Source organism: Ascidia mentula, chromosome 9 (genome assembly GCF_947561715.1).
Source record: "Ascidia mentula chromosome 9, kaAscMent1.1, whole genome shotgun sequence".
In the NCBI taxonomy this organism is placed as follows: domain Eukaryota; kingdom Metazoa; phylum Chordata; class Ascidiacea; order Phlebobranchia; family Ascidiidae; genus Ascidia; species Ascidia mentula.
This window is the reverse complement of record NC_138574.1, coordinates 11,314,740-11,782,067: the sequence shown is the minus strand read 5'-3', so window position 1 is coordinate 11,782,067 and position 467,328 is coordinate 11,314,740. Positions and strand designations below refer to the sequence as shown.

Below are 467,328 nucleotides of genomic sequence, written 5' to 3'. Positions count from 1 at the left end.
CAGCAAAGTCGTCTTATAGTCACACCAGCTGCACTGGTGAGACCTTTTAGGTCGAAACAGTGGCCATCTGTCTGCAGTTTATACACAATTCATAATATTGGCTCCACATTGCTTATCATAAAAGTAAGTGTTTGTAAGCCGCGCATTCAGCATGAGCAGATTTAACATGACTGTGCGACTGCGAAGTGTGACAAATACTGGTTGATGATTCTTTTGCACACGACGTGATTGTTTGATTAGGCAACTTTTGCTGTGCCCCAACCAGCTGACAACCTCGCATTTTGTGGAAGGAAATGCACTCGAGCATAAACCCAAGCTTTTCACACGTGGTTTGTCCAAGTTTTGGCATTGAGATATCAAAACGTGGTCAAGATTTCAATCAATGACAGAGCTTGTGCCTTTTGTTTTGAAACAACCATGCCAACCTGTGGTGACTTAATCAGGAACAATCAAACATGATATCAAGTGCCAGTAATTATTAACCAATTCTGAAGACTTCGTCCCGCACAGCACTTCTGCTTATCAAAAGACCAAGCAATGAAAAGGAAGTCGCAGCAATTAATTGCAGCTTTGCACGATTTCAGCCAATCTGAGTACAATACAGCAACTTTTGCCTGATGGTTAGGAAATATAGAAAGTAGTCGCTTATAGTAATTGGAACAAAATTAGAACCATGATTGATTTTGACGTGATTTTATCCAAACTTGGTGGAATGGGAAGATACCAAATATTGTTAATATTGATGGTATCGTACAGCAGTCTTCTGGTTGGCTATAACACTATGTCGCCCATTTTCTTGAATTGCGTTCCAGATTACAGGTAATTACGTAACGTTTCTTTGTTTTGCGAAATATTTTCAGCTTTTTAGTAGAGATGTCTGTCTAAAGCCCTCTTGCAAGCACATTTTGTGATTCGTAACGTCAGTCATTTTTGACGTGACAAATTATCCAAGTTATGTACTACTTTATGAATGTGGTATATTTATCACCGAAGGCATTAAAGTGTTTTGAACATTGGCAAAAATCGTAGGGTAATGTAGTTACTTCTTCTGGAGTCTTCAGGTGCAAAGAAATTTAAACCTTTGGCAAAACGCGGGAAAATTTATCTCACGATGTATTTCAATCAATATACACATTTTGTACAAATTGTGTATATATGAGGCGGTGTCCTCCTGTTTAACGCTAGACAACTAGTACTCAACAACGTTAGGTTTGCAACACTGTTATATCCTTTTCTGTTGAAATTTCTTGTCGTGAAACCGATTTTGCGGAGCCGACTTTTGTCTAAATTTTAGCATATGTCTTTTGTCAGATGCAAAATAAGCAACACAAACTGCACCAGTGGATTAAGTGAAGAAGATATACTCAACATAACAACTCCACAAAATGAAGATGGTACTTATGACTATTGTTTCAGGTAGCCGCAGTAGGTTTTAATTGTTATGTCAAAGCCTCCAAAACAACGTGAATTGAGACTTGAACTATAAGCGCTATGACTGGACTAATATCTTTATTTCATTCCTCTAAAATATAGTTTTATAACATGGACATTACTACAACTTGTAATATTGTTTTCGCAGATATCAGTATCAAAATGCAAGCACCACTTTGAATGACTGCTTCAATTACTCTACACCTGTGATAAAATGTGACGAAGGATATGAATATGATCGAAGTACCTTTAGTCAGACTGTTATTACTGAGGTTGCCATGATTGTTTATATAAACATAATATTAAGCATATATAATCAAAGTGGTGCCAACAGTATTAATGGGGCATTATCAGAATGAGTGAAGCTGCTCTGATGAAACCTTATGGGTCGCAACTGTGGCCATCTGTCTGCACCTCACAAACTTCATAATATTACACAATTGGGTCAGAGAGCAATTTTAACAATTTGTGTTGACCATCTATCTATGATCTCAGCAAGTTCCTTCAATTTTATTTATTGAATTTATCATCATTTAGTTTAACCTTGTTTGTGATGATGCTTGGCTTGACTTCTTGGCAACATCCATCTATTTAAGTGGCGCTTTGATCGGAGTAAATGTGTTTGGATATATAACAGATAGGTTCGTATAATTTATTACTTTAACAATTTGTTAGGTGAATTTTTTTACACTGATATTTGCGTTAGTAATATAGCTATAAAATGTGTATTTTCTGTTATTGATCAGGGTACAAATATTTTGTTTAGATTTGGCCGAAAATTTATATTGATTATAACAGCTGCTATCTGGTTCGTGGCTTTGCTTGGGTGCAGTTTTGCTCATAACTATTGGCTCTTTGTAGTTTTCCGACTATTTACCTCTATCTGTGGATCCGGTGTCTACTTGTCCAGCTTTGTGTACTGTAAGTTTTATCAGAAGTTCTAGTAGCTCGCCACAATTTATGTATTTTTTTGAAAAACTTATATACAAAGTTTGTTTTCTGGTTATTTTTGTTTAGTATTAGAAATTACTTCCACTCGATGGAGAACACTAGTTGGAGTCAGTTTTCAGGTAGGCTATGCAATCGGATACATGATTTTGTCTGGGATTGCTTATTATTGGAACAACTGGCATGACATGCAGGTGGGGCATATATTTATTCGTCAACTTTGTTTTACTTCTTGTTGTTTCTGGCAGGGGAATTTAACGATTTTGTTTTCAGTTTGTGATGGCAATAATGACAATTCCGTTTGTACTTTTTCTATTTGTTATACCCGAATCACCACGATGGCTTTTCTCCAATGGAAAAAATGAACAAGCTAAAGAGGTTTCGCATTGTTTATTTTTTCTATGTTGGTTCTATTATTAAAGTCTAAACATAAATAAAAGTCGTAATAACATGCATTATATGTTTGTCTCAAAATTTTAAAGCCTTTTTTATGTTTTTTGTTCAACTAGATCACAAGAAAAATTGCAAAGTACAATAATGTAGAATTAGATGAAAGTACAGTATGGGCAGAGGCAGAACAATCTGTTGATGTGAGCGAGGTAAAATTTAATCAAAATTTGATCATGTGCAATTTTTTGGTGAAACTGTTGTTTGTTTCAGGAAAAGGAAGGAAATAAAACCTATTCCTTAATTGATTTGTTCCGTTCTCCTAAAATGAGAATAATTTCCATTTTAGTTGTACTTAACTGGTGGGTGAATTGACATGTGTAACTTACTTTTGCATCGTTGTAGGTCTTATTAGCGAATATAAATGTCAAATGTTGATACCTCATTTTCTTAAACACAGTCTAAAAATTCATGTTATATATTTTAACAAGTTCTCATGCAAGATATGTTTATTACATTCTTGTTTTAAACAGGTTTGTGAATGGATTCATATATTATGGAATTTCACTTAACGTTGGCTCTCTGAATGGAAACATATTTGTAAATAACGCTTTGAGTGAGTATTTTCTTTGTAGGTTATACATATACTGTAGTTAATTCCATTTTCAATGTTTTACATTATATAGGTAACCCCTATTACTGATTATGCAACGCATAACACAAAACGTTTTTTTGTCAAAAAGTTACATGTGCGGTTCAAATCATAATCCTTTTGTAGGATTCAAACTGGAGCCTCAGAAATAACGTGATAGTCAAAATTAGTTGGTTTGTGATACACATAGGCCTACGCTATCGGTCTGCCCACAACGGGACTTTGCAGCAACGTCAGGTACGATGAATCAGAAATTCACAGCCGCAGCCAAGTCTCTTACTTTCCTCTAAATAAACGACGAATCAGTACGACAAATCATTTACAGATTTGGGATGACAGCAGTGTAGAATTGGTGAAACACAGAATGACAATCACAAGTCAACATTGCGGTAGTCGAGTCAAACAGGGCCAAGTTAAGATAGAAATGTCAAATATTGTTAAACTGTCCGCAGAATTTAGGTTACCTACCTTCTATTGTTGATAAAATCAGAGTACTTTATTTTCAGATGGAGTTATGGAAATAGGTTCATACTTATTTGTGATTGCTTTCATGGACTGGACTGGTCGACGCATAATGCTTGCATTGATGCTTGTCCTTGGTGGAGTGACTGTTTTGTGTGCAACCATAGTTGATCAATATGCTGGAAACAACCAAGGTGACAGACTACTTATTTTAGGGTAGAGTTGGTCATACATATAGATGTGATCATATTTAATTACCATGTTGTTGACACTTTTTGGAGTTGGATGAGCATTTTGGTGAAATTAAATTTCGAAGCGTAAATGTCGCCAGTCGCAATTTACCTGATGTGTTTGTTTTACATTCCATATAGGCTACTACACACCCATATTCCCGTTATGGCACGAGAAAATAACAGTGTCTTTGTTCAGGCCTTCAGACCTTGAGTGTGGTATTTGCCATGGCGGCAAAGATAGGAATTTCTGGTTCGTTTGCCGTCATCTACAACTATACAACCGAACTCTTTCCCACTGTGATCAGGTACATTTTTCTGTAATTTAATATTTTATTTTTCTCGGCGCATTGAAAAGTAAACCCTGTAGTGTAATGCTTCACTGGCTGTAACGCCCCAGTAAATCATAACGTCACAAGCAATGCTAATGCGCGCTCTTGCCGCTTGTACCGATTACGACAATACACACACCCCACCAATCACTATGGTAATAGAATCTTTTCAATCGTGCAGATCAAACGCTGTTGCTGTGGCATCAACCGGTGCTTCCATTGGAGGCATTATTGCGCCCTTTACAATAGGCCTACAATCATGCATACCTTGGTTACCGAATGTGATATTCGGTGTGTTGGCGCTCCTCGTCGCCGCTACGGTGGCATTATTACCTGAAACCAAAAACATCGATATGCTTGACACCATTGAAGAGGCAGAGTTGTTTTATGAGTCTAGAAATGTTGGAAGTCGAAATACTCACCAAGCGATCATTTACCGATAGTTAGTACTTCCCAGCACGAAAGAAGTATCTGTCATGCATTTATGTCAATGGTTTCTTAAACATATCTTCAACACTTGCAAAAACTGCGTTTAAATAAACCTCTTGCGTCTTCCATGTCGTTCCTTGATTTTTTAAGGCTTTGCTTATCATTTCAATGCTAAACAACTGCGTTAAGTTCTACAAAGAATTGTTCCTTCAATAGGGACATGACTAAGCCAAAAGTGAATGAAAACACGAGGCATAATCTGAATATGTGGAACCGAACTTTGACAAAACGTCGACTGTTCGAGATTTATCTCCAAAAATAAACAAACTAACCCCGCAGATGACATTTAAAGTGTTACCAAACACGACGGTCTTCCCATGACAATTCTAATACAAACACAGACCGTCTAATTGCATGTAATTTACCTGATACTTTGATGTTGGACGATTGAAACAGCAAGTATAGCAAGCATATAATTCCTACATTCTTAAAGACATCAGATCAAACATTTTTGTAGCGTAAATAAACTGCAAACCAAGTGTGACTTCACAAACAACAATCTACTAGTAGGCTGCACCAAATGAAACCACATATTGTACAGTGCACGTGAGACAAGCAAGCAATCAAGACAGGCGCCGAACGAACTTTTTCTTGCTGAAGGCAAAGTGCTCACCGCGATTTACGTCAATAAAGCTTGTGGCTTTCTGCTCTCGACTGCGTATGTGAGGAATGTGTGAAACAAATGTAACTTCATAAATGTCTTTAAAGAGGTTAAAAATAACTCCTCATCAACCCCTTTAAGTTCTGGTTTAATCGATAGGATTATTTATACATACTACCCGACCAATAACAAATAATGGAATTAGTGCAATGTCGTTATTACTGCTTTATGGTTCCACATTCCCTAAATGTGGAAATCTTTTCAAAGCCAACAATGGTAATTAGTATTTATAAGTGTAATGCATTTAAATTAATCAAAGTTCAATCAACCTCGTTATATTTCTCAATCATCCTGCTTGACGAAAGAAACCTGTGCATGGTAAACCTTAAGGTTATTATCAAAATATTATTTCTCTTGATAACAGTTGGGATATTAATTGCCAAACAGAAATCCACCAAAGGAGGGTAAAGTTATTCTTCAAGGGTTGTCAGGGGTTGAATTGAAGAAAAAAGGTTGGGAATCTGTGAGTTAGATAAAGCCAATAAAAGCGATGAGTTGGAAGCGGGAAGAAAAGAAAAAGGGAACCGAAATGTACCTGCAACTTTAGCGTAGTATAGGTAGCGCTTTACTTTATTTAAGTAATAATTGTTATTTAGAGAGTTCGTCAGAGAAACTTTAGAGATTTTTGTCTGTTTCGGGCAAATAGTTAAGTCAAAAGACTCTGCTTCCTGTTACCGTTTTTAGTAATATAATATTCTCAGTCGTCCCTTATTTCACAGGAACAGGCACAGTGACAACCGATGGCAATCCTTTATAAGCTAGTGTGTATTAATTAATTGTTTATTCCTTTACGCACAAATCAGTGATGTCACATAGTAAAGACTTCATTTTACTTTTCAACAATCAAATTCACTGTTTGGTACCCAACATATCGACGATTGACCGAAAGATACCACAAAGTGGAAATCTGTGTGCCTGCTAGTCTACCAGGTAGCATAGTGCCACTTCAACAGCTGCACTGATGAGACCTTACAGGTCGAAACAGTGCGTGTATACACCCTGTCTGCAGCTCTCATTGATTATTATGGCTCTTTTGCGCAAACAAATTCACTCTATAATTGTTGGTGGTGGAACACGGGAGCTGCAGGCGTTAATAATTGTGGATCGTCATTCGTAAATTGCAGTAGCGCAACGTTTGTCATGGAAAAGGGGAAGTCATAAACATTTGTTTACTATCGCAGTTTTGTAACAACTTTATCGTTGAGGATAAATCCCTGTGGTACAAACAAAAATCACCATACAGCCCTAGGTCAGTCTGTTAGTCGACTAAAATCGTTGTGTGCTGACGTTTAGTTTGCAGCGGTCTGTGTTTGTCGATTTATGTTTGGTCAGTAATGTTAACAATTGTTTGTTGGATGTAACTGATTATAAATTACTGACTTACATTACACATCTGTTAACCATCATCAAACTAAGTGTATGTAAGTCGCGTGTTCACAAGGAGATTTAACATGATTGTGCGTCTGCGAAGTGCTACATGTGATTGCTTGATTAGACAACTTTTGCTGTGCCTCAACCACCGTGTGCAGACAAAACCAGGAACGATCAAACATGATATCAAGCTCTGGAAATTATTAACCAATTTTTGCAGCATTTGATCTGGTAACACGAATAGCGCTTCTGCCTTGCACAGTCGGCATTGTCTAGTTTTAATTTAACTTTCGCTATGAACAAAACGTGCGATTGGTTTTATTCGTTCTGCAGACTTTGATCCACATGGCACTTTTGCCTATCAATAGACCTAGCAATGAAAAGGAAGTCGCAGCAATTAATCGCAGCTTTGCACGATTTTAGCCAATCTGAGTATAATACAGCAACTTTTGCCTGATGGTTAGGAAATATAGAAAGTAGTCGCTTATAGTAATTGGAACAAATTTAGAATCATGATTGATTTTGACGTGGTTTTATCGAAACTTGGTGGAATGGGAAGATACCAAATATTGCTAATATTGATGGTGTCGTACTGCAGTCTTCCGTGCGGCTACAACACTATGTCGCCCGTTTTCTTGAATTACACTCCAGATTACAGGTAATTACGTAACGTTTCTTAGGTTTGCGAAATATTTCCTGGTTTTTAGTGGAGTTATCTGTCTAAAGCCCTCTTCCAAGCACATTTTGTGATTCGTGACGTCAGTCATTTTCAACGTGACAAATTACCAAAGTTATGTACTACTTTCGGAATGTGGTATATTTGTTAACGAAGCCATATAAGCGTATTGATTATGTGCACAAAAAATCGTAGGGTAATGTAGTTACTTCTTCTGGAGTCTTCAAAATTGTAAAGAAATTTAAACATTTGGCTCAACGCGGAAAAATTTTACACCAAAAGACTTTATCTCACGATGTATTTCAATCAATATCCACGTTTTGTACAAATTGTGTATACATATGAAGCGGTGTCCTCCTGTTAGCTTTGCAACACCGTTATCTCCTTTTTTAAAAATTTCTTGTCGTGAAACCGATTCTGCGGAGCCGACTTTTGTATGAATTTTATCATGAATGTCTTTTGTCAGATGCAAAATAAGCAACACAAACTGCACCAGTGGATTAAGTGAAGAAGATATTCTCAACATAACAACTCCACAAAATGAAGATGGTACTTGACTATTGCTCAAGGTATCCGCAGTAGGTATTAATTTTTATGTAAAAACCTCCAATACAACGTGAATTGAGACTTGAACTATAACCCCTATGAGTGGACTTATATCTTTATTTCATTCCTCCGATATATGGTTTTATAACATGGTCATTACTACAACTTGTAATATTATTTTTGTAGATATCAATATCAAAATGCAAGCACCACTTCAAATGACTGCTTCAATTACTCTACACCTGTGATAAAATGCGATGAAGAATATGAATATGATCGAAGTACCTTTAGTCAGACTGTTATTACTGAGGTAACCATGTTTGATTACGTAAACATAATACTAAACATATACAAGCAAAGTGGTGCCAACAGTATTATTGGGGCTTTATCAGAATGAGTCAAGCTGCTCTGATGAAACCTTTTTGGTCGAAATGATGACCATCTGTCTGCACCTCACAAAATTCATATTATTACACATTTGGTTCAGAGATGTTCTTTTTCATTTTAGGCAATTTAAACACTTTGTTTTGGCCATCTATGACAGTGATTTCCAACCTTTTTGTGGTTGCGTACCACTTGGAGGTAAAACAATTTCGACGCGTTCCCCCAATAGTTGAGTTTGAGTGTTACAACGTAACCTAGGGGATTAAGTAACAAACAATTTGAGTTCACTTACGATTTTAAATTCGAACTAGATCCGCAAATTACGGAAAGGTGCTCGCGTACCACCGGTTGGGAAACACTGATTTATGATTTCAGCAAGTACCTCTTCTACTTCAATTTTATTCTGCTGTATTTTAAATCATTTAGTTTGACCTTGTTTGTGATGATGCTTGGCTTGACTTCTTGGCAACATCAATCTATCTGTGTGGCGATTTGATCGGAGTAAATGTGTTTGGATATATAACAGATAGGTTCGTATAATTTATTACTTTAACAATTTGTTAGGTGTATTTTCCTAAACTGATATTTGCGTTAGTAATATAGCTATGAAAAGTGTATTTTCTGTTATCGATCAGGGTACAAATATTTTGTTTAGATTTGGCCGAAAATTTATAATGATTATAACAGCTGCTATCTGGTTCGTGGCTTTACTTGGGTGCAGTTTTGTTCATAACTATTGGCTCTTCGTAGTTTTCCGACTATTTTCTTCTTTCTGTGGATCCGGTATCTACTTGTCCAGCTTTGTGTACTGTAAGTTTTATCAGAAATTTCAGTACCTTGCTACAATTTCTGTATTTTTTGAAAAACATATGTATATAAACCTGCAAACAAAGTTTTGTTTTCTGGTTGTGTTTTAGTGTTAGAAATTACTTCCACTCGATGGAGAACACTAGTTGGAGTCAGTTTTCAGGTAGGCTATGCAATTGGATACATGATTTTGTCTGGGATTTCTTACTATTGGAACAACTGGCATGACATGCAGGTGGGGCATATATAAATTTGTCAATCAACTTTGTTTAAATTTTTGTTGTTTCTGGCAGGGAAATTTAACGATTTTGTTTTTAGTTTGTGATGGCAATGTTTACTCTACCGTTTTTCTTTTTTGTATTTGTTGTACCCGAATCACCACGATGGCTTTTCTCCAATGGAAAAAATGAACCAGCTAAAGAGGTTTTGCATTGTTTATTTTTTTTGTGTTGGTTCTATTATTAAAGTCTAAACATACATAAAAGTCGTAATAACATGCATTATATGTTTGTTTCCAAATTTTAAGGCATGTATTTTATGTTTTTCGTTCAACTAGATCACAAGAAAAATTGCCAAGTACAATAAGATAGAATTAGATGAAAGTACATTATGGGCAGAGGCGGAACAATCTGTTGATGTGAGCGAGGTAAAATTTAATTAAAATTTGATCATGTTCTATTTTTTGGTAAAACTGTTGTTTGTTTCAGGAAAAGGAAGGAAATAAAACCTATTCCTTAATTGATTTGTTCCGTACTCATAAAATGAGAATAATCACCATTTTAGTTGTATTTAACTGGTGGGTGAATTGAAATGTGTAACTTGCTTGCCTTTACATCGTTGTAGGTCTTATTAGCGACTATAAATGTCAGAGAAAATGCATAAACGCAAATTAAGTTCATTACTGTTTTCTACATTATGCTGCTTTCATTTTCCAGAAGCAAAGACCAAATGTAAAAAAAATCAATGGAAATATAAACTAAAATATAAAATGTTGATACCTCAGATTTTCTTAAACAACAGTCTAAAATATATTCTAACAAGATCTCATGCAAGATATGTACTTTACATTCTTGTTTTAAACAGGTTTGTGATTGGATTAATATATTATGGAATTTCACTCAACGTTGGCTCTCTGAATGGAAACATATTTGTAAATAACGCTTTAAGTGAGTATTTAGTTTTGTAGTTTATACGTATACTGTAGTTAATTCTACTTTCAATGTTTCACATTATATAGGTAGCAACTTTACTGATTATGCAACGCATTACACAAAACGTTTTTTTTTTGTCAAAAAGTTACATGTGCGGTTCAAATCATAATCCTTTTGTAGGATTCAAACTGGAGCCTCAGAAATAAAGTAATAGTCAAAATTAGTTGTTTTTGTGACACGCATAGGCCTACGTTATCGGTCTGTTTACAACGGGTCTTTGTAGCAACATCAGGTACGATGAGTCAGGAATTCACAGCCGCAGCCCAGTCTCTTACTTTTCAGCGAATGAAAGACGAATCAGTACGATAAGTCAATCACAGATTTGGGATGACAGCAGTGTAGAATTGGTGAAGCACAGCATGACAGTCACAAGTCAGTGTTATGGTAGTCGAGTCAAACAGGGCCAAGTTAAGATTTCTGAAGCTTACAGTACCAAGTTTAACGGCACAATAGTGTTCAATAAGCGTTATGTTCATTTTGACCCCTCTGGTGCAAATTAATACGTTGATAAGCAAATATAAGAAATAAGCAACACTGATCTATGATTTCAGCAAGTACGAGAAATGCAGTCAAGTCTACATAACAGTTGCAACAAAGCATTACTATAATCCACACTAAATCGATAACTTGAACACTTCCACACAAGTATGATAAAATATACACATTGGTTCACGTTGGTTCACGTTGACCATAGAAATGTCAAAATATTGTTAAACTGTCCGTAGAATTTAGGTTACCCACCTACTATTGTTGATAAAATCACAGTACTTTATTTTCAGATGGAGTTATGGAAATAGTTTCGTATTTTTTTGTGATTGCTTTTATGGACTGGGCTGGTCGGCGCATAACGCTTGCATTTATGCTTGTCCTTGGTGGAGTGACTGTTTTGTGTGCAACCATAGTTGATCAATATGCTGGAAACGACCAAGGTGCTATATTTTTGTGCAATAACAAGATTTTATGAAGATGAGTGTTAGACCAGAGGTCATATGTAGGGTGTTATCACAATTTGTTACAGTGTATTTTGGAAAATAAAATTTCTCAGCATAATTATCCTGCGTACCCAGACGCCAGGGTTTTGTAGCAACACGCATGTTTCCCTACTTAATTCTTTACACATTTGGAACACATACGGACCGAAGACTGCACTTAACTAAACCATGTTAACAAACCACCTGAGTAAAATGCTTTTGGCAACAACGAACAAACAATATAATTGAGCACATTTATATTTGCCTGATACATATGTTTTTAAATTTTATATACTACTATTCCATAGTATTTACAACACTGCCTTTGTTCAGGCCTTCAGACCTTGAGTGTGGTATTTGCCATGGCGGCAAAGGTAGGGGCTTCTGGTTCGTATGCCATCATCTACAACTATACAATCGAACTCTTCCCCACAGTGATCAGGTACACTTTTCTGTAATTTTTTTTTTTTTTCTCGACGCATTGAAAATTAAAATTTTGCGAAATTTATGCACAAAAGCAACGAGAACCGACCAGTTATGAAACGAAAGCGGTTATGAAAACGCTGATCGAAGAACGTGGGAAAAATCTTAACCTTTTCTTGTCGTCGCTGCTTTAAAAATACCAGCCAGTTCTTGCTCCCCATATTCGTAATTGAGTGCCAGTAAAAAATCACAATATAAAAGACCTATATTTGTATTAAATTGGAGAAATCCTGTTTTCAATGCCCTCTGCTGTAATGCATCTGGTGACTATTCCGCTTGTTTCCCAATGACCGTTGATGGGTCTTGTGACGTACATAGGGACCTAATATTCTTCAAAGTAAAAAAAAAATTTTGCTCATGGATGAGACTGTACAAAGCAAGGACTTGTTGATCCTCCTGGAAGATCTTATGACCAACAGAGGTCACCAGCAAGTACCTGATTGAAATAGCCCAAAACCCCAATAAAACTGCCCCAAACATACTAAAATTCGCCATGACAACAGCACACGCATGTGCGCTCATTTAACCAAAAAATTGAGCTCTATGCATCACTGGTTTGCTCTGTGACGTGCCCTTTTCGTTGTGACAGAGGTTTACATAGTGGGCATTTCCTACCACCGACATTTATTTTCATTGAAATACCAATATGCGTCCCAAAGGACTGGAGTACACATACAAACGTTTAAATACGTTCACCCTGTAGCGTAATGCTTCACTAATTTTAACGCCCCAGTCGTGACGTCATATGTAATCGTGACGACATATGTAGGCTACTATATAAGCGCAACCAATGCCAATGCGCGCTCTTGCCGCTTGTACCGATTACGACAATACACACACCCCACCAATCATACTATGGTAATAGAATCTTTTCAATTGTACAGATCAAACGCTGTTGCTGTGGGATCCACCGGTGCTGCCATTGGAGGCATTATTGCGCCCTTTATAATAGGCTTACAATCATACATACCTTGGTTACCGAATGTGATATTCGGTGTGTTGGCGCTGTTCGCCGCCGCTATGGTGGTATTATTACCTGAAACCAAAAACATGGATATGCTGGAGACTCTTGAAGACGCAGAATTATTTTACGCGTCTGGAAACGTGGGAAGTTTAAATGCGAACCAAGTGACCATTGACCGAAAGTAAGTATTCTGTCCTACCAGCAAACGCGGATGAGGCTTCTGTCATTGCATTTATGTCGATGTTTCCTTGAACATATTGCTTTCTTTTTTTGTAAAGCGTGGCCACTTGCATACATGACCCTCCTTCATTTGACTATGGTTTATTTAAAAATATAACAAGAATTGTGTAACCATTTGCTTATAAGATGAAAGCCAAAGCTAAAATGCTGTTATACATTAGAAATAGTAAACGTTTTAGCTTTGGCTTTCATCTTCAAAGTTATTAACTCCAAATATTTTGCACCCATTTGCTTATAGTTTTACTGTAAACTAAACCTCTGCCTTGTGATTCATCAATTTTCCTCCCTTATAGGGACATGACGAAGCCGCAAGGAAATGAAAACGCGGGGCATCACCAGAGCGGGGAATACGATAATTCGGCACTCGATGGAACCGAACTGTGAAAAACGTCTAATAGAGATTTTTAATTGAAGCTACAAAATAACTCCATATGATATTGAAAAATATTATCGCACCCAATGAACTTTTCACGACAATTTTATGACTGACTGTAGCGACAGATTATGATGAAATGCTACCATCGTGTTTAAATTCCTCCTTTCGACCCTAAAACCAAGGTTGTTCGAGTCACGTGACAAAGGTGACTACTTTCATATTGAAAAGAAGGCGCTAGAAATAAACAAAAATTAAAAATGCCAACCTTTTAAACTGTGCCAATCAAACAGCGTCCCATACTAGCACATACAACAAACTCAGCGCCATGCGACTGCGCTCCGTGTTATCAACGCAACAGAGAACTACCTGTTTTCCAACACAGATCGTTTTCGCAGCAAACGTACGCCAAGCATGCAACCCCATTGGGGCATGTAAAAGGAATAGTTACTAAGAGGGAAAGTGTGGAAAACCGAAGGTGAAACAAAAAAAAAGACGTAGAACAGTCGCCATCTGTGTGAAAAACACAAATTATGTTAAAACAATGTACCGTCGCGTGCTGCCTTTTTCTTGCGACACTCTCATCACAATTCATGCCACGTCATTCGATTCATCACGAATCAAGACACAGATTAAATTTTAAATGATGTTTTGTTACCGACTATAAAAATAACTTATCTGATATTGTGATGGTTAACGACTGAAACAAGTTTAGCAAACATACAATTCATGTAGTCTCCCCCAATGGCATGAAGTCTCTCCCAGTGGTACAACCAACTAAAACCGCTGCTACTGCACAGGGCACATGAGACAAGCGAGCAATCGAGGCAGGCGCCTAAGGCTGAAGACAAAACATTCATCACACGAAAATTGCCTGGCTTCCTGCTGTGGCAGTACTTCTGCAAAACTGCAATTAATTAGTTATGACATCGTCTTTTGTTACTGACATGCATTTCCCTTGCAAAAAAAATTGTTGTTTTATCCCCAAATAGGATAAATCCATGTGGTACAAACAAAAATCACCATATACCCCTACGTCAGTCTGTTGGTCGAGTGACTGAAATCATCGGCATTTAGTGGGCATAATATGGTGTAATCTCGTTGTGTGCTTACGTTTAATTTGGGGTGGTCTGTGTTTATCAATTTAAGTTTGGTCAATGGTGTTAACAGTTGTTTGTTGGATGTATCTAGCCATAAATTACGAAATTACGAGCATTCCACATATGCCAACAAACATAAAAGTAAGTTTGGTCAGCAAAGTCGTCTTATAGTCACACCAGCTGCACTGGAGAGACCTTTTAGGTCGAAACAGTGGCCATCTGTCTGCAGCTTATACACAATTCATATTATTGGCTCCACATTGCTTATCATAAAAGTAAGTGTTTGTAAGCCGCGCATTCAGCATGAGCAGATTTAACATGACTGTGCGACTGCGAAGTGTGACAAATACTGGTTGACGATTCTTTTGCACACGACGTGATTGTTTGATTAGGCAACATTTGCTGTGCCCCAACCAGCTGACAACCTCGCATTTTGTGGAAGGAAATGCACTCGAACATAAACCCAAGCTTTTCACACTTGGTTTGTCCAAGTTTTGGTATTGAGATATCAAATGGTCAAGATTTCGATCAATGACAGAGCTTGTGCCTTTTGTTTTGAAACAACCATGCCAACGTGTGCTGACTTAACCAGGAACAATCAAACATGATATCAAGTGCCAGTAATTATTAACCAATTCTGAAGACTTTGTCCCGCACAACACTTCTGCTTATCAAAAGACCAAGCAATGAAAAGGAAGTCGCAGCAATTAATCGCAGCTTTGTACAATTTCAGCCAATCTGAGTATAATACAGCAACGTTTGCCTGATGGTTAGGAGTTATAGAAAGTAGTCGCTTATAGTAATTGGAACAAAATTAGAACCATGATTGATTTTGACGTGGTTTTAACCAAACTTGGTGGAATGGGAAGATACCAAATATTGTTAATATTGATGGTATCGTACAGCAGTCTTCTGGTTGGCTATAACACTATGTCGCCCATTTTCTTGAATTACGTTCCAGATTACAGGTAATTACGTAACGTTTCTTAGGTTTGCGAAATATTTCCAGCTTTTTAGTAGAGATGTCTGTGTAAAGCCATCTTGCAAGCACATTTTGTGATTCGTAACGTCAGTCATTTTTGACGTGACAAATTATCCAAGTTATGTACTACTTTATGAATGTGGTATATTTATCACCGAAGGCATTAAAGTGTATTGATTATTTGCAAAAATCGTAGGGTAATGTGGTTACTTCTTTTGGTGTCTTCAAAATTGCAAAGAAATTTAAACCTTTGGCAAAACGCGGGAAAATTTTGCACCAAAAGACTTTATTTCACGATGTATTTCAATCAATATACACATTTTGTACAAATTGTGTATATATGAGGCGGTGTCCTCCTGTTTAAGGACCTATATGGGTATTAGATTGGAGAAATCCTGTTTTCAAGGCCCTCGGCTGCAATGCATCTAGCGACTGTTCCGCTTGTTTCCCAATGACCGTTGATGGGTCTTGTGACTTACGTAGGGACTTAAAATTCTACAAAGTTGAAAAAAAAAATTGCTCCTGGATGAGACTGTACAGAGCAAGGACTTTTTGGGCCTCCTGGAAGATCATATGACCAACAGGGGGGTATACCCAGCCCTTGGGGGAAGGCATTGACACTTTTACAGCAACTAAATTTGATGCCATCGCATAGAGAAGAGTTGGAACTTACAAAAAAATGCAAATGAGTGGGTAGTTGAACGATTCATTTTTCTGCAAAATCCAGTTCCATTTTTGGTTGCACTTTTAACCAAAATATTGAGTAACCAGGGTGGCAAATGGCCCTAGGGGGGTGGCTAAACCATTTTTTCGGAGACTAATTTTGATCAAAATTTGTAGATATGAAATGGATCTTTCATAAAATCACAAATGATTGGACACTTAAACGATTCATTTTGCCACAAACACAGCCTGATTTTTTTGCTCCATTTTCAACATAAATTTCAGCAGCACCCACCAGCAAGTTACTACCTAATTGGAATAGCTCAAAACCCCACTAAAACTGCCCCAAACACCCTAAAATTCGCCATGACAACAGCACGCACAAGTGCGCTCATTCAACCGTAAATTTAACTAAATTGCGTCACTGCTCTGCTTGGTGATGCATGACTTTGCATTGTGACACAGGTCTACACGGTGGGCATTTCCCAGCACCAAAACTAATTTTCATAGAAATACCAATATGCGTCCTTCACGCTAGACAACTAGTACTCAACAACGTTAGGTTTGCAACACTGTTATATCCTTTTCTGCTGAAATTTCTTGTCGTGAAACCGATTTTGCGGAGCCGACTTTTGTATGAATTATATCACATGTCTTTTGTCAGATGCAAACTAAGCAACACAAACTGCACCAGTGGATTGAGTGAAGAAGATATTTTCAACATAACAACTCCACAAAATGAAGATGGTACTTATGACTATTGCTTCAGGTAGCCGCAGTAGGTTTCAATTGTTATGTCAAAGCCTCCAAAACAACGTGAATTGAGACTTGAACTATAAGCGCTATGACTGGACTAATATCTTTATTTCATTCCTCTCAAATATAGTTTTATAACATTGACATTACTGCAACTTGTAATATTGTTTTCGCAGATATCAGTATCAAAATGCAAGCACCACTTCAAATGAATGCTTCAATTACTCTACACCTGTGATAAAATGTGACGAAGGATATGAATATGATCGAAGTACCTTCAGTCAGACTGTTATTACTGAGGTAACCATGTTTGGTTGTAAACATAATATTAAGCATATATTATCAAAGTGGTGCCAACAGTATTAATGGGGCATTATTAGAATGAGTCAAGCTGCTCTGATGAAACCTTATGGGTCGCAACTGTGGCCATCTGTCTGCACCTCACAAAATTCATAATATTACACAATTGGGTCAGAGATGTTCTTTTTCAATTAAAGCAATTTTAACAATTTGTGTTGACCATCTATCTATGATCTCAGCAAGTACCTCATCCACTGCAATTTTATTCTTTTGGGTTTATTATCATTTAGTTTAACCTTGTTTGTGATGATGCCTGGCTTGACTTCTTGGCAACATCCATCTATTTAAGTGGCGCTTTGATCGGAGTATTTGTGTTTGGATATATAACAGATAGGTTCGTATAATTTATTACTTCAACAATTTGTGAGGTTTATTTTCCTAAACTGATATTTACGTTAGTAATATAGCTATAAAAAGTGTATTTTCTGTTATTGATCATGGTACAAATATTCTGTTCAGATTTGGCCGAAAATTTATATTGATTATAACAGCTGCTATCTGGTTCGTGGCTTTGCTTGGGTGCAGTTTTGCTCATAACTATTGGGTCTTTGTAGTTTTCCGACTATTTACCTCCATCTGTGAATCTGGTGTCTACTTGTCCAGCTTTGTGTACTGTAAGTTTTATCAGAAGTTCTAGTAACTCGCTACAATTTATGTATTTTTTTGAAAAACTTATATACAAAGTTTGTTTTCCGGTTATTTTTGTTTAGTATTAGAAATTACTTCCACTCAATGGAGAACACTAGTTGGAGTCAGCTTTCAGATAGGCTATGCAATTGGATACATGATTTTGTCGGGGATTGCTTACTATTGGAACAACTGGCATGACATGCAGGTGGGGCTAAAATAAATTTCTCTAACAACTTTGTTTTAAATCTTGTTGTTTCTGGCAGGGGAATTTAACGATTTTGTTTTCAGTTTGTGATGGCAATAATGACACTTCCGTTTGTACTTTTTCTATTTGTTATACCCGAATCACCACGATGGCTTTTCTCCAATGGAAAAAATGAACAAGCTAAAGAGGTTTTGCATTGTTTATTTTTTCTATGTTGCTATTATTAAAGTCTAAACATAAATAAAAGTCGTAATAACATGCATTATATGTTTGTCTCAAAATTTTAAAGCCTTTTTTATGTTTTTTGTTCAACTAGATCACAAGAAAAATTGCAAAGTACAATAATGTAGAATTAGATGAAAGTACCTTATGGGCAGAGGCGGAACAATCTGTTGATGTGAGCGAGGTAAAATTTAATTAAAATTTGATCATGTGCAATTTTTTGGTGAAACTGTTGTTTGTTTCAGGAAAAGGAAGGAAATAAAACCTATTCCTTAATTGATTTGTTTCGTTCTCCTAAAATGAGAATAATCTCCATTATAGTTGTACTCAACTGGTGGGTGAATTGACATGTGTAACTTACTTTTGCATCGTTGTAGGTCTTATTAACGACTATAAATGTCAAATGTTGATACCTCAGATTTTCTTAAACACAGTCCAAAAATTCATGTTATATATTTTAACACGTTCTCATGCAAGATATGTTCATTACATTCTTCTTTTAAACAGGTTTGTGAATGGATTAATATATTATGGAATTTCACTTAACGTTGGCTCTCTGAATGGAAACATATTTGTAAATAACACTTTGAGTGAGTATTTAATTTGTAGGTTATACATATACTGTAGTTAATTCCATTTTTAATGTTTTATATTATATAGGCTATACACCTCTATTACTGATTATGCAACGCATAACACAAAACGTTTTTTTGCCAAAAAGTTACATTTGCGGTTCAAATCATAATCCTTTTGTAGGATTCAAACTGGAGCCTCAGAAATAACGTGATAGTCAAAATTAGTTGGTTTTGTGACACGCATAGGCCTACGCTATCGGTCTGTCCACAACGGGACTTTGCAGCAACGTCAGGTACGATGAATCAGAAATTCACAGCCGCAGCCAAGTCTCTTACTTTCCTGTAAATAAACGACGAATCAGTACGACAAACCATTTACAGATTTGGGATGACAGCAGGGTAGAATTGGTGAAACACAGAATGACAATCACAAGTCAACATTGCGGTAGTCGAGTCAAACATGGCCAAGTTAACATAGAAATGTCAAATATTGTTAAACTGTCCGTAGAATTTAGGTTACCTACCTTCTATTGTTGATAAAATCACAGTACTTTATTTTCAGATGGAGTTATGGAAATAGGTTCATTCATATTTGTGATTGCTTTCATGGACTGGACTGGTCGACGCATAATGCTTGCATTGATGCTTGTCCTTGGTGGAGTGACTGTTTTGTGTGCAACCATAGTTGATCAATATGCTGGAAACAACCAAGGTGACAGACTACTTATTTTAGGGTAGAGTTGGTCATATATATAGATGTGATCATATTTAATTACCATGTTGTTGACACTTTTTGGAGTTGGATGAGCATTTTGGTGAAATTAAATTTCGAAGCGTAAATGTCGCCAGTCGCAATTTACCTGATGTGTTTGTTTTACATTCCATATAGGCTACTACACACCCATATTCCCGTTATGGCACGAGAAAATAACAGTGTCTTTGTTCAGGCCTTCAGACCTTGAGTGTGGTATTTGCCATGGCGGCAAAGATAGGAATTTCTGGTTCGTTTGCCGTCATCTACAACTATACAACCGAACTCTTTCCCACTGTGATCAGGTACATTTTTCTGTAATTTAATATTTTATTTTTCTCGGCGCATTGAAAAGTAAACCCTGTAGTGTAATGCTTCACTGGCTGTAACGCCCCAGTAAATCATAACGTCACAAGCAATGCTAATGCGCGCTCTTGCCGCTTGTACCGATTACGACAATACACACACCCCACCAATCACTATGGTAATAGAATCTTTTCAATTGTGCAGATCAAACGCTGTTGCTGTGGCATCAACCGGTTCTTCCATTGGGGGCATTATTGCGCCCTTTATAATAGGCCTACAATCATACATACCTTGGTTACCGAATGTGATGTTCGGTGTGTTGGCGCTCCTCGCCGCAGCTATGGTGGCATTTTTACCTGAAACCAAAAACATCGATATGCTTGAGACTCTTGAAGACGCAGAGTTATTTTACGCGTCTGGAAACGTGGGAAGTTTAAATGCGAATCAAGCGATCATTGACCGAAAGTAAGTATTCTGTCTTACCAGCAAACGCGGATGAGGCTTCTGTCATTGCATTTGTGTCGATGTTTCCTTGAACATATTGCTTTCTTTTTTTGTAAAGCGTGGCCACTTGCATACACGACCCTCCTTCATTTGACTATGGTTTATTTAAAAATATAACAAGAATTGTGTAACCATTTGCTTATAGTTTTACTGTAAACTAAACCTCTGCCTTGTGATTCATCAATTTCCCCCCCTCATAGGGACACGACGAAGCCACAAGGAAATGAAAACGATCACCAGAGCGGGGAATACGACAATTCGGCGCTCGATGGAACCGAACTGTGAAAAACGTCTACTAGAGATTTTTAATTGAAGCTACAAACTAACCCCCAATTATATTGAAAAATATTATCACACCCAATGAACTTTTCACGACAAGTTTATGACAGACTGCGGTAGCGACAGATTGTACAGAAATGCTACCGTCGTGTTTAAATTCTTCTTTTAAATTCACCATATGATGGATTACGTTGTGTAACCGAAATTAAATGCCTATAGGTTGCCCTGCACTGACGGATCACCGCTAAAACCATGGTGGTTTGAGTCACGCGACAAAGGTGACTACCTTCATATTAAAAAGAAGGCGCTGGCAAGTACAAAAATTTAAAAATGTCTAATCCGATCTGATTATATACAATTAAAACAACGATCGTTTAATTCGAAGGGTGGTCAATCCTTTCAACTGTGCCAATCTTACAGCGCCCCATACTAACAGTTTGTACAACAAACTCGTCCCAGCGCCATGCGACTGCGCTGTTACCAACGCACCGATCTACTCCAACCGATAACTGCCTGTTTTTCAACACCGATCGTTTTCGCCTCCAACGCCCGCCCCGCGTGCAACCCCATTGCGGCATGTAAAAGAAATAATTACCAAGACAGAAAGTGACAAAATCGTTTACAGTTGTAACACGAAACGTGAAATTTTTTGTCTCAAATATTTCCAAATCTCGCCCAACAGTCAAATGATCGCCATAAGCCGGCTTTTATTGATACAACGTAAGTTCTTGCACCAAGAGCTAAAAAGTGAGGTCGATCTACAAAAAGTGAAATTCCGTTTGTGAGGGGGAGTATTGTAGCGACATTATGTTGAAACGATGTACCGTCGCGGGTTTGTTTAATTTATGCGCGTGCTGCTGTTTCCTTGCGACTGTCTCATCACAATTCATGCCATGTGTTCGTCATTCGATTCATCACGAGTCAAGAACGACGCCAAAAGACACAGATTAAAATTTTAAATTATGTTTTGGCACCGACTACTTATATTGAGAATAACTTATCTGATATTGTGATGGTTAACGACTAAAACAAGTTTAGAAAACATACAGCTCATGTAGTCTCCCCCGATGGCATGAAATCTCCCCCAGTGGTACAACCAACAACTAAAACCGCTGCTGCTGCACAGGGTACATGAGACAAGCGAGCAATCGAAGCAGGCGCCTAACGCTGAAGGCAAAGCACTCATCACACGAAAATGGCCTGGCCTTCTGCTTCGGTAGTACTTCTGCAAAACTGCAGTAAATTAATTTTGACATCGTTTTGTTACCTCCATGCATTTTTCTCGCAAAAAATCGACTATATGATTTCTATGTTTCCATACGATTAGCTGTTGTGGATCTACCGCATAGTTTTATTATCCCAATTCCCCAAAGTGTGCTACAACGTCTTTACTAAGTCTAACATTAGTATTTACAATTCACGCGAATCAAAAGAAAACTCCGCAAGTTTTTATGGATATCGTTATTATTTCTTTAACATTATTACTTATAGAGCAGGAAAGACCTCTTGGGTGATACTGCTGATTAAAAAGCGACCAACCTATTATCAATCAAATTGTGCAACAACTTTTGCTTAAAATCCCAATTCGTTTGTCTTACAGTGTTTTCCGCGTGAAAACAGAAGAGGGAGAAAATATAAACAACTAAATTGTTCTGCATGCTTTTATCCGGCGAAGATATGAATACTCAGTGAGACATTGCTACAAATCCGTTACATCGATTACAAGCTCACGTAAATTGAGACCCGATGCTCGCGCGTTATGGTCTGTCAGTTCTTCGCAGTTGAACGGCCGAAGCTCGCTCGCGAACTAATTCATTTGCACATGGCTGCTGTCATGGCATTGAAAAGGTGCAAGTCGTAGAAATGCAACTTTGCAAAATTCAGCTAAATTTAGTATTTTACAGCAACTTTTGCCTTGTGGTGAGAAACTATATTTAAATTAGTTGTGTGAAAGAGTGAGAACCATGATTGATTTTGACGTGGTTTTATCCAAACTTGGTGGAATCGGAAGATACCAAATATTCTTGATTATATTGGTGTCTTATAGCAGTCTTCCGGTTGGCTACAACATTACCGCTCCTGTGTTTATGAATTATACCCCGGATTACAGGTATTTACGTAAAGTTTCTTTTGAAAGTGGTTTCCAACCTATCGCAAAAAGAACTATGGCACGGAGTTATGAACTGCCAATCATGTTTTGGTTGCATTATTTAGGAACGGGCCGAATACACAGTGTATGATTTCTATTCATTTTCAACTCTCATATTCACAGGTAAAATTATCCGCCCGTTGAGGTTTACACAATGCTTTGTCTTGCGAAGCTTAACTCAGCCGTGTAAATCGCTCTGTTTACACTGCAATCACCGCGAGTTCTTTTGCCGAAACAATGTGATTTCTTCTGTGAAAGAGGATGTTTTAAGCCTTATGACTTCTGCTTTTTATAAATAAGGATGAATATTGATTATTTTTGTGCATTCTTTACATATTTACGTCTCATTAAACTACCAAAGTTATTTTTCCCAATAACAGTCCTACAAAGCTTGCCTAAAAACTGCGTTGTAAACCAGATAGCACTTTAACAACAGCGCATGTATGAGGCTTTTTGTAAATTTTCCCAACATTATTTTTGTGAGAGTTTTCTAACAACAACGCAACGGTTCTGTATACTCGAAATAAGGCGCTTCTCGCATGTAGGGGAGACCTGGGAATTAGGTATTTTTAAGACACTTTTACAAAAGCTTTGTCTCCATCAAACGTTAACAGGAACTTTGTAGTTAAATCATGTCCGCTTCAAAAATTATAATCGAAAAAGTCAATTTATCAGTGAAACCAAGTTGTTTAATTTGTATGTGTAAGGCTATATATCTGTTACAGTTATTCAAAATGCAGTAATTTTTGGTTGATTGCATATTCAAATATGTATTCTTGGATAGGCCAAAGATGATTTTGTGTAACCTTTAAAAGTACGGCCATATTTTAATAATTTCTATGCCGTCACGTGGTCGGGGATACTTCGGACATCATGGCAAGAAATCGCGAGAAGACAACTCTTTTTGAGTTTTATGAAAAATTATCAGGTCATAGAAGAGAATAAACAAAAGCTTGACGAAATGATCGAATTTTGGCAGGAAGAAAAAGCCCCAAACAAAAAAAAAACGTTTGTTCACCCGAAAATCTATGATATCCGTGCTGCCGTTAAAAGTACACGAGTTACCCAAAGCATGAACGTGTGGAAGGGTCGAAACGTTAAGTGGCCACGTCCCGATTCCTGAAAGCTTGAATGATATTTTATGCGCTAATGCCCCAATGCTGATATTGCGCCAAGTTTGATTTCAGCTATTTGTTAAATAAACAAAAAACGTCATAATTATTTGCAAAATAGTGTACACTTTTTAGTTACATTTTTGAATCTTCAAAGTACCAGCAAAACTTAAATTACAAAACGCGGGAAAAGTTTTGCGCCAAAAAATCTACGTCATCTTACCAATGTGTTTTTTACAATATCTACGTTTTGCTTAATTTTTGTGAACATTTAAGGTTTAATGTGCAACATTAGTCAACTCAAAAAGAATAACAATGTTGCGCTGCTATGTCGAGACAACTTTGTTTTATCTTAGAACCGATTTTGCGGAGCAAAATTTTGTGTCTGTTTTATCGTATTTGTCTTTGTGTCAGATGCAAAATAAGCAACACAAACTGCACCAGTCGATTAAGTGAAGACGATATACTCAACATAACAACCCAACGAAAGGAAGATGGTTCCTACGACTATTGCTCAAGGTAGAGTGCTGATAGGTTAGAAATGTTGGGAAAAACCTTCAAAAACTATGTTATGAGATCACCAAATTTTGAAATTTTATAATTATAAGTACCAACATCTGATGTTAATGGTTTGGCTTTTGCTACAACTTAAAATATTGTTTTTGCAGATATCAATACAAAAATGCAAGCACCACTTTAAATGACTGCTTCAATTACTCTTCACCTGTGATAAAATGTGACGAAGGATATGAATATGATCGAAGTACCTTCAGTGAGACTGTTATTACTGAGGTTGCCATGTTTAAATATATAAACAAAATACTACACATTCAATTTACACTGGTTTGATCTATGATTTTGGCTAGTTAATGATAAATCCATTGCAATCTCAACACGGACTAAATCTTCTTCAAATTGGATATGCAATTGACAAAAACTAACTCAGTATAAACATGTAGTGGTTTTTATTTGAATATTTGAATTGCTCCACTTGATATTATAGTGCATTTAGTTTTAAAAAAGTTCAATGTCTTTTAGTTTAACCTTGTATGTGAAGATGCTTGGCTTGACTTCTTGGCAACATCAATCTTTTTGTTTGGTGATTTAATTGGAGCAATTGTGCTTGGATATATTTCAGACAGGTTTGTACAATTGCTTTATCAATTTTTTCAGTGCATTAAAATCTACAATAAAATTCTTCATGTTAGTAGCAAAAAAACATGCCACTACTGTTAATGATCATAGTAAAAATATTTTGTTTAGATTTGGCCGAAAATTTGCCATGATTATAACAGCTGCTTTCTGGTTTGCGATTTTGCTTGGGTGCAGTTTTGTTCATAAATTTTGGCTCTTTGTCATTTTCCGACTATTTTCTGCTGTGTTTGGATATGGTATCTTCTTGTCCAGCTTTGTTTACTGTAAGTTTTCTCAGAAGTTTCTTTACATTATTTTTGGAAAAATGTACACATAAAAGCTGCAAACAAAGCTCTTAAAGTCATGTTTTAGTTTTACTTTGTAGCATTTTTTCTAGTATTAGAAATTGTTTCCACTCGATGGAGAACACTAGTTGGAGCCAGTTTTCAGGTAGGCTATGCAATAGGATACATGCTTTTGTCTGGTATTGCTTACTATTGGAACAACTGGCATGACATGCAGGTGGGGCATATATAATATTGTTATTGGTTCAAGTCACTTTCTGGCAGGAAGGTTAACAACTTTGTTTTTAGTTTGTGATGGCAGTGTTTACCCTTCCATTTGTATTTTTTCTATTTGTTGTACCCGAATCACCGCGATGGCTTTTCTCCAATGGAAGAAATGAACAAGCTAAAGAGGTTTGTTTTATTTGTTTTTGTCCTTGCTGGATCTTTTCATGGAACTTAATCATATAAAATGTAATTTAATACCATGCATTGTTTGTTTGTTTTATTATGAACATGTGTTTTGTGTTTTGATCATTTGAACCAGATTACAAGAAAAATTGCTAAGTACAACAAAGTAGAATTAGATGAAAGTACATTATGGGCAGAGGCAGAACAATCTGGTAATGTTAATGAGGTAAATTTTAGGTAACATTTAACCATGTACAGATTTTTGGTATAACAGTTGTTTGTGTCAGGAAATAGAAATCAACAAAACATATTCATCAATTGATTTGTTCCGTACTCCGAAAATGAGAATAATCTCCATAGTAGTTGCTCTTAACTGGTGCGTAAATTGACAAGTTTAACTTTCTTGCTCTTGTATGGCCCTAGGTTGAATTAGAAACTAAATGTTCAGAAAAATAAGCGTCAGAGCAAATGCTTAAATGCAAATCTTGTTAGTTATTATTCATTGCTTTTTAAATTATGCTGTTTTTAAACTAGAGTTTTCATGCAGAATATGTTACATTCTTATTTTGAACAGGTTTGTGAATGGATTAATATATTATGGAATTTCACTCAACGTTGGCTCTCTACATGGAAACATATTTGTAAATAACACTTTGAGTGAGTATATCTATTTGTAGTTTAAACTGTACTTCAAACCACATTTTCAATGTGACACATTATAGGTAACACGTTTACTGGTTACACAACACATAACACAAATGTTCTAATTATCCTCATACGCCTATTATAGTGGGAAAAATCACAACACTTTTTTTAGATGGAGTTATGGAAATAGGTTCATTCATATTTATAACTGCTTTCATGGACTGGACTGGTCGGCGCATAATGCTTGCATTTATGCTTGTCCTTGGTGGAGTGACTGTTTTGTGTGCAACCATAGTTGATCAATATGCTGACCAAGGTGTTCAGTTAAACTAATCTGTTTTATATGTAATAACAAGAATTTTTGAAGATGTGTGTTTGAGCAGTGGCTACACATAGGTGTGATATACGAGTCGCCAGTCGAAGCTAAGGGTTTTACTAAATCAAATAGCAAACCACCTGAATAAAATGGTTTATAACATCACAGTATCTTTTCTCAGGCCTTCAGACCTTGAGTGTTGTATTTGCCATGGCGGCAAAGATAGGGACTTCTGGTTCGCTTGGTGTCATGTTCATTTACGGCACTGAACTCTACCCCACAGTGGTCAGGTATTCTTTACTGCAAACTAGTGCAGTACACTCCCACGCGTTGATCCCTTTGTAAGTAATACAATCTTTTCGATTGTGTAGATCGAACGCTGTTGCTGTGGGGTCAACGTGTGCGGGAATCGGAAGCATTATTTCGCCCTTTGTGATAAGCCTACAATCATACATACCTTGGTTACCGAATGTGATATTCGGTGTGTTGGCGCTCCTCGCCGCCGCTATGGTGGTATTATTACCTGAAACCAAAAATATGGATATGCTTGAGACTCTTGAAGACGCAGAATTATTTTACGCGTCTGGAAACGTGGGAAGTTTAAATGCGAATCAAGTGACCATTAGTCGAAAGTAAGTATTCTGTCCCAGCAGCAAACGCGGTTGAGGCTTTGTATATAGGTCGATTGTTTCCTAAACATATGTTCAATACCCCAATACTTTAAACAAATCGCTTTTTTGTTTCAAGAAACAAAAACACGTACATACACGACCATCCTTACCATTACGTTGGTATTTCCTCATACAACTCAACAAGCCTTATTGTTTAACCATTTACTTATTATTTTACGTTAAATTAACACACATCTCTATGTTCCACGAAATGTTTCCTTCAATAGAAATTTGAGGAAGTCACAAGCAAATGAAAACACGAGGCATCACCAGAGAAAGGAATATGACAATTCGGCATTCGATGGAACAGAACTGTGACAAACTGACCATTGTTCGAGATATTCATAAAAACTACAAACTAACCCCGCATATGATATTAAAAAGTGTTGCCGAACACGATAGACTTTCCACGACAATTTTATAGTATACGCAGATTAATTTTGCAACGATGGTTTGTACCGTAGCGTTTCTGTTTCGAAGTACATATGTGACAAACGCAAACAAAAAGGGTCCAACAGTTAATCTAAGAGTTAGCAATGTGTTAAAAATGTAGCTAGTCAACCAATCTTTTATCATCCATAATTTTGCAACAATTTTTGTATAAAATCCTAATTCGTTTGTCGTATTCGCCAACTTTTCGGCATCATCGGAATCGCAAAAATACAGATCAACACAAAATTTGTATCCGCCCATCTAACTTAGGCCCTCAGTTACCTCGTTATGGTCTATCAGTTTTTCACAGTTAACATGTCAGTTATACACCATTCAACGTCGGAAGATCGCACGCCTACTAATTCATGGGAACATGGCTGTTGCGATTAGCATAGAAAACGTGCAAGACGCAGCAATGCAGCTTTGCAGCTTTGCAAAATTGCGGTCTGGGTTTCATACCGCAAATTTTACGTTACAGCTGGAATTTGTTGGTATTGGTCACGTAAAAAGAGCAAAAACAAAACCATGATTGATTTTGACGTGGTTTTATCCAAACTTGGTGGAATGGAAAGATATCAAATATTGTTAATATTGATGGTATCGTACAGCAGTCTTTCGGTTGGCTACAACGCTACTGCTCCTGTATTTATAAATTACACCCCGGATTATAGGTAATTATGTAACGTATATTAGGGATAATGTTTCCCTACCTCAAGGAAATGACGTATCACCACAAAGTCCTGCCAAAAAGACGCGAAATCAATAAATTATGGCACAAGGTTAAGAAATACCATCTTTGCGAACATTGCTGTGTCCATTATTAATGCTGTGAATTAACTGACCAAGATTCGACTTGGCGCCTACAAAAACCAAATGCAGGGACAAAGCAAAAATAGGACTATAACGCAATAGCAGCTATCCTAAAATGTCCACTGCAGTAACGTCATAATTTGAGATGTGTCTCTCTGTAGTGCGGACCTAGGTGTTAAACCTCAATTCACAATTATCTTATGTACTCTTCAGAAGTACATGAATACAGTGCACAAAGTTTAGCCCCAAAAAGTTTTTTAGTGTCGGTGGGTTAAGCATGCTGTGTAAAAACACCCACTCTCTAATTAACTTGACGTGCTATTTTGCATACATTCATCAGGTCTGTATATGCTATGCGACGCCCTCGACTTTCTCAACCAATTATTACACCAGATTGCAGCCAGCGACATGTGTTTTTGAATATTATGCTATTATTGTTTTTCCAACCATTGAATTTGCAACGCATAAAGGTCATATTGTTTGTCAATGACGCCAAATTGGTCGTTGGGTTGTGTGTAATTTCCAGTATATCGTCGCTGCTGGCGTTGGCCAAAGTCTGACCATGTCAACGCAACTTTGTTTTGCTTTCGATGTATGTTACACAACGTTGTTTCACACGCTTTACCGGCGCGGCCATTTCCTCTCTGACCATCGTTCGCTTTTGCAAGCGCAGTGCCTGGCATGCTATTTCTATTAGTTGCCACGTAAACTGCTTGTGTGAAAAAGGTTGAAGTTAACGTCGTCTGCCTTGTGTCTTTATATTGGCACTTGGTAAGAATAAAATTGTACTTATTAATTAGAAAATTGAATCATTCTCAAACCAGAAGGAAGGACAATGCCAAGTTTCCATAAACTTTATTATATTACGGCATAGGTTGCAGTTATACATCTACATTAGTGTTTTTTTATGTTTTTGTTGCCTTCCCGTACTGCAAATAGAACTTATTTTTTCTCAACGTGTGTCCCTTTATTATATAATTCCTAGTGAAGACCCGAAACAGCATTTTTTTAATTTGGCCGAAACCGAACATTCGGGAAAAGTTGCTTGGAGCCGATTTTGCGGACCCGACCCTTTTCCCGAATTTTAAATTATTTGCGTTTTGTATCAGATGCAAAATAAGCAGCACAAACTGCACCAATACATTAGGTAAACAGAATATACGCAACATATCAACTCCACAAAAGGATGACTATTGCTTCAGGTATGGTGCTAGCATGTCGGAAAGGTGATCAATAAAAGCCTCCCAAAAATGTTTAGAAACTAAACTGACAGATGGACTAAAACAATTATGATAAAATTGACATTTTTTGTGTTTTAAGTTTTGTGTTTAGGACCTATATAGGTAATAAGTTGAATAAATCCTGTTTTCAAGGCCCTGCTGTAAAGCATCTAGCCACTGTCCGCTTGTTTCCCAATGAACGTTGGTGGGTCTTGTGACTTACATATGGACCTAATATTCGTCAAACTTGAAAAAAAATTTGCACCTGGATGAGACTGTACAGGCCGTATCTCAGTATTTTTATGGAAAAGAGTTTCTCCTGCGTAACAGAGTTAATTGTGGGTAACAATGCAATGGGTCATGCATGGGTGCCAGTGTTTTGGTTGAATGAGCGCAGATGAACAGGCTGTTGCCAGGACGATTTTCAGTGAGTTTGGGGTAGTTTTTACTATGGTTTTCAGGGTTATTATCACGCAGTAAATTGGTAGAGGGTGCTGTTGAACATATAGCTGAAAAACTACCATCATATTAAGGTGGATTTTGTGGAAAAATGAATCACAGAAATTATGCTCAATTTGTGATTTTTCTGTTAGTCTCGACCCTTGTCTAGGAATTCTGGTCAAAATTATATTGGAGATAACAACTTTAACCGCTCCGCCAGAGGCATTTTGCCCCCTGTTGGACATTATTTTGGCTAAAAAAGCAAAAAAAAGGTGTAGGTTTGTTTTGTGAAAAAAGGAATCACAGAAAGTACCCCTCCATTTGAAACAAAGTAAGGTCACTAACCCTCCTTAACACAATGCATTCAGAATTAGATGTCTCAAAACTGTTTATGGGGGCCCCCTCAGAGCTGTTTGTGATAACACATTATGTTAAAACGATGTACTGTCGCGGGCTGTGTTACTTTATGCGCGTGCTGCCGTTTTCTTGCGACTCTCTCATCACAAATCATGCCACGTCACTCGATTCAACACGAGTCAAGAACGACGCCAAAAAAGACACAGATTAATTTTTAAATGATGTTTTGGCACCGACTACTTATATTGAGAATAACTTATCTGATATTGTGATGGTTAACGACTAAGACAAGTTTAGCAAACATACAATTCATGTAGTCTCCCCCGATGGTATGAAGTCTCCCTCAGTGATACAACCAACAACTAAAACCGCTGCTACTGCACAGGGCACATGAGACAAGCGAGCAATCGAGGCAGGCGCCAAAGGCTGAAGGCAAAACATTCATCACACGAAAATCCCAATTCGTTTGTCTTACAATGTTTTCCGCGTGTAAATGGAAGAGGAAAAAAATACAGACAACTAAATTGTTCTGCATGCTGTTATCCGGTGAGGATATGAATTCTCAGTTCCCACAAATCCGTCACATAGATTACAAAGCTCACTAAATTGAGGCCGGACGCTCGCGCGTTATGGTCTGTCAGTTCTTCGCAGTTAAACGGCCGAAGCTCGCACGCGAACTAATTCATTTGCACATGGCTGCTGTCATGGCATTGAAAAGGTGCAAGTCGTAGAAATGCAACTTTGCAAAATTCAGCTAAATTTAGTATTTTACAGCAACTTTTGCCTTGTGGTGAGAAACTATATTTAAATTAGTTGTGTGAAAGAGTGTGAACCATGATTGATTTTGACGTGGTTTTATCCAAACTTGGTGGAATGGGAAGATACCAAATATTCTTAATAATATTGGTGTCGTACAGCAGTCTTCCGGTTGGCTACAACATTACCGCTCCTGTGTTTATGAATTATACCCCGGATTACAGGTAATTATGTAAAGTTTTTTTTAAATAGTGGTTTCCAACCTAAATCGCAAAAAAACTATGGCACGGAGTTATGAACTGCCATCTTTAGATCATGTTTTGCTTGAATTATTTAGGAACGGAGCCGAATACACAGTGTATGATTTTTACCAAACATGTTGCATTGTTACGAAACAAGTTTTATTTTTCGTCAGTCTTAAGGCCGCATCTCTCAATTAAATCCCAAAAATTGAGTTTTAGAAGTCATTTGTTATTGTGCACCTGGTTACAGTTTCTCTTGTTTGCCAAAAACAATTGCCGGGTCTGATGACTCATGAAGGGGGACTTCTATTGCTGAACAGAAAAAAATTGATTGCAGCTGCATTAAGACAGCACATTGGGGGGTTTTGCAAAGGCTAACTGCTAAATTGTCAGTCCTAGGGGGTGTACAAACAGCCCCGGTGGGGCCCCAAGACAATTACAAGACATCTAATTCTTCATGAATTGTGTAGAGGAGGGTTGGTGGCTTCACTTAATCGCAAATGGAGGTAACTTTCTCTGATTCATTTTTTCACAAAACAAACCTACACTTTTTTCTGCTTTTTTGACCAAAATAATGGCCAACAGAGGGTCAAAATGCCCCCGGGGGAGCAGTTTAAGTAGTTATTTTGATTATAAATTTGGCCACAATTCCTTGCCAAGGGTCCGCACTAACAGAAAATCACAAATTGAACATACTTTCTGTGATTCATTTTTTCACAAAATCAACCTCAATATTTGGGTAGTTTTTCAGCTACATGTACAACAGCACCCTCTACCAATTTACTGCCTGACTAATAGCCCTGAAAAACAAACTAAAACTGCCCCAAACACGCTGAAAATCGCCCTGGCAACAGCCTGTTCATCTGCGCTCATTCAACCAAAACACTGGCGCCCATGCATGACCCATTGCATTGTTACACACAATTTTACTCTGTTACGCAGGACATAGTTCGAGAAGGGCAATTCCCAACCGGGAAAGTCTTTTCCATAGAAATACAGAGATGCGGCCTTCAGGACGAAACCTCGTTTTTAGTGGCCACGTTGTTGTAATGCCAAGCGGTTTACTTGTGTGTAAAGACAATTAGTTTAGTTGTCAAAAACGTTGCAAATATTACGCATGTTGATAAGCAACTGTTAGCGCTCGCATAGTAAGCCCACGTTTGATCTCTTTTGGAAACAAATATATACAAGCCTTTCTTCGAAAGTAATATTAATAAAACTATACGGCGCAAGCACCACCGCAAAAACTCGCCTCCATTGTACCATAACGTTACAAATTACGCAAGCCAGGAAGCTACCGTTTATGTAACGATTGGCGCCAACACTGGCGTGCGTATTTTGCAGTTCTCGACCACAATTAACCTTAGTTTTCCCCCAAAAAAAATTTTTGACCCCCCCCCCCTTAAAAAAATCTTGGATAACTTCTGCCTTTAATAAAAAAAAAAGGATTTTAATTATTGTTGTGCTTTCTTTACATATTTACGTCTTTTTCAACTATCAAAGTTATTTTTCCCAATACCAGTCCAACAAAGCTTGCCTAAAAACAGCGTTATACGCTCTTCGAACGATACCTTACTCCAACCCGACCGTCGCCCGCCGCTCTTTTTAGCTGTCAAGTCATGTACATAGGCACCACATACTTTCGTCGATAATTGTTCGTACAAACAGAGTCGCAAGTTTGATTTCACTCAATAGTAGAATGGTATAAGATTGTTTATGCAAAAGAAGAGGTTGCGACTCTGTTGTCGAACATTTATCGACGAAAGTATTTGGCGCGACCTTTGACAGAATTTTTAAATTATTTGCATTTTGTAACAGATGCAAGATCAGCAACACAAGTTGCATAAATGCATTAGGTGAAGAGGATATACTCAACATAACAACTCCACAAAAGGATGAAGATGGTACTTATGACTATTGCTTCAGGTATAGTGCTAGCATGTCGGAAAGGTAATCAATAAAAGCCTCCATAAACATTCAGAAACTAATATGTGACATATGGACTAAGACAATTATGACAAAATTAAATTTTTTTGTGTTTGAAGTTTTGTGTTTATAATTGCCAACATATGATTCTTTCTGTCATGCAATTGCATGAAACACCTCTACGTTGCCTGATTACTGTTAGAGATACCCTATGTATACATGTGAAGTTTGTTGCTAACGCTGCCAGGCATACTATTTAATTACTATATATACATGTGAAGGTTGTCTACTGTCCAGTAAGTTGTGTAAATGTACTGACCACAATATATCCTGTTCAACTTCTCAGCTCCTGTAGCTCTATTGGTAGAGTGGTAGTCCATGGTTATCCCAGGGTTGTGTGTTCAAAGCTCACCGGGAGCTTGATTTTTCTGATTTCGCTCTGACTCGTCAAGAAAAAGGGGCCAGTTCCGCTATGAAATTATATGGCATGGTCATTACTATACTATGTTATCTTGTTTTTGCAGATATCGATACAAAAATGCAAGCACCACTTTAAATGACTGCTTCAATTACTCGACACCTAAGATCAAATGCGACAAAGGATATGAATATGATCGAAGCACCTTCACTGAGACTGTTATTACTGAGGTTGCCATGTTTGATTGTGTACAAGTAATATTACACTTTGGCCTTTTACTATTCAGGCAATTTAAACACTTTGTATTGGCCATCTATGAGCCAATAACCACTCAAACTAGTCACTGTTCAAAACACTTCTATCTGCTCACCAATTTATTTATCTATAAAATTTCTACACATGTAATATGTAGTGATTTGTTTGTAAATAATTTTGTTGCTTTACATTGTAGCATATTATATTCAGTTTTTGTCGTTTAGTTTAACCTTGTTTGTGATGATGCTTGGCTTGACTACTTGGCAACATCAATCTATTTGATTGGAGATTTGTTTGGTGCAATTGTATTTGGATATATATCAGACAGGTATGTACAATTACTTTTTAATTATTCTTTGTGTTGGTAATATGCATAAAGTTCATTTTATGTTAAATGATCATTGTACAAAACATTTTAGATTTGGCAGAAAATTCACCATGATTGCAACAGCTGCTATCTGGTTTGTGGATTTGCTTGGGTGCACTTTTGTTCATAACTTTTGGCTCTTTGTCGTGTTTCGACTATTTGCCGCTGTGTGTGGATCTGGTATCTACATAACCAACTTTGTTTACTGTAAGTCTTCATGTCAATTTTGTTTTCTGTAACTTACAATCCATATACTTTTTTATAACATATACTATGAAAACAAACTAAATATATACATACTTCATAAAATTCATATTGTTTAGTTTTATTTTGTGGCTATTTTGTTTAGTATTAGAGATTACTTCCAGTCAATGGAGAACACTGGTTGGAGTCAGTTTTCAAGTTGGATTTGCAATTGGATATATGGGTTTGTCTGGGATTGCTTACTATTGGAACAACTGGCATGACATGCAGGTAAAACACACAAAAATCAGTCAACGTGGGTTAAGTCTCAATAATGTCTGGAAGGGAAATTGATAAATCTGTTTTTAGTTTGTGGTTGCAATGATGACACTTCCGTTTGCACTTTTTATATTTGTTATACCCGAATCACCACGGTGGCTTTTCTCCAGTGGAAGAAATGAACAAGCTAAAGAGGTCATGTATTGTACATTTTGTCTTTGCCAGTTGTATTGTTAGAGCCTAAACATATAATGAAATGTCATTATAACATGCATTATTTGTTTGCTTTAAATTTTAAAGCATGTATTTTATGTTTTTCGTTTGAACTAGATAACAAGAAAAATTGCCAAGTACAATAAGGTTGAATTAGATGAAAGTAGATTATGGGCAGAGGCGGAGCATTCTGGTAATGTTAGCGAGGTAAATTTCAACTAACATTTAATTGTGTACAGGCTTTTGGTAGCAAAAAATAGCAACTCGAATATTTTTATAGTTTTTATTAAATTTTTATTTATTTTTAGCTTTCGTAACCTTTTTGCGTTAGATTCTTGACTCTTTCCTTTCTGTTTTTCCTTTTTGGCAGTTTTGGTTAATGGAGAAACTGATGTTGCCGTTTTAGGCGAAATATATTTTTCTCTTAATAAATCCATCTGAGCTGTCTAAAGATCACTGTGTTGGGATTTTAATACATTATTATTGATACGGTGTGCGATCGACAGCCTGCCAGGGGCCTTTGGTTTTTTGATCCAGTTTTTATTTACTAATCACATTGGCTTTTGGTAGATGTGATTTTCGTTTTAGGAAAAGGAAGGAAATAAAAACTATTCGTCAATTGATTTGTTCCGTACTCCCACAATGAGAAAAATCACCATTTTAGTTGTACTTATCTGGTATGTAAATTGGCATGTGCAACTTACCTGCTATTATATAGTTCTAGATCATATATAAAAACTGTTTGGGATAGTGTTTAAGAAATATATGTTACCTACTTGTTTTAAACAGGTTTGTGAATGGATTAATATATTATGGACTTTCACTCAACGTTGGATCTCTGCATGGAAACATATTTATAAATAACACTTTAAGTGAGTATTTCATTCGGTAGTTTATACATATACTGTGTTTTATTATAACTTCAATGTGTCACATTATATGGATAGCATATTTACTAATTATGCAACATATACCACAAACGTTTACCAAAATCACACATTTAAAGCTTGATTAATGTGTTTCATATACTATTGTTGATCAAATCACAGTACTTTATTTTCAGATGGAGTTATGGAAATAGGTTCATACTTATTTGTGATTGCTTTCATGGACTGGACTGGTCGACGCATAATGCTTGCATTTATGCTTGTCCTTGGTGGAGTGACTGTTTTGTGTGCAACTATAGTTGATCAATATGCTGGAAACAACCAAGGTGACCGACTACTTTGTTTCATTTTGTGTGAAAATGTATATTAGGGTAGAGTTGGTCATACATATAGATGTGATCATATTTAATCACCATGATGTTAACACTTTTTGGAGTTGGAAGAGCATTTTGGTGAAATTAAATTTCTAAGCATAAATGTCGCCAGTCGCAATTTACCAGATGTGTTTGTTTTACATTCCATATACTACTACTACTAGCCCACATTCTTGTTTTGGCATGAGAACATAACAATGTCTTTGCTAAGGCCTTCAGAGCTTGAGTGTGGTATTTGCCATGGCGGCAAAGATAGGAACTTCTGGTTCATTTGCAGTCATCTACAATTTTGCCACTGAACTCTACCCCACAGTGGTCAGGTACTACTCAATATAATCTAATTCTGAACATTTTTCTTGCAAACATGCAGAATGTAAGCACACATACAAACATATAAATACCCCCTCCCGTCAATCATTATGGTATTAAATTCATCCCAATTGTGCAGATCAAACGCTGTTGCTATGGGATCAACCGGTGCTGGATTAGGAAGCATTATTTCGCCCTTTGTGATAAGCCTAAAATCATACATACCTTGGTTACCGAATGTGATATTCGGTGTGGTGGCGCTCCTTGCCGCCGGGACGGTGACATTATTACCTGAAACCAAAAATATGGATATGTTTGAAACTCTTGAAGACGCAGAGTTATTTTACGCATCTGGATATGTGGAAAATTCAAATGCCTACCGAACGACCATTGATCAGGTGTAAGTATTTTGTCCAACATGCTGGAGGCATAAAGGATTGTGACTTGTTTTTTGTCTTAAAGTAAACTAACTGCTTTATGCTTTTTTGAAATTCTTTTCTTAAATAGGGCCAGGGCGAGGCTGAGCCCACAAGCAAATGAAAACAGGAGGCATCACCAGAGCCGGAATATGACCTTTCCACACTCAATGGAACGGAAATGTGAAAAAAACGTCAATCGTGTTGGAAATATTATCATAAAACTACAAACTAACCCCAGTTGATATTAAAAAGTTGTCATATATACAGCCCAACTAATTGCAAGCAACATACCTGATATTTTGACGTTTGATGACTAAAATATGTTTATCATATATTTCGTACATCCTTGAGGTATCAGATCAAATGTTTTTGTAGCGTAAATAAACTGCAAGTGTAACTGCGTAAACTACAATCTACATGGAACCTCCAGTAGTAGGCTGAAACCACAGCAGTGCGCATGAAACAAACAAGCAATCAAGGCAGACAGGATACGAACATTTTGGCTGGAGGCAAAGCACTTACAACGACTGGTGTTGCCGCCGGTTTTCTGATTTTGAATGCAATGGTTGAATAATAATTTTTAATTTATGCGTTCTGGTTGTTTTTATCGGTTGTTATTTAAAACAGACCTCTAGCTCTACCATGCGGTTGTTATTCAAAATAGTCCTCTAGCTCTACCATGCGGTTGTAATTCAAAATAGTCCTCTAGCTCTACCATGCGGTTGTTATTCAAAATAGTCCTCTAGCTTTACCATGCGGTTTTTATTCAAAATAGTCCTCATGCTTTACCATGCGGTTGTTATTTAAAAAAGTCCTCTTGCTCTACCATGCGGTTGTTATTTAAAATAGTCCTCTAGCTCCATCATGTGGTTGTTATTTAAAGTAGACCTCTAGCTCTAACATGCGGTTGTTATTAAAAATAGTCCTGTTGCTCTATCATGCGGTTGTTATTTAAAATAGTCCTCTAGCTCCATCATGTGGTTGTTATTTAAAGTAGACCTCTAGCTCTAACATGCGGTTGTTATTAAAAATAGTCCTGTTGCTCTATCATACGGTAGTCATTTAAAATAGTCCTCTAGCTCTACCATGCGGTTGTCATTTAAAATGGTCCTCTAGCTCCAACACGCACATATTATTAAAAATAGTCTTAAAACGTGATTTGTTCCGTGTGGTGGAGATAGAGGACTATTTTAAATGACATCCGTATGGTGGCGATAGAGGACTATTTTAAATGACATCCGTGTGGTGGAGATAGAGGACTATTTTTAATCACATCCGTTTGGTGGAGATAAAGGACTATTTTAAATGACATCCGTGTGGTGGAGATAGAGGACTATTTTTAATCACATCCGTTTGGTGGAGATAAAGGACTATTTTAAATAACATCCGTGTGGTGGAGCTAAAGGACTACTTTAAATATCATCCGTGTGGTGGAGATAGAGGACTATTTTAAATGACATCTGTGTGGTGGAGATAGAGGACTATTTTAAATAACATCCGTGTGGTGGAGATAGAGGACTATTTTAAATGACATCCGTGTGGTGGAGATAGAGGACTATTTTAAATGACATCCGTTTGGTGGAGATAGAGGACTATTTTAAATGACATCCGTATGGTGGCGATAGAGGACTATTTTAAATAACATTCGTGTGATGGAGATAGAGGACTATTTTTAATCACATCCGTTTGGTGGAGATAAAGGACTATTTTAAATGACATCCGTGTGGTGGAGATAGAGGACTATTTTTAATCACATCCGTTTGGTGGAGATAAAGGACTATTTTAAATAACATCCGTGTGGTGGAGATAGAGGACTATTTTAAATGACATCCGTGTGGTGGAGATAGAGGACTATTTTAAATAACATCCGTGTGGTGGAGATAGAGGACTATTTTAAATGACATCCGTGTGGTGGAGATAGAGGACTATTTTAAATGACATCCGTGTGGTGGAGATACAGGACTATTTTAAATAACATCCGTGTGGTGGAGCTAAAGGACTACTTTAAATATCATCCGTGTGGTGGAGATAGAGGACTATTTTAAATAACATCCGTGTGGTGGAGATAGAGGACTATTTTAAATGACATCCGTGTGGGGAGATAGAGGACTATTTTAAATGACATTAGTGTGGTGGACCTAGAGGATTATTGTGCTTTTGACCCCAGCGCAAAAATCTCGTTCGGTCCCTCCCTTCATTGCTTGCTTGTCTCATGTGCACTGTACAATAGCTGTGCTATCAAACTTGATTGACGCAGTAAATGTGTGCTTGCTAAACAATTAATCGGTCGGCGTCTATGATCAAAATTGCCGTGTCGCGTTCAGAAACACTTTTTATTTTATGCGGGGTTGGTTTGTAGTTTCAAATAAATATCTCGAACAATGGACGTTTTTCATAGTTCGGTTCCATCGAGTGCCGGGTTGTCATATTCCCCGCTTTGGGGATGCCTCGTGCCTTCATTTTCCTGTGGAGTCGTTCTGTCCCTATTTAAGTGAAGATTTTGTACAACGTAAGGCGGTTAGTTAAACTGAAAACAAATCGTTAAACAATCCTTTTTTGGTAGAACGCAAGACTGTGGTTTAGTTTACTTTAAACTAGTTAAACAACCGTTACAACTTTCAAAAAAAAAATCGTGCAACGACATGGCAGAGATTTAATCAAACAAAACTTTTCAAGTGAAGATCTGTTTAGAAATCATTGACATCAATGCAATGACAGATGGCTCCTTCGTGTTGCACAGAATACTCGCCCTTTGTGATAAGCCTACAATCATACATACCTTGCATAGCTGCATACATACCTTGGTAATCGAATAAGATATTTGGTGTGTTGGCGCTCCTCGCCGCCGCTATGGTGGTATTATTACCTGAAACCAAAAACATGGATATGCTTGAGACTATTGAAGACGCAGAAATATTTCACGCGTCTGGAAACGTGGGAAGTTTAAATGCGAACCAAGCGATCATTGATCGAAAGTAAGTATTCTGTCCTACCAGCAAACGCGGATGGGGATTCTGTTACTGCATTTGCGTCGATGTTTTTTTTAAACAAATCTTCAATATACCCTAATAGTTGAAATAAATCGCCTTTATGTTTCACGAATAATGAACATGTACATAAACGAACATTCCTCTACATTACGGTGGTAATTCCCCATACAGCTCAAAGAGCCTGATTGTTTAACCATTTGCTTATTACAACTTAATAATCTGTTCTTCTGGCACATATAAAAAACGTAACTATATTCCGACGTTCCGCCTGTTATTCAACAAGGGTAATGAGACAGGTAGAGCACACAACTAACGCCAAAAAACGTGCCAACACGAAAAAGGGGATAACGCTAACACCGCTTGTGAAATCACGTGATGTATAAAAATGGGCGGGAAACTACCTCTTCCTAGAAGCGCTCCACACCCATAAGAACAATCGCTGTGTCAATCATAGGGAACAGTGCGTTTACTTTCCGGTACTTTATATTAACTTACTGTGGCTGTAGGCCAGCTGCCACTATTTCCTGACAAGTCGGAGCAAGATTTGAACTCACACTAACCAGACACAACGCTCTAACAACTGAGCTACAGGAGTTCAGCGGTTTCACGGAATATATTGTTGCCAAGGTTCACTGGTACCTAAGCGGTTTTGTTTTGAAATAAGGGGTCGAAGATGAGTCGATCTAGGATTTAGCAAGGTGTTAAAAATGAAGCTAGTCAACCAATCTTTTATCCATAATTTTGCAACAACTTTTGTATAAAATCCTAATTCGTTTGTTGTATTCTCCAACTTTTAGGCATCATCGGTAATGGTATCCGCTTATGTAACTTGAGGCCCTCAGTTACCTCGTTATGGTCTATCAGTTTTTCCCAGTTAACATGTCAGTTATACACCATTCAACGTCGGAAACTCGCACGCGAACTAATTCACGTGAACATGGCTGTTGCGATTAGCATAGAAAAAGTATCAGTCGTAGCTATGAAGCTTTGCAAAATTGCGGTCTGGTTAAGTTTCATACCGCAACTTTTGCGTCATAATTAGGATTTGTAGATATTAGTCACGTAGAAGAGTTTTTTGTCTCGAATAAAAGAGAAAAAACAAAACCATGATTGATTTTGACGTGGTTTTATCCAAACTTGGTGGAATGGGAAGATACCAAATATTGTTAATATTGATGGTGTCGTACAGCAGTCTTCCGGTTGGCTACAACAGTACTGCTGCTGTGTTTCTAAATTACACCCCAGATTACAGGTAATTACGTAACGTTTATTTAGGATAGTGGTTCCCAACCTAAAGGAAATGAAAAACAACAAGTCTTGCCCAAAAAGATGCGAAACCAAAAAAATTATAGCACGGAGTTAAGAAATACTATCTTTGCGAACATTTCCGTGCTCAAAATCAAGGCTGACCAAGATTCGACTTGGCGCCAACAAGAACCGGCAAGCGAATGCAGTGACAGAGCAAAAACAACTATAACGTAATAACAGCTATCCTAAAATGTCCACTGCAGTGACATCATAATGAGATGAGTCGATCTGCAGTGCGGACCTAGGTGTTCAACCTTACCTGCTACAATTCACAATTATTTTCTGTGCGCTTCAGAAGTACAATACCACAGTACAAAAAGTTTAACCTCATGCAGTTTTTTAGTGTCGGTGGGTTAAGCATGCTGTGTAAAAACACCCACTCTCTAATTAACTTGACGTTCTATTTTGCATACATTCATCAGGTCTGTATATGCTTTAGGAAACTCGACTTCCTTAACCAATTATTACACCAGACTGCAGCCAGCGACATGTGTTTTTGAATATTATGCTATTATTGTTTTTCCAACCATTGGATTTGCAACGCATAAAGGTCATATTGTTATGTCAATGACGCCAAATTGGTCGTTGGGTTGTGTGTAATTTCCAGTATATCGTCTCCGCTGGCGTTTGCCCAAGTCTGACTATGTCAACGCAAGTTTGTTTTGCTTTCGATGTATGTTGCACAACGTTGTTTTTCATAAGCCTGACTGGCGCGGCCATTTCCTCTCCGACCATCGTTCGCTTTTGCAAGTGATGTGCCTGGCATTCTATTTCTATTAGTTGCCACGTAAACTGCTTGTGTGAAAAGGGTTGAGGTTAACGTTGCCTGCCTTGCGTCAAATTGTACTTATTAATTAGAAGATTGAATCTATCCAAAACCAGAAGGAAGGATATTGCCAAGATTCCGCCCAAGGCTCAGGCCTGGGTCAAGGATCATAAACTCTAAAGTTTTCACTAAACTTTTTCACTATGGTTAACTAAGCAAATCTGCGCCTAACTTAAAGCGTTGCCTATTACGGCACACGTTGCAGGTCATATCTGCATTAGTGTTTTTAATATTTTTGTTGCCTTCCACTACTGCAAATAGAACTTATTTTTTCTCAACGTGTGTCCCTTTAAATTTAATTCCTCAAATATCTCCGATTAGCGTTTTCATAACTAATGATGCAAATTTGTACTTGTCAATATGATGAGGGGAAAAATGATGAATTATGAAGTCATATAAGCGTATTAGTTATTAGTAAAAATGCTAAACCCACTTATATTTTGGAGCTAACCCACTTATATTTTGGAGTTTTCAAAGTACCAACGAAATTTAAATAAAGTAACGCGGGAAAACTTTTGCGCCAAAATATCCGTTTATAGTGTGTTGGTTAAATATGTAACATTGGTAAATTTTGCGAGAATTTCGTGCTGTTCTGTGCCTTTAGCCTTCTAACCCAACTCTTGGAACCGATTTTGCGAACCCGACCTTTTACCGAATTTTTAATTATTTGCGTTTTTTATCAGATGCAAAATAAGCAACACAAACTGCACCAATGCATTAGGTGAAGAGGGTATACTCAACATAACAGTTCCACGAAAGGAAGATGGTACCTATGACTATTGCTTCAGGTATAGTGCTAGCGTGTCGGCATGGTAATGAAAAAAGTTTTATTTTCAGATCTCGCTCTGACTTGTCAGGAAAAAGGGGCCAGCTCAGCTATGAAATTATTTGGCATAGTCAATACTATACCTTGCAATCTTGTTTTTGCAGATATCAATACAAAAATGCAAGCACCACTTTAAACGACTGCTTCAATTACTCTAAGATAAAATGTGACCAAGGATATGAATATGATCGAAGTACCTTCAGTGAGACTGTTATTACTGAGGTTGCCATGTTTGATTATGTACAAATAATATTACACTTTGGCCTTTTTCTATTCAGGCAATTTAAACACTCTGTTTTGACCATCCATGATCTCTGCAAGTTTTACACAAACTAACTCCCTAGAAATGTGTAGCCAATAACCACTCAAATCAGTCACTGTTTAAAACACTTCCTTCTGCTCACCAATTTATTGACTGCCCACACATCATTCTCAATGGGCCAGTCAAACGCACAAAACATGCGTGAATACAAGAATGGCGTACAAAATTGCTACAGGCCGCATCTCTGTATTTCTATGGAAAAGACTTTCCCGGTTGGGAAATGCCCTTCTCGAACTATGTCCTGCGTAACAGAGGAGTAAAATTGTGTGTAACAATGCAATGGGTCATGCATGGGCGCCAGTGTTTTGGTTGAATGAGCGCAGATGAACAGGCTGTTGCCAGGGCGATTTTCAGCGTGTTTGGGGCAGTTTTACTATGGTTTTCAGGGTTATTAGTCAGGCAGTAAATTGGTAGAGGGTGCTGTTGTACATGTAGCTGAAAAACTACCCAAATATTGAGGTTGATTTTGTGAAAAAATGAATCACAGAAAGTATGTTCAATTTGTGATTTTCTGTTAGTGCCGACCCTTGGCAAGGAATTGTGGCCAAATTTATAATGGAAATAACTACTTAAACTGCTCCCCCGGGGGCATTTTGACCCTCTGTTGGCCATTATTTTGGCGAAAAAGCAGAAAAAAGTGTAGGTTTGTTTTGTGAAAAAATGAATCACAGAAAGTTACCTCCATTTGCGATTAAGTGAAGCCACCAACCCTCCTCTACACAATTCATGAAGAATTAGATGTCTTGGGGCCCCCCCCCTGTTTGTACACCCCCTAGGACTGACAATTTAGCAGTTAGCCTTTGCAAAATCCCCCAATGTGCTGTCTTAATGCAGCTGCAATCAATTTTTTTTCTGTTCAGCAATAGTAGTCCCCCTTCATGAGTCATCAGACCCGGCAATTGTTTTTGGCAAACAAGAGAAACTGTAACCAGGTGCACAATGACAAATGACTTCTAAAACTCAATTTTTAGGATTTAATTGTGAGATGCGGCCTTCAGCAATAGTAGTCCCCCTTCATGAGTCATCAGACCCGGCAATTGTTTTTGGCAAACAAGAGAAACTGTAACCAGGTGCAAAATGACAAATGACTTCTAAAACTCAATTTTTAGGATTTAATTGTGAGATGCGGCCTACACATGTAACATGTAGTGGTTTGTATCTAAAAATTTGTTGCTTTACATTGTAGCATATCATATTCAGATTTTGTCTTTTAGTTTAACCTTGTTTGTGATGATGCTTGGCTTGACTACTTGGCAACATCAATCTATTTGATTGGAGATTTGTTTGCTGCAATTATATTTGGATATATATCAGACAGGTACGTACAATTACTTTACAAATTATTCTTTGTGTTGGTAATATGTATAAAGTTATTTTCTGTGAAAGATCAACGTACAAATTTTTTTAGATTTGGCAGAAAATTTACCATGATTGTAACAGCTGCTATCTGGTTTGTGGATTTGCTTGGGTGCACTTTTGTTCATAACTATTGGCTCTTCGTTGTGTTTCGACTATTTGCCGCTATGTGTGGATCTGGCATCTACTTAACCAGCTTTGTTTACTGTAAATCTCTGAATCAATTTTGTTTTCTGTAACTTACTACAATACATATATATATTTTTAAACATATATATACTATGATAAAAAACTAAATATATACATACTCATCAAAGTCATATGTTTCAGTTTTATTTTGGGACTATTTTGTTTAGTATTAGAGATTACTTCCAGTCAATGGAGAACACTGGTTGGAGTCAGTTTTCAAGTTGGATTTGCAACTGGGTACATGATTTTGTCTGGGATTGCTTACTCTTGGAACAACTGGCACGGCATGCAGGTGGGACACACAAAAATCAGTCAACGTGGTTCAAGTCTTAATAATGTCTGGAAGGGAAATTGATAAGTTTGTTTTTAGTTTGTAATGGCAATGATGACACTTCTGTTTGCACTTTTTCTATTTGTTACACCCGAATCACCACGATGGCTTTTCTCCAGTGGAAGAAATGCACAAGCTAAAGAGGTCATGTATTGTACATTTTGTCTTTGCCAGTTGTATTGTTGGAGCCTAAACATATAATTAAATGTCTTGATAACATGCATTATTTGTTTGCTTTAAAATTTTAAAGCATGTATTTTATGTTTTTCGTTTGAACTAGATTACCAGAAAAATTGCAAAGTACAATAAGATGGAATTAGATGAAAGTACATTATGGACAGAGGCGGAGCAATCTGGTACTGTTAGCGAGGTAAATTTCAACTTACATTTAACTGTGTACAGGCTTTCGGTAGATGTATGTTCGTTTTAGGGGGAAGGAGATAAAACGTATTCGTCAATTGATTTGTTCCGTACTCCCACAATGAGAAAAATCACCATTTTAGTTGTACTTATCTGGTATGTGAATTGGCATGTGCAACTAACCTGCTACTATATAGTTCTGAGTCATATATAAAAACTGTTTGGGATAGTGTTCAAGAAAGATATGTTACCTACTTGTTTTAAACAGGTTTGTAAATGGATTAATATATTATGGACTTTCACTGAACGTTGGCTCTCTGCATGGAAACATATTTATAAATAACACTTTAAGTGAGTATAACAATTGGTAGTTTATACATATACTGTGTTTAATTATAATATCAATGTGTCACATTCTTTAGGTAGCACATTTACTGATTATGCAATGTATAACACAAACGTTTTTTCAACAAAAATTACTTATTTAAAGTTTGATTAATGTGTTTTACATACTATTGTTGATAAAATCACAGCTCTTTATTTTCAGATGGAGTTATGGAAATAGGTTCATACTTATTTGTGATTGCTTTCATGGACTGGACTGGTCGACGCATAATGCTTGCATTTATGCTTGTCCTTGGTGGAGTGACTGTTTTGTGTTCAACCATAGTTGATCAATATGCTGAAAACAATCAAGGTGACAGACTAGTTTGTTTTATTTCGTGAAAATGTGTTTTACGGCAGAGTTGGTCATACATATAGATGTGATCATATTTAATCACCATGCTGTTAACACTTTTTTAGTTGGTAGAGCATTTTGGTGAAATTAAATTTCTAAGCATAAATGTCCCCAGTTGCAATTTACCAGATGTGTTTTTTTACATTCCATATACTACTACTACTAGCCCACATTCTTGTTTTGGCATGAGAACATAACAATGTTTTTGTTTAGGCCTTCAGACCTTGAGTGTGGCATTTGCCATGGCGGCAAAGATAGGAACTTCTGGTTCGTTTGCAGTCAGCTACAATTTTGCCACTGAACTCTACCCCACAGTGGTCAGGTACTACTCAATATAATCTAATTCTGAACATTTTTCTTGCAAACATGCAGAATGTAAGCACACATACAAACATATAAATACCCCCTCCCATCAATCACTATCGTATTAAATTCATCCCAATTGTGCAGATCAAACGCTGTTGCTATGGGATCAACCGGTGCTGGATTAGGAAGCATTATTTCGCCCTTTGTGATAAGCCTAAAATCATACATACCTTGGTTACCGAATGCGATATTTGGTGTGTTGGCGCTGCTCGCTGCCGGTACGGTGACATTATTACCTGAAACCAAAAATATGGATATGCTTGAAACTCTTGAAGACGCAGAGTTATTTTACTCATCTGGATATGTGGAAAATCTAAATGCCTACCGAGCAACCATTGATCAGGTGTAAGTATTCTGGCCAACATGCAGGAGGCATGAAAGATTGTGACTTGTTTTTCGTCTTAAAGTAAACTAACTGCTTTGTGGTTTTTTGAAAATCTTTCCTTAAATAGGGCCAGGGCGAGGCCACAAGCAAATGAAAACATGAGGCATCACCAGAGCCTGGAATATGACGTTTCCGCACTCAATGGAACAGAAATGTGAAAAAACGTAAATCGTGTTGGAAATATTAACATAAAACTACAAACTAACCCCAGTTGATATTAAAAAGTTGTTATATATACAGCCCAACTAATTGCAAGCAACATACCTGATATTTTGACGTTTGACGACAAAAATATGTTTATCATACATCCTTAAAGACATAAAATGTTTTTGTAGCGGAAATAAACTGCAACCCTGGTGTAACTGCGTAAACAACAATCTACATTGAACCTCCAGTAGTAGGCTGAAACCACAGTAGTGCGCATGAAACAAACAATTTTTATTAGTTTTTAAATTATGCGTTCTGGTTGTTGTTATCCTTGCAATTCTTAAGTCAGGTAAAAATTCTTGTCGTAGCAATTAATTGCAGCTAAGCCTAAAATAATGCAGCAACTTTTTGCCTTAAAATTAAGAGCTGTGGAAATTGTCGCGAAAAATAGTTAAAACAAAACAAAGATTAAATTTGATATGGTTTCATGCAAACTTGGTGGAAAAAGATACCAAATATTCCTAATATTATTGGTGTAGAACAGTCTTGTCAGTTTTTTGTCACACAGAAAGAAAAACATACACTTTCCAAAACACGCTCTCTATACATAAATGTAGCCTATAGGCTAGATCAGCGGGATATTTCAGTGCAACACAGTATTTAATGTTGTTAATATTATGTAACATCATAGAATACTAAAACAAGAGTTTCCATTCCATGTTTTAATATTCTATGGTTCTATTGACCTGCATGGAACTTTTAAATTTGATGGAACCAGTGTGACAAAAATTGGTTTCACAGAACTACTGCAAGGGATCGAAAAAAACAAACGGAGAATAATAACAAATAGTCCCCTATCTCCACCACACGGTTGTTATTTAAAATAGTCCTCTATCTCCACCACACGGTTGTTATTTAAAATAGTCCTCTATCTCCACCACACGGTTGTTATTTAAAATATTCCTCTATCTCCACCACACGGTTGTTATTTAAAATAGTCCTCTATCTCCACCACACGGTTGTTATTTAAAATAGTCCTCTATCTCCACCACACGGTTGTTATTTAAAATAGTCCTCTATCTCCACCACACGGTTGTTATTTAAAATATTCCTCAAGCTCCACCACACGGTTGTTATTTAAATAGTCCTCTAGCTCCATTATGCGGTTGTTATTTAAAATATTCCTCAAGCTCCACCACACGGTTGTTATTTAAATAGTCCTCTAGCTCCATTATGCGGTAGTTATTTAAAATAGTCCTCTAGCCCTACCATGCGGTTGTTATTTAAAATAGTCCTTTAGCTCAATCATGCAGTTGTCATTAAAAACAGTCCTTTAGCTCCACCACGCGGTTGTTATTCAAAATAAAGGACTGTTTTAAATAACATCCGTGTGGTGGAGATAGAGGACTATTTTAAATAACATCCCTGTGGTGGAGATAGAGGACTATTTTTAATCACATCCGTTTGGTGGAGATAGAGGACTATTTTAAATAACATCCACATGATGGAGATAGAGGACTATTTTAAATAACATCCCTGTGGTGGAGATAGAGGACTATTTTAAATAACATCCGTGTGGTGGAGATAGAGGACTATTTTAAATAACATCCCTGTGGGGAGATAGAGGACTATTTTAAATAACATCCCTGTGGGGAGATGAAGGACTATTTTAAATAACATCCGTGTGGTGGAGATAGAGGACTATTTTAAATAACATCCCTGTGGGGAGATGGAGGACTATTTTAAATAACATCCCTGTGGGGAGATAGAGGACTATTTTAAATAACATCCCTGTGGGGAGATGGAGGACTATTTTAAATAACATCCCTGTGGGGAGATAGAGGACTATTTTAAATGACATCCGTGTGGTGGAGATAGAGGACTATTTTAAATAACATCCCTGTGGGGAGATGGAGGACTATTTTAAATAACATCCGTGTGGTGGAGATAGAGGACTATTTTTAATAACATCCGTTTGGTGGAGATAGAGGACTATTTTAAATAACATCCCTGTGGGGAGATGGAGGACTATTTTAAATAACATCCCTGTGGGGAGATGGAGGACTATTTTAAATAACATCCACATGATGGAGATAGAGGACTATTTTAAATAACATCCCTGTGGTGGAGATAGAGGACTATTTTAAATAACATCCGTGTGGGGAGATGGAGGACTATTTTAAATAACATCCCTGTGGGGAGATGGAGGACTATTTTAAATGACATCCGTGTGGTTGAGATAGAGGTTTATTTTAAATAACATCCGTGTGGTGGAGATAGAGGACTATTTTTAATCACATCCGTGTGGTTGAGATAGAGGACTATTTTAAATGACATCCCTGTGGGGAGATGGAGGACTATTTTAAATAACATCCCTGTGGGGAGATGGAGGACTATTTTAAATAACATCCCTGTGGTGGAGATAGAGGACTATATTAAATGACATCCGTGTGGTTGAGATAGAGGTTTATTTTAAATAACATCTGTGTGGTGGAGAAAGAGGAATATTTTAAATAACATCCGTGTGGTGGAGCTAGAGGACTATTTTAAATAACATCCACATGATGGAGATAGAGGACTATTTTAAATAACATCCACATGATGGAGATAGAGGACTATTTTAAATAACATCCGTGTGGTGGACCTAGAGGATGTGCACTAGCTGTGCTATCAAACTTGATTGACGCAGTAAATGTGTGCTTGCTAAACAATCAATCGGTCGGCGTCTATGATCAAACTTGCCGTGTCGCGTTCGGAAACACTTTTTATTTTATGCGGGGTTAGTTTGTAGTTTCAATTTAATATCTCGAACAATGGACGTTTTTCATAGTTCGGTTCCATCGAGTGCCGGGTTGTCATATTCCCCGCTCTGGGGATGCCTCGTCGTGCTTTCATTTTCTTGTGGCGTCGTTCTGTCCCTATTTAAGTGAAGATTTTGTACAACGTAAGACAGTTAGTTAAACTGAATACAAATCGTTAAACAATCCTTTTATTGGTAGAACGTAAGACTGTGGTTTAGTTTACCTTGAACTAGTTAGACAACCGTTACAACTTAAATAAAATCGTGCAATGACATGGCAGAGATTTAATCAAACAAAACTAAAGATATGTTTAGAAATACCATTGACATCAGTGCAATGACAGATGCCTCCTTCTTGTTGCACAGAATACTTACTTTCGGTTAATGGTCGCTCGGATGGCATCTAGGCTTCCCACATTTCTGGACGCGTAAAATAACTCCGCGTCTTCAAGAGTCTCAAACATATCGATGTTTTTGGTTTCAGGTAATAATGTCACCGTACCGGCGGCGAGGAGCGCCAATACACCGAATATCACATTCGGTAACCAAGGTAAGTGTGATTGTAGGCTTATCACAAAGGGCGAAATAATGCTTCCTAATCCAGCACCGACTGATCCCACAGCAACAGAGTTTGATCTGCAAAATCGGAAAGATTCTATTACTAACAAAGAGTGATCAGTGGGAAGAACGTATTTAAACTTCTGTGCTCATGTCCTGTATACTGAGATATCTCGTTGGCAGTCACAGCATACAAATACTTCGTTACATACAAGTATCAGAAAAATGTGCAATAACTGGTTGGTAATTTCAAAGGGGCAATGACAAGAACAAGGTTAAAAATCAGAAGTTAACAGTGAAGAGTACCTGACCACTGTCGGGTAGAGTTCAGTGGCAAAATTGTGGATAACTGCATATGAACCAGAAGTTCCTATCTTTGCCGCCATGGCAAATGCCACACTCAAGGTCTGAAGGCCTGAATGGAAGCACTGTTATTTTCTCGTGCCATAGAAAGTGCGGAAGAGCAGTATATAAAAAGGAAAAACATGTAAATCAGGCCATAGCAGTTTTCAAATGAACACCTTGGTTGTTTCCAGCATAATGATCAACTATGGTTGCACACAAAACAGTCACTCCACCAAACACAAGCATAAATGCAAGCATTATGCGACGACCAGTCCAGTCCATTAAGGCAATTATAAATATGTATGAACCAATTTCCATAACTCCATCTGAAAATAAAGTGCTATGAATTTATCAACAATAGTGTATAGATCAGGATGCAAAAACATCACAAAACGTCAAGTATGAAATTTCTTGAGTAGAAAATCGCTTTTATATTTTGTGTAATCAGTAAATGTGTTAAATGAAATGTGAAACAATAAATGTAGAATTAACTACAATGTTGTATAAACTACCAAATGATATACTCACTTAAAGTGTTGTTCATAAATATGTTTCCATGTAGAGAGCCAACGTTAAGTGAAATTCCATAATATATTAATCCATTCACAAACCTGTTTGAAACAAGAATGTAATGAATGCAATATACCTGGCATGAAACCTTGTTCACCTGGAACCAAGTACGACCTGGAATCAAGCAAGACCAAGTTACTCGTGTCAATTCACGTACCAGTTAAGTATAACCAAAATGGTGATTATTCTCATTTTCGGAGTACGGAACAAATCAATTGACGAATAGGTTTTGTTTTCTTCACTTTCCTGAAAATAACAACAGTTCTACCAAAATCTGTATATGCATGGTTGACTCAAAAATTTACCTCGTAAACATTACCAGATTGTTCCGCCTCTGCCCATAATGTACTTTCATCTAATTCTACTTTATTGTACTTTGCAATTTTTCTTGTTATCTAGTTTAAATGATAAACATAAAATACTTGCCTTATCATCTTAAAACAAACAAATAATACACATTATTAAGTCACTTTTTTACATATTTCATTGCAACAATAGAACAAAAAAACAATACACAACCTCTTTAGCTTGTTCATTTCTTCCAATAGAGAAAAGCCATCGTGGTGATTCGGGTATAACAAATAGAAAAAGTGCAAACGGAAGGGTAAACAATGTCATTACAAGCTAAAAACAAATTTGTTAACTTTCCTTCCAGACATTATTAAGACTTGAACCAAGTTGAATCATTTTCGTGTGTCCCACCTGCATGTCATGCCAGTTGCTCCAATGGTAAGCAATCCCAGACAAAATCATGTACCCAATTGCATAGCCAAGTTGAAAACTGATTCCAACCAGTGTTCTCCATTGAGTGGAAGTAATTTCTAATACTAAGCGAAAATAGCCAAAAAATAAACTAGAACTTTTAAAATATACATGCACTTTGTTTGCAGCTTTTGTGTTTACAATTTTTTAAAAATATATAATTTGTAATAAGTTACTGTAAACAAAATAAATTAATTAGGAAACATCCAAGAAAACTTACAGTACACAAAGCTGGACAAGAAGATACCAGATCCAAAGATAGCAGCAAATAATCGGCACAAGACAAAGAGCCAAAAGTTATGAACAAAATAGCACCCAAGCAAAGCCATAAACCAGAAAGCAGCTGTTATAATCATGGTAAATTTTCTGCCAAATCTAATCACAATATTAGTACAATAATCATTAAACAGAAAATGCACTTTTTACATATTACCAACACAAAGAATATTATTCTAGAAAATTTCATTTTGAAAAATAAATGTACATACCTGTCTGAAATATATCCAAATACAATTGCACCAAACAAATCTCCAATCAAAAAGATTGATGTTGCCAAAAAGTCGAGCCAAGCATCATCACAAACAAGGTCAAACTAAAGGAGAAAAACTAATATGATATGCCATAATGAAAGCAAAACAAATATTTAGATACAAACCACTATTTAGATACATGTTACATGTGTAGCAACTTTGCATATCGTTTTTGCATTTATTTATTCAGGCATGTTGTGTGCGAGTGTGTTTTGACTGGCCCATTGAGAATGATGTATGAGCAGTCCATAAATTAGTGAGCGGATGGACGTGTTTTGGTAAGTGACTGATTGGAGTGGTTATTGGCTACACATGTATATAGGCATTCGTTTAATGTAAAACTTGCTGAGATCAAAGATGGTCAGAACAAAGTGTTTAAATTACAAAAGCTCAAAGTGTAACGTTATTTGTATATAATCCGACATGACAACCTCAGTGATAACAGTCTCACTGAAGGTACTTCGATCATATTCATATCCTTCGTCGCATTTTATCACAGGTGTAGAGTAATTGAAGCATTCATTTAAAGTGGTGCTTGCATTTTTGTATTGATATCTGCAAAAACAATAATACAAATAAATGACCATGTCTCTGGCTCCTTTTTTTCTGAAAAATCAAGCACCAGGTAAGGTTAGAACACACAATCTGGAGATAACCAAGCCCAACATTCTACCAATTGAGCTACACAAGCTGAACAGATGAATGGGTTATATTGTGGTCAGAATACTGGTACACAACTTACTGGGCAACCTTTACATATATACATGGGGTATCTCTAACAGTAATCAGGCAGTGTAGAGGTGTTTCATGCAATTGCATGACAGACAGAATCATATGTTGGTAATTATAAACACAAAAAAAATTAATTTAGTCATATTTGTCTTATTCTAAATGTCACAATTTAGTTGTTTTTTGTAGGCTTTTATTGATCACCTTTCCGACATGCTACCACTATACCTGAAGCAATAGTTGTAGGTACCATCATCCTTTTGTGGAGTTGTTGTGTTGAGTATATCCTCTTCACCTAATGTATTGGTGCAATTTGTGTTGCCGATCTTGCATCTACCAAAAAACGCAAATATGATAAAATTCTGTCAGGGGTCCGCTTCGCAAAAATAGTTCCAAGAGTTGGGCTACAAGAAGAATCAAATCATATTTATTTTTGCGAAGAAAAGCAACTACGCGTAAGAACAATATGCAAAGAAATAAAATGGCATGGGCACCGATAAAACCAAGGTTTAGAAGGCTACGAGCACAGAATAAGACAAAAGACTCGGTAAGTTCACCAAAGTTGCACATACAGCTAACACACCGTGAACAGGTGTACGCAACCACTATTTAAATGTCTTAAAAAATTGTTCGAAACGTAAACATTAACAAAAATATACATTAGTGAAGAAACAGATTTTTTGGCGCAAACATTTGTCCGCGTTCTGTGAAGTACTTCATTTAAATTTCTTAGGTACTTTGAAGACTCCATATTTAGCCTACATTATTTTCAAAAAATCTGTACGGTAATATGCTTATGACAAAATAATTAATATTTGTTCTTTTCGTCTGGCATATCTGGCGTAATAATTGGTTGAGAAAGTGAGTGGGTGTTTTCAACAATATGCTTCAAATCCACTGACGCTAAAAAACTTTTGGGGCCAAACTTTTTGTACTGTAGTATTGTACTTCTGAAGAGCACAGAATATAAATGTAAATTGCAACAGACAAGGTTTAACACCTAGGCCCGCACTGCAGATCGACTCATCTAACATTATGACGTCTCTGCAGTGGACCTTTATAGATGGCTGTTATCACGTGACAGTTCAGTCCTTGTTTTTCGTGTGTCTGCATTTACTTGTCGGTTTTTCTAGGCGCTGAGTCGGAACTGTTATGTAGTTCACAGTATTGATTATGGGCACAGCATTGTTCGCAACGTTTGCTCGTAATAATTAGCATAATAACTTTCAGGTGGGTAAGTTTACCTAAAAATAACAAAGTCGAATATGATTTGAAATCATACCCTGTATATATGGCCTGGTACACAAAAATGCGACCAAAACAAACTTGATGGTATTTTATAACTCCGTGCCATAATTTTTCTGGTTCTTACCTATAATCTATAATAATTACCTATAATCTGGGGTGTAATTTAGAAACACAGGCGCAGTAGTGTTGTAGCCAACCGGAAGACTGCTATAAGACACCAATATTATTAATAATATTTGGTATCTTCCCATTCCACCAAGTTTGGATAAAATCACATCAAAATCAATCATGATTCTAAATTTGTTCCAACTTTGAACGGCAACTAATTTCTAAAGTTACTAAACATAAGGCAAAAGTTGATGTAATATACTGGGCTTTGCTGCAATTAATAACTACGACTGGCATTCATTGCTATTAACAGCAGCTATGTTCACATGAATAGGTTTGCGTGCTAGCTTCTACCGTTGAACTGTAATGAACTGACAGTACGTGCAAGCTTCAGTCGTTAAAACTGTAAAGAACTGACAGACCATAACGTGGTTGCATCGGGTCTCGATTTACATGGGCCTATACCATTCCTCGAACTTGTAATTCACGTGAGAACTTTGTTGAAATGTCTGACTGAGAATTTCTTGGTAACCGGATGACAACAGCCAAAACCCAATGTTTTTAATAGTCTGTATTTTCTACCCCTTTTCTGATTCTGGTGTCTTAGAAAAAGTTCACGCTGCTGTGTCAAGGCGATCAACATTTTGATACGTGTAACATGTACGAGTTTCGTTCGTCAAGAATAATGATGGAGAACCCTATGTAACGCGGTTGGCTGAATCTTAATTATTTTATAGGAGATACACCTAATATTGCAAAATTTTGCGTAAAAATTCTACTTGTTGTTTTGGCATTGCAACGTGTTTAAATCACACACTTGGTTTATAAGCACTGAGTGAAAACAATACGCTTGATTTCTATTTCTAACACGGCAGTGTGTGTTTTTGCGCGAAAATCTGCGCACAACACGTGTGTTCCTCGGAAACAACACGGCAGTTTTGGGAAAACGTGTTGCAAATTTTGATAACAACATATCAACGTGTTATGTGCACTACTGTTAGCTACGTGCTTTCCGTGTTGCTATATAAGGCATATATGTTTGCTTAGGATATTTACGGTAAAAATTCGAAGGCTGATGACAAGATAAATTACTAAATAAATGTTTAGTGCATATCAATGTTTCTAATGAAGTAAGTATTGACGATGGGAAATGCCCACCTTGTATTTCTCTGTCATAATGTATTTTAAGTTACGTCATAAGGCAAGCCATCAGTAATGCATCAACTTCGATTTTACTATTGAGCACAGATGCATTTGCAATTGTTAGTGCGTAATTAAGAGTGTTTTGAGCTAGATATTATATATTATAAAATTATACTCATATTTTGAATGACATCAGTGTGGAATAGCCAAAGGACTATTTTAAATGACATCAATGTGGAAGATCTAGAGGACTATTTTAAATAACATCCATGTGGTGGAGCCAGAGGAATCTTTTGAATAACAACCGCGAGATGGAACTAGAGGACTATTTTAAATAACAACCGCGTGGCATGGCTAGAGGACTGTATTACATCTATGCTGAAAGTGCATATGAGACAAGCAATCAATCAAAACATGCACCAAACAAACTTTACGGGCTGGGGACAAAGCTATCACCACGCTTACGTCAGTAATAACGCAGCATGACTTTCTCCTCTAAACTTTAAATGCAAGGGATATGCGTAATCACCAAGAGTCTTTGGTCAAAAAACGACGCAAATAAATCATTTCATAAAAGCGTGTTTAAACGATGAAATCCTTTTTTTTATCTTCATCTTAAAAAATCCCTGTTGGTTGTAGCAGCTCCCACTGGTGTAGCCACAGTACTGTTAAGTGCAATCGTATGAATGTTTACGTCACATTTCAGTTAGCACATTTACTGATACATTCTTGTTTCAAACAGCATCATCAAACCAGAACTCCATGTTCATTTGCATTTAATAGTTGATTACTCTCGATATTAACAATTGTATCTGAAGACAGTTTTAGAAGACACATAACCGCAACTAATCACAACACCAAAACATCTATTACATTATATATTATACCTTGCAGCTACACTGTAAGTTTTTATAGAAAGTATACAATTACAAACATGTTTAATTTTCTTAGGGAGAGCAGTTTTTACACATAAATGTTGTAGTTTTAGGTCGCACTTTTCTCACAGATAATCATCGTCCAATCCCCTCTCCCAGCAATGATTTCAAGCGCTTGATTGCCTGAAATAAACAACCACATTTAAACGGGAAAAAATACGCCACACAAATATAGGCTCTCTTATGTGAACCAATGATGGCTTTGCGCGACGTACGCTGAAATTTTAACCTTGCTTATCTACAACAAGGGCTGTAAAACAACCAATGTTAAAAAAATTGTTTTCTTTTACCTCTTCGTGTTTATCCGTTGCTGTGAAACAGATACGAAAATTTGAGTAGGTTTTTTTTCTGTCGCATGCGAAATCAATGCCAGGCACTGCGAAAATCCCGTGCTTCTCGCAAAACTCCATGTCGGATAAGAATATGGAGTTCTTGTCGCCTTTTAGCTTCAGCCAAATAAAAATTCCCCCCTTTGGCGAATTACACTCCACCAAGTCTGCAAACCAAACAAAAAATTCCATAGATTACGTATATTACAATGGCTAGGATGTTTTGTTACCGGATAGATATTTTTGTATTAGATCGATTGTCTTGTCTTTGCTGGCCTTGTAATGCTCTCGGAGATGAGTAATATGTTGGTGAAATCCTTCCATTCCCCAAAGGTTGAACAGCTTGATCATAAGCACCTAGAAAATTTATAAATATACGTACCATGATCACAGTCACTACGAGTTCATGTGAGTCAGAAACTCAAATGGGTTCTGCTCATTTAAAATATAGGTAATCATTATATGAATCCAAATTTTCGCAAACTTACTTCGGATAAGCTCGATATCGACATGCTGTTGGTTTGTTGAGCCTCCACTATTTCTCGTATGACAGCATCCGGTCCAGTCACCCACCCAAACCGATATCCGGGAGCAATAAGCTAAATTTATATACATGACCGTAACACCTAATTAAAGGCAGCGATCAGCGAAACTATTGCACCTAAATGAATTTTAAAACACTAACAACGGATTATTTTTGATTCTGAGGACCAAGATACTGGCCCATATTTTAGAAAACAGTAACACGTTTTATTTATTTCTGACGTGAATTTTGAGTAAATTATTTTTTTGTGTAAACGTAGCAAATCATAAATCTGGAAAGAGACACATTTTGAAAATGTTTTTGTATTCCCAGCTAGAGTATAGGCAAACTTTACCTTTGACGCGGAATCTAAACGGATCACTCTACCATCAGTATCAATGGACTGGTAGCTTCTCTCCAATTCCTAAAAAAAATGAATTTTTACAAAAAAATGGTTTCGGGGTCGTATTAAATGATTAACCGAAAACTCACGATATTTTGAGCAGGCAATTTATTTCAAATACTTTACAGCTTACATACACTTATACATGTAACTTATATGTGATAACGGAAATACCAACCTCGGTGTATTGCAGATAATAATATGGATCGTCTTCTATTATCAACAAATCGTGTTCTCGTGCGATCTAAACAAACTTTTTTTGAAACACATGACAATTGTATTCGAATCGTCTATGAAAGTGGTTCCCAGGTTCGTGAACCCCGAGGAATTTATGAAATATCCAGAACAGGTTTTGTTACAGGTAGTTTTAACATGGGGTCACACTGGATGATTTTAGAGTAAGGTTGGAAACCCCTGGTGAATGTCAAGAATGTACAATACATACAGTTTTGCCCCGACTTTATTTACAAAATATTAGTAAGCTACTTCAACAAAATGCAACCACTTGCACAACCGATGCAACACCGACCTTGTAAATCTCTCTTTTTCTTTCCAGTGTGCTTGTAACGCCAGTGGGGTTTTGACCTGTGGGAATTGTGCAAAGCAGGCGGGGTTTGCGGAGCATTCGAGTAACATTTGCTCTCTCCTGCCACCTAACGAGCGCATCTCTTAAGTCGTCAGGGATTATTCCATGCTCGTCCAACCGCACAGCGACGAGTGTTCCACCGCACGTCTTAATCTGATTATACACACATTGGCTAAAAAAATGTTGAATTTATTCAACTGCTGGAGAAATATCTGCTGCATAAACACGTCCAGCAAACTGATGTTTTGAATATTGTGTCAAGCAACACCCCAACTTCCAATAAAAGTGGCATTAATGTTGATTCAAAAGTTGATAATGTCCGTCGTACCTGCATTTCATCAATAACATAAAAAAAACAACGTGTTTATCTTTCACATTTTCACACGAACTTACATTTTTCTTGATTCCAGCAAAACTGAACTCCTCTATAAGAACCGCGTCCTCCTTTTCAACCATCATACGAAAGAGAATGTTCATTGCTCCCATGCATCCTGGAGTTAAGACGGCTGAGAAACGGACATCAGGGTTTGAGGCGTTCATCGTTGGTGGGTTGTGGTACTTGGCGTGAATTTTGTGAATCCAATCAAGCGTCACCTTGTTGCTTGCAAATCAATAAATAATAATTTAAGTTAAAGTCAAAAACTAATTGGTTTTGCATACACGCCACAAAAATAAACAGCAACGGTTAAACCGGTCCTCCTGCAAATTTTGCATCAGCTCTGTTTTCTTAAAGTACTATAATATCTAGTACACTTCTTATAACTGACTGATTTTTTGAAAACAATTTTGATATAACGAGCCATTTTGGCAGCTGAGTAAACGTATAGTCGAGAATGCTCGTGCTATTAAGTTGTGCTTGAAACTTATTCTAAAGAAGTGCACTAGAAACTATAGGTCTTACAAAGTTTAAACGAGCTAGGATTATTGCAAATAATGATTTTTGTTCCCCGCCCAGTTTAAATCCACAGTGGCTTCTAAGTTTCATCAAGCGGCGAGGCACACAAGCCTTAAACAACGCACACGGGGAATATTTACACTTTTAGGGAGAAAAACGACTTTGTGTGTTTCTCTCTGGCTCGGAATATGCTTAAAGACTACACAGGATACGCAAAGAAATTATTAAGCTTCTTTGGAGACAAAGGATTACTTTGGAATCTACAGATAACATTGTAAGTTCTATTTACCCCCTTGCGCTTTGATATCGCGCAAAGTCTCTCATCTCCTTTTCATCAACAGTGAGCGTTCCACCATCCCGACAAGTAAAAACAGTTTTAACAACTGGATTCTCTGATAAATCTGGTAAACCACCAGCAAGGCTGATTATCTCCGGATGATCAAGCGCTCGGATCGCAAGTTTTCTATAAAAGCAATATTACTTTCACATGACAATACGTTCCACAAAATCGACTGGGCTTTTTCCTAAATATTCTTAAATCGGTCAAACTTCCACGGTAAAACCTCAGATCGCTTCATTGCACACCGGTTTGACGACGAACAAATTTTGAAAAACCCTGAAATATGTCTTGTTTTTGGTCTAACATGATTACACGAACTAATTGTGGTCCAATGGCGGGGGCATATTGCACCAGGGGAACTTTAAAACCTTGTGTTTAAATGACTGGTTAAACGTTTTCACTTTGGCAAGAAGTATTACAAAACATCACACTTTAACCATGTTGGAAATGTTCTGTACAAGTAAACCGACTTTCTGCGCTATTACTTGTCAATTTCCCCGATTATTTTCAAGAAAATAGTTTGAATGTGTAATGGATATGAAAGCATCAAGGTTGAACCTACCTCGTTATGTAGGGTTCGTCGACCACTCTACTTGGCAAAAAAAACCTGTGCATAAGATAAGGTATATTTAAATTATTAAGTCTACAGCACATATGTACCAAAGGTATGTATTTTGTTTTGAAATCACGAAGTGTCAACATAAGTCGGTTAACCAACCTTTCATAATCCATGACTTTTGTTTACCAACTGCAACACAAAGCAAAATAACATACAAATCTTCAATTACGTGTGCTACAGTTTTGGTTCTTAGTAAACTCGATACACTCAAATGTGATAATATATGTCACTCTGAAACTGTACCTCTGACAGGCAAAAGGGTGTGTCCTGCTTTATGTTAAAGCTAAGATACAAAACGTAAGGTTGTGAAAAGTACAGCTTTGTTTCAATAGAAAACACATACGAAAAATAGATTAATCTCCGTACCAACTTCATTAACAGAGTTAGAGTAATCACAGCAAAACGACAAGCCTATTTTTCAAATGCCTTCAAGAAATCCTAGATTTTAACGACGCTTCGTTTGCTGTCTGTCGTGCACAAGCAAAACTTCGCAGAGCTACGCGTGATTGCATTCTGCATTGGTTCATTTCCTCTGCACCGATGAAATGCCGCAGAGAAAAAAACGCCCCAACAGCTTCTCAAGTACTTACGTAAAGGCTCAAAATATTAATCGTTTGTTGCAAGTAACAATCGTACACTTGGACTTCAGTGTGCAAATACCTAATTAGATGGAGTATTTTAATTCAAATATGGACAACAAGTTGTGTTGCGTTTTCGAGTGTATCTGGATACATCAACAACCACACTGACATCAGGCTGCCGTTGAGCTTTACCAACCCATGCAACTTGCCACCATACGCCGTTTGTTTCTTTACGTGCCACCTTCTTCATTTGTTTGAAAATCAATTCGGTATGTTTGGGCGAAGCATTTGGTATAGAATAGAAACGAAAAGAATGTGAGACACAACCTTCGAAGCGAACGATGGAAAGAAAGTCAACGGAGCGTGTGAACGGAACTTCTCAGAAGGAACAGAAAGAAAAAAAGAAAACAGTACACTGCGGAATCCTTGTAACACCATAAAATAAGACAACGGCATTAAACGTGAACGTTAAAATGAAGAAATATATTTGTACGTACATTTATTCATAGCGCTGTTTATCATTTGTGGCAGGCAACCTTCCGGTGGTGTTGGGATTTTGTCGCAATGCGTCGTGAGTCAAAACATTACCAGTGCAAATTATTCATTTTGATTAATGATTCATGCGGCTGTTGCGTGGTGGTAATTGCCACGTATACACGACCTATAACTTTGAGATGCATGGTTTATTTATCCTTTTTAGGCAAAAGAGTTTTACTGTCTGATCGAACTCAGACGTTGACATTTGTTTGGCAAAACAAGCAGATACGGTTGATTTACTCATAACAACGATTAACATAGAAAATCTTTAAACTTTAGACTACAGGCGGGCAGGGCGTGTTGGAAAGAATCGACAATCGGACGTTTAAAAAGCATTAGAAGTTACCATGTAGGCTGCGAACCATAACTAGAAGTATCAAATATAGTTGATTTTTTTTTGGATATAATTATTAAAAATTGCGAGAAAAGTTCCTAATCTCGTTTTCACTTTGTAAAAAGCTTGGGAAATAACCGAGTTTGGTTGCGATGCTACTGTAAATTATGATTGATGTTATAGCGAAGGTCGCCTGAAAAAGACCCCATTAGAGCGACCCACTCTTCGCCATTTTTCTTAGTTTCACAAAAAAATGAGCATATGCTTGTGCAGTGTTTTTCAATAAATTAAAGGTTCACACATTTAAAAAAAAAGAAATGGTTCAAAAATTAAATAGCCGCGGATACATTCCTGCACAAATAAAAGCGTAGTGTTACTATGTCAAATGATTTGCCTAATATACGTTTATATACTGTAAAGCGCAAATGCTGTGAGACATCACAGACAAAACGCAACTTTTTCGGCTTCAGGTAAAGCGTTTCTTTAACAATTTACCACAGCTTTTGTAGAAGTGTATTTTATATATTTGGAATATAATGGATACTTCAAATAAAACAGATTACGACCAAAATCTCCATATATTATTTCGTAGCTCTAGTGAGTGCCTTTCTTTAATCAATATATTGCAACATTTTGATTATGTGTTTAGAATGTAGAGCCAAATCAAACGAAGAGGCATATTAGACCATTAGCGTTCTTGATAATCAGTTAAATTGCGGGGATTGTTACTTTAATCAAAGAAATATTAGTTTCAATCAAAAATTTAACTGTAAATTTTCGTTTCTTCCTGGTCCTCATTTTCCCATTGCTTCTTCTAGCAATGACTTCAAACGCTTGATGGCCTGGGAAACAAACAATGTGACACAATTCGGTTACCTTGCCTTATTCATTTCGCGAAGTACGCTGGAAACTTTAACCTTACTTGTCAACAACATGAGCCGTGAAAACAACCATTGCAAAACAGTGGTCTTGGTTTTTATTTTACCTCTTCGTGATTTTCCGTTGCCGTGAAACAGATACGAAAATTTGAGTAGGTTTTTTTTCTGTCGCATGCGAAATCAATGCCAGGCACTGCGAAAATCCCGTGCTTCTCGCAAAACTCCATGTCGGCTAAGAATATGGAGTTCTTGTCGCCTTTTAGCTTCAGCCAAATGTACATTCCCGCATTTGGCGAATTCCATTCCACCAGGTCTGCAAACCAAGCAGAAAAATGCAAAGATCACCCATTTAAAAATATCTAAAAATGGCTAGGATGTTTTGCTACCGGCTAGATTTTTTTGGATAAGATCGACTGTCTTGTCTTTGCTGGCCTTGTAATGCTCTCGGAGATGAGTAATATGTTGGTGAAATCCTTCCATTCCCCAAAGGTTGAACAGCTTGATACAAAGCACCTAGAAAATTTCACATTGGGGTTATGTGCGGTTGCCACCATAGCACTGTGGTAACAGTCGCCACGAAAAGATAAGTCTCCAGATAACACTAAGTTTGTACAAGATAAGGGTTGCCATGCATGAGGATTTTTGCCTGTCCACTATTTTATTATTCTTATTGCGTTTGGGATGAAGGTTTAAAAATAGTTAAATACCAAGAAAGCATAATTTTTTACCATTGTTGCATCATTTGCACATTGTAACAATATTTTGATCACTATTTTATGTAATTAATTTATTGTCGTGGTTGTTAAATAGGGTTTCGCGAAGCACTGGTCATCAGAATTAGTCCATTTTTTTACGTGCGCAAATGCCTCATTTTGTATAAAGTATATGTGTATGAAATGTAAAGGTGTTTTGCGTCTCAAAAATTTATCGTGGCGACTGCCATCGTTCAAGGATTGTGGTCTATGGCATTTTGACTCACTTCGGACAAACTAGATATCGACATGCCATTGGTCTTTTGTGCCTCCACGATATCTCGTATGACAGCATCCGGTCCAGTCACCCACCCAACTCGATATCCGGGAGCAATAAGCTAAATATAAACACGTGTTGTTTCAAAAACATTCAAAAAAATAACGTCATCAGCAAGCTTTACATGTTTTTCGTGTATACATTCTTTAATTAAAATGTCAAGATTAACTTTACCTTTGATGCAGAATCTAAACGGATCACTCTACCATCAGTATCAATAGACTGATAGCTTCTCTCCAATTCCTTGAAAAAATTGAAAAGTAAAACACCTCCAACAATATTTTCAAGTCATCAAATCTGGTCCTGAAGTTTGTTTTTATTTTAGCTTTTCCAAAATTTATTTAAAAATATGTGAAAACCGTCACTTGCCATAATTAACTGCAAGTGCAGTGGTACACGTTGACTGTTACCTCAGTGTATTGTAGATAGTAGTACGGATCGTCTTCTATTATTAACAAGTCGTGTTCTCGCGCGATCTAAATAAATTGTCCGTCTAAAAAACGATGTCTGCATAATACAAAAAAAATTTATAGTGTTCACAATAGTTATGTCATGCTTCGTTAGTTCATCGGCCAATGACAAGCGTCGTTGTTACTGGTATGTTCGTGTCTTGTTTGAAAGTGTCAAGGGCGTGTAATTTTGCGCTGTTGAGTGCATTCACAAAATATTTCACTTGACACACCCGACCTCGTAAATCTCTCTTTTTCTTTGCAGTGTGCTTGTAACGCCAGTGGGGTTTTGACCTGTGGGAACCGTGCAAAGTAGGCGGGGTTTGCGGAGCTTTCGTCCAGGAGCAACATCAGTTCTCTTCTGCCACCTAACGAGCGCATCTCTTAAGTCGTCGGGGATTATTCCATGCTCGTCCAATCGCACAGCGACGAGTGTTCCACCGCATAACCGAATCTACATACAATTTTTTTTTAGAACGATTGATATGAAATATCTTCAATAGGTGGAAAAAAATATATATGTGTCTGACATGCTGTTTTAATTGTACCAAGCAACAGACCAACTTAATGTGAAAGAGGCATCGTTTTCGTAAAACTTTTTAGCCACATTCCCCTAAAGCAGTTGCCCCAGCATGGGTTCGAGGCCCTCAAGGGGTCAGTGGCAATATGTAGATTGGTAACCACTGATCGAATTACCCAATGTTTGCCTCACATTTTTCTTGGTTCCAGCAAAACTGAATTCCTCTATAAGAACCGCGTCGTCGTTTTCAACCATCATTCGGAATAGAATGTTCATTGCTCCCATGCATCCTGGAGTTAAAACGGCTGAGAAACGGACATCAGGGTTTGAGGCGTTCATCGTTGGTGGGTTGTGGTACTTGGCGTGAATTTTGTGAATCCAATCAAGCGTTACCTTGTTGCTTGCAAATAAATAAATAATATACTTTATGTTCAATTAAAATACTTGTGTGTGCATGCGTCTATTTACCCCCTGGGGTTTTGATATCCTGCAAAGTCTCTCATTTCCTTTTCATCAACAGTGAGCGTTGCACCATCCCGACAAGTGAAAACGGTTTCAGCAACTGGAATTTGTGATAAATCTGGAAAACCGCTAGCAACACTGATTAGCTCAGGAAGGTCTTTCGCTCGAGTCGTAAGACGTCTACAAAACAATACTCTTCGTGACTTGACAATATTTTGACAAAATCTAGGCCTCGTATGATTACAAAAGTGTTGACATTATTAATTCACATAGACCTACGATTCTAAAATTTCTCGCATTTAATACGATGTGGGTGGTTTGTAGGTGAACAAATTATTTTAATTGAAACTATCCAATAAACATCACATCCACAGCTTTCAGTTCTGAACGTTGTTTGTTCTTTAAAACTTGTCATGAAGCAAATGTCCATTACAGTGATTTCATTCAGGCACTTGTGAATTATGTTTTCATCACAACACAACACATGTCAAAACTTTTTTATAAATGCCCCCCAAGAGAACGCCCTGTGGCTCCCCAGGGTGCGCACTACCTTTAAGAAAAACTGGCCTAAATTATCATGTCAGGCTATCACACCAAAACGCCAGTAGTTTTACGAAAATACGTAGTTTGAATGTGTAATGGACATGAAAGCATCAAGGTTGAATCTACCTTGTTATGTAGGGTTCGTCGACCACTCTGCTTGGCAAAAGAAATCTGTGCATAACGTAAGGTATGATTAAATTATTGCGATTGCGTCAGCACGTATGTACTACTGTATATCCTGCAATTGCGAACGATCATAAATGTGTTTTAGTTTTGGAAACACAAGTGTTAACATAAGGCGTTAAACAAACCTTTCATAATCCATGATTTCAGAATTACTCAGCGAATTTCATACCAGCTGCAACAAAATCACAATATTATACCAACCTTACATTACAAGCGCCATATTCTTGTTTCTTAGTATAGGCTACTCGATGCATTCAAATTTAATACCATTTACATCTCTGCAATTGTCTTTCTGACAAGCAATAAGGCCTGTTCTGCTTTATGTTAAGCTAAGATAAAAAAACGTAAGCCTGTGGACAGTACAGCTCTCGTTTAATAGAGAACACATACAAATATACACAGAATTCAGACACCGACTTCCTAAACCAACCATATAGTTTTCATAGCAAAACGATAATCCTATTGTCCAACCGCATGATAGGTCTAAAAGCTCGCCCAAGCGATTTTAACGAAGTTATGTTTGCTGTCTGTGGTGCGTCAGCAAACTTCGAAAAGCAACGCATGACTGCATTCTGTGTTGATGTGTTGGCTCTGTGGCGCAGAAATGCCACATTGACGAAATTGATTAATATTGAATATTAAACGTAAGTTGCAAGTTACAAACGACAAAGCATTCTAGACCAAATGTGGACAAGGATGTTGCTTTTTAAGTGTATCTGGATAAATCAATAACCAAACTATGAACAGACAGAAGGCTGTTGGTTGGCGTAACCAGTCCATTCAACTTTCCACCAAACGCCCTTTTTTTCTTCGCGCGTCGCCTCATTTATTTGTTTCGGTTCATTGGACTCGATTATGGTGTGTATTGTTTCGTTGTAAGATACTTTGTGTGTATAGTTACGAGAAACTTAAATTTGATTAAGTTTTGTGTTGTTCACAATAGTTGTGTCATATTTAGTAGTATCGACCAATGCTCATCTTCTCTGCAGTCAAATTACAAGGCGTGTAGCTTCCCGCCGTAGAATATACATTGACAAAATATTTCACTTGACACAACCGACCTTGTAAATCTCTCTTTTTTTCTTTACAGTGTACTTGTTGCCAGTGAGATTATAACCTGTGAGAACCGTACGATTGACCGTTGCTGAGCTTTCGTTTGGTAGCAACATACGCTATCTCCTGCTACCTGACGAGTGTTACCAGGGATTGTTACATGCTCGTCCAATCGTGCAGGTAGCAAAGGTAAAATGTATTATCATGATGTTAATACATTTGTGTAAGGTTGCTGCAGGGATTTAGACCAATTACCACGAACTACAAACGGCCTAAGTAGTTTTCTTTACATAGAAATAAATATTTCACAAACGCAAGTCGATCTAAGTTTGGCAAAGTGTTATAAAAGCAGTCAACCAACCTTTCGTAATCAAATAAGTATGGGCTATGCTGCGGTTCTTGACTCTATCTGGACAAATTAAAAAGAAACTGTGAACTGGGCTCCTGTCCTTTTTCCGATAAGTGAACTGGCGCATTCACAGGGGGATGCAACTTACGAAAAAAAATTTCTGGTAGTACTTTTGAGAAAGCACATGTAGAATTAGGCAAGCACTTTATTTTATTGAAGCATTTAAATGCACAGCGATACAAAACATGACTTAGCACCTGTCACACAAGCGGCTATCTGTGACAGCTTTTACGAAGCTAAGGTTGAAACAATCGCAATGGCAGCAAATTTTACAACAAACGCTTGTGGCAGTTCATAATCCAAAGTCGTCATCTAATGCAAGCACCACAATCCAGCTCCTCAAAGGAAATCTCGCCCCGTGATATGGTGCAAAATATCCTTTAACAGCCACTCAGTGACGCAAGCAAAACTTCTTCTCAAAAAAATACAACAATGTGATGAAAATGCTCGACCAGCGGGATGTGTTCCATTTTAAACGATCTTTTGGACGTGATAAAATTTCTGCCAAACCCGATATAAAAGCTTTTTAAGCTTGATTATTTATATTACACTATTTGAATGCTTTTTGCTTTTGGATCCCCTGCTTTATTACAGTCGTGCCTTGGAGAGTTCCTAGGATTTCTGTGATGGAGCTGCGGCGTCGTGATCCTTTCCGGTGATGAGGAAACGTTGCTCCTTTGTCTCCCCGTTTCCACGGCAGCGCGTAGCTCCTCTTCAAGCTCCTCGGCTGATCTGTGTTCACTCAAAAGAAGTTGCTCCTCGTAATCTTGCGAAATTCCGTCGTCCCCAAACTCTTCATCCTCCTCCTCGTCCATGTTTCTTCTGAAACAGAGTCGCGAGTTTTTTGATGATAATCCTCTTTCCTCAACTCCGATATCACTTCTAGATTCAAAGTATCCCGACTTCTGTCTTGCGTCGGTGTAGGGCTCATCGTCATTCGACTCCTCATCAGTGAAGATAGTAGGCTCGTTAGTGTCCCTCCTCCATCCAAGTTCACAGGGAAGCTCAGATCGCTCGAAGTCCTCGCCTCCCTGGTGGGTGGAGTTGCTTCTTCCGCGGAGTGGATGCAATCGAGGAAGAGTTCTTCTTCCTGTGCGCGAAATTGGCGATGAGCATCTTCTAGTTGGGGGAGAAATTTTGGGAGAAAACTCTTGCCATTGGATTTGCTCAGACCTGGAACGTTGTCGCCGGACTGGATGGTTGCTGTGAGAAACAACCGGAAGTCTTCTTTGTCCTCCGTTGCTTACAATGACGTCATCTTGTCCTCTATAGTAGGGATCACACTCCTGGAGAATGGAACTGTCTGCAGGTAGAGTCTGATAGCGAGACTGAGGTCGCTGAACAGCGGCGTTCTGTAGATGGGAATAGGAGGAGTAGTGACGCTGATCCTGATTCCTAAAACTGGAGTATTCGGACGTGGAGGACGGCATCCCTCTTTCCGCATCACTGGTCATTCTTTGCATCACGTACGATGGGCGATTCGGGGTTTGCGGCAGAAAGCGACGCCTTGGCGGGAAGCGCATCGATGTTGAAGTCGGTGGGTAAATATGAGGCTGATCGTCACGGATCACTTCCTCCCGTCTTCGGTCACGTGCTACCAGCGCGCTCGTGGACGCCGAACGCGTAGCGTAATCCGCAAAGGCGTCTTGGCGTAACCGTGGGTCGTAGGCGCTGGTTTGTGCGGCACGTTCGCCATAGCGCCTTCCAGTGGTGGAGTGGTGGCGTGGCGGTTGGTGAGTGCCGTAATGGTACGGGGCTTCCCCTAACGATTCGGGATCGTAGAATCGGCAGCTCTGGGTGTGACGCAGGTCGTAGAAAGCGTCGTCGCAGCAAGATTCTGTGCATCAAATGTGATTTGGTGATATTGCTCGTACCATACAAACATATGACGTATTTTTTAATTTTACTAAATTTTTTCAGTTTTTATAAGATTTAGGAAATTTGTAAGATATAATCGGGAGACATGAATTTAACCAACTTGTAACGACACAAATTCCAGAATTATTGTTGCGGTTGTGTTTGCTAGTAACAAATAATTAATAAACGGCCTTGGCACATCCTAAATACTACTGTTCTGTACAGTAAATACAAGCAATGACAGTAAATAAAGTAATGACATTTAACAACACAAATCAAAACAGTCATGAAAAGTAGGAAGCATGCAGTGACTTACCATGGCAACCGACACGCACGAGTGACAACTAAACACTGGACCACATATCACATGCAACTGACGAAATTCAAAACCTCATCCGGGTTTATTGAGATAAGGAAACATACAGTAACCACACACATACAAGTTAAGGCACGTGGCAAGAATCAAGGGTTTGTTCCTTCAACTAAAATGTACTGAGCATTGTTCGTACAGCATGTTCTTTAATAAATGTGTTGCATGCAGACGTTTGGAATGTAAAGACTCTTAGTTGGCACAAATACCCGTTTTGATCGCCTTGTGGTCAGGACAAACAAAACAGAACATTTAAAAAAGCATGTCGAATAATCTATAGCTAACGACTGAAAGACAAGTGCGAAGCGAAGCATTCGGAAGACTTAGTGTTGCATATAATGTAGAATATTCGGATTTCTGCGTTCGTAAATAAGGAAAACTTGCGATTGCACCTTTGGGTGACATTATTATTCGGACGATTTTACGCACAATACACAGTGATACAATGATTTGTTTGGCAAAACGACGCCAATGATTTGGCAAAGCGTGAGGCACAAATGAAAAGGTAAAACCACGTACAAACGTTGCTAAGTGCACCAAGGGGGAAATCTTTCAGCAGAAAATTCGGCGCTGCTGCAAGGATATGGACACATTTCGGCGCTTTAAATGTGGAGAGCAACACTAACTATTGCATGATAACGTCAACCAGAAACTGCAACTGTATAAACGCATACGCGTGCTACATTGTCTTGCATCTATTTTTCGCTTCATTACCGTCATCGCTATTGATATCGGAGAGTTTGGCTTTATTAAAACTAGACATTTCCACACCATTCGATGTAAGCTCTTCACTTTCAGGCTCGTTGCGTTTAAATACAGTGGAAATGAACGTTTTTATCGACTCGGTTGCACTCTGCAGTCCTCCACTCTTATCCGAGTCATAAGTCAGTGTGACTTGCATCGGCGAGGGAGGCCTGAGGGGCAGCGGGCGCTTGTTGTGGTTGAACACATCAAGCCCTGTACCGACTTGTCTCGAATAACAGCGTTTCTCCGAGGTGGAAATGTTATTACCGCCTGGTGGCAGTGTTGAGTTGCCACTGTCTCGACAGTCGGGTGAAACGCTCGACAAGATCGAAGGGGAGAACCGCTCAGAGTGGCTTTTAGAAGAATACGGCTCAGAGTTGCTTAATTGTGACTCGTTTTCCTCCGTCACTGGAGGCAGCATATCGGTCCAACGGTTGTCCGACGGCTCGCTGACGTAACCAACGTTGTCGTTGTACAAACGTATGCCGTTAAGCTGTAACTGGGGTGCAGGATGCCTGCCTATATCGTGTATAAGGGCGCTTGTCTTGTATTGGTTGGTTGGGCGAACTACTACGTCCCATTCTTCCTCGCTGTCGTCGCTTATGTCACTGCTAAAGAGCGGTGAAGGGCCGTAAACGGTGATTGGTCGGCTGAAGGGGGGCGTGGCTAGAAAAGAAAGTCACGTGACAACATGCAGACGCAACAACATCCAATGTGGACGGAGGTTTGGTACATTAAGCATGCAAAATAACCAGAAAATACAAAGCTCTAACTTTGCTCTATCCAAATAAAACAAAAAAACATTTGAAGTAATAGTCTCCAAAACCTGCCGGGTATATTTTACAATGCCTTTAAGCAACAAAATGATCAAGGGAGTGAAAAGTCCGAAAGGCATTCTTGTAGTTTTTCAACAGAAGAAGTGCATTCTATTGTGTTTTAACTAAAAAAAAAAATCTGTCTACAAACTACTCCATATACACTTTATGCAGCTACCTTCACATTCGGGCCTATACGGGGAAATGTTGTGGACAACTTAAAAAGAAAAAAAATCCATTAAAGCACATAAAAAAACAGTTACTATAGCTGTTAAGGAGGAAAACTAAAGTACCGCTAGCTAACCCTATGTTTTCTACATGGGAAAATTTACCACGCGATCCTAACAAGTTATTTCTCTGTCTAAGTGGTTAACTGATAAGTGTTTCCAATTTTCACCATCTTCGTCATCACTGGTTGTCATGTCTGTGAATCAGTTTGTTGGGGAAAATCAATTGAGAGTTTACTAGTTTATGCTGCAAGGTATTATTGTTTTGCTCATATTGCATAGCACATTATTATTCAAATAGCTTCAATCATGTTAAAGCAGCACCAATGTGAGTAAAGTACGCTTTACTTTTAAAGCAATCCCAGGAAATTGTGGGTGAAATACGTAATGCAGTTAATAGCTTTTGCTAAAAACCTGTCAAATCTTCAAATTAGCAACGCAAACAGAAAATTCGTTTTCCAACCAGAAATATTAAAATTAACTGTCAAGGTATTAAATCATAAACACAGGAATTACAAAATACACGATTTACAACAAAAATTAAACAACAACATCCACACACACGTAAACGGGATCCCAAAAAGAATAAATCGAAGCAAAAACTTACCATCGTCTGACATTACGTCACGTCGTATTTCAGGGCTTCTTGGGCTGGTAGGGCGGGGACCCGGGTCCATTGGCAGGGTGGAAAAGGAGCGTTTTAATCCACTGTTTTCAAGTCGCTCCAGATCGTAGCTCTCCTGCGATTAACAAACAGCGTCTCTTAGTGGATAATGTTAGCCCAGGAGACGAGATTTTGTGCTTTTCATTTTCCAGCAAACACAAACAAACAAATGATTGGCTTTTGAAGTGCTTAAGTTTTAAGCAGACTGACAAAATGAAATTTATTTGAAAGTCTGCTTGGAACTTGTGCACAGGGTAACATACATCCCATACAAGCATGGTGTGGTAACAGAAAAAAATGTGGACGCAAATTAGTGACGTCTCCCCATACTGACGTCATCACAGTGACTTTACCTCTAGCGAAGAATCGTGCAAACGCGGCATAGATATGGCTCGCGCCCTCTGCTGGCAAACGGACAGGGAATCGTCACACGACAAATATCTTTCTTTATCTACGTCACAAGGGGCATCAGTGACGTCATAACCTTCGCCCCATTCGCCGCCGCATGGCGCGCAGGCCGCTACATCGATAAACGAAGTGCTCTCCATCGGTTCGCGACCAAAATCGATCAGAGTTGTAGTTTGATAAGAGTCGTTGTGATGGGTGACGTCATCGACTAGGGTGCAGGGGCCGTTTGTGTCGTCACTGTCAGAATTAAGGTCCGTTCGAGCCGTGTCCGACTGTCGGCTCGATTCGACCTCGCACTGCTGTAATATCGAAGAGTCCGCCTCCGTTTCTGAGGCATTTCGGCGCTTGGTCTGTGGGGTCTAGGAAATTATGATTCGAAGTGAATACAAGAGAGTGGAATTTTAATGCACAGACCATCTTAGCACAAGGACAAACACAGAGAACCACAACAAGACAACACTGAAGATTAGCAACCTGCCAATTGGTTGGGTAGTATTTACCATACCCCACTGTGGAGAAGAGTATACGGTAGCATGACTTTAACCAGATTCCAAGGGTTATTTGACTTCAGAAGAGACAACAACGTAATCAAACACAGACAACAAAGACAGCATCAACACCACAAAGCTGTGTTTGAGCAAAATTATCCAACAGATTCGACGCCACGACAGCTGCATAACGAAAAAAGCTGACAACAAGTGCAAAGAAACCTTATCAGTGGCGGTTGGAACTTGCAAGTGTGACTTTTTTTCTAGCACAGGACTTGAAAAAGGGGTGGTTTCCCTCGATCCATAAGGGGAAAGGTTACCGCAACCCCGGGGCAGATTCACTCCAGCCTGCTCGGGTGAAAGGGTTTGTACACAAGTATGTTAAGATTTCTACATACTTCTACGGGGTAACAACATCAAGAGGCATACGCCAAGCCAGTGAATATTAACCGCGGATCCCAAGTAAATTTCTTGCGATTCTCACCGGTCGCTACGCGCGGCCCAAATTTCCTTCAGTTTTTGTTGAGACAGAATTTTTATTGGTATACCGAGGCCCTTCCAAGCACGGGGCTAACTGCGCGTTTCGGTCAAATGTCCACTTAGCAAAAGGGTCTCACTTAAAACGTGATTTTAAATCGGGATCTAAATCCTGATTTCATGCAACTAATGCGAACTTAAGGTTTTCAAATTAGTTTGGAGGTCACTATACCAGACAAACTACGATTTGATGCGCTATTGGCCATAACTACCACCCAACATTAGGAATGTTTTGCCATTTACGGTAAGGACAACGGCAACTTTGTAATCTACTCACATTAGCAGAGATGGCCGATACCACTGACGCCAAACTGTTCCTTGATGCTCGTCGAGATCCCATGGGCGTCTGGTGGTCTAAATTATGAGTGCTTGCCCCTGGTACAGTCATGCGTTGAAAGAGAGTGGGTCGTGGGGCCAACGTAGATGCCTTGCCGTCCCTGCGACTCTTGTACGCCCTCCAGTGCTCGAACATGAGCATCGCGCCGTAAACTTTGCCCACAGTGATTTGCGATTCTGCGTAAGAAAAAATATGAGTGATGTGTTTATGTGAAAATATGAGTGTTGTCTGTAAAACGTCTGTTTATAACTGTCAAGCGCATTGTTTGGTGCACAAACGCAATACCTTACTACTATTAAATACTTCTTGCAATTTAATTAAGTAATACGTTAAAAAAACGGATGAGATGATAAATAATCGTATTTGGTGCAGGGGATTTTGTCAAAGTTTCGCTTGAAATTGCGGTTACATGCCATACAACACACTGCTGCGTACAGCCTCCCAAATAGTTATATTTTCTCCAAAGTAAAAGCACATAGTAATTATTCTTGGCATGTCTACCTTCCTCTGGAGGAAGAAGAAGGTTTAATTTCTTGGCTGCAAGGTTTGGCCAGGCGAGTAGAATTTCTTTGCGTAACTCTTGATCAAGTTGCCACTGGTCTCTGCATACAAAATTGCGACAAGTTTCATATAAAACATTGTCTGTAGTTATGTAGTGGGACTGCTTTTAACAAGACAACGTCACATATTCGACAGTTTGGCCCAAGACATTTTTCTTCAAAGATATATCTACACAATAATCCATGCACAATATGGAATTATGTCGACACATGCGTGTCTCTGAAAACACGATCTATCGACACATAAAGCACCATCGCACCTGTACGTTTTGTCCGCACCACCGCCATCTTGTGGCAATATCTTTATTTTCAGAGAAGTTCGGATGAGCGCTAGGAGTGTGGTTGTGAAATTAACTTGCTTGTTTTCGTTGATTGGCATGTTCATTTGAATCAACCTCTGCAGAAAAAGGGACAAAATTTTATCAGAAATCAGCTTTTTTCCCTGTCCAATAAATTCGCATATTAAAACTTACCCTGTACGCAACCCGGTACGGACAGTTCTTCCCAAAGCCGAGTGGTGGCTCCATGTGTCGTAACATTGTAAACATCTCCGTGTATTTGATGTACCCGGTTGCCTAAACGTTTACAACCGAGTTGAGAAACGAAAAATATTAATTCGTGTAAACGGCTCTCTCCTGGGAATATACCTGTTTATTTTTTTATTTTTGACTACACCGGGATTTAAACCCAGGTCATCCTGGACACGAATCCCGATCAGGTTTTCTTCTACGCATATAGGTATTTATTCAACTTTAACGATTCCAACGTCAATCATTGCGCCAATGAAGGCCACATGAACAGCTTTAAGCATTTAAGGTTACTATTAGGTCGTTTTGCCAGGAGATGCCTTTACATGAGTAACATGCCTGGATGCATCAGCAATATACTGAAAAACTAACAAGTTGCAGCATAAACCGTCCTTTACCGTTTTATTTGGCATTATTCCACTCCATATTACCCACTACATTAGAGAAATTTTTGCAGCACATCACGGCAACTAACCTGCGGGTCGTATTCGGCCCAGACTCGAATGTACTCGTCCAAATGGTGGGGGCCGAGAATCGACGAGTCTCGAGTCAAGTACTCAAAGTTGTCCATGATGACGGCAACGAACAGATTCAACATCTGGATATAAGTGAGGTAGCAGGTGTTTAACAATAAGAAAAAGTGCTTCTTATTGGTTAAGATAACGTTTTGGTGACTTTTTATGAATAGGCCGTATTTCTGTTGCTTCACTTTTGAACGCGATTTGTGGCTGTTGAAAAGCGCGTTTCTCTGCTAATCGATTGCACCAATGTTCTCGCTGTTCACGTGAAATTAGTGACATACTCTTTCAATCATCGAAAACAGAGATTTGAGGTTTTCATATTCTTAGGGTCTCAGTCACGCAGTTCCTTCCACAATTAAAAAGGTCTGTTTCATTTCAAACACGCACAACTCATTAAAAGTTAGTCGCAATTCCAACATAAAACACCCACAACATTGACCGTACCAGGAAGGAACAGAAGAAGATGAAGCTTGTGAAGTAGATGTATGCGATCACTGATCCGCATCCTTTCTCCTTAGTGATTCCAGATCTTGGATCGCAGTCCGCCGACACACAAGCCAACATCACACTCTGCCACGCTTCCCCAGTCGCTGACCTACAGCAAACAAGTGATTTTGAGATTAAAAATTACATTTGTTCGTAGTTGTACATGAGTTCCTGCTCCTGGATAAATTTAGCGCAGAGAAACAGTTACGAGAAGGTATAGTTGTTTTAGGTATCGGCTGTAAGAATAATGAGGGAATTGTTTAACATCTTTCCCTCTTTAAACACAATTTCCTAAAACCGTTTTATTATTTCGTTTTCTTATTACACGAAAATAAAAAAATATCAGATGAAAATTTTATGGATCAGAAATTTAGGTTGGTCTATTTCCTTCGTGTTTTGTCTAAATCATTCAATTCTGCGTTGGTTTGTTAAGAGGTCTTTTCTAGTTGTAACCATGTACCTGAATAGCAACATGAGAGCTTGTATGATGTGACTGAAATTATTGTGGTGGTTGATCGGGCTCTCAGCATCCTGCTTGATGTTTCCAAACAGTTGCATCCCGATGATGGCGTAAATGAAGAAGAGCATTACGATGAGAAGGCAAACATAGGGTAGAGCCTGAAGAAAAGCAATAGTTTAATTAATCTTGCCATACATCAATTTAGCACAAATGGTATACTGTTTAATTAACTGTATAGAGTATTGCCTGTAGCTTGGTGTTGTATCCATATAAATACAAAAGACTAACTATAATTTCTCCCAATTAAACTTATGAACGCTCATTACCAAGCAATTGGAATTTCCACTCAATTTGCATGGAGAAATTAATATTTCTATGCGCGTTATGTGAGGAACCCTGCCTTACCTTTATCGATTGCACGAAAGTCCACAGAAGGATTCGGATCGTCTCGCCTTGTCGGAGAAGTTTAATGAGTCGAGCCGCGCGAAAAAGACGCAGAAAACTGAGGTTGATGAATCCAGACTGGGAAGAAACAAATTATTGGTTGAAAAAAAAATAATGCATAAAAATACGCAAGTATACGAGCGTTGTGTTGATTTCAACATGTATAACAATTCGTAACAGAAAATTGCGAATTATTAAAAAAATTCAATATGACTGCAAAACAGATTGCTTTTGCTTTGAAAGTTGTTGATGTAACAACCCACAATATGTGTTTAAGATCATGTAGCACTACAAGGTAATAATTAATCCATACTCTACAATTTACTAAAGCACTAAACGCTATACGTAACTGAGAATCGGCTCTAATAAACCTATCATTATTATATTTAAACTTTAATGATACACCAGAAACGCAGATTATATATCATAATCCTCCATGTTAATTCCTACATCCAAGAATACTGAGGATTCCGCGTAGGCGTAATATATATATTCAATAAAAACATCTTGGTTGGATGATTAAGTAGCAATCTAGGCCAGTCCTAGGTATCACTTTTCCTACATCTAAGTACGGTCATTTTGTGAACGAGGATGGTTGCGCGATATACTAGACAAGCTACTTCTACATTACATTAACAGACAGCGAAGTAAAGTAACCATAGTGAAAAGAAAGAAACACCATTTGAGACCCCGTCGGATGAAACAATATTTGGTTATCACGGACACCTGTATAATGTATTATCATACAGTTGGTAGACGGCAGAAAAATGTTATGAGTATACTTACAACATCATGCTGTTGTGTAAGAGATGAATGACGTCATGGGAAGTTTCCAAACAGGGATTTCAAACGTTTGGAAAACATGTGAAAGCGATGGTCGGAAAAGCAGGGCATGAAATAAGGTTATAATGTGAAAACGTTGTTAGAACCCAAGTAATATCGGACCCGGACATTGCAACGTTAGCCACGAAAATTTCAACATATTTTACATACAAGCCAAAAGGTATTCGTTTACATGAATTTGGCTTACGACAAAGTCCGGGTGAAGTATAGGTTACTAAACTTTAATACTATCACATATAAGCTATTTATAGTGATAAAAGACAGCTCGAAAAACACATCGTCAGCTCGTAAGCTTTTAGTCCAGCTCCATGCATGCAAATCAGCATTCATTATCACATAGCTTGGTGCACAGCCTTTGTTTAATTATAGGTTCTCCATTAACCAATTTATTTCCACATCAATGCAGTAGACGTGTTATAGACTTGAGCTTTATGGATGCTTTAAAGCTTAAGAGCAGATGGTAAGTTATGTTGCATGCAAAAAGCAGAAGCAAAATCTCACAGTGAGCAAAAGCTCGTGTCACACACACAGTAAGTATGCTGTGTAACCGGTTACATGCATAAGCTTCGGTTTTTCACAGACCGTTGAGCAACCGATCTTTAGGGAACAGTACGCATCAGTGTTGGTTTTGACAAACAAACATGCTAATGGATCAAAAAATCTACATTCCATAGGCGTGCCATGCACGTGATACAAATACAAACACATATTTTAGCGTCTTGCAGAAAATATTCGAACTGCCAAATCTCGTAGCATTTCGCCGAAAGCGCGTTTACATTAAAACAAACACATTACGGTTTGAAAACTGTCACGGTCATTGCCAACTGTCGCGTGCCACTGCGTGCCGCAGCTGTGACACGTGGAAGTGGCGATAGTGTGTCATGTACGTGGCGCAACTGTCAAGCGTCCACCCGTACAGGATATTTGTGGATTTCAACCATTTGATTCACCCGACAAATCCGTTTACGACACCAAGATACACGGGAACGTGTGTGTGCTTGTACGGGCGTTTGTGCCGTAAGGTCGGGGGTGTTTAACTTTAAAATGGTTGCCACGGACAGGATGGAACAGCAGGCAAGGGCGAACGTGCTTTAAAATGATAAGTTACCTCCACCTGTGGACTGGCGTGCTGTGCAATCAACAGATCGTCAAAGAAATCAATAAAAAGCCGATAGCCCTATATTACCGTATTTGCGTCGCAAACAAAACATTTACAAGCTATGACGTAACAACAGTGACGTCACGCAAAGTTGAATTGCCCACGAAACGATTTAATATTCCCATATTCACTCGACGATAATATCGGAGCCGATATAATCGCACAGGCTATATCTTACAAGAATATAACCCATTTTGAAACAAGCGTATATGATGACGTATCATACAGCATTGCGTCATACGTGATTATACGTCACGACGTTAAAAAAATTAACCTCGTTCCCGGGCATGTAGTGCCTCAGAAAGATCTATCGCAATAAACAGTGGTCAATTTTAATACGTAAGGCATGACGTCAGAGTCTGTGAGGTCATGCTAATTCGTCACGTTCAAGTAGGTGTAAAAATAAAACGGAGTTTTATATTGCAAATGAAGTAAACTTGTCCTCTCCTTGAGTTGAGCTTCAATTAAGATTCTTCAAACCGCTTGTTATTAAACAGATTCATCAAGCGGTGAGCGATTTAATTTGTTATAATCATGCCAAGTTCCGAATTGTTAAATTCATAACAAAAACTTAGTGTTAAATTCATCGAAGGGTGCCATGTGCAGGGTTAAGCAAAATGCAAGCAACAAGCCAGTTTATTAGCGATTCTATTTCGATGTTAAATCAGGTTTTAATTCGTACACAAGCGAATAAGCCATTCCACACACAAACCGCCGCCGCGTAAAATCCCCATCCAACCTTATCATCTATATTTACTTACCGCGATGAGGGTGATCATGACGTCAGCGATGCTTCCCACGACCGTGATGAAGTCGAAAATGTTCCACGCGTCTCTGAAGTAATTCTGAAATGAGAACATTTGATTGTTTTGCGGCGAGTTGCTAGGCGACGTATCACGCAATAAAGCAACACAGCCAATACCCAACTGACAGACACAACAAACCACAAAAAAACATGCAGTTATACAATTGACGTGCACATCAGACTCATTTTGCTTGAAATGATATTGCAGGCGTCAGGATGCATTAATTTGAACCTGTGAACCATTGGCGGACACTATACTGTATTTTCATTGTTGGCAGGGTTTACTGTTAATATATATACGTACTTTACCATGTTGCAAGTCCACGCGGATTGGGACAACTCAAGGTCAATAAAAACACAACTAGTTTGGAGTAATTTGTCATTGAAGCTGATTACTTAGTAATAATGTTTATGTGGAACTTGATGGCATTTAGTTAAGTTACGTCCAGGCCAAAATGTGCACGGGGAGTTCCCGCGCAACGAGACCTACGCAAGGTGTGAGAGCGATCAATTTGAGGATGCATTCAAGCGTGAAGACACCGGTGAACACCATGTTTGTGTAGTCAAGCGCTTCGTCATATCCGGGTACAGTGGCGTTCCGCCATCGGTCCTGTCAAAAAAGCAAACAACAAACATGCAGGGCCACGTGACACAACAAGCAAAAATTTTCGAACAAATATTTGCTGATTTTGACAAAACCCGTGTTTTTTTCGTTAATTTGTAACACACTGGGATTCGAACCCAGGACATCCTGGCCAGGAATCCCGTCGTGGCACACAACGTGACATGCAACGACATCTAGCGGTTAAAAAAACGACGACGGCTTGCGTTTTACCAGTGGGCCATAAGCGAACATTTTTATGAAGCACTCTAAGCTGAAAAGAGCGGTGAACACGATGTTGAGGATGTGAAGGGCGTCCTCATACGAATCGCCCATGTTGTTGTACTGAGAGCGATAATGCGTTGGTTAAATAAACAAAGAAATATAATCGGTGATACGATGAGCTTTGGGGTGGATGCGCATGTGCAACGCAGAAAACCTGTTCTTAACCAATGAGGTCAATTCAATTGTTACTGAGAGTTTATTATTAAAATCCTTTGATAGATTTATGGCCAACATTGGCTTAGTAGCAAATATTTGAAACAATTTTTGTGATAAATCAAGTCTCGTTTGTCACTTCAGTGTAATTATAAAACACATAGCATAAAACAGAAGTTATCCGGTGGTGCCAAATGACCATAAAGTTGTTGAAAACAAAAGTTTTTGTAAGTTTGATATCACGACAATTTATAAACAGTGCGAAGTCGTGCCTTCGATCTTTCGTAGCCTTGTTTGGTCAAAAACAGCACTTACCTTGAGCATAAGAACAATTGTGTTGAGCACGATGAGAGACATAATGATCCATTCAAACACGGGCGAGACGACGATTTTCCACACGTGATACTGCAACGTGCGTTTATTGGCTGGCATGAAACGCGTGAGTGGTTTCGAAGATATTGCGAAATCAACGCACGCCCTCTGGGAATAGAAAATTTGACGATGGTTTAATGACACGGATGGATGGCAAAAACGAAGCAATACTCTTCAACAAAATTGCCCTACAGTCATTTTTTTTGAAGAAAAATAATTATTTATTACTCTACACGCAAATTTTTTTTAATAATGTTTCAAAGATTACGGTTATCGAATCGCAAAGTATAAGTAACGGGCAGAAGCCAGATAACAATCTAACAAAATTAAATAAATTAGAAAATCACCTCGTTTTTCTCGAGCGAACAATTGGACATCGCCCTGTCGCCCTCATCCTGGAAGGTGATGATGATGAAAGCCACGAAGATGTTGACGAAGAAAAAGGGAAAGACGACGAAGAAAACAATGTAGAAGATGCTGACTTCCATCCTATATCCGGTCTCCGGTCCCTGGTCTTCGTATGTAGATTCGATCGAGTGCCATAACACGCTGTTATGACGTCACAAAGTAGTGTTTGTTACGTGAAGGGATTTTTAATATAAAATTGTTTTTATCTCATAAAAATACTAGTCAAGCACAAATATAACAGACAGGATTTTTCTAATTTTTGCATAAACAACAAAGAACAACAACCCGTTATATTTAAGGTTATGTAAATGTATCCGAAATAATTATGCAATAGTAAGCAAATGCATTGTCCATTTAAAATATTCTGCCTAAACTTTTTAAAAAATCCAGAAAACACCAATTTGCAATCATAAACAACAGCTGAAATGAATTATTCGCTTACTCTGGCCATCCCTCCCCAGTTGAAATCACAAACAGGGTCAAAAATGAGAAGAGAACATTGTCAAAGTGAAAATCGCGTTGCAGCCATTCTCTTGGTACTCTGTGGAGAGTCCCATCCGCATGCTCCGATATAAATTCTCCTCTGAAACAAATATCTCCTGTTTTAGTGCAGATTATTAATAACTACACTGCTTTCTGGTCTGGATAGATATTATTTGTTGTAAGCTTATGAATATATCGGGATAGCTAACTTTCCATTACTCAGGAAGCTCTGGCAAAAGTTAAATCGCCTAATTTGACTTAAATTTGATTACCGCACCGGGATTCGAACCCAAGATATCCGGTTTCCTATCTGGTATGTATGGATCAATCCCACTTATAATCAAACGTTACCACCACGCCAAATATGGCACATTCAGAAAGAAGAAGTAACAACGCCTTGAACGCCCAATAAAAATGAATACAAGATGACCCATTTATTTACTAATAATGCACACTAAGTCACCTGCAGTCATCTTTAAAGTGCTTTGTCTCGTCGGTGCAGTAAAAAAATTTGCCCTTGAAGAGTTCCACGGCGATGACGGCGAAAATGAACATAAAGAGCATGTACACGATCAAGATGGTGGCAACGTTTCGGAATGCGTTCACCACACACAGGAACACCGCCTACGAAGGGAAATACACAAACGTATAAGCGTTAATCCTGTTTCAATTTTGAAATATATGCAGAAAAAGAGCAGCTGATGAAGCCAACACTATGTTCCAGGGTTATCAGTCACACCTTTAGTTTTGGAAGTCGTTTGATCGTCTTCAGTGGCCTTAAAACCCTCAACACACGAAAAGACTTAATGACACCAAGGTCAAGTTGTGGGTTGTCCGATGCTCTGCATACAAACGACGGTTGACTATTTGTAAGTTTTGTTTCTAATTTTCTACATTTTAAACAATTGATTTTAGCGTCTGCACTCACGTTAGCGCAAATCCGATGAGCGCGCTGCAAACCACGACAAAATCGAGAATGTTCCAGAAGCTGTGGAAGTAAGAGCCGGGATGGAGGATGAGACCGAGGTCGATCATCTTAAAACAAACACAAAACTTTGTTGAAGCTCTTTTGCCGAAAGATGGGATTTTGAACACAATAATTCCACAACATTGAAAAACCTCTCGTGTCAAAGCGCAGTTTATTTTATAAAAAAAAACATGTTTCGCTAAGAAACATCAAATTAATAAAAAAATGAAGATGCCTTTTTCGCGAAATCATGTTTTCATAAAAATACTGCTTTCTGAAGGGAGATTTTTTAATATTCTAAATTAATTGTACAGTACTCTATCTGTGTTGAGCACAAGAAGTAGCGAAAAAAGATTGATTTCATAAAAAAACTGATATTGTGGAACACAATCAACAGATCAGCGCGTTACCTTCATCACCATCTCGAACGTGAAGACGGCGGTGAAGATGTAGTCGAAATACTTGAGCACGTTGTTGAGTTGCGAATCTTTGCTAATTGGGTCTTCTGTGGCAAGCGTTAAACTACTCAACCCGATAATCACCAGGATGGTTGTTTCAAAGTACCGCAAGTTGACGATGTAATGACAGGCGAGACGGATACTGGACAAAAATTAGGCATGAAAATTAACGTTCCCCAGAAGCAGATTAATTCATTTAAAAACGCACATCATTTGTGTTGAATGGGCGAAAGGCGAACAAGCGAAAGTAACATACAGAGTACACGTATATTATCATTCCAAAGGTTTAAAATCGTATTTGGACGATAAACAAATTTAAATCATGATTTTTGCACACGTTATACAGCCCTTGTTTTCTTTTTAGGCTGCTAAAGCATGCGGGTGCTAAGTTGTTTCAAAAATCAAACTCACGGATTATCGGAACTAAAAATGAACATTGAACTATATGGAAGGATTGGCTTCGGTCCGTCGTCGTCTTCACTCTCGCTAGAGGTCGCTGTGTGACCTTCCTCTGCAATGGAAAATGTATGCAATCACGTACTGAAAAGCACAGGAGTGGGCAGTAGGGCGCCCACTGTCTGTATTTCATTGCATTTGTGCCTTTTTTAACACACAGTGTTAACCCCTCACAATTCCCGACATCGAACGATTTTGTGACAGAAACAGCAAGAATGAAATCCAACCCTCACCCATAGCTCCTGGGTTAGTGCGAGTCCCCAAACTCGGACGTAGACTGCCTGGTCTGGAGCTGATGTGGTCGAACTCGTTGTTGATTGCGTCAGCGGTAGGGTGGCTAGTTAGGGAGTTTCCCATGCGCAAACTTCCGTGTTGGACGTGATTTTCAGTTATAGGTCTGAATATGTACAAATGTATGTTGTATGCACATAAATCGTTATAAACTTGTAAATGCTGTTCATTTCAGGCCATGACTCCAACTAAGTCTGACGGCTTTGAATTTGCTTCATGCCTAAAACCACGAACGGGCTATTGAAATGTCAATTTTAAATTCACTCACAATGTTGCATTTTGATTGTTTGTTTCTTCTTCGGAAGCTTGTCGAGTTGGGCTGGAGTGTTCGCTGTTTTCAGCCTGGAAATAAGAAGTTCACTTTCAAATTTTTGCCGGTTTTGGACTTTATAATATAAATCACGACCGTCGTGGTTTACCACTAAAAAACTTAGCCACAGAGTCGACTTGCATGTCACGATTTTTTTAGCAAATACTTTTAACATAACAAATTTTAACAAGATTGCTAACAATATAGTCATTGCCACAGAAATGAGCAAATGACTATCCATTTTTAATGCAAAAACGCGTTTGACATGTTTATAAAGCCAGTGCACGCCAGTTTAACAGTAAAAGCAATAAAAAAAACAACGTATGTCGCGCCTTTAATAAGAAAATTATTATCAGCGCAACCCACGTTCTTGTTCAAGTTCGCTTCGCTCGAATCCTCTCTCGCGCTCCCGGAAATGTCGAAATATTTTCCGCTGCGTCTTTCGCCCGGAACATAGAGATCATCATCGCTGTCGTTGTCACTCCCTGACATTCCGTTGCCATTTCTCTTTATGGAATTTCTCTGCTTCCTAATTTCAGTCTGTCGTCTTTCCCACACTCCACGCGAACGTTGGCTGCCTTTGTTCATGTCACTGTGACGTAACAAGCGAGTTTGTGATAAGACAGGGAAATTAGATCCGTTTTTGTCAGCTTGTCTCGAATATTATCTGTTTTTTCAGCTGAAAATTTGTAAATTCACAGAAAAACAGAAAAGCTTGACTAAATTTTCCAACACGGGGACAAGTTGCAAAGCGCACAGATACAGTGTCGCCGCATTTAAAGGTAAACAAAATATTGACTTCCTGATGAAAGTATAATTTGGAACCACTCACAAATTACGCTGTTTAAATCCAGATACACAGATATCAGTCCATTACATTCACTCTCACAGAACTTTATGAGCAGTTACACTATTAAAGGTGTTTCGCTTACACTTGAAGGCGCAGGTTTTCCATCGAGCCTGGGCTCACTGGCTCCATCTCGCGAGCAACACGCAACGCCTTTTTCGCTTCCTTCGAGTCTTTCTCGTCCTCCTCATCTTTGGACAATTCCTGGGCATTTGCAAGGTTGTCCACCGCGATAGCCAAGAACACGTTTAAAAGCGTGTCTGTTTTGTTCACAGATAAGGAAGGTCATACTGTTGCGTTCTTGAAATTTAAAGTTTCTTAACCCCAGACTGTCGGAAGTGTTTTTACCCTCAGCCATACTGGGGTACAAAATCGCTTTACTCTTACAAGTGCTGGGCCTAAATCATTACTTCTTATACCCATTTTGCGATTACAATAAACAATCAATTTGGGTGAAACAATTCAAGCTAAAACTTTGAGGTTGAGTCTACAACAAAACAGGGTAATGAAAAGAGCACAAACGTGCAAAAATAAGGGTATATTACTTTTTGCAGGTACGTTTTTTATGTAATTTTATGTCTTTCGCCGAAAAAGCTATAACACGCCTGACAGCATTAGCAAACGTTATACACTACATATTAAATATTTCAAATAAAATTAAAGGATACAGTTTCCAAAAAGAACGAGAAAGACGAAATAGAGCGACCAGGGCAGACCTCCCCCGTTCACGCCTCCGGTTGCACGAACACCGTAATACATGACAACGTTCCAATCCTCGCCTGTCAAAATCTGTAGAAACGGGGAAAAATTATTGCGGACTCCCGAAGTCTAAATTTTGACGAGAAAGAAATTTACGTAGTGCGCAGTAATTGTAAAAATAATATTAATCCTAAACCCACAATCACATACGCCAGCATTTACCGCACCTGAAACACGGTGAGAATGGCACTGGGAAACGAGTCGAAATTTGAATTCGGTTTTCCTTCGGGGAAGCTGAACCTGAAGTGCAAAACATATGTGACGTCACAAAGCACCATTGTGACGAAGAACGAAGATATGTGAATTATTCAAAAGGTTCCAAGTGTCTCCTGTGCCCCTTTTATCAACCAATCGATCACTTGCCTCTACGACAGCCAAGCAATCAATTCTGACGTAAACCCATTGTATTCGTTGAGTGACAGGGATGGTGTCAATGCCAATGACGTGCGCATACACCTGGAGCAAGCTTATTACGTGCTTGCAAGTAACGAGCAGTAGGTTTATTGTTATATTATATTAATGATTTGGTCTGAATGTGAAAAGGATGTTTGTGATATTGCTTTCTGTAGAACGGTCGTTGTTTTAATTTCCATTACACATCTTTGTATGTTTGCCAATTGTAGTATTTTTGCATCAATCGATATCCTATATGGCATTTAATTTCTCATTTCACAGTTCTAATTTAACACTAACAGCAACAAGAAGAATAACTTACTGTCCGCCAAATATCTGCATCCCAAGCAGAGCGAAGACGACGAGAAAGAGGAAAAGAAGGAATATAAGGGAGACGATCGATCTGAGGGAGCTCATGAGCGACACCACGAGGTTGCGCAACCCCGACCAAGCACTAAAGACCAAGATTATTTAAACCAGACTTTTCGATAAATGCCAGCAATAAATGAAAAATCAGCAGTATTTATAATATATCTTCACACAAAACCCAGTAACGTCTTGGTCAAACATTAACAACTTGATGGCGTTTTAACAGAAAATGTTGCACCTTGTGAATTTGAAAATACGAAGAAGACGTAAGGCTCTGAGAACGCTGATGCCGAACGACGCTTTTGGTCTCAACACCGACCAGATGATCTCAAATATTGAAGCCATAATCACCTGTCACACAATACATGTCGTGAAACTTATACCTTACAGGTGTAAACATTAGTGCATGAATAGTAAATGCAATGGAATATGAAGAAGAAATTGAGACGCAACTGAAAGGTACAGTTCATGTACAACAATGGCTTGGAAGTGCCTTTTCAGGAATCAAATCCGAATTTAATTGTTTTCCAAATAATGACGCCCAGTCCGAGACAACGATTTTGTCTGGTGGCCAAAGCGAAAGAGGATTTTTAATGCTTATACAGCGTCGATCCTTGTGACAAGTTCCAAATCTAACAAGCCACTTCAACTCACGGTAGTCGACAAACTAATGTAATGAAATGTACACACAGCCAAACTACTCAAACCTACAGCAAAATCAAATATGTTGAAGGAAGAACGAAAGTAAGTTCTCGGTCCAAGACCGTAAATCTTGATCATGATCTCGGCCGAAAAAAGCCCAAGAAAAACGAATTCGGCGTAATCTGCAACAAGCAACAACATTTGTATGAGAAGCGGCTCCCAGGTTGTGTCACAAACTTTCGTCTTACAGAGAAAGTCTTCCCACCACTGTGGTTGTTGGTAGTGGACGCTCGATAGGAAAGCGGTGTTAAGCAAAACCAGACACAACACCACCCAGTAGAATATGGGAGACTTTACCAAATGTCGGCATTTGATCCTAAAACAACAACAACAATTCGTGTGTATAAAGTAATCTCAGCTTCACTTAAAACTGACAAAACTATGGTGACAAAGTATCGTGCGTAGATTTTGTTAGGAACTTGATATCGTAAATTTAAGATATGTCCTTTTTCAGAAGTCGTTACTTTTTTGTACTTTATGTTTTTATAGAGGTCGGATGCTGTAATCCCAATGTTCGGTAATACTTATTACACTTTTCAACCGTCCAACCGCAAGCATAAAAGTTGGGCTAATCAGTATTTTTTAAAACGCACGACGTTCGAAATGTATTCGTTTATGTCAAGTATTCTTTGGGTTCATTGGATGAAAAGTTGTGGGAAACACTGTTTACTTACCGAAATCTTTTTTCTTTTCTCGTGATCCAAACAATCCACGAGTTTTCGGGTTTGGTGTTTGGAATGGATCGAGTAAAACGATTACCCGTACCTGAAAACGAGTAAAACAATTCAACGCATAATACAAAGCAGAAAAACAAGGCAAGGAATAAAGGTAAAATAAAACAGATATAAGGCCTAAAAGCTTTTTTTTTCTAATATATGTTGTTTTTACAAAAACACATTACTTGATATATCTGAAAACGAACTACTGTCAGAATTCAGCAGATCAACACGGCTCCGGTGCGCCGCCTTGCGACGATAAGCTGCAATATAAAACCACGCATGATTTGGATGTCTTTCTGTTATTAATAATAGAGTTTACCCAAACCTTCTAACGCCGATTTTTCGAAAGTCCTGTCCTCTTCAGCAAGAATCACCTCCTCTGTTAGAAAAGACCAATATAATTTAATACCGCGTTTTTATTTAATTGAAGAAATGCCCAAAGGAGAAACGCTCGATCGGTTTTGTGACGTGCGTATTACTAAGGTCAATAAAAGATCAAACTAAACTTTATTTCTTTTCGACTATTTACAACATTAAACCTCAAACCTTGACAATACGAATAAAACGTATAGGGTCCCTAACCGTACGAATAAGCACAAAGTTTAAACCTAGTGAAAAGACTTACAAAGAAGAGAATATATCTGTAGTTGTTACTGTTTAGCGAGGACATTACCGGGAATACGAAAAAAGCAGCTGAAGGGTTGGCAATGCCGAACAGCTTACAGGATACAGTTTGTGACCATTTGGTGCCAGAAACATGAATATATATACCTGCTTTCTGCATCCACTCCAGGTAACCATCCAACTCCCGGTCAAGTTGTTGCTTCTTTCGAACTTTAAGAAAAGCGAGTCGATTTTCAACTCGTTCACGTTCCTTGGCGAACTCGCTACGTATCGTAATGACAGTTGAAATGAGATGCCCCATCGTTATATTAGGCGACATGGCTTTAAGGGTTTGTACTCTTTAATTTACGTTATAAGTTATACAAACGTAACAGCCTCCGGTTTAGTAAGCACCCAATCATGCCAAAAACATTGTCGAAACAGATTTAAGATATATGGTATTAGTAATTATGGCATGTATATTTTTCTTTCAAATTGCTAAGATAATTTTCGGTTGTATAAATCGTTTGCAATCATTCCAATACCCTTCATAGCCGATAAATCTCTTCAAACTTAACATTTACCTTACAAACAACAGCTAAGTTACTACAATGAAAGCAATTAGTTAGTTGTGAAACATGCAGAAGGAAGAAATTATAGGAGAAATGTCGGTACACGAACAAATATTACAAAACGGCACAAACAGCTAAAGTTTAAAAAGAATTAACATGCTGCTGCTGTAGGGGTATGATGGGTCAAGTTCACAAACACCAAAGTTTCTACAAATAGAAATGGGTACAAGACGTTTTTTTTATTTTTAGCAAACGTATCGCTGCGAATTTTCCGTGGCGACTTTACATTATTTATTATTCACTGTAGCGGTGCCAAGGAGCGTTAAAACCTGTGACCAATTGCGTGGGACAAACCACGGAAATCGATATATTGTGCTCGTCATTTTCCACATAACGAGATGCGACATTATTTGTACGGAATTGTACCGCAGACAAAATTCAACAAGCTTTGTATCACGTGACTATGAACTGGTTGCGCAATACACCACGTGATTGGCTCGGGCTTCTTGAGATTATCTTCGAGACCTCTGGAAATTTTTGCCGAAAGGATTGTTTTGCAAAATTTTTTGCGAAGTTTACGTGCGAAAGAAAAAGGGAAAAGCTTCTGCTCTAAGTCACAGCCAAGCGCTAAGTAAAAACTTACGTCGCCAAAATTCCGAACACGAGATTAAGCAACCCGAATGAACCGAGCAGGATTATTGACATAAAGTGTAGATATGTCAGAATAAGGTTGAACCACGTGCCATCTTCACCGTCCACACTCTAAAATCGCGCAACGGTAAGGAATGATGTTAAGACTTGTTTTTTTTGTTGCTTGTTGCTTCTATATAATTTGATATGTGTGAGACTGCGTCTTGGTTCGGTGGAATTATACGGGGTTAGTCTCTGCAAGCTTGAGTCGCGGTAAATTAGTTTAGTACTTGATTTCGAAAAATGCTGATACCAACAAATGATAAAAAAGCCATTGTCAATATGTTTTGAAACGAGTGATTTCTTAGGGCTGCGGCATTAAACCCAAATGACCGCGCCTTTTTTGGTGCAAAAATGGTTTCATTTCATTAGCCAAGCAATGTCTTTTCGCTTTCCATGCAAATTCGACGCAATTTGTGGACATCTCTGCTATGCTAACGTCGTGTTATGAAGTGGAGGAACTTACGTGTCCTAAAAAAATCTCGAAACCATCTGATACGAGTGAACAAAACTATGTATGTTATAGGTGCGGGAAACTCGACAACAACATACATATACACAGAGTGTTGTCACAAGAACAAAGTGTTATAGTACAACCCATGCTGTGCTGATTGATTCATTGAAGTTACGACCAACACCAAGACAACGATCAGCAAGGCCACACCGCGTCAACACACATGGTGACTTACCCGCTTAGCACGCCAAGCACGAGATTTAACATAAAGAAGGAGCCGACTATAATAAGCATCATGAAATAGGCCCAGTTGATTGAGTTTCCGATAGCGTCGTTTGCCTGTTTGGAATTGTCAGTTTCATTGTGAAAAAGGTTTACTTACACGCGTATAAGACATGAAATGTTGGACTTCAAACAAGGTATTGTCTAAATTTTTGTGTTGGATAACACACATGTTAAAAATGTATCACGTGAAAAAGGCCGGTTTGCAGATTTTTTTTCAACTAAACGCAGAGTTTGAATCGAAAAATCATTATATTATATGTCTCATTTTATTCCCAATCCGAGAAAATCAACAACAAAGCACGAAGTTTAAACCTGGTAAAAAGACTTACGAAGTAGAGAATATCTGTCCACCCTTCCATGGTGATGCACTGGAATACTGTGAGCATGGAATAGATGATGTTGTCGAATGTGGTGATCCCGTAATTGGGGCCGAGTTCCCAGTCACCACAGTAAGTATCGTTGGGGCATGCGTAACCCTGCGGTGCTTCACTCGTATCATTTTTAGCGCATATCTGATTTTCGCTGTGAATTTCGTCTGCAAACAATCACAGGTTTTGGATTCTGATAGCTTAGTCGTGTTTGCTTTGATTAGACAAACAATCCCTTTTGTATGGGGGTTTATATAGACAAGGTTAAAACGACATAGCCTTGTACGCTGAGGAGATCAAATGATATATGGTTTGCTGATGGATAATAGCCTTTGTACAATGAAACTTTTAGGCTGAAATATAACGTTCAAAAAGCAATGCAAAAAAGCAAATTTACAACATGCACCAAGGCTACTGTTTATATTTTTTTTCAAAAGATTTGTGCAAACAGGATATGTTGTAAGTCAAGCATAAATGAGTTCATAACAAAAATTTATAAATATCAAAAACATTTCAATCTTACTGTTTGAATAGTTGTAGCAAGTTTTGTGAAATTTTCCAATATATAATTCAAGGCCCACAATGGAACAGACGACGATGAAAAACAGAAGCAACACTGCTATCTGCAGTAGAGGAACCATAGCCTTCATAATAGACTTGAGAACGACTTGTAAACCTGTCCAAAGAGAATTTATTTTTCTGATGGTGTCATGATTGCTGAAAATTATTTATTTTGACCTAAAAAAAAGTTATTTTCCAGCAGTTTGAAGATAGCGTGTAAGGCAGCCGTCTTATTGTTCAATAAACTGCAAATCTCATTTGTTGATAAGAAAAAAGTAACAAGAATACCGCGGTTTTTCAGCTGCTCAACAGGTCAGGTATTTACAAAACTGGTCGAATTTAGACAGACCGTTGTACATTATGTAGATTAACAAACGCGGCTCAAACGTACTTGGAATACCGGACACCAACTTCAACGGTCTCAACACACGAACAGCTCGGAGAGTCTGAAATCCCGATCCCGTGGGGGACACGTTAAAGTACGTGACACACCTGCAATAATAAGACACAAAATAGCATGGGGTTCGAGTATATTGCAGTCCGAGTAGTGTAAGCTTATAACAAACAGGGCCAGAAGCCTCAAATTCATTTTCACAGCTGTAATATTGCTGTGGGGGCATAGCTTGGCGGGTGTATGCATTATTAATGGGAAATCGTGATGAAAAAGGTGGCTCGGCAAGAAGCTCGTCAATTAGTACCAGGCCCTCGGGTGTGCTTCGGTTTTGCAAGACTGGTTTGCAGCCAAACAATTTTGACCAGTTGCGCAAAGGTCACGCGGGCTTTGAATTAAAGTGTGTTCACATGACCTTGTAAGGTTTTAATTTATGCTGTGGTCAAGTTGTGTTTGTCGTTGGTTACACGCGTTGCGATATTGGATGGAAAAAAGCCTGACAAATCATTTACATTCGTCACAAGCATCACATTCTCGACTTGCACAAAAACCAATCAATTCATTTTAAATATGCTTTAGTGTTTGTTATATCTTCGAGTGCACCCCGTGTTCCAAAAATTAACAGTCAAAATCTGCTATATTAGGGATTTTTGGGAAGGCTGTAATAGTAACTACTGTCACCATAAAAACTTTTAAAAAACAGGGAAAGTTTTTATACTGTTTATGCAACACATTTATGACAGGTTAAATAAAGCAAGCAGGAAAAAAATAAACAACTCCTACAAGCACAAAATACCAACTCACTCGTCTCAATAATTTCGCTTGGAGTTAACAATTATAATTTAAAAATTACCGGTTGTAGGCTTTTCGCAGTTCGAGTGCCCACCAATTGTGAATAGCATTACGATGAGACCCAAAGGACAAATCATTGCCAAAGAACGGGACACACAAATAAAGAATGCATCGCCCAATAAAAGCCGACTGGAGCACGAAGGCTAATGCTTGTGTATTGCCTTCAATGGTGGAATACTATGGATTATTAAAAGCATAGGAACGTTACCAAAACGCAGTGCTGCGCTTTTGGGCGAAACGAATTACCGGCAGTGATTGAAGGTAGCGACCTTGCGGAAAATGGAACAGGGCATTAGAGTGGTTCCGGCACATTAGGCCTCGGCCGAACGAACGAAAAGGGCCATTGTCGGTTCCGTAATCAAATTTAAAATACAACCGCGCCGTCGCTCCCAAAGGACAAGTGAAAACAACCCCGAAAACAAATATGGTTTGCTGTAAGTTTCATGTTAGCGCGGCCCGCGGGTTAGTAATTGTTTATTTTGCAAACAACGTTAAAGGTTCGTTTTTAGCACGACTTCCAAGTCTAACTTTGACAAAAATTTTGAAAGTTGTTGAACACAAACGACACAAAAATAGGATTATCATTATAGCTTGTATAAACTTACCCGGTTACGACCACTATAAAGTCCATGATATTCCAGCCGTAACGAAGATAGGATTCCTTGTGAAGGAGGAAACCAAGGGCAACGATTTTAACAAAAGCTTCCACGACAAAAATGCACAAAAAATAAGGCTCAGTATGTTCCTGAAAAATAAAAACAGATTAGTTTTAAACAGAATTTTGCGAACCAAACAACATCTAAATTTTAGGTTAAGAAGTCTCGCCGCATGGCGGACGTAACGTTGGTTGAATGCAAACTACACTATTTCTTGTGCCTGAAGGTCAAATTTCCTTAAAAAATGTCTCACCAATTGCACGGTCCTTGGAGTTTTGTCACCTTTGGGAAGATGTTCTTCTAAAGCGAGCACGATGCAGTTGGCAACGATAGTGACCAGAATAAGATATTCGAAAGGAGTAAAACCAAATGTTAAGGAATATCGTTGTGCTTTGATATTTTTTGATAAAAGCGATATATTTTTGGTTTAATGTCTACGATTTTTGTTAATGGCGGTTATTTGTCAGTAATTACACTCGTGTTCTTAACCGTTCAGAAAACATAATAGTCCAAAACATAAAGGTACTTCTATTGGTGCAGCGCAGTTCTTGTCAACCCAGAATGTAAGTCATATTGTTGTTATATCACAACAAAGATGGCGGCACATTCCTATTGACGCCCTATAGCCTCATCATAATGTCAAATTCACATGCTTGCGTGGTGGGAACGCACAAACCAACGCGTTTAAACAACAAGACGTTGCAGGGCATCGATTGCGCAAATGTTGTGCCCGTCTCGCATTTCCTACGGTCCTGCATAATTCATGAACTTGGCCTCGAAGAGAGTTGCTCGGATCGAAGGAAGGATGACCAAGAGGTCGAGGTCGACCTGGTTTAACTTTCAAACGCATTTTAATTGCAAGTTACTGGGAGGTGTTGGGTTTCGAAGTTAAAGATAATCTTAATCCCAGGGCGCTATTCATAGAGAGCCGTACATGCCGAAGACAAAAAGACGCATAAACTAGAACTATGTTATGGGTCGTATTGCTTCCTATACACAGGACATTTTGAGAAACATGTAGTTTTTGATTATTGTCGTACTTATGTAGAAACACCCGCCAAGATTAATGGATTTGTTTTCATTCTAATCCCAAGCCTTATGTCGTCAATACTGTCCATGCACTCAATAATCATTCCATTTCTGTGAGCTCATATTTCCATCGACTCCACGACTGTCGTCCACTTGGTACGCATGCATTATAAATGAAACTATAACTTCGTAATGCATTTCAGCACAGGCATTTTATGCAAGTATACTGTCTTCACTATTTCTTCTTTCCTTCAGCTTTAAAACGAAGCAACATTAACGCCACCGTTTCTTTACAGTTACAGTTCACTTTTTTACTTTAAACTGACGTGTCAGTTTAACCATGAGGCAAAAACTATCCGTACTGTTCGGCTTTTCCAACCGCCAGTCAACATAAACTAAATATGTGATATTAAAAAAAATACAGCAGTCTAAAAAGCATTGAGAATTTAAAAGGATATGGCCACTCGATGATCCTTTTCGCCAACTTCCTCACAGAGTTATCCACACCAAGAATAAATAGGGAACGGTTGGCAGTGATGCAATTCTGTTGCTTCGGTATAGGATTGTAATAGGACATCGTGCGAGCTTGTTGGGCCAAAGTCATCTTGAACGGGCCCCCTCCTTGGCTACCCTTACCCCGGTGCTTTCCCCCGCCTCCAGGGTGATTGAAGTTGGGCCTTCCTCCGGCCCCCCTTCTCTTGGCGAAGTTCTCTTCGGCGAAACGCGCCATTCTGTGAATAAAAAGGTTTAGCTAATAGTTTTTATGGATATATTTTAAACGATATCTGCACATACACTGAGGAAGTTGGCAATATGATGTATATACGTAATACTGGCGTGCCTAAAATTTTAACCAATTTTAAGAACTAAGACATTAATTGCATTTGACTTGCAAACCCGTTTGGTGCCAGTTGGAAACATGTAAAAAGTTGACCTACATTTTTATACCGATACAAAGACGACCTTCGTAACGAGAAAAATACTAATGTCTTAAAAAGGTAATTGAGCAGTTCAAGGGTGAGAACAGTTGCTTGAGGCAACAAAAAATAAAACAAACAATCATTTTCACAAATGTTCATGACGAACTCTAGAAGTACAGATGAAAGCACTCAGATGTTGCAGCGCTTTCAAACATCAGGTAAAGGGTTTACGTAAATATTACACGATAAATACTTCTCCAAATGAGGAAACCTTTACTGACTGGGAAACTGGACAAAATAAATGAGCCGGTCTACGGGAGATGACAAACCGTGAAAGCAGCCGAGCCGTTAAGGGCAAACGGGGTTCTACCTGACAAGCGTTTAATTGTATGAAAGGCAGCCAATCGATTTTCCAAACGCAGGGGTCGTTAGCGTCGGTTAAGCTTTAATAAATCGTAATAACACCTCGGCTGGTCGCATGTTTAGGCATTTCGTGGCAAATACATCACTAAACGTTTGTACTGTGTTGAGGCAAAATGTGTGTTTACGAAATATATTTTTGGTCGCCAATGTCATATTGCTCGATAAACAAGTTAAAAACAAAACTGTACGTGATTAACGTCAAAACCTTGCTAATACTTGCCACTTCACCAAGTGGTCTGACCAATAAACGGACGAATAATCTGATACGTAACTTGATCACCGTTTCTTCCGATTTAAATCAACAATTTTTTTTTTTAATTTTTAGCCTATATACGAAAGTACCTTGGCTCCATCACAGAATAGAACATATAGCACAAACTAGAAAGTCAGACAAATGAGATAATGCCACAAATCACAAGGTACTTGGCCTGGGTTGCAACGAACATGTAGCCTTTCACTCACCCGAAAGCTTGTTGATAAACTTGTTAAGTCACCAGATTTTTCTTGTTGGATGTTGAAACCAGTAACATCAGGTACCAGTTATCGTGGTCGCTGTCCAGCCCCAATTAGTAAAGTTGCTATTCTAATATTTGAACCTTGACCATCACAATGTTTAAAATGTTTTAATTGTGCCAGACGAAATCCTGACACCTAACTACAACATGATCTTGTGACGTAGTTGCACAAAACTGAAGGTCGCCCTTACGAATCCGGGGCAGTATTACCCAAACCCAAATTTCAACCTTGACCTATATTTCTGTACTGAATAAACCGACAGAAGCCAGACGGCGCCATTTTAGTTCACAGAATATCTCCATATAATTCAGAACCTTCTAGCAAATAAGACTTGGCCAGACAGTCGCGATACTGAAAGGGGGCGCTTTTTCGCGGGTACCGCGTATTAATTATGCATGGGTATCTGGCGCAGAGGGCCATGGGAGAGACAGTTACCTCCTGTCACCAGTAATGAAACAAATCCTGTTCTCAACAGGAACAAATAGTATTTGTGAGGGATGGTTTGAATAGAGTTAGTAATTTGTGTTACTCCAACCCATATAACAGCTATGGCCTCTATATGCAATAAATCGCTAATACTGGAAATGAGTACATTTTAAGTGAAAATTGGTTCGTGCAATTTTAGGGTTTAGAGAATTTATGGATTTCTAAACTGATTGGATAACAATCCCAAGCACGAAAATTCGCAGACATTATTAGTGCGAACATTGTCACCTTCGTACAACACACCGACATGATCTGTGACCTTGGGGTAACACATTTGACTTTTGTAGAACTTTACAATCAGTCTGACCCTAAACATAACGACTCTGTTGCTAAATCAGGCCCGGCACAAGTTCACTGCAATTGTCACCATGGCGATCAAGTAATACTCTGTTAACTTTCTTTGTATACTACAGACACACAAAGTGTCATGGAATCGAAGGCAAACACTATCCTTGTTCCAAAAAAGTTGAAAAAAATCCTTGAAGATCATAAGCACATCGATCTGGCCTTTTCTCTGTATAAGGTTTCTGACCAAGTTCGATCTATGTGGTGATTTACAGCCACTGAAAACATGACAACAAACCTACAGCTTTCAATCATAACAACCCTGACAACCATTTCAAGCGATTTAGAAAATCTCCGTCATTTTCTAGACCCGCTCTCAATTTCGGCAAAGAAGAATAACACTTTATTCACCTCGGCGTAATGGAGAAGCACTACCCCAGTTCAAATCGTTAAGCGAGTAACCACGCAGAAAACTGAACCACCTGCTGTTTGATAGAACATACCCCTTGTGTCCAGGGACTTCGCTCGACCATGCCACATAACGGCCTTCTAGGCCAGTTCTGAATAATTGATGCGACTATCGACATGTTGACATGGAACATTTTCTCTCCAGAGGAAAGCTAGTAACCCTTCATTCTTCGCTTGAATTTGAACATATTCTTTTGTTTGCATGTCTGTAATTTCTTTCCATATCATATATCGGTTACACTGTTCACTGTGCTTCATATTATGGCGCAAATTTTGTAGATACGTGTGTGCAAATGTGGGTAAACAAATCAGTTACCGCCTCATAGAAATGTTACACTTGTCCACTCAGCAAGTTGTTTACATCAGTAAAATATGTGTTGCAGTTGTGGAAACGGCTCGCCTACTACGGTCTACAGCAACATAATTGCTTTGCCTTTCCTCTTCAAACATCAATACTCTCACAGGAATAAAAAAAATTACAACTTGATCTGTCTGTTGTCGTTTCCGAGGTTTTGTATACATGAATATAGGCATGCGATAAAAGTTGGGCAGTAACTGTAACAAGATAATTAAATATCAAGTTACGCAGTATAGGCCAATCTTCTTAGAGCTCAAGTAATCCAGGTTTTTCATGACTTTTAAAAGAATAATAGTTTGCAATGTTTAATGGACTGCAGATACTCTTATGCAAATTTTTTGTGCCTTTGAGGATATAACAAGCAAAACATACATATATTTCCAACATTTGAGATTCTCCTGCAGTGCAGTAATTGTAATCCGCGGTAAGAAACGGATTTGGCGCGGCAACAACGCAAGGAGTCGATCTACTATGTCAAATCAATAGCAGACAAATCTGCAGATTACGATGACAGCTATTGCAATATCATACTTCTATATTAATGGAACTTGAATATACACGTTGCACTGGTAAACTGTAAACTATCATTATTCGGTTGTGTTTGTAATCCGCTTTATTTATTTTTAGCAACAAATAATATTTGAAAACGACACGATAACCTACAAAAGACAAAGTTCTCATTCCTTCTCGTGTTTCATCGGGTACAAGTAACCACATAAACAGAAACAAATAACCACATAATTCAATAGAATGTACTCCATTGTTTCCACACAATTATACTTTTCAGCGACAAGACATTGAATTTCATGTTGTACAGGGTCACACACCCTTAAAAAAGTTCAAACATTTTAAATTTCTTCGGTAATAGGGGTCCACAAATGGGGGTGCAACGCTTATTCAAGTAAACTTGCATTATGCAACTTTTCTACGGTACAAAATATTAAGTGATTCGTTTAAGTGACACCATTTCCTGTAAACTTACACATAGTGAAATACAGCAACGGTTTCTGATAAAACACAATGTCGCGAACAAGTCGACAATACATAAAACACAAACGTCTCTTGGTAGTCCTGCCTCAATAACATGCCTACATTCCCAACTTTTCCAGTAACACCTGTGTAGTTTGTAACACTTCCGAGCCTAATCCTCTTAAGCTCTCTCAACTACAGTTTCAATACGTTGTGACGAGAAATGGCCTAAACGCGAACTTCTGGTTGTCAGCTAGAACAACAAACAGCACATTAAACTGCACTCCCATTTTCAGGGCTAACTGCGGTGCTAACAAAGATTCAAACTCGATCGAAACGAAGAATGTCGACAGGCGCCGTGTGCCGTGTAATTAAAAGTGTAAGCAATGGGGGGATCTTGCAAACCCGGCGTAATAAGACGGATCGATGTTTAAAGCGCACTCGGCCAACGTCTCGTGTCGGGGAACACGTCGAGGTATTGTTTCGCGCCGACAGCTGGTTGTATGGACAAATATACATCAGATAAGCAGGTAGGCAGTGGTTATTTGAATGCAGACAGGCTTAAAACCTGGGGAGTTGTGGCTGATTGGATGCTCGCTTGCATTCAGAATCTCGACCCCCACTGGTGAAGGTTTTAATAAACATTATTGTCAAATATAAAAGTTGCCAGAGAACGGCGTTTTATCACTTGTTGCTGACGCTGTCAGGTGCCATGTTCAGTTAATTTAAAGGCTCTTCTGACAAAAAACTATTAACTAGATCGAAGTTTCATTCGCACTCCCCTTCATCAGGCGTGTAAGTGCAAACGACCTTTTTAGCATGTTGTATATCTTCCTAACACAGCGACGCTTAACACAACAATCCGAGAAACAACATTTTCTGGTCTCTGAATGCCTATTTAAAATAATCTATGCTTGTAATAAACCTTGATACGTAAAACACACAGTCGCAACCCAAACACCAATCACAAATGGTTCCAACAGATAATGGCGCATTTGGTCAAGTTTAAGTTCAAGTACATGTGATTCAATCTACACATATTGTCAACAATCAAGAGAGCATGTTTGGTTTATTTACTATGACCACCTGCACTAGGTTGTGTTGCTGTTACACAATGTTTTGCTAATATATGTTTTTTAAATTACAATTGTTCCAAAAAACTGTGTAGTAAAGTAATGTTTTGAGTTTGCAGCAAGCAGAGTTGATTCGAAGAAAAAGTGCTCATCTTTAGGTAAGATTTTTGGAGGGTCAAAAGGTATTAGCGGACCCTAGTCCCATGCAAACAAAATTTCAAGCCCACAATTTAATGGAAACAAGACGGGACAAGTTGCGCACGACAAACATGCCATGCCGTTGTTCAATTGATTTTCTGCCAAAAGTAATCTCGTTAAATACTACGACATAGAGACCAGAAGAAGTAGAATCGGAAAGCTCGAAGGCGGTCACGACAATTTGGGTTTATGATGGCGAACGATTCGGACTGCATCTTAACAAATGTCAAGCAATAATTGATAAATTGAATTTTTCCATTAGTTCCTTGTATAGGTTCCGTTTAGTTTCAAAGTGGCAATATCGCTAAGTCTTAAAAACTCACATAACCGCCCACTTACCAGCACACAATCAATATGAACTGCGTGGAGCATATCATATTCACAACGTACTTCTTGCGATCCTAATTTAAATATCTTAGACAAAAGTGGCCACAACGGTTGGTGACTACATGGTAGTTGCATCAGCAGAAGCATGCAGTGCGCAGATTCACAACAATATGAAAAATAGCACATCCCGAATGAGAAATTCAATTTGTACTGTCAAGAAACAATGTCGATGCCTAATCGAGGGCCATATCTTTCCATATTTAGGGAGAAAAAATTAAGGGTTTCTTGAAAAGTTTGCCGGAATGGAACTAAAATTAAACCCAATCTTTATCAACGGAATAATTGCATTGATTCCGATCGGCTCAGAGGAGAAATGTAAATAACAAGGTTACGTAAGGAATCAATATCTCATTAACGTCACGCCACAGAACTACTCAAGTTAAAAATAAAGTCTTTTGTCTTAAAGATTAAAGTCTTCTGAATTGGTCAACGGTGGTGATGGTGTGGTTTCCTTTGGGAAAAGAACTTGTTTCAGCGCATTGTGGCGGTGAATGCTTATTAGAATTGTTTGAGAAAGCAAAGGTATCTGGGTTCCAAACATGGGTTCATGAAGTAAACAAATGTTTAAAAATTGTGCACATTATCTCAGAGGTTTTGCAACAGGTTTTTGCCAAACAAACTTCAATCCAGTTGGAAAAAAACGCGCTTAAAACTAAACATATAGTTCCAAAGCGAAGAAGTAGTAGTTAATTTGCAGAAGTAACATAACTGAACCACAAGTTTTCAATACAAGCAATTTATCAAGAAACTTACCTGTCGAAATGCATACGCCTACTTTGCCAACTGTGTATGTGTTGCAGCGTTTGCACTTCACGCAATATATATAGAGAGAGTTATGAGCATACATACGTTTATTGTTCGGTTTGGTTGGGGAAACTTTGTGTTTTTCATTAGTTTCAAGCTGACTAAATTACATGTTGTCAGTGTTTTCTGCTGTGTTAGCAGGAAACAACAAGCAAATTTAGCCCATTTGCTTGCAGCACCATCATGGCCATACTCTAGTTTTTGACTTTTTTAAACGTGGTACGAGAATCGTATTTGCGTGCGATCAATTATTGAAGTCTGTCGGGGAATCTGTACAAAGAAAAAGGGGCTGAGGGGGCGAAGGCAAAGTATTGCAACGTCGTGAATAATTTAGAGCCATCCACTTTGGCTCACTACCAGTGGGGACACGCATGTTAGCAAACCTCGTTTAAACGCTTGCCTCTTAGACGAAAGCTTTCAAATGCGTTGCGTTCGCTCAATACCAACTTTCCGTTTGTGTGCTCTCACACCATCACCAAAATCTTGTTGAACAGTCTTATTTAGAAATAATATCCTTGCCTACGGGTTAATCCACGGTCTTTAACTTAATATACGAGTAGGAGAATATAATGCATATACCCACAGTACAACCAATCACCGCAACATGTTATGACATTCCGTTATCTAGCGCCTCTAACGAGTACTTTCTTACTTCATTTTCTCATGCGCGGCCAACATATCTTTGTGTCCGTCGATCACTGCTCCCCGTCGCCCCCTAACGGTTGGAGTTGACATTCCCGAGCGGGCAAACACCGGTGATCTTCGGATGTATTCGGAATTCCACGACGAGGCGTCTGACACATCGTCGACAACCATATGACGTGGTTTAATTCCGAAGTGGTCGTAAATGGTGTCGGCTTGGTCTGTGTCGCTCTGCGGACGAGTGTTTGTTCTTATTAATGTGTGCATACTTTTCTTGGGAAATATGTTTTATACAGTGACAAAAATTGCCGTTTAAGTTGAAAGTACATAGCTCAAGATACTCGTTAAATTACTTCAGGGAAAAAAACGACAGAACACTTTTGTTCAATTCAGAAAACACAACAAATTGATGAAAAATATTTTCACGATTTCGCACACCAGTTCATGTACAACGCTGAAAACGTCACAGCTAACTGGAGCGCATCTTACTTCATTTCCGGTATCCCAGTACCGAGGTACGTCACATCCGGTAGGTAGATCATTGAAGCTCGTAGCCATGAAAACGTTGTCGCTGGTGCCACGCCCAAACCCAGGTCTCTCGGACTAAAATAACCATGTTACTGCGGTTGGTTGCGCAAGTTTGCGTTTGAAACAGCGATTGCCATGGCAACTAAAACGACATTCTAAGTTACCAAAATAACTTGGCCCTGGTAACGTACATCGGATGCTTAACCTTTCCCCTTTATTACAACGGTGGCCAAATACAATCTAACATTGACTGCATACTTACGACCACGACATGGGCGCCCGGGGGGTGGCAAATGCCCCCCTGAAAAACGAAAACTAACACATACTTATCAGGACGGAGAATTAGAAACAGAAAATCACACGGAAAAAAATTTTGCCCCCTGAATTTTTTCTACGGACCCCATGGATCACGACCAAATCATATGATGACAAAGAGGAGTCCATTTCGTGATCACTTTTCAGGATTTTTGCCTGATTTTACTAATTTTCTACTGGTTTATAGTAAATTAGTATAGGAAACGGTCGCTCACAAACACATCTAGGGTTTGTTCCGGGAAATTAAACTACGCAAGATAAATTCCGTCCAGAATGGTTCGTAATGCATGAACAATTAAGCTATCGCTCGAAACACTTACGTTTAAGTTATTTAGCGACACAGATTGATTCCCAAGGCCGGGGATGTCCCTCTCGACACCTTCAAAGGCGGAGTTGTAGTAATAATTCCAGTATTTTGAGCGTTCCGGGTTACCGGGGTCAGCAAGATTGGTGCTTGACGACGGAAGGGACGATTTGCGGTCAAATCCGGTGTTTTGTAATGACGCAACCGAACCAAGCGTTTCACGTCGCCATTTGGCGGCCGCTTTTCTTGCTTTTACTAGATCTTCGGCTTTGTTTATTTCCTCCTGCTTTTGCTGGTTAGTGCCGATAAGTGTGGATTTGGCGGTGTTGGCAGCTGTATTCGAAAATACGTTGAGGTTAGTTTGGTACCCGACATATGGCCTATTGTGGCAGCAAGACCACGTATTCACCATGCGGGTTTGAACGATTATTGGATCAAAGTTATACGGTTTAGCAATTTTTTGATTAAGTTACATGTGTAAATACACGGATAACTTTCACCCAGTCGTTGGAGGCGTTTAAGCACAACATATATGTAGCGTCATTTTACATGTGTTATTTTCATTAAGTATATGTAGCGTTTTTAAGTATTTGCTTTATTCCGTGGTGAACTGTCAGGTTTTACGAAAAGGAAACTTTTGTTCCTTAGCATCGAAATGATTTCAACCCGGCATCATCTCCACAAACTTTTGTGATGTATTATAGGTAATGGGGTTCATTTGCCACAACTTCACTTAACAGTAAGCAGGAGTAAAGATTCCCGTGTACCTACCTCTCACCACCCCATACCATCCATTGCGGGCATACGATTTCCGCATGGTCCGAAAAACACATGTATGTCGATAACTTGTAAATAGCAAGGTTCACAGTATAACGTCATGAACCTTCATCTTAAAATAAGTTTCACTGGAATATGCAACAAAACTTCATGACTCAACAGTAACCATCAGAATTGGCGTTACAATTGTATGGGAGGATTGATTTGCGTGAATGACTAATCAGCTTGTCAAAAATTTATAAGACGACAAGTTCAACGTATTTATAGAAAGTCGCTCGTTGTTTAGACAAATCCAGATTGCTGGACCAACGGGTCCAACAGTAACCTATACCGGGTGGTCTGGTCCTCGCTTTATGGATGTTGCAATTGCATAAAATTAACGACTGAGAACAGAATCATATCGTGAGTGGAGTGGAATATGACTTCAACATGTAAGTTTGCAAGACACAAAAACGTCATTATGAGGAAATTCCTCCCAGCAGCACGAAGCCACAAAGCGTGGAAACCCTATCCACCAAAACCCATCTGCATTCCGATCTACATGTTACGTAGATTAGGATGTAGGTTTGCAACATTTACAACGCAAGTATTACGGCTTCAAGACTTAACGGAAAGCGCTTTAGGTCTTACTTTATAGTGAAATCCATCGTTTGACCTTCTGGCCGAGCAAACGAACTGTGTACACCGCGCTTTCCTCAACAACCTAACTCAGGAAGCTCGTCCTATTCTTGCAGAATTCGACTCAGCCAACGCATATAGTATAACGAGATACGAACTGGGTCAACTGCAAAAACTAGACATACGTGTTATATGTGCGCAGACGAAATGTACACCTCGTTTTCCTCAACAACCTGATTCGGGAACTAAATCTCGTCCTATCCTTGCAGACTTCAACTCCGCCAACGCACGCGACTGAGACAATTCGTCAACACTTTGTTGAAGGTGTTGTCCACTGCTACCTCGGCACAAAGTTTGCTGGAGGCGAAACATGTCGCAATTAAAGCGGATTTACAAGACTCCCTCTGATCATTGCCTCGAGCCTAAAGGCGCCCTTGGTTTTAATTGATCGTCACACCGACCCTCTGCGGTTAAAGTGTCAACAATACCGTCGCCCAATTGATGACATCATAAAAACGATATTGACCTAATGGCGATCGGATATGTAAATATTTGCTTTCTGTATTAAATCATTTATATGTGAAGTGCGGTTAACAACCGAAATTGCGCCAACTGCATTAGTTTCAAAGTTACACATTTTAAACGTAAACCCCTATATGTGAAAATAAAATAACAAACTTTTCTTACAAATTCATGCGATGCGTATGTTGTAATGCAGGCACAATCTTCCCATGCAGTATTTGACTTTTCTTGAAAACTTTTCGACTTGGACGTCACTTTACAACAGAATTCGAAACTGGTCGGCAAACGTATACACCGTACAGCGACGCGGTAACAAACCAACAACAGAAGTCGTGGCAGATTTCGGAAATCACAAATCCACTGAACCTCGACATTTTTTGCCCTTTGCTGCATTTGTTGTCGTCATACTCAACTGGCGAGACCAACCTTTTAGTTTACGGTCATTGCAGCTTCACCCCGAATACGTGCGACGCGTCTCGCGTTTTATAAAGAATAACGAGATACAAACTGCGCCAACGGCAAAAACGTGAAATACGTGTTGTATGCGTGCAACCGACGAACTTTTTTAACGTTGCCTGTAGTGCTGACGTGTGGTACAATGCTGTTGTGCTGCTAAGGTATTACAATGCCACTAAACCATTCCTTTGACTCGAGCCTATCTCCTGCCACGTTGCAAACCACCAACACGACCAAGCCACTCTTGCGGAAAATGTTAAGGTAGTTTTACAAAACAAAATTATCAATACACGTATTTTGAATCATACGGTAAACAAATATTTAAGGTTCTAATTCGCACAATAGCATCAGAACAATACAAAATCGGGAAGGTAACTACAAATACGCATTGCCCCTATGCATTTGTTACCAACAAATTAATAAGTTTTATATGTATCACGGTAAACGATATGGATAAAGGTTAAAATCACTACAATTTATTCGCTCAAAAGCATCCTTAAGTCCTAAATAGAATCTACCATAAAAACACGTTTAGTTTGCCACACATCACAACGCAATATGGGTCGTTAACTTCTGTTTTACAGTTCAACAGGCAGCTTGCGAAATGTATAAATCGAATTATAACGCACGCACGGGTAACATTTTAAGATCGCCAGACCGAAACCATACGAAAGCCCAGACCGCAACGGCAACACGCGCAACCACGTCGCTTTGTCGCGATTTTAATTATTTAAGCTGAAAGGAAATTAACAAACCCGGGTTCGCTTTGTCAGTCAATGGTGCGCTTGCCGCAATGAGATTGCACTTTCAACTAGAGAAAAGCTTAAACGCACGTTATTGGAATAAATCAAAAGATCGAGCCTAAACGACAATGTAAACGGGCCTGTTTGTCATTCAAGGCCAATGCGTTACGAGAAACCTTACATCCGTTTCTATTTCGGTTCTCTTTACTACATACTCATAATTTCTTTCAAAAACATATATATAGCAAGAAGCACTTGTAACATGCATCGAACTTACAACATCTAAACGTAATTTTGTTATTCCACTAACTAATAGCATAGATAACTCTTTCTTTGTTTTCACTGAAGAATATTATTCAAGTAACTGAATCTGACAATATTGTCACCGAAATCTACTGTATGCATTGGCATATGAACTGGCGAACAGGACAGATGAAAAATATCAACCTTTAGTCTTCCTCTACCTATCTATCCCACGGGCTTTTGTGTTTATAAAACCGGTAACATAGTTACGCCGCAACAACTTATCTCAATAGTAAACATCCAAACACGAGACCAGATTTTTTGCCCTCGCGCTGGAGCAGGGTTTATTTTGCTTCGATCCTATCTCTCAACAGTCGCAAACCTTTACATACCCAAGCGCAACAACCTGTTTGTTTGTCATTTTTCGCGTGTTTTTCGTCGACAGAGCAGCTCATGTATCAGCGACCACGTAAAATTTTTAAGGGGTGGCGAAAAGTAAATCAACCAACCTTATAATAAACTAGATAAGGAAAAAAGGAAATGTTCAGAAATACGCACAAGCTTTTTAGCAGTGTAGTCAGTGCGATACGGTTCGCGACCTACAGTCTGCTAGTGTACTTTGGTTGATTATAGTCAGTGTTTTCTTTAAATTACGCTTACTTACAAAATTCGAGCTTAAATCTTCAGCGGTTTCGTAACCTATATGCATGTAGCACTTGTAGCACTTATTATTCAATATATATGATCCCGAGTGCTTTCCGTAAATTATACTAGACGAGGATTTTATAAAATCCTGTAAACAAAGGCAAACAACATAATTCAAGGTAAAACGAAGTTAAAACTTATTTGTAGCAGCATTTTCACCACTAAGTAAACAACATAAACGCTGTCTCCAAGACAAACCATAATGTTCCACATCGACCAAGTACGACTCAGAACATACGTATTTCCACAATACACAAAACCACGTCTCGACTTAAACCAACACAACTTCGCACAATGGAAAGAGGTCAAACAGAAACGGCCATGTTTTTGTAAGCACGACTGTAATTGAAAGCTTTTGATTACTTTCCGTTACTGTTTCGCATTACCGTGGATTTTAGTTTTCGCAAATCAAGTTGTTTGTTGTCATCCAGATACTGTAGCGCATACTTGTGGTAGGTAAAACGTACAAATTTGACTGGCTGGTAGCAGTAATGAACTAAAATATTATGGGCACCTTGATAAAATACCCGCTGGGCGTGATTGGCAACTTTGGTCAAGCCCGAGCTATATACCAAGATGAAAACCTGACCGGGATTCGTGGCCAGACTGGGTTTAAATAAAAAAAAAACATTGGGCAGGCAGTAGATGAATGAAATAGTCAAAAAACAACAATGGCAGCAGCTGCACGTTTTAATGATGAAGAAATGGAATACAATTGCACAGCACGAGAATGAAATGGTTAACCACTGGAACACATTCGCTTTAACTTATGGAGTGTAAGTTATACATGATTTTGGAACACTTGAGTGCGGGAAATACATTGACTTACCGAAGTAATACCTTGACTGCAGTCGGTGTATATTTCCAAATGTTGGTTCGCTTTGGTCGGTTCAGTACTTCCAACAAAATAGCTTCCTGTTGCGCTTGGCTTGGCAAATTAAATCAACCACTAAACAAAACTGCAAACCTATATGAAGGCAGATAACCTAACAAGAAGAAAATAATACCGTTATATGAAGTACGCCGCATATCATTCTAACGTTTACAGAAAGACGATAGTAATATGAAACTCCACAACTATACAAACACAATACAGAACTGCACACATAGCGTTTGACGTCAGAATCCTGTAATATTTAACAAAACAGAAAAAAAAACGAACAGGTGTCAAGTGTAATTACGTGATACCATGGTGAGCTGATCAGGTTAACCGCGTCAGATTATAGTATCATACAAAGTGCGTTCAATTATACATGCATTATTCAGTGCCGGAGTCATGTCTGCGCCAGCTGATAATTACTGTCCGCTCTTGTGTCGCAATGCAGCTGAACAAGACGTGCGGTTTGTCCAGGATAAACCCCAGTGAAGCGGGTCCATTACCTTTATAAATTTGTGCATCATTAACCTTTGTAAATTTTTGTTGCTACCAGGTGTATTGTAATGATTCGCCAGAAGGGCCGATTGTTTAAAAACTTGATAAATATACTAGATTTACAAACCAAATCTAAAGTGAAGTGACTTTATATCTAACAAAACGATCCCAATTATTTCAAGCAAAGTAAACTATATCCAGTAGTTACAAGAGCAATATTTACATCTTTGGTTTCGAAATCCACACCCCAAAGAAATGTGTCTGACAATCGCGGTTAAATACAAACACGCATTGACGTATGTTATATTTCCTTTGAAGCGCCATAAATTCGAGTTAATGCATGAAGCATCCGGGTGCCAGGTTAACACGAATTTAAGGGGGCTTGTAGCGCGACACAAAATAACGTAAACACACAAAAACAAAGAACATGTTATAGCTACTGGCATTAAGGGGAAAACAAATCTGTAATAAATCGCTCAAACGCATCACCAACATTGTTAGACACATTTTTCCCCAAAATCAAAACAATTCATAACCTCATAGTAAGAATACAAATCCTGCCTTGTCGCCGCTCACTGCGATGCAAAAACTGGTAAGACTATGTGACTACGACGGCAGAGATTAACAACGGAGATTAGACCAAGATCCATCCTTTAGGGAGAGTCAATCTTCATCAATCTGAGAGGTTCGTGAGAGGTTCAGCTCATTTCGTATTCATCCCATGGGCGTTAATTGGACGCCGATGCGTTTTGAGTGCAGCCTGATTTGGCAGTTGATACACCCCGGTGTGTAGCCTTTGTCATACAGAGTGGACCCACAATGGAAAGTCAATTTAATCCCATGCCTCACACTACAAAAGAAGAGAATTGTTGATGTGACGCAGTAGTTACGAGAGACGTGGTATTTTCAATGCGTCGTCCATTCCCAAAGCCACGACACAGAATAAACTTTTCCGGCATACGATACAACGATAAATGCACAATTGCCTTCACGTAGGCAAGGCAAGTGGCTAAAACACCACGTTTCTAGCGAAGCTACGGCTACGCTGGCTGTTTGTATGTGCTCTATGTACCTTCTGCTTCAGAGAGAGTGACGAATCGCGTGCGCCAAGGATCCGTGACGGAGTAGCATTTCTCTGGCATGTGCATGTGACAAAAATGACAGGAAAGTCGGGGTTTTCCGTCGAGCCAAAATCCATCGGGAAAACACATTAAGGAAAAATAGGGAAAAAGAGTAAATCCAAGTGGGCAAAGTGATATTTTGGCAATGCATTTAATGCTTTAAACACGCACTTTTTCAACATAAAAAAAGCCAGTGTGTTGTTTCTAATCTTTGCATCGCGACAAAACGCCACAGAATATAAAACATGCGGTGTTTTTTCTCGATTATTACACACAAATCAAGTAATTTTCGCAACCAAACGCCCTGGGCTAATACCGTGGTGCACTAAATATCCAGTGATCGCCATAAACCCATCGCTATGCAGATGTACTATGTTATTGGAATGTAAAGTATAATCCAACAACCAAACTACACAGTAAAACCTTGTTAATCCAGACTATACTTGGTTTTGTAATGTATCTAGAGAGGTATCCAGAATAACAAAAGCCAAATGTTCAATTCTGTAGCTAATGTTGCATTATCTGTGCGGGACCCTGCCAAGTTAATAGTTGTCTTGGCGTTTTGTTTCTAAATGATTTTGCACACTTGCTTTCAAACCCTTCTGTCGGAGTCAGACAACAAGGTTAAAGGGGTGAAACGAATGGGAAAAATTTCCAGAAGTTTGGGGCCGAATGGCGGGGTTGCTGGATAGTCGAGTTTGCAAGGTCTTAATGCATGATTGAAGAGCACAAAACAAATTTAAATACTCAGCACAAAACGTGAATGTGTATATTCCTGCAGTAACTCTTATTCTTGATTATCTAAAATGTGTTGCAATTTAAAAAGGAGGCTAAACAATACGCTACCAATTAACATATGTTGGACAGTACAATATATAGAAATAAGATGGTTGGAAAACATTAACGCACTGCAAAAAAAACTTCCAATCTTATCATGTAGCATGTTTTGTCACAAACATATATGACATTAGTCATAAAAAACGAGAAAAAGGTCCAAATATTTATGCTTTCGGCAAACAACGTCGGATTCGAATACAACAGCGCGTTTAGAGAACGTAAGTTCCAGCAACAATCGAGGATAAATTATTTACCACGGTGCGCCTGACGAACGCGATATCTTGCACAATGAGTGACATCTAAGACAACAGAACGAAGTATTTGCATCAAGGTTTCAAGCACGTGCCAATATTATCAAAACAATAGCCTCACAAGCTGTCATTTTTCTCATGTAAACTGTAAAATGAAACACGACGATAAAAGATAAGATTTAATATCTTTCCTAAACATGAAAATCAACTCAAATGACGAAAGGTGGAAACCTTATTACCACAAAATACTGTAGATCTACAATATACAGTTTTTGAACTTTCTGAACGTGCTGACTCGACTAGAGTGCGGTTTAATCGACTTCATCCGTTAATCAATAAGCAAGCGAAGGCTTTCATTCAAGCAATCTCGCCGTGTCTTCGTAACGGAGATCATGATGACAGGCGATGATATCTAAATTATTCGCGCAAGAAATATAAAAAAATCGGAATCTGTCTTCCAATAATAATTTATTAATCATTTACAATCGAACGTTTGTACGCAATTTCCAAAGGTCAAGATTACGAACGTTTGCGACGTGCGATCAAGTGTTTAATTTACGACATAAAATGTAACCTTTTAGACACTGGCAGCTGTCTCTAAAATGCTTTTATGCTGGTGCAGCGATTCGTACTGGTACTGTTGCAACGAAATATATTGGTACTGGTACAAGTACCCCTCAGGAACAAGTTTCTGAACTTTTGGATAGCTGAACATACCGTACAGTTGACTGATAGCGTTAACGAATAGTGCCTTCACCAAACGTCGAAGAAATCTTTTTTTGTCTTCGCGTGTCATCTTAAAACGACGCCGGTCAATATTAATTCGACTGCGCTGGAAAATTTAGAACCAGACTAGAAAGTCACATCGCATGGCTCAGGCACAAAAAATCCGGCATCGATCGAGAAGTGTCAACATTACCTGGGGGCGAAAAAAATTACGCGACGCAAAACGTCACAATGCGTTATACGATTTTACAGCTGGCGAGCGCAGTATAAGCCCATTTATATTGATTTTGTCATGTCATCTTGTCAGAACCATAGATCATCTTCAAGGTAAATCAAAATCGAATTAACAAGCAACTACCAAAAAACGATAAAAAAACGGAAAATGTGCTGAAAATGCACACAACTATAACCGTATAGTGTGACTCGAAGCCTGCACAAAACGATATAAACGGAGCAGCCTCACGTAACAGGATTTGTAACTGTCGAGCAGCGTTACGAGATTAGTGATAGATTTGGATTTTGCACCAATGCCTCAAGGTTCTACAAACCTGTTTCCTTTGAGACGCAAGCCCGCCATGCTGGCTCTAATCCAACTTATCGACGAAATGAAAAGTCAACCTATATAGGCGCGTCAAAAAAGGAAATTGTGCAATATGACGTTAGTTAAAACAACTGCTAACGATGTTTTAATGCAAACACTTTCTAAGAAGGAAGGAAAAAAGTAGAGATTAGGGCCATGGCATCCACAAGGAAGGCACGATGTATTTGCGGCCCAAATAAAATTGGCCCAAAAGAGACAAAGGCGGAACCCAACAACCTCCAATGTCAAGAACACGAAATTATCTGCTCCTACACGCCTGAAATACCATTCGTAATCAACTACGCGTTTGCGCCAGGTTGTAGCTCAGACACTTATATGGTCAGTCTGGGACAGCAAGACGTTAAGATTGTTTAATGAAACACACTGGATTATTTATTGTAAATGTAGCAAAAAGTAAATTGGTCGTCATGTTCATACCATAAGGAGTGCTAATTAGCGATGTCCATATTCTATTTTGACGTAAACAACATTGACAACTTACTTTTCAATGGAAAATCTTTCCACCAAACAACAAAATCATAATTTGGAAATACATATAGTTCCTTTTCATACGACGCGACGACACAGCTGCGCCTTACTCTTTCCATATCACTAGTGTAAAAAAATCGTTATTATCGTACACGTTGCTGACCTAACAGACTGACGCTGATCTACATATGGATAAAATGCACAAAAAAAGGATATGGCTGTCATCCACACCTAACTCTTGCAAAGCCGCAGTTGCACGTTCTAGTGACATCGGCACACGACGGGACAGAACGCGTACTTGCTCACAAAAGGTGGTCGCAAACTTCTTCGCATATATCGTTGCAACGGCGCTCATAACGTCGACGCTCTCTGTTGGCAGAAACCACAAATAGTATGCGTCATATGACCAGAGGCGCTAAAAATTACGATGGCCATTTGCTTGTACGAAATTGGTGGGTTCTCAAAACGTGATTCATTATTGGACAATCAACTTTATGCATTTACATCGTAGTGTACTGGATATTATTTTCTTTATTTTTTCTTTTTCGCACACTTTTGATCAACTTCTAAATTCTGGCGAAAAGGCCCAGACAACACAAAATGACTTAATACCTGGATGTTATATACCCAGTTATTTCTATGATCAAAAAGAACATGATTGTGTACGAGCAGACTCCTATCAACGAACCGAAGGTAATATACACATTTCTGTTAATTTGTTTAAAGGGCGTGGTTTAATGAAACTTCTTGAAGTGTCCAAAAAATTAACTGCGTCCCTGCCTGCACAAATATAGCCACCCAACCGATATTATTTAACCTGATACGCTGTGAGCCATCAAGACGGTTAGGTTGTGACGTGAAAAGCGACCCTGAACTTCCCCAAACACTTGCAGATCCATCGGACCGAAAAGCGGAGCGATGATCACCAAATGCCCGTTCCGGTTCACTGAAAACCAAGGATATAATTACCAATTTACCGAAGCTGGTTACAAATACATTGCAGAAAATAAAACAATACATATAAACAGTTTAAAGCAAAACTAATATAAAATATGGGCAGCACGTTGCGTAACAGCCTTGACTGGACCAGAATAAGGAAATTTTATGCATGGCAAGCTTATAATCAGTCACTGACAAGGTTGACATTAAAAAGCCCCGTTTCAAAAAGAGAAATTATTGAACGAGTGTTTTTTAGTGGTAAGAATAACACAGAAAATTCGCAAACTCTTTGAGAATAGCAATTGATAGTAATTATGGTTTAACCTGCAGAAAACCGTCCCACTGTTTTTAATACATCTGCGTCCAAATGCATTTCCTCTTTCCAGTTATTGGTAGTCGCGGTTTTAGCAACCACCAAGTCTTGTATTGGATACAACAAAAAAGCTACTGCTGATGTGGGAAAAATCACCGAGTTCTTTTCCGTGCTGTGAGCTATTTTTACCTACAATATGTACAATAAACCAGCTTTCAGAAAATAACAGACAGCCAGTGTTACAACAGCCAAAAGCAAAGAATCAGAAACACTACACATAAGACAAAATGTGGAACATACCTTGTATTTCAGCGTGGAGAGTATTTGGCTAATAGCAGTACTTTCCAAAGACGAATTGACCACAGCTGGACAATCCATAACCAACCCGAAACCGTCAATTTCAGAAGGGAATAACAGCTCTTTACATCGGAAGAACAATGGCGTAATGAATTGCTTTGTTACGTAACAAAGTGGAGTATGACGCAAATTAATTGAGCGTTTTTTAAATTTTAGCCCTTAATTCAGCAATGCCTTTCGTTATTGAGTACTGCTGCATTTTAACGATGTAGAAACCAGTTTGAATACACTACTTTGTGGTGCAGTTAATTTGGTGTATTCCAAACATACCACTGCATTTGGAAAATGGACCGATCGGTTCATAACGTTAAAAATTTCTGCTTTTAAATGAATCGGCAAGTTGTTTAGAAGTTATTTTGGCAAAATAGAAGGCAAAACGAGTGACTGGGCTGATGCTTCCCAGGGGTAATGGAGGGTAATTTAATCATCAAGTTAAAGGGCACACATCAGGTCGAAAGTCTCCAGCCAGCTTTAACTTTTGAAGGTTTAATCGATTATGTTTGCCACAAAGCACAAAATGTGAAATCAGTGGGTTTTGCACGCAGAATCGACTTAATTACTCGTGCATGGCATAGCACATTGACATTTGTGCCGAATGTGGAGTTACAATATCAGCAAAACATACCAAATATACCTTGGGCAAATTCTGTCACGTTGATGTAACGGCAAATTGCCAACCCACTTTAAACAAAGATCGGATCACCGTAAAATTATTGGCTATTTACTCAAAGAAACTTTATAATTACAGGTCAACAGTTTGTTGTTTTATTGTTTCCATGGGTACGTCCTACGTTCATTAGGTGATTTTTATGAATATATATAAAAGAACCAAAATGTTTAGGGCGTTTTCTTTTATTTCGAAGCTCGGCGTCAAACATAGAAATAAGTATGTTGTCGTTAACTTATGTGACAGTAATCTTTACTTCCATCTAGTGGCATTTTATCTTCTCCCAGCTCTTGATATCGGTGTAGGATTCTCGGCTCTTCGTTTTATGAATTCCCTGGACACGTACTGGTCATTCTTCAATCCCCCGTAACTATCAAACTCTGTGGAAAGATGTGTTCAGAAACAAACGTTATTGCAACAACTTGGGAGAAAAGATACATAGAATTTGTATAGACAAAATGTACAGTCACAGAAGTATTGTATTGTGTGCCTGCGATAGGAAACCAGAAACACAACAACGAATGTACCGATTGGAATATTTTTTAATGTTGTAATTTTTCTATGTTCTGTTGTATGTTGGTGGGATACGTTTCTTGCAATACAAACTCTTACCTTCGGAAATACGGCGTTCCAGTTGACCTGGAATCCTATTGTTATTGCAGTTTATCATCACGCTCTGTTCCTGTTTGACGGTCGATAAATAGGCAATCACGTCACAACTAAAATTGGATCAACCAACACGTTTGAATGTTTACTTACCGAGTCATCTGGAATCATCATAAACACGTCGTACTTTTGCCTTCCGCTCATTCTCTCCTCGGCAGAAGCGTACACGGTTTCTATGGCTGCAATGCAAGCTTTAAACCCGGATAAGATATCAGTCTTTTTTTCATCTGTAGAGGAAAACTTAAGGTTGATAATGCAATAATATTCTAATTTAAGTTGCAGAATTTAAGTTTAGAATGAAGAAAAAATAGACTTAGAAAATATATAAAAGGGTGACGAACGAAAAAGGTGTTGAAAATATACAATTTGAAGGAAATCTGGACAAAAAAATGAAAACGGAAATGTGAAAATTTTAACACAATCGTCCAGCTATACCTTCTCGTTTAAGTGGCGTCGCGACCCTCACGCTAAGGTTTGCGGTGGCTCTTATGATGTGCCCAAGTAAAGCGTCACAACACGTTATCATGTCTTCCATATGAATTCTTTTTTTGGAAGATTCTCGTTGTAAGACGACCACTTCATCTTTTTTCTGGGTTACCTCTGTTTCAAGTGCCTTGATTTGCTCCTCCAGCCTAAAGTTAGTTAGTATTTAACTGTAAAACCGCAGTTTGGTTACTATTGTAGCATATACGAAATGCAATGGCAACATAAAACGGGGAGAAAGCTCCATGTTATTTTCTTTACAAGTCTGCGGCAACTGTTTAAACGTCGCATGCGAGTTTAGATATTATGTCAAAGTGGTACAATGACTTCGCGTGCCACCCGCAAGACATAATATATTTACCTTTTTTAGTCACCACTGCGTCGTGACTGTCCGCAATAAATTTTAATAGGTAAATTAACACAATCCCCAGACATTTACACTCATTTAATTTTGCTTCCTGATGCATAACACAATCCAGGACATATGGCGATGTATTGCATTGCGAACTCATAAATTGGCGTGTCATGAATAATCGCCCCAGGGTCATCGACCTGATCTATACTTTGTGTGCTGACAAGTACGACCTCAAGGATTTCACACAAACACTTGTTACCGGTGATAGTAAAACGCCTACTTTTTTCCTGAGTTAAACATCATTTGATCAAGTTCATTCTGCAGATCGCCTTTTGTGAAGCGCATCTTGTTTAACTTCTTTACTTTTTGCGTCGTGAGATTCTTCAGTGAATTTGTCGAGTTGAGCTGGCTTGAAAGGCAATGTAGAATTTCCTGAAAGCAATGCGGTAGTTTATGCGCGACTATCTACTGCTACTATAGGACAGTGGCTCCTAACCAGGGTTCATCATACCCGCAAAGGGTGCCTACACTATTGGGATATGTGACATAATTGCTTCTCTGGGGGTACGAGAAATAGCTGTTGATTGAAAGGTCAAAGAATCACCATACTAAGTGAATATCTCTACACTAAGAGGAAAAACGAATGACGATCGTTTGCAGTATCACTGAAAACGCAGATGCAAATCACAGGCCGTTAAATCCTGGTGCAAAATCTAAAATATAGTTAAATTTGCAAAATTTCTAAATTACTTCAAAGCTGGTAAAAGGAATTCCGGTGACTTCTTCCAGCATCTCAGCTTGTTTCTTGTATTGAGCAATTTTGTCGAGTCTCTCCCCTGTGCGTCGAGCCTTTTGTGCCAAGCGTTCGTATTCCCCACTAGCGGTGCGGGACACTACAAATATAAATAAATAACTTAAAATAGGTCAAGGTTTATTATGCTTAGGAACAGACAATTGGGATTTATAAAATTTATAACCGTAAGCATTTCAAAAAAAAAAGTATCTATGTACAAATGCACAACAGAAAATGACTTATGTGTCATATACATGTAACAAACAGCCACTAAATCAAAGCCCCTATATTGCTCAACCTTCGTATTTACTTTTACCAATCTGCTAATTCGTAAGAAAACTCTCTGAGCCATTGTAATACCTCTTCTGTGCATGATGTGATGTGTTATGTGCTGTTGCTCATCGACGAAATGTTCGATGTCCTTTACACGTTTACGTAACTTACGTAAGGTGTTTTCCCTTTCACGTCGCTCTGATCGGACTTCATTTTCGCAAGATAGTTTTTCTTTCTGGGGTAATTCAAGTCGAGTGTATACAACTAAAGAATTTAATTTGACATCAACAACTGACCATTGCCTTGTCGGCTTCCATCAACGCGTTGGTATGGACAGTGTTCATGTTGCGGAACTCGTGAGCGATATCCAGTTTATCGCGTTCCAACTCATCCAGCTTGCGTGGAAGGAACCTCAGCTCATCCTTTTTAGATAAATATTGCAAATATTCGAAATACGTTGGCAGAGTAACGTTTAAGTTAAATTTTGAGAACATTTAAAATACACCTCCAAACTTTTCTTCACTTTCTGATACACGGTTTGGATGTTTTGTGCTGTTGTTGTTTTGAGTGCAACTTTATCCATGGAGTTTTCGACCTGGCGCGACCTCTAAAACGCCAAGCAAACAGCCATGTACTATATTTATCGAACATGTACTAAAAGTAAACAAGTCGTTCAGAATATTAGACATAGCCTATCTTTTTCGTCATCTATAATTTATTGGCAGCCAATGTTTTGTTATTTTATCACCCTTTGTAGTTTAAATAGTTTAAAAATTGTTAAAAAAAAATTTAAATTTGCTGCAATAGATTCTAAACACCTTTCTACTCACCGTTGCGTATTCAACTCCAAGAGCATTTTTGTTCACGAATTTAGGCATGTTCTGCATCTCACGAATTTTACATGCTTTCTGATTTTTGATGTGAATGAACTTGTTCAGGCTTCGTTCCAGGTTGCAAACTGTTTGATCTAATTCCGATTTAGCTTCCTATAATGAGGAAAATGTCATTCAGACAACAGGAATCAGTCTATTTGCTAGGTGGTACCGTCGGATCCACGGATCTACTTTGGATGGCTATATAATTTAGCCATTAGACCCGACTAAAATCGCTGGGTCTATAATTAAGTTAGTGCTTACTTACACTAGTGTATAGCATATAGATTTAAATATATATCACCTGTACGCTAAACCTCTTTAAAGCAAGGCATTCCCTTTTTGGTCGGTGGGTAAACAGCTTAGATATCGCCTCCTGTTCTTGGTTCAGTGATTTCTGCAGCTCCTCGCGAAGTAATTGGTTCTCGGCGCGTTTCGCTTGAATGATTTTCTCGTTTTCTTTGACAGTCGCTTGTTCTTCTTCGGCAAAAGCTTGCGAATATCTTTCTAATAAAAGAGGTTGATTTCGTTTTCGCGAAAAAAAAACAGTTGTTTCATTGGCGAAAGAATTTTTGCATTTGGTGTCACTGTTTTTTTTTTGAGTAAGGCAAGCTGTGGGTATAATGTAAAGGGAGTGCTTGTAGGTTTTGTCGTGACAGTCATAGTATGGGTGATGTTGTACCTCTCAAATGTATCTTTTCTTTTACTTTTTTGATCTTACTCAAAACCTCGTCGTAGTTGATCTTTTGGGCATCCTCTTTAATCGCAGCTTTTTTGGGCATTTCTGCGCACAAAAAATACAATCAATAAAGAACAAAAAACAGCTACAAACCGCTTGTCCTTACCTACACTGGACTACACCTTACCGGGGCTACAAAAAAATTAAGTAAACTTGGGGAGTAACGTTGCTAAAACCAAAGACAGATGAACCTGAGGTAATGTTACGCTGATTCTTACGTCACAATGCGCCTTTCTTGCGTCAGAATTAAGGTATCTCCAACAAGCGGCACCCACATAATTTGACCACAACATTACTAGTTACGTAAACAAGTGGTCCTAAAGCTTTTTTAACATGCGTTACTCTCATGGGTGAATCCAAAAGAAAGATCAGGGCCAACATTATCCACTTTTCCACATGTTTCAAGGTATTAAACGTAATTGGCCACTCACAATACTGCTGTAACGTAAGGGCTAAATGCCTCGGACTCAAACTTTGTCGGTATAAGCATGATTGCAAGCACGTTGTTTTGTTGTACACCAGTATGCAAAAAGTAACACGGGCGCGAATCCATAAAAGCAACTAGCTTTATACAAATTAAAGCAGATACGCTCGGAAACATAGAGCACGACACAAATACTTAGATAAAGACGAACATAATAAAATGTACAATGAAAAGGCATGGATTCAGTGTGGTCATTTTTTCACCGTAGCAATATTTTTCCATAGTTCGGTAAAAGATGCAACAAGTTTTGCGCGAACGACTTGCATAATAAACTGCTTGTAAGTATTATGCAAAGTAAACGCTTTTAAGCTGCTTTCGGAGAGTTACTTAGTTCACATTTTATGAAAAATAGTTGATATTATTGTTTGAATTGTTTCAATACAAGGATTGCTTTTCTGTATCAATGGCAAAACAACATATTTTTCCACGTAAAAAAATCACGGACAAAGTTCAAAATGGAGAAACGCACAACCGAAGATAAAATGTATAGCGGGAACTTGAATAAAAAGTTAAACAATTCAGAAACACGGTTTACGCGACTATGTGCATGTTTAGAAAAAAGAATTGTGAAAATATACAAAAACCACAAAACCACATAAAAATGTTTCGTAAAAACGTTCATTCTTGCGTCGGTTGATGGTGAGATAAACATTAGTGAAACACCTGTTTCGTCAAAAATTGTTGAGTATCAACAAGTTTTCAAGCGATGATTATGGTATGTAGGAAAAACAGTGCTTAAAACGTCATTTGTGTGTGTACTATGCCCTTCCACCACATCGTTAACAATAATTGATTTGCAAAAGAACACAATAGCTTTGCTGAAACAAACAAAAAAGCGTAAAACGTAAGAGGCCGCAGCCACACAAAAATGATGGCACTTCTGCAGAAGCGAATTTTCAAACAGTGGTGGAACGATTTATGATGTATGTCACTTGATAGCACCGTGTAAGCTTATAGCACCCAAGCTATGCTATACAGTGCCACGTTATATGAAATCTGAGTTGTAGAGCAGTCACAACGAAACTTTAGGCGCACCTTATCTTGTAGAAAAAGCTAAAAACCAGAATTAAGAATTTAAATATTTTGCTACCGCACGTTGGCGCTATACGCCGAGAAAATGCATTGCTTTTTTGCGCAAAATGACTTCATTTGCAATGACTGTCAACTTTGTCCCACCTTGACATTTTATACGAAGCATCACCTGTATGATCAACGGGACAGGAAAGTTAGTTGAAAGTGCGTTAGTTAATAAGATTGCAATAGGATCCGGTGCTTTGGCAAATATCACGAATTAACCGGTAGACACAAAAACGTCATGATTAGCAAAAAGCAAAATGACAAGTTGTGAAACGCAGTGGCACCTGATCGATAAAGCCGCGGTTGTATCAGTAACTGTAATACGTCCATAATTGTTTGTAACTTTACCGGCACCAATTAACAACTATATCAAACTGCCTGTAAAATGACGTGGTGGGCCTAGTTACGACGAAGCGCGGTTACTACAAAATGAATCAAAATCAAGGTATTCTTATATCATGTACAAACTTTAAACCGTTTGCTTGGATCGCTGGAATTTTGACACATAAGCAGCACCTAACACGTATGCCGCTATTTGAATGACTTCGATAGCTCCCCACATGTCATTCGAGTCCCAACAAACTTCCAATATTACAACCCCGTCATGGGTCCTTCTGCGCAGCCTCAGACAGGCACGGGTCATTCGCGCCGGATAATTTGTCCGCTAATTGGTTGCTAGATGAAGCTGGACGGCAAATAACCGATACGGGGGTGGAGGACTCAGTAACAGCGGGCGGTTCAGCGCTTGATCCGAAGCTCCCTGGCTCGCCGGACGACTCTGTCGCTTCGGACGACGCCGTTTCTCCGGAGGTTTTCTCAGGACTGGAAGCGGGCGGACTTGTTGGGTGGTTTGGAGTCGTCGGGGGAAATTGGAAAACGGGTAATTTTTTGATGAGAGCTGATTTTAACAATGAACCACTGTTGCCGCCGGTAGCCGACGTTCCGCGCTGGATGATCGAAAATGCTGGGCTGTGAAAAAATTAGGATACGGTATTGATAGCTTGACCAGCAAAGTGCATACGACATGGACAGTAAAATTGTGAAGTTGTTACATGTTTTGGTAACAAGTTGTTTAGTCAAAGCCTATAAGAGACCTACTGTATGATAGCGGGTTGAATTGAAATATTTTACGTTTGAGTGTGAATTAAGGTTTGAGAAACTGCAAAATACGTTTCCTGTAATATTTGCCCATTGAGGTGGCGTTTTTAGGTCACCAAGCTTATCAGGGGCCCAAACCAGTTTAAAAATGCCGGTTGATATGCAACCTTTCAGAAACTTGCTATCTCCATTAATTACACAACCTACTCACCTCCCACTTCCACTTGGACTTCCCATACGAGCCCCAGGGGCAGTCCCGAATCCTCTGTATGGGTACACCAACACCGACGGTGATGGGGGCGTTGGCTGGGAGGGGCTAATGATGTGAAAAAAGGTCGGGGTCTAAACAAACAAAGTTACTTTAATATAAAAATTCTGCTGTTGCTTTAGATACACTATAGCTTGCGCATTAGGCAATATTTAGAATAAAAAATTTTTGATGTTATTATGTACTTTGCCTATGTTGTACACTTCTTTTTGGCCGGACCCGGATTCGAACCATGGCATGTATAATAAAGGACATGTTATGTGGAAGGCTTAATTTTTATCGCTTGTACGGTTTTTAATAAAGGCATAATTACAAACACTATTGGTTTGAAGCAGGTCCTACGAGCCCCCAAGGAATATAACTGTTACACATTTTGCACGTTCTTACAGTGTCCGGATAAGGTTCAGCTGTATTGCAAGCGAAACGTCTTTGCCTTATTTCCAGTTAACAGTAGCGATACGAAGCCTAACTAACCGCAACAAAATGGTTGGCAAATTCAACAACGAACTGTTACCTAACGAAAACAGCAATTTGTGCTTACATAACTTACATAAGCCTACGAATAGCCTTCGTTGCATAAACGTAATGTTTTTTTTGGAAAGGGCAACTATCCAGTGTGCTTACACAACAATTTAATTAGAATACCTGCACGCCTATTGGTCCGGACTGTGAGGAAGTTGGCAGACAAATCGGCGCAACCACAATAGGTTGTGGGTGAACACGTAGGGCTTGCGGTAACCTTTTAACAGGAGAAGTGTTCTTTCCCGGGGTCTGCATGCCACTCACAGTAGGCGTAATCACCTGGTAAAGGTATTTAAACATAAAAGTCATGGTAGATTTTGCATCCGAAGAAACTATTTTTTACTTTGAGGTACAGTTTTTGCAGAATTAAATACAAAAAAGGCTACAACTTTACCTGAATGGCTGATGGTGTATTAAGAGGAGATTGGTTCGCGGGTTCTGTATCCATTGGCTGGGAAGACTTTAGCGAAATGACGAGGTCGCTTTTGCCTCCCGACCTCACTCTGTGTAAAGTCTGTTTGGGCTCTGGAGATTTCTGCGAAAAAACGAGAAATGTTTGACACCAAGCAATCTTGCGATATTGTTTTTATACAATTTAACTGTCACACAAATTGTTAAATGCAAGATATTGGTAAGCAAGATATTTGTAAACGTTTCATAACAACCCCACTTGGAACTCGCACAGGTGTGTCTTGGCAACTACCTGTAGCACAGTCGGTAGAGCACGAACTCGGAATGTCCAGGGTCGTGAGTCCAAACCACACCGGAAGCCCGATTTTTAATATTTAGCTCCGATTTTCAGGTATAATAGATTTATTTAAGATACTAATGTCGTCTAACCAATAGGAAACATCACATACCTTCTCATCACTGTCTCGTTTCCTGGCCTTCTTGTCTGAATCCGGTTCACTGCTTTCACCATCAGATGGGGGGTCAACCATGACAGTTGGGATACCAGAGGGGGGAGCCATTAAAGACGGACTTTTACCCTGCAGTTTGTCCTCCTTGGACGACTTTTCCGCATCTTTGGACGTTTTTTCGGGCTCGGGTATCTTCGCTTTTTCCGCGGTGCTTTGCATCTCAGCTAGCTTTTGTTGCATTGCAACGCTCTGCTCATGGAAGGTAAATACGTGGGCCATGTCGGAGGCGGAAATTATGCCTGCGCTGTTGAGTGCTGCACTAGGAGTAACCACAGCTATCTTCGATGGCGTTTGCAAGGCGTCGTCTTTCACTCCTTGGGACAAGGTAAGCGAACGTGGGATTCGTTTCTCCATTGTCCGTTTCTTCTCCGAGTCATCACCTTCCGTAATTTTCCCTTTTTTAGGATCCGTTGGGGCGAAGAAGACTGTGGGAGTCGAAAAACCGGGCATAAAAGTGAAAAATTGCGGCGTGGGAGTTTGTCCAGATGAGGGAACTTGGGCCGGCGAAGGTTTCCGAATCAATGAGGTACCTGACATAAGAGCGGAGTGCAAGAACACAGGAGTGTTGAGTTGAGTGCTGGGAGGCTGTCCATCTTCACTTGATGTTGGAGGCATCGAAAACACGGGTGTGATCCTTTGAAGAAGCGGCGTATGCATGCTGGAAAAGGGTATTGGCGGGAGGACGCCACACGAGGTGGAAGCTGTTTCCTTTTCAACATCAACTGCCTTGACAAGCTGGGTATTTTTCTCAGCAGATTGCTCAGATTCTGATTTTTCGCTGAATGTTTCGTCTTCGGAGCGGTCAGCATCACGTTGCTCTCCATCATCGTGAACTGGTTTAGGTTTGACCTGTTTCCTTGGGGTCCTGCGGCCTTTTGCAGAGTCGGTGATGGTTGCGCTACCAGGTGTCTCACTCTTGGTGTGATACGCTGTTGGGGTGAAGCCGTCTTTCTTGTAATCCTGAGGCGTGAAGTGATGAAAACGCAAGTTGGACTTCCCCAGACCTTGACCAGGTTGCTCCAACCTTCGCTTCTTGCAAGGCACGGGTAAGAGTTCTTTCATCGGCGAGCTCTCATCCGTGGAAGGGGCGTTGCCGGAGTGAGCGGGGGACGCAATGTCGTGCGTAGGTGTATTGAGAGGCTGCGTTGGGGTGTTCAACTGATTTGGAGTATTCAACGGTTGTGTTGGAGTATTCAATGGCTGCGTTGGCGTGTTGAGTTGTGTCAGCGGCGAAGGGCCTTGATTTGACGGTGCGCTGTTGTGCGTTGGAGTCGTCAACACCTGTGTGGGTGTTTTTAGCTGCTGGTTGTCCTGCTTGTCTGACTCCTTAACTGTGACGGCCATGTTGGTGTCGTCCGTCCAGCCAGCGGATGGCAAACTTAATTCTGGGAGGGATTTGACGTTGGTTAGATCCACTAGTTCGTTTTGTAATAAGGAGTCATTGATGTAGCTCAAAGAGGATGCACTCTCGAGAGGACCGGAGATGCTCTTCCCCGGCAACCGCTTTTTTTCTTCCTCATTTCCGATTTCCATTTGCTCGTCGCCTTTGCCTGGACTCTTTTGCGAATTAGCCTTGTCCACGTCCATTGTCTGCCCTTGCATTCGAATCGCCGCCATGCGACGGCTAACAGCCGCCGGGGGAAAACGGAACACTTGGCTGTCCAAAGGCTTGCCAGTGGGACTAGACGATCCGGAATCATTTTCCCCGTCTTTACCGTGACCACTGCTTCCCATAGCAGCCGCGTTGGGAGTTAATGCAGGAGTCAGTGGGGTCATGGGTGGCAGACACGGACTGTCAATGGTCGCACGCAAGCGGTCTCGACTGAATCGCTTGGAACGATCAGCTATGGCTGCAACCTTAGGCGACGATGGTCCCGCTTCGTCATCCTTGCTTTCCACATCTATTGCCGCTAATTCCGGCATTTCCTTCCCTGAAGGCTGCATTACTTTAGCCGGGGGACCCTGCAGCGGCGCGAGGGGTGGCATTTGCGGCCGCAGCTTTGATTGTACGTCGTTATTTAAAGTCGCAGCGCCCTGCGGTGCATCCTCGACAGCCTGAACCGCTTGTGCCATCGGTTTACCCTCAGGCGTTGGCATAGTCCACTGCTGCATGGCCTGCATGTGCGTCTGATCAGTTAAGAACATGGCTTGCGACGACGCAGGCCACTGCGGTATGACAGCAAGCTGTTGTGGCCTCGGTGGTTGCTCGAAATATCCTTCTCCTGGCTTTGCTGTGTAGTGAAGGGTCGACTCCTGGTAATACTTTTGCCTATTGTCCATGCCGCTTTCGTTGCTAGTCTCATGGGATTTCTCTACCTCGTTCGTGGCTTGCTCCTGCAGTGGCGCCGCGATCCAGCTCATGTTTTGGAAGATATGACCGCCAGGTTGTTGCATAACGGCCAGTGGTGTGAGTGCAGCAGGCGTAAAATACTGCTGCTGCACCTGGTTGCTTTGTACCACCCCCTGCTGCCTCTTGTGGTCGGCCTGCTGCTGTTGACTACTGTCCGCATAGCTTCCCGTGTTGCCATCCGCAGCTTGTCCGAATGCCATATTAGCATCAGTCATAGGAAACATGAAGTGTTGCGGGTCACCCCCCCATCCCTGCACATTCTTGCCGTCCGTCCCCTCGCCGTTCTGGGTGATATAGGGGTACATCTGTATGGGGGTCAGGGGCATTCCACGCTGTTTCCAGTTCTCAAAGTCGAAACCGCCTTTGTCCTGCCCGTTCGGTATCGCGGGGCTTAACAGGAAGAACGACTGGCCGGAAAACTGCGACTGGGGATTCCCCTCCTGTTCTCCCCCCTGGGCCACGTCGGGCTGTTGCGCTTGGGCAAGAAACAATGGCGTCATTCCGCTTTGGAAAATACCCTCCTGGGGCGGGTTGGCGGTACCAGGGGCGGCCAGGTAGTAAGAAGGCTGACCGTTTTCACCAAAGTTGTTGTCCTGGAGACTGGCAATGAACGGAGCGGGGTAGAATTTCGGCGGATCCTCACGGGGTCTGTAGCTCTGCCCGTAACTGCTCGGCTGTTGATGCTGCTGTTGTTGCCCATTGGCTTGCTCAGGGTGAAACTGGGTGCTTTCCCTCGTCTGCGACTGTCGCGCCTGTATTATCACGCTACTGCGTGGCTGTACTTGATTATTGACAGTCACGCTTTGTGCGCCGTAGCTTGCCGCTTCTTGCTGCACGTTAGGGTAAACCTCAGCATTTGGCGGAACCACTTGCCCTGTGTGACGGTACGCAGGCTGAATGCCACCTTGCTGCACGTTTCCAAGATTAGTCAGCATAGTGTTGTTGTTGGCGTCGGCAAGGGGATACATCTGCTGCACTCTGGCGCTCTCCTGCGCGCGCGTAAGGTTTTGGTAAGCGTTACCGTCGCTAAATGTACCCGACGCCGTTGTAAGTATTTGTGAGTAGAGGCCGTGACCTTGGTTCGGTGTTCCGGTTTGTCGGTAAGGTGAATCAAACCTAATAATTGGTGGTGTTGGTTAGAAATAACATACAGCTTCGGAATAAGTAGGGAATGAAGTAAACGTTTTGTCATACACTGTTTTTTTGTAACTAACTGGATAAATAGAATCAACACTGCACAGGTTACTTGTATTTAATTGTTTAAACAAAATGCTTGCATTTTTAATAAACTAGCTGGCACTAATTTGAAGTAATCAATAATACCACCAAACACTTTTCGGGAAAAAAAACTAAATTAGTCGAGGTAAGACTAATTCTCTTAATTCCACTTAATTAAAAGGGTAAATGTGTAAATGGTCGTAAGGATAAACAAACACCTGTTATTGTTGCTGTTAAGGTTGCTGAGCTGGCCATCATTGCTTCTCAAAGCTGTTCGGCCATCATATGCCGTTGGAAATTGAGTTCCAAAATATTCTGTGTCCTTTTCTAACTTTGTAACAATCTGGTTCGATGAAGATTGGGTTTTGTTCTTGGTTGTCCCCTTACTAGCCTTATCCTGTAAGCAATGCATTCATTTACAAAAAAAACATCCAAAAAATTTCTCTGGGGAAACACTGCTTGACAGTTAGACCAGAAGATAACTGTGTTTAAATTAAAACCATTAACCAGATGGTTTTTCTTAGCTTATTGCACACAGCAATGTTATTCTTACACACCAACCATTTAACATGTGTCATCAGTTTTTAAACGATATTTTTGTAAAAGTTTAATCCCAGTACTTTAGTAGGGATATGTCCTTTGACAAATGTAAGATGTAAATTTATAATAAGAAACCTTTCGATAGAAAGTCTCTGCTGGGTATTAATGTCCAAATGCTTTAAAGGTTTATGCTTCGCAACAGTTACAAAGTGCAAGGAAGTTATACAGGAACAAGGATGAACTAGATTGCTTCCGGGCTTATTTACATAAAACATATTCTGGTTTGAGTAACACATCGGCAATAAGTCATATAAATTATTTTAAATCTTTTAAATCAGTGTTTCTGTTTTGTACAATACTTCCATTGAATGATAAAATAAAAATGATTTAGTGGCTATAATTTCAAAATTTAAATGTTAATGAATAACATGCATGGATTCAAAACAAATTGCCTTCAATGTTTGCATAATTTGCAATGTTCTGATATAAATTACAATTATATTGGGTTATGGCAACAATTCTGTAATATGTGGTAACCTGTGAAAAATACAGTCATATTTCTTAAGTTGTTCACCAGCTAAGTACTTCGACAAACAAGTTTAAAACATAAAAAGTACCTTCCAGTATTTCTTAAGTCCGTGTTCAGGAAGACTTTTGGGATCTTTTTTGAGATGGTCACGAACGCGACGTATTTTCTTGAAACTGCAGCCCGTCACCCAATGCACCAAGTTCTGGCAAAAGCTATTCTGTCCATCCAGTGAGGCTATTAATTTAAAAAATAAGCACATTTCAACATTTAAGCACATTTTAATATTTTAATAAACATTGTCTTACCAGACGCCAGTAGTACTTCAGCCACAATCTCTTGTGCCACCCGCTGGCCACTACCTTCGAGTCGTTGTCTCCAGTTAACAATTTTATCGTAGTGTTGCTTGACGAGCCAACTTATACAGTTGCGACAACAGCACTGACTCTGTAAGGATTTACCAGTGTTTTAACTTCAGCAATTTGCAGATATTCATTAGTTGACAAAAGCCTTACTATACTGGCATATCAAATACATATATGCATCAATTCATGTGCATGCATACATGTCATTAACAGCTCTAGGATTGTTTTAAATCATCAATTTTACTGAGGTCTATATACAGGGCCAATGCTATGACCTTTGATGTTATTTACAACGATTTTGGCGAATAGTCAAGCATTAATTTTAGTGTTCAAAAGAACTTACACTTCCCTGAGGGTTAGTGGCCATCTCTCTCAATTGTTGCAGGGATATAAGATGACGAGGAACTTTCGAAGCTCTTTCAGCATTGTTGGTTGCCACAAGACGTGAGGTTTTCTAAGAGAAATAAAAGAAGCATCCTGTAAAAATTGACCTTTTTAGTGCTGGTAGACTTCACAGGCTGGTTTTAATTACATAATGATGGGTACAGATAAATCTGTTTTGTCTTTTTTTAGTTTTTCAAAAATAAAACAGAACATTTAACACATGTGCACTGAAATGGCCCTAGTCTCCTAATTTAGTTAATATTGATTTGCAACCAATTAAAAAAAAAATTTTTAAATCAAAAAATTGTTCCAGGTGCAAACATAATGCCATGTTTTAAAATAGTAATTGGCATTTAGTGGGAGAAAAAAACCATGCACCATTTCAGGCGACAGAAAATCAATAATATATGTGGCTTTATACAAAACTGTAGTGCAAAAATTAGAACAAAAATCTTATTTCCTCTGATAAGGTGCTGATGGGTGCTAATTTTGTTGTGCCATCTGCAAAAATCATTATTCGAAATTTTTTTGAAAGAACGTTATGGTATAGTTGGCAGTTTGCCAACAAGTTTTTTTTTGGAACCAGTAGAATGTGCATTATCCACAATACACCATTAAATTGAACCAATTGACCAACTACACACCAATAAACTATAAATGCAGCTTGATTTCGAAACACCTATGCTTAGTTCGACTGTTTAGTCAACTTGTAAAAACCTAAACAGTCACAAGAGGTGGTAAATATCAACAAAAGATTGGAGATAGGCAAATGCATCCTCAAGATTCTAACTCCATTAACACCCGAGTGCCATTTGCCTTTCTAACATCCGCTAACACCACTTTGCCTATAGGGGATACATAGCACTGATGAAAAGATTTCATTAAAAGTCCACCAGGGCACATAAACAAACATTCTCAAATGTACAGGAATCTTATTTCGCACAATTTATAGGAGGTTTTGAATAGCAATGCACACACATAGTTCTGTAAGAATGAATGGCAGAATAGGACATGACTATGACTGGTGGTGCATTAAATCTGGGTGGATTGCGAAAATAATTGATATAATAATGGTATTATACGCATGACTGCTGCAATACTCTTTATTGTGGAGTTATGCTTTTTAAGTTTTCGTTGCCTAGTGCAGTGTGGTCTGACTTCATTTACTTGCGGGCTACTACAATCTGTTTGCAAAAGTATTCTTTGGGCCACACAGGACCAATGTTTTGACAATAACAAAAAGCATCTCATCAAAATCTAACTTTCAAGAACACAGGCCAATAGCACTGAAACTCTTGTCAATATTACGCCTAACATAGTAACCGCTAAACACAAGTTTCGGCACTAAACTGTGGTCAAATACATTACCATGTGATATCCGAAACATACAGTGGGCAGAATAATCTACCTTAACAAGGATCAAACAACACAAAGGTATGTCTCCTCACCTGTGGGTTTGTTCTCAGTTTTTTGTACAAGAAGTTAATAGAATAACCGAGTAGCTTCTGAGCAGCTTTTTCACATAGGGAATAGGTGTTACGGAGCAAACTTCTCTTGTCAAGAACATAGTCCTCATACTTTTTTGATCGTTTTCGTCCGTTACCAAGCCCAATCATGCCTCTATGAATGTATGTATTGTTTACCATATAATATAATATATTAGATTGTGGACATATTTTTTTATATTTAATTGAAACACTGGCCGTGTCTGTAGAACAAAAAAATATATATAAATTTGTTTGTTTTTAATTTATGTTGATGGGCAACAGCTTTTGAAGAATGTTTGTGATACTACACATAATCAATGCTTCATAACCAGTGTCGTTACATAGTGCTTTTGGCAGTTATGGCACTGTAAACTTTTAGCACTTGACAAGCCCAGAGTATACATGAACTTGTCAATGCAACTGTCAACTTTATTGCAAGGTCTGAGCTGCACACAAAACTTTTTAGCAAAAACCTAGCACTGGCCATTGTAATAGCATTGCTATACTTCAAGCGACAGAACAAAATAGGCAAAAAAATGATCAACAAAATCACACCTGAGTTCTTTCAGTGGTTTTCCATCAGCACCTTCTGAAGCCACACTGTAACATTTTTCCTTTTTTAACTCTGCGGCCCGGTGAAGTATTTCCAGTAGCTCGCTCGCCCTTTTAATCTGATGTTCACCAATAGCCATTCGATCACTACTTGCAATGGTCTCTGCATCCCTGGAAATATTCATCACACATGAAGTATCATTTTATTAACATGCAAAATAACATAAAAAAAGACAAAGTGGTGCTACAATTTATTTTGGTTTTAGGGTCAGTGTAAGCTGAAATAATACCTACCAAAATGCATTTACAATCTAAATGAGTACAGAATGTTTATTTCATTTGCTTACACCCATTGGCTGCATTGCCTAGGTTTTAGTATGTTAGTTCTAAGTGGTAAAAGTAAGTGTATGATATTTTTTGCAAAACAAAAATCTACTTTATATGTTGGGAAAATATCTGCATATACATATTCTATGAAAGTGAATTTATTGATTTAAGCTACTTTGGAACACATCTAAAAAATAGATGAAGTGCGTAACAGTTAGGTAACATGATCCTATTTACAATCCAGTGGTAATACCAGGTCACCGGATTTGAAATGAGGGGAATTTTGTAGCAAAAATCAGAATTGTCTGCAGCCAATTATTTTTTCTGTAACTTTGTATTGTATGCATGATTATATCTCAATAAGTGATACTGACGATACCTAATTGTAGAAGAAATACATATATATATCCAAGAAAAATGCAAAATAAATTTGCTCACTTGTCTTTGCTTTGACCGATATGTAGGTTGGGCATTGCATTATCTTTCCATCCAATTCCAGCTATTATGAATTTACGAATACACCCACAAGGTTTGCCATAAGTTACGCAGCATTGGAGATCTTGACCTGAAATAGTTAAAAATTTATATTATTAGTAGGTCTTTATTTAAGGGTCAGAACCACATATGTCTGTGTTTTCAGCACTATAGGCCTGTCTGTATATTCTCAGAATTATGAGTAAATCTGCTATTAGTGTTCCTAAGAACCACATATGGTTTTTGCAAAAGTATGTGAATAGCAAAAGTGTGAGAACAATGTAAGCCAACTTATTTGCATTTGAGTTTGATAAATTTTTGAATTCTAAACAAGCATATGTACACCAGATACTATCTACGTTTCTCACCAAGATTGTCGCTAAGCAATTGGGAAAGGTGAGTGGCAAACATATCCTGAACTCTGGTGTGAATATTGAGGCCTATTATATCTCCTTTTCCTGCCTCCGCTTTGACAGAGCCACCAGGCGACCGCATTTTGTTACGTCGCCCAACACCTGCAATGAGATGCAGTAAAAATTGTGAGAAAGGCTTGTTGTCTGACACAACACAATTTTGCGCTATCTAAACAAGCTGGAAGCATAAACAATAACAAATAACAGCGGGGTGGCGCGGGACTTAAACATGCCAAGTAATGCTGTAGATGTAGATAACAGTTCCAAAAGGAGATGGATTTTATTCACTCTGTGAAAATTTGTTTTTTGACTCAGGCAATTTTTATACTTAATTATGCTATAAATACTACAAATGACATGCTTAAAATTATATTAATACCAAAAAAAAATACATTTCTTTATGAACAAAATATAAAACAAACACACATAAATTTTTTTTAAACTATTCATAAACGTACCTTTCACATTAGATGAGCTAGTCCCTTGAGCAGAAGCCATGTTCATTTCACTGCTTGTAGATCGTTTCTTGTTGTGCTTGCCTTGGTTGTCAGAGCAAGCTTGACACCCAAGTACTACATTAGATTGATGCTTGTTCACAGGTTAACTCATTGATACCTATTTTGTTTTTATTCATTTTTTTCAGTATTCAATGAAACAACCTACAAGGCACCATTTAATACAACAAAGCTATGATGCAAACTGTTATAACATCCACTTTTTTAAACCTAAGAAAGTTTTAAGCTGAAGCTACACCCATTACCTTTTATATACAGCACAGAGGATAAATAACAACTTTACAAGTGCCACATATTTTTGTCAGTTTCTGCAAAGCATTTTGCAAAAATCCTAACATTTTTCACTGTCAGGAAGTTGTAAGACTTAAAGGGATGGGTGAGTCATTCGGAAGTCTTGCCCAGAAAGCAAATTGATGCCACTCTGGTTTGCAATCGCTGACATTAACAGAATGCGTTTACTATTTACATACATATTATATAAGGCCTTTTACCAAATGTCTGTTGCATTACTTGTTTGTACAAACATAAAGGCTTTTAACCTACAATGTGGTAAACACTAAAAGTTTGCAATAAACTAGCAAAAGGTGTCAGGTAAAATGTTTCATACAAATATATTTGAACAACATTTCTTTTGGGTCAATAAATGTTAGGGAAGATTGAAGCACACAAATACTAATAGAAATTTCTTGACCAATGTAGAGGTTGATAAACTTTGTTCATGATTTATAATGACAAAGAATAAGGACACAGTTTACATAGCATTTTCACAACCTCGCCGAAAAATGCATAGAGAATCAAATATTGCCTTGAATACAATTCCCAACCAACCAGATACTTCATGGTCTTGAAACATACATTAGGTCAACATTTTATGCATAATAAAAAGAGTACGTGTGATTATTGTAACACATAAACTGAAAATCGGACTGAAAAAAATGTCGAAAATTTACCAATGATCTGTGCAAAAACAATTGGTAAATGCACTACAGATGAAAAATGCTCTGAAAATGTGCACAATTTACTTTAGCTAAAAAACAATCCTCTGCACAAATTACAAACTTTCAAATCTGGGCTGATAACAATGTAAAACATTTTTGGAAATATACTATTATATTTTGTCTAATGAAAGTCCACAAGTTCAACTAGCATAAAATTGTACTTAACATGTACAATATAATGATGCAAAATAGTGCAAAAATGAATAAATTGATTCTAACGTGGCATACCATATTTAGACACTTCATCTGCCAATATTATCTTTTTTATACTTGATATTTTTATATAAATTACATACCATCGATCCTGTATGGGGACAAAGGGATTACATAAAACAAAATAATATAGAAGTAGTAACGTTACTGCAAGGCAAATCGTTAAAAAAGTTTAAAATGTACAACGCCAGTGAACGCGCCGATGTGCTTCAATATATGCAGCCATTGAGCGATAATACACATTTTATGATAATCATACTACAAGCAACATTATTATAATACACCTTCGCTATCACTATCTGATTTTTAGTTCAAATGAACGTTTACGGAACAACTCCCTTACATAAGAAAAACGCTATGTCAAGTTACTAAAAACTACAATTTATGAATTGACGATTTTGTTTTTTTCCTGCGCCTAATCCCATGAGCTGTGGGCACAGGTATGTTGAATTTCTTTCATTTTACATCTTTTAAGACATACAATCAATTGATAATCTGTTCTTTTGCTTGTGTAAAAGAGACATATGTCTTGAAAATTGTTTGCAGGCTTTTTAATTATTATTTTTTTGTTAATTTGTGCAAAAGATGGTGGCGCGAATTGGTCATGACATCTAAAATTGAACAACCACTGACTTTAGTATGACGCAAATATTACCAAAGAAAGACAGAAAAAGCAAGCCCACGTTCGCCAAACTGTAACACATTCTTGCAAGGATTATTGGATTGCGACAAGGTTACGTCAGAGCCACATTTCATGTCGTGGCCGCAGGTGGTTTCCCAGCTCCTGGCCGCCAAATCTACGTCATAATTCGCTCGATAACGAGAAGATCCCGCAGTAATAAGAATTCGCACAGAGTCACGATTGAATTGTAACAAATATTTCTCTCCCAACAAGTTCGATGCAAATATTTAAACCGCACGCAGCAATTTCAGATGGACTGAAGGGATCTTGAAATCAGAAGTTCTAACCTTTTTGCACTACGGACCAGTTTATAGACGCTGCTTTTAGGGATCGGCCTCCAAGGTGTCTTGTTTAAATTACAGTAAGCATGGCATTGTTCTTAAGACAAAGTTTTTTCCGAATGCTGGATTAAGTGTGCAACCTGTTTTCGACACTGTATGCACTTTAATCCAGGTCAAGAGTTTCTTCTTTCTGTACGGACTGGTGGTAAATGTGAAGAATATAACCTTGACAAATTTACGTGCTTCACACACGTGACAAATTTGGACCATAAGCTGCTTTAAGCCGGGTATAAGGTGGTATTTCAAACGCTGGGATGTAAAAATGTACTCGTCGGGTTTCCTGTAGTCATGAGTGAATTATTTCGTAACAAAGGGAGACAATGGTTACCTGGGAATTTATGTTAGGCGTATCTCGCACGTTTAGTTCACGTTTACGGAATATGTAAATATGCATGACAAAGGGATAGGTTCGTGAAAAAACAGTCAAATACCACTTCCATTGTGTTCATCGCATGAGTATATGTAAAACTTTGCCGCAGGATATTAATGAAGCATCCTCGGTACAAAAATATTCGAGTCATTCCAGGAAAAATAAAATTATTATCTCTTGATGCTTTTGTATTATCTCTTGATGCTTTTGTAGATATTTATATGAAAATGTGCACGTTATTTAGCCTATTAGGGGCGTTTTATAGTTTTAAATGTCAGTCTTGTACACACACAAATACACCTACAGTGTAACAAAGGATGCTGTCATCGAACTCAAAATACGAAAGACCGGCAAAATAACGTTATTTTCCAACAACATTTCTCTTTACGCTGCTGCAGTTAAGCCATTATAATTTTATGGAAATTTGAACGCGAGAATATGTGTGACGTGTATTGGGGTGACGTCTTCTGACACAGATATACCACAAAGCAAGGGTTGAAACAACAGGGTATTCTTAGAAATCAAGAAAAAACATTTTCCAACAAAACAAACTTATATTTTTGAACGGTATTTGAACCTAGACCTATACCATAACGAAACAACTTCTTCATCACGATATAGTAAGTAGTTTTTATTATAAATGTGGGAGCAACACGATTTGAGTGACCTGCAGTCAAAACCGAGATCATGGCAGAGCAAAAAGTGCGAGCTTGAAAACAGTTTTTAACAAACACAAAATGCAACGTCATAATATTCTTGGGATTATAATCTGTAAAGTTTTTCATTTGTATTTTTTGGCTTTTAACCAATTGATTGGTTTGATGCACAATGATTGGGCAGGTCGTTTATTGCACAATGGTACATAACTGCATCGGAGTGAGTGAACATTTGAAGGCCTCTGCGTGGAAAACAAATTTGATTTTGCGACTCTCGAGGTTTCAGCTTATTATAAAGCAAGCCTAAGAAAACGCGCAACAAAAACAATTTAACGTTCAGTAACACTCGCAATTGAAACGCTTCCTTACACAATGATCACGAAACGTCACAATTTTATCACAATGCCGAGTTCTTGGCGAACACTTCAACAGTAGCGAGGCAAGGCAGTAAGCAGATCATTTGCGCCACCCAGTGGCTAAAGCACTGAACTACAAAACGCTTCGAATTCAATCGATACTTAGTCACACATTACTAGCACTGCAAAGATTTTTGGACATAAACACTACGTCCTAGTTATTTTCGGAAAAATAAATAGAAAAATAGGCGTACAGAACGTACAAAAATCAGTAACGGTAGTCTACATGAAATGTTGGTGGATACAAGAATCACAGACAGCAGAGTGTCGTCCAAGCCACCCGCAGAAACTTCAATTTCAAATTATTCTATGTATGGTACAAGATAACCGGGTAGCGAAAGCGCGACTTTGCTACAAAACGGTCTCTGTCGTACTTTACAACCTGTTTGAAAACCAACCTAATTTTTGAGCCACATTGAACTGTAGTTTGCAGTACAAGGAGTTGTGCATTACCCAATGTGTCCCAAAAATGGGCCACAAGGAGGTAAAGACTGATAGACATTTAGTTTATACATCTTACTAAAATATTGCGCAAACCAAGGCATTTGATTATGATAAAGAGTAGAAAAAGGCGAAGATAGGTATTTATCAACTACAAACAAATAAGCTCAAATACAGGAACATCTCATCCAAAGTGAAACTGCGTCCAAAATTCCACAACTGTCTCTAGAGTTTGTAAAAAAAAACAGTTTTTTAAGAAGCTTCGCATTCGTTTTGCTACAGCAAACTTCCGATATCACTGACAAGCTGCAAAGCAATGCCGGTCTGGAAAGGTCGATCTTTGGCGCTATGGTCGTGGGCTCGCTGCCAGGTTCCGGAAATTTCACGGTCGAGTGATTCGACCTTCTCACGGAACTGGAATCTGTTCCGAATTGGAACTTTGGTGACGTATGTGTTGGCGTACGCCACCAGCCGCAAGATGTCGCGCAGGGCCGGTTGCACTTGATTCTGAAAAAGAGAAATGTATGTAGGCTAGGGTTGTCAATTTAACCCTTCCCCCTAAAAAAAATGATGACATCACCAAAAGCTGTTGTTACATATTTCATAGATTGAACCAACAGCGTTTATTAAACTGATTCACGGATATACGCGGGTTTAGAGATCTCTCCCAACGCTATTACACCATATGGTATCTGAACCCGTATATTTCCAGGCTCAAATCTCGGTGCAGTCAGACAGCATATTAGATTGTATGCGTTTTTGCCGCAACCGAGCGTTTTTTGACGGAAAAGAAGAAAAAAGCATATAAGTTGTTTGTGTCATGCGTTTGTTAATCTATAGACATAATTCCTAAACAGCTGCTCAAAAAAAAGGTACTTAGAAACCTTAAGCCGGGTTAAACTTTTACCTCATCACTGACAGCCCGCTGCAGACCCGCCAGCGCCCTCTGGTGAGCAGCTACGAACTCTTCTTGAGTCACTTCTTCCTCGGAAACGGTCTTGGTCTCAGCTCGCTTCCGCAAAGACAGGCGTGCCGCCACTAAAGGTGCCATTGCGTTAATACCTGAGCCACCGATTTCCCGCTCGTCATCAGCGTCGCTTGCAGAAAGTGCACTGTCCACACGGTGGCGCTGATGCGTGGCAGGTCTATTACCGCCAGAATGTAACATAATAGGGGAATGCCCGGCTGATCTTATAGCCCCGGCTGGCTGTGATAAGGTGTTGGGGGTGCGAGGTGGCGTAGGGGGCTTGAAAGTGGGTGGGGGAGTGTCGGGAGTCTGGTCGTCAGAGCCAACCGACAGGTGCCGAAGCAGTTGGAAGTCACTTTTGTCGAGACTCCCTCTTCGAATCCCATTGTGATGAACTGCCGACTCCGAGAGTCTCGTTGGTCGACTCCTGCGATGTTGCTGACCGTTACCATGGAGATCATCTGTTGCTTTCGTATGTTCATTTTTCTTTCGGGGTGGTTTGTGCGGACGCCGAGACTCCTTTTCAACTGCGGGGGATGGAAAAGTGAAAGTCGAAGTCCCTCCACCACTTCTGGCATCTTCTGGGAAGACGCTGATTCCTCCTGGAGGAGCAGAATGAGAAGAGTCGTCAGAGTGAGGAGTTGCACAGCGGTCAGACTCAGAGTTTTTGCTTGTTCTCTTCGGTTGAATGTGGCTTGTCATCTTCCTCCAGGAACGTCGAACACCGCTTCGTGTAAAGAAGCTGTTTTCCTGAACCTTGCTGGTGGCCGGCACAGAAGACACAGAAGACACTGATTCAGCATCTGGAAAATGGGCATGGACTAGATGAATTCTTCAAAAAACTAGAAAATTGTTTGCGACCAACAATTTTTAAATTACCCCAATAAACTTTAAACAAACAACTTGATTGTTTGCGTAAAAGGATACATAGGATACAAGGGAAAATTATGTTGTCAACACATTGTTGACAAAACTCAAAAAGGAGTAATAATTGCAGATAATTTTTGGCACCTTTACAATACAAAGCATAATTTGTAATTTTATAAATGTATGATATCACATCCAGTAATGTAAAGAGGATCTGATTTTTAACATTTTTATACCTTCCACTTCCGTTGATGGGGAGCTTTTTTTCTTAAAGCGAGGAAGAATTTTTGAGAAAATAGAAGGTTTCTTCTCCTTCCAGTTTCCATGGGAGTTTTCTTGGGAGGATTGTGAAATGACAAATGCATTGTTGGCTCCAATACTGTCCGTTGTCTTGTCGCTCAGATTATCAATGGAGTCTGAACAATTGATCACAAATTTACATTAGTTTTTATCAGTTAAACTAGTAACATTTCTGTAAACTAGGTAACATTTGACCATTTTTACCATACTTGATTCCACACACCAAAATAGTAAGCATATTTATAAGTTTTCATGCAATAAGAGCAAAAATAAACTTTTTTTAATTATTGTTGAAGGCAATAGGATACAATGCAAAAGAAGTTACTGTGGAATCACAGACAAGGCCAAGCTGGATCAAACTCACTTTGCAGGAGCATGAAATGTTTCTGCATTGTACAATGAGGTTACAAATTCGGGTTTGGGAAGAAGATATTTAGCATTCAGGCCAACAGCATTACTATTTTTCACACAACAAACCTGGGGTGATTCGACCAAGCTTTGTTTCAATATTGAGACTTTCAGTTTGATGTACTTCCCCAAAATGTTCCCCAATGCTTCCGTCTGACGTTTCGCTGTCATCAACTTGTGAAGTGCCTGAAAGTACATCGATGGATTTGCTTGGATGAGCTACAGGTCAAGGGTTTTTTCTGATTATAGAATGCCTTAGGCTAGACTGTTCATGATTTTCTTTAGGTATTTTAGTGCAATTATATTAACTTCCCATTTGTTAACAACATCACATTATTTGCCTATATTTATATAAGATTTTTTTGTATTGTTCATTTTGAAACATAATCAAAAGTGCTGTACATTGCAGTTGCAGAGTTCTCTGTACGCACAAAAAAGTTTCTATGATAAAACTGTGGTAGAAATGACAATCAGCCTATTTTTTCAGATACGTGAATTTTGTCACATAAGCGTCACCTGTAAATGTGGACAAGTTGTTTCTGATGGTCACTTGTGGGCGCTGTTGGTCTTCGCCGGACTTAAATGAGCTGACTCTGGCAGGAGGTTGAGGAGCTGGTCTCTTTTTTTTCTTGGCGTCCATCTGACTTGATGGAGTGGAATCCACTGGGGCTGGAACGGCAAATGTTGACGTAGAACCAGAGTGCAGAGTCGAACCGTTACTTGCCCTGCAACATAAAGATAATTTTGTTAAACTCCTTGGTAAAGTTGCAATGTTGGGGAGAATAAAAACTTTGTTGTCAAATGATTCGACATTGGCAAAATGAGCATCAACATAAAGCTTAATGGTGCATTTCTACAAGTGAAAATATTCATAGACACTATGTCATGTAGGAATAAGATTGTGAGTAATTTAACCGAAAGGTAGGTTTACTGTTGTTTTCGTACCAATGATCTGATGGATCAGTTGCCTGCTTTCTCGGGGTAGGCGGAGTGATTTTCAACTCTGGAGACATTTTGCCTAAAAATAGAGTTTGGTGATAAAAAAAAATCACACAACAAACGAAATAACACAAAAGGAGATGGGATTAAAAAATATGATTTGCAAGACTAGTTAACTGACATTATCGTGGTCAGTTACCAACCACACTGATGAGACCCATTGGGTCGAAACAGTGTGCAAATGGTCTGCAGCTCAATAATCATTATTGACCAATTGCATGTAGATAATTTTCATTTTTTTGTCAAAGTCACGTTTAACCTAAAAAGCACATTTTACATTTTGGGGATTTACCTGACACTTCTTCCGAGTTCGTGGAAGTGTGAGGATGGTTGGATTCGCCAAGCCTAAAATAAAATCAACCACATGTCATTGGTTAGTAGGTGAACACAAACACCAAACCTGATACATACTAAAAATCCTGTACAAAGATAAGGGCGTCCAATTGAAATTAAGGACAAAACTTATTAATCAGAATGGTGTGCATACATAAATGTTTATTATTTTAAAATTGTTTTCAATTTACAGTACAACAATTCCAAATATATTGCTGGTGCAAAAATAGAAAAAAGGTTACAAAGCAAATTTTAACCACAATACACAAACTTGCAGCTCATCATCCAGTGCAGAATTTCACCTGTGTTTTTTTCCAGGCAGACTTGGAGGTTTTGTTTTACTTTCCTCGACGGGTGTAGGTTCGTGAGACAAATGATCAAGGGTTTGTCTGATGTCCTTAAATGTGGGACGATCGCACGGATCCCATGACCAACCTGCCAAACACTAATTTTTAACAAGTTTGGAAAAACAACAGCATGTGTTACAATTTTTGAGAGAAAAAGACATCTTTAAACAAGAAACATTTTTGAAATCGTTTTGTTCAGGTGGTCAAAAGTACCAATTCTTTTTAACAAACTAATGTTTTGGTGAGGAAAAGTGTTCACTGCTGGTAGCTAATTACCACTGCAAACATAATTATTACAACAAATAAAAATGCCCCTTTCTCCACTAACCAAAATCTACCATTCAATTCTGGCACAAAAAATATCAAAGGAGAGCCTATTTCCCTCATATCCTTACATGTGTATACAAAATAGATATGTATACGCACATTGTAACATGAGCACATGTAAATGATCAGGGCATGTTGATGGTGCTTCCATTCTGTACCCATTCTCAAGCTTTTCATAAACCATTGTGAGATCAATACCAGGATATGGAGACATTCCATAAGTTGCGATTTCCCATAACAAGATCCCAAATGCTGAAAAGTATCATAATTTTGAGTATACATTAACCTGGTTTTGAGCGTTTTCGACAACAATAACATGAGACAATAATAGGAACAAAATTTGTTTTGCTTGTGAAATCATGTGTTATTTATGTATCAAATATATCTAAAATATAACTTGTTGTGGCAACAAACCATTAATACAAGTTTACAGACTGTAATGTCTTGCCATTATTATTACCCACTGACAAATACAATATCAAAACAAACTTACACCAAACATCTGATTTGGTTGAAAATCTGTTGTATGCAAGGCTTTCTGGAGCCGTCCATTTTATAGGAAACTTTGCACCAGCACGAGCTGTGTAGTCGTCGCCAGTTGCCATAAGTCGGGAAAGTCCGAAGTCAGCAACTTTAACAACATTGTTCTCTTCGATTAAACAGTTGCGTGCCGCAAGATCTCTGAAGACAAAATTTTTTTTTGTTGAAGTCTGATAACAAAACAACTCATACAATATTCTGATATAATTGATAATTTTTAACGAAATATCTTTCCCAAGAATTTAACAACTGTTTATTAGAAGTGTTTTAGATTAAAGACAGTTAGTTTATTGAAATTATTAAAAAAAATCAATTTAGCCTACATGGGCATGATAAAATAAATTAGTGTCGCTGATATTATGATAGCACCTAACGAGGGGCTGGATTTCACAAAAAAGGAACCAATTTCCCAAGATTATGTCTTTACATGGAAAATGTTGATTACAGTGCCTGGTGGGTTACTGGCATCAAAACAGTACAGCGTATTGCTGAATTAATGCCAAAACAGCCAAAAAAATTTCCTAGTGTCACAAAGTTGTTGACATGCATCAGCCACCACCATCACAAATCCAAATATTTAATGTTATCACTGTTGGCTAACATGCGAGTAACAAACAAATCATGGTTTTAGTCAAACTTATAGAGTGGAATACAGAGGGAATAATAATTAAAACCAAACTTTCCATATTTGAATACCTAAAGATGGTGGCTTTGGGCCTTGACTGCAACATAAATAGTAACAGCACACAGTTGACAGGAAGTTATTAAGTTTCTATGGCCCTCTGTACAGGAAGTAATTGAATTAGGCAGCGTTCTACCTATTTCACTCCATTCAGCCCATTGTATGGATGAATACAATATTATTAAGAACATTTCAAGTCAACTAAAGCATATACGTGAATGTGAAGCAATGTATGTCTGACAAAAAACATTATTTGTAAGCCCATGATGGCACTTTTAAAACAAACAGGTTGCAAATTATTATAGATCTATTCGATATGTAGTAATGATTCTTGTATTGTATCATGCTAAATAATCATGCTACATAGTCAGCATATTGAATTAATGGAGAAATCAAACAACCCACCCATATGGCACGTGGAATATTTCTCGTACCACATGGCGTTACAATTTCTCCCAACCATGAAAAACAGCAACTTGGCAGTGTTTAAAACCACACAAACGTGTCCGGGCCATAGATTTAACAAGTATTGTCCTAAAAACAACATTACTGCTGTGATTTTTATTGGGTATATATGACATCAAAACAACTATAAAGCTGAAGGAAATTATTAGAAAGCTGACTGAAGTATGGCAAAATTAAACAGATTCATTTTGTTAAATTAAAACTCACTGACATTTATATAAAACGTGTTTACTTGCATTAATGTCCTTCATTAAACACAGAAGCCTTTAAAGGAGTTGGAAATGCAGATGGATTTTTTGTGTTTACAAAAGCACATCCTCTAATACCAGTGCCTGTACTATCAATTTCCCTGAACAAAGAATGCTTGACGTCACAGACGACTGGCAAAGGAATTTGGTGCTTGGGCAGACGGACAAAGCATTTCTCCTCCCAAAAAGGCAAGTTATGGGTGCAGATTAGCGAGTAGTAAACATGAACACTGAAAATATCAGTCTACACCTGTGAATCACCACACCTTATCTTCCAATTCTATTTTACCAGTGTTTAAAAGCAACACAAGAATGAGGCATTTTCGAATGCGCATCGTTTCCTGTTTGTCTGAAATTATTTTTGTCACTCATTGTTTTTCAATTACGTGAAAGCCCAAGGTAAAGATGTTAGAAAACAAACAAAATGAGAATGAAATTGAAAATGACTTTCTAAAGGTCAGCAGGAAATGTATTATGTCTGAGGCTGAGAACAACAACAAGCTTGTGTTTTGAGGCACATGTAAAAATTTACCCTTAAATAGGCAAATTGTGCTTGCAATGCAACAAAGCTTGTTGATTAAAGGTTTTATTACATTAAACATACTCATTTTCTTTGCTAAATACTTAAATTTACTGTTTTTTTCTAGTTACTACCACCCCTTCCATTGAAGTCTTTCTCCCATAATCACGAAGTGTGGATGATACTTTGTAAGCAACCAACCTATGAATGTAACTTCTTGTTTCCAAGTATTCCATCGCCATGGCAACTTGCACAGACATGTGAAGTAGCACAACATTATTGGTTGCAGCCTTGTCACATCGCCTCAAGTATTCCAACAAGTTTCCCAGACTCATAAACTCGGTGACAATGTAGAATGGAGGCTCACGGGTGCAAACACCTACAAATACCAGAGTTTGGGGTAAACTTGAGCAAATGCAATGGATTAGTTTTGTGGATTTACAATTATTGTGGATCTATTCCACACAGTTACATTTTTTCACACTAGGTGAGCCACTAACAGTACTTTGCTTTTTTGAGCTTCAGCAAAAGAAAAGAGTGTAGACATTAATTTGAACCATTGCAGAAACATATATGCAGATTTCGGAATTAAATTGCGTTATTTTACACACAACAAAAAATAATAAGATAGTGAGTATTCCTACAAAACTATAAACCTACATTGCTGTATCATAAAACATGAAACTAAAAAATTCATGTTATCGGAATGAGTAAATAATTTTGTCAAGAAAACTTGCACACTTTATGTGAATTTTGTTCTATAGTAAAACAGTGTACAGTGTTAACAAAACAAACTTATAAAACCAAACTGTTTTGCTTTCATGAACAATAAAATCTACACCAGTCATTTGAACTTGATTTGCTGGATAAGTTAAATTTTAAATCAGGATTTTTCTAATTGACATATTTCTAATTGACTGACATGGATAAACTCATATATGATCTTACCAAGAAGCTGGACCAAGTTGGGATGCTTTATTGATTTTAGGACTGCTGCCTCTTTGAGGAACTCGTCAGTATTGGTTGTGTCTTCTCGAAATGTCTTAACAGCTACCACCTTGTTGTATCTGAACAAACATATAAACTCACAACATTGTGTTTTAAACACTTTTGTAAAAGCCCTAAATCTGAAAGACCAAACATGTATAAAATGTTACAAAACTTACCGTTTCCACACAGCTTCATACACATCTCCATACTGGCCTCCACCAAGCCTCAGCTTCATGTGGATTTCTGTACGATCTACCTCCCACTCGTCACAGTCTGGGGACATGCTATACAACTGCAACAAACAACAGAGGGCTTGGAATTTGATCATTGTCTTAACGCATAGCTGCACAATTCTTATTGTCTTCCAATATGGCAAATCACTTCGTTATTTATTTTCACCGACGTCATGGGTCAGATTTCCGATACATTCAAACTATCATGTTTTTCGATGTTTTATACATATATTGATGGCTCAGTTTGATTGTATCGGAGTATTAGAAAATTGTGTGCAAAAGATAGCTTTAGTGAGGAAAATGTTACATAAATGTAAACCATTTACTTTTACCATTAAAAACAAAGCATTGATGACAACCAATAAAGACAATGCCTAATCGAGGGCCAGATTCTGCCACAATCAAGGAACCAATTTCTCAACATATTTCTTTATATAGAAAATGTTGATTACATTGCCTGGTGGGTTACTGACATCTAAACAGTACAGTATATTGCTGAAATAGTGCCAAACCAGACAAAACAATTTCACAATACCACAAATTGACATCCTTTTGGCTGCAGTGTTGTTGACATGCATCATGCTTTGGTAAAATTGATTCGGTGTTAAATAATATATATGCCACAAACAAATTATGGTCTTGGTAAAATTTAAATAGTGGAATGAAACCATTAAGCAGAGGGATGATAATTAAAAAACAACCTGCACAGGCCAACTTTTAAACATACCATCGGTTTGGTGTCTTTGGCAACTGGGTAATGTAGAATGGTAACCAGGCCATCAGATGCATAGGAATGGTGATGCACTAGTTCTGGGAGGGTTTTAAACCGATGCTCTGATGCTATGTAATACTGAAAATAAAGTTCATTTTATTTACAACATATATATACACCATGTATATTACAGGTAGCTGTGAATTGCTTGAGGAATTTGCAAATGTATTTTGATGGTAAACTTTCTTACCAGATCATCCTTGTCAGTGTTGATGCGGTAGTGGTAAACAGATGCATTGTACCGTACGGAGACTGACAACTGACCTGGACAGCTTTCACTGTCTCGCACCTAAATGTATACACGATAAGTTTGGTTTGAGTTTCTGTCCATCCTGGCAGTTTTTTAGCTCATTCCAACTTATTTACCAGAAAGATTTACATCCTAACAGTTTTTTTGTATTTTCAATGTAACTAACATAATAACCGACACTTTAACAAAGGCAAACTATATCATTACTAACCAAGAAACTTCCATTTATTCCACTAGAAAGCAGATATTCAGACGTCGTCCTCGTCACAGGCCCATGGTACCAAGCATGCATATCCAGACTGGTTGCTGGGGTTATGTAGTTGCTTGGAACCCAACCTATTGACCCAACCTTGGCGCATTTGCTCTGGTCGCTTTCCTTGTCGACACAAACCACTTTGGCCTCGCACCACTCCCCGGATGCATTGTAGCGTTGCACACTTAGTTGGCATCCTGTGAATTTTGAACAAAAACAATTATTTTAACTGGCAAGAACTGAAATATATTTAATGAAAAGAGAACAAAGTTATACTAAGCATTATTTCTTTTTTTAACAAAACATAAATGAGTAGTGTTCTGAATCATTTCATATTTTGTACCAGACGTTATCTTGTGATTTTTTGTGCAACTATAAAACTGTAATTAGGCCCCAACCAACAAACCTTTTTGAAGCGAAAGTTGGTTTGCCCCACCAGATTGAAATGGGTAAAGTGCCACAAACAGATCAGACTCGTTTGAAATCATCATTTTATTCACAACATTGTAATGGATACATTCAGGCTGCAACGAACGTTTTTACGAATAATTGTCAGCATAAATAACGTTCATAGTTTCATACTTGTCTGATAAATCTCGAAGTAAAATACTCCTAACAATTTAAAGAAAATCCGAAATCGTCCATTTTTTCATGGATTGTTAAAAAATGTTGTCCTCCCAAGTTCTTTTTCCGAAATATTTTTTCGTGACGTCAGTTTCGTAAAGTAAAGATTCCCCTTACGCGGGAAGATGTAAGTTTTGATACAAAGTAATTTTTGAATAACATTTCCATGTTTAAATTGTTTTTAAAGTAATTCAATAAAGCAGGTAGGAAGCAACAAAGTCAAATATTAACTAAACTAGAGGGTGTTTGTTGACAGTCCTAGTTTTACTAAACCTTCACGTCTTTCCGTTAATTTGTAGTTAAAAAGCTATAAATATCGAAACACGATAAGCAAGAACAACACCGGACGCAGACTCCGTCAGTTGCACTTGTTCTCACATAAAATTAAACAGAACAGGTTTTCGAGTTCTCACGCATCAAGAGGGCTGCAAAAGACGCATACGAACAAACAAAGAGATGTCCACACAATAATCATATAATTCGATTATGTATTTAAGGTGACAATGTATTTAATACCACTTATGACAATATCAATATTTTCTAGTAGGTTAGTACTTATCATAAAATCCCTTTCTTGCCGAACCACAGCATGTTAACAGTGAATAAATCCCGACCATATGTATAACCCAGAAATTACTGGGCTTGCATGCAGATCCTAGCAGCGATTTTACAATTAGTGTAGCCTATAGTCTAAACGTTTAGTCAGGAAACGGGAAATTATTTAGTGTTTAACAACTAATGACGTCATGACGACAGCGAGCAGTTAAAAAACAAACCTTCGTCGTCAGCATTCCGTCTCTGAATATAACTCCGCATATGCGATTTTTCTCACGGCTCCACGATGCCTGGGAAACCAAACTGCACGTCCCATATTCTCTATATAAACTCGACTCTGAGCCCCTTCAAACCATTCATTGCAATTACTACAGTGAAAAATCTCATCCAAAGATGAAAGGACTCGTAATTCTCGCCCTCGTGGCTTTTGCCGCAGGTAAGCTGTCTGCATTTGTTGATTTCGAGTGCGAATAAATGTACAGAATTAATTTAACTACGACTCTTCGGAGGCCGAATTACAATCAGCTGCATGTAGCTGTGGTATATGTTGTTTAACTACCGACAAGGAATGTGTTTCCTCTAATACAACAATGCAAACCAAACGAAATTGGCAGGATCAGCCAAGGCATTTACCTGTATATCAAGTAGAAGTATAACATGGGAGCGAATCCCAGAGCATAAAACAAACGTAAATAATTATGTCGGGTAAATAATTCGCAAATTTATCAAAAAATCTAGAAACTCCTTAACAAACCTATTAAAAATCTCCATATGTTTGTCATCTAGCCGAACTGCCATTCCACCCAATGAACGCACCGTTCATGCCAGGAAGCAACGGCAGAATTATTAATGGCGACGAAGCTACTTTGGGTGACTGGCCCTGGCAGGTAAACGACATATGTGGTAATTCTGATGAGTGGAAAACTGTAACAAAAACGCTATGCAGTAGCCGATCTTAACGTAAAAGTGTTTGAGCGTGACTATTAATTCGGTTGAGGTGTAGCAGCAATAACTCAATGCAAAACTTGTTTGTGTCACAGGCATCTATGCAAAGATTCGGAAGCCATTTCTGTGGTGCTTCTGTAGTTTCAACGAACTACCTTGTATGCGCCGCCCACTGTGCGGTCTACGATACTGGGTAAAAGTTATTGCAATAAACAAAAAATAGTTTGATGTACTCTTTGTTAGTGTCAAAAGTGAACATTTTTAAAAACAGTTTTCTTGCAATTGCCGGAATATAACAAACAAACAAACAAGCCTTGCGTGTATTTCTATTACAGTGTAACTGCTAACGTGGGATCCGTCGAATGGAAAAACCCCGGCCAGAGCATTGGTGCTACATTCATTCCCCATCCTCAATACAACGCAGACACCCTCGACTACGATTACTCTGTCGTCGCGCTTAATACCCCAGCAACACTCAATGACAATGTAAGTGCTTAAATTTTAGAGTTTACACGAAGCGTTTCGAGCATCATTTTCATTTAAAAGCACTTGAATGACCTTGGAATGTGCACCTGTGTTTAGGTGAAACCTATTGAATTGGCAACCGAAGAGTACCCTGGCGGCACCACTGCCATCACCACTGGATGGGGCTACGTTGTCCGTTTCCCAGGTAAATTTTCTTCATTTAAGCATTAACCATAGTTATGTATATATTACTGCTCAAAACAAAACAAAGAAAAATATTTTTTTATTTTTTTATTTTATTTAGTGATAGGGTAAATATGAAAAAAAAACTGCAATTTTTGAAACCTGCTTGACCAGTGGTTCCCAAAAGTGGGCGCCGGCTGGAGACCAAATGGGCGATTGGGGGGCGCTAGGAAATAAATGATCGATTGGTGGGCACTTGGTGACAGGGCAAATTTTCTCTCCCAACTGGTGGTACGTGTGCTAGTAGTACGCGACCGCATTCCAGGTGGTACGTGAGCACCTTTCGGTATTTTGCGGGTATAGTTTCGAATAAAAAATCGTAACTGATTTCAAAATTTTCGATAGTTTTCCCTGTGGTTACTTTGTAACACTCAATTAGGTGGTACACGACGAAATTGTTTTACCTCCAAGTGGTACGCAAGCACAAAAAGGTTGGGAATGACTGTCCCAAATGATTCAGTCCAATCTTTGTATAATTTATGCTACTTCAAAAAAGCCTTTTCTCGCATGCTGAACTAGAAGTTATTGATTTTTACGTCACAACGAATTTTATGTATGTCAAAATGTGTTATCAATCAACGCTAAATAATCGCTATTCGAAAATTAGGATTTTCGGTGGTATGGTTTACTTGTTTTTAACTAGAGTTTGATATTGAAATATTAGAAATCAGACGAAATTGGTGTCATTCCACCAACCTCACCCATCGCATTAATTGACAAGCAACAAATAAATTCGTTATGTTTTTTGTCTGTTCTGTTGGGCGTTGTTAAATGACTAAGGTGTTTTGGGGGGCGGTGCAGAAAAAAAGTTTGAGAAACACTGTGCTAGGGTATACTAACATATTTGCATGACATTCATTCTTGCAGCTACAATCCCCGATCTACTTCAAGTCGCAACTATCCCTCTCCAAGACGCAAGTGTTTGTGCAGAATACTGGGGAAGCCAAATCAATTTCACCTCTCGTATGCAATGCGCTGCCGGTAACGGTGGTTCCTCTTCATGCATGGTAAATATTGATTTCATACAAATGGTTTGTGTATTCATGGTGTTTCGGGTTTCGCACTGTCGTCGGTTCAACATTGTATTTATCACTATTACCAGTACAGTGTGGTTGGCAATAATACTACTCAATAATTCAAAGCTCCCCTGTCAAGAAAACTACTTGTTTGGACAACGTTTTCTTGTCAGAGGAGCGTTGAATTATTGAGTAATATGCCTGGCAGCATTAGCAACAAACTGTTTATGGCCGTCACAATAATTTAAACTTTTGGCATAGGATGCATCTGTGTAGTTTATTCTGTTTCAATGCTGCAAAATATGACAATAATTATATTCCTTTCAGGGTGACTCTGGTGGCCCTCTCGTTGTCGCTGATGCCTCCAAAGACGTTGGTTACGTCTTGGTCGGAGCTGTGTCCTGGGGTAGCGGCTCTTGCAGTACTTCTGCACCATCTGCGTATGCCAAGATCAGTGACCAGCTCACTTGGATCAATGAACAAACTGGTTTGTAATAAATCACCAGTTTTTGGTCAAAGGTGCTGAGCACTGCCAATATGCACTGAAAACAATAAAACGAACTGAATAACTTGTTTGAATGCAACGGAGCTGGTTTTCTGAGTGTGTTTCCGGGTTATATACAGTAAATTACAGGGATAAATAAACGTAACATTACAAAAACAAAAGAGAGCCAACAAAAATTGAGCAAGCGGTAGATTAAAGCAGTGGCGTCACCAGACCGAAATATTGGTTGGGTTCAAATATTTTATGATTTCAGGAAAGCTTTAAACATTCGCTTTGAACATCGTCCCACAAAGCTTCAATGCAATATAGTCATGCAAAATATTTTTTATCAACACTGAAAAAATTTGGACGTTTGGGAGGGCCATGGCTATGCCAATGGAGTTAATTTCAAACTAGGGTGCGAAGTAAGAGAAATATTATTTCTTTCTGTTCCTGAATTAGGCGAGAGCAACAGTGCTGTGATAGCAAAAAACACTTTAACTGACGTGTGTCATTCCTATTGGTTGGGCCTAAAAAAGGACAAAGAAATCGTTTCCATACATCGTCCACTACATCCTTACCAGGGGCGTTTGTCTCTAAAATGTAACAGTTTTCTAAAGAGACAAAAGATCAGAGTGTCTTACATCAGGAGTCAGCAAACTATTTTCGGAAATATTCATACCTATGTACGAGTAGTAGTTCAGTCTCAACAGTGCTCCACAGGCCGTAGCTCGTTGACCCTTGCTTGAAATAAATTAGATATTACAGATAGTTTGATTGTAAAAGTGGTGTCCGCCAAACGATTACGTGGGTAGCAAAGAGCCCGAAGTCTAACTGACGGTTGATCGTGAACATGTAGTGACTCCTTATAAGTCTGAATTTATGTACAATACTGACAACGGATTTTGGACCATCACTGACCAATACTCCATTATATTCCTATATTCCATTACAAGTGACATGTGGGCGATTGTTTGCACTCAATCAATCCGGAGTTAATTTGACTTGCGAGTCATTGAAAAGTAAGCTAGCCATTTTAATGCACATTCACGAATTTCATGTTATGGGAGGCAGTCAACTATTGGGACGCCTATGAAACTGCATGCTCATGTTAATAGGTACATTTACGGCTTGCCTGTTTGTTTCGTTGGTTTGCCTGCGTGAGTTGTACTGCTTAAATTTACGTTGCAGAAAACTCCGTTCTTGGGACGAACGTATTTCAACTCTAAGCAAAAATAAACTTTCTGTCACGAACATTGGAAGCTGGCAAGCCCTGTCCATGTGTACTGCGTAACAACGTTTATGGATTTGATGGCCTCACAAAGCAAATATGGCCAGTCTCTCTACCATTACGTCAAACAGCGCCTATACATACACTCGCCTACAAAATACTGCTTAAAACCATGCAGGTCAAACGTAAAATTTGCAAGGTTGCAGCTGAGTATTTTTGTCTGTAATTCGCAAGGATGATGTTCATTGTTTACCCAGGGCGGCGAGTTAAAACGCTGTAAAGCGGCCGATTTACAGACACCAAATCAACAGCTAGCGTTGGAAAGGTGATTGGCGACAACAACCGACCAAAATACGAAGGAGAAAACCAGATTGTTCTTCTTTCCCAAGATAAACTTGGTATATTTGCGATAAAATAGGAGTTGTATGGGCACACACAGTGAAATTGTTACCGTTGCAAAATTAAATAACCTCTAGGGGAGACCGGGGATACCTCGGACACGGGGATACTTCGGACCAGGTATTTTACGTCACAATTAGGTGTTGTTAAGACATTTATACAAAAGCTTTATGTCTCCATCAAACGTTAACAGGAACTTTGGAATTAAATCATGTCTGCTTAAAAAATTGTGATCGAAAAAGTCAATTTATCAGTGAAACCAAGTTTTTCAATTTGTATGTGTAAGCCTATATATCAGTCACAGTTAATTAAAATGCAGTAATTTTTGGTTGATTGCATATTCATATGTGTATTCTTGGATAGGCCAATGGTGATTTTGTGTAACCTTTAAAAATAAGGCCATATTTTAATAATTTTTGTGTCGTCACGTGGTCGGGGATACTTCGGACATCATGGCAAGAAATCGCCAGAAGACCACACTTTTTGAGTTTTATGAAAAATTATCAGGTTATAGAAGAGGATATACAGAGGCTGTACGAATTTTGGCAGTAAAAAAAAAGCCCCAAAGATAAAACATCGTTTGTTGACCCGAAAATCTATAATATCCGTGCTGTCGTAAAAGTACACGAGTTACCCAAAGCATGAACGTATGGAAGGGTCGAAACGATAAGTGGCCACGCCCCGATTCCTGAAAGCTTGAATGATATTATATGCGCTGATGCCCCAATGGTGATATTGCGCCAAGTTTGATTTCAGATATTTGTTAAATAAACAAAAAAACGTCTGTTCAAAACTTGCTGTCCGAGATATCCCAGGTCATGTCCGATGTTATACCCCGGTGCCGGGGTGACATCGGACATTTGAGACCTGTTTAAAAAATTGGCTAAATGAGCATTTTTAGTGAGCTAAAAAGAAACCAAAACCCTTTTGTTTTTTGAGTTATGCTTTACTACTTACAACAAAATAAAATTTAAGAATGTAGTTCATAATTTTAAAAAAATATGAGCAATTTTCCCAAAACCGTCCGAGCTATCCCCGGTCTCCCCTTTCTTTTAAACGTTCATAGTCCTGTTTGCAAAATGGTGCTAAACACATACAAGAATTTAAGCTGGATTTAAACACGGTTCAAGGAATACTAACCAGTCCTTCCTTGAAAACTCTGAAGTTTATCGTACAACATACACATACTCAAACCATAACACAACATTACGCAGTTTCTTTTGTTTTATTTAATTAATTATCGGTGATTTTATTAACTCCTTAATGAGAGTTACACGCCAGCGATGTCATTGATCCATGACCTTACAACAGAGAGTTTGGCGTAGCCGGATGGGTAGTTTGTGTAGCAACGAGTGCTGCCCCAAGATACAGCTCCGATGAGGACGTAATTTGGTCCATCGAGAACCACCAAGGGACCTCCCGAGTCACCCTAAAAACAAAAAGTCTCGAAATTGGTTGCTGGAAAGCGTAAAGTTAAAGCCACATTTGTGAAATATGTTTTTTTAGGTTCCGAAGAACAATAAAATACATTTATCCAGGTCATTGGCGCCGTACAGCAAAGATAGGCTATTTTGTTGGGTTTAAATCACATAAAAATAATGAACTGATTTGAAGAGTTTATGTTGTATTTGTGAATAGATGCGCGACGACGAACCAAAAAATTTATACTTCTGGAGTTTCTATAAAATTTACATAAACAGAGCAAGGTTTTGGGGCATTTGGTTCAATTGACAAAAGCGAGATAGCCTGCTGTATTTTGTTTGAAACGTATTTTCTATTTTGAGGTTTTTGGCTGCAAATTTTTAAACGTTGACATGAATAACGTAAAGCGTTCCCGATGAAGGGTGAATTTGCGGTGATATGAAAGTTGGTTGCGCCCAAGCTTCTCGCAACATTTGTTCCCGCTTATACGCCGCCTTCAAAATTAACCTACTTACATTGCAAGATCCAACATCCAAACCTCCTGCACATTGCATGCGACCTGTAATCACAATCCCGCTTCCCCAGGCATCTTGACATGCAGATTGAGACATCAATGGGACTGCCCCTTGTTGGAGAGTATCTGGAACGGTTCCGGCTGAGGGTACATGATAAATATTAGCAAACCGAAAATTTATCGTTATCGATATTTTTTAACCATCAAATGCGTCGAGCCAGTAAACTGACCGCGCAATCACCTGAAGCACAAGCAAAACACAAAAATACCAGGAACGCACTTTGTCCATTTTTTTTTGTGTAACCCCATCCGGTTACAGTGGCAGCTGTTCCTGCTGGGTATTCTTGGCCCTCTTGGACAAGAGTTGCCAAGTTGACCTGTGCGACAATTTGAATTTTATACAAACCTTTTAGAAACCGTGCAACTGACCCCTAATCTGTTACGTCAAAACTATTGTCGCAACTGCTGGTTGTTTTGGGTTTAGTGTCAAAATCATTCACCAATAACTAAGTAATTTCTAAACAAACCAATGCGGCAGGCTTGGGCCTCGTGGAATTTGAACTAGTGAATGTCGTGTTTTTGCATAACGCAGTGACTGCTAATCACTATAACTGTTTGGTTTAGATTCTCACGTGGTCATCTAACGAGGCATCGCTCTGAAGAGTGATAATGCCGTAGTCGTAATCGAACGTATTCCCGTTGTATTGTGGATGAGCAGTAAATTTAGCTTGTACAATGTACTGTTCCAGGTTTTGCCATTCGATGCCGCCAAGACCCACACGCACTTGGGTTGATCTAAAATGTGCAGAAATACTTTGTAAAGAAAACGTTTAAAAAGAAAAAAAAAAAACATTTTAGCCATCTGGTAGCTTCAAACAAAAGTCATTTTTGCTTTGTAATAAACACAACGTATCCACGATTATCGCCAGTATAGCTATGCTTTTTTAATTTTTTGTTACTTTTTAATTTTAAATTTTGGGTGAGCTGGATTTTTTTCTGATTACAACTGATCAGTTCTCCGGCATGGAAGCCAAGACATTGCAGTCAAGGCATTGTAGCTGATCTCAATGCCTTGACTACGATGCAAGTGAAGTTAATTATGGAAGAGAACTTATATCACAGAGGCGAATATCGTTGGATCTATGCAAACAGTTTTATTCCTTCCGCCATAACCTTTGTTTGCTAGTGCCAGAAAACAGACCGTGAAAGGGTTTACACAGAAACTCAGTAAAATACCCAATGCTAGGAGCGAATTGCTGTGTTTGACATATAAACGAGCCTGTTATTTACGTACGTTATTTCGCAATGGGCTGCAGTCATTACGAAGCCAGATGCAATGAGGGACCCTCCGCAAAAGTGCGATCCGGAGCGTTGCAGTGAGGCCTAAACAAACAATCCTGTACACCAAAGTCCTGCACCACCTTCACCCAATTGATACCATATTTGTTCTTCAGAACTGGATATTATCAGACATAAAATGATTACCGAAATGCTACTGTTTAATTATGTATTTATACACACTTCACAAGTAGGTTACCTTTCAAACAGCGGGACATTTCACAGTAATTAACCGATGTTAAAAGTATTGTGCACAAACTCATTAACTGCGTCCAAAACCCGTTACATAGTTTATTGTTAGCACTCATGTGGCGCGTGGTTACGAAGTTGTCTGCTACCGACTTTACAAACATCTAACAAAAATTGAGATGCACAAATACCCCACCTGCCAAGGCCACGAACCGGCAACAGCGTCTATGCCATTGATTACTCTTTCGGATGGTCCAAAACGTGGTTGAACAGGACGATCGAAGGTTCGCGCTTTAAATCAGAAAGTAAGCATCTTTAAACTTTATGCAGTATTAGACAAAGTAATGTTTTCGAATAAGAAATACAGCAAAACTTCCACTTTGTGGTGACTAACATTAGGTCTTCGAACTTCGGCATAGGTAAATGAATTGTCACAGACAGACCGATAACAACTTTTTTACAGACATTATCGAAACAACTTAACTTATAAACAGCTTTACCCTCGTCGTGAGTTCTCTAGCTATAGAGAACAAGCAATAATTTATTGCGACTTGTTTTACAGAGGATAAGGATTACATTTAGAAGTTCGAGCCTCGAAATTCAAAATAATAATGCACTAATTCATACAATAATAATCTGTGAAATATGCGCTATTTTGAAATGAAAAGCAAGCAACAATCATCCCGTTTCAATAACATACACTCTATTGTCGTGCAACGATAGCGTTAACTGTAATATCCAACGTAAACATCACCCTTGTTAGAAACTTGCATGCTAACTCTATAGTACGTATTATTACGTCACAAACGATCTTACCGGAGACAACCGCGACCAAAACGGAGACAAAGATCAGATTCATGCTTGAAACGTAATTCGTCGACAAGTGAAGTTTTCCACGAAAGGCAAATCGCTAATATGAATTCTGACCAATCAGAGGTGACTCTTTTGGGCGTTCGCCACGCCCGCGTGACAATTAACACACGCATTATGACGTTATTAAACCTATCGGAGCGCGCGATGTATAAAGTGCTTACGGTGGCAAAGTTTTAAATGACCTAAAGAGTGGGTTAAAAATGGCCCTTGGGACATTTTGCACCTGGTGTTGTTTCGTGCCAATAACTTTATTGGTAAAATAAAAATGCTGCTTTGCCGTCGCGTGCGAAACGCCTCTTGACACAAAGCAAACAACGAAGCATTCGACTTAGCAAGGGTGCAGCATGATACTATTTTGGTCAGACAGATGTTATAGTTCAGCGAGGGGGGAATAGGCTCCATGAGAGGGGTGCAATCGGCGCGGAGTTTCAGAACCCACAAATTGTGCCCACAAAGACGGTTTTTATGCCCCACAATCTCATGAGATGACCGCAACAAAAGGCTTTAAAACAATCGTAGGAGACCGAAGTCGACTACAGATTTTCGTGCTGGCGCTTGCCACGCCAACTGTCAATCAACACGCATTATTACGTCATAAAACCACAGGGAACTCCATGAGCAAAAGCGTTAGCGGTGGAAAAGTTGCCATTCGTCGAGCTGGTATAAGACATTTGCTATTATTAGGTACAACGAAATAACTCCGTCTACATTGCGTGCGAAATGGCAACCAAGCACACAAAGAATCGACTTTGCACAATTGCCGCCGAAATGCAATTCTATTTTGATCGTACAGGTGTGAAAATTCCGTAGGTATGTTTGTCAAGCAACGGGCCTGTATATCTTGTTTGACGATAGCGTCTTAAATATAAACGGCAGGTTCCCCACATAATTTATCGTGAGTGCCATGAAGAAGTATTGCCAAGGGTAAGTTTGTCGATATGAAAAGAATAAAACATTTGAACCCACATCGAACTTGTCATCGTATCTGATTTTTACATCTACCCTGTGCGTTTCTTCAGTGATGCTAAAACACATACATTTCAAAGAAATATACAAAGAAAAGACCTTATTTCGTTCCCAGAATATCCAGGGTTCAAATCCCGGTGTTGTAAAAAAAATTAAGAAACTTCTGGGATATCGCGTTGGGGGCGATGAGTTGCGACAAGCCGAAGAAGGAAGGCCAGATGACAGATTTCCCACCGTTTAAACTTGTGGGTAACGCCTATAAAACCCAGACGATTTATGCGTGCGTTATTTCATTGCCTATAACTAGCAAGTGAAAATATTGGAATCATGTTGTTTCAAGTCATCGCAGTTTTCTGTTTCTCTGGCGCTTTGGGTGAGTACATTGCATTACTCTTTAATTTGTGCTTTTGATGCGCGAGCCTAATAGCTCTCTGTGTAAGTTTATAAAAACGGAATACGAGTAATACTCAAAACTTTATCCCAGTAAAGTCAAGGTTTCTAAATGTGCCCCATATCTCACTGATATAACTTATTTGGTTTGGACACTGTTTATTCCTATATGATGTTAAGCATGCACAGTGGCGCCTCATGCTTCAACTCTCGTTGTTTAACTCGCATGTTACTCTGTAGCCTTTCCAAGCAACCACGTGTCACATCCGTTCAGCCTCGGTGGCCTCGAGACCAGAATTGTGAATGGTCAAGATGCCTCAGCTGGGGAATTCCCTTGGCAGGTATACAGGGTTTCGTTTTCTTTCGTCATTTTTAATTGTTTACGGCTGGCTTTGAGTGTGCATTTAATAATGTTATGCATAAAAAAATCGTAGGACAGAAAAATTTAAATTAAACATCTACATGTTGCTGCCATGTGTAAATAAAATGAACAAACACCCGAAGCTGCCTGAATCACAAAGTGGGCTTAAGTTTTGTAGGGATACGCAGGTAATTTGGCGGTTTAGTTTGTAAGCTCTTTCTGTTAAACAGGTAACCTTGCAGAGGAGCAGTGGCTCTCATTTCTGCGGAGGTTCTCTCATTTCAACTCGTCACGTGATGTCAGCCGCCCATTGTCAAGTCTCGTAAGTTGCATCAAAAAACCGCTAAAAAATCCGCGCCACTCGTCTTGCGCGAGTGTTCTAGTTTCTTGTTGGGATGTGGAAAGTCACCAACTTGTTTCCTAAACTATTAACCCCCCTGCGTAATATACCTCAAAAAGTGAATCCAAGTAACAAGCACGATGACGTCGTCAAGTGCAATTTTACAAAATATTTAAGCGGAAAAAGATCATAACATGCAGAAAGACTTTTCAGTTTATGTTGTTTTGTTAAGATTGGTGACGGTAGGTCTCGGCGCCGTTGACTACAGAAATCCGGACCAGGCGTTCTCCCAGCAAGTGTTTACTCCGCATCCTCAGTATAACTCCAACACCTTCGATTACGATTACGCCGTGATTACGATGAGTGGAGACGCCACCCTCAACAATCTCGTAAACATACGATAGTGCTAATGTTTTTTCGTTATTTTTTGTGTTAGGATAAATGTACAATGTCGAAGAAACAATTACGCACATGCCATCACAAGCAGGATCTTTTTGTAAAAACGCTTACCTTCTGATCGCTTCGTTTAAAATATGAATTTAATCGTTTTATTACTGCAAATATACATCTTTTTGCAGAAGGCAAAGCGTGCGCATATGGTCATTAGTGGTTGTGAATAAAAATTAACCACAAAACGTAAGCAAAAATTTACATTCGTCACCACAAGTTAAAAAGTCCTGAGTTTAAAAATTATGCCAAGCCTAAACGTTCAATTAAAAAATGTATTCAAGGTTCAAGTCATTCCTATGGCAGCTCAGGGAGTTGAATATTCCGGCTGGGCATCCACTTCTGGTTGGGGCTACACTACTGGTTACGGAAGTACGTTGTGTTCTGTGTTCTTAACCTAATCCTGTCCAAGCCCAAATTAGAAAACCAAGATACATAATTGCAACATGTCTTTACTTAATAAGTAATTACTTATTTGTTTATTTTTGTGTATTGTAACTTCCTAATACCTTAATTCGAGTTCAGTTTATACCTTGGTAAAATGAACAGAACATGCACTTATTTTAATTCCATTAGCCAACTCAGGCACTAGACTAAGATAACGATGACTAAATTATTACAAACACTAGTCTTTGTTGTTTCCTGATTAATTTCCTTCGTCATTACAGATCAAGTGACGCCAAACACACTCCAAAAGACCGACATTCCTTTGGTATCACAGTCAGATTGTCAATCTGTATGGGGTTCAACCATTGAAATTACCAACCGAATTCAATGCGCTGGTGGAAATGGAGTGAGCTCATGCATGGTAAGACACACCCGGTCATTCAGCACCCAAAACCACACTTGCATACACTTTACTGCATTTCTCTGTCCTGTTGCTTTGATACATTTATCCTTATTACCTTCAAAATTTTCCGAGAATAATTCTACAATCCCGTGGACATGCAAGTTTGGCCATCACTCTGTATTATAACGTCACCAAACATTCCAAAAGCAACAAGTTCGATTTATTCTTATCCACAGGGTGACTCTGGTGGCCCCCTGACTATCAAAGACAACGGAAAAACTGTTTTGATTGGAGCAGTTTCCTGGGTTCAAAGCAGATGCAGCGGCAGCTATCCTGGCGGTTACGCCAAGATTTCAGCGGTGAGAAGCTGGATCGACCAACAAATGCAGTGAAAAGGCTAATATTGCTTTGATTGCATGTTTTGACGCAAATAAAAACTACAAATATTATCCAAGCGTATTAGGTAAAAAGTATTTGAATTTTTCATGAGAGCTCATTTAATGCAGCATTCCCCCCTGAAATGCCATAACATTGAAAAAACGCTGTAATGACAAACAAAATATCTCAGGTAAATTTAAACCACTTGTGTCCTCATTTTCTGACGTGTATATGGTCTGGCGCTCACAATAGACGTTATGGTGTCACACTGAGTTTTGGATAAAAATTAAATGCCCTTTTTCCACTTCCCAGAAAAAACTATATTCGAAGTGTAACCCTTGGCGGCTTAAGAACAAGGTTAGATTTTTTGAAAACAAAGTAAGAACACGTCTCTGCAAGAGAATAACAATAATTGGTAAAATTTGGTGTACAGAAGTGGAATGAATCTGGATGTCATAGTTCAATGACACAAAACGTAACGTATCCCATAAAACGACAGTGTGAAATTTTGGGAAAGCAGAACTTGAACCAACCTATATAGTTGACATGCAAGAAACCATGCCCACACAAATGCAACTTCACATGTAAGCACAAACGTTCATGTTTGCGTCCGTTTTTATATTTTGCACTGGGAGCAGGTTTAACAAATTGTTTACACGTCAACGGACAACACCATTAAATATATTACAAAAGCTTGCAGTTTAAACATCGGTCGGACGTTTTTCCAGACAACTCCTGTTACTGACGTCACGATTGTTTGGCATCGCGAGCCAAACGCCCTCTCTAAGCATTTGATCAAACCGAATATCGCACTAAAATAACTGCTTCCAGTACAATGCAGGTGCTTTCTTTCACACAGACTGACAGAAAATTCAAAACTGGTGGGAAGTTGACATGCTGGCAGCGACTAGTTCTAGTTAAAAGGCTGCCAGCTGACGTGGAAAAACATTCTTGTTTCAGCACCGACAACTTGGAACTGTAACAATGTTGCTGTACTTTCTTGCATGTCTGGCTCTCGCCTCTGCCCTTCCGGCCCGTAAGTCAATTGGTTTTGATGGCACATTGAATATTTAGTTACGTAACTGACGGTTTTGTAAATCTTCAATACAAACAAAATAGTCAATGTAATAGTCGAGAATCTCATGATACAGACGTTTCTGTATCATTCTCCACTATTGCATTGGCTATTTTGTTAGTATTGAAGATTTAGTTGTTGAATGTGTTTTAGGGCTAATTTTTAGCCAATGTAATAGTTTGACCGCTTTCTTTATATTGAGAGTCACAATATAAAACACTTCCAAAAGCGGTGTATAAAAATAAAAGTAGGTGAAGCATATTTTTCAGGACAATCGAGCAGTGTATGCCATGATGTTATTTACAAGTTTTTTTGCAGCGTTTGGTGCGCCAAGACAATTCACATCTCGTGTCATCAACGGTCAAGACGCCACCAGTGGCCAATTTCCCTGGCAGGTCAGTATAAGTAACAGCAAGCGTTTCACACTAAAATGGCAATTGCTGGTGTTATATGTAAAATCTACCACAACAGCTATCTTCTTAAATTGTTGTATTTTTCTTATGTTTTAGGGTTCGCTTCAGCAAAACGGAAGGCACTTCTGTGGATGCTCCTTGATCTCCAACAAATACGCTCTCTCGGCCGCTCACTGCAAATCTAAGTAAGTAAATATAAGTGTTTTATAACAAATGTTATTTTTTCTCTCTTTGTTGCTTCAAGTGTAAATGTTATATTGCAGCTTTGTGGACGCAGGCTTTGGTGGTTCCAATTACCAGAATTTGGAACAAAATATTCGTGTTCAGACCTTCTATGCCCATCCCCAGTATAACAGCTTGCCATTTGACTACGACTACGCCGTGCTTACTTTGTCCTCCGATGCATCTTATGGTGACAATGTAATTTAGTTGTTAATCACCGGGCATATATTGTCACCACAATTTTTACTTGACAAAAAGTATCTCCTCTTACGCATCCCAAACATGCAGTGTGATTGTTCCGTGAAGTCAATTAGGGCCTTGTACATAAAAGGCATAAAAGCGCATAAAATCTTTAGTAAAAAAAAGTCCTTGCAGACAATACGTCTGGACGCAACACGTGGATGGGCAATAAATATTTTTTCCGTTAAACAGTGAAACGGTAGCCTAACTACTTAAAAAAAGTTGGTATGTTTCCGAAGCGCAATAAGATAATTTAATTAAACGGAAACCAAAGAGCTCAAAAAATGTTGTCATATCGTTTGTCACAGTGCAAATAATAATACTTTTTATTAGATTAAAGCTATCAAGTTGCCAAATCAAGGGGACGAAATTGTTGGTAATGCTGTCGGAATAATCTCTGGTTGGGGTTATACCCAAGGATTTGGAAGTAAGTCTTAGAAAAAAACAGAACTTAAAAAGAACAGTATTTTGACATTAGAGCTATGACGAGTAAAAATGCTTGCGTTCTGCATAATTTTCTTCATCTAATTCCTAACTTTTGCATGTGCTTGATTGGTCACCTTTTAATTCCCAAAATCGTCTTACCGATTAGTGCGGTGTTCTGAAGTAACCGACTTCAAACGACTGCATATACATTATTACGCTCGCAAACACCACTATATATTTTGCATCACACAGATCAAGTAATCCCACAAACTCTGCAATGGACCAGCATCAATTACGTGTCGGAAGCTGATTGCCAGAATGCATGGGGTAGCAGTATTCAGATCACCGACAGAATGCAGTGTGTTGGCGGGAATGGAGACGTCAGCTCATGCATGGTGGGTGATGTTACGATTATATTTACGGGTTCAACATGGTAACATTTCTTTTTCATGGTAAAATTCAGGGGCGGCCAATACGTCAGTCGTTTAATTCTAACTGGCCTATCACTTGTTATTTTGTGTTGTGTTCGCGACATAGGAGAGGAATTATTTCCAAAAGTAGAATTCTTTACGTTTATTTTGCAGGGAGACTCTGGCGGTCCACTCACTTTCGATAACAACGGGGAAACCTTGCTTATTGGAATCGCATCGTGGGCCGAATCCAACTGCCGCACGACATACCCTGTGGGTTACGCCAAAGTGTCGGCTGTGAGAAACTGGATCTCCTCAAACACCGATGTTTAAATTTGTTTCAGCGTGTATGAAATAAAGCACTCGAAGCAATAGAATGTTTGTGTTGCGTGTACAATACGAAACAAAGTTTAGTTACATGTGTACAATACGAAACAGTGTTTAGTTACATGTGTACAATACGAAACAGTGTTTAGTTACATGTGTACAATACGAAACAAAGTTTAGTTACATGTGTACAATACGAAACAGTGTTTAGTTACATGTGTACAATACGAAACAGTGTTTAGTTAGATACCAAAAAACCCAAGCAAGTGGCGAGTTTTGCGTGTGCTTTTCCATAGCAAAGTTTATAAACGAAGCGGCCTTGTAATATTGTCATTTCTTCTTCACTTTTTATGTTTAGTAACTCTTCACAATTCAACATAATCACTTGAAGTCAAGCAGTAAGCTTCATATGAATCTTAAGTGCAACGCAATTAAAAGAGCCATCATTATCTAATTCTACATGTTAACTATACAGTTAGTAAAATTATAGATCACTTGTTGTAAATAGTCAACAACATAATAATGCTTAATGCATTACGTAACTTCAATTAACCATGGTTTTATGCTTAGTGTCACGTTACGCAATAAAATTAGGCAAACGTTTTTAAGGCAGATATTTAGTTGTTGTTATAATCTGTTTGTATCCCAAAAATGTATGCGTTTTCTCATTTGTTCTCAGCACCTGTGATTGGACCTACCAAACCCAATCAAATACACACATAACATGCATACTATAAAGCCATAAAATCTAATTTTGTCACTATTTTCGGTTATGCAAGAAGATCATTTGCCTCTTGCTGCTTCAGATATTCATCCAACCTCTTGTGCTTTTCGATCTGCTCTCGCCTGTGATCGTCGTCAGGGAAACGGGCAGTCATGACAATTCTCATTGCTTTGTCCAACGACTCTCTAGCTTGTGTACGATCTCCAATGCCGTTATACGACGTTGCAAGATTGTAATAGGCATTGCAGGTAAACCATTTGCTTTCCATCGTCTCTGAGCTCCATCCCAGTGTGCGAACCATTCTGTCAATCGTTTCCTTACACGTGGCAATGCTCTCCGTGTATCTCTTTACGCTACAGCAACAGAAAGCTCTGTTGAATTGGCAGAACAAAACATTCAGTATTTCACTCCCATTCACTGATTCGGCGCATTTGCAAACTTCTTCCACATAAGACAGCACCTGCTCGGCAAACTCCTCTCTTTCGTCTTGCACGAGATGGTCGACGAGCAGTACAGCATGGTGTGTGCACTGGTGAAATGCCTCAAGCTTTCTGTCAACTTTTTGAGATCGTTGAGCTAAATTTAGTGCTTCCTTCAGGAATTCAAACGCAAGGCTACACGATAGCACATGGAGGCTCTTTGAAACTTCGATGCATTTAAGAGACAGTTTAGGAAGATCCAATTGGATTGATGGGGAGTGTTTTCTCACGTTTTGCAATAAATTTTCGAACTCCCGATCATCACTGGCCGGGGATTCAACTGCGGTTTTAAACTGCTTCAGTAGATGGTCTAAACAAAAGATTTTTGTGTTCAAATTTGACCTTACAGCCTTCTATAGTATCAAGTACCATTGAGAAATAAAAATGCCGACAAAAATGACTTAAACCAGACAAACACTCTTTGAAATTGAATGCCAAACTAAACCTATTACAAGAAATAAATGTCTTGCCTGTCATTTGCAGGCCCTGATCTTTTGATATTTCTGGGTTTCCTGTTTGCGCAACATGCATCGGCTCTGTAAATTCAGTAAAAAAACGTTAAATTTACAATAAACACAATTTTCAACAGGTTAAGGGACAAACCTTGTCTCAAGCTTTCTGCTGCAGTTTGTATTGAATCGTGAAAAGGGTATGACAATGTCGACATAGTGCAGCAATTTTCATGAGGATGGTCTGTCGACCACATCCGTTCGCAAACCTCTCTAACTTGCCTTGCAATCACGGCGCCGCATGTTTGCTTTATAAGGGCATCCACCTCTTCCTTTACTGTAACATTAGTAAGTGCCTTCGGGTCATTGCTACGTTAGTCGGTTAAACAATTTAAAACCTTGTTTTGCAGATGCTCTTTCGTCCGGGTTTGTATGGATGCAACGATCAATGAAAGACCGTAGAAGTTTGGAAATATCTTTGTCCACTTCAGTTGATACTTTCTTGATAATGTCATCAACAGCTTCTAAGCAGCCAGGCTTGGAAAATGTCCGAGCGCAATATGGCAACTTAGTACGCAGTATGAGTTGAAGCACGACAACTCCAAAGCTATACAAACATATGAACAGCAGTCAATCAAAAATACTCCATACGCCTCATTCCTGTATAAATAACAGTTCTTTGTATATGAGCAAACCTAAACATATCCATTGCCGGTGTCCGTTCTGTGCTGGTGAAAAACTCGTGAGCAGTATAATAGTCGGTGTGTTCGCGACCTTTGGGTACCTGAATTAAACAGAAAGCGATTGAAATGCGAAATCTCCAATAAACATTATTACTTATTTACATCTGATGATTCGCTCGAATCACGGCTCTTGGTTTTAATCAAACTGGCCGCAGTGAAGTCAGCCAACTTCAAAGTTAAACTTCGGGTCAGCAAAATATTTTGTGGTTTGACGTCACCATGACAAAAGCTTCTCTTTTTGCTGTAGTTGTGCAAGTAGGCAAGTCCAAGAGAAAGTTGCTGCACGAGCCGTAGTAGGACACCCCACGGTATTGGTTTATCATTATGCCTTTGAATAAAATCCTCCAGATTACCACCCGGAACATACTCCATCACAATTCCAATGCAATTGCTTTTGAGCTCAACTATTCCCAGAATCTGGACAATGTTGTTGTGGAGGATGCGACTGAGCACATTCGCTTCCCGAATAACGCTGCTGTAAATGCATGATACATCGATATAGTGAGTGAAAATGTCATACAACTACCACAAAAGTCCGTCTGTGCTACTCGTCAATCGTGTCAGTCACGGCGATATACAAATAAGGCCTATATACTACCACATCCAACGCCGTGATAGCTTTGAGGGGATATCTATGGGTATGTACCCTAGCAGACAAAATAAACAGAAAACACAAAATAATTGCATCACTTTATTTCTAGACGTTACTTTTTAACTTCATCTTCTTTGTCTTTTCCTTTCACTGTTTTGGGGTTAAAGCATTTGATCGCCACATTTCCAAGTTTAGAATGATAACATCGGCGCACCTCAGCATTTGCACCTGAACCGAGGTAATCTGTATTGTCCTTACTTGTGTGAAACTCAGAATCATTGTAGTAGGGGAGTTCCGATGAGATTGAATATCCCCTGGGCTGTTGTAGTGAGTTGAAGTTTTGCGGTTGCAATGTAACATGATATTGTAAACGACGTATAGGGAATAAAATGTGATTAACTTACCCTTTTTCGTTTCTTGGAGTTGCTCATCATATACAACTATGAGAAGCATCCCCACATCAGTTCACAAAGCGTGAAAGTTTACACCTGCGTCAGAACCCAATATACACCACTTTCATTGAACTGTTTGCAATTTACTTTATGACCCACCGCACACAATAGATTAAGTGCACAAATCAAACACTTTATTTGCTCGGATCCTGAGGTTCTAACTTGTATGCAAATATTGGATTCGCTATATAATGAGTCTGTGCTGAACAGAAATCGTAAAAGACTGAAAGTTATAAAGTTGTATTCAATGATTTACCATTTTTCTTTATGTTGAGCTTTAATAGCTGACATAGTTTTTTTTTATTTTGAACTTCAATAAGAACTTTTGCATTCGTGTACCTTTTCTGTCCTTTCTAATTTTAGAAATATAGGATATAGACTAGTCTTTAAATCTCAGTCAAATGTATTGTATCCAGCACACCAATCAGCACTAACTGTAACCCAAACGCGAACAATGGTGATACAGAGATCTTTCACTCAACCAATCAGAGTTATTACAGAAATGTTTTGTATAAATACCTATCAAGAAAAATGTGCAAACGCCACATATTATTACTAGACGGAAATACATAGCCTATATACATCTCTGTATCCAGCTATGTTGAAAGCTCCTATATTACCGGTTTATAACTTCAGTTTGCGCAAATTTAAACAGTCTTCTACAAGGTTTTGCTTTTTTGCTAGTAGAAAAGCATTTATACGCAACAACCTTCAACATGCTGCAGAGGAACTGAAAAGTGATTCACCTCAGACCAACCGTGAAGCTAAGCTTCTGTTTACCTGAACAACGACAGTAACAAAACGTTCTTTAGTATTGGCGGGAAAAGGGGGACATAAAACAAGTAAATACGTTTACAGGGGTATCCGTGTGTTGTTTGGGATCGTTTTTTTAGGCGCGACTTCGAGGAAGTTCGTGAAAGTAATGCAAAAAATTATAATCGCGATAAGCTCGTCAATCTTGAATGAACAAAATAGTTCCACTGCTGTTTGGTCAAAAATTAATTTTTTTGAAACAGCGTAATGTAGCGACAATTGTAGTTTAAATCCAACATTAAACGAACACCAAATATCGACACTGCTTAATAGTTATGTTTTTCTAATGTTGTTTTTCATAGTTACAAGTTGCATATTTGTTCCATATTAGTTTTTGACGTCAGCATCTTTTATTGCTACTGATACTGGTTCGTTTTTACCACAACTAGATGTCATCAATTTTCACGCAGTCCAACACAAACAAAAACTTTCCGGATACTTGAATTGTTTTCGTTTTTACTGCATGGCAAGTAATAAAAACTTTGAGTGGGTAATTTTGGCACAGTAAGTATGTTAAAATAACATAACAATTCAAAAGTTTATAAGTATATCTTTGCTTTCCACTGGCGGTTTAATGCAAATTCCAAAGACAAACGATAAAAAATATATTGTTTGCAACTAATTGCGCCGCTAGTGGTTGGAATTAACGTGCGCTGGCAAAAAGGAATAATTTTCCTTTTCTGCAGGAATCTGCCTCAAGCCAGCGTAAGATTTGTTTTATGTTTTGCGTCTTTTTATTGACAAGGAATGGAAAAACTATTAGACGAATAATAAATATAATTTATGTTAAATCGAGAATGTATTTTTTTATGTGTAAGAAGCTCATATTTGACAAATTGTATGACCGATTTTTTAGATGGCCACCGAAATAGAAGACGAAGTAGCTGTGGCTGAAACTCCAGAAGTAAAACTTTTTGGAAAGTGGACGACGAGTGATGTTCAGATTAATGACATTTCACTGACCGTATGTTGAGACTTATTTGTAAAAAAATTACTTTTTTATTTGCAGACATACTTGTTGGTTGTCGCACATGTTAATTACTGTTAAACGGCAAACGAAATGCTTTGATCTAAAATATTTTACTGTTAATAATACTAATAGCGAAGTACAAACGTTCTAAACTTGGGAAAATGTGTTTGCCATCTTGTATGTGTAAAGCTTGTTGAAAAAGTGTGTAATTTGTGTGAATGTTTTATTGGGGGGTGACTGTTGATTGCACAAAGCATCCAAAATGTTTATGTAGGTCTATTAATGTATAGGTTAGTTTGTTTTTGTGGATTACCAAAAAAAATTAATGAACTAGTTTGCACATAGTAACCAGATTCCAAAGTTAGTAAACTATGCAAGGATTTTGTTCACCAGATGTTGATGCCCAGGATTAACATTTGTTGTATATATGCCTAATGTGTACATTAATTAATTTTTTCTGCTGAGATTGCTGGTAGTAACTTAATAATCTGTTCTTCTGGCAAAGATAAAACGTAACTTTATTCACAGACGTTTCGCCTGTTATTTTTCGTGTTGGCACGTTTTTTGGCGTTAGTTGTGTGCTGTACCATTGAGGAAGCATTGTTGAATAACAGGCGAAACGTCGGTGAATAAAGTTACGCTTTATCTTTGCCAGAAGAACAGATTATTAAGTTACAATATGCCTGGCAGCAACAAAAACATTATATTGCTGATAGTGTTTATCTATGGCAACCATGTAATTAATTGTTGGGACCTGATTTGGTCAAATGTTCTGGTCCAGTGGGTAACCAGTACTTACAGTTATAAATATGTTGTGGTGCATTTTTTTGAGTTTCAAGTTACAAACTCTTGAATTAGGACATTTTTACATGTATGTTTACAACTTGAATCAAATGAATAATCTAGAACTTTGTCTCTGTGCGATTTGAGTTAAGTTCAATTTAGCTCAAATTACACACAAATTAAGCTTTACTTATATGTTTGTTTCAGGATTACCTGCCAGTGAAGGACAAATATTCCAAGTATTTGCCACACAGCTCTGGCAGATACCAAGTTAAGCGTTTCCGCAAGGCACAATGCCCCATCGTTGAGCGTCTGGTCAACTCCATGATGATGCATGGACGTAACAATGGCAAGAAACTCCTGACTGTGCGCATTGTAAAGCACGCATTTGAGATCATTCACCTGCTTACTGGAGAGGTATTCTGAAAGTGATGTTTAAATTATTCTTCATTTAATGCAAGCCATCTCCTATAATAGAATCCGCTTCAAATTTTGGTAAATGCCATCATCAATAGTGGACCCAGAGAGGATTCAACACGTATCGGAAGAGCTGGTACAGTGAGGAGACAGGTTAGTTATTATTATGAAATAATTACTTTAGTGATTACAGTTACCGCCACACATTTTCAAATCTTTTTATGTTTTGGTTTTTATTTTATGCTTATTTAATTCATGAAGATGCGTAGCTGTTTTGGCTAATGAAATTTATCAGTTTTTTTGTGAACAATAACACAAAAAAAAAACAGCAGAGGCAAGGTCAGAAAAGATATTGCATGTCAATATTGATGTATCATGACATTTACTCATTTTTTCCACTACTTTTTTATTCGTTATTAGTCTGTTGATGTTTCACCTTTGCGACGAGTGAACCAAGCCATCTGGCTTCTGTGCACTGGAGCGCGTGAAGCTTCATTCAGGAACATTAAAACCATCGCTGAGTGTCTTGCTGATGAACTGATTAACGCCCACAAGGTGCATTTCAGGGACAAAATTATGTCCGGTCAAAACTTACATTTAAATATTCTCACATATAATTATGGACTATGAATCCTATATTTTAATATTCTGTTTTTCTGTCACATTAAAAGCATGGCCCTGAGGGAGCCTAGCTGGATAGCAAGTGCATCGTTGTTGCATACATGTTATGTTTTATTGTGCCGGAAGAACAGACTATAGAAATATAATATGCCTGTCATCAACAATATATTTATGAATCTTATATTCAACCATAGTGCACATACAATTTGTAGTGTGAATAATCCACTCTAGTTTTTGGGTGATAAAAATTTGTATAGACCGCAAGGTTTTCAACTGCATGACTGTCGCATTGTACGTGTGATAAATAGCAACATTTCCTATACTCGAAATAGTGGTCTTCCAAATTTTTAAGGTAATAAAATTTTTAGTAACCTCCCACAAAAATGTGTTTTTGCAATGCCATATTTTTTATAAATACTATTTTGTTTTAGGGTTCATCAAATTCGTATGCGATCAAGAAAAAAGATGAACTTGAGAGAGTTGCGAAGTCAAACCGTTAAATGTTCAACAGTTCGACTTAAATAAACTCGTGCAAACTACAGTTGTGTGTGCTAAAAAGGGAAGAGTAACAAAAACCCAATAGAGGCTTTTGTGTGTGCTCGGTGAAGAAAGAAAGCAGTGTGGACTAAAGCAGCCTGAAATTATGTTGCTTGTCACTAATGCTAGTTACCTTTGAATTTATGCAGTAACAAAAAAACCTTTGCAAATATTTTTATTATTTTGCCCAAAGTGTGGATGTAGTAAACACAACTGAGGCAAGTTTTGCAGATCACCAATTATGACAATTACTACCTTTGTGAGCTACTTTATTAATGCGTGAATTTTTATGGTTTGTAACTGCATGAATTTCACAATGCGCTTTATAATAACTTGGGTTGATCCAAATGAGCACAAAAACCAAATTGCTGCTATCATGAAATTGCAGAAATCCAGCAATGAGTACACGCACAGCCAATCGGTGCAGTGGTTGATGAATACAAATTTCAGCAGCCTTTATTGCACAAATAAACAATAGGTTCCACTTTTGGAAAAAGTCACCATGCCACATGTCACACTCTTGGGGAACTACCCCTCATGCTGGCACTTAAAAATTGTCAAGACAAAGTAGGAAAATGTTCAGTGGTCATTACATCCACCAATATCTGATATACAAAAACATAACAACAAGCACAATAATAATAGCAGCAATTTTTGCGTATGATGAGCGCAGGTTTAAGTAGTGGGCATCTTGTTTGTATTTCTTCGATAAACTTGCAAGATTGCTGGCTTTGTCTCCAAGTTCTAAACAGAGAAGTCGTTGGTAACAACACTGTACTGTGCAGGTAGGTAATAGCAGTATTGTCTAAAAAAAATTCAGACAACCCGTTTAATTGTATTCATTTACCAGACAAGGCCACTCCTCTTTGTAAAACATCATCTATGTTGGAAACCATAATTCTCTGCACATCTTGCAACTCTGATGAGACAAGACTTAAATTTCTGCGAGCCCTTGTGTCAGTATAAGTTTTCTTTGTTTTTTGCATATATGTATCTGTAAAGAATATAAACCAGCTCACAATTTAGGCTGTATGAACTACAATAGAGTTACAAAAACTATAAAGGTACATTTACTTGTTTCTATTTAAACAAATGCTGAAAAGCATTGTTTTGTGGGTCACTTGCTGGTATAATTGTTTCACTACAACACTGATTTCAATTGCCCCAAATATAAAATAGGCCTCACCAAACTCAATAAAAGCATAGGGTCTGGACACACTCTCAACACGGTTTCCATATTGTACGAAAAATTCTGAAGACAGCTCTTCAAGGTATGAAAACGCAAGTTTTTTGCTGAAGGTCGGTTCACACAGTACAAGATAACAGATACTTTGGTCGATCAAATAGCTGCATATAAGTGTGATATTTCAGAATTTGTTTTAATGTGATCCAAGTTCCAATCACATTGTCATGCTAACCAAATATATTGAAAATACATATCTAGACAAAACACTTATACATAATCATCTAACTTACTGAAACAACATTTTCCCAGATTCAATTGTACAACGGTCTGGGCTTTGGTTATTTAGTTTTCTAAAGAGAAGCTTAGCTTGGTTCTGATATTCTGTCAAACTTCTTCCAGTCTAGGAATACAAATATCTTTACTGATGCACAACGAATGTAATTGATGCACTTTATACATATATATATATGGGTATATACATTACAAAAAAAGAAACTAAAGCCAAAAGAACAAACATCATCACGCAAAACAACAACAATTAAAATACCTGTTCATCTTCTTGCATTGAGGCTGCAAGCGGAAGACCATCACGAACACGGGCAATCATCGTCAGTAAAACCATCTTGCCAATAATCTAAAGCTTTTTTCTATTACTACTGGTTTTTATAGGAAAATCACTTTGAAATTCACCGTTCCAACGAGAATAATATAATGCTGGAGCGCTCGAAAGTGACAACAAGACGAAACCGGCGTCGCCAATAGTCAATACGTGTTATTATTGCTGTGCTAATCCAGACCTTGACAGTCACTGGGTTGCCACCTTATCGCTCTTTGTGATGTTAGCCAAACATCCTAATATTACAAATTAATCTGAAACATAAAAATACTTAATGGAGCAAAAAATAACAACTTCAAAGACCACCTTACAGCCAAAAAATACAAAATGTTCTAAAATTTACAAATAGAAACTAGTGTTGAGTTTCTGATCAGAAAGCTTCGGGCAAGGACACTGCGAGCTTATCCATATTAGATTTAAATTGATTATGTTCAGCCAGGACTAACGTTCACGTTTTATTTGATCCCGGTTGATCACAATTGCTCACATTCGTACACTTGACGTCATTTAATATAAAAAGTTTTTTTTCCGTTGTGCTAGGACTTGAGATGTGAGCTACCAGTCAAATCCTCGGCTCCGTAACGCCGATTTAAACGATATATTTTATAATGAATTCTCTGGTCCACAGCAGGCAGTCTCGTAAAAACAATTGTGTCTTCGTCAATCATAATCGACAGCGAATCTCGGTCGCAGGGCGATACATCGCTCTCAAGGATGTATGTGGAAAGCCAACTTCCGTAGAAACCGTCGAATACAGAGAGTACCAATTCCGCGCCACCGTCTTCGTGTTCTAAACATTTGGTGGAATTAATACTCCACAACTGTAAATCTTTGCAAAGTTTAGTGTTGGTCTCATCATTGCAGCGGGAACTTCTCGTAATCGCCCAAGGCAAAGGCACAAACAAGTTGTGTCAGCAGAAAAATAACTTTTCGGTACTTTGGTAGCTACACGAGTACAATTATCAATTTGTCCTTACCCCATCCAGGTCGCACTCTTCCTTGCGGTCTGTAATACAGAAGAGCCAACAAGTTCAGCTCCACCTCGGCCTCCACACTCACCAGCAGGTGGCGCACGGGATCGGCAGTGGCACTCGTTACACTGTAGGACAAGGGGCGCGGACGACGAACCAAACGTCCCGATGACGTCACTGCATGGGCTGGGTAAGCTGTAAATTGGGCGATAAAAAAGTGACCAAAACATGAAATTTGTTTTACCAGTTATTGAGTAATGAGTACACATACATATCAATCTTTTGTCACCCTTCTTACATAGTGATCACAATAATACATAAATGATGTGGTAACTGTACGGTAACTTGTCTGAACCAAAGTAGGCAAATTCTTTATACCATCATCACTTGACATATTTGGATAGGTCCATTTTATTCTCGCATCTTCTGTGACATACTGTTTTGGGGTAATGTCAATAGTAAAACCAACATTAACACTGCATTGAGTCCCATCTGGAAAAAAAAATCACAGAAAAATATATAAAAAAAACAGGTTTTCCATTTGAACACTTAAAGTCCATTAAAACACTTGTCATTTTCTCTGTAATAAATCAACCTCTATGATGTTCATTTTCTTGTTTGAAGTACAGCATGTCAACAGAAGTCAGATTGTGCTTGATCACCCGGCCGGTTTCATCAGCAGTGAAACTTATACTTTGCCAGTGAGACATATCCCATTTTTCCTCTATCTGTGTAGATTGCCATAGATTACTTTTTTAAAAAAAGAAGAAACAATTCTAACAGCCTTTAAGTATGCCAAATAACACCAAAATAAACAAGTCACACATATTTCACTATTTAAAAAAACATCTACCATACCTCAAGAGACCCAGAGAGCACTTCTTTGTTTGTTAAAATGTTTCTAATTAACCAAGACGTCCCTGACTTGTTACAAGGAATAAGATAGTGGTAAGGAACCGCTCCGATTTGAAGGGAATGCTTCACTGCAGATGTTTTGAATAGGCAAGGAATATTGTTAATGGGCAGATCAGTTGGTGAAAGAACTACTGGTTCTGAGGTGTAAGGAATTCCCACTTGGGAATCTCCAACTGTATGCACTTCACATAAGTTTGGAATCTTTACCTAAAATTTTTTTAAAGTATTTTTTAGGATTTCTGAAATTATAAAACAAAAACTTATGTTTACTTTTTGTCCAAGAAAAATGTTGTTTTCATATTTAGCATTGATAATAACTTCATTGAGATCATAGAAATATATCATTGAACCTTTCATCTTGAAAACAAGCAGAAGATCATTGACAATGTTAGTTTTAACTGCGCGTACTGAGGAATTAGTTGATGTCGTAGTGACTACAAAATGACTGACAACTTGCAGAGGGTAAACACTCAGAAGGCAAATTGCAACTGCTGAAGTGTTATTTGAATTTAAGTGTGATGATTTTACAACGATGGTTTCGCTTTCCCTGCAAGAAAAAAAAATTTTTTTTAGATCAGCACAGCAGTGTAGGAAACATTTGCTTATAATCATTAGCATGTAAGCTTTGAATTTTCTATTCCGAGTTAGTTTAATTGATAGCTTTACATAATTTCTGTGCCCAATATTGGACACAAAGATTGATTTTTTGATATGTATATGACTCTCACTACCTTGACAAAAATGTGTTTTCATGTTTTTAAGTCAAAAAATCTTACTTGTTTACAGAGATGTGCCTGTATTTAAAAACAAATCTTGTGGAAAAGCTTTCAGGTGATTCCTTAAAATCTGACTTGCCAGAATCACAAACATCACAAGCACGCAAGGTTGTGGGAATGTAAACTTTCTTTAGTATTTCTCCAGTAACGAGGTTTGCTTGATACAGCCATCCACATTTGGAAAGCATTATGAGATGTCTCCTACATTGTTTCTCATTATTCAGGAAAGTAGCAGAATGTGGGGGAATTACTGCAACTGCATCCAGGATCATGATTTTTGATGTTATGTCCATGGCTTTAAAACAAAACAAAAAGTTGCATTGCAAAATGTCCAGTTAAACAGTTTATAATTAAAGAATAGGAAATTATTGATGCAACTACCATTCTAACTGTGCACAAAACAGCCATAATATTACATCACTAGCGACTATCACAGTGTAGTGTTTTTTAGTTATACCAATAATGCCTTATGTTTATAATGCGCTATAACAATAAAAGTTTTTGGGTATAAAAATACACTTGCAGGCCTAATTTTTTGGATGCTATTACTACCATACTTTCAGCCTTGAAAATATCGGAGCACATCAATCTTGGACCCGATGTTGGTCCAGTAAACAAGTTGAACCAAGCATGGTAGTTTTCAGTGAACAATCGGCCATGACAATAGGATGGTGCTTTATGTCGTTGTATCTTCCGACAAGCAATTGTCTGTAAAAAATTTACCAGATATGCATTTGCAACTTGATACTTACAGTTAGAATAAAAAGTAAAATCATCATGTAATAGTAAAATGCTGAATTGTTGTGGTTGTAAGTTAAGGGGCAAATTATTTACCTCTAAATAGGAATGTTTATTGCAGTACAATGACTTTAGAACTTCCAAGTCTGAAATACACGTTTTTCTGCGACGTCTGTAGCCATTTTTGAAGCAAATGCCAACCTCCCTGTGCGAAATTATAGCACACACATTAACAAAGTTGTACTTTTTCCACTTGCTCTCTCCGCTCATACCGAGTCTTTGGAAAACATATGTGAAGTACCGAACTACAAAACAAACACAGATAAAAGCACACTGTAACAGCCAATGTCTAAATTACTGATTGTTTCACTTTTTACGCTAAAAAGTTTTACAATAAAGTCCAGTGCAAGATGGAACGGGAAAATCCCTTTTGTGAAACTTGAAAATTTGATTACCGCGTTGTTGTTTTTAACTGTATTTGTGACGTAACAATCAAACTAGAATCTTACAGCACCACTGTTTATTTATTAATTGCGCATTGAAACAACACGGTTTAGATCTTGCAGACATGTCCTGTAGAAACTCGAACAAATGCTTTTTGGTAGGACTGCCTTGTATTATTAATTATCGTTGCATTGTCAAATTAGCACATGAACTGCCTAAAATGCCGGTTTTGTTGATTTAAGAAACACTTCGCTGCAATTTTTGTGCTTGACCAAACTATTATTTGCACCCTGCAACTGCAATGAAAGTCCATAAAGTAGGCTGGAAATGGAAGATCATTGCTAAATCACAAGATAACAACAAAGCAATTGTGTATTACACGCAACCAAGGCAAAAACGTACACTTTGTTGCATATCGATATTACAAAAATACAAATAATGGAACTCCAGGTCACACAAATAAAAACTAAGTAGTATTTATTACGATTTTGATTATCATTTGTTTTTAAAAAACAATGTAATGAGATCATACATTTTGAAGACCACTTTGTAACTGGTTCAAGCATAGAGATGGCATGATGAAAAGACATGAACTTTTGCTACATCAAACAATACACAACTAAAACAAAAGGTATTTGGCACCTGCATTCTTAGAAACCGTTGCCTAGGCTTTATACAAAAGGCAAAAAAATGGCATGTGTTTTGGAAAATGTAGTATCAATGTAATTGGCATTGTCATTTGCATGAAAACAACATAATATGCATCCGTAACAAAACTTTGTTCTTTAACTTTTGAACTACTGCAAATGCAATCAATTTTCCTCTTAAAGAACATCATACACGCAATGATGCATGGCCTTTGTTTTTTATTTTCCATGTCAAAAGTTTGTTTTTCCAGTGTATACTGCTTTCACTTTTCATCACAACCTCACAAAGATCAAGAACCCGTCGAACTTTGCTAGAGTAAGATGGGACCCTTGAGTTTAATGCAAGAGCATATTTGTCAACTGCCCATGCATAGATGTTTGGCTGAAAACCATACAGACAATTTAACATGCCAATGCCACATTCAAAGGCAGAAAATGCATCAGGGTATTTCTGTATTGCAGCAAAGTAAACACCAGCAAGTATCAAACTGATAGGAGCCTTTTTCAGCTGTGGGTTTTTTTGAGCCAGTTTAACCATATTGTTGCATGTCTCCTCACAATGAGGGAAAGCATTTGGTGCTCTGGTTGCTATTTGTACCATTGACATGTATAGCATTAGGTCTTTTTGTTCAACACAGTGGGGTACTTTGCTTCCACAATCATAGAGTATGGTTTGGCATCCTAAACTGGTTTCACTGGTGTGGTATGCATCATGGAGGATATCCAAGGTTGAATCTCGGATCAGTCTTGGAATATTAACATTGTGCTGGGTCATGAAATGGCTCAGAAGATGAATACCAGTCTGTTCTAGGACAGCTTGAGCAAGTTGCAAACCAACTTTACAAAGAAGGCTACTTTTTCTAGCATAAGCTTTGCTTACTTCTGTTTGATGGGTACACTGTTGCTCACAAAGTTTTGTGAACGAATATAGCAACTGGCAGATAAGATCTGGAAAAAGGACCTGATTTAACAATGCATTTGATAATAAAGCACATTGTTGGAGAACTTGTATATTTCCCCGGCCTGAATTTGCGTGTTGTGAACATGGCAATTCTTGTCCACCATGTGAAGCAGGTGAAACATTATTCCACTGGGAAGGAATCAATGCCAAATTTTCCTGTGGTAGAGATTTTTTTAAATGTTGGCCCACAGAAATGCAGTTATCAACCAACATTTTAACATCTCTTTGATGTACTTTGGGGTCTTCAAGAAGCTCTTTCACTTTTTGAAATGTATCATCACTCTTTTCAGTAGTCAGGACAGAAACCATTTTGAACATTATTTTGATGGTTTTTAACAGTTGTTCAGCACCACTGAAGTCCACTGACTTGTAGCAGGATCGACCAAGGCAAATGCAAAGTCTGCACTGGCTTAAAATGTGCAAAACATTCGCCTTGTCCTTCAAATACATTTCATTCACCAAATATTCTTCTGGCATATATTTACTCAGCTCAGTAAGATGCATTTTTCCATGGACCAGCCTATTGGCTGTTTGTTGTGAAGTTTCAAGGCTGTAATAGTTCAACAGAATTGAAATGAAGAATGCAGGTGGTTTAGTGCAAAGGATAGTGTTTTTCAACAGGACATGAAAATAACCTGGGATTGTAAACACCTCAGCAGTTTTATGCAGTTGCTTAATGTGGAGGGGTTTTGAGATTTCTGACAGCAAATTCATTACTTGTTTCTCTTTCCACTGACTGACATTACCAAGAGGAATTTGACCACCTTTCAAGATGTGCAAATGGTACAAGATCGCTGACAAAATTGCCAATGGGATTTCTTCACTGTGCAGTAAAGCCAAGCATTTTAGTAACTCTTTCTTGTCATCTGGTAAGGTATCAAACTCATCAAACCAGTGGTGCATTTCTTTCCAAGTTCTCAACAGCCTTCCAGTGAGAAAGTGTTGGCCATCTTCAAAAAATGAGGAAATGCGCACATGTCTTTCCTTCAACCACATTAGGAGTTCTCTATACTTATATCCATAACTATTATTTGAAACTTTAGCAACCTTCAACAAGAGTGGATTGTTTCCCATAAAGTTAGCCACCTGTGCAGCATCATCTTTGTATGGGCCACCAAGATACTCAACTGCATCAGAATTATGAAATCCCACAACCTCATGGTTAAAGATTGATTTTGAGTTGTACTGCTGGGTCACCCTTTCTAGAACTCCAAACTTGGATTCTACCACAGCAAATATCTTGAATTTGGTATGATTTAAGACATGCTTAAATGCTGGCCTAATGACAGAACCACAGGTATTGCTTATGTAACTGAAACCCAACACAAAACTAAAGGACTTTTCTCTGAGGACCTGGAAAAGTAGTAGGAACCGTTCAGATATTGTATCTTGGTTTACAATGTCAATTTCACTTGATTTTGTTAAAACTCCTTCGTTGTAGAGTACTCTGATAAAGCAGTCAGATGCCTCCCTAAGACTTGATTCATCAGTGAGGGTGGGGAATTGAAACACAACGATTTCACAAATGTCTTTTCTTTTTACCAATCTGCTGGTATGTTCGTGCATCAATTGGATTAAAAAGTATTTTTTTCCAGCTCCGCCATGGCCGTAAAGTTGTACGACAGTTGATGACTCTGAGCACTGCAGAAGTGCAACAACATCTTTCTTACCCTGGAACAACGCAAATTCCTTAATTGTGAATATTTTATAAATACAAATCTATAAATACAAAAATACTGCAAAGGATTTTTTGTTAAACAACACAAACTTCCTTACCACAGTGTCCGCTGGAAGTGGTTCCAGATTGGAAACTTTTACTCTGGGAGCCATATTAAAATATTAACATAAATCCTATTGACCTATAAATGAACACAAATTATGAACATACACATATTCCCATAAAAAAATACTAGGCATAAACATTCAACAAAAAGGCAAAAAAGTTCACAAATACACATTCAAGATTTCACGCATTGAAATGGAAAGACACAAGCAATATAAACAAAATAAAATTAAATCAAGACAATGGCGGAAACCATTAGGTTATTTAAGGCATGTAAATATTCTTGCAATGTCTTTTTCCATGCAGAACACAAATTCTTTTCGTTTTCCAAAACATGCCTGCAACTCCTAACTGCATTTTTGCAAGCAGTTTTTCTGTCTTTTGCACAAACCACCCCACGTGCAAAATTGCTGGCTGCCCATGCATAAGTGTTTGATGTACAATGGAAATCAGATGTAGTCCTTTTGCTTGTTAAAGTTTCGTCAAATAAGGTAAATGCTTTATCATAACTCATCATGGCAGCGTAAAACTTTGCAGCCATTGTTAAACAAGTAAATGAAATATCCAATTCTTTTGCTGACTTTGAAATGCCAATTACTTGATCACATATATAAAGTGAATTTCTCGGAATTTTCTCTGCTGAAACATGCTTTAACATTTTGGTGACAGCTTTAAGTAAATATTTCCACACATTTAATCGTGAAAATGTTGATTGTTGTACATTAACCAGCAGCCCATTTTCGAAGTATGGATGCTCATTGTGTTGAATTTTCCTGCATAAAATGTAGCAGTCAAGTAACTGTTTCATTCGAAGAGAGGAAGTAACATCTGATGATCTTGACTGCAATGCACGTGGAACAAGTGAGTTTATGTTTGTAATATACTCAGACAGTAGGGAAATTCCATGTTTGGTTCTTATGTACTTAGATAATTTGTTGCTTAGGTTGGTGTAATATAAACATAGGTTGAGTGCTTTTCTGTCCATATTTCGCCAAAAATATAAATCAAGCCTTCCATATGAGTGCAACAATGAGGACAGGCATTCTGCAAAAAACACTTTTTTTATTGTTCCGAGATCCAGCATACACTTTGCATCAACTAGAAATTGTATTTGAGATTTTGTGCATGCCCAGTTGTGTTTCATTGCCTTTCGAAATGGTTTAAATATAGTTTTTGTTTCTTCTTGATCACTATTTCTTTTTTTCGAATAGAATAATGCAAAATCAGTCAAGTTCATTTTTCTCAATTTGAGTTGCATTCTGTAAAACATTTCAAACATCGAAAGTTCCAGTTTTTCACCTGCGGCAATACATGCACTTGCAATTAACTCAACAACACTATCTTGTTGCTCATTATTTCCAAATTCATTAAACCCAAAGTCAATTGCCAAATCATCTTCATTTGTGTTTAACAATCTACAAACCGCTGACCACACAAACTGTATTCCCGTCTGTATCTTCTTTGCCCTTACATCCCAATTTAGGACCTCATTAGACGAGGCTACATGCAGTTGATGTAACTTGCAAGCATATAACAACAGTTCAGCATCAACTGAATCACCAGTACAGGTAAAAACCTGTGGCACAAAACCTGCAATCTGGTTTGACAATTCCGATCGCTTTTCATTATCAGTTCTATCCCGAACATCATATGCATAGCAACTTGCAAGACTTCCAATGCCTATTTTTAAAATCTCCAAATAGTTTTCCTGTTTAGATATTACTTTACTTTGCAGTAAATCACTGAAGTACCTGGGAATACACAAATGTGTGAAACCATCAGTTGATATAATTGGAAGAATCTTTTTCACTTGATAAACAAATTTTTTTGCAATAAGACTTCTAACGGTTGTTGGAATTGTTTCTTTGTCATCTATTCCACATCTGAAACAAACTTCTTCCACAATATAGAAGGGAATGTTTTCATTGTTTAACATTGCTAACACCAGCAACGCTTGGGAAAATTGCTCATTCAGTCCCTCTTGATCTTCAAAGTAGGAATGCATATTTCTGAGTGAAGTTCTTTGCTCCGTTTCATCATCAAATACGTTGATAACAGATTCTGAAAACTCCAAACCCTTTGTTTGTTGCATTACCAACAAAAACTGATTAAGTAGCATCAAATGTTTATTGCAATATGTGTATACTGCTTTAAGGCATAAGGGGTTGCAACCAAAGTATTTGGCAACATCTCTGGCTGATCTTTTAAACATGGATTGATCTTCAGCCAATTCTGACATCTCACCACCTGCAGTACACAACCTCTTTTGCAAGTTATTGGAAAGATATTGGGTTGCTTCGTCCACTGTGAAGCCAAGAACTTCATGTATTAATATAACTTGAGAGTCAATTTCAAACTCAGTAAAAATTTCATCTTTTTTGTTCGTTACTAAAATCAATTGCTGTGACGAAGAATGAATCAACTTTTGACATGTTTTTCTTATCGGCCCTTTTAACAAAGCTGTGACACTGGTGAAAGCGTAAACACAAAAAACATTTGCATAACCCATAATGCGTAATAGAAATTCAAGGCTTCGTTCTGGTTTTAGTGCTGTCATGAAAACCAGTTGACCATGACTGATAAAACCATGTCTATGTACAGTTTGAATGAGACAAAGCATTTGCTCCAAAAACTCCGACTCATCATTAAGCTGAGGAAATACCCATAGCAACGACGCAGTCTTAGTAAATCTTAGTTTTTGACAGTAGGCTTTCATTAGTCCAAGCAACAAACATGATTTTCCGCAACCAGGATGGCCATAAAGTTGAGCAACTTTGACTGAACCGAGCTTGTTTAAAATTGAACAATGTTGTGTTGTTTTCTATAAACCAAACAAGTAAGTTGTGTTTTATTCAACAATACATATTTTTAAAAGTAGGTAATTAAACATAACACCAGTAGCATTTTTCTCACCAAGAACTCATCTGGCACATTAATCAGAAGGTCATTGATATTTGTAGCATGGGGATTTGTGTGTTGTTGCTGTTCTATAATCATGTTTAACTTCTGAATGAACGTTGTTTTCTTCGAATAACAACCTGTTTCCCGGTCCTTCTAAAATGTGCTCGTGCAACTATGTGCCGCAATGTGCAACTATGTGAAGCTATGTGTCGCTATGTGCAACTATGTGTCGCTATGTGCAACTATGTGGAGCTATGTGCAACTATGTGGAGCTATGTGCCGCTATGTGCAACTATGTGGAGCTATGTGGAGCTATGTGAAGCTATGTGCAACTATGTGGAGCTATGTACCGCTATGTGCAACTATGTGTCGCTATGTGCAACTATGTGGAGCTATGTTCCGCTATGTGCAACTATGTGAAGCTATGTGTCGCTATGTGCAACTATGTGGAGCTCAAAAAGAGGAACCAAAATGATTTCTTTGTTCAACAATTTGCCGCCTATTGTAAACAAATGTCCCCGTTACGAAAAAAATATGTTAAATATTTTGCCAAAAAATATATTCAAAATTTTATTCACACGAAGAGGAATGCATATATTGTCTTATTATATTATGAAATACTACAGGTCACGTGATGTTTTCACGTGCAGAATCAGACGCATGGAAGTAACAACAGTCTCCGAAGAGAGTGAATATGTGCATGGCTAGTAATTTCTCTGTTTTTATCTTTCGTTTAATTTTGTATTTCGAGTTTGCACAGTTTTTTCCTGCTTTTAAAGAGCAGACGTTCTGCACAACCATTACATCAAGTGACTGTAGATTTGGGCTCCATGCACAGGAAGAACTTCTTTTATTGTTTTTATAACCAAAATTTCATTTGGTTTATCTATATTCAAAATAAAAATAAAGTAGACGAATCGTTTGTGGAAAACAAACATTGACGCAATGTTTTGAATATACAGGGAAATTCCCCCATACTGCTACAAAGTGATTACATATGGGTAAGTCCCTGTTTTTTTTATAAACAACCAAATTGTTCTGGAATGAGGAACTGAAACTATTCCGGAATAAGGAACTATTTCGCCACCCGCAGTTGCAACAGTTGTGTACAAGATCCTTGCTGGAGGCAACAACGCTTACACATTAACAAATAACGTTTTCAGTTTAAGTTGAATACTTTTCTGTTTTTCAAAGTCCTAAACAATACCAATTATTTTTTCAAACTTTGGTAAGGTTTAAAGTTACTCTGGCACTGAAGCAAAAGTACAAGAAAATGTCTGAGGATAGATTACATTATGATTCTCCAACTGTAACAAATGTGGGCGATTTACCACCAGACTTAAAGGTTAGTAATGCAGATTTTGAACAAATAACAGATGCTTAACTATACTAATAATATATTCAGGTGACAAAACAGTTTGAAGAAAAAAAGGATAGCTTCAAATACAGGCGCATTATTGTGATCAGGGGCAACAGGGGATCTGGAAAGAGCTATCTGTCCAAATATTTGTCCATCAAAGAGCTGGGGAGAGTAAGTGGTAAAGCAGCACTTGCCTGGAATTTCAAAGCTGCTACTTTGATTCAACTTGAGGATGAATTAAAATGCATGGAAGAAAAGTTGAAAGCAAAATGGCAACTTTTGGATTTCAAAGCACTCTCAAATGATGTAGTTGAAAGGTTGTGTGGTCTGATCAAACATCTTAACAGCCAGAAGGTCCACTGTGTCCTCACTTTTTCTGGTGCAAATAAAGGAATCAGGTCTGAAATGAAGCAAATCCTAGAATGCATTCTGCACCAAAGTGTGGAGCATGTTGAAAGCAAAGCAATTGTTGTCATTCAGGACAACTGTGACATATTTTCATACAGGGAAAAGGAAAAAGTTCACAGTGATAATGTTATGGAAGTTTTACTGAAAGGGTTTGAACAAAAAGAAGCTGTTCAATACCTTGAAGGTCGTGGTGATTTGGATGAGGGTGCAGAAGACCTGGCTGAATGTCTTGGTGGACATCCACTTCTACTTAAAGCCGCCTGGGAATTTGCTGCTTCAAGGAAGATCACATACAAAGATTTGAACAATCAAATTGCAACAGATATAAAATCTGTTTATGCTGTGTTCATGAAAGTTTTGCAAGACAAAAATTTGGAATCAATGAGGTTTCTGCAAGGTTTAGCATTGGGTAATGTAGAAGAGAAGTTTGTGGAAACACTTGAAAAATTGTGCCTCATTGGAACTGGAGACATTCCTATTCGTGTACTTGACAAAATTTGTGAACAACCATCAAATATGGAATATAGGCATAATTCAAAGGAGTTTTTGGAGAAAGTTGGCAAGATCATTCCAATTAACCCTGTGAAAATTGGGGAAATCATAAAATTTATTTCCTTCCCAAAGTTTTTCTTTTTCCAATTTCTTCAAAATCTGAAACAGGATGAAAACAAAGTGGGTGAGAGGTTGCTGGCTGCTATGAAAGTTTTGACAAGTTTGTTCAGTCGGGACAACAGAGAATGGCATGACGATGTCCATTTGTCTAACACCAAGATTCACATACATGATTTCATTCAAAATGCACAAAAGCACCTAAAATTCAACTTCAACATGAAGAAGCAGTTGGATGAAGATTATTTCATCTGGATGGGAATTTGCAAGCTTTATGCATTGCTTGGTCAAGCTTATGTGCAGAGCAGAATGACTGATAGTTGGAAGGAAGCACTCAATTTTCTTCTTAAAGGAGCAGAACATCTTTGGAATGTAGTAAATTCCTACAGCAAAACTGGGATCTTAAATTTTTGCTTTTTTGGTGAAAGCACTTCAGATATACTGGAGTATGAAAGACACAAAAATGCAGAACAGGTGGCGAAGAAAGTCGCTGAAAGATGTGTTGAAGCAGGGAAGAAAATCAAAACTCACATGGTGGAGGAATACATGAGGTCAAACATAAAATTTAACAAGTCTGCTTTTGCTGACTTTGTAGATAACTTGGCTCAAACAGACAATATCACTGAAGAGGAAGCAAGAAAACAGCTGATGGATATCTGGGAAACAGTCCAAGATGGAAATTGTTTATCTGACGAGCAAATCGACAGGCTAAGAAAATCAGGCAATTTGTTGGAGGTGGAAAAATACAAGAAAGTATTTTTGGCTGAGCGTTTGTGTGACTTTTTTCACACTTACGGAAGACAGGATCTTTATGTCTGGGAAAAGATGCAAGGCACTGAAGATCAGTTGGAAATGTGCAAGTTTTATACTGAATTTAGTCATCACATTGCAAAGCAAGTCAGAATTAAAACAGGAGTTGGCTTGCTATATGAATTCATCACAGTGTCCAACTGTCAAGTACCTCGCTCCTTGCAAAATCGAGAAGAAAACGAAGCAGAAGGCAACCGCCTTAAAAGATTGCGTGAAGCATATGACTTGGCTAAGGAATTGGTCAACAACCCAATTAAATATTATGAAAATGGCATGTACATGGCAACTCAAAGGTCCATATATGCAAAGCTCAATGCACAAAAGTACATGGTAAAAGCAGCAAATAAAATGCTGAAAAGGGGATCAGAAGTTCCAAATGATGCTTTAGCCACTTGTGAAAGCATGTTAGCTTTGGCAAAAGATCAGATTTATCTTGATATGGGACCAACTTCTGTTATAATGGCAGCCAAGTTTTTTGCATCAGTTGGTGAATTTGAGAAGTCGTTTAATGCGTTCAATGATGGGTTTAGCATGAAAAAAGGTGAAAACGAATATGGCATTTTTCAACATTTTGAAAAAAACCCAAATACATTTGCATGGGCTGTGTTCAACTATGCTAGAGCTGTCAAAGCAGCTGTTGTCAAAAATCATCCAGCAGATGTACGCAAGGCAATTCAGAGATGCAACCAAGTCTTTGACATGAAAAATGAAAAACTTGATAAAGAAAAATGGGTGAATGTACTGCAAGAATTGGTCAGATCATTGGAATAATTACATGTCATAAATATGTATTTTTTGTTTTCATCAAATTTGGCACCAGAATTGTTCAATAGACGTGTTCAATTATAAGAGACTATGATTTTACTTTAATCCTTTGTAACACATGTATATCTGTGTAGTTTTGTTTTTGTGAAAAGCAAAATAAGTTTTACACACATTGCCTTTTTAAGGGTGCCTATACATGAACAGTTTAGTTGTGGTATGCAACAAATGTTCTTGTATATTTGCAACAAATGTTCTTATATATTTACAACAGAATGTGCTGTAATTTCTTCAATTTGTGAACTTAATTTCCCTGTGTAGCAACTTTTAATCCTTCACCAGTTGCTTGTTATGTATTCTTCAAATATACTTTCACAATTTTTCTCTGGTGACATTTGAGAATGTAGTCATTAAAAGTTAAAGAGCACCAGAATTTGTGTAAATTCTATTGCATATGCCTCAACAGTAATGGCCGAATGCTGCATGATAAGGTTAAATGGGAAGTTATTTCTCAAGACACTTTGAAGATTTTCTTGTCATGCCATTTTGTGTAAAATTTGATCGATTAACCTACATGAAAATAATAAATATCAAGTAGTCATGATATTGATCCATGCAGTCTTTGAAGGAACTTAGAATTATTCTCAAAACAAGGTTGGGTTTAAAGATTACTCATTCATCTCACTCAGGGTAACTTATATACACACCATTTTTATTCACATATTGACATGTAAGACTTTACAGCCCAATAATCTGTTTGCTCCTACTCTTGAACTATGGAGATTCATCAAAAATTAGTTTTCGGTAATGCTTCTTAGCCACCTTCAGTTTTGTTTTACTCACTGGATGTATCCTTTTGGTGCATTTATTTACCGAGGTAGAGGATCTGAAACTGCTTTGATCCTTGGAAGGAAAAAAAACACTTCTTTCTTCGTTGTCCAACTCCATTTGAGTTGAAGTAGCACATGGTTCTTCTAATATATGATGTAGTTTAAGACAATCGCCATCAAGTTCAGTAGTTATGTAATCGCTGCAATAATCACTGAGTTCTGTTATCTTTTTATCTAAATTTATGACTACAAGTTTCTTTTTTATTAAAGTCCTCCAACGGTCTTTTATTTGCATGTTTGTGTTTTCTTGTGGAAACAGAAAGTAACTTCGTATAGCTGCCCATTTCCCCACACCAAGCATATAAACACCAAATATGATATAAGAATCTAATTCCACGGACCAAACTCTTCCTATTTCAGAAATATTGGTGGTATTTGCAACGGATTGTTTGGATGTGTTCTCTTGGCTTTGTGAACTTGATGTTTCCACTGAATTTTCAGAATTTAATTCCTTTTCTGGTTATTTAAAACAATTGTCAGTGATATTCAGCTTTCGTCGTCTCATTGTGTCTTCATTAATTGTTTGTTTGTGTTCATCAAGATTATTTCACAAATTTCTTCTGATGACATCTGATGCAGTCGATGATGTATTTTATTGAGGAAAGGAACTGTTACCTATTCAACATAATCCCCTGTACAGTTTGTTCTTATGAAATCTTGACACTGCTTGCACTTATCCATATTTAATTTTGCTTTATATTTCTCTAAAACATGCAGCGAGTTTTTGGAATGTCTTTGAATGCAGTTGCTGAGTACAATTCATAAAGTTTCAAACCATATGGAATTGTAAATGTCTGCATTGTCTGTAAAAAGACAAGCGTGTGCCTCTAGTATTTCCAGCAACGATTCCAGGGCACTTTCGTTTTCATTGATATGGAAATTAAACTGGTCATCCAGTTCAAACATATGTAGATATTACGTCCAACAGCACACGCTTGTAAAATTCTGTGTATTCCTTGGAACTTGCACTACTTAATTGTGTTGATATTCCAACATGTTTTGCAATCTTCATATGCAGTGTATTGATGGAAAACATAGTCTGGTTTTCACCTATAGTAGCATCAGACAGACTGTAGATTATTCTTTCTCTTTCAGTGTAGTTGTTGGAAACCGTCCTTACAATAGACTCTTTGCACACAAAGTTTATGTATTCCATTGTTTTATAAAGTCCAGCATAATATTATCTATGGTGGTACGACATGAGTGACCTGGAGTAACCACAACGGACTACCATGTGGGGGTGGTTTGAGTCTCTTCCGTTTTGGAACGAGGAAATATTTTGCCACCCACTTTTTTCACAGTTTGGTAATGTTTAAAGTCAATGCAGCATTGAAGCAAAACTACAAGAAAATGTCTGAGGATAGAAGATATCACGATTCTCCAACTGTAGCAAAGGTGGACACAAAACCAACCGACTTGAAGGTTAACAATGTAGATTTTGAATAATTATGTGATTGTAATTACCATATTAACTTCTTGCCAAAATAATGTGACTAGTAGTAACATCTTAACTACTAATGATATGTTTAGGTGACAAATCAGTTTGAAGGAACAAAGAATAGCTTCAAAAGAAAGCGCATTATTGTAATCAGGGGCAACAGAGGATCTGGAAAGAGCTATCTATCCAAATATCTGTCTATCACAGAGCTGGGGAGAGTAAGTGGTAAAGCAGCACTTGCCTGGAATTTCAAAGCTGCTACTTTGATTCAACTTGAGGATGAATTAAAATGCATGGAAGAAAGGTTGAGAGCAAAATGGCAACTTTTGGATTTTAAAGCACCCTCAGATGATGTAGTTGAAAGGTTGTGTGGTCTGATCAAACATCTAAACAGGCAGAAGGTCCATTGCGTCCTCACTTTTTCTGGTGCAAATAAAAGAATCAGGTTTGAAATGAAGCAAATCCTCGAATGCATTCTGCACCAAAGTGTGGAGCATGTTGAAAGCAAAGCAATTGTTGTCATTCAGGACAACTGTGATATATTTTCATACAGGGATATGGAAAAAGTTCACAGTGATAATGTTATGGAAGTTTCACTGACTGGATTTCAACAAAAAGAAGCTGTTCAATACCTTGAAGGTCGTGGTGATTTGGATGAAGGTGCAGAAGACCTGGCTGAATGTCTTGGTGGACATCCACTTCTACTTAAAGCTGCCTGGGAGTTTTGTGCTTCAAAGAAGATCACATACAAAGATTTGAACAATCAAATTGCAACAAATATAAAATCTGTTTATGCTGGGTTCATGGAAGTTTTGCAAGACAAAAATTTGGAATCAATGACGTTTCTGCAAGGTTTGGCATTTGGTAATGTTGAAGAGAAGTTTGTGGAAACACTTGAAAAACTGTGCCTCATTGGAACAGAAGACATTCCTATTCGGGTGTTTGACAAGATTTGTGAACAACCATCAAAAGTTAATTTTAGGCATAATTTAAAGGAGTTTTTGGAGAAAGTTGGCAAGATCATTCCAATTAAATTTGTGGAAATTGAGAAAAACAAACAATTTATTTCCTTTCCAAAATTTTTCTTTGACCAATTTCTTCAAAATCTGAAACAAGATGAAAACAAAGTGGGTGAGAGATTGCTGGTTGTTATGAAAGTTCTGACAAGTTTGTTTAATCGGGACAACAGAGAATGGCATGACGATGTCCAATTGTCTAACACCAAGAATCACATACATGATTTCATTCAAAATGCACAAAAGCACCTAAAATTCAACTTCAATATGAAAAAGCAGTTGGATGAAGATTTCTTTATCTGGATGGGAATTTGCAAGCTTTATGCATTGCTTGGCCAAGCCTATGTGCAGAGCAAGAAAAAGGATAGTTGGAAGGAAGCACTCGATTTTCTTCTTAAAGGAGCAGAACATCTTTGGAGTGTAGTAAATTCCTACGGCAAAACTGGGATCTTTAACTTTTGCTTTTTTAGTGAAAGCACTTCAGACATATTGGAGTATGAAAGACACAAAAATGCAGAACAGGTGGCAAAGAAAGTCGCTGACCGATGTGTCGAAGCAGGAAAGAAAATCAAAACTCACATGGTGGAAGAATACATGAAGTCAAACATAAAAATAAACAAGTCTGCTTTTGCTGACTTTGTAGATAACTTGGCTCAAATGAAAAATATCACTGAAGAGGAAGCAAGAAAACAGCTGATGGATATCTGGGAAACAGTCCAAAATGGAAAATATTTATCTGATGAACAATTGGATAAGCTAAGAAAATCAGGCAATTTGTTGGAGGTGGAAAAATACAAGAAAGTATATTTGGCTGAGCGTTTGTGTGACTTTTTTCACACATACGGAAGACAGGATCTTTATGTCTGGAAGAAAATGCAAGGAACTGAAGATCAGTTGGAAATGTGCAAGTTTTATACTGAATTAAGTCATCACATTGCAAAGCAAGTCAGAATTAAAACGGGAGTTGGCTTGCTATATGAATTTATCACGGTGTCCAACTGTGAAGTACCTCGCTCCTTGCAAAATCGTGAAGAAGACGAAACAGACGACAACCGCCTTAAAAGATTGCATGAAGCATATGACTTGGCCAAGGGGTTGCTTAACAACCAAATTAAATATTATGAAAATGGCATGTACATGGCAACTCAAAGGTCCACATATGCAAAGCTCAATGCACAAAAGTACATGGTAAAAGCAGCAAATAAAATGCTGAAAAGGGGATCAGAAGTTCCAAATGATGCTTTAGCCACTTGTGAAAGCATGTTAGCTTTGGCAAAGGATCAGATTTATCTTGGCATGGGACCAACTTGTGTTATAATGGCAGCCAAGTTTTTTGCATCAGTTGGTGAATTTGAGAAGTCATTTAATGCGTTCAATGATGGGTTTAGCACAAAAAAGGGTGAAAAGGAATATGGCATTTTTCAACATTATGAAAAAAACCCAGATACATTTGCATGGGCTGTGTTCAACTATGCTAAAGCTGTCAAAGAAGCCATTGTTGCAACTCATCCAGCAGATGTACGCAAGGCAATTCTGAGATGCAACCAAGTCTTTGACATGGAAAATGAAAAACTTGATAAAGAAAAATGGGTCCATTTAATGCAGAAAATTGTCAAGTCATTAAAATAATTAAATGGCATAATTATGTATTTTTGTTTACATCAAATTTGGCACAATAATTGTTCAATTGTAAGAGATTATGATTTTCCTCTATTAAATACTTTGTAACACATGTATATACTGTGTAGTTTTGTTTTATGTTTGTATAAAGCAAATAAGTTTTTCAAACATTGTATTTTCTTCAATTTGGGCTAATTTTAAAAATCATTCACCAATTGCTTGTTTTGTATTGCTCGAATATACTTTCACCATTTTCCTCTGTGGAGACATTTGAGGATGCAGTCATTAAAAAGCACCAGAATTTTTTGTACATTCTGTTGTACATGCCTGAACAGTCATGACTGAAAGCTGCTTTTACTTCAATTGATAAGAAATTTTGTACATTTTGTATTCGGTGTACCATGATAGAGTTAAATAGGGAGTCATTTCTGAGGAAGATTTTCTTGTCACACCATTATGCATAAAATTTGACGGATTAACCTACATGACAATAATAAATATCAAGTAGTCATGATACTGATTCATGCAGTTCAAAAAGAAACTTTGATTTATTGTCAAAACATGGCTGGGTTTAAAGATTACTCATTCATCTCACTCTGTGTATACACAAAAATTCACATAATGACATTCAAGACTTCACAGCCATATAATTTGTTTGCTTTGACTCTTGAACTATGGAGATTCATCAAAAATTAGTTTTCGGTAATGCTTCTTAGCCACCTTCAGTTTTGTTTTACCCGCTGGATGTATCCTTTTGGTGCATTTATTTACCGAGGTTGAGGATTTGAAACTGCTTTGATCCTTGGAAGGAAGAAAAACACTTCTTTCTTCATTGTCCAACTCCATTTGAGTAGAAGTAGCACATGGTTCTTCTAATATATGATGTAGTTTAAGACAATCGCCATCAAGTTCAGTAGTTATGTAATCGCTGCAATAATCACTGAGTTCTGTTATCTTTTTATCTAAATTTATGACTACAAGTTTCTTTTTTATTAAAGTCCTCCAACGGTCTTTTATTTGCATGTTTGTTTTTTCTTGTGGAAACGGAAAGTAACTTCGTATAGCTGCCCATTTTCCTACACCAAGCATATAAACACCAAATATGATATAAGAATCTAATTCCACGGACCAAACTCTTCCTATTTCAGAAATATTGGTGGTATTTGCAACGGATTGTTTGGATGTATTCTCTTGGCTTTGTGAAGTTGATGTTTCCACTGAATTTTCAGAATTTATTTCCTTATTTTCTGGTTCTTTAAAACTACTGTCAGTGATATTCAAGTTTCGCCGTCTCATAGTGTATTCATTAATTGTTTGTTTGTGTTCTTCAAGATTATTTTCACAAATTTCTTCTGATGACATCTGATGGAGTCGATGATGTATTTTCTTGAGGAATGGAACTGTTATCTGTGAGTTTAGTGTTGATAACTGTTTCCACATAAATTTTGCATATCCAACGTAATCCCCTGTACAGTTTGTTCTTATGATATCTTGACACTGCTTGCATTCATCCATGTTTAATTTTGCTTTATATTTCTCTAAAACATGCAGCGAGTTTTTGGAATGTCTTTGAATGCAGTTGCTGAGTACAATTTTTAAAGTTGCAAACCACATGGAATTGTAAATGTCTGCATTGTCTTTAAAAAGACAAGCGTGTGCCTCTAGTATTTCCAGCAACGATTCCAGGGCACTTTCGTTTTCATTAATATGGAACTTAAACTGGTCGTCCAATCCAGTGCAAACACGTGTAGAAATTACGACCAACAGCACGCGCTTGTAAAATTCTGTTGATTCCTCGGAACTTGCGCTACTTAATTGCGTTGATATTCCAACATGTTTTGCAATCTGCATTATTCGTCGTGTAGCATCTTTTAACAAGTCTATCATCGACGACTGATCTTCGTATGCATCTAATGCTTCGCAAGCAAGTGCATCGGTTAGCCACTTTCTGCAAACTGTGTTACGATCGTTCATACTGACTTGTATGCACGAAAACTGTCAACAAACACAAAAATCTTGAGGCATTTAATCCGAATATTTACATCAACAATTTTCGCGCACTTTTATAAAACATTGTTATGATAACATGTCGCGTGTCGCGTTGGGGCCGAAATTAACTATTTCGTAAGTAAAACGTTAATGAATGAAAACTGGTATAGTCCCAACTATTGTAAAACGTACTTCTAAATAATTGAGAAGTATGTGCATGACAGTAATATGATCCTTGACGTGATTTGTTGGAAGGTGTAAATAAAACAATGATACTCAGCACCTCAAGCGTATAAGTATGAATCAAATTGTATATGAGAACAAACATTCTGTGAGTTGAATACATGGTCAACATTAAAAAAAACATACATCACGACTGCATTAAATGTATTTATTCAACTACGCTCTGTGATGTTTGCCTTTCCACTCTCTGTGCCTGTAAAAGTTCCCCATAATGACTTTCAAAAAAGCCACCCTGTAAAAGAAAGTTTGACCTGGAATTCACCACTTTTGTTTGACAAAAATACAACACATACCTTCCAAACTAATATTATAAGCAGAATTAGCAGCAACAGACCTCCAAGAATGGATCCAATAATAATCCAAATGTTAACAGGCTGTTGTACCACATCATCATTAAACGGAGTTTCATATTCAATGACATGTGTAATCACCTGGTAACATAGCATTGTTCAAAACTACACAGAAAAATACAAGTAGTTATTTTAAACAACCAGTTATTTTATAAAAAGACTACTATACAATAGATTGATGATGACTATTGTTACATAATATGCAATTTACCTTACTTCTGTACGCACCACCACCTTCCAATAGAGCTAAGTGGGAAGTATTTATTATGACTGAACTAAATAAGTTGGATGACGTACTTTTCTGCAAAATATTCACCATAACTAAAAGGCATGCAGATACTGTACAAATATGAATATTATAACATTAAATATACTTATAAAAAAACGTTTGTATTTTCTAAAGACAAAAATAAGAATCATAGGAAAAGTATTGCTACATACATTTAGGAATGTGGGAAGCCAAACTTTATACTGTGCAGTTATCTTCAATGTGGAGAAAGCAGTCAAGTTTGTCACAATACAGGAGAAACTGCTACAGTTTACATTCTGACAGTTCTGCAACACAAAATAAATTCATTAAATAGTTTTACAGGTTTTAGTTTTCACAAAATATTTGTCAGGTTTGATCTCGAACGTTTTTGTACAAGCAGTAAAGATTAAGCCTTGACAGGAAACGTACGGGATTTTCTGGTATGGTGTCATTTTTTGGAGGATCCAGTTCCAGAGGGTAAGCATCATTTAGCAGTATCACAGAAGCATTAGATTCAGGCAATTTAAAGCTATTGAGATAATTCCTTGTGTTGCATTTACATGAAAAAGTAGACTGCAAAAATAAAGGACATAGTTTAAAGATGCAATATTGAAAAAGCCAATGTGGGTCGGGTTGTTGAACTCGCGAAATAGTCAAGTAAAAAGAATATGCACCTATGAATTGAAACAATAGGTAAAATAAAATTTTTAAAATAATAATATACTGAATTATACAAAGCTTGACAATTCATTCAGTAATAGTACTTAGGTGAGCAAACTTACTCCACAAGCAAAATTTACAAGGTAGAGGAGTTGTTCTCCTTGCATAGTATGAGAAGGCCATGTGAATGTCAGAGGAAGGTCAGTCAGCGGTAGTGGGTTTCGGTTTAATAGCTGCAACATACATTAATGTTCTTAAAGTTATAAAATTATTCTCTTAAAAAAATGTACTTGGTTTGTCAATTAAACTATAAATTCATTAATATACCAATAAATCATGTTACCAACATCAGCTATGAAAATGAATAATGCATAGCTATTAAAGTTTTTAAAATTTAATTTACATTGTATTGATGGAAAACATTAGTTTTGTTTCCACCCATGCTAGCATCAGACAGACTGTAGATTATCCTTCCTCTTTCAGTGTAGTTGTAGTAAACAGTGCTTGGAATAGACTCTCTGCATATAAAGTTTTAGTATTCTCTTGTTATATTAGATCCAGAATAACATTATTTCCAATTGTCTTTACAAAATATTCGTAAAGTTTTATATAATAAATGACAAAAGTTAATGAAGTGTCGATCGTTCACCTGCAGTTTACGTAACTATTATTATGATTATAAACAAGCCAGAGACATTTGGTATGCAAATTACTTATGTGCCTATTAAAGGTTGATTGACTAAAGACCGAAACGTCAATCTAATAAATAGTTTTGTCCAAAATAGATCTTTTACATTAAATCTTTTACTTTCATCTTACTTGCAATTTAGTAACTATTACTATTAATATTTGAAGTACTTTATTAATACAGTTTCTGAGTTGGTGGCTCATTAAGAGGTATAAATAAGCAAATAAGGTTTTACCCAGATAAAATCAATGGAACCGAATAACGAATATCCCTGGAGAAATGGAAGGTGTTACTTCCTGGTGTCTTTGATGGCAAGAATGGATGACCTCTGCACCCAAAAATGTGATATAAATTCAATGTAGGCAATTACAATAACTTCAACCAGGTTCTAATTTGTTTGCTAAAACAATACATGCTTTTTTTTAAAAAAATGCATATTTTCTGTTTGGATGTTGTACCTTACTGCTGTTTGTTTGAAAAAAAACTATAGTAATTATAAATGTTTCCTTTCATACACAACTTACTTTGAAAAGACTTCGCCAGCAATTTCCAGCTTATTTTGTCTCAAGTCACTTGTAAGAAGCTGGGTGTCGTACTGTAGAATGAATCCACACTGAAAATATAAACAGAAAAATAAGACATTTTTTTACTTTAACGAAGAATTGACTATCTAACACATATAATTACTAACACTGGCTTGAGATTCCAACACATTCTTCACGGGAAGGTATGGATTCTGAATATGTAAAGTTGTTTCTCCCTGACTTTGGTTAGATGCCAGTGTTGCACAGTCTCCAATAACCTGGAAAAAATTTAACTGCCGTATGTACTTTGCATGTGGTATAAGTTACGCATTAGGCTACCTTGCTTGGTTTGATAGTTCCTACAACTTTCACTGTGGTAAAATGGGAGAGATCAGGTCCATTGTTTAGTACAACCAGTTTCACTGAAAACAATTCAGACTTCTCGTAATATATAACTGGGTTCTGTGAATCTGCGATTCTAAAATAAACAAAAATTAGATTTTTAAACCAGTCACATAATGAGAACAGGTAAAAATCTGTTTACAATATAATGTGATTTGCATAGAAATATAAGACAAAACCAAACAAAGCTTCCAACCGGGCTTCCCAAATGGGTGGTTAAAAATCAAATGTTATGAGTTGCAAAAAGTCAGTGTCAAGAAAAAATTCAGTTTTACTTTACATAAAGCACGCCCCTCCTGAATATTTTTCAGTCATTTCATTACAATTACCTGTTGCAATAATATACATAAATATTATTGTCAAACATGAGGATTTACATAAAAAATTATGCCTGTTGAAAGGAGACGCAAGCAAAGATGTTTCTTAAAGCCACAAAAGACTCAATTAGTAGAGATTAAATGCAAGATTTTCCATACTATTGCAACAATAGGTTGTTGGCATAATACAGAATTGAAGCTTAGCATTGCAATTCTTACCATAAAACTTACGAGAAAAATGCAGTAATGTTCAAATGACTTTTGCAAGTTGCATTATCCATTGAACAAATAGGTTTGACAATCCACGTATTATTCAACGAGTTTGGAGACATTCTATCAAGGACTGGAGACATTGAAATATTCTCCAATTCATCACTTAAGGAATAATTGATCAGCAGCTCCATGGGTTTGGACAAAGCCACAAGATCCTCCAAATCTTGAAATGGCTGTGTCTGCAACAGATTTTATAGGTGTGTTATAATGCATAATTATGTGTAAATAAAAATTATTTGTAAAATGTAATTTTTTTTCCTTAGATTACAGAAATGAAAAAAAAACATGTGAACTTAAAAATAAATTAATTTGTGAGTGTTTTGTATAAATTCACACAAAACTTACATTAATGATGAATACCTTGAAATATATATGTATATAATCGATAACAACCACTTTAACACGAACAAAACTTACATTAATCAACAAATTGTAAGTTTGGCATCTTTCTTTGTGTGAAGCTTGTACAACAATTTGTCTGGAAGTTTTTTCATCCATTCTAAGACGTTTTTCTACATCTAAGCTATTTAGTGCATCTAGGTTAATGTCGACCACTATATCTGTGAAACAAATCAATAAAATCAAATTTTACCATAATACAAGTAAAGGCAAAAAAAGATTGTTGCAAAAAAAGACTAGCACTTACAAGGGCAAATAAATCATATAATCACCATACATATGTGCATACTTACCAAAAACTTGGCCTGTATCTCCACTTCTTTGTCTCGCAGCAAAACATAATACAAACACAAGACATGTATCGTTTGAGTGCAATAAGCATTCCAAGATGTCAATGGCCTCATCAGTGGTTTCAATTCTTGTGCTAATCTCTACAACTGATTTAGAACGCACAATTACTACTGAGTCACTCAGTGGAGCAGCTACCAGTATGTCAGGGTAAAGGTTAAAATCAACATCGACATTTCCGACTGCTGCATAACCAAAATATTTTACGGCACCAAACTGCTTTCCAGCAATTCTCTGCAAAGTCAGAATTTTGTTGGAGCCAATAAGTTGTGAGTTTATTTAAATTTTGGTCCAAAGAACATTTTATCCTTGGTAACTCACCTCATAGCTTTGATCATTAAACCCTTGTGAAGAACCATAGTAAACATAAACAGCTCCGAAACTATTTTCCTCAAGTGGAGCACCGACAATAATGTCCACATATCCATTTCGATCGATATCCCCAGCAACTGTCAGTGACATTCCAAATCGTGCTCCAGATGCTTTTGATCCAGTGAGGACTTCCGATGAAATGCCATCCTAAAATGCACATACCGTATTTTACGGACCATATAGCGCACCCGATTATACGGCGCACTGTCAATAAATTGCTTTGATTAGATTTTTGTTCATAGATAAGGCGCACCGGGCTATAGAACGCAACGTATTTTAAGGAGTATGGGTTACCGTATAAAGCTCATTAATAAAAGTTTACTTGTTACGTAATAAATGTAAGCAAGTCACAATAGTACAATGAGCAAAAGAAAAAATGAGCCTAGTGAATATCACAGTTGCTAGTTGCTTTTACCGTAGTTTATTGTGAAAGACGGTGGTTTATTTATAATAGTATCGGTACTGGTTTTGAGTGTAGGCAATAAAGCACTACTTGATCCATACATTAGGCGCACCGGCTTATAAGGCGCACGATCAATTTATGAGGAAAAAAAAGGATTTAAATTGCGCCTTATGGTCCGTAAAATACGGTACTTGTACACAGTGGATAATAAAAAATATGCCACAAAAAACTGTATTAGAAGTTATGCCCTGACATTTTTAATATGGTAAAAGCTTGTCTAAAACAACTGCCATTATGCTGTCAACATTGTTTATATGTAAATCAGTTTGGGAAAAACACACATATAATTGAGGTTTGCAGAAAAAAACATCAACACCGCCTTACAACCATGGATGTCAATGGATTGCTTGGTTTGTTTATGAAATAAAAAACTCTTCCTTGATCAAAACCCCTTGCTTCACTGTATAGCGGGGCGGAAACAAGCAAGTCATCCAGGCCATCGTTATTTATGTCAACAGCCAGCACTGAGTGTCCAAAGTAACAGCCTAGCTGCTGTAAGTGGACTGGTAGATCGAGTCTCATTCTGTTGCGAAGATAGTTTGGCTCATAGATGAGCACCTGAATAAAAGTATGAGTAAGTGAACTCCACTTAATTTCATGACATTCATGTGATTTACATTTGCATAGAACTAATGCAACAAATATTCATACCCTGGGCCTATATTATGTAATGATATTGTTCATAATACGGAACACAATGTACAAACAACATAAAATATATTTTACTTGCCAGTATGTTAGTAACCTATATACCTTCACAAATTATTATGCTACCTGTAGCAACTTACAGTGCCTATGCAATTGTATCTTGGCATACCAGCAACAACAAATTCCGTATTGGACAAGACAAAAAATCCACTGGTTAATGAATACCCCAAATAAGAGTCCTGCAGTGATTGCAAGTCATCAACTATTTTTGATACATTTCCATCAAAGAAAAAATCTGGATCAACTTTAAAAATGGTTGGACCTGGTCTTTCATATGAAAACACTGAACCAATGCGATCAAATGACCCAGGGGCACCAAGAAAAACATGCTTTCTCTAAGACAGAATATTTGGAATTATTTTGCCAAAATTATCTTACAGTTTTGAAATTTTACAAAGATAAAAGATGATTTACAGAAAGAAACGATGGGAATATTATTATAGTACATAAGTTATGGAATTGGAGTAAAAATAACAACTGACATATGAAGAAATCAGATTGAACAAAGCATAGGAGTGAACTTATTACCTGGGAAATATGAGCTGAAAGTCCCTGCTGACTTTGGGCAAAATCATTTGTTGCATTAGAGTTGGCACCTGTTGTAACATATGACCCTTAAATTTTCTCCTTTATGGACAATACATATGGTGATGTAAAAAAGTATGCAAACAACAGCATTAAAATGTACAGTTTTAAAGCGCACACAGTTTTTGTTAGAAAACAAACTTTTACCTTCTAAAATAGTGATTGCTGATTCAATAATAACCTGCCGCAGGGTTTCCAAAATACTGTCCAGGTTTTTAAAGGAACTGACTTTTAATACATTTTCCTCTTTCCCAGCAATTGACAGCAACTGCTCATGACTAAAATCTTTACCAACGCCAACAGCAACCATAGTTACGTTTCCATCCCTTGAATTGCACAAAACTATTAGCTGAAATCCTTACTGGTAATGTAAATGTGGCACTTTTGGCTAAATTTTTTAAGTAGACACTTTAACAAAACTTTTCCATGTTGGCTTCATCAGGCACATATAAAAAATATTTTCAAAAAACATTTTATTTGTTCAACTTTAAACCTTGTTTGTGTTGTTTTAAATTTAGACTACTTAAAGAGTTGCATTAAAAATAACATTTTATGCCTCATAAACTCTACAAATAAAATGCAAGATTTTATAATTTGTTTTATTATGTGCAAATTTCTAACCTTTGTTTCTTAGCTACATCAGCAAGGACATTTTCTAATCCTTTGTCTGCTTTTCCATCCGTTACAACTATCATCATTTTAGGAACTTTTCTTCGATACTTGTTTCTTTGAAACTCAACAGCACTCTGCTTTATACCAAGAGGAGTTTTGGTCGCCTTACCAAAAGCATGGGCTATCCTTATCACAGAATCTGTGCATAAAACAGCTGTTTTCTACCACTAGCCAAGAAATGTCTTTGCTAGAGTAGCAGTTGCATTGTGTTTTTTAAATATTTAAATGAGGTTTAGGACAAATAATTGTCAATATACATATGTTTTTTTGCAAGAGTAAAAATTCTTTTACCAGTGAAGTTTTTGTAGGAATAGTATTGTAATTCCAATTTAGTCGTGGACTTGACAGCAAAGGTGATCAAACCAACATGAACACTGCCCTGGTCAATGCTTCTCCTGGAAAAAAAAGCAAAATGTAATCAGAAAATGAGAAAAGTGCAGGTGAGCACCATTTCAAATTTTACATTTGCAACTATGTTGTTACAGTAATTATTTATTTTTTATGTACAAACACACAGTTATAACAACAAAAAAACTCTGTTTAAGGCCCACCTGAAACTTCTCAAAACTTCTGTGATCCAAACCAAGGTTGTGTTAAAGTCCTCATGAAGGATACTCGCAGACTCATCAAGAACAAACATTATGTCCAGTGTCAAGTTGCCAGCGGGACAAGCTGCAGTAAAAAACTCAGTTGTTTGTTGAATTTACGGTAAACTGCAGGTACATTAAAAATCGAAATAATCCTGGTTTACAGTCCAGATTAAAAAAAAGTCGCAAAAATTCAGCCATAATCTGCACGAAAACAATCAGTTAATGCATTAACATACAAGTAACCTTCCTGAAAAAAAAACCTTCAGCATGCAAATTACAAACTTTCCCATCTGTATACAGTCAACTTACATGCGTCGATTGAGGACAAAACTGCTGTAGAGCGTTCTTTTTCCACTGTGTAACATGCACCAACCTGCCTCTGTTCAATTCTTGCATTCCAACAGTTGAAATGAAATTGTGGGGCACAAACCTAAACGTTCCATGTTTCAAATGTGATACATTTGTTTTGCTAGCTTGCACGTATTTGATTTAAAGTTTTATAAGATCTTACCAGAACTTTCCCATCGCGCTCATCGATTGACAGACCAATTCCTCCACGGCGTTCTTGAAAAAATTAAAACTTTTCATTCAATCATTCAACAAGAAACATATCAAAACACGGGACTTTCCCTTTTCTGACAATCAAGTGCATTGAACCGTTCCAAAAATCGCTCAAGTGTAAAAATATCTCCGAAAATTTATGTTTCATGCAAAAGTTTTTGTTAGAAAACAATTTGACCTCTAGCGCCTTTGCTGTGTTTGTGTAACAAGCACACATACCCAAGTCGATGTGATGATGACAAGCAATTCTTGAAGGTTTCGTCCCGTTTAAAACACATTTATACAGTGCACCATCAGCAGGTTCGTCGCTTTTCTGATTTGGTGTTCGGAATAAAGGGGCACCAACGTACAAAGTTGATAATCCATTTTTACTGTATTGAGAAAATAAATAAAAAACTTCAATATAGGTTTACCCTAACCGCAATGACGTTGTCCATAAGAAATTTTACCGTCTCCATTTGTCATAGAATGTTTAATGTATATACCTTTGCTTTGTTATCGCCAAAGATGTACCGAAACCCAAAACAGACCGTCTTCTTTGTGTCTTGAGAGCTACGACTTGGTGGAATTGTTTAACCTCAACGTTTCCGCCTAAACTGCATGAAAGCAGTGACAATGTGACTAAAGTCGCCACAAAATACCTTGCGAGCATCTTTCACAAACTATCATTTACCCCTTCTAATGCATGGGCGTCTTCAATAGTCATAGAATGCAGATGACCTGATATAGTTTATCACGTTTCTGTGCGTCCACATTGCTTTAGTTGCTTGTATAAGTTTTAACGCCCGTATAGTTACATTACACGATCATGTGGCAGGGCATTGTCCTTTTCACACTAATAAATTGTCCTGAATGAAGTATGGTATATATGTGTAGGTCTCAAAAACCTTTAAAAATTGTTTTTTTATTTAATGCAAACATTACGATTTATATACAAGATTAAAGCATTTTTTGCATTTTCAATTTAACCAAACAATGTCGGTGTATGTTTATGTAAGTAATTGTTTTTGTTAAACAAATCATATTTCCAAGAAAAACCTTACATGACGCAATAATTTTCACGTATTTTACATACGAGGGTGTTTACAGTTCAAAGGCTGAATCTCACAGCCGTGATATGCCGGATAACCGTGGCGCACGATCGAACTGAGATTCCATTCGCAATGTGGTAACGTTTTTCTTTCAACGATGTCTCTATGCCATATAAACGTGTAGGTTTACGAACACGTTACGCCTTGTTAGCTTGATGTAAACGAAACAAATTTTAATAAATGCAAATATTAATGACTTAGGGAAATTTTTAATAAATACCTATTTTTCTGCAGTTCTAGAGAAAACAACGGGCGTTGGTGAAATTATGAATCCTTTGTTGGTGTCCGGTATCTTCCGTTGTCACAGCAAACCTCTTAACGAAACCTCGGCATGCGAAATTTAATATCAGAACAAAACGCGACTCGGGTGCCGCGCTTTCAAAAGCCGACAATTGAACCAACGGATCTCTGTGATATAAATTTGCGTCGCGCTTTGATTACCTACACTGGAATGAGCAGTTGCTCCACGACGGTTGGTGCAACCCAATCCACACTATTACACATAGAGTTATTAGCTTGTAATATAAGAGTACGAACTTGCAAAACGCAATTTGAAATCGAGGAGTCAGGTGGAATTGTAGATGAGCTTGAGGTTTAATCTTTACCTTGTGGTGTGGCTATGTGGCAATTTTTTACGAAATCTGGCAACAAATATCAATGAACATAACATCAAGGACATTGGAGTTAATTTGTTTTCAATTGTGTTTCAAGGTAATAAAGTGGACGAAAATTTTGTGCGGATATTCGGTATTATTTTTTGGACGTTCATTGCAAGTACAAAAGGTAAGACAAAAATCGACATTTAAAAGCTACCATGTGGCGGTACCTAATGTGTTATAGGATTTGAAATGAAGGCAAAACTTTATTTCAATTAAATTTCTGCAAACTTTATCTCAAAATCAAATAGCGATTCCATTTTAAGTTCTGGGTAATGTTTTTATTTATAAAGATGGCAGCTCATAATATGGCCTTTGAAGCCACCACACAAGCGGTTGTACAACAACAACCTGTTTCAACCGTCACAACAACAGTTGTAACGCAACAACCGGGTCAATTGAGAAACTGGAATACTGGACAATGCGACTGCGGAGACGACTTGAAAAGCTGTAAGTTATTCCTATTGTCTTTGTAGCATCTAGAGTAAAATTCGTATTTAGTCCCTATAAACAGTAAATAACAATTTTACCGGGACAATTAAACTTGCACGAAAAAAAATGATTTCTTAAAAAATAAGTTTATTAACATTTAATTTTTTATAATTGTTTAAAACACACCAGTCGTTGAATTCTTATTGCGGAATGGCGTTCTTGGCCGTTTTAACTTACTTTCCATTTCATACAAATACACCTGGCAGGCTATTAAATCTTTTGACTTAACTGTAGAACAGTGTTTCCAAAAGAATGTTTGTGTTGAAAGGTTTTTGTTCGGCCATTCTGGGAAATTGCTTCTACGCAACTATCGCGTCAAGAATGGGTGAGAACTGCTGCGTTGGTTGTTCTGGTTATGGAGCCGGGTGCGTTCCAGGAGGGCATTTGGCCATGAGAACACGCTTCCGAAGCATCCATAATATCAAGGTAAAGGGATCCTATTGGTTTAGTTAATGTTGTCAAATTTGATTGCTCTTTGCCAATGATAACAATCGTAATTTATAACTATAATACCTCAATGCCATCGATAAAGCGAACTTCGTCAATGTTTTGTACCACTTTATAAGGTTCCCAATAAGGAATTAAATTGATGATCAAAAGGTGCAAAAGTTTTGGTTTTTGTTTGTATTGATAAAGTGAAGGGTTTCTTTTATCTAGGGGACTATCTGCGATGATTGCGTCATGGTTACATTCTGCTTGCCGTGCTCAATGTGTCAAATGTCCAGGGAGATGGATATTCTCGAATACGAGCCAAATTGTTAAACAACAGCAGAACTTCTTCTGACTTGTCTTTCACTACTTCTTACTAACATTGAATAGTTTCTTCCTTTGGGTAACGTTCTATCGTTAATGTTACCTTCTTAAAGTTTGTATTCACAGAAAACTTGACAAAAGTTTGAACGACAATGTGTTTTTGTACATGATGTGGTGCTGTGTAACTGATGGTGCTCTTAAATCAATTAAAAGTTTAATTTGTAATCTGGTGATATGCAACCATGCGAGAGGAATATAGAAATATGGGAGTGCGCAATGGGAATTCATGTCTCATGGGTTCTAGATGGTGGCCAGAACCAGGAGGAGGCGAAAAGGGCGATCGTTCGGGGATATAGATCACTATCTTCTGGTCTAACGACAAAATTTGCTATTATTACCTCAAACAAAGATTCTGGATCTGTCCCTGGTTCCAAATGTGTCAAGCGGTCCCACAAAGCAATAGCGTCAAAATGCCTTTAGGGAAAAGAAACTATTACCGCTAGATGGCTGTCTTACAATGCCGCAGGTGCATATGTATACTTCAGCGGGCGATTGGAAGATCTGCCAACCCATATACCTAGAAGAACACCTGTTCGGGATTCGCGCCCATAATGTCCGGGGTTCAAATCCCAGTGTGGCCAAAAAAACGCAGGTGCGAAATCTTGAAAATGAGTCAATTGTTTGGCCGCGCACTGGAAACGCTGTGTACTCTTCTGCGTTACTAATAACAGGAACTATTTCTGAAATTTAATTTGTAAGTGAAAAAGTCACTGACGAAATTTGTTACTGGATAATGGATATTCTAATCGGATCAGCGACAAATACTGCGAACCAGTTCACAAATTTGCCGCGAATATTTGTGAAATACGTCACGCATGGGGAAAAATCAAAAAGCTTGACTTCATTTTTTTGGTTGTTCAAACAACAAGGAATGCTATTCTGTCAAATACTTGCTTGCGCAATTTTGAATGAGTCCTTTGCAATTATGAAACCTAATACAGTGCCAAAGGATCGTTTGATGGTATGCGAATAACAATACATTCTGGGCTTTATATAGCTCATGACTAATTTTTTCGTTTTGAATTGTACAATGTGTAGCTTCCTGTTCTGTCGTGTGGGCAAGTTTGTAAGAAGTGGAGGATTTATTTATTGCCCAGAAAAGCTAACGATTTGCCTTGCTATGTTAGGTATTTCTGTATTTTGTGGGTAGTAATTGTTGATTTAGAAAATAAATGCATAACCAGACCAGTGTACCATCCCCACCTGCATCACATTTTTATTGTAATAGTGGACCAGTGGTATTTAAAGGTTGCCCTAAAATTTGATTGTTCAATTAAATATTACTGTGAAACAATGTTGGAAAGAGTAATGTGAAATAGTATTTGTTGTATATCTTACCTTTTCTATTCTTTAGCCAGTTTTAAGTAGCTTTTACTATTGACTAAATCATTAGGCTACCATGTCAGAGTCCGATTCTGCAAATCAAAGTAATGAAGCTGAACCAGAAGCTGAAATCACATCTCCAAGTAACAATTTTATTCTTTTATGCATATTTTAACTTGGAGTTTAAAAAATTAGGAGATTTTAGTTCACTTTACTTGTTCTAGTATTAATTATTTGTTTGACTGGTTGGTCCATTAATTTGAGCGAAAATAAGGAATTATTGAGGTATTGGCATAAGTCAGTAATTGTTTTTATTTTTGCTAGTGGACTTGTTGCAAAGTCTTCTAAAGAAGTTTCATTTGAAGCCCGAAACCGAGGAAGAAGTGGAAGAACCTGAAAAACTTTTGGATGAACTTTCTGTTGATGGGGTTGCTCGTTACATCTTGTCAGACAAATGTAAGTGCTTCATATTTAATTCCCATCCAAGGGCCAAATTCTTGTGTATACATTTAATGAGCAAGTCTTCATATTTAACTTTTCCCAAAACAAAATATTGCATTAACTGAGCCAGAAATTTATATATTTTTTAAAGAAAACAACTAAATTTCTTTCCCAAATCAGTTTATTTCATGGTATTTAAAGATATATTATTCAAAGACATTTTAACCAGCATTTATGCTTTCAGGCAAAAACATCATTGTCATGTGTGGTGCTGGGATATCAACAGGTAAGCCTATATAATAAATTTGCACATCTAAAACTAGCATATTCATTTTAAATTTTAGCTGCTGGAATTCCTGATTTTAGAACCCCAGGAACTGGATTGTATGACAACCTTCAAAAATATGAACTGAAACACCCTACAGATATTTTTGAAATTAATTACTTTAAGGTACACCTAGCATAAGAAGTCAACACAAAGATATAAGTGTAAGCTGCAGACAGTACTATCATTTTGATCATTATGTCTCAATGGGCACCACTGGTTTCCAAGCAGTTTGGTTCCAAACTTATTATAATGTCCGTAAAGTCACTGACAACTGATGGCTGAAATTAGTTGCTTCTGAAAAGGCATTGGTGTTTTCCACACAAAACATAAAAGTACATAAAACAACTCATTGAAGTAATTGTGAACAAGGAATCTAAATTTAGCAACTTTAAATGTAAACTCAAATTATAAAATATTCTTTTTTTAAAAGTATCATCCACTGAAGATTTAAGAGCATCATTTATCAAAAATGTAAAATTATTTTTATATTACAGAATAACCCCCAGCCATTCTTCACTCTGGCCAAGGAGCTGTATCCAGGAAATTATAAGGTAAAAGTCATAAAAAAATATGGAGTAAACACTGTTTTGTGTTAAATACCTTCCATAAACCTCTGTGTTTAGCCAACAACTGGTCACTATTTCTTGAAATTGCTTGATGAGAAAGGGAAGCTTCGCCGTGTTTACACCCAGGTAGAATAGATATATAATGAAGCAACAAGCCTCGGATTTAAGTCAGCAGATTTTATTATATATATTATGTTTTATATGTTATATATATGAACCAAAGTAATTTGCTGTTGCAGATAAATAAACAATGCCTAACCGAGGGCTATATATCCCTCTACAGCTACTAAGCAAGTCGCAAGTAGAATAGAAATAGATTTTATATGTCTCGTTTTTGTTATTCTTCGTTTATGTTGGCAGAACATTGATGGACTGGAGCAAGAAGCTGGTTTAAGTGAGGGGAAAATTGTTGCAGCCCATGGTTCTTTTTACACCAATCATTGTGTGGACTGCAACAAAGAGTACGACAGAAAGTGGATGAAAGGTTGACTCTTCACTTTTGTCTTTACACAGCTACACATTGGTAGCCAAATATCACATATAGGTGATACAGAGCTACAGACAGGTGTACACACTGTTTCGGCGTGTAAGGTCTCAGTTCCACTGGTGACTGTGGCACAGACTAGCAGGCACATTGGGGTACCTTTCGGTCAATCGTCGATCTGTTGGGTACCTAACTAGGGACCAATTAACAAAGATGAACCATGTGGAGCGCACTACGGCCAAACAACTGTTTGGGATCCAATAATACTGTTGGTTCAGCTTTCACCCTAATCATATTACAACTGCAGACAACTTTGCACACTGTTTCGACCTGCAAGGTCTTATCAGTACAGCTGGTGACTGTGACCGATAGCACTATCGGATCCCAAACAGTTGTTTGGCCATAGGGCGCTTCTTATGGTTCGGCTCTGTTGATTGGTACCTAGTTTGGTACCCAACGGATGATTGACCGAAGGTACCACAAAGTGGAAATCTGTGTGCCTGCTCGTCTATCAGCTAGTCTGCAGCTCTCATTGATTATTATGGTTCTTTTACGCATATAGGTGATACAGTATGTGATAATACACACTTTTCAAAACAACTTTTTATAGTGTTTCTTAAACTTTGTATAGATGTCAAATGTTTGATTGTCAAGTTTAAGGAATATTACATTTGTGTGAATGCCAGCTTATCTCACATAAAAACTTTAAAACGTTTCATAAACTAGTTTAAATTTTTGCTGTGTGGTGAAAAGTTTGATCCCAATTTTACTTTCATGATATTAACTAGTGATGCACCGAAACAGCATTTTTTTTATTCAGTCGAAACCGAATATTCAGCAAAAGTTGTCGAATAAATTCGGCCAAATAAACTGAAACTAATTTTGGTATCGATCTCTTCAAACTCAATAAATTTAAACTAAACATGTGCTGTATTGGATCTAATCTATCCCTTTGTTGGCACTTAAAAAATAACCTTGACTGCTGTACCAGCTGCTTAAAGTTGATTTTCATCATTTCGGTGACAATAAACAAATAAAAAGAACACATGGGTGCAGTTTGAACAATGATTCCAATCGTTACATGCAGTAAAAAAGTTAATTATAAAAATTATTAATTATAAAAACCTTAGTTTCAGCCGAATAAATTCGGCAAACCGAACTTTCGGTGCATCCCTAATATAAACTGGAATATAATCTAACTTGTATGGTTTTGACAGAAAAAATTTTCAAAGATGAAATTCCCTACTGTGAGGATTGCAAAGAAGAGAACAGTGGACTTATAAAACCAGGTAAAAGCAAATCATCTTGCTATAAATATGTTTTCTTTAGGATAACCTATGATTTCAATAAAACTGTGTAGGTTTGCCACTCAGTTAAAGCATTATCAAACAAAATAAAACAAATTCTAGTAGACAGGAAAAAAACATTTCTTATTTTTAGATATTGTGTTCTTTGGGGAAGCACTGCCGAAAAAGTTTTTCGATTTGCGTTATGACGACTTCCAGGACTGTGACCTGCTTATTATAATGGGCACTTCACTGAAAGTTCAACCCTTTGCATCTTTGGTTGGAGGGTAAGTCCTGCTTTAGAAACCCAACATCTTTATTGTTTGAATGGTGTAGCTCAGAAAGACAATGTCTCAAAGAATTTATGTATGTCTTTCCTGTCTTCCCTAAGGGAGTTTTTTAAGTTGTTTACTTTATCTGCCTTAGCGTTAAGACCACAACACCACGACTCTTAATCAATCGTGAGGTTTGCGGACAAACGGACCCCATGATGTTAATGATGGGATTTTCGTCCGGTTTGGATTTTGACTCCGAAAAAGCCTACAGGTTTGTATCTTTCTTGTTCTTGTACTCATTTTCACAAAACTTATATGACTGGTTATTGGATTTAAACTTGGAATATAATGTGATTTTTTGAAAGCTTGTATGTGTGTATACGCTTTCTTTTCTGTCATTCTTTCGCAAGCAAAGCTTACTCTATAATGTGCATGTTGTGTAAAAGTTAAAGGACTTGTTTGGGCATGTAGAACAAATTCAAGCGAAAAGTAATGACACAAAATGCATTGCAGGGATGTGGCACTACTGGGAGACTGTGATGATGGCTGTAGAGATTTATGTGAAAAGCTGAAGTGGGCTGAGGATCTCACCAAGCTTGACATACAACCACAAAAGACTGCCAATGAAGCAACACCTAAACAGCAATCCACCGAAGAGCAGAATACATCACAGTGTAGTTCTTCAAGTTCATAACTGTCTTCTGTGCTTTTTACTGTCAAGTGAACACTGTATCAGTTTAATGAAGTTAACAGTGTTTACATAAAAACTGACTATAAAATGTAATTTGTTTTACCCTTTGTTTTCGTTGGTGAAATTTTTTTATGTGGATGTGCTCACAGTTTATCTACCAAATTTTATTCTTTGCATAATTCAACAGTTTTATTTGTAGTCAGGTTTTTTCAATTGAACTATTGTTATATTGTGTGTCATTATTTTTTGTTTGTTTGTGGCCTTTTTACTTTTACTGCAGAAGTATTCGCTAAATCACATTGAAAAAAAAAAATCTTTGTAAGATATTAATTTTAATTTGTCGTTAAGTGTATGGATCGTGTACAACCAATGTTATAATAACATGTTTTACCTTCACTAACATGGTTACAACTGTTTCAATTTGATTAGTTATGACTAATTGTACCCACATTATAGATATGCTTGTTCTTTTTTGAGATTTTTCATCAAAAAAACATCTAGGGTCATACATTGCCTAATTTTTTATGTGGTAAAAGTAGTTTTGTTTTATTGTAGGTTGTTGATTTGTCGTAGTAAACATGGTATAAAAACAATGCCCAGTGGTAAAAACAAGCAATTTAGAAGACGGAGAAAGTCATCGAGTGAAAATGAAGAAGAGGAAAATAATGAAGAAACCGTAAGGCAAGTGAAAATAATTACATAACACATATTTTCATTGTGAAATAAAACATTTTGCTGTGATGAGAGGTGCATCATATAATTGTACACAGAGTATTTATGTTCGCATTTGCTTGTGTAGTGATCTGCTTGAAGCCACAAGAGAACTGCAAAAGGTGCGAAAAAGACAAATGGGTGTGAATGCTGCCTCGCTTGCCACTGGGGTGAAGCTCACCAAAGCAGATGAAATGGTCATGGATGTAAGTGATTTTGTGTTACTTCCATTGCAGTTGTTTACCTAATTCTTTGTTTATTACATATCGACAATAGGACCTACATATTGTTTAGAATGATCCCTTCAAGTTAAAGACAGGAGGTTTGATAAGTTTGCGAAATGTCAAAGATCGCAACCGAGATCGTACGTATGAGGATGTCGACCGGGACGTCACAAGCCTTGGCTCGACGTTTTCTGTGGAAACCAACCGAAGAGATGAAGACTCTGAACTGTAAATTTTGTTGGAATTTTAACTTGAGTTTAGATATTGTACTGCATCCTATTTATGTTGATTTTGGTTTGGAAATCTCTCTGCTAGTCTATTTTAAATGACAAGATGCCTCATTAAACAATATAAAAGTGATAATGAGAGGATGCCTGGCCGCAAGAATAGCATTATATTGTTAGTACGGTTTATATTAATTTGTTTTAATTTAAAGTCCCTAAAAACTATAAATACAGGCAGGGATACAGGATAAGAACGCCGGGCTGAAATACTGATTGTTTCTTGTTTAAAAAGTTATTTTTCTGATGTCTTTCTGTTGCCAATTTTTACAGGACAGCATATGTGGAGAATGAATTAAAGAAAATGAAGGGAGAAACTGAGGATGTAGATGGTGAACAAAAATCAAAAATAAAATCGGCAGAAGATCAACTTTACCAACTGCCTGATCATCTTCAGGTAAAAATTGATTGAAACTAGGTTGTGTTGGCAGTTTCTCTATATTTTAGACTTTGTACACTATTTAAACTTGCAGGTGTTCTCACTATTTGTATTTACCATGCATTATACTTATTGTTGCAGATAGCTGCCAAAGATCATTCAGAGGAAATGCTTTCTAACCAAATGCTGAGTGGAATTCCTGAAATTGACTTGGGAATTGAGTGGGTTTTAAGGATTTTGCAGACTTATAATTTCTCAGTGCAAACATAAAATTATTGGTTGAAAACCTTACAAGTAATTTTGGAATATTTTTGTCACAAGCATATGCATAACAGGAGCCAATTTAATAACTGTTCATACAAATTCTATGCCGGGATTGTTGTAATCCTTTTTTTCAAAAAAACACTGGAGGCATTCTTTGAAAGCAAATTTGAATTGGAACCATTGTTTTACTTTTCAGAACTAAAATTAAAAACATTGAACGAACTGAGGACGCCAAACAGAAACTAGTCAAAGAAATGTCCAAAAAGAAAGAAAACAAAATGTCATTTGTTCCTTCCAACATAGCTGTAAACTATGTCCAGCATAAAAGATGTAAGTTAACAATTAAAATCTTACATATTTATGGCAACTTACAGTGTTATCATTGCGGTAATGGCTAAAATTATATTGCAGTCATGCACCATGAAAATTACAACAAACGGAAAGAAAAGGAACCAGCTGTTGAAAAACCACAACCAGTTGTCGGTGATCCAGGTTTGTGTTTTTCCCCAATGAAGTCATTTAATTATATGAAAAACTAATGTAAAAAAGCATGCAGACGGTGGAAAAAGTATGTTTAAGGCTACAAAAATGAAGTAATAATTATGTTTTGGCTCAAATCGATATGGAATTAAATTGTTGATGGTTTACATGGATAAACGTTTTTAGTAGAAAAGTTTTATTAAAGGTTTAAATTCTGGACCAAACAAGCACATGCGTTTCTTAAAATTTACAGCAATTAATCTTCTGAAAGTCTTTCTTTGTGAAAAACATTACTTTTAGAAGAATAAGGTATCTTTAAAAGCACAAAACTGCCATAAAGTCCAAGAAAGTTTGTGAAACAAAAAGAGACAAACCTTGTCAGTGTCACGGGTCCTGGTCTGTTAGGCGAACAAATAACATGTACCGATTTTTATAAAAGGAAGACCAGGTACTGACGTTCCCCAGTCCCAGAAGCGCAAAGCTGGTACTTCTACCGATGATTTTCACTACGAAAAATTCCGGAAGGCGAATCGGCGTTACTGAAAAGTCTAGGGAATGATTACATCAAGTGGTGGCACAGATTGTAACGAGGCGGATACTGCAACTGAGTGGGGAGTGTATGTTGCAGAAAACGCGTCCAGTTGTTATAAGCTTGTAGATTGTGTCCAACAATTTGATGAAGTGATACTTTTTTTATTCACATGAAAATGTAACTTTTTAACAAACGGGTAAAGCAGAAACTTGTTCAAATTTCTGCTGCTGCTACTGTTGTTGTGAAATGTACTGCTTTTCACTCACATGTGCAACTATGATGATTTTGTTGGAATATTCTGACTGCCTTACTGTCCTCTACATGTGAAAAGATGTTTTTTCTAGTTCTTACAGCAATCAATTTTTTAACGGAAATCCACTTTTTGCTGTTTTATATTCACTTGTACTGTTGCATTGTGCGTGCTGCCGTGGTATTTTCGAATAGAATGCCTCCGATTTGTAGGTCAGTTGTACCAGCATTTAGTCCTTATCATTAATTACAAGCTATAAGGTACACTCTCTTGCCATTGTGTTAGGTTTGTTTATTAGCAATATTGGCATGTCAGCTGCAGGGCTAACCCCGACAGCCTATACTTGACTCACTCACCAGCGGTACGAAAAATGGCATCTGCGCATACGAGCAAAAATTCCATTGCATTGAAGATTGTGGACCCGATCGCAAGACGAAGCTTGAAGTTACTCGTATTAGTGCGATGATAAGATGAAGATGATGACGTGTAGTTCCGCCAAAAACCGCGGAAGTATGGATAGATTAAACAAGCAAGTGGTTTTTGCCGTTGATGCTGCTGTTTCGCCCACAATGACAAAACACAGCTTGGCGCAAAAAGTGTTTCTTTGTGACAGCAGTTGCGAAGTTAAGATGTTAACTAAAACATTACGAAATAAGGTCTTGCGAGTAGCTATGAACTAAGGATAAAATGACATAAAACCCAAACATGCTGGCGAACACATACATGCACACGTACCCTAACACACGCACATATGTTGATGACGCTGTTTTGGTCCGTGACCGGAATAATACGTACGAAAGTGAGAGAATACTAGTTCTGTTAGGTGCAGGTTTTCTTTGTGGCAATAGTACGTAGAATTGAACACAATGAAATCAAAACAAAGGCCCATCAGAGCCTTGTTCCGACGTCACAATATGTACAAAAAAGCAGCGAAGTAAGGTGCCCACATTGCTCGAAAACGTGAAAAAAAACGAAGAAAAAAAGAGGCGAAAAATATCCTCGACGACATGGCGTGGTTGCATGGACACCGAGATCTATACAGGTGTTCTGGCCGAGGTCTGGATTAGTGTTCTCTCGCCTATTAGCTTGGAGAGATCAACCAGCAGCTTCAACTGCTGCGCCGTCTGCAGTTGCCTCATTCTGTTCGGGGGCTTTGGATTCCACAGGGGTTTCTTCTTCCGACGGCTTTCCATTTTCTGTTGGAGCTTCGTTTTCGGTTGGGGCAGCTAAATGGGTATTTCAAAACATATTTAGTGCTATTTGAACAAGCATAAAAGTTGTAACTAAACACAACTATAGGCCTACACTCTGTTTTGTTCAAACGTAATATTTCATTGAACCATATAAGAGGCGTTTTACGCGAAAAGCCCTTATACCTCGTATGCAACCTGGTGTTGGGTTGTTTTACTTTCAGATTTGCAGCAACTTTAATTCGTTCTATTTTTTCTGTTTAATAATTACTTTATATCGGTGTTCAGTGGCGGATACTATGCCTTGACACTTTGCCAACTGACAATTTTGGATAGGAAACACACGGACTGCGACTTGGTCATGTATGACCTTCAGTCGACCTCTGCATTGTCGGGTGACGTAAATTGCAATTGGAGATAACGGCGTGCAGTGTACAGGGCGACCGTTGAGGTCACTATACGTACACATGACGTTTGGCTTTCAATATTAATTAACTACCAAAGAGGCAGACAATGTGGTTTAACGGGTTCAATCGTACATTCCACTAGTGGGTAACACGATTTAGTATTTAATGTCGTTTATCCGCCGAGAGGAACAGGCGTTGTGGTAACACCAGCTATATATCATTTCATTTGTTTATTTATGAAGGTTGCATGAATATTTTCGTAGATACACACCTCCATTGGTCTCAGCTTCTTGTTTGGGTTCTTCAGCTTCTTCTGGGGATTTCTCACCACTCGCTGCGGGTTCAGCTTCTGCTTTTTCTTCCGCCGGTGTCTCGGTTTTCTTTTCGGCTGCGGAAAACGTTGGTTACTAAATGATAACTATGTACTGAGAATAAAGATAATGACCCATACTGTTCAAAACATCGACAGTACGGCCTAGTCTCTTTATTCTCAGAATTATAAGCAAATTCGTAAATAGTGTTCATAGCTGTGTTGCTGTAAGGATACAAGCAAGTTTATTATTAACAGAGTGACGTATTTTCCAGTTTATGGAATATTTATTGTTTACGTAACATTTTTTGAACAAACGTGAATAATCATACACCTTTTTATGCAATTGGCATTCTGGTGCTATTGCAAAAAAATGCTTTTGCGCAAATGAGCCATAAACGTAGATTAAAATTTCCTTTTGTTACCATTGGCAGGCAGTAACTGATATTTCTGCAAACATAACATACCTTCAGCAGGCTTGTCCTTCTTTTTGGGTCGGAAAATCCCAAAAACTTTGCGAAAGGATTTGCCCGAGAGTCTTCCCTTCTTCTTTTTCTCTTTGTGTTCCTCTTTCTTCTCCTCAGCTGGCTTGGAGCTCTCTCCTTGTTCTGGAGACGCGGATTCTTCACCTTTTTCAGGGGATGCGGATGCTTCACCTTGCTCCTCCGTTTTTGTTTCCTCGGCTTTCGTCTCCTCCGTCTGTTCGGTTGCCGGTTCTTCAGCTGGCGTATCCTCTTTTACTTCGTCCTGTTCGGCATTTTCAGCCTCCTGTTCAAGATGTAAATAAACGCTGTTGTTATAACCAGTCAAAAGATCCACACTTGTATACAATGTAATTATATTAAGAAATATTTTCTATCGACCCCAGTTATACACGAAAAAATCGTGCTTCAGTGACGTCAAATTATTACCTATAGTTACACACAGCAACATTTCTGTACGTTTTGATTGCGTTATTCAAACGCCCTTCTGGGGCCTTGCATCACGTTTTATGATTCGTTATACGTTACATGTGCCATACCAAACACAATCGATGACGTGGTCCCGAAAAATGCGTTTATCAAATGTCATTGATATCAAGCCGGCATCGTTTCCAGCAAGTCGTTACCCACAATGCTACGCTTCCCGCGCCGACGCGAAATTGAACAGCGCGCTCGTGTGTTTTAACGATTTGCGAGAGAAGTGCGGTTAAATACAAAGAAGTCTTGCGGAAGTGTGCAACGCGGGTATACTCGACACACTGTATCACCAGCTGTCTTTCGGGGGATGTTTTTTTTTTTTGTGCTGGCGTGAAGGATAGTGTTACACCTCCTTTAAAACTGACCTTACGCCTACAGTTTTTAGTTGGCTGTCATTTGATAGCAACTTCCACAAAGTAAAGGGGGTAATTGATGGAACGTAAACAAACTGGAATTGCTGCGGCGAAGTGACTAAACAGTGAAAATTGAACATTACCTCACTTTCAATTTGTTTGGTTTGTAACCAACAATGTTCAAACATTTTACCGACAACAATTATCCAAACAAATGTCCTAAAGTGTAGATATTTAAAAAACCCGCGCAATACAAAATCCCAAGATTCCGCTATTTTAACATCTTGCATTTTACTGCAAATTACCTTGGGTTCGGGTGTTTCTGGTGCTGGGGTTTCCTCAGGGGTCTCAACGGGGGCATCTGAAAGCAAAATGGATCAATTAAATACAATTCAGAAACTACTACATCAATAGATATAAACGCGTATGGGTGCCAATAGTACGCTAAAAGGCGTGTTGCAAGCCGCATTCCATCATACAGTAAAGCTATATCTTACGGGTCGTGGAAAATGTCTGCGAAGACGCACTTGAATCAACCCTGCAGAGGCGCATTCAAACAACACAAGAAGTTTAGTCATTTTGCGGAAAGCCAGAGCAAGTGGTTTTCACTGTCGCGTATTGTTGTGGTATGAGTAAGTCACTTTCTAGTCATAAGACCGTCTGCACTTGCGCAATCCAAAGCAACGGCTACAATTTACTTCCGCGTGTTTTGTTGAATGTCTGCTCCCAAGCAAAAAAAACAACATTCATCACATTAGGAAATTCCTATTTTCCGCAAACACTATTTCAGCTGTTTCATAACTTGTTCATAAACCAATGAACACCAAAACGCGATTTGTTGCATTGCATCAAACGTTATTATGATCTGTTGTGACAAAATTGGGTAGGACCATTTTTATGACATCTGCGACCTCGTCTGTTGGTTGATGCCATGGGATCATTGTGCTTAGACAAAATCAATCAAACGATGTCAAAAACTTTACTTTCTCCAAAAAAAAAACGATTACATATTTATTCTTACCGGTGGGTACTTGGTCTCCCATCGCTTCTCGTAGTTACCAAATATGTGTACGCTAAACCCTTAACTTACAACACTGTTTGTCTGCAACAGAAAGACATAGAAATTGTGCGAAAAGTCTTATGTCAGTGCGTCACTTTTAACACTAAGCGTCTAAACCTACAGTCGAACCGTGTAACTCGTCTGACTCGATATCAGCAAGCGTTTAAAGGAGCAGGGAGCCCCCTCCCCTTTTGCAACTCTCATCTCACAGCCGAAAGATCTTCACAATTGCAAGAAATGCTTGAACGAGATCGTAAACCCAACTGGGCGCCTCGCTTTTAGCATCAACATGTTATCGGGGTATGATTTACAAGCGAAAGCTACAGACTAACTTGCGTGTAAAGCGCTGACTAAACGAACATGTCGACCTCCCCCGTTGTGTGCATCCGCCAAGCGTACCATGTCTAATGACAAACGCGAGGAAGCTGGCTATTGCTCCCGCTATCACTTGCCACGCCCTACCAACAGCATTTTGTAATGCATAAACAACGGCTACATGCCGGGTATAATGACTGGGCGGTCGCCATTGGCGGGCGGGTCTGACATTTGCATCGAAATGGAACGGACAACCTTTCACACTGCGTCGCAGAGATTACATCATAGTTAGTGCTTAACTTTCTTTGGCCAGCTGTGGCATTCGGGGCAGTGAGTGAACGTTCATGAAATACCACGAGCTAACATTTGAATTAGTGTCTCTTTCAGCTTTGGATAAGCCATGTGCATTCATGCCATGCGAAGTGCGAAAGTTAATTTTACCTAAGATTTTTGAAAAGATCTTACGTTCTAGTGGTAATAGACTTCATTAAACTGTAATATCGCTATTTCAAGACTTTAAGTTAAATTTAGAGAAATAGCGGAAGGCTTTTCTAAAAATAGAACTTGTATGTTAGGCAATAAAATGCAAAAAGTTGCACAATTTTGAAAAACACCCGGCATTTAGTGCACGCATGCTGCTTTAGTTAACTGCGCTTCATACTACTATACTAGCCGGCTATGCTTATTTCTAAGAAACGCATTTATTTTCTAAACGTGCTGATTTCCATTAAATCTGTGTTGTTAATCATACGGCGCACTGCGATGTACATTTCAATACGTATTTACACGCATAATAAATTATCGACACACGCCTCTCTAAAAAAGGTTATCATTCTGCCGTAATTACCAGTGACCTTTAAATTCTGTCAATGTGTCTAAAATTTCTCACAAATTTCAGCTACTGTGCAGTGATCAAAAACAGTGTGCTTGTTTTAAATACAAGCCGGTGGTAACTGTCAATCTGAACCTCAACGAATAATCCAAATAACATTTTAGAACCGTAATGCAATATACCTTGAAGGCGTACGCTTCCATATTTGAACTTAAACATTGTTATGATCGACACACAGACGTTTCGGCTTCTTGTCCTTCTTCCTCGTTTCGTGACATTTCCGGGTTAACTCGCATTCAAACTATCCAAATCGTTTAAGACGGTTTGGTGCAAAGTTTCGAATGTTATCTACGTGTTATTACTCATTATACGAAGCCGCAACCATGAGTATTTTTGAACAAATTTTTTTTAACGACTATTCCACTCTTTCCTACCATCTCCCTGACCCTGAGTCACGTTTGACTGACCATACGCCTAGTATTTTAACCTTTGTACTCTCTTTTCCCACTGCCGCAATGCGCATTTACTCGTCTTGGCGGATATCGAATTTTATGGATAAAGCACATTCTTTTTTAGTCTTACGTCACAAAGCACAAACTAGAACTTACCATCTTGTGTTTGTTGGGCCGTTTCTCCCATTTCTTCTGGCTTTTCTTCCGCTTTAGTTTCGGGTTCCTCGGTTTTGGACTCTTCGGTCGCTTGGGGTTCTTCGGCACTTTGTGGTTCTTCAGCGGTTTGTGGTTCTTCAACGGTCTGTGGTTCTTCGGCGGTCTGTGGTACTTCTGACGGGGTCTCTGTTTGTTCGGGTTCGACCTCTGGCTCTTTGGCAGTTTCTGTTGTCTCTGGAGTAGTTTCTGCTGGCTCCTGGGTAGCTTCTGCTTGCTCAGTTGTAGGCGGCGCTGGGTTTTCCTCACCAGTCTGCTCTGGTATCTGGACTTCTTCTTGTTCTGACATTGCAATTGGCACGTCACAATGCGCTTTGTTCTACGTCTTAAAACCGCACCCTGCGCGTCGAAACAATGACCGTCAATTGTTTGTTGACTATCGACCTCGCGCCTTCGTTTACGGCGCCCAGCACGCAAGATTAGGGGTACAAAAGCAAAACAAAGCCGTTGCATGAGGCGTCTGCAGCCTCGACGTTCGAAATCCTTTGTTCAAACGCGGGCGTGCAGATACGCGTGATAGCGTATCGTTTGAAGACCACTGCCGGAACCAAAGCAGAACTAAAGAACGCCCCATGCTAGTCTGAATTGACCAAGTACAACATAATTGTATGTTGTATCATACACACACATGTTGTCTACAACAAACCGCTATCAAATATACGCTACGCTGGTTACCACATGCAATCTATCTGTTTTGGAAAAGTTTTAAAGCCTAATCCGGATGTTAAGCCCTTTGCTTTAAGTAAATCTCGTTCCAAGCTTGTAAGTGCGATAGTGCTGCGCTCCATCCAGCTGTGACAATCTCGTAAACATGCAGCTTGTAAGATTAAATTTATGCTAAACACAACGGCACTGCGTCTTGACTGGTTGTTGAATCTTCCCAAAACAATGGCAAACGCTTTCAAGATACTACCCGTTATTCAGTGCAACAGTATAGTGACATATTAAAACTAGTCAAAATACAGCCAGTGTAAATGAGGTACAATTAACTGGCTGCATTTTAGTTTAAAAATTAACAAAAATGCACGTTACGTTCCCAAAAACTAGTCACGCAAAAAATACTTTTTTCACACGATTTCGTCTAACATATTATTTGTTTTTGTCACACAACAAACTTCTAAACATAACAGGTATATTACATATAAGTAAGAAAGTACAGCACTGCAGAGGTTTGTATGCCCCAAATCCATAAATCTTGAGTTTAAACCGACTTAGGAGTACAAAACAACCACAACACACCTCCATTCCTTAAGAAACCGCAGTAACACCACCGGCATTGTAATACACCACAACCTCGATGCTTTCTCTGGTGAAAAAGGGATGGAAGAACTGAGTGCAAACCTTTCACCAGAAAAGGTTTTCTGCGTAGCTTCAATTTGACTCTAGTAGCCTCCCCATGGCATGTTACCATGCCCACGCCGCGTAAATTTTGTACGTCGAAAGCCGTTGCCTGCTTTAAGGCGGCCTTTTGTGTGGCAAACCACCCGAAGCTATGCGGTGATCCTCATTCACAACAAACAAACTTTTACGCATGCACAGATTGCGGTTTGCGATGAAAACAGTGAGGAACCCGTGACGTGAGGTTATATGCGCTAGAGTTGGGGTACGCAAAACTGTTTTAACAGCAACGAAAGTTTAAAGATTGTTGTTTGTGTGTATGCTGGTGTGGACATTGCATGTTTTGTGCGAAATGACACTAACCGACACTTATTCTTGCAAGGATTCGTTTAACAACACGTAACAACACCATTGCATTACAGTTCGTGAAAAATAACCACAAAATACGTGGGAAACCTGACTTGTCGGCGTACGAACGTTACGTTGGGTATTGATCTGCCCAGAAAGACCGCATACATCGCGAAAGCAAGAAATATATGTGCATATTTATATCCCGGAGCGACTTGACCTGCGGGTACCGACTGTCCGCACTGATTGCGGATGACTATAGGCTCATTGCGTAGTAATTGATCATCACAAAAGCGAACGGTTAACAGCTAGCGGCAATGTGTTTTGACCTTTATGGTGAGTTTCATCGTTACATGCAACCTTCCGCTATACGGTAAGCGTAAATTGTGATTATCGGGATAAGATTTATTGAATGCTTCCTGTCATGAGCGCGTGTCATTCAAACGGGTGCAAATGGCGTAATGCACAAACAACAGGCCAATACAATCACTTCTAATTGCAAATTAAAAGGCCTCGTTGCCGCAACAGGGCGTTCGTATCCCGCCAGCAGTTCATCCAAACTTGGTACGCATAGTTTAAATGCCTTAATAAAAACTTAATTTGACCGAAAGTAAACTAATAGCAGGCCACCAAACAGCATGTACATTTATCGACATAAAAAATTAGTCGTAAATTTTATACAAAACTAGACTTAAATTTATTTTGGTCCGTTTCCTTCTTAATTTGATTTTTATAATGTCCCCGTCAGTTTGGGTGCATTGATTATTTGTCCGTTAGCACTTAACACTTGTTGCGAATAAAACTTGATTTTGTCACCGCAACCATCATCTAAATAAGGACGTATACAATGATGGGGGGTTCATGACTTTCAAAATTTTATTACATCATCTCCTCTATCATCCAACAACACTCTAAATAGGGTTGACAACTTAGTGCAAAGGTCCATACTCGGGCGTCTAAAGATTTCTTCCAATTTAGGCAAACACGCTACAACAATCTCTGCACTGTACCGCATCCTAAACGGCCTCCCGCAGAGCCGGCTAATTCCTCAGAGATAAAGTATATCGGAAAGATACGTTCACATACCACATAAAATAAATCATTTCCAACTTGCCGCGAGTCAGGATTATTAAATTGGATTATCAGCATGACTGACTGCTGCGGCTAACGCTGCCTAATTGTGGCTCTCGCTTGGTTGAGAATGATAAACTTTAAATGGATTTGTTCAACTAAAACGTGAGTGTATTATTTCCTCTTTACCATTGGGGCGTAAAAAAATTATCAAAGAAAAAAGAAACGAAAAATTTAGACCAAATGCTAAAAAACATGCCGCAATCTTGTATAACAAACCAACTATAACGCCAACTGCTACAGAAAGATCAGCATTACATTAGTGAGGCCAAATGCCAGTGACACGGAAAGACAGGAGGAAAAATGCGTTACGACGACAGACTGTGGAGCCCCGAGGGACGTCGCGTATCTAAATAATTCAGCAATTGTGCCTTACTACATCAGTATTGATCGCCAAATGCACCCGGGGAAGAAATCCCCACGTTTCCTTCGCTGTTTGTTGGAAGTTACGGTTTTTTCCGCACAACGCGATTACTAATTTCACCACGATATCTTCCTCCGACCCCAATGACGAACTACCTGTACAACGTACGCAATCTTTCTTTTCAAACAGTCGTCATTTTGCTTCTGTTGCAAAGAAAAAGATAACGAGTGGTTGAGAGTTAACGGTTCGGCTGAAAAGGTCGCTATTTTATTCCTTATGTTGAAAAGCACTTTTCTGAAAAATCGGAATTTTACAGGAAAGATCAGTTTTCTCAGGCAACACGCCTGGCTCTATCTTGAAAGACAACCATTAGGATTTTAAGTTTGATGTTTTGCTTCTTGAGTCACGTATAAATTGTTGCTCATAGTTTTCCCGATAAAGTTAATCGATCACCTTCACCGCTTAGGAAATCAATAACTTGTAGGTAACGCCTTACTTTATTAAGATTCTCGTAAGTTTCCTGTTGTGTATACTTATTGAAAGTCTATCAAAAGCCCAACAATAACAACTTCTCTGATATAATGTCTTCATTTTCCCGTAACGCTGTATTTTAGAAGCCCATTTCTGCGATCTGATTCCATTCATTTTCCTCTAACCTTTAAGTAACACAATATATCACCCCCTGCACAAAGCACCTGTGATAAATGTGCACTGTGTCCGCTCTATCGGTGTTTTGCATTCAAACATCTACCCACTGTATCTGTATATAAGGCATCTAGCCCACTCGCCCGTGTGACGTCACACACCCGGAAGCTTGCCTGAAACGTGAGGGCAGGGCAACGGTCATGTCGTGCTGTTCTAAAAGCCAAGCCCCTATTACTCTTAGTGCAGTAAATTGCACGCCTCTAATTGGATTTTACTGGCTTATACGTGCCCATATACACGTTTGGCGTTAGTAATGTGTTGGTCAACTACTGTGGACGAATGTCGTAGATTATCATTCATTACAACAGCAATTTAATTTCACCGACGCATTTGTCGGCACTAATCATCACTTTATAAATCTTTGCTGACAAATAACAAGGAAATCTACACAGATTGTTTCCGGCACACAAATCTTGCGAACCTTTCCTTGTGCCGTTTCTGCAAACAAACTTGTACTAATGTTATGTTAACCATATACCACTCTGCAATCAAAACGTATCGGAGCTGCGTAAACAGATTATTCTCGTTCAAACCCGATCTTAACGCGACATGTCTCCTGTGTCGACTAAGGAAACCTTAAATTTCCCTGAAGACGTGCTTCAAGCCATAAATTGCTACCGACATTCGGTTTTAAGTGCACGATATTTTGTATTATGTCGAAACTCAACCAACTATATTTTTGTCACTTGTTTTCGCTCAAACCACAGCCTCGTTTTTTAAATACGATATAGTTTCAGTAAACAATGACTTCGGCCTAATAGAAAAATCTTTTATTAACATTAGAAGAGGGGAATCCTTTCCTTTTATGTTTCGATATCTTTTGGAAAGATTATTATTAGTATCCCAGACTTCGTGGGGCATTTTCAACATTCCGATCTGGCGGAATTTGAACTGAAAGTGGTGTAATTGACACAATATCATGAAAGGGTTTAAAACCAATTACAGCACGTCATTACTTGGTTTAAAGGCGCGGACTGTACACGACTAAGAACTATAGATTAACCAGAAGGGTCGATGAACAGTGTTAACTACAATTTATTGACATCCCGTCGCTTCGAAATATGGGCCAAAGTGAATGGTAGAGCGTAATTACGAATACAGGGCAGCCGTTTTAATGATCATCAAATATTTAAATGTTAATGAGATGCAAATGCCTTGAACACAAAATAGTATTGCAGTACATTCCACATACTAAATACAGTCGCTGCTTGGTTTTATTCGTTTCTGTACGCGCAGAATGCTTGAATATCAAACCTCTTGTACCGAGAAAATTTTCCGTTTGTTACAATCCTTCTAGTAATTTTGCCTTCAACCTCAGAGCTGAGTAAAGTGCATCACGCGGATCAATCACAGTCGCATACTAAATCTCTGAACGGTTGCTTTGAAAATACTACAACGTATACGCACAGTAAAATAACTAAATCGTGCTGTTATTCCCCTGCAATCGGCCTTCTCAGGCACCCGCTGACGTGTCTTCCTGCTCGGCGACCAGTTAAGAGAGCTCAGAACGCAAGTAGCAGCAGCCGTTGCATGCACACACGCATGCCTGGCGAGGAAATGACTGGCCTGCGCGTTGGCACACAAATCAACATGTTTGAAGTTTTGGGCAAGATACGCGGGCTATTAATTCCCGCACCCGGTTTAGTTAAATAGACTATGCGACCCCGCGTTTACAACACGGCTTATTGGGTGTAGATAATGTGCTGAATCGCCGAATTTTGTTTGCACCCTTTCATTTTACCTTTTTAAGTTGCGTGAATTTCTTTTCCAGAAGATAAAAGGGGCCTATAATGTTTGTAGATTTTATCTATAAGTTTATTACTTGCTGTGTCACTTAGTCGTATATATGAAACATATTTTGTTGAGCCTTGGTATAATACAACAGGCTAAAACAGTAGACTTTAACAACTACAAACAAGATCCTTGTGTCGAAATGTTTTGGGTATTTTTGGATATTATTTCCCTCAGTTCTCAGAAGACTTCGCATTCACATCACGTTATGAATGACCAACGACCCCTCGCCCTTTCAATTTTGGTGACACCAGCTTATGCAAAAAGTCTTCGGAAAATTAATTACCCCCAAAAGCGGTTGTTGATTAATCACGCCGCCGCAAAGCAGGACCCTTTCTTTCCAGTGCAACATTTCACGTGCAACTATATCGTGAAGTTTGCAAACCCACAAAACAAGAAAATATCGGTTTTGAGGGAATGAATGGTTTTTACCAGATTGCGGGATATCATTCGTTCTTTGAATTTTTTACATATAATTTAAAGCAGAATGCGGTAATTTTTCGACTCTTTTGTCGCAATAAAACTAATAGTTATGCTAATAAAACTTATCACAAATTCGCACTGAGGTATAAGTTACAACTCCGTAATTCTCGAACATTCCTAAATCTGCAAGCAGTCCACTATCTAGCTGGCAAGAAACTGCAACCACTCACCAGAAAAAATAACTACTGGCAAACTGTGACAGCGCTATGCTTCCTGATCAATTTCAAATATAAACTTCCTGGGCAAGTTTTCAAGACTGGCTCACTTCAGCAAATGCTTAGATAACCGGTCCATTTCTGGTACACGACGCAGGTACGCCAGAACAAGGAACCTGTGTAGGTGTACATGTACTGTATGTTTGTTCTGGGCCCTGCTACAAGACGGGCAAAGGAAGTATTTCAACAAATTACCGCTGTTTGACTGTGTTACTCGCTGGTGGCAAGATACGCCTCTCGATCGTTAACTAATTGACCGACAATTGCAACCATAACATGTTACCGAATCGCAATTTATCTATTCCTTCTTAAATTGTGGTGCAACATCGTATTATGATACTTGATTACTGCTTTATAACACTACAGAAAGAGTCCCAAACCATCAAAGCTGTTAGATTTCCGCTCTATTTGCCACCGTGACATGATTTCTACTTGACAAGACAGCTTCTAGAACTTCTCCTGCAACGGTTTTTGGCGGGATGTTTCATGCGTGGATGCCGCGGTACGTTATAGGGGATATGACATCACTGCTATATTGTTGCTCGGCTTTATGATAGATGACTGACGACAGTGCGCTCTGGCTTTGAGGGAGGCATAAAACAGGATGTTTTTGTATCAGTGCAGACACGCCTGCATACACCCATGAGTGTGGAACTTGCCAGGTAGAGGTCATGCCCTTGTCGCAAATCCGGTCAAAATCAAAGTTGCCTTCGAGGAATTAAGTTAGCCCACCTGATTTAAAAAAAAAATAGCAAAACAGATTGCACAATTTTTAAATAATTACAAATACTTATTTTTTACAACTATTTACATTTACATGGGAACACTATTTAAACTTACATATATTTACATGGAAATCCTAAAAAAAAACTCTACATTTTCTCCATTAAATTGCCGCAATAGTGGGTAATTCCCGAAAAATGTAAACAAAATAAATCCATGTTGTTGTTTTCTGGTGAGTGATTTGCTTAAAATAAGGCCACACTTCCAAAGAGAACTTCGAACTCGGAGAAATGCATGAGAAGGACTTTCGAGCATTTAAAACACAATTCAAAAACACATTCGATTCGCTACATCATCTTCAGAAGATCGACATTATTGATTTAATCATCAGTTTGTGCAAAACCAAGGAATTGTCATACTTATTTAAACAACTTGATATCCTCCAAAAAAGAGACTTTATTCGGTAAATATTTGTTTCCATACTATCTAAGTTTCACAGTTTAGGAAGTTTGCATTTGCTCAACAATCAAACATGCTACTATTGGAAATTCAGAACTTTTTTGTGTAGATTTCTTCCTGTGGAAGTGGTACAGATGATACTTTCCTTTTTGGACTGTAAGTCTTTATTTGTATGTTGCCTTGTTAGCAAAGAGTGGGATGCTAAAATATCAGCTTGCGATTTGGTGTGGCAGAGAGCGAGCTTTGAACTTGGACGCGAGGTATAAAATTAATTTAACTCGAGAACTAGTTCAATTTCATGTTAATTACTAATGCCTACCTAAAAGTTATCACAGATGTTTAAGTAATTGTTTGTAATACAGAACAAACAGGGTTATTTGACATGGAAAAATGCCTTTGTAGCCACCAAAAAAACTTTGAAGCAAATTAGGAATCAAAACAATGTGAAATTCCATTCCCTTCGTGCACATGTTGCAAAAGTGTGTGCAGTTAACTGTAACAACGGCAGTAAGAAAATCGCTACAGGTGTAATTACAGTTGATAACATAAAGTACCCATTGCCTAAGGGAACTAAAAGCAAGTGCTCTTAGGATCTATGGATGGCAAAGTTTGTCTGTGGGATCTTGAGAAATCTTGTTTGCTGAAGGAAATTACCACTCATTCATGTGCTGCCATCCAATTCAATGATGAATTTTTATTCACAGGTAAAATGTGTATTGTTTATTATTTTTTGCTGTTCTCAGGTATTTCAAAGTTTTTTGTATGAGATTGAATTGTTATTGTAGTTGTGAAATAACACAAATAACTCCATTATAAATTGTGTTGTTAACAAATTGTTTTGCCATCTCAGCCTTCATTATTTTCACAAAGTTTCTAATCCACAGGTTCCTATGACAATACAATTAACTGCCTTAAATGGAGTGATGCATCATTGGTTGGAAGATATGTTGCACACACAGGGGCTGTGTTTTCATTATCCTATTATAATTCTAAAGATTTGTTGCTGAGTGGAGCATCAGATAGCTCTGTATGTTTGTGGAAAGCATCGACATTTGAGTTGCTTGCTTGTATGACTGGCCACACAGGCTGGGTTTCTCAGGTATTTTTATGGCTACTTAAAAGCAATGTGATTGAGGTTGAAAGTTTAATACTGGATGTATTCAGGGGTGCACAAGTCAAATATTTATCCATGTGTGACTTTTTTTAAAGGGTGATGTCTTAAAATTCATTGTTGGATCTAAACCAGTGTCTAATTAATACATCATAGGTTAAAATCACTCTGTTTGCCATTTTTTTAACATGCCCTGTGTTGTGCGCCTATGGATTATCATATACCGAGGCAGGGAAACTAGAAGATATTGTTTGTTTCAGGTTCTTCTGCATCCTGCTTGTGTCACATCATTGCATCATACTCTAGGTGACATAGTGGCATTGTCATGTGACAAGATTGACATTAGAGTATGGACACATGGCAGTAAAGAGGAATGTGTTGTGTTGGGGAAGAGCTTTGCACCACTAACACCTAATAAACAATTACAACAAATGATGTTTGATGGAATGCGAATTATGGGTTCTTGTAAAGAGTGTATCTTTGTCTGGAACTTTGCTGATTATTCATTAATAAGGTTAACAATTTTGAAAAATGTGTGACTCTGCTTGAAATGTTCATGCTTTTTTTTCAGACAAATCTCTAAAAATCCATCCTCATTGTGTATTGGACTTGGCTTGAACTGGATTCTTTGTCTTGAAAAACAGGCTTTACAGTTGCTGGCTGTTTTGCCACAAAAACAAGTATGTTCTTGATAAAGTAGTAGTGTATTTCAATGAAAAGATGTTTATTTATTAATATGCCTACAGAATTGTGCATATGAAAGTCTACATAAGTGATCGCTTTAAGATATTTTTAATTATTACGATTTTTAACGCAGATTCAAACATCAAAACTTCTTGTGGAATGGAAATGTCCTCACCTTTTCACTTTAAAACACGGGATAAATTACTCTACCGGCTCTCTTGCATGGCTGGATGGGGATTTGCCAACTCATAAGCAAGTTTTGTTTGCAATTGGAACTTCATCCAATGAAGTGTTCCTTCTTACATGGGATGCCATTAAGTGATGATGTAGAGGTTACAGCTAGTAGCGGTCTAGAGCATTTTAGTGCAATGCTAATACCCACACTGGAGGTTGGAAATGTATGGATTGCTAAAGGGGTGAATTTATGACGCGAAGAGAGATTTCACCACCCTGTGTTCACCAGACACTTAAGCAAAATAATAATGACTTTTGTTAATATTTTGAAAAAGTTTCATTAAATGCATTGGTGTGGCATGAAGAAATATGTTTTTTTTACACATTGACTGCAAGCTACAATCGTGGCATGAATCTACAAATTAAATCTTCCACCAGGTGAGACCACCAAGATTGTTCAGCGGTAGCTTATTTATTGTAAACTCAATGCACTGACAATACAGGTAACAACATGAATCAAAAGCAGACAAAAAAAAAACGAGCACATTTGGCACTTTAGGTATTGCCATGATTCAGTTAAACATATAGTTTGGCACAGTGTTGCAAGTTGGCAAAAAAACAATTAACGGAATTTAACAGTTAAGTTTTGGGGTGGTGGGACCGCTTGTCCAAGCCTTCTCTGTTCGGAATTTGGAACTCTTGACCAATCTAGGGTTGTGTACTGCATGACAGATCGCCTGTGCTCAAGGTTTTTTCTTTTGAGCTTGCCCTGAAATAATTATTTCATATTTAGTCTGCTGTGCAATTACTGTGCAAACATATGAACTCCAATAGTACCATGCATGGTGTTTTTGCATGATTTAAAACGTTGCATTAAGAGTTGACCTTATCTTGATGAAAGGGCATTAATCTTGATTGTGATCACCAACTTTGGTACAAATGTTAGATGGCCAGTAAAATTTTTTTGAGGTACAGGCTTAAAGAATATTTTAAACTCACTGCAAATGTTGAGCGAAAGAACATGGTGGAAATTTTAATTGGACGATTGTTTAAATAGAATCTAACAGACGATTCTTCAAAACCAAACTGAACGATGTAAAATTATAGTAATTTTCCAGCAACTTAAATCATTACCCTTTCTTTCATAATCTGCAGGTGATTTTTAGGTGGAGCATGCAGGTATGTTTTAATAGGTTTTTGCAAAGTGTGTAGAAGGGCAGGGTTGATGTCAGCTCTCCGTCCAAATGCAACTGATGCACGAATTGCTTCATGGTCAGCTCTATGTATCTCCCGGGCTTGCTTTCTTTCATGGGCAGTCACCTCTAAAGTGCAAATATATGTTTTATTTTAAAATTTCCGAATGTAGATAAATTGAAAAAATAATATTCTGGTCCTTCTGCCTATAATGCCTAGACTCAATGCCTACAATGGCATTTTAGAGACACCCAGAATAATCCACTTCAAATACTTGACAAATTGTCACATTTTTGCAGTGTTTGACTGCATGTAATACCTTGGTTGGGTCACAAAACTGAGACTAGAACTGTTGCGAAATGAATAGCTTTGTTTTGTGGACTTCATATCACTGTACAATCTATCAGTAACAAATTCTGGGAACATCAATCATGTTTACCCTGTCTGTCCAGCAACTCCACTGAGGGGAGGGTATGTATGACCAGAAGTCTGTAACCAGCTTCTTGTGCTAATGGGTTGTCAAACATATCTGCAACACAAACAACCAGCTATACTTCAAATGCAGTTATGACAGTCATGGTATCTATTTATACACATTTTTGAAAGACCCATGACCTTCGCAAAGACCAGGGAGCTGATTTTATCCAATTACCAAAATTGCTCACTCAACACTCTCAGTGCTTGCAATGGGATAAGTTCCTGAAGAACCTCTTGTAAACTTGCCAGCTGGTTCTTTTGCAGCATCAGAACTTGCAAGTAGCGAAGATGGGATAATGTTCCTTCAATCGTGCAGATTTCATTGCATTGCAAATAAAGCTCAGTGATCCTTTAAAAGTGAAATAAGGTGCAGTTAGGCAACAGCTATACCTTTATGGTGATCAGAAGCAGAGTTTCTTTCGTGTTTCTTTGTGGCACTTTATTCAAGCAATCACATGTTTTGTTTCTGCTTTTCGCAACGATTAGGTTATGAGTAAATATTATCAATTATTTCCTTAATATATTTCCCTAAGTTTACCTAAATTTCAGTGTACTTTTCCTAGGTTCGGCTTCACAATAACCACTTTTAGTTGGTTCTAAGCTGACCCACCCCATTGATTTTAAAGTCTACTCTATTATGTGCTATTTTTAAATGCTTCTGGCAGGAGGATAAATTATATATGTATGTATCAGTGAATTATACCTTTATATCAGTATTATTACATACTTATGTGCACAAACATACCTAAAGTTGTCCTTCAGAAATGATTGAAAAGTTTGTTCTGCCAAAAGATGTCGAAGTTTGTTGGAGTTTAACCAAACTCTCTGCAGCATCCGAAACCTTCCCAGATTGTTTACTGACCTGAGGTGATTTTTGCCCAAGTACAACTCAACCACATTAATGTCCTGCTTCACCTTCTGTTGTTTTAACAAACTTTCAATAATCTGCATTAAAACAATGTAATATTACCATTTTGCACAAATAGTTTTTGTCCTTTGGGAACGGAAATTTGAAAAACTATACCTCGTCGCTGTTCATCGTGATTGCGGACATGGGACAGTACAGGAACTACATTGCAAATCTTACATTGGTTCGGGAAGAGAAGGGCAACAAGAGAAAAAAGCGTCATGTAGATTGTTTGTCGTTATGGTTACCAAAACAGAGACACCTACCGATCAACTGAAAACTTGTTTTGCAATTGAAAAATTAATTACTACATATTGCTCGCTTTATTTGCAAATTAACACAAATAGAAACTTTTAGCTTTTTATTTGTTACTTTCCCTAATTTTCAAAACTATTAAAATGTATTCAATTAGCAATTACGGTGGGTTTTGCAAGAAAACACAGTATTTGCTTTGGCACTTAGTGGCAGTTTGTGGTCAACAGTAAGTAGATTTGTCTGAAACCTTTCCCCGAGTTGTTGCTAACCTGGTAAACTTTCTCAAAGCAGACATATCGTCGATACGTAGATCAAGTTTATTTGATTTATTAAGTCAAAAAAAACAGTACAATGTCTGAAATCGAAGAAACTATCAAAAGGATTCAATCCCACAAGGGCGTTATTGGAATTATCGTGGTGAACAACGAAGGAATTCCAATTCGTACGTCACTGGACAATTCTACAACGGTGCAGTACGCTGGCCTCGTCCATCAACTGACCATGAAGGCGCGGAGCACGGTTCGGGACATCGACCCCCAGAATGATCTTACCTTTTTACGCCTCCGATCCAAAAAGCATGAGATTATGGTTGCTCCTGACAAGGAATATCTTCTCATTGTTATACAAAATCCATCTGAATAAACAGTTATCTGGACACTTCTGCACTGATAGATTTTATGACTCAGTTTGTGATGCTGTTTGTTGTGTTTTTTTACTTAATTGATTGACTTGTTGTTGCATTTTTCTGTATTTGCCTGTTTTAAATGGTTTTCACCCAAAAGTGGCTATTACTGAAAAAGTTTTGAAATGAAATACTTTCCTTTGAAAACAATATGCTCTGAACACTTCTCAAGTCATTCAAAACTTGAATGTTTGTATTTAATGTATTGAAATGTACTCATAACATGCTGTTGTTCATATTTGTAGAATTCTATTTAGGAGGCTTTTAAATTGTAAATAGGTACAGATTATGTCACATTGAAAACAGTGTTAAACACATCATAATACAAACAAGTCAGCTTTTTTGAAGTACTGCAAGAACTATGGACTAGTGGTTACACATATATATTGCTTAAAAGGAAACAGCGAATGATTTTGGTAAGGAAACATTTTTTGGTCTTTAAAATCCTACATTGTTTATGTAAAAATTGAGGTATACGTTAGAAACAATTAATTTTTGTGTTTTGTAGGTTTGTTGAAGCACAATAAAAAAAAACTATATTACAGGGAAAGGCAGCATGACAAGCAAGACACAAAGAACTTGTATGGTAATGATTTTATTCACAGGGTATTTGTTATGACAGAAATCATTTAAATAAAATGCATTGTTCAATTTGTGTCTCTTTTTGTTTAGCAATGTCTGTTTGGAAATCCATGTATTGTGCAGTGTACTTTGTTGTGGTTTATGTTAATGACCAATTTAGTACAACTGTGTGAGTCTGTCGGAAAATAAATTTCTAGAAGGTAACGATTTTAAAATTACTGTAAGCAAACCATTTCTCTGGATACCTTGAAAAAGGCGATGGATTTAAAAATGTGTTCACTACAACCTCATATTTTCACAATCATCATGGCACTAGTAATAGGTAAAAAACAATATTCATTATGTGTAGTCGCTTTAGTCTCCCAGTGTTGTTGATTTATAATACAAAAATACACTTGCTTCCAAGTTCTATTGTTGAAGAAGGATTTAAATAGAAATAGACCTGCTAAAAATGTGCAGATATACATTAGGGTGCAGTCTGGGTTGTCCCGTTTGGGTAATAATATTAAAAAAGACTGAGTACAGGTTTTCCAAAATACATGTCAGTTAATATGACTTAATTCTTTCTCATAGTTTTGGGACAAACGAAGTTTTTCCATAAAGTTCTACCATATTACCACTTCCTCTATTATAACTAAATTTCTGAACGTCTCTGCTCCAAAGACATTTGCAATATATCAAATGTCCAGAATTGTACCTGACCTATAACTCCGTGACGTACATTTAAGTATAACCACATCTGAATCAATAACCAATAAAAGCTCTTGTCTCCCAATCTTCACAGTAACAGCGAGCATTATGACGACACAAAGCCGCAATATCTCAAATCAGATTTATCGGCTGTCGATATTGGTTTGTATTCCACGGTAAATGTTGCATGCTTTACCATTTGCCTAAAGGTCTGGATTGGTTTTCTGCGGGCAAAGCGTTGTAGTCTTTAGAAAAGACGTATTTTAGATGAAAATATCAAGCTTAACGGTTTTATGGAGTGATTGAATTTCGATTACCAGTGATCCAGAATGTGGTGTATCTGGACAAATTGCATACAAAAAACTTACTGGGACTTTAATTTTCCACATTTAGCTTGCAAGTGAGATGTTTGTGTGTGCAGTGAAAGTGTTCTGATAATTTTAACGATATGATAATTTATTGAAATGGTAATGTTATTAATGTTAAAATTCTTATACGGTGATAGCCAGGCTAATTAAACATTTGAGTTGCTATAATACCTCGATATCCAAACAACTAACCCCATATTATTAGCCTATATCGTATTATCATTTATTGGCGCGTTATCACCACTCAAATCTACCTAATACAAACCTAACGAGAATATAGGTTATTACAATAACGAGAATAGGTTATTATATAAGCGAGGATGTTCTTGTAAGGCTCTTTAAACCGTTGGTTGTCATGCGACTGATAAGGCTTGATGCAAAGCACGCTTTGGTTCCCAGGAGGGACTCTAAGACGTCAACAGTGGCCACAGTTATGCCACTTCAGTTTGCAACGCTCTAAATTAACTCAGGTTGTAGCTAAGCGCGTGTGGTAGTCGACCTTCAGCATTTCAAGGTAGCAAAGGTGCGTGCACGTTGTGTATCATTGGATGCGAAGTTTGTGACAATATAATAACAATATGGAAGCAAGGATTCTTCCACAAAAAAAGTTTTGTTTTGAAAAATGTACATTTTGAGAAAGTTAAGTTGCATACTATCTGCTTTGGACAGTCCGGTATTCATTGAACCACCTAAAAAAATATAGAATAGAAAAACGTTCTTTAATGCCACACAGCAAAAAAAGTACGATGCTGTAACGCTTGTGCATATCTCTGTAGTGCCGGACAAATTCCTTTATTGATTATAGCCTGTCTTCGGCCATGCCTGGTTAAAAAGGAATTGATTGATAAGTTAATTTACCGTTGGGACTAAACGTGCTTATTTGCTGATAAGATATAGAATATTGGTTATATGGCGCGGTGCTGGACGATTTCTTATCGATCATCTTTAAAAAAAAATCAACAATCCTCACGAAAAATCAGCAATATACTCAAAATCGGCGGATTTCTACCCGATGTTTCGGCATCAAAAAAAGCCTGCTTTTTTTAGCAAATGTCGATGGTAACCCTGGGCAAAGCCTACTGCGGTTTGAACGCAAACGCACGTACAAGACTGTCAACATGTAACAACATCTGCGTACAACGATTACACTGCTATCTGGCGAATAGTTTGTGGCTGATAGCTGTACCAGCATCATGCTTTGTCCAGATTACGTGTCAGAAGTCGAGTTGATGACAAGTCTAAAGCTAAAGATCAGGGGCCTAGACGAGGTTAGCGGCATGCATATGCCATGTGCAGGTCAGAGTGGAACAACATCGTGTTGTGCTCAAAGGTAGTTTTAGGAGCGATAGAAAATGTGTAGGCGCGTAACTGCAAAAATTATTAAATAAGACACAGTAATGCATTGGTTTGGGTGTGATTACGTGGCGTAATATGGTATTCTGCAAGTGGGTATGCTAAATTAATTTTCAGAATTGTCAAATCTTGCAATATGTTACATTACCCAAAGCAAAAGCCGGATTAATCGAGTCGTTTCAGTTAACGTCTAATCTCGAGGAACGTAAAATAATGACATTTTCCGAAAAAGACTGAAAAGGTATTGGACCAAGGTAGCCTTCAATATGAGTTATTCCCTCTGTGTTTTGTTGCTGCAATGTTTGAAAACTATTGTCATTGCGCAACAGAATGCGGGATTTGACTAAAGTTGAGAGTCTCACGTTGAGGTTCGGCGTATTTGCAAAGCCTGGGAAGCACTTTGTTTACCTTGTGGTTTATTTGTGTTGGTGAAATCAATGATATCTTATTTTCAGCATGAAAACACACCAATAATCTCAGTAAGCAGTAGCAGTAATATGAGTATTTGCAATGTATATATAACAGCTGGGATGCTGAAGTATTGTACCTCGGTTAAACTATTACATTGTTTTAATGTATTTAAGTAGTATTTGGTGTAAGTTACAATGACCAACTGAATTGTCAAGAAACAATGGAATCGCCTTTCACATTTTACCCCGACTGCGAGAATGCGTTAAACCTTCTTACCGACTGTGACCAGCTGTGCCACGTCATCCATATTCTTTACTTGGATCGTATCAAGCAAGAAAAGTACTCTGGTAAAAAAATGACTGTCTTGTCGCGTTGTCAGTGCTGGTTTATTCAATGCAAAAAAGGCTTGTTTGTATTTTAGGTATAATTTAGCAGGAAAGTGCTTTATTAACCGTTTAGTTATATGTAAAATAGTTGAAATTTTAAATAGCATTGCTAATTTTCCTGTGTTCTATACACATTTAAGTACTCGGTCACAATAGCACTACCTGGCATGATTAGTGCTTTCGTCTGCGTATTTCCCCTTTGTCAAAATTACTTTACCCGACAGTGCCGCCCTTTTTCCAACAACATGTGCAAGACATCTCGTGTCACTTCGGGCGGGCGGCAAAACTGGAATGCAGCGTAACCGGTATCCCCGATCCGGAAGTTGAGTGGTTCAAGGACGAAGAGGACGAAAAAATCGAGCAGCGACTTGGAAAGTATGACGTCACCAAGAAGGATGGTCACGTGACTTTGTTTGTTTATGACGTGGGGCCGGATGACATCGGAAGTTATACATGCAAGGTGAATTGACTAAACGTAAAAAAAGGTAAATAGTTGTATTTCGTCAATGCAAACCTGGACATCAGGTCCAGACGAAAACGGGTTTGTTTTTTTGTTGAATTATAGCAAAAAATTCCCAATCACGTCGTTTTCTTTCAGTTAATCTTGCCCCAAGCTTTTTTGCAGGTGGTTTGTGTTAGATATTGAAAATCCAGACCATGAAAACCAGAATAAAGTTGATGCAAAGTATTGAACTGATTGTATTGTAAACCCGCCCTAAATCGTTGACGCCGCGCTTTTGGTGTAATTGCACCAAGGGCATGCCGCGTTTTGCTGCTGGGCAAAACCGCACAGCGATGTGTGATGAGCACCTGAAAAGCGATCGGGACAAACTATGCTGTTTTTCTGTATCGCAACCCTGAGTAAGCTTCATGGTGATGGTAGACAAAACGTTGGTCAAATAAGACCTTTGTTTTAAGCTGTTGGTCACGAAAGCAACAATTAGAGTTCACACTACGTTTTGTGGGCAGCCACAGAAGTAACATACTATCACTGTTTACCAGGTAATTTTGTATCAGGTTAGTTTTGTTGAAATGGGCACACTTTTGGTCAAATCCAAATTCCAATTGATTGGATGTTTCATTTTGACATAGCTTATTCGGTGTTTCTAACGCACATTTTACATTAAGCGTATAACTGATGGTTTGTTTCATACGAATCCATATTTGACTACTGAGTGATCGCTTTGTTTGGTGGTTAACAGTTCTCAACTTCTGTATTAGTTTAGTTTGTGTACCTATACTTACACGTATACGAAGGCTTGGCTCGGATATTTTGTGCTAACATCAGCATTATGTGAACGGATTTTATGAGTATCAACAGCCCAAGTGTTTCTGTTGTCCCCACAATCGCTTTCCATCAGTTAATAGATAGAAGTGGGCCGTGTCCCACTGAGTTGCTGGAAATTCATTCCCACGAATGTGGAGAAATTCACCGGATTTGCTCAAATCACAACGGAATATCGGACATATAGTAATATCGGACATATACGGAATATCGGACATATACTACAATTTTTCACATACTGTACCTTACAATGCACTAAATTGCTAAGTTCACGACAAATACATTTCTTTCAGATATACAATGTATTGGGCGAATCACGATCAACCGGCAGAATTTTTTTCACCCCAAATACAGGTGAGCTACAACACGCGCCTAACTGTATTTTTTTCCCTGAGAATACTCTTACCTTTACTTATACTTTTAGGCCCTCCACCAATCCTAACGAATGACGTCACCAGACTTATTATGTGAGTACTTTTCTTGTGTTTGTTTTAATACATATAGTTACACAATGCTATAACGATTAAGTTCATTGTATTGTTTCAAAACCACGATTTCACTTTTTTCTGATCACCAAGTTTGCTCTCAAGAGTTTTGCAGTATAGCGAGCAAATAGATTAGGTTTATTAATATGCTGCAGACCATAGAAAATCAAATCTGTAGCCGATAAATTTGAATAAATTAAGAAAATAACCTTATGCCCTTTTACATATGTGTCTAATATTTAAGTAGGCTAACTGTCGCCGATACTTTGCAATAGCTTTATTGAACTGAAAACTACATTGTCGTGTACTTCGTAGCGAGGAGAAACTGCGTATTGTCGAGAGAATATCCAAAGAACGGTACGACAAATCATTGACCTCTGGATCACCACATGAGAGCAAGGAGAGAATCCGACTGCAGTACGCGTTACCGCAGCATTCGCACGTGGAAGACATGTCGGGTGGGAATAACATATTTTGTCGCATATAGTTAAGCCCGCAAGTGTGCAATTAACATTTACAAAGTGCAATGTCATACCCTCTCTAGAAGGCATCTACGCACAGTAACTCAACTTTGGCTGTTGTCAAGACTTGCCAAATTGATTTAAAAATGTCATGTTTTTGGCATCACAACAGCAACACTCCCTTCAAAATATACCAAACCTGATAGAAGTAAATGAGTTATAATGGTCAGTGAGTTGCAGACAGTGTATATTGTTTTGACCTGCAAGGTCTCTGTATTGATTTGTGTGACAACGGAGCCCACAACACTATAGGTTTTCAAGCAGTTTGTTCGGGCTATAGTGTGCTCCACAATGGTTTGTCTCGGGCAGTTTGTGCCAAACACGAGAACTTAACGAACAACGTTCACTACAAAGTGCCATAAGTTGATAAACCTTTTACCTAGCTATTTGTCTAGTTAAACCAGACTCCAGTCACCAATTTTGCTAATTACATCTTGTAGGTTGAAGCAGTGTGCGCTGTCTGCAGCGTACTGAACCTTATTGTTTAAAGCAGAGCCAATTTTTATTGGCTTGGCGTCAAACCGTAGGTACCATGGTTGGTTCTCTCGTTCCTTCGTAATCGATATCACTAAATAATAGATAATTCCCCTTACGTTCAACTCGATTTAGACGATTTTTCTTCCTCCTTTTTAGTGGTGAGTGAGACTCATCACATCCGGAGCGACAGACAAGATGAAAGAAAGGGCGACGACGTTAATTTAAGGTGAGGGAAGTTTCGAGTTAATTTGATGAACGGTTTCTTTTATTTGTGCAGCAGCGAGTTGTTGCTATGTAAAATTACTTATAAAGCATCCACGGAAGTATACGGCTTTATGGGGGGCAACTTACCGTAAACCCGGACTGGTGCAGGTTTTAAACCCTAACATAGGTTTAAACTTAAGAGCTAATTGCATGAGTCTAACGCCAAAACACGCAGCACGTGGTCGCAGGTACGGTTGAGAATTTTTGGTAAAATAAGAATATTTTACCTTAAAAAAGAGATAAAATATTGAGTTAGGTTAAACGTTCCCAAAACAATGCGATCAGTGCGTACGATTTCGTCTGTGTTTACTGTTTTTCATGTAGTTTTTAAGGATTAATGAGGTTTGTCGTAATTATGATGTTTAGTAGAGACCTCTATATGTACAGAGTGACATTTTTTAGCCGGAAACCCAATACACTGTTAAGACTGCGCATATACAATTTAAGTGACATCTTTTATCATTTGTTTTTCTTCAAAATAATACTGCTCCCATTTCCACGTGGTTTGTTACAGCTCGATGTCGCGCAACGCAACACCAACGCCCTCAAGTGTCGAAGCTTGTTCACGCGAAATTCCCTCTCCCACAAACTCATTCGAAGATTGTGGGGAATTCCCCACATCGCCTATATCCACAACTGAAAGTGTGTTTGAGGAACAACTGGATGACGGTAATATGCTCATAAATAGGCTTCAAATACCCATACAGTTTGCATTCGGTTTATATTGGTCTCGCCTGCATTTACTCTGTATTTTATACCGCGAATTATGATTGCTTTCAAACATTCTCTCAGTATCAACAAGCGATGGATCGGACCAAGATTTGAGCGATCGGATTCGATGGATTGAGCACGGCACGAGTTCCGAGTCTGATTTCCGGCGTGGTTCCATTCCTTACCCGATGTCATTGCTTCCCCTTCGGTCCATATCACGTAAGAACACAATTTACGTTGGGGTTTACTCGTGTAATTTAGCTATTTAATTATTGGGCAGATTTTATTTATTTCTTTGTATGTCATTTTTTGCAGTATTTATACAAACAAGTTTTAAGGATAACTGCATTCTATCAATAAGAGCAGCAATAAAATATTACCACAATTGTTTAAATTAGTTTCTTACATGAATTGAACGAATATGTATTTATGTACAAACAAATTTCTTATGTTAATAAAGCACAAAACTAACAAGAATAAGCTTGAAATGTATTTTACAATTTAGTCCTTGGTTCCAACTGATTCAGATTAGTTTAATGTTTTTCAATAAAATATTCAGTGGATTCGGGAAGAAGTTTGTCTTCCGCTGGATTGGAGGAAGCCAAACTCAATTCCGTTAGCTCTAAGAAGAGTTCCGATGATGTTGAAGAAAAAATGTTGAAACTTACTGGCCTCGAGATGTCGCCCTCGATCCCTCCACCAAGCAGGTAAAAATGGCGACAAGTAAATTGCGCGGGCGGGATCGGCCAAGCACCCGACCAATATTATCTAGAATCGGGATTCGTGGCCACGATATATCGTATATCCTAGGTTCAAATCTCAGTGCGGTAAAAAAACAAACAAAGAAAACAGGTAAAAAAAAGAAAAAAAACAGGTACTTGAGCTTTAAATTTTTGCTCACTCATTTCGAATGTAAACGTCATTGATTGGTAGCGACAACTATAGCTAATGAGGTTCCTTAGTAAAGGATGTGACAAGCTTCTTGCGTGTGTAGATTTCATTTAAGGGCTTCATATATTTTTTCAGTACTATAAATCGCTTGACGCCAGTGTTAATTTTCGTGTTACAAGTTTTGTGTTTCTCCTAAGCAGTTGCCTGCGTTTTGTTAAATTCCGGTTTACTTTTTGCTCCAGTATTATGTGAACAATACTTATTAAGTGATTTGAGTCCCCTCCTACAGAAGTTTTTCATCGGGAAGTCAATCCAGTGGTGTTGGAAGCGGGATGATCGTACGAGTAGTTCGAGCTTTATCTCAGAACGAGTACTTTGACTCGTTTTTCGACAAAAGCAGCGAAGAGAAAGGCGACGACACTTTTGACAACGATTCCATTTGGTAAGAGGTTGTCGTTCATTACCGTGCGTACCGATTTTCGAGATTTAATTCCAAGAAAAACTGACTCAAAACCAACCCGAAATAATAATTTTCGTAATGATGTGACATTAAATCAATTTTAACGACGTATGTATTAGTCACGGCATTAAATTTGTAGGAAAAGCAACAACGACATCCTATACGCAAACTGTATGTGAAAACGACAATTAACCAATAATGGTTTTGGCATAATTTGTTCGCTTCTTTACGCTACTGAACAGTGGTAATTACATACGTAGGTAACAAGTTGGTTTTGTCTTTGGGGCAAAGACTTGAATGGCAAAATGTAATTCTGTTCTTATGCTACGATATCCGTTTTTGCAGTTGAAGGTAGTTGACGTACAAAGCCCTGCTATACGTTTGTAACCTTTACATTCTGCCTCCCAAGTCCTTTTATACTGTGTGGTTACGTCTGTGACGTCAAAAGGGGTTTTGTCTCCTTTCTGTCTGAAGCGCCATCATGTGACCGAACATTTTGGCACAGTAACTCGTTCCCGAGAGATATACGTTATTGGTTGGCCCTGATTGGGTTGGGTATATACGCAGTTCATTCCAAAAAGTTTCGCTTGTTTGCATGAATCGTTTGAAATAATTTAATTTCTGCGTCTCCTGTTGCTGTTTGCCCTTATACGGGCGTACACGCATTGGCTTCAATACATAAAATTGGTTCAACATGGATCGTTCTGTACTAAGGTGGTAAAGATACTAGTATCGAATTATTCCTGTGTGCTTCATTATCTCAAACAAGTTGGTGATATAATAGAAAATATTTGTTTTTAGCAAATTGCTCGCTTTGCAACCGACTCTACGTGAATCTGTTGACGAAGATTGCGAAGCGAACAACAACCAAAATCACCCCGAAATTTCAAGCACGGATTCTGTCCAAGACCACGAAAGACCAGTTGCGTGCAGCAGTGTTTCGCAAACAAAACGTGAATTCTTATCGGACCGGGACAAAACGGAAAAGTCACACAACAGACGCAGTGCTTCCAAAAATATTTTATCTGATGGTTTGAGCTGTTCAGACAAATCGCCAAACAACGCAGTGGAAAGCGTATCTGAAATACTGGAGCGCGGGGAGAAAATGCAACGTTTCAGAGAAGTTTGCAAGTCGTTCGATGACACGGGTAACGATTTTGTGGAGCCAGAATCCATTGCCGTCGTCCAAGAACAGGAAGAAAGATCATCTGAGAGTCGGAACCCAAAAGAAAGCATTCCGTCGCTGAAAAAGCTTTGTCAGGGCGTGATCATGAAACATGCAGGTCGGTTATGTACGCAAAGTCTTGGTTTAAACAAAGCGCGCTGCGTTCCTGTGTTTTTTCCATAACAAATACATATGAAGGCTATTCTGGTCCCTAGATACTTTGGCTAATACATGAAAACAGTTCAAACGAAACTTGTTGATTATGTTTTACATTTTTTAATATACCGCCTTGTAGTAGGATGGGCATTTATGTGTTGATGTTATGACATACGCCGAACTTTTTTGCGCTATAACGGACCGGTTTACCGCTGGAAGATTTTATCATGGATCTGCCTTAAAAGCAGATAAACTACGAATATAAAGTCCTTCTAAGGTACGACTCTCCATACCACTGCATCATTGGGAGCCAAGGCAATTACGCCTCCCGGTTGTTGGGGAACCCTTACATACACCACATACATTTCTTGAACAATATTCAGAACGTGCTGAGAACAAGACTTAAACTCCTACATACTTTGTCAGATTTACTTCAAATTGTTAAATTAAGTAACATTCAGTTCACCCTGAAATTACTGATGTTTTATCACTGAACTTGTGTGTGATTCCGTCACGTATGCGCAACAACGGTGCCAAGCATCACGTAGCCTTAACTTGCTTCCAATGTTTTAAGATAAGAAATCTCTGTACATCGTGGAGGAAAGTTCTCGAAACATGAACGAGCTGATCCGCAACTTACTTGAGTTCAGCGACCAACGACTTGGATTTCGACCGAAAACACCAACAGGTGATTCGGTCTGTCGCTACGCTTCACTGATCTGTCGTTACGCTTCACTGATTATTATATGATTCGTATACAGTGCTGTATATTGAATTATTAAATGAGCCGTATCAGTCCTATGTCCACGAACTGAATTCTCTTAATTTGGCACTCTTTAAGAAGACTGATTTTTGTATACAAAGTCAGTCTTCTTAAAGAGTGCCAAACAAATAGAATGCAGTTCGTAGTGCTGTATATGTTCACGAACAAGATAGAACGTAAGACTTTTCTTATCATGTTTATTTGGACTTCTAATGTAAATGCTTGGTCTAAACTCCTTACGCGCCGGGGTGTCGAACAAGTGCCAAGCATTTTTTCTCACGGTTCACAGCGGTTTCGTGGTCGTTGACCCGAAGTCCAACCTTGTTGTTACTTACCGCATTTTCAACGCATTTTGCCAGCGCATACCGCGTTATAAGTAATATCTGAACACATTATCCTTCTTCTTTTGTACAGACTTTACACGGGGGCGATTTTTCGTGCAATATGAAGTTCTCTGTATTTTGGTATTGTAGAATCTAAACCAGAAGTTATTGATGAATCTTGCGATGAGAAAACTGTCTCGTGTGAAAATGAAGTTACGAGCTTGGTGCTGGATGAGTTCATTGAAAGCGACACCTTCGTGAAAACACCAGCTGATAAAGGTAAGTTGGGTCCGTATATTGGAATGTGCTTACTCTTGTGTGGGAAAACGTTAATTTGCGAGGGAGGCAAAGTTTAAATTTGTATTTGATTGCAATAGATATGCACATGGCTCCTAAGGCATATCTACGTATTTTGTGGGCAACTTGTGACTGGTGAAGGCCCACTAAGTTAAATTGGTACAACATAGTTAACAGCTACCAAGCAGCAGCAAACGCATATACATGAAGTGTTTATTTGAGCGCTCCGCGCAAAGACTTGATACTTAAGCGCTTTTTTTCTGTGTTGATGCAAATTATGACCAACAACACGTTAAGCTAACAGTGCACAGCATGCGTATTAAATTGACAGATGTTTGAAAATCTATCCCGCTATTTGCACACCACTAACAATGGAAAATTGCCATGACAACGCTTTATTGTTCAGTTTATTAGTTTGTTAATATCAAATCAATTTAATCACGTATTTACAAAAGCCGCATAGCTTTGACAAGCTCATGAGTTGATTTGAATCTTCGCACACATGCCCGAGTGTTCGGGAACATTATTTTTCAAATGCATTTAATAGTACTGTCAGTAATAGGTGATAACTTGTATTTGATGGTAATCTTCCTGTAATTAAACAATCTAGGCATTCAAACATATACATTCATTCAGCCAAACCTCAGTATCCACTCTTGGTTATCGTTCCTTATAGAACCAATCCCTTACCCACTCATTGGCAGTCATGAACAACCCCCATGGGGAAGGAACCCGCTGCCTCTTATACACAAAACGACCATGACGTCATCGCGCGTTGTCAAATATTGTTACGTCACGTTCGTGGCTTGAATGTCTCCTTCCTTGCCACGGTTTCGTTCGGGTTCGCGGCGCGGTATGGCGTTGCTAGCTTTTGTTATGCATTAGTGTGTTGATACAGCCGCAACCTATCGGAAATACCACCGTTGCGGACAACCAGGGATGGAATGCGTGTGATTTAAACTTTTTCAGGTACCAGGCGGACCAACTTTGTGGTTTAAAGCGCAGGCGAAAAAGGCTGGTAAATCTGAGGGCTCTGCTAAGCTTACTTTGTATCGGCAAGTAAACAGTTTGCAGTTTCGGTGTTAGGATAGTGCAGTCGTTTCAGGATGACACACATCTCAGTTAGTTCAACCTAGCGATTATTCTACTGCCAGGTTTTAACCAAAGGATTCGCGACGTTGCCAAGTAACGACTAAAGTCCACCTAATTATCGAGCAACAACTGCCTGTATCAGCAGGAAAGGTGCAATGATTTATAATTACACATATCATGACTGCTCGAAGCAGTTGAATCATTCAGTTTAAGAATGCAGCTGTGGCCGACGCCGCCGATAATACCGACTTTCGACCCTGTTGCTCGTGTCACGCAACAACCCCAGTGCGGTAGATTCACATGGCGTTGTCTAGCCATTACTATCCGAAACCCTGTATTGTCGAGCATTAATTGCGGGCCAATGGGGCCTCGGGTTTTCCCATGCCTCGGAGTACAGCTGCTGTTCGTTTGCATGTGATTCACACACTCTACAGGTCTGAATCAGAAAGACTAGGTTTGTCATCGGTTTAGCTGCAACTGTTATTGAATCATTAGTACTCCACATATAAGTGTAGCACGAGATGTATTATGTGTTGAATAGGTTCTGTCGGGTCGAAGCTATATGTCGATGGCGAAGTACATTGAACACATTTTGGAAGAGTAAGAATAAAACAATTAACAAGCTACAGATTTTATTACTAAAAACAGATTATTAATCAGCGGAAATGGTCAGACAATCACATATGCACCGCTATTATCAGCCATAAAAGAAAAAGATCATATGCTTCAATGGTGATTTAAATGTAATTTGTGTGTATAATTTGCTGAACTAAACAGGTAGTACCAATGGTTCTATATTTATTGCGAATATCGGGTTAGACTGCGCCACGTTATGTACAGCCGGTAAACGGTGACTTACCTTTCGGTTTAACTCCTTGTAACGAAACGGCTGCTACAGGGTTTTACCATTGAGTAAACACAAGATAAGAAACTTTTTGCTTTGTTGCTGCAAGATCAAGTTACCCAGAGCAACCGACACATTCAAGCGTGACCGTTGAAGGAAACTGGAAATATGAACGACACAATTGGTAAGATTACTTGTATACATACTACATATACTGCATACTGTGTCGAACTGTTGTTCGTATACGTTCTTCATATATATCGGTAGTTATTGTACAGTTAGCTACATGAGGAAAATGCAAGATTATTGTGCAACAAAATATCAGCAATTTTGATAGAAACAACGCAGCCATTATCGAGCCCCATTCTGTGCAAGACATTTCCAAACACAGATTTTAGTAGCAGGTGAAACAGTTCCTGTTACCTACCGAGGTGGTCACGGTTCATTGTACCCAAGGTCGCAGTCGCACCCATACCAAACCGTATTGACTGAACAACAGGGATCAAAAAGTTTTTTAAAGGAAAAGTGGTGATTGATTGAAACAGTGGAGTTGAAGTTACACAAACTACACAACCCATACGTCGTTTCTGACAGCGCGGAAGTCCATCTGTCAACACAATAAGACAGCGTATATCGCAGACCGAGCGCCTCGCACGTATTTGGGCTTACAACAACGCAAACAAAACTAACATTTTGGGGCAATTTCTAAACCTAAAATCGTTTTTCAGCCAGATATGGGGTGTGGCTATGGTCAGTAATTTTCCGGTGAAATAAATTTCAATGAAACTACTTTAGCAACTGAACATTAGGGCATTCAGTATGCCCCCGAGAGGTAATGAGTGTCGCAAATTTCTATACTCAAATCCAAGCGTTTCGAACGTTTTCGTTTCGCGCTAAAGCTTTAAGAAAGCACTTGAAACCCGTGGCTAGTATCACTCTGTTGTTTGCTTAGCAGCTTGAAAAGCCTTCTGTCCCGTGCTATGGTCAGTGTCCTATGATGTATCACAGTTTGTCTGTCGTTAACCATCGCCAAACATACGCCCTTATTTGCTCCACGCAATTTAGCTATGCTTGCCCTAAGCTTGTCTTTAAGTTCACACAGTTTGGTGCATTTATGATTGTCAAAGACGTGAAACGGCGTGTAAATGTTCGGTAGTGATTTCCCGGTATATTTTACAGCGAAAGCACCTACGTATTGAACTCTTGACCAGCGAATGTGATTTTCAGGATGTTTATTAGCGTGTCTGGTGCAATGCTCAAAAGTTTGCTGGCTTGGTTGTTTGTTGATACCAATTTTAATCTGTGGGCAGCGAATGGCATCAAATAGTTACCAGTGCGCTTGGGTGGCGCCCACGACAGAGACTAGATCAGTTCGAAAAATCGTCAATAGTATCTACAGCAGTCACCTTATACTATTTGCACGACAAAACACATTTGCTTTTTATCTTTTTTGAGCAGTGCTGCATTTGGGTAAAACTTTACATAGAGTGCCCTTAGCCGGTATCCTACTCACCAATATCATTTTGCAATGACTTATAACGTGTATGACATCATCGTCTATTGTGATCGCTTCCGCTGCAACGTCAGAGTTATAGGCTATTACTTCGCAAACGAGGATTACTTTGGTAATCAGGCTAAAGTGTCGGACACTTTTCATGTTATTGCTATCAAAGAGTGAACATAAAATGCGGAAAAAAGGTTGTTAGAAGTTATGAAGAGCAGCATTGTTGACCGTATGCAGTGTTAGGCATGCTTGATTCTAAATCTTCAAGCCCAGAACAAATATCTTCGCATGTTACGAAACGTTTTGGTCGCTTTCCATATCCTTGATAAACACATTCTGTTTAGTGAACCCACGCAGCCTTAAAGCCTCACACCGCCTATGTAAATTAAGCGCATTTAATAAGCCACGATAAACCATATTTATGTTCATCAAACGTGTATCAACCGGGGGATATTTCAATCAGGTCGATGTCCCGTCATAACTGTCCAATATGGGTCGGATAATTCGACAGTAACAGGCAGATAGGTATAGGACAGCGCACCCTATTTATTCGTGGATGTCTGTCATGCACTGTGTGAATATTATTAGACTATGTGGTTGCACTCTGCTGATATGGAGTCAATGAAAAGGCAGGGGAGTATGTTCGGGCGAACGCGATGTTTGCACTAACTTGTCATTGCTTTCACCAAGCTGATTCCCAAACACACAGTCGAATGGCCTAGTTTGTATTTACTCTGATGCTAAACGCTAAACTGGCTGTGTGAAACTATTTTGTGGGCTTACAAATCTCGGGTGAGTGAAGGCAGTACGTTCTCGTCAAGTTGCCTTATGGGTTTAGGTTCATGCACCAATAAACCATAGACGTTCAACAATCACTTGATTTATTGCTTATAAAACAGCTGTAAAACGGCAATGGTTGGTTCCCGCGTGCTTCCAAATCTTGCAGCCCCGTTTAAATATTAACAGGTACGATATATCTTTTGTGCTTCGTGGTTCTGTCAGTCGGGGAGTAATTTGAACAACCAGAACGACAGGTTATTTGCTTGTTTATTCGTAAGGATGATTCAGTACTTGACGTTGACATAATACTGTTGTACGAAATCCACAAGCAAACACGGCTATGATGTTGTTCAGAAGAGAGGATTTCAGTACATAAGCCATTGGAATAAAGCATTATTGGTGTAATATGAAAAACATGAAGTCCAAACTGTGAAAATTTATGTTAGTCCAGAATACAGGAGGTTTTTGTCCGTTTAAGCTTTTTTTCACACCATATAAGAGTGATAGTAGCACTGGAGCTATAATATAATGCAGTATTAAGGCGCGCTAAAGTTTGTTGTTGTTTTGAAATATAGCAGTACTAGTGGATAAAAAAATTGAAAATGGTGTTTTTAGCTTCTCCTAACTCTCTTGGCACCCCGACGGCTTTTCCACATAAGATCGTCAAAGCCAAACAGGATAAAAAACTCGATGATCTTTACGAGGTCAAAGATATGCTCGGAAGGTGAGATATGAGCTTCTTTGTTTGTTACGTTTTTTTTTTACATAAAGCGTAGCCAGTTCTTTATTTGCATTTGAATGAAAAATGCCATAAACAACTTTTCAACGGTAATTTCTTCACCATTCTAAGGCTATTTTACTTTCGAATCACAAAGGTTATTGACAATTGTTTCTTTATTTTTGGAACAGCGGCCGGTTCGGCAAAGTTTCCCTCGTGGTGGAAAAAAATGGAGGCGGGAAATTTGCGGCAAAACAATGCGCCTGCAGGCGACCTAGTCAACGGAAAGAGTTTGACCTTGAAATAGATATCATGAACGACCTCGCCCACCCCAAACTTCTGCAACTATATGATGTCATATACGGAAAGAATGACGTCACGTTTGTGCTTGAATTGTAAGTTATTGGTTGGGTTGTAGCTGGGCGTAATGTATCGCTTTCAGCTTAGAACATGCATGGTGTATCCGAACCTATTACGTTTTTTATATATTTTCTTTGCATTGTAAGTTATTGGGGTGATCACTGCAGTTTACTGCATGGTGTAGTGAACCTAATTTTACCTTTGCATTTGGGTACAGAGTTACTGGCGGCGAACTTTTCGATCGTGTATGTGACGAGTCGTTCGACTTGACCGAGCAACTTGCTGTGAAGTACATTGGGCAGATATGCGAAGCCATCAGTTACATGCACGCTTTAAATGTGCTTCACCTCGACCTTAAGGTACCTATATGTTCACACTTAATAGTTTTCTGTACCATGTTAAACACGAGAACGTAAATTGAAAGTAAAAGTAATATTTATCGTAACATATTACATCATTTTTTTTTGTAAAACTAACTTCCAATGGCGAAATTGCGGCATTGTTTTCGTGTTTACTGGGAAAAAAACTCAACGAACAAATAGGACAGTGATTAACATTTTAAATACAAACCATTTAGTGACTGTGACAGTGTAGTGATCGTCTTTAGCCCTGAGCGTTTAAATGATATTACTGCTGGAAAATGTAAACGTTATTAAGTCCGTTATTATCAACCAAGAAGACTCAAACTAAGACCCATTATAAATTATTCATGATTTTAACGCTTTTCAATTCAAACAACTGTTGTCTATTATCGGATTATACCCGCTCTAATCGTCGGCTCGCGACATAAACTGACGTAACACGGGTCAAAGGTCTTTATCTAATTGTGCGAAACTTGTGCTTGGTGTAACGTCTACTGCTAATTCTTCGGGATTAATTTGATATTCCCACGATTAGTTTCCTCGGTAAACACTTTAACCAAACTATTTGTCTAATTAGGAAAGCAATTACGATTCCCTGCAGTCTTACGTTTGATAACTGCCTGTGCCTTGACTTCACAGAAACTGAGATCTAACACTTAATGAATGTACAATGACTTAAGTCGTCTATAGTCCTCCATACTGGGTTATAATTTGCGGCGTAATTTGAACCAAGTTTGACAAAAACCTAATCACGCCTTATAGTTCGAAGTTTAGTTTTAGGGATTTTAAATATAATATTTGACAAATATACAATATTTTAACTTCTAAAAAGCAAAATTTAAGCAAATGTTTTACTGAGTATGAGCATTTTCTTTGTAATATACGACCTATATTGTGTTGCCATCAGTGTGGACAAAAAATCACCAAATAAACATTGCGTCCGCAGCCGGAAAACATTCTCTGTGTGAGTCCGACTCGCATTGATATGATCAAGATAATCGACTTTGGCTTCGCGCGTCGCTACGAGGCCCACAAACCCCTAAGGATAATGTTCGGAACTCCCGAGTTTGTGGCTCCAGAAGTGGTGAACTTTGACCCTTTGGGAAAGGGGACTGATATTTGGAGCATAGGAGTGATCACATACGTCTTGTAAGTCTTGGAAACCCACTTGAAAGTAGAGTCAGGCTTTTGATACGATATTTCCTTTCAACCTTAATTGTTGGTTAAAACTGATTAAGCAACAGGCTTGTTTGTTAAACTCGGCGTCATATATGTTTTTACTATAATATACATAGTTTCTGATGTTTAAACACAGGAGGCTTTTTATCGTGTGGTGTTTTGATGTATGTGGGGCTTACAGGTAAATGTCTATCGTTTAGGCTATCCGGACTATCCCCTTTTATGGGTGAAAATGAGCAGGAGACACTATCCAACGTCACGGAGGGTGACGTAGATTTTGACGACGACAGCTTTGACGAAATTAGTACCGAGGCAAAGGACTTCATCACAACGTTACTACAACGTCAGGAAAGGTAAAACAATTGCTTTTCTGTGTTTGTTGCAATGTTAATCAAGCGAATGTGCAGGGCCAGACCAAGTTGTGACAGCTGTTTAAAGCACATCTGGCTGAAAAAGGCCTCCGAAGAAAGTCATAGAAAAAGTCTCTGCGTTGCCGTGTCCAATCTAAAGAAGTTCGTCGCCAGAAGAAAGTGGATTGTAAGTGTTCACGTCAACAATTCAACCTTTTTCATTTCCATGTTCTGCTTGATTTCGTATCAAGCCCCCCATTATGGCTCGTTGTTGACATTATTTTGACGATGGCATACATTGTTGCTCCATCAAACTTAGCACCGTTAAACACAAGTAATTGAAGCAACAGCCGTTGTATGAATGGGAAGTATTCCCGTGGGTTTATCGGGTCGCAATAAATTAAGGAAACGTTTTGAAACTATTTATAACTGCAAGCAGCCTTGGGACTAAGGATCACCAGTAAACCATTTAACTTTTCGATATTTATTATGGTTACATTCAAGACTTGTACCTGACGTAGAGCTTAAATTGTTATAAGAACTGTGTATTGGGTAAAATTAGCAATTAGGAAATGTTTCATTTTCTAGACCGTTGCTGTGTAGTTTGTGTTTTGTTGTGATGTAATTGTGTTGGCGCAAACTTCTCATATCAAGTTACCCTAAGAAACATAGCGTAAATTATAAATTCAGTGGTTTTAAAGTTAAAATTTTATCCACTCACAACGTGCACTCGAAGTCGAATGCAAGTCAACACAAACAAATAATAAAAATACATTTTGCAGCGATCCATAAATGCAGTCCGCGCTGTCACAAAGCTCCAAGCAGGACTTCGCAAGGGCGGGGCAAGTCATGACCCTCAACCCGTCACCGATGCTATGAAGAAACTCGCGACATAAAAATAATATTTATATTTTTAAGATTTCTATGGCCGTAAAGTTCGGGTCGAGGAGTGCGGTTCAAGAGCAAAAATTTTGAGGGTTTATGTCGAATATTGGTTTGCAACTATTTCTGTTCTGTTTTTATCGTAGTAATCGGTTTATAGTTGTTTTTTGTCGCATTTGGTGTTTTTTCTGATGAAAATTTCTTTACTGTGGACTTATATGCCTCACCCTTTACCATATAATTAAGCCTGCTTTAAGCAACTTCGTAAAAATTTAAAAGTGCGAGCAACACTTTCTTTTTGTACATAAGTTTTTTTCTATCGGACAGGAGTTCGAACCCAGATCGTCCTGGGCAAGAATCCCGATTAGGTTTTCTCCCTGCTATAGTTATATTGGGTCGGGCGCTTTTTGACTGATGTTGCCAATTTGTACAGAAGTAGACTTGGTAACGGTGCTTTTTGTACTCAATACTGCCTCCTAGCAGAAGTCCTGATTTTGTACATAAATATATTTTTCTTTCAATTTCGGATTTTCGTCTTTGTACTGTTTCACACGTTGATTATTTCCTTAAATGTTTTTTCTTGCATGAATCGATGTGCAAATTGTCGCGTAAATAAACAATGTAATTGTCGTTTGTGGGCCACTGTCGGGCCTTTCGAATTCCGAATGTGAATTCCATACGTCAGAAATCCTAACACAATAAGCTTGTCTGAAAATTCTCCCAGACTCTGTGTTTTTGTTTACTTAAAGCCAGATTGCTAATTATTGATATAAACACAAAACTTAAACATTGGAAACAACGCTTTACGGGTTTTAATTTTTAGGCGAACGTTGTTCGGTCTCTGCTGATGTGTGCGAGCTTGGTCGCTTTGACTCGAATTCTTCAACCTCTGTTGAAAAGGTGGAAAAATGTGTGCAAACTGTTAACCTACCATGGTAAGTACCTGCGTGCAGGTAAAAAAAAACTGTTTGACTTGAAAAAAATTTCCTAAATGAAAAACAAATGCACGACAAGAGACGATAAAGAGCGTTAAACAAATGCGTTTTCGCTTGCATTTTTTCTACGATTTTGTGTGTATTTAAGTCGGATGTACTTGCGTTAGTTACGTATCCAAAGTTGTACAGCACCATGGAGCAAATCGCAAACAAAGCCTTTTTATCTTCCGGTAAAGTATAGTGTAAAATGCTGCCCGTCTGGCATCAGGCCGACGCAGATTTTGTTACAGTAAGTTTAGTGTTGTTGTGAACTTGTACAATTAACGAACTTGATATTCCAGCGCATCCGATGAAACGGAGAAGGAAGACTTTAGACGTGGTTCGATTATTTCCTTCAGTAGCGTTGCGTCAACTACTTATTACAGCGCTGAGGAAGGTGGAACTCTGTCGGAAAGTTTGTGCTTTTTTGTATTCACATTTTGCTTTGAGTATTGGCTGTGTTGCCAACTGTATAACGAACGAATGTTGACGCTTTTAACCACTTGTGAAGCTGTTAAAGTCAATTGATAATACGCTTACAGCTATCCCGTTTTGTTTCAGTCCACATTCTCACCAAAAACGAGTCATATGTTGCGTATAGACTAAAGAAACAGTTAGGAAGCGATATATGTTCATATTTGACGTATATTTTAATGTTTGTAGCAACTCTGGACTACTATTCTCCGAACGAGGGCGACATATTGTCTACTGACGACTTTTTCAGCCCAGACTCTGACCTTCAAATCCCTTGCAGGTATAGAGACTAAAACCTTTAGCCACAAACATACAACAGAGTCAGATCAAGTATAAACACAAAATTAACTTTTTTCTGAATTCACGACTCAGTCCTGACTTCCATACAAGTCAATATATTTCCCAAATTGTGGCTTCTTCAATGAAAAAACTACAAATTTCCGAAACACATGTTGTGAGATACTGAGTCAACAGCCTGTAACTAAAACAGGCACATAACTCCACAACTGTTTTTTGCTTGGACTCAAACCCTGGTAATACCCCATAGGTCTTGTAATGTTGCACAAGAATGGCGTTTCCACTTGCAAGTATTTGGCCACTGCCATACAGCAAAGCAATGCGTTTAAAAGAGGTTGCTGCGTAACCGAGTAACAATGCCCCGTTGGCAAAGCCCGAAAACAACGTTTTCATTTCCAAGTGATTCGAGCTATCTTCCCGCTTATCTTCTCAACCGACGTCTCCAAGAGACACGCCAGCATCCTGAAGATGACAACCGGCTCTTCATTCCGCGTCCACATCCGAGATCATTTGGTGGAAGAGAAAACGATTCGACTGCAGATGAAGAAAACAATTTCACCATCACTACATTCAACACTATGGTAGGTGTTTTGGAATTCACACTTTGGAAAATATTCGTTTCGTACACTTTAGATATATCAGACTAAAAGTAGAGTTTTATGTGGAACTTTCAAATGGGTTTCATTATATTTCTCATTGTTTTTGTTGTCTGTATATTGTTCAGCACGATATTTTAGTCAGTTTCTTGTAATTAGTGATACTTCTTTGTATATATACAAACCATTGTATTCAGAGTGATTGTTTTCGTCAGGTTTCGGAAGATCGGGCAACGACACCGGATAGTGGAGACGAAACACCGGTTGTAAACGAGTTTAGCGATGACGACACCAACTTACTTTCACCTCCTCAATTCAAGGTTGGCTCTTTGATGCATTCTTGAAAATGCAAAAAGATTGTAATGTACAGTACGTGTGCAAAGCTTTACCCCATAAGTACCACCATGCAACTTTGTAACAATTGATTTGTAACCATTTATCTGTTATATGATCTGGAGTATACTTAGCCAAAAAACCGACGACGCAACGTTCATGCAGTGTTTAAAATCTCTTATTTATGACGTCAGAACCGGCTTGCAGACGTCACGACCCCCGTCGGGAGCACGTTTACTCTTTCGTGTACGGTAGAGGGAAACCCATCACCTTCTGTCTTGTGGCGAAAGGACGGGTCGCCTGTTCAATGCACTGGCTTGTCACATGCTGCATCCCAAGGTGATGCAACAGACAGCAGGCTAAGAACTACATCAACCATTGAGTGCGAATCAACGATAAGGTATGTGGTTGTATTGGCGTGGCGCTAAAATGTTAAAAATTTGAGCCATAGAAATCCACCCGCGAACTTTATTTCGGCACAGAGTTATGTACGTAAGCGTAAAATCCATACTCCTTTTTGTTGGATATTACATGAACGATTACTGCAGCAAATTGAATAAGATCTGTTGAAGGATGGCTTGTATAGGTTTCAGCTTTTGCATTGGTGCATAACATACTCAATACTGTTGCTTTTTACATAACATTTAATTGCAAACTAATAGTTTTTTTAATAAAACCAAGGCATTCGCTTCACGTTGAACATGTGCAAGAACAGGACAAAGGGTTATACACAGCGTGTGCATTCAACCGTTGCGGTGACGTCACAAGTGCTTGTGAAGTTTTCGTGCAAGAGGTTTGTTTTTAATTCGTCTTTAATTTTAAATTACCGTATGCCAAGTAAACAAACTATTCACTCGTTTAGCAAAATTCAAAAGTTTCAAGCGAACATGTAAATCACGTGACGAGGTTTGTCGTGACGAAAGTGGAAAATGACGGTGACGTCACATCTCCAAACTCAGCATCAAATGTTGAAGTCAGAGCCACGATTCAGTGAGTTGTTTAAAATATATTGATTTGATATCTTTCTTATGGCTGGTATAAGTTTGCCATTGCAGAGTTTCAACGAAACTCCAACGTATTTTTCTGCTAAATGACACTATTTTTAGAGATACAATGCCACCCGAAAACGAAATTGACGCCCGAAATACTTTTTTGACTGCTGACGTCATTATTCCAACACCAAAGGTAACAACACCCCAAAAATTACCAACCACTCTTTAAAACGTCATGCTTAAAACTTCGCAGCCAGACCTGGTTCCCTATTTTGACGAAATAATGGAAGACGCTCATGTCAAAGCAGGCGACGACGTCACTATGAGAGTTCAAATATATGGGGAACCACCACCTAAAGTCACCTGGTACCGAAATGGGCGGGAAATCCAGGACGGCAACTGTGTGAGGTTGGTTTGAATCATAACAAGAGCCGGGATAATTTGTTTATAAAGTTGCTGAAATTTTAGGGTTAGCGACAACGAAGCTCATTCCCTCGTCATTAAAAACGTAACTCCGGAACAAAGCGGAATTTACTCTTGTCGGGGAGACAACCGCGCTGGTGACGTAGAATGTAAGGCGGAGTTGAATGTCGCGCGTTGTGCGGACAGTGAGGAGTTTTCAACTGACGATGAGCGAATGTTCTCTGACATTCACAAGCGAAGTCTGAAAGGTAAAAAGATTAACAAACAAGTGGCGCAGTAGGAATAACCAGAGTAAATAGTACATTGTTTCCTAAACCTTTGTAAATGAACAATAGAATCCACATCTCTGTATGGTCGTTGTACAAAATTCCACTTTGCAGACGACTACATAGTAAACGACGTCATTTTGTCTGGTTCGTTTTCGCAAGTAAAGGCGGTGACGTCACGTGTTACGTCAGAGGTGTTCGCCGCAAGGTTTGTCAGGGGAAGAGGTGGAGGCGTCGCATTGTTTGACAACGAGGTGAAGATATTGGGAAGGTAATTGACCTTAAATATGTATTGAATGCTTATTTGATATTGTGGTAATTTTGTTTCCAGTCTACATCACAGGAACATAGTGTCCTACTGCGACCATTACAAAGAGAAAAAATACCGTGTGATTGTTACTGAAAAATGCCAAAAAGAATTGTTTGATCATTTGCTAAGTGTTCCTGAAATTACTGAAAAACTTGTAAGTGCAAATTTTTTAAAATTAATGTTAACAGTTGCTGCCATGTAATCGCTGAGCGAGCAGGTTCTGCTGCAAGTGTGCTGGTTTACTTTGCAGGTCGCATTTTACTTTGCACAACTGTGCGACGCCCTCGTGTATCTGCACGACCGAAACATCATCCACCTCAAACTAAAACCGGAAAACCTTCTACTCCTGGAAGATAACACAACATTGAAGCTGGTGGATTTTTCCAGCGCCAAGGAGATGTTACCGGTTTGTACAAGTTTTCCATTGTTTGCACTTCAGAATGTTTTTCCAGGCAATTACTGGTTTGTTTGTTCAGAACGAACCGATTTACTGGGACAGGGGAATTCCCGACTTTGTGGCCCCGGAGATCGTACTCTCCGAGATGGTGACGTCATCCACCGACATGTGGTCCGTGGGGGTGATGACGTATGTCGCCGTAAGCGGGATTTCACCTTTCGCCGGAGAAACGTAATAATATGGTATTTCTACTTTGGATCAAAACAGGCCTTTAAACACGCCTGCGTCTGAGAATCCGAACTTATGATTTGAGTTATAAACGTTTAAATGTGATATGATGTAAAACGGGGCAGGCTTTTTTTTAATTGAACATACATTTATCGGCTGACGTGACAAACTTATCACCATACGCTTTTGACAAGTGCAACATTTTTACAAGAACTGTTGACCAATACCAAATATCGACATTAATGCAACCGATATGCAAAACCTTTTAGAAAATGTTTTTGATGCAACAACACGACGCTAGCAAACGACGAAATAAACCCGTATCTAATTGAAATAATCTACAGAGACCAGGCAACGGTGTTGAGAGTCCGTGACAACGACTGGAGTTTTAACCACAAAGAATTTTCTGTTGTATCCACCGAGGCAAAATCCTTCATTGAATCTCTACTGGAGTGGACACCCAGCGGCAGAATATCAGCCGACGAAGCTAGTCGACACGCGTGGTTGACCACGCAGTCATGCGTTACTCTCTCGTCGGACAAACTCAAGTTTTTTCAATCCAGAAGAACCTGGCAGGTTGGAATATTTCGTCTTGTTATGTTATATGAATAAAGTCCTTTGTAAACAGCGCTATTGAAAAAAACGTGCGTTAATAAACAAAACATTGAATGCCGAATTTAATGCGTGGTCAGGTATAACTTGTAAATAAATTATTAATGTCGGCAAGTAAATACTCAGATAAACGTAGATAAACTTGTAAAAAAACAAATATTTTCGTGAGGCTATGTTTTGTCGACAGAGGTCGCTGGTGAGTCCCAAGTCATCCACGATGATTCGTTCAATCCCATCCCTTCTTCAAGGAGAGTTTGATTCTACCTCTTTAACCGTGCCGCGCAACGTCACCGATGACGTCACAACCACTTCGACGAGTGCGACCGACTCCGATGACGAGCGGACGGTGCGAAAATTGTTTAATGCATTGATAAAGGACTTCATTAACTCACGTGAATGATGAACAGACGACACGCAAAGGAAGGAGGCCCACAGTTCGTGGTCATCCCTCTTTACCTCTTACGTCAGCGGCTTACAAGAAACGCATGATGTTCAGCCAGTCGCGAAGTTACAGCGGATCTATGGATCGGCCCCTGCAACTAAACAACCTCTCGCCGGTTCCGCAGCCCGCAAGTTTGTAACAATTCTATACATTCTTTTAATGAGAGTTTTTATTATCGGCGTTTTACCGATGGATTTTCAGAAATACGAATGTTTTTTTCTCTATTAATTGAAAAACGTTGACATCAAGAGGTTTTTAAGCATCTGATTGAAATTTCAATGCTTTTAAAGTTCGCATTGTGGCTATTGGAAAATTACAATAAACTATGTTTGGTGACAGGTTTAAAACTACCGGAGGTTGACGAAAACTCATCGAAGAAAAAACTTTCATCGATCGGAAAAAAAGTAAGTTAGTTCCAGCTGCAGTACCCAAAAATAATCTAATATTAATAGCTATAGACTGTAAATATTACCTTAACATCGTTGACCTAAACATGTGTTTTAAGCATGACATAGCTGTATTTCCCTTCTTCTTGCTTGATCAACTATCAAAGTAAGCCTTTGTAATGAACAGGTTAGCTTTGAAGATGAAGTTATGGCCACCCAGCAGCAAATTGCACCCTCCAGCGATGACGATGTCTTCGAAAACGACCGCCATGCATCAGTACAGCAACCGAACAAAAACACTGTGACTGTAAGCAGGAGACTTTATTTTATACTCACCTACATCTTTATTCTGTTTAAATTTGAAGGATGGAAAATGCGACGAAGGCGTGGGACAAAACAAGAATGAAGATAGGTAGGAAAATACAAAAAAATTTTTGTTAAATGTTAACGCCATTGCTTGTTCGTGCAAAATTTTGCCATTGAACTTTAACCAAGAGAATCTTGTTGTATAAATACAAGTGTACAGAGTTTGCTCTTATTGACAAAAGAAAGTGATATGACGACGATTTATATTGAGAAACGTTTTATATAATACCTAATTATTCGTCAGATCAATACCCTCCTTGCGTTATTTGCCACATATTTAAGATCAGTTGCGATATTTTTCACACCTTTTACTGCATTTATAGCAAGTTAGTCGATAGGAATTCCGAAGTCGCGACAACCTTGAGGAAGAACAGTAGAGGAAGCGCGTCAGAGCAAAAGCACTCAAGCGTTTCACCAATGTGCTGCGTCAGTTCTGTCACGTGGAACCGCCCACCACCTCATCCTTCACCCACGCAACCCCATCAGTCTCCGAAACCTGTGACACGAAAACCCCCAAAAAGTATCTTGAAAAAGTCAGGGTCTCTTGATGTAGATTCAGGTGGGAAATCCAAAATAATAATAATATCCAGGTTAAACTAAAAAGCGTAGCAAATGGCTACAACCGTGTTGAAAAAAATTAACCCAGTCAAATCCAAACAAAAACACAGTCAGTTGTTGCAACAACTTTTGTACTGCTGTGCTTTTACGTGTTAGCAAAAGGTTTTGAACGTCAAAGCGGATTATTAAGGCGATAAAAAGTAACAGAAGTGACCCGGCAGTTTTGTTCTATTGTGCAAAACAGGCGATAAGACAAAGAATACAGAAGAACATTATCCGAAAAGTGGAAGTTGGAGAAGAAGGCCTTTCATGAAATCGCCATCTCTCGACGTTGTCAAGGTAAACGAATAATTATGGATAACGTCTGTAATAAAATACATGCCGTCATCCAAGTTCCAGCATATTTTCATAAAATACCTGTGGCCTATTTGATGTACACAAAGTTTGATAGATAGAGAGATCCATTCCGTTGTTCAATTTGTTGTTGCTTAACTTTAAAGGCTTGTTTAAATGTCAATCCGATCTCATGTATTTGTCCTAATGTAAAGCGGACAACAAGCACAACCGACTCACCAAAGAGTTTGAGGCGAATTTCGGCCGCCGCAAAACGTCGCCTTCAGTTTAAGCGAGGTACATCAGCAGATTCAGCACTGCAACCCTCCAAGGCAAAATTCCCAGGCGGCGGTCTGCGTGGACCTTTACTGGAGCAGCGCAATGGCAAAAGTCCGGATACGGATACTGTCGGCGCCCGCATGCGAGGAGCTTTCGGAAAGTTGGGATCATTCGAAGGTCAGGCAAAGTAAAATTAAATCGACTTAAACTATTTCATGAAGAAAAATTCCACCTTAATGAAACAATCAATACAAGAAAGTTAAACAAAAATGGGCACCGATTATATTTATCGCGTATTTTTGGTTTTTAAGGCTCTTTTCCAAGAAAGGCATTTAAGTCAGTCGGCGACTCACCCGAGGTTACACGACGCAAGGACGGTATTATGCTACATACTTCTATAACGCCAAAGCGTAACTCGGTGTTTGTTCAACCCATTAAACGTAGGTTGTTCGCCACAGCTGAGGAGAAACTTGAATGACTGTGACGTCAAAGAAGAGGAATCCATTACGCTGAACTGTGCATTTGACACCCCGGCACCGTTTCAAGTTGTTTGGCGTAAAGGCATGTTTAGTTGGCACTTTTCTTTTGTAATTCATCGTGGAGATTTAAGCAACTTCTAACAACTGAAATATATAAAATACATAAGTTTAAACAATTAAAAAATATACTTACATTTGTCACATATGAAGACAACGTGCATCTCCAAAATTCCCATAACTTCGTTATTTCCAATGACGTCACAACTGGCGAATGTTCTCTTACAATTCCAAACCCGTCTTTGCCGGAAGCGGAAGGAAAATACGATTGTGTCGTCACAAACAAACACGGAACAATAACCACTAGCTGCAAACTAACGACAGCTGGTACGGCTAACATAAACAAATGTAAACGTGCATTCTGTATTTTGTTGTTAATATAGGTCTTTAAGCAACACGCTTATAGATTCGTAATATTTCCTAAATTTATGATAAATGATACTTCCTTTCGTTAGTCGTTCCAGGGGCCCCTGTGCCACCCGAGGTCACTAGAGTACATGGCAGTGACGTATGGATCACGTGGCAAGGACCAACCAATTGCTGCTTGCAAGGCGTACGATATGTGTTGGAGTGCAAAGATTCAAATACGGGTATAATGAATAGTTTAAATGCTCTATTGTAATTGATTAAGAAGCCAATTTGTATGTTTTATTTCCTGCTATATATCATAGTCATTTGCTCTACAGACAAATATCAACTTCTGGATGACGCGATACGCACCACTGCCTATCACGTGACGGGACTGCAGTCGAGCGTGACCTACTGGTATCGTGTTGCCGCAAAAAACAAAATGGGAAGAGGGAAAATTAGTTTGCCTTCAAAACCGATCAACGTGTCATAATAATTTATGCTTGTGTAAATTATACCAATGGGTGTTGTTGTGCGATCCGAATAAATTTCTGCTTATTTGCTCTTTTTGTTGATAATGATTAAACATCAAAATTATGTTTGTAAACTGGTTTTACTTTGTTGTTTTATCGAGATTGCACGCAGATAAGTATTATAAAGGTGATTACTTCCAGACGCATTGTTCCATTTTCTCATTGACTTTAATTAAAATTAATGCAGTAATTATAAGCCTCCTACCAGGCACGCTAAGTAAAAAACGTCTAAAAATTCCTGCACTGTAGTTTGCCAATTTATCTCCATAGAAATCCCATGGGTTTTATGCAAACCTCCTTAATAATCAACACCATTTCAGGATCAAATACTTCAAATCGATTCATTGATGAAAAGGTTTAACGCATCTGTTAAACTCCTAAGGGAAATCATCCATCGGGTTGTTTTAATCGGTCAAAGTATATCGATCAGGTTTAAGGACCATCCGGTCACATCAGTCCGATGTGAGACAAGTTCGATATAAGTTAACTTGCCATATGGCAAATCTTTCGTGACACAGAGTGCAAAACTCAAACTGTGTGCCATTTGTACGTAACACTTTAGGGAAGATGGTTTAAAGCCTGATGTTTGCAAAAAACATGCTTGAAAATTGTTGGATCAAAAACAACATGCGATTAAAGAACACAGCACGTGGATAATATTTTCTAATGTGGTGCAAGTGGAAATAGTGCGAAATTTGACACGCCCTGTGTTGTGCACCACTGAATGAAAATAGATTAGCACTACATTTAATCAACAGCACGTGTGACTGGGGTCTAAAAAACACTACGCCATAGCAGTGTCGTATCACAACACGTTTCCATATGGTCAAAAATGACTTGTTTCACTCGAACCTCGGCAATTCCATCCAGATGTTAGACATCCAGGAAGGTATCCACGTTTAAATTCTTTCCTGTTGCAAGATAACTCTTGTTTTGCCAAGTTGTGACACAAACTAAAACCAATAAACTAATTGACAATGATTTCCTTTTTCCTACAAATCAAAACGCAAAATATGCTTTCCAGCTAAAAACAAACATTTTTGGACAACAAACAATAAAACGTAGCCCACGAGGTAACGAGATATAGTCGGACACGAAATTTAACGCGATAAAGTCTTAAATCATAGGAAAAACGGTTGAGAAACAATGGCACAGAATGTCAGTTGTGTTCATGTAAGTTCACCTGATGCAAAAGGACTCAACACAATGTGTTTAGACATTACTTGTACAAACATAATGTCCAGTGCGTACTCAAGCACACCGGACATTCTGGAATTTTAAGAGGATGCCAGGAATAAAACGAACCCAGTGGCTTTGGAAACCCTTGTGCAATTTCGATTAAAAAATCGATGAAAAGTGTGGGAAAAAAGAGATAACAGCTGACATGAGTACATAAGCAACGAACTGGACGCAAACGATAGTTCTTACAAGGTAGCAGCAGTTTGTATACAATGCGAAGGTTGTCGGGCGTTTAATTTGCGCTTGCATGCTTTGTGCAACCTCCATACATCCTTATGAGTAAATGGAACGTTTCTACATCACGTTTGTGAGGAAGGCGAATACGTAATGAAAACATGCTGTCTAGTCATTTTCCCAACTCTCCACGCATGACTAAGCATTACGAAACACTTAATAATAGGGGAATTACCTACGCTTCCTGTTAGAAGTCTCTGAAAATGCGGCAGTCGGTTGCGCTAAAGCCATATTGCGTTGAGTTTATATTTGTTAGTCGAGTAGAAAGGTGTTGCAGAAACACAGATTTGGCTATTGTCTATCCAGCACTACATAGTGACAATTTTAGACGCGGAATTTAAACTTGCAGGCGAAGCCTTGTTCGAAATACACCGTGCAAGCTGAATGAGGCTTATAACAACATTAACGTAAGTCAAGGTTCAAGAGGCGAATCCTGTCGAACAACATTACAACTCTAAGTGCTAGCGTGGAAAAGCTTTATGAAATGACAGCGGTCAAAAAGCTGTCTGAAATAACAGTGGTCAAAAAGCTGTCTAAAAGAACAGTGTTCAAAAAGCTGTCTAAAATTACAGTGGTCAAAAAGCTGTCTAAAATCACAGTGGACTTCGGGGTAATGGCGGCATTGAGGTGGATAATCAGCACCTCGCAAACCTTGATGGAGCGCTATGCTTATCTTATGTTGTGGCACTTATGCGTAAACGCATTGCTTTCAGATGTTAATATGTAATTTGCTAAATTGTGCTTTCAATAGTGCTTTTGTGCTAAATTGTGCTTTTGAATTTGAAAAACTATACGTTTTAGCAATCAGAACGATATGACTACAAACGGTTACACCAACGGGCATGGGCCCCAATATGATCAACTGAATAGTTGCAAAACTGCTGATGGTTTTGTGAAGGAGGGCGACGTGGAAAAGTTCGTACAGGCGGCGCTGCAATTGACCGTCAAAGAAGGCCTGCAAAAAGCAAAAGACCGAAACAACCCGGTGGTGAATTTTAAGGCACCCGATGACCTTGCAAAGTGCATTGATTTTGAGCTCCACGACGAACCGGAGAGCCACCACACCCTACTACGTCTCTGTCAAGGCGTTTTTGACTGCAGCGTCAAAACAGGTAACTTTAGGTTTGCTAATACAAATTCAAAGTAAAGATTTGTCAGGAGACCCGAGAAGCCTATACGTAATATAGAATTACCACCGGGCACAACTGCTTTCCTTTCGTTTCGTAGTAATGAAATAGGCCCATATCATTCGCGAAGTTTCGCAAACAAACTGTAATTCAGTTCACTTGAACAAACATTAATACGAGGTGAAATGGAAAAATACCAGAGTTGCCAACCTCGTGGTGCGCACGTGGTTGTTCACACACAGTCTGCGGCCGATACCCGGTTATGTTTGCCTGCTGAGTTGCAAATCCTAATAAAGCTAAAGTTGCACGTCATTCTTTGTGTGTTTGCAAACCGCAAATAAAGGTTTGGTTTAAAATTTAACCAAATTTTTTGCATGTAGGTCATCCTCATTTTTTCAATCAACTATACGCTGGTCTTGATCCATACGCATTCATCGGCCAGGTTATTACTGATGTGCTGAATCCTTCAATGTAAGTTTCCTGTCAAAGTTTCTTCACAACGTAATATAAAGTTGTGAATGAAAACTACACTTAGTGAATATGTACTTTTTTTAAATAAGAAATTTATACCCGTTTTTTTAACATATTTATTATAATTCGTATTTAATAAAGGTTAATTTTATTAACGAGGATTGTTTAAGGATTTGTGGACATTTCTGTAAAATCCTATAACCAAAAAAATCATTAAATTCAGTTATCATGTCGTTCTTTGGCTTGTGAATTGATTCTGGGAATCATTTCCCATTCTGTTGCAAGTAGCCCTGACGATTTCCACCTTATTTTAATATACTGACTTAAAAAATTGAAATATTGGGATCTACCCAAAACTGCAGATGCAGGCCTAGCGATCACTGCAACTTGTTTTATAATACTAAAAAAAGCAGTAGCTTTTTATACAGGATCAGCCTGGCTTATCAATCAGGAATATATATTTCGCCCCATGGGCATCTTCAGTTCCTTCAGATTCTATTTGAATAAGACGTTTTTATATCATTTAATGTGTTTACTGAAGGAACTGAAGATGCCCATGGGGCGAAATATATATTCCTGATTGATAAGCCAGGCTGATCCTGTATAAAAAGCTACTGCTTTTTTTAGTATTATTTTAATATATATACGCTATCGAGTCTTAGATAGTGTCGTTCTTTGGCTATGGTTGCAACTTCTTAAACCAAAACACACACGTTTTAGTTACACATACGAAGTTGCGCCTGTGTTCGTTCTTATGGAGAATGTTCTTCTGAAGAAGTTTCGGGATATTATTGGATACAAGCAAGGTGACGGGACATTTTCGCCCGGTAAGCAGAAAACCAGCTTGCACGTTTGATTGCCGCACAGCACGCTGCAATGCCTTTTGATAGCGCACTGAACGCCCTAAGTCTCCGGGGTTATCAGAGCCTCTAACGGTGAAAAGTTGTTCTCAACTAAATTAAGCGGTTTTATCAGAAATTTATTTGACTTCTCTAACAAAGACAGACACTAAAAAAAACAATTGCTTTTTGCTGAGGTTTAAACCAGCATGCCGTATATTAGGTACACTTTGTTGTAATATATTATCATATTCCATATCTGTCACTGTGTTTCCATACATCGCTTACAAAAAAGATATGGTTTCAGGTGGTTCGTATTCTAACATGCTGGGACTGAACCTTGCAAGATTCAGCAAATTCCCACAGGTGAAGGAAAAAGGGATGAGAAACCTTCCCCGCATGGTGGCGTTCTCGAGCGCCCACTCCCATTATTCAAATAAGAAAAATGCCTCGCTCATGGGCATCGGTACAGACGATCTCATCCCGGTAAAAACGGATGAGCTGGGGCGCATGGATACGGAAGACCTCGAGCGCCGCGTATTGGAATTGCGGAACGAAGTAAGTGTTCAGCTTACTTGCTTGATCGAATATAGGCTATAGCTCAAGTGTCAGTGTAATAGCTTTTGTGAGAAAATTGATTTATTTTCATTTTTTCTTCATAATCTTTATATATTGCTTGGTTTCACCACTAGATTTGTAATATTAAGTGACTTTGAGTTATCTTAACGCACTAAAAGCATCTACAATGTCCAAGTTTATGTATGGATATCCCAAAAACACAACTAATTCATAAAGAAAACTTGCAAAACATTTTTGTTTTTTCTTTGAATACTTGAACGTCCATTTTACAGACTGGTGTGAATTGCAATGATACCATGCAATAAGAAAGACTGTATTTGTGTCTACAGGGAGCTGTTCCTATTGCGGTGATCGCGACCGCTGGGACAACAGTATTCGGTGCATTTGATCCACTCAATGAGATTGCTGACATTTGTCAGAAATATGGGATTTGGATGCACGTAGATGTGAGTTTAATTATCTTCCTTCAATAAATATCATTGCATTCTGTTGGTTAAAGAAAAGCGTTCAATATCGTTAAAGTTTGACAGAGATTGTAGTTGAAGCAAAGTTAAACGGCTAAACTGCAGCACACGTCGCAAACATCTGCGTTATACATTGTTGCTGAGATTAGCAACAAATATTGAAATTAATTGTTTGTGCAAAGGCGGCTTGGGGTGGAGCGGTCATGTTGACCGAGAAACACCGGAATTTGTGCCAAGGAATACACAGGTAGAAACTGTTTCCGTAAACTTGGGGATTCCATTTACATTTTGAACACATCCATATGTCCGACCATTCATTTGCCAAGTTTGTAAGTCAGTTCTGTGGTTTGTTTTATAGATCCGATTCAGTCACGTGGAATCCGCACAAGATGATGATGGCGCCGTTGCAATGCTGCGTGTTCGTTACAAAACATGCGGTAAGCTGTATACATTCCTCAATTGTAGAAAGCTTTTTACTGTGATTAACGTTGATTCGTGTTTTATAGCATATATTAAAGGAATGTCATTCCATTCACGTACCGTACCTCTTCCAACAAGACAAGACACTGTACAGCTCTGAATTTGATGTCGGAACCAAGGTTGTCCAATGCGGTAGAAAGGTAGAACAATGCCAACAATGTGTACGGTTGATTCCCAAATCACTCACAATTTAGTTAATTTTGTGGGTTTTAGTCCCACAATTAATGCGTTAGGTAATATTGCTGGATGAAAAACTCCTGGTCAGTTTGTAATTAGCCCAAACCAGTCCCTCAACTTTTTCATGGCACGTGACCAATGAAAGTTTGGTTACTTTGAGTCGCTTGTTGTCTCTGTGGCTAACGGAGGCTCAGTAACAGATTACACAAAACACGTGACCAAAGTTGACAAACTGGACGAAACCACTCTTGATATTAAGGTTGATGCGTTAAAACTGTGGCTAATGTGGAAAGCAAGAGGAACCAGTGGACTTAAGAGGAGAATTGAGAAGGCTTTCGATAACTCCCGTTACCTCACTGAACTCATCAACAAACGTGAAGGTTTCAAACTGGTTTCTGAGGTAATTAAGACAATTCCTTTTTGACATTGTATGTTTCTTGTTGACGTTAGTTTGAAAAAGCATCCTGTTCTCTCTCTAAAACCAATACACATTTCTCCTGTTAGCCACAATGCACAAATGTGTGCTTCTGGTATCTTCCTAAAAGATTGCGCGAACTCAAGTGGAATCTCAACGACGAGGACTTCTGTCGCCAGGTGGCGTCAATACCTCCAAAAATCAAGGAGCAAATGACGAAGCAGGGTAGCATGTTAGTTGGCTACCAACCTGTAGGAAACCTACCGAATTTCTTTCGCATGGTTGTTATAAATGATGAAGTCGGCCACAAGGACATGGAGTTTGTTGTGAATGAAATTGAAAGGATTGGAAAAAATTTATAAGACCCTTTGGTGATATATTTGCGCAGTGATTGTTGGCAATAATTTTATTCTGTCCGTAATCAACGGTACCAATACGTATATTCTGTACAATTTTAGCTTGTAGCAATGCAAAGTATTTGCAATAATTTTTCATGACATTGCATTAGCTTGGAACATTTTTTCGAGTTTAGTTTTCGCTCATGTATCAATTGTCCAGCATTTACCGACTGTATCGCCTACGTGTTCTTATATTTAAAACATTGTACCAATAAATGTGTGGTGTTAAACCTCAGGTTGTCAAACTAAGCAGTTTTCACTGAACTTTCACGTGTTAATGTTTGCAATTAAATTGAAAAATCGAATAATAACATCATGGAGATTTGCTTTTTATTACAATCGTTCGGATGTCCAACAATACCGAAACGGGAAAGCGTAGCCAGGTTTGGTTTCGAATACGAATAAACAAACGCAGCCGCTACCTATTTTAAAGTTGTATGCACTTGTCGTGCCTAAAGTAAGTATAATGCAATTGTGCCACATGATAAGATAATTAAACCGCAAGGTAGAGCTAAAGATCATTTTGCTCGAAGAAAACGAGATGGCATCACTTTTTACATTTTGATCGCGAGGTTGTCGCGCATATGTAATCATGATCTTGTTAAGCCCCAGACCAACTCATTACAATGCACAACAAAATTTCGAAAGAAACTGATAAAACCAAAATAAATTTGAAAATTTTTTTTCGATAAATACCAAACGGTCAATTAGCCAATTTGTTCTGGGGTGAACGAACAACTTATTGGATTGGCATGCAAACAAACAAGCCTGCTGTCCCATTATTATTGAAAAACGTCTTTAAAGCCTTTATCTAAATGCATTCAACATAACCGAAGGGCTTGCCTGGAGCTATGAAGCGATTCGAAGACGATTAACCAGCAGAACACTGCGTAGTTTACTTGATAGAGCATCGTTTGCGAGCTGTATTTTGCTAGAAGCAGTCGGACTGCATAACAAGATGCGTTGGAGGTAAATCATCTTCGATGTTAAAATCGAAATCCGTTAAGTTTCTTCAAACTGTCTACAAGTGTTGTGATTTAAATGGAAACAAAGCTGCTAATCTTTCTTTTCGGTAAGTACAGATTAAAGCCTGTTTAAATTGTTGGTTGTGCCCTTCTCCTCGTAAACAAGAAGTAAGCCAGCTTTACGAGCAGATAAACCTACTACGCGGTACGAATGCCGGCGAATTTTTTATGTGGTGACGTCAAACAATTTGGTGGAATGCACTTGCGGTGTATACATGGTTCCACAATAAGAGGTTTACAAATGGATAGCAAAGATTCCGTGTTTTCAATATAACTCTGTTTGGGTTATTGTAACAAATTTTATGAAAATAAACTATACGATACCTTGTTGTTTAAATATACAAATATATTATTGAGTAGGTTACAAGAAAGTTATAGGCCTTTCTTTGATTTTGATAGAATGTAACTTGCATTTGCAAAAAGTGACTGTTTTGCTTTTGCATGATTCGTATATAGTATGAGTCATAATATTGGGTAATGAACAAACCTATTAAAAATCCAGAGCTTTATTCAAAAAACTATCATACAATACTAATAATTACTAAAAATCAATGATTTTGCAGGAATTTTTACCCAGACATACGGGTACAAAAACTGTTACTACTGTTACACAAAAAATCTTGGATACTGCGCCAAAAAGGAAATTAACATTCACAGGGAACATTGCCCAGAATCAAAACCGAGTCTGTGTCACACGATTAGTTCGGGTAACTTTTAAATTAACTTTGAAGCTAATGTTTAAGTCACGTTGATAAAAGTTAAGTTATTGAATTAAAAGGGTAAAGTGATTTCTTGTAATGAAAGTAATATTACAATGCAAAAGCCTAAGTTGAATGCTGCAATAGTTACACCAGCAATTTTTGCATGCAGTTACAGTTCATTCTGGAAATGGCCGTACCTTGATCAAGTATTGCAACGAAACGATTAGCACTTGCGAGAATTTGAACTACAAAAAGAAAACCGGCGATCAACTTTTGCTATGTTGCAGCTCCTGCGACAGCAGTGGAAATGCCCCACAAGTCAAAACTAATCCAGTCTCAACAACATTGCTTGTTGCTCTATTAGCTTGGAATCTTACCAAATTACTGTGACGTCATAAATATGATTTACGCAGACAAATTGCCGTGGAATTGTGACATTGTTGCCGTTACTTTAGCCAGTTTAACTGTTTGTCAAGGTTGGTAACTGTGCAGTTTTGGCCACACTGATTAACCGTCACCAGTTTGTTAACTTTATATTGCAATTGGCAAGCTTTGTCAATTGCATAACTGCGCACAACTGTGCAATGACTTGCATTTTTTAGGAAATCAGTCATAGCAACGTGCCCTTTGTAGCTGCTTAATAAAATCACTTTAAGAGTTACATAACTGCAGTGTTCCATGCATTTTATTTAATGTTTGGGTGTTTTGTTACTGTTTTCCTACCAATACTTTTTAACCAAAACATACCCATATCAAGCATATAGAACTTCTTTATGTAGAGTTTTGCTGATCTGGCATGACTTAGGTTATTACCCGATTTCAATTTCAATTTTGTGTGAAATGTGTTTTTTATTTTGCACAACACGACAAAGATCAAAGAGGAAGATAAACAAAGACACAGTTCAAAGAAAGAAAAAACACATTTGCATCAACAACAAACAGTAAAGATACAGCGAAAGAGAAGGCACGTCGCTAAAAAATAATAATCAAACTCTGTTTACGCAAAAGCCAAACGAAGGGCCGAATAATTTTCATGAAATTATGAAATAATTTTATTTTCCGACCATGGAGAACGTGCCACGTGCTGTACAAGGCTGGTTGGTTCCCTTCATGAAAAACTCGTATTGACAAGTCTGCTTGTTAAGCCTGGACTCACACGGGCGCGGATACTGGACTGGATAACCAGGTCTGTAAAATAAATCCGGATTAAGCTTGTTTACAGTACCGAGAAGTAGTTGCGCTACATAAATTCTTGGTTAGGTTTGTAAAAACTGTGTTTATTTCGGAAGTTATACAGAAAACGGGATGGTTAATCTAGTGGTTGTGTAGTGAAAGGCTTATCCGGTAGCAAAACGAGGTTTGTTATTGTAATTATTGTCAGTCGGAATAAAGTAACTATTGTTGTTTAACAACTGCGCCTTATTTTCTGTGTAGTAAGAATGAAAAAACATATTTTTTTGTGTTACTACGTTACTCGCATATTTAATTTCGTTTTTAAGCTTTCCAAGTTGAATGAAAAAGGGATAAACGAAAGAGTGCAAAACTTACGTGCAGCAGCTGTATTCCAAAGTTTTCACGACGTAGCTCACGAAATGATATGAGAGACGATGATTCTGGTAAGCGTTGGCGTTCCATGTTGGGCATTCAAAGTTGACAGATTCCTCCATTGTGATTTCGACCTCTTTAATCATGTCCTCTGGGTCGTTGTCTTCCACCAATATTGCTGCGAAACCGGATTTTTTGGGGGATTTGGTGAGTTTTTGGTACTCGAGGCACAGTTTCTGTAGATGAAAATGTTCAGGTTATTACAAACGTTAATTTTTTTGGTGACGAGGACTAGGCACCAAAACAATTAGTAAAACCACAGATGTCATTTGCAGCTGTGTTATAAACTGGAGGTGCCATTTACAGATAGAATGTCAACCACCTACCACGTATTGCTTGTTTGATGAGCATCGGCAACTTGTGCACGAGGGCGTTCTCCACCTTTCCCCTTCGGTGTAAGTTTTGTTTGTTTCGGTGTCATAGCAACCGTAGCCAGCGAAGCATGCGCCCTCGGAAACGTGAATGCAAAGTGTGGCCAGGAGAACAGAACAAGAAGCAAGTATCTGCGGGAGAAAATATGCGTTACAGAAACAATATAGGACACGGAAATGGAATTGTATTTTTAAATCGAGTACTAAATTGTCAATCACTTACCGTAAGAGCGTTCATTTTCTTTGTTTCCTCTGCGTTGGTTTCGATACAAAACTTTTAATTTATTTTATGTCTGAACAACTTAGCGTGTTGGGCTCTAGAAACTAAAAAACATTAGTTATAAAAGCGTAACAACAAACAATAGCAGAAAAATTATACAGGTGGACACATCCTGGTACAAAAGCCTGCGACTTCTGACTACGATCATTTTCTCCAGCAAATATATAACCAACAAGACAGACAACGCCCCCCAACAATACCGCGCAGGGCCAGGCGGCGTCGGAACGGCCCAACCTCTCCGGATTTGGGTTCCAAATGCGCCACCTGGTACCACAAACGTTGCGACACGTCCAGTGGTAAACACTACAGGCTGAAGCCCAACCTTCCACGACTTCGCCTCAACCCACTTTGCAGGCGGTATTTATTAGCTCACAAACGCGAGAAGAAAGCTGATTATGACGTACCAGTGGCTTGTCGCCGCAGCGCTAAAAACCACCGGCTACGCGGGTGGAAAACGTGGTGGCCAAAATAGACTGTCCATGGCTACATATTTTCGGGTGACGTTACGAGCGGACTCGCTTCATGACTAAAATTACAACAATTTACTATTTTTTGTCACTGTTTGCATAGGAATGTAATTTTGGTCTGCAAATTAACTGGATTCGTGTTTAAACCGGCTGCATCCTTGGAGACAGTGTGTTTCTGATAGAGGACAACCCAAATTAGGTTACTGGAATGACTTAAGGACAAGTGTCCAACGAAATCAGCACGAATAACGCTAAGTGCTTATATATGCCAACGTTATTCCCAAGCTGCACGAACATGTGATTTGATATCAACATTTGGCAAAAATCACATTAGCAAACTATTTTCCGCAAGAAAATTCCAGACAGAATGTAAATTTATCACTTAAGTTGCCAGAACGTTTGCTAACACTCCTACCAACAACATATTATCGCTATAGCGAGCAGTTTTATCCAATTGTTTTTAAAACATATGCCATAATTTCATGTGTTTCTCATCGAAAGAGTTTCACAAAATACGGCACATTTTGGCACAATTGACATATCTAAAACCTAATCGTGTGAATCTCTCGCTTTTAAGCATGTAATTTTGTTTAATTGCAATGCGTAGCTTTAGTGCATTTTCCGTGGTAAGATGACTTGATCCTCAAATATGCCATGGTTTTAGTTTAAAGAAGTTCTTGTAGATTCCAATATACGTGCAGGCGGACTTGTCACGACCGAACAATAACACCTTCCAAAACGTACCAAGTTGTAAAATTATTAAACCGCGCAGATGGGCGGACACCTCACGTTTCGAAGATAAAAATGATCTTTGACATTGGTTGCAGCGTCGGTTCCCAAGCAGTGCCTTGCACGAAAATTAAACGTGTTTGAATTTTGTGCATTGCCATATATCGGTGTCTGTGGAGATGCCAGACGCACGCCCTTTCCTAAAATTGTCTCCGTTGGGTGTTTAGGCTAATTTTGTCGTGGTTACGTTCGCAATTAAATCTACTGTGCCTAAGTCTGTCGTTGATGCGTATGGCCCATTTAAGGAGAAAGTGTGCCGTTGTTGTTGTTAATATAGGTTGTCGTTGGAAAATAGTTTTCAATTAGCGAATCGCAAAGATTAAATGTTGCGGCAATTGCCGCTGTTTAAAAATTGTCTTTTACGCACGGCACCTTCCCGTCCATAACAACTTTGCTTTGTCATGATCTGTGCGCTACCATCAGAAAAAACCCACGCAGAGAAGTTATGAAGAAATATATATATCGAACCGGAATTTTCACGATACGTATATTTACCGTGTTTCCAAGACAACTAACTTCGTCCTTGGTTACCACCAACACCTAATAATAGTGGAATGTTTTAGTCGCTAAATGCAACATCAACTGTTTACATAAACAGTAGAGTAGGAGTTTAAACCCAAAATATCCTAAATCTTTTCCAAAAACTACAATGACTGAAACATGAGGCGTGATTTTCATGCTGTTTTTGGTGGAAAAATGCCCGATGCCAAAGATAAAATCAATTTCACGGAAATTACTAAAACAACCGATTACCTGGCAACTTAAGATAATAAAACCGCATCCGGAAGGCATTGTCGCCTGTCGCCACAACAAATAACATTTGAATTATTACGTCACAGTGGTCATGAACTGGCGACTCGAAGCCGAAGTTAAGCCGATCGCCAAGCACTAAGTTCAATTGTCACTGCTTTTGTGTGCCAACAAATAAATCAATTCGAAAACACGATTAGCGGCGAGAAACCAACACATGACTCCACGCAAACAACATACGTAGATCCTACGCGAATAGTGCGGTCGTTTGGAGGCAGAACTTGTGTCCGGAATTAGAGGTTGGAGTTGGTAAAGGTGAACGTGATTTTTATGTACCAACGTCCACAAATACTCACAGTTCGTATTAGGTACGTGGTGATCTTATTAAACGCTCCGGTACGATTTGGTGCATTGACCACAAAGTCGATGCTGCAACCGATGCAAAAATAGCCATATAACATTCTTTTTGTGTTTAGTAAGATTTACAATTTAAAATTTTCGCGAAATGCTTGAAGCCCGAGGGCACTCTCACACGCCTTAAATGAATATCGACATATTTTCCATCATTTGGAGAAATGACTGCCGACAGTCTAAAATACTCACATCGAAAATTTCGTCATAACCAATGTATAGCAACGTCACCAAATATTTACGCAGTGGTTGGGCGCGTTGTATGCACCATTTTGGACGGGGAACAAAAGAATCTTTCGGTTGTTTATAGGCGACACACTGCGAAACAGTTTCAAACGTACTTTCTCAAAGCGCGAAAGGTGTGGGGTTTGGTGAATCAAGTCCGTTTTTGGCAACGCGGTAAAAGTTTCTCGCGATAATATCTTAAATCAAATGTTGGCATATCGCCTTGACGTTTTGTGACGAATATTTACCCTCTGCGGAAAAGTTCATTGAACCTCAATGCTAATTTGCTAATTCCGTTTGATCCGTTCGTACCAGTATGGAAAAACGCCGACAACACAATGGCTCATATGTTTTACGGCTCTGTTGCGGTTTTAATTAAAAAGAGTTCGGCGCGGCCTCTTTATATTCAGCTTTCCTTTGCAACAACAGATCAAAGAAAAGTGGATAACAAAAGCCGATATTTCGCAACGTAGATCAAATGGTTTACTCAAATCCACAATCTCTAAAGACTACAAACCCGTTTCACAGCTTCCTCTATACATGACTTAATCTGGTTTGATCGTCCCCTACCTCATGCATGATACTGATCTTATGGTAGACTGCTGAGCAACGTTTGACCGCGTGTAGGGTTGAACCGAATCAATAGACATGTTTATGATCTATAAATATTTGTGCTCCGTTTAGAAATCCAACCCTTATGGTTAGAGTTCGCTTCAGTGATAACGTCGTCGTAACGAATATCAACAAGCAAGGATTCGCAAGTCACTTTTGAAATGTGTTTTTTTTTGCTCAACAGGATAGCATGTTGTCATTGGGAGATTCACAAAAAAGCAGAAGGTTTTTGACTTTTCAGTCAGAGTTTGAAATGTTTTCAAAACTTGACACAAAAGTGAGTAAAACAAAACGCCTAATACGTTTTTAATGGCGGGTTTTACGAGATGTCATATAAGTCGAAATGCGAGTTCTAATGGAAATATGTTGCAATGAACGTTGTCTGTGGTCTACACCAATCACTGAACCCCCTGAGGATTAAACACTTTGGCCATCAACTTACATCTCCGATGAGAAACGCACATGAGTAAATCTCTCACAAATTATATTTGTCGATCAAAAACCAAATCAACGTTTGAAACAAGGCCAACAATTTCGGGCGTACAACGTCAGGGCGCTTTGAATTCGACAAAAAAGCGCACGCTTCTTAGGAACTGTGACGTCACGACCCCACTCTTGCTGCGTCGCCGAGACACGCAAACAAAGGTCCGCATGCGTGAAAGGAAAACGCTTCGGAAAAGAACTATATTTGGCAAAAAATGTCGATATTCAGACAGGTTATGGCGGAGATAAAGGTTTGAAATGACGCAAACAATTCATGAACACGCGTATTATTCGTACTTACAGGATAGGTTTCGAAAACAAAATGCCAAACAAACAAAGCTGATGACATCCAGAAGTTTGGTGCAGATATTGATTATGCACTGTCGTAGGTTTCGGAAAGCAATTTTGCTTGCAATTATACTCGTTAAGAAACATTTCAAAGCAAATATGCTCTGTTTAACCTTTCTTTTACTTTTATGTGCCGTCGTGTGTGAATGTGAGTTACATAAGCCCCAAAATCGTGGAATGATTAACAAGGGCGTGTAACTGTTTCGATCAATACAATAGTACCAACAGGAAAATTTCCGTCATGGAGGTAACACAACAGGGTCATTGTGTCATTTATCGGTAAACAGCCACATATAAGTTTGAAGCATAATTATAATTAACATCACATAAAAATCAGTTCCTTCAAAGCAATACGCTGCGAGAAACGCAGTCAATTTACTCGTATGATGTCCAAAGTTTAACCAAATCATTGCTGTCAATCTATCCATACTTGATCGTCATCGCGAATTACGTTCGAGAAGAAAATATGTCGCAAAATATTATTTTCGTTCCCTTAATCGCCCAACTCATTCAGGTAATCGAAACATGTTGTTAAATTTTGTCGTCCGAACAACCATTTATATGTAATTAATTCATTCATTCATTCAATCGCCGAGACCCAAAAGCTATTTTCCGTCGCGACTCATTCGGACGTCTTTCGCGGCAGTCAATTAAAGCACAATTCGAAAACTATTTGCGAGGCATCTGCGAAGCGGTTTGAATGAGGCAATTAACTACTTCAAGTATGAGCATGGCTACGTGCGAAGCAATCTTCTGCCATATTGGGGTATTTACAACACACGTGAATGTGTTGGAAGTATGGTGCATGTGTAAAGACATGGTGGCCGAATCCCCAGGCTAGGGACGTGACGCAGCTTCCAGAAAAATCTGAGCAACCATGTGACACCTTCTTAGTCATGCAATATAATTGCAGAATCTTTTATGATATTTTTACTGATTGACGTTCTTCCGTTGGTGGCAGCTTGAATCTAGTTTCCGTTGCGCAACATTTGCAGCGCTGTGGCTCCAACGTGACTTCCTGGGACGCCCAATGACGATTCCAATTTGCGTTAAAGATAAACAGCTTTAGGTATACAGAAATAACTGCTCCACTTAGCAAAAACGGCGGGATTGCATGGTAAAGCGTGCACTTACGTTGATTTCCTCCCGGACGAGCTGTCCTTTGACTCACAGCGGATGTTTGCGACTATTCATAGGAGGATGCGAGCCCACCCAGCAAGGTGGCCATTTTGTTGTAAGTTCCTTCCTGTTTAAAGATGATGGACTGTTGTGAGGAAGCTATGAACACCTTCAATCACGCGTGCAGGCCATTGTCAAAAGTCAATCAGTTTGGAATGCAGTTCGCGAACTCGTTGTCCACTTGTAACAGCTTTCCGGTCATCGAGACTGGTGCAAACAGCAGACGTCGCCAATGGCAATTATTCCCTTTAACGCCCACACACATTGCCATTGTTTATAAAGTACTTGTTATAAGTGGGCACAGAAAAAGTGAGTGCGTGACCACTTATTTTTTGAAAATAAAGAAGTTTTATGAGTCAAAGTAAGACTTTAACGCAGCTATAAATAGTTTGCTTCTTTTCCTAAAATACATTTTCTTCCCTTTATCGACACCAGGTGGTGAACACAAGATTTGCAACTGGAGCAGAACTGAAATTCCCAATGAAAGTTATATTGCCAAATTAGCTGTAATTTTATTATTTAAACTACAGTGCTGATGTTGTCGATTTGTGCCATGTAAACCTATGAGGCAAAATATGCTACAAATAACTTATTCGACTTTAGTTGATTACAAAACAGATTTCTACGCCTGTTCGCTTGGTTTGCGCTATAGGCAGTCACGTGACAAGAGACCACAATGCAACGCAAAAATTGCAATTGGATGAGCGTATGAATTGGAATTGCATTAAGAAAATCGTAAGTTAATGTTACCATCTAAACTTTTGAATTCAAACCAAAATCAGTCACTTTTAATTTCATTATCAAAATATGTGCGTGAGTTATTATCATACAATTTTAATATTATTCTTGGGAACTTTTGAACACATGGCTCATCCAGTAAAAACTATGCGTGTTTTTTCAGAAGCAAAGCGAAGGAAGGAAGCAACAAGCAAGGGGTTTTGGGAAAAATTTTAAAAAATTTTTGACTAGCAGTGTATGTTAAACATTCATAATATCTCGATATTTGTAGCGCCGGAAAATTAAAACGTAATTAAAAGTAGTTCGTATTTTCGAAGAAACTACTGAAAACTTTCTGCGCGATGCAGCAGCCTCAACAGCAATATGGCTATGGGCAAGGGCAACAGATGGGAAAAGGTGGACAATCCGGACAACAACAGGTATGAAAATACGGTTTAAAAAATTACCTCTGTTTATTGTAATGTCTCGTTAGTTTAATATATCTCGTAAAAATCGACATAAGGTGCAAAAAGCTTGCGAGTTGATAACCTTGAACATACAAGCCCGAAGCTAATATGTTGGACATTTTTTAGCAGATATAACCCCCCAATTTGAACAATTAGCTTATGCATTAACATATGAAAAACTTTATGAGTTGTGTGCAATCAATGATCTGAACAAAATCCTTCACAAACATGCCAATCTGGTAAAATCCTAACTTATATGTTTATAAACCGTGATTTAACAGGCCGCAGCCCCAGGTGGTGGTCAGAACAGTGGATATTATGGTTATTCCCAATATCCACAACAACAGCAGCAGGGAGGAGCAGGAGCAGGGGGTAAGTATATGGACTACTAATATAAATTAGTTGTAGTAGCACAGAACCTTAATACAGAATTTACCATGTTATGGTCACTCTTGACCTAGTTTGTGTCTCTTTCAACCATGTAAATTTTTATCAAACTTAAAGATAACTTCCTGTTCACCAAATTTTGAAAAACAACACAGTTATATCACTGCTAAAGTTATTTATTTCACAGTAAGTCAACAGTATGGAGGTGGAGGTTATAATCAGCAAAGTGGTGGTGCTGGAGGAAACTACAGCCAGCAGTATGGCCAGCAGGGGTCTTACCAACAAGGAGGAAGTGCAAATGCATCCAGCAAGCCTGGCACAGACCAGCCAGGGCAACAACAGCAAGGTGGTGGCTATGGCCAGGGACAACAGTCTTATGGCCAATCAAAAAGTCAACAAGGCGGGTACGGACAAACTCCACAGTCACAGACTGGCACTGGCTCATATGGGCAAAGTGGCCAACAGCAATCAGGCTTTGGACAAGGTCAGCAGTCTGCTGGCTATGGCCAGGGCCAAGGAGGTGGATCTGGTGGTTATGGGCAAGGTAGTGGCCAATCTGGTGGATACAACCAAGGACAAAGTGGCCAACAGGGAGGTTATGGTCAAGGGAGCAATGGTGGTTATGGAAAAGGAGGGCAATCTGGGGGATATGGTCAAGGTGGAGGCAGTCAGTCTGGTGGTTACAACCAAGGGGGATCTGTAAGTTTTTTCCTATATTACTTTGTCTTTGGGTGTTTTGTCATGTTTGGCTGCAGTTATAATTTTTTTTTCCTTTTAGCAAAGAGACAGGAGTGGAAGTGACAGAGAATCAGCTGGAAATCAAAATAGAGGTTTTTACAACGATAAGGGTTTGGGGGGGTATCCCTATGGTCAAAGAGGTAGTGTGTACATTTTCAAATATCTTTATGTTCGATTAAAATGTCAAAACATTTTAACAAAATCATAAAAAAAATACATTTTTTACCCTTTGCTCCAGTAAAAAAAGTCAAATTCATAATTCGGTGCAACTTTTTGAAAAGTAAATGCACAAATGTTTCCAGGTGGGGGAAGAGGTGGTTATGAAGGGGGACGTGGTGGTCGCGGAGGCTATGATGGAGGGAGAGGTGGTCAAGACAGTGGCAGGGGTGGCCGGGGCGGGTACGATGGGGGCCGCGGCGGTTATGATGGAGGCCGTGGTGGCTACGATGGGGGCAGAGGACGTGGTGGCTTCCGTGGAGGGCGAGGCGGTGGATATGGGGATTCACGGTATGTAAAAGAAATTTCATTCAGCTATTAGTCGCATATCAAAGTCCCAGACCCATATTTCATATCAAATTGACAAGTGCTGTGATGTTTAGAACAATATATCTTGGTTGATATGTTTCCTTTCTTACTATTATACAAACATCTGAATTTCAATAGTCTGCTATTTCCAGTAAGTTTAGGCCTGATAGTTTGGTTTCTTACATAATTTTTGGAAATGATATACTGTGATTGAGCTCATTATTGAGTGTTATAATATATTTGCTATATCCTAAATACCGCAGTAAGGAAACATTACTGCGTTGTCTGATTATAGTGGTAGAGATCCCCTACGTATATGTGAAGGTTGCCTCACTTGCCTGACAAGTTGTGTGCTTGCTCACCAGTGTACCTTGGCCACAATATACCCTGTGAAACTACTGAGCTCCTGTAGCTCAGTTGGTAGAGCGTTGGGCCTGGTTATCCCAGGGTTGTGAGGTCAAATCTCACCGGGAGCTAATTTTATGAAATCTCGCTCTGACTTGTCAGGAAAAAGTGGCTGATCCAGCTAGGCTGCAATGCCTGGGCTGCGAAGCCTGTAAACCTAATCATATCCTAAATACATGGCATGTAGCATTCAAATTATTGTTAGGAAATTGATTTCAAAATAAGCTTCATCGACCAACAAAAATAGTTCCAAATACTCTAATTTTTAGAAGCATGTACTTACACTTAAGTTTCTATGTTTTTTGATATAATGGACAGACACATGATAAAGGAATATCGGTCTAGGCTTTAGATATTTTTTATATTCTGGTTTTATTTGAGATAAGACAAACAAAACTATTATACAACTTGCAATCCAGGCATGGGGTACAACTTTGCACTATTCTAGTGCAATAATGCCATCTATTTTATTGTATATTTATTAGCTAGGCATGTTGCACCTTTTTACTTGCAAGGACTTTTCTGGGAATGATTTTATACAAAGCCTTGTGAATGTTTTAAAATCAATGAAGTTTAAAGAGTTCCCCCCTTTTTATTTAACTCCCAAGTGTGTGGCACCTTAGTTTCTGCCTTTATTTTTGCTTAGATCAATTCAGCATTACGGTACATTTTTATACCCCATGCCTGCATTTGAATTGAATATGAATACCTATGAATTAACTGCCACCCATTTACCAAGTGAATTGTGTTTACATTTCAATATCCAAACAATTTGATGCCCAGCTTCAAATCAAGCGGGCTCTGTTATAAAATTTGGTTGCTTTTCAATTCAGTGGTGACCAGGGTGACTCAGGAGGCTTCAAACAAGGGGGAGGTAGTGGTAAGTGCCTCATTCATTCGAAATAACCTGTGCTACTGTGTAGAATGTTATGGACACTGCTGGCACCTCTTCGCCATTGTTTTTAAACATATACATTCCTGATTGCTTCTAAAAGAGAAACCAGCCCAACCAAAAATGAATCACAAGTGCTACATTGTTATCAGGTTTTAAACACAGATTGTAATTTAGCATTGAGAAACTTCAGTACCATCTGAGTACATTAAACTGCCCTAATTCTGAGCCATGACAGTGATCCTAAAATGTATTTTATCAAATTCCAAGAAATGTTTATTTTGTCACATGTGCTCACAATACCTATTTATTGACGTAAGTTAAAATCTTAAGAATGGAGAGCACATCATGTTTTTGCACATTCTTGTTCTGGTATTACTATTTTCATGTTTTAAAGTCATAATACATTGGGCAAGATCAAATCTTTTCCATGCTGTTTTGATAAATGGTCAATAGTTTATTTAAACTAGTAACTTTTGCTTTCTGGACAACCTTTTTTGTGACATGTTGTGCAATAAGCAAACGCAACAGTGCTGGACACATTAAACGCAAATTTTTGATGTTTGGAACCTATTTGAAAAAGCGACATAATACTGATTATTGTCAGGCAAAATATATTGATATGAAACGATGACAAATGACTTGGGATTTTATACAAAAGCTGCCAATGGACATCTTGTATAAAATTAGATTCTTAATAGGGATGGCTACAATGTTTGTTTTAGCATAAAAGTAGTCAAGCACTTTAACCTAGAAGATTTTGCTTTGACAACTTGGCCATACCAGGAGTCATTGACCTTCATGACAATAAGCATCTTTGAAACACTTCTTTTTTGACCCTCTCCTGTCCATACACAAGATTTTACTATATTGGACTTGGGATATTGGTAGACTTGAGATATGATATTGTTTAGAAAGTGACAAAAACATGTGCTCTATACTTGCATTCAGCCAAAGTGTTGGTGCAGTATAAGCTGTTATGTTTTAAGGTAAGTACTGGGTTTAGGTTTTGTGAAATTGTTGTGGTGGTGGGTTAAAACATATGGTGTTTGGGTGGGGGATATACAACATGGTTTGATATATATTTCGTAGATGCATGTACCTACTTTATTGTATTGAAATTCAGTTCACAAGTCTGAATGCTGTTTTTGTAACTTGCAATATTAATCCCTCAAAATAAAACAAAAAAGGTACAATAAAATTCACACTAGGGTTTGTCAGCTATGTTGTGAACAGCCAGCCAGCAGAAAAATACACAATTGTTTTTAACCAAAAAAGATCAAACTTGCAAACAGTTGTCGGTATGTGCAAATTTAAACTAGTTGTATATACATAAAAGGACTATAATACAATTTGTCTAATTATGATTAAACATTTGCCCTGTTATGATGTGGTTGTCTCAGTATTAAACCAGCATTCCCTCCCCCAATCTAAATGGCAAATGCAAACAAAACCTAAACTTAGTTACCACAAGCAACATTTCCATCATCCTAATTTAAAGCTTTTAAAGTATTTTTGTCAAACCCAAACAAAAGCAAGAGGTTCCATGTTGTGAACATTCAGTGTCATGCAAGATGTTCTATCTATATTACCAAAATTGTCTTGTACATCTGTATTGTTTGTATGTACTTTGGCCAAGAACTTGAAATTGTACCAGTGCATTTATACAATTCTTTTTTTAAGTGCAGCAAAATAAGTCACTGTTATTGTTTATGAAGATTGGCAAAAATCATTGTGGAGCAAAACATATTTGACAAAGAATTACACTGAACTTGTTACTGTTTGTTCTAAAATGCCCAAATTCTAGTGATAAGCACGACCCTGACTTGTGTTGTATTTTAGATGGAGGCCCGTCCGTGGATAACACACCAGGACCAGAAAGTGATACAATTTATGTGTCTGGAATGGGACAAGATGTCACAAGTGAAAAGATTGCTACCTTTTTTGGCCAAATTGGAATTATTAAGGTTTGGCCACTAAAGATAGCTGATAAACTTATTCCCAATTAACTTTTGTTTATATTCTTTTATTTAATTAATTTGCAGAAAGACAAAAAGACACGCGATCCAAAGATCTTCGTATACATGGACAAGATGACAAATGTGCCTAAGGGTGAATGTACAGTAACATATGATGACCCTCCATCTGCAAAAGCTGCCATTGATTGGTTCAACAGTAAGACCTATCATGTGTTTATGGAGTATTAATAAAGTGTTTGTTGAACCTGAATAAAATTGTTTGTTGATTGATGTCTTGCTGAAACAGCACCGACAGCTGTTCGATCATATAGTTTAAATTTTCAAGAGCATTTCTTATGCAACCTAAAAATTTTCACCACTGTAAGATCATGCTTGTTTTACAGACAAAGAATACAACGGTAATTTGCTGAGTGTCAGTTTTGCCCAACAGAAACCATCATCGGGGCCAGGTTGGTAAACATCTAATAATCATTTTATAAACATAGTGGGAGACTGGGAGTATGTGTATGTACAGTAAAATTTCATTTTAACGTGCTGGTGAAAAACTTGCTTACTGCAGATGGATAACATGCTTCTAAATATAAAAATGCATTTAGTTTTTATTGTCTGTTTCTGATCTAAATATGACTTGTTTTCTGTTTTGCAGCTCGATTTGCCGGAGGTAAGAATTGTTAAGAATCAACATCCTGTATTTAGTTTGTCAAGTCTTTGGCACTTGGTTTTGCAATGCAGCTAACTGATAATGTGATACGTGATCAAATGATATTGAACAAAAAAATCGAAAGGAGACTTTGTTGTGCTTCAATGTGTCAACTTAAATGTAGCTCTCTTTTGTAATGTTGATAGCCATTGTATACAAGTGGTATATTCCATTAAAATTTTGTTCACTTTTTACAAAATTTGATTTTAGGTCGAGGAAGAGGCGGTCGTGGACGTGGAGGTGGAGGTTTTGGTGATCGTAGTTACGGGGACCGTGGTGGTGGTGGCGGCGGCGGCGGTTACCGTGGCGATGGTGGGTATGGAGGAGACCGTAGAGGAGGTTTTGGTGGAGACCGCGGTGGTGGTTTCCGAGGTGGTCGCGGTGGTGATAGAGGTTTGTAAAAGTTCAAATTTATGAATGAATTACATTCGGTCCATAAAATACTCTGCTTGCTTTAAATGCAACAATGTTTTTGGATTTTTAAATTTAAGTTAATTCAGCAGGGGATGTGGTAAATTTGTCCAAAATTACTTAACAAAGAGTAGCAGACGATCAATGTCAGTGCAATGTTTTGTTGTGAGAAATCAACATTAATTTTGCCTAAATGGCATCATCTGTTTCTTTTTGAGCGTAATTGGATAAATAAGGACAGTTCAGTTGGCCACAACCAAGCAGAACAAACTGATTCCTGTGGTCTTTATGACATTTTCCACAATATTCAATCAGGAAACATTGAATTGTGCTTAATTTTTAAATAAATTAAATTACTTTTTATACAGTTAAACACATTGTTCATCTTATTTCCTTCCTATGTAACCAGGTTTCTGTCATGTATTTATTTTCTTTCAGGTGGACGAGGAGGTTATGGAGATCGTGGAGGTGGAAGAGGAAGAGGTGGATTCGGAGATCGTGGGGGTCGCGGAAGAGGTGACGACAGAAGAGGAGGAGGCAGCGGGGGACCCGGTGGTGGTGGCGGAAAGTGGTAGGCGACGACAAATCCACATAAAAGTGTTAATGTTGTGCAAGATTGAACAATAGATTTATCACATTCAGTAGCACAACCTTTTTCAAAAACTCTTTTGCAGTAAAAAAAATTGTGAAGATTTCTAGGTCTTTGCACAATTACTTCTAACTATGAATATAATTGATGGTGTACTGGTTCAAATTGATTAACTGAAAAAAATAATCCTAAACTGCTAATACGATCTGTGTTAAATGTAGCTTTATATACCGTTGAAATACATACGGCTAAATCGCTCTTTACTAAGATATTGGGTTTACTTATTTCTTTACCTGTAACATTTAGATATTTAAAAGCTATTGTGTTTGACGCTGAAATAATAAACCAACGTTGTTTTTTGTGTAGGCGAGGCGGGTCTTCTCGTGGGGGTGGAGGAGGAAGGCCAGGACCATACTGATACCTTCCTAAAGTTCACAAGCTTTTTTTTTGCTTAATCCTGGCGCAGTTTTCAGCGCCTTTCGAAGCCACTTCTCTGAGACTGCGGTTAATTTTTTATTACTTGTTTTTCGTGCCATTTGAACGAAGGCCGTCGCTTGCGTTTATCGTGATGTCGTAAATAAAGTCTGGCGTTTTTAACTGTTTGTCTTGTTTTGGCAATACTTGCCTAAATTTCTTGCTGTATGAACAAGAACGGTGAACTGTATAGCCTAACATATACTCTCACATGATTTTTTGGAGTTGTGGTATATACTTGGGAAGTGATAACCGAAGGACGTATTTAAGAACAAAGCAAATTAATCACATTTTTTGCACTTGAAACCCTGTCCTTTCATAAATTGGTCAGGGCAATAATTAAAGTTTGGTCAGGGCAACTTTTGACATCATTGGTCAGAGCCTTTGATAGAAAACAATTGCCGGTGCAGGACCTTTTGTTACTGGAAAACGCTTGAAATTATGGGTGGAAAGGAACCTTTACGATAGCAATCCCTTAGTTTTGAGGCAAACAAGACAGTGGACCCCGTTTGCTATTCATGGGTCCCTACCCTTCCCGTCGTGCGTCTTCGATCGCAAAGAAAACGTATTTCGATTATGTGGTTTAGTGACAATATTCTGCCGTCAGCGTTTATTATGTTAGATTTTGATTTGAGATTTTTTTGACGCGAGAAACTCTGCTTTACGCTTAATTCGAACAAATTCTGTGCCATCTTTCGCATAATCTCGACTCCAAATCATAATGTTTGAAACAGGGTGAAAATAATAACATGCGAAACTGGAAGCAAGATTCTTTCTTTTCTACACGAGATTTGCGTAGTAAGGTATGTGTTGAATGAGTAGAGACTTTAAATTGATATTATGGCTATTAAAAGTACATATATCTTTTATTTATAGGGTCAAAATGGCCAAACGTACCAAAAAGGTGGGAATTGTCGGTAAATATGGAACCAGGTACGGTGCTTCGCTGAGAAAACTCATTAAGAGAATGGAAATCTCACAGCACAAAAAATACACTGGTTAGTTCGTATATGATTTAATATATTTAATGTTTGTAGTGTTGGGTTTTATAGTATACTAGAAATTAATTTGTACAAGGTACAGTAAATTTGAATGGTTTGTTGCCTTGCCAAAACTTACTGTCCATCAATTAGAATGGTTGTAATTTGCATTGGGATTTTTTTTCGGTAGATGTTAAAATTTGAACTATTACTGATAAAGTCAGACTTTACCACCATCATAACTGTCCAGTGTTTACTTATGTATGTCCACCATTACCAGATTTCCCCCTAAACTTAAACCTCATTGCAGGCACGTTGTGGTAACATGTATTTAGAAATTGCCTTATTTAGAGTGTGCTTTCTCTATGCTAACAATTGTGCAGAAAATAGCAACCCTTTGACACAATAGTCAAAGAATTTTTTTGAAAGCGACATTGTAAACCTACAGCTTCATGTGAATGTGATTCCTAAAGATGATTTTTCAAAGGGTGTTTATTTGTTAAACATGTGCAATTTGTGGTTACTTTGAATATCGTGAAACCTCATTCACACCTTGTTATGAGATTGTACTGTTGTTAGATGCTGTTGTGGTTCTACCAGGCGTGCTACTGCCAGTAAATAAAATCGGAATTTGACTATTTCTTCGTTGTTTTTTCTTAGGTCCCAGCGGGAAAGATGACTTGAAGAGAGTGGCTGTTGGAATTTGGTATTGCAAATCTCTAAACACCAGGGTAGGCTTCAGAGTTTTACCTAATTGTGGGGCAGATCAGTAACATTACTTACCTGTGGAAAATGGTTTTGTGAAAAATAATTTGTATGGAGAATGGTGGCAATGTAAAAACACAACTGCTTTTGTTTTCCACTGCAGTGGTATAAAAGGGATATTGCAGTCCATAAAATGTTGAAGGTTTTAACCCAAATATGACCACAATGCCATGTGGTTGTTCCAGTATCCTAAGGGTATTTTGTCATGCATTAAATTGATATTGGTAGTAAAATTCGGAAGAAACTTAATTGTTAGATTGTTTTTGTAGTAACCCCACTTTAATCTCCGTAAAGTAAAAATTACATTTATTTAGATTGCCGGTGGTGCGTGGGTGCCTGAAACAACGACTGCAGCTACAGTGAAGTACGGTGTAAAACGATTGAGGGATCAAAAAGAGTCCTAACTTTACTTCAGCACATATACAAAAAATAAAACAACCCTTGTTGTTTTAATGCAGATGTGTTTTTATTCAGTTTAGTTTCAGGCTCAGTGATGAAAAACCTTGAAAATGTTTAAATCTATCAGTTCCAATAAACACAAAACCAGCAGTTGTAAATTTTACTAACCATTCTCTAAAACTAAACACACAAGGATAATACAAAAACAGATATAATTTGGAACCAAAGTTAACACAAAGCCACACAGTGCTTCACAAAAACTTTTTAAGGTATGTCTTTTAGCAAACCTGCATTGGTCATGCAACCAAGTTTGATAACAAACAATTGGGAAACCGGTTGAAAACGAGGTTCAGATACACAAGCAATATATTGCACTGGGTCCATGGTAATATAGCATGCTTGATATTGGCCAGACGAACTTGTGCAAACTCAGTTTGTCTATTATAGCATAATCATGTTCATATCAATAGTACTTACTTGCAGTGGCATAGACTGTAATTAAAGCACCGATAAATACATCACAAAATTTAATATACATTAAAATTTGTCGCCAATTATAAATTATCATCAAAATTTAACCCACGAACCCTAAAATTCAAACTGCAAAACGCAATATTTTGTAGGGTTTGTGACTGAACTTTCAAACACATATACAGAAAACAAGGCACATGGCTGTTTCACATGTTAACTTAAAGTGTATTGCAGCATGTGAGCAATGGAGGCAAGGTGTTTCTAAACATGTGGGTCGTGTCACTAACTTTTCTTTATTGTACTACTGATTGTGGTTGAGAAAACTTCCCACAATAAACATGCTTTCTTACATCTTTTCGTGGTTGAAGATTGCAATTTAAGGAAAAAACAAATTGCCTAAAGGGTAGAATAGGGAGCAGCTACAAATAATTTCACAATAATCTTATTAAGGTTCCCGGCACCAAATAATAAATAGCCAGCAAAAAGACCATTCTGCATAAAATTTTAGGTGTAGGTTATTCCACTTTGCATTAGTAACCTTGAAGGCCATTGTAAACGTTGGGTTTTGTCTTCTGTTTTAAAATCTTCTTAATTCCTGCAAAAAAATCATTTTAGTAAATCTGTGCAAATAAATTTGGTTGGTCATGGAAATTGCATTGCTATGTTATATGGTTTAGAAATTTACAATTCACTCAAGTGAAAAAGAGTTCACATGTACAACTGTGAAATTGGTAACTTGTTATAATTGACTGTGGTGCAACTTACATAAATAACTGTAGTTACATTTGTAAATGGAGAACTTTTCAGACAGAAAATTGTGTCATTTAAATATCACCGAAACCACTTTTATCACAAAAAATGCTAGGTGATGAATTACTTGAAATGTTAAATGGTTTGGATTGATTTAAAACTGAAAGTACAAGTCAGTGCAGTCGAGCTAATATTTGTAGGGCATGCTGAGGAGTAACTCCTTACTGGTTACACACATTACCCAATTTTACTGCTTTAATGTTTCAATACTTTATCCTCAAACATGTTCGCTAATAACTATGACTTTACATATAAAATTGTTGAATAATTAGTTAATTACACACCTGATTTTTGGTCTTCATTTAGTTCTCCCCTCGGGAAATCCACATCAAATGTTATGATCAGGTTTCCACGTAGATTGTAGTTTTCATTCGATGGCAGACCCTCTTTCTTCTTCTTTATACGAGCTCCTGGCCATGTGACCTGGTTTCTTTCAATAGCAACCTAAAAATGTATTGTACTAACGAGTTCACAATACGAGCTTCCTGTCTTTCTAGCACAACTGAATCATACCTGGTGGCCATCTAAATGTTTGATGCTGGTTTTGAAACCAGTCAAAGCATCTTGCAATGAGACTGTCACATTGGTGTACAGATCAAGCCCGCGTCGTTCAAAAACTGGATGTCTGTAAATATACCAGAAAATTAAGGACATGAATAAATTACTGTTATAAGTAATACATGTTAATGCTGGTTTACATGGCTTAATTACCAAGTGCATAGCAGTATCAAAAAGGTACATAAAACCCACTTTAAGTGTCATGTCTTATACTTGTTTGCTTACTAACAGTTGCTAAAAATTAATGATTGTTTTGCTCACACAATCTAAACACATTTACTGAATAATTAGGACTTACTTAAGAATTTTAATTTTGAAGAAGATGTCCCCAGGGTCGCCATCAATATTGGGTTCCCCCTCACCGACAAATGGATACTCTTGATCATCTTCCATTCCTGGTTCAATTTCCATCTCGAGAATTTTTTCTTCATTCACATACCTGATGATGCAACAAAGTACTCATTTGCTAGCTGAGCTAAATCAGAAATGCTACTCAGTCAAATTCTAGTTCTTTTTGTACACTTTTCAAACCAATTGACCAACCATGCCCAACTAAGAGATATAAAAACAATATCTTAGTTTTTAAGTAAGATCTTATGGATATAAACATAGTTTTCAGTAACTTTCCATTTCCCAAAAAAATTGTAAGGACAGTGTGCTAAAATGACATTATGAAGATAAAGTGGTTATAACACATTGGTGTGAAATTGTTCTCTAGTAGCGCACAGCATAATTTTTGCATGCAATCATCCTACGTACCAATCATTATAGTTTGAAGAAAACTTACTTGAAATTGGGACATTGGTCGCAAACCCGCTGTTGGGTCATCTGAATTCTTCCTGGCCCAACTTGTGTTGTTTTCATTTCCGTTCTACAGTTGCATTCTCTGGTACCAGAAGTCTGTTTTGCCACCGGCTTGATTCTGTTGATCTAAAATATACAATGTATTATGTTCATTTACCCACCTGTTTATGCAACTATACATGCTAAGGACCGGGATTAAAAATGTTTAATGTTTTGCATTCAAGAAAGCAGGATAAGATATCATCACATGGCTGTGTAAGGATGTGATTCACAGCACATTTTACAATGGCATTTTAGGACAATTTATAATATACATTTACCTATTTAAGGCCTGTGCTGGGATGAAAAAAATCAATGTTTTGCATTAAAGAAAGTCGGTTACAGACATCACATCATCACACAGTTATTTTAGCCCACTTGTACAATGGCATTTTAGGAACTTGACACACCCAAAACTTGAGCGGATTGTTTTACAGCAGCGTTGGTACCTCAATAAAGTTTCCTGAATAGATTTCTTCCAACGTAACTTCAAGTGGAATTGTAATGGAGTCTCCTTTTGGAGTGTCTCTTTCCCCTTGTTGGGGTTGGCCACCAAAGTTGAATGAGAAGAAATCACCGAAAAAACTAAATTGTAAAATATGTACACGTTGATGTTAATCATTTTACTACACCTTATGATGATAATTGTATAAGCAAAAAAGCCAAATTTCGTTCAAGGTTATGTGACAAATTTTGTTTAGTGTTTTTAGTTAGTAAGTATTGTTACAAAAGTATGGCTTCTTGTTATGATACATATGTTTTTAGCAAGGACTGCTTGCTAGCAAAATCCATGAGTGTTGCAAATCAGAAAGTCTGTATGTACATCATTTGGACAATTATTTGTCAAGTTTAAATGATATTTACATTGTTGAATGATATTATTATCAAATCACTAGCTGATATCACCGCATTACATTCGTCTAACACCCAAGTCGGGATAAATAACTTTACAAGTCACATTGTTAAAACTAATATCTTGCACTTGGCGCACCTGGAGAAAGGGTCATGTCCCCCAGCGTTCAATTCATCTTTTAATCCCTCCTCACCAAACTGGTCATATTTTTTCCTTTTGTTGTCATCAGACAATACCTGTGGAAAGTTCCGGTGTTATGAGAGTAGGATGACATGTTCCATTACAAAATCCTTATTTGTAGGCAATTACATAATGTGGGCGAATGACTAGTGCCATCTAAGTTACCTCGTAAGCTAGCGCGAGTTCCTGAAATTTTTCTGTGGCTGTTGGGTCATCTGGGTTTTTGTCGGGATGCATTTGTTTTGCCAGCTTTCTGTACGCTGACTTGATTTGTTTGGTTGTTGCATCTTTAGCAACATTTAATATTCCATAAAAGTCCCGTCTGAAAATATTGACATATATACATTATGTATGAGGGTGTCACATTCATTGAAAACAAAGAAATATCAGGTAGCTAAAAATATACAAGATATATGTTGCACACATGGCCACCACTATGTCAGAGATATTCACTATATATTAAAAAATATTGTGTGGCATTACAACATTTCCAAGGTTTATATGAATATGAATACATAATATAAATACTACAAACATAGTAACAACAATTGTAAAATAAGTTCAGTTAAGTTTAAATGAAGCAATGGCAAACAATGCCATAAGCATACTTGTCTTTTATATGCTCCAGGGCATACAACAAAGCAGAGTAAAGGCCACGTGTGATTATGACAAACGTTACTCAAACAACAGCACTTTACATTACCTCCTATTTGGAACACTTGTACATACATGCACAAACCATGTCATAACTACTTTTGAGGCTGTTAAAATTACTTCAAAATATGAAATATTAAACTCAGTATAAGTAGTTGCTCCAATTTATTCATTTTAAATGTCATTATTTGATTTTAATGTTGAGTTATTACAGTGCAATTAATTAACTGGATGATAAAATATGAAGCAAACTGTGCTATAATTTAGTATAAACAATCCTTAGGTATCTGCACGGATCACCCTTGTTGAGGGTAACCCAATATGACATAAACATAATGTAAGTGATATTGCTAAAAGTAAAATATCCACAATACAGAAGTATATACAGGTACCATATCACTGCATTTTTAATACTGGAAGTAAAAAACACTGGAGATTCAGCTTAGTATAAAGACGGCAACAATATTCACAAAAACATGTAAAATTGGTTTTAAGTTGGTTTCAAGAAACTAAAACTTAACAATTACTGTGTGATTAACCATAATACTATGTTAGTAAAATTTCCAATTTTTATGTAACAACCAACTCACCCCGCTATAACTTGAGTGATGAGTAGAACTGACACAATAACCATTTTCAGTAACAAAGTATTCATTTTGTACTAGGAGTTCCTAACTTAAATACAACAACCACCCTGTAAAATATTACAAATTCATTGGCCCACTTTATTTTCCACTGCTATTTTGTTGTTTATTTACAAGGAGCGCCAACTAAACACACACAAATAGTGCATTAACTGGAAGCAAATTGATACAAAAACTTCATTTGATTAGACACATAATGAAAAAAATTACACTAACTCTTGGAAAGCAAGACTTATAGGATTCAATCCCCTAAGGGCAAAAAAAAGTAAGTCGCATAAATGTCTGAAACATTTTTGCCTCTGCACTAACAGCTCATCTCCACAATTCCTCACATTACACAAAGGAACATTTCGTGCTAAGCAGCGAGTATCATCATATATGTTGGAAGGATTAAGAGCACTTGAATAAACAATGCATGGCCTGTAGACACTGAACAGACTAACAATTAATTGTGCATTAATGATTAGGAAACAATGCTGGGTGTGTTTATATGCTTACTCGTCTCAATTACCACGCCACACAAAAAATATGTACACTCGCCTAATTAGTAAATGCAATAGTAAGCAAAATAAAGCACTTGATTTAAGAAATGTATTGATGTCTTGGGTCCAAATGGCAAGCGCAAGAAATGTGTTAGTAAATATTTTAGTTGCTTTAACAATATATATATATATATACACAGAAACTGCGGAATGTTTCATATCATGTAGGAATATGGCATATGTATTGAAAAGCAGTACCAGTTTTACAGGCTTTTTTATTATTTCTTGGGAAAATGTCAGGAATGTTGTAATTTTCATTTGCTGGCTTCACAATGATTTTCACTACATAATAAACGTGTTTATATGCTCTCCACTTCCTGAAGTGTGCGCTGCAACTCGTCCTCTGCTTCTTTGCAGGCCATATCCAGTCTTTCATTTTCCCTTTCAAGATCTTCAATTTCTTTTGCTTGCTTTGCAATCTCTTTCTCTGCCATTTCTTTTGCAGTCTCCAACTGTCCAACAGTTTCTGTGAGTTGTCGGGTTTTAAATTCCAGTTCTTCCTCCTTGTTGGAATAATTGTGCTCCTTGGCTTCAAAGGATTTGACAAGAGCTATAAGATTTTTGTTCTCTTCTTCCAATTCTTTGTTGCGTGCATCTGCGGATTCAAACCTCTCTTCCGACTTATCCACCTCACCCTCCAGCACAAGAAGCTTTCGTGCAACTTCTTCATAGCGCCTATCGGCATCTTCAGCAACCTGCCTTACTTCTTTTAGTTGATCTCTTTGAGTCTCGTATCTGTCAGTGGCATTTTGCTCAGTATTTTCAAGGGTCTTGCGCTCTCGTTCATATTCATCGCGTTTTTGTTCAGCTTCATTCAGGCAATCCTTGGTGTGTCTTAATGAGTCTTCAGCTTTATCAAGGTCGTCTTCTAATATCTTTAATTTGCCTTCAAGACTGCGGTTCTCTTGTTCCAGATGTTCTCGCACTGCTCTTTCTTCTTTAAGTGTCTTTTCTGCTACTTCCAATCTCTCTTCCCTGTCTTCGACTTCATCCTTTAGAGCTGCAATTCTCTTCTTGATTTTTTCCATTTTTAAAGGTTTTAATTGCCTAGGTTCAGGGTATTTCTGAAAGCAAAATACAATAGTATACGGTAAAATGATGTAAGCACTTTCAACAAATACAAATACTAAATTCGAATGTAAATAAACTGTTCTATATAGCAACAAAGTTGAATTATAAAGGGAAAGGCTGTGCTTGTAAGTGTTTGTCCCTAAATTTACAGTCTTTTCGTAGATCACAATTTCGGGATGGTTATATGCCTGGGCTGTGCCAATGTTGTGAAGCATGAGTTTTTGAAGAATTGAACAACCTTCCTAGTAACCTTAAATCGCGATATTGTGCAAAAACAATCGGTGCTTCTGTTCACAAAACAAACCTTCACTTTAAACACAGCTAAAAAGGAAACGCTCTACACTCTTTCGTCTCGCAACTACGTCAACCCACCACTTTTACAACATTATCAGGTGCATTGTGGGTACGATTTCCGCCACGCCAAGTGTATTTTTTCGAATTTGAAACTTTATTCCTTGAAAAGTACTTGTTTTTTACACTGAAGACAACATATGTGATAACAGGTCACATTAAACCTGTGATTTCTCTTCCTATGAAACTATCCACGTTAATTTAAGGCTTTTGTGTCTTTCCTAACGCAGCCTTTTTCGTACAACCACAGGCCGGTTACCATGCCTGACGTCATTTTCCTAATAAGGAAACCGCTCTTTTCTTCAACCAAGCCTGCATTCTTTACCATGTATGGAAGGGCGATTTTATCGTTTGTCTGGAAATTCGCGGCATCGCTATTTGCTACTAGTATAGATACTGCTGAACCAGACAACGGTGCTATTTAACGATACTGCGCCAGGCTTACAGAACTTTAAAATAAATTATTTGCATCAATATTAATGCATGATAAGCTCTTAATTCTACTATCGCTTTGCGCACAATTTTTTCAACAAATAACTCGCATCGACATTTCCTTCCCTTATATTGTGTCCCTGGTATAAAAACGTTTTCACAGCGCGATTGATTAGATTTGCGTGAGAGATATCCGGATGTGCGCGCCAAAAGTTGTTACAAGAGTTAAAATGCCAAATTTGCTGCCAGCCGGAAACTGCGCGCAGCTGTCGGCGAAACACTCAAGTCTCCTTTGTGACGTAGCACTGACACGATTGATAAAAGCCCTGCACGTCCGGCGTGGTGACAAAAGGCGTCACGCAGCTTTTTTGGCATGTCAAACAAGCAGCGTCAAGAAACGTAAGCCGACGTGGGTTCAACTTAACTACGATACCATATTTGATTATTTGTTGCTAAGTGCCCCGTCAAAAATGTTTCGTATGGTAAGCTATAATGTATAACAGCCCTTTTGAGTTTAGAAACATTAGAATTACGCCTTAGGCCAACTTGGCTTTTACCGATACCGACCATAAACACCAGTTTCTTATTTCGTCACGATCTTGTGTTTACAACTGCTTTGGCAACTGAATGCTGTCAATAAAACACAATAGCAAAGGGCGAAAGTGATTGTATTTTTACAGAAACTTGACCGCAGAGAAACAAACAAGAGAGTACTTAATGCCCGCACCTAAATGCCTTTGTAGTCGGGTTTGCACATTTAGTATATTCTTGATGAACCACTCAATACAATTAGAGGCACGGTCCTTGAGAATAAATGTGCCGTTTCACAAGGTTAAACCCATCCTATACGAAAGAAATTCCTCAGATTGAAATGTATATTCGTGGCCTCTTTTGATATTATTGGGCCCCAAAGTCTGGTATGGGCCCTGATTCGCCGCACCGGCTCCACCTCATCTCGTTATAGGGCCTGATTATACAGGCAGAAGATGGGCAAATTTGTGTTTGATTTACCTACGTCCTTTTGTAACGCATAACTGCACCGGGCTTGAGAATGAATAAAGCAGTCTCTCAAACGCCGGTAAGCGTTATAATTTTTAATACCCCAATTCTTTTCACAATTTTGCCTTGTATTGATAAAGGCTATAGTTTCTGATTGATTTTTCACGTAAAAACAGACTAATCTCAAGAAAAAAAGAAAAAAACTTCACACAAATCACTCAGGCGTTGTTCACATTTTGATAACACCAGCAATTATTAATTATTTTTTGATTAGTTTAAATCTGTGTCATAAGTTGGGCGCAAACGTTTCTTGTGACGAAAGATGCAACAAATAATTATACACGAAAAATCAGCACGCACCCCTTCTGACAGGAAAAAAGCAATAGAAAGATCCACAGTGAAAGGCATGCCTATGTACACCAGCACTTGCCAAGCCTATAACATGACAATAAAACTTCACTTTTACAGCAATCAACAAAGGCCCAGTCTTTTGTCAGAAATTTTATTGCCAACAACAATGCTTTTGTGGGGGAATTCAGGTATGGCGGAGCAGCCGAGGTAAATTAGATTCTAGCAATTCGATTGTCCTCATCGTAACCCAACAACTTCATTTCTCGAGCTAACTGGCAAACTGCGCAAGGAGTGCAGAAGTTGGTGACGCAAAAGTCGTCCATCATATCGCCCTATAAAAGTACACCTTGTAAACTTACACTTTCCACCAAATAACATCTCATATTTTGGTGGAATAAAAACAAAATTTAAAAGCGTAAAAAAGTCTGGTATTTTGTATGCACTGAACGAAATCCCGCACCTTAAACCGACCCCTACCTCAATATTGTGTCGCTCTCTGAATACGCTGCGCATTGGCCATATGCCAGGTAGACAGCATCTAAGGCAATAGTCCTCACCCATGGGAGTTGCCAAATTTCCGACGTAAAAGCATCCAAACGTTGAGTACAGTAAACCTGTCTTGTTTTAAGGTTAAACACAATCACATCAATGTAGAAAAGTACTAAGTTACTAAGTTCAGCGTTACAGTCACCAGCTACACTGCATGAGACCTGTCTATTACTCTCAATGTGTTCTTTGTTGTGTGGGAAGATTTCAACACGATTTTTACGTTGTTTGGCATCAAGACAAACAAAATGTAAAGTATATGGGGGTTGCAACGATCAAGGGATAATTCACACAACAACGTTGCAAAAAATATGACGCAAGTGACATTGAAATTGATTTTAGGTCAAATGCGTGTTTCAATTATGCGACGGCAGAATGATTGACTGCATAAAAGTACAGACAGGTTTGTGAAATCGTCGGAAACGTTATGTTTAATAGGTGTCGTTGCGGCAGAAGTTTTTCACATTGCTTAGAAATAAAATTACGTTACATCATGCTTTTTGGCCCTGGGGCGAAACAAAATAGCACTTACAGCTATTCGCGTCTTTGTTGCAATCACACAGCCCAGTTTGCCACTGCCCTTTTATCTCCGGCTGCTGAGATACCACTACCACAGTTCGATGTTGGTTTGCCATCACATCAGGGTCGTTGATCTACAAATGGAGATTTCGTGTAAAGTCAGCCATGCGTGGTAGCGTTAGCAACAAACATACATAGGTTTTGTGTTTGCCTTCAGAAAGATAAAAAAATTTTATTGTCGTTGTACTCGTTTACCTGCGTAGTACCTATATTACGGTTAATAATTGACTGAATGTAATGATGTTGCCAATCCCGAAGCTTAAAAAACGGCGTTGAACATGGGTTTCCTCGAAGCAAAGCAAAAAATACTAAGGCCTACCGGTATTTGACAAAAAAAACATTTACACGAAAATGCCACACATTACCTTACAAATGTTAGGATGCAATGTAAAGACGGTCTGTGATTAAAACGCGAACTTTTTTGCACATTTTGCAAAAAAACAATTGCAATTTGCATCTTGGATTGCTACGTAACGAAAAATATAGTCCGGCGCCGATATATGGTTTCACAAAACCATAAAGGTCAGTCGACACCTCTAATCACGCATGTCATTGCCACAAATAAAAAATAAAATACAAGAAAAAAATAAGTTAAATAAATATAACGGTACCGTGATTACCTACCAGAGGTGAATGTTCTGTGTATGCCATATTCTATTCTGTGCAGCAAACATTCAAAATGCCCTGTAGAAAAACTAAACTGTTTGAACTTGAATAAATTAGGAGCTCAATAGACTCATTGCAGCATATTCCACACAGTTAGTTGGTATGAAATTGGCATAACTTTAATAAAAACGAAGTCTTTTTATGCCCAGAAAATTCTTCACCAGAGTCTTTCACTGCACTAATTATTTCTTGTTCGCCTTTTCAACAAGCAACGCTTACCGGGAATGTGGAGGCACTTGGCAGTTCGGACTGTTTGCTGGGGTCACAGTTGAATGTTTACTACTCTCGATTTAGTTCCCCAAACCACGTGATTTTACGTTGCGTATTTATAAAATATATATGATAGGTTGTTTGGATACATGTTGAAATAAGTTTCAACCCATTGATTTGGTGTAAAAAAATGTTGAAATATTAACCCACTATTGTTTTATTTCCTTTAGTTAGGCCTATTGGTTCGAGTCACTGATCTCTATTCAACATACAAAGATCAGTGGTTCGTGCGAATCGGGTTAATATGTCATGATCTCCGACTCACATACATTTCGGAAATTTCATTGACCCTCAACTCACACGATTGTAAGTTAAAATCGTTTGTTTGCTGCAAACAAGTATTGGAATATTTGATACTAAACAGTATTCTTCAATTTACATAAATATTCAAAAATTTTATGTTATGACTACATCTGTATTTGCAAAACTGTGATAGCATCGATGACATGACGTTATAAATATTGTAGTTTATAGACAAGGGAAGTGAAATGCACATTGCGATGGCATCATGTGGTTTTACTCTGCATAATTCCTTTTGTGATTGCTTTATTTGTTAAATTTCACCACTCTAGCAGTTCTGTTCATAGTGGAGCTTGTCCATTTCTCGGGCCAGCTGGCATGTTGCGCATGGCCCACAGAATGTTGCAACAAAAAAGTCATTGCATATGCTTCCCTGCAAGTACAATAACAGTTTGCTTGAAAACGAAACTGGTCACTTCCGCGTCCATTTAAGTACAACTTATACTTCAATATGGTGTCGCTCTCGAAATACGCTCCTCATTGGCCAAATGCCAGCCAGACAAAACCCAAGACAGAAATGTTCTCCCATGCGTTGTGCCATCATACCCCGGTACAGCCTTCCACCAAAAAATCCCAAACAACCTTGAAAAACAATATGAAACGCAACAATAGACACACTTTTGTGCTAAGTGTCGTCACACTTTCCGTTGTTAACACAAACGATTTAAGAACGCTTTACAATGTGCTTGGTATTCATTTAATAAATTAAATAAATTTGAGACACAAAAAAAATATTTGTAGCCGAGCACATTATTATTCATAAAATACAATGAATAACTATTTCTAATATAATGTAAACGGTTAATTTAGCAATATACATCCTGGAACATTTTGTTTGCAGTCGCATACTCCCGATTGCCATGGGCGCTTGGGATAAGGTTCCTGCAACAAAGTGTTGTAACACGGCTGTTGTACTACCACCGGCATGTTTTCGTTCTGTAATACAAATATTACGACCCGAATATCAATTTTCATACATTAAGGATTGAAAACTTTTATGCATGCGTAAGCAAAAAAAAAAGCTAAAAAACGCGTTATTTTTTACTCCTTGTGCTGAGAACTGACACACAAAAACTAAAGCACTTACCGAAGATAAACAATTTTTATCTGCCATAGATCTTGATCTTGGTAAATATTTTTGATAAAACAATTAAACTGCCTAAACAAACTGTCATTTTAAACACACACGAAATTCATTTTTGTTTATTAAATATCTTTAAGTCCTATTCCACTATGGGACACTTGCTTTACAAATCCTTAAGCGCACATTACTTTAATCAACACATATTTGAAGCAGAAGTGTTTACCAAGTTTGAGCGTTGTTTCGTTTCATCGCAGATTTCTCTTTTATCTATGATTATTTCCTTGTGACGTAATTGGTTAAATCGAACGGAAAAACCCCAAAAGTAATACCATTGTTTTGATCACGTATTTGGGGAATAATTCTTTTTGTTTCGCTCGATTCCGTGAAGCACATATCTTTCCATTACTTATTTTTGCATACAAGGAAACAATTTGTTTTTCCTTTGCGGTATTATACTCATAAGCAAAGCAGATACACGCAACTTATTAAGACCTTGATGTTGTTATTATTCTTTACCCGTTAAATCACATGTTCCTGATCGCACGATGACTGTCTTGGCCAGACGAAAACTTGTTTATTTTTGAAATGTAGTTCGTAGATTGGCAAATAGTAATGCGATAAGAAAATGGCCATATTTGCACGGTAAAGAAACACTAGAGGGCAGTAATGCTGAGTAAAACGCAAAATGCTGTGTTTTCGACTTCTGTGTTTTTTATGTTTTTTTTACAAAGTTTTTTATCTGAAATTATCAGAGAGTTCATAGAACAATCGGACAATGTGTGTTTTACACAACGCTGTGTTTTCAACGGGTTTATGTACAACGGTTTGTTCTCAAATGGCGTTACGTACAATACTTTCTACATGCAACATTCCTCAAAGGTCAGCTCACGGCTCAGCACAGAACTTAGCAGTTCTTCTCATATCCCAACGCGTTCATCTCGCGAGCCAGCTGACACGCAGCGCACGGACCACAGAACGTAGTTGTGCAAAAGTCATCGCACAAATCACCCTATAAATAGAAGGGTGAATTAGGTCTGAAGATAAAGTGGAAATTTCGTTACCCGGAGTATTTTAGTAATGAAAATCAAAACAAAAACCACCGATACCGCGCTTAAACAAGCAACGTAAAATATATTTTTGGAAACTTTGAAACGTCGGACCGTTAAAGCAACATTTAAAAGTGGGTGTTAGGGTCTGTAACGTATGATGTCTATGGTATAAAAATCTTGGTGTCGAGATTATTGTGCGTTTTTGGGTCTTGATAAACTGTCGTCGGATGATATAGTGGTTATCGAGACTATAGTTGTTAATCAGAGATTTCACATAAATAAACATTCGTTTCTGATTTGGTGACGAACCTTCTGTGTCGAAACATTACAGGGTCTTTTGCTGAAAGATATACAATGTTTTTGTTCATTGTGACCCAATGTATCAAGCCAGCAGTGTGGACGCCGGTGATTGTGTTGGGCGTTTTAGTTATTTGTAAAACGCTCTTGCAAATTACCTCCACCATTGTATGTTTATACAAAAGTACTTTTCATTTGCTATGGCATCAAATCTCCTACAACGTTAACGCATTGTGGTTTGAGGCCTTTCCTTAGCAAGGCTTACCTGTATGTTGTGTCTTTCTCTAAAAGCGCTCCTCATTGGCCAAAGTCCAGGTAGACAACAACCCACACAGCAGTTTTCTCCCATACGAGATGCCATACTTCCTATGTAGTAGGTTCCACACCAGAGCACACAGCAACCTACCAACCGTAAGGAGTTTTAAATACATAGGTTTTTAGTTTTACAATATGTACATGATAAATTCATATCTCCAATCACGCAATTTACATGAACTCATTTCTAGGGAAAAGTTTTGCCACTTGGCTAATACGGAAATAATACTGTTCGGACGGGTTGCTTAAAATCGCGGTTTTTAAAAGATTATAAGGTTCTGTAACGCATAGACACATATTTTTCATTTGTTACAAAAGTGTACTTACAGCTGGAAATCTCATCACAACAATCGCAGACTTCTGATTGCCACGCACGCTTTCCTTGAGGCTGCTGGGTTATTACTGTGGTTGTTGACGTCACGTAGCCGGGCTGTTGAACCACGACATTTGGAACAGACATAGGAACTTGACTGTATGGCATTGGAGGCCTGCCAGTCTATTTACATACAAACACAGCTGATTTTGTGCAAGTTATTATTAAAAAGACCCGGTACCATGTGCATATGGCCAAATTATTGTATTCCTTTAATGTTGACAGTCAGCATGTGACAGGATAGCTTTTTTTAAAAGAGTAAATTTCCGTGTGTAGTTTGATCGTAAACGTGTTAATTTTTTTAGTACGAATATATGGTTCTTTGCGCAAATGTTACGAGTCAAACTTAATACCCTGGGAGGTCTTGAACCTATTTATCTGTATTAATATTCCCGACGGATTTGCCCGAATTTTGTTCAAATGTTGGACTCGGCAAACTTCTGTATGCCATCCAAGATGTGTTAGGATAAAAACTACAAACTTTAAGGCATTGGAGCACAGTTTTTCACAATTTGTGATTCAACTTAAGGTTTCAATTGCTCAGAAACACATCGTAACAGCCAATCCGAGCACCACGACGACAACCAGGAAAGCAAGCTAATCAGAGTGATAAAGCACGTTGTTCCTTCCCAGCCATATTTTTTTGAAACTAATTTGTAAAAAGATCTGAATATGTGAAGGTTTTAAAACTAACTCTCTGGGGTCTTACTTTACAAAGTTTGTTGAAATCGAGGCCAGACATGGCTGAACTTCAACGTTTTAAGTAACAGTTCTATACGTACCTGATCCAAAGCAATGCTGTCGTTGTGCAAAGGTGCGTAGCCGGTATCAGCCATTAAATTCCGTACAGATGTTGCAAGCAGTGTAAATGGAATATATATTTCTACAAATATATTAAAGCACAATATCAAACACGAAACTGCAATTCATCACAGACAGGAAGTAAGTGACGTATTTTCCATCAGTCACACTCAACTTAGTCGTGGTACTAGCGGTGCGAGAGATCATCGTGCTTAAAGTCTTGGAACAATGATTTCGGTACTTCCTGGTCCTATATGCTTAACTGATGAACTATAACAGTTATTGCAGTCTCGCTTAACAAATTACTTCCCAGTACAATATACTTGAATGATAAACTGTAACTTTTATTAACAATACAAAATAAGATATTTTTACCATGCAGCAGTAATCACTAATCTGTCACAAAAGTTAAGTTGTCTTGCACTAGGAATAAAACCAAATACGACCTTTGCTGTCTTCTCCCTTCTTCTGCTTTACTGGCAGCCATGTGGCGTAACGCCGAAACTACTGTTTTGCTGTATGGATTTGCGGCACTTTTTCGATGGTTCGTCATTTTTTTCTTTCCTAAAATAAGCTTGCACTTGACAGCATACTCAACTAGTAACTACATTAGCTTTTGTGATATGCATTCAATACAAAGTTTAAGCAAAAATTTTGTTAGGAAAATAATGCACTACATTTTGATTTTACCATGGTATACTCTATACTCTGATTTTGCCTTTATCAGTGGCTATGAATTATTATGATCACGTGTTTTGGCGAACTGCTCAAGCGTTTTATTTTGGCACAACAAAAAGGAGATAAACACGAGTAGGTCGTGTGCGTGTTTTGCAAGTTTGTCTTGGTCGGCGACAGTTCTGATCAAGAATAATTATACCTTATATTTTCTCCCTAATTACAAAACCGACTGGACTTTAATTTTGTTCAGGGTTAACAGAATTGTAGATAATTATATTCTTGATATTCTAGGTACTGTATAATGTGGTATTTTACTGTTTAGACGAAAACTAATTGAGCATTGCGGACTTTCAAGAAATTAACAGATGCGGGTATATAATACTTTGCAAGGCCTAAAATATAGGAAAATCGAATCTGATTTGTTGCTTTGGACTTTGCAGTGAAGAACCAATATTTTGGAACTTTATGTGGTGCAATAGTTGTTAAATTAAATTTTTTGGTATTGGGTACTGTAGCTGAGTGGTAGTAAACATTTTCATAAAAAACTTCATACAAAAGATGAGATTGGATCATATTGTTGATGATGTGCAAGTGGGAAAATGTGAAATGATCACATGGAGTTTTTTGCCGGAAGATATTCTTCTGCAAATTTTTGAGTTGTTGAGCTGCAAAGAACTGGGATGTGTGGGTAAGTTTCTTTACAAACATAAAACTCTTTAACTGCTAAAAAATGAGCAAGTTTCTGTGGTTTAATTGTATTGTAGCATATGATAAAGTCTGGACATCACAAAAAAATTGCAGGGTTTATCTATTTACAGTGGTATATAATCCAATGCTGTAATTACTAATAAGTATTTTTGTCTAGGTCAAGTTTGTTGGAGGTGGAAAAACGTATCTGAAACTGAACTTATCTGGAAAAAAAGATTCGTATCTGATTACAAGTTGACCCAAGATGTCAAACTTTTACCAGGTAGCATTATAATTTAACTTTCAAGGGCCTACATGTAAACTGATGATACATTTCAATGCTGTTTGTGGTTATATTTTTGTTCATTGTATTTTAGATAATTAAGTGTTGTTAAATGTGTTGAGCAATAGTGTTTTAGCAGCGTAACAAAATATCAAGGGTTCCATTACCAACTATGTAATGTTAGTCTAAAATTGATGAACATGTGTTCGTTTTAAAAATTATGTTTTGATGGCACCTTGTCAAATAAAAGGTTATAACTTTCTTAATGACAATCCAGTACCCTGAGAGAGATTACAGACTACATAATTGTATGTTGTATTTTATCCACTCTCATTGCAAAAGGTGCAACTTCATGGAGAGCAGAGTATGAGAGGCTTCTTGACAGAACTCCAAGCCAAGAGTTGGATAAAATTGAGGAACATTCAGATGAAGTTTTGCATGTTGCTTTTTCTCACAATGGCATGATGTTTTCAACCTGCTCGAAGGATGCGTATATAAAAGTATACCCAAGTAATCTTTACATGTATGCTTTTTAGCAATGCAAAAATGTGTTTATAATGTATAGATCAACATGACCATTTATTAAAATAAAAATTTAAAAGTTTTGTTTTTTGGTGGTAAATGTAAGCAGCCCATTATTTTCAAATATTTTTTTTCAGGTATTTAATGCTGACTGGCCATTCGAGACAGTATTTAGCAGTCGTCTTGGTGGCACAAATTCACTTTTCCAATGGAAATACTCGCAATTGTCGCAGTTTAGTCCAAGTGACACGCAACTTTTAGTATCTGGGCGATGTGCGGGATCAAACCAAGGTGGTGAGATTGTCATCTACAACATATTTGCAGGGAACTTTACGATACAAGTATGTGCATTTGCAAGCTTAAGTTTGTTAACTTACTTAAAATTGCTTTAAATTGTTGTGAGTGGTAAATTCTAATTTTTTTAGAAATTCTTTTTTAAATGTTTTTTTATGGGTTACAAATATTTTTGGCGTTTTGGTTTTTGTGCTGATAATTTCCATAATGTGCTTTGTTATTGATTTAAAACAATACTCATAAACACTGTATAATCAGTTTTCATTGCCAGTGATAGGAACAGAATCAGCTTACAGTGGATATTTTTTCATAGGCTAGGGTTCGAATTATTCCGTACGATGTTATGGGTACGTGGTTAAACGAATCTCACATCCTCTCTGCCCGAGCTCACATTATTACCTCAACACAACAGTGTTTGTGTGAAGTGGTACTCAACAAATCTGCACAGGTCAGTCAAGCTTCTATAATTTTTGGTGGTTATAATTTTGTTACATAGTGCATTGGCAATACAAAAGGTTTGCTGATGATGCAATAGTTTTTTTATTCATGCAAGGCCTGTGAAATTTGCACAGTTTTTATGATGCAATTTGGATGTGCTAATTGCCAACCATGTGACTGTTAGTCACTGCATTATTGGGTCATGCGAGTAAACATACAGTAACTTCAAAAAAGTAACAGCAAGGCCTAATAATACAATTTCCTTTTGAATTCGATAAAGCTCATTATATTTTCAACATTTTTATTTTGAATTTATTTTTGAAATTTTTGCGTTGTGGGAAAAAATGTCTTTTTATGTTTCAAAGGAAGTGGAATCTCTTTACCAATCCACTGTGACTCGCTCCTTCTTGTTCAGATGCGACAATTTTGCAACTGTCAGTTACTTGCTCGTTTCTGACCTCACAAAGCCTGTGAGACAGGTATATAACTATTTTTCAAATAAAAATAAATCACTTGTCAAAATGACGTCAATAATAAGTCTGTTAGAAGTGGTGTGTCTGTAAACTAAGAGTAAAAATGAATAATTAGTCATTATTTTGTTTAGACCTTATTCTGTACAATATATATACTTAAACAATGTGAGAGTGATTTCTTTTTAAGTATATATATAATGTGAAAAAAATGTCACTTTTGTATGTTCGCTGGCCAGCACAAAATATGTGTATATGCAGTACTATTATCTCAAATTTGTTTCCACAACCTGATTATTTATAAATCAGTGCTGTCATCATGACAATTCATCAGCAAGCTGTTTCTTGTGTGTTCAGTTTATTAATATGTAATGCTGTATAAGGTTCATATGAGGCTGGACTTTGACATAGATTAGCACTTAATCATCATTCTATAGTTGCACAATGGTTATCTGTGACAGGCATCTGTTTGGGCATTAAATATCCTTGTTCGCAGATCTGTGTTATGCAGTTTTGTCATATTGTCACAAGGCTATACTGTAATTTAATGTATATATATAGTCGATACAAAGTGATTTTTTTGAGTTCCATATAATACACAAAAAAATAACACAATCACTGAATCAAAACAAAATGTTAAAAGTCTGTCAGTCTTGGTACACAATACAAATGTATTTTGCTTTCAAGAAAAAGTACTCCTAGTGTCTGTAAACAATTATTATACATAAGGTGGAAATTGTCAGGGACAGTTGCCACTGAATGGGCAATGATTCCCAGAATCAATTACCAAACACTATAAAAACTGCCTTTGTTTGAAAAAATACATTCACCAATAATTTATAAGAATATAAACTTGTTTGTACTTGTGGTATTTTCCATGAAAAATTTAGCAATGTAAATTCAATGTTGTTTGCAGATCATAAGAAATCATTACACAGAAGACTTGTCGACTATACTTCACCCAATACATGTTAAAAACCTCAAGGAAGATTTGCAGAAAGAAGAATACTTAGCACATTTCCCAAACAAAAGTATGTTTGCTGTTGCATATTTACAGTCTCTTCATAAATCCTGGACTCTGCAAAATGCTTTCAACATAAAGTGTTTCTCATAATATGTGACCTGTACTTTTTTATTCAATAAAGTGAAATTCTTTTGGTAGATCTACTGTGTAATACATGTGATGAAAGAAACCAGCACATCAAGCTTGCCAAGCTCTCATCCACTTCTTCCTTGGCAACCAAGTCAAGCTGTTTCAGTTTTTGCTCCAAAAGCAAAGAGGCAGACAGTGATGTGGAGGCTTCTGCATTGCAGGCAGAATCAAAAACTCTTTTTAAATCTTGTGGAATGAACACTGACACAGACAGTGTGCTATATCCTGATTTAAACTCAGATGTCACTGACAGAGCAACACAAAACAATGTTCAATACTGTGAAAAATGTGGCAAAAAGATGAATTTACAGTTCTTCAGGCCTTCACATGCTGCTTTTAACAGTGATGTTGATTCTAGGTAAGCGTAGCGTACATGAGGAAATGTATCTGGCATATGCCTATAAGGCCTGGTACTATAAATAACATAATTTTTGTAAATTGGTGTGTTTAATTTGTAAATTTAAAATGATGATAAAGTGATAATTTTAATACTTGTTGTGTTACCTTTAACTTGCATTAAGTAAACACTGATTTCTTTTTTTTTGAAGTTCTGCAACAAGTGCAGATGATGACATTGCTGCTGTTAGAGCTCCCAAACGTTACAAGCTACTAGTGTGCTTTACTGGCCAGCTAGTGTGTTTCCCCCATCAGATTGGTAAATGCATGTAAATATTGTGGTTTTAAATTTGTACATGCTTTTCTTTAAGTCCAACCCTATTGCTGGTTAAATGAGTTGAGAGTTATTTTGAACCATTGCAACACTGTTAGAATTTCCTATGTGTATTTTTTTCCATTTGCATTGAAACATTTACTGTATGTAACTATGTGAATTTCAGACCAGCATCTGTAACACTTTTCAGGTATTAAAATGTTGAAACAAGAAGAATGCAGCAAACTGGCTGATGGAGACACAGGAAGTCTGTCTGCAGGCAGTGACCACAGCAGGTTGGTGAACAAAACACTTACCACGGTTTATAATCTTGAAATTGAAAAGTCCTGTTATGTTAAGTAAATGTAGTGGTTGGATTTGGCCGGTTCTTGTACTTAAATGACCTACACCAACCAGTTGTTAAAAATTGTATGCATTTGCCTATGTTTCACTTTAAGCATTGTATTCCAATGGTTATTCTGGCATAGTGCTAGTGAGACAACCGGATGCTAAATGTAACAACTATATTTTTATCGTGAACTCCTTTGTATCAAGATGTTTTTACAACAAACACATAAAAGTGTAAAATTAAATGATTCTTATTCTATTGCTATCCAGGTAAAGAAGTCAGCATTTTAATACGTAGTACAGGATTTAATGTGTTTTTATTCATTTTACTAGCACAGGGATGTAACTATGTATTAAAATGAAAAAATATCAAAAATTTACAACTTCTTTCTGTTATCAAGATCAACTATGGAGGCAGATGCTTGGGACCACATCCTTGAAATGAATGGACAATGTGTTGGGATGACTTTATCACCCTGCAACAGGTAACACTTCCCTGTGTAGTCTGTTTGTCAATTCAGTTTTATTGTAAAAAGATGATTAAGTTGTATTTTTTTGTAGTATTTGGGATAAAAATAATGTTGCATTTTGGCTGTTGTTCAGATACCTGTATGTGAATGTGAGGGAATGGATTGGAAATTGGGATTTACTTTTGCAGCAAAACAATCGGCTTCAGTTTGAATCTCCAAAGATCTCAACCATGATTAAATTGGTTGTGTTTGATCTTATTACAATGAAAAAGGTACCATTTTTAAAAATATGCTGAAACCTTAAGAATGTCATATTGAGTAAAAAAGTAGGTCACAGCGACCTTATAGAAAAAGCTCTTTTACCAAGCTGCCAAGACAGGGGTAGATAATAAAAAGCACAGTATTGTTTTTTTTTTTTTTAAACTAATTGATCAAGTCCTATTGAGGCCTGCATGTACAAATTTTTTTAGTCAATTTGACAAACATAAATTTCCATGTATTTCAGATGTCAACAATGCTTGGTCACAGTGCAGTCAGCGATGTCTTCTTTCTCCATCTGAGCTCCAATGACTTCTACGTTGCTAGGTAATGATTTTCCACATACTATAAACTCAAATGTTAGAATTGTATTAACTGATAATGTGAAAAATATTTTTTGCTGCAATTCATTTCAGTGGATCGGAAGACTCCCGGGGATACATATGGGATCGTCATTATAACACCTCAGTTTCGTCTTTACCACATGACGATGTTGTGAATTGTGTGGCTGTGAACCCTCGTGACCCTTCGATGGCTGTGTCTGTAAGTGACGACAAGACCATCAAAATTTGGAGGTCGAGGGCATTTCATAGGTAGGTTGGATTTACTAATCGGTTTAACATGCCGGGTTAACAGGTACAAAGTTAGTAAAACTGCCAGTGTCATTTTAGGTGCAGATGTTTATCATTTGGGAAATTTTTAGTACCTAAATTTGTGGAAAAGTTTTTTTTTCTGCATTATACCTTTAATTAACTTTTAAAAAAAGGTTCTTTTGCAGGATAGTTGTTCATTAATTAATATCATAATTTTGTAGGTTATTGAATGGAGCCAGAGCTAAAGCGAGAAACAAGCCAAGATTTTCGACTCACCATTTGTCCTTGTGAAGCCAAACCAGTGTTTCGTGTGTTTGTTCTGGTTGCAATATTAGTTCTTTTGTTAAAAAATAAACTAGCTACCCCTTCACTTTCTTTTATTAATCACATGATTTTGCATTCGTGTTTGTGGTACAACCTGGATATTTAATATTTAAATACACATTTCATGCTGTTTCTTATTATTTGCAATGAAGGTTGTTTGGACTATAGGCAACGTAATACTTTGTCGGTTTACCATTTTCTGTTTGTATTAAGATAATCTAGGATTTTTACCAAAAAATTTCCTTTGGGATCTCATAAAACTGCTGACAGATGCTGTTACATAATTTTGCAGTGAATTTCTCAATCAATCCTGTTGCTATTGGCCAACCTCAACACAGAAATGTTTTTCTATTTTTTTTGTTTACGGTGCAAACTTTTATGGTTCTTTATTTCTGCTGTTTTTCTTCTTCATTCTGCTGCTAATAAACATTGACACAAGTTCCTACAAGAGAATAATGCTGCACAGTAACATGTTGTCTACGACTACAGTCACTCACTAGAACTAGATGAGCTCAGCCTCTTTGAATAGTTTTATATTATTTAAATAGCAACGAACGTAATCACAAAAACGCAACAGACTGTCCACAGTGATACAATCCATGACAACAGAATAATATTAGTTGTAGCTCAGCTAGTCATCATTTGGGTAATTGTCAACACTTACTAAACAGTATGAAACTGAACTACCCTTGTCTGTTCCTTTGACAAGGTAAAATTTATTTCCGTCCACCTCCACTTGAACAGGCTTCCCATTTTCATCCCTGGCAATAACACCATTGTCCAAATCAAGTTGAACTTCTGGTGGAGATTTTGGTTCAGGACAATGTGCAGAAACGTCCGGTGCAGAAGATGTGGACGGTACATTTTGGTCACTCAAGTCTTGCTCAGCTGTTTTTAAAGGACTTTTCATGGGAGATTTGAACCTTTTTCTTTTTGCTGAAGGTGACCAACTAGTGTTTATGTGTTCTTGGTCCAAAAGTTCTATAGCACAGGACAGTTAATTTTGTGCTGTGTTAAAATAAACCTGAATATTTACCTGCATGGTCGTTGGTTTCGCTTTCATTGCAGTTTGTTTCACTGCATGGAAAATATGAATTAAAACTTCAAGCTAATATATTGTATTGGGGGCAGTACCTGTTTGTAATAATATTTACTTGTTTAGATGAAATGGAACTGGATTTTACATTCTTTAGTTTTCGTGTGTTTCTTGCTGTTCTTAAAGTCTCTATAAATAGAAAAACAACACATCAAAACAGGATTTGCAACATAGCTATGGCACAATGAAAATATAAAAGGTGACATAACACCCACTTTTAGCTTTTTCTTTGGCTGTCGAGGCTCTTGTAAGACGTTTTAGTGTTGAAGAACTGGAAAGATTTTTGCGCTTTCTCAAACATTTTGCTTTTGTTGGATGAGGGTTTTGCGTCTCAGATCTAAATTCAAAAATGGTTTTAAAACTTTGTCATTTGTCCAAGTACCCAGAAACTATTCAAACATTTTTCAATATGTACAAATCAAAAATCAACATAAATAATCACATGAATTTCCGAAATCATGGTTAAAGAATTGAAAATTTTCATGTAAAAAAACCAACATAATGTTTTCACAAAATCATGCTCTCAAAGAATTTCCCGCAACTAACTAAATATGTTCAGAAGGGTTAAAAAAAATCTAACTACTGGTCCTAATGGAGGTATGTTTTTAACTGAATTGAAACCAATCATTACCCTGTAGCAGTATCATCTTCATCATCCACCAGTAGTTGTTCTGTGAGTTCCACACTTTCGAAACGGAAAGTCTGCAGCCGGAACAAATGATCATCACACTCCTTATATCTGACAATGCAAAAAACCCTTGTTCAAATTTATATTTGGCACAACTATACTTTTTATTTGTTTTTTATCGCTGACCTCAAAAATAATCAAGACAAATTTATTCTAATGCACATATTTAAGATTTGTTTTTAATAACAACTTTTGGTTGTGAGCAGTGTAAAGGAAAATTATTACTTGAATCTTGTGTGTCCTGGAGGCCAATGAAAGCTATGTGTATTGCGTAGATGATGGGTCAGCTGGTGGCCAACTCCATACTTCTTATCACACAAGTGACATGCATAACACTTTCCTCTTTCTTTCTGCATTTAATTTGCAATTGGTTTACATTTACAATGGTTGGTTTAGTTTCACTTTATGGATTGAAGTACCACACCATGCAATGCAGATAAGTTTTTTTTAAAGATGATATCAAGTAACAAATGTAGTTTCTATTTGGTTTAGAGTACTGATGGGTGACAACATTCAGTGAGTGGTTTGTGATTTTATAATGACAATATAAATGTTGTAGGAGATACTAAGAAGGAAATCAAAACAATAAACACAACATTTACTCACTAAATGTTTTGTTCTGAAATGATATCTGAGGTTTTGCAACGATCGAACAGAATAGTCACAACCATTGATGTGGCATTTGTACTCAAGATCTCTTCTATGAAATACCATGTGAACTTGCAGATCATAAGCTGCTTTTGATCTGAAACAAAAGTTCATAATTAGCAATGGTCATAATAAGGAGCATAATAGATTACGTACCTATATGGGCAAAACTCGCATGCAAATGGACGCTCATCCGTGTGCTTATATCGAATGTGGTGCTTCAGAGCTGAGGGGTTTGGGCAGGTCATTGCACACTTTGGACATTTGTAATGATTTACTGCAATCAAGATTTTGTGAAATATACCAAAATACATTGTACGAAAAGGAATACATCTTTACCATGATGTCTCATGTGATCTTTAAGCAGGCGTTCACTGGCAAATGTACGTGAGCAGTGGGTGCATTGAAAACAGTGACCTGTAAATAATAAATTGAAGTTATCATCAATAATATCTATCATTATCACAGGAGACATAATTCAAATTATAAAACAAGCTGTGCCAGTCTCTGATCATCCAACAGCTCTTTTCTTATGTATGTACACTTGCTTTAAAGTTTATAATACAAAGGTTTATGAAATTAGTATTTTATAGTAAGTGCCAATACACTAGAAAGAGCAGCCACATATTATAGGAGTTACACCAACAGCTTTAACTTACTCTCAACATTGATCTGGCGGCTCAGGTGATCTGCATATTTCGTTTTGTTAACATACAAGTTGCCACACCAGGGACAAGCATAGGAACGTTCTTTGGTGTGTGTCCTTAGATGTTCACGTAACTTAAACTTGGCACAGCTCTTGCGCTGTGGGTTTGTAATTTCATAACTGTATGTGCAACCTGAAATTATAGGGTTTCTTTAGGCTTCACACTTTATAGAGGTGAAGGTGCAACTCTACCTTCCCAGTGACAGACAAATCCACGTTGTTGGTTAGGTAAAATCTCATCGTCTATAATATGATCAGCAACATGCATGTAAAATTGGTCGGGAATGTCACACACCTGCAAAAAAGGTGTAGGTAACATTACCATGTTTTGAATTACACAGACTTGTCATTTTTCTGACAGCATTGTGCAACAGTAGTCACAGCAAATAGTTTTCTAAAAATTTTGTGATGGTACACAGGTTTTTTTCTATGTATTATCACTGACAAGCACCCAAACAAAGCTAAATCATAAAAATGCAAATATCATTATTTCCATAAAGTTGTTAAAATTTGGTAAATTCCAATGCATAATATAGTGTACCATGTCACAGTTTTCCCAGTCACAGTGAAAACCTTCTGGAAGCTCAGGAATGACATTGCGATTGTGTAATGCTCGGCACTCACCCAGTTGTTCACGCTGATTACACAACAGCCCCCACCATTTCAACTACAATACAGTGCAAAAAATATTAGATTTTTTTGTGATTGAATTTATAAATAGAGGAAGTGTCTAGTAGCGGTAAAGTTTTTAATGACTTTTTCTTTTAGGTTAGGTTGACTTTGTAAATTTCCAGCAATGCATTTACAACAAACTTGTACCTTAGTGTGGTAACCATGGAAATACAAATGCCTCAGTAAATCTTCCTTGTATGTGGTAAAAAACACGCACTCAACCCATCGACACCCCACTTCCGTTCCTGAAGAAACACAACGCATAAATTGTTTGTGTAAACTTGCAGAGACAGAACTTACCTTCAAATTGGAGAAAGTTGATGTCACTGTTGAAATGAGCTTCGAGGTGCTGATAAAACTGTCTTAAATCGTCGAAAACACATCGGCAGTCACCCCATTCACACTTTAGTTGAAGCTCGTCGTCTTTTATTCCTTTTCCTTTTTTGCGTCCCATCTTAAATATCAGTTTTCACCTCAAAGCATATTGTGCCCAATAACGGCTCTTATGCGCACCTTGCAGCACAAACCCTAAATTTATGAACAAAAAACAGCTAGACAATTTTTTTGTGATTTATAGGAAAGTATTGTTCCCGCCAAATCCACGAAGGCAAATGAATCCAGTCGGAAAGTGACAGAAAAAAAGAAAAACCAAACCTTTTTTCTTTACCCCACGCTTGGTTAAGCACAGATGTTTCTAAAAAAGCACGTGTGCAATAACAACACACATTTGTTGATCTCACAATGGAGAATTCACTTACAGTTAATAGCAACTGCGAAGGAAAACGCTGCGACATTGTCGAATTGTTGAACAACAAACAGCCAGTAAAAATATGTGCACCCATGGTGCGTTATTCCAAGTTGGCGTTCAGGATGCTTGTGCGAAAGTATGGATGCGATTTAGCTTACACCCCTATGATTGTTTCAAGCTCATTTGTCAAATCGAAGGCATGTCAAGACGTTGAATTCACAACTAATGAGACAGATCGGCCTTTGGTTGTGCAGTTTGCAGCCAACAACGCCAAGGACTTTGCTGATGCCACCGAAATGGTATATCCTTTCTGTGATGGAGTATGCTTGAACTGTGGATGCCCCCAGCGTTGGGCAATGGCTGAGGGTTATGGAGCCAAACTCCTCCGAAAGCCAGAGGAACTGGTTGATTTTGTGAAGCAAACAAGAGCACGAATATCAGATACAACATTTTCAGTTTCTGTTAAGATCCGTTTGCATGCCAATATCAAACAAACTGTGTCCTTGTGCCAAGCTTTGGAACGGACAGGTTTAAGTTACATATCTATACATGGAAGAACTACAAATGAACGCTACCAACCAGTGCACTATGATGAAATGAAACTCATCAGTGATTCCATTTCAATTCCAGTTGTTGCCAATGGCGATGTGAATACAATGGATGATCTTCATAAAGTGCATCATTTAACTGGTTCGTTGCTGGATTTAATTTACTGGTATCCACAATCTTCCAGTAAAATAAAATATTATTAGCATGCATTTTTTTATATTAGAAGACTTGATCATCTGTTTTTAGTACTTCATTCATAGCTAACTGCATTCATAGCTAAAACACTTTAAAATCTTAACTGTAAAAATGTTATTTTATTTCAGGGTCAAAAGGTGTCATGGTGGCAAGAGGAATTTTAGCGAACCCGGCTATATTTAGTAATTATCAGCAAACTCCAATTGAATGTATTAAGGATTGGGTTGACATTGCCATTAGTCTTGGAACACCATTCACCTGTTTTCATAATCACCTGATCTACATGCTTGAAAAAGTTACATCAAAACCTGAAAAACGAATATTCAATTCACTGCAAAGCACTCCAGCAGTTTTGGAATATTTAGATAAATTCATACATGTTTGAAAAGAGTTTTATCAACAACAACTAGTACATTATGTGTTAAAACTATTAAAATTGTTTGTGTTGCTTTCAGCTACCTTTTAGTGTTTGGTCAGTATTTATTGAAAATATTTTGGTTGCTGCTATTTTACATGGCTTCCACTTTTAAATCGCAAAGTTTTGAGACCAACAAACAATTGCATGGCCGAAGACGCTTTCATGACATTCCATCTAAGTTTGTTGCCGGTGGTAACGGAAATTCTCATCTAACTTCCAAAAGTCACCATGAGGGGATAATGAAGTTTATTGATGCAAATGTCATTGGAAAGGAGACAACGTTGTCTGGGCCATATGGTTTAAGAAAAGTTGTGTACTGTGACCATGTGGCATCTGGACGGGCTTTGGAATGTATTGAGTCTTATATTAGGGATCATATTCTTCCATTCTATGGAAACACACATACAACAACAACTGTTACGTCTCTGCAATCATCAATGTTCCTTCAGGAGGCAAGGTTTGCATATACTATTTACTTCGTTCTTTTTGATATGCATGAGCACAAGTGTAAGGTTTACATTCTTTTGACATATCACTTGTTGTAATGTACATTCTCAGTCCCAACAGCTCATAATAATTTAATGGCAAAACTAAACTAAGTATGTCTGATGTAATGTATCAAAAATAATTTCCATGGGCTGTTAATTATATTTACATTATACAGATACTGATAAGTACACCGATATACCTTTAAAAGTGTGAGTTATGTGAATTTTATTTGCAGAGTTATGTTGAGAAATGCTTTGCATGCAGATGAGCATGATGCAGTGATCTTTGCTGGGAATGGTGTCACTGGTGCAGTGGACAAATTAATAAATGCTCTTAACTTTGTCGACCCACCAGTTGTATTTGTGGGTCCTCATGAGCATCATTCCAACCTACTTCCGTGGAGGGAAATTGCTGCCCAAGTAATATAAACAATATTTGTTGAATATTACAAGAGCCGAAATGTTTTATTCGCTTCACTACATAGGCTGTACATGGCAGGCAATCTTAGCTGTTGAATTCCGATCATAATTTTTGACATTCTATGCTAATACAGTAATTTGTGAAACAATTTAAGGTCGTTAGAATAAGTGAAGACATAGATGGACACATCAATCTTGCTCACCTAGAGGCAGGACTAAAAGCTTACCAGGGTTGTGGACTTCAAATAATTGGTTGTTTTTCAGCTGCTTCCAATGTAACAGGTTGGTTGTTTTTCGCCAGACTACAAGAAATTGGTCTAGTTGTCTTTATGGTCCTAATTTTCAGGTATTGTAACTGACACTGTTGCTGTATCATCGCTGTTGCACAAATATGGGGCTCTTGCGTTTTGGGATTATGCTACTGCTGGCCCCTACGTTAACATTGATATGCATCCGTTGTCTGAGGGTGATGCCTCCAAAGATGCCATCTTTCTGTCGATGCACAAGTTCATTGGAGGTGTTGATGCTCCAGGTAATTTTGTTTGTATGCAATTTTTTTGTCTGTAACTTTTTCTAAAAACTGGCATATACCTCAGAAATGGAACTTTTTATTTCACACTTTCTGTTGTAAATTTTTTTCAGTAATTTGCAAAATGAAATAGCAAACATGTCAGATAACAAGGGTACAAAAAACATGTCAGATTACAAACGTACAGAATGTTATTGTGTTACATATGTTCATAAAAGATGAACCAATGCCTTTGACTTTTTTATTTCTGCCCAAAGGGTTGTTGGTTGCCAAGCGATCCCTTTTTCAAAACGCTGTCCCTTCCAATTCCGGAGGAGGAGCTGTTTTCTTCGTGAGAAGGAATGGGCACCGTTATCTTCAAGATGAGGAGGCTAGAGAGGAAGGGGGAACTCCCCGTGTTGTTGGTAGTGTTAGAGCTGCTCTTGCCATGGAATTAAAGCAGGCAAGTAAAATACTGCTGTGTTGGACATGTGTCACAGCATATGTAGTGCTAATTGTGAGTATTGTTTATGACATAAAATATCAATTAATTTTGTTACGACAGATAATGTTGTTAAATTTATCTTCATCATGTGATTACAAAAACTATAATATACCACAACGTAAATATATGTATCTTCATTTTGCAACATTGTAGAGTGTAGCAGCCATCAACATTGCACAGAGAGAAACACATTTGTTTGACAGAGCATTAGAACAATGGAGCAGGCATCAAAATCTTGAAATACTCGGAAAATGTGACAAAACAACAGACGACCAGTTGGCAATTTTTTCCTTCATGGTGTTTTGTCCCCAAACACAAAACTATCTTCATCACAATTACATTGCTGCCTTGTTGAATGATTTATTTGGAATCCAAGTATGGTTTGTTTCATATGATATGGATAGTTTTCCTGTTTATGGTAGTTATACAAGTTTTTTGCCTAATAAAAATTGTGTTTTTTAGGCTCGTGGAGGTTGTGCATGTGCTGGTCCATATGCTCAAGATTTGTTGGGCATCGATGAGCAAAAAGCCAAAGAATTTGAAGAAGCTTTGTTGGAAGACAGGCTTGTACCCTTTTCTATGCAAAATATTCTGTCACCACAATTTCCTATAGAAAGACTAAACACATTTCTGCATCAAGTTTGTTATTTTAACTGCAGTAAACAAGGCAAACACAGACAATATTAAGCAGCATAAACAAGACCAGACATCTTAAGCAATTGTATTTTTAATTTTGTTTAGGAATTAACACAGCTAGTAGATAGTTAACTTGTTATCCAGGCGACTTGACCGAGTTCATCTTCGACGTCAAAGCGAATACTCACAAAATGAGGTTCTAAGACCAGGCTTTGTGCGCTTAAATTTTCCCTTTTTCTGCTCGGATGAGGAAGCAGACTTTGTGATCAAAGCAGTTGCCATGGTAGCAGAACATGGGTGGCGACTTCTTCCACAGTATATGTTTAACCCAGAAACAGGAGAATGGAGGCATACAAAGCACAAGGTGTGCTGATGAAATATTCTTCGTTTTAACATGCTTTAAATACTGTGAAAAAATGCTGAAACTGCTCATGTGCAATGTTGGCCATTGCAAGCATAGATATACATTTAAGGAATTTTTTTTAGAATGTACAAACATTCCTAATATATACAAAATTTATATCAGTCTTTTACTATTTGTTGTTTATTAGTATTTTCCTAAGACCATTTTTGTATTCGTTGTTGCAAAGGTATTTGCTGACAGAAAATGGCTTGGGCATGTTAGGTTTACCGGTGATGGGCTGGAACTGTCTCACAATGTGAAATATAAAGATTCAATAGAAGCAAACAAAGTTCTTGAGATGGCTCAGCAAATATTTCAACAACCATTAAAGGTGGGTTTTGTATTGCAGGCAGTACAATTTGCCACCATACAATATATTTTAGAAATTAAGAATTTTCGCTACTTTGTACATATTTGAGCAGACAAATTTCCTTGGTAGAACAGGGCAGACATTCAATCGTACATTAGTTTGGTTTTTGTGTCATAGTTAATATTTTTATACCCTGAAAAATCCATAGATGAAGCTGAAACTATTTGTGGTATATTTTTACAACTTTAGACTTGGTGTTCACATATAACAAAAGCACAAAATACTTTTTTTTGATGCAGGGATATGAAAACAAACTCCCTAATCATCAGTTGATGTTCAGTAACAGTGTAGCCCACCTCCGTTGGTTTCTTCTACCATCAGAAGCTCAGCTACTGATACAAAACAAAACACTTGTTCCACTTCCTCCAGCAAATGTCTTCAAAGTGAGAAAGACAATACGTGTTCTGACATTGGAAGAAACAAACAAGTTGATTGAAGCGCAGCGAAAGTTGCTCAACACTGCAGTCACGAAAAAAGTTCAGAAACAGATTGTGCAAAACACTGCTGATATTTCCCATTTAAAGCTGGAAACACCTCATGTTCAACCTGCAAGAGAAGTAGAAAATGGAAGTGTTGCGTCGGAAAGCCAAGATGTTGACCCTAATGAAAATATCACTTGCAAGAAATGCAAACCACAATCTCAAACAAACTCTACAGCAATTAAAGCAATGTTTGCATCGCCACCAAAAAGACTGTTTAAGTTAACTGCTGACGCAATTGAGGAGTTTCAGATGATTTGTAATGGAGATAAAGTGTTGGTTTGCTTATCTGGAGGCAAGGTAAGATCTTGTTCTCCATTGTAAACTTTATTGCACACTGTTAGTTGTAGAATAATTGTATTTGTGTTAAAATTAACAGGATTCCTTATCATTGCTTCACGTCCTGCATCAGTATCAATTCTATGCGAAAAGTCGAGGTGTTAACTTTAATCTGGGAGCTGTTACAGTTGACCCCATGACCTCATCGTTTGACCCTTCACCTTTGATTCCATACCTTAAAGCCTTAAATGTAACTTACTTCTATGAAGAACAGAGTGAGTCATTAAATATCCGAAATTTTTTGATAAAAACTGCCTTCGGTGTTACTACTTAAAAATTAGTTGTGCTTTGATTTGTATTTGGAAACTAAAAATATTTTGTTGATATTCGTATTTAGTTAATCCTGTTCGCCAATTATCTCAAATAATCAACCATCAATCATTTTCCGCTTCTAACAAATCCATCAAACTTTCAGACATTCTAGAACAGGCGCTTGAGACTTCTGCCACGTCAATTTGTGCGTTTTGTTCTCGGATGAAGAGGGGTCGGATATACGCTTGTGCCAGAAGAGAGGGTTGGAATGTCCTCGCATTTGGTCAACACCTGGACGATCTTGCCGAAAGTTTCCTCATGTCCGCTTTCCACAATGGTTTGCTTCGGACCATGAAAGCCAATTACACTGTGCAGTAAGTTTGTGGTTTGTATTCGGTGCAACTGGACGTGTAAAGCAATTATTTACTTCAGTAAGTCAAACAAGAAGCTAAATAGTGTCAAAAGGCATGTTGTTAAACAACCATTGTACAAGCCAAATAAGGAATATCCTATGCTACACGTTGCTTATGTTTAATCTGAAATAAAACAACGTATTTGTGTGTTTTTTGCCTTCAATTAACCTTCATTTAAAACCTAAAAAACCTTTAAATAAACAGACGAGGAAAGGTTACAGGGTTTGTATGGTGGTATATTTTGTTATAAAGGGAAGGTGATTTGCGTGTGATTCGCCCTTTCATCTACGTTCGCGAAACCGACACAAGACAATTTGCCGAATCCTCAAAGCTTCCAGTTATACCTGAAAACTGCCCAGCGTGCTTCGAAGCTCCAAAGGTGGAATTATTTGATGTTTCATCGTATATATTTATATAACTTTCTAGGCAGAGACAAAAAAATTCATCGAAAATTTGTTTTAAATGGGTGACGAGTTAGTAACATAACGTTTCCTTTTGCATTGATTTCGCGCCAAGTCGTCCCCAGTGTTCTACGTTTACAAATTTGAAGCACAGTTGGAATTGCACTGATAAGTCAACAGATTGGACACTTTCGCTTGTTGATAATTTTTTACATTGTATTGTTTTTACAAAATTGACCAAAAGACATTTGTAACTTAATACTTGATTAGTACCAACTGTTTTGTTTAAAACGTCGGCGTTTTATGGATTTTTTGGACCATTTTTTCACAAAGTCTTGCAAAATTATGCATTTTCTTGCTGGTTTCAAACATCAGCGGTATTGTAATTCGGCCCTTTTTGGAATTTCGGCACTTGTCACTGTTTAATCATATGGTTGCATACAGGAGCGACACCGTATGAAACAACTTCTTGCCTCGCAAGAAATTCTCCATCCTCGTCTGTTTAACAGCCTGAAAGAAGCCATGCACCCGTTATATTCGAAAAGTGCGACTGGATTGGAAAGTTCGATTTCAAAACGCGATTCAACAAAGCAACAAGATGACGATATTTAAGTTGAAATACTTTGTTTTACTTTTCTGTCGGAAGAGAGCAAACGTCGTGATATTGCCACCTGATAAACCTGGTTTACGTTTGTTGTACTGGTCAGCAGAAACAACAAAACTTGCACTTAAATTGAAAAAACACACGTGTGCCTTTAACTTACGTTGCAAAATAAATACTTTGATTGAGCGTTGACATTTTCAGTTAATCTGGTTTGAGCAACTGCTTTCACCAATGAAAAGTTATGACAATAAAACAAGGTAAAACGACTTCACTCAGCACGCAGTAAAGCTTGTAGGGTAATTGCTATATTTAGTTGACAAGGTTTAGTAAGTCACCAAGGCTGCTCTGGTAAGACATTATAGTCACGAGACCAAGGTAAAAACAGCGGTCACTGTTTCTGTAACTCACTAAATAATCAGTCTGTCTGTTGGCCGATGCGCAGTGGATGGATGTGTAAAATTGAACTTTTCTTTCCTGCAGCCATAAGCTTTTTGTTTTGCCTTCTTGTCCAGTAATAAAAGTAACAAAACAAATTCAGAACAGTTGTTTATCCATGTATATGGCTCTAATTTGATTACGGCTTTGAATTGATTAAAGTATTTTGAAAACAACATTACAAGGTCACAAGTTACCGAACGTTGTTCAAAATGGCTTTAGACATAACCGACAGGTGTAATGCAACCATTGTATACTTCAGTATGGTCAAAATTATTGTATATGCTAGGTAAATATATATTTTAATTAAGTACCATTTCTTTATATTTCTAGTAAAATCAACTTGATTAACAAAAAAGAAAATACCCCAGCAGAAAATATAAACTGGAGAAGTTCTTGAACGCGTTGAATTGTGCGCGCGACGCAACCAATCAGCGCAAATTCTTTCGTTGATCAGGAAAAGCCGAGTTTCAATTGCAGTCTTTTGTTTTCGGTCATTTCATTTCTCACTTCGAAGCGTGCGGAGGTTGGTGTGAAAGCTAAAGGTACGTTGTTATTATTAAGTGTATTATAGAAGCATGGTAATCGATCCCATGTATTTCTTCAGCTAGTAATATATTTTCTGCACATCAACCACAAGGAACGATTGAAATAGTATCATGTTCTATGTTTTATTCAGATTCAAGTCGCTTGATCTCCACGTACATTTCCAACCGTCCCTTCCAACGTGCTGGACAAACTTTTAAATAATGTTAGTTGAACACTAGAGTCTGTTGTGCGTCAACCGGGATGGCGGAATTGTTTAGGCCTAACTCTAAACTAACTTGCGGCGTATAGGGTGAGTGGATTTCTTTTGCCATCGAATCCCGATGGAAGGGTTTCGTCGGGCGAAAGAAGTCCCAAGTTCGTATTAGTGCTACTACTTTCAGCTATCTCGCTTAGGGCTAGAACTACAGTAGCACTTAAATAGGGTTAGGTGAGGCAATACAGATTACTTGGGATCCGCGCGCCACATTGGGCCTTTCATTACAACGTTGTCTAGCTAAGTGTGGCGCGTTGTTAAATGGCTTTAGATTTAATATAGGATGCGTTTTAGAACCACGATTAACACGGCCTCCACCGCACTTGCGCGGCCGCGGTGCAGGCGGGCTTAGTAGGGACACCCGCTACTCCGACGACATTCGTGTTGAAGGGGCCGGCATAGCATTGCTCCCGAACGGCCCGCGAGCCACCCCGTAGGGCGCAATCAGTAACTATGTAAACATTTAACCCCACCACTGCGCATTTAACTCGGGAGGGGGTGACCCCGGGCAAGGACAGCGACTAATTGATGTTGAGTTATACGCTTTAAACGTTGCTGTCCTTTATAAACACTCTTTTGCGCCTGTTGTAACTGTAACATTAGGGTTTGTGTGGATTTCGGGTTTGACCAGCTATTTTGTCCGATGCTTGTATATCCGGGTCGCAGCTTTCTTTTGCAAAAGAGATTGCAATTTGGATGTCAAGCATTGAGATGAAAAAACTCCTTGGAAACTTTCAATACCAAATTAATTTACACTTTGGTGTAGTTACATGAATAACTTGTCCATTTATTATAGCTGGTCATGCCCTTTTCTGAATGTTGACTTTTGACTAATTGTGTTATCGATTTCGCAATCCTGGTTGACTCGGCCGTTCTTCATGGACAAAGCGTTGCTTCTCTCGGAGCGTGCTTATTAATGTTTGAATGGTTGAAAAACACGGCAGATTCACTTTTTACTTTGTTCATAGGTCATATACTTGATTTTACGAGTTTGGCAGTTTCAGTTAGTCTTAGTCAAGGCAAAAATTGAGAAACTGGTGTGTTTGCTTTGGGGCGGGCAGTGACGATGGCGGTACCACTTGTGTATTTCGTAAACTTGTTTTTTTGTTGCCGAAGCAGATGAACTACCAATCAGAAATCGACATCTGTATGCGTATGTTTTTAACTTACTCGCCTTCTAGTAAAAACTCTGGACCTTTCTATCCTTTGTTTCCAACTTTAGTTAGATCAGTTCTCGGGGGGTGTTGTGCCTTTTATATCAGCCGATAAGTTATTGTGGTTTCTCCTTTCTGTGGTCCGCCATCGTCGGTTATCTCTGGTTTCAGTTTAATTAGTTAGCAGATTCGAATATATCGGTACAAGAGGAGAAGATGTTAAATTTGGACCCCTCCAAAACCTCCCAAGAGGTAATTGTTTTGTGGTATGAAGTAAATTCAATATTAACGTGATTTCTTTGCAGGCATTTATTATTTTGGAACACGACGGATTACAATCTTTGTTACCTGGAATTTCTCGTTTGGAAAGGTGATTTTTCTTGTTTCTTGCTTCATAACTAATGCTTATTTAACAAATACTAATAAATTTTTGAAGCTGTAACTTTCATATTGTTTCAGATGAACTTTCTTCTTTCAGGTTGTAACTTTCTTGTCTTAGTTTCAGGTTGTAACTTTCTTGTTTCTGTTTCAGGTTGAAACTTTCTTGTTTCAGTTTCGGGTTGTAACTTTGTCTTAGTTTCAGGTTGTAACTTTCTTGTTTTAGTTTCAGGTTGTAACTTTCTTGTTTTAGTTTCAGGTTGTAACTTTGTCTTAGTTTCAGGTTGTAACTTTCTTGTTTTTGTTTCAGGTTGTAACTTTCTTGTTTTTGTTTCAGGTTGTAACTTTCTTGTTTCTGTTTCAGGTTGTAACTTTCTTGTTTCTGTTTCAGGTTGTAACTTTCTTGTTTCTGTTTCAGGTTGTAACTTTTCTTGTTTCAGGTTGTAACTTTTCTTGTTTCAGGTTGTAACTTTTCTTGTTTCAGGTTGTAACTTTTCTTGTTTCTGTTTCAGGTTGTAACTTTTTAAATTATTGTTTTAGGTTAGTTTTAATTCCGTTTTTTTTAGTCTGGATAACTTTCTCCCAAGTTTTCAGGTGCACAGGGCAACAATGTTTCAATAGTACTTTTACCGGTTTTGATTTGTAGATTCAACAATTTACTAAACTTTACATCTGCAGGATATGTATTGTTTTTTGTTTTCCAGAAAGTAGGGTAATTAGGGTTATGTAGAAATACCACTGTATTCTTACTGAAACCTAGCTTTTTTATGACGTTCTGGTAAAAGATTTGACAACCTGAACGGGAGTGAAACAAATCTTCAACTAACGAAAATGGAAGTGTATTTAATGCTTTGGTAGTCGAAAAAGTAAGTTTAAAATGATAGTAAAAGCTTTTCATACGTCAGCTAATGCGCTACCTCTGTTCCCTCAGGAAAAGAGACTCCATGAATTTTCACCCACCGTGCTACACAACTTGGCCAACTGAAGAGAAAACAATTGAAAGAAAGCAAATCTAAAGGTTGAACGAGCAATTGCTGCAACCAACCACATGCGTATTGACTTTAACAGAGACTTTAACAATAACACCTGCATTTTGATGCCGAAATTAGAAATATTCATGATGAGAGATTTTATATGAAAATAAGCAAATCTTATGGCAACCTTACCATCGATGTAACTTTTAAAACGCGTAAAACATATCCGAAGATCGCAACATTTAAGAAAGATGTGAGATTGAAGCGTTGAAAGAATGAACAATAAAAGAATTAAAACCCTGTTGTATACTATATTAGGTAAAGGTCAGAAAAGTGTGATGTTAGTTAAGCTTTGTAACAGAGAATTGACCGAAAATTTCTTGCCTCGAAATCCGGTTTAAACCGTTTTTTCGAAAATTGACCGAAAATTTAATGTCTCGGCCCCAACCGGTTTCAAACCGGAATATTCCGGTGAATTCGGCCTCAAACCGGATATTTTCGTTTCGGCCAAAATCCGAAAAAACGGAAAGGGGTTAGCCTTGGTATTTTTTCGAAAATCCACTGAAAATTCAATGTCTCCAAATCCGGTTTAAACCGGTTTGTTGGTTCGGGAGGCTGCTGAAACCGGCCCCAACCGGTTTGAAACCGGAATATTCCGGTGAATTCGGCCTCAAACCGGATATTTTCGTTTCGGCCAAAATGCAATGTCTCCAAATCCGGTTTGAACCGGTTTGTTGGTTCGGGAGGCTGCTGAAACCGGCCCCAACCGGTTAGAAACCGGAATATTCCGGTGAATTCGGCCTCAAACCGGATATTTTCGTTTCGGCCAAAATCCGAAAAAACGGAAAGGGGTTAGCCTTGGTGTTTTTTCGAAAATCCACCGAAAATTGAATGTCTCCAAATCCGGTTTAAACCGGTTTGTTGGTTCGGGAGGCTGCTGAAACCGGCCCCAACCGGTTTGAAACCGGAATATTCCGGTGAATTCGGCCTCAAACCGGATATTTTTGTTTCGGCCAAAATCCGAAAAAACGGAAAGGGGTTAGCCTTGGTGTTTTTTCGAAAATCGACCGAAAATTTCTTGCCTCGAAATCCGGTTTTAACCGGTTTGTTGGTTCGGGAGGCTGCTGAAACCGGCCCCAACCGGTTAGAAACCGGAATATTCCGGTGAATTCGGCCTCAAACCGGATATTTTCGTTTCGGCCAAAATCCGAAAAAACGGAAAGGGGTTAGCCTTGGTGTTTTTTCGAAAATCCACCGAAAATTGAATGTCTCCAAATCCGGTTTAAACCGGTTTGTTGGTTCGGGAGGCTGCTGAAACCGGCCCCAACCGGTTTGAAACCGGAATATTCCGGTGAATTCGGCCTCAAACCGGATATTTTCGTTTCGGCCAAAATCCGAAAAAACGGAAAAAGGTTAGCCTTGGTGTTTTTTCGAAAATCCACCGAAAATTGAATGTCTCGAAATACGGTTTAAACCGGTTTGTTGGTTCGGGAGGCTGCTGAAACCGGCCCCAACCGGTTTGAAACCGGAATATTCCGGTGAATTCGGCCTCAAACCGGATATTTTCGTTTCGGCCAAAATCCGAAAAAACGGAAAGGGGTTAGCCTTGGTGTTTTTTCGAAAATCCACCGAAAATTGAATGTCTCGAAATCCGGTTTAAACCGGTTTGTTGGTTCGGGAGGCTGCTGAAACCGGCCGCAACCGGTTTGAAACCGGAATATTCCGGTGAATTCGGCCTCAAACCGGATATTTTCGTTTCGGCCAAAATCCGAAAAAACGGAAAGGGGTTAGCCTTGGTGTTTTTTCGAAAATCCACCGAAAATTTCTTGCCTCGAAATCCGGTTTTAACCGGTTTGTTGGTTCGGGAGGCTGCTGAAACCGGCCCCAACCGGTTTGAAACCGGAATATTCCGGTGAATTCGGCCTCAAACCGGATATTTTCGTTTCGGCCAAAATCCGAAAAAACGGAAAGGGTGTTTTTTCGAAAATCGACCGAAAATTTCTTGCCTCGAAATCCGGTTTAAACCGGTTTGTTGGTTCGGGAGGCTGCTGAAACCGGCCCCAACCGGTTTGAAACCGGAATATTCCGGTGAATTCGGCCTCAAACCGGATATTTTCGTTTCGGCCAAAATCCGAAAAAACGGAAAGGGGTTAGCCTTGGTGTTTTTTCGAAAATCCACCGAAAATTGAATGTCTCCAAATCCGGTTAAAACCTGTTTTTTGGTTCGGGAGGCTGCTGAAACCGGCCCCAACCGGTTTGAAACCGGAATATTCCGGTGAATTCGGTCTCAAACCGGATATTTTCGTTTCGGCCAAAATCCGAAAAAACGGAAAGGGGTTAGCCTTGGTGTTTTTTCGAAAATCCACCGAAAATTGAATGTCTCCAAATCCGGTTTAAACCGGTTTGTTGGTTCGGGAGGCTGCTGAAACCGGCCCCAACCGGTTTGAAACCGGAATATTCCGGTGAATTCAGCCTCAAACCGGATATTTTCGTTTCGGCCAAAATCCGAAAAAACGGAAAGGGGTTAGCCTTGGTGTTTTTTCGAAAATCCACCGAAAATTGAATGTCTCCAAATCCGGTTTAAACCGGTTTGTTGGTTCGGGAGGCTGCTGAAACCGGCCCCAACCGGTTTGAAACCGGAATATTCCGGTGAATTCGGCCTCAAACCGGATATTTTCGTTTCGGCCAAAATCCGAAAAAACGGAAAGGGGTTAGCCTTGGTGTTTTTTCGAAAATCCACCGAAAATTTCTTGCCTCGAAATCCGGTTTAAACCGGTTTGTTGGTTCGAAAGGCTGCTGAAACCGGCCGCAACCGGTTTGAAACCGGAATATTCCGGTGAATTCGGCCTCAAACCGGATATTTTCGTTTCGGCCAAAATCCGAAAAAACGGAAAGGGGTTAGCCTTGGTGTTTTTTCGAAAATCCACCGAAAATTGAATGTCTCCAAATCCGGTTTAAACCGGTTTGTTGGTTCGGGAGGCTGCTGAAACCGGCCCCAACCGGTTTGAAACCGGAATATTCCGGTGAATTCGGCCTCAAACCGGATATTTTCGTTTCGGCCAAAATCCGAAAAAACGGAAAGGGGTTAGCCTTGGTGTTTTTTCGAAAATCCACCGAAAATTGAATGTCTCGAAATACGGTTTAAACCGGTTTGTTGGTTCGGGAGGCTGCTGAAACCGGCCCCAACCGGTTTGAAACCGGAATATTCCGGTGAATTCGGCCTCAAACCGGATATTTTCGTTTCGGCCAAAATCCGAAAAAACGGAAAGGGGTTAGCCTTGGTGTTTTTTCGAAAATCGACCGAAAATTTCTTGCCTCGAAATCCGGTTTAAACCGGTTTGTTGGTTCGGGAGGCTGCTGAAACCGGCCCCAACCGGTTTGAAACCGGAATATTCCGGTGAATTCGGCCTCAAACCGGATATTTTCGTTTCGGCCAAAATCCGAAAAAACGGAAAGGGGTTAGCCTTGGTGTTTTTTCGAAAATCCACCGAAAATTTCTTGCCTCGAAATCCGGTTTTAACCGGTTTGTTGGTTCGGGAGGCTGCTGAAACCGGCCCCAACCGGTTTGAAACCGGAATATTCCGGTGAATTCGGCCTCAAACCGGATATTTTCGTTTCGGCCAAAATCCGAAAAAACGGAAAGGGGTTAGCCTTGGTGTTTTTTCGAAAATCGACCGAAAATTTCTTGCCTCGAAATCCGGTTTAAACCGGTTTGTTGGTTCGGGAGGCTGCTGAAACCGGCCCCAACCGGTTTGAAACCGGAATATTCCGGTGAATTCGGCCTCAAACCGGATATTTTCGTTTCGGCCAAAATCCGAAAAAACGGAAAGGGGTTAGCCTTGGTGTTTTTTCGAAAATCCACCGAAAATTGAATGTCTCCAAATCCGGTTAAAACCTGTTTTTTGGTTCGGGAGGCTGCTGAAACCGGCCCCAACCGGTTTGAAACCGGAATATTCCGGTGAATTCGGTCTCAAACCGGATATTTTCGTTTCGGCCAAAATCCGAAAAAACGGAAAGGGGTTAGCCTTGGTGTTTTTTCGAAAATCCACCGAAAATTGAATGTCTCCAAATCCGGTTTAAACCGGTTTGTTGGTTCGGGAGGCTGCTGAAACCGGCCCCAACCGGTTTGAAACCGGAATATTCCGGTGAATTCAGCCTCAAACCGGATATTTTCGTTTCGGCCAAAATCCGAAAAAACGGAAAGGGGTTAGCCTTGGTGTTTTTTCGAAAATCCACCGAAAATTGAATGTCTCCAAATCCGGTTTAAACCGGTTTGTTGGTTCGGGAGGCTGCTGAAACCGGCCCCAACCGGTTTGAAACCGGAATATTCCGGTGAATTCGGCCTCAAACCGGATATTTTCGTTTCGGCCAAAATCCGAAAAAACGGAAAGGGGTTAGCCTTGGTGTTTTTTCGAAAATCCACCGAAAATTTCTTGCCTCGAAATCCGGTTTAAACCGGTTTGTTGGTTCGAAAGGCTGCTGAAACCGGCCGCAACCGGTTTGAAACCGGAATATTCCGGTGAATTCGGCCTCAAACCGGATATTTTCGTTTCGGCCAAAATCCGAAAAAACGGAAAGGGGTTAGCCTTGGTGTTTTTTCGAAAATCCACCGAAAATTGAATGTCTCCAAATCCGGTTTAAACCGGTTTGTTGGTTCGGGAGGCTGCTGAAACCGGCCCCAACCGGTTTGAAACCGGAATATTCCGGTGAATTCGGCCTCAAACCGGATATTTTCGTTTCGGCCAAAATCCGAAAAAACGGAAAGGGGTTAGCCTTGGTGTTTTTTCGAAAATCCACCGAAAATTGAATGTCTCGAAATACGGTTTAAACCGGTTTGTTGGTTCGGGAGGCTGCTGAAACCGGCCCCAACCGGTTTGAAACCGGAATATTCCGGTGAATTCGGCCTCAAACCGGATATTTTCGTTTCGGCCAAAATCCGAAAAAACGGAAAGGGGTTAGCCTTGGTGTTTTTTCGAAAATCCACCGAAAATTGAATGTCTCCAAATCCGGTTAAAACCTGTTTTTTGGTTCGGGAGGCTGCTGAAACCGGCCCCAACCGGTTTGAAACCGGAATATTCCGGTGAATTCGGTCTCAAACCGGATATTTTCGTTTCGGCCAAAATCCGAAAAAACGGAAAGGGGTTAGCCTTGGTGTTTTTTCGAAAATCCACCGAAAATTGAATGTCTCCAAATCCGGTTTAAACCGGTTTGTTGGTTCGGGAGGCTGCTGAAACCGGCCCCAACCGGTTTGAAACCGGAATATTCCGGTGAATTCAGCCTCAAACCGGATATTTTCGTTTCGGCCAAAATCCGAAAAAACGGAAAGGGGTTAGCCTTGGTGTTTTTTCGAAAATCCACCGAAAATTGAATGTCTCCAAATCCGGTTTAAACCGGTTTGTTGGTTCGGGAGGCTGCTGAAACCGGCCCCAACCGGTTTGAAACCGGAATATTCCGGTGAATTCGGCCTCAAACCGGATATTTTCGTTTCGGCCAAAATCCGAAAAAACGGAAAGGGGTTAGCCTTGGTGTTTTTTCGAAAATCCACCGAAAATTTCTTGCCTCGAAATCCGGTTTAAACCGGTTTGTTGGTTCGAAAGGCTGCTGAAACCGGCCGCAACCGGTTTGAAACCGGAATATTCCGGTGAATTCGGCCTCAAACCGGATATTTTCGTTTCGGCCAAAATCCGAAAAAACGGAAAGGGGTTAGCCTTGGTGTTTTTTCGAAAATCCACCGAAAATTGAATGTCTCCAAATCCGGTTTAAACCGGTTTGTTGGTTCGGGAGGCTGCTGAAACCGGCCCCAACCGGTTTGAAACCGGAATATTCCGGTGAATTCGGCCTCAAACCGGATATTTTCGTTTCGGCCAAAATCCGAAAAAACGGAAAGGGGTTAGCCTTGGTGTTTTTTCGAAAATCCACCGAAAATTGAATGTCTCGAAATACGGTTTAAACCGGTTTGTTGGTTCGGGAGGCTGCTGAAACCGGCCCCAACCGGTTTGAAACCGGAATATTCCGGTGAATTCGGCCTCAAACCGGATATTTTCGTTTCGGCCAAAATCCGAAAAAACGGAAAGGGGTTAGCCTTGGTGTTTTTTCGAAAATCGACCGAAAATTTCTTGCCTCGAAATCCGGTTTAAACCGGTTTGTTGGTTCGGGAGGCTGCTGAAACCGGCCCCAACCGGTTTGAAACCGGAATATTCCGGTGAATTCGGCCTCAAACCGGATATTTTCGTTTCGGCCAAAATCCGAAAAAACGGAAAGGGGTTAGCCTTGGTGTTTTTTCGAAAATCCACCGAAAATTTCTTGCCTCGAAATCCGGTTTTAACCGGTTTGTTGGTTCGGGAGGCTGCTGAAACCGGCCCCAACCGGTTTGAAACCGGAATATTCCGGTGAATTCGGCCTCAAACCGGATATTTTCGTTTCGGCCAAAATCCGAAAAAACGGAAAGGGGTTAGCCTTGGTGTTTTTTCGAAAATCGACCGAAAATTTCTTGCCTCGAAATCCGGTTTAAACCGGTTTGTTGGTTCGGGAGGCTGCTGAAACCGGCCCCAACCGGTTTGAAACCGGAATATTCCGGTGAATTCGGCCTCAAACCGGATATTTTCGTTTCGGCCAAAATCCGAAAAAACGGAAAGGGGTTAGCCTTGGTGTTTTTTCGAAAATCCACCGAAAATTGAATGTCTCCAAATCCGGTTAAAACCTGTTTTTTGGTTCGGGAGGCTGCTGAAACCGGCCCCAACCGGTTTGAAACCGGAATATTCCGGTGAATTCGGTCTCAAACCGGATATTTTCGTTTCGGCCAAAATCCGAAAAAACGGAAAGGGGTTAGCCTTGGTGTTTTTTCGAAAATCCACCGAAAATTGAATGTCTCCAAATCCGGTTTAAACCGGTTTGTTGGTTCGGGAGGCTGCTGAAACCGGCCCCAACCGGTTTGAAACCGGAATATTCCGGTGAATTCAGCCTCAAACCGGATATTTTCGTTTCGGCCAAAATCCGAAAAAACGGAAAGGGGTTAGCCTTGGTGTTTTTTCGAAAATCCACCGAAAATTGAATGTCTCCAAATCCGGTTTAAACCGGTTTGTTGGTTCGGGAGGCTGCTGAAACCGGCCCCAACCGGTTTGAAACCGGAATATTCCGGTGAATTCGGCCTCAAACCGGATATTTTCGTTTCGGCCAAAATCCGAAAAAACGGAAAGGGGTTAGCCTTGGTGTTTTTTCGAAAATCCACCGAAAATTTCTTGCCTCGAAATCCGGTTTAAACCGGTTTGTTGGTTCGAAAGGCTGCTGAAACCGGCCGCAACCGGTTTGAAACCGGAATATTCCGGTGAATTCGGCCTCAAACCGGATATTTTCGTTTCGGCCAAAATCCGAAAAAACGGAAAGGGGTTAGCCTTGGTGTTTTTTCGAAAATCCACCGAAAATTGAATGTCTCCAAATCCGGTTTAAACCGGTTTGTTGGTTCGGGAGGCTGCTGAAACCGGCCCCAACCGGTTTGAAACCGGAATATTCCGGTGAATTCGGCCTCAAACCGGATATTTTCGTTTCGGCCAAAATCCGAAAAAACGGAAAGGGGTTAGCCTTGGTGTTTTTTCGAAAATCCACCGAAAATTGAATGTCTCGAAATACGGTTTAAACCGGTTTGTTGGTTCGGGAGGCTGCTGAAACCGGCCCCAACCGGTTTGAAACCGGAATATTCCGGTGAATTCGGCCTCAAACCGGATATTTTCGTTTCGGCCAAAATCCGAAAAAACGGAAAGGGGTTAGCCTTGGTGTTTTTTCGAAAATCGACCGAAAATTTCTTGCCTCGAAATCCGGTTTAAACCGGTTTGTTGGTTCGGGAGGCTGCTGAAACCGGCCCCAACCGGTTTGAAACCGGAATATTCCGGTGAATTCGGCCTCAAACCGGATATTTTCGTTTCGGCCAAAATCCGAAAAAACGGAAAGGGGTTAGCCTTGGTGTTTTTTCGAAAATCCACCGAAAATTGAATGTCTCCAAATCCGGTTAAAACCTGTTTTTTGGTTCGGGAGGCTGCTGAAACCGGCCCCAACCGGTTTGAAACCGGAATATTCCGGTGAATTCGGTCTCAAACCGGATATTTTCGTTTCGGCCAAAATCCGAAAAAACGGAAAGGGGTTAGCCTTGGTGTTTTTTCGAAAATCCACCGAAAATTGAATGTCTCCAAATCCGGTTTAAACCGGTTTGTTGGTTCGGGAGGCTGCTGAAACCGGCCCCAACCGGTTTGAAACCGGAATATTCCGGTGAATTCAGCCTCAAACCGGATATTTTCGTTTCGGCCAAAATCCGAAAAAACGGAAAGGGGTTAGCCTTGGTGTTTTTTCGAAAATCCACCGAAAATTGAATGTCTCCAAATCCGGTTTAAACCGGTTTGTTGGTTCGGGAGGCTGCTGAAACCGGCCCCAACCGGTTTGAAACCGGAATATTCCGGTGAATTCGGCCTCAAACCGGATATTTTCGTTTCGGCCAAAATCCGAAAAAACGGAAAGGGGTTAGCCTTGGTGTTTTTCGAAAATCCACCGAAAATTTCTTGCCTCGAAATCCGGTTTAAACCGGTTTGTTGGTTCGAAAGGCTGCTGAAACCGGCCGCAACCGGTTTGAAACCGGAATATTCCGGTGAATTCGGCCTCAAACCGGATATTTTCGTTTCGGCCAAAATCCGAAAAAACGGAAAGGGGTTAGCCTTGGTGTTTTTTCGAAAATCCACCGAAAATTGAATGTCTCCAAATCCGGTTTAAACCGGTTTGTTGGTTCGGGAGGCTGCTGAAACCGGCCCCAACCGGTTTGAAACCGGAATATTCCGGTGAATTCGGCCTCAAACCGGATATTTTCGTTTCAGCCAAAATCCGAAAAAACGGAAAGGGGTTAGCCTTGGTGTTTTTTCGAAAATCCACCGAAAATTTCTTGTCTCGAAATCCGGTTTAAACCGGTTTGTTGGTTCGGGAGGCTGCTGAAACCGGCCGCAACCGGTTTGAAACCGGAATATTCCGGTGAATTCGGCCTCAAACCGGATATTTTCGTTTCGGCCAAAATCCGAAAAAACGGAAAGGGGTTAGCCTTGGTGTTTTTTCGAAAATCCACCGAAAATTTCTTGCCTCGAAATCCGGTTTTAACCGGTTTGTTGGTTCGGGAGGCTGCTGAAACCGGCCCCAACCGGTTTGAAACCGGAATATTCCGGTGAATTCGGCCTCAAACCGGATATTTTCGTTTCGGCCAAAATCCGAAAAAACGGAAAGGGGTTAGCCTTGGTGTTTTTTCGAAAATCCACCGAAAATTGAATGTCTCCAAATCCGGTTTAAACCGGTTTGTTGGTTCGGGAGGCTGCTGAAACCGGCCCCAACCGGTTTGAAACCGGAATATTCCGGTGAATTCGGCCTCAAACCGGATATTTTCGTTTCGGCCAAAATCCGAAAAAACGGAAAGGGGTTAGCCTTGGTGTTTTTTCGAAAATCCACCGAAAATTTCTTGCCTCGAAATCCGGTTTTAACCGGTTTGTTGGTTTGGGAGGCTGCTGAAACCGGCCCCAACCGGTTTGAAACCGGAATATTCCGGTGAATTCGGCCTCAAACCGGATATTTTCGTTTCGGCCAAAATCCGAAAAAACGGAAAGGGGTTAGCCTTGGTGTTTTTTCGAAAATCCACCGAAAATTTCTTGCCTCGAAATCCGGTTTAAACCGGTTTGTTGGTTCGGGAGGCTGCTGAAACCGGCCCCAACCGGTTTGAAACCGGAATATTCCGGTGAATTCGGCCTCAAACCGGATATTTTCGTTTCGGCCAAAATCCGAAAAAACGGAAAGGGGTTAGCCTTGGTGTTTTTTCGAAAATCCACCGAAAATTGAATGTCTCCAAATCCGGTTTAAACCGGTTTGTTGGTTCGGGAGGCTGCTGAAACCGGCCCCAACCGGTTTGAAACCGGAATATTCCGGTGAATTCGGCCTCAAACCGGATATTTTCGTTTCGGCCAAAATCCGAAAAAACGGAAAGGGGTTAGCCTTGGTGTTTTTTCGAAAATCCACCGAAAATTTCTTGCCTCGAAATCCGGTTTTAACCGGTTTGTTGGTTCGGGAGGCTGCTGAAACCGGCCCCAACCGGTTTGAAACCGGAATATTCCGGTGAATTCGGCCTCAAACCGGATATTTTCGTTTCGGCCAAAATCCGAAAAAACGGAAAGGGGTTAGCCTTGGTGTTTTTTCGAAAATCCACCGAAAATTGAATGTCTCCAAATCCGGTTTAAACCGGTTTGTTGGTTCGGGAGGCTGCTGAAACCGGCCCCAACCGGTTTGAAACCGGAATATTCCGGTGAATTCGGCCTCAAACCGGATATTTTCGTTTCGGCCAAAATCCGAAAAAACGGAAAGGGGTTAGCCTTGGTGTTTTTTCGAAAATCCACCGAAAATTTCTTGCCTCGAAATCCGGTTTTAACCGGTTTGTTGGTTCGGGAGGCTGCTGAAACCGGCCCCAACCGGTTTGAAACCGGAATATTCCGGTGAATTCGGCCTCAAACCGGATATTTTCGTTTCGGCCAAAATCCGAAAAAACGGAAAGGGGTTAGCCTTGGTGTTTTTTCGAAAATCCACCGAAAATTTCTTGCCTCGAAATCCGGTTTAAACCGGTTTGTTGGTTCGGGAGGCTGCTGAAACCGGCCCCAACCGGTTTGAAACCGGAATATTCCGGTGAATTCGGCCTCAAACCGGATATTTTCGTTTCGGCCAAAATCCGAAAAAACGGAAAGGGGTTAGCCTTGGTGTTTTTTCGAAAATCCACCGAAAATTGAATGTCTCGAAATCCGGTTTAAACCGGTTTGTTGGTTCGGGAGGCTGCTGAAACCGGCCGCAACCGGTTTGAAACCGGAATATTCCGGTGAATTCGGCCTCAAACCGGATATTTTCGTTTCGGCCAAAATCCGAAAAAACGGAAAGGGGTTAGCCTTGGTGTTTTTTCGAAAATCCACCGAAAATTTCTTGCCTCGAAATCCGGTTTAAACCGGTTTGTTGGTTCGGGAGGCTGCTGAAACCGGCCCCAACCGGTTTGAAACCGGAATATTCCGGTGAATTCGGCCTCAAACCGGATATTTTCGTTTCGGCCAAAATCCGAAAAAACGGAAAGGGGTTAGCCTTGGTGTTTTTTCGAAAATCCACCGAAAATTTCTTGCCTCGAAATCCGGTTTAAACCGGTTTGTTGGTTCGGGAGGCTGCTGAAACCGGCCCCAACCGGTTTGAAACCGGAATATTCCGGTGAATTCGGCCTCAAACCGGATATTTTCGTTTCGGCCAAAATCCGAAAAAACGGAAAGGGGTTAGCCTTGGTGTTATTTCGAAAATCCACCGAAAATTTCTTGCCTCGAAATCCGGTTTAAACCGGTTTGTTGGTTCGGGAGGCTGCTGAAACCGGCCCCAACCGGTTTGAAACCGGAATATTCCGGTGAATTCAGCCTCAAACCGGATATTTTCGTTTCGGCCAAAATCCGAAAAAACGGAAAGGGGTTAGCCTTGGTGTTTTTTCGGAAATCCACCGAAAATTTCTTGCCTCGAAATCCGGTTTAAACCGGTTTGTTGGTTCGGGAGGCTGCTGAAACCGGCCCCAACCGGTTTGAAACCGGAATATTCCGGTGAATTCGGCCTCAAACCGGATATTTTCGTTTCGGCCAAAGTCCGAAAAAACGGAAAGGGGTTAGCCTTGGTGTTTTTTCGAAAATCGACCGAAAATTTCTTGCCTCGAAATCCGGTTTAAACCGGTTTGTTGGTTCGGGAGGCTGCTGAAACCGGCCCCAACCGGTTTGAAACCGGAATATTCCGGTGAATTCGGCCTCAAACCGGATATTTTCGTTTCGGCCAAAATCCGAAAAAACGGAAAGGGGTTAGCCTTGGTGTTTTTTCGAAAATCCACCGAAAATTGAATGTCTCCAAATCCGGTTTAAACCGGTTTGTTGGTTCGGGAGGCTGCTGAAACCGGCCCCAACCGGTTTGAAACCGGAATATTCCGGTGAATTCAGCCTCAAACCGGATATTTTCGTTTCGGCCAAAATCCGAAAAAACGGAAAGGGGTTAGCCTTGGTGTTTTTTCGAAAATCCACCGAAAATTGAATGTCTCCAAATCCGGTTTAAACCGGTTTGTTGGTTCGGGAGGCTGCTGAAACCGGCCCCAACCGGTTTGAAACCGGAATATTCCGGTGAATTCGGCCTCAAACCGGATATTTTCGTTTCGGCCAAAATCCGAAAAAACGGAAAGGGGTTAGCCTTGGTGTTTTTTCGAAAATCCACCGAAAATTGAATGTCTCCAAATCCGGTTTAAACCGGTTTGTTGGTTCGGGAGGCTGCTGAAACCGGCCGCAACCGGTTTGAAACCGGAATATTCCGGTGAATTCGGCCTCAAACCGGATATTTTCGTTTCGGCCAAAATCCGAAAAAACGGAAAGGGGTTAGCCTTGGTGTTTTTTCGAAAATCCACCGAAAATTTCTTGCCTCGAAATCCGGTTTTAACCGGTTTGTTGGTTCGGGAGGCTGCTGAAACCGGCCCCAACCGGTTTGAAACCGGAATATTCCGGTGAATTCGGCCTCAAACCGGATATTTTCGTTTCGGCCAAAATCCGAAAAAACGGAAAGGGGTTAGCCTTGGTGTTTTTTCGAAAATCCACCGAAAATTGAATGTCTCCAAATCCGGTTTAAACCGGTTTGTTGGTTCGGGAGGCTGCTGAAACCGGCCCCAACCGGTTTGAAACCGGAATATTCCGGTGAATTCGGCCTCAAACCGGATATTTTCGTTTCGGCCAAAATCCGAAAAAACGGAAAGGGGTTAGCCTTGGTGTTTTTTCGAAAATCCACCGAAAATTGAATGTCTCGAAATCCGGTTTAAACCGGTTTGTTGGTTCGGGAGGCTGCTGAAACCGGCCGCAACCGGTTTGAAACCGGAATATTCCGGTGAATTCGGCCTCAAACCGGATATTTTCGTTTCGGCCAAAATCCGAAAAAACGGAAAGGGGTTAGCCTTGGTGTTTTTTCGAAAATCCACCGAAAATTTCTTGCCTCGAAATCCGGTTTTAACCGGTTTGTTGGTTCGGGAGGCTGCTGAAACCGGCCCCAACCGGTTTGAAACCGGAATATTCCGGTGAATTCGGCCTCAAACCGGATATTTTCGTTTCGGCCAAAATCCGAAAAAACGGAAAGGGGTTAGCCTTGGTGTTTTTTCGAAAATCCACCGAAAATTGAATGTCTCCAAATCCGGTTTAAACCGGTTTGTTGGTTCGGGAGGCTGCTGAAACCGGCCCCAACCGGTTTGAAACCGGAATATTCCGGTGAATTCGGCCTCAAACCGGATATTTTCGTTTCGGCCAAAATCCGAAAAAACGGAAAGGGGTTAGCCTTGGTGTTTTTTCGAAAATCCACCGAAAATTGAATGTCTCGAAATCCGGTTTAAACCGGTTTGTTGGTTCGGGAGGCTGCTGAAACCGGCCGCAACCGGTTTGAAACCGGAATATTCCGGTGAATTCGGCCTCAAACCGGATATTTTCGTTTCGGCCAAAATCCGAAAAAACGGAAAGGGGTTAGCCTTGGTGTTTTTTCGAAAATCCACCGAAAATTTCTTGCCTCGAAATCCGGTTTTAACCGGTTTGTTGGTTCGGGAGGCTGCTGAAACCGGCCCCAACCGGTTTGAAACCGGAATATTCCGGTGAATTCGGCCTCAAACCGGATATTTTCGTTTCGGCCAAAATCCGAAAAAACGGAAAGGGGTTAGCCTTGGTGTTTTTTCGAAAATCCACCGAAAATTGAATGTCTCCAAATCCGGTTTAAACCGGTTTGTTGGTTCGGGAGGCTGCTGAAACCGGCCCCAACCGGTTTGAAACCGGAATATTCCGGTGAATTCGGCCTCAAACCGGATATTTTCGTTTCGGCCAAAATCCGAAAAAACGGAAAGGGGTTAGCCTTGGTGTTTTTTCGAAAATCCACCGAAAATTGAATGTCTCCAAATCCGGTTTAAACCGGTTTGTTGGTTCGGGAGGCTGCTGAAACCGGCCCCAACCGGTTTGAAACCGGAATATTCCGGTGAATTCGGCCTCAAACCGGATATTTTCGTTTCGGCCAAAATCCGAAAAAACGGAAAGGGGTTAGCCTTGGTGTTTTTTCGAAAATCCACCGAAAATTTCTTGCCTCGAAATCCGGTTTAAACCGGTTTGTTGGTTCGGGAGGCTGCTGAAACCGGCCCCAACCGGTTTGAAACCGGAATATTCCGGTGAATTCGGCCTCAAACCGGATATTTTCGTTTCGGCCAAAATCCGAAAAAACGGAAAGGGGTTAGCCTTGGTGTTATTTCGAAAATCCACCGAAAATTTCTTGCCTCGAAATCCGGTTTAAACCGGTTTGTTGGTTCGGAAGGCTGCTGAAACCGGCCCCAACCGGTTTGAAACCGGAATATTCCGGTGAATTCGGCCTCAAACCGGATATTTTCGTTTCGGCCAAAATCCGAAAAAACGGAAAGGGGTTAGCCTTGGTGTTTTTTCGAAAATCCACCGAAAATTTCTTGCCTCGAAATCCGGTTTAAACCGGTTTGTTGGTTCGGGAGGCTGCTGAAACCGGCCCCAACCGGTTTGAAACCGGAATATTCCGGTGAATTCGGCCTCAAACCGGATAATTCAATGTCTCGAAATCCGGTTTAAACCGGTTTGTTGGTTCGGGAGGCTGCTGAAACCGGCCCCAACCGGTTTGAAACCGGAATATTCCGGTGAATTCGGCCTCAAACCGGATATTTTCGTTTCGGCCAAAATCCGAAAAAACGGAAAGGGGTTAGCCTTGGTGTTTTTTCGAAAATCCACCGAAAATTGAATGTCTCCAAATCCGGTTTAAACCGGTTTGTTGGTTCGGGAGGCTGCTGAAACCGGCCCCAACCGGTTTGAAACCGGAATATTCCGGTGAATTCGGCCTCAAACCGGATATTTTCGTTTCGGCCAAAATCCGAAAAAACGGAAAGGGGTTAGCCTTGGTGTTTTTTCGAAAATCCACTGAAAATTGAATGTCTCGAAATACGGTTTAAACCGGTTTGTTGGTTCGGGAGGCTGCTGAAACCGACCCCAACCGGTTTGAAACCGGAATATTCCGGTGAATTCGGCCTCAAACCGGATATTTTCGTTTCGGCCAAAATCCGAAAAAACGGAAAGGGGTTAGCCTTGGTGTTTTTTCGAAAATCCACTGAAAATTGAATGTCTCGAAATACGGTTTAAACCGGTTTGTTGGTTCGGGAGGCTGCTGAAACCGACCCCAACCGGTTTGAAACCGGAATATTCCGGTGAATTCGGCCTCAAACCGGATATTTTCGTTTCGGCCAAAATCCGAAAAAACGGAAAGGGGTTAGCCTTGGTGTTTTTTCGAAAATCCACCGAAAATTGAATGTCTCCAAATCCGGTTTAAACCGGTTTGTTGGTTCGGGAGGCTGCTGAAACCGGCCCCAACCGGTTTGAAACCGGAATATTCCGGTGAATTTGGCCTCAAACCGGATATTTTCGTTCGGCCGACCGAAAATTGAATGTCTCTAAATCCGGTTTAAACCGTTTGTTGGTTCGCTCGATACAATGATTTTCGAATTTTGTCTATAACGAAAATGTTCGTTTCCCAGGCAGATTTCAGCCAAATCTTTTTTCATTTTCCATTGGCCAAAAAATTGCCTCTGGCGCCATTTGACTGATGTTATCGTTATCCTTACTGAGAAAACAATCAATTAAGTGATGATGCATGACATTGTTAATCATGTATCCTGCGATGATTTCATTACATGGCATATGAATAACAATATTGCAAACTTGAATAGATTTCTCCCGTTCAAGTTTCTGATAGATTTATTTCTTTTTGCCTTGGGCTTTTTGCGGGCGCGAATCGTTGCAAAGGTTTACGTATACGCGGCGATTTAAAGATCACTTTACACCAAGCGTCTGAAATAGATACAGAGAACACGTTAGCTTGGGTATATCAGTGAAGCTGTCTGCTTCTATTGTTTTGCTACGAGTGTCACGTCTATAGGTGCAGAATCTCGGCTTTTAATAAACGCCGGAACTTGATCATGGACTCAGATAGTTTGGTTCTCCAACGGAAAATGGAAAGGTAAGTGCGCTAAACTGCTAAAGCAATATGGTACGATTTCACATTAAACGTGATATCGACGTACAAATATTTTTTGCAAAAAACAAAGATTGGTTACGCTGTCAATTTTTTCTGTGCAACTACCACTTTTTTGTCTACATGCTTTTATGTGGTTTCGATATGTGACATATTCATCTCATTTATTGGTCTAGTTTTGAACATTGAAAATGCAAGATGCCATGTTTGAAAGAAGTTTTTTATCAAAAAGTGGCAACCGAGATGCATAATAACATGTTATTGAACGACTTGTATGCCTATGAATAAGCGCGCAACAATCCACTTCGTAAACTTGTTACGAAACCGCAACGACGATAATTGCGCTTTGTTAACGGACGCGCGGTTTTTCAATCTTACCACCCCGTCCCCCGAGGCCTTAGTGTACACAATTCACAATCTAGTGTATGGTTCAACTTTAAAATATAAAATACATGTATACATGATGTTTTTTTCTGTTCGCAACCAACCCACATTTACTTTACTGCCTTTTTAAATCAACATGCTAAACCAGTGGTTTCCAACCGGGGTCGCGTGCTCCCAAGGGGTTCGTGGAATGGTTTTAGAGGTCCGTAAATGAGTACGAATTTCTTTTTTTTCTTTTTTGTTACTTTTGAACAAGGTCGTCGCCAGTCGTCGACTGCCGGTCGCTAGTTGTTTATTTACGTTACGCGTGGATAATTTTGGTCCTGGAAACGCAAACTATTCTGGCCATTTCAATTTGGTCGACTTTGGGTAATGACCGAGTGCATTGTCCGAGTTGGCCATGGAAACGAAGTGTTTGTTTTTGTTGTTTGTTGTTTATCTCATGCTAGTTTTGGTTTCTGGTCTTTCCTGCTTGTTAAGTCACACCTATTTCTACATATATACAACTTGGTTCCACAAGACGTACAGGTCAAGTTTTATTTGGGGTCCAGACTTGGATAACAAAAAGTTTTTGCAGAAAACAGCGGGCCAAGCAGCAACTGGTCGATTTCCTCACACTCGACTTGCGCTACAACCTTATTGAAGAAGACAAACCTGCAGGAACGCAGCAAACATCATCGGTGTTGTACCCAACCCACAGCAAAGCAGTTCACGAAAGTCCAAAACACGTTTTAGTTCATGAAGAAGAAGTTGTGCCCTTAAAATTTTCACAAGACATCAAAGAAGATGGAGAGATTTATCAACGTGAGGCATATGGTTGGCGGCCTAATTTTGCGTAGTGTTGCGTTTTCGTCGTTTCCGGACTATCGAAAGTAGTGCATACCCTGTGTCGTATTTGTTGCTTTACACTTAATGCTGCGTTTTCGTTAGCTACTTGTTGCTTGCCTTATTTTCAATCTCATAAAAAAGTTTCAACATGAAAGTGCAAAAAATTAAAGGGCACGCTGTTTTTGTGAGCATGGCTTTTGTATGCTTGTGCTCTTGAAATGGGGTTTTATTGCAAATAAAGCTGACACAAAGGAGTTTTCCTAAAACTATACATCAGAGAAAAAACAACGTTGTTTGCGACACTGGTACCGCAAGTGGTGCAACAACAACAACAACAACAACAAACAGACCGTAAAAATGCTTACACGTGTCCAAATTTAACGATGGTTTTGTATTTGACCGATAAGACACTCCATGTTTAGTTGAACCTCCACCTTGCTCTTGGACTCTTGTGAGAATCAGCCCTTAGACTCTGTGTCATGCCGTGTCTAAATCAGTTTTTTGTCAGTGTCGTTCCATGCATTATGAGTGGAGTTAAGGACAGCAGGAATTTTGCGTTGTGCTTGACTGAAACTTACAAGGTGTCACGTTTGCAGCGAACACCTTCCATACTTCATGTTCTTTTAAACATTACTGCCGCTAGGTGAAACCGGCCCCAAAGCTGAAACCGGCCCCAACCGGTTTGAAACCGGAATATTCCGGTGAATTCGGCCTCAAACCGGATATTTTCGTTTCGGCCAAAATCGGAAAAAACGGAAAGGGGTTAGCCTTGGTGTTTTTTCGAAAATCGACCGAAAATTGAATGTCTCCAAATCCGGTTTAAACCGGTTTGTTGTTTCGCTCGATACATTGATTTTCGAATTTTGTCTGTAACGAAAATGTTCGTTTCCCAGGCAGATTTCAACCAAACGTTAGCTTGGGTATATCAGTGAAGCTGTCAGCTTCTATTGTTTTGCTACGAGTGTCACGTCTATAGGTGCAGAATCTCGGCTTTTAATAAACGCCGGAACTTGATCATGGACTCAGATAGTTTGGTTCTCCAACGGAAAATGGAAAGGTAAGTGCGCTAAACTGCTAAAGCAATCTGGTACGATTTCGCAAACGACGTGATATCGACGTACAAATATTTTTTGCAAAAAAACAAAGATTGATTACGCTGCCAATTTTTTCTGTGCAACTACCACTTTTTGCCTACATGCTATAATGTGGTTTCGATTTGTGACATATTCATCTCATTTATTGGTCTAGTATTGAACATTGAAAATGCAAGATGCAATGTTTGAAAGAAGTTTTTTTATCAAAAAGTGGCAACCGAGATGCATAATAACATGTTATTGAACGACTTGCATGCCTATGAATAAGTGCGCAACAATCCACTTCGAAAGCTTGTTACGAAACCGCAACGACGATAATTGCGCTTTGTTAACGGACGCGCGGTTTTTCAATCTTACCACCCCGTCCCCCGAGGCCTTAGTGAACACGATTCACAATCTAGTGTATGGTTCAACTTTAAAATATAAAATACGTTTGAGACGACATGTCTTGTTTACATGTAGTTTTTCTGTTCGCAACCAACCTACATAATTTACTGCCTTTTTAGTTCAACATGCTAAACCAGTGGTTTCCAACCGGGGTCGCGGGCTCCCAAGGGGTTTTAGAGGTCCGTAAATGAGTACGAATTTCTTGTTAAAATCTACGTTTTTTTTTCTTTTTTGTGACTTTTGAACAAGGTCGTCGCCAGTCGTCGACTGTCGGTCGATAGTTGTTTATTTACGTTACGCGTGGATAATTTTGGTCCTGGAAACGCAAACTATTCTGGCCATTTCAATTTGGTCGACTTTGGGTAATGACCGAGTGCATTGTCCGAGTTGGCCATGGAAACGAAGTGTTTGTTTTTGTTGTTTGTTGTTTATCTCATGCTAGTTTTGGTTTCTGGTCTTTCCTGCTTGTTAAGTCACACCTATTTCTACACATATACAACTTGGTTCCACAAGACGTACAGGTCAAGTTTTATTTGGGGACCAGACTTGGATAACAAAAAGTTTTTGCAGAAAACAGAGGGCCAAGCAGCAACTGGTCGATTTCCTCACACTCGACTTGCGCTACAACCTTATCGAAGAAGACAAACCTGCAGGAACGCAGCAAACATCATCGGTGTTGTACCCAACCCACAGCAAAGCAGTTCACGAAAGTCCAAAACACGTTTTAGTTCATGAAGAAGAAGTTGTGCCCTTAAAATTTTCACAAGACATCAAAGAAGATGGAGAGATTTATCAACGTGAGGCATATGGTTGGCGGCCTAATTTTGCGTAGTGTTGCGTTTTCGTCGTTTCCGGACTATCGAAAGTAGTGCATGCCCTGTGTCGTATTTGTTGCTTTACACTTAATGCTGCGTTTTCGTTAGCTACTTGTTGCTTGCCTTATTTTCAATCTCATAAAAAAGTTTCAACATGAAAGTGCAAAAAATTAAAGGGCACGCTGTGTTTGTGAGCATGGCTTTTGTATGCTTGTGCTCTTGAAATGGGGTATTATTGCAAATAAAGCTGACACAAAGGAGTTTTCCTAAAACTATACATCAGAGAAAAAAGAACGTTGTTTGCGACACTGGTACCGCAAGTGGTGCAACAACAACAACAACAACAACAAACAGACCGTAAAAATGCTTACACGTGTCCAAATTTAACGATGGTTTTGTATTTGACCGATAAGACACTCCATGTTTAGTTGAACCTCCACCTTGCTCTTGGACTCTTGTGAGAATCAGCCCTTAGACTCTGTGTCATGCCGTGTCTAAATCAGTTTTTTTGTCAGTGTCGTCCCATGCATTATGAGTGGAGTTAAGGACAGCAGGAATTTTGCGTTGTGCTTGACTGAAACTTACAAGGTGTCACGTTTGCAGCGAACACCTTCCATACTTCATGTTCTTTTAAACATTACTGCCGCTAGGTGGTGCGAGCGAGTGTAGTTTGTTAACATTCAAGAAAAATTGTGTAGGCAACTGATGCTTTTCTCATAAGCTTTTGGTATTCACAATTTAAAACTTTTCAGGAATTTCACAATTGGCCACAAATTTAATCAACAACAGATGTGGAGGTGTTCGGATCCCCATACATCGATTTATTTATACCAAGTGCGGATTGCCCGTACATTTGTCCAGTCACAAGTCCCGTGAATAAAACAGTTGCCCTGTTGTAGGAATCTCACTGCTGTACAAAGGTCATGTGAAGATTACCATTTTTAGAAAGCCATAGCTTCAAATATTTCAAAAGACGCGTTTCAACAAACTTAACCACTGTTTTGATAAAGTTTTGCATAAATGATGGATATTGAAATTGTTTTGTCGCAAACTAACGCAAGCCAGGCAATTCAGCAGGTGTGTACAGCTAATCTACAAAATAAGACATAACCTTTGTTGTTGACAACCGCTTCAAGGTACCCATGGGTCGACAAAGGCAACCCATCAATTATTCAAATCCGCCTAAACTAGACAGAGCCAAAGCGACGCCGCTGTTGGGGACTTCCTTACGTTAAGGTATTTGTTTCCATGGATTGAATTTCAAGTATACGTAAAATCAAAAGACCGACTTAGTATTGCTGCATGGGAGGGCCGAACCATTGACATTTTCTTAGTTTATGATCATCCAAAGTGAGCAAACGTTTTCTGTTTATCGCGTTTTATTGCCCCTATAAATGAAAGCAATATAGAATGAGTCAAGATTGTAAATCTTGTGATAAAAGTATTTTTAAGGAGAAGTGCCGAACGCCATCGCTTATAACAACCGGGGAGGAAATCCTTCCGAAAGGGGAATTTCGTGAGTTCTGAGAAGGAATGTCTACCTTACATTTTTGTTCAATGTAATTTCCCTATTCTTTATATTAGTAGCATATTTGCGTGTTTTGATCATACGCTGCGTTTGGTAACTATTTCCACGAATAGTATCGGATAAACATAAATTTTGTAATATTGAAAACGTTTGTGTTACAAGGGGAGAAATGTATAGCTACAAGTCAGCTCTTTTGGCAGCAGTAATAAAAATGCCTGACATAAGCTCCAATACAAGCAAAGGGAGAATGTATCAAGTAAGGTTAGGAACCAATATCTGTGTTAAAACCTGTCAGAAATTGACGCGGGGTCGAAAAGTCTGTTGTTTACCCCGAAGCGCAGCATGACTCATTCTTGTTATCAGCAAGCAAACCGTTTGCTTCAATTGTTTCCGGATGACGTCCATGACAGAAAATTCGGTTTTTATTGATCGGGGACTATACGCAAAATCCGGTACTTTCATATCTCACTGTGTGATGGCGAACACTGATATTCATAGGTTTCGAAAATTCCAGACGCGACGAACAGCTTCATGAAAGCATTTGGAAGATACCTGTCCAATATTTGTAGAACATGAAAGAGACAATTTAAACGTGCTTGGCAAGCAGAAATGACTTTGCTCGAATGCTTTGACGCATTGTCTGCTACAAATGTGGAGTGATCGCGATTGTGTATTAAAGGTGTGGAGGACACATTCAAACTTGAGGATAATCAGGATAAGTCTTTGATGTTGGTGTTGGAATTTAAAACGTCTGGCATTGTACTTCAGACGGAATCTGTCTAAAAGCAAAAAATGTGCGCACACAGTCTGTGCAAAGGACTACGCTTTGTTTTATACGCAGCAGCATAGCCAGCAGTATGGATCGCAAAAATAAGTTTGACGTTTGATGACGGAAACGATTTACCTTTAATGACGCTAAATTATGTACAATGTGAACGTCATGACCTTTTTAGGGCTGATGTCAAAATGTGAAACCAAACATGCATGCAAAACACGTTTGCATTTACCATTGTTGAAAAAGAAAACCCAGAGTTAAATCAACTTAAATAACGTAAAAATAAGGAAATACCTTAAAAATGAGGATGACATGGCATCCCTGTTTATACGTAACACAACAAAGTGCCAAAAAAATTAGCCTGTAATGTGGTATGTTGGAGTTTAATCATGGGACCAAATTTTGCTAAAAATAGAGGGATGCGCGTGAGACAGAAGCGCAAAGTAAACAACGTCACAAAACAGGGTTTAACAAGACGTTTCAGGCGCACCCACGTTCTGTCATACTTGCGATTGCGTTGTTTGCCAAACCAAGATGGATGAGTCGTGAGTAAGGGGAAATGGGGATTCGACGCTTTAAAACAAACTTTCAAATAGTCTTTGTTTCCACAGTACGAAGTCGTTTAATGACGGAAACACCAGTTAGACGGAGTTGCTAATGATGATGCAATGATATGTGAAAAACAAAATTGCACAGTAAGATATCCCTTATCAGAATATTTTTTAAACGAAAAAGGGGCTGCCGTCACTTTTCCGATAAAACACTTGTTAGCTCGAAGACTTGTTTGCTCGTAGAAAGGAGGTAGGTTATGTGCAACCCACACTATAGTTGCTTGTCGCGGAGGTTATTAAATTTGCGCTCTTGTCAACGCTCTTGTGTACCGCAGGCTGGAATAAGACACCCACCTGACCTGGCATTTGCCTTGTTGTTTTTTTTTGTTGTCTCGCTATTTTACGCCCACCATCTGCCTTTAAATAACAGGGAGTCTGTATAAATTCCAGGACCGCTAGAAAATTATGCAGTCTGTTGATGTTTCGCGGGCCGTGTCGTCAATGTAATTAGAACATGTACCTCAATTACAGCAGTTTATATAAAGACAGGCTGAACGACGAACTACCTCGTTTATCCCTAGCATTATATCGCATAAATTTGGGGTAAACTCAATGTTAGTCGGTTTGTAAAAAGTGTTTTCTACAGACAATGTATAGGAAGTGTAAAGCATAAAGGTTTCCATGTATACCAATGCGCATCGCCTGATGAACGACTTAACGATCAAAGTTGACTTACAGAAATGTATAAAGTTCCTGATGGCAAATCACGATTTATATCCATGCATTTTGATGTTTTACATATAGTGATTAAAGCCAGATTGCTGTTGTTACGGACAATAATCGTGCTATACATACGGATTGTGTGTACTTGCGGTGCAACGCTTGTTACAAAGCAATTGGTACGCAAATGGGTTTACGATCAGACAATGGGCTTTAGTCTGCTTGTTTCCATGAAATTCTATTATATTTTACAGGCAGTTTCGCACATTCTAAAACACGTGTTACGCTTTATGAGGTTATTAAAGTTATTTCTACCAACAAAGCGGAGTTCGCTTTATTTGAAATTATATTTGTTACACGGCTTCTAACCAATTGCAATTAAAACTATCAAAAATATTTCTGTTTCTATCATTGGGCGGTGGTATGAAATACTTTGGAGGTTTCAGAAAAATACAGCAGTTTGCAGAAAAATGTAAGTGCAAAATCCATATTCGAAAACACAGTAATACATTATAGCGTAACAACTCGTTAAGTTGAGTAGTCTGTAACAAAAATGGGCCAATAATGTGATTCGTCCGATTTTTGTCAATTTTATCAATACAACTGACTGCCCACGTTTGGTGACGTCAGTATGATTATCCCAAAATTAAGTTTGTTTTCAAGGCGCGTGCCCGTTGGTCTCTCAAGCGTGGGCTGTAATTACGGATAAAAGAGGCCAGTTTTAACTACCGGTCAGCAGATACTAAGAAAAAGATCGGGCCTTTGATATTAAGCACGCAACAAAGAGGGCGGCTTGTTTTGGCGGTCGAATTTCGCAGAAAGGAGGCCACTGTCGGCATTTTGCACCGCCTCTGCTTGTTTTGTCCAAGCATCTGAACTAGGTTATGTAAGGAAGTTGTAGCATTGGTTTGGATATCAGTTAAGGTTTACAATTGGACGAACCTCGGTTAACGTGGAACAATTTTTGCTGTTGCTTTTCCTGTGCTGTGGCATTAACATGTGACGTGATTGCAACGAAATTTCTTCTAAATTAAATAACAGCAACCACGTCAGCCTTCTCTGAATATGACCTGACAATGCCTTTTGATCAATTAAAGACATAGTAGTATTGCATGGTGAGCATGGGCGGGACAATTTCATGTTTCGTCCACAGAACGCGGTGTGCTGCGTTTCTACGACAAAATAACCTAATCTGCCAATCACTGTTTGATGTTCGATCGCTGTTGAAGGGAGTTTGACTTCAAATGAGCGATAACTTCAGCATTGGCCTGTGGCTACACTTCGGGCATCAAGCAGATCTCTCTCTGTCAGGGCCGTGGGCAAGGTTGAATAAACCGGAAACTTTACAGTTTGTGACCGCCAGGCGTTGCACATTCACAGGCAGAGATTGTACGTCCCATGACAGGAGAGAAGCTGCCTGGGTGGGCTCGCAGTTGCAGATGTAGCGAGGATTGCGTGGTATTTGGCGTCAATCCGTACTTTATTGACTGCGAACCTCCGGTGGAAGGTTTGATGGACGTTCGGGCAAAAGCTATGGTTTGCGTGGAGCGAATAAATCTCGTATGATGATGGGTAAAGTCCTGTTCTTGTCAATGTGTCGGTCGACCTAAACCCCTTCTACTATTCGCAATGCAACCACGTTTGCATACACTCAGGCGACAAAATTTGTGTTTTAGTTTGACTTATTATTGTGAGAGCAACGTCAGTTACAGATGCGTCAGTACTACTTTACGTTAACTGTAAGGCAGTCTTGAAATAAAGAAATTTATGGCTTTGTACGCAAAGACTGAAACAGAAAGAAAGCGCCTTAATACAGACCAGACGGCGATACAACGTTGTAATAGCGTAAATGTACTTCATGTTAAACAAATGTTTAAATTTGAGTTCGCCGTCTTCAGAGCATGTTTTTATCTACGCATCTTCAGAGAACAGGAGAGGTTTTTATCTCCGAGTAAACGCATCTATCGTATATAAGTAACCCAACAGAAGCTTTTTATCGGCTTACGCAAACAACAAAACAAACATACTAGGCTTAAACAGACGAGAATAAGCTGACGAAAGTGAGTGTTTGAAAAAGAAAGTTCAATTTTACGCTTCATAACACCACGAAAACCACGCGTTTGGCGTTGCAGGTGCAGAGGGTTTGGTTCTTCGTGGTTAACGTTTTGTAAACAGCATATTTTCCCCAGCAGTACATTGATCCAAGCAAGATCTTAGCAGACAAAACTCGCTGTCGTAAAGATTTCAGGCACATTTGTTAAAACTACTTTGAACTGTAAAAACGAACAACCTTGTGTACCCAAAACCAGCTTGTACTGTTACGTAGAAATATATTCATTTGTCTCACAAATTTAGATTTTTGACGAGGAGCACGTGCGCATATTGTCAATAATATTCGTCTAAACGAGTGGCGCTAATATTAACTAAACATCAAACAAAAGATTAAGTCTATTTTCGCATCTACAGCATCAACAACTGTTATTTTTGGATTTCTTGACTGACCAGTGACCGTATACGCACAAAAAGCGGTCAAATCATGAATGATCGTGACGTGAATCTATTGTCTTCGAAACAACCAACAGTCTACACCCCGTCAGGGCGTGATTAAAAATTGTGGTCGCTATGGGGGTTTATAAGCGTGTCCAATGCGCACCAGTTAGATCGTGACGGGGTTTCTGAGCGCTTGAATGACGCAGCTCTTTCGTGATTCGGTAGTCACTTGTCAGTGTTTCAAAGGAGCGTGGTGAGTGACTGTTAGGAAGATCTTTGACTGTAGGAATGGATAGCTTAGAAAAGAAAAACAACCTTACAACGTTTATAGCGAGAACGAGCTCGTTGCTTGGCATCGGTTTCAAATGTACTCAGAGACTGCCAAGTGCACGGGCATCGATTTTTTTATCGCATCATTAAAACACCACGAAGTCAGAAAGGCGCAGGCCAAGCCAAGGTATCCGCTATGCTTGGAAATACAGAGTGCAGTTTTTTGTGGTTAAACCCCGACAAAACAATCAATATATTATTGTTTAAAAACGCACCGGAAACCTCTGGCGAAATAAAGTGGTATCGAATGTATTGACAGGTAGGACAGATTCATCACAAGACGCCGCTCTTTCGCAAAAACACGTTGTTGGCTGTCATGCAGCTGGCAGATACACGGGCTATCAAAGATAACAACAGTGCAAACAAGGAAAACTGCATTTCGTCACGCGGTAGCGGTTTGGACGAAACCCAACGCTTCGGGGAAGCAGTGAAAGGTTTTGTTCAGAGAACACGCTTGTTGATGCGGTTGATTGGGGGAAATGGTGCGGCCGGTTCTCAGCGCTTTCATTTGCATTCGTGCCTTGCTTCGCTGGCTGTTAATAACATGTGGGTTTTTGAAAGGCGTTTGCACAAAATACGCCACAAGTTTATAGGATTTTAGCAGCATCGTGCAAACTCGTCATACTCGACTCGGTAGAATTTAAAGAACAGTGAAATTCACCTATTCTTTTCAACCTTTACAAAAATGTTACAAGATCGTTCAATTAAAACCCACACAAATAAACGGTTGTTATGACGATAAACATCCACCGAACGAAGCAAGAACCCGACCAATGCAATTAACCGCAACAACCTTTTTTTTCGGGAAACCTGTTGCGTAAACAAGCTTCGGCAGGGAGATGCGGTCGTGTCTGTTCTGCTTCCATCTATTTCAACGATGTTATCAATTCCATGTAACCATTTGCATGTGTTGTGTTTGCAGAGAGCTTGTAAGCATAGCTTTTCACAACCTTTCGCGAAAACAATTTCAGTCGAACTGACAAGTGTTGTTGAACGAGCAAGCGAAGACAACCATCAGCTACTTGTAACTTCATTCAGTTCAAATTTCATCACTGCGTCTACGAAACAAAGCAGATTCTTTTGAAAGATGGCAGAAGTTTCATCAAACAGTAAGTTTCATCAAATTATATTTGCTAGCATTATAGCTGCTAATGGTAGTTATAAAAGCAACTACACTGGTTCGGCCCAATATAGACGGTGGCGCTCACAGATCGATACTGAGATACCACTAAGTAATAACAATTCGAAAAAATGACAATCAGTAATGGTAGATGTACATTCTCTGTAGTCCAGTTCCTGTAACCAATCGTTATTGTCAAACGTTTGCATAAATTATGTACCTGTTGTGACAAACTACAAAGCACGTTTCCGTGCTGCATAATGATAAGCCCGTAAATGCGTAACGAAAACATGAGTAAAAAGCCATGGGAAAATGAAAAAGATAGGGATGCCTGAAATGCCGGACATGCAGGCGTAGTTGCAGATCCAGCAACAAAAAGTTGACTCTTTTGAACTTTTGTTTGTAATTGGGTCAGTTAACTTTTGGTGACCCACAATTGCCCTGTATAAAGACAGACATTTGCAGTCTCTCCCTCATTACAACTGGACACACTTGTTACGCCGCTGTCGCATTAGCCACGATTTTCACGCATTAGACCGACGTTTTCCCTTTTTAGGTAAACGATGCAAAGTAACGTGGCTGGCAGAGTTTATCCTGCATAGCTCGGATCGTTTGCAATTCATCGAATCAAGTTTTATAGAGTTTCCCAGTCGGCCTAATATTCATGTACTTAACAATGGGACAAAAATTCCAAAAGTTTTAAATCGCGCCTATGCGTTTTCGCGGTACCTTGTTATTGTAATTGTCATTGAGCCATTAGAGTTCCCAATTTAGCGTGTATAAATAAGTTTTGTGCGAAAATAATACGTCATACAATTTTACCTTTTCAGCTCAGACCGCCAAGTATGGCAACGGGTTAAGCAAAGATGCGGTTGCCAACCTTAACATGGCAGATGGAAAGCATCTACAGTTTCGCCCTAGTCCGAATGGTAAATATTTTGTAAATGCTCATTCGAGTGTCGTACAGTATCCAGAGTAATTCTGTTTCATAAAAATTCTTCACTTTATTTACAAACTTTATGCTATGAAAAATCAAATAAACATCGATTTCGATCAATCGCCACTTCCTTATAACCACTGGTAGGCGTTGCCTTTCGGATCGTGATATTATCTGTGTTAATGTCACGTAGACTAAAAATATAAGATATACAAACACTTTGCCCATGTGTTATGCTGTTCCCTCCATAATCAAAAACTGAACGTACATTTAACCATATTGCACAGGACCAAAAAATGACAACAAGCGTCCCAAGAAAATCCTACACCGCCAGGATACGCCACTACAACTCCAAGTGCCTGTTTTTAAAGGTTGGTCTCGGATTTCTACAGTTGATTTCGTGTTGATGTTGAACGTTTTTGAACTATATAGCTTTGTGCTTATAATTTAATACTCGAAGTGATAACGATTTACTGCAAGGACGTTCACTTGATAAACAAATACTTCAATTTTCCAGTATTTGATTGCTGTAAAAATCATATTGAACTATAACTTTGGTTTCGAAAATTAGAGCACCAAAACAACGTTTTTAGTTTCACGCCAATCCACCCATTCAATCTCGGGCCATTAGCTCATGTTTTATTCAAAGGCGTTTGGCCCATAAATTAGACATGTACAGTGTGTGATTCGGCCGCTCTTTGCTTGCGATGTGTTTATACGGTTGTCAGTGTAATTTGCGCGCAATTAGGTTCTGTCGAAAAAAGAAATTAGTCGAAAAAAAGATAACAATGCGTGGATTGGACGAACTAAAATAACCCTCAGCAAACATACAAGTTGACCTTTGTAATTGTTTGTATTTCAACGCAGTCATAATTAATGTAAAAACACGTGGCAAATTTATTTGATTGTAGCTGTGGTAACAAAATATCTTTTGGTGAAAGTGGCATTTGCCGAATAACATTTACGGCGGTAAGCAAACATACAGTCAGTTAATCGGAATTGCTCTTCTGGCACTTAGTTTCTAAAGTGTTTATTTGAAACCGATGTTTCGTCTGCCATTCGGCGAGACTTCCTCGGGGTTATGTCAACAATAATGCATCAAATCAGGTCTTTCAAAAAACAGCGTCGATTACCTGAACTTTGTATCCACGGGCCACTTCACTGCGCACGGATCACTAAAAACCACTTTAATAATGCAGACTTGTCAAGATTTGAAAAGTCAACCCTGATTGAGGAAGAAGAAAAGGAAGGAAGTCAGTAAAAAACTTGCCAAAAACTTTACAATTAAAAACCTCCACCGGTGGTGGTGAATTTGTTTCCATCGAACACTCCTTAGCGCTATCTGGTGACGGGATTTTGACACTCAAGCTTTGGAGTTGGAACTTGTGACAGCCCATGTTCATCACAACTGACTGTTTACCTGGAGCTTGAAAATTGTATCTAAAGTGTAGAATGTTTTGATTTCCTTTTGCGTGTGTGTTGTTTATTTGTGTTATGTCCGGTATGAAAACAAAAAGTGGAGTTAATTGATGCAGCATTTTTTTGCCTTAACATATGATTTCTGTGGTAGTATTTCCGATACATTTTATCTTGGAAACGGTAAAAACGGTATTTTTCTGTAAATTGCCAACGCAACAACGTTTAAATCGATGTCAAACGTTGTTACATATATACGTAACGGACAAACAACACCTGCACATTTGTATTTAATCCTCAGATCTAAAACCCTAACGAGTGCTACGGGATGTCAGCAATGTGCAAAAAAACATTTACTTTTCGAGTCTACGCTTCTTATGTTAGCATGAACTTACCGTTACAATATAACATAAATATTTTCTCACAAGTTGGGAATATGAAGGGTGTATCAGTATAGCAGTAACTAGTGCTAAGGGGTCTTTAACGTGCAATACATGTACGGGGGTGTGTACAGAGTCCAATTCAGTCTACCAAGGTTGCAGTTATACGATAAAATCCAACGTTAATTGCACAGATCATAGTAAAACGTCTTTGCTATAGTTCACATATAGGTGTAGTTTAATTTAGTATTTTTTCAAATATTTGAGCTAGTAAGAAAATAGTAATCTACTCCTATATGCAATAACGCTATAAATTCATTTTTCAATAACAACGCAGCAATACTACCACTCAATAAATGCGCCAAATTCCATGAAAGTTAAAACTGAGGTGGAGGGCTGAAGTCAAATATTCGGTAATCCAGGGCGTAGTAATGATACAAGGCATTCACGAATCTTGGGTCTACGCTTCCGTAATACGCCGTCATCATTTCAGCATATTGGTTCTTTTTGCTCCCCCTTGGCGGATATTTTATAACCTCTGGCACCCCAGAGGCTCTCAGCAAAAATTCGGCTTCGGCATCTATATTGTCAAGACTCAAAACGTAGTCGTAGTCGATATTGCAGGGAAAACAAAGCTGGTTTTGCGGCTGCCAATGTCTCGGCTCCGAATAGTGCGTCACCAGAGCGCTACCTTGCGGATCGACGAGAAACTGCACGAATTCGCTAAATCGCGGCAGAGGTGGCAGTCTTGAGGTGTGCCCTGCCGAATAATTTGTTCTGTAGCGCTCCACTAGGTTTTTGGATAGTTTACGAAACATGGGACCCTTGAGGTCGGGGCACCATTCGAATTTGTCCCGAAACGCAGACAGAGCTCGCTCGAACGGATCGCGAACCACAAGGAACTTGGTAAAGTTGCGTAAAACCTGCTTCCGTTCATTTGGCTTCAGATACGAAAGAAGTTCAAGTTTCATTCCGTGTACGTTTTTGCCACTCACGCCTGCTGATACGGAATAAAAAATGATCGATTTGAAGAATTTAGTATTTGGAACATAATAAACCGCAAACAAATTTTGTCACCAATTGCGCCAATAAAACAGTCTGAATTAATAATACGTTACTCATATGGTTGAACTTTCGTCACGTCCACCTTCAGAACCGGCAAGAAATACATTGGCCAGAATTAATTATAATTTACACTTAGGAACATAACTCACGGTTTTGTACATCTTTAATATAAACAAGATAGCCCATACAATTCTAGAGAACTTCAACTTCATCAAAATTTACACTTGGCATAAGTTAAGTAAACTAAACACATGCATTTGTGTTTGCAGTTCTCATATAATGCAGTGTTTTAAAGCATTAAACCTAATCAGTGCATTGTGACGGATCTAATTTCTCAAGACAAATAAGCAACCGTGTCTTACCCGCGCTACCGCTTGTGTTAAATCTGTTTTTCATTGCGGCAAAGAGTTTCAACCAGTTCGTGGTGCCTACTTTTGGAATTTGGCAGTAAAGCATCTTGTATTCGCGCGAGACGTAAATCCACGGCCAATCACCAGCCCTGAATTTAACAGCAAGATTTTAGAGGCGTGATCTGTTTATATTTAAGTAGAGGATTTGTTATATTTAAGCAGAGGAGTTGTTTTAAGACTTAACTAAAAAAAACAGCATCCAAACACGGTGTATACATTATGTAAAGCAGTGATTTCCAACTGGGGTGCCATTTGTAACTTTTGAAGGTGCCGCTATAGCTTCTTTCCATGCATACTCACCATGGAATTTTTTTGTTATATTCATGGTAATATTTCAATGCGGATGTTCTTTGGGTTCACAATGGGTGCCATGAAAACCGTTTTTATTTTGTGGGGTGCCGTAAGCCATAACAGGTTGGGAAGCACAAATGTAAAGGGTATACCAAACCGGAAAAGGTACCGGACAAACCTTAAAGATGCCATGTATTTTGTGATGCCGTTAACTCTCCATTAAATCTAAGAGGACTTACGGGAGCTTGTTAAAATCCAAAGCCCTGGTGAGATTTGCGTCGTCGCAACGCTGATGCATCGATGTTACCCGTCGCTGGAGCTCCAGGGCTATTGAATTTTCTGTTGGTTCAACCCACGCAGCCTGAGATGTTAAAAATGCTCGTGACGCAATGGGAATTCCCCGCATTGCTTCCTGGTTTGCCACCTGCCAATGTGAATATCTGTAGTTTTGGCGTGGAGTATTTCGTGCAAGGCAACAAACACAATATTGATAATATGTTGTGTTGTATTAGATTTGCTTTCGATCTTGCATATAAACCAGACGCTGGCACTAATTGAAATGATGTATACTGATTGATCAGGAAAATAACTAAACAATAGTTGTGCAATACAAATAAGACCAATCGAAAATCCCAACTCTGCAATGTCTTTACCGTCTAGCGATATACAATAACACAACACAGAAAACAATCACCCCATCTTACCTGGTGTGAAACCAGGAGCACATGTAGGACGTACAAGTTGACAGACAGAAGGGCCAGCGCCCCAAATGATTTCACAAGCTTCCGCGGAAACGGCATCTCGCTTTACATTGCTACACAACAACGCACACCTCAAGGAGAAAACAAATATAACGAGCTGATATTGCACAAAGGTATTTGACCTGCGCTGGTAAAGGTGGCAACGCTAAGGTAATAGGTGCACTTAACACGCTTAATTATTCATCAACATAGCTCAGCTGCTTAACAGTAAAATTCCTGCTCATAATTTTCAACATCGTGGGACTTTCATAATGGCACAAGTCCCGTGCTGTAGTCTTTTATGAGCAAATATACATAAATATCTCTAAACCGCTGTCTCATTTTCGTGTTTTTCATTGACATATTACAACAAGCAACGTACTAAGCAACAAAAGTTCATAGCGATTATCCTGCCCTATACTGCATGTTACTCATATGGTTGAACCTTTGCTACGTCCACTTTCAATACTGGCAAGAAATACGTTGGCCAGCAGCCAATATTTACATTGCATGGCTTAATTATTTATGCCGCATATTTACGCGCGGGCAAATCAACAGTGGCCTTCCACGTATAAACATTTTGTTGGTGATAGCAGCACCTCGATCTTATGTTTTATTATTCCTATAATGTCCAAATTAAGATAGTCTTAACAATGAAGCAAGAATGGCAACAAATGTTTGTGAAAGCGTATAGGTTTATAGCGAATACTCCTATTTGACCTGGGCGGCATTTATTGGCTCGGAACTTATACTCGTGGAAGCTTGAGAAACAATACAGTGCACTGGAGCGTAGCAAATAATGTTACAGCGTAATTTCCCCTTATCCGCAGCGAGTGAATAACAATAAGATATTTTTAGAAACTAAAACAAGTTTATGTATGTTGACTGGTACTGATACACCTTACCCACCTTTTTCCATACTTCAAAAATATGATTTTGACTATATTTTGACGAAGCTTCACACAACGCAATGTTTAACAGATATCCAGAAGCTACTAAATTTACCACTAATTAAATGCGTTGTAATAAACCGTACCACATTGGCGAACAGAATTACATGCAAACGTTGACGTAAACCTTGGTCCCATGTATCATCTAATATACCAACCAACGGATCAATGTACGCACCCCCTGAGCTCACTGAGCTCTAAAGGCCATGCCTCATTTTTTGAACATTAAAACTGTATAGCAACGAATGAATACATTCACTATAGCTTTTAAACATCGTCACTCAAGTGTTCGTGAGAACAGAAGCCAGCCGGTAACGCTTCAGCGTATTTAAATACTTATTAACTAAGCAATGTACTATACCCGCTTAATTGTGGCATCAGCTGTTAATCGATTCCTAATTTGCGGCGCAGTCCTTCAACCATTGAACTTAGGTTGGACGTTTGAGCGTTCGCGAAAACTGCGCGAGTTTTCTGGGCCTAACCCGTTGGTTAATGGGAACAAACTATCATAGTTATGAAACGTATTCATTAGAATTCCTTTTTCCCGTTGTGTTTCCATCACCATCATGAAACTCACATTAAACAAAAGTCAAACATCGTCGACAAGCCCCTTGTCCAAAGTTAAAGAACAAGCCTTCAAAGCTTTTTAACTCATACAAATTTAGATTTCTTCTGCCACCCTTAGGCTGGTCTCCACAGAATCGATGCGAGAGCGAAAAAGAACGTTTGGGTAGAACGGTTCCGAAAAGAATATGCCTTTTATACGTAAATAGAGTTATAATTTCTCGTTGAAATGTAACCAAAGGCGCCACCAGCACAAGAAAAATCAATATGCTATGTGTGTATGTGCGTTGGCATCGACTAGGTATGACGAAAATGACGCCTTGATTTAGGCTTTGTGACGTAACATAGGAATTTTCCATAATACTTCCTTGTCATGTCATACTTCTTTTCCATGCCATAAATAGTTTAAAATAATAATTTTGTAGACACTTTATAGGCTTCTGATATATCTATAACAACAAATATCCCAACTCTTGGATCACTAACTTGCCGTGCATTTTACATCACGGCTTATCAGTGAACACAAGACGATCATTCATTCCCTTATCAGCGGTGTTCGACTGACCCACATGCTAACTAGGAAGCCTCTGCATTTACTGGGACGACGTCTGCACTACATACAAGCAAGGTTCACTAAACGAGTTGTACCTGGAACAAAATGACGTCTTTAACGTATTTTTTGCTGTTGACGTGTATTGGCTTCCCACAAATTTCTGTCGCTTATGAAAGGATGATATGCAGTGAGGATGGAAGCATTTGCGACTGCGCTAGAGGTGGGTTGATAATGTTAAACTAATACTGCACTATGTAATTGGGTGATTTCTGCACTTTGCAGGATGGGTTGGCGACGATTGCCAGCAACCGGATACAAGGTCCCCAACACCGTGCGTGTTTGTACCGAGAGTTCGATATTTCAAACACAGTGGATACCGACAAACAACGTAGTAAATCACACTTGCAATAGTTTACAAGTGGTAAAGAAGATATGTGAGATTAAAACTAACTTATGTTCAGTTTAAAACAGTTGAAATGCCGTGCAAAGCGCTTGACCAGCTTTAATCGAATCGTTGTGCGCGGAGACACTCAGTGGGTGGATCTCGGCTACAACATTATCGGCGATGACATAGAGTCAGTTCGAGACAACGTTATACGACATATGCCGGAATTAAAAGTACGAACAACCTTCAGTTGTGTATAATTCACTATCGATCAGTGATTTTCAACCGGAGGTATCAGTGACCCTCGGGATTGGAAGCGTTGTCAGGGGTCTAAATGTGCTCGCCATGTGATTAATAAGTGTGTAGAAATAAAAAATTAAAACAAGCTGACTATATTAATTAATCAGAATTGTTCTTCTGGCACTTAGTTTCTAACGTGACTATATTGTCTGTGGTAATTTTGATTACGTTTCTTACAGCTGAACAGAATAAATTTTTTATATTTTCACAGGTGATCAAGATAGACCGTTCCAGCGTCTCAAGACTGGTAGGAGATTTCTTAGCTCACAATCCCATGCTGGAACAAGCAGATTTCAAAGAAAATCTCATACAAGTTCTGCCAGAGAATCTGTTTGCCAACAACAGCAAACTGGTCAAAGTTACACTGAACGAAAATCCTTTCAAGATAATCCCAAATACTCTCTTTAAAAACAACCCAGGTAAAGAAAATGTTTTCATTTCAAAACTTTTTTGCTTGTGATATTCTCATCGGAAAAAAATGCCTTACTTACAAAGATGTATTTTTTCAATGTTGAGTAACGAAAAATATCACATTTCATTGGCACCCGAAGCTTATAGCCTATAAACGTTTTGAACACCTATTAACGCAAGTTTTACAGTAAAACTGGCCAATCACAATACCGCTTTATTTTCTGCAGAATTGAGAGAGCTACGCATTTCCTTCACGAGAATTATAAGATTGCCAAGTGACCTGTTCAAGTACAACCCAACGATGAGATATCTCGACGCGTCCTACTGTCTTAACCTGGAGTACTTGAGGTAGACCAAAGATAAAGTGTATCAATTTCATACAAAAACATTTGGCTACAAAAATATGTAGGCCAGTGGCATAAGTAATTAGTAACCAAAAAACACGGTAACTTAAAAGTTCGTTTTCCGCGCTGCAATCGTGCGTTTACGAAAATCAGTAACCATCGGCTTATATTCAGTCTCAACATTTCCTTTTATTTACAGTGCCAGGATGTTTGATACCACACCGTTGATCGAATTTGTTGGTCTTCGGAACACATGGTTTCTGGAGCCTAGGATGAGAAGACATTTCTGTAACCAAGCATGGTGCGTCCGTAATGGATACCAACCAGTCAGCGAGCTACTGGTCTTGTTGAAACAGTACTTCGATTAAAAAGTCATGTGAACGACGTCACAATGTTTTTTGTTGTTGTTGGAATGTTCAAACACAATTAGTTTCGAAAAGTAATCAAGTGGTTTCATAAACAAAGTAATTGAGTCATTCGGTTTCAAATTGTTTCCAGTGCTTCATCCAATATGAGAAGGGAAAGGTAAAGAAAGAATATTGAACGAAAGCATGAATTGAACAAAATGTGTCATAATATGACCTACAAAAGTACACAAGAAGTGTAAGACAGTATAGTTTTCTTATGATCCTGAGCTTGATCTTCTTCTGAATCAAAAAATAGTAATAGTGAGTAAAAATGATCACAACATCACGCATAAGGTGACACGTGATTTCTATACACAAGGCTTCTGAAACTTTTTTGTATTATTGATTAAAAAAAACCTTAATGGGGTTGTTGAGTAGTGATGTTCCCAGTTCCAAATTATCAGGCCCGGCCCGATCCGGATTGTTATCAATCAAATCCGGCTGGATAATTTGGATCTGGCAGTTTGTTAACACCGATTCAATCGTGTATTTTAACGGTATGGCAAAAATGTTTGATTGCCAAACAGAATGCTATGTTTAGCCTATCATGAGAGGAACAAATCAACATGTCACAAAAAAACTTAATCACAAACAATCAAAAAATCGGAAGTCAGCGAGTATCACAGAGTGGGTCCCAAAAACAAGTAATTTGCGATATGTTTCTGGGTCCCCGGATCTGGTGCAAGACATCACTAGTCGTGACCCGTACTTTAAGAATCCCTTTTTACCATATTGTTGTTGATCTTTTCACATCAATATTTGTGTTCTAAACTTACATAATGAAGACGAAAATAAAAATTGATAATTCATGACCTTGTCAACAAAACAATAATCAACAGAAGAAAAAAATTTCTATTTTTTAGCAACAGATATTTATTAATTAAACAAACATAGACTTTGCTTGCACTATACCTGTTGCTTCCAAATCACATGAAGCAGCAAATACTCTTTCAGTGAAAGATTTTTCAGTATTCAAGCATAAACTGATGCCCAGCTCGTCTGTTTGAGTGGAAGCCTGCAACATAAATTTTAGGTCAAGTATCAATGGCAAATGTGCAAATTAAACAAAACAAACACATGCAACCACTCCATTTTGGTAGCATTGTCAAACAAAAAGATAAAGAAAACAAAAAACGAAATAATATTTGCATCATTAACTACATATCAAAATGAATCTTTACCAAGAATTTATCAACGAATCATTACCTACCTCATTCATCCTTACACTACAAGCAAAACAATGATAAACTGTACAGGCATAAATATGTATACATATATATCATAAAAGTTTAACATAATTCCCAGATACACCACACTTTTTAACACAACTTATGGAGCCTTACAACATTGCTTGAGCACAATATATATTACCACAAAAAACAACACATAAGCGCTCTTACTAATGTTGAGCCTTTGTAATGTCACACTTTCCAAGTTGTAGATTAGGCAGGTTAGGAGAGACAGTTTCAACGTTTACTACTGCGCATGTGGAAATTAAAGTATATAGTTTAAACTTTAACAATCAAGTGATCAGCCACAGTACGAAAAAAGAAAACAATCACCTTCTGTTTCAGCAGTATTGCACTGAAGAAAGGAATTATCCAATGTAGTGTCAGGACTCTGTTGAAATAAAATCACAGAATCAGAAAGTGTATTTTAATGAAAAATACCTTTACCATTGGTTGATTAATTTCTCTCCTTGTTACAAAGAGCTTGAATGATATTTTGGATGGTTTAAGATGCCTCCCATTATTGTTTACAATTGTTTTGCATGTCCACTGACGAGCTTCTGCAATATGATTGCCCAATATAACAGTTAACTGATGGCTGGTAAATATCTCAATTAATTATGCAGAAAATACCTATGTTAATGCACAACATACTTACTGATTTGCACAGAAACAGCGTGACCATGAATGACATGAATGGAGTTATTGTGTCCACTTAGAAGGTGTATGATGATTTTCTGGAAATTTTTATTATTTTGGAAAATGTAAAAAAAGACAAACAAACGAGCTAGATCAACGTTAACAATCCAACACAGTAATTCATAAGTTACTTAAGACACAGATATTCGAATTTAAATTTTAATACAAAATATCAAGTTATACATATTTACAATATTTGCTGTGATTTCCAAAATTAAATGTATAATTTCTGTGGCACAAAAAGCAATTCTTTTCGAAGTTTTGTTTTGAAATATATATATCATAATTTCACCAATTTCACAACTGAAATAAAAGGTTCCAAAAACAAAACAAAAGTTGGCAAACATAAAACTTACTTCAATATCTTTTTGAAGTGTGTGGACATTTGACAAATAAACACTATAAACAATGAAAATATTTATAAATTTTAACCTTTAAAATCATATTTGTAAATATACATTGTACACACCTAGAACTAGCATCAAACTTTATTTTGAACTTGTGAATGATGCCTCCAAACTCGATGAATCGTGTCTCATCTTGGTGAAATAGTCTTAATGACATGTCGAATGTACAAAACGGTAATTTCTCTGGTAATTGAGGCAAAATTAGCCAAACCACAGACAAAACCGAATAAATCGATAATATGTTAGTTACAACACAAATATTTGTAAAATAACCGCAGAACAAAAACCCTTTGGTCCTAGGCTGGACGCTATGGTTCATTGTTAGGCTTAATGTTTTGTCAAATAATAGAACATTTCGCCAGCCTAAACCAATATAAAAAACATTTTCCCGCCAAACTAAAGCAAAGATCTTAATAATCAATCTCATTCACTGATCTCACTCACTCAGTTTTATGGAGAGATGGAATCAGAGTTTTCAACAAGCCATGACAAAAACGCGGGAAAAATTTAAATTTTACAGAACCTTTGGAAGATATATTTTTTTATGCATTTAAACGGGTTTGAAGTAATAACTGACTTTAAATAAAAATATAAAACAGGTATGAATACAAAAGCTTTTCATTAATTTAGCACGAACGAAATAGCCTGCATATTTTAAGATAGGGCTTCTAAAACCTTTTTGGCCATATAGTCTACCCCTATTTGTACAATTTTAGCCCAATCAGCGTGACAGGATAATACACAAAAATAAACAACACAACAATGAAAAATTACGATTGCATTAGCCTACGAATTAGTAATAAAAATATTTGTAACAGTGCATGCTTGTATTGCAGCCTGTGACTTTTTTGTTATGTAGTCACAGTCTCGCGAATTAGCAAATCCTGTTACCCCGTTTTTAAGGTGATTGAACAATTGTATGAAAATCCTTGGCCTCAGTCACTCGCGTTTTAAAATAAAGCTGCCGCAGTATAAATATGTGGAATTCAAGAACTGCTTAATCTACATTTCAGTAATCCTTTGATAACTGGTAGAAGCAGGACGGTATCAGGGTTTTGATTTTAAACGGTTTCGTACCGCACCTTATTCAAATATAATATCGATACAGTTAAGAGTTATTCGTCCAACATCATACTTCATCGACTGATTTACCGTTTCTATCCTACAATATAAACTGCCACTCTCAATCACTCAACACGAGGAAAGAAAATTGTGACATTGTTACGTCACAAGGCGCCTATATCACTGAACGAACATTGTGGCGGGAAAGAATTTATGTAATACAGCCTACAGGGGATCGTTATTGTCCGCAACAAAATATATTAACCAATGTAGTAATGACATTTTTTGACGAGACGCAGATCAAAGGCACAACCAAGCATAGTTCTGGGTGTTCAAGGTAAAGATATAATTTAGGCCAAGGTGTTTTAGGCCAAGGTGATTTAGGCCATAGGTTATGTGAGAAAATGTTTGGTAGATGCGTATTTAACAGCTAGCCTACTAAAAAACTATAAACAGTTTAACTTGGTGGCAAATCTTGCAAAGCCTCTAACCTGTGTTCTCGTGCATAAGCAATTGATTTTCATTGTTTCCCGGTTTCACAAACAAACGTGAATGGGAAACAGCGGGTTGAAATGTAACCCTAATTCGGCTATTATTATTGTTGGCGGAAATTAGTGTCGCCATTCGCCGAAACGGCGTACCGCGGTTGGCCAGCACACAACTTCAGTTACCGGCTAATAATGTGTGCGCGGTTCAAACTTTTCCCGAGGCGATTTAATAATTAATAATCAGGAACACCCGAATCAAGCGTTCAAAAATGTAACAATAAACCTGACAAAAGAAATAAATGCATTTGGCTTTGATACTTGGTCGCAATAATTTATATCAGGCCTTTCTGCACTTTTGTGAAAGTTTTAGCACAATTAATTGCTTGACGCAATATCTAGATGCATGCAAACCTGAATTAGATGTCTTTGAAAAGAAAACCAAAGCTAGAACGCTGTTAAAGTCAATTTTTAAGCCCAGATATTTTGCACCCATGAATTAGATGTATTATTACAATCCTAAAGGCATTTGGAATGCTAATGCTAATAATGTTTATTTGACAAATGCTCAATTATTTTCCGTGTGCATGTTTCAGGTTAAGTGGAGAAAGTCTAATAGCCCAACTTGTTCATGTGCGAATACAACCCTGCATTCCTTAAAAAGAAACAAATTGATTTAGCGGAGCTATTTTATTTCACACAGAATAAGCACCAAATGGCAAAATAATTAGCACTAAAAGTCGTAATCTGAAGATTCAGACGCGCTTACATTGCGACGACGTGAAATGGCTCGACGTCTTTTCGCTCTCGAATCATGACCCGCCATTCTCCTACGTCTTTTTAAACGAGAAAGGGTTGTATTCATTTTGCGCAACCCGGACGATATGTCTTTAAGGCACTCGAGGGAGTTCCGTTGCAGTTCCAGCTTCTCCCTTTCAATCTCCAAGCGTGATGCCTCGTAAGCGGACATTTCGGTTGGACCGTTTGAACTTGAAGTGTCGCCGTTTTCTGCGTTTGTATCGCATGAAGATTGACTTGATACCCTGCATATCTGGAGCCCCGCTGGTGGTCCCTCACCCTGGAACTCCACTACTGGAGGTTGTATGGGCGCGGTTACATCTTCAACACTGTACGAAGAGTCTGTCTCCACCTTGACACAAGCCAGTGACTGGAATTCGCACGATGAGAGAATGCTTGAGGGCGACGATATATCAGATGAAGTGGACGAGTAGGCGGTATCGTTGGAGTTGGTTTGATCAGCTTCTATAGAAAAATAATGCTAAGTATGGATAGAAAGAAGAATATTTTTCTACACATATGGAGTAGTTTGTAAACCTTTTTGCATGTTCCTTGCGCAGTATGAAAGGTCTTTCCACTTTTTTCTAACTTGAATCCAATGCCGATCCACGCCACACGTGGTTGTGATCAGTTGCGTAACTCGTTCCCATAAACGCTGTTTGCTTGCGTTCGAACCTTTCGCACTCCTTGAGAAAAGACCCTTTTTGTGTTCACGCACAAACTGACAGAGCACCTCTATTTCTGAAAACATTTCTCCGTTACAATAAAATGCTTTGCTACAATAAAATAACCAAAAAAATCCACGAACAAAAAGAAACCATTTACAAACAAATATGTGATGTAGGTATCACCTTTGGTGCTCCAATTTGGACTCCTTTTTGACCGATAATTGTGCACCTTTGTTTGTATGTTCTCAGGTGTAGCGTGCGATTCACTATCACTCATACTTTAAAGGCCTATAGCTAATCTGCAGAGATACAACCAATAGAAACAATATTTTATTCAGTATCTCTTATTTATTATTACGTGTCTGTAAAGTTCTCCCTCTTACGACTGTATCGCATGCAAATAGATTTTTGCCCTGTTGGCGCACGTGGATACAGCCACGTGAAAATGTAAACTGATTCCACATCATTACAAGTAATGGCAAAAGCTCTAGTGCGTAGGGCCCTAACAGTACACCGATATATATAAAAATAATCGAAATGCGAGAGTTTTTAAATCACGCGAAATGAGCTATCGATTGCCAAAACGCTTTCTTGCTTTGAATTACTTCCCATTTCAGTGGCAAATTGTTTCCACGCTGGCGCGTTTTTATACGGCATTACGCAAGAAAAAAGAAACTCCCAGGATAACGACATGGCCACGTCTGGCTCAGGAGCTTGAGGGTAATCCGCGATTAAATCAGTTCTATAAACATTGCCGAATGTTTGCTAAAATCGTGCCTAGTGGTATATTTTTAACAAACCGCAGTTTCTGTATCTTCAAAAACAGTCTTAAATGAAAAAAGTAAATACTAAAATTAGAAAAAGCCTTCTCGTTTTTATTGGTTTGGTAAAAGTTTAAAAAGGAGCCCAAAAAATATGTCCAATATTCAAAACATTTATTTCTTTCGGGTGGCTTCAATGGGCGGAAATTGGGTGATAATCCAACAAAACGCTGTTGGCGCCGTGTTTTCTAGATGGACTGGAAACAGGGTTCTTCAAAATTAGGTTATTGGAGTATATCCGACAAAAAGGAAATGTTGACCAGGTCCCAAAACATGCTTTCGGAATCGTGTTGTTTGGTCACGATATTATCCTCGTGCCGAAAAGCCAAACATTTGTAGGGTTTAAATTTAGGAATAGGCTAAAGCATAAATTTAAAACACCGCCATCGGATTGCTGAAGGGAAAGATTGTGGACTTAACTAGCACGCATTGTAATTTCTTCTGTGAGTTTATTTACCGCGGATCATTTGTAGTCTAATTACGTATGTGTTCCCATCGATCATTTTTTATTGAAATTTTTTGTTTTTTTGGGTTATGTGTCCACCGTACTGAAAAGGTTGACCAAAAACACGACACATGTTAAAAAAAAATAGGAAAGTTTTATTGCCCCAAACCAGGATTACACAACTCCTATGCATTTGTGCTTACCTAGTGCCAATTTAGTTGTCCTCAGTTTTGCAGATTTAACTTTATGTCTTTGCTGTAGGTTTACTGAACAAACTTGGACTTGGACTGGTAACCCATTAAGAACAAACACAGACGCTTAGTTGGATACGAAACCTCTAAGACCGCCGCTCCCATTGTTGCGCCACTGGCAACGCAAAGAGTTCATGGCAGTTTGCAAACAACTTGCAGAAACCACGTAGCAATAATGCTATGATAAGAATGCAAGATTTTAGGTAATTATTTTAGTGGCCATTAGACGAGTACAATTGGACACAGTAGCGACGACAGTAATTACGCTCACAAAAACTTTTATTGAAGAATTACAGAATTGCGTTGAAGAGCACGGGGTATTGAAGAACATTTGTCCGAAATTACAAAACCGTGAAGTATCACATAACAAAATGCTGAACAATTGCAGGCATATAAAAAAATGCATAATATACAGCACCTAAAGGCAATTACTTTATTTTTTCCTTGGATGACAAATACCTTCCTCCGTCAAACCCAACTATAAAAGAATAATGTTATGCGGAACATGTTAGTTGAAGTTTATTTACAAGACACTTACTTGTAAAGTTGTTCAAACATTTTCCAAATTGAAAAAGGGCTTGAACCAAAGCAAATTCAGCTACCACAAACAAGGCAAACCAAATGCCATGCAGCTTCCCAAGGAAGGGGTAAATTACTACACCCCCAACCTTCTCCACCCACAACACCCTGCAGGCAAAATTGATCTGTAATTATTTTGATTACAAAGTATACATAATATGTCAGTAGGCCCTGTCAACAAAATATAAAAGTTTAGCAAATTTAACCTACCACAAAACATAGGAGAGACTTGTAATGTTGGAAATAATTAAACTTGTTCTGTAGCTGGGGTAGGGGTGTTTTACAAGAACTGCTTCAATGACTACTGTCAGGACACCAGAATGCTGTAAACAAAGGTATATGCTTTAAAATCAAATTTACCAAACAAAGCACATATTTACCCAAACATGATTGGCCCAAACAGGAAACAACTTGTCAAAATGCTTTGGGTACACCAGCTCGCGGTCCACAATAAACATACCCCAAAACATGATAAAAACCAGCTAAAAGGAAACAGAATGTAATTTTTTTGCAGAGTGTTTTGTGAAAATTATCACCAATGCAGAAGGAAGAGCTATTGATGAGTAGAATGTAGTTTTTATTCTTTGTGTTATGTGCTGAACCCTTTTGAGAGAAGAATATTTCGTGCATAGGGAAGTAAGAACGTCATCGATACAAAACAAAGTAAAACATACAGCTTTGACAATCTGCAAAAAAAATGGTTAATAGTGGAAAACTTTGTCGCACAGTTTTTGAAGCATTTTGTATATTTATCAAAACAAGTTAATCAAAATTATAAGTGTGAAATGAATAAACAAGTTTCATTCAAACCAAATACAAAAACTCACCAAATTGAGGTATGTCAGATATTTCCAATCCCCTCCATAGGTGTTAACTCTACGACCAGTGAAATGGTAAAACACCACAAGGGCAAAAATTGATTCAGCAAAGCAGGCACAGTGAAAAACTTTAACATATCCAGACATTATTTTGTCCAGTTATTAAAACATTGAATACCTTTGACACAAACAAATTTGAAACATTTTACAGGAATTAAAAACATAAATGGCAATGAAACACTAAATTTGGCTAACAGCCGGAAAACAATGTGGCATGTAGCGATTGTAAATAAGAATCACTTGTATTCATTTAATGTTTACATGATAGGAATAATCAATATATGTAAGCATGTGTACAACAATTAACAACACTGCACAATGGAAAAAGTTGAACTTTTTGACAAATTCTAAACCATGCAATTGCACAATGATAGTTATTTGCACAAAACAATTTCATTCAGTTTCTTGGGATGATTGGGATTCTTCCCAGCCCATCCATCCCTCAAGGTAGTGCTTGCTGCCTGAATAACCCATTTGTTTTGCCATTTGAAATGCAAAGGTGCTTCTAATGCCAGCAAGACACATAAACACAATGTCATCATCTGACATTTGTGGTTTGTCTATGCCATATTTGTCTTTAAACTGTTCATCAGTTAGGGCCAAAGATTGGAACACAACACCAAGTGGGACATTCACATATCTTTTAGCAGGTACATGACCCATAGCAACTTCATCAGGTTCTCTGACATCAATGAGGAAAACTTTATCATCGTTGATCAATTCCTTCAACTTATCTGTTTCAACAATGTTTTCTGGCCTTGTTTCTGCTTGTAACCATTCTCCAACATAATTAAGGTATGCTTTATGTCTAATTAGAAGATAAGCGCTGCTCGGTGTTGGGTTTGCCACTGTCGTCCTGCTGGTAGAATATATCACAAGCCTTGAAAATACGCTTCTGGTGTTGCGAAACATGTTGAGAATGCACTTCACTTAACCTGCAACATAAAACAGTTTTACAAATAGAACAGCGATTTGTCTAAATGGACTTTGAAGTAGCTGCAACTACCGCTATCACTAGTTCCGTTTAACTGCCGCTGAAACCGCACATAGCTCCTGAGAATAGCTTACGATAAAAGCGGTCAAGTGTTTGCTGCTAAAAATGCAGCATTGCCGCGGAGACGGTGTTAATGTTTTACACAGCTTTCTTGAAAATGCAGAGAGCAGTTTATTAAGTTTCTTTTTAACAATGCGCTTTAATGTTAAATTTGTCTTGCGCTGCTTAATTTGTAGCAAATTAAAGCATGATCTCTTTCAAAACAAACAACAAAATTGCACTGAAAAGAGAGGAAAGCTTATTTCCGGTATGCGAAGACGAGGCATGACGAAAGTCACGGCCATAAACCTTTTTCTCACCAAACATACAGCAGTACCTTGCTCCTTCGTCACGGTTGTAATCCGACAAGTGCATGTAGACATGGCAAACAAATCACAACTATGTATAGCGTTGTTGACATTCCATGTTGGCTTTGGCAATACTGTGTATAAAAGTTACGGTGAAAAAACGAGAGCACAAAAAAACTAGCAATAGGAAACTAAGTAAATTAAATATGAAAACCTAAACATAGTATTAACTTGCTATCCATTAGAACAAAGGTAAACAATAAAGAAATCACAGTAACCAACATATTAACTAAGAGAAAAGTAGTGGCTTTTAAACATTGATAGGCTTTAGTTGTATAAAAAGTAATAGGTTTCACAGTGATTACAACCTTTTGACAGAGAAAGGACTACTGTATTTAATTTAAACAAAGCTCACCCAAATCCACAGTGATGTGTTTGTCCAAAACAACTTGGATGATTGAAAAAGTTGCTGCAACAAATATAGATTCCATTTTCAGTACCAATTTTTACATCACCTGTTTATAGTACTGTGCGGTATACATTGTAGTTTATAATAACAAAAAATTAAATCCCAAACAAACATAAAGAGAGTTCCTGTATAAGAAAAATGGGGTGCATCCTGTCATAGTAAAGTGCTGTAATGTTATTAACATTAAACAACTTGAAATGTTTTTTACCATTATTTCACTAATGCTTTCATACCTAGTTAGAATTCACTGTTTTGAAATGATTAAGCTCTTGAACAAAATTAGAAGCACTGGACACAATACATCCAATTTCAATTTAATTTAAGTTCTGAACAAAGTTACACAGCAAATAAAATGACTAAAGAATAAAATGACAGTAAAGCATAATAAAAGTGTTCAAACAAATAATCAGTGTGTGTATAATAAATATTCTCATAACACAGAAAAATGCAATTCAACAGACACTGCATAATATGTCTACAATAAAAATGTCACAAATAATTTGGAACCGAAGTCAAGGAGAAGAACAAGTAACAACTTTGACAACATTTAAGGTGTACATTTTTTACCTATATATACCTTTCTTCAAAAAATCACGGCCAAAAACATTTTTATGATCTGCTCCTACAGTCGCAACAATGCAAACATATGACAGAACAGTTCCAGTTCTGTTTTCCGTGTGGTCGATAAATGCATTCTTGACTCAAACAGACATATAATTAGTACAAAGTAAGAGTGAATATTGTTTGAGTTTCTCCATTTTTGTGTGCATTTATATTTTCTTTTTTTCTTCATTTTCTTTACCTAAAACATAAAAAATCCCTTTTGCATTGTGTGCAAATTGTAGCTTTTTATGCGAATTACAAAGAAAAAAAAATTTTTGTTGCTATATTACTACGCAAACAAAACAAACAACTTTATCACGTCTTTGCTTGCTACTTAAAAAAAAATCAAAAAAATACAGGTTTCTTTTACCTGCAAGTCGATTAAGATTTTCTCCTGCAATGTAAACTCCCCACATAAACATGAGATCAACAAGCACAAACATCACAAACTGAAATGTGTTGAAAAGAGCAAGGAACGGGTAAACATAAAAGCCACCAAAATACTGCACATATAGAATCCTGAAAAATCAAGATTATTTTAGGCTTGACAATACTTTACAATGCACCCAACGCATTAATCTACTTCAAACACACTTTCCACATGCCAGTAGGCTTAAAATACAGCTAAAAGTAGGCAAAGAAATTCTAGATAGCATCCACACACAAAATGTTTTACCATGTTAAATATCCAAGTCCAAACAATGAGGTAGTAATGATGCCGTTAGTTCTCGATGGGAAAGTATATTTGGTAAAACCAATATCAAGAACAAGTATCAAAATTGCAGTGTGCTGCAAAAAAAAATACAAACAACATTTTTTAACAAATATCTATAATGCAATGAATATTTATGCAGCAAAATTGTAAGGAAAAGAATATTATTAAATTACGATAAAACAAGATCATTAAGTTAAAACAAGTTTGTTGTCATTACCCACATATGGTTGGCCCACGGAGGTATGATTTCGTCAAGGTGTTCAGGATGAATTACGTTTCGATCCACCACATACAAAACCCAAAATGTGACAAATACATTCTGTAATGTTATTTTTGTTTTTATCTTTTATGTTTGATGTTATTTGTAACACAGCATTTGCCTATTTATACTGTATATATATATTATATACCATCCAAAAATGCCAAACACTAATATAAAAAACTCATTGATTATACACAACAAAAGGAAGACACAATTTTTTTTAATTACTCAGAGTGTTACATGCTTTCGCATGACAAGGCAGGTCCCAGTTTGGCTGCAATCTCTTGGCTGTAATGCCAGTGAACCATAAGATTTTTTTTAATTACCAATTCTTTAGATACTGGAAGTTGACATTAACCATTAACTGGGAATAAAAAAAATATCAACAAACCTGAATCGAACAAGAAATAAATTGATGCAGTATTATATGCAGAAGGTTGATGTTTAATTGGGTTGCACTTAACAATTTTCAACACTAAAATTATGAATATAATGAAAAAAATCTTTCAAATACAAACTTTTTTTGCCATTACAAAAAGTGTGTTTTTTTACCTACACAATTTGTAACACAAACTGCTTCTATATAGTGACACATACCAAACAGTTAAGAAAACAAAAACTTACTACACAACTGGGTAGACCAATTGAGGCATAGAAGATATCACGAATTTTTTTAATTTTTCGATAAACATCTCCTTGTTGGCAAACTTCTATGACATCACACAACAGACACAAAAGAAAACATATAATCTGTATCCACTGTAACAACAAAACCATAGTTTTGCACAAAAGTTTTTATAGCCTTTATTATGCAGATGTAACTTTTGGTTATTAAACTGCATAAATTGTACATTTGAAGTAATAAAACAAACACAAAGCAAACTAAATGATTGCAATGCAACATATTAACAATATAGTAATAGACTAATATAGACTTACCATGTTAAGAAACGTAAGAAACTTCCAGGGTCCGCCAAAGCCTTGATCTATTGTCCCAATAACATAGTAGTAGTAGGTGCCTAAAGCAAATATAGATTCCAACAGCCCAAATATATGAAACAAACCTACAGTTAGGGATGACATTCTGAAAACTTCTGTAATTAGAACATAATTAAGTGAAAACTACATCTTATGGCTAACAAACATGCATATGTACTAATTTCTATAAAAGCAATTGGGCAGCTTAGAAACTGAGTAAGAACACACTTGAGAAACACCCAAAACAGGAGGCACCAATAACATCTGACAATGATTGCATAAATAGCGACATATTTCATGATTAGAGATGCAAATTATTGCATACACAAATATACATGTTTTGCAAAAAATGATTTGAAGCAATCAACCACATAACAAGAAGCATGCAAATAAAACTTGCTTAGTCCAACGACTTTTCCCATTCGATCCAACCTCCGGGGTAGTGCTTTGAATTGGTGAAACCCATGTCTTGAGCAACCTGTAATGCAAATGTACTGCGGATGCCCCCCTTGCACATAAACACTATTTCTTGATTTTTTGATGGCCTCTTTACACCAAACTTCTTCTCAAAATCTTCCTCCGGTCCTTTCATTGATGGATAGAAAACTCCAATAGGAACGTGTATGTAATTTTTGGCCGGAACTTTTCCTCCGCTAACTTCTGCCGGCTCCCTAACGTCTATCAAAGTAATCTTATCATTTTCAGACAACTTTTTCATGTCATTTATGTCCAGGGTATATTCTTTTCTCTTTTCCATAGTGAACCACGTCTTCGCAGAAGTAGCAAGACCTCCCCAAATCTGTGGTTGCACTGATTTTACCGACAATATGCATTTTGTGTGTGTTAAGCTCTTCTGTGGCAGTGGTGAACAAACTTTTGGAAGGGTGTTCAACCTGGCTGCAGCACACCTCAAATAGCACTGCATGTTTTTGATTAACAAGGTTTCCTATTTACCTCTACACAAAGTTTTGCTGCAAATAATATGATGTATGAGACGGGCAAATGCTGAAAACGAGATGTTAAAACAATTTTATTTTAACATTCATTTCTTCACCGATTAGTGGACAGCATACGTCAAATATCTTTCACTATAGTTATACAAGTAGTACCACTTCACTCATTTTCTCTCCAGCGGAAATCATACGTGTCATACATCATACAATGTAGCCATATGCGACAAAACCAAAAAGAACTTGACAATATTTACAGCGCATGGATCATATTAACACTGGTATATGAATTTATCACATAATCATAGTAATAAACATATCACACAACAATGTTTTAAAATGAAAACTACGAAGCATGTTATAGTGACGAAGCAGAAAATATGCTACGTCATAGTAAAGATGCTTATGAGTCATTGAATGAGTATTTATTGTCATTTATACTAGATTCCAGATTCCAGATTACAAATTTTTAACGTGCGTTGGAAAATTAGTCAAAAAATAGTTATATCAGTGATAATCTACAATTGCACATAATAAGTAAAACGTTGGATCGATTACTATTACTAGCAAGTGTAGAGAAAATCTTGTTAAAACTGTAAGGATGTACGAACACAGAAAATGATCGAATCCGAATATTTAATGAAGTCACATATTGTCCTATTGGTCGAGAAATTACTTGTCTCACTACAAATAGCGTATTGTATTTTCGCCATAGCGGTGACATAATTTTTTTGTCGTTAAATTTATCTTTGCTCTAAATTGGTTGTTGTTTGTTGCATGCAATCCTATTTTCGTACATAATGTATGGTTTCATACCCATATGCACATTCGGTCCGTTACATACCTACAAAGTCTTCTCGGGGAAATTCAGCCGCAATTAAAAAGAAGTACAATGTTACATACTTCAAATATGCGTCTAATTTATACCAAATCAGTCCTTGCCATAGTTGTAGGTGATGTAAAATCTTAAAGCGTCACACTATTAGCAATTTGTTCGAGAACAATTTGTTCAGGAAACTTCATATAGCCGCAGGGTTAATTATTACCTGTGGGTGTACAGAAAGGGCTAATTAACGAACACGAATCTAGCAACCAAAGAGCTGAATAGTTTTGACTAATGGAAACTTTGCAAAATTAAAACGTGGCCTTGATTAGTGTTAGATGTAATCTTGGCAGGATAAGGGTTTGTAGTTAAAGGCCAATAGCCAGAGTTGGAGTATAACGATCTGTAGCTGAATGAAAATGATGACCATTTGTATGCCAGACTGTCAAGGAAATCAATTTGGCAAAAAACGAGAAAGGATTGAATTTATAATGCCTAAAATTAGGACGCCCAATAACAAATACGGATAAATCTTAGAATTAGGGACAGCATGGCATCGTTTTTATCTTTTATGTTTAAAGTTATTAGTAATACACAGTTTTTGCTTACTTATATTGCATATTATATAGGTACGATACAAAAATCCCAAACAACAATATTAAAAACTCATTGATTGCAGACAACAAAAGAAAGACACAATTATGTTACTTTACGCAGAAAGTGTAGCAAACAAGTGGCAAAAAACTGAATATAGTTTTGACTGATGGAAACTTTGTAAAATTAAAACGTGGCTTAATTATAGTGTCAAATACAATTTTGGCAGGATGAGGTTTGTAGTTGTTTGGCCAATAGTACAGACAAAGTTGCGTATAAAACCATCTGTAGTCGAATATTAAGGCGACTGAAAATGATGACCTTTTTGATGGGAGACTGTCAAAAAAATCAATTTGGCAAAAAACGAAGGAATGAATTTAATGCCAAAAATTAGGACGCCCAATAACGAATAAGGGTAAATCTTAGATTGAGAACGGCATGGCACCATACAGTAGGACCAACTTGCATTTTACCGTACCTCACGTGCCAAACTGGTTCGTTCCGGTCAAACCTTGCTTAAGGCTATTATGAAATAAACAAAACGTCCAAATTTTTGCCGACTCGTTACAGGAAACTTGACCTATCCATCAGCCACCATGATAACTGTACGTCAACGTAACTTTCACCTTTGGCATATCAACCTACTTCAACTTTCACATCTACCCGACGATTAAGGCGGTCTCTGCGATCACGAACTCAATTACCCTGGCCGAAAAACGTATATAAACCATGCACTAGAGATCAGATAGGGTTTGTCGGAAACTCAGTTGTAGTCGCAGCCTAATACTGAGAAGTCAATGCACTAGAATAGGAAATTCTGTGTCGGATATTAAACCCATAACATGCGGTTGCCCACAGGGTTCGCCATTAGCTCCTTTACTTTTTTTATTGTACATCAATGACCTTCCGCAAGTATCCTCTTTTACAACCAAATTGTTTGCTGACGACACGGTTCTTTCAATGACCTCCCCTTCACTTATTGACTTACAATCCCGTGTTAACGAACAACTCACAAATGTTGACAACTGGTTAAGGCACAATCGACTTTCTCTCAACATTCGGAAAACAAAGTTCCTATTGTTTTCCCCTTCCACCTCAAGCACTGGCAATTTCACCGTCACCATCGGTCATGAAAAACTTTTGCGATCAGATAATATTAAGTACCTCGGTGTATACATTGATGACAAACTAACCTGGACAACTCACATTCATCATTTAGAAAAGAAATTGTCACAAGCATGCGGCACTTTTTTTCAGTTGCGAAATTATCTTGACGTTAAAACTTTGAGAAACGTTTACTATTCATTTGTATATTCCCATATTCAGTACGCTATCGGTGCTTGGGGTGGAGGATCGGCACTCTCACTGAAAAAACTCAACACTATTCATAATAATATACTCCGCTCCATAACCTTTAGTTCCTTTCAAAGCCACGTCACGCCATTATATAAGAAATTAGATCTCACAAAAATTAGAGACATTTACAAACTCGAACTGGCCAAAGTAATGCACGATTTCCATACCGGCAATCTACCGGCCTCCTACAACTCCTTATTTTCGTTAGTAGGCACAGTGCACGATCATTTCACAAGAAATGCATCGCAAAAGAACTTATTTCACCCAAGAGTTAACACCACCTTCGGCTTACGTATGCTAAAACATAGGGGCCCACAGATATGGGAGGAAATAAACCCTTCCATTAGATCGCTCTCCCGTCCATCATTTAAAAAAAAAATCCGCCAATGTTTCACATCTCAGTATTAACTTCCTTTTTCATCCACCCTGTTAGCAGTCCGTTTTCCCCTTTTTTCTTGTAGTCCTCCTGTCGTTTATTGCGTTTCTTCTGTCTTTTTTTTATGGTGTTTTTATTTGTGTTTTTATGCATATTCCACTGTACACTCTACGCCTAAATGAACAATTTACTGCCGTAGGATCCGTTGTTGTTTCAGACCTAGGAGCGCTGCACACCAACATCATAACGTGCGATTGATCATCAGCAAGACCTACGATGATTCAACAAGCGCAACCTCCATACGATCCTGACCATCTCCAACCAAAACCACCACGTTTGGACTGTCCTCGGGACGTTAAGGTCTGTCGATGTGGATCAAAGGAAACGTTCTGAGAACCGAGTTGGCGTTTGCGTTTCGATGGGTTTTGCTTTGGCCAGCACGGCCGGGTGGCCACCTTTTCGTCACATGCAGCTTGTCGCAACCCATCACCTCCCAGTGCGACTGGCTGCGATCCTACGGCAGACGGTGATTCTCCGTGAGGAAATCACCTTTACATGGGCGCCTGACTCGATAACCTTTATGGTTTTATCGGTGCCCATGCCATTTCATTTCCTTGTTTTTTGTTCGTCGCGTAGTTGCTTTTCTCGCAAAATAAACATGATTTGATTTGATTTGATTAATACTGAACGTTTAGAACTGCTGTAAACGACGTGTGTGAATAACTCTCTAAAAACAAGTGCTTTGTATGACTCTTATAATGGTAAAAAGTCAATTACAAAGTGCTATTGTGAAATACATTCAAACAAATGTACTGAAATTGAGAGTTTTTTCATCATAAAAGTATTGTGACATCACAAGATTGGGCTTGTAATAGTTTTAACGAGAGTCCGCGAGTCTTTTAAACGCTATACATTTGATGCTGCTTTAAGGATTTGCGCTCCTTTAGCGGCATGAAAACAACGGAACTGGCTCAATTTTAAATAATAGCTCATTTGTTTTTTGTATTCAGGTAATAAAAGTGCATTGTCCAACGGTAAAATATGACTTCTTGGCGTTTGCTTTTGAAAACTGGGCCGTTGTTAGCAACTGCTCAAAGAGTTACAGCAGGTCGAGCTGTGCTTATGGTAAAACAACGACCATTTACCTCCAATACATCAAAGGAGAATATATGGTTTGAAGTTGAACGAAGGGAAGAATTTTCGGTCGATACCAAACAACTTCAAAGCCTGATTGACAAAAACAATGTTTTGGTTATTGATGTACGAGAACCTGATGAAGTGGCAGCGGGGGCATATCCTGCTAAAAGGTGCGTCAATATACCCATTGGGTTGTTCATTCGTTCCATGACGAGTTACACGGACTCCGAGTTTCGCGAGAAATACGGAATCGACAAACCTCAGAAGACGGACAGTGATATCGTGTTCGCTTGCAAAGTCGGCCTGCGCAGCACCTTTGCATTGCAACTAGCCCAGAGCTGGGGTTATTCAAACACAAAGCATTATCGCGACGGTTGGATGGTATGGCAAAAACAAGCTTCCAGCAAATGATCTGTCTACATGCACTAGCTATGGCTTTGGACTACTAACAAAATGCGTTGAAACATTGCCTGTATTTTGTACGTTTGGTTTTTAACTAACAATCAGCTTGATTGAGCAGTCATAACAGATCTGATTTGTTAATGATTGGTACCTTTTGCATAACAAAATACTGTGGAACTTTGTCTAGTCATCTTGAATTAGCTCCAGAAGCGCATTGCAAACAATATTTTTTTGTTTTAATCTGTTAAGCTCTGTTGCAAAGCATGAAAGAAACGAAAATATAGCAACAAACAACATTGTACCATACATGACAAAAATCCTGCGAGACCTAGGCCTGGGGGATAGCCAAAATGATTGAAACAATTTATCATTTCCATTTATTGAAACATTTTACCGTGAGTTTTTAATTACTGCAGTATAAATGGATTGGTGTATCTAACATGGAATTAGTCTTGCATTAACCCCAATAAAATATTCAAAGTCATTTACAGGGACAAATTTTGACAAAGGTATAGATAAAGCCTATATATGCTAATAAATATTTTTCTGTAGAAAATGACAAGAAATAAAGGCAGGTTTGAGCATTTCTTTCAATATCACAGTGTCAAGACTAGTCAGTCAATCCCACTAAAATAAAATGCAATTAACTTTTGGACACAATTTGACATCCATATTAGGAGGCATTGTTTGAAATGAAGTTTAAAGCAGCAATCTTATTTTAGACGTTTGTCTTTCAGTGCCTGTTCTATGGCGTAGTCGAAACCATCATGTTGATATGCCAAACTGATAATGTGTTCATGAGGTAGCACTCCACGCAGGGGAAAAAAGAAATGGTTTGGATAATAATGAACCAAATTGTTTACTGAGGATGTGTAGAGATCAGCAATGCGACACAGTCTCCCAGCAAAGAAAGAAGGTGACAAATGGGAGCGGAAGACAGAGCCAAAATGAGGGTTAAAGATTTCTTTCACAACACTTTTTAACTGATTCCTTTCAGCAAGCCACTCTTTAATCAGCTGTTGACTCTCTGCATCTCGGTATATCTAAAAACAAAACTGGTGATGAAAGATGCTCAACTACAAAAAGTTGTTTTTCCTTTTAAACCAAAAACTCTTTAGTTTAGTATATGTTAAAAATTTGTGTGTTGAGCTATAACACAAACAAACAATAAATTTAAAAAATTTTATCGGTTGTGGAACAATTAATAAGGTATTTATGAGACATGCAGGACATGATGCAGCAGGAGGGGACTTGTCTTACAAATGCAGGAGTGTAGTTTTTGCCCCACATAATTTCTTCAAAGAAATTATTTCTCATTCAAAGGAAAATCTTACCTGCATTCTTTCTAACAGTCGCTCCAGTGTTTGCAGCCATAGAACAGATTTTCCAAACATATCAGAATTGATGATCTTTATTTCATCTTCCAATTCTGGAATAACAGCACCAGTGCGCCAACCATATGAACATGTTGGGTCCGACAGATCAGTGTAAATTTGGTCACCAAAATACAGAACTTGGTTTCCTGACCAGGAAGATAATCGCATCAGTTCTTTGATGCAACCTTCACAGTATACCTCCCCGCGTTTGAAGCTTTGCAAAGCTTCCCACGACACTTGTACAGTGGCATCGTCAAGTAGCACCCTTTTAAATGGTCTTGTGCCTTCATGAAAAAATCTTGGCTTTTTAGCTTGCACAATAATTACATCAAATGCTTCTCTCCAATCTGGCCCAATTAAATGTCTCAGGCCAATGTCCACAAATTTATATGCACTGTTGGTAATGAGAAACAACTGTTTCCCACTGTTACTTAAATAGCTCATAAGGTCACGTAGAGAATTTTTGATTAGATACTTATCTATATTCAAAGACACTTCCTGAAATAGAAGACCCGAAACATGGACTGATCTTACTGCATCTTGTATGCTTTCAAATAAAATTCGAGGATCATAGACTATACCAGACGATGTAAAGAACTCCACAACATTGGCTAGTAACATCATTTCAGGCATTGCAAAGATGTCCATTAGCTGTCGAATTGAATCTCCACCAGCAATATTGTAGGACTGATCAATTATATGCTTTGGAATGTGCCGTGAGCCATTAAATAACTTCATTGTTTCATCATTGTGGAGCTTCTGCAAACCTTTATGCACTGTTCCTAATTGCACAACACTGCAACTGTCAACCTTCATTAAAAGGCTTTTTTGTATATCATAATGTAGTCCTCGTATGCAAAAATCTGGAATGTACTCAAGATTTGTAAGTGCTTTTGGAAATTGGTGCTTTTTTACCAAAATTTCAGTTGCAGACTTGTAGATGAAGCGTTGCATCGAGTCCGAATACTGAGCCAGAGTGTAATCATAATCAAATCCGTACACATGTACCTCGCCGAGATTAAGCTGGTTGATCGCAAATACACCTCTTTCGTCCACGTGAAAAACTTGTTCGTGTGTTTCGTGAATTAGTGCTTTCAGGTCATCGTACCTGGTTTGCATGAACTCAGTATTAGTGCAATTCGTAACGTCGCTCAAATACATGCAGTTAAATCCAGCCCTGAAAAGTCGCTTTTGCACATTTGCAAGCTGTTTGCTTCTTCTCAGTGCTGTGCAACAAGCTTTCCGTGCTGCCGTTAACGCCATTTCAGAGATTATTCTGCAGCCTGGTTGCCTAGTCAAACAAGTTTGCCAATGCCTTGCAACTTAATGCAGAAATAAACTTTATACACCACCGGCAAATGCAACACGTTTAAACCACGGAGACAACACAGGCTAACAGCGTGCTCATCACGTGACTTGAGCAGTCAAAATGCTTGACAACAGCCGAGGATCGAATGGTTTTGGTTTCTTTTCGCATCGTTGGGTTTTGTAATTTGACACTCGTGTACCACAAAGCAGGCTCAATATTCGTAGGCGTAGAATTGAATTCAGGTTGCCCTAAAACTGAAACAATTTTTTCTGGAAACTGTTGAACACATCGAAGGTGTAAGTATATTTTTTCGAAAGAATACTGAAACGCAGAACGAACAAAAGCGGGAAAAACAAAATAAGCTGGACATGTGAAGGGAAGAGATGGTTAAACATAATGTACACCAACCGAATATCAAAATATGATTAAACGCACTAAAAGAAATTGGTATACAACCATTTCTCCACTATTTTGCGGAAAATTAAAATCTGCATAAAAATAGTTATTCACGTTTAAAACTTCAAAACACCCGAGCACTCATAAAAATGGTGAGGCGATAACTTGGTGTTGGTTTGAGAAAATCATTCGATGTAAAGCAGGAACTTTAACGGAAAACTGAAAAAAATCGAGCACTTGAACAAATGTTGGGGGAAGCACCCTCTACTCGACATCTACTTGTGATTCGAAATCTTCCACTGGAAACAAGTTAGTTGGGTGGACGCGAAATGTGGCGATGCACTCCAAAACCCAGTCACACGATACTGCTTCCGCTTTGTGAACCTGTGCCAAGTCTACATTCAAAAGATGAAAAATTGTTTATTTTTTTTGCAACGTTGCAGCCTTGTGAAGAGATACATAAAAAGAAATGAAGACATTTTGGAAACCTGTATAATTTGGCAGGGAATCTGTGTAGGCGTTCGCGTCCAATGTAATAATTTTTTTCAGTTTGGGGTCAGCATCTTTAAAGTCCTCGGCATTTTTTATTACAGTCGCCCCGCACAAGTCCAGCACCTCCCGCAGTTGATCTACTCAAAAAGAAACACGAAATGTTAAAACCTTGCTCTAATAATGTCTATTTTGAGGGTATGACTGTCAAACTTTGCTCACTTACAAACGACACAACAATGGTTGGCTGGGAAATGATAAAATTAATCCACTCGTACAGATAATATTAAGTTTATCCACTCAATGTCACATTTGTGCAAAACAACTTTCGATTTAAAATAAACGTTTCAAACTGCCGTCAATTAATGCAACAGATCACTTAACAATGCAATTTTAACGGCTGCTTCAAAAAATTAAGTTTAGTGCGACTGGTCACCCAAACACCTCCCTAGATCCGCCACTGATGTCAATACGTTTTGTTGATTTAAGCTAAACTACTGGTGGCCCTAGACACAAGAAACAAGCTTTTGCCGAAAGAACTAACGTGCTTCGCTATTGCCATGTCAAAACTTTATAAACTGACCGAGATATGTGTCAAACCTGCTGTAAATAGGGCGAATGGTGGTACACAGCAAACAGCGAATCCAGACAGGAGTTTAAAATGCACCGATGATGTCCGGGATCTTTTGGGAGCATACATGGATAACTGATCGTCTGTGTCCAAGTTGTCGCCAATTACCTCAAATCTGCATCAAGATTTAAAAATTTTTGAAACAAACATATGAATGAAGGGCATTACTCCAATACCACTTACCCTTCTTCGGGCAACATCTTTTTCTGCTTCAGGCTGTTCACAATCCAAAGGTAACTGACCACCCAGATCTTGCTTGCAATCCCCTGTATGAACCTGCAATGCAAAAAATGCAATTATCTTGCCAATAAGAAAAACATACTTTATTATTCTTATAGCAACAAATCTATGCAGTAGGGATAAAAAATACAAAGGACAAAAACCCGATTTCTCCATACGAACTAACTCGGAACTAGACTCGGGAGAACTGATAAAAAATAAAGAGTTGACTTACTTCAGGGTTCGGTCGCACCGCAATTGGTCGGTTTTGACGATCACGTGAGTAACTTCCCCCGATACGAATGTATCGTAGAAAGTTCCACGACAACGCTTGGCGAATTTCTTCGTTATTTCTGCCGCTTTTCCACGCATTCCACTCGCCATAATACCGATGCGCCTATAAAACAATACACACATGCAGTACAACAACGAAATATTACGCACATATTGCGCTGTGGCCACCAGACATGATGCAATCTAAAATGGTGAACCTCACGTTACAAAGAATTTTTTAACTTGCTTTCAGGTTAGGTACCTGCCGGCAATTGAATGCAACGAAGTGTCGTTTGTAGAAACGCTGATAGAACTTGAATTAAGCGGTGATAATATTGATCTTCCGTCCGGTGTCTGAGTTCTTGGAGATCGAGTCTCTAACATGGTTCCTTAAACAAGGAACATGTAGATTGCGACGGCCGCTTTTGCAAGTACATATACGCCAAAGTCTAGTGAACTAAGCAGCAGAAAGGGGAAAGGTTACCTCTCGTGTTTATTGGTTGGTTTGCTTTGTGATGAGGTGTTGTTGGCCTTGGTTTTTCGACAACATTATGTGTGGCCGGTGGTTCCTAAATACAACAAAAGACAGAATGCCAGAAAATGTATGGTGTGGCGAAAAGTGAAAAAAAAATATTAAGTTTAACAGACTATTGAATGCAAATCAAAAAAGTTTCCCAAGTTTGTATGAACAATTCATTCAGTCTACAACAGCCATATAACGACATATATAAAAAAGGTGATAATTAACACACCAACAGTGAGGGTTCTGCAACATTTTCGGACACAGCTTCAGGTGGTGTTTCCATCTTCTCCTCCTCATTATTATCATGCTCCTTGTTGAGATCTCCGGTAAACTCGGATATTCTAGCAATAATCAGTTCAGCAATTCCTCATACAACTTAATGTTAATGGTGGGTGGCAACTTACTTGCGGAGGAGATCCGTTACGTTTGTTAAATCTGCAGAATGTGATAGGACTGGAGGTGGAGGAGGGGTTGGGGAAGGAACCTATGAAATGATAACTAAGGTTTATTTGGGTGTTTAGGTTCTGCTGTTCAATGTTGAAGACATCAATATATACTGTAATCATCAAAGTACTAACACTACGTCAGTTTCTCAAGTGGAAAAAGGAAAAACCTGGTTAATTTTTTTATTAAATAATGTTTTTTTTACCAAAGCTTTGATACTTCTTGCTTACAAGCATACAAGCTTAATACAGCGATTATGGTAACCAATGTCATAGACTTATAACCAAAACCAAAGACTTATAACTGATATTACCTGGGATGCTGTAATATCTTGTTGGAAGTTGTCTGACTTGAGAGACTGGCCAGCAGTGAAATACTGTCCATCTTCTTGTTCTATGTTGTTCTGTTCATCAGACGCATCTTCATATTCAGAGGTTTCATGGATATCAGGAGATTGAGGAGATTCATGGATGATCACGTCATCAGTTTGCTGCATTTCCTTCAAAAAGAATTTGGATTTAACTGAGAACAATTTAAATTCTCTTAAGAAATACAAAAATATTTTAATGGTGCACTTTGTATTAATCATGGCTGAACATGGCTACTGGTGACTTTATAACAAGAAATAAACAGTTTTGGCACATAGCAGATTAAGGTTGACAGAAAAAGGTAAAACAAAATTAATTTACATCCACAAAGATTACCACTTCAGTGTCCCCAGCAATTCTCTGTTTTTCCACCTTGGAAATATCCCCAAACGCAGAAACAATGTCATGCTGTTGATTCCTTGTTTCCTTATTGTTGGTCGTACTGTTATCATCATCAAAATTCAACATTTCCACTTCATTTGTTCCAATCTGTGGCACAGCAGTGGATGTTATCACAACAGCATTCTGGTCATTTTGTGGCCTTTTGCAGAATGGTTGTAGGTGACTTTCAGAGTCCTGGTTTAAATTAAGGTCTCCAACTAGATGGTTGTTTCGCACTATCGGTAAGATGGTGGGTAGACTGCTGTCAATTTCTGGGTCACTATCGTGGAGTTCTTCAATATTAGTTGGTTTAACTGATTCCATTGGATCATTTTCTTCTTCTGATGACATCGAGAGCTTACGTTTGGGATGCTTCGCCGTGCCTGAAAAAAAATTAAAAAGCATTGATCATTGCTTGCTCAGAATTATATGCAAAATGAATATTAGAGGTTTATGCACTGTTATGTGTAGCCAACACTTTTATAATTCTAAACATACAACGCTTTTCTACATATTAGTAAATGCACAAACATGTAACTGTGAACTTACACTTGATATCTGAAGCTTGTGAAGCTGATGGTGATGAAAACATATCGATTTTGTTGTCAAGTTCCCTACATTTTGACATAAAATTTGCCCAATACTTGGTTGAAACACCACCATGAGGTGCATTCAGGGCACCCGTAAATTGCATCAAAAGTTCCGACAAAGTTGACGTTTTCTATGATAAATGACAGAGACTTGCATAACAAAGTAATAGTAAACCACGTATAATTTTCACTCAAACATAACATGCAAATACACAAACATTTTCCAATAACTAAAACAGTACCTGCATTATATCTTCCAGGTTTGGAGGCCTTTTAAGATTATCTAATTGAATTTTTTCCATGACACTTACTTTGTCTCCGCCTGTGTCTGTACATAATTCTAAGAACAAATTGTGAAAATAAATATGCCAAAAAGAAAAAAGGGTTTTGATTATGCATACCTTGATTTTCTAATGATAATGGAAGAATATCTTTTGCTGCATCCTCACTAACAATTTTTAAATCTGCATTCTCAGTGTGATGGCTCTACACAATTTACCTCAATTACTTTCTAAGTTTTGTAGAATCAATTTTTGAAACACAAATAACAAAGTGGATATTAGCAAGACAGATTTATCTTGTGTTAAAAATATTAACGAAAGTGAAATATGTCCTTGTTATCATTTTTTACACTTACGGCTCTTACCGCTTCATCTGAAGGCTGAGATGGTGCAAACAAGAGTGGGCTATTAGGAATCACCACATCTTCCTTGTCTTCATCCATAACAATGTCTTCATTCAACCTTCCATCAACGTCAGCAGACACATCCCAGCTTTTTCTGTTACTTGTTATAGGACAAAACAAAGCTGTGTTGATTTTGTTCAGCACAACAGAACACTCAGCACTTGTGGTAGGCCATGATGATGATATATGGACAGGCTTGTTTGGTGCTTTTATTGGTGTTTTAGTTTTCTTCTTCATCAATGTTTTTGATGGACTTTGTTGTTGTTTTACTATATCTGGCTCTTTTGCCTTTTTCATTGGTTTTGCAAGAAGCTTTGGGGCATTGGATACCATTCTTACCGAATCAGCAATAACCAAAGTAGAATCCTGACTGGTAAGCTTACTTGATTCTGGTGTTGCATCTGAAACGGTCCCCGCATCCTTGAAACAAACAGTAAGTCTACTACTACTACCAAGCTTCTCAGCAACAACATTTGGCTCCGTGAACTCCTTGCAAATTGATTTCAATCCATCTGATACATCATTTGGAGGGGCAGGAATTTGCCTTTCTGCTGTACAAGTATTCTTCTTATTTGTCTTGTTTTTTGAACTGTGCTGGATCCTGATTTTCAGTTTAGTGCCACCCCATCCATTTGATGTGCACCATACTTTAGTTGTATCACTGTTGCAACTTGAAGCATCACTACCACCACTTCCTTCTGGTTTCTTTGGCATATCAATGTTTGAGTGATCAGGAGCAGCATCCATTTGTTCCATGCTACTATTTAAAGCTTCAGGTTCTTTACCGACTTTATCTACTGGATCAGTGGAGTTTAAAGTGTTTGTACTGGATGTATGCATTGGAGGAGAGCTATCTTTGCTTGCTTTAACTTTGTTAGTTTTAGGAGCATCAACAATTTTTACCCTAGGTTTTTTTGCCGGCATTGTCAGTCGAGATTTGCGTTTTCTCTTGGGTGTTTTTCTTGAAGATCTCACCATAGGTCTCTTGGCTGGAGCGATGTCATCAGTGTTTTGAATTAAGTTTGTGTCACAATCGGAAATGTGCGTTGCATTGCCACCTTCGGAAGACGAACAAGCATAAAGGGAAAAAACTGGAGATTTAGGTCTTGCAGTAATTATTTCCTTCTGTTGGGAATTTGCCTGCAGAGAAAATTTTGGAATATTAGCTTGGTCTGACTTTTCTCCTCCAATTGAGTCATCCGCCAATTGACTGAGGGATAAGTTTACATCTTTCATAGTGTTGGAAACATTTTTTTCCAGCCGAACTTTTTGCACCTCCACCACCCGACCAACCCTAGGAGGGGAATGAACAGTAACTTGACTAGGCCCCTGATTATTTGTTTCTGTGCTTTTGCTCTCATCCAAATCCATCAAAACCATCCTGCATCACAAACAATATTTTATGTTATCCTTCCAATCCATTAACATACAAATATTAGCAGTCAATGTTTCAAAAATATGTTAAACCTGCAAGTTCGTTGCTTAATTTTGTCAGAATCTTACCCTTGATTAGGCATTGTCTTATTACCCGTCACACCAATATATCAAAATACAAATTTAATTAACTGTTTAAAACAAGATAATTCAGATTTGGAATCAGATAGTTTATTGAAAACAATTGAAAAATCAATTTCGGCTGCATAGGCAGTACCACACCTGCAAGTTTGAAGAATTTTTTCAGATGGGGCATTACCAGCTTCATTATGTTTGTCAATAGCTTGTGAGGGTTCACTGAAATCAAGCAAACCAAGCTCAACGGTCGGTCTGAAAAACACAACACAGACCTGAATACAAAAACCAACATTAATATTGACTAAAGTACCACCTTGGTCTTTCTTTGTGTAATTCAGCATCTGGCATAGCATTGCCATGGAGAACTTCGGAAGTATTTCTACCACAAGGTGTTTCAACATAATAAGGAGGAACATTGTCTTGTGTTTCTCTAACGCACACTATTGGCATGTCACGTAAGTTCACAACTGTTTTTTGAAAACCTTCTTTGGATTGAGACAGATCTGTTTGATCTGTGGGGCTATGTGGTTCCGGGACTGTTTCGTTGTTCTCCGAAAGCATGGTTGCAGAATTTTCTCTGTGGTGAATGTCGACTGGTACATTTAATAATGCAGCATCATGTGTTGGACCTTGTGGTGTACTTTCTTGGGTTACAAGAACCTGGTTGGCAGTTTTCTGTACTGTAGTTAGTTGCTTGAGCGATTTTGTTTCAAGGGTTTTCTTTTCTTCATTATCAGGAGTTAATTTAGTTTCTTCATTAGAAATTCTTGCATCCTTTGTAATTTCTTTGGTTTTGGGGAGTGATTGGCTTGCTTTGTTTAAATTTTGCCCAAATTGTTCATTTTCCCTTTCACCAACTGGCTGCTTCTCGGAGTTCTGCACATTATTTTCTTCATTTATACTTTCTATGGGTTGTTGGCTAATAACAGGCTCCTGGGCATCTTTCTTTTCTGCATCTGTCACAGAACTATGTTTTGTTGGTGTTGTAAAGGGGGAAACACCTTGGGAAAGACCCGTCACATCAAACATGTTGGTGTTTCGGTTTCCCCTTTTCGCTCTTTTTCGCGATAAAGTTGTCTCTTCTACTGGCTGTAGAGGTTCCACATTGATTTCCATTCTGGGCAGTTCTGAAAAATGCAGACATATAAAAACAGGAAACAATACCAGGAAAACCCAGATTGCAAACCTGTATCCTTTCTCTTGTTCAAATATTGTCGCTTGGGTTTCTGAGCCCCAAATACTTTTTGTTGTGCCGGTGATATTTCTTCAGAGCTTAATAAATCAGGGGGAAGTTTTCGTTTTTTTCTTCTGTATTAAATCAGCGAAGTGTTATGTTTACAGACGGGCAACAAGAACAAACAACCTACTTTATGACTTTTTGTGGTTGTTCGAAGTACTGAGAAGCAGACACAAACTCCTCCAACTCTGATTCTCCCATTTGTGCCTGAGAAAAGTAACAAGGTATATAAATTTCCTTTTCCTAAATTTTGCACATTAAGGTAGCTGACCTCTCCAGAATCTAAATTCCCTGAAACATCTTCATCCCCACCAACTGCATTGGAAGGTTCCAGTCCTTTCAGCCACATAGAGACCTGGCAAACACAATAACATATAGTTGTGATATTTTGATTACCATAGTTGCTGGTGCACTATTTTTGACAGACTAATTACTTAAAAACTTTACTTGTATGAGTTTCCTCACTTTATTATTATATTCAGTGTGACAAATATTTTGCGACACAAGTAACAAATGTTTGGTACTGACCTTGTCTTCTACATCAGGTAATTTAATTTCTTCACTGGCATTGTTAACGATGATTTCTTGGGCTGCAGCAACACTACTGCTGGTATCAGAATATAGCAAACGCTTGGTAACTTTTGGATGCTCTGAAAAACAGAGAAAAAAACATTGTCAAACTATAAACAAATTCTTGTCAAAGAAATGCATACCTTTAATCAGTTTGGCAAGTGTGGTATCCCCTTCTTCTTTTTGTTTGCTTGGGGCATTATTTTCAATGGTGATTTCCTGGTATTTATCTATTTTTTCATGTTTACCAGTCTTATCTTTACCTTCAGCCACATCATCACCATTCCGTTTTTGGGCAATTTTTGTTCGAATTTTTTTGAGTGCTATTCTAGTCACTGATTTTCTCTTTTGTTTTTTAGCTGCATTCCCAGAATTATTAACATCACTTTTTTGTTTTGCTTTCTCTGCTGGCTCAACAGTAAGTATATGATTTTCAGTCGCCACAATGGATTTTATCAACTGTTGGTCAAGTGGGCTCTTTTCTGAAGATTGCATTTTGCTGATTGATTTACGAGTGCTTTTTCTTTTTCCTAGTTGTACTTTGGGTGATTTTTGTTTGGCCACACTCATTTTTTTAGTTAACTTTTTGTTGGGCTTTGTGGCAGTGGTTGGTTGTGTTTGTGTAATTGGAAAATGAAATGGATCGTCATCCACTTTGCCATCATTAAGTGCTTGGCTTTTATCCTCTTTAAGGGAAACACTTGGCACTTGTTTTGAATCTGCTGAGGTACTAGAACCACCAAATGGAGGTGTCTTCAGCATTGGCCTCTTTTCCATGCTATCCACGATGTCCAACAAATCCAAACCATTTTCTTTACCAGATTTTACTGATGCTTTTGCAGCTGGTTTCTTGGAATTTTGTGGTTTTCCTCTTTTGGGAGTCTGAAATAATGATCGAAAACCAGCCCTTTTGTCTTTTGTTGATGTAGATCCACTAGTACTGTTTGTTTTAGATGGCTTTAACTTGGAAGTATCAATCGTTGCTACTTCTGTGCCTATCAATAAATAGTATTTTAATAAAGTGTATCATGCTAAAGAACATGCAGACAAACGTAAAAAAAAAGTGTACAAACACAATTTTATAATAAAATAGCTTTTCATTTGTCTATTAGCCAAGAAAAATAGGCCACCTAGAATTTCTTTTTTCCCAGCTTCCAGTATTTCATTTGCAGCTGCCACCACTTTCTTCATTGCCCCATCTGGTCTTAGACTTCTACATGCAATAGAAACGATGGTGAGGCAGAAAGATTACCCTGATACATACTACCAGATTGGTAAAAATGTCATTTACGGAGCATTAGCAAGCAAAAATTTACAAAAAAATTGATATTGCATTAAGACCCTGTAAACAAATCTACTAATATTGCCATAGGTCATAAACTTTTCAATCTAGCAGTATTGTCCAGTCTGCAGAATATGGCAGTTCCCGACGAGATCTTGGGCGTGCAAGACTAAATCTTTTCGCGTGCACAACCCCTAAACCCACGTGCAACGAAAACGATAAAACGTCTTTCTTTTATTTGTTTTATGTTAAGACATTCAAGTGCCAAAAACTTTTTGCATGAAGTCAGAAAAATTTGGCGTGCAAACAAAAGTTTAAGAAAGTTAAAGAAAATCTTGCGCGTGCAGCTGCCATACTTTGCAGGCTGGAGTATTATACCTGTTGGTAACTGCTCTTTTGCACAGTGGACAAGGAATACTGTTATGACCTGCCATTGCTTCTTGAATGCAAGTTGCACAAAAATGATGCTGACATCTAAAAACAAAATCATGATCAATGGGAACTTGACACAAAAGAGTAAAATATGATAAAAAAATACACACCTTGTAATAACTGGTGACTGCAGGACCCCCAGACAAATAACGCACTCAACTAAATTTTGGAGATTTTGAAAACTGTTTCGGAGAGTTTCAGCCATGTCTTGCTTGTCAAAGTTACTCATAGGAAGAAAATCCACCCCTCAGTCTCAATCTCAAGTCTCAACTCGTAAGTTAACACAAGCAAATTATATTTACGCGGTTGTATTTCCCGCACTTGCATGCCTACCTTACTAATCCGTACCACTGGGGTAGTTTGCTCAATATGCAAAAGAAAACCACCATATTTTTCCTATTGGTGTTTATTTGTTACTGCAACTTTAATCCAAGTTTATTTCTCGGCTTATATAACCTAATACTTGCCAAAAATAGATTTAATGCCTCAGAAGACACAGATTTGATGCATGTATTATTCCTGAGTCACGCTGTACTTTTTACCAAGTTAGTTCTCAAACAGCTGTTTTTTGACAAAAAGTACTGCATTTTTAATTCGCAACAAAACTGGTACACTGTGTGAATAAAACCGACCAAAATTTTGTTGTCACAAAAGAGCTCACATGAAATTTTACGTTTTTTTTTTTTTTTTTTACCTAGCATTACATATGAGCGCAACATGAAACAAATATAGTTTTTTTGTGCAACCTTGTCAATGAAAAAGTGAATCAATTGAACCAAGAAAATCTGCCTCAAAATGTTCTTCACTGAATCTATTGCACGAACTTCGAGCTGTTTGAGCGACAGAAACTCGTTTCTGATTGCTCATCTTAAAAATGTCTTTCATTGAAGCAGCGTACGATGTCTCATCACTTGCAAGAAACCCAAAATTCTCCTGACAAAATAACATCGTAAAAATAGGTACTGTGTGGTGGACACGTATCCTTGATACTAATCTTGATTTATGAGTTTACCTGAACGATGTCCATTTTAGGGCCTCCAGAATCATTTGCTAATGCAATCACACCAGCAGCTTGGAACTCAACCACACCTGGAAAAGGTAATACACTTTAAAATGGTTTCCCAAACTGGGGTCCTAAACGGTGTAAAGAAACAAATTGGAAAACATGTACATGAGTTCATGCACACATTGTTACAGAAAAACCAGCAATTTTTTTCCTTATTAAAATGACTTTACAAATTTTTGCTAGCATATATCCAGTTTTGATAATAATTTTCATGGCATGAAAAATTATCCGAAAATACTATTCACAAATAGGGGTCTGTGGCCCGAAATGTTCAAAAACCCTACACTATAATATATATTTAAAGTTTCAAACCTCTCCCATACATACCAATTCCAAAATGCTCATTAGACATGGTATGAATTCCAATGCTAGCAACTGAAAGTAACTCTTTAAGTTCAGAAAACTCAATGTTGGTTTTAATGTGAACATATTCTGAAATTCTAAGTTCCTCAGCTAGCTTTCTTAACGCTTGTACTCGATCTGAAAAATATTTAAAATGTAAAGTGGCCAATACAAATCATTACAGTGCTGAGCATTTGACAACAATGTAACAATTCACACCTCTATCTCCTTGGTTTCTACAGCCTCCAACCATGACCAAGGAATATAATTCTCTTTTACTTTGGGGTAAATCGGACAAAAACTTGTGGAATGACTTCACCTTTAAATAAATTAATCACTGTTTTTTGAAGTGGGAGCAAAAAACACATGATTCTAGAAAACTACAGAGGATTTACACACTTAACATGAAGCAATGATTTAATGGGGTTTTCATAAGCAAGTGGGAAGGAATTATGTATTTAGCACATATTTCTACCTGAAGTGTATGATTTTTCTCTGGACGAAACTGACCAATGGACAGGATGATATTTTTAGGCAGGCTATCATGAACTTGTCTTTCCAATGAAAGCTTTAGAAAACCTTCAATGTCACATGGTGGAAAAACTTTAAAAGTGGAAGAAGGTTTTTTCCACAGTTCATGAATGTGGCCTTGTGTCCAAGAAGAATTGATCATGATTGCTTGGGAGCATCGTCCACATAACCCATACAAGTATGCAAAAATCCTGCATAATAATTTAGTGTTAGGAATGAAGTAATTTGTTGTCATGATCCAAATTTATATGCATACAAAGTGAATTAGGGTTGGAAAGTTTACTATTGCATGTTCCAAGTGCCGAAATGTGTCCCACATGTACAAAAAAAAGGTTACTGTGAATTCTTTACAACAACGTAAACATGCCAACACCCATATTTATTAAATTACAGCTGTTTAGTAAGTGTTTTTAATGTAACTGTTATGGCTACCAATTGGCTGGCAAAATAATTTTTGTGAACACAATTTTGTGATTGTGGGTCACCATATTGCACTTCACCTAAAAATATTAAATCACTTGGACAACATACCTGTAGTACATTAACTTTACACCTGTAAGTACACTGCTTTTTGCTATTAAAGCCCTGTTGTTAAATGCATTTCTCTGATCTTTTACAATGCCAAGCATGTCTGTACTTATTGTAGGGTAGTGGACATAGCAACCAATTTTACAGCCACCCATGTACTTGAAAAGAGGAAAGGTGAATGCATATCTGAAAACAAATTTTAATCAAGTTTAATACTAGTCAGATGACTTTCCGCTTTGTGCAAAAATTAATTCCAAACATGTGAGAAAAAAAAATTGGAACTTTACCAATATTTTTATGTGTTATCTTTTCGATAATATTTGTTGTGTGATTATTGTTTTTTGATGAAAACAGAATGTTGCAAACTTTTTGTATGAGAACATACCACAATACATCAAATTTGTCTGTAATTCTTACCCCATTGTATCCAAATAAATATCAGGGGGGAATTTTATAAGTGCTTCCATTCCAAGAATAATGGAACCCAAGCTTTGTCCCAGTAGAGTAAAAACTGGATATCGTTTTGCTTCAACCCAGCCTCTCTTCTTGAGGAACACAAACTGAACATCTTTTAGGAGAGTGATGTTAAAAGTTTTTTTTGCCTTCTGTAAAATTTCTTCCTTCGTTGATTCTGTATCTCCAGTGTATACTACACATTTTGATTTAGGAAACCTAAAAGACAAATATCAAATTATACAAATTATAAGTCATATCAGTCATGAGTCAGGACACTAAACTGCACTTTTCTCGGTACTAATAACAATTTTGACTGATTGAAGGATTTTTTTGACATGGCCTATTAAAAAACTGAAAACAAAAAAAACATACACTCTTTAGTTGAAAACAAGTTTAAGAAAAGACCAATACTAAATATACGATTTACCAAACGCCGTGACGTACCTTCGTTGTATAGCTCTAACTGCGCACCACAAAACTCTCTCTCCACCTCCCCCAGCATTGCAATAAGGATGAAAGAAACCGACCACAACCGATCCGTAAGCTACATCACGTCTTGTGTGGAGTCTTTTCCACCATACCAGCAACTTACCAAGTAGCAATACGGGGAAAAACAGCACAAAAAACGCAATGCACAGCTGGGAAATCATATCTACTGTTAACGAACTGATTAACCGTGCTTACGTCACCACAAACAAACTTTTAAAATTAGGGAAATACCCTACTACGTTTCGATTGCGACGTTTCTGTGCACAACGATTGGAACTAATGTCTTTGTCTTTTTTTTCTATTAAACAACAGAATACTAAATCACAGAATAATTAAATACCTATAGAGCCAGGGTAACTCTGCATGCAAAAAAATGTTAAAGGTGAAAATGCAAAAAATTATCATGCATTGTTTAGGAAATTTTAATCGAAATAACCTTCACTTTTCAAAAAACTGGTAAACCTAGTTTGCTACTTATTTATCCAATACGACCCAGGTATTTTGGCGTATTTATTTATTATTCCACCGTCAACAACAGCAATACTACAAAATAGCACAACATAAGTCAAATGCATCCACTATTTGCACCACATGCCTGTGGGTAACTTCCTTAGCAAGACCTAATAAGTCCACTCGTTCACCAAGTTCATTACAAATGGTCAACACCAGGTTATATGAGATAAATGTAATGGTTTTAATTCATTCTCCTTCATCATCCTCTTCATATTCTACTTCATTCCTTTCACTACTTTCATTTAATTTCATTTGTTCTTCAATTGCTCTTCGCCGTCTCAGATTTTCAGCAAATAATAGCAATGTGGGGTCCAGTGGAAGAAAGCCACTGAGGCCAAGCAACCGACGAACTGGCTTTGACGGATGAGCTCCATGAGCTAAATGGTATTTGATTCTTTCGAAGTTGAGAGAACAAAGTTTTTCATTGTTGCTATTTGGCATTGCGTCAAAGGTTCCAAGTTGTTCAATCTGGTATAATTATGAAAACAAAATTAGAAGATTGCCAGCAGAAATATTGGGAATGTTAAGTTAAATTGCAGCATATTAGCTCTGAAATTGACTTCGTCACATACATACATAACTTATTAAGTGAACCAACCTCTGCACTTCTTGGGTCCATGTGCTTGGCAACCACAATGTGATAAAATGGATGATTTGCACAGCCATGTTTCGCAAGTCTCATAGAATAATTTCCTTTCATTTGATGGACACCATTGAGTTTGGAAAATACTCTGCTAGAAGGTGAATTTTTGAATAGGAATTCAGTATTCCGGGCGACTTGTCTGCTTCTAGTTACTTTCAGCTTTACATGCTTGTTTGGAAGCTTTAACCTTGACCAGGGTATTTTATCCATCACCAAAACGACAACAAGAGCCTAAAACCAGTAAAAGTTAAATCCATTAAACAAAGAGATTTTAACCATTGATTAATGTTTTAATCGAGGATTATCAAGCACAACTTTCAATTGAATGCCAGTAAACTATTGTCTAAATACACTACAAACATTTCAGAATCTTAAATAAGTTAACTGGAAAGACGGACCAGACAATAGGTCATGAACAGAATTGATTCACAATGCACGTTCAACCAGCCAAAACACATGAAAGCAATGAAGCGTGACGCAAACTCTTGGATCGTTTTGTATCAAGAATTACATTTGTAACCGATTGAATATGCCTTCCAGATATTTGTTTCATAAATATTCTAGTTGGTAGAGCAGTGCCCGGCTTGTCCAAATTCTGATTTGCCAGCAAAACTGCGATTGAATTCCGCTAGACTGCATTGTCACTTTATGGATATATGATAGCTTAAATCAAGTAAAGGACATCGCAGTAAACCGATTCAGCCTTAACAAATTGCAAAGTTTTGATGCAAAATTTAAAGTCTACTTCATACAAACTGCCTGATTAGAATTTGTCCCGCATTTATATAACCGCATCTGCTTATTTGGCATTCAAAGTTATAACGCATTCAGGGTAATTAGTCATTATATCACAAGTTAAAAAAAGGAACAAAAAATACCGTCCCTTTAATTACGCAAGTTTTTTTGGTCTCCAGGCAGTGCAATTATAAACGTCCCACAAGATGGCGCAAGATCTTTGATTGTAGTCCCAAAATTATCCAGCGTCGACGTAATCATTCTCGGTAAATGGCAACTAAATCCACGAAACAAATATGACAATATACCCAATTAAAGACAACTGGTGACTACAATTTAGGTAATTAGGTTGACGTCAAAATCGCTGCAACGTCGCCCGAAGTACAAGCGTGAGAGCTCACAATCAGACAATTGGCGCGACAATGACAAGGAGTCGAAACGAAATGATGTGAAAAAGAGAATTTAAACTATATTATGTCTGCGAATAATTAGTTTAAAGGCCGACCTAATCTAAAAGTAAATTTGCGAGGTTTGCTGTCTAATCGTTATTGCACGCGAAGTTGTTTCCCTTTACATTATACAAATTAACCATAACAGGATTGACCTATTAGTCACCATGTGTATGTCGCTTTCAAAAAATTCGCAATAAAAATGCGCTGAATCATCATTATCAACGCCTTTTCATGTTTGCTAAATTATATCAACAAATCCAGAAAATCACCGAATGCCGAATGATCAGACAAGTTTGATTCCAACGCAATCTACTATTTTTAAAACAAACGAAATTGCGAAACAATAGCCTTGTCTATTCCGCTAGTGGTTCGCGTGCCTTTGTGGCACCTCACAACCTAGCTTTTGTTCTTCCAAACCAAAAGCTGACAAGTACTACGAGTTTCGGAAGTTGCGCCGAGTCGTGCGGTCGCCCGGGTCGTCTCATCTCTCAGCTCAACAAGCGATTTTCAAGATGAGAAGCAGTTGATTCAATGTAACCAGACGCGTGCATCAATGTGACAGGCAAGAAACGCCCAATCGGTAATAAGCTTAGAGACTGTATTGTCGATCGTCGGCCGACGGCTAGTCGGAACTTGACGTCTTAGTATTTTTACGCAACCGTACTTGGGTTACGTAAGGCTTGCCGTGATCTTGAAAACCTTCTTCTTGGCGCGTGGGATTTTTACCAGGTGTGCGCGCCGCCGGCGTCATTTCATCGTCTACCGTTTTACGAGCTGCCAGTATCGTCTTTGAGGCGCGGAATCTTTTAAGTTCTGAATGCAATTTTGACAGAGGGAATAATTCCGAAGCATGTTGGCGATGTGGTGTGTTATAGCATGCGCGTCGGCGCTACTGTTTCCTGGCGCAGAATGTGCGAAGCAAATCAACATCACAGTGATGGTGCCGGGCATCCAGGCCTTCAGTTACCTGGCAATGGATTCTGAACCCCCCTCGCCCAACATGGCGCACGATTACAAAGCACCCAGTTATCAGGAGTCCGTGGAGAAACCAGTACAAGAGGAAGAAGCTCCAACAAAAGCAGGGGAGTTTGGGATTACAGATGATTCGATGGAGACTGATTCGTACCAAGGTGATCACTATGCGGACTACTTGCACGGATATTGCATCGGGGAAGACGGTCTTCCCGACCTAGAGTGTTTGTCACACGATTACAACATGTACCCGTGGTCGTATGTATTCGCCAAACCAGCTCTGGATATCGCTAAAGAAAAGATTCGTGCTACGCCAGGGCTCCTGGATAACTTTGATATTCATCTCCATTACTTCGACTCCAGCAACGTCAACGGCTACGCATCGTCAAGGTAAGCCATGGTTCCAGTATTCGTCAAACAAATATTAATATTTTTGCAAACCTTTTTTTTGTTCGAAACGAAATGGGCCTAAAGGGGTTTAAAGAAAGTGAATGTGTGGCACCCCACACTATAGAAATTCTTTTTCTTCCTGTGCCAACTATAAGACACAATGTGCTGACTTTCAAGTTTTGAAACACAGTTGCGGTGTCGCAATCTTTGTACACGTTGATGGGCATTGTCTGGCGATATATCTGTGTTTGAATTCCTTGTCAAAGATGAGCTTCCTCATCGCCTATAATTGCAAAGCTGAAGGGCAAAAATGTTGACCTTATCGCACGAAACGGAAATGGTGACCACCTCGTCATGGCTTTAAACGCTTTGATCACTATCATATTTTCTATTTTTCTGAACGATTCTTGTTAGAGCTGTGACGACATCCTTGCACAGGAGAGCGAAGTTTTCTCAACAATTTTACACTCGCGGTTTGACGTCACAATGCGCTCTGACACGTGCGTGACGCAATAAGAGCTTAATGCAATTTGTCTGCATCAGGGGCAGCCTAAAATTGGCCCATCTCCTTGTGAGATATGTTTATCGGTCGCCACTTGGCCGCCCAGCTTCGAAATTTAAGATAAGCCCTTGTCGTGGGAGACGCAGAGTCTGATAAGGAAGCTGGGTCGCGGTTTGTGCGTCCTTTCAAAAACGCGGTTGGAAAACAATCAATCAGATACTCTTGGAAAATATGTTGACCAGATAGCCCTGTAAGTTGGGGTTCCGTGATGCTTGAAAATAATTTTATAAAATAGCTTTTGTATTTAAAAACCAAAAAGGCAAGTATTTTATAATACTTTATACATTGCAACCTATAATACAACTATAGTAAAGAAAGAACCCACGAGAAGTATTTATCTTCGCATTGTTTAACGGTTACAACCACACCTTGAACGCATTCGTGTTGAACCCGGTAGAAAAAAACATAAGCGCAGGAGGTCAGCTCAACAAAATTCCTCGCAAGCGTAAAAACTCCCGGCGCGAACTGCTTCAAAACACTTCCACACCTTGTGTGTCTACGTGCTAGACCACCGTGTTACGGACGTATGTTACACATCAAGAGCGGGTCCTTGGCAACTTGCTACCAGCAAAACACCGGTGCAAGCCGAACCGTACAATTTCTCGGAGGGTGTAGGCCACACGTGCATTTGGAGCGAACTACCGCGTAATAATCACACCGGCCAAGAAAATGTGCGTTGGATGTCTGTATAATTACATATTTGCGCCTTCTGAAATTGTACACTTTCTCCCAGATTAAGATACGAAAACCCGACGAGAAACTCCTTTATTTAACGCCCAAGAAACCACATCGCGAATGTGGAAAATTATGTTTTGTTGCGGGGAACTATGAGGCGCTCTTTTGTGATATGTTTACATTTTATTTGCAGAAAAGGGGAAAATTAGGTACATTGATTGTATTGTATATACAATTTCAAACGGCAATCTTGAGAACAACTATAGTTTTGCGTAGAAACAAGGGCAATGCATTATTGACGGATATAAAAACTTCTTCACCCGTATATGGACCTTCATGTGGATTTGCCGTTAAAAGATTGTCAGGACATGGGAATTGTTTGGAAAGGATCATTGGATCTATAATTAGCAATCCACATCCTTGCACTTGGAAATCAGCGGATTGCGTTTCTTCGAATCAACTACGACCAAGCGCTCTAAATTTTATCAGCATCCGAAATCATCAAACTAAACATAGCATAAATACTAAGTCGTCGGTGTTACAAAGAAAACCATAAAGCGCAGCCCGACTTCATTTCCGCTCTCATTTAAACAAGGTTTAAGTCAAACAAACAATGTCCTTCATTGCCAACAAGACCCATGTATTTGCTTTCAACGAAAATTGCCCGTTCGTTTATCGCTGCCGTCCTAATGACCGGGCGAAATTGCTTCCGCGACACAAACATTCGAACTCTTTGGAGCAGTATGGGGGAAGTGGCACCGCGTTTTGCGTCTATTGTCTGTCCGAGCAACCGATGTTCGACGCAGAGCTCGTATCGTGCTTCAAATCGCGGCGCAATTTAATTTCAACTTTATGTCTATTTTCGGTTGACTCTTGCTCCGATAAACAAGCCCGACTCATATTAGATATATCGCGATACATTTACGACCTTGCGACTGAGTTCCTATTTGCCGACCTTTAGACTGCGATAAGGGGAGAACAAACGATATATCGACACTTTGCAAATCGACCCCTTGATCCAGAACGACGAAACACCCTTTAGGAACATGTTTTGGCAACTTTGAAATTTTCTCCCCGTCCAGAACACAACTCATTGTCCTATGTCAGTGTTTCCTAACTTTTTCATGGTTACATACCTCTTGTTGTTAGCGCAACATCGACACGTAACAGCGAGTTCCATTATAAGTATAGAACGCAGTTTGATTTATTGCGCGATCTGTATTTTTTTCTCTCTGCCAGCCGATTGATTTTGGGTAAACCCTTGCTCATTGCGCACCGAAAATCATGTTTGGGAAAAGCGGTTCCTATTCTAATTTTTCGTTGGTCATGACAAAAAACCTCTGCTGTGGGAAATGTGAGCAGCTGCGGTTTATTAGCGAAGTGTGAAAAGGTATTGGAGAACATTCTTTGGCTTTTTAGTCACGTCAGTCTGCACCAATGAGCTTTTCTTGTTCCACAGACCTGATAGGTAGACTGGATCGATCTAGAAGGACGGGAAATGTAGGCACAGCATTCTACCCCTGAGCTCGGGATTTAGTAATGTGTGGTGACAAAATAATTTTTTGTCACGTTGGTCATAAAATCAGCTCCTAAAATTACCTTCCAACTCTCAAACAAATGTCCGAAGCCTGGAAGTAAACTGAGCAGTTTGCATGCTGGTTTCGGTTCTTTGAATTGTAAGGTTCAGGTTGTCTTGGTGACCCCTGCACCGAGGTACCGTCGGTTCTTTGAATTGCGAGGTTCTGGTAGGGTTGACGATTTTCAGTTGAATTGCTTATTCTCCAAATTTTTTTAATATCATTTGCTATTTTTTAAGAAAATGCAACTATAGTAAAAAAGCCGGGCGTTCCCAGAGCGGGACATCTTGGACAGTCCCGCGTTGTGAGCTTGTACGTCACTGCAATAATCATTTTGAAACAATCAGGTTTAAACAGGCCAACATATTTGGCAACATAAAACTTTCAACAATTCAAAAACAAAATTTTGTCGTTAAAAAAAAATAATTTTTATAAAACAATAATTTTATGCAAGTCGAAGTGTTGTCGCTTTAAAATGTTGTTAATTTTGGAAAATTTGTGATCTTAACCTCAAAAATCATTTTCCGTTTTTTGCAGGATCTCGCAAATCGCATCGGTGGACGCGATGATGGAAGATCACATGACGGGTATGATTGGTCCGATGGACGCCTTTTCCATGTCACGTGTTGCCTCGTTCAGTTCTCATTGGAACCTTCTTAATCTTACCCCCGGGGCAGTGTCGAGGGGGCTGAGGGTAGGCAATTATTTTTATTATTTAAGGAGGTTCGTTGCGTTAGCTATGCGTCCTTAACCGCTATACTGAGAAATAGTGAGGAATGCAAGCAACGACGGTTGTTCATTAAAAAAAACTTCTGCAATAGCAAGGAGACTAAATTATTGATATTTTCAGAACTGTGTGATAAAGGTATATAATGTCTAGAAAAAAAACTGTCATATTCCGACATAATAAGAAGGTAGTTACGATCAGTTTAAAACCAGAAATTTTAGGTTGTCGCTTTGATGTGTCGCCTGTATGTTTTCTGCGGGGCAAAATAACCAAGCCGTATAGACTGGATTCTGATCGTAATCGACGAAACAACTTGTGTGCTAGTTACAAGCATAGTGATTGTTGTGGTGTTTAGTTTGACTCGACGAAATTTGATGCGATTTTTTTCGCGCATGCGAAAGAGTTTACGTCGCATCGGACTTTGCTCAAAATCTAACCTTTGCTAGAAAATATGCAAACGACCCGACTGAAAAGTGTTTGTTTTGGATGTCAGTATCATCAGTTCAAAGTTCGAGTGAAGCGTTTTCCCGGAGTCTAGCCATCATTGCAACTTGGGTAGAATCACGTACTCCTTGTCTAAAAAAGCGTAAAAATCGTTTCAAAATTTTTGTCAGCCTGAAAGTTTTTCGAAACAGCAGAAAAACGGCAGAAATACGTTGCAAAAGAAAACCTTCAGAAAAACCTTTGCTGTTGCGTCTTTGTTCCGTTTGTAGAAACAGTGGAGTTTAATGCTTGTTTTAGCCACGTACGTATTTCAAATCGTTACGCAACCAATTCGCTTGTAGCGACGTCGCAATGTTTGGGCAGGGAGAAAATTTTACAACGGAAACAAACTACTGACATCTTGGCAAATTTTACAAGAAGCGCCGTAGGTAATAACACAGTACACCATCTGCGAACGCTCGACGTGCAATCCATCAATATTTGCTCAGCCCGCAGGACTTCTCGAAATGGCGACCGCTAATCTTTTCAGAAGACTTGCATAGAGGAAAGGGCGTCTGTAATCCGGTGGCCTCATAGCCAATTGCGTCGTTTTGATTTTGACACACCTTTCCGCGGCCTTTGTCCAATGTTTCGGCGAATTTGGGCTCTTGCACAATTAAACATCTTGCTTTTGATACAATTAAATAGGAAACTGGCACATATCCAAAACTAGTAATTATGTTTGCGTTTACCACGCCAAAGTTTAACAGTGGCAGGTTTAAAGACAGATTCAGAACACTTGTAACTTCGACGGGACGTGTGCTAACTAAAGCTATTCCTTATTTTTGCTAATACGATAGAAAGGTCGATTGCATCTCTTGAAATCGGACGAAACCGAATTAAAATAAACAACAAGATGCGTGTAAAAAAGGCCAAACTTTTTGCACATGACAAAAACCCTATTTTCGGTTTGTGGGGATCAATTTTAACTTTGATCACATATTGTCCTTGATCGCGGCGCACCGCTAATACCAAGTTAAGCGCATGCCTAATAATAAGTTTGTCCGCAAGAAATCTGTTCCTGGTGTTATAATTGACGCCCTGGGAAGTAGAGCAGGTGGCATTTCGGACAAGAAAAGGGTGTTTTCGTTATATTTTTCGAGGAATCTGTGCAGAGAGCAAGTTAAGTCCGTTAGTGACTTCTACTGAAACGCAAAAATGCCACGTGACATTTCAATATTTTGGTGTAATTACGGCGCTCCGCTGCGCATTCTGGTAATCGGATTTTTATCTTACTTCGTTTTGACAGAAGGGCTTTTGTTGCTTTATTTCCTGGCGGTGCACATGCAGAATTGAGCTGTGTACATGTTGTGATTCTTGGTAATCACAACTTCTTGCGTGCTTCGGGAGCTTTGGTGGCAAAACGTAGAGAAAAAATTGGCGCGAGACTTTACCAAACCGGAAGGTTACCTCGCATTTATCACCACTGTTTCAGTGATTGATAGTCTACCGTTTTTTTCCGAATAAATTGTTTGTCGGGCATGATACAGAAAACATCCACCAATTGCTGCACCTTGCGTGATGCTACAGAGTTTTGATCTCTTGGTTCAAATGGACATAGCCATTTTCCTACCGATGTAGATTTGTATAATTTAAACTGTTTGTTTAACTTTATTTACACGATAAACTATTCGGCCTTAACGAGTGCAGTGATGGATTTGAAGACATGTAAAGGTACTAGACTCTGCACGGAAAATCGCGCAAAGTACATCCCACTAAACCACCACGCGAAACCACACGAAAATATTTATGTGTTCCCTGTGTTTCGCAGAACGTTGCTAATAGTGAATATAAATGTACACAAACTTAGAGCGGGAATCAACGCGCTCCCTTATATAACTCTAAAGACGCCCGGCGCGAAGACAGTTTAGTGAGATTTCCGCGAACTGCAGATGTGCTGATTTCATACTAAGACGACCGGTGTGTCCCGTCTTAACTGACATTAGGCGTGACTGATTACACAAGATCAAGTATCATGTCAAGGTAAAATGTAACCGTGAAATTCGTGGTGCCTTGTGGGGCGAAATATACTTGTTGAACCGTGTTAGGCTAAAATAGGAAAATTCTGCAAGGCACATTAGGTTGTTCCTTGTACGTTAGAGCCAAATTATATTAGAAGTGTTCCCAACCAAGTTAACCAATGTTCAGTGAGTGCAACCTTGTGGTGGTTCTTTAACACAAACACAAATGTTTTTTTCATAAATTTTTCGTTGTTTCAATAGAACGTCTACCTAAATCTGAGTGTGGGATTGGTCCCAATCTATATCTTGCAGCGTTGTAAGTTGCAAAAAATGTCAATAGTGAACATTACCTGCAAACCAGCCTGTCAATTAATGCTGAATGACTGGCCATGTTAAAGCTCCGCCGAGATAAGTTCATGATATGATTTGCGGAAAATGGTTATCGAGCGTACCCCGAAGCCTCCCGGCTTATTTACACAACCGGTTGTGTCGGTTAAACCAAGCGGTATTGGACATGCACAGCAAACCACATTCCCAAGCATGTGCAACCGCACCTTTTTTGGAAAACGTACTCGTTTTATCGTGTGACATATCGTGCAAAAACGTTTAAAAACACGACACGGCAATCCCGCCTCTTTCACTAGAAAACATACTAAACTCCCTCAGAAAATCAGGTGAACGAGCCGTCAGGAACTCCCATGTGTGACCTGGTTCTGTGAAATCAGTCGAGAAATCTGATCTAAAAGGGTCAGAGTTTGTTAAAAGTCAAATCTAAACGAAATCGAATTACTTCTGGGGCATCCCCGTTTACAAGATCTGCTGATGCAAGGTCAAGGGTCGCGGGACTACCACAGTCGTTTCGCGTCAAATATGGGCTCGATGCGTGTACCCCGGGTCGGAGCGACATGCGACGTCGCGCCGTTGTGGGAGAAAGTGTCGCTGAAAATATTACTAGTCGGCTCGTTTTGTTGTTGTCATTTCAACATTTGTCGAAAGATTTGTTGTAAAGCTAAGAAGTGCCTTGATCGGGATCTATCAATTAAACAGAAAAATTGCTTTGTTTTTTAGGCATATGGTATAATACAATATCAAGACAACTTTTAATTCGCATATTGCCGTATTACTATAAAAATGTCGCCTTATCCTTTAAATTATTTTCCGATCCGTTTCCATCAAGGACTGCTTTATATAATACTGTAGGTAGGAATAAACGAAAACAAACTAAACGAACAACATTCAGCAAAACGAATGCACACACTTAGCAGGTGCATGGTCATCTCTTTATTTAGCGACAATATACCAGAGAATGTTGCGCGGCGATCCAACGCGCTTCCTGTCACCTTTTAACCTACCACAACTTGTTATTCGATGCTCTGTCGCCGCGCTGTGTTTATTTTCTCCGTTTATCACGCGAAAAAATTCCGGCCACGACGCACCGGGGTCCAGGAGAGAGAAGAACGACTGACCGCAAACAAGGGCGATCGCAATTTTGTCGCGTCTTATGTAACGATGAGGTACTGTGACGTCATAAGTGTTTGTTGCGGGTCTGTGGTCGTGGTCCAGATTCCAGGACGCATCGTGCCCGTTCTGCGCTTGATTTTAAATCCTTTCTACTGCGCAGAGCGCCCGCCGGTGTTGTTGTGAAGCAACGCGCGGTAACGCGTTAGCGGGCACCGTTTATTTACTGCCGTCTGACGAACAAACACACAAAGGTGCACAACGGACAACGTCGTGGCCACTGAGGGCATGCCTGATACCGAATCGTTTTCGCAGCAAACATTTGTATGTGCTTTAAACCCCGTATGTGATGCTATACAGATGATATGACGAGATAACCTTCTTAACCCTGCCCTGACAGCATTGCGGTACTTGTGCCGTTTAGGTTGATTTTCGGGCTCCCGTGTGGGTTTGGGTCGCCCAACTATTTGTCGCCGTAATACGGCAACGAAAAACCTGACTGCTACGCTTTAATTGATTTCCAATAACTGTACAGAATCGACTTTCACGACAAGCACAAATATGGAGCTTTATTCCGTTATTAGAAAACTTGGTTGAATTTGACCTCATTTTTCCGCTGTACAGAAAAACTCCGAAGTTTGGTTATATTTTAATATTCGTCGTACCTTGTTCTCTACTGCAAGCAGTTAATAAAGCTAAATTTTGATTAAAAAAGTCTAAACTGTCATTGTGAAAATATTAGTAGGTTGTTAACCGAACATTATCCCCGACAGTTTCCGTATAAGGGAGAGAAGGTGCCTGCCACGATGGTACGGACTGGGCCGGTAGAGATGGAGGTGGGAAGTTGCATTGATTCGATTCTGTCTTATTACAACTGGACAACGACGGCCGCTGAAGTGTTTGTGGACGACATGCAAGAAAGGTGTGTACATTCCATCCTATACACTTATTGGAAAATATGATTGGAGGCCGCAAAGCGAGTTGTTTAACACTGAATTGAGCAACACACTCGTTTCAGTGGTTCTTCAACCTTTTATGTGGTGTTTGGTTAAACGGGAAATCGTATGTTGATCTCAAAGACTTAACAAAGATACGATTTCCGTTTTTACCAGCAAACATGGTTTGATATACTTCTCCATAAAAGGAAACAATATTTATGGCACAAAATAAACAATCTTGCTCCAGTGTGCCACACAGAACTTGAACTCAGAGATCCGAATTTGTTCAATAAACAAAAATACAAGGCAAACATGCGATCTGTTGAAAGCAAACTGGCGGTTAACATTGAATTTATCTTCGACTGTCACATGGAGGTCGGTGAAAACCACAAGCAGGCTTACTGAAATCGCGTCAAGTGAGCTCAACTGGCTCGCACGCTGACGCATTAAAAATGCGCTGATCTCCGCTCGATAGAGGTGAAGAATAGGGCGAATAACTCCTTCCAGGAAATCAAACGTCGTGCAACTTATTGCACTTGGTTCAACTTCTTTCGCTATACTCCAGTGGGTTGGCAGGGCTGCGCTGTACAGAAAACATTGGGAAATTGAGTAACTTGTTTACTCGGGAAATGACTGGCGAAGACCTTTCCACTTGGAGATTATACCGCAGGAGCGTGAGTTGTTTTAATCCGCCTTCGAGCGAGGGTGAAGCAAGCTGTTTACACTATAATACACAAAGTTCGTAAGGCGTCCAAATACCAACACAGTTGGCCAACGATACCAACCTTACGCCAATCACGTAAATTTCGTTGTCAAGTTTCGTAATTTCGTTGTCAAGTTCTTGAAAAACGAAGCATGGCCTTCTGGATAGAACACTTTAAATATAGGATTCTCCCAACATTCTAAAGGCAACAAATACTTCGTATCTGATTTTTTAACAAGTTATATATTTGTTGTTATGCTGTTTCTGATATCATGGCCTACTAGAAGTATAAAAAATTGTGAAACCAGTGATGATATCATAGCCTTGTCCCGTTAGTTTAACCAACTATTTCTGATGACAATTTATTACATTTGTTTTCAAGTAATCGCAACTTTGTGCACGCAGATTCCATTACTTCATAGCAGAAGGAATCTACGAACAGGTGTTGGAATCAAAACCCGAATACAAGATGATGCAAGTTCGCCTGTCCGAGTACTACGACTACAATAGCGACACTTACCAGTACTCGGATGCCATGAAGGCAATCAACAACGTTGCAAGAGGTGGGCACTTATATGCGTTTTAGACATAACCGATATTGGAGCTATAAGTAAATTGACATGGATCATGCCCTTTGTAACCTGAATAAATAAACTGTAATGTTGAGTTAAAATATTATGTATGGACTTTCTACATGGGTTATGTAACAGTTTCGAGATGCGTCTCTAATTTAAATGCGCGTTACGCGTAAATATTTGTTCACAAAATAATCTAGATGTCAGAACGTATATTGGTGCAAAACCCAAAAGGTTATTGGAGTTTGAGAGATCGATTCCAACAGAAAACGATTTTGAAGATAAAAATTATTGTATAGCGGGTTGATAGGGCGTGTGGCGTTTGAATACAAACACAGCTCTTGTCTTTTCCAAATCACACTGTGCAATTTTTTTTTAAATTCCCATAATAAACGAGGTGGACCGCAGTTCCTTCACACAGAAATATTTTTTTAAGTAATAAAATGAAATCCAACGTAGTTTTAATCTTAACCGACATCCATGACCGAAGTTCTCGCATCATAATTTATGTCAAAAGTTTTTTTTTTTTCCAGAAATGTTGTTTCATATACAGCAGCGTCAATAACTTTACACAAAACAAGTGCATTCTTGGTTACTCTTTTAACAAACGGCCTAAACTACAGAAATCATTAGAAGGTCTCGACGGCCCGGAATATAAGCCGCTTGCCGAGAGGTCGAGATAGGCGATCTCAATTGCTCGCGGTTATTTACCTGTTTACAGACGGACTCGGCCATTTTTCACTTGCGCACCTCGTGGGGTACTTTCACAAACCTCGCTCGGAAGGTGCGCCGTTAGTACACAAGGCAGTATGAGATGGCATCATCTGCAATTCTCCGAAGGCTATAGTTTGCCCAGAGCGTCAAACGCCCGCCATTGCCGTTCCCCGTTTAAACTCACAACACATGGGTTCGTGTACGATCTTTGGGCTCGGAAGCCAGTGCAGGGCCAGGTGTAGTCGCGCCATTCAATGCGGCCTGAATAACTTCATCCATCACCATCTATCAACAGCTAATGTATTAGAGGCTGATGCTTGGCAATCTCATTGGCGGCTGCTCTGTTATTCGCGGCCACCTGGTTTCAAAGAATCCTGGAAAGTTGAGATGCGTGGGCACGAAAACTTACAGCTGTTTTGAGTTAAATGTATTTTCTACGCTAAACCATTGATTTTTTTTTAATTCAGTTTTAATCAATTTCCCAAAGATTCAACGAAAAAATATTTATCAACCAAACTTTTTGTCCTTCACTATTGTTTGGTGTTTTCAATACTTGATTTATCCGCACTTTGGAATGGAAAAATTTCAACGAAAGATTCACTTTCGAAACGTCGCATCAAAGCCATTTAGTAAAGAGAAATTGTTACTGCGTTACGACTGGCCCAAAGTTACAAGAAACTCTTACACCACAAGCCTTGGAACGCTATCTGGCGGACATATCCAGCATACCAAACCGAAGTTGATTTCATATTTTCGCAGAAGCCGGAACATAATTTAACGCCGGCGAACGAGTGGGCGGCAGAATAACAAGTGTTACATCACAGACCGGCATTGTGGTGTCACAATGGGTGGGCTTCTGATTTTCTTGAAATTTTGTGATTCACCTGGTTATGAATATGCAGGGTTATATTGGTCGACGTGCAGCGTTCTGATGACTGTTGTTCCTGACGATATTGTGAATGTGCTGTCTCTCCCTCTCCTGTTGTGTGGTTGGCGCAAATCACTTACTGACTAGCAATCTACGTCCAATTTTATATGCTCGTTTGGTATGTAGAATCTTTTGGGAATGTCAGATAAATAATATGTTTACAACATATAAATCCGCACTCATTTACAACATTTTTGTGACTTTTCAAACGACCAGCAAATGTTTAAACTTCCAAGAACAGTTTTTTACTTGGGTCCAACAAACGACGACGAGGAGGTAGCGCTTAATTTTTTGAGTGCGGTTTCATTAAATTAATTCAAATCTTGTCACGTGCGAGCAGCCGGTATGGCGCCAAACTGCTGACGTCAGTCTTTCCGGAAACTTCACTAATGCGATTGCCATAATTTGCCGCGCCCTGTCGAGACGATTCGAGGCGTTCCTATCTGGTTAAAATAGAAAATTTAGGCGAAAGGTTGATCTTGACTTTGCAAGGCATATATCGTCCCATGAGTGAATTCCACAGCAGCACTGAAATTTTTTTTTCATAGTGGCGAAATTATTAGCATTTTCCTTTAACATGTTTAGTAGAGGTAAGTCGTAAACAGGCCCAAATGAGAAATGCAAAATCCATGTTGCATGCTGCAAAAAACAAGCAGCACTTGTGTACAAAAGTCGAATAAGTCCACGTAGGCAATTTAAACTGTTTTTCACATATTAAGTTTACGATTTTGACGCAGTGCGGTGTTATCTATCTCATCACCGGGACGCTGATGCCATCCAGACTATGAGCAATGCTTTATACGATCTTGTTTGTCACGATACGAATGTGTTTTCGTGTCCGGGGATATTTTTCTTGCGTAACTTTTTTTGTAGGGAGTATGTTTGTTACTGTTTTTATTGTCTAGGGTTTTAACCTGTTTAAAGCTATTCGCTGTGTCTAAAGAATTGCTACTAAGGTTTCTTGTTTGAAACAAAAAAACGTTACTTATCACTGCAACTACAGTCGATAACAATTCCAGGGCCTGGACTGGTGCTATTCCATATTCTGTTTTGCAAACTGTTTCGCTACATATTTCTGTCTTTAAAACAAACGAAAAATATTGGATCCACGAAAAAAAACTTATGCTCCGAAATTATTGCAACTGACAAAAAAATGGAAACTGAGGAACTGATATTTCCACAATAGATCAACAAGTATTCATTTCCCGTCAATTATAGCTTGGTCAAACCCCCCATTTGAATATTTTGCCCCTGAAAACTCTCTTCATGAGCCGGAACGAATTGTTGTTTTTGCTTGCCACGTCTCGTTTGTCGTTACAACGATCAGTTTTGAATCCCGATAGAGACAGTAGTTCGTCTTCTCGAACGTTGATCTCGAACGACGGCCTAAGTGCCTTTCCTTTATCACAGGCCCCAATCTTCAGCGGTCGAATTGCAATGCAATTATTATGGGAACTACTGCAAGTCTAATGGCTCGGTGTGAAAGAAGGGGCTTCTGACAAAGCGGGAGAAATACGTTCGGATGAGGAATTAATACGCGGTCGATTGCGAAACGAATCTGTATTTCTATTTGGTGCGGTTTTAGGAAACCGTGACTTGCAACTTCTGTATTGACATCAAGTAGGAGATAGAAACATTATGTCGGTAGGTGCAAATTACCTTTGCCGTAAAAGGTTACAGTCACCTCGAGCGCCTTTTCCACTGTCAACACACCGCAAATGGCCACTTCGACCAAAGCAATCTGGCCGTATCAAAGCAAACCGAGGTATAAACAACATGTTTGCTACAGACAAGAGAATGTGGGTTAAGCAAACCTTTATGGACGTTTTCAAGATTCCGCATAGATAAAGTTTTGCGGGTCCTGGTAATCATGGGTGGATTTTTGCGCGGTAAAAGTAAGGCGATGAAATTGCAGGGCAAGGAAAGTCCACAGAACAAATCGATTTTCCATCTGTGACCTCTCAGCATCAAGTCGTCAGCCCTAACCACCCATTTAAAAAGGATTTCGGCCCTTTGTGTTGCAGCAAAACCGTTGAGCGAATTTTGAGATGCACTTGATTGAGAGGTATAATGCTTGGGAGCTGTACTCTTATCTGATATCGACCTTTTCAAACTTGTGAATTTCTGACAATATGCTAGGTTTGACCCCAGGAAAATGCCTTAATAATGGGAAAATGGTTTCGAAATTGTGCATTGACGTTGACCCATCTTATGTAAGAAATCCATTTTCGCTACAAAGCGTCATCGTAACTGCATGCTCACAAACGCTCGTCAAGGACAATGATGATATGACTTCAACATAGGTCTGTCAGAGGCGGCATTGTGGATATAAAATTTTATTTATTCTGGTTTCGCCGTTTTGTTTCTAGACCTGTTGTCTGCCGAGTTCGTGAAACCAAATCGTTTTCTTTGCCACCGTAAGCCGCGTGCAAGATATTATCACAGTGGCAGTCGGATCAAGTGCATATCAGGGTGTAGTTTAACGTTTCAGGAGGTTATGTAACCTCGCCATCACCTGATATATCTTAACAGGCCTTCAGCTTCCACGGTAAGATAAGGGGCTTAGGAGGACTTCTTCAAGTGGTTGGATTGTTTGAAACGATTTGGGGATTTGATGTTGGATTTAGGCTGCGGTGTAGATTTGGAAGCCAACAGCTTGGATAGCTGCAAAAATAAGTTGATACCTTAAGCAATCTAAGTTGACACGCACATTATCTTTTTGGCCATATTTTTACTTAATGCTTACAAAAAGAAAAAAAATACTGCAGTCAAATGACAAGTTATGCCACCTGAGAAAACCAATAAACAGTATATGTCATATGATGACAGGTTTTTTCCCCCTAAGTATAATTATCAAATTTCCGTGCGATATAAAACCAAACAACATTTCGAGGGTTTTTCCATCGCAGACACGAAATAACGTGACACAATTTGCCCGCACTGTGATTATCAGCCATAGTGGTCACGAAACAGGAATTGGAACAGGTTACGCAGTTGTGGCAAGCCATCGTGTCCATTTTTACTTGCGAGGAGTGATGACTACGGTCTTCATCGCCGTTTTCGATCCCAAAAATACGCAGCTGACATTTCGGAGATATTTCTTAGCCTTGGCCATTTACGTGGCTCGAAGGACATACAAAGGCCAAGCCACTTAATTCTATTTGTTTTTGCGCCCGTACACAATTTTGAAGCACTTACAATTGCACATAAATAACTTTCCATCACACTCTTTGCTCAACAAACGGTGCAGAGTTAATAGCACGTTGGCTCATTGCTGTTTGCAGACATGCAAATTGCATACAAACCGAACTTTCCCGATGATGATGATGATGACTCCACAAATGATTGCAGAGCTGCAGCAAATTGCATCTCGTGTTTATCTCTGACCCGGTTTCGAGGAAACGGAAATACCATCTGATATGAAAACCAAAGTCAACCTTCGACCTGCTGTATGGGCTGGAGCTTCTCTTTCTTAAACAGAAATGTTGCACTTTGGTTAAGCCATGATAATCACTGAAACGTATCTGGGGTTCAATATCGTCACTTTTGTGATGTGCAGTTAAAACTTCGGACATTTGATAAAACATTCAAATGGAAAGCAAAGTACACAATCTGTTCCTTTTTATCTTTTCAACAAAAACGTCAAATTTTGCAATTTATCTTATTATTTATTTCTTGAGAAAAACCTGAATGCAACTTTATCGGTGTCTTGTCACGGCCGTCACTTAGCGCAACGGTTTTTCCAACCGCTACAGCGGCTCCTTTGTCACTACGAAGCCGCAGGAATGCGAATCAAGGCCCGCAGTAAACCGAGGAACGCATCGATGGATGAGATCGCGCGATGAAGCTGGGATTGGAACACAACCACAACTTCCGATGGAGGTTTTGAATGCGCACATTGCGTGATGACACAGAGCATGTTTGGAGTTGTTTTGTGCCTCAACTCTCGTGTAACAATCCCATGGAGAGCTTGTAGATGTTGACTATAGACATGGCTGTGATTTGAGTCCTCTGCGCGACAACGAAAACAGCGCTGTTATCCACCTGACATGTTTTGAGTAACTATGAATGGTACTACACCTTTTGTTACATGATCATATGCAAATTACCGAATCACACACCAAAGAAACACATTAGTTACATGTTTTCGCTTTTCATGTTCATAAATATTTTTTATATATGCACAACCATATTCCTTCCTCTTTTTGTCCAAGAAATATCGCAAGGCAAACCAAAGTCACCCAAGTTTGCAGACTCAAACCACCACGAAAAGCTTTCCAAATTGGATCCGGTTTGCATTACATCACGTAACTGTTGAGGACCACAAAGCTTTTCGGGCCCTCGAGGCTGTTTACATTATGCTCGAGATCGTCATCTTGATGTTGCCTAAATTGTTGCATTGCTCAACGTGCGAAATTTGACCTTTTTGTTCCGTCTTAATAGGGGGAGGGAATGGAGGATCGGTCTGCACTCCCATGATTCCCGGTGTAGACGATTGTGGGGCGCCACCTTTGTTAATTAAAATACGATAGCTATGCTGTACAAAAGTTGTATTGACGTTTACGAGGAAGGGGTTGCGCAGCTAAAAAATTTTTTTTTCAATTTGTCCCCTGGTTTTGATTCCTGTGAAGTTTTTTACACAATAGAATTTCTACCTTACATGGTTGGTGTAATCCACCATAGTGAGTTTACATGTGCAATATAACTTTCCGATTTCAACACAACTGTGTTACTAGGTGTGCTCTGCCTTGCAGTCGTAACCTCCATAAATATGATCGCGCTATTTCGTAGAACGCCTGAAGAGAGATGCTAGTGCTTTCGCCTATAATGCCCTAGTGTTTGTTTTGCAATGTTGAAAGCCTGTTGTTGCTACTGTAAACTGTACAGCACCGCACACCAGTCAAGCCAGCTCCTCGCTGCGCAGCGCACAGTAGCCGCAGGGACGTATAAGACGTAGATAATGCACAAGCCCTCCCGGTGCCAAAACATTGTGTCTTGAAAACCATCATTTTTTTTGCCACTAAGGATTTTATCTTTTTCGGGTTGGTAAAAGCGATAAGTAAAATTATTAATTTTTATTTGACATTTCGCACACTAGGAGCGCCATTGAGGTTTAATATTTCTCTTTTCACATTGTCTCTACCATCAATGGCGGATGATTGGCAGCGTTGGTCAAGCGCCCGACCCGTTTACCAAGAAAAAAACCTGATCGGTATTCGTGCCCAGGACATCCTGGGTTCAAATCCCGGTGCGGTCAAAAAAAAAGAAATGTCTCTACCATCAAATATACCATTTATTTCGATCAGAACAATTCAACCTGCTAAGTTGTGCAACAGGTTTTGACACGATGGATGTTTGTGTGATTCATCACAGACCGATCAGTTCTGCGGCAAAAAACATCAACGGTCGCTGCAAAAAGCTTCGCCCACATCTTTACACGGATGCATTGCACAAGTTTCGGAACCACCGTGCCTTCTTATCGCATTCCTGACCTGACAGTGCAATGAGGCGGGCCAGTGGCGCGCGGGGCCCAATTTCCACGAATTTGGCACACGAGTCGGTCTTTAACGGACGCAGGCCCGCCGACCGACGCCCAATATGTGCTAGGCCGTTCCAGTCTCGATCTGTGACAGCTCAAGGATGGCAAAATGTCGTTGAGGGATTATAGCTGCCTGCGCTAACGCCAAACCTCTACAGCGCACCTTGAAATCTCGCCTCTCCTTGGTCTTGTGTGGACGAACGCATAGATGCCTGCTTGTGTTCCAGTAATCGGAGGCTAAGCTTGTGTTTTCCACCATAATATGAGATTAGCGATCTCTAGCATCTCCGCCCAGCACGTGGCAATCTACGTATTGTGTTTTCAGTGCAAATGAGGGAGAAATTAGGCCAAAGTTAAGCTCACCCCAACTGTTTGTAATTCATGATGACCAGAATCACAAACGTGAAAATCTAATATATTTCATCACGAATAATTGTTGTGTGATGTAAAAAATTAGTTTTGGATTCACATGATGAAATGATTTATTCGTGGTTGCATTTCAAAAGGAACCAAACAACCAAATATCTACAATAAAGTCGATTTATACAGAAATACTGTTGAAACAAACACTCTTTACGTCACAAAGGCGAAAAATTTCCGAGCCAACAAATCGTTTTTGTTCCATACTCGCGCCTTCTCCCCCAAAATCGAAAATCTATCCACAACCTTTTAGCAACCTTTAGACAGTCGCGTTTTTCTGTCGCTGGACGTTCATCAATAAACGAATCGAAATCGAATTCGCGTGCGAAGCAATTTACATCACCACGTGACAAGAGTGGCGCACATCGAGCTGTGGTTGTTGAGATGATAGTAAGTGTTCTGTGGACCCCAGCTTAAGGTAGGTGGGATTAAGATGCTATCTTGATCGAATATCTACCAGCTGGTGCGAGGTTCGGCCCTTTCTTAAATTCTGAAAATTTACAGCGAATCGACAAATGCAACAACCTTAAATCCAAATTCTCATCAAAAAACTAACTTTTGTGTTTTTTAGAAGTGGTTTAATTCTGTATAGGTTTTACTGAGATTAAGTCTCAGAGAGCTGTTGAAAAGAGCTCACAACAGGATTTTTCCATCATGTGGATCCTAGACAGTTTGCCCAAAAACACTGTCGCAACGATGTTCGCGTACTAAAATTTAGGACGTCATGTTGCGTAGGCTAGGCATCTTAAATGTACATCCCTAAACGGTTTGCACTTTGCTTTCAAATGTCTGATGTCCGCAAGCCATCCCAACCATCCAATACAGCACGCTATCTGCATGCCACCGTAATGGGTCAATTGGCGACATATTTCGGCGCTGGTCGCGGTGTAACTGTAATCCTCCATTAGAAAGACATACTCTACGTTTTGCGGTGAAAAGAGTCGTCTAGTTGCGTTGCTGTCGCGTGCGAGTTTCGCGACATGCGTGTTGTTTGTCGCGTCGCGAGTTCTCCCACGTTACTCAACATCTCGCGCGGGCTTGATTGAAAGTCAAGCGAATCATTTGGAGACGCGATATCATAACTTGGTAAAGTGGAAACGTGACAGCGTGGTCGGAGCTGATATTACGAATAAATAAATTAATCAATAGTGCAAGTCCAATTGGAGCAAAATTGGATACAGATCTATTTGAATTTGTTTGGTGAAGCCCAAGTACAATACTGATGCGTGCAAAGGGTCAAAATACTATTTAGCATAAAATTGTTACTATTTTTAGCAAAAATCAGCTAAAACGCCAATTCGGACAAAGTTTTGCCTTGTTGAAAGATTGTTTGAAGCTCTTCTTCATTTAATTTATAATAATATTTGTTTAAAGGTTGTCACACTTAAAAGTGCGAGCATTAAGTTTATCTTACAATTTCTGTTGTTTTTGCAGTTCTGATCATCACCGCACACGACATGGTGGAAAGAAGTTTTCTAAAACACGCGGAGAAATACAAACACAAGTCCGGCGCTTATGCTTACGTCGTAGTTGATCTAAACAACAAACTTGGCCCCAAACCGTGGGAATGGCCTCTGCCCAACGGGACCATACAAAGCGTGAGTCCAGCACACACTTTGTTACATATTTTATTAATATATGAATGTTTTAACATGGATGACAAGACCAACTAAATAAAGTATAGTATAGTACTGCGTTATGCAAAGTTACAAAACGTTTTCACAATACCCAGATTTTAAACTTTCCTTTCCTGTATACTTTATGTATTTAATTGTAGAGGAACCAACAAACTTCTAAACTATTGTTGCAATTCATAATCACTAAGAATTGACCGAGAATTGAATGCACTTTTTGACCGCTTTTGCCATCAGCGTTAAGTACCATTTTTTTGTGTTGGCTGAACTTAAAATAGAATTGCGACCTGGACGGAATGCTCGAAGTTAAAGCTGTGTGCAATATTTATCGTGGCCACTAATTTATCCGACATTGTTTAAAAGCCGGCTTGCCGGTCCAGCATTTTGCCACACAATTAATGTTTGCAGTATCAGCTGAAAATCCCACCAAATGATGACGATTTCTTGGAGAAGATACGCTTGTCAAAAATTGGTTCGGAGAAAAATTTTGGCTTCAAAGCGCCCGAAATTTCTCAGTATAGTTTCGTTTCTACCTATAAATGGTTTCTGTATCCCGTAATACTTCCAATAATACTGCAGGCCTGCGCAGAGGTGCGATCTTGCCTTATCATGTTATAGCATGAAACACTTCTGCGTGGATTAGTTTGATGTTTTTTTTTCACATGGTAAATATTGCTAGTATAAAACAACTGCCACAATGCAGCTGAATTTAGGTAAAACGTAATGTATGACATGAGACTATATGTGACAAATTGATCTGAAAAACGCTGTGACTCGGGCAGATTTGTATTTATTTTTATTACCGTTAGGCGACAAACGAAATTGCAGCTCCATGCGAATAGGACACACGCATTCACACCTCTGCTTTAAAAAGCCGAAAAAAAACCATACCGGCCCGCATAACTATCTCCGCCCTTTCGCTGAGCAATACAACATACGGGGCAATTGCTAACGGTCAATGTGCGTCATTCTCTGGCGATGATATTCCCAATCCCCCCGTACCACGTTCCCCTGACAATCACCGGCGGTTTGTTTATTTTCGCTTCCCACAAATACGCTTTTTTTGCTATAGATTGCACCCCCGTGTCGGCACCTGTGCGAGCTTGTGTTCAATTTTTAGGTTTAAATAACATGAGCCGAGCGCTCCGGTTACCCTGCAGGTGTAGAGGGTGGGGGACTATATTTGTGATATAGGAGTGGCGCCAAAGTTTGTGGATGTTTGTGAGGATTCGCGGGCACGACTATAACCTGACGAAACGGAAAGGTTTTAAATTTTGTTTCATTGAAGAAACCTCCCCACTTTGTTCGTTGACCATACCGAGATTTTAAAACCATAAACAAAGTATTTGCTTTGCAAACTGATTTGTCAGAATGTCTCTAAAAAACTCTTGAAAAAGAGAAAAATATGCGCATACAAGTAAATGGGTTAGGTTTAAAAATCGCGCGAATGATTCAAAAACGTCGCCGGAGGCCAAGCAAGTAATTAAAGTCCGCGGCATTGCGGGAGGAACAGACTTCCAGCACAGGCAGCAAAGATTTGTTTATTTCCATTGCTGTTCGGGATCGCCCCGCGGCATACAGTGGACATTATGACCAATTAGACGTCGGTCTGAGCATCATAAAAAGTAACGCGCAATGACTTGCAAATTTTTCAGCTGTCGGGTAAGAACTAGACCACGGTTTCAAAAGACTTTGACAGCGATGCGAATTCCACCTATACCAGAATCAAGGGCCTGCTAAACAAACAAATGCTATCTGGATGCGACAAACTATTTTGCCCCCCACCTCTTACGTAAAGCTTAGCAAATGACGCACGCTCGTTTTAACTGCGCCGTTGTGGGGATAAAATAACGACGATCCCACTAAATTGGTGCGTACCCTGGATCTGACCCTCTGTCACGACGCATGTGGAGAAAGTTGTTCTGGATCTGAAAGTATAGCAACCCACGACATTTCAAAAGTCGGACAAAACATTTGAAAAAATATGCTCAAGTTTACTCAAATATAACTTTTTTGCAGATGTTTCCAGTAAAATACAACACGTAAATGAATTATTTTTTTACAACCCAACTAAACTAACTTGAAACTTAATATTGGATTACATAATTTGCAAACATTTATTTTTGTAGGACGAGGAAATGAAGAAAGCTCTCAAAAGCGCGTTAATTATGACGCTGAAGCAGCCGAAATCGGAAAAATATGACGAGTTTGTCAATGTCCTGAAGACGAAACTTGGAGAGTAAGTTTTCAATCTGTTTTAATTTTAGGTTTTGAGTCATGCAGTCAGTTAGATATGCTCACTGGGACTGAAAGACATTAAAAAGGGTCATAATATGCCCATATTTTCTATACATCTGTTTTGTTCTTTTTGAGTTGAAGGTGAAAAAACATTTTTTTAGGGGACTTGACAAAAATTTGGACGATAAACGTTCCAAGGATGTGGCTGAGTTTCTTGTAAGCAAGGAACAAAGACACTATGGAGCCTCCAGCGTCGACGAATACTTCAAGGCAAGAGCTAATATTATTAAATATAACATTCTGTGTTGTATTAAAAAACTTTTTGTTTAAATCATATGAATTGAAATGCTTGACAAAATTGTACTGCTTCGAATATGCATGGTTTTATTTCCTGCAAACAAACGCCATTTTCTTTTACTGTGCTTAATCTTTTTTCAATGTTTTAAATAGAAAAGTTAATCGGAACAAAATGACTGAAACCAACTTTTTCATTGCAGAAAAACCAGTTCCCAGCTTACTTTCACGATTCTCTCCTGATGTTGGCTCACGTCCTCAACCAAAGTTTGTCGGCAAATTTAAGCGTGGTGAAACCGCAGCAAAGCACAAGACCCTGTAGCTCGGAAATACAAGAGAAACTATTTCCTAATGGCACCTTCCTAATGAAAGAATACGTCGTCGGCAAAACATTTGAAGGTATGTTATACACTAAAGGAACGTTAACAACAAGGTTGCATGCTAGGATAAGGCAATAAGAAATCTTCCTGAGGGCACTCTGAAGAATCGTTTCCATCAAAATATCATACAGCTCCTGTTTGTAACACACCCATATATGGATAATTCATATTTAAAGACATGTTTAGCCAAGTCACTTTGATCAAATCTCTTGATCAAAACGTTCGTACTATCCAGACTCTCCCACATAAGTAACACAAAAGTTAAAAAAAAGAAATTACAATTTATAACATAGAAAGGCGCGTGGAAAGAAACCTGCTTAAATCACGGCATGCGTCCTAGTCCATATTGGTTAGTAATCGATGACACATCTTCGTGAAAACGTGTACCCGTCAGTAAACAGTGCTAAGCACGTCAAGACAACGCCCACCACAATGAAAGCAAGGCTACCGGACTTAGATCTATCACGTGATTGATAGCTGCATACCCAACCCCTTGCTTCTCCGAAGAGTCTGTCAAAAAGCTCAAAGCCGAAGACGATGCTTGTTTTGACTTGCTGTTCCCGAAGGATCAATAAACGATTACCAGCGGTTCGCAGGACCAGGGCCAGGCCCATCCCAACGAAGTTACCGAATCCGTATTTTTAGCGTTGGGCTCATGCGAATCGTGACGGAATCGTTGCACGCCGCTCCTCCATTTGGTACCAACGAGGCAACTAAAGGCTCAAACACTGACACGAAGCAAACTTCCACGAAACTTTGGTATCTCGATCTGCTTCTTATAAACGTTGCTTGTTTTGTATGGGCATTGATTTGACAGTTTTATTGACGGATCGATTCTACGGTGCGTTTCGCTGGGTAGTACCGCTCACACGGATCTGCTCAAGACACGAAATGTATTCGATCGGCTTGTCCAAACCCCGGCTAAGACAACACTGTATTGGCACTAATTCGCCAAATTGCAGCTACTTGTATGTGAACTCTATACGACTCACGATGACAAAAAACAAGAACAGGATATCAGGATAAATCTTCAAAGGAATCGGAACAGAACAAACATGTTCTTGCTGTGTGAGGGGTTCACTTAAACCCTTGTCTCAAACTTAGAAAAAACAATGATCTGACGCTAACATCATACGAGCTTCATAATCGTCTTTGAGGTTTTCGTTGTTTTGGTGCCAAGACCTCTCCCTCGGGCTACGCCCTCCAGTGTTGTTGGGCCAAGTTTGCGACCATTAGGCTTGTCTAGGATAAGTGTCACGTCAAAACAAGTCGTCCAACGATTCAAGCATGTTTGTTTGAAAGCTGCGAGGTTGGATTATTAGAGAGTGTAATTGCTTTCGGGAGGCCGGCCTCGTTATGTAATCGCTCAATGAATCTGGGTCAAAGTCAAGATAAATGTTTTGGGTTTTCGAGCATTACATAGATTACAGGTTTGAGCGCGGCAGGTTTAAAGTTACGATGCAACGTTTTTACTCTGAGCCGATTTGCTACTTAGCCGATTTCGTAGATTTTTGCGGGATTTCACTGGTCTGGCTGCGTTCTTCAGGATTTCATAATTTCGTCTAAAATATTTTAATCCTAAAATTCCAGTGGAACGCTCAGTGTTTCTAAATGATGTCACACTGATCTTGGAATTTTGGAGTTAAATATACTTGTGTTGTGCATGCAGGTCTTACCGGAGATATCGTTATTGATGAGTCTGGCGATCGTCACGTAGACTTCTCTATCATGGGATACGATCCAACAGAAGGTAACAATACAAATAAACTTGAACCTTTTGTCAGTTGCAAAAAGTAAAAAAATAAAGCAATCCATATCGTTTCTTATGACAGATAGCTTTGTTAAAATCGGAGCATACGACGCCACTGGAAGGCAATATTATGAACTGCCAGGGAAATCGGCGTACTGGCCGTCGGGAGAGGTGCCAAGAGATGTACCAAAGTGCGGTTTTAACGGAAAGAAATGCGTCAAAGAGAGTAAGAGTGATTTAACACGTGCTCACCTGTTATTTTTCCAACCTTTGTACATAGGCTAGTTTTTTGTTTGTTTTTACTTTATACTGCTGCAACGCTTGCTCATAAAGGAAAAATGTAACAAAGCAACAAGCCAGCATTCTTAATCTTAATTTTTTATAACTGGCAAAAAGAAGTGTTGTGCTTTGCGTTTTAATTTTTTTTTTTTTATTTAGGACTCACCGTTATTGAAGCGATTGTGATTTCTATCGTTTCTCTTGCCACTGTGGCAGTCATTATATCTGTCAACACGTACAGGTATGTGTTTGCATTTTTTCTTGTAAAATCTTGTATACGTTAACGTGTACATTAACGGCTATTCGACAAAAAGAAAGTTACTTGACAAAAAAGAAAGTTATTTGACAAAAACGAAGTTACAAAATTGCTTTTTTTATTGAATAAACGTCTTCAATACCTGATTTTCATGATTTTTAATTCGTTTAAAATATTGCATTCACATTACAAATAAAGGGGGGCGTCGTTGCTTCAATGACCATAATGCGTTCCTTTAACAAACGTGATTGCCCCATTTAGGAGACACAAACTTCAAAAGGAACTTGAAAGTCAACTGTGGCGCGTTTACTGGTGCGACATCACGTGGCCAATCTCACCGAACGGAATCCTAGGAGGGCAAATGGATGGAGACATGGGAGTGTTCGGGGACGCTCCTACAGACAGTGACCCATCCCTTGGTGAGGTCATCTCTTATTACGTGCCCTCCCTGTCACCCGCTGTGGCGGCAAAACGAGCACACAAGAGAAAGCGCAAGTGGTCTTCAAACTCAAGGAAAAATGAAAGAGTTTGCGAAAATGAGGTGAGAATTTGTTCATGTAAAATTAGGGATAAACGATGTTTTGCTTTCGTCTTTTTGGCGTCAAGCACCCATTTAAACTGGAAACGTCCGATACAAAGTCTCCGGTTCCGCTATAAGAGTAAAACAAATGTCCACAACGCCTTGTTTGTTTTGTAATAATATTTTTCATTGCAGCGCAAGACGAGTGCTGGCTCTTTGATCAGCGAAAAGCCATGGGGAGGAATGACAAGCACGGCTATATACAGGGTAAATTTCGGCGCCTTTGCGCATATAACGTTGGCCGCCAAAGAAGTAAAATATGCTTGTGTTTTCTTTAGGACAAAGTGGTTGTAATGAAGGTGTCTAATCGGAGGAAGGTGGATCTGACCAAAAACCTGATGATGGAACTCAAACATGTAAGTTTCTTATATTTAGAATGGTGTAAACGGGTATTGCTCGCCAAAAATGTTCAGGCGCTGAGGGCAAGGGAGTAGATTTAAGGAAAATCGATTTAACAATCTTTACCTGAAGTTGTTGCCAATATTTTTAGCTTTTACACCCAAATTTTGCCAAAAAATGGTGTAACATTTGGCGAACGATCTCTGCCCAGCTTTGGGACACTTACGTATATGATATAGCGAGAAACGCGTCACAACCATAAAAAGGGCAACAGCGTATCCAACGTCTACTTATAAGGTTTAAAAAAAGAAAAACGCTTTCCACCAATGCCTCTGCACGATGCGACACCTTGCGGTTAAGGTTTTTCTTTCTGCAAAGTTGTCTTAGGCGTGTGCCTTGTTGCTTTGTTTGCTCTATTCGACGTTACCAGTCGCCGCATCACGAAAACACGGCCTGCATTCACGCGTATTTCACAAACCACCTTTCAGACTTTGGCCTCTCCACCCCGCCACGACACAGCGGTTGTAAAAGGCAAAATAATCGTTGTGTCTTCGGGTAAAAAGTGCGACATTTGAGGAGAAATAACACGTGACATGTTTACCAAGCGCCGTGCTGACGTCATTTGCACCAACGTTAGTGTATTTTGCGAGCAGGATTAATACCCGCCTCTCCTCCAACAAGCTTCTTTTTATTAGAATAACATAGAGTAATTCCAGAAATTGCGGGCGGGATGTATTCAATGCGACTAACCTCAAACCTGTTGCTACAAGTCTGGTCTTTGGCATTGCAGACGGCAGTCGTTGGGCCCTGGAACAATGCGTCGGTAGTTTGTTCTGCACACAAACATATTATTGGTGCGCCTTAATTGATTTTTCTAGCGTTTCAGAGTAATAGTGCGCCAAGCCTAGACGCAGTTGACAACAATCACTTTTTATAGCTTAACAGGAGGTGTGTGTATATACATAACAGCTTAAAAATTTCTTGAATGTCTGACTAACTCCATTGTTTTAATTGTGTTGTCTTCAATCACAAGGCAACAATCTTACCTGGAAATACCCACTTACGCATAAGTTGCAAGTTGTCCTCGTCCACAAGCAAATATTTTTATGGCAATCGCAGTGATAGAAGTGGTTACTAATAATTCCTCTCTGATATAAATCACAAGACCACTGGCAAAGAAAGTTACAAAACATGGTTTTCATGTGATGTATTTTCGTGATCAGCATCGTGACCGTTGGAACTGATAACCTTTGTGCGTATATCTTGTTAAATATGTGTATATATGTGTGTGTGTACTGCATATACATATTGATATTCCATCTGTGCTGCAAAACGCAATTTTATTTTATTCATGAGCTTATAACGCTCAGAAAGAATGTTCAGCTATGCCAGAAATCAACAAGCTCCTCAAACCATAGGTCACGTTGACAAAGCTGGCAACATTTTATGCTACCTGGCAAGATTTACAAACAAATAAACTACCGTGGCGTAAAGCCCAAAGAAATCTTGACCGAACTGGATTTTATCTCGGAGTAGATGTTTTGCTTTGCCGGGTTGTGAAAACACAAAAGTCCGCTGCGCTCAGCTTGTTGACTCGGGCGTGAGGAGAAGGTCCCGGCCGTTGGAGGTCGACAACAAACCCGCTGCGGTTGCCAACTCTAACATTCGTTTGAACGTTAATCCCTGGCAGCGCAGTAAACACTCATAGTGCCGTGGTATGCAGTAGGATTCATGAGCAGATGTTATCGGTCGTGCAAGTTCGATAACAGACCTACAAAGTTCAAATGTTTTAAATGCCGTATGTCATCCAGTGTTGAGTGGTGCAGTGTTTGCTTGGTTTGGTTCACGTGGGTTGTGACCGATAATTCGTAATGACCATACATTTTTTTGATGTAAACATACAAACCGACTTCCACTTCCAAAAAGTAATGTTTCGAGGATCAACAATTAAACGAGTAATAAATCGCCTGATTACAGAGTTTACATGAATAATGTGGAGAATTATTAAACATTACAAAACATTCAAACTAAAACAATAGACATGGAACATATAGACCCAGCAGTGCTGCGGTTCTATGGTTCAGAATTTCGGACAAACCGAACACATATTTAATTTTATGCAAATTCCAGTATTCACTACGGACTGAACACACCGACGAAAAACATTTCTTTTGTTTACAGATGAGGGACATCACCCATGAGCATTTGGCACGGTTTGAAGGAGCGTGCATTGAATGGCCTCACATATGTGTGCTCACTGAATACTGCAGGAAAGGGAGTCTCAAAGACATTCTTCTCAACGAAGAGATCCAACTAGACTGGATGTTTCGTGTATCTCTCATGATGGACTTAGTAAAAGGTAAAAACTGTGTTGCTGAATAGAATGTTGAGATAGTAATTGTTCAACATCAGGGATATTGCGACCCGTTTTCCACTTTTAGTAATGGTTGAAGACGCTCAAAGGCATTGATAAAATTAAATTTCAACAACAGTATGAGAGTTTGATTTCTATGAATCGCCTGTGTAGTCTCTATGGCTGACAGAGACTCAGTAACGGATCAATGCAGAAAATGATAAATAATCCTAACAGTATGTTAGGTGCCAACCTAATACCATTCTCGTTGAATGTATACGCTGACATTTTAGAAAAGTGCAAGCAAACAGGTAAAGTCAACAAAACGTTGAAATGATAAGACTATTCGTAATGCCCTATTCCGTCGCCGGCTACGCAATCCGAAGAAAAACTTGTCTTTCAACAAATTTTGCGCATTTAAAAACAAACTAACAATGGTACGAAGGTTGTTTATCAAAGACAGTGCCGAAAACAGACAAACAACAATGTTTACTCTGAAAACAATCTTTGCTATAATGATACACCGATAGCAATAGAGATGAAGCTTTCGATAAGGGCATGTTAAAGTGGTAGCTTCATCCACGAGCCCAACGTTTTGGGGTTGGTTAAATTGTGGTTTCTCTTCAAGTACAACCCGATATTGTTTTTTCTCTTGCTAACAGTTTGCACAACCAATAACCGTACGTTTTTTTGGCTAAACTTGATGGGTAAAAATTCAAAACAAGTATAAAAAATATCCGTATGGTTTTATTGACTGAATAGCGGTTCGATGATTGTAAACTCTCGACAATCCGAACAATAGAAATGCGTCATTGAAACATACAAAAGCCTGGTATGTCGATTACGATTCGAAACAAGCAACAACAACAACGCCAGTTGTACTCGGGTACCCTCTTTCTAGGAAATCGCCGCATGTCATCAAGGCATTACAAGCCAGATTACAAGGATTTTTTTGAACTGTGGCAGGCATGTGTTTTCTTCACGGGAGCGCCCTCCACTCGCACGGCAACCTCAAGTCCACCAACTGCGTCGTTGATTCTCGTTTCGTGTTGAAGATAACGGATTACGGTCTATCATCCTTCCGAAGCTCACCGTCCTACGACGAGTCGGAAAAATATTCGGAAAGTGAGTCGGTTTCCTTTTTTGTGTTGTTTTACACGATTACGAGTTATAGTGTTGAGGACCGTTTGACGAACCGATAGCGTCATGACTTGCCGCTTGGTGTGGATTTTGAACGCCTGGTCTGCTGGTTATACATCAGCTGTAGCCAGGAAATACATAGGTCACTTTATCCAATTACAGATGTACACAAACTTCCTAGCGCTGTTCATGCCTAATGGCGCCTGAAATTCTGATCATAACCAAAATCCCAACATCTTTAGAAAAACTGTGGACCGCTCCGGAACTTCTGCGTGGATCTGGGCGACACGCAGGTGGAACACAAAAGGGAGATGTTTACAGTTTCGGGGTTATTCTGCAGGAGATCGCCTTGCGCAAGGGAACGTTTTACGTTGGCGGGATCCCACTTTCATGCAAAGGTTGGTTCAATGTGAAGCTTCTGTCTATGCATAACTTTATATGCAATAGTATGGAAACATTTGTACAAAAATTCTATGTTATTCGACTGGACGTTTTTTTAACTATAAAGGTGAAGTATGCATTATGCTTCATCTTTTGTGGATGAAATATAAGCTGTGCTTCTTACTAGGAAATGCCGTCTATTTTCCCGTAGCGATACTTCGATGGTTATTTACGACAAACCGTGCAGTACCACAAACAATATCTTCCACTAAAACAACATTTAAAAGGTCGTCAACAGTTTTCTGACTTCCTAGGTCACGATCGATAGGAAAACGTGATATGCCGACTGATTCCTTTTCCACAGGATGTAATATTTAAATACACCAAAACAGTAAACAAACCAAGCAACGAGTAAGCGCATAAGTATGGATCGAATCCTCTTCAACCTACCAAACTGAAGCTCGAAATTTCATTTCTTAATGCCAGGTTTCAACATATTCTGCAACAAACCAGGTCTCCTATAAGAAATTCCGGTTTGAAAATTGACAAATACAACACCGGAATTCTGAAAAAAATAAATAAAACCGTTAGCAAAAAACGTGTAATATGTATTGCGACATCATGCATCACCATTGTATTCAAATAAAATACAAACTCTTTTTGTGAACAGAAATCTTGGCTAAAGTCCGCAACGGTTTCCGACCTCATTTCCGACCTGTGGTTGATTACAAGCTCCTGGGTGAAGATGTGTGTGGATTGATGCAGAGATGTTGGCAGGAAGATCCAAACGAGAGACCGGATTTCACTCAAGTGAAGAAGATTGTTGAAAAGTTCAACAAGTAAGCGATTTGCCTGTAGAAATCTAATACAAAAAATTATTCTGTCTTTGCAAATTAAGGCACAATACATAGTTCAACATGGGTGTTTATGTGACTGCGCCCTGGTATAGTTTTTATGTCATTTAATTGATCTTTCAGTGATGCAAGAACAACGTTTAAAACATGTTTTGCCGAGTCATCTTTCAACTTTTTTTTACTAAAGGTGAAGATTCTTTTGCGATAACCTTTAAACCATATTACCTTTGCGCCACGTGTCCGTGTATTTAGCTGAATAGTTGCAGGCGGTCGGGAAACTACGCCGCGCTTATGCACTATTTTAACGCGGTCTTCGCGGAAATCGAAACGCGAATAGCACGATAAGCGTCCCGAGCTTTGGCGAGCCTATTTCCGCGAATGACAAAGCGCCCGGTCATGAGTCAAATGCCCCGAGGGCCCATTGACCCTCCGGCCTTTGTGGTACCACGTTTGGTGATTGGTTATCATCGGTTTTCTAATAAATGATGCGCAACCGATTCGCCAACCACTTTCACCCTTACATGCGTGCAGTAACAAACGTTGGCAAATCATAGCGTTTTTGTATTTTTTAGCGTAAAATTGATTCATGGATTAAATTTGCACCGGGCACATTCTGATGCCCGCAAAACCGCACTGGACTTAATTGTTGCTGCGTTTTGAGCAGAGATAACCCCGGCAACTTGGTGGAGAACCTCCTGCACAGAATGGAGCAATATGCGATCAATCTGGAGGGTTTGGTTGAAGAAAGAACCGCGGCGTACTTGGAGGAAAGAAGAAAGGCGGACGAACTTCTCTACCAGATGCTACCTGTGTAAGTATTTTGCAATCTTTGATTGAAACCTTGGACTTGCTTGCTTGCTTGGTTTGGAACATTCTGTACGCAACAATATTTAAAGAATTTAAAGCTAGTATTACATAATCGGAAAAATATTTTATAGCAACATGTTTTACTTTGCAGTCCGGTGGTGGATCGACTGAAACGCGGCGACGCAGTCCCTGCCGAAGCGTTTGAAAATGTGACAATCTGTTTCTCCGACATTGTGGGCTTCACGTCACTGTCCGCTGCGTCCAATCCAATGGATATTGTGAGCCTGCTCAACGACTTATACACTTGCTTCGACGCTATTATCGACAACTACGACGTTTACAAAGTGAGACAAAGAAACGGAATGAAATTAGTGAATTAACACCGCATACACAGATACATTAATGCCATGAAAATCATCCGTCACTTTGCACAGCAATATACGCTTTCACACTTATCATTCAAATTCAAACTAACCAAATGTTATGCCGTGCACCGAATGTGTGATCAAAACCTGTTGAATCCCATATTCTTAGGTTGAAACCATTGGAGATGCTTATATGATGGTGTCGGGACTCCCGGTGCGAAATGGCATTCGGCATGCAGCTGAAATCGCACGCACAGCTCTGGCACTTTTGCGGGCAGTAACAACTTTCAAGATCCGACACCGACCAAGCGACCAACTGAAACTCCGAATAGGAATTCACACAGGTGAGAAAACGATTTTCATGATCACGTGAATGTACTCACAAGACTAACCTACATAAAAAAAAAAACAATTATTGTAATTCATGCGATTTCTGGCTTTTATGATTTCGATCTTAAACCAATAAACAGCGAGCGATAAAGGTATATATTTCGCCCTATGGAAAATATCATTTCTTTATTCAAATATCATCAACCCTGAATTAACCCAATCTGTTTCTGCTCTTACGTCAAATGCTTTATGTTAATGTATATTTAAAAATGATGGTTAGGCTACGCCATGTCGCCAAAAAGTGGCAAAGCGAAGGATATATTGTGTATCAGTGTGTTTGATCAACTATTTCTTTGTATTTTCAGGTCCTTGTTGTGCTGGCGTCGTGGGACTAAAGATGCCCCGATACTGTTTGTTCGGTGACACAGTAAACACGGCATCTAGAATGGAGTCAAGTGGATTACGTAAGTTGCCCCGCCATGCGATTCGGTTGCCCTTACCCTATTTGTATATTATTCTTCTGACAGCAGAAATGGTTAAAAGCATGCCTCGCCCAGAAACCTTTGGCCTCTTAAACGATTAAGAATTTATTTTGAGGAGACAACAACGCAAATTAAACGGAACGTATTGTTATGCCCTTAAATTAAAACTGGGCTTTGTTATGATGAGCGTTATAGGCGGAAAAAATTGCGGAAATACCTAAACAAATTGTTTGGAAATGTTTAGAGCGTAAGCAACACTGGCAATCTGTTTATTTTGAAAGCGCTCGTAAGGACAGCAACTTTGCAGCTGTAAACAAGTACTGTATATGTCCATTATAGTAGGCTAGTAGGGAGAAAACAGCATATTGTTTTCTATGTGCCTGTAAATAAGTAAAAATTATAGTGACGGAGAAAGGAGCGCAAAATCGTTGGCAACCCAAAACTTGGACAAAATTTTGTCACAGAACCGCTTAACATGATATATTTGCTTACTTACAGCACTGGCGATTCACGTATCAGAGTCCACGAAGCGTCTCCTTGACCGATTCCAGTGTTTCAAGCTGCAACTGCGTGGAGAAGTGCCGATGAAGGGCAAAGGGATGCTAACCACCTACTGGCTGCTGGAAGAATCTTTCTTTGACGTTCAGTCGTTGGACGAGAGCGAAAGCCGAGTTTGAATCGGAGATTTTATCCAGCGCCTTGAGGTCAAAATGTCAACTTTCGACGAGTATTGACATTTGCGAGATGAGATATCATAACCTGTTGAGGACGAAAGAGAAAAACAAGTGGCGTTTAATCCGGCGCCCCGCGCTTGCGGATAATCCCATGCGGCGCAGTTTGAGCGCGCAAAACCAAATTGCAAGTCCTTCTCGAAAAGTCAAATTGTCTATCTTCGTACGATCTGCATTTGTAACGCGATTTAAGTGGCAGATGTTGACAAGTTATGGCATACCGAATGTTACCGTCACAAGCAAACGAACCGGCGCTGACTGGCACCCCTGCTGCAGGCTGCTTGCGGATTTCGAAAGCCTCACATGCTTGAAGACGAGGTACAGACAAAAAATAAACTACCCTCGGGGTATTCCATTTGTTTTGCCTTGTTTCAATGCATCAGAAGTATGCGGTAACCTCTCGGGCTTGACAGACTTTAACTTATTTCCAATGACGAAATCGTATTTTGTTATCGCGCCGCCTTCTCCTGCACAGTTCCATCGGCAACTCCCGTTGTCCAACGTCAACTCATCTTCTTCTCCTATTTTTTTTACCATGCCTCGTTTTACACCGTCGCTAATTTATTTTTGTTGAACCGAAGACGTATTCGCGACCATCCTAGCGGATTGAACTCACAACCACAGCCAGTGTTTTAAGCATATTTCAAAAAATCACGTACTAGTATTGCTTGTCACACATTCTGTAAATTACATCAGAAAAAATAATGAAACAGGAGCAAGTAGTGCAAATGACCTTAGTATTCGGATTCTGTTCATGTTTATTCAACCACCTATATCGACACTGTAAGCGTTACAGTCGGTACACATAGTGTTTTGCATCGTGTGCATTTACATGCGTGTTTTCCACTTTTGTTGTTACAACCATGTAATAATGAGTACGGTGTTTCACGTTGCCCGAATAACCACCGGTTTCATTCCATCGCCTGATGCCATTACAGCGATTGTGGTATTTCTATGATACGTGAAGCGTTGAGGAACTTGGATGTTTTCTTTATTTGCACGCACACATCACGTTTTTCATTTCCAAATGCCTTTTAAAACGCGCAGTTTGCTTCATTTTCTTCCTAGTGTCGATTGTTTCTCGCACTGTTTGCCGTTCAGATCACTCAACTCTCGGCTTACACCCAGTGTACGCTTGTGTCAAGCGACTACGTCACCAGTATGGTGCTTCCCTAAACAACGATCCTTCAAGGTTCAAGATTTGGGAACTTTTTTGTTGGACTTGTATGGTTATGTGACCGTGTTCAACAAGATATTGTGCCTATTCTGTGTCGTGCTGTTTGTGCTTAACAGTCTCCTCAAAATTTTTACACCGCGGATTAACTTTGAGTTGCATATTAACGCGAATCCCTAAGGTTCTACGCGTTTTTGAGCGGTTTATGTGATAATATACCAAATACAGTTATTACAGTTGGGAAACAGAAATGGCTTTCGGCTGGGATGCTTAAGGTTCCATCTCAGGATATTTGTGGAAATCAGTGTGAACGACAATGCAATACTTAAATAGTGCGCAGTTGGCGCTTCTAGCTTTCCGGTTGTCCCACGCTCGGGTTGCCCCGCCCTGTTTCTACAAAGCGGAACCATGTAAGCTCTCACTATCTATCCTCACTGGGACAAATCTGCCGCTTCTGTTTTAATTGAAGTAGAAGTTGCACTTCTGTTTGATTGTAAACGTTACTAATGAGCCCGAGCCATCGCAGGTGCATCGCTAAATCCACCAATGACGCACGCGCTTTGCGTGATTGACAGAAATGTGACGTAATCAATGCGTTGCTAATGTGCTAATGTCTCCTTCTCCCTAACGAATTATTATCACGTTACATAAGTGGTTTTTCCAACAATGAATGCGAGGCAACAACTGCATTTGCGCACAGAAGGTGGAAAATGCTGTTAGCAATATTTAATAGCATGGACCATGAAAAAAGGATGTCGAACTTAAACGGATTTTCAATTAAGCTTTCCTTTTTTAAAACAATATATGTATACGACCATATTACAAAGAAAATGATTTGGAATACTCTTATTTTCATACCATCGAAACAGTTTTGTTTGACGATCTTTATTAAAAAATAAAGTTTGAAATGAACTTTCCTTTTTGCAAGTAAAATGGACGAAATTATGAAAAACAATCAAATCGAAAGCTTAATTTGTTGAAAATAGTAACTTAAAAAAGAGACTGTTGTAGACCATGCGATTGATTGCTCCAACAAAAAATTCTTCATTCATTTTCCGAACTGTCACGTAGAAAAACGTTACTTTTTAGTGAATACTAGCCAGGCAAAAAGGTTTGATGCAATAATACTCGTTATTTTATACACGCGAAGTCAAGTTTGATTTTCGCTTCGTGTAAGTTTGAAAAGCGATTAAATATATTTTAACTTAATTCATCTTGTTCTTTTTACCTATTTATAGCGGTGTTGGGACCAGTTCACGATTCGTTGCGGAATTGCAAGTAGTAAAAAGACCGAAACATTTTACAAATACAGTATTAAGTTAAAGCTATGTTGGAGTTATGCTCGACGTTTGTAGGTCTATGCTGGCCAGAGAAGTTCTGTCGACTGCACGGCGCACTATCGCTATCTGGTGACGAGTCGCTACAAGGAAAAAGGCGACGCCGCCAACTGGTAAAGGAACAAGAAATTGATATCTGGCTGACGAGAAGCGAAACATCAAAGATGAGGTTTGATTGATTGAGGTTCCCGGACGCGAGAACAATAAGAAGAATAGATGCTGTGAGGTAGGAAATTACACAAACGGAAGTTGACACGAAAAGCCGTTTGATCAGCTTCCTCTTCGCCGCAATTGTGCTCTCATTAGCAAGGCTTCGGGTTTTTATAAGTGGGTACGCGAGGAGTACAGATAGTGACACCGCACACGTCACGGCGAACAGCATGATGACGGTGAACTCAACCAGAGGTAAAAACTCCCAATCAAATCCGGGATTTGGCGCCGACGTACAACCCAAAGTTTCATTGAAGAAAAAGTGGTTCGGAATAGTGAACAGAGTCCCGTGGGCAATGGCGCAAACTCCAATAAGCACCGCGACAGTATAGGAAAAGCAAATGTAGCTCTTGCTCAAAGTTGACTTGAGTATCGGGTGATAATAGAATAGCTTTAACTTCACCCACAATGCCAAGAAAGTGCTGCCAATCGAAAAGGAGTGAGACCACGTCACCAAGTAGGCGTAGGCAGCGCATGCGTCGGTTCGGTCTGGGTCAAACGGAAGCCACATTCCCAGCTGCGAACTTGTGGACGATGTAAATGTGAAAAAAAGCCCGAAGAACATGAGAACTTTGACAGCGATTTTCAGTCGTTTGTTTTCTTTCCCACGCAACGAGGATCGGCGCTCCATGATGCAGAACGCAATGATGAGATATAAGGTGGTGACTGAAACCAGCAAACTGAGCACTTCTATCACAATCCACCTAAGGCCAAACTGACGCATAGTCCAGTGTTTTATTAACTACGCCTAATTCCACTGCAACAAAAATTGTCACAGAAGTCGAATGTAAAGGCAATTGCGGGATTAACTTTACATATAAGCGCATATTGTTGGCAAAGAAACTCATGTTTTTCATACGTTAACAGGATGAATTGCACTTGGTAGCCGAAGGTAAAAACATACTTGTAGACAACATACGTTATTTGCATGTAAATAACACTAAGACTGTTTAGAACCCTCACACAAACCCCAGGCTGCCTGCCAACTCTTTCAATAAAACCCTTACTGCGACACCATTCCACGGATACAAAGCTTACTGGCACTTGTTTTCTGATATATTCTATGAAACGTTAATAAATTCGTGTCAAATCTCCTTGGATCAATAGGCAATAACACCATGAATAAACCACGAGAAACCTGATGCAAAAGTGTGACGATAAAGATGTATTTTCACACAAGCTTTCCCAATGCATTGTTGCGGGCTCGGCTAATACTCCACTGTATAAATTCACATGCTTTGAATAAAACATGCTTTACGTAGTGGTTGGCATATAACCTTCTCGTGAGAGCCCGCTGTCGCTTGCAGGTGCATTCCGACAAATTTGACATTTAAAGTTAAGATTGCCTCGTCAGGACAATGCCTAATTAGCCAATGAGATGCATATCAGCATAAGTCAAACTTTTGATCCTCAATGCGAAAAGTTGTATGGAAGTGTGTAAGATCGTTCAATTGTTATTGACACGTCCGCCAAGTGACCCATGTTTCACCTTCAGGGACGATGTCATTTCACAAACCCTTTCTATTTATGTTAAGTCACGTTGACCAATTTTTGTGGCCTCATTTCGTGGTGTGTAAGTTTGCAGTGACGTTTATTTATAGATTGCTTTTATAACTTGTCACAGGTTATTTGGTCACGCAGAAACTCAATAATAAGTAGGTGAATTCCAAATCCATTACGAAACCAAAATAAGACGTTATACAAATTGTGTTTTTGCCCGTTTTATGTTACCACTTAAACCCCTACATTCAATGGCGGGTTTTGTTGTCAGAAATATATAAATACACAAGCTCATAACCTCCAAAATTAAGCACGGTCTTTGTAAGAGTTTGATACAAATGGAAATTTACGTTTTAATCGTGGTTGGTGACAGTCATACTCAAAGTATACACATCACCCCATTTCATCCTCAAAATATACACATTACCACATTTCATACTCAAAATATACACATCACCCCATTTCATCCTCAAAATATACACATTACCACATTTTATCCTCAAAATATACACATCACCACATTTTATCCTCAAAATATACACTTCACCACATTTCATCCTCAAAATATACACATTACCACATTTCATACTCAAAATATACACATTAACACATTTTAAACCAGCCTGCCGTACTGTTCGGCTATATATTTATTACATCTGGGAATTGCATTATTTATGGCATGCGCATTAAACCCGCTAAACTCTGGAACAAAAGTTTTTCATCAGTCTCGCTTACAAGAACAGTAGAATACAAAACCAAATACCGGCCCAATTTTGTTTTAAAATGACGCTAGCGAGAATTTTGTAACGTGATATACAAGAAATTATACTACTATACATCATATAAAGTATTGTAATAATACACACAATGCATCTGTGCTGACTCTTTGCAAACCTAATAGATGATTATACAAATTTTATTCTAAACTGACTGATTTACTGCAAAAGCGTGCAGCGCAAACACAAAAAATACCCTCAAACTATAACATAAACGCAAAATGCGGTTAGTCATTAAATGAAAGCGTGACTAGTGAATAAATTTCCGGTGTATTGCTGTTGAATGGTTAGACTAGGTCAACAAGCCAAACTCGACCAATATATCGGTGGGCAGCATAAGTTGCCGTTACTGCAGCTCTAGCTCATTCAAACGAACTAGAATATTTCGACAACATCAGGTAACTTTCTCACACGATTTCTGCTTTGGATTACGTTTTTCTACTGCGTAAGATTTATTTAAATTGTTGGTCACGCAGAAACTCAATTAACCACTCCCTGCACCAGCCTATACTACTGTGGCACCGGCTACAGGGTCACAATTGCGTGAGAGGAAAACATGAATCACGACTGCAACCAAACGACAGTTTCGTGCAAACATTAATTTATGCATGTCACGCAAGCGCCATTTCAAAAGGAAATAGTTTGATCACCATCATCTTTAATGCACATCTAAATTTTTATTCCTTTACCTCTTTTTAATATTTCTGAAATTCCAATGAGTTAATTGCTTCCAAGTCACGGAATTGTTGCCATCCAGTTGAAATGGTGTTGAACCACCTGAGTGGGCTACATTAGAAACCTACCTAACAAATGCACTTTAGCCCGATCAATAGACAACATATGGGACAAAAACTTATTCGCCACCAGTTCTTAACATGGCAGTGGTTCGCAATCCTTGCAACTGCGTTTCAACTCGTGTGTTTGCCTGCAGTGTTGCTCTCGCCCATACCACACGTATAATTAATTGGCCGGGGCTTGTGGTTGCTGCAGTAGGCATTCCAGCTGCCGCAGGGCGTGATAACCCGCTTTCCGAGAGCAATGCCAATTGATCAAACCAAAGAGTTGGGAAATTGCCAAAGTCTGGTATAAATATAGGTTCAATACCGGTGGAGATGTTACAATAAAAGCGCCATAAAGTATTTTTATTTATTGGCTGGCATTAGTGTTTCGGTCATTTGTACTTGTGAGAGGCAATGAGGCGGTGATTTTTTCGATTCGTGCAGGGAATTTTTTGCGAAATGCCGTCCTAAATAACTATTTTTAGAGTGAAAGTTATTCTCTGCGTGTGGTGGTGTGTTACCTTCATTGCAAAACTGAGTTTCGTTCCAACGCATTTTGTTCGTATATAAATCCGCATAAGTTTAGTTGTAATGGAGTTTATGAACAAAACCGCAAATGAAATTGCGTCAGAAAATCGAATCAGCGCGATGTTTTACTATGTTCGATCTCTACGGAACCACTAAAGGTACAAGAAAAAAATCCCTTTAAATGCTGTTGCTGTCCTCTTGCTATAATGAGCCTTTTAGCTGTCTAGCATGCTGCTTGCATACGTTTCCTATTTTTTTGCGTCAACGTTTACTTAGGTTTTATAGTTGTACCTTCTCTGCATAAAACGTTTTTACAATATGTGTAGAAGATGTAATCAGATATTAGTTACCAGTTAATTTTGGTTGTCACAATAATAACAAGAAATGGAAAGATGGCATCAACGTAATTTTGTTTGTTATTTTATCCTTGCGTTTTTGACTGCAACCTTGAATGGACAAAACGGTTAGTTTTTAGATTAACTTTTGTTTGGAAAATGATAAACAAAGGCTTTGAACTAATGTCTGTGTAGTGGGATGCATTAACTCATTTGTTCTTTTCAGATACAAATGCAGACCTTCCAAATTTTGTGGACAACCAAAGTCACAGTTTGCAAGATGTTTTTGCTGTAAAAAACAGCCTTTCAATTGCACAGCCAAATAAAAATGTAAGTGTTGGTTGCAGAGTTAATCTGTATCGGAAAAAGGGATTTTTAAAGCCCCATACTGTTTAAAGCCTAAATGCCCCATATTGTTTTGCTTTTTTAATGTGTTAACTTGTAAATAGTTAATAATTAAACCAGTCAATAATAAATAAACATATTTCTTTTTTTGGGTGCATTATGCAACATGGATGTTTGCTTGAGAAATACAGTTACAGTATACATATCTTCATGTAGGTGAAGAATGTTGTATTTCATTGTGTGTGTGAACAAACAGAAGAACAACAACATGTTTGTCATGAAGACGGTTATTGTGAAACCAAAGCGGCTTGCTATTCATTTCTTGACAATCCAGAGTAAGTTTCCTCAATCTGTAAACACCACTTGTTATATTTTGCTTTAAAATTAATATTACTTTGTTTTTGGAAGGTTCTATTACAATGGCGTTTAGTGCATATGTAGAGTTCTTTTCCATATCCATTTATCATTGCATAAACTCACAATATATGTACTTATTAGTGCCAAAGTCATCAAAGGATGTTTAACATCTAGTGAGCGGGTAAGAATGTTGTGCTTGGTGGATGGCAAACTTGCAATTAAGTGCTGTTCAAGTCATATGTGCAACCAACACTTGCACCCCACTCTTACATCAACTGAAGGTATAAGGTTACATATAGACCAGATAGTAAACTTTTGGTATTTTAGTAAATATTATATCAGTTTGGAGTTGTATTCAAAAAATGATAAAGTTGTGTTGTATGTAGTTGGTATCTAATGTTACCAACTACATATAACACAGTAACAAAAACTGTAAAAACAAATTTTTCTTTATAGAGAATGAATCTTCCCATGATATTCCAACTACTCCGATTGCAATCATTTCATCATTATTTTTGGTGTTTTTTATCATTTCTGCAATTGTTGTATATTTTGTGAGACGTTTTCACCAAAAGAGAATGCAGGTATGTTTCATACATTAAAACAAAAATGTTACTTGTAATGCATACTTTTCTATTTTAAATACTTAAATTCTTTTTCACTATTTTCCAGGAAATAGAAGAGCAAAGAGAAGCTGGAAGATTGGAAGGTGGATTAAGGACAACCAACATCGGCGATAGCACCTTGGCTGTAAGTAAAGTAGTTCACATTGGTTTCATGCTGTTAATGTAAATAGTTGGGTGCACTGCTTATTTCAATGCAACCATTTGATCTGTGTCATAGGACAGGTATATGGTTAGCAGGTGTTTGTGATGATACAACTACACTAGATTAAGTTAACATTTTTGTGTTAAATAATAGGACTGGATGAACTCAGCAACTTCAGGAAGCGGGTCTGGACTTCCATTCCTTGTACAGCGGACAATGGCAAAACAGATTCAACTTGTTTCTTGCATAGGTCAGTGTTTACATAACAATAATTTTTAGGACTATATTGTTTTTAATGTTTTGTTAAAAAAAATCCTATTCTTTATTAAATGTGCAAAGGTAAAGGACGATATGGTGAAGTGTGGAAAGGAAAGTGGCAAGGTGAATATGTTGCGGTAAAGGTTTTTGCATCCAGAGATGAACAGTCTTGGGCCAGAGAAACTGAGATATACAATACAGTTCTTCTCCGCCATGCCAATATTCTTGGCTACATTGCATCTGATATGACTTCAAGAAATTCAGAAACGCAGGTAAATATTTCAATAATGCATAATCTTTGATAAGTGTTAATTGTTTGTTGATTGTTTTTTTGTCACATCAACCACAAAATAACTAACAAGATATAGCAGATTAAAAATAAAGTTGTGATAAGCCCAAATGTAATTTAAGAAAGTTGTGTTAATATTTCATGTGTTTTGTTTAATTTTCATTAAGCAATAAAGTTGTTGCAAAGGTCAAAAACTCTTGGGTTTGGGTCGTTGTATTCATACTACAATGGCTTGTACAACTACTTCCAAGACGCTTGTTAAAAAAGTAATTAACCAAACAAGTTCAAGTGACAGTTAATAAATTTTTTTTTAACAAAAATGAGGCAGAAAATACAACTTGTAAAACGTGGTGCCGTGTCTTTTATTAAATATTGTACCGAAACGGCAACATCAGGTCATTGGGGCGACAACAGCGGCCTTTAACATCCCCTCGACGCACCGCCTTGTCTGGAAAGCATTGTTTATCGAGAAGTGGTGGTGCCAGAGTTCTGCCCAGACGGCGTCACCCGTTCTGTCTGAACAATTACAACCGCCCAAGTGATAATTTCCCTCTCTCTGCGGCGGTTTTCGTGGTACAGGCAGTGTTGTGGTAAAGGGTGACGGAAAATGTACGAGCATCAATTAAACATCTTGTTCAAAGCTCATACATGGGAAGATAAGTCCAGGTTTAAACAATTTTACATCACATTAGTCTGCACGGCAAAGCGACAAGTTCTTTCCAAAAAAAAATCAGGACCAATTGCTGATAAAACATTGTATGTATTTTCAAGTATAATGCAGATATCCCAAAGTTATCAGACCAACCACTAGAAAAAAAAAACGCTTAAGTAGTTTCGACACGTATTATCATGTATTATTGCAGGCATTCCTCTGTTATCACCCAAGCCATTAGTTAGTGTTGATATGTGCATTATATTTCTGCCATAATGTACCACCACACAACCTACGTGAAACAGTACTAAATAGTATGTAACAACTTCTTAGATGTGGTTGGTGTCTTACTACCACCAAAAGGGATCGCTCTACGAATTCCTACAGCGTCAGGAGTTGGACAAAAACTTGATGCTTAAACTCTGTCTCACTGCAGCGAATGGAATCGCACACTTGCACACCGATATATTGGGAACTTGTGTAAGTGCACTTTACAGTAATTGTTTGAAGAAACAACAACGTCGAAATAATTTCGCACGCCAAATTGAATCACTCCACGATAATGCGTGCGCTGTGGAACCACAGCCTAGCTTAAGTGCCGGAGAAAAGTGGATTTGAACTTAAACCGGCAACAAACACTGTTGATACGATAATTATAAAAACCTGAAGGTCAAAGTGTAAGAAGCGTGCATAGAAAACAGAATGACATAAAATGTGCGTTAAAAGAGTTTCATTGAAGAATTGCCCCTAAATTCCTAACTTATTCTATGGTGTCGTTTTTGCACAGGGTAAAAACGCCATCGCGCACAGAGATATCAAAAGCAAAAACATTCTGGTGAAAGACGACCTTACTTGTTGTATTGCTGATCTTGGTAAGTTATACCAAACCTTCAACTTCAATTTAAAAGCAAATGGGTTTCAATTGTGTTCGTGTGCCCATGTAGCAAACTGTTGTTCTGCAGCTGCATATTGCATTTGTCAGTAGTGTATGTGAATATTTAAGGTAATTTTAATGTATATGTGGGTATGTTAATGCGTTATTTGGTAGAAAAAACGGTCTTATTTCACAATTAAATGTTAAATTGTGGTATCAAATATGTCACTGCTTTTGTTGTGCAAACAAAATTAAAAAATTGTGAGGTGGCAAGACTCAAATAACGACCATTGTTATCACACGTAGGTCTCGCTGTAACCCATTCACCAGCTGACGACAAGATTGTTATTCCAAAACACAACCACAGGGTGGGGACAAAGCGCTACATGCCCCCAGAAGTAAGTTGTGTGTATTTAACCGCGTGAAGTATGTGATGTAATATGTTCCCATATATTCCTATAAGTCTATCTTATGTAACTTGCTGAACCTGTATAGACTTTCATTATGTAAAAACATCGTCTGTTTTTAGGTTCTTGATGAAACTTTGAACACGTACAGCTTCGAATGCTTCAAGCAGGCCGACGTATACAGCTTCGCTTTGGTTTTGTGGGAAGTGGCGAGGCGTTGCGTTTGTGGAGGTATTTCTTGTAGTTATTACCAGTGCCAACCATGCGAAACACGACGGTGGTTTGCTGAATGGTGGAATGTTATTTTGCAAAACGTGTTTTTCAATTTGTGGCATTGGCGTAGGCTCCTACATGAAGCCGACTTGGGTTGGTGCTGTAATTTTTGCAAAACAAATTAGGCTTGAAAACTGCTGGTCAGCACGATGTTCAGACGTTTTAAACACTAACTGTATTCATCTTCACAATGCATTAGTTACTGACATGCTATCAAGCAATTTTATGTCTCTAGACTTAACTTAAAAAACTGAACGTATTAATGCCAAGGAAACTTACTAAGTAATATGTTTAAGGATCTTTAGAGCAAAAATCTCTTATATCTGTATTGTGTTGTAGGAATTGTGGAGGAAGCCAAACCCCCTTATTACGATGTGGTTAACTACGACCCCAGCTTCGAGGAGATGCGTAAAGTTGTAGCAGTTGATGGTTACAGGCCCATCATACCAAACCGCTGGAGTTCCGACCCTGTAAGTCTGACCTAATATGCGTTTAAAACTCTCGGCAATTTTGTTTCCACACCGGGATTTGAACCCTGCATATCTTGGTCAAGAATCACTATCAGGTTTTCTTCTTGGTACACGGGTCGTGCGCTTGACCGATGTCGCTAATCACAGTCGCATGTACTCACATATTTTGTTTCATCTTTTTTCTTTTTTAGTAATAACGTTATCTTAATACAAGAAATTCCTGGTAACCGATTCTATATGCATAAAACACTGAAGATGCTTTTTAAAGCGAAATATATATGTCTTACTAGAAAGTTAATAGATTTTAACCCCGGAAACATATTTTTCCATAAATGTCGTTAATACTAGAATTGCTAGTTTAAGACTCTTGGATCAAACTGACGCAAACAATTGTTTTACTCAAAGTAACACTTTTTCAGTCCTTGTCTCTGATGGTTCGGATAATGAAAGAGTGTTGGTGTGAGGACCCGTACTCAAGACTTCCCATACATAGAGTGAAGAAAACTCTCATGAAAGCTTTGGATCAGGTGAGAAAAATGCATCATTTTGGGAGTATTGGAGTTTGTAATTACGAAGCTGTTCGTTCTTCCAAAAACAAACACAGTAGCGATCCCAAAGGCAATGTAATTACGCCTGTACTTTTTCGTCGTGTAATTTTCTTGCATTTGGGATCGCTACTGTGATTGTTTTATTCTTGGAGAAGTCTGGTTATTCGCACAGGCGGAAAGACAGAAAACTACGTGGTGGTCAAAACCTATTTTCAGTTCTCATTATTGGAGTTCGTGCAACTGAATGTTTTTTTTTTAGAGAAACAATTAAAATGGGGAAATTTTGCCGACTAAAAAAAATTAAAAACTGTCACTTTACCAATTTTCAGCATGTAAGTTAAGGAAGAAGTACTGATTTCACCATTATCCTGTGTGTGAAACAACTTTTAGCTTTTAAAATTCGCAAAAAAATACTTTTTTTCCCAGCTTGTCCCTGAGGTTAACGCCTACCCTTCCTTACCACCTGTAACCAGCGATGTCGACCCTCTGTTAGCTCTGGCACCGAAAACCGACAGTTCCTACGCAAATAACCTCCTCTGACTGGTTCGAGTCATCTTCAAAATGTAGATAAAAACACGTAATATTGCGAACTCTGGTGACAAAAGTACAACGAGAATTTCTTGTTAGCAAAGTGATATTTTCCGCTATGGTCGTGGCGAAAAGGTTTCGTATAAACGTAGCCTTTTTACTTGAACTCCATGACTATCAATTTCATATCCGTTACACAAATTAAGTTCTTCATGAGGTGTTATATGCCTGAAGTGCCAACCAAACCTGTTTTTTTACCGTTCATATTGCCTTTTCTTGTTTCAACATGATCGTGTTTTCGACTATAGAAGTCTCATATATATAACATTCTTCGGGTCCATTATTTTTTTTGTAGTGTCTGGTAGCATATTTTCTGTTTCGAAACAGACGTGTGTGTTGCAAAAACTGTACTTGGTGCTTGCAGACAGTCATTTTTTTACTGAACTGTACATTATTATTGCCTTGCTAAATAAATCATTTTTTCTTTTCGCTGTTTCGTACTTGCAGTTGTGTTGCAACCTTACGCCTTGGTGATGCTGAACATTCAAAAATAAGATACACGTGTGATTAAGTATCGTATTTATTGCACAATTTCGAACACGTTTTGAAACTAAAACAAATTCTGAGTAACATGAGGTATATTTACAACTTGAAACACGACGGAGCTATTATTTCTCATTTGTTTAACTTAATTCCTCAGTTATTTTTAGTGATAAAACAACAGAATTAATTTCTGCTTTAACAACAAATCGTAATATGAATGAAAGTTAACATGTGCAGTAGCTTTGTTACCGATTCGGACAGAAAGAGACGATTTACTGCTGTTTTCGCACGTGAGCCACCAAAATCCAAGCAATCATTGCCACGTTTACTATCAGCAAAACGACGATTACGTTTTGACCGTACGTCGCCACTGGTGAGTAGTCGGGATCTAAAAACAGTCGTAATTAAACTTGCAAAATAGTGGATCGATACAAATTGCTGTTGCTTTTTTAAGATTAGTATTTTTCTACCTGACATACTTCAAAAAATATACCCCCACACCATTAAAATAGTAAGCATTTCACGTGCAAGCGAAAAATGTCATTTTTAAACAACTTGAATTAGCCTGTTTGCTATTGGTACCAACGGATCTGTCGTGTCTTGTCGGGTATTTTGGACATTTTACATACACTACAAAGCAAAAACCACTACTAATATTTCAGTTCATGCTGACTGTTATCTGTTCATATATCGATGTTGAAACGTTGGAGTATATTTTTACAACGACTCACCCACACAAGTTTCCCCGTCATTTGATCGTTGTCTTCCGGGAAAACATGAGCAAGAAGCTTGATCCCTGATCACTTCGCACATCTCCAGGCAACCGCCATTATTCTTTAAACAGTAACCTCAAAAAATGTATTTCTGAATATGAAATATCAGAAAGGTCAATCTTACCTCGGCGCAAGGATTTTTATCCCCTGGTTTTAGCATCTTTATAGGTCCAGCGCTTGTCAAACTAATTTCAACGTCCTTTTCCATTGATAAATCTCTCCTTTTCTTTCCGGATGCACAGTTCTAAGTAAACAGTTTAACGTAAGATATGGTCCAATTCAGAAAGCAACATTAAAAAAATACGTTCAGCAGTTACAGGCTTTTGTGTATACAAAACTACTTAGACCAACACAAAGTTTTGTGGCAGAGTTGTAACAAAATGTACACAACTTTACCAGCAGCTGTCACACATCTTTTTCTTACCGTGGTGCAGGTTTGTGAGCCAGAATCACACGCGCTCACGAGGCAATGAACGAAAACTTCCGACAGTTTGTCGTGAGTCCAAACGAAGGCACGGAATCTGTAATCCACATTCTCCGAATTTCCGTTGTCTATGATATCAACCACTCTCACTCCGTTTAAGGTTTCATTAATAGGGCACCTTGAAAGGTAAAGATAGCTAAATAACAACGCAGTAAAATAATCATCGCCAAAACTACAGTCAACAATACAAGAAAAACTCATTTAAATTTATTTAGACTGAAGAGTGTCTCGTGTAGTGAAAATACAGGCAATATTATTTTGATTTTCAATATTAAGTTCAACCTCATGAAAGAAAACAAGTTGTACATACCCGTTTTGAATGATGTCGTACCGATTTAAATCCGAGGCATTGCTTGTTGGTGTTGCCCAGCAGTCGATAGCCTGATATGATAAACAGGATCATTAAATAAACAATGTGGAGCCAATAATATGAATTGTGTATAAGGTGCAGACAGACGGCCACTGATTCGACCTAAAAGGTCTCATCAGTGCAGCTGGTGTGACTATCTGACGAATTTGCTGACCAAACGGTCAATCAAAGACTTCCACTTTGTAGTGACTATACAATTACCATCATCCGTTGGGCACCAAACTAGGTGCAACATTACGGAGAAAACAAGGTGGAAACACTATGACCAAGCAAAGCTCAACCAGGATTATTAAAAGGAAATTATAATTGCGCAGTTTTTGAACACATTGCTAAACTCCTTGCCTTCAACTTGATCTGCGACGGGGTTCCATCCAGATTGGCACGGACGTTGAGCCAGTCTGGAACCAATACCTCTGAATTGGACGGTAGTGCGGTGGTGTAAGTCGCGTCGTAAAACCCCATTGTGAAGAGAAAGTCTCCCGAGACCGGGGTTTCGTTAAAGGAAATGGTTCTTAAGACAAAGTGTAATCAAACATTTTCACGAACTTTTTGGGGCAAAATCACTTGATACAAAGGGCTTTAAACCAAGGGGCGAGATATGTTTCAAGAAGTGCATTCTTGCGTTAATGGTGATTGAATCAACTTTATCCATGTAATTTAATACATCTATTTTAGTGTTGCATTTATTGAAAGATATGTTTCCAAAGTAAAATTAGTTGACTATCATGTAAGACAAATATAATTATATATTAAATTGCACATAGCAATCTGTGGACAGCTCAGATGGATTTTTTAATGAGAAAAATATATTTCGCGTAAAAAGGCATCATCAGTTTCTCCAACTTATTGATCCACTTTTTATTCATTAATCACATTGGTAAGACAAATATATTTCGCAAAAAACACCGTCAGTGTTCTTTATAAAAACAAATGGGTAAATTACATATTATCGAACTACACATATACCTGATCGAGGGCAGGATTTGTCCCACGTAGTCTACTCCGAAGGTTCTGTTGAACGAGCAAGTTGCGTTGACTGTCCCGAAGCTTGCGAAAGATATGATGTCCGACCCGCCAGTATACAAAACCTTCCATACTGTGTGATGGTATGTCACCACATCCCCCTCGTGCTGAAAATCAAAAAGATATTTGTCAGCTCTTCCGATTTACACGAACGTCCCAGACAGTGGAATAATCATATAAAACAAACGAAAATTTCGAGTCAAAAAGAAAGCAATGCTTAGTGCATGTAATTCGTTTGAATAAACTCCCAATTTATAAGGAACACATTTAAAATTCTCTTATCAAACGCGACGAGACCAAATTTTCTAAAATCACTCAACACATTTTCCTTTTATAGCCTCCATGACTAAAAGACCGGGTGTCAACAGAAAAGATCTTGTACCGTAATGTTTGGATTGCAGTGGCCCAAAGGAAATACAATGGAGTTATTAAATGGAACCCGACACTGAGAATCCACTTCATCAACAGTGAGGACGCTTGTATTCCAAACAATGAGGTCATCACCGTCCTCGAACCCGATTAAATAAAGATCTAACCTTCCAACACTAAAAGCAGTAAAACATGGGTTAATTATTTGTCCTGCAAAGTTGTCTTAAAATGTGACCGATCGCAGCCCGGCCATTGCAGCCTAACTGGATCAGCCACTTTTCCGACAAGTCGGAGCGAGATTTGAAAAATCAAGCTCCCTGTAAGGTTTGAACTCACGACCCTAAGCTAACCAGGCCAAACGCTCTACCAACTGAACTACAGGAGCTCTGTGGTTTCACGGGGTATATTGTGGCCAAGGTACGCTGGTGCGCAAGCGCACAACTTGTCAGGCAACCTTCACATATACGTAGAGAATCTCTACCACCATAATCAGACAACGAAGTAATGTTTGATGTAATGGCAATTATTTTAAGAAGCACAATCGTACCACATTTGTGTGTTCGTGGAACTAAACGGAAAGGTGAACCTCGGTTAAACCGGATTTTATAAGGCAGACAATTTCATGTGGATTAGGCGATGTTTTGGATTACCTAGAGACGTTTGTTTCATGCCTGACGAGATTAGTAAAATATCCTTGATTTAACGCAGCTTCGACATGTACAGCTTGATATCTATGTAACTCGCTGTTCAAAAAAATCACTTCCAACGGCTATTTTTTACCTTGCCCACTGATTACAAGAAAAACACTGGGCGATCAAAATGTCATTTGCTTGTTACGCCTAGCGCGTGATATTAACTACGTTGTGTTTAACTACATTGTTATATTGCAGTAATCATGTGCTCAGGTGACTAACCGCCATTCAGGAAATATCGATTGATAAGCGGTTGTTATGTATAACTGTGTAGCTGGAACGTGGTGTACGAAAACACGGTTGAAGCAAGAAACCTAAACCAAAGTCCGCGAGATGTAAACAGAACAATTTTATCAGGAATTGGCAAAAATCCGGAGTAAATTTCGGTTTAATTGAGGTAAATGCGGTAAGTGAATAAGTTTCTCAACAATATTAAACGCATGAACTAACTGATCACTGCAGGCAGTTACATAATACCGCTGGAGCTCAGCATTATAGACAGGAGAAATTATGCTCGTAAGCTGGTTCAAAATGCCGTTAACCTTCTTGGGAAAAAAACATTTGCAAAAAAACAGCAAAAGTAGCAGAAGTATATCCTGATGTGAACATGGTACGATAGCTTCACGTGGCAATGCAAGAACTCACTTAATGTTGACTGTGTCTCCCACACACGTGACGTCAGTAGCAGTCGGTGGTTCTGTAGCACAAAACGAAAAAATTATTTGTTTCGCCCTCGCCTCACCCCAATGTAAAAATCCGTTTTATAAGATATTGCATTTATTCTTCACAAATGTTTTGGTGCCAAGGACGGGTTGCTACAAGAAATGTTTACCCTATTTACTCGATTGTAAGCCGCCCTCGAATGTAAGCCGCACAAAAGGTAGGTTAAAAAAGTTTATAAGCCGCGGCTTACAATCGAGTAAATACGGTATTTGTTTTAGATAACATTAAAAGCATAAAAACGATAAAATACGAGTAACGAAGCTATCACACTGCAATGATGGAAACAAATAAATGTTTAAAGTGGCCTGCAGACAGCGTCACTGTTCCAACCTAATCGTTCTTATTAATGCAGCTTAGCGTCTATTGATGATCTTGCCCCAAGCGAAATAGTCACCACACTGCATTGATGATACGTAATAGATCGAAACAGTGGCCCTGTCTTAGAGTTAATCTCATGTATGAAATCAAAAAATCAAGTATTCGTGTGAATTTGTTTGCTGCTTAGCAGAACATGCACACGACAGATATACGTTGTAAACGGGCACATTAACCATCGCAATACATCATACATACAGCTTACCAAGAAACTCCATCGTTGTCACCAGGTTTATAATGCTGGACAGTAATTCCGAATTTGCACTCGTCAACGCGAGTAGACGTGTAGGCCAGCAATCATTACACATCAAGCTTTCGGTTGGCATAAATGCGTTGTGGTAGGAAACAGAACAAACGCATAACCTTGGAAAACAATGTCATGGTTTTTGTATATTTGGTTTTAACTTACGAAAGGGAACAATTCAAAATCGGTTGATTTAGTGTTGGTGTCAGTTACGTATTATAGTGGCATAACAGCCCAAATTTTAGATGAGATTAATTGACAAAATATTCATATTCGGGGCTTGTATGTAACGTGATGATGGTCCAGCATATGAAAAACATTGTCTTACCCCTGGCAAACTACTTGTTCGCTGACAAATTGTATGACTGATTCGAAATCCGCAAAAGTTTGGTCCATTGGGTCCGACAACACGCCCACATCCGCCACCAGCTGGTCACTAAAGGTCTGTGGGTTCACGTACGGACATTCTCTCAGGTTAAGCGAGGGCCCTAAACATGCAATGGTAAAGATTCCACTGTTGCAAAAGGTATACACAATTTTAATTATGGAAGTTTTAGGGACCAAAGCCGCGAAATCGTTGTCCTTTTGAATTTGCATTTAGCTTGTCGTCGACTAATGATAGTTAGTCCAATAAGCAAAAAGAAAATTAAAAAAACTAAATCCTTCGTAAGTGGTCTGAAGAATGAAATTTAAGCAACATACAAGAGTTGTCCAAATGACGTGTATACTGGGCTCGGTGGATCGCATTTGTTCGTGATATAGTATATAAATATAATTTCCTGTCTGTAACGCCTTTGTTTCAAACCACTGAAGCGCAACACCAGCTACGAAAAAAGAAGCACTCACGTCGTCCTGGAATTGCTCTCTTTCTCCTATCTGCAAAACCATGTACGGATTAATGATGGAAACCAAACATACATTACCGTTTATACTTCGACAAAAATTAAGCATTGTATGTAAGTACGTTAATGATATTATATCAAATTGCTTGGGAGTATCACCGCACTCCAAACTTGTTGGTTTGCATCAACAATCGCTGAGCAATTCATAATTTTGTTGGGACCTTATTGATATCAACGGGAAAAGTGTGTTGTGTTTATTCACCACTACTTTTTAGTCTGTTAGGTGTTCGTTAAGAAGGATACATGTTGGTAGTTAGAATAACAAGAGGCAAGTTTTTACAGCATCAAACTTTGAACAAAGTATCAACTTTTTTCACCCCAATAAATGACGTTGGTCCATTTAAGTCAAAAAGATTAGGTAAAAAACACAATTGGTCTTCTTTAGTTAATACGTGCGTAACTCATAATTAATTGATAAAGGCCATGAAGTATTCCTGCGAAACACACATAGGGTACAGACTTACTTGCAGGACAAACTACTTGACCGGCCACCACAGAAAAATGTTCACACACACAGCCTTTCATTACGGCCAAATCTCCTAGTGTTGGGTCGATCAAAGCATCCAGAGCGTTGCCCCAGCAAGTAGCTTGTTCAGGAATCGTAGCAAGACTGAAAATATGTGATAGTAGTATAAAAGCTACGCTGCTGTGCTGGTCATAGGCGTCGATTCAGGGGTGACATGTCACCCCTCACAAACCAACAGGGGTGACAACGTATGTATTGTCACCCCTGGATTTCCTTTAAATTAAAAATTTTTGTTAGAAAAACCACACACATTATACATGTTTTAAGCTAGTTTAAAAAGACCTTTAATATTACTGTCACAATCATGACAAACACAAGCCTCTCGTGGATTATCACGCAGCGCAACAATTTTTGTAACATAATGGTAATCGGCATTGTTGCGTAATAGATTTGTTTGTTACTTCATAATTACTAAAATTGCAATTTTCACCGAGTGAAAAAAAAATGTCCCGCTTTCAGTAAGGGGGCTCGTAATCGAAATGTTTAAAATTTAGTGCTATAACAGCATGGTTCGGTGTAAAAAGAAACTGACACGAAACGGAATTTGCGTCGTTTCCTATGTTTAGCGCGACACGACTGACGGAATGTTTTTTTGCGTGTTTTTAAAACCTGGAAAAGTCACCCTTAATATTTTACAAAACGTTGAAATATCGACGCCTATGGTGCTGGTTAAAGCATAAAAACCACTATGTGCTTTGGAATGCCGTTACTTAGTGTGCATTGGAATGCTAGACCGGATCTTTATCGTTACCTGCATCAGGGAATGCCAAACTAGGGTCGCAACCCTGTTGGGGCTCACACGACGAAGTCTAAGGGTCACAAAGAGTTTACCCAAGATACACAACATTAAACTGTATTATTTCTCAAACTGCATCTCCAGAGACGAATGATATTGGGCTACAATTAGGTTCGTAACTATTTTCAGTCGTTTTATTAATATTACTTTTTTATAAATATCTGAAAATTAATCGGTGAAAATTTTGATTATTGAAAAGGATCGCGACGAAAAAGTTTGGCCTACGGGTATTCTCACATTTGTGATCTGCGTGACCAACATCAGCAACACATTCAGGAATACTTGGCAAAACGCGTTCATGCATTAGAAAAACTGCCTGGTAATAGCAGAATAATACCGATGAAACAGTAACAAGTGATAGTTCCTGCAGTTACGCTGGCTATTGACCATGTTTCACAAAATTACAAAAAAATGATTAACATTACATGCTTACCCGTCGCACGTGGCATTTATGTAGTTATTAATCCATGAGGAATGAACGAAGAGAAATGACACGATGCTTCCCCATTCGTATGCGTTTGCAGAATTAGTTTGCATGCATAGTGACACTGCTGAACAGAGGGCACTCCGATCCCCCTGAATGTCTCTTTTGTGTGGCCTGGAGGCTGAAATAATTCGACGTGTATAGTTACCACATAGTGCAGTAGAAGTAGAATGCTTTCAAGCGATTCCTAAAGCGGATCTTTAGTCGACGTACGCCGACTGCTGTGCGAATAAATTCAAATTCTATATTTTTTTAAATTGTCCTAATCTTCCCATAGATTTTGTATTGACTTCAATTAATCTAATGTAAAATACTTTTTAAGTACTACAGATCGAAATGAACGCAATAAATATAGAAATCACAATTCATCGTGTTTACGAATAGTACATTTGGCTGTTGTCACAAGTCTGTACTACAACCTCATTTATCACGCAACACGGTAGCATTTAAGCTTGTAAACCTGCGTGAAAAGACAACACTGCGCCACTCAAACATCTATCTTTTTGTTTCAAAACATGGGATCTTAACGAAAGAGTGAGAACAAAAAATAGTTTTCAGACTGCATCATGAGAAATGAAAAAAAGATTTCGCGCCTAATTTTATGCACATCATTGCCTCCAAGGAAACGTCTGTCCAATTCTTGGAGTACCACAAAATAGCTGGAAGTGGTTGACAGGTAATAAGAGTAGTTTTCGCAGAAATGTAAGCCTATAGTTTTGCTGCAGTCTGCCGTTCGAAAACAAACTGCATGAAACCAAAGAAGCACCCGACTCAGCCTCAAAAATCAATGCAGTTAATTAGGTTCGGTGTTAACCGTGCGTCACCATAAAAGCCTGCCTACATCATCAGGAAGCGTTATATAACAGTATCGTAAGAAAACATATTTTTTACGTTGAACACAATCGTCCTTAGTATTTCTAAACAGTTGACGATAGAGAGAAAAAAAACATTGTCCATATATATGCTGTCTTATCCATTCCATTAAAAAAACGCACTGACGCTGATCTCCTCCCATCATTCATTTTTAGACGTTAATAATCCATTTAAAAGCAAATACGTTGACATTATAATACGCAATACACGCTTTTTCTTGATTTTCAAGTAGTGATAAAAAAGATTACAAAATAAGCACAAGACACCCTGCGAATATTTGCTTACCTCTAACGGCCCCAATCAGGAGAGCCGCCGAAACCACTCCGAAAAACAAGAACTTCATTATTCCCAGAGTCCAGATGCGGGACTCCTTACCTGACTATAACTCGTGTCAAATTAAAACGGCAAATATATATTTCTAACCACTAACAAGTATCCAATTTCTTCGTTTTATTTTCTAAAGCAGCCCAGTACATACGACTCGAGCTCGACGGGCAATTGTAATCTCGTGTGTTGGCGAAGATACAAACAGCAACCGGATGCGTGATTAATTGTATTGTTCGGGCCGCAGTCAGAACGATTCAATGGTTGCACCCTTCTGATAAACCACATATTGAAGCAGCGACGTGTATCGACACCCAACAGGAATATGACAACACATTTTTCGATCATTCCCAATCCTCATTCTCATCACAGCTAACGACTGAACAACTCAATGTATACACTGGATGCAAAATATATAATCTGAGTAAAAGCAACACACGGCTTTTAAGTCTGCGCTACATTTGTGGGAGAATTGTCGGGTGTTAATTGAATTGAGATAAACCTATATAACCAACATTAGATAAGAGCAAGCAACCGCAAAATTTGAGTATGACCACCCTTTGTCCTCTATATACGCATAAACCATGGGGTTACCTGGTAAATTTCATAATTTCTGGTCTTTGAGTTAACACATTTGCCCACCCCTGCGCTACGATTAGCTTTGCAGGAGAACGTGTATCAAACGTGAGGTAATTGTCGTATGGGAATTCAAATTCAGGAAATAGACCATCCGTTTATGAATGGCATCAACCAGTAAAGGATGTAACTGCCCTATTTGTAGACGTACTACTAGACATGAGCTACCTATAACTTAGTGTAACGACCTTAGGATTAACAGAAGTCTGGGACAGCGCTGTAAACATAATGCAATTATAGCAATGTATCTTCAAATAAACAAGCGAATTGTTAAAAACCGTAGCACAAATATTCAATCCATTTCTTATCGGTAATAGCAACAAAATTTTTGAAGTATTTGACGAATAAAACGGGTTGTACTATATGTTGGTTTCGATAACTTGATGTACATATGACGGTTTGTGGCAGTTATATCATCCAGCCAACCAACGTGTGGTGGAAATAAGCTTGTAATATCGGCACAACGGTTCTGGCTAAAAGACCTCAACATGTACTCCACAGTACTTCAAATGCTTACAAGGATTTAGGATAGCAAACATGCGCTCTTCAGAATACCACGCTGGGATAAAGTTTACCTTATTGGGGTATGACCAACAGGAAAATCGTTTGGGTAATAAATCGGACTTTCATTATACAAAAAAGCAATTTTTTACGAGCAGCCTTGGCATCGTGATTTTTTTTGTGATATTTTTTCAATGGGAATTTAGGACCCAGTACAGTCCAACGTAAACACCCAAAAACACCAACAACGGGTAATTCCATTGGGAAGGACATCAAATCCTTCTATGAAGGAGAATACTTCATAACCATTGCTTACACCAGTTTTGAAAAGATGTCATCTTACAGTTTTTGTCCTAACGTTTACAAAAAAACAGCACCGAAGCGTTCGTGCTTGACTGTCGAGCATACAAAGCACACCCGGTGGGTTGAAGGCAATTACGTTGGGCGCCGAAGGACAGAGAAGAGGCTCGCGGTCGCCTCGCGAACGCTCCTTGTTTGTCAAACGCCGGGCGCTCAGCAAAACGCTCCTTTTCTCTGTTACGCTGTGAAATATTAACCCTTGACGCCCACTGGAGTTCCAGCACATAAATAGGGCTCGCCTTGTAACAAGACTTGTGAGTGTGTGTTGTGTAGTGAATGCCTGTTGTCGGTCGTTGCTTGCAGCCTATTTCAACGTCAACGCCGAAGGAGAATATCAATTTACGTGTAAGAAGCAGAATCATCAGGAGTGCATTAAAACCTGTAACTATGGAGAAGCAAGTAGCAGGTACGTGGGTTGTGGGATCGTGCATTCTTTTCTAAATTAGTTTTTCTCAGTCCAGCATTTGATTTAAGCCTCGAATAACATGTTTTTGCTTCGTTTTCATTTCAAGTTTCATTGATTAAAAACACAAACCACAGCTAATGAATTGCGGACAGAGCTGTTATAATTGATCATGAAAATCCTAATCATGGAAAATTGTCGACACTGACACAGCATTTGATGAAACAAAACATGCGATATCATTACAGACTGAAAAAAGCTAAGAAAAGAATCGTAATCAATTAGGGAGTAAAATATTTCATTTTTGAAAAATACTGGAAAGATTGGCAAGTATGCTTGAGACTGCCACCACGTGACCACGTACGGCATTCAAAAGTTGATTTTTTTCTTCAATTTTCCGACACGTTCACATGCTATTATCACCTTTTTTTCCCAACTGAGCCTTGTGTAAAAACAGCATCCGCAACGGCGTCGAGAACAGTTCAGAAGACGGTCACCATCAGTTCAAACAGTTCGGCAAACCGCAGTATGTCGTCCAACTCAGGTATTCTTATTTGTAGATTGCACTGCTACAGAAAATTTGCCAGCATAACGTGAACGATGGTCTTGAATTTACAGTGAATATGTTTTCGTTTTTTGTGCTACCGACGCGGTAGACGCACAATGGGTAGTTAAGTGTGGGCGCAGCTAAACCTGGAATGTAAATCTTACAATGAAAAGTTTTAAAGTGTGTGTTCCTTATAGAGTACCGCGCCTCTTCCAAATCCAACGTGGCACCGTCCAGCTATCAACTTCGCTTTGGAAACCGCTCTCGCAGTATGGGTTATTCCCCAAGCGGTGGCAGCGCCACCTACCGAAGCGCATACAAAAGGTAAATGGAACGGTCGATTTTTGTTATATTAAGTCCAACGCCAAGTTGAATAAGTTGTATCATACCAGTATGAAGCTCTTGGCTTGTTGACCGAATTGGGCTGGTAAAAATACCTATAAAACTGAAACTAGGTTTATGTCTGCAGGATCCAATGGCAATTTATTAATACCTTATTCGTAATCAAAACATACAGTATAACATTAGCTTATTTCACCATCGTAGAGAAACTTGCCATTCAATTCTTTCACCGTAATTCAAAGCGCAATAACGGAAACACCAACAAGCTATCTTAAAACAGAACTTAACTACGAAACATACGACAGATATCTGACATCCATGGTAAACAGAAGTAGTTTCCCAAGTCTGTGTTCAGTGGAAATGGAACTGTTTACAAAGTTCTAGACATACCAAACACTTTGTTACGTAGTGGAAACTGACTGTAAGTTGAATTGAACAAGACCGATTACCGCGTTAAAAAGCAAGCCGCCCTTTACCTTTGTAAAGCACTCAAGGTGATCAAACAGAGTTAAAAGCTTTCCTTGCGTTTACTTTGTGTTTTCAATTCAAATTCAGCCCTGAATCGTGTAATTGATCTTGTGGCAAGTTCAACATATCACGGTTGAAGAGTGCATTGTCGCTCGTATCTGTATCGCAAAATCAATATTTACAACACGTGTGTAAAGACCAGACTGGAAAACTTTTCAAGAAGAAATGATTACAATGGCAACTCCCTTAAAACCAACAATCTGACAGGAAGAGGGGTGATTTATAAAAGCCAACGTATAAGTTCAGTCAACTTGGTTTGGATATTCGTGTGACGATGTAAAGTTAAAAAGGTCAATATTTTCCCATGAAATACACCCAACACTTAAAGCGATAAAACGTTTTTGGGAAAACAAACGAGTGAGTCCTGTGAAATAATACTGGCCCCTTACGTTTCTCAACACAGAATTCACTTTCCCACACGCATTCCGTATAATTTTGAGGCATACTTCCATTCACAAATCAATGCATACTGGTGATCATTATATCAAGAAAATTAAAACTTCTGGCCGTAATAATACACTTTGCCTTGATTTCACAGCGTTACCCGGCAATGAGCGGGGTTATGGGTAATTGCATTTCCATCACAGTCTCTATTGATTTTCGCAACCGCGGTTTGCGTCAGCGTATAGAGGTTTGGTTCTTACTCAGCATAGGGTTATTTCATTGTTAAACCCCTTCGTTCGCGGGTAATTGTGTGTGAGTCACCACGTTTCGCATCGTTACCTCTCGATAGAGGTGTTTATTCCGCTAAATTACGTAAAACGGTAACCTTAGCATTCAACCATGCACTGGAAAACTGAATTGAACCAATTTTGTCTCTTGCACAAAATACAAAATTAGTTTTTAAAATATGGGATCTTTTGGCTTCAAATGTGGTTATGTTTTAGTTACAGTCCTGGTGGAATGGAAGCCAGCGTGACCAGAGTTACAGTAAACGATGGACTTGAGCTGACTCCTAACCTGATCAGCACCCGTGCAGAGGAGAAGGCAGCCCTCGGATCGCTAAACGATCGTTTCGTATCGTACATCGACAAAGTTCGAGCTCTGGTTATGCAGAACAAAGCCTTGGATTGTAGGGTGAAGCAGGTACAACCATAACAAACTGTGCTGGCATTTGTCATAAATTTAAGTAAAATTGCGGTTCCAAACTTCGTTAAGATTTAGGTTTGAACACCAGCACGACTTTAAACAGTTTTAAAACCGCTTTACCAGCTTAACATCACTTGATATACGGTAATACAAGAAATGACATCTGTTTTGGTCGGTTTTGAAAGTAACTAAGGAACCAAAAATCTATTTACCCGTTATAAATATCTATTTGCCCACATATGATACAAGCAGGATGAAAAAACGCAAAAGATGTGCGAAATCGTATTGACATGTTACCCGGTTTATCCCACAAATCCACTTTTCTCGGCAATGCAAAGGTACTGCAGCACTATAGTGTATCTAGAATGGTTTTCGAGACATGTGGGCGTACGTGTCGACACAATGCTGGACATTTTTAGCACACACATAGCCCTTTTTCGCAGTTTTAGTTACTTTAGTGTACGCAGGGGAAACGGGAACCCACGCCCACTGTGTTTTCACACAGCGCATAATAAACCGGCAACGCCGGCAAAGCCTATATTTACCGACTTATAACACACATTGAGAAGTTGTGGAGAATAGGCATCCATCCATGGTATATTCACACAGCGTGCCGGGAACTGGGAACAAGGGCGCTGTTTACCAACCGTCTGCTGTGGTTTGGGTGACAAATGGCCAGTAAATGTCACCAAAGGTTAATCAGTGACTTCTTTTTTGTCGCCCGTCCTCCTTTATTACTTTCTCACTGAACTGAACTGATATAAGATGTACAGCAAAGGTTAGGGCTGTGACCTTGTAACAGGTATCCGGTTCGGTTTGCTAACATCTAGCCTACTACTACTGGGAACTTTATTATGAATTATTGGATGTGTTGGCCTATGTGGGTGTTACACAAACACACAGAGACATAAAAGACAGCAGTTAAATATTTACTAAAAGTATACTGGTGATTTGCAATCCATGCTGGCCCACAAACTATTTCATTAGTTTATTGGGACAATTTATCATGCAGTAAATCCTTCACAAAGTAGAGTGTACGTAACACAAAATAGGCCTAGTTAAATAGAAACTCCAATTATGACCAAGAAAGTTTGTAAATAGCCTACTTAAGTCATTGACATTTTTATGTTGCTACCAACTGCTGTGTGGCGCTGCGAGGTTTGTTGCGCCAAAAGCAATTCGTTACAATTTAGATATAAGTTTGTATGGAACGGCGTGGCTGCCAATCGTATATCCAAGCTTGCGTGAACAAAAGATTGGGACAAGCGACATGGTGGCCCTGCTGAGTCAGAAAGAATAAATGAAATTCTGTCAGCAGACTTTTTGTTGGTCGATATTGACAATGACGTCAAAAGATGAAGTTGGCCACAAACCCAATTCTAGTGTTCCGAGATGCGCCAAATTTCAAGTTACGTTAAAAAAGCAATATGTATAGGCCTGAACACTTTGGAGGTAAGATGCGTGACGAAGTGCCACAGCGCAAGTATGTGTACTGAAAGATACAACCTAATACCCTGACCATTTGGAAAGCAATTTTAAACTTGACTTCTCTGTTTAGTATCGCCGTGCATTGCTTATTCAGAACCTCCTGAACAATGGCAGTTACACATCTCTTTGGTATTCTCCAACAAAACAAGTACACCTATAAAACCAATCGGCAGCCCCCCTTAAATGTCTTGAAACAACAAAAATGTTACGCTGCTTGTCTCACAAGAACATACATTTCCATTCCAACCTTGTTTCGTCATAGTGTATGGGTAAACCAAAAATTTCCAACCAGTGTGTGCAAAACAATCCCATAACTAATATGAGATATACCTATACAACTACTGCACGCATTCTTATACGGCAAACATTATTTTATGTGAAATTGTTTTGTGCAGCTTGAGGCATCACGAGGTACACCAAGTCGCGCATGCGAAATGTACGAGGCGCAACTTCACAAAATGCAAAAGGAAATTGAGAAAGCTGTGGTCGAAAAAACACAGCTGGAAATTGACTTCGAGAGCTGCTGCTTGGATTTGGACGATCACCGCAAACGGTAGTATCACATGTAAAAGACATTCAGAACGAATGTGATGTTTGCGACAAAGTTGTAATTCACTATCCCCATACAATTAGCACTGTTGCGATAACTACCACATATGCAAGAAATGACGATAGAATCTTAAGAAATCTAACCTTTTTTCTAAAACATATCGTTTATCAGAGGTAAAAATAATCTCATGTGGTGATGTTACAGACTTGACCGAGAGACAGGGTACCGAATGGATGCAGAGGATGAGGCAAAGTCCTTGCGTAAAGATGTTGATATGGCAACTCTATCTCGGGTTGAGCTTGAGACAAAGGTTGAAACTCTCAGGGAAGAATTGGATCTACTTCGACGTTCGGCCGACGAGGTGTAACAAGTCAACTTTAATATAATTAATTATTCGGTGGTTTCGGGTTGAACCTAACATTTTAATAGAAAAAACTATAGTCGGGGTTTCCGCAGCAATCACAGTTGGACCACATAAAGAATGTTGCCCCGATACATCTAACAATGGGTTATTTTTTTTGTATTCGCCCAATGCCACATTTAGACACGTCAAACCCGCTTAGCAATAGTGATAATGTCCAGCTCAAACGTGTGAAAAACGTTTGGGTCAAACACATTCGTTTTACAATGTCCAGCACGCCGCCGACAAGAGGTTGTTGTGTTTGCCCCAATGGTAAATCCATTTTGTTGTTTCAGGATTTCAGGGCTTTGACTGAACAACTGGAAGCTATGAATACCGGAGAAGTGCAGATTGATGCCACGTCAGCAGATTTGTCCGAGTCGCTGAGAGACATCAGAGGGGCTTATGAAAAGCTCACACAGAACAACAAGTTCGAGATCGAGCAGTTCTATAAAACCAAGGTTCGTTGTATCAGCTTATCTTTAGTGCTTCGCAAACCGTAATGCTCTTGTTTGAGGTAAAGTTGTTGGTCACGTAACGCATTCCAAAATGGCCCAACATTAGAATGTTTTTGTATCTTACTATTTACGTGAAAAATTGTATCAATTTCAAAAGTATTTTTTTATCGGAGGTTAATTTATGTTTTACGTTAAAAAAACATTGTCTTAAATAAATAATGATGTTGTTTAGATTTCGGACTTGAACAGCCAGCTCAAAGACGAGTCCAACGCAAGCAAGGTTACAAAGAACGAAGTAAACGACTCAAGGCGACAAATTCAAACGATCACAGTCGAAATGGAAAGTTTGCGCTCATCGGTAAGAACAAAACGTGAATTTGGTCATGATCTTAATACTGCACATTGTACGCTTTGGTAGAATGCAGCGATGGAAAGTCAAATGGAAGAATTGGAAAATCGTTACGCCAATGACATGCAGAACTGGCAACAACGCATTCAAGTACTTTTTTCTTAACTTTTGTGTTTTGAATTTGTAAATACGCCAATTTGTTGACCAAAACGATCCTGCGCACGAATCCAAAATAAGCCCACGAATTTAACCGGTTAACATCTTGCTATTACTTTGCTTCGACCACACCAGGATTTGAACCCAAGATATCCTGGGCACGAATACCGATCAGGTTTTTTTCTTGGTATGACCAATGCTGCCAATCACTACTTCCTCAAACAAAGAATAAAAATGGATCTTTGGCGCCACCATACGTCCACACATTTCGTTTTTTCTTGGCTTTGCTAAAGCTCAACAAAACATTCTGATTAAAGTCAGTATTAGCGAAAAGCGTGTCGACTAGTTTTTTCAATAAATTGTTGGAAAACCACCAAACGTTCGTAAGTCTGAACAGCATTGGTTTGCGCAACACTACAAAACGTACCTTCAGGACATGGAAGAAGAACTGGTAAATGCTCGGGACAGAGTTGCCAGACAGATGGTGGACTACAACGAGCTGCTCAACTTGAAACTTTCGCTGGATCTGGAAATCCAGACATACCGACGGCTGTTGGATAGCGAAGAGGACAGGTGGATACTTCTAGATTAAAAATAACTGCACAGACTTTCTGCGATAAAGTTTTTATCTATAAAGTTTCAATGATTTACGTTAAGAATGGTTGGTGTAATAGCCAAACCTCCTGAAATATGGGGGGCCTTCTGTGGCAAGTAAAGATCTGTTATTTTGGATTGAGGGTAGACTATGAAAGTGGTTTGCGTCGCTAAGTAAAATGGTTCGATCTTTAGTTTGAATAGTTTTTTCTTTATAACTTAATCGTCCGCAGAATCAACGCTCACTCCACTTCGTCCATCTCCATCAGCGAGGGAAACGGCAGTGTTGCAGGGAAAAGCTTCATCGTTGAAAAGAAAGTGGTCACCGGTAAGCCTAAAAGTCAATCACTAAGCTCGGTTGATTCAGTAGACCCGCTATCGCCGCAAACGAAATGCTACGGCATGATGCGACAATTCTATACACTGCTGCCTAAAGATACCGAAATGAGCGTAGCAAACAGGCTACGCCAACGCAGTACTCTATCGTCGTTTGAAGATGCAACTGTGAGCGATTCCGGCACCCATCAGGACGGCTACGTCGACGATGTGCTTGTAGACATGCTTAACGAAGTGGTGGATGATTCCGTGTTGATACAGGGCGAAAGGGACGTGTTGAATTCTGGCCAAGAATCGAGTGATAATGGTGACCCTCTATAGCCACACACCATACATCGATGGTTTGACTATCCACCACTTCATTTCATTCGAAATATTGCAACTATTAGTGTTTATAGAAGCCTGCTTGCTCGCGCGTATGCAATGTATCTTTGTAGCTCGTTGATAAAACCAACAACCTCATATCCGAATTGATAATCTACCCTGTAATTCTTTTGATTCACTTAGATTATTTTTGTAATTCTATTCACATAGTGAATTATGCAAAATCAGTAGAAGTGTTGGCAAACTTGTGCCAAGTAGTTACCGTCCCAGTCCTTAGGTGCTCGCCCGCTCATTGGTTGATGTCGAAATTAAGATCACATTCAAAAATATATTTGATTTTAAAACGGTTGGATCACGTAGTTGCTTCGCCGACATTTTAGCACCAATATAAATTATATTATTTAAATTCCTAATTTATCACAAATTCCTCACAACTATATGCAGCCTACACGCGCTGTTTTTGTAGAAAATGCGCTCATTTTGCTGCAACAAATATTAAGTAAGGCAAATTGAATGCTCATTTCCGAAAAGTTATTCTTTTGAAACTAATTTTTTAGTCACTTTGTGCTAAGAGGTCTTGTCAAGTTAAATTTCTAACCTACAAAGAATTTGATCAATAGGTTTGTAGAAAGTATTTTTCAACTTATGAAAGTTTGTTCATCTATTTATAATAAAGAGAAAGCCAAAGTGCCTAAATCTATTTTTCCAGATAATATACCGATAAAACCGAAATTCGTTCAACCGTTAAGAAACCTACAACGTTATTTGCAAGATAGGATTTGCCGTACTTTCCATTTATGAAATGCAATTTCAAACCTAGAATTTCATATAAAAAGTAACTTATGCAACGGACATCCACAGTTGAGACACGAACTTCCACACATGAAGATGGCGATAAGCATTCATCATCATCATCTTCATCTTCTTCGTCCTCCAGCGAATCAGAGAGTGAGATTTAATGGAGAGGATTGTCTCCTGGAAGCATTGGAAAGAAATAACGCCGCATCATGTACATAGAGCATATTTTGTAATCATCATCATCATTACGCATAGTACCGTCATGCAGCCTGTACATAGACAACCACAGTGTAACTCTAATGTGACTTCGATTATTTCGACACCAATCAAAGAACGGGCGTACGCTGATATAGTCGATGTGGTTTGATCACTTTGCATTAGAACATTTCAATTGGTCGTAAATGGTGTAAGAGGAGTTTGTGACAAAAGTTATGCAGGTATAATGTGTCACTTATATGTATCAACACATTTGCAATTTACGTAGTAAACCTGTCAAATTTTATCTGAAATTAAATGCTTGTTTGGCGAAACTACAATGGTTACAAACCTAAATTTGCCCCCTTGTGAACTACCAAGTCATGTGTACATGAGTTTTAAATAAAAGCTCGCTTCGCTTGCTTCAAGTTTTGTCTAAGGACAGAAAGAGAATGTCCCTCTGGCACAAAGTACAATGAAACCAAACGCCTTGCAACACACCAATACACACAAAGAAACCGTTCGGTAAGGCCAGTGCTATTAAACCCTTTATGGTTAATGGCACCTCACAAAAAATCAAAAGATTTCGCAGCATACATTTTTGCAAACCAAAGAATCCACATCGAAATATTACCGATAATACAACAAACATTTCCATATTGAATACACCGAAAAAAGCTAACGACACCCTTTAAATGGCACCCCAGGCTGGGAACAATTGAGTTACGACTTGTTTAATAAACAAACAAATCAACTGATGAATTTCCACAACAGAAAATCTGTATACAATTACAAACTTTCAAGGGTCCCGCTAGCCGTAATCTATATACATTTACAAGACAAGGGTCGTGAGTTCAAACCTCACCGGGAGCTTGATTTTTTAGATCTTGCTCCGACTTGTCGGGAAAAGTGGCTTATATAGCTTTGCTGCGAACCTTATGATCAGAATATTAGAGCTGTGATCGCCAAATATAAAGGGCCTGCGCAGTGGGGCGATCCTGCCTTGCTATGCGAAAGCATGGCATTACTTCTGCATTTACAAACATATCCGATGGGCATTTCGGAGTTCATGCTAAGAAATCATTTTAAGGCTGCAGTGTGGTGAAAATGCTGCACAGAATTATACAACGAGAATAAATAATTAAAGGCAAGGACAAACCGAATGTCGGCGGGATAATCGTATTTGGTTATATAATCGCAGTAATCAAAATCAAATTACACATTCATGCATATTTAACACCCCTTTATTTCTACGAAAAATGTTTACTTCAACCTTTCGAAATACCACTTGTGACCGCAGAAAATTCAAAACTGTGAAGTCGAACCTGAAAACGTTTTTTTGTTTATTTCCCCCATATTCGGAACTTATTGCATTGCTCACGCATTTTTTCTGTTTGAATTGCTCGCAATCATGAAATGATAAATTTTGAACTAGAGCAAAATTTGATGAGAATGTATGTCGGATTCTGGCTACCACCACAAATTGGGTCAAAGTTTACGAGACACAAAAAATTAGGGTGTGTCCAAAACGCAATTTAACGGCAATTCGAGGAAAAACAATTTGCCCTTTCTGCAGGTGCATCAATTTTTTGCCAAATAAAACCCATGGGAGACACAAGCTTACGTCAAGACAACCATGATATGATTGCCACGCGCGTCGCAGGTACAAATCGTCACATAAAAAGTCATCTTGTCACGCCAGGTACAAGTGCCAACAAAGCAATGAATAATTAACGCTGACCTCCCAAAAGCGCGCGCGGTACCGAAAGGCCGAATTCAAGCCCTACTACATCCCTGTGGATCATAATTATAAGTTGTC

The 467,328-nt window shown here is 38.6% G+C and overlaps 66 protein-coding genes, 2 long non-coding RNA genes and 1 pseudogene across 74 annotated transcripts; 33 read left to right on the top strand and 36 right to left on the bottom strand.

Moving 5' to 3' along the window:
* Positions 1-673: 673 nt before the first annotated feature.
* Positions 674-4,885, top strand: LOC145914599 (solute carrier family 22 member 6-A-like). Its single transcript, XM_083002420.1, has 13 exons — positions 674-819; positions 1,312-1,416; positions 1,580-1,703; positions 1,969-2,072; positions 2,198-2,352; positions 2,449-2,573; positions 2,653-2,757; positions 2,889-2,978; positions 3,040-3,128; positions 3,300-3,382; positions 3,925-4,074; positions 4,310-4,418; positions 4,624-4,885. Exons 1-13 carry the CDS (start codon positions 674-676, stop codon positions 4,883-4,885), a joined length of 1,647 nt encoding a protein of 548 aa, XP_082858546.1.
* A 2,590-nt stretch (positions 4,886-7,475) lies between these two features.
* Positions 7,476-13,629, top strand: LOC145914598 (organic cation transporter protein-like; annotated as a pseudogene).
* A 1,911-nt stretch (positions 13,630-15,540) lies between these two features.
* Positions 15,541-20,957, top strand: LOC145914597 (solute carrier family 22 member 6-A-like). The gene is made up of 14 exons (XM_083002419.1): positions 15,541-15,686; positions 17,028-17,132; positions 17,296-17,419; positions 17,710-17,813; positions 17,939-18,093; positions 18,190-18,314; positions 18,398-18,502; positions 18,631-18,720; positions 18,782-18,870; positions 19,044-19,126; positions 19,674-19,823; positions 20,059-20,167; positions 20,373-20,633; positions 20,873-20,957. Exons 1-14 carry the CDS (start codon positions 15,541-15,543, stop codon positions 20,955-20,957), a joined length of 1,731 nt encoding a protein of 576 aa, XP_082858545.1.
* A 1,854-nt stretch (positions 20,958-22,811) lies between these two features.
* LOC145914372 (organic cation transporter-like protein) lies at positions 22,812-28,230 on the top strand. Its single transcript, XM_083002197.1, has 15 exons — positions 22,812-23,061; positions 24,627-24,731; positions 24,881-25,004; positions 25,251-25,354; positions 25,476-25,630; positions 25,744-25,868; positions 25,940-26,044; positions 26,178-26,267; positions 26,329-26,417; positions 26,616-26,698; positions 26,859-27,002; positions 27,110-27,115; positions 27,184-27,292; positions 27,374-27,634; positions 27,901-28,230. The coding sequence occupies exons 1-15, from the start codon at positions 22,916-22,918 to the stop codon at positions 27,989-27,991; spliced, it is 1,737 nt and encodes a 578-aa protein (XP_082858323.1). The 5' UTR covers positions 22,812-22,915; the 3' UTR covers positions 27,992-28,230.
* A 3,421-nt stretch (positions 28,231-31,651) lies between these two features.
* LOC145914369 (organic cation transporter protein-like) lies at positions 31,652-37,946 on the top strand. Its single transcript, XM_083002191.1, has 14 exons — positions 31,652-31,913; positions 33,750-33,857; positions 34,382-34,505; positions 34,755-34,858; positions 34,950-35,104; positions 35,247-35,371; positions 35,450-35,554; positions 35,690-35,779; positions 36,161-36,249; positions 36,362-36,444; positions 36,636-36,785; positions 37,045-37,153; positions 37,282-37,542; positions 37,650-37,946. Exons 1-14 carry the CDS (start codon positions 31,768-31,770, stop codon positions 37,801-37,803), a joined length of 1,803 nt encoding a protein of 600 aa, XP_082858317.1. The 5' UTR covers positions 31,652-31,767; the 3' UTR covers positions 37,804-37,946.
* A 3,711-nt stretch (positions 37,947-41,657) lies between these two features.
* LOC145914370 (solute carrier family 22 member 3-like) lies at positions 41,658-47,925 on the top strand. Of its 3 annotated transcripts, XM_083002192.1 has the most exons (14): positions 41,658-41,803; positions 43,369-43,473; positions 43,616-43,733; positions 45,048-45,151; positions 45,242-45,396; positions 45,546-45,670; positions 45,749-45,853; positions 45,990-46,079; positions 46,140-46,225; positions 46,338-46,420; positions 46,617-46,766; positions 47,022-47,130; positions 47,259-47,519; positions 47,627-47,925. In XM_083002192.1, exons 1-14 carry the CDS (start codon positions 41,658-41,660, stop codon positions 47,715-47,717), a joined length of 1,728 nt encoding a protein of 575 aa, XP_082858318.1. In that variant the 3' UTR covers positions 47,718-47,925. The 3 variants fall into 3 exon arrangements, with proteins under 3 accessions (XP_082858318.1, XP_082858320.1, XP_082858319.1); XM_083002194.1 differs by lacking the exons at positions 41,658-41,803; positions 43,369-43,473; positions 43,616-43,733 and adding exons at positions 44,110-44,323; positions 44,805-44,903 and having other exon boundaries at positions 47,627-47,912; XM_083002193.1 differs by lacking the exons at positions 41,658-41,803; positions 43,369-43,473; positions 43,616-43,733 and adding an exon at positions 44,110-44,903 and having other exon boundaries at positions 47,627-47,911.
* Positions 47,926-50,210: 2,285 nt separating this feature from the next.
* Positions 50,211-55,581, bottom strand: LOC145913490 (organic cation transporter-like protein). The gene is made up of 14 exons (XM_083001169.1): positions 55,393-55,581; positions 54,229-54,333; positions 53,703-53,826; positions 53,230-53,333; positions 52,962-53,116; positions 52,682-52,806; positions 52,499-52,603; positions 52,285-52,374; positions 52,137-52,225; positions 51,938-52,020; positions 51,586-51,735; positions 51,371-51,479; positions 50,882-51,142; positions 50,211-50,624 (listed from the first exon to the last, which is right to left on the bottom strand). Exons 1-14 carry the CDS (start codon positions 55,536-55,538, stop codon positions 50,531-50,533), a joined length of 1,740 nt encoding a protein of 579 aa, XP_082857295.1. The 5' UTR covers positions 55,539-55,581; the 3' UTR covers positions 50,211-50,530.
* Positions 55,582-57,343: 1,762 nt separating this feature from the next.
* Positions 57,344-61,482, bottom strand: LOC145913752 (kynurenine/alpha-aminoadipate aminotransferase, mitochondrial-like). 2 transcript variants are annotated; one of them, XM_083001501.1, is made up of 11 exons: positions 61,229-61,482; positions 61,073-61,117; positions 60,460-60,633; positions 59,669-59,876; positions 59,219-59,428; positions 58,868-58,933; positions 58,642-58,710; positions 58,252-58,362; positions 57,994-58,120; positions 57,725-57,930; positions 57,344-57,557 (listed from the first exon to the last, which is right to left on the bottom strand). In XM_083001501.1, the coding sequence occupies exons 1-11, from the start codon at positions 61,240-61,242 to the stop codon at positions 57,510-57,512; spliced, it is 1,278 nt and encodes a 425-aa protein (XP_082857627.1). In that variant the 5' UTR covers positions 61,243-61,482; the 3' UTR covers positions 57,344-57,509. The 2 variants fall into 2 exon arrangements, with proteins under 2 accessions (XP_082857627.1, XP_082857626.1); XM_083001500.1 differs by having other exon boundaries at positions 61,073-61,482.
* A 472-nt stretch (positions 61,483-61,954) lies between these two features.
* On the bottom strand, positions 61,955-66,886 carry LOC145913615 (kynurenine/alpha-aminoadipate aminotransferase, mitochondrial-like). The gene is made up of 11 exons (XM_083001336.1): positions 66,774-66,886; positions 66,589-66,633; positions 65,926-66,099; positions 65,650-65,857; positions 65,176-65,391; positions 64,899-64,964; positions 64,663-64,731; positions 64,439-64,549; positions 63,846-63,972; positions 63,567-63,772; positions 61,955-63,423 (listed from the first exon to the last, which is right to left on the bottom strand). The coding sequence occupies exons 1-11, from the start codon at positions 66,785-66,787 to the stop codon at positions 63,376-63,378; spliced, it is 1,284 nt and encodes a 427-aa protein (XP_082857462.1). The 5' UTR covers positions 66,788-66,886; the 3' UTR covers positions 61,955-63,375.
* Positions 66,887-68,257: 1,371 nt separating this feature from the next.
* On the bottom strand, positions 68,258-104,979 carry LOC145913038 (voltage-dependent calcium channel type A subunit alpha-1-like). The gene is made up of 49 exons (XM_083000551.1): positions 104,844-104,979; positions 104,089-104,405; positions 103,415-103,528; positions 102,936-103,156; positions 95,855-96,127; positions 94,621-94,726; positions 94,317-94,456; positions 92,860-92,960; positions 92,431-92,583; positions 91,869-92,074; positions 91,490-91,593; positions 89,707-89,822; positions 89,261-89,314; positions 89,118-89,195; positions 88,891-88,981; positions 88,405-88,532; positions 88,226-88,338; positions 87,753-87,865; positions 87,468-87,599; positions 86,920-86,992; positions 86,662-86,782; positions 86,079-86,253; positions 85,513-85,738; positions 85,105-85,178; positions 84,779-84,942; positions 84,501-84,600; positions 84,042-84,231; positions 83,593-83,699; positions 83,404-83,506; positions 83,128-83,288; positions 82,624-82,764; positions 82,121-82,322; positions 81,717-81,881; positions 81,198-81,308; positions 80,319-80,402; positions 79,507-79,527; positions 78,342-78,350; positions 77,517-77,633; positions 77,112-77,269; positions 76,610-76,760; positions 76,120-76,242; positions 75,591-75,692; positions 75,378-75,514; positions 75,059-75,159; positions 74,498-74,733; positions 73,906-74,031; positions 73,141-73,554; positions 72,731-72,863; positions 68,258-69,947 (listed from the first exon to the last, which is right to left on the bottom strand). The coding sequence occupies exons 1-49, from the start codon at positions 104,887-104,889 to the stop codon at positions 68,656-68,658; spliced, it is 7,923 nt and encodes a 2,640-aa protein (XP_082856677.1). The 5' UTR covers positions 104,890-104,979; the 3' UTR covers positions 68,258-68,655.
* A 4,143-nt stretch (positions 104,980-109,122) lies between these two features.
* Positions 109,123-111,954, bottom strand: LOC145913039 (uncharacterized). The gene is made up of 2 exons (XR_014403327.1): positions 110,581-111,954; positions 109,123-110,358 (listed from the first exon to the last, which is right to left on the bottom strand). It is a non-coding gene; the product is annotated as an uncharacterized LOC145913039 (long non-coding RNA).
* A 2,370-nt stretch (positions 111,955-114,324) lies between these two features.
* On the bottom strand, positions 114,325-115,142 carry LOC145914596 (protein SPO16 homolog). Its single transcript, XM_083002417.1, has 3 exons — positions 115,065-115,142; positions 114,776-114,953; positions 114,325-114,458 (listed from the first exon to the last, which is right to left on the bottom strand). Exons 1-3 carry the CDS (start codon positions 115,140-115,142, stop codon positions 114,325-114,327), a joined length of 390 nt encoding a protein of 129 aa, XP_082858543.1.
* An 867-nt stretch (positions 115,143-116,009) lies between these two features.
* LOC145914113 (uncharacterized) lies at positions 116,010-120,128 on the bottom strand. The gene is made up of 13 exons (XM_083001892.1): positions 120,076-120,128; positions 119,913-120,014; positions 119,535-119,737; positions 119,189-119,344; positions 118,864-118,965; positions 118,655-118,780; positions 118,446-118,593; positions 118,043-118,185; positions 117,573-117,724; positions 116,890-117,086; positions 116,548-116,681; positions 116,401-116,470; positions 116,010-116,168 (listed from the first exon to the last, which is right to left on the bottom strand). The coding sequence occupies exons 2-13, from the start codon at positions 120,010-120,012 to the stop codon at positions 116,062-116,064; spliced, it is 1,638 nt and encodes a 545-aa protein (XP_082858018.1). The 5' UTR covers positions 120,013-120,014; positions 120,076-120,128; the 3' UTR covers positions 116,010-116,061.
* Positions 120,129-120,452: 324 nt separating this feature from the next.
* Positions 120,453-133,668, bottom strand: LOC145913454 (uncharacterized). The gene is made up of 14 exons (XM_083001106.1): positions 133,433-133,668; positions 132,930-133,076; positions 132,526-132,652; positions 131,764-131,931; positions 131,170-131,341; positions 129,681-129,791; positions 129,281-129,419; positions 129,064-129,209; positions 128,125-128,303; positions 124,279-127,804; positions 123,813-123,953; positions 123,542-123,697; positions 122,840-122,970; positions 120,453-122,499 (listed from the first exon to the last, which is right to left on the bottom strand). Exons 1-14 carry the CDS (start codon positions 133,476-133,478, stop codon positions 122,133-122,135), a joined length of 5,556 nt encoding a protein of 1,851 aa, XP_082857232.1. The 5' UTR covers positions 133,479-133,668; the 3' UTR covers positions 120,453-122,132.
* Positions 133,669-136,581: 2,913 nt separating this feature from the next.
* On the bottom strand, positions 136,582-147,809 carry LOC145914355 (uncharacterized). Its single transcript, XM_083002177.1, has 18 exons — positions 147,690-147,809; positions 147,514-147,631; positions 147,066-147,304; positions 146,795-146,893; positions 146,560-146,682; positions 145,776-145,891; positions 145,558-145,676; positions 144,811-144,988; positions 142,648-142,835; positions 142,254-142,406; positions 141,783-141,915; positions 141,440-141,492; positions 141,094-141,166; positions 140,665-140,873; positions 140,218-140,334; positions 139,677-139,856; positions 138,514-139,376; positions 136,582-138,113 (listed from the first exon to the last, which is right to left on the bottom strand). Exons 2-18 carry the CDS (start codon positions 147,596-147,598, stop codon positions 137,883-137,885), a joined length of 3,159 nt encoding a protein of 1,052 aa, XP_082858303.1. The 5' UTR covers positions 147,599-147,631; positions 147,690-147,809; the 3' UTR covers positions 136,582-137,882.
* Positions 147,810-148,660: 851 nt separating this feature from the next.
* LOC145914169 (chymotrypsinogen A-like) lies at positions 148,661-151,483 on the top strand. The gene is made up of 7 exons (XM_083001953.1): positions 148,661-148,722; positions 149,073-149,173; positions 149,327-149,424; positions 149,567-149,717; positions 149,814-149,901; positions 150,807-150,946; positions 151,283-151,483. Exons 1-7 carry the CDS (start codon positions 148,680-148,682, stop codon positions 151,448-151,450), a joined length of 789 nt encoding a protein of 262 aa, XP_082858079.1. The 5' UTR covers positions 148,661-148,679; the 3' UTR covers positions 151,451-151,483.
* A 2,856-nt stretch (positions 151,484-154,339) lies between these two features.
* Positions 154,340-157,391, bottom strand: LOC145914595 (chymotrypsinogen B-like). Its single transcript, XM_083002416.1, has 7 exons — positions 157,349-157,391; positions 156,729-156,823; positions 156,300-156,388; positions 155,638-155,800; positions 155,247-155,382; positions 155,007-155,146; positions 154,340-154,498 (listed from the first exon to the last, which is right to left on the bottom strand). Exons 1-7 carry the CDS (start codon positions 157,389-157,391, stop codon positions 154,340-154,342), a joined length of 825 nt encoding a protein of 274 aa, XP_082858542.1.
* Positions 157,392-158,681: 1,290 nt separating this feature from the next.
* Positions 158,682-164,196, top strand: LOC145913205 (chymotrypsinogen A-like). The gene is made up of 7 exons (XM_083000779.1): positions 158,682-158,744; positions 159,002-159,102; positions 159,353-159,444; positions 159,695-159,851; positions 160,194-160,281; positions 160,578-160,717; positions 164,038-164,196. The coding sequence occupies exons 1-7, from the start codon at positions 158,699-158,701 to the stop codon at positions 164,194-164,196; spliced, it is 783 nt and encodes a 260-aa protein (XP_082856905.1). The 5' UTR covers positions 158,682-158,698.
* Positions 162,046-163,890, top strand: LOC145913723 (chymotrypsinogen B-like). The gene is made up of 6 exons (XM_083001468.1): positions 162,046-162,113; positions 162,471-162,547; positions 162,662-162,750; positions 162,829-162,985; positions 163,361-163,454; positions 163,706-163,890. Exons 1-6 carry the CDS (start codon positions 162,062-162,064, stop codon positions 163,888-163,890), a joined length of 654 nt encoding a protein of 217 aa, XP_082857594.1. The 5' UTR covers positions 162,046-162,061.
* A 16-nt stretch (positions 164,197-164,212) lies between the features above and the next one.
* LOC145913203 (uncharacterized) lies at positions 164,213-168,191 on the bottom strand. 3 transcript variants are annotated; one of them, XM_083000778.1, is made up of 9 exons: positions 167,969-168,191; positions 167,582-167,665; positions 167,294-167,496; positions 166,688-167,060; positions 166,538-166,626; positions 166,241-166,449; positions 165,997-166,179; positions 165,864-165,929; positions 164,213-165,703 (listed from the first exon to the last, which is right to left on the bottom strand). In XM_083000778.1, the coding sequence occupies exons 2-9, from the start codon at positions 167,609-167,611 to the stop codon at positions 164,961-164,963; spliced, it is 1,896 nt and encodes a 631-aa protein (XP_082856904.1). In that variant the 5' UTR covers positions 167,612-167,665; positions 167,969-168,191; the 3' UTR covers positions 164,213-164,960. The 3 variants fall into 3 exon arrangements, with proteins under 3 accessions (XP_082856904.1, XP_082856902.1, XP_082856903.1); XM_083000776.1 differs by lacking the exon at positions 167,969-168,191 and adding an exon at positions 167,886-167,930 and having other exon boundaries at positions 167,582-167,826; XM_083000777.1 differs by lacking the exon at positions 167,969-168,191 and adding an exon at positions 167,729-167,833.
* Positions 168,192-169,100: 909 nt separating this feature from the next.
* Positions 169,101-171,774, top strand: LOC145913180 (small ribosomal subunit protein uS7). The gene is made up of 6 exons (XM_083000743.1): positions 169,101-169,147; positions 169,299-169,406; positions 170,403-170,612; positions 170,673-170,765; positions 171,033-171,167; positions 171,665-171,774. The coding sequence occupies exons 2-6, from the start codon at positions 169,299-169,301 to the stop codon at positions 171,731-171,733; spliced, it is 615 nt and encodes a 204-aa protein (XP_082856869.1). The 5' UTR covers positions 169,101-169,147; the 3' UTR covers positions 171,734-171,774.
* Positions 171,775-171,949: 175 nt separating this feature from the next.
* Positions 171,950-173,771, bottom strand: LOC145913109 (vesicle-trafficking protein SEC22b-like). Its single transcript, XM_083000644.1, has 6 exons — positions 173,647-173,771; positions 173,504-173,590; positions 173,247-173,356; positions 172,957-173,117; positions 172,618-172,764; positions 171,950-172,514 (listed from the first exon to the last, which is right to left on the bottom strand). Exons 2-6 carry the CDS (start codon positions 173,576-173,578, stop codon positions 172,360-172,362), a joined length of 648 nt encoding a protein of 215 aa, XP_082856770.1. The 5' UTR covers positions 173,579-173,590; positions 173,647-173,771; the 3' UTR covers positions 171,950-172,359.
* A 75-nt stretch (positions 173,772-173,846) lies between these two features.
* On the bottom strand, positions 173,847-177,338 carry LOC145913107 (DDB1- and CUL4-associated factor 17-like). Its single transcript, XM_083000643.1, has 9 exons — positions 177,069-177,338; positions 176,792-176,942; positions 176,235-176,529; positions 175,729-176,005; positions 175,402-175,665; positions 175,139-175,271; positions 174,922-175,035; positions 174,550-174,738; positions 173,847-174,362 (listed from the first exon to the last, which is right to left on the bottom strand). Exons 1-9 carry the CDS (start codon positions 177,240-177,242, stop codon positions 174,109-174,111), a joined length of 1,851 nt encoding a protein of 616 aa, XP_082856769.1. The 5' UTR covers positions 177,243-177,338; the 3' UTR covers positions 173,847-174,108.
* A 441-nt stretch (positions 177,339-177,779) lies between these two features.
* On the bottom strand, positions 177,780-180,973 carry LOC145913175 (uncharacterized). Its single transcript, XM_083000739.1, has 2 exons — positions 180,801-180,973; positions 177,780-180,695 (listed from the first exon to the last, which is right to left on the bottom strand). The coding sequence occupies exons 1-2, from the start codon at positions 180,852-180,854 to the stop codon at positions 178,251-178,253; spliced, it is 2,499 nt and encodes an 832-aa protein (XP_082856865.1). The 5' UTR covers positions 180,855-180,973; the 3' UTR covers positions 177,780-178,250.
* LOC145913174 (uncharacterized) lies at positions 180,922-183,854 on the bottom strand. Its single transcript, XM_083000738.1, has 2 exons — positions 183,721-183,854; positions 180,922-183,628 (listed from the first exon to the last, which is right to left on the bottom strand). The coding sequence occupies exons 1-2, from the start codon at positions 183,802-183,804 to the stop codon at positions 181,037-181,039; spliced, it is 2,676 nt and encodes an 891-aa protein (XP_082856864.1). The 5' UTR covers positions 183,805-183,854; the 3' UTR covers positions 180,922-181,036.
* Positions 183,855-184,821: 967 nt separating this feature from the next.
* Positions 184,822-188,255, top strand: LOC145913439 (uncharacterized). The gene is made up of 2 exons (XM_083001092.1): positions 184,822-185,053; positions 185,114-188,255. Exons 1-2 carry the CDS (start codon positions 184,982-184,984, stop codon positions 187,664-187,666), a joined length of 2,625 nt encoding a protein of 874 aa, XP_082857218.1. The 5' UTR covers positions 184,822-184,981; the 3' UTR covers positions 187,667-188,255.
* A 1,605-nt stretch (positions 188,256-189,860) lies between these two features.
* LOC145913693 (uncharacterized) lies at positions 189,861-192,669 on the top strand. Its single transcript, XM_083001439.1, has 2 exons — positions 189,861-189,969; positions 190,078-192,669. The coding sequence occupies exons 1-2, from the start codon at positions 189,898-189,900 to the stop codon at positions 192,628-192,630; spliced, it is 2,625 nt and encodes an 874-aa protein (XP_082857565.1). The 5' UTR covers positions 189,861-189,897; the 3' UTR covers positions 192,631-192,669.
* Positions 192,670-193,266: 597 nt separating this feature from the next.
* LOC145913432 (uncharacterized) lies at positions 193,267-194,640 on the bottom strand. Its single transcript, XM_083001082.1, has one exon. It carries the CDS (start codon positions 194,593-194,595, stop codon positions 193,294-193,296), a length of 1,302 nt encoding a protein of 433 aa, XP_082857208.1. The 5' UTR covers positions 194,596-194,640; the 3' UTR covers positions 193,267-193,293.
* A 312-nt stretch (positions 194,641-194,952) lies between these two features.
* LOC145913430 (integrin alpha-1-like) lies at positions 194,953-203,048 on the bottom strand. Its single transcript, XM_083001081.1, has 24 exons — positions 202,966-203,048; positions 202,764-202,884; positions 202,416-202,536; positions 202,156-202,259; positions 201,814-202,003; positions 201,340-201,518; positions 201,136-201,203; positions 200,688-200,942; positions 200,224-200,457; positions 199,386-199,583; positions 199,010-199,298; positions 198,735-198,877; positions 198,276-198,496; positions 197,665-197,803; positions 197,493-197,603; positions 197,326-197,414; positions 197,037-197,129; positions 196,517-196,631; positions 196,236-196,346; positions 195,883-196,026; positions 195,645-195,758; positions 195,415-195,504; positions 195,147-195,284; positions 194,953-195,085 (listed from the first exon to the last, which is right to left on the bottom strand). Exons 3-24 carry the CDS (start codon positions 202,502-202,504, stop codon positions 195,002-195,004), a joined length of 3,198 nt encoding a protein of 1,065 aa, XP_082857207.1. The 5' UTR covers positions 202,505-202,536; positions 202,764-202,884; positions 202,966-203,048; the 3' UTR covers positions 194,953-195,001.
* Positions 203,049-204,726: 1,678 nt separating this feature from the next.
* Positions 204,727-206,225, top strand: LOC145913834 (cornifelin-like). The gene is made up of 4 exons (XM_083001593.1): positions 204,727-204,889; positions 205,056-205,212; positions 205,523-205,680; positions 205,912-206,225. Exons 1-4 carry the CDS (start codon positions 204,764-204,766, stop codon positions 206,014-206,016), a joined length of 546 nt encoding a protein of 181 aa, XP_082857719.1. The 5' UTR covers positions 204,727-204,763; the 3' UTR covers positions 206,017-206,225.
* A 1,194-nt stretch (positions 206,226-207,419) lies between these two features.
* LOC145913034 (NAD-dependent protein deacetylase sirtuin-2-like) lies at positions 207,420-212,016 on the top strand. Its single transcript, XM_083000548.1, has 11 exons — positions 207,420-207,533; positions 207,715-207,846; positions 208,076-208,117; positions 208,176-208,282; positions 208,654-208,710; positions 208,783-208,851; positions 209,086-209,209; positions 210,427-210,498; positions 210,650-210,782; positions 210,922-211,041; positions 211,284-212,016. The coding sequence occupies exons 1-11, from the start codon at positions 207,467-207,469 to the stop codon at positions 211,462-211,464; spliced, it is 1,104 nt and encodes a 367-aa protein (XP_082856674.1). The 5' UTR covers positions 207,420-207,466; the 3' UTR covers positions 211,465-212,016.
* Positions 212,017-212,020: 4 nt separating this feature from the next.
* Positions 212,021-214,803, top strand: LOC145913035 (splicing factor C9orf78 homolog). Its single transcript, XM_083000549.1, has 8 exons — positions 212,021-212,142; positions 212,261-212,378; positions 212,467-212,624; positions 212,951-213,074; positions 213,198-213,277; positions 213,517-213,650; positions 213,732-213,812; positions 214,240-214,803. The coding sequence occupies exons 1-8, from the start codon at positions 212,054-212,056 to the stop codon at positions 214,341-214,343; spliced, it is 888 nt and encodes a 295-aa protein (XP_082856675.1). The 5' UTR covers positions 212,021-212,053; the 3' UTR covers positions 214,344-214,803.
* Positions 214,804-214,865: 62 nt separating this feature from the next.
* LOC145913639 (uncharacterized) lies at positions 214,866-221,008 on the bottom strand. The gene is made up of 5 exons (XM_083001370.1): positions 220,617-221,008; positions 218,107-218,162; positions 216,957-217,257; positions 216,451-216,567; positions 214,866-215,808 (listed from the first exon to the last, which is right to left on the bottom strand). The coding sequence occupies exons 1-5, from the start codon at positions 220,960-220,962 to the stop codon at positions 215,678-215,680; spliced, it is 951 nt and encodes a 316-aa protein (XP_082857496.1). The 5' UTR covers positions 220,963-221,008; the 3' UTR covers positions 214,866-215,677.
* A 6,652-nt stretch (positions 221,009-227,660) lies between these two features.
* LOC145913421 (F-box/WD repeat-containing protein 2-like) lies at positions 227,661-230,614 on the top strand. Its single transcript, XM_083001071.1, has 9 exons — positions 227,661-227,710; positions 228,009-228,234; positions 228,340-228,490; positions 228,593-228,755; positions 228,821-228,934; positions 229,115-229,329; positions 229,602-229,855; positions 229,913-230,021; positions 230,159-230,614. The coding sequence occupies exons 2-9, from the start codon at positions 228,062-228,064 to the stop codon at positions 230,345-230,347; spliced, it is 1,368 nt and encodes a 455-aa protein (XP_082857197.1). The 5' UTR covers positions 227,661-227,710; positions 228,009-228,061; the 3' UTR covers positions 230,348-230,614.
* A 61-nt stretch (positions 230,615-230,675) lies between these two features.
* LOC145913422 (leucine-rich repeat-containing protein 72-like) lies at positions 230,676-232,977 on the bottom strand. Its single transcript, XM_083001072.1, has 6 exons — positions 232,895-232,977; positions 232,616-232,815; positions 232,059-232,219; positions 231,833-231,922; positions 231,334-231,521; positions 230,676-230,968 (listed from the first exon to the last, which is right to left on the bottom strand). The coding sequence occupies exons 1-6, from the start codon at positions 232,922-232,924 to the stop codon at positions 230,822-230,824; spliced, it is 816 nt and encodes a 271-aa protein (XP_082857198.1). The 5' UTR covers positions 232,925-232,977; the 3' UTR covers positions 230,676-230,821.
* Positions 232,978-233,280: 303 nt separating this feature from the next.
* Positions 233,281-233,961, top strand: LOC145913345 (dynein light chain roadblock-type 2). Its single transcript, XM_083000966.1, has one exon. It carries the CDS (start codon positions 233,384-233,386, stop codon positions 233,672-233,674), a length of 291 nt encoding a protein of 96 aa, XP_082857092.1. The 5' UTR covers positions 233,281-233,383; the 3' UTR covers positions 233,675-233,961.
* Positions 233,962-237,298: 3,337 nt separating this feature from the next.
* Positions 237,299-263,080, top strand: LOC145914594 (uncharacterized). The gene is made up of 42 exons (XM_083002415.1): positions 237,299-237,465; positions 237,729-237,964; positions 239,083-239,143; positions 239,214-239,256; positions 239,590-239,732; positions 240,429-240,498; positions 241,051-241,205; positions 241,329-241,466; positions 241,807-241,954; positions 242,428-242,580; positions 243,400-243,881; positions 244,494-244,607; positions 245,156-245,284; positions 254,197-254,308; positions 254,650-254,762; positions 255,011-255,101; positions 255,519-255,699; positions 255,930-256,034; positions 256,242-256,447; positions 256,729-256,840; positions 256,910-257,037; positions 257,154-257,232; positions 257,293-257,447; positions 257,508-257,710; positions 257,843-257,999; positions 258,060-258,192; positions 258,289-258,444; positions 258,515-258,666; positions 259,008-259,239; positions 259,463-259,621; positions 259,683-259,848; positions 260,057-260,121; positions 260,291-260,410; positions 260,469-260,515; positions 260,793-261,028; positions 261,272-261,366; positions 261,576-261,816; positions 261,951-262,016; positions 262,084-262,200; positions 262,329-262,502; positions 262,631-262,765; positions 262,862-263,080. The coding sequence occupies exons 1-42, from the start codon at positions 237,339-237,341 to the stop codon at positions 263,014-263,016; spliced, it is 6,090 nt and encodes a 2,029-aa protein (XP_082858541.1). The 5' UTR covers positions 237,299-237,338; the 3' UTR covers positions 263,017-263,080.
* LOC145913742 (myosin light chain kinase, smooth muscle-like) lies at positions 247,291-253,934 on the top strand. Its single transcript, XM_083001490.1, has 8 exons — positions 247,291-247,422; positions 250,138-250,246; positions 250,432-250,635; positions 250,818-250,959; positions 251,909-252,111; positions 252,342-252,494; positions 252,549-252,678; positions 253,274-253,934. Exons 1-8 carry the CDS (start codon positions 247,407-247,409, stop codon positions 253,385-253,387), a joined length of 1,071 nt encoding a protein of 356 aa, XP_082857616.1. The 5' UTR covers positions 247,291-247,406; the 3' UTR covers positions 253,388-253,934.
* A 2,263-nt stretch (positions 263,081-265,343) lies between the features above and the next one.
* LOC145914153 (cysteine sulfinic acid decarboxylase-like) lies at positions 265,344-269,443 on the top strand. Its single transcript, XM_083001930.1, has 10 exons — positions 265,344-265,641; positions 266,037-266,127; positions 266,848-266,954; positions 267,274-267,524; positions 267,875-267,991; positions 268,192-268,256; positions 268,368-268,446; positions 268,516-268,629; positions 268,926-269,066; positions 269,171-269,443. The coding sequence occupies exons 1-10, from the start codon at positions 265,344-265,346 to the stop codon at positions 269,441-269,443; spliced, it is 1,536 nt and encodes a 511-aa protein (XP_082858056.1).
* Positions 269,444-270,391: 948 nt separating this feature from the next.
* Positions 270,392-271,956, top strand: LOC145913802 (uncharacterized). The gene is made up of 3 exons (XM_083001562.1): positions 270,392-270,551; positions 271,068-271,211; positions 271,375-271,956. The coding sequence occupies exons 1-3, from the start codon at positions 270,521-270,523 to the stop codon at positions 271,593-271,595; spliced, it is 396 nt and encodes a 131-aa protein (XP_082857688.1). The 5' UTR covers positions 270,392-270,520; the 3' UTR covers positions 271,596-271,956.
* A 117-nt stretch (positions 271,957-272,073) lies between these two features.
* LOC145913801 (uncharacterized) lies at positions 272,074-273,770 on the bottom strand. Its single transcript, XM_083001560.1, has 4 exons — positions 273,405-273,770; positions 273,137-273,313; positions 272,754-272,986; positions 272,074-272,393 (listed from the first exon to the last, which is right to left on the bottom strand). The coding sequence occupies exons 1-4, from the start codon at positions 273,417-273,419 to the stop codon at positions 272,258-272,260; spliced, it is 561 nt and encodes a 186-aa protein (XP_082857686.1). The 5' UTR covers positions 273,420-273,770; the 3' UTR covers positions 272,074-272,257.
* A 5,863-nt stretch (positions 273,771-279,633) lies between these two features.
* On the top strand, positions 279,634-287,132 carry LOC145913234 (uncharacterized). Its single transcript, XM_083000819.1, has 14 exons — positions 279,634-279,698; positions 279,781-279,882; positions 280,191-280,281; positions 280,484-280,995; positions 281,075-281,174; positions 281,337-281,541; positions 282,798-282,844; positions 284,699-284,823; positions 284,902-285,031; positions 285,219-285,284; positions 285,482-285,496; positions 285,746-285,928; positions 286,385-286,517; positions 286,902-287,132. Exons 2-14 carry the CDS (start codon positions 279,805-279,807, stop codon positions 286,951-286,953), a joined length of 1,737 nt encoding a protein of 578 aa, XP_082856945.1. The 5' UTR covers positions 279,634-279,698; positions 279,781-279,804; the 3' UTR covers positions 286,954-287,132.
* A 558-nt stretch (positions 287,133-287,690) lies between these two features.
* LOC145914313 (large ribosomal subunit protein eL43-like) lies at positions 287,691-289,207 on the top strand. The gene is made up of 4 exons (XM_083002125.1): positions 287,691-287,812; positions 287,886-288,007; positions 288,650-288,720; positions 289,069-289,207. Exons 2-4 carry the CDS (start codon positions 287,893-287,895, stop codon positions 289,156-289,158), a joined length of 276 nt encoding a protein of 91 aa, XP_082858251.1. The 5' UTR covers positions 287,691-287,812; positions 287,886-287,892; the 3' UTR covers positions 289,159-289,207.
* A 91-nt stretch (positions 289,208-289,298) lies between these two features.
* Positions 289,299-294,217, bottom strand: LOC145914308 (dnaJ homolog subfamily B member 11-like). Its single transcript, XM_083002121.1, has 9 exons — positions 294,113-294,217; positions 293,034-293,190; positions 292,827-292,924; positions 292,285-292,420; positions 291,780-291,922; positions 291,291-291,431; positions 290,948-291,059; positions 290,719-290,878; positions 289,299-290,219 (listed from the first exon to the last, which is right to left on the bottom strand). Exons 1-9 carry the CDS (start codon positions 294,175-294,177, stop codon positions 290,155-290,157), a joined length of 1,077 nt encoding a protein of 358 aa, XP_082858247.1. The 5' UTR covers positions 294,178-294,217; the 3' UTR covers positions 289,299-290,154.
* On the bottom strand, positions 294,217-295,803 carry LOC145914309 (uncharacterized). Its single transcript, XM_083002122.1, has one exon. The coding sequence runs from the start codon at positions 295,734-295,736 to the stop codon at positions 295,008-295,010; it is 729 nt and encodes a 242-aa protein (XP_082858248.1). The 5' UTR covers positions 295,737-295,803; the 3' UTR covers positions 294,217-295,007.
* A 4,659-nt stretch (positions 295,804-300,462) lies between these two features.
* Positions 300,463-301,443, bottom strand: LOC145914312 (cornifelin homolog A-like). The gene is made up of 4 exons (XM_083002124.1): positions 301,361-301,443; positions 301,092-301,209; positions 300,719-300,855; positions 300,463-300,646 (listed from the first exon to the last, which is right to left on the bottom strand). Exons 1-4 carry the CDS (start codon positions 301,385-301,387, stop codon positions 300,542-300,544), a joined length of 387 nt encoding a protein of 128 aa, XP_082858250.1. The 5' UTR covers positions 301,388-301,443; the 3' UTR covers positions 300,463-300,541.
* A 468-nt stretch (positions 301,444-301,911) lies between these two features.
* Positions 301,912-304,659, bottom strand: LOC145914311 (cornifelin homolog A-like). The gene is made up of 5 exons (XM_083002123.1): positions 304,639-304,659; positions 304,174-304,274; positions 303,346-303,514; positions 302,969-303,105; positions 301,912-302,366 (listed from the first exon to the last, which is right to left on the bottom strand). The coding sequence occupies exons 2-5, from the start codon at positions 304,225-304,227 to the stop codon at positions 302,262-302,264; spliced, it is 465 nt and encodes a 154-aa protein (XP_082858249.1). The 5' UTR covers positions 304,228-304,274; positions 304,639-304,659; the 3' UTR covers positions 301,912-302,261.
* Positions 304,660-305,309: 650 nt separating this feature from the next.
* On the top strand, positions 305,310-311,798 carry LOC145913548 (F-box/WD repeat-containing protein 5-like). The gene is made up of 15 exons (XM_083001259.1): positions 305,310-305,558; positions 305,736-305,840; positions 306,183-306,340; positions 306,500-306,703; positions 306,970-307,104; positions 307,460-307,573; positions 308,481-308,595; positions 308,727-309,075; positions 309,266-309,372; positions 309,578-309,662; positions 310,116-310,199; positions 310,318-310,456; positions 310,690-310,769; positions 310,859-311,035; positions 311,257-311,798. Exons 1-15 carry the CDS (start codon positions 305,429-305,431, stop codon positions 311,324-311,326), a joined length of 2,052 nt encoding a protein of 683 aa, XP_082857385.1. The 5' UTR covers positions 305,310-305,428; the 3' UTR covers positions 311,327-311,798.
* Positions 311,799-311,889: 91 nt separating this feature from the next.
* Positions 311,890-315,750, bottom strand: LOC145913493 (histone H4 transcription factor-like). The gene is made up of 14 exons (XM_083001174.1): positions 315,470-315,750; positions 315,317-315,414; positions 315,039-315,164; positions 314,690-314,792; positions 314,451-314,630; positions 314,131-314,208; positions 313,948-314,068; positions 313,750-313,888; positions 313,369-313,493; positions 313,087-313,194; positions 312,671-312,792; positions 312,494-312,584; positions 312,396-312,436; positions 311,890-312,340 (listed from the first exon to the last, which is right to left on the bottom strand). Exons 1-14 carry the CDS (start codon positions 315,621-315,623, stop codon positions 311,991-311,993), a joined length of 1,836 nt encoding a protein of 611 aa, XP_082857300.1. The 5' UTR covers positions 315,624-315,750; the 3' UTR covers positions 311,890-311,990.
* A 161-nt stretch (positions 315,751-315,911) lies between these two features.
* LOC145912968 (tRNA-dihydrouridine(20a/20b) synthase [NAD(P)+]-like) lies at positions 315,912-317,116 on the top strand. The gene is made up of 2 exons (XM_083000447.1): positions 315,912-316,607; positions 316,790-317,116. The coding sequence occupies exons 1-2, from the start codon at positions 316,010-316,012 to the stop codon at positions 317,044-317,046; spliced, it is 855 nt and encodes a 284-aa protein (XP_082856573.1). The 5' UTR covers positions 315,912-316,009; the 3' UTR covers positions 317,047-317,116.
* LOC145912967 (uncharacterized) lies at positions 317,035-323,043 on the top strand. Its single transcript, XM_083000446.1, has 14 exons — positions 317,035-317,536; positions 317,804-317,987; positions 318,143-318,269; positions 318,334-318,519; positions 318,774-318,958; positions 319,154-319,375; positions 319,463-319,563; positions 319,781-320,000; positions 320,227-320,370; positions 320,649-321,188; positions 321,268-321,442; positions 321,643-321,853; positions 322,145-322,271; positions 322,738-323,043. Exons 1-14 carry the CDS (start codon positions 317,175-317,177, stop codon positions 322,903-322,905), a joined length of 2,952 nt encoding a protein of 983 aa, XP_082856572.1. The 5' UTR covers positions 317,035-317,174; the 3' UTR covers positions 322,906-323,043.
* A 19,530-nt stretch (positions 323,044-342,573) lies between these two features.
* On the top strand, positions 342,574-344,222 carry LOC145914226 (uncharacterized). Its single transcript, XM_083002018.1, has 2 exons — positions 342,574-342,741; positions 343,718-344,222. Exons 1-2 carry the CDS (start codon positions 342,701-342,703, stop codon positions 343,977-343,979), a joined length of 303 nt encoding a protein of 100 aa, XP_082858144.1. The 5' UTR covers positions 342,574-342,700; the 3' UTR covers positions 343,980-344,222.
* A 737-nt stretch (positions 344,223-344,959) lies between these two features.
* Positions 344,960-346,437, top strand: LOC145914276 (uncharacterized). The gene is made up of 2 exons (XM_083002082.1): positions 344,960-345,025; positions 346,020-346,437. The coding sequence occupies exons 1-2, from the start codon at positions 344,985-344,987 to the stop codon at positions 346,279-346,281; spliced, it is 303 nt and encodes a 100-aa protein (XP_082858208.1). The 5' UTR covers positions 344,960-344,984; the 3' UTR covers positions 346,282-346,437.
* A 7,147-nt stretch (positions 346,438-353,584) lies between these two features.
* LOC145914144 (uncharacterized) lies at positions 353,585-356,549 on the top strand. Its single transcript, XR_014403361.1, has 4 exons — positions 353,585-353,767; positions 354,609-354,707; positions 355,003-355,086; positions 355,915-356,549. It is a non-coding gene; the product is annotated as an uncharacterized LOC145914144 (long non-coding RNA).
* Positions 356,550-356,713: 164 nt separating this feature from the next.
* On the bottom strand, positions 356,714-359,111 carry LOC145913511 (carbohydrate sulfotransferase 11-like). Its single transcript, XM_083001207.1, has 4 exons — positions 358,982-359,111; positions 358,517-358,701; positions 357,939-358,075; positions 356,714-357,508 (listed from the first exon to the last, which is right to left on the bottom strand). The coding sequence occupies exons 1-4, from the start codon at positions 359,075-359,077 to the stop codon at positions 356,889-356,891; spliced, it is 1,038 nt and encodes a 345-aa protein (XP_082857333.1). The 5' UTR covers positions 359,078-359,111; the 3' UTR covers positions 356,714-356,888.
* Positions 359,112-361,189: 2,078 nt separating this feature from the next.
* Positions 361,190-362,892, top strand: LOC145914592 (uncharacterized). Its single transcript, XM_083002414.1, has 6 exons — positions 361,190-361,304; positions 361,367-361,475; positions 361,546-361,702; positions 361,981-362,188; positions 362,408-362,528; positions 362,724-362,892. The coding sequence occupies exons 1-6, from the start codon at positions 361,190-361,192 to the stop codon at positions 362,890-362,892; spliced, it is 879 nt and encodes a 292-aa protein (XP_082858540.1).
* Positions 362,893-367,546: 4,654 nt separating this feature from the next.
* Positions 367,547-368,556, bottom strand: LOC145914591 (uncharacterized). The gene is made up of 3 exons (XM_083002413.1): positions 368,463-368,556; positions 368,149-368,352; positions 367,547-368,076 (listed from the first exon to the last, which is right to left on the bottom strand). The coding sequence occupies exons 1-3, from the start codon at positions 368,554-368,556 to the stop codon at positions 367,547-367,549; spliced, it is 828 nt and encodes a 275-aa protein (XP_082858539.1).
* A 1,507-nt stretch (positions 368,557-370,063) lies between these two features.
* Positions 370,064-371,355, bottom strand: LOC145914817 (androgen-dependent TFPI-regulating protein-like). The gene is made up of 6 exons (XM_083002664.1): positions 371,203-371,355; positions 370,912-371,061; positions 370,756-370,857; positions 370,586-370,698; positions 370,335-370,483; positions 370,064-370,274 (listed from the first exon to the last, which is right to left on the bottom strand). The coding sequence occupies exons 1-6, from the start codon at positions 371,338-371,340 to the stop codon at positions 370,225-370,227; spliced, it is 702 nt and encodes a 233-aa protein (XP_082858790.1). The 5' UTR covers positions 371,341-371,355; the 3' UTR covers positions 370,064-370,224.
* Positions 371,356-371,371: 16 nt separating this feature from the next.
* LOC145914820 (thiosulfate:glutathione sulfurtransferase-like) lies at positions 371,372-373,238 on the bottom strand. Its single transcript, XM_083002667.1, has 3 exons — positions 373,010-373,238; positions 372,624-372,728; positions 371,372-372,188 (listed from the first exon to the last, which is right to left on the bottom strand). The coding sequence occupies exon 3, from the start codon at positions 372,163-372,165 to the stop codon at positions 371,647-371,649; it is 519 nt and encodes a 172-aa protein (XP_082858793.1). The 5' UTR covers positions 372,166-372,188; positions 372,624-372,728; positions 373,010-373,238; the 3' UTR covers positions 371,372-371,646.
* A 118-nt stretch (positions 373,239-373,356) lies between these two features.
* Positions 373,357-375,733, bottom strand: LOC145914818 (androgen-induced gene 1 protein-like). The gene is made up of 6 exons (XM_083002665.1): positions 375,583-375,733; positions 375,268-375,402; positions 374,599-374,700; positions 374,343-374,455; positions 374,037-374,185; positions 373,357-373,865 (listed from the first exon to the last, which is right to left on the bottom strand). Exons 1-6 carry the CDS (start codon positions 375,724-375,726, stop codon positions 373,834-373,836), a joined length of 675 nt encoding a protein of 224 aa, XP_082858791.1. The 5' UTR covers positions 375,727-375,733; the 3' UTR covers positions 373,357-373,833.
* A 2-nt stretch (positions 375,734-375,735) lies between these two features.
* Positions 375,736-376,726, bottom strand: LOC145914819 (uncharacterized). The gene has a single exon (XM_083002666.1). It carries the CDS (start codon positions 376,544-376,546, stop codon positions 376,022-376,024), a length of 525 nt encoding a protein of 174 aa, XP_082858792.1. The 5' UTR covers positions 376,547-376,726; the 3' UTR covers positions 375,736-376,021.
* A 4,813-nt stretch (positions 376,727-381,539) lies between these two features.
* LOC145913613 (5'-nucleotidase domain-containing protein 3-like) lies at positions 381,540-383,976 on the bottom strand. Its single transcript, XM_083001335.1, has 2 exons — positions 382,594-383,976; positions 381,540-382,302 (listed from the first exon to the last, which is right to left on the bottom strand). Exons 1-2 carry the CDS (start codon positions 383,896-383,898, stop codon positions 381,973-381,975), a joined length of 1,635 nt encoding a protein of 544 aa, XP_082857461.1. The 5' UTR covers positions 383,899-383,976; the 3' UTR covers positions 381,540-381,972.
* Positions 383,977-384,254: 278 nt separating this feature from the next.
* On the bottom strand, positions 384,255-394,219 carry LOC145914590 (uncharacterized). Its single transcript, XM_083002412.1, has 25 exons — positions 394,087-394,219; positions 393,923-394,018; positions 393,393-393,475; positions 392,406-393,257; positions 392,221-392,342; positions 391,964-392,047; positions 391,823-391,899; positions 391,642-391,763; positions 390,769-391,582; positions 390,600-390,707; positions 388,905-390,324; positions 388,660-388,744; positions 388,501-388,598; positions 388,218-388,389; positions 387,645-388,051; positions 387,233-387,397; positions 386,880-386,959; positions 386,705-386,816; positions 386,437-386,521; positions 386,215-386,341; positions 385,915-386,076; positions 385,644-385,736; positions 385,430-385,575; positions 384,829-384,969; positions 384,255-384,735 (listed from the first exon to the last, which is right to left on the bottom strand). The coding sequence occupies exons 1-25, from the start codon at positions 394,203-394,205 to the stop codon at positions 384,605-384,607; spliced, it is 5,901 nt and encodes a 1,966-aa protein (XP_082858538.1). The 5' UTR covers positions 394,206-394,219; the 3' UTR covers positions 384,255-384,604.
* Positions 394,220-394,490: 271 nt separating this feature from the next.
* On the bottom strand, positions 394,491-397,578 carry LOC145913697 (GDP-Man:Man(3)GlcNAc(2)-PP-Dol alpha-1,2-mannosyltransferase-like). Its single transcript, XM_083001443.1, has 8 exons — positions 397,344-397,578; positions 396,861-397,115; positions 396,447-396,629; positions 395,860-396,106; positions 395,604-395,703; positions 395,370-395,522; positions 394,989-395,065; positions 394,491-394,909 (listed from the first exon to the last, which is right to left on the bottom strand). The coding sequence occupies exons 1-8, from the start codon at positions 397,547-397,549 to the stop codon at positions 394,727-394,729; spliced, it is 1,404 nt and encodes a 467-aa protein (XP_082857569.1). The 5' UTR covers positions 397,550-397,578; the 3' UTR covers positions 394,491-394,726.
* Positions 397,579-397,896: 318 nt separating this feature from the next.
* On the bottom strand, positions 397,897-398,771 carry LOC145914029 (small ribosomal subunit protein bS16m-like). The gene is made up of 2 exons (XM_083001805.1): positions 398,500-398,771; positions 397,897-398,369 (listed from the first exon to the last, which is right to left on the bottom strand). The coding sequence occupies exons 1-2, from the start codon at positions 398,752-398,754 to the stop codon at positions 398,088-398,090; spliced, it is 537 nt and encodes a 178-aa protein (XP_082857931.1). The 5' UTR covers positions 398,755-398,771; the 3' UTR covers positions 397,897-398,087.
* Positions 398,772-400,507: 1,736 nt separating this feature from the next.
* On the top strand, positions 400,508-434,855 carry LOC145914267 (atrial natriuretic peptide receptor 1-like). The gene is made up of 23 exons (XM_083002072.1): positions 400,508-401,093; positions 404,445-404,601; positions 409,310-409,458; positions 410,583-410,740; positions 419,788-419,951; positions 422,117-422,226; positions 422,387-422,495; positions 422,723-422,918; positions 424,569-424,649; positions 424,732-424,875; positions 425,088-425,169; positions 425,446-425,725; positions 425,900-425,971; positions 426,043-426,120; positions 428,285-428,462; positions 429,423-429,581; positions 429,839-429,994; positions 430,648-430,816; positions 431,496-431,642; positions 431,790-431,982; positions 432,173-432,347; positions 432,699-432,797; positions 433,314-434,855. Exons 1-23 carry the CDS (start codon positions 400,582-400,584, stop codon positions 433,490-433,492), a joined length of 3,747 nt encoding a protein of 1,248 aa, XP_082858198.1. The 5' UTR covers positions 400,508-400,581; the 3' UTR covers positions 433,493-434,855.
* A 5,303-nt stretch (positions 434,856-440,158) lies between these two features.
* Positions 440,159-446,444, top strand: LOC145914214 (activin receptor type-1-like). The gene is made up of 15 exons (XM_083002004.1): positions 440,159-440,313; positions 440,412-440,515; positions 440,747-440,865; positions 441,029-441,168; positions 441,344-441,471; positions 441,560-441,637; positions 441,809-441,905; positions 441,995-442,185; positions 443,188-443,334; positions 443,642-443,726; positions 444,035-444,126; positions 444,258-444,366; positions 444,748-444,878; positions 445,298-445,405; positions 445,853-446,444. Exons 1-15 carry the CDS (start codon positions 440,235-440,237, stop codon positions 445,964-445,966), a joined length of 1,722 nt encoding a protein of 573 aa, XP_082858130.1. The 5' UTR covers positions 440,159-440,234; the 3' UTR covers positions 445,967-446,444.
* A 134-nt stretch (positions 446,445-446,578) lies between these two features.
* LOC145914215 (alpha-tectorin-like) lies at positions 446,579-454,368 on the bottom strand. The gene is made up of 14 exons (XM_083002005.1): positions 454,208-454,368; positions 452,917-453,062; positions 452,397-452,426; positions 451,879-452,038; positions 451,512-451,669; positions 450,854-450,905; positions 449,530-449,692; positions 449,091-449,254; positions 448,467-448,635; positions 448,065-448,135; positions 447,695-447,872; positions 447,395-447,514; positions 447,229-447,331; positions 446,579-446,885 (listed from the first exon to the last, which is right to left on the bottom strand). Exons 1-14 carry the CDS (start codon positions 454,309-454,311, stop codon positions 446,770-446,772), a joined length of 1,734 nt encoding a protein of 577 aa, XP_082858131.1. The 5' UTR covers positions 454,312-454,368; the 3' UTR covers positions 446,579-446,769.
* A 2,700-nt stretch (positions 454,369-457,068) lies between these two features.
* LOC145914824 (glial fibrillary acidic protein-like) lies at positions 457,069-465,932 on the top strand. Of its 2 annotated transcripts, XM_083002672.1 has the most exons (13): positions 457,069-457,358; positions 457,813-457,899; positions 458,100-458,226; positions 459,660-459,858; positions 461,745-461,902; positions 462,104-462,260; positions 462,596-462,760; positions 462,990-463,115; positions 463,176-463,256; positions 463,696-463,835; positions 464,090-464,184; positions 464,353-464,499; positions 465,378-465,932. In XM_083002672.1, exons 1-13 carry the CDS (start codon positions 457,229-457,231, stop codon positions 465,473-465,475), a joined length of 1,710 nt encoding a protein of 569 aa, XP_082858798.1. In that variant the 5' UTR covers positions 457,069-457,228; the 3' UTR covers positions 465,476-465,932. The 2 variants fall into 2 exon arrangements, with proteins under 2 accessions (XP_082858798.1, XP_082858799.1); XM_083002673.1 differs by lacking the exon at positions 464,353-464,499 and having other exon boundaries at positions 457,084-457,358.
* The last annotated feature ends 1,396 nt before the right edge of the window (positions 465,933-467,328 follow it).

Bases quoted from the DNA above. Each gene is read 5' to 3' on its own strand.
- LOC145914599 (XM_083002420.1), top strand. From the start codon at position 674: ATGATTGATTTTGACGTGATTTTATCCAAACTTGGTGGAATGGGAAGA. The intron at 2,073-2,197 runs GTTCGTATAATT...TATTTTGTTTAG, and splicing joins TTTGGATATATAACAGATAG to ATTTGGCCGAAAATTTATAT. The intron at 2,353-2,448 runs GTAAGTTTTATC...ATTTTTGTTTAG, and splicing joins CTTGTCCAGCTTTGTGTACT to TATTAGAAATTACTTCCACT.
- LOC145914597 (XM_083002419.1), top strand. From the start codon at position 15,541: ATGATTGATTTTGACGTGGTTTTAACCAAACTTGGTGGAATGGGAAGA. The intron at 18,094-18,189 runs GTAAGTTTTATC...ATTTTTGTTTAG, and splicing joins CTTGTCCAGCTTTGTGTACT to TATTAGAAATTACTTCCACT. The intron at 18,315-18,397 runs GTGGGGCTAAAA...TTTTGTTTTCAG, and splicing joins ACAACTGGCATGACATGCAG to TTTGTGATGGCAATAATGAC.
- LOC145914372 (XM_083002197.1), top strand. From the start codon at position 22,916: ATGATTGATTTTGACGTGGTTTTATCCAAACTTGGTGGAATCGGAAGA. The intron at 25,355-25,475 runs GTTTGTACAATT...TATTTTGTTTAG, and splicing joins CTTGGATATATTTCAGACAG to ATTTGGCCGAAAATTTGCCA. The intron at 26,418-26,615 runs GTGCGTAAATTG...TATTTTGAACAG, and splicing joins ATAGTAGTTGCTCTTAACTG to GTTTGTGAATGGATTAATAT.
- LOC145914369 (XM_083002191.1), top strand. From the start codon at position 31,768: ATGATTGATTTTGACGTGGTTTTATCCAAACTTGGTGGAATGGGAAGA. The intron at 31,914-33,749 runs GTAATTATGTAA...ATTTTGTAACAG, and splicing joins AATTATACCCCGGATTACAG to ATGCAAGATCAGCAACACAA. The intron at 33,858-34,381 runs GTATAGTGCTAG...TTGTTTTTGCAG, and splicing joins ACTTATGACTATTGCTTCAG to ATATCGATACAAAAATGCAA.
- LOC145914370 (XM_083002192.1), top strand. From the start codon at position 41,658: ATGATTGATTTTGACGTGGTTTTATCCAAACTTGGTGGAATGGGAAGA. The intron at 45,671-45,748 runs GTGGGACACACA...GTTTGTTTTTAG, and splicing joins ACAACTGGCACGGCATGCAG to TTTGTAATGGCAATGATGAC. The intron at 46,226-46,337 runs GTATGTGAATTG...TGTTTTAAACAG, and splicing joins ATTTTAGTTGTACTTATCTG to GTTTGTAAATGGATTAATAT.
- LOC145913490 (XM_083001169.1), bottom strand. From the start codon at position 55,538: ATGATTGATTTTGATGTGATTTTATCCAAACTTGGTGGAATGGGAAGA. The intron at 52,807-52,961 runs GTAAGTTTTCTT...ATTTTCGCTTAG, and splicing joins CTTGTCCAGCTTTGTGTACT to TATTAGAAATTACTTCCACT. The intron at 51,143-51,370 runs GTACTCTTCACT...CCGATTTTGCAG, and splicing joins CTCTACCCGACAGTGGTCAG to ATCAAACTCTGTTGCTGTGG.
- LOC145913752 (XM_083001500.1), bottom strand. From the start codon at position 61,242: ATGGATTATGAAAGGTTGGTTAACCGACTTATGTTGACACTTCGTGAT. The intron at 59,877-60,459 runs GTAAATAGAACT...TTGATTTGCAAG, and splicing joins CGATATCAAAGCGCAAGGGG to CAACAAGGTGACGCTTGATT. The intron at 58,121-58,251 runs GTAAGTTTGCGA...TAAATTTTCTAG, and splicing joins CGATATCGAGCTTATCCGAA to GTGCTTATGATCAAGCTGTT.
- LOC145913615 (XM_083001336.1), bottom strand. The intron at 66,100-66,588 runs GTAGATTCAACC...ATTGTTTTGTAG, and splicing joins GACGAACCCTACATAACAAG to ACGTCTTACGACTCGAGCGA. The intron at 63,773-63,845 runs GTAGCAAAACAT...CTTGGTTTGCAG, and splicing joins TATCCAAAAAAATCTAGCCG to ACCTGGTGGAATGGAATTCG.
- LOC145913038 (XM_083000551.1), bottom strand. From the start codon at position 104,889: ATGCGGAAATCGTATGCCCGCAATGGATGGTATGGGGTGGTGAGAG. The intron at 103,529-104,088 runs GTAAGTGTTTCG...TGGTTATTTTAG, and splicing joins TGTCGCTAAATAACTTAAAC to TCCGAGAGACCTGGGTTTGG. The intron at 87,600-87,752 runs GTGCAACATTTT...CTTGGTCTTTAG, and splicing joins CGTATTTTCAAATTCACAAG to TGCTTGGTCGGGGTTGCGCA.
- LOC145914596 (XM_083002417.1), bottom strand. From the start codon at position 115,142: ATGGATTGTCCAGCTGTGGTCAATTCGTCTTTGGAAAGTACTGCTATT. The intron at 114,954-115,064 runs GTATGTTCCACA...TACATATTGTAG, and splicing joins TCTCCACGCTGAAATACAAG to GTAAAAATAGCTCACAGCAC. The intron at 114,459-114,775 runs GTTAAACCATAA...CTTGGTTTTCAG, and splicing joins AGTGGGACGGTTTTCTGCAG to TGAACCGGAACGGGCATTTG.
- LOC145914113 (XM_083001892.1), bottom strand. From the start codon at position 120,012: ATGCCCAAAAAAGCTGCGATTAAAGAGGATGCCCAAAAGATCAACTAC. The intron at 119,345-119,534 runs GTGATATATATT...TCCTCATTATAG, and splicing joins TAAAGAGGTTTAGCGTACAG to GAAGCTAAATCGGAATTAGA. The intron at 116,682-116,889 runs GTATAGCTGGAC...TTTCCTCTACAG, and splicing joins GACGCCACTTAAACGAGAAG to ATGAAAAAAAGACTGATATC.
- LOC145913454 (XM_083001106.1), bottom strand. From the start codon at position 133,478: ATGAACATGGCTTCTGCTCAAGGGACTAGCTCATCTAATGTGAAAG. The intron at 133,077-133,432 runs GTACGTTTATGA...ATCTCATTGCAG, and splicing joins TAGCTCATCTAATGTGAAAG to GTGTTGGGCGACGTAACAAA. The intron at 129,210-129,280 runs GTAAGACAATGT...TTAAATTAATAG, and splicing joins TGAAGTACTACTGGCGTCTG to CCTCACTGGATGGACAGAAT.
- LOC145914355 (XM_083002177.1), bottom strand. From the start codon at position 147,598: ATGATGATTTCAAACGAGTCTGATCTGTTTGTGGCACTTTACCCATTT. The intron at 144,989-145,557 runs GTAAGATCATAT...TGGTATTTGTAG, and splicing joins CAACTTGGTCCAGCTTCTTG to GTGTTTGCACCCGTGAGCCT. The intron at 138,114-138,513 runs GTAAAAGTTTAA...TCTCTTTTTCAG, and splicing joins AGCGGGCTGTCAGTGATGAG to AATCAAGTGCAACCGGCCCT.
- LOC145914169 (XM_083001953.1), top strand. From the start codon at position 148,680: ATGAAAGGACTCGTAATTCTCGCCCTCGTGGCTTTTGCCGCAG. The intron at 148,723-149,072 runs GTAAGCTGTCTG...TTTGTCATCTAG, and splicing joins CCTCGTGGCTTTTGCCGCAG to CCGAACTGCCATTCCACCCA. The intron at 149,425-149,566 runs GTAAAAGTTATT...TTTCTATTACAG, and splicing joins TGTGCGGTCTACGATACTGG to TGTAACTGCTAACGTGGGAT.
- LOC145914595 (XM_083002416.1), bottom strand. From the start codon at position 157,391: ATGAATCTGATCTTTGTCTCCGTTTTGGTCGCGGTTGTCTCCG. The intron at 155,147-155,246 runs GTGATTGCGCGG...ATGTACCCTCAG, and splicing joins GTGTTTTGCTTGTGCTTCAG to CCGGAACCGTTCCAGATACT. The intron at 154,499-155,006 runs GTAAGTAGGTTA...TTTTGTTTTTAG, and splicing joins TGGATGTTGGATCTTGCAAT to GGTGACTCGGGAGGTCCCTT.
- LOC145913205 (XM_083000779.1), top strand. From the start codon at position 158,699: ATGTTGTTTCAAGTCATCGCAGTTTTCTGTTTCTCTGGCGCTTTGG. The intron at 159,852-160,193 runs GTAAACATACGA...AATGTATTCAAG, and splicing joins ACGCCACCCTCAACAATCTC to GTTCAAGTCATTCCTATGGC. The intron at 160,282-160,577 runs GTACGTTGTGTT...TCGTCATTACAG, and splicing joins CTACACTACTGGTTACGGAA to ATCAAGTGACGCCAAACACA.
- LOC145913723 (XM_083001468.1), top strand. From the start codon at position 162,062: ATGTTGCTGTACTTTCTTGCATGTCTGGCTCTCGCCTCTGCCCTTCCG. The intron at 162,114-162,470 runs GTAAGTCAATTG...GTTTTTTTGCAG, and splicing joins CGCCTCTGCCCTTCCGGCCC to CGTTTGGTGCGCCAAGACAA. The intron at 163,455-163,705 runs GTAAGTCTTAGA...TGCATCACACAG, and splicing joins TTATACCCAAGGATTTGGAA to ATCAAGTAATCCCACAAACT.
- LOC145913203 (XM_083000778.1), bottom strand. From the start codon at position 167,611: ATGATGAGCAACTCCAAGAAACGAAAAAGG. The intron at 167,061-167,293 runs GTAACGTCTAGA...ATGCATTTACAG, and splicing joins AAAGAAGATGAAGTTAAAAA to CAGCGTTATTCGGGAAGCGA. The intron at 166,627-166,687 runs GTAAATAAGTAA...TGTTTAATTCAG, and splicing joins ATTCGAGCGAATCATCAGAT to GTACCCAAAGGTCGCGAACA.
- LOC145913180 (XM_083000743.1), top strand. From the start codon at position 169,299: ATGGCCACCGAAATAGAAGACGAAGTAGCTGTGGCTGAAACTCCAGAA. The intron at 170,613-170,672 runs GTATTCTGAAAG...CTCCTATAATAG, and splicing joins TTCACCTGCTTACTGGAGAG to AATCCGCTTCAAATTTTGGT. The intron at 171,168-171,664 runs GTGCATTTCAGG...ATTTTGTTTTAG, and splicing joins AACTGATTAACGCCCACAAG to GGTTCATCAAATTCGTATGC.
- LOC145913109 (XM_083000644.1), bottom strand. From the start codon at position 173,578: ATGGTTTTACTGACGATGATTGCCCGTGTTCGTGATGGTCTTCCGCTT. The intron at 173,357-173,503 runs GTATTTTAATTG...TTGTATTCCTAG, and splicing joins CAATGCAAGAAGATGAACAG to ACTGGAAGAAGTTTGACAGA. The intron at 172,765-172,956 runs GTGAGGCCTATT...TATTCTTTACAG, and splicing joins CTATGCTTTTATTGAGTTTG to ATACATATATGCAAAAAACA.
- LOC145913107 (XM_083000643.1), bottom strand. From the start codon at position 177,242: ATGAGCGGAGAGAGCAAGTGGAAAAAGTACAACTTTGTTAATGTGTGT. The intron at 176,530-176,791 runs GTATGGTAGTAA...TTTGTTTTAAAG, and splicing joins CGATATTTTCAAGGCTGAAA to CCATGGACATAACATCAAAA. The intron at 175,036-175,138 runs GTTGATTTATTA...TTTTTTTTCCAG, and splicing joins AGAAAATGAACATCATAGAG to ATGGGACTCAATGCAGTGTT.
- LOC145913175 (XM_083000739.1), bottom strand. From the start codon at position 180,854: ATGGCTCCCAGAGTAAAAGTTTCCAATCTGGAACCACTTCCAGCGGAC. The intron at 180,696-180,800 runs GTAAGGAAGTTT...GCGTTGTTCCAG, and splicing joins CACTTCCAGCGGACACTGTG to GGTAAGAAAGATGTTGTTGC.
- LOC145913174 (XM_083000738.1), bottom strand. From the start codon at position 183,804: ATGATTATAGAACAGCAACAACACACAAATCCCCATGCTACAAATATC. The intron at 183,629-183,720 runs GTGAGAAAAATG...TTTGGTTTATAG, and splicing joins ATGTGCCAGATGAGTTCTTG to AAAACAACACAACATTGTTC.
- LOC145913439 (XM_083001092.1), top strand. From the start codon at position 184,982: ATGTCTGAGGATAGATTACATTATGATTCTCCAACTGTAACAAATGTG. The intron at 185,054-185,113 runs GTTAGTAATGCA...TAATATATTCAG, and splicing joins ATTTACCACCAGACTTAAAG to GTGACAAAACAGTTTGAAGA.
- LOC145913693 (XM_083001439.1), top strand. From the start codon at position 189,898: ATGTCTGAGGATAGAAGATATCACGATTCTCCAACTGTAGCAAAGGTG. The intron at 189,970-190,077 runs GTTAACAATGTA...TGATATGTTTAG, and splicing joins CAAAACCAACCGACTTGAAG to GTGACAAATCAGTTTGAAGG.
- LOC145913432 (XM_083001082.1), bottom strand. From the start codon at position 194,595: ATGAACGATCGTAACACAGTTTGCAGAAAGTGGCTAACCGATGCACTT.
- LOC145913430 (XM_083001081.1), bottom strand. From the start codon at position 202,504: ATGTTTGTTCTTGATGAGTCTGCGAGTATCCTTCATGAGGACTTTAAC. The intron at 201,204-201,339 runs GTAAAAGTTTGT...ATGTTACAACAG, and splicing joins AGCAATCACTATTTTAGAAG to GTGCCAACTCTAATGCAACA. The intron at 200,458-200,687 runs GTAAGTTGCTAC...ACTTTTATTCAG, and splicing joins GATACAATTGCATAGGCACT to GTGCTCATCTATGAGCCAAA.
- LOC145913834 (XM_083001593.1), top strand. From the start codon at position 204,764: ATGAACATAACATCAAGGACATTGGAGTTAATTTGTTTTCAATTGTGT. The intron at 204,890-205,055 runs GTAAGACAAAAA...TTATTTATAAAG, and splicing joins GTTCATTGCAAGTACAAAAG to ATGGCAGCTCATAATATGGC. The intron at 205,213-205,522 runs GTAAGTTATTCC...TTGTGTTGAAAG, and splicing joins CGGAGACGACTTGAAAAGCT to GTTTTTGTTCGGCCATTCTG.
- LOC145913034 (XM_083000548.1), top strand. From the start codon at position 207,467: ATGTCAGAGTCCGATTCTGCAAATCAAAGTAATGAAGCTGAACCAGAA. The intron at 208,118-208,175 runs GTAAGCCTATAT...TTTAAATTTTAG, and splicing joins TGGTGCTGGGATATCAACAG to CTGCTGGAATTCCTGATTTT. The intron at 210,499-210,649 runs GTAAAAGCAAAT...TCTTATTTTTAG, and splicing joins CAGTGGACTTATAAAACCAG to ATATTGTGTTCTTTGGGGAA.
- LOC145913035 (XM_083000549.1), top strand. From the start codon at position 212,054: ATGCCCAGTGGTAAAAACAAGCAATTTAGAAGACGGAGAAAGTCATCG. The intron at 212,625-212,950 runs GTAAATTTTGTT...CAATTTTTACAG, and splicing joins AGAGATGAAGACTCTGAACT to GACAGCATATGTGGAGAATG. The intron at 213,278-213,516 runs GTGGGTTTTAAG...TTTACTTTTCAG, and splicing joins GAAATTGACTTGGGAATTGA to AACTAAAATTAAAAACATTG.
- LOC145913639 (XM_083001370.1), bottom strand. From the start codon at position 220,962: ATGTCAGAACAAGAAGAAGTCCAGATACCAGAGCAGACTGGTGAGGAA. The intron at 217,258-218,106 runs GTAATTTGCAGT...CATCTTGAACAG, and splicing joins CAGAAACACCCGAACCCAAG to GAGGCTGAAAATGCCGAACA. The intron at 216,568-216,956 runs GTATGTTATGTT...CGTTTTCCGCAG, and splicing joins GAAGGACAAGCCTGCTGAAG to CCGAAAAGAAAACCGAGACA.
- LOC145913421 (XM_083001071.1), top strand. From the start codon at position 228,062: ATGCATGAGAAGGACTTTCGAGCATTTAAAACACAATTCAAAAACACA. The intron at 229,856-229,912 runs GTTAACAATTTT...CTTTTTTTTCAG, and splicing joins GCTGATTATTCATTAATAAG to ACAAATCTCTAAAAATCCAT. The intron at 230,022-230,158 runs GTATGTTCTTGA...TTTTTAACGCAG, and splicing joins CTGTTTTGCCACAAAAACAA to ATTCAAACATCAAAACTTCT.
- LOC145913422 (XM_083001072.1), bottom strand. From the start codon at position 232,924: ATGTCCGCAATCACGATGAACAGCGACGAG. The intron at 232,816-232,894 runs GTATAGTTTTTC...GTTTTAATGCAG, and splicing joins TCACGATGAACAGCGACGAG to ATTATTGAAAGTTTGTTAAA. The intron at 232,220-232,615 runs GTATGTTTGTGC...TCACTTTTAAAG, and splicing joins TTTCTGAAGGACAACTTTAG to GATCACTGAGCTTTATTTGC.
- LOC145913345 (XM_083000966.1), top strand. From the start codon at position 233,384: ATGTCTGAAATCGAAGAAACTATCAAAAGGATTCAATCCCACAAGGGC.
- LOC145914594 (XM_083002415.1), top strand. From the start codon at position 237,339: ATGGAATCGCCTTTCACATTTTACCCCGACTGCGAGAATGCGTTAAAC. The intron at 241,955-242,427 runs GTAAAAATGGCG...CCCCTCCTACAG, and splicing joins TCGATCCCTCCACCAAGCAG to AAGTTTTTCATCGGGAAGTC. The intron at 262,503-262,630 runs GTACGGCTAACA...TCCTTTCGTTAG, and splicing joins CTGCAAACTAACGACAGCTG to TCGTTCCAGGGGCCCCTGTG.
- LOC145913742 (XM_083001490.1), top strand. The intron at 252,112-252,341 runs GTAAGTCTTGGA...TCTATCGTTTAG, and splicing joins GGAGTGATCACATACGTCTT to GCTATCCGGACTATCCCCTT. The intron at 252,679-253,273 runs GTAAGTGTTCAC...TACATTTTGCAG, and splicing joins TCGCCAGAAGAAAGTGGATT to CGATCCATAAATGCAGTCCG.
- LOC145914153 (XM_083001930.1), top strand. From the start codon at position 265,344: ATGACTACAAACGGTTACACCAACGGGCATGGGCCCCAATATGATCAA. The intron at 267,992-268,191 runs GTGAGTTTAATT...GTTTGTGCAAAG, and splicing joins GGATTTGGATGCACGTAGAT to GCGGCTTGGGGTGGAGCGGT. The intron at 268,447-268,515 runs GTAAGCTGTATA...CGTGTTTTATAG, and splicing joins TGTTCGTTACAAAACATGCG to CATATATTAAAGGAATGTCA.
- LOC145913802 (XM_083001562.1), top strand. From the start codon at position 270,521: ATGGAAACAAAGCTGCTAATCTTTCTTTTCG. The intron at 270,552-271,067 runs GTAAGTACAGAT...ATGATTTTGCAG, and splicing joins GCTGCTAATCTTTCTTTTCG to GAATTTTTACCCAGACATAC. The intron at 271,212-271,374 runs GTAACTTTTAAA...TTTTGCATGCAG, and splicing joins GTGTCACACGATTAGTTCGG to TTACAGTTCATTCTGGAAAT.
- LOC145913801 (XM_083001560.1), bottom strand. The intron at 272,987-273,136 runs GTAGGTGGTTGA...TTTCATCTACAG, and splicing joins CATCAAACAAGCAATACGTG to AAACTGTGCCTCGAGTACCA. The intron at 272,394-272,753 runs GTAAGTTTTGCA...TTTATTTTACAG, and splicing joins TTGGAATACAGCTGCTGCAC to ACCTGGTTATCCAGTCCAGT.
- LOC145913234 (XM_083000819.1), top strand. From the start codon at position 279,805: ATGCAGCAGCCTCAACAGCAATATGGCTATGGGCAAGGGCAACAGATG. The intron at 282,845-284,698 runs GTAAGTGCCTCA...GTTGTATTTTAG, and splicing joins CAAACAAGGGGGAGGTAGTG to ATGGAGGCCCGTCCGTGGAT. The intron at 286,518-286,901 runs GTAGGCGACGAC...TTTTTTGTGTAG, and splicing joins GGTGGTGGTGGCGGAAAGTG to GCGAGGCGGGTCTTCTCGTG.
- LOC145914313 (XM_083002125.1), top strand. From the start codon at position 287,893: ATGGCCAAACGTACCAAAAAGGTGGGAATTGTCGGTAAATATGGAACC. The intron at 288,008-288,649 runs GTTAGTTCGTAT...GTTTTTTCTTAG, and splicing joins ACAGCACAAAAAATACACTG to GTCCCAGCGGGAAAGATGAC. The intron at 288,721-289,068 runs GTAGGCTTCAGA...ACATTTATTTAG, and splicing joins GCAAATCTCTAAACACCAGG to ATTGCCGGTGGTGCGTGGGT.
- LOC145914308 (XM_083002121.1), bottom strand. From the start codon at position 294,177: ATGAATACTTTGTTACTGAAAATGGTTATTGTGTCAGTTCTACTCATC. The intron at 291,432-291,779 runs GTAAGTTTTCTT...TTGCATCATCAG, and splicing joins GACCAATGTCCCAATTTCAA to GTATGTGAATGAAGAAAAAA. The intron at 290,220-290,718 runs GTGTGTAATTAA...ATTTTTTTGCAG, and splicing joins AAATGAAGACCAAAAATCAG to GAATTAAGAAGATTTTAAAA.
- LOC145914309 (XM_083002122.1), bottom strand. From the start codon at position 295,736: ATGGAAAAAATCAAGAAGAGAATTGCAGCTCTAAAGGATGAAGTCGAA.
- LOC145914312 (XM_083002124.1), bottom strand. From the start codon at position 301,387: ATGGCAGATAAAAATTGTTTATCTTCG. The intron at 300,856-301,091 runs GTATATTGCTAA...TTGTTTTTCAAG, and splicing joins CAAACAAAATGTTCCAGGAT to GTTGTTTGGGATTTTTTGGT. The intron at 300,647-300,718 runs GTATAAGTTGTA...TTGTACTTGCAG, and splicing joins GAGAGCGACACCATATTGAA to GGAAGCATATGCAATGACTT.
- LOC145914311 (XM_083002123.1), bottom strand. From the start codon at position 304,227: ATGGCTGATACCGGCTACGCACCTTTGCACAACGACAGCATTGCTTTG. The intron at 303,515-304,173 runs GTACGTATAGAA...GTATGTAAATAG, and splicing joins ACAGCATTGCTTTGGATCAG to ACTGGCAGGCCTCCAATGCC. The intron at 303,106-303,345 runs GTAAGTACACTT...TACGGTTGGTAG, and splicing joins TTGTGATGAGATTTCCAGCT to GTTGCTGTGTGCTCTGGTGT.
- LOC145913548 (XM_083001259.1), top strand. From the start codon at position 305,429: ATGAGATTGGATCATATTGTTGATGATGTGCAAGTGGGAAAATGTGAA. The intron at 308,596-308,726 runs GTATGTTTGCTG...TTCTTTTGGTAG, and splicing joins AGCACATTTCCCAAACAAAA to ATCTACTGTGTAATACATGT. The intron at 309,373-309,577 runs GTAAATGCATGT...AACACTTTTCAG, and splicing joins GTGTTTCCCCCATCAGATTG to GTATTAAAATGTTGAAACAA.
- LOC145913493 (XM_083001174.1), bottom strand. From the start codon at position 315,623: ATGGGACGCAAAAAAGGAAAAGGAATAAAAGACGACGAGCTTCAACTA. The intron at 314,631-314,689 runs GTAGAGTTGCAC...CTATAATTTCAG, and splicing joins ATTTGTCTGTCACTGGGAAG to GTTGCACATACAGTTATGAA. The intron at 312,793-313,086 runs GTAATGATTGGT...TTTTGAATTTAG, and splicing joins GAAGATGATACTGCTACAGG to ATCTGAGACGCAAAACCCTC.
- LOC145912968 (XM_083000447.1), top strand. From the start codon at position 316,010: ATGGTGCGTTATTCCAAGTTGGCGTTCAGGATGCTTGTGCGAAAGTAT. The intron at 316,608-316,789 runs GTTCGTTGCTGG...ATTTTATTTCAG, and splicing joins TAAAGTGCATCATTTAACTG to GGTCAAAAGGTGTCATGGTG.
- LOC145912967 (XM_083000446.1), top strand. From the start codon at position 317,175: ATGGCTTCCACTTTTAAATCGCAAAGTTTTGAGACCAACAAACAATTG. The intron at 318,520-318,773 runs GTAATTTTGTTT...TTCTGCCCAAAG, and splicing joins TGGAGGTGTTGATGCTCCAG to GGTTGTTGGTTGCCAAGCGA. The intron at 322,272-322,737 runs GTGGAATTATTT...GGTTGCATACAG, and splicing joins CGTGCTTCGAAGCTCCAAAG to GAGCGACACCGTATGAAACA.
- LOC145914226 (XM_083002018.1), top strand. From the start codon at position 342,701: ATGGACTCAGATAGTTTGGTTCTCCAACGGAAAATGGAAAG. The intron at 342,742-343,717 runs GTAAGTGCGCTA...AAGTTTTTGCAG, and splicing joins CTCCAACGGAAAATGGAAAG to AAAACAGCGGGCCAAGCAGC.
- LOC145914276 (XM_083002082.1), top strand. From the start codon at position 344,985: ATGGACTCAGATAGTTTGGTTCTCCAACGGAAAATGGAAAG. The intron at 345,026-346,019 runs GTAAGTGCGCTA...AAGTTTTTGCAG, and splicing joins CTCCAACGGAAAATGGAAAG to AAAACAGAGGGCCAAGCAGC.
- LOC145913511 (XM_083001207.1), bottom strand. From the start codon at position 359,077: ATGCCGTTTCCGCGGAAGCTTGTGAAATCATTTGGGGCGCTGGCCCTT. The intron at 358,702-358,981 runs GTAAGATGGGGT...TCACATTGGCAG, and splicing joins TGCTCCTGGTTTCACACCAG to GTGGCAAACCAGGAAGCAAT. The intron at 358,076-358,516 runs GTAAGTCCTCTT...TGTTAAATTCAG, and splicing joins TTGGATTTTAACAAGCTCCC to GGCTGGTGATTGGCCGTGGA.
- LOC145914592 (XM_083002414.1), top strand. From the start codon at position 361,190: ATGACGTCTTTAACGTATTTTTTGCTGTTGACGTGTATTGGCTTCCCA. The intron at 361,476-361,545 runs GTAAATCACACT...ACTTATGTTCAG, and splicing joins GGATACCGACAAACAACGTA to TTTAAAACAGTTGAAATGCC. The intron at 361,703-361,980 runs GTACGAACAACC...ATATTTTCACAG, and splicing joins GACATATGCCGGAATTAAAA to GTGATCAAGATAGACCGTTC.
- LOC145914591 (XM_083002413.1), bottom strand. From the start codon at position 368,556: ATGAGTGATAGTGAATCGCACGCTACACCTGAGAACATACAAACAAAG. The intron at 368,353-368,462 runs GTGATACCTACA...AAATGTTTTCAG, and splicing joins TCCAAATTGGAGCACCAAAG to AAATAGAGGTGCTCTGTCAG. The intron at 368,077-368,148 runs GTTTACAAACTA...ATTTTTCTATAG, and splicing joins CGCAAGGAACATGCAAAAAG to AAGCTGATCAAACCAACTCC.
- LOC145914817 (XM_083002664.1), bottom strand. From the start codon at position 371,340: ATGTCTGGATATGTTAAAGTTTTTCACTGTGCCTGCTTTGCTGAATCA. The intron at 370,858-370,911 runs GTGATAATTTTC...GTTTCCTTTTAG, and splicing joins TAGCTCTTCCTTCTGCATTG to CTGGTTTTTATCATGTTTTG. The intron at 370,484-370,585 runs GTAGGTTAAATT...TTTTGCCTGCAG, and splicing joins AGTCTCTCCTATGTTTTGTG to GGTGTTGTGGGTGGAGAAGG.
- LOC145914820 (XM_083002667.1), bottom strand. From the start codon at position 372,165: ATGTTTCGCAACACCAGAAGCGTATTTTCAAGGCTTGTGATATATTCT.
- LOC145914818 (XM_083002665.1), bottom strand. From the start codon at position 375,726: ATGTCATCCCTAACTGTAGGTTTGTTTCATATATTTGGGCTGTTGGAA. The intron at 375,403-375,582 runs GTAAGTCTATAT...TTGTTGTTACAG, and splicing joins TTCTTACGTTTCTTAACATG to TGGATACAGATTATATGTTT. The intron at 374,701-375,267 runs GTAAGTTTTTGT...ATAACATTACAG, and splicing joins TTGGTCTACCCAGTTGTGTA to AATGTATTTGTCACATTTTG.
- LOC145914819 (XM_083002666.1), bottom strand. From the start codon at position 376,546: ATGCAGTGCTATTTGAGGTGTGCTGCAGCCAGGTTGAACACCCTTCCA.
- LOC145913613 (XM_083001335.1), bottom strand. From the start codon at position 383,898: ATGGCGTTAACGGCAGCACGGAAAGCTTGTTGCACAGCACTGAGAAGA. The intron at 382,303-382,593 runs GTAAGATTTTCC...TTTTGTTTTTAG, and splicing joins GACTGTTAGAAAGAATGCAG to ATATACCGAGATGCAGAGAG.
- LOC145914590 (XM_083002412.1), bottom strand. From the start codon at position 394,205: ATGAGTAACTTTGACAAGCAAGACATGGCTGAAACTCTCCGAAACAGT. The intron at 394,019-394,086 runs GTGTGTATTTTT...TTTTGTTTTTAG, and splicing joins CAGTCACCAGTTATTACAAG to ATGTCAGCATCATTTTTGTG. The intron at 388,390-388,500 runs GTACTGTTTTAG...CATTTATCATAG, and splicing joins ACCTGGAAGATATAATGCAG to AAAACGTCAACTTTGTCGGA.
- LOC145913697 (XM_083001443.1), bottom strand. From the start codon at position 397,549: ATGATTTCCCAGCTGTGCATTGCGTTTTTTGTGCTGTTTTTCCCCGTA. The intron at 396,630-396,860 runs GTAAGAATTACA...ATTTGTTTTCAG, and splicing joins ATTTATTTGGATACAATGGG to ATATGCATTCACCTTTCCTC. The intron at 394,910-394,988 runs GTAAACTCATAA...TTATTTTGTCAG, and splicing joins CTAAAATGGACATCGTTCAG to GAGAATTTTGGGTTTCTTGC.
- LOC145914029 (XM_083001805.1), bottom strand. From the start codon at position 398,754: ATGGATAAAATACCCTGGTCAAGGTTAAAGCTTCCAAACAAGCATGTA. The intron at 398,370-398,499 runs GTTGGTTCACTT...TAATTATACCAG, and splicing joins TGGACCCAAGAAGTGCAGAG to ATTGAACAACTTGGAACCTT.
- LOC145914267 (XM_083002072.1), top strand. From the start codon at position 400,582: ATGTTGGCGATGTGGTGTGTTATAGCATGCGCGTCGGCGCTACTGTTT. The intron at 424,650-424,731 runs GTAACAATACAA...TTCTTATGACAG, and splicing joins GGGATACGATCCAACAGAAG to ATAGCTTTGTTAAAATCGGA. The intron at 428,463-429,422 runs GTAAAAACTGTG...GAACTGTGGCAG, and splicing joins CATGATGGACTTAGTAAAAG to GCATGTGTTTTCTTCACGGG.
- LOC145914214 (XM_083002004.1), top strand. From the start codon at position 440,235: ATGGAAAGATGGCATCAACGTAATTTTGTTTGTTATTTTATCCTTGCG. The intron at 441,169-441,343 runs GTATAAGGTTAC...TTTTCTTTATAG, and splicing joins CACTCTTACATCAACTGAAG to AGAATGAATCTTCCCATGAT. The intron at 441,906-441,994 runs GTCAGTGTTTAC...AAATGTGCAAAG, and splicing joins TCAACTTGTTTCTTGCATAG to GTAAAGGACGATATGGTGAA.
- LOC145914215 (XM_083002005.1), bottom strand. From the start codon at position 454,311: ATGCAAACTAATTCTGCAAACGCATACGAATGGGGAAGCATCGTGTCA. The intron at 452,039-452,396 runs GTGAGTGCTTCT...TTGCATGTTTAG, and splicing joins GAGAGCAATTCCAGGACGAC to GGCCCTCGCTTAACCTGAGA. The intron at 447,332-447,394 runs GTAAGATTGACC...TACTGTTTAAAG, and splicing joins ATAAAAATCCTTGCGCCGAG to AATAATGGCGGTTGCCTGGA.
- LOC145914824 (XM_083002672.1), top strand. From the start codon at position 457,229: ATGCCTGTTGTCGGTCGTTGCTTGCAGCCTATTTCAACGTCAACGCCG. The intron at 463,257-463,695 runs GTACTTTTTTCT...ACGTACCTTCAG, and splicing joins ACTGGCAACAACGCATTCAA to GACATGGAAGAAGAACTGGT. The intron at 464,500-465,377 runs GTGACCCTCTAT...GGACATCCACAG, and splicing joins CCAAGAATCGAGTGATAATG to TTGAGACACGAACTTCCACA.